At 46.9% G+C, this 559,014-nt stretch overlaps 23 protein-coding genes and 4 long non-coding RNA genes across 62 annotated transcripts; 12 read left to right on the forward strand and 15 right to left on the reverse strand.

The window, feature by feature from the left end:
• Positions 1-15,806: 15,806 nt before the first annotated feature.
• Positions 15,807-19,109, reverse strand: LOC128077687 (uncharacterized). Of its 2 annotated transcripts, XR_008205132.1 has the most exons (7): positions 19,085-19,109; positions 18,715-18,751; positions 18,202-18,323; positions 17,230-17,633; positions 16,951-17,038; positions 16,494-16,693; positions 15,807-16,267 (listed from the first exon to the last, which is right to left on the reverse strand). It is a non-coding gene; the product is annotated as an uncharacterized LOC128077687 (long non-coding RNA). The 2 variants fall into 2 exon arrangements; XR_008205131.1 differs by lacking the exons at positions 16,494-16,693; positions 16,951-17,038 and having other exon boundaries at positions 17,084-17,633.
• Positions 19,110-28,247: 9,138 nt separating this feature from the next.
• LOC128077898 (uncharacterized) lies at positions 28,248-29,400 on the forward strand. Its single transcript, XR_008205209.1, has 3 exons — positions 28,248-28,332; positions 28,579-28,743; positions 29,278-29,400. It is a non-coding gene; the product is annotated as an uncharacterized LOC128077898 (long non-coding RNA).
• A 10,051-nt stretch (positions 29,401-39,451) lies between these two features.
• Positions 39,452-47,652, reverse strand: NUDT13 (nudix hydrolase 13). 8 transcript variants are annotated; one of them, XM_052677522.1, is made up of 9 exons: positions 47,579-47,652; positions 44,354-44,462; positions 43,713-43,852; positions 43,001-43,108; positions 42,519-42,628; positions 41,502-41,627; positions 41,271-41,382; positions 40,451-40,605; positions 39,452-39,883 (listed from the first exon to the last, which is right to left on the reverse strand). In XM_052677522.1, the coding sequence occupies exons 2-9, from the start codon at positions 44,431-44,433 to the stop codon at positions 39,680-39,682; spliced, it is 1,035 nt and encodes a 344-aa protein (XP_052533482.1). In that variant the 5' UTR covers positions 44,434-44,462; positions 47,579-47,652; the 3' UTR covers positions 39,452-39,679. The 8 variants fall into 8 exon arrangements, with proteins under 8 accessions (XP_052533482.1, XP_052533484.1, XP_052533483.1 ...); XM_052677524.1 differs by having other exon boundaries at positions 44,354-44,458; positions 47,579-47,646; XM_052677523.1 differs by lacking the exon at positions 47,579-47,652 and adding an exon at positions 47,028-47,329.
• On the forward strand, positions 47,444-75,670 carry P4HA1 (prolyl 4-hydroxylase subunit alpha 1). Of its 5 annotated transcripts, none has more exons than XM_052677508.1 (15): positions 47,444-47,549; positions 51,235-51,356; positions 52,256-52,352; positions 54,056-54,207; positions 56,246-56,383; positions 58,499-58,738; positions 59,436-59,626; positions 60,887-61,063; positions 64,901-64,971; positions 67,874-67,973; positions 68,720-68,773; positions 70,654-70,719; positions 71,213-71,281; positions 71,666-71,762; positions 72,162-75,670. In XM_052677508.1, the coding sequence occupies exons 2-15, from the start codon at positions 51,269-51,271 to the stop codon at positions 72,230-72,232; spliced, it is 1,611 nt and encodes a 536-aa protein (XP_052533468.1). In that variant the 5' UTR covers positions 47,444-47,549; positions 51,235-51,268; the 3' UTR covers positions 72,233-75,670. The 5 variants fall into 5 exon arrangements, with proteins under 5 accessions (XP_052533468.1, XP_052533465.1, XP_052533469.1 ...); XM_052677505.1 differs by lacking the exons at positions 47,444-47,549; positions 64,901-64,971 and adding exons at positions 50,263-50,285; positions 63,715-63,785; XM_052677509.1 differs by lacking the exons at positions 47,444-47,549; positions 64,901-64,971; positions 68,720-68,773 and adding exons at positions 50,263-50,285; positions 63,715-63,785; positions 68,837-68,894 and having other exon boundaries at positions 70,658-70,719.
• Positions 75,671-78,580: 2,910 nt separating this feature from the next.
• On the forward strand, positions 78,581-88,779 carry PLA2G12B (phospholipase A2 group XIIB). 2 transcript variants are annotated; one of them, XM_052677538.1, is made up of 4 exons: positions 78,581-78,919; positions 83,489-83,565; positions 84,880-85,045; positions 85,922-88,779. In XM_052677538.1, the coding sequence occupies exons 1-4, from the start codon at positions 78,655-78,657 to the stop codon at positions 86,038-86,040; spliced, it is 627 nt and encodes a 208-aa protein (XP_052533498.1). In that variant the 5' UTR covers positions 78,581-78,654; the 3' UTR covers positions 86,041-88,779. The 2 variants fall into 2 exon arrangements, with proteins under 2 accessions (XP_052533498.1, XP_052533496.1); XM_052677536.1 differs by having other exon boundaries at positions 78,582-78,919; positions 83,489-83,577.
• LOC128077899 (uncharacterized) lies at positions 80,390-81,789 on the reverse strand. The gene is made up of 3 exons (XR_008205210.1): positions 81,640-81,789; positions 81,042-81,117; positions 80,390-80,658 (listed from the first exon to the last, which is right to left on the reverse strand). It is a non-coding gene; the product is annotated as an uncharacterized LOC128077899 (long non-coding RNA).
• A 1,527-nt stretch (positions 88,780-90,306) lies between the features above and the next one.
• Positions 90,307-116,778, reverse strand: OIT3 (oncoprotein induced transcript 3). 2 transcript variants are annotated; one of them, XM_052677503.1, is made up of 9 exons: positions 113,584-116,778; positions 109,613-109,987; positions 108,996-109,106; positions 105,345-105,467; positions 102,107-102,229; positions 97,044-97,204; positions 96,110-96,525; positions 92,635-92,734; positions 90,307-91,255 (listed from the first exon to the last, which is right to left on the reverse strand). In XM_052677503.1, exons 1-9 carry the CDS (start codon positions 113,645-113,647, stop codon positions 91,076-91,078), a joined length of 1,653 nt encoding a protein of 550 aa, XP_052533463.1. In that variant the 5' UTR covers positions 113,648-116,778; the 3' UTR covers positions 90,307-91,075. The 2 variants fall into 2 exon arrangements, with proteins under 2 accessions (XP_052533463.1, XP_052533462.1); XM_052677502.1 differs by lacking the exon at positions 113,584-116,778 and adding an exon at positions 110,165-113,569.
• Positions 116,779-120,524: 3,746 nt separating this feature from the next.
• On the reverse strand, positions 120,525-203,080 carry MCU (mitochondrial calcium uniporter). Of its 8 annotated transcripts, XM_052677535.1 has the most exons (9): positions 189,283-189,382; positions 189,051-189,194; positions 134,091-134,160; positions 129,307-129,477; positions 128,009-128,113; positions 125,760-125,920; positions 125,111-125,314; positions 123,599-123,715; positions 120,525-122,493 (listed from the first exon to the last, which is right to left on the reverse strand). In XM_052677535.1, the coding sequence occupies exons 2-9, from the start codon at positions 189,120-189,122 to the stop codon at positions 122,416-122,418; spliced, it is 978 nt and encodes a 325-aa protein (XP_052533495.1). In that variant the 5' UTR covers positions 189,123-189,194; positions 189,283-189,382; the 3' UTR covers positions 120,525-122,415. The 8 variants fall into 8 exon arrangements, with proteins under 8 accessions (XP_052533495.1, XP_052533489.1, XP_052533492.1 ...); XM_052677529.1 differs by lacking the exons at positions 189,051-189,194; positions 189,283-189,382 and adding an exon at positions 202,937-203,080; XM_052677532.1 differs by lacking the exons at positions 189,051-189,194; positions 189,283-189,382 and adding an exon at positions 202,238-202,264.
• A 1,819-nt stretch (positions 203,081-204,899) lies between these two features.
• Positions 204,900-295,716, forward strand: MICU1 (mitochondrial calcium uptake 1). Of its 6 annotated transcripts, none has more exons than XM_052677511.1 (14): positions 204,900-204,973; positions 207,227-207,319; positions 217,783-217,944; positions 231,660-231,831; positions 237,333-237,495; positions 245,778-245,821; positions 258,709-258,774; positions 259,976-260,090; positions 268,866-268,948; positions 273,301-273,498; positions 282,942-283,079; positions 288,783-288,891; positions 293,785-293,874; positions 295,382-295,716. In XM_052677511.1, exons 3-14 carry the CDS (start codon positions 217,784-217,786, stop codon positions 295,540-295,542), a joined length of 1,500 nt encoding a protein of 499 aa, XP_052533471.1. In that variant the 5' UTR covers positions 204,900-204,973; positions 207,227-207,319; position 217,783; the 3' UTR covers positions 295,543-295,716. The 6 variants fall into 6 exon arrangements, with proteins under 6 accessions (XP_052533471.1, XP_052533470.1, XP_052533472.1 ...); XM_052677510.1 differs by lacking the exon at positions 204,900-204,973 and adding an exon at positions 205,070-205,305; XM_052677512.1 differs by lacking the exons at positions 204,900-204,973; positions 258,709-258,774 and adding exons at positions 205,071-205,305; positions 259,041-259,046.
• Positions 295,717-295,865: 149 nt separating this feature from the next.
• Positions 295,866-311,044, forward strand: DNAJB12 (DnaJ heat shock protein family (Hsp40) member B12). Of its 2 annotated transcripts, none has more exons than XM_052677525.1 (9): positions 295,866-296,032; positions 296,879-297,053; positions 298,449-298,594; positions 302,524-302,709; positions 303,916-303,995; positions 304,741-304,850; positions 307,207-307,379; positions 307,926-308,077; positions 309,301-311,044. In XM_052677525.1, exons 1-8 carry the CDS (start codon positions 295,900-295,902, stop codon positions 308,045-308,047), a joined length of 1,125 nt encoding a protein of 374 aa, XP_052533485.1. In that variant the 5' UTR covers positions 295,866-295,899; the 3' UTR covers positions 308,048-308,077; positions 309,301-311,044. The 2 variants fall into 2 exon arrangements, with proteins under 2 accessions (XP_052533485.1, XP_052533486.1); XM_052677526.1 differs by having other exon boundaries at positions 307,926-308,071.
• A 2,183-nt stretch (positions 311,045-313,227) lies between these two features.
• On the reverse strand, positions 313,228-314,603 carry DDIT4 (DNA damage inducible transcript 4). Its single transcript, XM_052677549.1, has 2 exons — positions 314,478-314,603; positions 313,228-314,265 (listed from the first exon to the last, which is right to left on the reverse strand). Exons 1-2 carry the CDS (start codon positions 314,572-314,574, stop codon positions 313,784-313,786), a joined length of 579 nt encoding a protein of 192 aa, XP_052533509.1. The 5' UTR covers positions 314,575-314,603; the 3' UTR covers positions 313,228-313,783.
• Positions 314,604-317,562: 2,959 nt separating this feature from the next.
• On the reverse strand, positions 317,563-324,743 carry ANAPC16 (anaphase promoting complex subunit 16). The gene is made up of 4 exons (XM_052676900.1): positions 324,672-324,743; positions 323,096-323,253; positions 320,071-320,145; positions 317,563-318,235 (listed from the first exon to the last, which is right to left on the reverse strand). The coding sequence occupies exons 1-4, from the start codon at positions 324,725-324,727 to the stop codon at positions 318,120-318,122; spliced, it is 405 nt and encodes a 134-aa protein (XP_052532860.1). The 5' UTR covers positions 324,728-324,743; the 3' UTR covers positions 317,563-318,119.
• Positions 324,412-351,875, forward strand: ASCC1 (activating signal cointegrator 1 complex subunit 1). Of its 3 annotated transcripts, none has more exons than XM_052676897.1 (10): positions 324,412-324,549; positions 326,034-326,165; positions 327,090-327,189; positions 327,993-328,090; positions 329,416-329,594; positions 336,108-336,244; positions 338,166-338,285; positions 341,334-341,461; positions 342,732-342,811; positions 351,545-351,875. In XM_052676897.1, the coding sequence occupies exons 1-10, from the start codon at positions 324,426-324,428 to the stop codon at positions 351,659-351,661; spliced, it is 1,215 nt and encodes a 404-aa protein (XP_052532857.1). In that variant the 5' UTR covers positions 324,412-324,425; the 3' UTR covers positions 351,662-351,875. The 3 variants fall into 3 exon arrangements, with proteins under 3 accessions (XP_052532857.1, XP_052532859.1, XP_052532858.1); XM_052676899.1 differs by lacking the exon at positions 324,412-324,549 and adding an exon at positions 324,818-324,838; XM_052676898.1 differs by lacking the exons at positions 324,412-324,549; positions 327,090-327,189 and adding an exon at positions 325,350-325,655.
• Positions 351,876-352,433: 558 nt separating this feature from the next.
• Positions 352,434-355,928, forward strand: SPOCK2 (SPARC (osteonectin), cwcv and kazal like domains proteoglycan 2). Of its 2 annotated transcripts, none has more exons than XM_052677197.1 (10): positions 352,434-352,769; positions 353,231-353,276; positions 353,405-353,519; positions 353,597-353,702; positions 353,767-353,860; positions 354,088-354,198; positions 354,277-354,483; positions 354,933-354,995; positions 355,116-355,256; positions 355,335-355,928. In XM_052677197.1, the coding sequence occupies exons 1-10, from the start codon at positions 352,449-352,451 to the stop codon at positions 355,478-355,480; spliced, it is 1,350 nt and encodes a 449-aa protein (XP_052533157.1). In that variant the 5' UTR covers positions 352,434-352,448; the 3' UTR covers positions 355,481-355,928. The 2 variants fall into 2 exon arrangements, with proteins under 2 accessions (XP_052533157.1, XP_052533158.1); XM_052677198.1 differs by having other exon boundaries at positions 353,615-353,702.
• On the reverse strand, positions 355,727-358,825 carry TYSND1 (trypsin like peroxisomal matrix peptidase 1). Its single transcript, XM_052677196.1, has 4 exons — positions 357,643-358,825; positions 356,712-356,842; positions 356,375-356,444; positions 355,727-356,298 (listed from the first exon to the last, which is right to left on the reverse strand). The coding sequence occupies exons 1-4, from the start codon at positions 358,605-358,607 to the stop codon at positions 355,962-355,964; spliced, it is 1,503 nt and encodes a 500-aa protein (XP_052533156.1). The 5' UTR covers positions 358,608-358,825; the 3' UTR covers positions 355,727-355,961.
• Positions 358,826-359,163: 338 nt separating this feature from the next.
• Positions 359,164-363,368, reverse strand: SAR1A (secretion associated Ras related GTPase 1A). Its single transcript, XM_052677201.1, has 7 exons — positions 363,264-363,368; positions 363,059-363,133; positions 362,527-362,646; positions 362,033-362,098; positions 360,920-361,023; positions 360,470-360,601; positions 359,164-360,043 (listed from the first exon to the last, which is right to left on the reverse strand). The coding sequence occupies exons 2-7, from the start codon at positions 363,114-363,116 to the stop codon at positions 359,927-359,929; spliced, it is 597 nt and encodes a 198-aa protein (XP_052533161.1). The 5' UTR covers positions 363,117-363,133; positions 363,264-363,368; the 3' UTR covers positions 359,164-359,926.
• Positions 363,369-363,559: 191 nt separating this feature from the next.
• PPA1 (inorganic pyrophosphatase 1) lies at positions 363,560-371,830 on the reverse strand. Its single transcript, XM_052677199.1, has 11 exons — positions 371,693-371,830; positions 371,475-371,539; positions 370,010-370,063; positions 369,709-369,828; positions 368,499-368,585; positions 368,084-368,210; positions 367,165-367,292; positions 366,040-366,125; positions 365,759-365,828; positions 364,842-364,881; positions 363,560-363,907 (listed from the first exon to the last, which is right to left on the reverse strand). The coding sequence occupies exons 1-11, from the start codon at positions 371,754-371,756 to the stop codon at positions 363,876-363,878; spliced, it is 873 nt and encodes a 290-aa protein (XP_052533159.1). The 5' UTR covers positions 371,757-371,830; the 3' UTR covers positions 363,560-363,875.
• A 734-nt stretch (positions 371,831-372,564) lies between these two features.
• Positions 372,565-376,465, reverse strand: NPFFR1 (neuropeptide FF receptor 1). Its single transcript, XM_052677461.1, has 4 exons — positions 375,858-376,465; positions 374,711-375,001; positions 373,834-373,933; positions 372,565-373,524 (listed from the first exon to the last, which is right to left on the reverse strand). The coding sequence occupies exons 1-4, from the start codon at positions 375,889-375,891 to the stop codon at positions 372,750-372,752; spliced, it is 1,200 nt and encodes a 399-aa protein (XP_052533421.1). The 5' UTR covers positions 375,892-376,465; the 3' UTR covers positions 372,565-372,749.
• Positions 376,466-376,552: 87 nt separating this feature from the next.
• Positions 376,553-379,214, reverse strand: LRRC20 (leucine rich repeat containing 20). The gene is made up of 4 exons (XM_052677462.1): positions 379,033-379,214; positions 378,728-378,877; positions 378,185-378,352; positions 376,553-376,820 (listed from the first exon to the last, which is right to left on the reverse strand). Exons 1-4 carry the CDS (start codon positions 379,112-379,114, stop codon positions 376,669-376,671), a joined length of 552 nt encoding a protein of 183 aa, XP_052533422.1. The 5' UTR covers positions 379,115-379,214; the 3' UTR covers positions 376,553-376,668.
• A 214-nt stretch (positions 379,215-379,428) lies between these two features.
• Positions 379,429-381,073, forward strand: EIF4EBP2 (eukaryotic translation initiation factor 4E binding protein 2). The gene is made up of 3 exons (XM_052677463.1): positions 379,429-379,617; positions 379,821-379,994; positions 380,068-381,073. Exons 1-3 carry the CDS (start codon positions 379,479-379,481, stop codon positions 380,097-380,099), a joined length of 345 nt encoding a protein of 114 aa, XP_052533423.1. The 5' UTR covers positions 379,429-379,478; the 3' UTR covers positions 380,100-381,073.
• Positions 381,074-382,665: 1,592 nt separating this feature from the next.
• On the forward strand, positions 382,666-396,115 carry PALD1 (phosphatase domain containing paladin 1). Of its 2 annotated transcripts, XM_052677349.1 has the most exons (19): positions 382,666-382,804; positions 385,217-385,408; positions 385,602-385,704; positions 385,780-385,959; positions 386,204-386,368; positions 386,612-386,848; positions 387,630-387,778; positions 387,862-387,958; positions 388,046-388,150; positions 390,290-390,385; positions 390,548-390,682; positions 390,892-391,008; positions 391,088-391,267; positions 392,112-392,309; positions 392,412-392,552; positions 392,800-392,871; positions 393,038-393,178; positions 394,947-395,102; positions 395,841-396,115. In XM_052677349.1, the coding sequence occupies exons 2-19, from the start codon at positions 385,224-385,226 to the stop codon at positions 395,991-395,993; spliced, it is 2,610 nt and encodes an 869-aa protein (XP_052533309.1). In that variant the 5' UTR covers positions 382,666-382,804; positions 385,217-385,223; the 3' UTR covers positions 395,994-396,115. The 2 variants fall into 2 exon arrangements, with proteins under 2 accessions (XP_052533309.1, XP_052533310.1); XM_052677350.1 differs by lacking the exons at positions 394,947-395,102; positions 395,841-396,115 and adding an exon at positions 394,031-394,925.
• A 4,303-nt stretch (positions 396,116-400,418) lies between these two features.
• Positions 400,419-421,164, forward strand: ADAMTS14 (ADAM metallopeptidase with thrombospondin type 1 motif 14). Of its 3 annotated transcripts, XM_052677338.1 has the most exons (23): positions 400,419-400,530; positions 401,030-401,439; positions 404,370-404,508; positions 405,316-405,506; positions 410,185-410,268; positions 411,357-411,513; positions 412,869-412,974; positions 413,085-413,228; positions 413,586-413,718; positions 413,872-413,985; positions 414,478-414,626; positions 414,719-414,894; positions 414,980-415,113; positions 415,289-415,412; positions 415,540-415,623; positions 415,778-415,941; positions 416,062-416,227; positions 416,816-416,948; positions 417,113-417,320; positions 417,419-417,545; positions 417,802-417,912; positions 418,389-418,640; positions 419,383-421,164. In XM_052677338.1, exons 1-23 carry the CDS (start codon positions 400,461-400,463, stop codon positions 419,388-419,390), a joined length of 3,384 nt encoding a protein of 1,127 aa, XP_052533298.1. In that variant the 5' UTR covers positions 400,419-400,460; the 3' UTR covers positions 419,391-421,164. The 3 variants fall into 3 exon arrangements, with proteins under 3 accessions (XP_052533298.1, XP_052533296.1, XP_052533297.1); XM_052677336.1 differs by having other exon boundaries at positions 418,389-421,164; XM_052677337.1 differs by having other exon boundaries at positions 411,357-411,504; positions 418,389-421,164.
• On the reverse strand, positions 421,165-423,698 carry LOC128077799 (steroidogenic acute regulatory protein, mitochondrial-like). Its single transcript, XM_052677341.1, has 7 exons — positions 423,623-423,698; positions 423,167-423,271; positions 422,362-422,498; positions 422,121-422,279; positions 421,864-422,039; positions 421,673-421,766; positions 421,165-421,600 (listed from the first exon to the last, which is right to left on the reverse strand). Exons 1-7 carry the CDS (start codon positions 423,684-423,686, stop codon positions 421,493-421,495), a joined length of 843 nt encoding a protein of 280 aa, XP_052533301.1. The 5' UTR covers positions 423,687-423,698; the 3' UTR covers positions 421,165-421,492.
• A 3,889-nt stretch (positions 423,699-427,587) lies between these two features.
• LOC128077798 (microsomal triglyceride transfer protein-like) lies at positions 427,588-436,352 on the reverse strand. 2 transcript variants are annotated; one of them, XM_052677339.1, is made up of 18 exons: positions 436,225-436,352; positions 435,141-435,322; positions 434,926-435,051; positions 434,574-434,681; positions 434,344-434,460; positions 434,053-434,192; positions 433,696-433,846; positions 433,262-433,419; positions 432,979-433,144; positions 432,168-432,275; positions 431,835-432,047; positions 431,514-431,728; positions 431,023-431,120; positions 430,242-430,363; positions 429,808-430,035; positions 429,502-429,626; positions 429,239-429,409; positions 427,588-428,248 (listed from the first exon to the last, which is right to left on the reverse strand). In XM_052677339.1, exons 1-18 carry the CDS (start codon positions 436,289-436,291, stop codon positions 428,098-428,100), a joined length of 2,646 nt encoding a protein of 881 aa, XP_052533299.1. In that variant the 5' UTR covers positions 436,292-436,352; the 3' UTR covers positions 427,588-428,097. The 2 variants fall into 2 exon arrangements, with proteins under 2 accessions (XP_052533299.1, XP_052533300.1); XM_052677340.1 differs by lacking the exon at positions 435,141-435,322 and having other exon boundaries at positions 436,225-436,340.
• A 6,358-nt stretch (positions 436,353-442,710) lies between these two features.
• SGPL1 (sphingosine-1-phosphate lyase 1) lies at positions 442,711-471,484 on the forward strand. Of its 2 annotated transcripts, XR_008205109.1 has the most exons (15): positions 442,711-442,800; positions 448,675-448,840; positions 450,712-450,779; positions 452,617-452,764; positions 454,315-454,394; positions 455,876-456,004; positions 462,106-462,194; positions 463,284-463,389; positions 463,882-463,980; positions 465,023-465,172; positions 465,416-465,654; positions 466,048-466,194; positions 467,156-467,276; positions 467,367-470,812; positions 470,990-471,484. XR_008205109.1 is itself a non-coding variant. In XM_052677080.1 (14 exons), exons 1-14 carry the CDS (start codon positions 442,798-442,800, stop codon positions 467,505-467,507), a joined length of 1,686 nt encoding a protein of 561 aa, XP_052533040.1. In that variant the 5' UTR covers positions 442,711-442,797; the 3' UTR covers positions 467,508-471,484. The 2 variants fall into 2 exon arrangements, 1 of the variants encoding a protein (XP_052533040.1); XM_052677080.1 differs by having other exon boundaries at positions 467,367-471,484.
• PCBD1 (pterin-4 alpha-carbinolamine dehydratase 1) lies at positions 471,160-475,501 on the reverse strand. The gene is made up of 5 exons (XM_052677453.1): positions 475,409-475,501; positions 475,021-475,365; positions 472,832-472,963; positions 472,399-472,479; positions 471,160-471,859 (listed from the first exon to the last, which is right to left on the reverse strand). Exons 1-5 carry the CDS (start codon positions 475,499-475,501, stop codon positions 471,761-471,763), a joined length of 750 nt encoding a protein of 249 aa, XP_052533413.1. The 3' UTR covers positions 471,160-471,760.
• An 18,135-nt stretch (positions 475,502-493,636) lies between these two features.
• On the forward strand, positions 493,637-497,798 carry LOC128077904 (uncharacterized). The gene is made up of 2 exons (XR_008205211.1): positions 493,637-497,146; positions 497,390-497,798. It is a non-coding gene; the product is annotated as an uncharacterized LOC128077904 (long non-coding RNA).
• The last annotated feature ends 61,216 nt before the right edge of the window (positions 497,799-559,014 follow it).

Below are 559,014 nucleotides of genomic sequence, written 5' to 3' on the forward strand. Positions count from 1 at the left end.
AAGTTGTTCTTTTTTTTTTTTTTTTTTTTTTTTCTTTCTGATTATAACATGCTTTTCTTAGTACAACCTATTTGCAGGACCAGACTTCTTTCTTTATTTTTGTATTTATGTATTATAAGAAAAGCCAAAGTAGACGATACTTATTCAGTGTTCTGTATTTACTGAGTGCCTTCCAAAAAGTGCTTGTAAGGACTACTGTTTCGAACTAAAATAAAAAATAAAAAAAAAAAAAGAGAACGAAATCTGTTCTGTCAGTTTGAATTTAGTTGATGTCAGGAATTCCAAGTGCTTCTCATCCATCTAGTTATCATTGCAATTTTTGAATCTGGAAGTCCCTGAAGAATCAGTCAAATCCATGAAACAGTAGAGGGCCTCCTAAACTATCTGAATTTTTCCCCTTCAGAATGTAGCACAAAATAGAGATTTAAGAATGTGAACAATTCTCCAGCCATTCCTCTCTACCTTCACTCATAGTTTTGTAAACTGATTTGTGATGGATCATAATCACAGGCAATAGAAAGAGTGAAGGAACTGAAGGAGTATAATTACTAATATTATATACTGTGACAAAATTACTATCTTACAGTATGATGAGGAGAATCTTTGTGATGATGTCATCTTAGCCTGAAAAATCCCTTTAGTGCATCATTAGCACTGTTATTCTGGTGTTCTGTAGCCAGTTCTATTAGGGCATGCAGGAACTATATGTAATTGAAAATCAATTAACATACTATTAATGTCCTTTTAATCTTAACTGTTTGACACTATATTTATCCAGGTACTTCAAACAACCTAAAAACAAAAGTTAACTTCAAACTAGGAAATGAACGCCCTGAATGATGTCTTCCAAGACATAAACATAATTTTTCCCCACCTTTCCAACAACAGCTTCAGCACAGCCTAAACCTACTTACCTGTCATGGCTCAAGATAAGCATGCATTTCATAAATAAAGAGTTTGAACAAAGCACAGAAAAATGTTTGTTCTGATCTCCATGTTGGACACATGTGCTAAGCACTATTTGCACCACAGCCGCTTCCCTCAGGTCCTGGGTGCCTTTCTCCAGGCAGTCGCTCTGCCTGGCTGACATGCCTGGCAAAGGATTCCCTGAAGGGAACCTTTTCCTCACAGCTGATGCTGAGCACCACATGTTCTCTGTCCATCGTTGCATCACCTCTTTCTACCACAGCCCCATTTTATACCACTGTTACAATGAGAAAGAATGTAGGCAAGGATGGAATGAAATGCATTTAGCAAACCCAAACTGCAAGGCATAGGCATTACGTGAGCATTTCTAACCATGGTGTGTAAATGAGTTATAAAATTCAAGCAGGTCTACAAAACAACAACATGCTGAGTTGACAAATAAATTTTATCCTTCCTACGTCAGGTATCAGCTTTTTTCACCCTTTTCCCTCAGTAATGGTATCTTGGAGATCAGAAGGGATTTTTGCTGTAGGGGCAGAGATGGGAGGTGTCACTGGGAAAAATTCCTTAAAAATATATATGTTTCTAATTTTTAATAATGTTTGTGAGCATCTACTACTCAAAAAGGAACACCTGATGTGCATGTAACTGTTAAAAGAAACACTGAAACTGAAGAACTGAGATCCCACAAGCACTCCAGCAGGTGCCGTTTGTGAGGTGAGATCACCTGTGAGGCGGCTCTGCCCTGAGGGGACGGGCGGCAACGCCGCGAGAGGGGCGATGACCTACAGGTGACCCCGGCTCTGCCGGCCTTGAAAAAGAAAGGGCGGGAACGCTCAGGTGAGAAGAGAAAGCGGCGGGAAAAGACAAAGGCGGGAAGCGACAGCCGTGTTCTGGGCTCCTATTGGCTGGCGGGCAGGCTGGACACCTATATAAGGTGCGGGGGCGGATAAGTGAAACGCGATCTCCTCAGTCTGTGAGAAGAAAGGGGGTGCTGTGAAGGGACGACGCCAACGCCGACGCCTAGAGCTGAGGTGTGGCGGGGTCGGGGTGCGGCAAATTAGGGCTGAGGCATGAGGGGGCGGAGCTGGGTCGAGGTGCAACAAAGCCGGCCGCGCGGGCTCCGACGGAGGGGGATGGGCGGCCGGCCGCGCGGGCTGTGTGAAGCGAAGCCTGTGAGGAGTGGGTTCCAAAGGTAGGAACGGCAGCAAATACTAAGTGTTTCTAACCGCCACGTGGAAGAAGATACTATGACTCCTACAAGCAGCTATAATAAAGCAGAAGTGTTTGATATTGTGGTGTTCATCCATACGGACTTTTTTTTTTTTTTTTTAATTTGGTTACAAATTGGGTACTGGGTATGGGGTATGTCATGAAAAATATAGTGAGGTTTAAAAGGGAACGCACTGTAGTTCTGTTCTGCTGTTTAAGAAGGTACGGTGATGAAGAAGCTGTATGAGTTAAACTTTGGATGCTGCGACAAAAAAATTGGATGAACATCAGTTTCATTATTCGTAATTTATTACTTATTCTTTACTAATTTCACTATTTTTTATTTAAATCAAACAATGGCAATAGATTACGTGAGTTGCAGTCTCACTTGAACCATCTTCTCGCTACGTTACCAAGAAATGGGGCATAAAAAAAATAAGACAAATTTATGTCACACACAAAGTCAGATGAACAAGAGAAGGAAATCATACCTGAACAAAAGAACCTCCTTGTCAAAAGGGGCACACGCAAATTTCAGGAGAGAAAAGAAGGAATGGTGATTGCCTTTCTACAGAAAAATTACTATAATGAGAACTAATGACATAGAAATAAAGGCAGTGGCTGGTGGTCCCCTGTATATGAGGAAGCATACTCTTCGGCCACTGCTTTATCTGCTGCTAGTTAAATTCAACCACTCTGCCTGTGATCCCTGCAACACCGTTTATGCACTGCTGGCAGCTTCTATAAGAGTGAAGTGTTGGGGTACCATCCTGTAGGCACGGACGTGTGTCCCAAGCTTCAAAGCCTTCAGTCCCTGAGGAGCCCGCCCATCCTGTAATGAGGTGTGGGGAGGCTGTGGCGTAGCAGCCGGCTGCTTTAGCCATCCGGCTGGTGGGAATGACCCCTCCCTGGTGATGCTGCATTTGCGTTTTCCCTCACGTAGGGTGGCTTGCCACTCCACAGGCCTAATGGTGTCCGCGCTGGTGTTTCAGGAGCTGCTGCAGAAGAAGGAAGGAGCGGCGTGGGTACCTGGGAGGCAGGAGCGAGCAAGAAGAGGAAGCCGAAGGGTGCTGACGCGGGGGGGAAGGAGAGAGGCACCTGGGCAAAGCACCTGTCCCGTTAGCATTGGCACAGTCACATTTGAGTTGAGCGTTGCCAGCGCCTTTGGTGACCAGGCCGGCTTTGTGCTGGGCGACCTCCCTGTAAGCAGGGCTCGGGTCTTTGCTGTAGTTGGCCTTTTGCCTTGCTGCTCCTTTGGCTGCCTGGGGAGCGTGGCCCCCTGTAACGGAGGGCGAGAGCCACCTCTCCGCACCCAAGTGGGAAATGGAGCTCACTGGACCCCGAGGCCACCCTGTAAGCAGGGTAGTGCCGTTTCCCTGCCCCTCCTCCCCCTCCGGCCCCTCGGCATCGTTGTCTGGTGGTGGCCTGTTAGTGCGACGGCCCCGTACTCAGGGTGTGCGTCACGGCCTTTGGCCTTTGGCTTTGCCTGAGAAGCCCCTTGGCACGCTGAGGTCTGTGGCCTCCATGCAGGCTAGGGACAGGTCACAGGCTCTTGTCTGTTGCTCGTGGTTGCGGGTTTATTCCCAGGGTTTGGCTGCGCTGCGTTGTCCTTCCCTTCTGGGAAGTGTGCGTGCGTTCCCCTTCCTTTCCTTGTTTGTGTTTGTGGAGCGACTGAGCTTTCCCTTTAGGCCTCCACAAAGATGGCTGCAGCTTAGCTTCGACTTCCTGGGGAGGAATGGAGGACTTTGGTGCATGTCGCAAAAGGGGTGTTCCCTCTTAGTCCCGCGAGCGCAGCGAGTGTCCTGTCTCCCTCCTTTTTACGCAGTACAGATCAGAGCCATGCTGTAGTTCAGTGGCCGAGGCCACCCTGCACCCAGGGCTTGGGCCTGTCCTTGCGTGGCCGCCTGTTCTGCTGGCGGCGTGACAGCCCGTACTCGGGGTGTGTGTCCCAAGCTTCGGAGCCCTCTGTCCCTGAGCAGCCTGCCCGCCCTGTAATGAGGTGTCGGGAGGCTGCGGCGTTGCAGCCGGCTGCTTTAGCCATCCAGCTGGTGGGAATGACCCCTCCCTGGCCTGTCAGAGGGTGCAGGTTGAGGTGCTGCTTTACTTGTGTGTGGGGTGACCTCCCCGCTCGGTGGGTCGAGGTTGCTCTCTGGGCTCCCGAAAATAAGATGTTGGTGATGTTCTGCTGCTGCCGGGCAGGCCAGCCTGTAGCTCAGGCATTGGCGGGAGCCTTGCGCTCCACGGGGCTTCTTGGAGAGGGTGAGGTGTGCGGGTGCCATCCTGTAGGCAGGGCTGAGCGTGCCCCCCGTGTGTGCTTGGTGAGCTGCGTTCTGAGAGACCCCCCCCATACTCGGGCGGGAATGTGGCCCTGGCCTTTCAGAGGCACAGGGCTGCGAGATGCGGGGTTGGGCTTGCGCTCTCCCTGGAATCAGGGCTGGGATCCCGTCCACGGCATTTGGCCGTGCCGCCCCGCTGCCTGGCTGCCGTGAGTTGTTCCTGCCGCTGGGGGGGAGACCGAGCTCTGTGGCTCCAGGGGTGTCGTCCACCCGCCTGTAATCAGGGTCTGGGTGGCGAGCGTTTGTGCTCTGCTGGCAGCCTGCGTGGGGTGACCGCCCCGTTAGCAGGGTGTGGGTCAAGGTGCCCCGGACTGGGGAGAAGGAGCCTCCCTCGGCCGTAGGGATGGGGGCTGCCCTGTAAGCCAGGGAGCAACCGTGCCCCCACTCCCAGGCCCTTTGCTATGGTGGCAGTGGCTGGGGGTCCCCTGTAAGCAGGGAAGCTGACTCTCTGGCCACCGCTTTGTTGTGTGCCCAGCCCCATTTGCCCAGTCTGCTCGCCTCTGTGATCCCCCGCGGCACCGGCTGGAAGTCCTCTGTGCGTCACTGAGGTGAGAAAAGCTGCTCCAAGTACTTTTTACTGAGATAAGCTTGGGGTCCGGCTGGGGGGGTTTGGGCAGGGGAGAGGGTTGCAAGGCCTTCCTTGGCTGGGTGGTCGCGTGCCGGGTTGTTTGGCGATGCTGCGCTTGCCTTTTCCTTCAGGTCGGGGGCTTGCCACTCCGTTGGTCTAACGGTGTCCGCGCTGATGTTTCAGGAGCTGCTGCAGAAGAAGGAAGGAGCGGCGTGGGGACCTGGGAGGCAGGAGCAAGCTAGAGGGCTAGGCTGTGGAGTGTTCATCTTTTGGTTTAACTTTCATCTTTTGTAGCCACAGTTCTGTCATCTGTCTAAGACTTGATAGCGTTACTTTGGCTGTGTAGTTTCCTCAGAATAAATTCCTTTTTCATGTTGGTTCTCTTATGATTTGTATTTTTAATCTTCTCTTTGTATTGATTTTTCATATTAAATTTAGTTTTTTGAAGCTTTAAACATCCTGTTTCTTCCTGGTTTATTTAGTTGCTAGCCTCCATCACAGAATTGTAGAATGTCCAGTGTGGGAATGGACCTCAAATATTATTCATGTCCAACTCCCCTTCCACAGGTAGGTACACCGACCTCCCCTTTTCATACTAGACTACGCTTCCCTGGTCCTCCTCCATCCTGGTCTTGATATCACCAGGGCATTCACAGCTTTTCTGGGCAGCCTGTTCCAGTGCCTTACCTCTCTGATGCTAAAGGACTTCTCCCTGGTATCAAGCCTATATCTTCCCTCCTTCAACTTAAAACCATTTTCTCTTGTCCTGTTGTTATCTGCCTTTTCAGTGAGTTGACTCCTGTCCTGTTTATAGGCCCCCGTATGTCCTGAAGGGTTGCAATGAGGTCATCCTGAATCCTTTTTTTTTTTTTCCTGTCTGAAAAAGTTTAGCTCCCTCAGCCTGTCTTTGCAGGGGAGTTCTCGGCCCTCTGATCACCTCTGCGGCCCTCATCTGGACCCTCTCTGACAACTTTCTGTCTTTTCCTCCTCCTTTCAGGAAAATCATAAAAGCTGAAGTGAGGATACTGGAGTCTTTGGTTAGGGCTTAGGGCTGGCTGATTTGGTACAGCTCTTCCCTTCACTTAATCTTGCCCTTCTCCTGTGTCAAGCATCCTCAGGTATAGGTTTTCAGCCTGGTAAGGTGGCCCTCTTCCACATTCGCTTGTGCTCAAGTATTCTCCTGTTGCTTTTTTTTTTTTTTTTTTTCCAAAGGCGTCAGCCGAAGATAATATTTCTTTGGGTTTATGGGATGAATGTGATGTGCTCAGGAGTTGTATGTGCCTGGTTCCCCATGAACTGTGTGCGATTCTTTCTGCTGGTGCTTTATCCCTTCTCTTCTTTGGAACCTGTTGTTATTTCGTGTTCTGTGGTAACTTGGCCTTGATCACTGGGGCTGGTGATTTTGCTTGTCTAATGCTGTGACTTATTTGGCAGTTATTTTAGCCCTATGCGGTGTTTGGCTCACTCCTCTGCTTCCCAGGGGGAAGGAGGAGGCTGGTGCAGGGGGGAAGTAAGTTGTACAATCAATGAATGTACAGATGGTACAGTATATCCAGGAGTTTGTCTGATGTAATGATGATACTGGAGTAAGGATAAGAAAACACTCGCCCTATCCTGGGTTCATGTAAAACTCCAGTGGAGTAGCTCTCCAGAAGAGATCCTTCCCTACTGGTAGTCAGTTCTTAAATGGGTCTAGGAGGAGTGGAGCTGGCCCCACCCCTTCCTGCAGCACAGGTGAATTGCCTTCACCTGCGCTCCCCTCAGGTGATTAATCAGAGCTTCAGGCCGTGATTCAGCAGCCCCATACACAAGTATAACTAACTGCTGTCTAAGAAAGAGAGTGGGGGTAAGAAGAGTATTAAAGCAATGAATCCAGCAAATGGGAAAGCTAGAAGGTTAAGTCGTCAGAAAGGGAGTAGCAGAATTTGTGGTATGTTTTGATAAGCATCTTAACACTAAGAGTGCTACCTGAAGTCCTGAGGGTTCTGTGATTGCTGTTTTAAATCCATTAAAGCTTAAATGTATGTAAGTACTCTGTGTACAAGCTTCAATAGTATTTCTGTGGTAATGAACAAAGGGATAAAAATCATTGTGCCAATATATATTTTTTTGAATGAGTATCTACAGCGTCCCACCTCAAATGTGTGGATCAGCTGGTACCTTGCACAGGGGTCTGTCTTTTATCTCTATCCTTTTTTAGTTGATCTTTTCATAGAGAGTTGTGAAATCTTTCAGAGCTTGTCACAAAATATTTTTTTTAGTTAGGAAGAAGAGAATCTGTCTTACCTGCAGGTATACAGAGCACACTGAAAAGATCAGATTTTCAGACTTTCTGCATAATTCATAATCTAGGTAGAACAAAGATCAAACTTTTTTTAATACAAACTAGAACAAAAGAACACTGAACTAAGATAGTGTATAAATTTCTGATGGTCTCAATGACTCCTTGATAAAATAATTGCCTTAATTTGGTGGCTTTTGTAGAAGAAGAGTTTATAAGTGATAGGTCTTGCAAAGTTGGAGATGATCCTACAGAGAGAATTCTATATTTTCTAGTAAACCAGATAGATAGAAATTGTGTGTGAGAGAGATGTCTGTATACTACATGCAGTCCAGATACGTACTTAGCCACATGATGCTAGACCTATCAGAGCCCAACTTGCAAGGGGAAATCACCACATAAACTGAAAAGAAAAAACAAAGGGGTGGAAAAAAAAAAAAAAAAAAGCAGTGTTCTATTGCTATTTAGCCCTCAAGGAATGGAAAGAATGACTAGGTGATCTGCTTTCTGCAAAGCTCTTCATGAAAAATGGAAAATGCCACCAATTTTCACAGGCTTTACCTGAAAATCTCTGAAGTGAAAAACAGTGTTCAGAAAGCATATTTAAATAAACCCGGGCATATTCCAAGAGAGAAGACCTTCATCCTTGCCACTGCACAGAAAACACACCAATGGTTCTGTGCCCCTCCACTCACCTGCTGTATGAAGTTGGCAGCATCAGCCTTAGGACGCTGGAAGGCATCACAGGGGTGAGCCAGAGGAACCCCACAGAAAATCAAGTAGATACCGGTAAGTGTTTCTCTGCACAGATTTTAAATGAATTACTTTTGAGGCTTTTCTGTGTCCAGCAGTTAGGATGCATTCCAAGTGAAATAATAGCAGCTCTTACTTGTATTTGAGCTAGATTTAAAGACTTTATAGTAATAAGGTATTAGATTTACATGCTCCCCTTTGACATTAACAAGGTTTTGAGTGTGAAAAGAGATGCCGTTAATGGGAAGTGCAAGAAGCTTTATATGCACGTTACAGAAATCATAACTGATTTAGCCTTCCATTAATTCCTTTGAGATTTTACAGTACAAAATAATACAGTATACATAGTAAAGTAATACTGTTTTCCTTAAACCAAGTTGTTTGTGAAAAAATGGAAAAGAAAGAAGCATGAAAAGTCAAAGCAGATGGCGAAACATTTGATCTTTAATAAAGAAAAGTTACTGCTGTTTAGCTTATAATGAACAGCAGCTTATAATAAACCCATTTTTAGATTATTGGATCACAGAATCACATAATTGAAGAATATTAGCACAAGATAGAACCTTGAGAGCTTTGCTTCTTGGATACAGAGAGAAATATGGCAAAGAACAAGGAAAGCTGATCCGAAGGTACTGCGAATTTTGTAGCAGCAATTAATATTATCTTGATCTGAGGTCTGCATGAACTTAGATAGGAATTTTACTGAATTCGGGGTCCTTGAATTGATTTAGTTAGTTTTTGAAAATTTAAAAAGATCTTCTAGTAGTAAGAATACTGTTTTAGTGCTTCCACAAGGTGTAAATGGAGGAAAACACCTAGCTTCCTAAAACTTAGACCCATTTTTATCAGATGCCAGGTGACTATTGTGCCTTGAGACTTGCTGTCTCCTCTGCACATCTTTCAAGCATTTTCTGCAAGCATTCTTTTGCTGGATCCGAAACATTCTTGACTGTGGATAGTTGGCAGTTCACAACCCATTTCTCATTCTCTGAGTGTATAAAGAGAAATGGCTCTCTGAGATGGTGGCAATAGTAATGATAAGAAGTTTTAATAGCTACTGGCTGTAGGGTATGAAATAAACTATGCTACAAAGGGATTCCTTTGGGTCAGAAAAAAGGACTTTAATAAGGTGAAATAAGGAGTGATACCAGTGATGGTAAGAAGAAGACTTTTGTTGCTGTTATTTTCAGAGCTTGAAGTTTAACTTTCTAATGAACTATAATTTATTTTTAAATTTCTGTTAATGATGATATTCTTTACAATACTGTGCTTTGGACTATAACCTTAGAACCACATAGAGTTTTGCTCAGAAAGTCACTGCAAAATGATCTTTATGTTTGCTCTTAGAGTTGTATTAAATGCACTGAAGTTAGAAAGCCTGTCTGATTGACATTCAGACAACAAAACCTGTTTTTCATCTCTGTATTTTGGTAACAGTAGTGGTTCCTAAATTAAAACATGTGATATCTGATGATGCATCAGATATGATGCCAACAAAGCATTTCTGTTGCAACTGTATGGCTTTTATGTTCTGTGTTAAATTGATAGATCTTAAAAGATTTGAGGCAGTACTTCAACTGTTGCTGAAATTTTTCCTTCTCTTTGTTTAATCCATAATCATGCATAGTCTCAAATTTTGGAAGCCTATCTTCTGTATTGTTAAATCAACAATAACATGTCTTTTTCTTTAATGGGAATTTAGTTTTGATACGTAAAATAACAGTCTGTAGGGGAAATACAATGTTAGGACTTTAAACAGTGACACAGCAGCTGGTGGGAAGGCAGGGGCAATCTAGGGGAGCTCAAGTGCACTCAGTGCTGCTGAGTGACTGGGAGTGGTGGAACCAGGATCCACCTCTTCCCAGCTCTCATTTCAGGGATGGCAGTGGAGGCAAGCATATTTTGCTGGAGATGCCTGTGTATTAGAGGACTTCCAAAGATACACAGCAGCTTTGTTTTGTTTGTTTCTGTGCCCACAGCTGTTGTATTCAAGCAAATCTTTACTTGCTGCAGCCTGGGCCCTTTTAGTATCTTAAGGGGAGCTGTAAGAAGGAGACAGACTCTCTAGCAGTCTGTTATGGTAGGACAGAAGGAAGAGAGATATAGACTGGATATGAGGAAGAAGTATTTTACCATAGGGGTAGTGATGCACTGGAACAAAGAAGTTGCTTACAATAAAGATGTAAAATAAAGCACTGGAACAGGTTGCCCAGAGAGTGGTGGATGCTCTGTCCTTGGAGGCATTCAAAGTCAGTCTAGACCAGGCTCTGAGCAACCTGATCTAGCTGTGGGTGTTCACTGCAGGGGAGTCAGTCTAGATGACCTAAGAATCCCTTCCAACTCGAACAATTCCATGATTCTATGAAAATTTGATTTCCTAATTAGTGTTGCTAGCACTCAGCTAAAAAAAATCACCCACATTCTTAGAGATCGTTACTCTTTGTAGCAGGCCTTACCCTGGGACACCACTGAAGTTTGTGGCAGTTTTGCATGCACAGCATTGACAGGGTTGTACCCCCAGTACAAGTGACAAGACAGTATTTGCTGCTAAGCAGGACTCCCTAAAAGGCTTCAGGAAAGCAAATATATCAGGACTGTTTTTGCTACAAACAGCACGTTGACAAAAGAGATGAATGCTTCTGAAGGACTCCCCTTATTTAAAAGGAGCACAAGAAGATAAAAACAGTTAACAGACATTGTAGTCAAATGGAAATGTGCACATGTTTATTGTAGGAAAATAAATGGAAAAAATACAGAACTTTCCTCTTAAAAACAGTGAATGGAACTGAGCATGTGGAATTTGGTATGCTTGTATCTTTTACCACATTATCGGCAGAAAATCTGTCTGATGGCAATGCTGGTGATGTGAGTAATTTTTCAAGAGGACGTGGTAGTTTGGAAAGTAGAGACACTAGTCAGTTAACAACAGAGAAAGTGATATTCCTGGGAGAGATTAAATAAGTTAAATAAATACGTAAATTAAATTAAATATCACTGAAAATGAAAGTCCAGAAGTGTTTTCCCACAAGTGTTTCCAATGAAGCCTTTTCTGTGAAAACATTACTTAAAAACTATGTTTCTGATGCCTTACATTTTATCAAAAAATGCAATAATAAATCAGCTCTACCACTGCCAAAATGTATCCAATTCAGGTGGATCAAGGAATTTCTCTTCCATTTAAGGGGTTTGGCTTTTTAACTAACAAGAAAACCTTGGCTGTGCATTCATATGTGTTAACACATCTGCATGTTTCCCAGAATATTTCATGTTGATTTTAAGCTTTTTAATTGCTTTTAAAATCATTACCAAAATATAATGGCTTTTTGCCACAGAGGCTCAAAAATTTGCATTTTGATGTTAAGAAGAGGTGGTCATTTGACGTGGGGAAGTACAGTGTGAGGAGCTGTTAATGAAAGTCATGTAATAACCGAGAGTAACTCTGATCTTTGAACGTACAAAACAAGTAACTGGATAACATAATGTTTCTACATATATGCAAGGTAGTTTTTTGTAATTTTGAAATAAATAGAATAAAACCAGAAAAAAATATCCGAAAAACTGATACTTCAGAGCTGGAGATCTCCCCTGGAAAATGGGACTTCACAGGAATTTTTATAAAGATTTCATATGTTATATCTTGTAGCTAGGCTAGTAATTATTTTGGAACAGAGTTCAGTTTTCCTATGTTAAGCGCAGATCCATACCAGTGTTCCTTCCCCAGCTAAAAATGGAAGAGATTTTTTTTTAATTTAAGAATTTTACATTTCAGCAAATCAGGCTGTTGTTTTTTTTTTCCTAGTTAAGAAAAATAGTCTCAAATTCTCAATTAAAATTAAGAATCAAGTATCTGTGCAGAAATTAAAGCATGTAGACGATTGAATTCCTGTGTGAGAATGAGCAATATATATGCATCCCTGAACAACTCCTGATTCTTGCTGAATCGTGACAATGGCTCTGAAAATTCAGATCTCTTAATCAGTCGGCGCTATGTTACAGTGCCTTGCAGAGCAGTTGAATTCCACACCTTTGCTTCACCTGCACTTCCATGTCAGACACGATTTTGCAGAGTGCCCTTCTGCTGCCATCTGTCTCATGTTTTGTAGTACTGGTGGGAAGGTTCAGTGTCTACAGCCGCATCATCAACATCTGGCTATGACTTCATAGGCTGAAGTAAGAAAACAGGAGGCATTAATTTTGGAGAAGTCCTTATACGTACTCACAGCATGAGTGGTTTTAGGTGCATGGCCTAATGATTACATATGCATTTTACGATCTTGCAAGGACTTGTGATCCTATCTCAAGAATAGGAAAAAATAAACTCTTTTGTAGGCTGCTTATCTGTATTTTCCCTGAACAATGCTTAAAATAAAATTTGGGGAAGTCTGAAATATAAGGAAAGCAGTAGCTACTGGGATGAAAATGGCCGTGGTCTTCTTTAGCTTTTGTCTGTTTGTTTATCTTTCAGGACAGTTCTGTTCCCTATAGTGTATTTGTGAAGTGCAGAAAGAGTTCATAGCAGATGATGACCATGAGGTACCAGAGCTAGTGAAGTGTGAGATAATCTTCTGAGTTGAGAAATACTGTCTAAGGCACCCAAGTGAGAAACCAAAGGGAAGTTATTTCTTCAGTGAAGTTTGACATCTAAGATGCACCTGTAACTGTAGCTCTTTGTTAGTCTTCAAGTCCATCCTTGTGACCATCTTCTCACACGCTGGCAATGTTTGGGGTTTTTTTGGTGGTTCTGTTGTTATTTTTCTTTGAGAAGAGACTATGTTTTTACAGGAGACAGCGACTGTGCTACAAAACATGATATTGGTTTTGAAGCCCAAATTTCTAATAGAATAAAATTTCTAATACAGCCAGTGTCACCTTTACAGTATTGTTTTCTGTACTCTCCAAATGCCTGTAAGCAATGCAACTCATTCTCTTATTTTCCTTATAAAATTGCAAGATAAAAATAAGAGGGAATTGTGAAATTTTCAGTGGTTTCATGTTGTGTGCGTTTGTTTGTTTGTTTGTGTAGGTCACTGAGATTGGGCATGATGCCTTAACGCGGTATAATGAAGTTACATGAAATCCAAGACTGTTCACTGTTCTTTAGTTATTTAATGCCCATTAATTTTCTTTTGATTCATTGATAGGAGTCTGAAAGGTTGGCATTAGGGAAGGATAGGGAATGAATTAGAATCATAGAATCATTTGGGTTGGAAGGGACCTTTAAAGCTCACCCAGTCTGACTGCTGTACAATGATCAGAGACACCTACAGCTCGATCAGGTTGCTCAGAACCCTGACCAGGCTCACCTTTAATGCATCTCAGCTTGGGCCATCAACCACCTCTCTGGACAACCTGTCCCCATGTCTCACTACTCTTTATCATAAAAACTGCAAGGAAAAAAAGAAAGGGAAAGCAGAACTGTTGTCTCTGCACAAAAACATTCAGGATTCTGTCTGAGGGTGATGAGCTTAGATAAAAAGTGTGGAGTCTCTAACACCATTTTTTTCAAGAAATGATTACTTGACTCACCATGTTTCTGTCACGTGTATTTGCCAAAGCATTTAAAAACAAACAAACAAACAACCAGACAAAACATTGATGATATAAGTTTGTCATCCTCCTTGCTAGCATTTCCAAAGCCTTTCTATTAAAATGTCGCATCATTTTCTTCATTTTTTTTTAACTCTTCAAACTTTCTTCTTGACATTTTCACGACAAGAATTGACATTGTACACTCATATTTTGATGTGCCAGTCCATGGGTATTTGGAATTATTAGGTACTAATATAAGGTCTGGCATTACAAATGGTTTTTACAATGCATAAACCTGCATTGCAGGTGTAACTGACCCACTAATTACAAATTAGTGTGTCTGTGGATGATTCTGCTGTGTGTTGAGTGCTGCACGAGGGGATGGCTCGTGACCTGTAAACAGTTTTATCTTTCCCTCTCAAGGGAAAAAAGACCAGTGAATTGTCCTCTGGGGTATGTAGTTCTTCTCCCAGTGCATGATGTTAAGATGTGGAATACTGATAACAAAAATCCTAAAACCATGGTACTTTGGAAATGAAGTGGTGGTTAAATAGGGTTCTGATAGAAGCAAGCATTTCTTAAACATTGACTGCAGTATCCAGTTTTAGATGTGGAACATCTAGTGCGTGCTTCTTTCCCCCTTTTTTAAAAGGTGGTGTTAGTATCTTAACCCTATCCTCTACTGCTGCATGCAATTGTCTTCACTGCTCTATTATCTAAGGAAAATCAACACAGGGAGCTAAAAATGCCAAATGCAGTGAAAAGAATTTTTTTTTAAAATTATTATTTTTTTTAGTACACTGTAGTGAATTACTTGTTATACAGAGCAAGTCTGTGTATTGATGGGAGCTATGTAAACATTCAGAGAGATTCCTTATCACTTTGTTAAGCATTTCCATCCACTCATGTTACAAATGAAAGAAAGAATGGAAGAAGTAAAGGTACTGCTTTGCCCTGAGCTTACCTGACATGTTTGCTGTGACATGATGCCTGTCATAGTTTGAATATGTTTTCCAGCTGCTTCATACTTTTGTCTCTTTACACCCGAGGAAAGGGGAAATTGCACTGTCAGACTTACCAGCTGTTCTTGGTGTTATCTGGACTGGTTGTAAAGCTCAGGGGGGAATATTGTTCTTGCATGAATTATGACACTCTCATACAGTTCATGGTAGTGTTGTGAGGTTGTATGAAATCAGCCAGGTGATTGTTCTGTTCTTGTCCTGGAAGACACGGTTATCTTTCAAAGAGCTCATCATTAATCAAATGTGTCTAAACTTCAGTAAATCAAACCACAGAGCCTTATTACTGGGATCACCCTTACAAATGTGTCGTCATCTCTCACCACCCGTTAACTTACATACTGTGTAATCATGCTTTCCTACGAATGATCTCAGAGCAGGTTTCCCTTTGTTATGCTTTGAAGGTGAATTTTTCATTTCATACACACATGAATATCTACCTGCACAGAGGCATGTTTGAATAGCAAAGCCCTAGGGAGAACTACATAACATTTATCCTGTACTTTGAATTGATTTGCTTCCGATGTGCCCATTAACCTATTGCTGGAGATTCCTATGAGACGTTTTAAAACTACACATGAACGTAAAGATTCCTTATGGATGTGAGGCATAGTGTAACACTCAAACGGATGGCTGAGGATGAGGAGGAAAAAAAAAAAAGTGGTAGCAAAGAGGGTTTGCCATGATTTTTCCATAGAGATGTTTTCAGGTGGTTAGAATGCGCCTGTGCATTTGTGCTGTCAAAAAAGAAATAAGCAGTATGAGCTTTTCTGGGATCAAACAAAAATATTTAACTAAATATTTGGCATCAGAACGCCAACCCAGAGCAAGAAAGCCTTAAGGCGTTCTGTAGGAGCCAGTTACAGCAGCTGCCTTGAAGAGCCTTTCGTAAATGGCTTTATGGTATTGCCCTCTATCGGAACTACCGAAGATTGCAGGCTGGTGCTTACCGCGGAGAAAAAAAGCTCGGGCAGGAGATGGATACAAATACGCTGTTTCACACTGCTTAGCAGAATCGAACGTTTCTGCATCTGGAATCCAAAAAGGGGCTCGGGTTTTGTTCTGTCTTACTGAAGGGATGTTCATTTATGTAGAGAAGAATCCGTGTAAGCAGGAGAGATCCAAAGTTATAAACTTGCCCAGGAAATGGATAATGATGACTGTAGGTTACACATGGCTTCAGAGATGTTCCAAAAGCCAGCAGAATCTTGGTCCTCTAACATGAGATTTAGACAGCAAACTGTAGACTACATATTGTTGGAAATATTTCCACACAAGGGACCGTTGCTGAAAAATGTTCTACTGAAACTGATTTCCTCCTTTCTCTTCTTTATTTTCAGTTTGTAAAAATGAATGTTTTCAGATAGCTTTCACTGGTAACCTTTCCTTCATCCAATGCACAAATTCTCACCTAACGAAGAAAACGAGCCTCCCAAAAATCAATCTTCTTCAGGCAGGTACTCGAGTCCATTTTGCTGGGATTCCAGATAAGAAACTTAAGTGCTAGGGGCATGGCTAACCTGAAGGAACACTCTAGTGAAGTTTTTGAGGGATCTCAAGCCTTCCATGAGTGGAAAAGCTGCTTCATCTCAACATTTTTGGAAGCATTGACGGGACCATTTACTGCTCTTCTAATGAGATGCTGAAAAGGATAGAAAAAAAGAAAGCTTAAAACACAGGTAGAATTGCCTCCTCTAATTCACTTCTACATGTGTTGTTTTGTTGTTTGTTTGCTTCTGTTTTGATTATAAAGTGATCTGTCAATAAAAAGAAATACTGGTTAAAGCCTTTTCATCCACTCCACCCCCAACAAGAACACGTTTCCTGAAGGCAGCAGAAGAAACTGCACCAAGAAACCGCTCTCTCACCTTAATATTAGGGCTTCTGCCTGTTAAGCAGACAGGTAGGTACCAATTGCTGCAAAAGCCTGGAAGCAATGACACACTTCCCATTGGAGAGCTGCATGGGGACACATTTCCTACAGCACCAGAGTGTTCGGATGGCTTCTACATTTTCCAGCGCTATCTTTTAATAGTTTTCCAAGGGCAATAGGAATTTCCAACTCCCCCTATAAAAAGTCATGATTTAATTGAAAGTTATGATGATAAAAGATGACATTATGGCCCACAACAGGGCAATCTGAGGGACCCACACAGTGTGGGCAATGTTTCTGGCTGTTCAAATACATATTAAAACCTACAACCACCCAAGCCAAACAAAACTAGACAGAAACTAAAACTAAAGAACAGAAAGACAAGCAAACCAACCCACCACATTAAGTGCTCCCCTCCACCCAAGATACTAATTGCAATAACCAAAACAAACCTCAGAAGCACCAAAAGCCAACACAGCAGCCACTGCCAGGACCCCAAACTCCAGCAGAGAAGGACTGCTCACCTAACTCCATTCAGACCTGTAAAAAGAGCACACAACAAAGAGATCCAAATATACAGCTCACCTTGATCCAGAGACACCACTTGGATTCCTCACCCCAGACTTGAACCTGTGGGTCCCCACAACTGGCATGTTATCCTTCACCCTGCAACAAGATCACAAAACCACAAAGAATGTAAACACCCCACTTCCCTAACACAGTGAACCCACCCTGGCTGCTCCTTAGGCATTTCCTCTCTTCCAGTCACTTGGAGATGACATCTAGAACAAGCTGTTATATCATCTTTCCAGGAAAGGAAATAAAGCCATCCTTCTTGCCCTTTCTCCAGGCTGCAGAGACATCATTTTTCCTCCAGTCTTCAGCCATTTTCCTAAAGGAAAGATCAGAACAAATGTGAGAGCTCCCGCAGCACACACACAGCCATATCCCATTACAGCTCAGGGATTTGCTGGCATTCATTTTGACTAAATGATCTTTGGCCGGTTCTGCCAGAATCCAGGGTTCCCAATGAGCGGTCTCAGCAGTGATCGCTGAAGCAAAAAAGGCATTCTGGCACCAACCTTGTAAAGCAGAGGCCCGCACATTCTGTACTCTCCTTTTTCCTGTTGAAAAACTGACAAACTTCTGTTAGCCTTGACCTCCCTTCCTTATCCACCCCTGCAAGTCTCCAGCCATTGCCACACAGTTCTTTTCTTTTCAGAATGCACCACACCTGAGCATGGAGGAAGCAACACTCCAGCATCAACAATTGCTCACAGGATCCCTTCCTCTGGTCAAACCCAAGGGATACCTCCAAGCAAGCCCCGTAAAAGGACTAACTTGGCTCCCTCAAAGTCTACTGTTTCAAAACTATTCACTGTTTTGCATCTTCCACGCAAGATCCTGAACACAGCCACACTCGATGCCACCCCAATGTTCATGGCCCTCAAGCAGCCCTTGAACAACAGGGAGAGGGAGCTCCAGCAGCACCCCTCTCCTCAATGGCTCCATCAGATTATTTTATCTTCAACACATTGCAGGAACCTCCCAGAATGAGCACAGCTGGCAGGGTGGTTCAAGTCTACCATGACAACTAATGTCCACAGATGTGAGGCTAACTTCAGCTGTGTGCAGAAGGTCTCGTCAACTTCCTCATCCTGGTCTGCAAACAAACACCCCCTCGATGATGTTCCCAGACTTACCTGCCTCTGGAGCCTCACATGCAAGCGCTCCACTACCTCTTCATTCATCTCTAGGCAGAGCTCAATACGTTCCCATTCTCTCACTGGAAGAGCAACTCCACCACCTTGCTGGTTCGTCTTACCTAAGAAGAGCAGAGCCATCCGCAACAGCATTCCAATTGTGCAAGCTGCCCCACCGGGTCTCCACTCTGGAAACAAAATCACGCTCCTGAAATTACACGTGAAGGAGGAGAAAAGAAAAAACACACGGCCTCATCTTGCTCGCTCCCACCACTGGGAACGGGAGGCTGGAGGCACCCGCAAAACCCTCCTCGGGAGCCGAGGGCACCCCGGAGTCGTGCTCGGTCTCAGGCAGTTGGGCGGCAGCCCCGTGCCGGCCCTTCTGAAAAACCACGCGGAGCCCAGCAGGGCGCCGTGCCGATCCCAAAGACACAGAGAAACACAGAGGAAGGCTGCTGCTCCTACACAAGCCCTGAAGAGAGAGGTCTCACCAAGTGACTCCCAAACACTCACCGCTTCGGGAGAAGCTCTGCCACAGTCCTTGCTCGGCCTGCAATAGAAGAAAACCTACGTTTCAGCAGCTCTTCGCGTTGCTTCTTACACCCAGGAGCACCGAGGCTGCAGGAACACGGCACCGCCTCTCACTCGCTCCTACCGAAGAGAACTTGAAGAATTGAAGCACCCGCTAAAAAACCCTGGGGCTGCGCCAGCCCCCTCCGAAAACGCGATGGGAGCGACGATACATCGACTGCAAACGTAACGGGGTCCGACAGCCCGGCTGCCCCCTGCTGCAGCCCGAGAGACCCCAACTGCTCCCGAGCGCTTGTCACCTCCGCGGTCCCCTTACTGCCACAACCGCTCACTGGTTTGGGCTGAGCCTTACCGCCAGAGGTCCCACAGCAACCTGAAACAAAACGACACGAGAGCATGAAACGAGAATCCCAAGGCTCCGTTTTAAAAGCAGCGCCCTCCGCACCGCTTCTCAACGCCAGCAGCCTCCGGCGGGGCTTAACAGGCTTTGGGGGCGGCCCCGCCCGGAGCGCAGCTGTGCGCGGCCCCGCGAGACCTGGGAGTCGTTGGATGCCTCGTTAGCGCAGCCGGCCTCGTTAGGGCCGGCCCTCAGCCTTGACAGTTAGGTGTGCGGAATCTAGATCAAAATTAGGGATTTAAATGATACTTTGAATTACAGTTATGTGCTTCTCCTTTTCACCTCATTGTGAGACTCATTAGTAAGATAAATAATTGTGCCTCATTCAAACGGGTCACTTTGCATTTGACACGAAAGGAGCAATAGCCTTAGGTTTCCCGAGGCCTCCGCTGCCTGCCGTCTGCTCCTCTTTCCCTTGCCCCATGTCCAAACAAAAGGAAAGGAAAAAAAAAAAAAAAAAAGGTTTGTTGAACCTGTAAAAAAAGCTTTATACCTCAGAGAAAACGTGACAAAATATGGCAGTGGAAATGTAGGAGTAATGATGTGACAAATGTCTAAACGGGTTAACGATACAGACGAGAAAATTGCCAGCCAGTGAAATTTGAAGCGGAGCTTTACAAACGCTTCTCTGTGGTGCTGCTCAGGACTACGTTCACGTGTCTTATAAATCACAAGCAGGACTTTTGGTGACATTTCAGTAATACCCAGTTAAGGGCAGAGATAGTCTGTGAAGACTTCAGAGACAAAATTCACTTTACGTAGCAGTTTCGATCTTAAAACGCTCATTTTTATTTCTTCTGATGGTAGAACTGTGAAAGTTTTGATTATATGCTGTTATGGGTACGTTCTCACAGCCATCAGCAGTGCCACATGTGAAAAGAAGGGAGACCTGAATGTGCAGAGTGAGGCAAGAGATCCTGCTGAGGGTGCATGATGTACGGTAACATCCTCCAGCACAAGAAGCAGGTTCAGTGCCAGATCATCACGTAGATGAGCAAACCCCTTACATTTATGCAAATGTTGCAAGGGAATTACTGTGGGAGACAAAGAGCATCGCAGCGCAGAGCTGGCAACTATTCTTGTGAGCTGTCACCTCTTTACCAATAGTTGCATATTTTAATCAATGCAACACGCCTCACCTCGCGTATCTAAACATCCCAACTGAACTTGGCATTACAATTAGTCGCATGCAAAGGGTGAGCTGAAAAGAGACCCTCTGAATCCTCGGTCAGAACGAGAAGGTACTCAGAGGAAACATGGGTGTTAAACACTCCTCAGTGCTGTCACCCAAAACTAAAATGAAACCACTTCTACATCTAACCTCTTCCATGAAACAGTCTGTAATCAAGCATTATAAACACTAGATGGTTTCACCGTGGATTACACACGATGCAAATAAAACGTTTTGATAGCACAGATAGTCCAGTGTTCCAAATAATAATAAAACAAGTGATTTCTGACCACACTTCTGCCTTGGCAAGATTAAGAAAAATGATGACAGCGATCTTCCCGTGCAAATGCAGCTTCGGGAACAGCTTGTGAAAACATTTGCCTCCCAAAGCTATTTAGTTCATGTATTTGTAAACTCCAATGACTGGTTACTAGCACGTACAACTGCTCGGCTTGTGGATGAGTTATTTACATGCATCCCTTCCTTTCAGAACATACTGCCTGTGAACGGGCACGTCTGCTTGAAGAAAAGAGGTCTTGGGCTATAGAATCTGACCAAGAATCCCACAGAAGTTGTGGGAGGTTCCTCTCAGACCGCTTTGTGCCTACAAACCACCGGGTGACTTAACGCTGTCAGAAGCTGTGGTACATAAAACAGAATGGGCTCCTCAGGTCTTTGTTACCTGCTTTCATGCTGAGCGATTTGTTGTTGCTCAGTTGCTTAACGGTTAATTTTGCCTAGAATAATTGATTACATAGCGGTTGAACAGACACACGTTTGAAACTGTGAAGTGATACAGTCATTCTTAGAAGATGGGAGCTGGGTCAGGCTGCCTTGGGGAATTTCACTGGCAGCAATTTTCAATGAACTTTAAGCATTCCTTAAACTTGACCCGAGCGTTACTTAACCAGAGACAGCTCCCATTAGGAGCACCGTGTATCATCCCGGAACATGGCTGACTAGAACAGGTGAATCTGACCTCTGCTGCTCTAAACTACCTACTGTAACTTGGATATTTGCAAAAAGGTGATATTCCTCACAATACTGCACCTGGGAAAACTTCTGCAACAGTGACATGAAGTATATTGTTGTATTGGACAACTGTGATACGGAATGAAAAAAATGCATCTCTCCATTTGAAGCAGAGCATTCAAGGATCCACTTTCATTGTGTACTTAATTGCACAGCCTGTTTAAGTAGCTAAACCTCAGTTTTTCCTGGGACACATTCAATAACCCACTTTATTCTTGCAACGACAGACTTGGTAAAATGGAGCCATACTTGGATTAAAGGCAAAAGATGCATAGACAGGAAGAGTGCGGCTATACCTAGGTTTGTATATTTGTGAGAACAAATACGAAATAGAGGTGATTTTAAGATGACAGTCTGCTCATTAACTGCCAAAAGCCAACTGAAAGTGCCGAGCTAATCTGGCCATTGAGGTGGCTGACTCAAGTCTGTCAAGGAGAAAGCCAAGCACTGCTTTGCTTCTTGTTTGTGCTGATTGCTTTCCTCCATGGGATCTGGATGTGACAGATAAGCTGAAGATTACCTTTACAGGTGCTGTCTCACACTCTTAGCAAGAGGTGGAGAGAGATCCAGTTTTGTCTTTACCCGGGACACATCATTTTTCTGGTGTCAGTATGAGGCGTTAATATTTCAGGTTTTGAGGGTTGTGGGTTTATTTGCATGTGGCTTAGTGCTGGTATTTGCTCCAGAACTTATCTCTGCAAGAGCGTAGTGCATTAAATCATCTTTTGTACTTATGTTAAACTGTTTACAGGCAGTTCCATGACTGCTGGGGCAGGGAGACCTGCAAACCCATGCCCCAGGATAGAGGAAAAAGGGGGAAGAGGAGGGAGATATGCCTAAAAATGAGACAGTGACAACAAGATGAGGAGGAAAGTTAATTTACTAAATACAATATCACGATGCATGACAACATAATATAGTGCAATAGAATTTGAATTGAGATCAATACATACAGTGAGAGAGATTGTGTCCAAAAACCAAAGGCCTTTCTGAAATGCTGAAGACAAGACAGCTAGAAAGTACATATGCTGCAGAGACGAACAGAAAGGGAAGAGAGGACATCTTGTAATATGCAAACAGTGTTGTCTTTCCCTCTGAATGGAAAATGGAAACAGAACAGTCATCTGGGGTACGTAGTCCTCCTTCTCTTCAGGGACTGCTATACCCAGAAATAACCATGATCCACAGAACTGGAGCATTAAAACTTTAAGTCCCAGTGCACTACATGTCATGACACGGAATACCAATAACAGAAAACAAAAACCATGACAACTCTGGACGTTCATCATTAACAATTACATTATAAGAAATCTAAACCTTCATGCTTAAATGCACAAGTGCTAGATATGCCATCACAAGGACTTCAGAAATACACTTAAGGTGAGATTACTGAAACAAGATGAAATTCTTTTAACATGTTATTTTTTATTCCACAAGCTCAGGACTTTCTTTTGCCTGGTCATTCAGCATGATCAATTCCCAAACAAATTTTAGCTATTTAACTCTGTATCTGGATTCAACCACTCAGGTATTTACTAAGAGGTAGGGAAAAATAACCAGATTGACACTGACACAGCATAGCATTGCATTAAATTCTGTAGATCTAATACCACAGATAGAAATAACCTGTTTTGTATAATTTATACTACTGCCCTATAGAGAACAGCCACAATGGAGTAAAATATAAAGGCTAATTAAAAGCTTCTGCTAAAAAACAAAAAACAAACAACAAAAAAAAAAAACCAAGCCTTTTAGTCTTGAACACTACGTATGCAATAGAACGTATCCACTATCTCAAATGAAATTTTAAATTATAGCACTTTCAAGCTCAAATTCTGCTTTAGGATCAGTGTCCTCAGAACAGTTAGTTAGAAAACAGGATGAATTAGAAGTACAGCTTTGGAAGCTGTGACAGACTTTTGTCTCTGGGCTTTCATTTAACTCTGGCATTAAACTTTGGGGAACTCAATCCACTGTCCCTCGGGCAAGAGCTTCTGCACAGAAGATTGGGAGCAGGGAAATTATTTCTCCAAATTTCAGTAACATTAACCTCTGAAAAAACATCCCTTGGAGGTCCTTTCCCCTCCCCCCAAACAGTATCTGCTACTAAAATTTAATAGGTTATTAAAACAGAACTGGAAGCGTTTTGATCATTTTGATACTCTTCTCTGTGCTTCCATTAGTGCAGCCATTGGCATTCTCATCAAGATTTTAGTAACTGAGTTCCTGCTGCAGATCAGTGCTGCATGCCAGTACACCACAAGCAGCATATATTTTTATAACTTCAAAGCCATGTGAGCATACCTTAACTATAATGTACAAGTTACCTCACGTAGAAATGATGAGTTGTTGTAGGGCAAGCACTTTGCAATGAGGTATGATAGAAGTAACCTACCTTTACCTTTCCCTCTGTACTGCGGAGAAGGAATACATCTACAAAAGGAAAGCTATGCATTTTTTGGCACAGAAGGTCAGTAATGCCTTTCAATGCTTTCTTTTTTTTGAGATAGTATTTTCACGATGCAATGATAGTGAAGTTAATAACTGTTATATTACATCTGGATTTTGCTTGGTTTTTCTACCTTCTTTATTACACTGACACTTCCACGCATTTTCTCCAAGCCCTGTAGAAGAGTCACACTGAAATCTTAAGGACACCAACAAGAAAATCAAGGAGAAAAATAAACACCAGAAAGCAGACTTCTGCTGTACAAGTTACTCCAGTGACTCACATTAACAAGACAACTTAGCATCCAATGAAAACGGTAATACTGAGGCTTATATAAAACTTCTCTGTATTCACAAATAATGTTCAACGCTACTGACCTTGTGTTTTCATTCAAGTACATTTAACCATGATGTTAATTAGTTCAGCTTATTTCCTGTAAAAAGCCACTTTGTTTGAAGTCAGGGGCTAAGATTTACCCTCCTCGTTACCTTTGATGGAGGACTTCTCCGTAGAACCAATGGTAAGCAGAGAGTCCTTCCCCCTTGGGGGCTCTTCACTTATCAGTTGTAATTTACATTATCAATTCTACCAAGGTTATCATTGTCTTCAAAGATGCAGAAAGCCTATATCCAAGTAATTGCATATGAACACCACCACAAGCATAAGAAACTGTGCTCTTTCCTGTAAATATGGGCTCAAACGATCGTGCTGAGACATCCTGTAAGAATCTGAAGAGTCCAGAGAGAAGTTTTGTCCCCCTTGTAGGGCAGACAGCTCACCATGCAAAAGGAGCATGCAGGGGTCATTAACAAAATTTCTCAGAATTGCACGTTTCTACAAACTTGCTTAGCACACAGTAAGGCTTCAATAAGGCTTCACAAATAAAAGATACGAAGCGGAACAAACTAAGTGAGCAAAATCTTACTGACTTCACTCTGTTGGTTGAAATTCCTATCCTAGAAGTGCTACTTTCTCATGTACAGAGATATTTCATCAGAAGTTTCTCAGACCTTGATCACTTCTAACTTCTGCTCAACTGTGTGAAGAAGAGTTCAGGACAATTTAGGAGACAATAGAAGGTGGTTTTGTTAATGATTTGTAGTTTATTGTTAATTAACTTCCATAAATGCATAACATGCCCTCTGCACAAATCACTTACATTAACAAACAAGAACTATTTTTTAAAGGCAGAGTGTGTAAGCCAACAATTACCTACAGGTATTGAAACCACATCAAGCGTTACTTTCAGCCAGGAGCACAAATAGGACAAATCTTAATTCCAAGGAAGCCACAGAACAAAACAGCAGGATATTCAGAAAAGCACATGCAGAGAAGAGCTCATATATTTGCTTTTTCAGTCCCACTCAACAAGGTTGTTGAAATCCTTTGTATAAGAAAAGAAGGACATCAGTCTGCTGACAGCAACTTCTCCAGGTAATTTCTCTTCACAGCAGGCAGTATTTCAGCATATCTTTTACTTTAAGGAGAGAAAAACATACATTTAAATGCATTAGAAAGAGACAGACAATGTCCTCAGGTACTTCCACAGTGTACACAGCAGCTGAATGTTTTTCTCTTGTAGGGGACTAGATAAATAAAGCACTTTATCCAAGTTGATGGAAATTTAAACTCTGACTCTAAAAAACAGAACAATACTTTGTAGTGAAAACAGGATCCTCTCAAGTGCTAACTGTTCTAGTTACTCTCCAAAGGATAGTGGGTTTAACAGAGCAAAAATACCCATAGGGTATTTTTAATGAGTTGCTCAGAAATTCCTGAGCAAGAAGTTTTTAATACAATAGCAATTTACCTTGGTAAGCTACATCTGTTTAGCACAGACTAAAATTGAATTCACCTCATTATTCACTCAGCTTTAACGTTTTCTTCTGGCTAAAAACAAAGTGGACTAAACTGACCAAAACTCAAAACGTGTAACACAATAGAAAGCACAGCAACAACAACAAAGCAGCAAAGTCCCAAGATACAGCAAGCAAGGATTTGCTCAAACAGAACAGCCACACACAAAAAAAAAACTGCTTACCTTCAGAAGGGCACAGATTCTACAGAAACCTCCATCAAGAAATGCCCTTCCTTCCACTGCCATCCCTTAAATGAGGGCTGGGAAGGGGTGGATCCTGACTTCACCACTCCGTCATTCAGCTGCATTGCTGTACCTGAGCTCCCACGGGTCGGCCCTGCCTTCCCACCAGGTGCTCAATTACTGTTTTAAGCCCTGACTGAGCCTTTCCTCTACACTATTAAATAGCTATTTTAAACAAAAATATGGTATAACGAATATTTAATGCTTGACTTCCTGTTGCATCCAGTTTAACCTTTCTTAATATATAAGTCTTTATGTTCTTAAACTACAGTATTGCAAATGGAAATTAAGTGCAGTTTTAGTAGCCAGGAGGCTGACCTGAAATTACTTTGATATACTGTTTCATCCAATAACATAATGCTTGCAATATTGTACCTTTGCGCTCATATGGGTTTTGCACTCTTTTCCTCCACACCCTTGACACATTCGATCAACCTCAAATCACATCTTATTGCTTTGTATCTTTTTCCTATGACATTATAAACCTCAAGGCTGGTAGGGTTTTTTGTTGTTTTTGTGAATACCCTAACAAGAGAGAGGAGAAGAATTTAGCCTTGCTGATGGCTGATGAGCTTCACAGAAAACTGGAAGGGATGTTACAAAGAATTTTCTTGTTTTCCCCAGAATCCATCAAAACTGCAGGTGTAACAGAACCAGGGGGGAAAAAAATCAAATAAAGAAAGAACAGTTGTACTGAAAGTGACCAATAGGTTGAGGAGGATGAGATTTGGGTGGGAGACTTTAGTAAGGGTTAAACTCAGGAAATGAAATCACTGAATAGATAGAGACAAAGATAAAAACTGAAGAAAGGTGCTTCAGTGTGTAAGTGCTCATATGTGAATTCAGTAAGTTTAAATAAGAAAGGGAGAAATATGTGATGCTGGAGGCGTAGCTAAAGGAAAATACTGTTAGTTCCAGAAAGAGAGGCTTGCTTTTTTGAGTATCAAATGTGCAACAGAGTAGACTTCTTTAGGAAAAAATAAGAGCCAAAGAGAGTATAATTAAAGGGAGGACTGAGCACAAGCAGTATGAGAGAAAATGATAGAGTAAAAGAGAATGTACAAGAAACTTCAGTACCTGCAGCTACCAAGAGTGACAAGGGAGTCCTGAGAGACAGGAAGCTCGTACCAGCCTTGTAGGTATATTATTGGTACTCACAATCAAAGCTTCAGCATCAAGAATAGATAAAGATGATGTACAGAGGACTGCTATGGCCATAGTAATTGCTATAAAAAGGATTGCCAGCAAGTAAAGTTAACAACACTTCCTGAACTGAAGAATGAACAACATATTTTAGTGTTCAAGAAATCTCTTCAGGTAGAACTCTGCCCTGAGGAGAGCAATACTACAGCATCCTTACAGAGAGAACTGGAATAATTTCTCTACCACTGTTCTCTAAAAGAGGCTCCACTCCTCTTCTGTATCCTGAGGATTTTTATCATCTTCCTATTGCTTACATGTATTTTAAAAAAAATAAAAATAAAAAAAAAATCATCCAACGACCATAACTAGATAGATCCCTTTCTCAGTGGAAAAGATTGAATATGAGATACTGAAAGATCAAAGATTTTGCTTTGCTGTTTTTTAACCGAAAACATACAATGAGAGGCAAAGAAGAAAAACAAGGAAGGTGACAGGCAAAACAGAAACCTTGAGTGCCAAAAGCAGAGATGACTCTTTTCCATTTGCCCACCCATTATCAGGTTTCAAGTTACTAGAAACATCTCAAAAAGGTGTCACATCATAGCCCCAAGAGAAGATGGGGCTGTCCTCAGTGGAGGTGGCTGCGTGAGTCGGACAAGCAGACCAGGAATTCCCATCATCAGTTGGAGTAACAGAAGGCTAATCCCATTCCTTTGAGATTTCACACTCAATGAGATGCACATATTGGGGGGGGGGGGGGGAAATGAAGGAAGAAAAAATAAAACAGAAGCCAACAACGCGATCGCAGAAAAATACATAAGCGAGTGTTTTTCTGTAAAAACAGAAAACAAACAAAAACAAAACAAAACAAAAACCTCTGAGTTGTAGTAGAATGTTCTGAGTTGGAAGGGACGTGTAAGGATGGAGTCCAGTTCCTGGTATAGAATAGCTTGTTGCAATGCTTATGTAGAATTTTCCATGGCGTACATTATTTATTCAAGAAACATTTATGCAAAAAGCATAGCATGCATTTAGCTGTATTAGCTCTGACTCCTGATGGCCTTGATGGTTGTATGGTAACTGTTGAGTCACGGCCTCAACCACTGAATGAGCATCTGGGGAAAGGACCGGGGTTGTCCTGGGAGCACAGGTGAAGGCAATTCAGCTGTGTGACCAAATGGGGTGGAGCCTGGCTGTACCTCTCTTAGACCTCATTTAAGGGCTGACTGCCACTAGGAAAGGATCTCTTTCTGAAGATCCCTCCTTGGTAAAGGTTTTTCCAGCAATCCTAGGATCTTCTGTTATGGGTGAGCAATTTTTCCACTTTTTTATTTCTCCTGTCAGTTGTGCTAGTTCTTCCATCATCATTTCTTTGTTGTAAGGCTTTTTCTGTTATAGCTGTCTGTTCATTTGCCGCAATGGTACAAGACATCCAGTGGTAAAGCAGAACGTGAACTTTCTCCCTGATTACTTTCGTGAAGCTGGATGCTATTTCTAGTTCCAGTTCTAATTAGGAATTATTTTTGTCCTTTCCCCCTTTGTTTCTGCTGTAGAATTAGGTAACCCAGGCTATATGTGAGCTGAGAGCAGGACAAAACTATGCACTGATGCCTCAAAAAGAGATTGTGTGGAATGATACTGTGCTGAGGTGAAACCTAAAGGCTACTGCTGATAGAAGCAGCTGATTTCTGTCTGAAGTGGCGAGTCCTGAGAACAGGGTGAGTGCAACAGCAGGTGGCCTGCTGCAAACTATCGGGTGCCTTTTTCAACACCCTCACATCTTTAGCTGCTGAAAATTCAGGTTTTCTGGCTGTTGTTGGTGAGATCAGGTCTTAAGGCTTACTTTAGCCAACAGTATGGGTTTCTAAGCATATTGCCATACAGCATCTTCTAGTCCTGGGCCCTCTGATGTTGGGTTGAGATCTCTGTGAGAGTTTGCAGCCTGTGCTCACAGTTCTGCTGGAGGGTTCTCTTGAGGCACATCTCAAGCTGAAGGGACATCTTCAGTGTTGCTGATATAAAGGAGAGAAAAAGATGAAATTGACCAAACCTGGAGATGCCCCCTGCTGTAGATGGGGCCCTGGGCAGCCTTGAGGAGGGCAGTCAACCCACGGCAGGATTTGGGGCTGAGTGGGCTTTGGGGTCCCTTCCAATCTAAGCTATTCCATAGTTCCCTGATATATGAAATGTAACTTTGCATTTCTTGTATCACTGTTCTATTCCCATCTGATGAAAATGCTTCTGTTTGCCAGCTATTCTTTTAGAAGGGGGAGCTGGACATCATTCTGCTGTTGGAGACTGAAGAGCAGCAGTGGGAACTACCTGCTGAAGGCCTAACTATCTGAAAAATGTTAGCATCGTGATCTGCCTGTTCAGAGAAGAGGAGTGTTTGAGGCTTGCAATGCACTTAATGCAGTGTTGCAATTGGGTGACACAGCTACCCTGAGAAAATCCAGTCCTCTTAACACTGAGTGCACAGCAGGCATTGTGGCAGTGCTGGAGCAGCACCTGTCGTTGGTGGCTGCAGCAGTCCAGGCCTTCTACCTGCGGGACCCTGCTGATCTGTGGACATGTTGCTCTTTTCACACCCTTCCCTCAGATGAGCATGTGATGACCATAATTAAGGGACAAGTTGCATTAGAGGAATCGGAATCGCTTACTAAGTTCTGTGGGAAATTACTTAAGGCCTAACACTGTTTTGTTTTTTTTTTTTTAAATATACCTTTTTGGTATAAGTACTGTTTTGCATTTTTAATGTATTATGTTAATGATGTTCACGTTTATTTAGAGATGCTGGGAACCTGGAATATTCTTTGTGAAGTCTGAAAAGTGACTCATCCATCTTAGGCAAATATGCCTATCTGACATACTATCTCAGATAAAGTCGGTAATATTGGTGATTAAAAATGAAATTTGCATGGAACTGCTGGAAAGTTGATGCTCACACAGAGCACAGTTACACTGCATTGACTGTTGTTTTTTTTTCTTGCTTTGGCTTTTCAGTTATATTCACCAAGTGTTTGTATGTACAGCTTGTGCAGCAGAAGTTTGCCCCAGGCAGGAGCAATGGGTACACGCTGCTCCTTTTATCCCACCCTCAGCACAAAGCCCATGAGTTGGGCATGAAGCTGGTGATTATTTTCTATTGATTTTTGTACTTAGTTTTGTCTGGGGTTTGGTCCGAGAGGTTTTACTTGTAGATGGCCTTTTTTACAGAGTAGCATGAGCAAGTTGTCAGTTCTGATTTTTCTGCAAATGCAGTATTGTGGGGGGCTACGTACAGAATGGAGCACTCCTGTGCTTCCGCCTCTCAAAACCATTCCAGGCAGGATTGAAGTCTCAAGGCTGGTGCAGCCCATGCCTATGTATGCCCATCAAATCTGGCATGAAGCATGTAGAACATGCTACAGTGTGTCTTTGCAGTACAAAGTAAGCGTAAGCAACATCTGAGATAGGAACAGCGTGAGACTTGTTTGCTGCAAATGCAGAAGGCTCAGTGTGCCCTTGGTCTCTGCTCCAAGTAGAAATGCAGCCACATCTGAGAGCAAGTTTTCTTTTCTGAAATTCCCTGCCCTGAAGCTTGTGCCTCGGTGCAGCATGTTTGTATAGGCTGTGCAGCTTAGCAGTTCAACACAGAACATTAATACAGTTACAGTATTAGTGCTTGCTCATGAGCAGCAGTTGGTGAGCTATAGGTCTCTCCCATGGCTTGCTTTTCAGTTACTTTTCCTGTAGACAGACTTGGCATGTCAGGTTATGGTAGCTTGCTTTGGAAGTTGGAATCTCTCTTCCTGCAGTGGTAATAAACCATTTTGGTCTTGTAGTCAGCTTTGGTCTCTCCTTCCTGGACAGCAGAACCGGATGCTCAGTGATGGGGAGTTCTTAATGCAGCCATTTACAGCTGTGCTCAAGTTTCTCACATATCAAGAATTTATCATTGCATCTCTTACACAGGCTTTTGGATTTGAAATTTTGTGCTCTAAATGCTGTGAAGCATATCCTGATCTTTGAAGAGAAATGTGTTCAGAAGTCCCCTGTGGGAGAGAGACTTCAGTAGCCTGAAGGGAAAAGATTATTTTAAGGTGAAGTATTGTCTGCATGCGTTTTGTATGCATTCCAGGGAAAAAAAAAAATGCATCATTTATCTCTTGAACTTGTGTGTTTCTAGCAGAACACAAAATCTAATGTTTCCACCTATGGAAAAATCCATGAATTTGTTCAAAGGAGGTGTGTGTGGTTTGTTCCCCTTCAGAATTTGTCTATTTACTCCGGGTTTTAGAAAGGGAAAAGTGGGAAGAAGAGGTTTTGACTGTTTAAGGTTTGTAGATTATAAAACTGGGAAATACCATTGGAATGGTTAGGTTTATATCTTCTAGTTATTGGAAGAGGGGAGCATTCTTATAGTATCACAATACCACTTCAGAGAGTAATTCCAAGCATGTGCAATTTATTCACAATATGTATACAGCTGTGACTTCAGTGCCCTGCTGTGGGAATTACTGCATTCACTTTGTTTTTCATGTAGACTATGTGATACTGCAGCAGAATGTCTTTATATCTGACTGAAAGCACCTCAGGCCCATTTCCCATATTGTTCTCCACGTATAAATGGCAGAGCACTATATAACTTGTTTTGATTTTTCTCAGTAAGAAATATCAGTTTGAATAGCAGCCATTATGAAATGTGCTGTGAAAGGCAAGTGGAGGAAGAATTGCTTACATTCCTGCTTATGTTGAATGGGGAGAAATGGCAGGCTCTGTGACGTACTCGTAGTTGTTGCTTATGGCAGAACATTACTTCCAGCAATCTGTTAATAAGTCAGGAAGGTGAGAGCTACATGTAATCGGTGAATACATAATGCCTGCAAGTACTTCAACCAAGTTTGTTTTTCTTAAGACTTTCTCAAAAAAGTTGAAAACCTTTCTCCTTTGTGTGCTTCATATAGATGCTGTGCCTTCTGCAGATGAGTATTAATTCCTCTATTATGTACCAGTAGAAGTCATGGCTTCACTATTTATCTTGGTTCTATAAGTATTAAGGTATACTAACTGAGTTAAGAGATGACTGAAAGGTGTTAGTCGTTTGGTTGGTTGGCTGCAGAAATTGTTTAAGCTTCACTGAGAAGCAATCCCAGTGAATAACAAGTAGTAATCTGTCTCCTTTAGTCAGAGCTGGCTACGACTATCTCCAGATGATCCAATAAAAAAAATAAAAAATAATAAAAAAATAAAAATAAAAATAAATTGCAAAAAAAAAAAAATCTGAGCATTTGCCAGTTCAAAATACCTTGACTGCTAGCTGCTTGGAGTTCCAGTGTGCAACTTTTGGGGTCTGAATATTTGAATTGAAAGACAAAATAAGCATTAAAAGCAAAGTAAGTGGAAGAGAAAAACACTTTGGAGACAACAAGGAATGTCACTGTTTACTCTCTTATTTTGGCTAATACTGTATAGCACTCTGGTAGTTCCCCATGATTTGCTTGTCTTTTTACTTATTTGCATAGAAGGAATAATGTGGATTTTCAGTAAAAATGTGTATAGGTGCCAGTGCTGGCATGGCAGTGCAAACTAAAATCCATTTCAGGAAAATGAAAGCTCTGAAGTGAGTCCTAGCGATGAAATCTTGACACTGCTATGGCCAACACTTGATGTGAAGGAGCTTGGGAGAAGCTGTTTGTCTTCCTCCAGCGGATGGTGAGCAGGATGATGCACTTTTCCCATCACAAACAGTTATTAGTGGTGAAAGAGGAGCAATTGTATGGTTTCTTTGCCTACTTCTGTCATGTCCTGTGGCTGTTAGAGTTGTTACTTGTGGGCAGTCATTTCTGGTTGACACAACCTGTTTGTTTAAGCCACAAAGTCTGGACTTCTTAAACAGTAAGATATGCACTCCAGTTTCTGATTTTGATAGCAGTAGGTCAGGAGCACCATGCACACATGCACCAGATCAAGTACCTGGCATTCACTATCCGTCAGATGGAAAGTGTTGAAACATGTAAGACCAACTCCCTGTTAATACAAAGCTTTACTAGTATGTGGTCCATTCTGATGGCAGCAGTAGTCTTAGTTTGTGTATGATTCTGTTAATGAAACTTTTTCTTAAAACCTTACTACAGGCAAGTTGTGTTAAAGCAACTACATCTGAAAATACTGGCCGTGCACCTGAAGAGGAAGATGCTGAGTTGACATCAGTTGATGTGGATATGAACCTAGTAACTAACCTGCTTGAATCTCATAGAGCTCAGGCTGGACTGGCAGGACACACCTCTATCACTTTACAGAGCATGGGCATGTGTTTAACTGAAATTAGGTAGTATTGGCTCTAATAAAGGTGCAACAGAATAAGAGGCTGTTTCAATTCAGGAGACGTGACTGATTGGGAAAAGAGACAGAAGGAGTAGCACCATCTGGGAGAAGAGATGAGGTCTGAATTTAAAGCATTTTATAGCATGCTAAGTATGGATTTAAAGGCATAATTGAATGCTGTCTATATGCATACTATCTTAGACAGGATTAGGATTTTTCCACTAGTAGTATGCTTTCGGAAAACTGCAAAATGATGTTGTGGCTTGAATGAAACTCTTGTTTCAAAACTTTAAAGCTGATGCTCCAATTTGCTGTATTTCCAAAATGTCCTTTACCCATAGCAACGTGCTGTCAATATCTGGAAAATGTTGCTGCATTCATGGGGAGACAGGAATACCATGCAGGAGGGACAGTGTTCTCTTTTGTGGATTTGGGACTGCTGATTCAATGCTTATTACACATTCAATTGTTTTTCTGAAAACACAAATGCTGCATTGTAAAACCTCTTGATAATTGTTGTAAAAATGCTTTTTACTAATTAGGAGTATTTGAGTAATCTGATAGAACATGTAAATATTGCTATAATACTGAATTTATATTAAATAGAAACAGAAATAAAAATACAACTTGATTGCTGGAGCTGCTTTTTTTTTTTTTTTCATTGAAGAATATGCATAACTTCCGTAGCAAAGTGTTGGAAGTTCTTGGAGTTAAAGCACTTTCACTGTGGGGACTTTTTTGGATTCCATTATGACTGATTGGGTGACAGTAGTACATGTGTATGGACTCAGTCTGAACAGCTTGGTTTTGTTGTTTAGGGAAAATACAACCTGGAGATGCTTTCACATAGAATGAATAATCTCTGGGTACAAAGACTTTATTTTAACCAGGTAAATATGAAAGAAAACACATAGCAATTCTTGATCTGTAGAGAACAAAAAGGCAAACTTGCTGGATCCTTTGGACTTCTCCATATCTTTTCTATTTTTCCTTCCATGCAACAAGTCAAGCGTCTGTGCAGGCAGAAGAGAAATTCAGTGGCTGAGCTTCTGCTGCTGGTGAGATTTTTTTGGAACACACTTAGAAACACAGTGGCAGTATCATTATCTAACTGCTGGGCCAACAAAGTTTGTAATAAAAAGTCTTTTGAAAGTAATACACTATCCACTGAAATTCAAGAGCCCATCACAATTTACAGTGAATACTTGCTGACTTTTCAGCTACACTGTACTATGGTGGTTTTTGCAACTTTTTTTATTTCTTGTTGGTTTGGTTGTGTTTTTCTACTATTTGTTGAGTTGGGCCTCTTTGTTTCATAAATGAGGAATTTCTTGTAAGATGTTTCAGTACAAATAAAAAACATGGAGACTATACATGAATGAAATGAGTGTGAACAAGGAGTGCAGTGGCTGTGCTGTCTCTGCATTTGGCTTCTTGATGCTGTGTAAGAATGAGGGGCTACTATGATGCTACTGAAGTTTGTGGAGTTTAGATTGCAGAGTGGTGAGGTGCAACAGGGGTTAGACAGATGCTGAAATCCAGAAACAGTTCTTGCATCTAGCAGGCAAGGATAGCCAGCAGTTAGTGCTGGAAAACAGGCATTCTTCAACATTAGAAAGGGTTTACATTTTAACAGGCAGCATAGTTAACAAGGAAACTACCTAATATTTTCTATTGAGTTGTTAGATAAACTTAAATACTTTCACAAATATGCTTGGACTTGAGAGTATGAATTGCCTGTGGCTTGTATTGTACAGGTCAAAAAATGTCAGAGGATTCTTTAAAAGTGTTATCTGAAAAACATAACCTGAGCTAAGTTCAGAACAAAGCAGCTCTTTCAGAGGCACTCTGGCTGATCTTGTTTCTTGGGTAATATGATTTTTATCAACTGGACTATTATTCCTGTCAGGTGGCATTTACTCCATCTCCTTCCTTTGTTTAGCAGCTTCACGATGGAGACCTTCAGTAACACGGGTTTACTCACTGGAGAATTTGCCATCTAAGAATCAGCACTTGCACGCTGCCTCTTGCACTGCTCTCAAGTAGCACACAAGGCATTTCTGCTTTTAATTTTGAAAGAGTTCTCAGCAAAGGAATCCTGATGGAATTAATTAGGGAAGACAAGTGCAGCATGTTTCCCTTTCAACGGCTTGCTCAATCAAATGGAATTACGAATATTATGAACCAGTACTTCGTTCCAACTAACTATTCACTTTGCTCACTTGAGCATCCAATGTTTGTACAGCTTTGCTTATCCCAGGACTTCTAACCCTTCCCAGAAATGCAGTTTTCTTGTTTGTGGCATAATCCCTGGAGCCTGGGTTCTGAATGGAGTTGTTGTTGACTGGTATGCTGCAAGCAAGAAGACAACTATAACTGATCTTTCCTCTTCAGTATACCAGACGGAAATCAATCCCATGAGAAGGTAGAGATCTTGAACTTGTTCAGACTGTGGAACAACTGGACAGTTTGACAGCTGCCTCTTTTTCCCCTGGTCAGCTCTATGGAGTAGACAGGAACCTGAGAAAGGGAACCTCTAACTAATCTCTGTTAGCAGGGGGTGTGCAGTTCAGCTCAGAAGTTGGCAGCTCATGGGCCAGCAGTGTTGTCAGTGTGAGCTCAGCTCCTTTCAGGTCACTGGGGAGGAGATGCTGTTCAAGAGGAGCAGTGTTTCAGTGCAGCAAGCTCTGCGCAAATGCGGATTTGGTGGTGTTGCCTGCTACTTGGAGTCTCTGTGCCTGTAAATAAATCGTTATCAGAATCCTTGCTGTATAAGTAAGCAGATGGCAGCCTCCCCTTTTGCCATGAGGGACTGCCACCCTGTGTAGGACTTCTCTCCTTTTCTTTCCTTATAAAATAAGAGTAACAATTACCTCCAGAACAAGCATTAGTAGAAATAGCAGACAAGCAATTTTTACGAATATTTGCACAGCTCCTGCTGCAGCTATTTATGTAACTTGAGAAACTGGAGTTGTTTTCAGTAGCAGCAGGAGTCAGAGCAGGCCCTTTGTACCACCTCAGGGTCCTGTGGGATGCTGCAGAGGCTGCAGCAACAGCTGCTCCTCCCCCTTGGCATTTCTGTCTTGGAACAGAACACAAGTGCATCTGTTCTGGCAGGTCTGAGATGAAAATGTATTTCTTCCTCCAACTTTATTCTATTCCTCTACAAAAACACCACTGAGGAGGACAGTTGGAATTCTTGGTGTAAACAAGCAAATACAAAGCCTCTTTAAAAAAAAATAAAAAAAATCAGTGAACTGCTCAAGAATATGAAAAAGTTGGGAGCATGAAGCTTTGGTTGATATGCATTGAGGGTGCTCTCAGACACCATCGAGATTACTGCATTGTAAGGATGGGTAAGATTTCCTATTATGGATTCCAGGTGCTGATGATAATAAACTCAATAGCAAAACCCGGGCCTTTAGGGCATATAGCTGAGATAGCTATTGTTGTTTCAGCTTATCTTTTGTATGTAATCTTACAGTAAAATATAGATGAGCTGTTCTGTTGAGGTAAGACAGGAACCACGTACAGGTGTAGGAATACATGCTGGCTGTGCTTCCAGGCTAGGAAACTGCTCTGTGACATGCAGTGTTGGGGGTTCAGGTGTGAGGCTGAAATATTTCCAGGACAGGTGTTGTCCTTAGGGTAAAAGGAGGAATGAAACCCAAGGATGGCAGCTGTGCTAATCTAAGTTAGCTGAGCATAGCCCTGATGTTTTTAATTTGGTGAAGGTTATAAACTGTACCTGCAGTTATAAGGCCATATTACAGTTATAATGCTGATAAAGGATTAAATGTTAAATAAAATTATACCCCGTTGACTGTTAATACTGATGGCTGAGAATTTAAGAGATGACAGTTTTATTCCTGCTCTCTGCTGTTGGTCTTTACTGTCACTTTCTTATGGTACATTTTTCTGCAGTACCACTTGCTTTGACACTCCTAGTTTGCTTGTGAAGTGAGATATGATTTAGCTATGGAATTCTGCAGGCTGTGTACTGACAACATCTGTATTTAACTATCCTATTTCCTGCAGATCACTGCTGCAAACCTTCTTGTGACTGGAGGCATACGTAGTTTTACTAATAAAACCTCTCTAGGTGTTTGTAGCTCAGACAGACCAGCGAGGCTGAATTTGTGTGTTTGTTCTTTGCTTTTGCTGTGTTCCTGTGACACAAATAACCAACAGCTTTTCTTAGATAAAGTTGCAAAACTGCTCTTGTCCTGATGCGTATTTATTTAGCATCATGTTGAATGAATGACATCTGGCAGGGTTTTTACCCTCACAGCTGCTTGCCATCTGTTAGTAAGCCAAGGTGAATATGTTCTAAATGGCAGCTGCAGGCTGGGCTGCTGATTTCATTTCAGCAGTGCTTCCCTGTGAATGCCACAATATAAATAACTGGGTGCCAAGAGCACGGGCTAAAGAATTTTTTGAAAAGCGGTATAAAATGTGAAATGCTTTAACAACCTGTTACACTCTGAATACAGACAGAGCTGCAGCTCTTATTGCTGTCCTGAAGTCTGTGGGTGTCAGCCTCAGCCTGGGCAGCCCATCAACTTGCATCACCCCACAGGGACATCCTGCCAAGCCAGCTGTGTATCAGCAATGCAGAGGGGACAGTTCTGAAGGAGCTGGTGATGGTTCTTCCAGTTGGAGCCTCCTGCCTGCCTGCCTGACAGAGTAAAAAGCATAATTTGCTAAGTAGTAACCCATTGTTTCCCAGCAAAAAGAGGTCAGTTTTCTCTGCTATCAAGTTCTGGTCATGCTGCAGCTAGTTTGATGGACATATACTGTGAAGCAGAAGAACAGTTGCATACTCAGAGTTCAAATTGCTGCACAAGTTACACACAGCCATTCCTTTGCTCTTTCAGGATAATGCCTTTGCAGCTTTTTCTTGTTATTTCTCTTTCTACCACAGAGCAGATCCTGTGTGGATATTCAGAAAGTACTGAGCACACCAAACTGAGTTTGTAATCTGGAAGCAAACCTGGGTCACATTATGGAAGTGCATGGAGCGAGGTAGGGAGGTAAGAAGAATGCGGAAGGGGCGTGAGAAGCATAAATATCCTTCTGGCTGGGGTCTAATGCTTCAGTGTTCTTATTGCAGGTAAGAGGAAGAAAGGAGTGGGGATGAAAGTGCAAATGGCACGTTCCAGAGATGAGAGAGGAAGAGAAAAATGGAGTATTAAAATGATGGAAGAGAAAACAGGAGCAACCACCACAAAGAGAAGCCGAGAGGCATATTTCAAAGGAAACTGGAAGCAGGAGAGTTGCAGTTAAGTTCAGTTGTGCACGAGTTCATCTAAAGGTCTGGCTGGGCTGGAGGGGAGGCACCAATAATGCTCCAATCTGTACCAACTTTTTGTCCTGTTCCCCCTTCAAGTCTCTGTACTGATAGCTTAGCAAGCTTCACATTTGAATTCTGGCCAAGTAAGCAGGAAGGACTGAGCCTAAAAAAGCAGCAGATCCTTCCGTCTGCCTCCTCTGCTTTCTTTTCCCCTTAATCTTTGTCACTCTCCCTGCAAACGTGATACCATTTCACCAGTAAAGCAAGACCAGTTCTCCAAGCAAGCCACAGACTTCTGGCACAGGGTGAGAGACATTTTGCCTTTCAGTAATATTATCTCACCTTTGAGTTTCTTGGGTTCTAATATGCTCATATATAGGCTTTGCTCTTCCACTCTCTACCACCAGGTAGCTCTATTCTCTCTTCCTTAGGATGGAAGTGTCATGCTCTGTATAGCTGGCAGGGAAAATGGTGTCTCCAGAAGTAGTTTCAGTTACTCTCATATATCATCAAAGGAGGAATACACTTATCATTTGGGGCAAAAAAAAGTTTCATATGAAACTGGAAGATTCAAAGGTAAGGGAAATGGAAGAAGGGGAGAGGGTACAGGCAGTGCCTTTCTTTGGTTTCTTTGATAGTCAGTCCAGATTGAGACACAGGTGAAAACTAAAAGGCCTCTCTCCCTTAATGTTTTTTTTCTGAAAAAATGCTGGGTTCAGATATCCATCACAACCTGTAGATGGATAAAATGGAGAGAAGAGGGTCATAGCTGCACTGGGCTCATTGTTCTGTTGCTTACTGGGCAACACCAGCGGCAGATGACAACGTTTTGTGCTTTGGGACAAAGAATTTTATTGTGCATTTACTACAAGTTGATGGATCTCAAAGGTGATCCACTGTGCAAGGAGTTGTCTGAGGATGATCAGAAATGTGTAGGTCTCTGTATCCAAATGTAGGATTGCCATCAGATTACACCTGCTGTACAACAGATTTCAGCTGTGGAAGCTTTCATGTCAAGCATTAGTAATCCTGGTAGAGGTACAGGCTTAATGAATTCATAGCACCTGAGTTGGCTGGGAAGTCTGCTGCTTAACCCACTCGTTGATCAGTTTGTGAGCAATGGCCTGTTTGGGAGGGAACCAGGGTAAAAAACTTCCGTTGTCTTGCTTTGCAGATCTGGGTTCTCGCTTGAGACCCTCCATGATTTCTTCCAGGCCAAACCAGCGGGCTTCCTCCAGCTCCAGGCTGTTCACGCTGATCTGGAAAGAATTAGGGGAGTACCAGTTTCCTTAAAACAGCTTCAAATGTGGGCAGCAGTCCCTCGTTCTTGCTCCTGCAAAGATCCCATACTAGAATAACTGGAGTGATTAATCCGTGCTGGAGTTAATTGTTGATGCCAGCACAGGAGAGGACATGACTGCCCACTGATGTTTCCTTAGGGAAGCCACAGGTCAGTCAGCCCTATTCCGTTGTGGCATTGGCCTGCAAAGTACTAGTGTCTGATCACAGTAATTAACATAGCAGAAGCTGCACGTTCTACAGCAGATAATGTTCTGAATATTAGAAGGTAACTGCTCTGCAAAGTTAAGAGGGAAAAAATGCAGAAGCATGATCTGGGCTTGTACATTCAGTGACCTGTGTAAAATTTTGCATGTTACAACAGAAGCAATTGTTGTTTTCCAGTCTCTTTTTCACTTATAGGAAGCTAGCTGAAAAAGCATTTAGAGAGGAGCTGATGCTATCCAAGGTAAAGTCTGTGGACTGAAAGAGATTCTGCTATGTAAGGTTGGCATTGAAATGCCTTGGGGGAATGCGAGTCCACTCACCTCCAATTGCTGTCTCCTCACCAATGCATGACAAGCTATCATTAAACAGCTGCTGGGGAAGGGCCAGTGCTGGGATGCTGAATACCAGAGTGACTCCACCTCCAGGCCCACCTCTTCTGCCACTTCTCGCCGGGCTGCTTCCTCCACAGCTTCACCTAGAAGCAGCCATACTTGAGTAAGGGCAGGCTGGCATCAGGGCAGCAAACCATGGCAAGAAAAAACGTAGGTACACTCATTTCTGAGGTGTTCTAGCCCTGACTGTTCAAGCGTGAGCAGGAGCTCTGGCTGTGCTGACCTAGGAATGCTTATTCACTGAATTGAGCATCTTGCTGCCAGTGCTTGCTTCCCTTAACCAACACTATCAGAGACACTCTTGTTTTTTTTCTGTATGCAGAGCCAATGGACAGAATGTGGGGCTACCCTTCTTTGTTTCCCTTTTTTTGTTTCCCACTTTCCCTCTTGTAATAAGAGGTCTGTAGTTTTGTTGGGTTTTTTTTGTTTTTTTTTGTTTTTTTTTTTTGAGCCAGAGGGTATGAGATATAAAACAGACTAAGAAGTATCTGGGTGTTACTGCTCTATTCTGGGAAGCCTTACACCTAAATTTACTATCGGGAACTACAGCAACTGATACACATTCATAATTCACCCATTCTCTTCACATATGTACTATTTTGAACCCTATCTGAGTAATGATGCTGACCCAATCCTCGTTTTTGTGGTATCAACCATGTGTCGTTCATCTTTTGTGAGCAAGCCCTTGGTTGATGTCCCACAGCTCTGCACATCTGAGGGCACTGTGCTGGACGAGAGGCCGCCTCACCTACGTCACAGTAGCCAGACAGAGCGGTGTACATCCCCTGAGGAAACGAAGCCTGTCGTGCAAGGAGGCAGCGGCTGCCATCAGACACCAAGATGATAACTACTGGAGACATCTAGAAAATGCACCCAAGAGCAAAGGAAGGAGTTCAGACCAAACAAGTAAGTGAAAGTGGGGACTTTTCCTAGCTGGCTGGGGGCACTCTGTACTTAGCTGTGCCGCTCAGGTGCTTACCTGTGGGTAATAAGTTATTCCACTGGCATGGCACACGCGCTTGCTGCCAGCTACATTTTTCTGAGTCGGCTGCCCGGTTTTGCTACAGTACTGGTGGGAATCGTGCCAGCGGAGAAGGGCCTGGGCCTGTGAAGAAGGAAATACTGGTCTATGGACAGCCAGAGCCAGATGATTCAGAGCAGTCTCCCCAAGTGATGCTTTGCTGTTTCATGCCCGTAACAGCATGCTGGGGAGAAACTCTGATTACATTTGGAAGCCTCTATAATGCAAATAAAATATGGGTACTGTTTTGATAAAGGGAGTCTTCTGCAATTGGTGTTCTGTGTTCATTGCTCTAGCATCCAAATTTCATCTTTTTAAGGGGAGGTGGAGGAAGAGTTGTTCCTTATTGGGATATAATGGGAGTACTAATGAGAACTGAACTATGCCAGGGAGACGCCAGCCCCAAATACCATTAGGGAAAAATAACCCAAGCATCATAAACTTTACAGAGCAGGAAAAGAAACAGTTATTTCTGCTTCTCTTATTGGACGCCTAATTTTCACACAAGTCTTTCCTTAGAGCTTCCAAACAGGGCATCTGGAGAGTAACAATTTGTAAGTGTGCAGATGTAACAGAGCAGCTCTGACAGAAGATCTGTAAGGCCACTCTTGGAATTCAGTTTGCCAAGAGGATAATAGAAAAGCCATGTGTGTTAATTGCCAAGGACAAACTGGGATTGCTGAAACTACCACTGCCACTGAGATCAGCATATTTCATGCTGGGCGTGCAGCAGGTTGATGCTAAGTGGCAAATGACTGCAATCATTGTTAAGCCTCTTGTCTGCTTCTCTTCCCATTGCAGCTTGCTTTTGTGACAGCAAATCTGGGAGAAGAGCAGTAATTTATAGCATCCTTGTACCTAGTTGGCTAAAAACTGACAGTAGATACTTCCACAATACATATGAAGACATAAAACAATGTGGGAGACAAATGTTAGGAATAATAACTTATTAAGGTTACAAATCCTGCACTGTACCGAGGCCAGCAAAGAAGAATCCTTCTCATCCACTACAAAGAAAGCCTTTCGTAAGTCAGTGAACGATCCCTTGAGCTCAGCCTCAACGACTGATCTTTCCAAGGCTCCTGCTTAAACAAAACAACAAATCTGTGATTTCATGAACTGCAGTTCTTATCCCAACTTTATACCCTTCACTGTTCCAGTATACGACCTCTAGAAGTTCCCGTGGAAGTGACATCACTTCAGCAGTACGCATTTCCAAACGTTAAGTGACCTGCAAACAGCCCACCTTTACAAACACACCCAGAGGAACCACAGCGCAACTGAGCTACAGTTTGGTGGCTCAATCACTGCGCTCACAGCAGCTCCTACAGAGGATCGACTGATTCCTCTTGACAGTAAATAATCACTAGCGTGGAGAAGGGACGCTGCCTCAGCAGCATCTTCATCTCAGTGCATCGAATGTGATGCTGACACAGATGGAAGAGGAGTCACCCAACCTAAATCCAGGGCAAAGTGTGGTACGTGCTCATCTGAACAACCAATCAGCACCGACTTCTCTATCCACTGTTCAGTCTCTCTGAATTTCTCCAGGATCCTTTTCATTTCTAAAGAGCAGGAGAAAGGGGAAGGAAAAGCCGTAAGGAAAATTAATTTGTATGACTGTGAAGCTCTTTCTGCCTAGCCAACGTTTGTGCAATCTGGGTTTGAGGCGGGGTGCTCATGTAAGAGCAGTGGTGGAGACCAGACATACAGCTTTCCTTCCTAGATGTTGTATCTTTAGACCATGTCAAGCTAAAGATGCAAATGTTTTTATGCTTGAGTAACAGCTGTCCATTCCAATTCTCTCTTATGCCAGCTGATACCTTTCTCGCAGAACTTCTCCCTGCTTTGGTGGCAAAACTTGTTGTCTGTTATCCTACCAGCTCTTCAGAAGTTATGGTCCCAAATATTCAAAATTTATAATCTCAAAGTAGCTCAGGTATATTTTGATACCATATGCATGTGAGGAGCTCACATCAATGTGCCAAGGTTTTAACTCCAAATAGACTTTTTTGGTAACAAACAGCATGCCTTATATAACAGGATGGTCTATGTGTGTTTTTTTGTTGTTTTTTTTTTTAACCCATGTAAGGTGTTGCTTGTTGCAAATGATCCTGCATCATTTGAGCTGCATGACCTGGGTGACGCCTTGTCTGGACACCTGCTTACCTGCTGCACTGAGCTGTGGTATCAAATATTTCTTCCCGACTTTCTGCAGGAAGGGTGAGAGATTGTGAAAGATGTAGAAAGTTCCCGAGGTCTGGGCTTGTCTACACAAGATGTCATCTTCCTTTAGCTTACTCAAGTATCTGCAGTAAGAAAAGAGTCGGAATGATGAATTTGAGATCACGTCAATATTACATGTGCTATGCTTATTTGGACACATTTCTTTCAGGCAGAGCAGATCCAAGATATGTAAACCAAGTCTCTCAATCCAAGAGGGTTCTTTAAAAGATGTGGTTGTTTGTGTGCTTCTTCCAGACTGTCTGAAGTTGTATTTAAATGAGGTGAGCACTGTCACTTCAAGACTGCCTGAATTTTTATTTTATTTTTTTTTTTTTGAGAGCTTTAATGAAAGCAGGCATTCATTTAGAGAGTTTCAGCCAGAGGCAACTAGCTCTTTTCCATAGTGAAGGGAGTGTAGAGATTTTGACCACTCCCATTTACAAAGCACACGCAAGACTCTTGCATCACTGCTGAACTGCTACAAGATGAAAGCTGGCATTAGATTTGGGTAGGGCTGTTTGTGACAGTGAATACAAGAGTGCCAAATCCTGGTCTCAGTGCAAATGAGTTAGATGAGAACTTACCTCATTTTTCTAATATAGGTGGAGTGTGACCTGCAGAAGAGAGCAGCTCTTCTATACGCTGCTCGATAAATCGCAGCCATAATCAGCACCTCTGGGAAGCTGTTTCTGTCTGAAAAGAGAAGCACAGAACATAACGCAGCAGCCTTGAAAACATAAGTTTGATTTAAAAGGTGCAATAACCCAATGCTACATGCTTACAGAACCTACAGAACGTTGGCATTTGCTTTCTAAAATAAGTGTGCACAGAAGGTCTTAAAGTGTTACAAGATGAGGTTAAATACTTCTCTCTGAACTCCTGTACCAGTGGGATAAGGAACAGTGAGAGTGGCTGCTTTCTTGTTTGTTTCCTACGCAGTTGTAATGGCCTCCATCCAACTGAACATCCTATTGCAGCAAGCAGCAGATCTGTGGGAAAGGCATTGATGCCAGAAGGGAATGAAAGACAAAATATCGGTGGCAGAAGAGAATTCCCAGAGCTTGATGAGAGGCAGCAGTTGCAGCTGAACTGGATCATCTCCAGCTGAGAATGGCTTTTGTGCCAAAGGATCCTACTACATTGTCAGCTCAGGCAGTCACAGACTGCCGCCTGAACTCAGCTTCAGAAAACAGCTATCTCAGGCATTCATCTGAAACAAAAATGAGCTGTGATTCACAATCCTCAGCAATTATCTTGAGTATTTCACTTTCCAACCACAGATCTCAAAGCTCTCTAAGGAGGAAGTTGCATTTCTTTAATCCTACAGGCTGGGATGTGTAAGCTGCACCAAGGAAGAGGTGGTGAGTCCTTCCTCTGAGGAAGGCTGGTGACGGCTCCTGAGCCAGGTGGTGCCTGAGCAGAGGCTCCTCTCCTTGCAGGCAGGCAGCCTCTGCTCAATGCTACGGAGGTGTCATGGTGGCTCCTGACATCTCTGCCCACCCTGTGGGAGGTGGACTGAGATCAGCCACTCTGCAAACGCATTGCCCACTTACTGCACTCGGAGCAGAAGGCGTGCTGTCTGCAGCAGCAGGAAACAGCTCTGGAAGGCCACCGTTGTCCTCAGCTGGAAGTACAGCTCCTCCAGCAAGCAGAGCGAACAGCAGCTGTCTGACCACACTGAGTCGCTCTTCCCCCAGCAGGAGCTCTGGGAAATGTAGTTCGGAAACCCTTGGCTCAGTTGGGTGGCTGACAGGATCTGCTCCGGCTTTCCGTCAGCTCCTGCAGCTGTGGAGCTGCTCTCCCTGTGTGCCTCTTTCTGCCAGAATTCCATATACTGTAATTTGCCAAGCAGGAGCTATTATGGGAACAATGCTACTGCAATAAGTTGAGCTGTTCTGAAAGTATTAGTTCCCCTTTGTTTAGTTTCTTTTTATCTTTGCAAGTTTCTCTGTTTTCTGTGTCAGTAGCATAAGGGCAGTGTTTGAAGTTAAGGACTGTGTGTTCCCAAAGAGGAAAATATGCCAACAACTGAACGCATCTGAAGAATGGAGCTGCTGAGTGTTCTAACACCCAGACCTGCAGCTGAGTTTGCAGTGGCTCTGATTGGAAAGTGCCCTTTGCCAGGGCAGATGACAGAGTAACAACATGTTTTGTTTTATGCCTTCATAGCTGAATACATTTCTTTGGTACTGAAAATGTTACCCTGGGCTGGAACCTATCTGCCTATATTGAAGATAAAGGGAATTTTATCAGCATGTAAATGTTTTCAGCACCTTTAGCTGTTTGGTGTGATTTCCTAATTGAGAAGTTGTCATGTAACTAGAGAGCATTGCTTGTAAAACATACTAAGTAGAGTAGGAAGGAAAAGAATAAGTAGAATACGTAGGGAAATGCCACTCTGGTATTTCTTTTCTCATTGCTTAAGTGTTTAGGTGTAATTGTTATTTGTGAGACTGCTCTGCTTCAGGAAACAGTCTTATTAACCTACAATGCTAATTGGATTAATGGACAAAACATCTTCCCTTAATAAGATAGAGCACTGAAGTGTAATCTCCAGTGTAAACTTGCCCTGCAGTTAAAACAAGCCAGTAGATCTGCTGAGCTGAAAACAGTTGTGGTAGTAATCTTGCTAGTTCTTGCTCTTCTGTCTTGCCAGCTGTTCCCAACAAGGGGACATGAGCTGGGACTGCCATCAGCTGCTAACTGCTTCCAATGCATCCAGCTAGCAAGCTCATGCTGAAAATGTGTGGTTGCACCACAAGGAACCTCTTGCTAAAAAATGTTTCTTTCCTTGGAAAAGGCTGGGGTAAGACAAACCACTTCTTTAAACAGAAAGTTAATGAGTAGTCTTCCCGTCTGTCATTATGCTGTAGATACAAAGTAACCCATAACTGATGAGGCTGCCCAGAGAGGCAGGTGGTGCCCCGGCCCTGCAGCTACTCAAGGTCAGGCTCGAGGGGGCTCCGAGGTCCTCGTGGAGCAGTGATTGACCCTGTTCATTACAGGGGAGCTGGACCAGATGGCCTTTAAGGGACTGTTCCAACTGCAAGGATTCGATAAAGGCTTGGCTTCATTTTATCACGGCTTCATTTTGTCAGCAGCCTCATCTTCGGTACTGACGCTCCTAGTTAATAAACAGGGGGGTCACGTCAGCCTGAGGAAGTCCCGTTAAAAATTAAAAAGTTAAAGGTTAGGAAGCTAAAGCGGCACTCTGGTTTAAGGACGAAGTTTGCCACATCTCCGAAGCTGCTGCTCTACCTCTGCCCACGTGTCCCGGCCTGAGGACTTTCAACCCGGAGGCCGGCGGACCGCTCCCCACTTCCTGCCGGCTGTAGGAGCTCTATTTCTGTTGGAAGTCGACCAAGGCGAGAGGAAGGGAGGCTTATTTCTGAGGGATGGTTCAGCTGGAACCCGGCTCTCTTTCCGCTGCGGCACGGCACCGGCAGCGCGCGCCGCAGCCACACGGGGACCGTCGGCGACCGCGCTCTTCCCGGAGGAGATCGAGGTGGCCGCGCGACGCGGACCCCCGGGCTGCGCCCCGCGCCCACGTGGAGCAGCGCCGGCGGCGGCGCCTGCGCACCAGGGCGGCCGCCGCTGTGACCGAGCTCACGTAGCGCGCCGGCCGCCGCCCGCGCCCCGCCCCCGCCGCGCGCGGCCCGGGAAGGCGTGGCCTGCGCGCCTATTAAAGCCGCGGCGGGCGGCACCGCGCGCGCGGAGCGTGACGGCGGCGGGCGGCTCGTGGGGCTCCGTCTGTGGCGCGCGGCCCGCCCGCTCTCTCAGGTGAGGCCCGGCCGCGCCGCCTCTCTTACCGGGACGGGACGGGCTCCGCGGGGGGTGGGGGCGATACGTGGCAGGCGCCGCGCCGCCGGTTCCCGGCCCTGCCGGCCGTTACGTAACGGGGGGGCGGGAGCGCGGCGCCGGGCTGGGACCAGGCCCGCGCCGCTGCCGGGGCGCTGCGCCGGGCGGAGCCTCTCCGCGGGGCCGGGGCTGCGGGCGGCGAGGCTGAGAGGCGGCGCCGCTTGGCGATCTCTGCGCCGTGCCGAGCGGAGCCTCTGCGCCGTGCGCGGGGCGTGCGGGAACGCGTCGAAACGAGACCGAGTTTGTAGGAGGACTCTGTCGGGCGCGGAGATCGCCGATAAAGCCCGTGTCGGCGCGGTGTCTTCGCTGTCACTCGCTCTGCGTGTTTCTGGGCGCCTTCTTCCAGGAACATCAGGCAGAGTTGCTGCTCCCCTTGAGAAGAAGGGGCTTTTTGCCTGCGCGGGTGCCCATTCAGCAGGAAGGAGCTCCCGCTGTTACTGCTTTCCAGCTGTTGATCGCTGGGATTTTCGTTGTGAGCGTTCTTAATTCTAAAAACATCTCTGCAGATATTGTGCTGAGGCGTGAATAGGAGGATAGCCTTCTGCTTGTTGTGTCTAATAAGATAAGCGCTCTGCTGCGTTGCCAGAGCTCTTTGTCTTGGCTTGGAAAGCTAAAACAAACGTGCTTTGAGAGGGCTGTCTCCATTCAGTCCTGCTATGCCAGAAACCTACTGGAAACGTGCTTCCATCCCCGGGTTACACACTTGTGTGTGGACTTCCCTGCTCTACAGGATTGAAACTTCAAGCACGCTGCTGATGTTGGCTCTGGAATTCATTCTCATCTCTCACAGGCAAACAGCTTCTGTTGTGCAGGAGTTGGAAGACGAACTTAAGTTCTTAGAGGTGTAGGATCTGCTGCTTTTGATTCTTTTCAAATAGAAGTAGGGACACACAGTGCTTTATGTGCACTGCAAGCCAGCAGAACAGGCAGAAATTTCAGGAGATCAGCGGAAGGCCTTTTGAAAGTGGCACTTGGTGCCTAAGAACTTTGGGAAAGTTCTTTCATTTTGGGTAAGGATTCCAGTCACGAGTCTCAGGCTGCAGCCCTGTTTGGAGAGGGAGCCTTGCTGCAGGGGGCAGCTGCCACTGCTTGTGCTGCTCTTCTCTGCCCTCAAACACTGCTCACTTTGACTCTCTTAGTTAAAGTAGATTGCTTGCTACCTTAATTTAAAAAAATGTTATTTAGGGATTAAGTTAGAGCCGTTCCAGAATAATTCCACACTGAACTCAGTGCTCAGTTTCCATTTCCTGTCAACAGTTTCTTGCTTTCTGGATCCTGGTGGGCACCAGGGAGCTTAGGATGGATGGTGAGAACTGCTGTGTAATAGTATTGTTCGCCGAACGCTTTGGTCTTCAGCCACCATCTGTCTTGATTTGGCTGCTCTGAGGCTTTTTCATCGTGTACTTGGTCTTAGTTTTGCTTTTCCTTCTGCTTGCATGGGTGCTGTGTGCATATCCTCTCTGATACGACCCTGACAACTCTATAAAACTCATCAGAAAAACCCATCTTGGAGGTCCATCATTAGAAATGGCATTTGTTGCTTGTCCCTACTGTTAGGGGAGTTCCATATCACACTCGGCAGTATCGCTGCTCTGCTTTACTGGTATCTTCACGCTTGGTTGTTCCTTGCTTTATTTTCCCCAATCATTTTTTTCCCACTCTGTCACGTCTCGCAGTTTCGAAGCTAAGCAAACATACATCTTGCAGAAAGTTGGGGAACTCTCGTGTTGAAGCTGTCAGCCTCACTCCCACTGGAATCGTTTGCTCTGTATGTGGGCAGCAGGCTCCCTCCTCTCTGAGATGCTCATGTGCCATGTTGGTGTGTTCCAGAGCGACGCAGCTGCAGAGGAGAGCCAGACTGATGGCAGTAACAGAGCAATTTCATATCGGTTTACTGTATGTCTCTGACAGGAAGAAATTAAGCCTGCCTATTTGGCAGTTCATGCGTGTAAGGGATTTCCAGCACCTTTCCTAACTGAGCCTTGTTTTCTTTGATTTGGGAATGTGTAGTGATCCTCTAGGAGAAGTTTTGAAAGTCGTGCTACTTAGCAACTGCTGTTAAGGCAGTGAAAGCTGCACGGCTGGCTGCTGCCCTGGGCTCTGCTTCCAGCTCAGAATTCTGGCTGGGAGGGAAGTCATCTTGGGTGGCTGCACACTGCTGCAGGACCTGAGCCCTTGTGAAAGGCAGGAGAGCTGGAGACTGTGAAGAACAAATGAAATTGTAGGTGACCTCTGGATGTCATCCAGCTGAGCCCTCTGTTTGGAGCCGGTTGAGCTTGGAGCTTGGGTTGGGCTGCACGTGGGTTTGCCCTATTTCAAAGTTCTTCAAGAATGGGAAATGAGGTTTCTTTGGGAGCCTCTTCTGTGCCCAACTTGTCACTGTGACAAACGTTTCTCTTTGTACCTACACAGAGTTTCCCTTGTTGCAATTTGTGACTTGCCACCAGTTCCTTCAGTGTGCTGGGGAAGCTAGCAGCAGGTAAACAAACAGCCAGTAAACAAACAGCTCAGTGAATTCTGAGTACTGATAATGTGAGCAAATATTTATCGTGCAGTAAAACTGTTTGTGCTTGGTGGTTGATTCACAGATGTGTTGGCTTGGCCGCTGAGTGAGCTGGAGGCACCCAGCTTTCTGCAGAGCAAAGTGGGAGCTGAAAGGTGTGTTTGGACACAGCTTTTTTAAGGGAAGAGCAGCAAAATAATTGTCTTTGAGAGTAATGGATGTACTACAGATGTAACTTGTTAACTTAAGCAATTACTCAATTGGAGCTGTCCTTAATGGGGCTAATATCAGCCGCAGGATCTCATACAGTTGTTATCAGTATCTTTGGGTTACCTTGAAAACTAGGTAAGCTGGCTTTCCTATTTCAGGCTGGCTGGAGAGTTGGGTTTCTGCTCATCGCATTTTGAGCTGCAGTTCCACAAACGCGTTGAACCTGTGCTGCTACCAGAAACAACACTGCCTGACGTTATTGTCTTTGGCTGCCAGTTGTGCCTCCCAGCTGCTCTCTCTTGGATGTTGTGCGGCTATATAGTGAACAGAAGGAGCTGAGCCAGGGTGAAGGAAGGGAGCTACAGGGTTGTTTTGTTTTAGATGAATTGGTTTTGGAATAGTTGGATTTAGCTTGATGCCTGGCTGCCCATGGTGGGGACAAGCAGGTGAGGAGGAGGGGAGGAATGCTGCTTTGGAGCATTGGTGGGGCTGAGGGCTCTGACTTGGAGTGGGCAGAAAGCAGGCCTGCAGCTTTCCCTCTTCGGATTTTACTTTGCAACTCAGTCCAAAGCAAATCCTTTTCTTCCCTAAACGGGCAGAGTGAGCCACTTTGTAATGTGTTGGGTTTTTTTCCCCTCCCTAAATTAATCATTTTGCCTTCGAAAGAGCTGTAAACTATTTCTGTTAGTATCTGCAGTTGTTTTCATTCACCTGAGGAGACAGAATGCCTGAAAGATGAAGCTTTCACATATGGGGAAATAAAAACCCAACATTTTGTGAATTCCAAGACAGCATGATGACATCTAAGATATTCCTTACTTGGGAGAACGAGCTGTCTCATGAGTCGAGTGTGCGGTGAGTAGGGATGTTTCACCTGCTTTGTTTCTTTTGTAGGTACCTGGTGAGGTGACAGCTTTGAGCTACAGCTATGGCATCCAACAAGATGTGGTGCACCGTTGCCCTTGGATTTCTGCTGCCTTTTTCTTTTGCCCATACGGACTTCTTCACCTCAATTGGTGCGCCGTGCTTTGGTGTATATGCTACATAGCTGAAAGAATTTCTTAATGACTATCATACTGATTCTGCAGTGGTGTGTTAATGGAGTGCAAGGCTTTTATTGGTATACAGTTAAATCCACTTACTAGCTCTTAGGACGTGATTGGCTTTTTTCTTGCCTTTGAGAGAAATATCCTTTGAATTCAGTCAGTGCAATCAGTCTGATGAGGCTTTGTTTTGTTATGTATTCCTATGGGTATTGAATTGTAAACACAGTTTTGGTGTGTCTTGATGCATGCTTATAAAGGCAAGCAAAACACCTGTTGGAGGTACAAAATGAAACCAGTATGTCAGCGTGCCTTCTTTTGTGTCCCAGTGCTGTGGGTCGCAGCTGAAGATGAGCCTTGCATCATTTCATGGTGAACTTGTTCTGCTGCCTGCTTGCAGGAAGGAAAACAATTGTTGATTAATAACTAAGGTTGTTTGGGTGCTGTTGGAGTCATGCCACTGAGCTTAAAAATAAGTCTGAGGTATTATTACGTATCACAGATAAAGTCTTTATGTATTTAGCTTTGTCATTATTTGTTCTGTATTATGTATGTTTGGATGAAAGCTTACTCTGTTCCAACTTATTTCCTTTTCCAAATGAATCCTGAATTAGTTCTAATAATAAATATGTGATCTTATGTTAATTTCCATGGCAACGAGCTTTGTCCAGCATGAGATTTTCTTCCTCAAAAAAAGAAAAGGCAAAAAGCTTTGCTTTAAGTACTCCTTCCAGTTTAGCTAGCAGGATGTGGGAGCATTTTGGGGAAGGAAAAGGAAGAATACAGAAGAGAAAAAGACTCTTCTGTTTTCAGTTTCTTGTTTGTTTTTGTTTCTCCTTGTTTAACCAAACTGTTCAACTTTTTTTTTCTAGGCCATATGACAGACTTAATTAACACAGAGAAAGATCTGGTGATATCACTGAAAGATTACATCAAGGCAGAAGAAAGCAAGCTGGAACAGATCAAAAAGTAAGCAGCTTGTTTGATGACGCTGATAGCTAATAATTTGAGTCCAGCCTTATCTAAAAAATGCCTCCCAAGGTTCATTACACCTGAGGAATTTTGCCTCTGAGGCAAAGATTAAGCTAGAAGCTATTACCGGGGTTTTGTCCCCAGTAATGACTTCTAGTTTTGTTTTATTATCTCCAAGCAGATTGAACAACCAAAATTTGTAAATATGGCTAATCAGATAGGTGTCATAGCTTTGTTTTTGCTATATTGGAGGTGACAGCTGTTGGGAAAAAGTTGGAATAACTGACAGAGAGAGAAGAAGGTGGGAGGAACGCCTGTATCTTTAGGGTTTGTTGGGCTCTGTACTCAAAGATATTGGTAGCTTGCTTTGACTTAATCTGAATGAAAGCTGGTGACTCACTGGAGCGGGGAGGATGGCTCACACCTTGTGTGGCTTCTCAAGGTTTTTATGGGAAATACTTGGCAGAAATCTTGAATTGTTATTGTGGCTGATAATGGCAGTGACTCTCACCTAGTCCTGAAGTTAGATAGCCATCAAATGGGAAATGTGCAATGGGTTTGTGCACGTGCATTGTAAATGTACAAGTTGCTGACACAAGTTTCTTCAGGCTTGCTTCAGGTCAGTCCTCCTGTGTTGCTAGGAGTTGGTCCATAGGAGCAAGTGGAGCACACCATTTGCTTGGGAGCCCTGTCAGTCACTTTGCTGCTGACAGAACCACTGTTGGGGGCTGTCAGAGCATAGGAAAACATCTCAAGACAGTATGGAAAGAAGGAAAGCACAGTATGGCACATTAGCAGATGTCTCAGACATGCTGAATTTTGGAGCGTGCTGAATGCCAGTTCTCGCAGAATCCTCTGCAGCTTCACGTTTTCTATTTGTTTTTCTTTTTGTGGTTGATATTTGGTATTCTCTGTGGGTTGCGGCCCCTTCTAACTAATGAACAGGATTTATCCTGTTATCAGGTTGTTGTTGCATGCCTTCACTTCAACAAATGCATGGTTTGGTTCAGGGAGGGGAAGCTGTGTTGTCTGCAGATGCACAGTAGCACAGTGCTGGTGCTTTCAGCGTGGCTGATGTGCCTGCTGGAGTGAACTCCCTCGCTGTTTCCGCTGGAGTGACAGGCAGATGAACAATAGTAGTTGCTGTGTATTTCAGAGCATGTTGGATCTGTGAACAGATGATGTCACTGAGGAGCGAGGGAGGTTGGCAGAGTCAGAATTACAGCCCCAGAAAGTTGATCTGGGCTCTCATTTGGGAACCTAAGAGCCATGTGGTTTTTTTTTAGTGCAAGCCTATGATACGGAAGGCAGTCTTGTGGTGGGGAAGGAATGGACTTGTTATAGATCTAGGCGTGTGTGTCTAGGAAAGAAGGTGAATAAAGCCTTGTTCTTGATTAGTTGTGCACGAAAGCTGCTGGTGTACTGCATTGGCATGGTAGGAAGGAGTTCGTTCAACAGTGTCTCAACAAAGGAAAACAGAAAAACCCCACAAGTTTGAGATTTTGGCTGCAGCCAAAGATGATTTAAAAAAAAAAACAACAAAAACCTTTTTGCTTTTCGTTCATTCCAGAAGTGCTTTATATATAGAAAAAAGTTTGCAATTTGTATTGAGATTTTTATTGTCTCAGTCTGTTGAGAAGTTTGAAATCAGTTTTATGACTTTTACAAGAAACTTTAGTGACTGTGTGTCTTCACTCTAGATGGGCAGAGAAATTGGATAAGTTGACAGATACTGCTACGAAAGACCCCGAAGGTTTTTTGGGACATCCTGTAAATGCATTCAAGCTGATGAAACGGCTTAACACAGAGTGGGGCGAACTGGAGAGCCTGGTTCTGAAGGACATGTCGGATGGTAAGTATGCCAGTAGCAAAAGCAGTGATCAGATCACATTATGATTGTACTTCTTGACTGTCTTTCACAGGTAGTGCTTTGAATTAGGTTTGTAAGTCTGCTTTTGAGATGCTATCATAAAAAAGTATTTCGCAGAAGGCCCACTGTCATGATGCCAGCATGCTATTACTGGAGTTTTACACAAATTTTAGAAAAACTGATGTTTAACCAGAGGCACCTCTTTGGAGGCTTTAAATTGTGCAAGGTGCCAGGGTCAGTCTTCATGTACTCACCTGTATTTCACGACACTGCGTCTGAAAGTTTGAAAGCGCCACTGAAAAGAAAAAAAGGGGAAAATACCTCTTCAGAATGCAAAATGTGGAGAACTTGTCTTTGAGTGCTGTCACTACTGAGGTGCTCAGTGCCCTTAAGGCACAGTGGTGTGAAACCTGAATGCTGGCAGAGTCCGAGCGTTTGTGAAAGAGATCTGAAGGAGTTCAGTAAATGATTGGCTGCCTTGCTTCCTGTACCAGAGTAGAAACTCTTCAGTAGAGAAATGGACCTACCAGTTGACTGTGAAATAGATTTTGAGTAAAAAGGAAGCTGGGCTGATTATATTTGACCTGTGGAAACCTATCTCAACAAGTAGTTGATGTTAGGCGTAGGTTTGTAGTAGAAAATGACAAGGAGAGCTGTCAGAAAAGACCCAGTGTTGGACACTGGTAAGAAGAACCGTCTCATTGGCCCTGTACTTGGAGTGGGAACATTGTAGGACTTGTGCTTTGGGATGCTGAGACAAAAGAGTTTGGTAGAAAAGTTACTTTCTGACAAGTCAGTGGCTGTTTGCTTGTTGAGACTTGGGTCCTCATGGCTGACTTTGCTGATGCCATTCCTTCTGGCGGCTCTGTGGAATTCTGTTCCCCTCCTCAGTACAAACAGCCTGTGAGTCTCCTGACTGCAGAAGCAGAAGGGGAAAAATGGGCAGTCCTCCCACTGAATAGAAGATTACAGCAGCAGTTTGGTGCTCAACACAGGGCTCAAAGGGTTGAGATAACAGCAGATTTGTCTGGAGTGTATTAACACAGGGTGCTGCAGTAGTTTGATAATTACTGGTCACAATGTTATTTTTTTCCCTACTTGTGGAGCTCTTTGAGAGACTTCTCATGGAACTATATTGTATAGCACCTTGCTGCTTATTTTCCCTGTTGTTTGTCATCTCTGGGGGTCGGATGAAGGTTTTTATTTTGCTGTGCTGTGTGTGGCCTTGGTTTATATTATGATAAAATAGGCAGCTGAAAAACTGCTGTTTTGTATGCATTTGGCATTGCAGTCATCCTTGGGCTTTGGAACCCATATTGTTGATACTGTCAGTAATTACACCCTGCTTTGTCTCCTTGGGGAGCCTGGCTTTGGAGGAGATATGGAAGACGCTTTCCAGCAATTCTTCAGCATCCTGTTCTCTTTTCCTTCTCTCCCTAGAGCTCAAGAGCTAGTTGCAACAGCTCTTGAGAATTTTAAATATCCGTGGGATGTTCAGGCCAGCGTGCTCCTACTGCTATGTGCCGTGAATGCGTTTCAGGTTATGTTTAAGATTAAACAACTGCTGTAGAGTATCACACAGAGATCTGCCCTAGGGCAGGACAGATCTGAGTGGCAGGGAGGGTGGGCTGGTATGGGCAGGTGCCCAGAGTGGTGGGCATCCTCAGTATTTGGAACTTTACCTCCGAACAGTTGTATAATCCTGAAAACAACAGTAGAACATTTGGAAAAGGTTTGCTGTCACCCTGGTGATCCTGAAGAGGCGCAGATCACTGCAGCGTGCTGGGGCCTGGCCTATGCCATGTGTTGTATGTAGCATTATTTTTTTTTATTTTTTGCTATGTTACGGCATAAATAGTTTCTGAGTGAAGCCTCAGGTGTACTCCTTTTGAAACAAATCTGCAGTAATGGCCTTTCCTGATACGTTGGCTTTCCCTGGAACGGGGAGTCATTCATTTAATGCAGTGAGTTGGTACAGTTCTTGTGACAAAGAAGGCCAAGTGTTTTCCTCTTCTTCCAGGCTTCATCTCCAACATGACGATCCAGCGGCAGTTTTTTCCGAACGATGAAGATCAGACTGGTGCAGCAAAAGCCCTCTTGCGGCTTCAAGACACGTACAATTTGGATACAGACACCCTCTCAAGAGGGAATCTTCCAGGTAAGGGTCACAGGTGTTATCTGCAGCAACGCTGGGATAAATGTCTAGATTACAAATGTCCAGATTACACATCTTTTCACAATCTTCCACCTTGTTTAACTGTGTTGTGTGAAGGTATCTGTACCAGTCTCCTCGTACTAGAGCTTGAACATTCCCTTTTAGTTAAGTCATGTGTCTTTCTTCTGGTGGCGATAAGATAATATAGTGTTAATAGGTTTTAATAAAAAGAATCAATATGCTGCAATCAGTATTTTCCTTGTGGTGAAAAAGTCGTATTTGAACTTGGGCTTCTGCTTCATGGGGTGTATAAACTGAAAAAACAAAGGGAGAGAACCATTATCACATGCACACAAAAGAACGTGAGCTTGTGTGGCACTATGCAAGAGGAGCAGGTTTATATGCAGGAGACATGCTTCTTTGTCAGAAGGCTCTTCTCTGCTAGTTTTTTGTCTTGTTTCCTCTGCTCAAAGCCAGTACTGTGCCAGCTGGCAAAAAATCAACTTTGCACAATCCGTCTGTGTTTTTGGAAGTGCTCATTGTGGTCAGATGTCTAATAAAATTAAGGGTGATTGGCTTTATGTGTTATGCTGTATAGCCTTGCTTTTGGGTTTCACTCAAGACTGTCTCAGAGAGCTGCAGATTCATTCTACTACAGTAAGCTGTTTGTTATTCTTGTCCTAAAACAGCACAGGAATAGAAGACAAAGTGCTTTGGATGGACTGCATTTTATTGCTTCTTTTGAAGCAATAAGCTGTCCAGACTGTGCATGATCAAGTGTTACTGCAGAACCCAAAAGCCCTAGAGTATAAAAGAGAATAAGTTGTTTTTTTGGCCTTCAGAGCCAAAAAAGGAGAGGAACGTGCCACGTGCTCACTTGTTTGTGCACTTTGTCTCCTTTCCCAGGGAGTTTCCATTTGTGAGGTGGGCAAGTTTTGGTCAGAAATGCTTTTGTGTTGCTTGTTGATTCTCTTCTTGCCTCACAGGCTGTGCTGTTTCTTTACACTGGTTAACAGCCATATTTGATGATTGCTGTTTTAAGCACTCTTTTAAGTTGCCCTTTCACATTTGGATGTTATGTTGCTCCTAAATGTACCAGAGCACGGCTCTGCAAGCTGTTACTCCTTACAGAGGACCTCTTTGTGCCTGAGAGCGCTCAGCCCACCTCCGTACTGCGTCCCCTAAGCTTTGCTCTGCCTTAGAGCTTTCAGGTGGCTTCATGTTCAGAAGCCTGAAATCATTGGCCATCCCAGGCCAGCACCCACGGGGTGTTAGTATGTGCAGGATATTCCTTCTTGTGGACCGTCTCTTCAATTCTTCGATTTCTTAAGGCATGTCTTCAATGGAATTCCCCTGTTGCAATGCAGCAGTGAGAGCTGCTGGGAGAAATCCAGGATGTGCTGAGATGTAATCAGGAATTTAGTCTAGCTGTAAAGCTGACGAGTCCTGGGCAAGAAGAAAAGCTTCAATCTGTGTCTTAGTTTCCTTTTTTACTTTATCTCAAATGCTCTCTTACCACAAAAAGAAATGTGGTTTTTCCATGGGTCTTCATTTACAGTGGCAAAAATAGGAATCTGTCATTTACTTACTATTGCTTTCCTCTTCCAGAGGTCCCTTCAGATATTTCTAAAATAGACTGATTTCAGAAATCTCAAGTAGCTGGGAATTCACGGGCATTTTCTTTTTGTCCTTTGCTAAGCTGTTGCTGACACAAGGTGTGCTTCAGTAACATTTTGAAGAAATAATACAGTATCTTTGAAAACAGATTTCTGGAGCTTGTTCCTTAGCTTACTTTTGCTCAAAGAGTCCTGTGTTTTGAGGAAGGAGGGTTTATTTTCTTTTCCACAAATTGTAGAGGCACTTAGCTAGTTTCTGGTATTCTGGCAATGGCAAACTGCACGTAACCATTTCTGTCTTCTGCTAAAGGTTTGCAGGTTTTAAACACTTAAACTGCATGTTCAACAAATAGCCACTGCAGTGTGGGAGATGTTAAAGACCACAACAGCAACAGAAATAAATGGTGCTCTGAAGAACAGGAAGTAGCTGAATGTGGCTCTGAGGAGTGATCCAGTACAGTGTTGTGTGTAAAATCTTTGTTTTGTTTTGTTTCAAATACAGGGGTAAAGCACAAATCCTTTTTAACAGCTGAAGATTGCTTTGAGCTGGGAAAGATTGCGTACACAGAGGCTGATTACTACCACACTGAGCTCTGGATGGAGCAAGCTCTGAAACAGCTGGATGAGGGAGAAGTGTCTTCTGCAGATAAAGTCTATATTCTGGACTACCTGAGTTATGCTGTGTATCAGCAGGGGGATCTGAGCAAAGCAATGATGCTCACCAAGCGCCTTCTCGAACTGGGTACGGCAGGAGAGAGCTGAGGCTCAGCAAGATGTAGCCCTGTGGTTGTGCAGGTGTCACCCAGGGATTTGTTCTGAGAACTCTTGGTCTTACTGATTTCTTGCCTTGTCTACAGGCTTTTTAAAATGAAATACCAAAACAATTTGTGCTTCTGTAAATATCCCTCTGATGGACTGTGTGAAGAACATAAACATAATCTGTATATCGAAGGCCAGTGAGAAGCACTAATTAGTGAACTGAAGCTTAAGTGTTTTTTTAGGGTTAATGATTGCCAAAACCTTGGTCACCAGAAATATTAATTCCCAAGCTGTTAAGCTTGAAGCCAGTCATGCTATTCCAGCCCTGCCTGCCCGTTGCGATTTCCTCGTCCCTCCTGCTCTGCTTGGGTTGGGTGGCCAAACCCTGCTTATTGTGCTTGGAAACCTGCATGTACTGCGGATCCTGGCCTCACAGTAATTATTTTCTTAAGTGTGAATGAATTGAGCTTTGCTTTGATAGGTCATGTTCTTTGTTACTGGGTGTGCTGCAGACTAGCATTCTTCCATCCTAGTTTGGAGTTTCAGTTATCCCATGAATACTCTCAGACCAGAATAGATGTTTCTGATTTCTGTTTGAGGAGCATCTGTTGCTTTTGTTTTTGTATATTGTCTCTTCTGAATACTTCTTTTGCCGGTGATAACTGTCTCTTTTTCAACAGATCCTGAGCATCAAAGAGCAAACGGAAACATGAAGTATTTTGAATATATCATGGCCAAAGAAAAGGAAGCCAATAAGTCCAGTACAGATGCAGAAGACCAGACAGAGAAGGAAACTGAGTTTAAGAAAAAGGATTACCTGCCTGAGCGAAGGAAGTACGAAATGCTGTGCCGTGGGGAGGGTCTCAAAATGGTAAAGTGGAATAGACTGTTCTGAAATGTATGAAACCAACTGTAACAAAACAATGTCCAGAATCTGTGTGTGGCGTGGAAGCGAGGAACTGTTACAGCAGGTGGCTTTGTGTGTCAAGCTGAGGGTTGGTGTGTGTGGTGGAGTTATTCCGTGTTCCATTCTGTCCAATAGGAAAAGAATATTACTGCTGACTAGCTTGGACACGCTAAGTAATTGTACTGAACTGGTGTTTCTTTAGTGACAAATTTGTTTTTAGTAGGACTGTGTAAAATACTGCTTGTTGCAGTATTACAGAGTAACGTTAATTTGCTTAAAGGACTGACAAGCTTAACCCATAGTTCTCACTGAGACTAATCTTGGAATTCTGCAAAATCACAGCCAAAAGGGGATAAAATGGGCAAATCTGTACTGATATTGACGTGGGGTGAAATTATGTGAATATTTCCACCAGATCCAGCTGACAAGGAATGTAGGCCAGGCATATTTGCCATGCCAGTTGGGATGTATGTATGTATGTATGTATGCATATATGTAAACTGGCCAGCTGGGCCTGATTTGCCAACTGTATCCTCGGCTGCATCCAAAGCAGTGCAGCCAGCAGGGCGAGGGAGGGGATCTGCCCCTCTGCTGTGCACTGTGAGACCTCACCTGTAGTGCTGCATCCAGATGGGGAGTCCTCAGTACAGGAGAGACATGGAACTGTTGGGGTGTGTTCACAAAAATGATCCAAGGGATGGAAGACCTCCCTGCAAGGACAGGCTGAGAGCTGGGGCTGTGCAGCCTGAAGAAGGGAAGGCTCATAGCAGCCTGTCAGTATCAAAAAGGGCCATAAGAAAGAAGAGGACAGACAGTTTAGCAGGGTCTGCTGTGATAGGACAAGGGGAAATGATTTCAAACCAGAAGAGGGGAGATTTACAGAGGATATAAGGAAGAAATATATTACAATAAGGGTGGTGAGGCACTGGCACAGGCTGCCTAGAGAGGTGGTGGTGCCCCAGCCCTGGAGACAGCCAAAGTCAGGCTGGGCAGGGCTCTAAGCTCCTGATGGAGCTGTGGGTGTCCTCCTGTTCATTGCAGGGGGGGTTGGACCAGATGGCCTTTAAAGGTCTCTTCCAAATAAAATGATTCAATTATTCTATTGACAAACTTAAAGCATCTCTTAAAGGGAATTGTTCCTGTCTGTTGTTTTCAGGACATCTTTATGTTTCTTAGAGATGCTAATGGAAGCTCTCTGATTATCTCATTCCACCTTGATTTCAGACTCCTCGGAGACAAAAAAGACTGTTCTGCCGCTACTACGATGGAAACAGGAATCCTAGATACATTCTGGGCCCTGTCAAACAGGAAGATGAGTGGGACAAGCCTCGAATTGTTCGCTTTCTTGATATCATTTCTGATGAAGAGATTGAAACTGTGAAAGAACTAGCAAAGCCAAGGGTAAATGCCTTACACTTCCTTGCCTTTTGGAATCGTAAATCCACGTGTGGCTTTCTATGTGAGTGTGTGTGACTGTCTCTCTTGACCACGGATTTGTGTGCACTGTGCTCACGTGTTGCTTCTCTCACTTACAGCTTGTGGTGACACTCTTTCTAGGAGACGAGGGGGAAGCTGGAATTCCTGTGTAATTAAAAGCCAGGTGGCAACAGTTAGGCTCTTCTGGCAGACAGTTGCAGTGCATGTTGTTTCAGAAGAGGAGGAGAGCATTATATGACAGAAAACAAACATACTGCAGCTAGGCTGCCTTGAAGTATACTTATCAGATAGGCTCTCCCTCTTTTGTTGATTTGCCACAATTATGACATGGATAAGAGAGCCTTCTAGGGAAAAGCATTCCTCTGGTTTGGAGTGCCACTTTACTCTATAGACAGTAATGAATGGCCCATTCAGTATAGAAATATAAAAATGACTTCTGTCTCCCAGGCTCTGAAGTTACCTGCAAATAAAAGAGCTACAGCAGGGCAAGACTTATCAGTGCTGCTATGCTGCTTATTCAGAATTCCAGCTCTTCAAATTCTGTTTCAGAAACTGGATTCCAAGGTTCTTGTTTCTGAGGGCCTGGTTCCAAGCCAAATCAGCTGTCAGAGTGAACAGGAGTGTCCAAGATAAACAAAGAACTGACTGAGTTGCCATCTGAATCCAGCTGGTGTGACTGCATCGTGTGCATTCAAGATGTAGATATAAGGAAATAACTCAATTTCTCCAAGTTATCAGTTATTTCTAAAATAAGATTTGAAGTTGTCTAAGTATAATTTTCCTGCTTCCTTTCTCCAGCCTGAACGGCTGATTGTCCAGAGAAAGCTGAGCAAATGAAGATTAGGGAAGAAATTCATTAAGTACAGGACACTTAGCTTCATCTGCTGCAAAGTAAGCTAGCGGTGCCTTAAATCTGAACACGTGGCAGGTGAGGCTGCCCTTGGCCACCACACTGGATATTAGGTAGCCTGAAGTGGACTTTAAAGCTTCCTAAAAGCTGATGTGTTGTGTTTCTGAGGTGACACTCAGAGCTATATGGAGGTACGAGTGATTCTTTTCACTTGCCCATAAAACATTTGCCAGCAGCCTTGCTGCAGGTCGAAAGGTTGAAGGCCAGTTGTTTGCCTCTTGGTGATTAAGCCCCTTTGCTGCTGCAGAACCTGGCATTATAGCTGTGAAGTATGACTTGATATCTTGATGATGTAGAAATAAGTCTTAGCACGGAAAATAGGAGCCTGAATGGATCTCTGAACACGTGGCTATTTTAAACTTCAAGAGCTGCCAAGATGTTCTTCCTGTCAAATGTTTGGCTCATGTCAAAGACTGCAGATTTGCAGTTCAGTGATGTAGAATCTTAATGCTGTTAGTGTTCCATGTAATTCCTGTGGCCAAGGCTTTGTAGAGCTCAGAAACCAATGCAGCAGGAGCATTATTTTTAAGGCAGAAGCATGGCCTGTCCCCGGCTTGATCCCGGGGATGTTGCTGTCGCTGCCTCCCAGAAGATCCTGCTGTGTGATCTGTGCCCAGCCTTGTGTTGCTCTGCCATGAGCTGGCTGGAGGGAGGCTTAGCATCCAGCTTTGGGACTCTGTCTGGAGTCAACATCTGTGACTTGATTCTTACATGTGTCTGCGTGGGATGGGATGAGAAGCTGTTTGCTCAGAGTTCCCGGCACCTGTTCTTGTCAGCTGGGATAGGGAGGCTTTGATGAAGTTAGTTTCCTTTAACAAGAGAAAAATGCTACTTGTGTTTGGTGTGGGACTTGGTGTGCCGTGTTGTGCCTAGAGCTCACCAAAATGTGCAACTTCTTCCAAAATGTAAGCTGTGCAACTGAAGCTTTCCATTCTGAACAGTGGAGTGTCTTTGCAGTACAAGGAATCTGAATCGGTGTTACCACAGATGGGACAGTGTCAGGTAAATGGAGTGCAGTAGAGGAAAGGGCAAAGCCTTGAGCTGGGAGTTCACGCTCTGGGAACAAAATGTGAATGTGTCCATGGACAAAGCAAGTAGGTTTTCCTAGCAGTTGCTGTTAAAGAAGTGTGCAGAGTGTTCAGTACAGAAATATTCAGAAGGTGGGCTTCTATTCATCTTTCATGTATACAGTGTCACAGCATTGCTTGGATTCAATGTAACTGTAAAACTCACTGCAGGACAGAGTAACAAAGGACCGATTGTACACCTGTCCCAAAACTGTGTTGCTTGCAGCAGCTGTTGCAGTATGAAGAAAAGGAAAGCTTCCAGCTTGCTTTATTCAGACAGCTGTTGCTCTTGCTCCAGAAGTGCCAACACTGATTCCTGAAAAAGCTGATCTTCTCTACTGCTTTCAAAAAAGTATCTACACGCATATACATTTAAAAACAAGCAGGAAAACCACACACAAATTCTCTCCTCAACTCTCTTTCCAATAAAATGGGAGGGTCCCCCTCCTTCCCATCACAGCTTTACAATTTTCTTTCCTGGTTCCGTAAAAGAAAAACCACCTTGAAAGGTGACTGGGTGGTTTGGGTGGTCTGCATAGAGGCTTGTGTGACATTTCCCCTTAGGCTTCTGAGTGGTCGGATTGCAGTGATGCACTATTTGCTTTGTAATGCAATTGTTCTGATGGTTCGCTTCACAGCTGAGGCGAGCCACCATTTCAAACCCCATAACAGGAGCCTTGGAGACGGCACATTACAGAATTAGCAAAAGGTAAGAGAGCTCTATGCCAGATGTTTTGGGCCTGTAATGAGTACGTAGGTTCTGCTCATTATGGGAAGAAAGGAGGTGGTCTATAAAGACAACTTTGGCTTTGTAGTCCATCACTTTATTATACGCAGATCCTGTAACAGGCTGTTACTGCTGAGTTTCTCAGTCTTTTCCTTCAGCTAGAAGGAGTGTTTGCTTTCTGTTTGTTGTTGGTTTTTTTGGGTTTTTTTGGTCACCTTCTCAATATGTGTTCTCAAGTGATGATCTGTGCCAAAAGCAGGTATCTCATTCAGCATACAAAAACATTTAATGCTGCAAAACTTTCAGTGGATTGCGGTGATTTTAGTACTCTCTTTCTTTTTGCTGTTGTCACCAGCCAAAAATTATCCTCCTTCCCTTTGCAAAATCTAGCATAGCACCTGAAGCCCCTTCACACGTGGGAGAGGTGCTTGAGGTCATTGCCATGTGGTGGCAGCTGAACTGGCACTTGCAGTATGTCTGTTAGTCACACAGCATCAGTGCCCAGGAGTGCCCCTTGCTCCTGCCTGGGCCCTTCTGCCTCCTGCCAGCACAAATCTGGCAGAAAGCAAGCTTGGTTTTTAGCTGGTCTCCTGATTCTTTTCACTTCGTCTATAACGTAGTGCAAGTCTTGTATTTAACAAATGTTTTCCAAAATTTGCTTCAGGAGAAAGCCTGTCTGTTTCTGAAAGGAACTGTGGCCCCAATCTCCCTCCCGCTTTCAGTAGAGGTAGTTAAAGATTGGCCGCGCATTCCATCTGTGTTAAGCCTAAGTTCACAAAGGAGTTAAAATTATGCATGAAGAGGAACTGTCTGTGAAACTCAGCATCATACATTTTTTTGCAGAAAGTCTGTAGTCTACAGCAAAAAAGGAAAGGGAAAAAAAGGAGGAAAAAAGTGAAAGGACAATCTAACCAAATTTTTTCAACGAATTTGTTTTGATTTGGACGTGGCAGCTACAGCTTCTGTTGCCCTTCAAATATTGCTAATTTAAGAGCATTGCATACCATCCAGACCAATCGGAACCCTTTCAAACACCTGTGGCTTGGCAAAAAGCAGCCTGCTAGGTGGGTAAGCCCTTGTCCTTTCTCTTTTTGTAGCTGAGCCGTGCTACTGTTCATGACCCCGAGACTGGGAAACTGACCACAGCACATTACAGAGTCTCTAAGAGGTAAGGGGAACGTCTCCCAAAGGTACTCCAAGTCCAAGGAAGTCTGTTCTGTGGCTGTACTGCTTCATCTCTAAATGGGGGGCAAACTTGGACTAATTTTAATTTTAATTTCAGTCTTTCTAACTGAGCTGTCTCATAACAAAGCAAGCGGCCACCTGAGATAGAAAATACTTCTACGTGTTAGTGGTAACTAAAATGGGGGTTCCCAAGTTTGCTTAGCATGCCTTGCCTGGTGCTGCTAATGACTAAAATGTTCTGCTCACCCTGACAATGGAAGAGGCTGTGTGTCTCTCACCTGTACCACGAATCTTCAGTACTGGTACGTGCTGCGTAAAGCAAGGCATCGCTGTGCTGCTGTGATCCAAGTGAGTAGTGCGAGCCAGAGCTTGTTGGAAAGGAGCGTGAGGAGCTTGTGCTGTTAGTGCTAGCTGGCTGCACTCGCGCAGAGCTGCTGGTAGAAGTGTCCTCCTGCTTTAGGGCTGCTGGAGCTGGTTTGGATTACAGATGAATCATTGCTCCTGAAAACCAAAAAGACTGCTTGCTTTATTTTTTTAATAGCCGACTGCTTTCCCTCATCAAACATTCTTTCCTAGCAAACGCTCTTAGAAATGACAGCATTCATCTGTGAGAGGACTGCTGTTGGTGTGGGACGTGGCAGGCTGTGTGAAAGGGGCACCTTGCCAGCAGGGCGCGGAGCAGGGCAGGCTGTGCTGCGTGCAGCGCCAGCACGGATCTGACACGGCTTTCAAAGGGCTGCTTTTTTCCTCTCCTCCCAGCAGCCACCCGTATCGGGTGGTAAAGTTTCCAATTCAGGAATACCAGGCTGGGCTTTTATTTGTTACTTGTTACCTCTCCAACATTTTACTTTTTCTTTCTTTTTTTTTTTTCCCCCCAGATAAATACATTTTAGAAAGCTTTTCAATGGGGAAGGCAGTGTTTTGTGTGAACAATGACTGCTGCAGTAGCAGTGTTGAAATGCTCTGCTGTGGTGCTGCTGTGCTGTGGCTGAGGACACGGCCGTCGTGATGCCCAGTATGAGGCTGACTTGTGCAGGGGGCACATAGGCCCACATGTGTCATGTAGCTCTGGGCAGCAGGCTGCGTTTTTCCGAGTGATGCAACATTAGTGCTGCAGAAAGCTTTTGTGCTGTTGAAATCTGTGTCAGAAGAGATGTGATGCAGACATACAGGCGTGGTGCATAAACGTGGCTAGCTGTGTGCAGCAGTCGTAAGCACTGCTAAAAGCCGGCTCATGGTGGGAGGAAGGAAAAAACACATCCTGCAGCATGAGCTCAGCACTCCTAGAAATAATTCTTAACATTTCTGTAATTCACCGGCTCTGCTCACGGCTGTCTTTTGAGCCGGGACATCCTCCAGTGAGTGAAGTCTGATGCTGGATGGCCTGATGACAGGTCCCGGGGTTCTTCACCTGTCAGGCTGCCTTTGTACCCCAGGACAATTAATTTCATTTTCAAAAAGTGTTGTAGTTCTACTTTATGAAGGAAGCAGTGTTCACCACAGGGAAGGACTCAGGGCAGCCGCTACAGTTGTAAATACTCAGCATAGTACAGAAGGGTGCTGTTTTCTTTTTTTTCTTAAAGCCTGTGTGGTACGCTAGGCTGAGGGCTCCAGGGGCTGCTGCTGGGCATGAACTCAGCGTGGGGCGTGCGGTGCTTGTGGCTGCTGCCTGCATGTGGCTGCGAAGCATGGCTCTGCATCGCTGCTGCTTCTTTGGGAAGCGGTTCATGTAATGCTCTCTGCTTTCTCCTGACCTCCAAGGCTGCTGCGTTGTAACACTTTCTAACACATACTAACAGTATGCAGAAGCAGATGAATCTTTGTATTTGTGCAAGTCATTTACATCTGGCTCATTTTTTCTTTCAAAAAAATCCATGCTCGTAGAGATTCTGTAACCTGTGTCAGTGTCTTGTCACGTGTCATGCTACCCTTCCTCCAACACAACGTTTTGGTGTTTTGTTTTGTTTTTTTAAATACAAATTTTTAGATGAAAGCAAACCAATCTTTATCGTAGACTCGAGGAGAGTTCACTTTTATAGCAGATCTATGATGCTATTGGCAGCCAGGCACTGTGCACAGGTGTTTCGGTCCAACAGTCTTGTAAAAGCAGCAGCAGCCACTGCTGAGCCTTGGCATGCTGATGTTGGTACGCCCATGCCTGATTTACCAACAGAAGATGTTTAAAGATGTCTTTGAAACTCTGAGGCTGACTTTTCATATCTATAAAAATATATATATACTTTTCTCCCTTAAAAATCACTTCCTCAAATGTTCTGAATACCAAATTTGTGATAGGCTGTTTCAGTAGAAATTGTTCAACAGGGGAAAGAAAGTGTTTTACGCATTACTTAATTGTTTTCATAATGATGTTTAGTATCATTGCACAGGTAAGTAACGTGAGTAGACAGAATGCACAGCACTCACCTGTGAGTGGATGGTGACATGTAGAAGAGCTGAGTTCTGTTCACATAGAACCTGTGCATGCTAAAGTAATTTACTTCTTCTTTTCCCAACTGCTGCATCAAATGGGCGGTCTAAATTACCTGTTTGGAACGGGTAAGAGCAGAACTGTAGTGTGCCTGTTTTAGAGACACAGCTTGAACCAAAGGTCACTGTTGGGAACCCTTTCTTGCATCACTTGATGGTCCCATGTGGGGAGTAAGGCCCTTAGGTTTAGAGCTGCCTTTAACCAGGATCCTAAGTGTTCTCCAGAACAGATTTGTTGTATGCAGCTCTTGGAAATATTTCTGATTGACCTACCAAATTTTTGCAAGCAACAAAAGATATTCTCAAACTTGAAGCAATCCCAAATATAGCACATGCACTGATAGCCTACTGGCTATTTCTACCATATTTTAGTCATGTATTGGTTTTTTTCCACTTAGTGCTTGGTTGTCTGGATATGAAAGCCCTGTGGTATCTCGCATTAACACCAGGATACAGGACTTAACAGGGCTCGATGTCTCCACAGCAGAGGAACTTCAGGTGAGTGACTGACTTCCACAAGTATGGTGCTCTTCATTTTGGATGGCAGTGCATGTAGAACAGTGCTCCTGTCTGGGAGGTCGTCACAGACGCTCATTACATCCGCGGCCAGCTAAGTTGGTGTCTGGTTGGATCTAAGATCAGGAGAAGAATGACTGTTATTCTTCACAGGGAGGTAGAAGCAGTTGTCATTGCAGAGTAGCACTTGCTGTAGTGTGAAATAGTTCGTTGCTGCTGCAGGGAATAACCAAAGCTCACAATGTTTATCGGAATGAATGTAATTTCTTTTTATTTATACTGGTGGAGCCCTTCCTCAAGCCTCCCAGTGATAAAATGTCCAAGCACCAAGCTGAAAATTGACAGTAGATGCAAGGAAGAGGAGAAAAAGATGTGAAAATGACATAGCGGTCAAAAAGTGATTTAGATTTGAATGATACAAGCTATTTGGAAAGGAATATTGCCAATAATGTTTCTACAGAGAAAAAGTATTTTTCAGCCCTGGAGGACGGGGAAGGGACTCGTTGGTGTGAAAAAGAATGTCTCAGTGAAGTCCGATTAATTTGTGAATAAAGCCAGTGTGGCTTCCAGGAGCATGGTACATTTCATCTGACAGAGACTTGTGATTTCTTATAGCTTAATTATGAAACCCCATCTATCAAAAGGCTGTAATTGACAGTCAAATTCTTGACCTTTCTTGTCTGGATAAAGTAGCTTTACTAGATTTTGTGCTTCTCCTTTTGCTGTAGGTAGCCAACTACGGAGTAGGAGGCCAATATGAGCCTCATTTTGATTTTGGAAGGGTAAGTCCTGCTTCCTGTCTCCACCTCTTTCTTCTTCACAAGTGCTGTGTTTCTCTTTTTCAGGTGGCAAATTATGGAGTGGGAGGACAGTATGAACCCCACTTTGACTTTGCACGGGCAAGTAGATGGAGGAGAGCTAGTCACCTGGTGAAGCCTGGGCCTCCTGGCTGTGGCACAACTTGTGTTCTTTATCGTGAATTAAATTTTGTAGCTCTTCAACTTTTCTAATCCGTGCTAGTGGAGAAGCCCTCTAAACCACCAGCTGAACTGAGAAACATTTCAGACATCGTGGAGCAACAAGGGTTTTCTTCAAAACCAAAATTTATAAGGAGCTATTCTTAAGGAGATGACAGACACTTCTTACCAAAGCAAAGGGCACTGGCTTTATTGTTACACTGGAACCACATTTAGAATTTAGGTTGACCAAGGCACTGGCAATGTAAAGCCACTGAAGAACATACAGTCAAACTGCTCAGTGTATATCCTGTTCTCCTGGCACACAGAGGATGGTGCATCCATGCACTGAGGCTGGCACACAGGGGTCTGCAGTGCGGTTAAGGCAGATGTGGCTGCAGGGCTGACAGCTTGATGCCCTTTTCTAGATGGAAAGTTTTGGAGGCAGTGTAGTAAAACTTGCATTGCAGCTTACCGTGCAGGCCATGCCATACAGAGAGAGCACTTCTGCCTGAGCTGAGATGCAGGCATGCTCTGTGCTGCTGAAGAAATTGTTCAAGTGCTCTCTGTTATTGTTCTTTAGCTGCTGATTGCTGACAGACTACTTAAACTGGAAAAGGCTTACTTTTTCTTTTTTTTTCTTTTTTAACTACTGAGTTGTTCTCATCACACAATCCCCCTTTTATTTGACTGAAATTCAAAACTTATTTCTCTTCCAGCTTAAATTTCAGAGTGCTGGAAATAATTACGCTGAATTCAGTTGGTTATTTACTGGGCACACTTGTTTGTGATTGAATGCTTTCAGATTATCCTTATGCTGTGAATCCAAGCCACCAGCTATTAATCAGAATTTCTGCTCTGTAAGCACATGCGCAAACGCATTGCAAGTGATTTAACAGTTTCTGTTTGGAAATGCTTGGGTTAGTTTCTGAAATACTGATTGCTGGAAATTTTATTGTGCACACAAATAAGACAGGAGGTGGGCTCTGCGTGTTTAGAAAACAACAAACACAACTACTAAAGTAGAGGTGTGACAAAAGCTGGCTCATACCCCCCCCAATGTGGGGCTTTGTTCCTTAAATCAAGTGCTCCCTTCTGAACACAGTGCTGCACTGTTGTTGGCACAGCCCCACACTCATGTTTGGCATGCACCTACCTTAGTCCTGTTGAAAGCTTCAGGAGTGGCTGCCATGGGTGCTCTGCGGCCGCAGTACAGCACGAATGAATCGCTCACGGAGGCTCTTTGTGGCACTCCAAAAGCTTCTGTGCCAGGGAGGAGCGCAGGATGCAGAAGGCTGTCAGTGGTGAGGGCAGAGGAGCAGCAGGGAGCAGGGCTCACTTGGGTCTGGCTGAGCCTGGGGCTGGAGAGCTGCCCTCATTGGTGCTCCTCTTGGGGGAGGATGAGAAGGCTGAGGTAGCTGTAATGAAATAATTACCCTTGTGGCTCTAAAGTGGAGTTGTATACTAATTTTGAGATGGTACAGCTGTTCTTACCCCTTAGCAACTTGGGCACGACTTCTGTGTCCTGTAGCATTTTGAATGCCTTATCTAAATAGGTGCACTTACCTTCAGTTCCTGCCCCTGACTAGAGTGAATGGAAATTTTTCTGCATGAATTTGTCCACTGCTGGCTCTGCAGCTGTCTGTCATTGGCTCCTCAATAATCAAAATGAAATGCTTGTTAAAACTGCTTGCTTTTATTCACAGAAAGACGAACCAGATGCTTTTAAAGAATTGGGAACAGGCAACAGAATTGCTACATGGTTGTTTTATGTAAGTGATACATTTCTGCCATGTGCTTTTGCCAATAAGGTCTTGTCATTGCACATCCTGTATAGCTGAATTATTTCATTACTTTTGTTTAAACTGAAGTGATTTGCAGATGAAGGCAGCCATCACCTCATAGTAACAAATACAGGTACCTTACCTGTAAGTCATGGCTCTTACCTGTGCTTAAGTGCTTAAGGAGGTTCTTTTCCCTCAGAGCTCAGTAGCAATTTAAAATATTTGACTGCCAATTCATTTTTATATCTGCATCAAGATTTACAGCACAGTCATTGCCATGACATTTCAGCACTTACCATTCGGGGCTATTGCACTTCAAACCAAACGGGTGGGTTTTAGAATTAATGTTTTTAATCACGCAGCCTTTGATCAGTAAGTGAGAGACATAAAATAAGTTGCTGAATTATTTGTTTTACTAAAATGTGACATCTGAGGGACGCAGGGGCTTGCAGCTTACCTGTGCCTTTTCCCACCCTTCCAGATGAGTGACGTGTCAGCAGGGGGAGCTACCGTCTTTCCTGAAGTAGGAGCAAGCGTTTGGCCTAGAAAGGTAAGGAAGGGTTTATTGTCCAGTTTAACTATCCTCTCTTCACCTGCACAAAACCATAAAGCATGTATGTTTGAACATTGGAAAGAAAGCTTTACAGTGAGTTTATGTGGAAAAGAGCCCTGGTCACAGCGTGCTTACAGGTGAAGCTGCTGGAGCTGTACTGGTGGTTCCAGGACCCTCTGAGCTGCTGCATGTTGGCTCATAGTCACGTTTTGGACATGAAGTAAATCAGAGTCTCAGTCCATAGCAAAGAAATGTTAGAATAAGGAAAACAGCCTTCAATTTAAAAGGAATCTTTGAAATACGCATGCTCCTCTATCTTATTGTTGAGTAAGTTGGTGTCACACAGAGCAAAAAGCTGAGGATTTCCACTGCAATTTCCAGGGAACAGCTGTATTCTGGTACAATCTCTTTCCAAGTGGAGAAGGAGATTACAGCACACGGCACGCAGCCTGCCCAGTACTAGTTGGAAACAAATGGGGTAAGTGTCCGTGGTGATGCTCCTGCTGCTTGCGACCTGGAGCTAAGGGGATGCCTGTGGGTTGCTTTGCCTTTCCTTTTTCCTTTGGACCTCACAGAAGAATAAAAAGCAGGCAGAAGTGTTAGGTCCCTTTTGAAGAAATCTGTCTCTATACATAGTGTTACTATGTATGTAATACTGTGTGTTTTTTATTTATATCTAAAATATAGTAGTATATTGAATGGTCTCACATAGTTTTGTACCTATGGAAAGGTATTTTTCCCCTTTGATGGATTAGGCCAACTTCACATTTGTGTATTGTGTTAAAATACTTAAGCAGTGGATTTTTAAAATTTTCTTAGCTTAGCCAGAAGGATGAGCTGAAGGATGCAGTGACCAAGTACCTTCATGTCATTGCAGTGTCCAATAAATGGCTCCACGAGCGGGGACAGGAATTCCGAAGGCCGTGCACGTTATCAGAGTTGGAGTGATGCAGATTCGTCCTTCTCCTCTGTATTCAGTTTGTGTAAAATGCACACATCTCCTACAGTTTACAGTTGACTAACACTCCACTACAGATTCAGTCTTCAACTACACCAGTGTTTCATCTGTGGACAAAAAACCCCACGCTTTCAGTTCCTTCTAAAATATCCCTTTTAAGGTTTTATAAACAGATTATATTGAGTTTAAGGTCTCTGAGTGTTACAGGAAAAAAGAAGAGAACAAATTACAGATGAGGGCTACAACCAAGAGTGGTGTTGTGTGATGTTCCTTCACCATAGCCCCTCTGAGCAGCCACTGCTCGCTTGCTTTGGGCTCACTGCAACTGTCTGTTGCCCGATGATACAGTGGGAGGGCTCCTTTCGAAGGAAGGCTGAATTAAAGCAGTTCCTGTTCTATTTTCAGACATCTGGCTCCTTGCTTTTCTAGAGTGCATGAAAACTGTGGCTGTGGTTTGTCTTCATGTGGGAAAGAGCCTGTTATCTGTTGCGGCCTGTTTTCCAACTCCATAAAAGCCCAAATTTTTGGTCAGTCTTCCTTCTTAGCTTTTATGGTGAATTTGGCTCTTCACCATGAAAACATGAGCCAGCAGTTGCACATGCATCAATGAAATGCTTCAGCAGTGTTACGTCAAACACATGCCTGCATCAGAGCAGCCTGACAGTGAGCAGAGCCTATCTCCTCTGTTTTTTTTCTCTATTGTTTGTCCACATCAAAAGAAACAAATGCTGCTTTTATTCTGTCCTAGTGGTAAACACATCTGTTCCTTGGGCAGTGGGGATGGGAATGTTTCCGTCTTCATTACTAGCAGTAATTGTGCCTTTGGACACTGGAATTTCAAATTGGTTATGAGACTTCAGGTGAGGAGGTAACACACTTGTCACAGAATGCTCTCCACCCCTGTCCTCCCAGTTCTCAAGTTCTGTGAGAAATTGATGGCCTATTTATAATCCTAGATCCTTTTTAGATTGCTTTTTCTTTTGCAGATGTTTTTGCTGCTCTGGGTGCTGCGTGCAGCCTTCAGCAGTGACATGCCTTTAGTTAGGGGATGCTGCTCATACAGAGCCAAGGCTCTGCCTGCTCTCCATGCTGTGCTGTTATTTACCTCACTGAGGCTGCTCCATCAGCCGGGGCTGGTTCTGGTGAGCAGGGAAGCACTGGGAAGGGGCCATAGCAGAGGCTGTGGTGTCACTCACATCTCTGCTGCCAGTTCCATGAGCCAGGCTGGAGCTGTGCTGATCACCCCCTGCACCCATGCATGTGTGAGCACACACACACACAGTCCCCAAGTCAACAGCGCAGTAGAACTAGCTCACGGTGACTTTCAAGGACTATGGTTTGTGATGAGTCTTCCTTAAGCTGAGATGACATTGAAACCTCTAAGGGAGATGAGAGCGTGGCAGCTGTAGCTGTTGGACTTCTGTTCTGCTCTTGAGATTCCTGTGGGAGGAATAACTGCTGTCCCTGCTTCCCCCCAGCACAGAAGGAGCTGAGCAGGGCAGGGAGGGACTGCAGCAGATTCCCTTTCCTTAGCCATCCTTCTTCCTCAGTGGGATTTTTAGCTAAATGGCTGACTATTCCACTAGCATAAGAACAAGAATTAAAGTGAGCTGCACCAGATTCTGCCTAAACAGTCTGATTTTCTGGATGATGATGGTTGTTACTGATTTAGGGGTCAAGCCTGAAGTCTTTACCAAGGAAAAAAATTCCAATTTTAGTTTTCTGCCTCCACAAAATCTTGAAAATTGAGCCAAAAGGTAGAAGAAACCAACAGTTACATGTGAGAAATACCTCCAGAATATGGAGGATGCAGTTTATGGTACTTGAGTTTGAAACACTGCCTACTTTAAAAATCTTTGCTGCAAAACGTCTTGTTAAATTTCTACTGAGCCTATTAGCAGTGGGACCTCCACAACTTTATCCTTAGCCCTGCACCTTCCTGTATTGTGCTTGTGTTTTTGAAAGGTGCAAAACAAAGCCCCATCCAGTACTTAACAAAAGGAGAAGTCAGAAACAGCTCCACCACTCCTGCACTGCTCACTTATTCAGAGTTGCTGGTACAACAGAGCAGTATCTATCTGACAGAAATAGACTCTTAAAAAAATTAAAAAATTGGAGTGATAAAAATAACGCTAAGTTGTAACAAGTAAAAACAAAAAGAATAGGTAACATCCTTACTTAGCCAAGTTTTCACCTTTCTACATGATGTCAGTACAGTCTTTTCCTATCTATGGTGTTCTCTTTCCCATCTTCTCCCTTTTCTTAAGCTCCAGGAGAAGAAGGCAGCGGTGGCTAGGGGTGAGTCCTGCCGCTTCCCTGCAAGTAACAGACAGCAGTGTGGTGTTAGGAATCCTGTTTGGGGGCATTCATTTTTTGCCAGTAGCTCAGAGGCATCTCTGAATGGCTTTAGATAAGCCTGTTTTGCACAGTTAACTAGCACAGAAAGAATCACTGCATCACCACCACGCACGTGTTTGGAAAGCAGCGTCTGGTTTTGCTATTAACAGAGCAGCTGTTTCTTTCTGAAGCAGGCAGAGGAATTACTTGACATGAAAATAATTCAAAGATAAAATTTGTACAAGGTAAGAGAGAAATTCTGAATAAATGTGGCAGTGATCGTTCTAGTACTGTGACACTGTAAGAGAATGCTGGGGGCTCGCACATGTTGGATGGAAAAATAGAGGGCTGAAGTGATGAAAAATCACCTTTTCATTGTATCAAGCAATTTTCCCCCTATCTCTGTCCAAAACCAAAAGCTGAACAGTGAGCCCAGAAGAACCAGTGGAACGTACAGGGCAGTTTGCTGAGCAGGTCCCTCCCTCAGCTGCTATCAGGTAGCTCCAAGGCTGACTTTCATTTTAAGAATGGTCTCTAAAGAGGCAACACTTGGGAAGTACAAGGTTTTTGTGCAGGACTTCTTCAATCAGTGATCTACATAACGACCTGCAGTTCTTCAGAGAAGAAACAGTTTGTCTTTTGACAGTGGAAAATTTCACTTGGTTTCAAAGGAAGGTCTCCCAAAACTCAAGTCTCAAGTCTGCTGAGGCACATCAGACTGAAACGTCCCAGGTTAGTGGTAGAGAAAGCGTAGGTTTTTCCTTTAAGCTGCAGATAATCCATACTTCATCCTCTTCTGCTGCGGCAATGTTTGTACACCTTGTCCTAAGTGTGTGATTGGTGATGCAGGTGGCGGTGTTCCTCTCTGCCTTATCCCTTCATTTCTCCAAGGGCTGTCGTGGATCAAGAGCGTGGCTCCTGTGTGAATCTAGTTTTGTATTAAAGATGATTGAAAACTGTTTGGCTCGCAGTGACTGAGAATTGAGAAACTGCCTTACTGTTACATTTTTTGTAATAAAAATTTTAATATAAAAAAATGGGCTTAAAATAAAAGCCACTGCCATTAGCAGTGAAAAATCCTCCACATCAAACTCGTCATATGTGGCTGTCTTAAATCTGATCATGCATACTTCTATCACCATATGTGTTTCCTGGAAACAGAGCTCGTTTGCTTCACTTCATGATCCAGGCAGACAGGTGTGGAGGGATGCTCATACCACTAGTTCCTCTAGAGCACGTCCTCAGACTCGAGCTTTGTGTCTTGCCTGGAAACATAAGGCTCTAATGGACTGCAGAAGAGGATGGCAGCTAATGCTAGGCTGGAAGCATGCGTGCAAGAGCTCTGAGGGAGGAGCGTGGCTCAGCCCTTGGTCTCTTTTTTCAGTAGCTGCTGTGAGATGTAACAGCAGCTGTTAAAGTAATTGCACTCCTGGCTTGGTACTCAAAACCAGACCGACAAAGGGTCAGCTGCTAGAGGAGCCTTTTGTCAGGGAGGGTAAATACTTGCATTTCCTGATAGGAAGTCAGACACCCAGTTCTGAACAGTTCTGGGGAAGGGAGGACACATCAGACTGTCATAGAATCATTAAGGTTGGAAAAGACCTCTAAGATCATCTAGTCCAACCGTCCACCTACCGCCAGCAATCCAGGAGACAGCACTGACACGTAGGATGCCCGGGCTGATGGCTTCCGTAGCTGGACTTGTCCCGCAGTTCATACACCTCAGCTGTCCTCGTGCTTCTCTAAAAACAGCAGAGCTTGTACTTAATTTGCAGTCATCAGGAAGCTGGGGAAAATCAATGAGTAAACAACTAAAACGTAGCAAGGGCTGGTGACAAGCCCTACTGCTGTCTGTGGAGCAGAGCCTTGTGCTGCTGTCAGAACCCTTGGCTGCAACTCGGGATCTGCCCTCGCTTCTCTATGCAGCCCAAGGACTGAGGCGTTGCCCTATCCCTGCCCATGCTGGCAGCATGGCCGTGGTGGGGTGACACCACCCACCCAGCAGGGGTGCTGGGACAGGGGCACAGCCTACCACCCATCCTGCGGGCCGGGACTCAGGGCTGCCCCTCGAGGAACACAGGTGTTTCATCACACAGCTGCATGGATAACCAATGACTCATCTGGCTCCCAAGTCAGGCTTTGACCCAGCCATCATTAAGCACGAACTTTAACCTTGGGCTGCCAGCTCCCCTGCCTCAACCTGTGCTTCAACCCCAGCACCTCACCCCCAAAGGGTGCAGTCCCCCCGTGCTTCATCACAACCCCAGCAGAGTACCAAGGGAAGGCCCTGGCCAAGTCCACCAACGGGCCCTTGCCCACTCAGTGCTCCCCACCACCAAGCTGCAGCACCGCCAGCACTGACTGTGCCATTAGGAGCAGTGACTCATCCCCGCCCCGGGCTGCTCTATATTTGAGCATTACAGTGTCAGAAATGAATGCATAGCGTTCAGAGCTGCTCATCCCAGGGTCAGGACGAGGTTCAGAACCCAGCTGTCGGAATTCACCGCCGCCCATACCTCCGTCATGTGGAGAGAGAAGCTGGCAGAGGCAGGAGGCATCTGCAGCCTCATTTGGAGGAGGGGGGGAAGGCGGCTCACCCCCTGCAGGGCAGAGCAGCCGCCACGTTTTGGGGCAGCAGCTCAGGGCTGCTTTTTCATTCACAGGCCTTTGCTTCGGCGCAAGCGACAAACCAGCAGGGAAGCTTCTTTCCCTGGCCCTGCACACTGCCAGCTGCTCCCCAGCCCTGTCCAACTTTCCTAAAAAATCCTGATCGATTTTGCAAGTGGCGCTGGCTTCACGCTCGCTGCCCAGAGCCTCCAGCCTGCACGTCCTGCACAGCACAGTGCACACAGCTCATGCACTAGGCACTGCATTGTGCATCTCTTGCTGCCCTGCCAGCGTTCTTCCCTTGCTTGTCTGCACTGGGTGGCTCATGGATCACCTCAGGATCACTATGAGGTGACAAAGCTGTGCACCAGGCACAGCCACCTGGATGGCTTCACTGGGGCTGCCTGACAACAAATCCCAGCAAGAAAAGCTGCCCATTTGCTGCACAACCACCAGATCCCCAGCACGGCTTGAGCAGCAGAACAGGTCTGGGTCTCCTGCACTGCCTGCCCAAGGGCCTGGGAACAGGCCCCAGAAGGCAGCAGCTGGATCCAGTTCTGCACTGCTCAGCGAGGGACAGAACAGCTGCCTACTCTTCCCTCCACTGACCTGTACTGGCAGCCCAGACATGGAGGTGGTCCCTCCTTATCCCATAGCTGGAGCACAGGGCAGGAAAAGGCCTGGGCAGGGTGCTGGAGGGCTCTGGCTCTTGGGCAGTAAACATGACATGGGGCTGAGCCTCCTGAAAAACGTGTCAGGATTTGCATTTACGTTTGCTATACATCTGAAAAGCCAACAGCCTGGCTCCCCTCCACTCCAGAGAGCCTCTGGCAGTGCAGTGCCAGAAAAGAAGTGGCCAATGGAGCAGCTGCTGGTGCCTGCACTGCAGGGCAGTCTGCAGAGTGGCTGTGTCTCAGCAGGACATATCCAGAGCTTCCCAAGCGGAGCTCTTCCCTTTATCACTGGTTTGCGCTGTCTATTGCTGTTGGTTTGTTTGGTTGTTTTCTTTTAATGAGTAACTTCAAACTCCCCCATGGCCACATGTGCCCACAGGCCCCAGCATTAGGATCAGCATTGCCTCATGGGAGCAGTGCTGCTATTGCAGTGCAGGGAAGGCTGGAGGCAGACACTCCCCCCCTGCAGGCAGCAGCAGGGCATGGTGGGCAGCGAAGGGCTTCCTGGTGAGCAAGCAGCCCCTGCTCTGCCTCTAGGAAGGGCCTTTAGGGGGACCCTGTCACAGCAGCCAATCCCCTGGTGCTCTGATAACTGGGCCGGTTCCAGTGGGATTGTGCAAATGCAAACCCGGTATTCCTCTATGAGTCCAAACCCCATGTTGCACTTTGCACTCTGATTGCTGTGACCTCATCCCGGTCCCTCAGCAGCGTTTAAAGTTCGGGGCAGCAGGGTGCTCACCTCCTCCCACGCACGCAGCTCGCTCCCACTGCTCCCTGCCCACACATCGGCGTGCATGAGGGCGCAGGGCCTGCGTCCGGGCTGCAGGATGCGGCTGCTCCTGGAGGCAGCGGTTCTGTGCCTGATCCTGTGCCTGGGCCACAGCACCGAGGAAACCACGCAGGAGAACACCGCCCAGACCTCCTACACAGAGTCCTACTTTCCGGAGTGGGGCATCGGGGCCATCCGGGACAGCTTCGAGACGGTTAACAGCTACTTTGACTCCTTCTTGGAACTGCTCGGGGGGAAAAATGGCGTTTGCCAATACAGGTGTCGATACGGTAAGTGAGGGGTGTCCCACACTGGGGACACGGGGCAGAGCACTGTGTCTGGGGCTGGGGGCAGCTTCAATTGCTGCAACAGGCACTGTCTGTCTGTTCTGCACAGGAGCCGCCGGGGTGGGCAGCAAGGCCATCAGCAAAGTCGGCCTGTCTACACATTGCACACACACTGCTCTATGCCAGTGACAGATACATTCTACTACTTTCCTAATCTGATGCTGATGGAGCCCTCAGAGACACGCTGCTACCCCATGTCCCCGCACAGCCCTTTTCTCCCTGCTCCTGCGTTCCCTGACACCCACAGCTCTCCTTCCCTGAGACCACAGCCTCTTGCACCCGTAACCAAACCCCTGCCCTGCTCAGCACAGATGGGTCACTGCATGAGTCATGGCTGTGCTGCTGGTTCCAGCACAGGGAACCCTCACCTCCTCATCCCTCTAAACGAGCGCAGCCTGCTCAGTGCCAGGGACAACAGAACAAGAGGAGAGGATGTAAGAAGAGTATGCAAGCAGCCTGGCTGCCAGCTACCAGGCCTGCTAGGGAGGAAGAGCAGCCCTGAGGAGAAGGAGTTGGTGGAGCCAATGGTAGCCGTAATCTCAGCAACCTTCGGAGTGGGTTATTCAGCAGCTGCAGGTTGGCTAATAGCAAGGGTTGGAGGAGGGGAGATAACAGGAAAGTAAACGGAACCCATGTCACCATGGAGGAACTTTAGTACTCAAGGCGGAATGAGGCAGTGCTGCTCGCCTTGGACTTTGAGAGATTTACTAAAAAGGAAGAGTTTGATTTGTAGTGGGGGCAGTCAAAGAAGGCGGCAGATCAGGGACAACAGGCAAAGGCAGCCTGGAAGCACGCAGGTGACAGAGCAACAGGGCTGTGGCACACCCCTGGTGTGGACACAGAGCACTGGATGGGCCCAGGCAGCAGTAGCCATCAGCAGGATACCAACCAGCTTCATAGAATCATTCAGGTCGGAAGAGCCCTCTCAACTCACTCAGCACACCCCCACCTGCCCACGTTCCTCAGTGCCTCATTTCTGTGGCTCTGGAACACCTCCAGGGATGGTGACCCCACCAGCCCCCTCAGCACCCTGTTTCAATGCACTTCCACTCTATGGGATAAGTTTTTCTTAACATCCAACCTGCTGTTTGGGAACAGCAGGAACTGCATCCTGCTGCCAGCTTCCCATATGTCCTGGGAGAGAGCCCAGCCCTCTGTCACCTGCCCATCCAGCAATACCCACCAGGTACTTTCCTCCCAGTTTCATCCCACATCCCTGGTGACTGCCTGAGCAAGATGCCTGTGAGCACTGAGGTGTTTTCATCCCTTCTTGCCTTGAGCATTCCAGTTTACAGTCATGGACTCTATGCTTTGGAGAGATCCTCCCAGCTCAGTTTCTGTCCACACACATCCCACTTCTTCTAGGAAGTGGGCTGCACACTGTGTCTCCCTGGGCTGTGTGGGCCTATCTGCAATGCTCCTCAGCCCGATGGAAACATCTCCTGAGCCCACAGTGGGGAAGACATTGGGAGAAATACAGATGCTATAGTGTGCTGAGGCCACGGAAGGGAAGATGGGTGATGAAGCTCGATTCAGGGAGGCTCATGACTCACCATTGTTCCAGAGAAGTCATTGCTCTCAGGCCATGGCTTTCCCCTGTCCTGGCTCCACTGCCCCGCTCCTGTGCAAAGGCCTGCCCATTCCTCTGGAACATCCTGCTTCATATCAGAGAAATGCTTTACCTTGAAAGGAAAACAACAAGTACTTCTTTAGCGCTGTTTTTTGTCCTCTCCTGAACAAGTATTAAGCACTGGCAGAAGCAGCAATTCTCAAACACTGCTCACATACTTCCACAGGTCCTTCTGGCCCCCCCAGAACTACTTGCCTGTGCTGGACTCTAGCTTATGTAGTTGGAGGGGATGCAGGGAGGATCCCAAACCAGTGAGACTAAATGCCTGTGCCCTGAAGAATGAATGCCAGCCATCTGTATTGCCTTGCTGCTGAATCAGGGCCTGATTGCTCTCTCTCTCCAGCCAAGGAATAAAATTGGTGCATTCCACTCTTTCATTTCAGACAAGGGATACTGATAATTGCTTATTTTGCCACGATAAAGGTCAGGACTCACCTGTAATTGACACATCCATCTTCAGCTGAGCACAAAGAACTGGCTGTTCTGGCTGCTAGATTGGATTTATCAGCACCTGGTGAGGTGAGAAAACAGACAACATGACAGATTACTCCCTTAAATCAGGAAATTTTGTTTATACAAGTATTTGCTGGAAAATATCTCCCCCTTACTATGAAACCTCTGTAAGCATCTTGGGGGGAACAGCGTCCTGAACAGGGAGTAAATCCCTGAAGAACTTCTCCCAGCTGTCTAGGCAGGCAGGACTTGGAGGGTCACAGTGTGGGACCCCAGGACCATCTGTTCACCCAGAAATGTATTGCCTTCCCCTGCCCCACTGTACCAGCACTGCAGTGCCTGAGACCTCCTGCATGGGCCAGAGATCTCCTCTAGCCAGCTGGCTGTTCTCCAGTCCCTTGGTACAGCTACGGCAGCCTGGAGATATTAAAATGCATCAGGGAAACTCACTTCCCATTAGCAGCTCGACCTCAGTTCTCTATGATGCCAATGAGACTGTGCCCTGAAATATTACTCTACAGAAGAAGCTTCCTCAGCAGGGCTGTGTGGCAAGTGATGAAACCCAGCTGGCAGGACTTACCTCATCCCCTCCCCATCACAGACGTGCCCATAGGACAGGCAAGCAGTAAGAGATATCAATCACAGAGTTGCTATGTGTAGAATGAGGATTACTTGTAAATGATGCCTTGCTTTTGTTTTTGTTTTCCTGAGCTACAAAACAAGCTGTGGGAGAGAGGTTAAGCGTGGTGCCTTGGACTTTATCTAGCTGAGAAGGAGTTCAGAAAGGTGCACTTGACAAATGATTAAGCTCAATTTGTCAGAGAGGAGGAGGTGGCTTTCCTACATGGGCTCATCTTGAGCACTTTTGTTGATTCTGCAGTACTCACCAGATATTTTTTCACTTCAGCCACCTGTGTAAGACATCACAATAGCTGTAGCTTAAGCTTATTGAAGATTTTCTCTGGAAACAGTTACTTCCATATCCAAAAATAGCCCCACTCCTGCTCTGCCTTCTTACCCCATAACTGACAACGTGCTGCAAGATCATAACTTAGAATCATAGAATCATAGAATCACCAAGGTTGGAAAAGACCTAAAAGATCATCCAGTCCAACCGTTCACCTATTCTCAATTGCTCCTACTAAACCATGTCCCTCAATACAACATCCAGTCTTTCCTTGAACACCCCCAGGGTCGGTGACTCCACCACCTCCCTGGGCAGTCCGTTCCAGTGCCTGACCACCCTTTCCGAAAAGTAATACTTCCTCATGTCCAGAGGAATACTGCCAATATTACAAGCAAGTCATTAAAATTTGTTCTCATCCTGCAAAATCCACCTTGAACTGTGAACTTGCCTCTGCTTCCTTCCTCAGCTTGGGTTGAACTCTGAGTCCCAGCTCTTGGTCCCTTCCAAAACTGTACTTGTGCTGTGAAATGCATCCAGGGAGCAGTCCTCCTCTCACTGTATTGCCTGTGAGTTTTGGGTTATAAGATTCAGCCGATCTATAGACACAATCCCTTCTCTCTATAGCATAACCATCAAAATGCCAGCATATCTCAATGGACTTAAATTATGTATTGGTGCAAAGGCAATCTTGTAATGGCAATGTGCTGTGACCAACTGATTGGTGTTCTTTCACTACTCTTAATTCAGTTCTACCTGCTCAGAACAACAATGCTTTCTGCACTAGAAAACCATTTGGAGCAGGAACCAGATCTGGCCTATTTGAAGGGGACAAAAAGGAGAGACAATAGCACTGAGAAATACCACCCCACACAAATGCCACTGCCTGCTGAGAAAGTCAGCAGGAGAGCTTTATCTCAGCCTGCAGACAGTTAAATCCCTGAAGCCTACTGCATTTGTGTAGGGCTGGAGAAAGCTGCCTATTGACATCCCACAGCCAGACAGTGCTTTGGTTTGCTATTTGTTGCAAGCCTGTTGTTTAAACAAAACCACTCAGGCAGTTTTTAATTTAGAAGGTGCTGGGAGTGTTCCTGCATATGACCTTCTAAGGGATTCTGCTGTGAGGCCTTTCCAAACACACAACAGACTTACAGCTGTCTTGATGGCAGGTAATTCAGGTACTCTGGAAGAAAAACAAGGGAAAAATATCTGAAATGGTTATCAGTGCTGACAAGAAGAAACAGAGCTTAAAATCACCAAACACAGGGCCCAAGATCAGCCAGGAATGGCTCTGCATTGATCCGTAGCTCCCTCACCCCGAGCACACTGGGGATGGAGAGGAGTTTTCTGAGGAATTAAGAATGCAGCTGGATAGCCCCAGCTGCAGCACGGAGGTTTTGCTCAGCAAAACCCCACGCTGTGAAGAGGGATTCACCCATGGCTAAGAGCTGGGGAGAGTCCCAGAGCTCTTTGGTACAGCCCTTGGGAAGATCAGTGTTCTTCACGTTTTTCCTTTCTTCCTCAGGGAAGGCTCCGATGCCACGACCTCACTACAAGCCCCAAGAACCAAATGGCTGCAGCTCCTATTTTCTGGGGCTCAAGGTACCCCAAAGTGTATGTACTGTTCCTAACTAATGAAATTCTCTACTCACAGCTAACCATCTCCAAGCCGCTAATGATGTGGGGGAGGGACAATGCTTAGCTGTGCTGCGTGCTGCCAGTGCGATGCTTCTCCGCCCAGCTCTGGAGAAGGGAGTACCAGTGGGTTGTGCTGGGGATGAGCTGTCTGCCAGGACTGCCAGGAGACACGGCTGGCTGCTGACAGCAGGCAAGGAGGAGTCAGCCTAAGCATGGCTTATTGTCAGTCAGGAAAGCATTAAACCTCAGCTGCTAATGGAAGACAAGCAGGAATCATGTAGGCAGAAGTTAGGCTTATGAAGGCCTGACCTGTTGCTTTGTAGGTACTGAAAGATTCCTGTGCAGATTAGCACTACAAGAAGAAAAGGGCTGGCCAAGCAGAGCATCAGTGTGGGGAAAAAAAAAAAAGTTATATCATCAGTTCTCTGCCTTTAGGACAGAAAACACCCAACACTGGGCAGCTCAGGGCCTATGCTAATTGGGCATTAACATAATGCACAAACAGCAATGCCTGAATGTATTATCCTCGCCTGGCCCTTTGTCCCTCCCATGCTTTTTGCCTCTCTTGAGCACTGAAATAAAACTGTAGGCGTTAATACTGTACCTTTTCACCACTTTAAAGGCAATTAATGAAATATTATTGGAATCACCAGGAAGAGCTCTCCCAGGAGGCTCTTAGAGCAGGAATTACTATGCAGCCAGTGCATTACTGCTGCCTATGAAGAAGCAATTAGACAGATTCCTGCTCTGAAAAACCCTCCCTTTAAAGCCCATTTTTCATGTTAGATTAGTTCCTTAAACCACATTTCATTGCAAACCTTGTGGGCATTTCTGCGGTGCCACCTCCTTATGCAGGCAATCATGAGCACTGAATGCAATGAAGAAAAAACACATCTCCTAAATAAATACTGCATGAGGAAGGCTGAAAAGAGGAAGAATTTCTAACTAGCTAATGAGTCCCATCCCTCTAGGAGACAGACTTGCCCCACCAACCCACAGTTATTAGCTAAGCTGCAGGTTCCCTCCAAGCAAGCTGTGTTTGTCCTTGGTCCCATAAACACATCTGTAAGAAGCAAGGCATTGGTAACCCTTTTAGATGATTTACTAGGCCAAGAAGCAGGCTGTGCAAAAACAAAGAAAGAGAAATGGAGACTCTGCCATACCTCTGGTTTGGGGGCTCTGAGCCAGTTGGGCACTGTAAATTCTCAGCCACTTGTGGCTGTGCGATTTCGAGGCCAGGAAGCAGCCAAGAGATGCTCCTTTTCTTTCATTTCCCAGCTAGATTTGGGTATCCCTGCCATGACCAAGTGCTGCAACCAGCTGGACATTTGTTATGACACCTGTGGAGCCAACAAATACCGCTGCGATGCCAAGTTCCGCTGGTGCCTCCATTCCATCTGCTCTGATCTCAAGCGCAGCCTTGGCTTTGTCTCCAAGGTGGAAGGTAGGCTCCCCAGCTCACATCCCCCAAGTAGGGAACCAGTGGTGGCAGGGAAGGGAGGGTGTGCACAGGGAGACACCTCTTTGCCAAACGAAGCAGAAACCTGCAGAAGGGAGCAGGGTGTCTTCCCAGTAGTGCTAAAGATGGGTCAGTGCTGAGGGAGAATACACGCTCCTGCCCCAGGGATGGACATCTGAAGTTATTCAACATAGGGACATGCTGGGAAAGATGTGTGGAAAGGAGAAAAAGGAAACCAAAACCCCTAGAAGCAATTCTTTTAATCCTTGGATGCCCTCCCTGAGAGTTCAGATACCTTCATGGAAGATCAAAAAGTCTTCCAGAGCCTGCGAGCCACATGCTCAAACCTGTACATGGCCAAGGGCCAATGAGTTGGAGAACCAGGGACTGGGCTCTGGTTCACAGATAAGAGATGACAATGGCACTACAGATAGCACCACTGAGCCACAACCTTAAAAGATCTTATATTAACCTGTTGATCTGACAAGGGCTGTTTTAGAGGAAAGAAAGGGGCTAGCAGTTAGGCACACTGTTGCAATCACAGCATGCTGGCACTGCACCTTCCAAACACCTGCAAAGATTAGTTCATAGTGGCTATGAACAGTTGTAAGGAGAGACAGCTGGGAGAAACAGTGCTGCCAATGTCTAGTGGGAAATCTGCTGGGTACACAGCACTGGTTGCAGTGCTGCAAGTGATCCACCAAGCAGAAAAGCCTGAGAGACGTGGCTGGCAGGGAGGGAATACCCAGAGAGAAACAGTCCACGTTCCCAACTGCAACACCACAGGACTCAGCGCAGGGCTCAGCCTGCCAATGCCCTACAGAGCCCCTCCTGACTGCCTGATCTCTTCCTTCCCCGCAGCCTGTGAGTCCGTCGCAGACACCGTGTTCAATGCTGTCTGGACCCTGGGCTGCCGGCCCTTCATGAACAGCCAGCGGAGCGCCTGCATTTGCAGCGAGGAAGAGAGAGACGAGCTATGAAGCAGAGCAGACCCCCTGGCCTTCACGAGCTGCTGCCAACGCTCCCTCTCACACACAGCGCTTCTTCTCAGTGACTTCCAGCAGCCCTCTGGCCAAGCATGGGACACAGGGACCTTGGCCAAGCAACACGCATTGGCTGCAGCTTTGGAGCAGAAGGCAGCAAAAGGGGAGGCAGCCTGTGCAAGTAGGGCAGAGATGCCTGCTGTCCTCCGCAGCTGCAGTTACACTGCCCTATCCCTTTCCAGCTCTATCAGAATGATCTGATGCCAATTTTCTCTGCAGACTGATCTGGAAAGGCAAGCAGGACTCAGTGCTGGTTATAAACAAGGGGCTTTACTTGTTTGTTTGCCACTCTGCTAGTATCCCCTGCCCCTTAACTTTCTCATTTGCAGTGTGAGGCATTAGGCCTCTGCAGCCTCTGACAATCTCAGCCTGTGGCCACACTATTTATGTTCTTCCATCTCTGGAGACTGAAGGGGAGGAGTGATTTGCTCTCAGTGTGATGCTCACATGCACCCCTCACATTTTCTATTCTATCATTACACACTCTGACTACTCTGCTTATTTAATACTTGATGAAACAATGTAAAACACCCAGGGGTTTGGCAACATGAGAAGGACTCGGTGTGTTTGTGATACTGATGTGTTTCATACCTGGGCAGAAGAGGACCAAAGCCCATCTCAGATGTGCAGAGCACTAATCCACAGCTACTCTTACACACCTACAGCACTCTTACACATTCTCAGGAGAGGAAGCTGCATTTTTTTTTTTCAGTGGCTCCCAGACTGTATCTGTTAATTATTTTCTTCCTGTATCTTCTAGCAAGCTTTTCTTTCTGGATCCCTGTTAACACTAAATGGCTGAGTACCCATCTCCATCTTTCACACAAAGGACACACAAGGCTCACAGTTGCCTTGGATGAGATTTTCCAAACCCCGGAGGCTTATCTGTTAGATGGCAGGGCTTACTTTCTATCTTGGTGGGCGCAGAGACGCTGTCAGCTGAGAGCAATCAGTCATCTCAGAAGGCTTTCTTTAAAACATGGTTACTACTTCCATCTGCTATTGGGAGCTTTTATTATGTTTAAAATGAGAATTTAAGATGGTATGCAGAATTTCATCAACATATAACATTTGCAGACATTTTTCAACTGTTTTTCTTGCTGAAAGGAAGTTGCTATTGGGTGTGCATGCAACGACATGAAAATTCTTCAGTTTCCTGCAAACATATTTATGGCTATGTTCTTCCAGCTGTCACAGGAAAGTTAAGGCTACAGAAGGTAATATAACAAGAATAGAAAGTCCGTTTTCATTACCTTTCTTCTAGTTTGTGTTTAAATGGGTGTGTGGAGCTATAAATTATTTAAGCCCTGTATTCCTATTCTTGCTAGTCATCTTTGCTTTATAGTGAACAGCAATGAGAATCATCTGGTCCCAAATAGCCTGCAACAACAAGAGTCGTCCAAGGTACAAAAACAGGGAATTGGAAGTGATAGTATAAGGTGCACTGAGATGTCTTCCATAGAGGAGGATCTTCATTCATAGTTGCAATGTCAATTGCAATGACATCCTTTCCTGGCTGTGCTAATGCCAGTGGAGAGTGAATACTGCACTGCCAAGTTTCACTGCAGCATGTGTCTATCAGAGCACGAGGCTGGACACGCTCATATGTCACCTAAGAAACACATTCTTTTGGCTAGGGATGGGAAGGAAACATTTCTCATTCCGAACACTTCCCAAATGTTGCATTTCATTGGTGAAATCATGCCTGTTGCCAGTTCTAAATGTTAGCACACTCTTGCAATTAAATGACACAATTTAAATAATATGTCTTGTCAAACTCAGTAACCCGATAACAGATTAAAGCCAGGGCAAGCAACTGATAACAGACAATGACATACACTGGAGGATTCCAAGGGTTCTGAACAAAATCTCTGTCCACAGACCGACACTTCGGAGACACCGCTAACATCAATAATTCTTCTGTGCTTTCAAACTACCATTCATAACAAAACAACTCAGACTGCTGCTGGTGGGGCAGCTATTGAAGAAGCACATTTTTCACTACAAAAGTAAGCTGTGGGAATATGAAAAAAAGCCACGAGCAGCTCAACAGGAAAACTCAAAACTTCAAGTGGTGGCAGTGACTCAGGGATAGAAATGGTACACGAAGTATAGTAAAATGTCTGCAGCTGAACAAATAATGGCTTCCCCTCCGTGCCGTTCCTGCTCTTCAGCAGTGTGCAGCCATTGGAACATGGGACTCCGCAGCTCAGTACCCAAAGCTTGGGTCATCTTTGTTTCTGCTCTGAACAGGACAAAGATAGTGTGCTTACCTGGAGGCTTCTTGTTGGCTTCGTGCTTTGGCAGGATGACTTCAGCTCCTACTGATGTTTGAGCTGGCTGGTCAGAGTGCTCACTTCCAGCAACAGTGCCTCAAAACAGCAATCTCTGCATCTCCACAATGGACACAAACATGGACTGGAATGGCAGGTGGCTCCTCCTGAACATCTACCATTCTGATTTTCATTTCATATGAGAATGCAGCGACATCAGCCAGAACGCCAGCCCCATGTGGCAGGCAGCACTGACACTGCTTGGACTTGGAACCACACTCAGCAGTGCCCAGGGGCCCTCAGGAGCACCAGTGTGGTGCCTTCCACACACTCAGTTCCTGCTTTTGCAGTGTGGTTGTTTCTGCTCCGTGGCGTGGGTGATTAAATTAAATAGAAGAACAAATCCCTTGGCTCTTATACAAGTCTGGCCTTTGATTTCACGACCAAGATGTAAAGCTGGCAAAGAAGACAGATGGAAACAGAAGGTAAACCAGGGAGAGAGAAGACTTTGAGAAATGGTTTAGTTCTCTGCCTAGAAGCCGTTCCCTCTCTGTTGGAGTAGAGATAGCAGATAGCAGAACCACTATCCTGCTTGCAGGACAAACCAGACACTGTGCCATTCACATGGCCATGCAGAGCATGGCTCCTCCAAATGATTTAACAAAAAGCTGTGGAGCAGAAAGGCTGCTTTGTATTAATTTGTCAGGAAGAACCAAATAATGTGAACCATAACTAAAGCAAGCAGAGAAACTAACTTCCCCTTCCCACCACTCCCCACATCCATCTCACATTAACGAAAACACCCATTGCTTCTCCAGAATGCACCAGCTAATTAATTTCATTTCCCAGCTCTTGTTTTATCAAAATAAGAACATGCAACAGGGGCTGCCTGAGCAAAGAAGTGACAGCAGGAAATTGCCACTGTGGTGGTAATGCAGAAGTGAATCAGCAGAACCAGGAGAGCATAGTGATGCAAGAAGGGGGCTTTTTCATTTCTTTTTCATTACATATGGTTAGATAACATGAAAAATGTCCTTCCACTTCCACTTACTTTCCCAGGAAAATTTTCATTTGTTCTGTCTAGCACGGATGCACACACACATATATCCCCAAAGCAGAAAAGCAGCCATGAAGCCATTTAGAAAAATCACAAAACTCTCAGTCCATCAAACACCCACTCATCACTGAAATGTCAGTCACCAGAACAAATAAATCTGAGGAATGGAATATTGCTGGGGTGATTTGTGACTCCCTTCTAAATGGTCTCTTCACAAAGTCTCACTCTCCATTTCAGAGCAGCAACAAATCTTGGCCTTGGCAGCAATTTGCTGCTTCCAATTGAAGCAGAAAATCAGTAATGCAGACTAAGGGGGACCTGCAGCATACCTCTCAACCCACACACAATGGGGCTGCACATGGTGAGCCCTCTAGCAGAGAACCATGTGAGCACATTTCTGTGCCATAGCCACCAGTGGGGACAGCTGCTTCTTCAGCCCCCAGCCCTGCCTCTTTCTTCATTCTTCACTGCTCACCTCCTTCCATCTGCTCTTGTAATCCTTCACCACACAGCAGTCCTGCTCCTAAGTGATCCTCAGAGGGCCCCGAGCTATCACCCTTTTTGTTCTCTTTGGAAGGAGTTTGGTGGCTCAGAGGGATTTCTGACTAGCATCATGTCACCACCATCACCAGTAATTGCATCTCCAGCCACTTCTTACCCACGAGGAGACCACAAACAAGGCCACAATGTCTCCTGTCACCAGGCACACTGGGGACACCCCTGTCCCCAGCAACCATTCACATTAAGTATTTGCAGTAATCATTTGTAAATATGCATTGCTCAAATCCCTTTGGCAGAAGCACAGCCCCTCCTGTTCAGAGTAATGCATCATCACAACCTTCAAACACAGATTTGGTAGCAGCACACTTGGGGTGGGCGTGTTTAGATTTTTAATGATCTTTTTCTTCAAACAGAAGTGCTACAGCACTTACAATAGGCACCACACTGTTGGAAGGGATGGAGAGAAAACAGAAAAGAGAAGAAAGAACAATGATAGGCTAAATACAAGAGACACAAACTGCATGCAATTATCAAAAGACAATTAAAAAATGTTATTAAATACCTATGACTACTTTAAAATAACCTGCAAATGTGCCTGTGATAGACCTAGTTTCAGCTGCCTGAATTGACAACTGTTCAGTAGCGCCAAGGAACTTGCACGTTATGGGATATATATTTTTATACATTTTTATTAAAGGTCATCCAAAATCACAGCACATCCAAAAGCTTCAGCATCATTCGCAGAACCGCACAGCAAACGCGTTCAGCTGCAATACTGTTTTCATAATCTGATGAAAGAAGGGCTTGAATAGTACGTTGAGCCCAAGATGAACAGTCCTGTGGAACCTGTGGGTGGCTGTAGGGACAGACAAATTTGGGTAACGGGTCAAGACTGCAAAGCAGCAGGATTCTTTCAACCAACACAATGGAGCTAAAACCAAACTGCTCTGCCATCTGGCTTGTACTCAGATGGCTGCCTCAAGTGCCAAGGCTGCTTCGCAACCAACCATCACACAGCTAGGGAACAAGTCCTGAGGTTCAAGTAGGGCTTTGTCAAACACCTCTCATTTCTCAAACAACCAAGAAAGGAAACACCGCTAAGAGTGGTCCCAGGCAGAGATGCTGTTCCAGGGGTTGGGTGTCAGTCGTCGAAGTCAATTCTGATGGGGCCGCCTGTCAGGAGGTGGTTTGCCAAGTTCCCGGACTCGTCCTGCTCCTCCGTCCCAGCCGACCTGCGCACCCTCCGCCGGCAGCCCTGGGCGCAGCGGGAGCTTTCATCCAGCGCCCCGCACACAAGGATGCGGCAGTGCAAGAACACTTCCTGGAGAGACAGCAGCAAGAAAGTTACACCGTGCAGCCATTTCTGGTCTCACAGCAACATGATCCTTAGCCACCATGGCCATCCACAGCGAGCTGGATGTGCCACCAGTTTCCTCTGTGCCTAGGAGAGGGCTGAGGTCTCCTCAGAGCACGGTGCCTCCTCTCAGCCAAGGGCAAGCCGGGGAATAGGAAGGTGTGAAATGAAGGGATGAAAATGCCAGGCATAAGCTTGGAAGAGCTTACACGATTTAGTAGCAGCTGTGTGGTAGGAAGCAGGCCAAGAACACACGAAGCTTCACAAGGAGATGGACTGATAGAAACATGCAAGAGAATTTGACAAGCGCTGGGAAAACATAAAGATGGGTGCCTGAGAGACAAGGGGAATGCAAGTTGCTGAGGCGCGCAGGCTGGTCGCTGAGGGAAGAAGGAGAGCACAAAGAGCAGGGAGACAGCTGCCCTTTTTTCTGTACGAGTAAGGCAGACAGTGACAGGATTGTTGCTCCTTACCCTCCAAATGACAGGGGCTGTAAGATCCCTGCAAGCTGTGATCAGGGAAGCAAACAATTGTGAATGTTTAATCAACGGTGAGGTTTAAAGCAAAATCCATTGCACAGGAGGATGCACATGGAGGCAGCAGTGTCAAACAGATGGCTGAGCAAAATCTGTGAATTTTGGAAGATCTCATTCTTTGTAACCATACTGGGATTCCGCAGGGGCTGGAGAAGCAACCTCATGCTTTTAGGAGCAAGCAGCATTGGCCGAGCATAACAGTGATTGAATGATCTGGTTTCTTCTGGCAAAGAAAAGGAAAGCTATTTGCATTAGGAAGATGGCATTATCCTTTCAGCTGTCCTGCTACTAGAGAGCTTCTGCCCCAAACTGCCACCCGCCTGGGCAGCCTGGTTTCACACCGAGGTCAATGGTATCTGGAAACCTCCTATCTAGAAAACTGAAGGGCATCTGTTCAAACACGTTAGAAAAAGTTGATGAGATTGAAAACTATAAATCATTTTGTTTTAAAGACAGGATACTGTGCAAGGTGGCTAACCTCCCAGATTTCTGCTTGGTGACTTTCTCTTCCAGCATATGAAGGGACCCCAAAGACTGCACTGGAAAAACACTATTTTAGCCAGCTATACCACCGACACTCCATAAATGTCCTTTATATTTAGTTTAATTTTACTTGTTTTTGTTACTCTCTTTTAAAAAACCAATTTCAGGCTCCTAAAAGAAGCAGCAGCTAGAACAGGCACAGTGGAACCTGCCTTGGGCCTGCCATTCCTCCTGCTGGCGTTCTAACAGAGCCAATACTGTGCTGAGACTAGTCAGTCAGATCAGGGATGATGCAGTGTCAGAAAGGTGGGTTTTAAGCTTACTTACCTTGTTGTCTTTGCCCACAAACTTGAACACAGGAACCTGGAAATGCTTGGCAAGATGATCTTTTGACGTGTACTGTTTCACTGAATCATCAGAAACGCAGCTGAGGAAAACAGAGGGATAGGCTTTAATGGCTTTTCCAGAAATGGAAAAAGGAAGAAAAAAAAACAATCCCAGTCTATTTAACCAAAGAAAGTAAAGGAGGGCTTGGCCCTCTCAAGCTAAGCGGCCATTCCTGTTATTTCCTTTTTGGCCACAGGAGAAAATTCAGGAATGGCGGGAAAAAACAACAGTGATGATAATAGCATCTGCAGACAAAACAGCTCAGCAGCAGAGAGCTGGTAGGATGTGGTCCAGCCCCTTCAGCAGAGGGAATGCCAGAGAGCTGCAGTCAAGCTTGTCCTCATTTCATCTTTCAGTGCAACATTCTGAATTTCTAAAGAGATGTCCCTGTCTACAAGACAGCTTGTCTGGGAGGCAAACTTCAAGTCATCCACGGGGAGAAAATAAATTAGCAGAGTGCATCCAGGAAAGTGACACAGGTTCTTCCACCTTGAGGCCAAAGGTCAGATGGTACTACGTTGCATAGGATAAGATGCTTGTAAAAGCAGCATTGCTAAGGGCACTCAATTGTGAAGAATGACAAAGTCAACTCTGAAGCATGTCCTTTGTTTATGAGCACATAAATTGTGGTGACTGTTGAAGACTATCTCAAACTATCTCCTAAATCCCAGTTTCTCTGTAGGTTCTCCATTCTGGTTGCAAGAAACCAAACAGTTTGGCGAAGGGAAGAGGAAAATGGAGGAACGAGAGGAACCAGAGATAGATGCACAGAGACCTTACTGCATCTTTAGGTCTGTCTTACAACAGGTTGCCACAAAAGCACTGCAGCACCACAGAAAAGTTCAGAAAGCTCCCAAGTCACACGGTCAAGTCACTTGGCATTGTGTATGGGGCCATACCATGTCCTAGCCTTGGAGGAAAGCCTCAGATCTTGCTTCTTGCCTTGGGAGGCAAGAAGGGGCAGAGGAACAAATGTTTGGAAGGAAAAATGGGTGAGCCTGGTCAGACTAAGGAGAAAAAACAACCCTCTTCTATGCATAATGTGCTTTTGTTAGGAGAGCTTCTGTGGCTGCCACGGGAACTGCACTCTGATCCTTTTAGTGGGATGAGTTGCAGGGAGGAGTGCTTGGGACCACAGTAACCTCCTCAGCCTACAAACATAGGGCAACTCCAGGCACAATGGGACAAGCAGTGCAGCAGAACTATCTCAACCATGTAATGCTCAGACCAATCGCAGCCTGTGAGCACACCAGATCACACGGGACTGCCCTCAGTGCCACGACCTGGTTCTGGATGCCCCAGAGAACTGTGGTGTTTATCAACCACACAACCAGTCAATGCCTTTTAATTGTTTTGGTTTTGAGAAAAGGAAAAGGCAAGAGCAGAAGCAGGAGAGCTGCTCTGGGCTAGCAGCAGTACAGTATATTACAGAGCCCGTGAGGAAGGATCTGGGAAAATCTTGATTTCCAGCATGATCACAGCAATGTAGGGATGGAGGCTGAGGGGTCCCATCTCATGCCAGCTGGAGATGGGGGGAAATAGCAGGGAAGAAAGCAGGAGAGAGAGTTTTCCCATTTCTCAGTTTAAGGCATATCCTCTCACATATAAACAGCATTTCCCTCTGGAAGTCTCAGCTGCAGTTAACTCCTGCAAATCTGATCCTACACAATCAAACCAATTTAAAAATCTCATCCTTATTGCCTTGGGCTTCTGGCGCTGGGTTGATGGAAAGAAACAAGGTTATTGCAGAACTGTTTGGAACACAGACAAATCAGCAGTGTATTCAGCTAATTTTACTTTTTAATTGCTGTGAGCACAGTGAGAGATAAAGAGCTTCAGTAGCTTAAGAGTACATCATTAGCCTTTGGTCTAAGCGAGTGGTACCACTTAAATATAGCCCGGTGTGGGGAGCTGGCTGGGGGCACTGGTGCCTGCAGTGACAGTCCAAGAGCTGAGCAGGCTGGACAAGCTCCAGTTAGCCTGCTCCAGCCCATTTTCCCTTTGGTGAAGTTTTAATGCCCTCTGCAGGATAACAGTAACAAAGGGGCTGCTGGTGTGCCTTCCCCAGCAGCAGGCAAAGGCCTCACCAGAAACATCCCGGCTTCTTGCTGGGTAAATCCCCAGGCCAGTGCTGTAATAAACTCAAGAGATCACATTTTCTCCCTTCTCTATTCAGCTCAGGCTTTGGCCGCTATTTTAAATGCTCATCATCTACAGTCATGGTGGGAAATGAAGGACTGTTTGGAGCCTTGAGCCTATCAGGGTCCACAGGAACAGTCAGGAAGATGATAAATCAATCCTCCCATTACAAATCAGCTCATAAATGCCACGAGCTGAAGGACTGCAGCTTGGGCTAGAGAGAGAGAGGAGATGCTGAAATCTTTGTGAAAGAGAAATGGAAACAGAACCTTTGTGCGCTGTACTCTGCAGGACCCTTTTTATACAAGGCAATTGTACAGGACTTGTCATCAGCTGAGACAGTGGACAATTCAGCCTGGCAGCCAAGGAAATAATTGTTGTCCTCATTAAATAGTTTGGCAGACAGGACTTACATAAGCCCAATCCTTTAAGTGATGGGCTATGACACTTGAGTCTGTATGTGGCTGCACTTTCCTACCTGGAGTAGGGCAGACTTGCTCCCAGCTGTGATCTCTCCCATGTTGTCTGGTTATGTTGCCAGATGCTGGATGCAAACATTCCCTGGACAGCACCATGGCACTGTCACGTTAGCATCTGAACAGGGGTCACTTAGAAGTCATAGTAGATCCCAGTTTCTGACTTACAAGCCATCCCAAAGAGACCAGTGATTCCAGAGACTCACACTGAGGTTTTTTTTAACTAGCACATCCTGGAATGATCACTATCCCCAAACACTAGAAAATTACAGCCAGAGGGACCCTATATTCACTGCAGTGATTGATAGGTATTAGAGAAAGAGCAAAGCAAAGGGAGCTTGTGGAGCTCCAGCCAGAATGAGCCAGGGAGTCTTCTGGCACATGCTATAGGAAGGCCAGTATGGGAAAATAATTAAGAGCCTTCTCCAGTGCTGAAGCAGCTGCATGGCAATGACACACTGCCAAAGGGGTTCTGCCAAATGGGCAGGTGCTTTGCAGGCTGGCAGAGAGAGGACTGTCAGCAAGAATCTCATTTATAGGAGCCAACTCAATTATCCACAAGCTAATTACAAAAAAAAGATGCCCAGTAAAGGCTTGAGGAAACCTATTTTACTATCATCCAATTGCTGTGATAATACGGATGGTATCAGCTGGACAGCCTGGCTGCTGGTGACTGCAAATAACATGGTAAATAACACCGCTGAAAGTGCCAGCATTTCCTGTGTCACACAGGTGATGCGACTCAGTGCCACTGCCACTTCCCATCTAACAGCCAACAAGCAAGGGAACAGAGAACTCACCCATCTTGAATCAGGTAGTACTTCAGGATCTCATCGATTTTGGAGGTGGGAGTGGCAAAGCAGCTCTCAACGAGTGTCTCCAGTCCATTGACATGCACCAAGGGCTCAATCCCAAAGTACAGAGAGTCCCGAAGCTTGAGGGTGGGAGGAGCACCCCTGTAGGGTTCATCAAAGTCTTTATCTTTGAAGATCTCAAGGGTGAAGGGGAAGATGCCTCTGTTACGACTCATTATTTCCAAGGGTGAGTTCTTGAGATTGGGCACGTAACCTTCAGAGATTGTGTACCGGCGTGGGAACTCACAGGTCACTGGGATCAGCAGCTTGCTGGTGCGGACAATGATGTCCCCGTTGCTCCCTGGAGTCTGCTTTGGCAAGCCAGTCACCAGATTGGTGGCAACGATTTTGTCATTTATGACCTACAGGAAAGAAAAGGGTTTAAAGGAAAGGGCAGATAACCGAGAAGGGCTTCTCTGAGTTCAGATCAGCAGTTGAATTTGCCTTGTGCAGGAAACTTAGGCATAACCCAGCCACTGAAATTTCAGCGTGTGAACGTATCCTCTGCAACCTGTTCATCTTCCTGAACAGTTGCCAGTGCAACCCTCAGAATACAATCTAGGACCAGAGGGTGCCCCCACAGGAGGATGAAGAATGGCACTACAGGCCTTCCCATGCCAGGATGACGGTGAAGCCACCTCTGTGAAGTGCTGGGTGAGCTTGTACATATGCTGACAGATGCACACCACAGGAGAGGAGATGGAACAAGCTCTCACCAGCAGCTTTGGGATGCCACCCCACATCTACCCTGAGGCCAGTGGACCAGAAGACCAGAAGTGGCCCCAGTAAGCTAAATCAACTTTATTTCCCAAACAGGCTACCAACGAAGTCCTCAAATCTGAGTGATCCCAAAAGGCAGGACAGCAATGAGTATACATACATCTACAACAGTGCCACAGGATTTCAAGGAGAAATGGATGTTGACATGAGTGCCGTTGGATACTCCTTTGCAGGAAGTGTTGATGAGAGAAAGGTCCAAGCCTCCAACCAGATCCTTTGGGATGCTCACCTCAATAGAGCTGGACTTGCAGAGCACTGGAACTAGAAGAAAAAATTACCAGAAGTCTGGGGTACAAATCTAGCACAGTTGGGTAAGGATACTACCAATCATTACAGAGGGACAAAAAATGGGGGGAAATTTGTTGCATTTGTGATTATCATCTTACTGTAGTAATCCTTCCATCTCAAACTGCCATACGTGCAGTACTAAACTACCACTGCCCCAAGTTCTTCTAACGCAATGATGCCACAGAAGATGTCAACAGCAACAGCTAGAGCTGCAGCAGAAACATAGCTATGCTGCATTTCCAGCTGCACTTGGGTCAGCACAGTGCTGATTGATGATCCTTAGCACTGCTATGTTCTGGGAATAGCCCTTCCCAGATACAGCTAGCAAATTCACAGTGCTGCAGGCAAAGACATTTTTTAAGACTCTGTGTCAGGTTTTGCATCAAATAGAGAATGCCAAAACAAGGCAGCATGATTCTACAGAGATGCCAATAAAAGCATCTCAAAATGCCATAATAATCAATATGTTTATGAGAAACATACCCAGCTCTGACAAATGCAATTAGAGAACTCTACTTCATTCCAACCTACATTTAATTTTTATAAACAACTTCAAGTGAATGGCTTTTTTTTTTCAATTAATTCTATTACACAAGAAGTGGGAAGAAGCGTAGAGACTGGACAAAGTGAAAAATTGAAAGAGGGAATAATTTCCATTAAAGAAGTAATTGCTACAGATATCCCTAGAGCATATACATATCTATTCAATTACATATAGGACAAGCATACTACTGCTTATATTCTAGTCCCTTCTCAGCCAGAAAAACGAATCCCCCCAGAATTATCATCTAGAATGTTTTAAAATCACATGACAAAACTTTTTGCAAATATGCTGGCTCCCTAAGATTTTCCCTAAAATTAATTATATTTGGAATCCTTGGCGTTCACATGATCTGCCTTCCCTATTCTGATCACGTTTATGAGATTTAGTATCCATGGACTTTGGATAAAAGGAAAGCTGCTAAAACCTGCCTTCTACCTCCAGTTAAAAAATTCTCATGTCCCTGCTAATGTGTATTTGTAACAGCTACTGTGCATCTGCAGGCAGTTTTTTTTATAAAAAAAAAACCTCATCATTTTCAAGGTGATATGCTAAAATGAATGCAGTGTGCCCAAAGCAATATGCGTTCCTAATGACACTGCAGGGTTAGAATGGAAAACTAAAGTACTAAGAATTACCTTAACTTTTCTTCCACTGACAACAGAAGGCAAGTGGGAATAACTGAGCAAGTCAAATGCAAAGCTCACAAGGAGACAAGGGACTTTGAGAACACTATAATGCAGAAGGCAAGAATATCCTTTGGAGAACTGAAAGGATCAATGCGGATTCAGAGCTTCACTGTTCTAGGGGGACTCAATGAGCAGAAACAGTGCCTTTATAAAGCTGTACTTCTGGGAAAGAGGGCTTGCACCCCTGGTGCAATTCTCCAAAGTTCAGGGCTAAATTTCCTGCTGTCTCTCCTTCTGAATGTCCTTGAGTGGCACTAAAAGAGAGAAAAGTAAGTCAGCTGTGCCATTCAACCTCTGCTCTCGTACTGCAGGAGACATTTATGTGCACCCTACCACTGGTGCATGGAAATGAATGAAAGCACATATGACTACTTCTGTGGGCAAATGTACTTCTAATTCAAGCTCACTCTCTGCTTAGCAAAACACACTGGGAACCTCCTCAGAACAACTGGTAACGCAATTCAAATCACATTAGAAATCTGCACTCAGAAGACTAATCACAGTCAAGAACTGAGCTTTGCTTCTACCTGTTTAGTGGCTGTGTTGCAAGCAGGTTGCATTGCACCAGCATGATTTAGCGAGGAGTAGGCCTGATTTCCCTGGAACAGACAATGCCAGCAACAGCAGTGCAGGAGGAGCTGAAAAGGAGCTGGCAATGTACCAGTGACTACCTGCAAACACGTTATTCCGTTGCAGGTGATGAGCTCCCAGCTGCCAGGCCTGAGATGCCCAGCATAAATGGGTTATCCTGTGGACCAAGGAGTCCACCTTTATTCACAGAAATTTTCATGCATTCAGAGAGTTGCACTCCCCTGCTTTGCTGTTAGGTGCATTGCTGCCCTGGACTCATCCCAGCCTGGAAGGCTCCCCAAGGCCTCACTCAGACTTTGCCTGTCTAACATTTCAGTTCCCACACTGATGAACATCTGAGTGTTGGCAAGGCCTCCTCGTTATGTACTTTAAAGTCTCCTTTGTGTCAATATTTGCATATTACCTTGACCACTGTAGAAAGCTTCTGTGGCAAGTTTTGTGGTTTATACTGCTTCCAGCAGCTGGCAACTTGTTCCTTGTGGCTCCTTCCTCAGCCTTTCAAAGTACAACTGCTTGGAGCAGGCATTTTCTTTGAGTGCAGGCTTTCCAGTTCTGGGGAGCCCTGAGCCACTACTACAAGCAGAAATAAGCTGTATCATCCCCTCTGGAGTGTACACAAGGCTCGGATGTGGCAGAGGGGAGAAAAGCATTTCACAATCACATTTCAAAGAGAGGTGGGGTACAAAAGCGGTCCCCTAAATTTCAAGTGGTATGGCTGGTTGGTATCCCTGTGGGGAAATTTCAGCCCAGGCTGCTATATCTGTGGAAGAAGATTAATATTTGTTTTGAATGTATAAGCAGCACAGGGGAGGGTTGATAAGGTGCAGATATAATAGCTTCAGTCAATTGTGCCTGCCCTGCTCTGCTAATTGTATAACCGTAAGCTTGGTTAGATGCCATAGAAAATTGTGTGGTTCAGTTCCAGATATATTCTGTCATATCTCCTCAAAATTGCAGTCCGTTGGATAGAGGCATATACTCATGAAATGCAAAAGAACGAGCAATCTCACTTTATGAGTTGCCTTATTGCAAGCCTCAGCTTGGCACCTGGCCGTGCTGCTGCTCTCATTAGCAGCTGCCAAAGAAGAAGAAACGCTGGCTGGAAAATGCATGGCCTTCTAATCCTGCTGGGGTTGCCTCAGGAAGCCAAGATTGAAGAACATTGCTCTTTCTGGCTTTTATCCATCAATCACACCTTCAATCAATATGAATAATCAGAGCTCTTGGAAATCCCTATCACCTCCTCCCCATCGGGATCTGGTAAAGCAGTAAGCGGTACTGAATCCCAAATGGGCAGTGCTACCCTGTAAACAGGAGTGCAGAAGATTGATGTATGAAAAGGAAGCTTAGATTACAACATGCCAAAACAGAGGACATCCAGACAACAGAGGGCAACTCAGCCCTGCTGCAGGCAGCCATGAGCCTTAGCTTTGCCTGCAGAGTAGTGTTCACAGGATCTCTGCAGGTGCAGCACTTTCTCACAGGCTCTTGGCATCTTTTTTCTGCTGCACGAGCACTTCCAAGCACTTGGGTACTTAAATGGGAGGACAGAAAGAGATGAAGGAACCGTCGCTGACTCTGCGTCACTCCTGACAGAACGAGGTTAGGAGGTAGCACCCCAGAAGGGCAGCCAACCTGCCTCAACAGCAGGACTTGCTCCTCTCCAGAATCACAGAATGGCCTGGGTTGGAAGGGACCTTCAGGATCATGAATCTCCAACCCCCTTGCCATAGGCAGGGCCACAAACCTCTACCTCATCACAGTCTCAGCCCTGAGTGCATCCTCTTTGGCATTACCTAACGTCTAAGGGAATCAGACCATGACAGGCTCTGTTTCCTTCATTGTATATCCTGCCCTGACTATGGCCCAAGCCCACTAGCAAATTCCCATGGAAATATCTGAAGGCAACTGCACAGGTTCCTTGTGAGCCCACCAAGGTAGAGCACAAGCAGAGAGCTACCAGCTTGGTCTGCCTCCACCAGAGCAGCAGTCACTTTCTCCAGTTTATGCTGAGCCTACCAGGACTGAAAAGTGGTCTGTCAAGCTTGATGATGCCCACCAGAGTATTATCTGTCTGCCTTTCACATACCCACACGGTTGTCCTCAAGATGCAGTTTTAAACTGCATGTCCTTTCAGCAGAGGATCACAGTAGATCTCTTTAAGACATCCAGGCTGCTCGTTCCTTCAGCACTCCGAGGGTCAGCTAGCTGTAGGATTCTAAGTCTCAGAAGAATCCTGGATGCAAGTTCTGGATTGTAAGAAGTCATGAGCAGACCCTCAGCTAACTCTTAATGTCCTCAGGATCTTCCTTCCTTAATGCTCTGCTCCCTGCAATCACAGCTAGACTAGACTGACTCCTGGGAGCTTGGGTGTATTTGAAGGGAATCTCACTTAGCAACTCAGAAAAGGGAACCAGGTTATTCCAGACACACGCCACAGGTGTGAGTGAGGTTGGCAAGAAGGACTCCTTGCATACAGGAAGGGATTGGACTTCAGATGTAAGGTCAGAAGCAATGGTTGATTTTCAGGTATTATTTTGGACAGTTTTCCATAGAATAACCTAGCAAAAGCATCCTCCTACAAGGATGCTTCAGATAAATTTAAATTGAGCAAAAAATGGCTGTCTAACCTCATCCTTGGAAGAATCTGAACCACTTCAGCTGAAATTTAAAAAACCCAGTTTAAGGCACGGAAAATATTAGTTCTAACAGCATAAATCTGACAAAAACACGCACAGCTCAAGCAGAGAAATATAATGGGAGATGTTAAGCAATCTTAATCATAAGTTATTCATGAGTTAATCATGCTAAACCCGCCGGTGATGAAGAAGCACCCAGCTGAGTCTCTCTTCTCCCACTTGGTAAAAAGAGCAATGTCCCCAGCCTCTCTGTTTTGGATGATGAGTCATTCATGACAAAGCCCCATTAACCAAACTGGAGAGGAGATACGAAGAACACACAACAACAAAAGTTCCTTCGAACACACATTTCATCTGCAAGGAATACAGGCTGTCAAGGGAGATTCTTTGCTGGGTCTCCCATCTGTTAACCTACCTTGGCAGGTGTGGTTGTCTTCTGACAGAACAAGTCCCCTTGGGCATTCACACTGGTATGTGTCTTCCACTTCAATACAGGTATGGCTGCAGCCTCCATTGTTATTGTGACAGCCTTCGATTTCTGCACAGAAGGGGAAATCAGCACATTGATCCTCAGGGAGCTGTCAGGCCTCAGCATATACTCCTGGCTGACTAACAAATAGCATGGCCAGCGCCAAGCTTGAAGGCAGCAGCACAGTGAGCTTGCTATCAAGAAAATGTAATGGAAACTTGGTTTTAGTTGTCCAATTTCCTGCGTTTGCTATTTCATCATGAAGTTAACAAGAAATTCTGTGAAAAAGCTTACCAAATTAAATTGTGTGCTGTCACACACAACGTGGCTGAGTAGGCATTCTTCAGCTTTGCTCTTTCTGGCTTCTGAGACATTCTCTTTAATCTAAATTTTTATGTTGTTTCTTACTTCAAAAAGACAAGGGAAAACTTTCCCCAAACTTCTGCCACACAGAACCATATTCATTCTTCAGTCACATCAGAGTTAAAGCACTCAGGTGTCTCAGGGAGGATAGTCTCCCGTGCAGCCAGTTCCCATCTCTAGCAGGCCACAGCAAAGACAAGACACACTCTTTTGCCTGAGGTTTTCCTAGCTGTGATGTATGTAGACATACCACATACTCCTGCATTCCCTTTGCAAACTGAGGAGGAAACTCCACTTATAAGAGTTACCAGAAATTAAGCTCGTTCAGTGCAAGTAAAAGGCTTGGCTTGTTGCCCTGAGGTGCATTATTACAGGAACAGAATGACCAAGTTAATGGTGTAAGATTGATTCTGCTCCTAAATTCTCCCTGCCTAAAGTCTGCAGCACAGCTAATTGAGGGATTTTTCATGTCTTTTCTTACACTGTTGCTGTTCAGCGGAGGCAATTCTTTGAGAATATGAATTTTCATGCAAAACATATTCCCAGCCACTACAACTGCAGAAAAGAGCCTGGAAAATTCATCCAAATAATACTCTGAGTATGTGAAAATCTATAGAAAGTAAGAACATTTACAGCTGTTGTTGGTTTTATATTATAAAGAAAATAAGAAAGAAAACAGTGGAGTGGGAGGCAGTTGTTTTGAGTAACCCTTCACTTCTTGCTTGTTATTGCAACCCTTTGGGATGAACATATTTAGATGTTCTCAGTCAAACAGGAATAAACATAATACACACAAACCACAAAGACAAAATATGAGGGCTGCTCCGAAAGTAATGCCTCCTGTTTTGTTATGTTGGCCCAGAGCATCAGAGGCAGATGTTGGTGGTGTATCAGTTGAAGCTGAGCTTTCCTGCCAGTATTGTTGTATGCTGCTGCTGCACAACAGATGGCAGCAGAGGGGCAGTCTGACCAAATGGAGTCCAACATAGAAGTGCACATGCCACAAAGAAATGTCATTCAATTCCTTCATGTGGAAAAAATCACATCCATTGACATTCATCAATGTTCTCTGAATGTTTACAGAGACCAAACAGTGGATGTGAGCACAGTGAGGCAGTGTGTTCAGCAATGGCAATAACACTGTAAAAATCAAGATATGTCAAAACAGCAGGTAAAGCATTATGAAGGAAATACTGAAATACTCTTAACCCTACCCTGTCTCGTCGGTTCATGTACTGAAGCTAAATCTCTTACATTCATTCTTTTCAGCAACGGCTGTGAAGTGACTCAAGTAAATCACATACTCCAATGGCTCACAAAACTGAGGGCACATCCTTGGAAATAAAACTCACTAACAAGATTGTAAAAATCCCCTGCAGCAGTGTTAAACTCATGAAAAGCACCGTTCTTCTTACAGAAGGGGAAATTAAATGATATATCAAGGGCGCTAAAAACCAACGTCGGAAACAGCGAAAAAACAAACGAGTCTCCAAGCAGAGTCTTTCAGTCCTGTCAGAAGTGTGCAGAGAGTGAGAATAAAAACTGTCATGTTGCACAGCCATTTTATGTGACTCTCCAACAGCTCAGTGCTGGATATGGAAGGGACCAAGCCCACAGATCACTTCTGGCTCCACACAAATGAACAAGAGTGCAGGAGCACTCTGTACAGCAGATCTCCTCAGGGAAGTGTCATCTGGATGACTGATGTTTTATTAACAGAGCTTGGAGAGGAGATTTTTCACAAAAGTGAAATGAAAGGTTTTTTGCTATCAAATGGAGAAAAAGGGACAAAAGCTGCAGCTTGGAGCTATCTGTCAGTGTACCATGGTGGGTGGTGTTCAGCCCAAAAATACAATGGCATCCTCTCTCCATCTCTGCACTACGGATGCCTGCTACACTGCTGCTCAAATAAGGCTGCACAAAGGCTGCAGATATGTTCAGTTCTGGCAAATAGGTGGCTTGAAAGCAAGGCACTTTGTTAGCTATTAGTCTTGTCTGAAGTCCCACAATATGTGAACATGCAAGACAGCAGCTTAGTCTATGAGGAACCGCTATGCTTTTCACAGACCATAGAAAACATCAGGCAGCAGTCAGTTTTTGCTGGCTTTTCATATTTCTACCCAAAGATTTTTGTACACTGCTAATAACAACAGCCCAAAACAATACTTAAGTTTTTAAGTCCCTGCCAAGGCACCAGTCTAAACTCTTCAAGGATTTCTACCTTGCGGTGCCATCTCTGGGAGGTAACAGCAGCCATTGTTCGTGGCAGAGCCTACAACTAACTGCTTACATGAAAACAAACAGTCCAAACGTAGCACTCATCTTAACTCCAGTTTTGGCTCACAGACTGGATCCCTCTCTCCTTGATTTCTGCTCTGGGAGGCTATTAAATCATCACATTCCATTCTAATGTCATGACATTACCCTATGCCTAGTGCCAGCTGACAAAAAAAGAGTAATGCTACATCTGTCCCTGCACCCTTATCATACAAATCTGCCAAGCCAAATCCCAGTATCTTCAGCAATAACTGGCTCTCTTTGGACAACCAACCTCCAGATCCTCTGCTGCCTTTCCTCCCACAGAGATAAATACAAGCAAATCCTAACAGAAACAAACAAGGCAGGGAGAACAGCCGGGAGGCACATCTCAGCTTGATTAGAAGGCTGTTTCAGTAAGAGCATCATTGGCAAGCACAGAAGTGATAGGAGCAATGTTCCATCCCAGCTTCAAGTAGCAAAGACAGAACTAATACTGCAAGGGGAAGGGAATGTTTTAATGATCTGTACTTTTCCCAGCAGACTGTGATACCCAAAACCTCACCTTCACAGGTTTTCCCATCGCTTCCCAGTGTGCGCCCAATCCCACACTCACAGCGGAAGGAGTTCTTCAGGTTAACACAAAATTCACTGCAGCCTCCATTGTCCTGCTCACATTCATTTTCATCTGCAAAGAACAAAGTGTCATAATGTGTCTGCCCCTGGTAAACACAGCTGGCAAAAAGGGGCTGCTGCCATGGGGGAATGCTGACTGGTCTGCAGACTGGTTTTCCTGGGCTCGTGGTATGCATCAGGGCAATTCTGCTGAATATTACAGGCTACTGTCTGCTGTGAAGTGGCTCAAGTAAATGACATACTCCAGTGGCTCACAAAACTGAGGGCACATCTTCGGAAATAAAACTCACTAACAAGACTGTAAAAATCCCCTGCAGCAGTGTTAAACTCGTGAAAAGCACCATCTTTCTACTGTTCTATCACACTAAGTCTAACCCAAGAACAGAGCAGACTTGCGAGGAAAGACTGAATGCTCACAGCAGCCATTGCAGAGTAAAGACAGACACAGTCCCAGTGGGAAATTTCCAAATTGGTTCCACATTTTCATCCCAAACCATTTCCCACCCCATTCACAAAGACATTGAAATAGGGTGAGTATGAGCTGCCTGATAAAACTACTGAATACAAGAACCCATAAAAAATAAACCCAATCTATTTTTGTGTCACACCTGCTACTGCTACACGTGGTTCATTATCCTACAGCAATTTTGAACAATTCAACCTTTGAAAATAAAGACGTAAGAATAAAGAAAAGCTGTAAACATATAAATGAAGCTGAAATCAAAGCAAAACATACAATGAACTCCATGGAATTTCCCCAGGAAACATTTCTGAGCTGGCTGCATAGAGCAGCTTGGGACACTGGGGGTATTTATTGATAGAAAAAGCACACAAGATGCTTTTGAATCCTTTGGTAAAGCTGTGAAAACTTCTCATTTTCTCTTTTAAAGGTTAAAGTTTGTCTATACCCATCTGTTCTTCAAAAGGTACTTTGTTCTCCAAGATCATCATTCTTTAGCTTTATTTAATCTCTGTACGCAAAAAGTGAATCAAACAAGAGAGAGGAAGGTGCAACCACTGCTATTGCTGAGCCACAAAACCGATGATTTCCCTTAGGCAGGCCAGAATGTTGAAGTTATCAATCAAGGTTCACAGGGGGATTCACCCAAACTGCTCAGAAGATACCATTTTCTGTAAGCTGTAAGAAGCCCAAAAAAGACAAAAAAGAAAAATCTCGAATTAAGAAACAGGTCAGAGATGAGATTTCTTGGATGAAATTGGCCCCACGCATAGACAGCATCTGCAGCTTGCAGCTAGTGGTGTTGTCTCCTTTCACAAGTGGCACAAATAAGGTATTTATTATTATATATTTAGCCTATATATATATACATATATATATAGCCTATATATATATATATAGGCTATATCTATATCTATCTATCTATCTATATATATATAACATATTTAGCCAAAGGAATGGCTGGTCCCCAGCCTTGGGATGGAGGAAGCATGTCCAGGAAAAACAGGCTCCACACTCTCCCTTTTAGAAATAGAACTAAAGCTGCTTAAAAACAGAGAATGAAGAGGGAAAGGGCTACTGGCAAAGGCACAGAGATACTGCTAGAAGGTCCTAGAGCTTGGCTTAATCAAGGGCTGTACCCAGCAGTACACCTTGCTGGTCCTTCAAACCCTGCAACACACAGCACATCTGTCTCTGCTGTTCCACATCAGCAACATCCAGCAGTGCTGGGAAAGCACTGAACTAATTTTAGCTGTGGATGAATCCATGTATTCAAGAGGTCAAAGGCAACACACGGAGCTGGAAGATCCATGACAAAATCTAAGAGGTATCTTTAACATCTAAGTAAGTTTTCAAATGGAAATATAAATTGGGCTCAGCAGTTCTACTCTGGGATTCAAAGCATATAATGGACTGAAGAAAAGTCAGCACAGTAAAGGAGATTAACAGATGTGAGCTGCTTTGCATTGCTGTAGCATCTTCAGCTGCCAGTGAGCTGGGAAAGGAGGAATATTCTTCACGTAGGAAAGGCTAGTATAGTTTTTCTTGTTTCTTTGGAAGGCCAGCAGGATTGTGTTCAAAGCAGATGTGATTGTACAGCTAGCACAACAGAAAGCCATTAGAAGGAAGACCGAGCCATATGACTAGAGCTGCAGGCAGGTAAACCAGCATGATTACTACAGAGGAGACAATGCCATCTGTTTATCATGAGGAGAAGCAGTAAAGCAGAAATCCTGCCTTACCTGGCTGCAGAGGGATGAAGGCATTTCCAGCATGTGCAGACAGGCTCTGGACTCAGGACTCCTGTGTGCCTTTCTGCCACAGGAATTCCTTTCACAAGAGCCTGCCACACATTTACTGAATGCTGGTGCAAGTCAAAGGCACTTGTCTCTGGAAGTCTTTTTGAGAAGCAGTTGATAGATGCTTTTAATGAGCTGTGAGAGCTAAGTCAGTCACTCAGCTGGAGAGGTGGAGCAGCTTTAGCAAAACCATCCTATTGAAAGTGTGAGAAAGTATACATCTGCAGCAGGGGAAGGCTGCCCTTTCCACAGATTGTAACAACCATAGCCCCTACTCTGATGCCTACAGACATGCCCACAGAGTGTGAAAACCCATCCACACCTACTTGGTCAGCTAGAGTCCTTATGGGAAAATCTCATCTGCCAGGCAGCCTACTGGACCAACTCTGCTCTCAACTTCTCCACCAAACCAGGTCTCAAAGATGAGACCCTACTTCCACCGAATGTTAGCTAACATCATCTCTTCCTCTCCATCAGTGTGGATCTGCAGGTGCTCAATAGCCACTTCTTTCTGGCGCCTTACATCGCCCCACAGTCTATCTTCCTAAGTCCACCCAGCACCACATGGATAACCATGGATAAACTGCCCATATCCTGAGGGGATATGATGGGGATCCCCTCAAATTCTTGAAGGTCACCTTCCCACTCTGCTCTCACTAACAGCATTCCATCTCCATCCCTCCTAGACACGTTGGTCTCTGCCAGAGCAACCACCAAATGTCAGTCACTGAATACCACTGTGTCATGCAGCTGAAATCCCTGAGGCTGTGCTGCAACCTACAATTTTTTCACTTCTCGCCAACACCAGGCCCTGGACATAGAACTATGACAACAATGCCACACAAAGGGGCTAAGTAGTATGGTAAAGAGTAATGCGTAGCCTCCAGTGAGCCATGAGTCTTTTCTTGGAGGAAAGAGGCATTAGCCAAAGCAGCTGAGAGGAAATGTCTAATGAGAGAGTGGAGAGTACTCCCTGAATACCGATGTACCAGGGTGATGCAAAGAGACTGTGCTTCTGGTTGCCCTCAGCATAGACAACCTACTGCTGGACCACAGAGAAAGCAAATCTAGCCTTTCCACCTAAGATAGCTCTAGGGACAGGAAGGTATTCAGTTATGAGATGTTGCATATCACCCACTGGGGAGAGATCAGGAACCATTTACAAGATCAAACACCTGTTCTAGGCAGCATGAAAAAAATTAATCTCAATGTAGTTATTCTTTTTATACTGCTTTTCAAGACAATAGGCTGAAGGGTGAGCAATGAAAAACAAAAGGGAAAGAAAACATCAGTAACTGATGGCACTTGTTTTTGTACTTACCAAGACACGTCTGTCCATCAGGTCCAAGTGTTGTCCCCGGGGAACATGTGCAGTCATTGGTGTCCAGACAGGAGCCCTGGCAATCCACCACATCACAGATGTCATAAAAATCTAGGGCACAACAGAAGTGTTTTCAACACAAACCACTGAGCACACACTGAAAACACTGTATTTCTACAGTTAGCTTTGCAACTTGCAGCCAGTCCATCAGTCACAGACCTGTCCCACAGCAAGAATGTTAAACTGGTGAAAGCTGATCAGAATCTGGCTTAATTCCTATATTATTATCTTATTATTACTAGATCTACTTTAATAGCTGTAAGATGAAGATGCAAATGTAGCAGCATGCCAAGACAAGCCACAAGGCCCACAGTGATCATTAAATCACGGTGGCCAGGTCAGCTACAGAAGATTTCTGTTAGCTGAACAAAGTCTAGAATTCAGCTACATAGAACAGTCTGACCAGTGTCACGTAGACAGGCGTTGCATCACCTGACAGGTTTCTGGGCGAGAAAGCAAGAAAGCAGTCAGAGCCGTTGAGGAATAAGAATGTTCACAATGCTCCTGCATCACAAGGACAAGCAGATTTCAGCAAAGCTACCGCCGCAGGTACTTACGCCCACAGTACGCGTGGAAGCAGACACTGGGCTTTGTTAAGTGATAGACGTAGTAGCCGCCCGGGCACGCCTTGACGTCAATCGTGGTATTCCAAAGGCAGCAGTTCCCACTGAAGCTGGCACAGGCCTGGCGTGAGACGACGCCATCCGACTCTCGGGGGTGGCTGCCGTTCAGCCAGATGGGAGCATGTGTCCCACAGTGGTTCTCGGGGATGCAGAAGGTAGGCATAGCATCGCCAGCCATGCCGGTGAAGCGGTACCACTCGCCGTCGATCTGGTTATCGCACGTGGGCTGGCCGTGGGAGCCATTTATCTGATGATCGGTGTTCCGCCAGGGCTCGTTCAGGCTGATGTAGGCAGAGCAGGGGTCCAGGGCTGGAGCAAGCAGCAAGACACAAGAGAGAACATCTAGTAGATATCAAATTGAGTTGTTGACTTATAATTACAAAGGATGCATATAATCACAAAGGATAATTTATTTTTCTATTCCTGACTTAACAGAATCATTTAGATAGAGATCCCTAGGGCGAGAGAGCAATGCCAGCTAACTACCTCGTGGAAAATCTCTGACAGCTTGACTTAAACGTCTTTGAAGAAATGATCTAACAGCTCTTACAACATTATCCAACAGTGTGACTTGTTCTATAGCTGCTGCAATGATAGAAAAAAAAAAAAATAGAAAAAGAGAAAAAAAAAATATATATATATACATACACACATACTTATAAGCAAACCTGAGGCCTGGAGAATGATTTTGCCAGAGGAAATGTGTCCTGAGAGCACAGGATCAAGCCTAGGACATCCACCCATGTGTCAGGTGCTAACTGCAAGCACTTAGTGGCGCTGCCACATGCTTGGAGAACAGGATCAGAATTCTAACAGGTTAAGCAGCCTTTGAAAATCCACCTACAACTCACTGGCCCTCACAGTTGAGTTGTCACCTAACCACAAGTCCAAATCACCCTGCAAAGCATGAGTTCAAAAGCAAACTGCAAGATACGCTATCTTTAAGACACACAGAAAGAAAATATTCAATTATTAGATAACTTCATAACTGCAAGTAATCTGTAAGTATAATTTAACAGATCCTATTCATTTCAGGGCACAATTTTAAACAGCTAATAACAACAACTGCTCTCCCAGATCACAGTGGAGCTGATCTATAGCCCTGCAGACTGCCTCTAACTGAGACAAGTGAGGTAGGAGAAAGTGGCCCTGCTCCATTTACCTGGTGTTTTGTTCTTCATCATCTCTTGTATAGCTCTGTACATTTATACAAAACTGAGATTAAAGAGATACAACTTGAATCCGTACACTCTGTAAAATGCTGCAGTGGGGCAAGACTGAGAAACGGCAGCTCGCTGTATTTAAAAATCACTTAGATGTACCCTGGTCTTCTTCACCTTCTGACACTCACTTTCCCCCCTGTCAAAAGCAGCCCACCTTTATGATTTACAGCATCTATTGAGCTTTTGTGTGATGACATTGCCTCACTACATCTGACACAGCTTCCCTATATTTCTTTCTCATCTTAAAATCTAGAGGGCGTGAAGGTCTGAACAAAAAATGTTCAACTCTACTCAATCATGTTCCTTGTAAGCCAACTAACCCTCTCTGGCTCCAGAAGAGTTCAGATGTTTGGATGCAAAATGAGTGTCTGCGAGGGCAAAATCTAAACACACAGACCTTCTAGAATGTATGTGTCGTGCTTGAGGAGCATGTCCCTTCTTAGTGGCCTTTCTGAGCCTTATGCAAACAATTACAACAGAAGAATAGCACAGGGAGAAAGAAAACAAATAGACTTGAAGCATTCATTACATTTTCAGCATTCTCCTCATTAACCCTGATTTGGCAGCTTCCTCAGTGAAAGTCCAGGGGTTTCATTTCCTGATTGAGCACCACTTACCCTTAACTAGCTATCCCTGAATAAACTAAACGAATGCTAAAATTGTCTTGAGCAAGGAGAATTGATTTCTGTTTGCTGGAATTAAGCTAATAAAACCAATCACTCTGATCAAAGCCTCTCAAGGCTGGGATACACTGTACTTTCCACACCACATCTCAAGTTCTAAAATTGCCCTTTCATTTTGTTTGAAGAACAGTAGGATGCAATCTGGGGGGACATTATGTTGTTTCTATTAAAGTGGTCTAGATGTAGACAAACCTTGCTTCAGAATTTTGATTTGCTTCACTGGCTTTCAAGGGAGAACTATACATGCCTCTGAAAATGGGCTTTCACTCTAATTGAGCCATATCCTCCGTAAACATCTCGTACCTCCCACAAATACAACATTTCTCTTGAACAAAACCGTTACGCCACCCTCACCCACAGACACGTTTTGTTTAGCCTCTAATGCAGTATGAAAACAGGAGCAGCTGCTGTAGCCACAAGAGCGCTGCAGAGCTGCAAGCCAGCATGAGAACAGGTCTGTCACGCAGGGAATCCATAATGCGGTATTTCACAAGATGCACAGAGGAGCAGATTCACTCCTACCAAAAGCAGCACTCAGCATTCTCATGGAGAAGGGGAGTCTCTGATGGGATTCACCACACAGTTCTCCACTGTCTTTTCTGCCTCTCTTTGTCTCCCCCTAAACACAGACAGCAACAGTGCTGTTCAATCCCACCCTCCAAGAGCTCCTTTGACTTCTCAGGACAGTGAAAGTTAGGTTCTGTCTTTTCTTTGCACACAGCTGAAAAGAGCTTCCTTTGGGCTTCCCACATTAGTTTCCACAACATGATTTGGTGTGGCCTAAGGGTGAGTCACTAAGATTAAAAACTTATATTAAAAGTCAAATGAGGCAAAGCAAGGGATGCCCTGTCAGTTTCCCAGCTGGGCAGCACCAAAAATACACATGCTCATTAGCTCTCATACAGTATAATTAGCTTTATGAAATATCCTTTGTAGATAGACTTTGCAAACTGTCACTCAGGGAGCTCACGCTCTCTCCTAAGCAGACAGGAGAGAGTTTAAAGACAAAATTTACTGAGACGAAGATGCAACAGCTCAGAGGGAGCTGGAGGCAGGCACTTCAGGGAAATGAAATTGCACACCCTGCCATCTTCCATTTACCTAAGGGGTTCAGGCAGGAGTAAAGGGAGGCAGACACGCAGAAAAAGCAGACTTTGCTCTGTGGAACACCACAGACCATCACAGGTACCCTTGGACTACCAGGGCTGCCCCAGGACAACTCCCCTGCAGACACCAGGCACTCTTTGGTGCTGCAGCTTGCCAAAAACTAATTTGAGGTTTTAAGAAGAAACTCCACAACTATGTGGGACAAACCAATCAATCTGCTCTCCCCAGAGGGTGGAAACTCTAGGGTTTTGCACAAGACATACAATGGTCTCCGGTCCCTTCCATTTTTCATTTTTCTTGGCTCAATTTTTTTCCTCCCCAACGCCTTCTGCATGGACCAAGTAATTTTCAGCCTGACAAGCACCAGCTATCAAGTAAAGCCTTTCCATTTGTAACCTTGATGATATCATTAGCTCTCGAACTGACATGCTAGCACATATATTTGATGAGAAATCAGGCTCCAGCAAGCATTTGTAAGCCCACCATTCTGCAGAGATTGATCCCATGCACATTGTATAACTGGAAGTTTCTGTTCCAGCACAAACAAGCAACAAAATGAGCAGCACTGCGTTACAACTCCAAATTCAGTTAAGACTTGTCAAGGAAGCAAGTGAAAAAGTAGCTCATAGCTTCTTGTGGAGTCTCTCCTTCTAAAGGAGAAGGAAATCTCACAGTGCTTGGCAGTGGAGATTCTCCCAGTATGGAAGGCTTCAAGCTCTGCAAAGAACTTTCCAGAGAGAAAGGTCTCTCCTTTCCTGGAATCTCACACTGCCTTCAAAGAAAAGAAATCACTCTCGCTTCTCGCAATCTTTCACCTGAGAATACTAATGTCTGCCATGGATCTTAAAGATGATGAATGGAATAAGCTTGAAGGCAATGCCTCTTCACTCACCCATTGAAGACACTGGCTGTGGCTGGACAACGAAGCAGAGACAGAAAAACAAGTACTGGAACATCCCACTCAACCAAGGAACAGTTAACACTCAAGTAACAGAGCCTTGATAGACCTTGCACACGCTATGCCTCTGTGCTGCCTTCCCTCAGCACAGCTTCTGACCCCAAGGCTTCTGAAAAGCGACTAGGATAGCTGTCCTAGAAGTTTATCAGAGGAAGAAGCCAAAGGGATGTTGGATACAGCTCCAGCCTTGACCTCCAAAGAGGAGCTCTGCTCCTTACTGTCAGCTTACTGATCGATCTCATGTTTTGGACTCAATTCACTATTGTTTTCTTGCCTGACTGCCCCACAGTGGCACCTTCACTATCTTATCTGGAAAAGAATTCTAACCAGGGGACACCCGGACATCCCAAAGGGATGGAAAAGAAGAACAGATGGGTGCTTACTGTTGTTATCTCTGCTCCTTCCCCAAGTCATACAACTTCATGGCTCCCCCTCAGCCAGAAAATGCCAGCTAGAGAGCTTTAACTGCAGGAAATAGTGATCAAAAGGAGAACTGAACATCCTGAGTAGAGATTGCAAATAAGTTCTGGGACTCAGGCTACAATAGGAACATCAGTCATCTTAATGGAATGGTGTCCCACAGGGAAGTAAGCTGTTCTTATGCTAGGCAAAAACCCTTTCCACTTCTGATCACATAAACCAATCATTGCGGCAAGATTATCAAGCAAGGCAAAGACATCTTTCTGTAGCAATCTTATGTTTTCTGTCTAAATAACAAAGCAAGGAACCCAACAGTATTGAATTAACCTCAGTGTAAGACTGAGCAATTGAGGACCTCTGCCTTATGAGTTGAAAGGCACTTAAACTAAGTTGCAGGCCACAACTTTATGCTCTGTCTGTGGATGAGATGACTGCGCTAGTCCTCAGCTTACCAAAACCTCTTTCTATCAAAGCAGACCAAGCACCATGATTGTCAATGAGATACAAAGGACAGAGTGAAGGAACACAAAAGGATCTTTCTAATTCCAATAAGATGGAGCTCCTATTACAGAGAACAGATTAGAATATATACTTTACCATACACCTCTATATGCACACAGGTCCCTCCCTGCTTACAGTGATTGTACAGTTTCCCTCAGGAAATCATCTGCAAGCTTTCCATCCACAGGGAATAAAACTAAGCCTACAACAATTGCACAATCAAGCAGTTTTCCCACTATTATACCCCACACTTTGCAGTGGGCTGATGCAATGGAGCAAAGGGAGAACGTCAAGATCGATGTGCTTGCTTCAAATCCCAGAGGGAAAAAATGGCTTTGTTCTTTTCATCTTGAATTCACATAAGACAAAGAGCAAGGTATTTGACTACTTCGTGGAGATAGGCCACCCGCACTGCACACTACAGAAAGTTCTCAGCGGTTTCCCTCCGTGCTTCCCTTGGCAGCACAGTGCAATATACGCTCCACCCCAGTGCTGGGGTCCTTCTCAGTTGTGAACAATTCCAGCGAACGACAAAAGCTGCTTTATAGATGACTGTCGTTGCTCCCATCACCACCACAAAAAGTATTTCTGGTTATATCATGCTGACAGCTCACAGGAGCAGGAAAGTTTTTTCCAACACAGGAAAAGAGAAAAAAAATTCACTATGCAAAGCTAGCAAGGGAGATAACCCTCAGAAGGTGATTATGCGAATTCCCAGAACAGAAACTAAATTTGAACATAAAATAATACAGTGAGGCACAGGAAATTATATTGTGCCATTTTCACTCACAGGTTGATTCATACTTAAGTTTCTAGGTAAATAAAACTGACAGGATTGAATTGAATATTCTGTTAGTGTTAGAGGTATATGCACTTCTCTCTGAATCATTTTGTTACCAGTTGCTTTTATTTTGTAAGTATATTAGAACTGACACAGCAGTTTTTTGACACACAAGTGACTATTAGCAATTAATGTATGGAAATAAATTGCATCATAGCAGTTTTGAGCCTCAACAGTCTTATAAAAAGTCTCTTTTAAGTAATCTATAACACACTAAAGCTAGGGGATGTCCCAGCACTGCCAGAAACAATTCTACCCTGAATTACTGTAAGTGCCTAGTACAAAAAATCAGTATAAAGTTGAAGAAGGCAGCGTGCTGCCTCTGAATATCTTTCTGATCCACAGAAAGGACAGGCTGTGTCTTCTGGAAGAGGCACCAGCTGAAGCAACACTACTATCAGCATTTTTTGTCAAGTAAGTCACTTCAGGTGATAGGCATAGGCCTGATTCCACCACAAATAAAACTATTCTGTACTGGAGCAGAACACTGCAAACTTCTGCCTCAGGGGGCCAGAGCAATTATTCCAGAGGGAGAAATAAAGTCTGCAAATAGGCCCTCCAAGAGATAAAAATAAGTCCAGTGGAGTACACTAGGGTCTATACTTTCTAGACAGACCTGACAAATTTGTTCTTTCTGACCTCCATTTCCTCCCACCAAAGATGTGCAATCCTGACTTCCCAAGCAGCAATAATAATGAGAATCAAAATATTCCTACTTAAAACTGGTCATCAGTGGAGGTTAAAGGATATGAAGAGGGAAGGCAATACTTAAACAGAGGGCTGGAATTTCGTTTTGGTACCTAACAGATTGGAGTTCCCAATCTTGCCGCTAAGCTTAGCTACGTCTATTCCTAATGCCATCAGTGGTGTAGGTGGCAGCATCTCTCAGCTCTCCCAGAGATGCGGTGCTTCACTGTCCTTACGCAAGGAACTCGTACCCTTCAAATAAAGATCTGTGCTGGAAAGTCTTATGCTGCATGAAATAGACTAATGAATCAAGGCGCTTCAGTGTTTGATGAGACCAGCCTTTTCGCAGCCATCAACGTTTGATGAAAGCATGATGTGCCAAGAAGAGCTGCTGGGCATGAGCAGCTTCTGCAGCCCGCCCAGAAGGGCCAGGAGGAAGAGCTAATCAGCACTTCCTGCACCAAGAGCAAGAAGTGCTCAAACACATGTGACAGCACCGTTGTCTGCAATTGATTTGAGGATGTATGTTCACAATAACCCCTGACAGGCTGCTGAGATGGATTGCAGTAATGTCAAGGACTTTGAGATAGCTGTTGTTTCTGTAAACAGTTTGTCCTAGGACACAGTGCCATTGGGAAAGCCTGTTGAGATCAGAGAGCGAACACAAGTTTGGCAAAATATGAGCAAACTCAATACATCACTCAATACATCACTCAATAGATCACAAAATCCATACTAAAAAACCACATCGGTTGTGTACTTACACAACTCCCAGTGAATGAGAGCAGTTAGCTGCCTTCCCTTTCTGAGCCCTCTGATGCCCAACTTGGTGTTTAAGAGTGTTTTCCAAAAGTCCTACAGTACCCAGTGTTTTTTCCACGACTCTCAATTACCATACAAACAGACAGCAAACCTCCAATTACGTAACTAAGGCAGAAAGAGAAGCAGAATCCATCTTTTACAACCTCACAGGGACACAGCGTCAAACCAGCTTCTCCAATAGTCCAAGGTTTCGATACACTGCAGGTTTAGTTTCCGTTTCAGTATTTTATTTCTCACCCTTTTTATATCAATAGAGAAATAAAGCAAATTTTAAGAGCAATATGGAAACAGATAAAAAATACTTCAAATATAACAAAAATTACTTCTAATGTGAAAACTAAATAGTCATGCAACATGGTGCAGAAATGCAGTTTACATTTACTGCTCCACAAAAAAAAACAAAAACAAAAAACAAAACCCACAGAGTAGATCAAATGAACTGCTCCACCAGTTTAGAAAGGTGAGGCAAGTTTGGCCACCTTTACTTCACTGATGCAGTACAATGATCTAACAGCCAACACACAAACCCACATCAATGTAAGAAGTTGCAAAGAGATCATCATCATGACTACCTGCCAGGTAGAAGAATTACAGGGTCAAAGAAAATGTGTTTCTTGAAGAAAGAGGCTGGGAACAATTGAGGAATTGCCTCGCTGACATGACAAAAGGGAATCTCAAATTTCTCCAGACAATTTTAAACTTGTTTATTTGAAAGGTCCTTTACAGAAAATGAGAGGAGAGATTAAAAGCAAATAAACAATAAAACTGGTAGAAAAAGAGGCATCAGAACATTGCAATAGATGCTGCTGTTTATACTTCGTGAGGTCTTAAAAACACAATGTTGCATTAAGATTCTGGCACTGTTTGCGCTTAAAATTGAGTCAGTGGGACAGGAACATACCAGACAATCACAGAACCACCAAGGTTGGCAAGGACCTCCAAGATCATCCAGTCCATCAGTGCACCTATCATCAATATTTCCCACTGAACCATGTTCCTCTGTACAACATTAGTTTCTTGAACACCTCCAGGGATAGTGACTCCTCCACCTTCCTAGGCAGCCCATGCCAGCACCTGACGGCGCTCTCAAAGAAGCAGTATTTCCTAACACACAACCTGAATTCTCTCCTGGTGCAAGTTGAGGCCATTCCCTCTTGTACTATTGCCAGCTACATGGAAAAGGTTGACCCACACCTCACCACAACCTCCTTTCAAAGAGTTGTAGAGGGCAATAAGGTCTCCCCTGCACCTCCTCTTCTCCAGGCTGAGAAGGTGCTGCAGGGCCTCCATGCCTTTCTTGTAGCGAGGGGCCCAACACTGAACACAGCACTCAAGGAGCAGCCTCACAAGAGCTGAGTACAGAGGCACAATCTCTTCCTGCTCCTGCTGACTGCACCATTTCTGATACAAGTGAGGATGCCACTGGCCTTCTTGCCATTGGCATTGACCTGGGCGCACTGCTGGCTCACATTCAACTAAGCGTTGTTCAGTACCCCAGGTCTGTTTCCTCTACACAGAGGAAACCAGTCACTCCAACCCAAGCCTCTACTGTTGCCTGAGGTTGCTGTAGCCAAAGCACAGGACCTGGCACTCGGTCTTGCTGAACCTCATCCCATCCTCAGCCCAGCAATCCAGCCTGGCCAGATCCCTCTGTAGGGCCTTCCTACCCCAAGGCAGATCAACACTTCCAGCCAACTTGATGTTATCTGCAAACTTATTGAGGATGCACTCAATGTCCTCATCCAGGTCATCAATAAAGATATCAAACAGGACAGGTCCCAATACCAACCCCTGAGGAAGACCACTTGTGACTGGTTGCCATCTGGTGTTTACTCCATTCACCACCACTTTCTGAGCCAATCCAGCCAATTTTTTACCCAGCAAAGAATGTGCCTATCCAAGCCATGGGCTGCCAGCTTCTCCAGAAATCACAACAATCAGAAGGGTCATCTGGAGATCATTGAGCCCAATCTCCTGCTAAAGCAGGCTGCTACCCTACAAGTAGGCTGCACAGGAAAGCATTCAGGAAGGTCTTGGATATCCTCAGAGAAGGAGGCTCCACAGCCTATCCCAGACAGCCTGTTCCAGTGTACTGTCACTTCACAGTAAATAATTTTTTTCATGTTTGTATGGAACTTCTGGTATTCCAGTGTTTGCCCACTGCTCCTTATTCTGTCACCACACATCACTGAAAAAAGCCTGGCCCCATCCATTTGTCTCCTGCACATCAGATACTTCTAAACATAGACAGTATCATCTTTCAGTTTTGGCTGAACAGTCCCAGGTTTCTCAGCCTTTCCTTGTATGGAAGATGCTCCAGACCCCTCATCATGTTTGTGGCCCCTTGCTGGACTCTCTTTTGAATATCCCTGTCTTCTTCGAAACACAGAGCCCAGAACTGGACAAAGTGCTTTAGATGCAGCCTCACCAGGGCAGAGTAGATGGGGAGGATCACCTCCCTCAACTTGCTGGCCACATTCATCTTAACGCATCCCTAGATTCCACTGGCCTTCTTGGCCACAAAAACACACTGCTGGCTCAGGGCCAACCTGTTGTCCATCAGGACACTCAGGTTCTTCTTCTCAGAGCTTCTCTCCAGCAGGACAGCCCCTAACCTGTACTGATGCATGCAGTAATTCCTCCCCAGCTGCAGGAACCTACATTTAGTCTTGTTGAACCCCACTCTGTCCAACTCTCCAGTCTGTCTTGTTCAATGGCAGCACAGCCTTCTAGTGCTTTCCTGCTTTCACAATACGGATTTTGGTGTTAAGTGTCAAAACCTTCAGTTCTTCTTGATGAGAAAATGGATGCATTCTTACACAATTGTTCTGAGCTGCTTGGAGGAAAAGGGTTTGCCAGCACTGCTGAAGTAAATTTCAGCAATGTTTAAAAGCAGCTCACCACCGTTAACAGCCTCTGGTCCCTCATCTCTGACTTTAAAGACAGACAAGAGACTTCACTGTTGGAAAAGCTGACAATCATGAAATTTTACAGACATGATAAAAATCTTCTGACACTGAACATCTCTTCCTAATATCCCATAAAGTTAGGATTAAGTACACAGTCTGTTGACACATAATGTTAATGAATTAAAGATGTATCATCATGACTAATCAGATTAATCACAGCCATTGAAGGACTCAGAAGGGCTCAGTAAGGAAGGAATGTGAGCTTAAAACTTGAACTTTCCTTTGAAACAGTATTTGAATGGCATGTTCCAATTTGTTTGGCATGTTTTAGGTTGCTGGGTGTTACATACATTCTTATTCTGCAACTTGTCACATGTCACCAGATGTTGCCAGCCTCCACAGGGAACTACTATGCTGGTCAAATAAAGGTAGCCACCTTTGTTAGACCAAACATCTCTACTTCTACCTGACCACCTCAATTGCTCTTGAGATCCCTGTGTTATGCAGCTAGATATGGCAGCAAGAAGACCTCCATCCAAGCTTCTTCAGGAAAGTTATTATCTGCACCACGTGGCCTCAGTGATGTTAAGGTCAGGAAGAAACCACCTAAACAAAAAGAAATGGAGGAAACTCAGGAGATGGCTGCCAACATACAATATATATCTGGGGAAAGTGATGTTATTCAAGAGCACCGATTCAAAAATTGAATAGTTATTTATTGTTCCAGAAGTACATTGCTCTTTTATACATATTTCATAAATGATACAGGATTTTACACATTTTCAGGTTTTTTTTGTGTGTGTTTTTTGTGTTTTCTTAAAGAAGGACTTTTCTCCATGCTCCCTCCCCCTCATCCCAAACACACACCATGGATTCAGCTACAGGATTGTGTTCATTTTTTTTTCCCCTTTAAAACTCATCACACAAACAAGATATAACAGATAAAAAATAATCTCACAATGTAATTAAACTGAAAGACAGAGGAAAGGGGGAAGGGAGAAAAAAAAACTAGAAACATGCACCCATTCGGTCCAACATGCCATTGAGTGAGAATAGGCAGCAATCCCAGCTGTATTTCCATATCTGCAAGGCACCTGGCATCTGCTTAACATGATTTCTGTTTGACTTTTGCTGCTGTTCTTTTTTTTTTTTTAAACACAGTTCTCAAAAAAAAAAAAAAAAAAAAAAAAAAACAAACCAAAAACAGAAGCTTCTTTCCATGACACAGTGAGGAACAGTAGTGAAATTTCAAAAAAGCAGCAAACTTTTCTGCATATAAAGCTTAGTGCCCTTCTCCCACCTTCATCTTGTCTCCACAGTATTTATCAGTAGGATGCTAAAGAGACTGACCAGCTTTGAATAAAGATGAGTTCTATCTGCTTGGCTGGAAGACAGGGCAATGGGTTGATTTTCCTTCCTCCATTTCTTTTAGCTAAGAACAAGAGATGTCATTAGCCAACCCTACGAAATCATGACCTGTGGGTGCAAAGGTCATTTAAAGCTACTCGAGTAGGGGAAGTGCAGGAGAACTGAAGCGGTTATGCACTGTAAGAGCCCCGGGCTTTCAAAAAGCCTTTGGGTGAGGAAAATGCTTTGACCATGAGACCTTTCATTCCATTATACAATCAAATATCAAGTTTAATTATATCACATTCCAAAACTGTTCAGCTAAGCAGGAGTCATGATTCTGAGACAGTTTCTTAATCCTTTAAGCCTTCATAATTCCGTAGTCCAGGTGGCTATCAGATTTGGTGTAAGAGGGGAATCTCCCTCCCGTGAGACTGAATATTATAACTCTCATGCAATGCTGCCATTTATTTCTAGAAGGAACTCAAGGGCATTGGGACACAAGTTTATATAGTTATTATGGAATACTCCAAAATACCAATTATCAAATGTCCAAAAGAGAACTTGTTCCTTCTCTCACTTGGCTCACAGTCTGTGCTACGAATAAGCAAAGGAGGAAAATGGAGCACATGGGACAGGGCTGGGGAGGGAAAGCTCACGGTTTTCCAGTAGAAAGCAGTCTTGTAGTAACTTTATAAAAGAGACCAGGTCTGATCAGAAGTGTGCGTGTTAATGGCGGTGGAGCGCAAGATCTGATCACCAGCCATAGCTCCAGGTGGCGTGGATTCTTTGTTCTGCTTTTTTTTCCCTTTTTTGTTTTGTTAAGAGAGAAAGAGAGAACTGAGTCAGGTAAAGGAAACTTTAAAAAGCTAAGCAGGCTGCTGGTGTCTTATCAGGAGGCAGACTCTGCAGAGCTGGAAGAAGACATCCCTGCCCCAGCATTACATTCTTTTCATGAACCCCCCCAATCCTGTATTTGTACACAATTGCCGTTCACACGGTTTTAAATATGACTATTTGCCAAGCCCTTTTCGGAACTAACATTCCACAATGCCCCATCTTCAAATTTAAGAGATTTCCCCTTACAGTCCTTTATCTTGATTAAAGGTTAAAAAAAAAAAAGCCAACCAAAACCCCTCCACCCACACACCACCTCCCAGCTTCCACCTGCAATGCTTTAATTTAAAAGGCAAGAGCTATGAACAGGTTTTTTGCCAGAGTTCAGAGCTTCTTTGCTGATCAGTCCTTTTCATCAATTTGCTGGATGGGCAGGTGAACCTGCAGTGGATCTCGAAGCCTCTTAAGGTCCAATTCTGCCTAAAAGCAAAATAAACATTATAAAGAAGAGGCTACCAATACACCTTTCCCCAACCCAAAGCCCCTTCCTAAATTGGAAATAATTTATGTATTTTCTCATTTTTCTTGCCTGGAAGGGAAGAAAAAGTCACAGGCTCAGATCTGGGAAAACCATTTCTATCAGTTCAAGACCCTTGCATTGCACTTCTATCAACTTGCTAACATGCAACCACTTCAGAAGGAATATGGTAGGAAAGAACTGATCCCCTTGAACTTTCGTTTTTGTTTTAAAAAGAGCTAGATTAATGGGAATGGCTAAGACTGTCAGTAATGAATAGCACAAGAAAACCTTCAGTCTTTCACACAGTCTTGTTCTGATCTTTCTCTGCTCTTCACAAAAGAGCTCTCTGCTCTCCTGCTCCAAAAAAAGAGGGATAACGCATCTTGCCTTGGATATGTCCTACATTGTCATTTCCAGAGCTTGAGAATAAACAATGATACAGAAGAATGAGAAAGTGGACAGAGAAAGTGGTAGTTCTGCTTTTCCTGCTCATGCCTTCTATTAATAGAAAGTCTCTCAAAAATGAGGAGAAATATCTCTGCTGCTCAACTCTTCTGTTTATCAGATCCCACACTGGGAATAGTCTTACTTCAAGTATCTTCCCCTACAAGAAATTTGCCATCACTTCTAGCAATGAGACTTTCTTGAGCAGTATTTTCCAGGTCTTCAATTCAGTGCAATGAATTGCTGTTAGGGAGAAATAAACTGAACGGATGCAAGTTTTCAGCCCTCACTAAATCCATCTGGTATGTAGGAACTGAGAAGAAAGCAACTCTTGGAACCAAGCTCCTTTGAGGCATGAAGTGCCTGAAGCAACTCAAAGTTTGCTACCAGTCTCTAAAAAGGCCATTACAGACAGATACAGGGAACTGTTTCATGTTGATTTACACTTCTAGCTGTTCTATTCCTGGGCACATCAAAGCTAATTCAGTGATTGCACTGGAGCTGTGACAAGAAAATAAGCTGAAAACCTAAGAACCATTCTCATCTGAGGTGCATCTATTAATAACAGATGAACTCACAAGCAGTAATTTGCCTTATCTATGGAAAAAAACTCTTTATTACCTGAGCAATTGCATCCTTGAGTTGATTGTATTTCTCTAGATCAAATCGTGACTTTTTGGCTCCTTTATGGAAAAATAGTAAGTACTGTCTGTCTCTTGCATCTGGATAAACATACTCCTAAAAAAAAAAATAAAATAAAATAAAGAAGGTAAGAATAACGCATCACAACATGGGATACTATTAGTACAGTACATAACAGATGTGTTTTGGAAGTTAAGGCATAAAACCAGACTGCATTGACTAAGCTCTCTGCCAGTGAGGTGAGGTGACCCTAGCTAGTAGCTAGGCTCCCACACAGTCACTTGTCCACCTCTCTTCAGCAGAATCACTGAAAGAATCAGAAGGGCAAAAGGCAAGAACTGGAATCCAATACCACAGCTTTTATAGGGACACTCTATTGCAAGAGGTCACAACTTTTTGGAGCACAGATAACCCTAAGCAGCAGAGCTGTTAACACCAAATCCCACATAGCCTCAACACAAGTCTGCCTGCTGAAATTAACTTTCCCTTGCACTGGCTTATCACACAGCTTCCATCTGATATGCATGCAACGATGAGGCTGCCAGGTAGAAAAAAGCTGTTTTCAGACTTCTGAAACAATGAGATTTCAAGTCTGGCAAATAAGTAGTAGCTGATGACAACGTTTTCTGCCATATTTGAACTCAGTATTTTAAGTTACAACTGTACCTGAAAAAAAATATTGTGTCAAAGGCAAATGTGTTCAGCCCCTCAAGTGACAGCAGAGCCCTGGGACACTGTGCTGGATACACACAGTATTTATTCTAGTGGTCTTGCAACAGCAGAGACTGAGCCCTTACTCCCTAGGATTATTTCATTTCAGAAGGAATGGTGAGACAAATCACATAACAGAAATCTCCACAGATAGTGGATAGATAGACAGATAGCCTGTCACAACTACAGGAACCCAGAAAAGCATAGATCTGCTTTGTGCAAAGGTTTTGCAATATTGGAGCAGACCTAGTTTTTGAAGAGACTGAGCCTGCTAGTCAATGAATCTGGAATTGCACCAAGAAGCATGCATTCAAATGTAGCTGCTTCATTTGGTTAGGAGGTGAGATCCATGAGACACGTGAATAAAAGGTATGCCTAAAATGATTTTTGAGCCTTTCTTGTCTCTTCAGAAATAGTTTACTCATATTGGAGATGTGTACTTCCCTGAAATTCATTTGGTATCTCAGATTATTTGGGCTGGTAAGTCACCATTTACAGGCCCTGGTGCAAGTCAGCATGTGTGCATGCATGCAGAAACCACTGTCTGCCAATGAATGAACTGTACAGCTGAAGCACTCAGAGGATGCACATGAAAGCTTATGGTAACACAACCAGGAAATGAGCGAGGACCAGCACCAGAAAAGGCCCCATCATAAGCTCCAATAGGGCTAGGAAGAGGCAAAGTAACTTCCAGAAAGCATGATTTTGCTATTTTCCTGGGCAGTAGAGTTCAAATACAGTCTTCTATTGAAGCATCGACGTCAGCACTACGAGTCCTACCTGGCGAGTCATTACGAAATAAGCATACATTGCCATGGCACTACCATAGGTGATGAAATAGGTGACTGGTTCCATAATGTCCCAAGAGTATTCCCACCAGGTGAGGCGGGCCAGAATCCCAAACTGAGTGGCCATGTAGGCCAGCCCTCCCCACAACACCAAGGTTGTCCTCTTCTCTGCTTTCCTGCTGAGCTCCAGCCTTACCTGCCAAAAACAGATTAAAAAGAGTTGATATCATTAAGAGAAAACTTAAAAATAACACATCTGTATTTAATGCTACATTGTGACATAACTGAGTTTAGGTTACATAGACAACTTTAGACTTATTTTCTATCAGTATCTCGCAATCACTCTTATTTTACTCTGAGTATATTTTGGATGCTTTGCAAAGGTTCTTCCACCTCTGTGTTCACAAATGTTCTGTTGAACGAGAGTCCCAGTCTGCAATAACAGGTTCATTTCTTATTACAGAGGAAGGAAACCATATTTCTGCAGACATCAGAAACAAATGTGGTTTGTTATATGAAGTGGCAATTTTTCCTTCAGCCATTTTAAAACTATTTGAAGCATGTTAGAGCTTAATGAAAACATAGAAATAAATTGAGCATGCATTTGGAGGATAAGTAAAACACCATGAGAAGTTTCTCACTTTTTCTAGTGGTGCTAGTTGCTCCTTCAATTCCTCTAGTCTCCCTATGAGTTCCTTCTCTTTGTTCAGCTGGTGCTCCTCGATGCACAAGGCAGTGTACAACTGCTGAACCAATGTCTTGACATCATTCAGCGTGGTTGCGTTCTCATGGCTTAAGAGCTCTAGGAAAGAAAAAGACTGCTTTGTGTGCATTTACCCACAGGACTCCTTACTCACCCTTCAGAAACTGCTATTCTTCTGCGGAGGAAGCATTTGGAACAATCTTTTCAATACAAAAGCTTTGGAAGAACTCCAGCACACTAAGACAATGCGACATCTTCAAAAGTAAATTAGGCTTTATTATTGGATATTCCTGAAGTGTGAGAAGAACAAAGAAGATGTATGCTAGTAGTTTGCTAGAGATGAACAGCTGCTTTAGATCCGTACCTGTATGCAAGACTCAAAAGCAAATGAACCACTAGTACGATCCTCTGCACCAGCTGTCAAGAAACAGCCAGAATTCAAGCTGCAAACTGTACTCACTGACAGTGGCAGCTGTTGATCTTAGGTTAGCAGCCTCAGAACACGCAGTCTTATAGTTACTTCAAGTAATGATTGCCTGGAGTTGTTTCCCAACACACAGTGGACAAACCCACTATTTTGAGCTGCCTAAGGGATAACGAAAGCCTCTCTCACTACATTTAAGACAACAACACGGCTGCTAACTGGAACACCCTGTAATCCTATACTTCAGTACAAAAAGGATTCCTAAAAGAAATCAGCTTACAAAGAAGTTGTGACTAGCGGTACTGAATTACATACTCCATATGGAGAAACTAAGTTTGAAGCAAAAAATCTCAACATTAGTCAATTAAAATCAAAATACTAAAAAATTGTAGCATCTCTTGGCTTGAACCTTAGGTTGTCTTAAGTACCATTTTATCAACACTAACAGAAAATTTGCAGCAACTCACATTCTGGGAAGGGTAAAGTCGGGCTATACCTGAACAACAAACAGAAGAGTTTTGACTCCTAATAGCTTGAGCTTTAACACTAGCATACCCAGAGAAAGAAATGACTCAGTAGTGTGTGCCAAGGCAAGTGGTAGGCATAGGCAAACACCACCCATTCCCATCTAAGCATCTTCTATACCACTGTGAAGAAAAAAAACCTTTGTCAGCTTATGAAGTCATCATTAAGAGGTCCTTAGTATTTAAAGGTACTCTGTCCTGGCATTTACATTTCGGTATAAACAGGGTGATTGTGTTAAAATGGAAAAGCAATATCTAAGAAGTTGAACAGAACTAATCTCAGAGCCTATTTACAGGCACAAATTTTAATACAAGCTAACTATAGAAATCTCCTAGGCAAATGAATCAGAGGCAGCAATTTCATGTAACCTAGGTGATCCCTGAGCTCACCTGCCAGCACAGTGTGTATATCATAAAAATGAGTTAACCAAGATGATATCAGCTCCTTGACACAGACTTGGTTCTCTCCAGCAGTAGCTGTGTGGGACATACAAATTGGCTTGCCCTGGGACAACAGCTGGAAAAGATGTCTTCTTCAAATCCTCACCCCACTTCTCTGGCTTATAAGGTCTTAAGTATGCAAAAACACAACATCCGGGATACAGTACACAGGGGGTGAGAGAGAAAAGAGCAACAGTCTTTGGGAGGTTCCACAAGCGAGTTAAATACCCAAGTCTTTATGAAAAGTTCTCTTACAGTGGTTTTAAGGAGACTGGAGAAAAACCACCTTTAGCAGAGGTCAGCCTAATGTAGTAAAGAACTGGGACCGCATCCAATGCTGCCCTCCCAAAATTGGTGTTCCTGCATGCTAAGTGTACAGATCCCTGAATCATCAGCAAAAAATTACAAATTTCTACACTGTGAACAATAACGCACTACAATTGATTTTTCATTTCCAACATTTGAAGTACCAATCTTCACTGTCAAACAAGAGAATGATTCTTAAGTCAGCTAACATTAGTTTTAGGCTAATTCTCATTTTGTATTCAACTACCTCACAGAAAGTTAACTATTAGATTACTTTTCCCTTCATTTCTTCATTCATTCATCTTATAGGGAATAACCGCCTTGAACGGAATGAACATTTGCTTTTCATCATTCCCTTACGACTACTCGGATACAGCTAAATTAGACTGCATAGGTAGGATCACAAACTACAAGGTTTCCTTCAAAAATACTCCACATTCTCAAACATGCATATTAAGTTGTTTTTACTATCTAAGAACCAGGCTGATTTACCTCTCTTTGGTGGTCTAACATGATATGTGATGTCATTGATGATCAGTTTGAAGTCATCCAGTAGAAGCAAATCTATGCCCGTGGAGGAAGCAACACGGGTGCCATCTGTAAGGCAAACAGACATTAGTACAATGACCTAAACAAGTTGCAACATTATTTCACATTTGACTGTTTTAACATTATCTCATCATATTTGACTGTTGGACTTCAACATTTTCCTGCAGACAACACTTTTTGGAGCCAGGCAAAGAGAATTTGCAGGGCAAACCCAAGATGAGCTATGATGAAGCTGCTTTCTAAATTGGTAATATTTTCCCATAAAAGGCAATTTCTTTAATCTCTGCAGCTTGAGTGTTTTACCAAACGTAAGCAATAAAATCCATTTAGGGGACCTTCACTCCTTCCCACAGACATTACAGATGATTATTTCCACCTCCAGTATTGGGCAGTTTTGACTTCGTTAACTTAATAAACACCTCTCTCAGGCCAGGACTTTCAGCCCCTTAGATAGACTCCCATAAGACATCCTAATAATGTCCCAGAGCTTTGATGGCTAACAGATGCATAGTAATTGAGCAAAACACTGAAATAAGCCATTAAGTGAAACATAGCAGCATTCATAGATAAATAAGAAATTCATTCCCTTGTACCACAATTCACACCTAGTTCCCTACAAATTGATTAGCAACTCCATACAGGCAACCTGCACCTTCAGAATAAACACTTGGAAGCTCACCTGAAATATGGACATCAGTCCTAGTAGAGATAAAAACGGGACCTTGGCAAAATTAAGGCTTTCAGACAAAACCACCCATAGAGCAGCTGCTTACATGCTGTAAGTAGTGTGAACATAGGCTTATAATTTTTTCACTTCCTTGTTACATAGCAACGTGCATTCTGCATATAAACTTTGTGTTATCAACTGCCTCAAACAGAAATGCCCCAGTATGGTGGTGTAAATTTGCAGCACAGGCTACCACTACGTTCACTGTGTGTTTTTAAGTCATTCAAACTGCAAATAGAGATGCAACAAAGACAATGTCTTTACTGTAAGAGAATCTTCAAGGCTGAAGCTAAGCGTTAAGAAACATTTTTGCTCCTCTTTCACACTACAATTAGATTTTCTTGACAGACCTGACACCAGAGTCAGTTAGTGGAACATTCCTACTCCAGAAACGACGTTTCCACTTTCTTGGGAACGTTTGAGAACCCACACCATGTCAAGCTTTTACTTAAGAAGGGAAAGGCTGGATGAAAATGCCTGACAAGTAAATCAATTACTTTGTAAGCAAGAGTACCTGCTGAGTAGATCGCAACCCGATCAATTCCTCGGTCCTCTGCTTGCAGCTGTTGTAAGAACACACCAACAGAGTCTGAGATAGGTTTAAGAGTGAACTGGCAACGTTCGCGCCGAGATGGAAGATGCACAGAAATCACAGGTAAGCCATTTTGGTAAACCACCGTCACTTCTATAAAAAAAAAGAAAAGATGAAAATAAAGTTATCCAAAAAATAAGCAGATCTTCTCATAGTAGTTTGTCCCATGGAGACAAGGATAAAACGGTTATGAGCTGAGCAGAAAGCAAAGTAAATTTTCAGCTCACTGTCTACCAATGTCCTTCAGAAACAAAAAATACCCTAAGTGATGTTAGAGTTTTTTCACTCCATTTTACTTGGCAGCATGTGTTACACTCTCAGAGATTCATGGAAAAGTAAAAGAAGGTATTTATTTAGTCTAAGCACAATCACCTTCATAGCAAAGGCAGCATGGCACGTATTGGTTAGATTTTGAGAACCAATGTATCTCAAGACTGTGCAAGACCAATCCATGCACTATTTGGAGGGATTTATGGCCCGAAAGACAAAGGCAGGTGGTATACATTAGGAAATATCAAGGAAAGCTTACTTTTCTTCTTGTTAAGTTCCAGTTTCCTGCTCTTTGTCTTCAAGCAACAAATATTTAAGAGAGTTGTCAGGAGTATGAGGTTGTAGGAACAGCACTCTGAGTTTAAGTTTCAAGGTCACTTCATTTAAAATTCATGGGATCAATACACTTTGTACTTCAGAAGACAGACATTATTTCTTCAGTGTAGATAAAACAATCTTTTCCATTTCCTTAGTGTTGTCAGGAGCTTTTTCAAAAGTGTTCTCAAGGATTTCAGTGCACCTTCCTATAATTTATTGTGGTGATCTGTATGAACTGTAAGCTAGTTATTATCTTACTGCCAGAAAGACAACCCTCTCCAGGCACTTCAGGATATCCATACATTGAAAAGTTGGAAGTTCACTTCCCTAAGCCCCTTTATTGAGTCATGAACAGTCAAAAATCTCCTCAAACGTAGCAATTGTTAAGTTATAGTGAGCACACCTAAAAACGATTCACTTGAAATTGTTGCATTTTTTTTTTTAATGTAAAAATGTGCTGTCATTTTTGTTGCAAACTGTGCCTCCATGATTATGCAGTCACCACCACTCACACTGCACCTGATGTTTCCACCTGTTGTAGTTTTGGCCAGCAGCACAAACCACACCATCGATAAGGGCTGCTCCTAAACTAATGCCTCCCATTTTATTCTGTTGGCCCTTGACATCAGACACACAGCGGTGATACGACAGTAAAAGACTGAACCTTCCCACCAGTATCCCATTCTATTTTGTTGCTGTGCAACAGATGGCAGCACAGGGTCTGTCTGACCAAAAGGAGTCTAATATGGGAGGATGTGTGAAGCCAAGGCGTGGAACTGAATTCTTCCATGCAGAAATAATGGTACCCACTGACATTCATTGATATTTGCTGAACACTCATGGAGACCAAACAGAAGATGTGAGCACAGCGAGGCGCTGGGTGCTGTGTTTCAGCTGAGGCAACTGTGGGTCACTTCCACTGGCGCAGATGGTTATGAGCTCAGCACAGAAGCTCTCGTTCAGCACTGATGAAAACGTGAAGGTGAGGGCAGTGACTATGTTGAAAAAGTGTTTTGTAGCTGAGAATTTGCTGCATCTAAATGTTGTTGTGCTCTTTGTATGTGTTGCAGTTTCCACAGAATAATGAGGCGCTACTTTCAGAGTAGCCTGCATACCTTAGCTCACCTAATGCCTGTGCTGACTACTAGTCAAGCAACTAATATGAAAACCAGTTGGCCAAAAAAACTCAGAGGAAGTGGAAGAGAAGTAAATTCAACCAACAAAGGAAGCAATTCTCAGCATTCTGCTATTTAGAAAGCTCTGCAACGAGAGCCTTCCTACCTCCCCCTTAGCGTTACCTGCCATTAGATGATGAACTCGTTTGTAACAGGATTATTTGCATACTGGGACACATCTTGGGGGCAACATGTGGTTGTTTTTTGTTTTTTTTTTCTGAAAAAGGAGACTCTCAGATGTTGAAAAAAGCTACACAACGTATCACATTATTGCACTATAAGAGGGACTCACTCAGGTGTTTAGCTTACCATCACACACCTTCAAAATTTGCATGAAGCATACAAAGGCTTTCTCCACTCTTCCAGGAGATTGCTATGTAGTGCTGGCAGACATGTCCTCATGCCATCGCTAAGACTAGGTGGAAGTGACCAGATACGGATATCTAAAATGACTAAAGCATCTCAAGAGGTCTGACAACTCAGAAAGGGATAAAAACTTATTCACAAGACTCTGACACACCTGACAGGATTTCAGTAGCATCACTGTTTCAATTCTTAAAATTCAGAAGATATTTACTGAAAAAATAAAGCACTGCCAGTTTATTTGGACAGTTAGACAGAATTTCAAGCTCCATATCAGCAGCTGTTGTGACACCAGCCATCAGATTTTGCTGTCTTTGACTCAAGTATTTGAGAAAAAGGCTGGTAAGAAATAAATCAGCATCAACTTACCCTTCTGATTTCTCTACAAAAGGTAGGATCAACACATTTATAAGCTTATAACAGCTACTTAGGCACTGACTTCATTGATTCTGTGAGCAGCACATACAATATTAACTTATGAACTGCTTATATAACTACATGACTGCTGCAGAGAACTCACTTGACACAAGAAACAACTTAAAATGCTATCTTGATCACACAGGCAGTGAGCAAGTTTACTGGAGAATAGAGGAGCATTTACACCAACTCTTTTCTGTTCATCCTGGTGGTGCAAGCCAGCAGCCCAGTTCTGTGAATGCCAGTTGTGAAGAAAGCACACACAGCCCCAGTCTGGTGACATTTTAACTCTTCACAACCCAGATGGAGATGGAGACCACAGTGACAGATGCAATAGGTCAGACTGTACCAACAGTTACCATCAGCAGTAGCATGCACAAAATCTCTTAGCTTCAACAGCTTAAGGGAAGCATTGTAGCACTAATTGTTTCCTTCCAGCAAGCCCAGAATTACAGCTGTCTTATGTTTTCCTTACAAGAATCTTTTAGAAGTCTTTATCTAGCTTAATTCACTGGTACTAAATTCTACAATTGCAGTTTGATCCTCTCATCATCCCCCACACAAGAGGTCTGGTCCAGTTTTTACCACACTGAAGAGGAAAGAGCTCAGAAGGAAGTTAAAAAAAAAAACAACAACCAACAAACAGTAAATAGAACACCTGAAGGACTTGTCAATAACACAAACCTAACAAGGAATAACAGAGCTCCATTAAAAGTTATTAACTGTCAATATGGCTGTCTGCTTTGCTTCCTTCTGCTCTGACAGTGCTATCAATGGTCTGCAAGAGGAAAACGACCATGAAGGGGCCAAGACTTCTTATACAAACATGTATTTAATATAATATTTCCATCATATTTATAGAATTATAATTAGTGAGGTGTCAAAATGCTTCATTCACTTACTTGCAGTTTAGAGGTAATACCTGGGCTAATCATTACCGATCAAGTTTCAGGCCACTATTTAAATGCATGTACAAGTAATTGTATACAAGCACTTAAGTTTACAGACTACCTACAACCTGGCCAGGAGCACTGCTAAAAATGACTAAGGATAATTTTGAAAGCTTTACATGCTATATTAAACATGAGCTTGCTTTGAGGTATGAATTCCATCCATGCACCACAGTTTTGAAGTGTATGTTCTCCAGCAAAAGGGCTCTTGAGCACTTTATAAAGCAAGCTATAAGAAAAAAAAAAAAAGTATGAAGAAAAGAAAAATCTGTATTGAGCCCATTCTGCTGGTAAACACAGAGTTATTGGGAAAAGTAACAAGGAAAATATTCAAGCATAATATAACAAGAGATTCACCAAATCAAGCAAGTAGCTATACACAGATTATTCTCTCAACCTTGTATTTGCCCCCTACTCTTCCACCTGTTTAAGCCTTCCAGTTCAATTACTACCAGTTCTCCACAGCAGTCCTGTTCCCTTTGTTTTTGCACACAGTCACTATCCCAGCAGGGGAAGCAATTGCAGCAGAGCCCTTTACTTTGTTAGCTTTCAGGCTTTATTAACAAGCTTCAATGGTAAGAAGATCCACTAACTGCTTGTGTCTGTCAGCATAAGCACTCCAGTCTCTGTTCGCAGCAAGTAGATGTTAAGCAGGCAGTTATCTCAAAGCTGTTTGTTTCCTCACTGCATTTCACATACTGAGTTTTTTTTTTAAAGTCCCACCTACCTCAGCAGTACATTCCTTTGCTTTATATTATGACAACCATATCAGAAAAAGCTTAATGCTAGAGCTGTCCCAGAATTTAAATAAAGGAACAAAACTGCCGTGGCTTCACAATTCACCGCAGCAGACAGAGCGCTTTCAACCACTCAAGTGCCTGGGATGAAGTGCATTTTCATTAGACACAAGTTACAAAGGCACACAGCATCTTGAAACAAGGACCTCAAGGCCACACATCAGGAAGATGCCTGATGAAAGCTTTGGACAATTAAATGCAATATAAGATCCTTCACTGTAAAGCCTGCCCAGTTCTATAAGGGCAGTTACTAGAGAAGTTGACCGTTTCCGTGATTCTTCTTGTCTGACTTTGTTCTTTCACTTTCTCCGTTCAAAAATGGGATTACCTCCTAGTCAGCAAAGACTCAACCGGAAAGGGGGTCAGCAACATGACTTCAGCCAAAAGCGAGCCCAGAGTTTCTCTGCGTCACTCACCATCAGAGGGCACTACCGTACTGCAATAGACCACTCTCACACTCTGCCAAGGAGAAAGCCTCTGATGCACCTAGAAAACACAAGCACAGCAAAAGGACAAATGTTGAGTCGCGCTGCCTGACAGAATCACAGCCCGCAGCCGCCCCCCCACCCTAACGCCTGCGCTGGGCATTTCCTCCTAGCCACCACCGGCCCGGAGCACCTGCGGGAACGGCCCCAGCTCTGCCATCTGCCTCCCAGCACGGCTCTCCTCTCGGCCAGGTTCACCTCTACGCGCATCACTCTCAAGGCTCTGAGTGTAAAGTGGTGAAGAATTAGGGAGCGCTTGATTAAGAGGTTCATTTTCCTCGGTTGTTTTCTCTGCTGAACTACATATTTTCCCTCCTCCTTACAGAGGGGGAAGCCAAACTAAGACACAAGTAGTAAACACACCTGGGCGTAGAACAAATTGTCTGAGGCAGAAACAAAAACCCTGATACTGAGCTATAAAAGGAGTAAGTCTAATGGAAAAAGAAAGTGCACGAACGGCTCTTATTCTTCAGTCTTGGTAAGGGACTAATTTGTTCATAAAAACAGGCAATCAGACCAATGTAAAGCCTATTTAAGATCTGTCTGCTAAGATGTTATTTTAGATTAGTTACACATGAACCAGCACATCCACCCAGTAAAATTCTGGCAAGCAGGAGCTGCGTTATAGAAAAGAATGAGAGCTGCTACTGAGCTCTATCTGCCCACAGTGGTACACAGTCAATGATCACCAAAAATTCAGCTGCCAAGTCTGCATTTCCATGAATGCAGCCCACAGATAAGGTTTGTTTCAAGATTTCTAATGGAAGCCTGCAAACAAAACCCGTTGTTGATTATTTCTGAAGATACTTTCAATAACTCATTTCAACTATCTTTTCTTCTGAAGCTTGCTCCACAAATCCAGGATAGTCCCACAGCTACGTCAGTCTTACAGTCAGGGCCTGTGCCCAGAAGGTCAGTGCTCTGACAGCTCTGGAAACTTGCTCTATTCTGCGCTGTATTTATGCTCCATTCAGTCCTGACAACAAAAATCACTTTTCATTGAAAGTCATTTTCAATTTTGCTTGTTGCTGCAACTGCATTTTCAGCTTCCCACAATTGAGTTAACAGCAAAGGAGAGCTCAGCTTTAAATAGCTGCAACTGCACACCAGTGGGAAACTGCCCGTTTTGAAAAACGTTTGGAAAATGTAACATGTGTAAAACACCTGTACATTGGGAATCAAAACATAAATTTGCCTTCTGGCACTTGAAAACAAGTCTTCTGAACTGATAAACACTCCCATGCAACCACAAAGCAACCAGGAATCTACCCAATATGAAATAATGATGTTTTAAACATGAATAAGCGAACTATCCACCCATGCAGGCGTGCATTTCAGGCAAGTCAAGGTACTTGACATCACTTGGTATCACTATTACACTGTGAAGCCAGTTTTGAGCTTGAACTCAGAATCAAGTGGTACCTGAGAAGGGGAAGCATCTGGAAATTTAAACAAAAAGCCCCACAACCAACAGACCTTTTCCTATTTGAATCCTTAAATTCAGTTGTTTTTCTTCTACCAAAAAAAAATATCACACCAAATATAAACAGTAAGTGGGACATGGAATGGTCTGTGTGAGCACTTTCCCAAAGGCCCATTTTCATATTTATTTCCCCTGATCATGCGGAGAGCTGTTTCTCATTGCTTTCCTTCTCCCTTCTGCATAGAAGCAACCATTATTTCTGAAATACTGCTCGCTAGGAGCCTGCCTTCCTACCACATTTGCACAGCAGCCCATGCATTTTACTAGCTGCTCTCAGAAAATCCTCAAACACACCAAATCCAGTTTTATCTCACCACAAAACAGCTATATATCTGAAAGATATTACCAGCTTGCATCTGCAACGAATTTACCTTAAGGCCATGAGCATTTGACAGGCATAAGCTCCAGTCTGCCTGCCTTCACACAATACAGGCAAGAACGGAAAAAGGCAAAATGGGTTGAAAAGCAGGGCATGTCAGCTGACCAATGGAAGGGCTGAGGCATCCCCGGACTTAATGTCTCGGACCATTTCTCTCACCAGCCACACAGCAGTAACCAGCACTACGTTTTAGACAAGGAGATACTGGTTGAACTACTCCTATCTGTCACTGCAGCAGATCTGAATTGTGCCTTATGATGCTGCTCTCAAAAGTCTCCTAACTAGGGAAACAGTCTCCACTGGTTAGAGCAAGAGGAACAAATGAACACAAACTCAGCAGAGACCTAAACATCATCTCCCATCTGGGCGTGCTTAAGGAATAAGCGATCATTTTTATTCTTGAAGAGCAGCTACCATTTTCAAACAGGGTTGGAGAAAAATGTCAGAACCTTTTATCCTATGTCCGCAATTCAACAGACACTGTGACAGAAGGTTGAAGTTTTGGATCAAAGTAAGCACAGGGTAGTGGAGAGTAACTTGTTTCAAGCTTGGCTGACTTGATCTCACCATCTGCAGACCATCAACAGCTCACTGCTTCGAAGTGTGGAATAACCACAGTGAGGTTTCAGCTGAGACTTCCAAAGCAAGTGGCACTCTGGGTCTGAAAAGCAATACTGAAATGAGGAGCTCTAAGTAACTTCATGACACTGCGTGCCCAAACACAGCACGAGCAGGAATTCACTTCTTGCATCCATTCAATTCTTCCTCTCCTCTCTTAGTGTTGGTAGGAGGCTCAGGGTTACATGGCAGCTTCACTCCCAGAATGATCAAAAGAGCAAGAGTTAAAAACAACAATAACCACCAAAATAAAAACCCACCAACAGCCCTTTGTCTACAATAGCACTTTCTCTCCTGCCTTATCAGGGCCTACATCAGACAATCTGAAAGCAAAACACCAGCATCTCTAGAGGTCTGACTAGTTAGTTCAAATCTACACCAGCAACAAAGTTAAACAAAGCTGAAACTGGAAAAATCAGCCTTTTAGGGGCCAGCAAGTACGCTCCAGCAGGAAAAGAGGGAGCAATCTGGCAGAGCTCACCTTCTGCATGTTGTACAATTAGCAAACGAAAGGACAGAGTACTAAGCCTCCAAGGGTGACTGCAGTCAGAGAAGAGTTATAAAAAAAAAAAAGCAAAATATTAAAAGGTGCATCTATCTAAAACATGAGTAAAATATGCTGCTAAGTCATTACCTGGAGTGCCATTAACCATCATGTGCAGAGCTTCTGTGAAATAGAGCCTTGTCTGTGTAACAAATTCACACGATGAGAAATTAACAAGGTACATTTGCAAGCACCAGCTTCATCACCCACTAACAAGGGGCCTCCTCTGCAGAAGCTACCTCAAGCCACTGGTGAAGCAGCTCACCTTCCTAGTTGCTATTTCTCTCTCCCCACTGTCACAGCACCAAAAAAAAAGAACTGTGACTGCTCAGTAAACCTCCCCGCCAGCATATCAGCAACAAAAATCGCTGCAAGCATCCCTGAGCTATCACATCCGCCCCATCCAAGCACCCCAGAAGAGCTGAAGGGCTCCCTTTCTTGATCCTTTCCTTCTATATTCAGCCTGTGACATTCCAATATCTTTCAAATGGTGCTTCTATTCTAAGTCATCGGGTCCTGCCCTCCCACTTTGCTCTCTCCTTACACCAGTGTGTTTTTGCAAGCCAGAGTGGACAGAGTGAAAATGATGTTCTGAGCAGAAATCTAAGGCACAGGTTGCCAAAGGGCTCACAGGGCTGCTCCTCGCACTTCCCTTTTATTCTCATTCCTCTTTCTCAGCATTCTTGTCCTTTTCTCAGTTCCACAGGGGTACCAACATCCTCACTGAGGGGCTCATCTCCACCCTGGGGAGGGGCTACAGGAACCTTCCAGAAACTCCCCAGATGTTCTAGAACTGGCTGAGGGCAGCATTGCCAAACCACAGCTATTGAAACAAGTTCTGCAAGGGAAATCCTCAAGTACAAACCACTGCAAGGCCCTAAGCACAGACAAGGCCATTTCAAGTCTCTATACCAACGCTGACCCTGGAATTGTAGCTCAGGCTCAAAATGTGAGAAGTGAAGCCATCAGGATGAGACAACCCCTCTCCAGCAGCCCCTGCCCAAGGGCCACCAAGCAGCCACAGCATAATGCCATGCCGCTGCCTCAGCCAGCACAGCCCTGCTCCTGTGCATCTCTCTCCTCAGCACCCTCCTGGACTCCTCAGGGCCTTCTGAAAAGATAGAAATGGGTCAGTTGGCATCAGAGTGCTTTTCTCGCCTTCTTTTCCACCTCCACTCTTCCCAGACATCATCTGGGCTCTATGGCCTGCTTCCAGGACTTCTCTCAGATTTAGAAATGGCATTTTACAATTGCACTTGTTCAACAAATAAGAGTAACCTTGTACGGAAGGCTTCCTCCGACTTACTGCTGCTACAGCCTCCGGGGATGTCCACACAGGAAATATTACGTGAAATATTTCCTCCAAGGAACACAGTGTGCTTCTGTTTGGGAGCGTGGCAAACCATAAAGTACGCTCTGCCACCCTGATACAGCCCTTACTGTTGCAGGAGAAGTGCTCAGCCTACAAATTTTTGATGCCCTGCAGCAAAAACGCCAACCATTTGAGCACAGATGGGAATGTGGCAAGGAAAGAAAGTCCTCACTGCCATTTTCACCATCCAGCTCATCTTTAGGAAGCTGACCAAATCCCACTGGTTTAAAATCATTTCTTTCTCTTCACCAAGCACATCCTTTCTCATATCCCACTCTCAAAGTCAGATTTTGCCTCAGAAAGAACACTTTGCACCCACTGCCTCCACAGGGCAACGCTTCTGCGGATGAAGGTCAAGCAAACGAGAACCAGCCTGAACACCACGACTGTTTTCTGTATTTATTTTTAAACTGGGCTGAGGAGATGGACAGAGAGGAGGCAATGCCAGTGAGATGTGGGAAGTGTTAATCTTGGCATTTTGAAGCTCTTGGTACGACCTACACATGAGCAAACGGTCCTCGGTTAACCACTCTGCTCGTTCCTGTCTGAATTTTCTCCCAGGGTTAGGACAGAGCTACATCACATCTGCTAGTAGAGGAACACAAACAGGAGGTGAGCTATAAATACTCCCTTCTGATCCTGCTTCCTCTGCCCATCTGCCTCCAAAGGCACAGGTATTCCTACCCCCACAGGAAGAGGTGGGGGTAGGAGAGAGGAGGAGATTTAAAGAGGATGAAGCAGCTCCTCCCTGTTCTTTGTTGCACCTCTCTCACAGCATTACTGCTGCAATGATGAGTTTTGTAATGGAAGCACCACTGCTAGCAGTAACTTTGATAGAGCCTCTGAGGGCAGGAGCAGGAGGTGAAGTGAGGCAAGGTGAAGTTTAATGGACACGTTAAGCACTTTGGTCAAGCGGCCCCTGTAGCTTTTGAACAGGTGCTTTCCTGATGCTTTCAATGTCCCACTTTCCTCCCCTATACCTCAAACAACAAAAATCCTCAGGATAATTTTATTGCAACTGCCAACAGCTTGCAGAGCGTTACGCTATTCCTACTTGACCTGAGACAGATAACTACAGTACTCCAGACCACCATACTCCTTCCTTCTCAGCCTCCCACAGACATTTCTACCTCAAGCAGTCAGAAATTGGGGCTGGAATATTTCCCATGCCGTTTGTGATGCCAGCTCACAGATTCACGTTTAAAAGATTTTTGCTTTTCTGGAGAAGACTGGTTTGAACTCTATTTGTCAGTACAGTACTCATGGTTACTAGGAAAAAAAAACAGAACAAAACAAACCTGAGAATTTAGTTCTGTTTTTCAGGCTTTCAAAATGCAAGTGAAAGCTAACAAAACACCATTCCATATTTAAAGCCTTTGTCACCTTTGCAACCCAAACACAAAGGCAAGGCAAAGTGGAATTTTTCTCAACTCATTACTCAAATGTTGTTCTGTTAACTCTTCTCAAATTAAAGGGACTTCCACAGTTAGTTTAAGAAACTAGTTTATCAATTTGTTTAGCTTTGATGCCACTAATTTTGGTTTTCTTCTGCTGCATGACTGCCTTCTTCAGCCACTGACTTCTGAGAACGGTATAAGCAGACAGAAGGGATCAGATTGATTTTTGCACAGCAGTTCACTGTTGTTTGTTTTTGTCTCCAGTTCTTACCTAACCACATGTGACAATTCCCTGCATATGAGCCAGCTTGCAGATAAGCTCCTTCCCCTCTTCTCCCACCTTCTTGTCATTCTGCATAAAGGCAGGATGAGCTTCCTTGTGAGGAAACGCCGACTGGCATATCCTGGCATTTACAGGATCAGGAGTGAAACAATAAACTGAGTTATGAAGTGGAATTCTCACAAGTGCAAGGGAATTCTCTCTGTCTCAGTGCACACTTACAAGGAGCAAACTCACACTGGTTTTCCAGGGAAATCAACTTAAGGATGCGGGACCCCTGCTTTCAGCTCTTAAGAAACAGCAGGCTCCTACACACTTCCAGGCCAGCACCAGCATCAGTGCAGCTTCAGAGAAGGCACAAACTCTGAAACAAAGGTACAGCATTCTGCAGGCCTCAGCAGTCCTCCACATCGCTGCGCTGGAGGAGTCTCACAGCACCCATTCCCTGCTCATTTTCCTGCAGGAAAGAAAGAACTCCGCTAACCTTTCATGGCTTCAGTTCACAAAACAAACTGGCAGAGAAATTCAAGTAGCTGTGGCTGAGGAGAGCCTCAGGCAGCATGAGGCAGCTCCTTTGTACCCGTGACATCAGGTCAGTCCGAGTGCGAAAGACAAACCTCCTGCCTCCCAGAGGAGCTCAGACACCCAGTTGGCTTTAGGACTGGATCCCTCATGAGGCACTCAGGTAGGAGAAGCCAAAACTTATCTGGCACTTCTGGGCAATATATTTCAGATATTCTCACGTTCAGAGGTGCAGGTCCTAAGACAAAACCCATGGCTTCAGTAAGTGGTTACAAATACCCGATGCCAATTAGTATTGGCCAGGTTTATTCTGTGAAACATACCAAACCTTAGGGCACCCAGCTTGAAATGCTTCTTTGCTTCCTACATTCAGATTCACATCACTTCCAGGCACTACCAGGTGCCATCAGTAAAAATCAGCCCTTTTGCTAATCTCATCACAAGGCCCTGGAAAATCCTTTCATTTGATGAAGAGTGGACGCTTGACATCTTTCCACTAGACACTGTGCCTGCCTAGAAAAGGCAGCTAAGCACAAATTAAGCAAGTGAAAATCTTGCAGGAGCACATTTTCAGTGTATGACTCAAGGGCAGTAAAAGCACATGCTCATTTTGAATCTGACATGAACCAGTATGTTAGATTAAGCTCTGGAGGCTTCTCACTCGGAATTCTAGAAGTTCATCTCAGCCATCCCCTCTTGAAGAGGAAGAGAAATAAAGGTGGGATTTACCCCATCCATACCACACAAGGAACAGCCATACATAACCCTATCTAACCTCATTTTAGGTATGGCTTCAAGAAGGCTCACTAGCTCTATTTCTACAGCTTTCTCAACAGCAATGAGCCTGACCAGTGAGTGCAGGGAGAAGCTGCTTTGGACCTGCTCCTCTGGAGGTGAGCTTCCAATAACTGCAACACTGCCCCCCAAAACCTGACCTGGGCAGAGAATGGGCCTGAGGGACTGCAGTGCCTGCAGCAGCCACTTCACCATCAGCCATTTCCAGGAAGATAAGGAGTAGACTTGGAGATCAAAAGGATTTAATTGATTTTTGAGGAAATTAATTATTCTAACAGCATCTCCCAATAGCTAGCTTAAAGCTATTCATTTCAACATCTCCTGCATGGAATTACTGTACTACAAAACTGAACAACATAATTATACTTAATAGCCTCAAAGAGCAAAGGAGGCCCCAACAGCTAAACTAGTTTCAGGAAAACAAGTACAAAAACAACAGCCAGGTCTTCATCAGTGCTAATTAATTCTGGCACTTCCTGAACCTCCCCCACTGTCTCAGGGAAACGAGCTGAAGTTTATAGACACATGCTATGCATGAACACACCTTGATTACACAATGATCAAGTCTGCATGTCTGTGTTAAATCACTAGTTACAAGAATCCCAAAGAAAAGTACACCAAAAACTCTTCCCGTGGATTTTCAGTGGTCAAGCCATCCACGATAAACCAGGATTACAGGAGAGCATTATGAAAGGGGTTCCCAGATACATGGTTTTGTCCTTCAGTTTAAAAATACTGGTTTCTACTCATTGCACGTCATTCAGGCTACAAGGAGCTTAGTAAGATGTTAGTGGATTTTTCTCCAATTGTTTCAGCTCAAGCATGTCTGTTTTTTAAACATTCAGAATCTAACATTGGTAGCGTTCACGTCTCTAAAAAAGAAACCACTGCAGTTTTGTTCAAAGACAAAGAAACTTCACACAACGTAAATCAGTTCATAGCAGTCGGTCCTAAACAGCCAGCTCCTTGCCAAACTACACCCTGCAAGCCACGTATCCAGCATACATGCTATGAAGAATTTGCAGTTCACACTTCTTCCCACTATGAATGCTGAGGCTTAATTCAAATTAAGAGTTTGAGATGCCTTGGAAACAAAGAGCTAGAAAAATGGAGACCATTGAAGAATTAACAGCCCTGGGGAAAGAGATTATCCTGGGGAGAAGTGGGAGTGGAAGAAAAAGCAATGGAAATGTTTGGCTAGGTCACCACCTTAAAGCTTATCCAAACTGCTTCAAGTGCTTTAATATATTCTGATAGGTATTCAGTGGTTTAGAAGGAGGCAATTTACCACTTGACTCTGAATTACACAAACTGTCAGCGACACCTTTAGAGTTTGTATTTTCTTTGACAGGTTCAGCTAGTTAATGAAAATTCAACCATCCTCCTCAGGAAAATCAAATGCACACATGAAACAGAGCAAAAAAAAAAAACAAAACACAAAAACAAGCCTGGAAAAGCCAGGGAGGGACAGGCACCGAGACTGACCAGTCAGCACAGAATGAGATTGTACTGTACTCCCAAGAACTTTACAGCTTCTGCACTGAAGCTAGTAGAGCTGAGAAGCAGTACTTTTCCTCTGACCCAGTGCTAATTATTAGCGTTCCTTCAACCACAATTTCTTACCCTCTACAAGAAGAGTTTAGGAGGCTGGAAGCTGCAAATTGCATGCATTGGCTAAAGGCCTGCTGCACACACTTTATGACAGGATGCTTGAAATTGATCTTACCACTTGCTGAGGTGACAGGCCATGAGCTGAAAACCCTCCAACCACACAAGCCTTGCAAGTTACTGCAGAGAGCCACAGCTCTGATGGGCAAGCAGCGCTTCTACTCAGTCACATCACCCATGTTAAAGGCCCTTCATGCAGCAGCAGAGCTAACACACCAAAAGGTGACCAAGGCATCCACGAGAACAGAACAGCCAGCTTAGGTCATTTCCTACTGAAAAAAGCTCAAGAGCCCCATAGTCTAAGGCTGCTTCCCACTTTAAGATGCTGTTATCTGAAAGCAGGCCAGAGTTGCCACATGAATCTTCCTGTAATTATCTTTCATTTGTACGAAGCAAGCAGATGATGGAGAGAGCTAACAAGCTTCCACAGCCGGTAGGACCGCCTTGCCTTCCAAGCAGTACCCTTCTTGTGACATCTCCTCATTCACAGTTCTGCAATCCTGTTCTCACTCCAAGACATAGCTTGCAGCCATCCTCCAAATAGATATTAACAAGCTTAGAAGATCCAGAAAGAAAAGGGAAAATGATTCAGGTTTAGGGTTCTATTACAGGTAGTTTCCTTTATCCCTGCCTGCTCATTTCATTTAGCTGATGGGTGAATTGGGTCAAAATAACTTGCAAGTAAATCACAATTGGCCATCACAACTGCTAATTATGATCATTTCCAACTGCCTCTGCTAAAAGCTTGCATGTCCCAAAAAACTCTCGAGGGACAGAAAGCAGATTCCTCTTTTCACATTGCTTGTTTTCTGTTTCCTTTTTTTTTTGTTGTTGTTTTTAAACAAAGACAAAGCTTATTACTTAAAATAGAAGGCAGTAAGGCATTCCTAGTTAGGAGTGCAGCCACCACCAGGTCCTGACACTCCCAGTCAAGCAGACTTTACTGGCAGTTTGTTTGCCAAGCCCAAGTCCCTTGATAGCACTCTGATTCAGATAGCTCACAAAGTCTCAGCTTCCAGCACAGCAGTGCAAATGCATTAGCCATTGAAAAAGCATTAATAGAGAAGTACTAAAATAGCTGGCTGTAAGCAGCATAAATGGCTGTCCACATGAAACTAGGTAATGCTATAATAGCTCTAGATACAAAAAAAGTCAGTAAGGCACCACTATTTTAGACACAGGAAGCAGTAACACTTACAACAAGTACAGATTATCTAACAAAGATCATTAATTTTTGAGGGACAATAGTAACGATGGGAAAGCAAATGTGTTCACCAGGCACAGCCTGAAAAGCAGCACCATGGTGAGTGAGCAGCAAAGCAAAAGGCAGACAGGTTGCAGCCTTGCTGCAATGCATACGTGGTGCAGCAGAACACCGTAGCAATCACAAGGGGTAATTTTCCAGAATATTAAAATACAGCAAATCCACTCAAAGTGCATTCTGCATGGATGACTAGAGAAGAAACTGTTTGCCTACGTAGGAGCACGACTACTGTGCTGACATTTGGAATAGCCTTGTGCTGTTCCAATTGTGAGCACAGAGCAAGCAAGCCTTTCTACCTTGCTCTCTCCTCCCATAGTGGGCGCAACTTGCTTTAGAAGTGCTTTGAAGTTACCCAACTTAAAAGGGCAAAAGTGTCACTTCCACATTGCACTCCTGTAATTCAAGGACACGATTATCAAATTGGAAAACTGTGTGGGACAGAATGAAGATCAAGCTGCAATTGCAAAAGCTTTACTATAGCCTGCGGAAGCATACACAGATTGGTAGGAGACAAGCTCACCACCACAACGCTCCCTTCAAAGGCATTTTCTTCCCATATTAGAAAGTGATGAAGATTCATTCCAACGTTCCTAAAGACAAAAGCAACAGAATCAATTCCAGTTTATCGGTTCAGTTTTTGTGGTGTTGACAGGTTCTAGCATACAGCATCTAAGTCATATTTTTGCAGCTGGAGCTGCTAAGGGAAGGCCAGGACAGCACTGGTTGGCCACACCATTCAGATTGAGACCATCACCAGTTTAAACCACCACAAGCTTCTGCTTACATCAGCAGGCTGCTATCACCACACGCTTTACAATGCACGATGTATCAACCTTTGAATCATAAGGAGATACAGGAACAACTTTATAGCCTAGAACATAGCCTGAGAGCATTTGTTTGGGACTGTTTATGAGACCCATTCTAATTTTCAACAGTAGGTGGGTATGTTGTTGATGTATACAGTATATTTAACAATACAGAAGCAAGTTTGACGTAATAACATGGACCAGAAGATGCATTTAAATTTAAGGCATTCAACTCAATGAGTGTGACAAGGTAACTGTGGACGATCAAGGCTTGCCTACACCTTCACGCAATGACCTGCACATGGGTTACTTGAGATCACTGAACTCAACCCCTTTTTTGGGGGAGGGGGAAGGCAGGTGAGAAAACCTGTCGGCAGGCTGCATGAAATATCTGAGGCTGAGGGGGCTTGGATGAGAGGGAGCTTTTCCCCACACATTTCTTACTCTCAAACCCACCCAATTTGAAACTTATTTTGGGATCCTCGGCCTTCCAGACAAAGTCTTGAAGAAGGAATAATGGAAGAATAAGTATTTGCTTTCATTAAAACAGCAAGATCTCAAGGAAAACATCCAACATAAATTATTCCTATTACCAAAGCATTGCACCTGTATTTATTTTCTCTGGATGCAGGCAGCTCCTGCGATGTTATAACCCTCCACATCTCCCCAGAAATCACAGCAAAGACCTAAACTTCCATTCCTGCTGTCTCAAAGCGATAAGCATGCAGGACCAACCAAACCTCACTCCGTGGTGAATTCCTCCAGCCACCCCTGCCACAGATGAACGGTGCCAGTTCTCTCACTGCATACCACTGGGCTGTCTCAGCTGCAGGAGTCACCGTGGACAGGCATTTTACCAGCTCTGTGCTGCCCAGTCTGCCCTGCAGAAAGCTGCTTTGCACTCTATGGGGTGCTGGGAGATCTGCAGGGAGGTGATGCAAAATTGCAGCTCATCCCCTCAGTTAGAAAGCCTGCACACAAGATTCAACACCTACGGGATGTGAGCATATTTCCAGGCAAGGAAAACAAGCACCCATGGAGCTTGTCTAGACTAAGTTAGGAAGTTAAACAATGGAAATAAAGCCTGCATAGCCTGAAACCAATTGCAGTAAGCTCTCCCACCCATTTTCAACTCAGCTAGAGACTTTAAATCCTCGTGTCAATGCAGCCAGAGATAACTAACCCAAGTGTCAGGCTTACCCCTTAGTGGGGTGACAGACCTCTTTGCGTGCCCCACACACTTTCTAGAATTGTATTTGAATGCAATCTCTTCCTATTCCCCTTTTCTCCCCACCGAGATGAGACTTCATTTCCCCATGTAACTAGGAGATAATTTTAACTCTGTCACTAAATTGATTTCACTGGTGCTTAACTGCACCATTAAACAAATCATTAGCTGACGTGTGGCATCTTTACCATCTGACAGAGCAATGTGCTGTAATAGCAGGGGGAGAGGGAATTCCAGAGTCAAACAACACCCATGTTCGGATAACACCAGCATGTAGCACAGCTGGTAACACACTTCATGTGGAGCCCCACACCTTGTCAATAACAGAGGCAGGTCAAGCAGCGTGACTTTAGCTCACCCTGCTTGGAAGCCTCCTCCCAAGGTGAGCCACAAATGATAACACAACAGCTGGGCGCTCTGCTGGTAATTTCAGCATTACTGTTCATAGCGGTTGAAACAGCCAATAGAAGACTTACTGTATTTCTTCTTCAGCTGTGCACAGATCTCCTCCTTTTTACTTCATACAACACTGAAGCTTAGGACTTGCCTGTGACACCTCCTAGAAAGCAGTATTAAAGTACATCAGCCCCAGCTCAGAAACTGTGCTTTATGTGCTTTACTCCCCCAGCACATTCAGTCATCTCTTTTGACTTGAAAAAGGCTCCTGAGCCTCACATCCACTTTAAAAAGGCTAAATCAAGCAAACACCAAGTTAGGGCACCGCCTAACAAGTTCTGAGTTCTATAAAGGGAATTTTTCTCTTCCCATTCCACCTTCAACGATCTTAAGGATACTGTTAAACAGAGTAGTAACTAAATAGCAAGAAATCATTTAACAAGTCATCATGCCCAGATTCCTTCCACCAGCAACAAGAAGTTACAAGCAGGTATGTGCAAAACGCCTATTCACTCCACCTCAAAAATCTGCATCCCATCTCTACTTGGCCTCCATGTCACCATTCTTTTGTGCCTTCAGCAGCAGCCTCAGCTGTGCAGTGGCCAAGGCCTTGCTACACAGCTGCATCAGCAGCTATCTCCCTGCCTTGCCCCCAGGCCATGAAGGAGTCCCTCTTCCTCAGTGCAGGAATGAAAAGCAGTTACCAAGTCAAGGTTTCATAGCAATGGATTTACAGCCTGACAGCTGGCATTTCACAGTCTCACCCCTGACTGGAAAGCACCTGATAAACGCCAACAACTTTGGAGTTATGACCCTCTTCCTTCTATCGGATCCTACTTGCTTTACCCAGCTTCCCCAGAATTCATGTCGACTTTGCTCTGTTTCAAATTTCATCTAGTTACCTGGCTTGACCTCACTAAATATAATTGCAATCCTTTTCTAACACAACATAAAGATTATGTAACTGTGTAATCAAAGTTCTTCCCCTAATAGTGGGCGCAAAAAGAACTGGGCACACCTGTTCCAGCAGACAAGCGTCCCTAATCAGTGCCTTTTCATTTGGTCCTTGAAAACAAGAAGAAAAAGCAAAGAGTTTGCTCATAGGGATGGTTGAGATAACAATGGAGAGATAAGCTAGATCAGCGTTTGCTCCTCATAGGAAGTACAATTCATGTACCTCTCTTATGTGCTAAAGTACCTGGGCTCAAGATGAGTCTGATGGAGACTAAGCAAACACATCCCCCATCCTGTACACGACAAGAATCCCTAAAGCATTCACACAATGAAATATATGTATGTATATATATAGCATGAGACCATGCTGCAAGAGAAGAATCCCAAGTCTCTTGCTATAAGCCCTATATTTTTCCATTTTTTTTTTTTTCTGCCACAGTAGCAGAGTCCACAGCCTCAGGCTATGGGCAGCCAGCTCACCTGGCACCACTGAGAACCAAGTAAGATTCCAGATGGACTTTTAAAGGTCTCCTTTTTTGACTTGGCCTTAAATACAACTGACTGCCAGAGCCATGCTGAGCGTTACAGCAGCTATTTGCTGTAATGTCAGTTAAGCCATTACTGGCACTTCACAGGGCACGGGGTTCAAGCACTGGGGCCATTGCAGAAGCTACCCCACAGCTGTGGAACAAGCTGTCCAAACGGGAGAAAGGCAGTCCAAGTCAGCTGGCTGATTTTAAATCTGCTGCTGACAGCACTTAAAATTTGTACTGCAGGCATAGCTACAACATTTTGCAGCAGTGGGAGCGTTCAAGCCTCTGCCACCATCATTTCCACAGCCATCATCTGATAACAGCTTTAACAACCATCAACAAGAAGATGAATAGCAAAATCATCACCTATTACAGACAGTGCTATTGAAGCAGAGACATGTTTTAGTGGACGCAGTGGTGATGGCTGACAGTTGGACTACAGGATCTAAGTGGACTTTTCCAACCTTAATGATTCTACATCCATGCCACTTACATTTAAACAAGTTGGTAGAAATTTCATACAGTCTGAAAGCACCTTTTTTTCCCATTATACGTGAAGCAAAAATCAGGGGAATTGAGTCTCCCCATAAGCTTATTAACATTAATGCACCAAGAACAACTCCAAGGATGAGACAGAGGGCTAATTAACGACCACCTCACACTCTTTGAAGCAGTGCATCTACACCATTTTTTCCTTCTGACCTTCAAGAACACGACTCAGCATGGCACACGTAGCTTGTGGCTAATGCCATACACACATACAGGACAAGATTTTGTTCAAGCAGCTCACATACTTTCCAGATAGCAGTTCTTCCATGCCTGTTTTTTTGGTTTTTTTTTTTTTTTTTTGGACAACTCCTACAAGCAAGGAGGACTTCAGAACAAACAACAAATCTTTAGAGTTCATGTGGCACTCACACAAAAAGGTGTCCAACAATGTAGTGCAGTCATGTGGATTTACTCATCTTTGCAGGGCAAACCTAAAATACAAGTGATGCATGGTTGGGCTATGTAACAAATTAGTCAGCCTCATGCCCAACATGTGCAGCTGTTTCATCAGCTGCCACCAGCCATCTAGCACTTCTTGGATACAAGGGGCTGCTCTGGCCCTTTTTGCCACCAGCAAGATATACTTCCATCACCTGCAAGCATAACACGTTGTTATCGGTACAGCACATCACCAAAACTATGCCTTGGGCCAGGGTGCAGGCGTTCACAGTGCACACCTGCTGGTGTCCTTGCTTTTTGTCATTCCACATTTCATTGCTCTTCATTACTGTGCGGGGAAAATTGCATTTCTGTTCCCTTACTGCAGCAGAGCCTAGAAAAATATTTTACTGAACTGTGCAATCTTCATTAGCTTCTTGGCTCACAGACAGCAGGAAAAAGTTATCACTGGCTCTCATGAAGATATCTGAGAATATTTGATGTCGTTAAGATATTACTGGCACAGAAGCAGCGAAAAAATTGAAATATGTCAGTGTTCAGCTAGAGTTACTATAATCCTTGAAAAAGTACTTTCTAAGCAAACCTATCCCCGAGATCACAGCATTCTGACATACATCAATTCAGTTAATCACAAAATTATTTTTAACGACTTGCCAAAACAGAAAAAACAGACCATCCAACATTTCCCTGAACGTACCTGCGTGTACTCATCACCCCCCGGAGCAAGTGCCTGCATAAGAAACCATTCAAAAATCATCTCCGAATTGAAAACATTTTTTTCTACTTAAATATAAGCTACAGCACTTCACAAGTGGCCACTGCTTTCACCTACAACCATTTATTTGCACAACTCCTAAAACTACTCATTAAGTTCTTCAAAACTTAAGATTTCAGATAGAAAAGACCCAAAAGGAAGAATTCAGGTAAACAACAAGTACAAGGTACACATCCTGTTCCAGGTGGCTTGGGTTTTAATTCTGTACATAGCACTCCTTACAAAACAGTCTGCCTGGCTGTGGGAAAAGAGTTGGAGGTGACAGTTGCTGTGTTAGGCAGATACAAACTCTTGAAAACAGTTCTACTCCCAGAAAGCACAGTACAGAGTTTCTGGTGTTATATAGCATCATAGTACCCAACAGCAAATGAATCATTGGGATAAGATTAGGATAAGATCAAAAGAAATTGGTTTTCTAACACTGCCAGTGGTGAAAACAATCGGTTTGTGAAAGATAAAACTTGCGGTCCTCAAGTAGGCTCTTCTTTGTTCTCTCCTCAAATAGATGCTATCATTTTGATGCATCAGTGGATTCTATATGACTGCAATCCTACAATTCACATTTTAGAGAAATGATCTTCCAACTCTGACTGGGATTTGTTCAAATATTACATGGGCTGAAGAAAGAATAAATCATATTTAACTACTGAAAACAGAGGTCATTTATCTCACAGTGTGAGAGATGAGACAATAGGCTATGAATAATGCAGAAGAGTTGAGACAAAGTATTCAGTTCACTCTATATCTGAAGCAGATACAAAATAGTTGATTAAGTTGGAGAGCAGAAGCTGTTCAAACCTATTACAGAAAACAATATTTTAGAGCAATTTTTCTGTTAAACATTTGCAATTGATCTGCAAGTCTGCATTTCACCCAAGGACATGAGAGGAGGGCAGCAGGCAGTAAAACCTGCCCTCGCATTAGAAAAAGGCAAACACTGAGCAACATCTGGAGCAGAGACTTCTAGAAGAGCAGGCACCCTTCCAAAGGCAGTCGGGCAGGATGCAGAAGATGAGGAAGGAATAAGCATCCAAGCAATACGTTGGCCAGCAGCTCGTTAGGGGTATTTTTTGGCCTGTGTATGCTCAGTTTGGTTTTTTGTTTGTTTTAGTTAGCACCAACTTCACATACATACATATACATACATATATATATATATTTTTTTTTTACACAATTCAACAGCTGTGTCTCTGAAATCTGTTGATCTATTCAAATTGATGTAGAATAAGACATATCTTACTTAGTCAATTCTTTTTCAGTTCGGACTTACTTCACAGCATGTGATTAGTGTTTTTACACGTGTATTTTCTGAGACTGTAAATGCAGTGCTACACTTGGAACCATGATTACCATCCATATCAATGTACTGAGTGTGGGCAAACTAGTCACAGCACACGAGCATTGCTTCAGGAAAACAAATTGTTTATTTAACAGGAGTGCTCCTATTTAGTGACTTGCGTTTTTGTTGAAGGGAAAGACTTTTGGAATTACGTGGTCACATCCCAGACCCATCTTGCATTACAGTACAGCTCAACCAACCGTGAAGCTTATGTAAGGAGGTTTTGCCAAGCTTGATTAAATCCAGTAACCTTTATTTTTTTGCTTTGTTAAAAGTGAATGTAACTACTAATCTCTCTGCTCTTTTTAATCTTCAGCTGATGAGCATCAATTGCTGCTTCCTACTCCCATATTGAAGCTTTTTTCCCTTTTCCTTCTCAGCTTTCCTGACAGCCTTTTTTTCTTTTTATTATAGTGAAGGTAACTGGGTTCATTTAGATTGAAGCCTTAGCATTATCCAGGTCACACTTGCTGCTATTAAGTGTTGGAGCTTAAAAGGAAAGATATGGCTAGGAAGCTGTAATTAGAAGCATTTTTGCTGAAGCCAAGATTAGCTTTAGTGAACGTGCTTCTGTTCCCTCCCCCTCTCACATGAAGGCTGACAGTAACTACAGAGATGCACATCAATGTAGGCATTTCATTACAAGCATCTAAAACCTTGGAAGTACCATAGGTTTAGCACAGGCAGCACAAGAAGTCCTTTTTCCTGGCAGCAAACACTTGGTGATCCAGGTGAAATCTCATGTCTGCAAAAGTTCTGTTCATTTCCCTCAAAAGCCCTGAGAAATACCTTTGTTAGAGTTCAAATGGCAATCAAATGTTTTTCCAGAATTTTACATGCCAAATTCTCTGAAATAAATTGTGTGGAAATAACACAGATCATAACTGGCTTAAGTGATTTACCTTGGCATTATTAGGAGGAAATTCTGGTTTGGTACACATTATGTTTCCTGGAGCCACTAGACAGTGCAGTGTTCAGGTTAAATGGAGTGGGCAAATACTGGCTAAATGATCTGTGATGTCTGGTCTCCAGGCTTTAATTTTGTTTTAACAGCCAGAATAGGAGATTGGGGCAGGCAAGTGCTTTCCCAACACCAGTTTTAACCAGGATTCTTTAAACCATCAGTTACTTTTGACTTCCAAAAGGAATACATGCTTGATATCTAACCTCCATGGAAATGAAAAAAGAAAAATGAGCTTAAGTAAGGCTATTTGCCTTTTAGGTGCCTGAATTTCTGCAAGCACAGTCCCATACATTTTTTTTTCTCTACAGTTTAAACTATTTTCTGTAAAACTCCCCCTCCTCCCCAATACACTGGTCCCTTCCACCCCCAAATAAGAAAGAAAAATGGAGCTACAGAGCCAGAAAAGCTCTCTTGCAGAAGGTTTGCACCACCAGTGGAGTGCCTGCATTTCCTGATGCCAGGATACATTTCATATCATATATGCAGTTCTGACATTTATGGACTGGAAAACCATCTTAAAGATGAGATATAATCCTTTCAACCCGCCTGCATTCAAAAAGCAGCTACCTTTGAAACCATAACATGTCAAGACTTAAAAGAATATACTAATAGCTATGGGTCCATTCCATGTTGTTTTTTCCTGTTTGCTATCCCCCCAGTGTTAATCAGCTGACATATTTCAGCAGACCCATTACACCTTCTATCTCACAGTTCAAACACAGTGACTCGTAACTGAAGTCACTCATGAAATCAGCCAATGATTATACTTACAGAACAAAGTAGAACATTATTATAACTAAATCAATATGAACAGCAATCTCAGCAGCACCCACCCCATTCATGCTTTGCTCACAGAAAGCTGCATGTCACTGCACTTGCCCAGCACATTCTCCTTCTGCTTTCAGCCATACTCGGAACTTGTCAATAAACACAGAGCACGGAAACCCAGTAACACTGCTTCTGCAATTTCCTTTTACCAGTAAGGCAGTAAAGCAACCAGCAGTTTTATCTGACGCTGCCATCTCTCCAGCACCAGCACACAACCAGGTGCGTGCAGGAGAAGCCCAAAGGCAGACACCTCCTTTTTGCCTCAGGATTTGGAGCAAGGCCTTTCCTGGAGCATGACTCATCGCTCAATATTTCTTTCCTGCCAAATGCCTGCAAACCATTCTCATTTTGACAAGGACAGGCAGTACATGACGGGAGGTTTCCCCATTTCTTAAAGCCTTTGCTGCACACACACAGCAGTACAGAGATAAGCGAGGACACAAAGAGGAGCAGCAGGTCACAGTGGCTCATGGCACCAGTAGCTGTGTCGCCCAGAGTCCAAAACACTCTGAGTTTCTGCTGTGCTAACAGCACCAGAGCACAAGATGCCTCTCACCGTGCCAGCTCTGACCTACCACTATAACCACTATAAGTTTGCAGGTGACACCAAGTTGGGAGGCAGCGTTGATCTGCCTGAGGGTAGGGAGCCCCTTCAGAGGGATTTAGATAAGCTGGATCGCTGGGCTGAGGTGAATGGGATGAGGTTCAACAAGGCCAAGTGCCGGGTTCTGCACTTTGGCCACAACAACCCCATGCAGCGTTATAGGCTTAGGGATGAGTGGCTGGATGACTGTGAAGAAGAGAAGGACCTGGGGGTGTTGGTTGATGCTCGGCTGAACATGAGCCAGCAGTGTGCCAGGTGGCCAAGAGGACCAAACAGCATCCTGGCCTGCATTAGAAATAGTGTGGTCAGCAGGAGCAGGGAGGTGATCAGCCCCCTCTACTCAGAACTGGTGAGGACGCACCTTGAGTACTGTGTGCAGTTTTGGGCCCCTCAGTACAAGAAAGACATTGAGGCCCTGAAGAGTGTCCAGAGAAGGGCAACAAAACTGGTGAGGGGTCTGGAGCACAAATCCTATGAGGAGCAGCTGAAGGAGCTGGGATTGTTCAGTTTGGAGAAGAGGAGGCTCAGGGGAGACCTCACTGCACTCTACAACTTCCTGAAGGGAGGTTGTGGTGAAGAGAGGTTTGGCCTCTTCTCCCAGGCAATGAACAGGACCCGGGACAATGGCCGCAAGTTGTATCAGAGGAGGTTTAGGTTGGACATGAGGAAAAACTATTTCTCTCAGAGAGTGGTCAGGCACTGGAGTGGCTGCCCAGGGAGGTGGTGGAGTCATCCCTGGCAGTGTTGAAGAGGCGCCTGGATGAGGAGCAGCAAGATGTGGTTTAGAGCTTGTAGCAGTGGTGATGAGAGGACGGTCGGACTAGATGATCTTAGGTCATTTCCAACCTTGTGATTCCACGATTCTACATGCAAATCATCAGCCTTCCTCCCAGCTTGGCACTGAACTGAAAAACCCATTGAAACAGTTTCAATTTCTAGTAAAAAATTCCCTTTGAAAAGCACTGCTATAGTTACAGCGATCAATGGGTATAAACAAACATCTGAGTGAAGGAATTGCAAAATGCAAGCTGGCAAGCAAGCCAGACTTGCATTTTTCAAAATATTGGTTGTCTAACAACTATTCTTCACAGAATCACAGAATGGCCTGGGTTGGAAGGGACCTCAAGGGTCATGAACCTCCAACCTCCCTGCCACATGCAGGGCCACCAACCTCCAGGTTTAATACTAGACCAAGCTCCCGAAGGCCCCATCCAACATGGCCTTGAACAACTCCAGGGATGGGGCATCCACAACCTCTCTGGGCAGCCTGTTCCAGCACCTCACCACTCTCTCTGTAAAGAATTTCCCCCTGACATCCAACCTTAATCTCCCCTCCCTCAACTTGTAACCATTTCCCCTTGTCCTGCTGTTATCAACCCTTTCAAAGAGTTGATTCCCTCCTGTTTGTAGGCTCCCTTTAGGTACTGGAATGCTGCAATGAGATCACCCAGCAGCCTTCTTTCCTCCAGGCTGAACAAGCCCAGCTCCCTCAGCCTATCTTTGTAGGGCAGGTGCTCCAGTCCCCTGATCATCTTTGTGGCTCTCCTCTGGACTCTTCAACAGCTCTCTGCGCTTCTTGTACTGGGGGCTCCAGACTTGGACACAGTACTCCAGAAGCAGTTCTAAGAACTGAACCTCACCTATTTTTATTTCAGCTTTGGGCATTCTTACAGATACAAACTGACTTATGAACAGGGGTGTTGCCCACAGCCAGTCCACTGCTTGTCCTTACACCAAAAGGGCAAAGATCCCCATAACCACACAGACGTGTCACCGCTCCAAATGCTCCATTCACAGTGCAGGTGGCTCTTATAGCAAAGACCAAATAAACCCTGCAGCATGGCACTCATCTGAAAAGATTCCTTCCTTCAAGTACGAGCTGTGATGTATTCATGTCTTAATTTTTAATCACAGGTGTCTTCCAGCTTGGAAATTGCTATGCAACAGGGGAAAAAAAAAAAAAAGAAAAAAGAAAAAAAATCAAAGAGCTTTAGACTATCCACAAGACTCAAAGCACTGCACACGAGTCTCCTGCAGTAAACCCTGCCTTGCAGTTATTTCCTGAATCAAGCCAACTCTGCCAACAGGTAGGCAATGTTTGTGTTCTTTAAAGAGCATTGTTTGCCCAAGGAAACACAGTCAAGTAGTGTGAGATCAACAGCAGACTTCCATTCTGCGGATGCCCTCCAAGCCCAGCTCAACCCATAAACTCCAGCTCTGAGTATGTCCATCAGGGCTGAAGGACAACTCCATTCACATGAGGCCAACACCATCCAATTGATGATTTCGTACTGGCACCCAAAAGTGATTTTTATCTCTCTGCACAGACAGTAGTCAAGCAAAGTCAGAAATTGATTTAAAACCTATCCTTTGCAATTACCCCACAAGAAAGGTCTCTGTGTGCTGCTTGGGATGTGAAGGAATTCCCCAGTTATGCCAACGCAGCAGCAGGAAACCAAGCGCAAACAGTGAAGACTTTGTGCCGAACCACGCAGCACATCGCCATGTGAGCCTGGGTAAGTACAGCTATCACTGCACAACTTCCATGTTCTAAGCCACACCTCTCTCCTCAAATTTCTCAAATGGTGGCTGACCAGCAAGTAACTCATGGTCTTCTCATGCTTTCCGCTTTGCCCTCATTTTCCTCTTTGGTTAACAATGGATTTCTGAAAGGCAGGTTTTTTCTCCCCTAGATTAAGAAATGCAGCAACAGCAGTTTCAACATGACATTGGCAAGCCTCCGACCCTCTGGGACCTCTCTGGATGAGGAAACCACTGATAAATGGTGAAAAGTGGCTTGGCAATCACCTCTACCACCTCCCTCAGGTGGATCCCATCCAGTCCCATGGACTTGACAGCCTACATTGAATAGGTCTCTACCCATCTCCACCTGAATTGTGGGTATTTTGTTCTGCTCCCCTCCCCAAACTTGCAGGTCAGAGGGTGGAGTACTCCAAGGATAACTGCATAATCTTGCAGCACCAGCTCAAGCATCTGCAAAGCATTTTTACCTTCGGCAAAACTTCACTGGACTAGTCAATACTAACACCAAAATGAATTACATCAATCATGAGTGCTGCTACTGTAGCCACACCTATCAGAGCACAATTCATTACATTACCTTAATTCAGCAGATCCCAAGCTTCCCTGCTGCTTTGGGAGGCAGCCTTCTTATCACCTGCCCATGACTGCACTCTCTCATTCTCGTGGGCACCAAGCTCAGCTATTGCTTCCTGCAGAGTTATCAGCTGCTAAGAATCAATACAGCTTGCTGCCCAGCCACATGGTGTCTCATCTTCCTCCCTATGGAATTTACAGCTGGAAAATGAGAAATACTTCTTCATCCCTGTCGAGATCTGGGCCTGCCATTTTCTTTCTAAACAGAAATTAAGGCTAGTATTAGTGAAAGCTTAATCTTATTAAGTACTGTATCACTTGTCAGCAGGTCTTTGTCTGCATCTTTGCTTGTCCCTCCATGAAACTCACAGAAATGTGGCTGAAACTTCAGTAGCTTAAAATTGAATAAAGCTAAGAAGTAAAATCCCCAATATTACATTAAGGGCTCTGTTCTCCATGAAGGGAGAATACTGGTTCTTCAGATTAATTGTCCTGTTTTACTTCCATACAAGCCCACACAACGACACAGTCAAGCAACAAGGTCAGATTTCAGCTATCTCAAAGATTACTGTATTACTGAATTACAAAAACATTCATTCCAATAAAAGCTTCACTATGAATTTGGGGGCTTTAACTCTTTCTGGAGTCCAGTCAATACATCAGATCTCTACAGATATATGCAGAAAAGCTATTTTTCCCTCATCGACCCTAACATCACCCTGTAATAAGCCCAAGTTTACGGCCCAACTCATTTGTCTTGCTCTGCACAGATTTCCTGGGAGCATCTACCAGAACTCCTCAGGCAGGCCTGTCAATGCTGCAGCATTGGTTGAAATGAGATATGCATTATGCAGAATGGCCCTGAAGAAGCAACTCTTTGAGCTGCCCCCTCCAACTTCAGGGTTGCAGTTGCACAAGATGAACAAACTCTTCCCTTTTTCCCCCAGCTCACTTCCCTGCTGTTCAACCGGCACGGAAAGCAAACAATGTCATCCATAGGAAGCAAAATCCCATTAACTGAAATTGCTGCTGTGTTCCTACTCAAGAGACAAGTCTTGCCACCTCACAGCCACCTCTCAAGGCAAATCTCAACCTCAAACAGAGTGCTTTACAATCTCTATTAAAAAGCACACATTTTTTGGTCCAGGAAAAAAATGAAGTAGGATTTAGTACTGATCTAACACTTAGTATTTAGTATTGATCTAAGACCCAGAGGCTGGAAACACCGCCTAAGGCATGGGGTCAGAACCTGATGACCCTTGAGGTCCCTTTCAACCCAAGTCATTCTATGACTTGGAAGATTCGTGAATCTGCTGGCAGCTACGTGACATAACTCTACACTTGTGCCCACTTGTTTTCCTCTGCAAGTGTGCACAAAGCTACCCATGATCAAACTCCAAAAGACAGGTAGTCAAGAAATACCCAGAATCTCACAGTGACACATAGGGAGCCAAATAATAGTACTACATCTCTACTTCGCAGGTTAGCTGGAGACAGATTACCCAGTAGGACACACCTCAAATAATTACAGATTCCGCCATCCTCTGTAAAACAGGGTAGAGGTCTGTCTCAAGCGAGAACACAGCCAAATTTTTTTGTACAACCACTATTTAACCATAAAACCAAGTCTGTACGAGGGCTACTCATGCCCCAGTTGTCAATCCAGATCTATTACTCCCAGCTCTATTTCACACTGATGGCTGCAAGGTTTACTGAACACACGCTCTCCTCTAGCAAATACTTCTTAAACATTGAAGCCTTTAAAGCCATTAAAACTTGAAGCCCTCTGCTTCAGAGAGCAAGGACAACGGCACACATTTCACACCCCTCCAGTCTTCTCGTCTTACAGACCAGTAATCTATTGGCACCACGTTGGCCATGTTCTAATTTCCAGGCAGCTGCAGCATAGCAATCCTTGCGCCACAGCAAGGCTGCTTCTGCTACAGTGCTCCTAAACAGCCCCTAACAAACTGCTCACACAGTTCAGCTTACATGGGGAGTTCCACTTGGGGGAAAAGAGCTTGCAGGAAGGACAGGTGCCCAACTAACCAGTATGGGCTTCTGCTTTTGGAAGCCAGAGTCCCAGAGCAGTGACATTTTAAGGTCTCACATCCATGCTATGCTTCAACTAAGACAAGAATGTTTCCAGTACTCCTCCCAGGGGCTTGTAGGATAAGACAAGGACATATTTGTTATTCCTTATTTCTTCTTTCAGGTCCTTCCACTGCTTTTTAGCACTGTACGAACCAAGCAAGTTAATAAAGTTTGATGAACTCCTGCCTGAAACACCCATGCACACAAATCTCTTGCTTCCAACCTCTTGCCCAGTTCAGACTGTTCAGCAAAGTTATTTGCTAAGCATTCATTTGAAAACAAAGGAGTTCATCAACTCTTACACTGTTTTACCAGCAACATGTGCAATGCCTGCCAGGGTGCAAGGCCTGTCTTTGGGTTCACTCAGCATTGACTGAAGCAGAACACCTTCCATATGCAGTATGCGTGAAAGTAAGTTTAAAATAAAGCTGCCATCTTCCAGGCTGCACAGCAGAAAGAATCAATTCATGTTCCTTCCCTGCCTTTCTGATCCCATCTCAGGAACTCTAAGTACCATAAGCTTTCAGAACATGTTTTGAAAGCATTTACTTGGAAAATTAAGCTCATGAAAACCCTTAAAACAAGATCTTTCTTAAATTTCTAGCTGCAGAGAACCTGGTGACAGACTTCCCACTTCTGCCAATAAATAACAGAGAAGCAATGCTCTGCCACCTCACTTGGTGTACTTGTGTGGAACTACAGCACTGGTTTACCGCTGAACTTCACAGGGCTTCAAAACACTCAGCTTTTCCACATGAGAGGCAAGCAACCTCACCACGCTCAGCCTGCCTCCTTCATCAGAAACAGTTGTGGCTGTGCTCCACATCGTTCTTTCAGTTTGTACTTCTGGATCCTGGGAAGACCCTCAGGAGATGGCCTAAAGCTGCAGAGATGATGCACACTGCAGAGCCTTTGCTTGGTATCTCACAGCTCAGCGGGTTGTTCCACCTTACTGCAAGAGCAGCCTGCATGTAGTCATTTATTTGAGAGAAGACTGTGACACAAATGCGGAAGAGATGCAAGAAGAATTACTAAGGGATTTTACCACACCTCACAACACAGACTGTTTGGCCATAGCATGTAGAAATACTTGACAAATCTCACTGCAAGGAGTATACTTTAAAAGTACAGCAACTGGCGCGTACACTTAGCAAGTCTCTGCGTGCACACGTACACCAGCACAACCATACACGTCCACCTGACGGCACAACCCAAAGTTTCCCTTGCTGCCTTAAAGCTGAGCATTCATAATGTTTTCCTGTTTGTTTTCCCCACAGAGAGACAGGCAGTGTAGGCAACTTCCTACTGTTCTCATTCTGACTTTATACTAGACTAGACCGTGGTTTTTTTCGTTGTTTCTTTTTGTTTGTGTGTTTTGTATAGCAATGCCTTCCCCAAGGCCAGTGCAACTCTACAGTGGCATTAGTGGTTTAAATGGAAGCCATCAAGAGTAGAGTCTGAATATTACTGGGCTTGGCAGAGTCAGCAAGGCCTGCGCTGGTACTCACAGCACCTGAAAAGTCACACAGAAACTGAACCAATCTCTTCACGTCCTGTTCAGACACAAAGGTCAGTCTGAAACAGTCTCACACCACTTACACATTTCTAGAGGCATTTTCTAATGCAGGCTGAGTACTTAACATTTCCAGTCTCCACCATATAACATCAGTAATCATGAAACAAGTTGAGACAGTAACGTTAAAACGTAGGTGGGCAACAGTCTCATTAACAGCATCAATTTCTCTTCTGTATTGTCTACAGATTCAAGCATTAGTGTCACTTTGAAAAGCAAGATGATGAGAAAAAAGGTCTCTTCTGGGAAAGCTCTACACATAATAACTGCTGTAAGCAGCCAGATCACACACCAAGGTCCTCATCTCAGAACGACGGCTGAGAGGTGCAAGGGATACAAAGGGATTTTCCCTTCACACGCACCTCATGGGATGCAAGTGCTCATGATCCCAGCTCCACAGACTCCCCAGCGTAACCCACGGTCTGGGACAAGAGCTCTCGCACCCCACTGTTTCTACATTTGCTCGAACCAAGCGCCAAGACCAACTGTTTTAGTTTCCTCATAATCTACAACTTTCCTCTTTGAAAAAAGGAAAGCTACTCCTTAAAGCAGGCTTTCTGGTACAAATGTTGCTACTCCAACAGCAGCGTTCCCCACAGCGTGCTCTAAAAAGCAGCTGCAATCCCCTCTCTTTCTACTATTTAGAAGGGATCTTGCTTTAGAGACAAAAGGCACCCTAGAGAACCTGAGATGGGGAACGAAGTTAAAACTTGCAGGCAGTACAACCTTGCCACAGGAACACCAAGGTTGCTTTCTCAGGAGCTGCCCATGCTCACTGCTGCTTGTTGTGCTGAACGTGCTGCGTAGGTGGGAGACGGGAGATATCCTTGCTGGATGATGCAGCGTTCCTTGCCTGCTAAGAGGGAAGGGATGGGGGGAGGCAGAGTGGTGAGCTGCGAGGAATCCCAGCTCCCCTGGCAACAAAAAGCCTTTGCAGAACACATTTCAATACAGCTTATTAAAAAAAAAAAAAAAAAAAAAAAAAAAAAAAGGCTTTGGAATTCAGTTCAACTGCAACTCCACCTCTTCCTTCCCTTCTAAGCAAAGCGAGCATCCCCTGCTTTGGGGAATTACCTCTGCTGCAGGGAAACCCCACTTCGAGCATCGGAAACAGGAGGCAATTCTGCAGCCTCATCAACACACTGCTGCAAGCTGTAAGGGCTTCCCCCAGGTGCTTTGAGATCAGAGCCTCATCTCTGCCTGGCATTTAAGGGGATATGCAGCCACAGCAGATAGGAGAACGGATCCGAGTATTTTTGTCATCCATTACTCCTGTTCTTTGAGTGCACTGAAGCATGCAATCCCAGCAAATATATTAATGCATTTTTACACTTCAGCCTCATCAGTTTTCCATTGGGAGATTTTACCTGAGAGGTAATTACAACACTTCCTGTGCAAATGCAAAAGAAATAACAAAAAAGCAAAAGAAACCTGTAAAATTAGCATACAGAGGAGACAGCGTTAGAAAAGCAGTCCAGCAATGAGACTGCACCCAGTTACCCATTTCGAACGATGCAGGAAACCCTCACACAACAGTTTGCATATTTTTTCTGCCTCTCTGCATGTATCCATAACACGAGCTGAAAACTATTAACCTTTCAAGTTATTCTGTGTTTATTCAAGACTGCCATTTTTCAGGAATTTCAGTTAACCAATAAACTTACACACCACAAGCTTTGCATAATTAACAACAAACTGCTGTAGAAAGCGAAGGGCAATCCTCAGCAACCTGAACACTGATCCCCCCAGAAGCCCATTCCTCCAACAGGAGAACTGAGCAAAAAGTTCATCTCGCACAGCTGCAGCTGCACCAGCCAAACTGAGTGCTGGAGCCCACTGCCAAGGCCTGCCTGCAGGAGCCACGAACCAGCTAGGGCTCAGCTCTGAGGAGGACACAGAACTGTGAGTCCTCGGGATTGCATCCATCACTGGCTTCCTGTGCAGCCTGCTGCTCACTCATTATTATGATTTTTAATTATGCTGTATTAGAGATAGGTATCTGTTTCAACCAATCATTCTAACTATGCGATTAGATAAGGGCTCGTGTTTGCAAGAGAACTTCAGTTTTTCAGCAAACAAACTGAGAATTGAAGACTTTCCACCCCTGCATAACACCCACCTTTGGAAGTTTCCTAAAGCAGATGATTAATATTCATTAGTATCAGGAGAGTGGTTCCACTTCTTCAGTGGAAAGGAATTTCCCAGTACCCGATCCTTTATGACGCAGGACAGCAGTGCTTGCTGCAGACGTCCCCTGAGGCTGCAGAAGGAAGCCTGGGTGCTGGCACTGAAGCCCAACAGCTCTGCATCTCAGTGAGCTGTGTGCATGAGGACAGTTGGGATGGGGAATTTGAGCCGTTCAAGGGCAGGAAGCAGAGAACACAACTCATCATCCATATTCCTACCCTGGCAGAGCTCTACAGGAAGGGCAGGGGGGAAGTCAGACCTTAAATGAGACTGTAGCACCAGCCATTGGGACTGCATGTTAGCTCAGCAAACACAGCTGGAAAAGCGAGCTACCTGCATTTGGTGCCCACAGCACACCCAGGAGCCAACAGAGTCTAGGTGACCACATTAAGGTAAGAAACCCTGCCTTGTCAGCTAGGAAAAACCCTCCAGTTATATCATCTGCTGCGTTTAGGACAATGATCGAGAAGGGATGAACATGAAAACCCACCCAGATTCCATGCACAGCAAATACAGCCCATGAAGTCACTCTCCTCCAAAAACATTACCTGCATAAACCCACAGGACCCTTCCAACTCACTGCCCCACCCCGAGGTCTGCATCTCATTTAACTAATGCACACTTCTGGGACTACAAGCACTGATACTGTAAACCAAGCAGTTACCACCGCTAAATATTACCTATTCCCCCTGTGCAAAATAAGGAAAAAATGCATGCAATGAAACTCTGTTACGACCCAATTGCTCACACAAATACTATGCAGCCTCTCTTCACAACGATGCTCGTGCCTGGGAGATGAAGAGAACAGATCTCAGAAGGAAAAGCTGCAGACAAAGCACGCAAAGCACACATTTTACAATGCACTTGCTGGTTGTTGCTAGCTTATTAGGCTCAAGCTTATTTTTGCTTTATGTATTTATCCAATATCCTAATATATACTTTGTTTTATGAAAACCATGGGAAAACAGAAGCAAGACACTGAAAAATGGATGCCAACCACGTTAAGGATACTACACATGCAAAAAATACTTTGGGAAGCAGGGTATAAAAAAAGCAAAATACTTCCAACCATTCTTCACAAGAATGCATACATCCATTTTATCAGTTTTGTTTCCAGAAACGAGTGGAAAATGGACATCCACAGTGCCAGAGTGCATATGCTCCATGATTAGCTCGTTTCTGTCTATATGATTTTAGAAATCAGTAGGAAAGCAAACACTCTCCTTTTCCCCTTATCTCCCGTATGATTTCTCCAAAGGCAGCAGCCTTCAGATCATTGCGTAGCTGAGGGAGCACACGCAGCAAAACACTTCATCTACGCTGCCAGAGTGATATTAATAGCATGAAAACGCAGGGAAAGCCTCACGTATCTTAGCCTTATGGCTGCACAGCAGGCAGCAAACATCTCTGAGCAGCACTATACATGAACTCACTGCTTCCACCAGCCTTCCACGCTCACGAGTGACTGCTGAGCATTAGAGATGGTCCAACACTGGGGGCAGACAAGCCTGCTGCTCCCTTGTGTTCACCATTTCACTCCCATGTTGCTATCAGTGAGCTGTGCTTTTCACTTACGGAGGTGGCAGGGCTTGTAAGCACATACCAAAATAAACTCACATTCACATAGCAACCAGCAGTGTGGAAGTTTTATTGAGACTGCTCTCAAAATATCCAGCCCTGTGCAGCCTGTGAATGAAAACAGCCTTTCTCTTCATTTCTCAACTCATCTGAGCCTCCCAAGCCTCAAATTAGACGTTTCACTTTACAGATATGTGAAAATGGGGAAATACAAGCTACAGTCCTTCAGGAAGTTAATAAAATGTATTCTTCCTCATTCCTACAAGAGCATTTACAAAGCAGAAATTGCTATGTAAGAATCACTTGCCTCTTCCAGCACTGACTTGAAGACACATTTAAGAAACCTAGAATACTTCCAGTGTGGAATTTCAACCACCACCACTTCCCATGGTTCAAACACAGCCAGGGGCACCAAGCAGGTGCTGCTAATGAAGCAAACAGAGCTCACCCAGAACATTTCTCTTCCACCCCAACACTGCCTCCTCTGCAAAGACAACACTGCATCTTCCACCCCATCTCAGGAGAGAGGAAGACATGCTCACCACTTGCAGCACACAGCACTTTTGCTCTAGTTGTCTCTGAAACTGACCATTACATGACACTGCTTTCAGCTGCTATTTCTCCTAAGACAAAAAGCACACCTGAAAAATAGACAAGGGCTCAGCGACACCTATACTACCCTGAGCATGTATTGGCACAGTACTGAGCTGATGGTGCCACTGGAGAAGGATTTCAAACACACCACAGGGCTGAAAAGGACAGCCAACATATTTGGACATCCTACAGGTTTGAGTTCATGTTTCTTGTTTGACTCCAAACTCTGAGTGGGCAGAAAGACATCCCCTCTTTGCTCCCATCTCTTCTGCTTTTACATCATGCAACTTTCTAGCTTTGCTGTACCAGAAGCCCCTTGCACTGTTTCATTATCTCATCATAGCATCTGTGTTTCAGACTCTAAATATATCCCACTCCCTGCTGCGAGGCTTAACTAACCTCGGGTCCTTCACGTCAAGCAGAAGACACAGGGAAGCACTGCCTCCATTAAAGCTACCCTTTTTCTCAAATAAAAATGAAGGGTAGACATTCTCCACTTAAAGCATGACGTTTTCCTCTCCAAATAGGCCACTCCTTTGACAGTTAAAGATGCTAAGCAGAGTCCCAGCACTGCTCACTGAGCTGTTTCCATGATGTTCAAGACCCCAGGCTACACACTGCTAGCTGCTGGGAAACAGGGAAAGCACCACTGCTGTAAGAGCCGCCCTGGCTTCACTTCCAGCAAGGCCTGCTGGGTTTCCAGGCATTAGAGGAACAGGAACATAAGCAATATGGTAAGTCATTTCACTAATTCAAGGCAGCTTTATCTTTTCCAGAAGGTATCTGAAACACCATATGAACACCATCACAGGAAGAGGGCACAAGGAATTCAGTTATTTATTTGCTCGACTCTGAACAGAGACATTTTTAGGGCCGCATTTACTGAAGCAATTATATTTAAATCCCACCTGGTCATCCTGTAACTTTTATACAGCTCTTCTGCTCTTGTGGAAAGCAGTTTCCAAACAGGTGCTCCCATGGCAGGCCAGCAGCCACACAAGGCAAGGCTACAGCGCCCAGAGAAAAGAGCAGTTATCCCCACACAGCAGCAGTTCCATCACCTGTCCATGCAAGTCATTCTCACACACACACACACACACACACACACACACACACACACACACACACACACACACACACAAAGAGAATGCTGCAGTCTTTAAAAAAACTCCCTACAGAAGGCATTGGCCACAGGTCAGATAGTAAAGGCAGATAGGAACAAGCCAACTATGTGCTGTACCTGAGGATTATAATCCAATAGATACTCCGTAAGTGCTCAGGTAACAACTTCCACCCTGAGTGTCACTGTTCTTTCCACCAATCCAAGCCAGCTGTAGCTCTGATGGGGAATTTTCTTGGGTAGGCAGCTCACTTTAAAAAACAAAACAAAACAACAAACACAAACCACCAACACAAGACACATCAGCTTATTCCCTTTTTTACTTTCATTTTTCCCTCCTCCCATCACATGGTATTTCTAGGCTCTTTTTATTATGGCTCTAAATGGAATATCAAAGATAGGAAAATATTTCAACAAGCGGCCATGGAAAAGGGGGACTGCAGCACCTCCCCTATGAAGATAGGCTGAGGGAGCTGGGCTTGTTCAGCCTGGAGAAAAGAAGGCTGCAGGGTGATCTCATTGCAGTATGTCAATAACTAAATAGAGCCTATAAACAGGAGGGGAATCAACTCTTTGAAAGGGTTGATAACAGCAGGACAAGGGGAAATGGTTACAAGTTGAGGGAGGGAAGATTAAGGTTGGATGCCAAGGGGAAGATCTTTACAGAAGACTGGTGAGGTGCTGGAACAGGCTGCCCAGAGAGGTTGTGGATGCCCCGTCCCTGGAGGTGTTCAAGGCCACATTGGATGGGGCCCTGGGCAGCCTGATCTGGTATTAAATGGGGAGCTTGGTGGCCCTGCATGTGGCAGAGGGTTTGGAGATTCATGACCCTTGAGGTCCCTTCCAACCCTGGCCATTCTGTGATTCTGTGAAGAATGTAGCATAGCGAGGCAGAGCTAAAAAGGAAGAACAAAAGCATGGATTTCTTTGGAAACATTTACAAAAGAGATCTGCCCAAATACCTCCAGTTGGGTAAGTATTCTAGGCAATTAAACCTTCTTGTTAACCAGACATAAGCTATGTTATGAACAGACAATATTGCTGTAATTTTGGTTGAATAAAAGTGCTCACATCCATCATTACAGTGTCCTTTGCAGGATGCTTTTCAATTGGACTTCGCAACTAACATGTACATCAAACCTGATGCATTTCACATGAATTAATGCCAGCTATACTGAGCTGTCTTACGTAGGCATGGTAAGCTGTGAGTGCCTTAATCCCCTTATAACCTTGTCCATAGGGGGCTACAAATGTTTAAGTTCAGTATTAGGAATATGCATTAAGAAAGTAACTCAACCTGGAGAACCCTACAGCACTCCTCAAATGAGATTTGGCTTTCACTCAGATGGCCTAACAGATATGCAGTTAGGAGATAATATGTTCAAGAGTTAAAAAAAAAAAAAAAGAAAAAAAAGAAAAAAAAAAAAAGAAAATTCACAGGTGTTGTTTCTCAGGACAGCCCAACTTGAAGAATCAGCCCTGGAGGAAAATGAGAGCACTCAGCAGCTTCTCTCTTGCACACACCTCCAGTCATACATGCCTTGCCACATGATCCTTCTAGGAAGGGACGCCACATTCACCTCGTGTGCTCTGGATGACTTGCACATGCACTGGCAGCACTTTCCATTAGATCTGCTTGGAAAGCGTGTCAAGCATCTGCTGCATGCAGGCTGTGCCAGCATCAAGCAGGCAGTGCCAGCACTCCTCCCTCCAGCACAGCGGCAGGCACTCAGCTCCCCAGGAGCCCCTCGCCCCACACAGCTCAGGGTGGGCACGCAGCACACCGAGGACATGATCAGCAGCTCCTGAGCTTCTCAGGGAGAACAGGAAGCAAGAACGTACTCTGTATGGTCTTGGTGTGGGTGTCTGAACAGCTTTCAGCAGCATGATGAACACTGTATGTTCACATTAAAGCCACCTCTCCTCAATTCCCTCCATCTTATGATGCCCAAGTGATGACTTCCGATTCTCTTTTCTTGCATTTATGTAGGGCAACCTCACAGCACAACATGACCCCATTATGTTGGCTCCTGCATAGCAAGCATCTTAAAGACACAGATTTTAAGGCATTTTTTCCAGCTTACACAGCAATGTTAGTTTTCAGGCTAACTGGTAACGCAGCCTTCATTCCCCGTGCTAACGCAAAGACCAGATGCAAGTGAGCCAGCGTAAAAATCATTCTTATGCCATCTACAAGTTTCTCATCCCACAGTTCCCACAGATAAGAGCCATGCTGCAGCCACCAGCAGTCTGGCTGAGTCCCAGTGCCCTGCGGCAGCCTCCTCTGCCCTCCCACCAAGAGAAAGCTATTGCTTTTTATGAGGCTCTTATAACAAAACTATTCAGAGCCAACCGACCTCCACAGAGCTTAAGACGGCCTCAACTCCAGCAGGCATTTCAACCCCGGAAAACACCATGCCTTCAGAAAGCCTATCTAAATATGTGAAAATAAGGACACACTGCAGCTGTGACCCAGAGCCAAGGAATTTTACATTATTCCTATTTGTGGGTTGGTGCATTGCGCTTCTTTGGCAATACCCATTCACACAGTTGAGCCTGCCAGCAAGAATCTACCCATACTTCCACTAGTTACATTCAAAATCTGAGTGAAGAATAGAAGTTCATTTGGGCAACGTTACCATAAACAGCTGGGAAGCAAGATCTGATGCCAGGGTTGCTATGCTAAGCACTAAATAAAACTGAAGTTGTGCTCTGCTCCAAAGAATTTGTTCCCTATTCAGCCTCACTCTTTCCCATTTCAAGATCTGAAGGAATTGACTGATGTTGGGATTTTTTTATTTTTTTATTTTTATTTTTTTTTAAAGTCAGTGATGCTCTTCTTTTTAGAGCTGATGCATTTGAAGAGTGCTTGATTGCATTATTAACATCTGCAATCACTCACTATTTAGTGCCTTCGGTTTCCATGTGACACAAACAAGTTAAACAATTTTTGCAAACCTAGGTTTCCATGCTTTCACACTACCTAACGTACCCAAAGAGCAACACCAGTAAGCAAAGAAGGAAGCTCTTCCTTCCACCACTGCAGGAATATGAGGATCCAAATCCTCTCATGCATGGCAGCGCTATATATGTCATACATACACACCCACAAACTGCAAAGCACATTGCAGACCTCTGTTTGCTTCTGGACAACATCTAGCTTTGCACAAGCAACAACACTTTCCCCACTTTGCTTTCTCAGACCGATCGCTCTCCTGGTCTCACATTACGAGGCGGGACCAGCAAAATGGCAGGTTTTTTCATTAAGGCTTAGAAAGTCATCCAAGTTCTCTCCACATTACACCTTCTGGCTCCCCAGTGGCTCTTAGGAATGCTAGAAGCCAAGCTGAAATCTACTGAGTACCATTAAAAAAATTTCCAATCAGAAGGCAATCCCAGTGTCCAGAATGACTCATCCAGAACTCTGCAGGACTTGCAGCACATCTCTAGCATGAAAAAGCTACCCACAGTCTGGGGCAAACTCCTATCAGGTTGAAGATAATAGAGACTGAATTTCTATGCTAGGCAGCTGCCTGTCCAGTAAAGTGGCGATTTTTAACACACTTGATCATATCTCACTAATGACCTTCTACCTCTGCAAACATTCTCATGAAACAATTTATCTCAGCTAGCCACCTCCTCCTGTGCACAGATACTTCCTCCAGGCAAAGTCTTTTATTTTTGCTTGTTTAAAAAAACAAACAAACAAAAAAACAACTAAACAACTCAAAAAGATAAATGCCAACAGCAAATAACAGCAGCATTTGGCAATACACAGAAGTTAACGAGCCTTAGCCTGAGTCTTAGACCTAAGCAGCTTATAAAGGAGCAAGTATTTGTGTATCCTCCCATAGCAAGTGGGACAAGCTACCAGATCTACCACGCATCACTTTCTGGGCTGCACAGAATGAAAGGCCCTGTCCCAAAGAGTCCACAGTTGTAGTACAGCTTTGTGAATTGCACCTGTTTGTCCATTCTAAATACACCTGACAAAACTCCAGGTAAGCTGCTCGTTATCCCCACGAGTGAAGACATGCACATATCAGGTGATAAGCAGCATTAGCACTGTCCTTATCCAGGCTTTGCTGGAGGAGAGTTTTGTTGCTCTTGAATAATTTTCACTGCAGCCAAAGTAGTAGAAAATTAACATTATAAGAGATAGACATATTTCCTTATCTGATTGATGAACTCATGGGTTTAGAGGAATAGACTACAAGTAACAGAACTTAAAATAAAACATTTGGAAACAGTACAAAGATTTCACTTTGCATTTGGAATTCTGAAAGGTTACTCTCACTGTGAAGTTGTTGTTGCTGTAGGATGGAAATAGAAAGCAGGACTGGATTACGTACTTTCCTCAATAAATAATGCAAGATGCCTATGCAGCTTAGTGAAGGAAGATTCAAGCCCAGGTCACTTAGGCAAGCATCCCACCTACTACAAATACGTCACAGAAACTGCTCTGCCAACCACCAGCTGAATTTTCTTCACAGAACTGAGCGCCAGTAAATCTTCACTTTGCCTCACTTTCATTACTATCTGCGTTTACAATTAATGCCATGCAAGTAGAACTTAAAAAACATCTTACTGTGCAAGTCATTACAGAAAAAAATGGTAGCATACATTTCAGAAAGAAGGGCACATCAATCTCACTCTTAGCAGAACTGACTGCATCTTGGTTTTTACTAAGCCCAGCTTAATGTACCTGCAGCTGAAAAAATCTTCGCCCAGTAATAAAGCTGCAGAGCATTAAGATTTTTTGGCTGTAGGAAAAGAAAGTGAAGGATGTTTTTCAGGGAAGAGGAAACGGCATGCCTTGGAAGGATCCGAGAGCACGTCACATATGAAGATACATCTGCTACTGTTTCATACTTGCTCCTGCATAGCTTCAGGGAGAGAAGCAAGATTACTGCAAAATATTTTCATGAGCTAAATATTAGTCAGCATGAGTATTTAACAGCTCTCAAATACAAAATCAATAGCTCCATCTTTGTTCAAAGCTGCATTAGCCTTGCATGCCGTCAGGTGCACACATAGAAAGCCCAGCAAGCACTTGATGCTCTCTATCAAATAGCCAGAAAGGCCTCCTGCCACTGGGGCCCTGATGGGCAGCACGAGCCAACTGCAAGAGCAGAAGAGTCAAACGCTGCTTTTTATTGTCATCCTCCCCTGTAGTAACTACATTTTAAGCACTCAGTATTTCCTTACTCCTCCACCTAGGAGGACCAGCCAAAACAGATTGGGAACACTTCCAGCAGTGCAACTTCACTGACCAAAAGCCTCTTTGCAGGTGCCCTCAAGTCACCCTCAGCCAAGAACATACGCACGAAGGTGGTCTTAGCAGTGCTTATGGCATACCAAACACTCCCCCAATGATTCTGCACACAGCAGCTTTATAAGAGTACTACAGAATGGGAGATTTTTGCCAGATTACTGGCAACATAGAAAATGACTTTGCACATCCATTACATGTTAGCAATCTGATGTCACTAAGTTGACAACTGGGATACTTGTTTTTTCTATAGGACTTGAGCTACTTTAACCAGCCTTGAGTTTTATTTCCTCCCAGTCTCAAGGTAGAACTCAAGTCCTCACTCTTCAAAAACTATTTCTTTATAACATCACCTGTCTAAGTCATAGCACACAACCCAAAACAAAACATATCCCTTATTCCTCTTGGATTTCAGTGGTTTTACATCTCTTTCAGATGCTCTCAGTACCTGACTAACCTGCATTTTCAAGTGAAAAACTTAATAGTCCAGAATCATGGAATCATTGGAGTTGGAAAGGACCATCAAAGCCCATCTGGCCCAACTCTTCTGCAATGAACAGGGACACCTACAGCTCCATCAGGAGCTCAGAGCCCTGTCCAGCTTGACCTGGGGTCTCTGCAGGGATGGAGCACTACCACCTCTCCAGGCATGCTGTGCCAGCGCCTCACCATACTTACTGCACAGCTGAGTGTCACAACTGCACACTGCACCAACTGTTAGACTCAGCTGCACTCCTCACACAGCACACAACAGCTCAGCAGCTTAAGGCAACCAAAGCCACACCTCAGAGATGCAGGCTGATGATTACTGCTGGGTAATGCAAACAGCTGCTAATCTGCATCTGAAGTCTCGGATGCAACGTCTGAAGTTGGAATGTATTTATAATTTCTTCACTCCAATTTGACAACCAGTTTCCTAACAACGAATTCTGAAAGCAGGAGACAAAACTGATACACTGAAGGCATTTCTACAATCTGCCTATTTTTCCTCAGAGTGTGCAGCCCTGGAAGCTAACTAAACACAGAACAGGCTGTTTGCTACACAGCTACGTGTCATAACAGCCTTTTAATAGTACTCACAATATACTAACATTTGATCTCCAGCAACCTACATCATAACTCAAGGTTTTCAGGGTACAATTTGTTACTTCAGCTATCCACTGTAATCAAGGCCTCAATGGTACACTGTAAACCAATATCACCATTTGTTTATGTGGTCAGGGAGCGCAATTGCACATAATCTGTTGACCAAAACTAAATATTTCTGTTCCTACAGTATTTCCCTGCATTTCATGATAGATCCCCCCTCAACCCCCCAATAGCTGGGAACATGTTTCCAGGGATCAGCATGCTGTCTTTGATTTTAGAAAGCAAACTAAAATTGGCCACTGCACAGCAGTGCCACAATGCCTTCATTTTTGCTCAGGGCTGCTGATGCAGCAGCAGGTGTAGGGCACAGCCCAGGCACTGCCACAGCTTGCACCACCCGAGCTGCACCCAGAGCTACGATCAGCCTCTGAGACTGCTGCCAGCATGGTGCATTATTCATCAGAAGACAGATCTTTTTATAGCCACATTCCTTGAACAACCGAGATTCCTCACACTCAACTCTTTCTCCTGGACTTTTTTTGCTAGATTATTTTAAGCCAAGACTTACAAAATTGTGAATTTTGACTGAGAATAATTCTGAATAGAACTGCGTTATTGCAGAAAATCTTAAAAGCCAGGAGGAAGTACAGAATTCACAGAACCAACAGTATCAAGAGAACAGTTTAATGACAAAACAAACATTTGCTAGATATGCACCAAGGGAAACACGGGCAAAGAAACAGATCTGTTATTCTAGAAGCATCTGCACTGCCATTTTTAAAGCACCTAGAAACCAACCGATGCATCTGCTCCGCAGAACCCCTGACTTTCCCCTGATAACCCAGAGGACTGCCTTGGTACAGCTTCCCGCCCCCTTCCCTCGGCAGGAAGCCAAGTCTTCCAAGGAGAGCGGTGCCCCTCTGCCAGCCAGAAGCAAAGTCTACAACCAAAAGAACCAGCTGTCATCTCTTACACCATCTGAACAAAAAAGACAGCAGGGCTAGGAGCTCAAGAAACAGAAAAAGCCCTTCCCATCCTTTTTATCTGTGCACAGAAGGCCATACTGACTCCAGAATCTTGACAGATTACCAAACTGCCAAAGAAAGACTGTAAATATGGATAATATAAGTTCAGTTGAGAAAAAGCTGTGTTATCAGTTGCACAAAATTCCTCTCTCTCTCTCTAGAATATATTGTTATTTACTTCTTTTCACAAAACGAGAACAAGTGTTCTCCACTTTAAGGGAATTCCTATCTGACTCATTACTCCAATAATTTTAAAGCATTAAATAACAAAGTACTGTTTCAGTAGTACTTTCTAATAGTACTCCAGTAGTATCACACGCAGAGCAAAGTCAGCAACAAAAGCAAACAGCTCGAAAAAGCTGCCATCTTTGGGAAAAGATTATAACAATTACATAGAGAAAAGGTAGATGAATATACTTTATCAAGAAAAAGCTTCCCCAAACAACACATTCTTGCTTCCTAGCCAATTAATCACACAAGAGAACAGAAGAATGGAAGCAGCAGTTGCCGTCCAAGTAAGAATTCGTAGTCTAGCACAATAGGTTTAATATTCATAGATTAAACTTACAGGTGTGAAACAATCCCTAGATTAAGGCGCTTGCCAAGCAGCAACACAACAATCTTAAGAGACCACAGACCCATATCAGAGAAAGGGGGGTAGGCTTGGCTGCTCCTGGCCCAGGCGGCAATGAACCAAACCTGTACCCACACTGCAATGCTGTGCTCAAGCAGCAGTGCTTCCAACAAGAGCACGCTCTGGGCACTCCTCTGCCACAACCCTAACGAGCCTTTCGCAGTTCAAGTTTGTTACAGAAAAGTAAAGGGATGTAGTTGGCTTTTTCTACATGTTTATAGAAATATTCTGACTTGGAGCACTGTGCTGAGGCTAACAAAGCAGCCAGAGGAGAACCTACGCGCAATTCCAGGGGAGCTCCAAGACTCAGTTTGTCATTCCTCCTCTAAAGGTCAGAGATATTGATACCAGAGCAAGGTCAAGTTGCCCACTCTCACCTCAGGCAATGTTCAATGATCCTTTTTCACAGATTAGAGAGGTGCTACATGATATTAAGATGCCATTATTTGTGAGCACTCCTGTGGAGTTCTACTGGAAATACTGATCTTATTCTGTCCTTATAAAAAATTCTTCCTGTCTTTAATTTCCCAAGCTGGCATGGAACTAGAGGCTTCTCCTGGTCTTGTGTGCCAACAGACGGCCCGTTTGCCTAAACAAACTTATAACACACAAGGCTTATTACCTGATTTAACAGATTATTAAGTGACCTGGCAGTCATCAGTCTGTACCGATATTCCCATCCTGTTCAAAAGGATAGAAGCAGAGCTACTTTAACATTTTTTCTATTGATATTAGGCCAGCTCGCAGTGCCAACAAAAGCTACACAGCATCCCATCAGTGGAGCAGTGAACATCTAAAGGAGGAGGAGAGACAACACTTATTTCCCTGCAATCAGCCAAATCACATCCGCTGCAGAGGCCATAGGAACACAAGTCAAGGAAAACAAGTGGAAAAAATCCCTGAGGACAAAGACATCAGTGACTGGAAGAAGAGAACAAGTCCACCACATCAGCCTCCTCCCAGCTCTGTGACCATTCTCCAGAAACGCAGTGCTCTGGGGACAGGCAGTTCCTCAGGGCAACTCATCCCAGCATTCGGCCAGCGAGTTCCTCAGCTTCACCCCATACCTGCACCTGCTGCAAGCCCATTCCTCGCCAAGTGTTTGAGGCTGAAAGGACCAAGACTTCAAGGCTATGAGTTACTACGTGGCACAGTTACAGACAAGACTACTATGAAAATCAGAGCATCCCAGCACAATTCAAGCAATTGAGAAGTTTCTGCTTCTGCTGCTATGGTGAAGTAAGCAGATTAAGAGGCTTGAGAGTTCATTATCTTCAGTATGCAGTTTTCAACGACTGAACCTTTTGCTGCATTAAGTCACTAACATCAATGGTTTCCACTCACCAAAGCTATGTAAATAGTGCTACAGGTATTCCAAAATAACCACTGCTATGAGATATGAGATGTAGCTGACTTTGACTCCTCTCCTACCTACCTAAGCACAGACACGTCTCTAACTTCTACAGTAATCCATACGGAACAAAACACACCAAAGGACTTGAAGAGCAGTCCAGAAGAATCTCCTTGGGGAGAGAAAGGAGAAGTTGTCAACAAATAACCCAAAACAAATGGGAAATGAAAAGCAAGAAGAGAGAAGATCGGGGTTACATCACAGCAACATGCCAGTTGTTTATTGCCACACCAGCACCACGCTGCCTCTGCTGCTCCGTGTGGCTGCAATCATAAGCAACTCTCCCAGCTAGAAAGGGACAGATTCAAGCTGGCTGCTCTGCCACAAGCCTAAGCAGCTTCAGCAATCTCTGCTGAAGGCATTATATTTTTTCCAATGACTGAAGAGACACGTAGTGCTGAAAGTCACCCGAGAATAAGCATTCAACTTCCTCAAGCACAGGCCTCAATAGCACCCCATGTGCTCTTCTAACATGCAGAGATCAAGAGCTCAAAGACAGGAAGATGCAACTGGTATAAAAGCCAAAGGGCTCGGCCATCATTTGTTAGATATTCTGCACCATGTCCCAAACTGTGCATACCATTTCAGGCTAATCCTAACACTTGATAAGGGCCTCTCCACAGAAGGAAAAATTAATTTTCAATGTCTTTCTCATTCAGAGCTCAGTCACCTAATAGACAATGCAGTATCTGTGCAAAAACCTCCAAAAAGAGGGCAGGAAGTCAAGATTTAGCTCCACAACCCCACAGAAAGTATTCTCCAGCTGTTAAACCCCAAAACAAGCGAGATTAAGATATCAGGCCATAAAATGACTAAGGGTTTTATACATGGGGCCACGAGCTAGAAAGCTAAACTAAATTAAGGCCATTTTGGTGTAGAGCATCTTAACTGAAGAATTACATGAGGCTTAGTACCAATGGAAATTTCAGAGGCTTAAATGCTCATGCTGACAATGCAGTTTAATCCTCCCTCAAAATTAATTCCAAATTACTTTTCACCAAGCAGCCAATTAGAGACAAGCTTTTTAGATGGCCAGTTGCCACAAGATATGAAGAACTCCATGCCATACCAAGCGGGAGCTGGATGCTGCAGAACTGAACTGAACCTCACAAGGTTTTCATCCAGGTAACAGAGTCAAGTTCCAAGATTGAGATTTGCACAGCAACGCCAACAAGAACATACAGAAAATTACGTATACAATCCCAAAAGAAAAAGGCCAAGGTTTTCCAGGAGGAAAAAAAAGGCTTCTGTTCAACAAATAAGCCTTTAAACCACTTTGGCAGAGCCAAACTGCTGCACAGCTCACTTCCCAATTACCCCATGCAGCATGCTTACAGGTGCTCAAAGCACCAACATCCAACGTTTCTCTAGATCTCTTCCTGCAGTCTATTTATTTCAGCAGCTTCATCCATTTACACAACCATCTCATATTTACAATACGAGGATGCAGGGGTTTTCTTGAGCTCAGGGAATTTCTAGGGACCTTCACCATGGCCTCACACTCCTGATTTAAGACTAATTGCGTTGCGGTGAGGTGAGGGTTTGCAGCCAGCAGTGCTGTGCAGACCTTTCACTAGAGGAGGCAGAGCTTACACGGATTTAAAACCAATGGGCCATTGCAACCAGTAATCTGCAACACAAGCTTCCTTTCAATAATGGTTGCCTTTGCCAGGAATACAAATGCATTCTTTAAATGAACAAACGCCGCGATTCCCATTTCAGATACAGCTGTCAAGTGCACACGGGAGCAAAGATATTGTTGGCAACAAGTTACAAACATTTATATCCTAAAGCCAAAGCTAACTCTTTCTCCAAGTTTGAACTTGACATAATACTTGTCAGGCAGCGCAGGAAGATATGAGAATAATGGATATATGTAGATAACTTCCTCCAGTTATCTTCCAGAAGGAAAGGCTCCTTGTTACACGTACTCCAGCACCATTTCCAGAGATGCACGTGGGACACCGTTCCACATCGGTCCCGTGAGTGGAAAAAAGGCTGTTCTCACACTCCTCGAAAAGGAGTCTAATTCAGGGAACAGGATATGCACAGCAGTAATTTGGGGTACAAGGCGACTCATTTCCGTTATGGCAAGGCTGGGCCAGTGAGCCCCAGAATTGCACTGCAACTGAGATAGAAAATTCTCAGCTCACACTGTGCACAGTGCAGGGGAACTCATCACTGGCCTTGACTTCACCCTTTTGACAGATCAAGAACTCCCAAACAGGATATTTGAGTAGGGCTGAGCAAACAATCACAGGAAATTAATTTTGTATCCTGCTAGAGGGAATGAAGCAGTCTCTTTCCAGCTGAGAGCATATAATTGTTTGGCACCAACTGGCTACATCCTAGAAGCTACAACAGCAGCTGGACAGCTTGTTTTCATTGGGTGCATCTATTTTTCTCTTTGTCTCAACTCCATTTGTTTCCCAATCCTATCAATTGCCAGCAAAAATTGAGTTGTAGGACAATTTGGGGCCACGACGACCCAAGTGACACTCCTTTGCATACAAACAACTTTGCAATGCACTGGCTATGGTCATGGCAGGCAAGCCACTAAGGACAAAACAGGGCAAGAGCTACAGGGCAGCCCAAGTAGGAAGGGACCTCAGAGACCCCTGGGGTTATTCTCTTACATGTGCTTTAGTCCAGAATTAACGCTAAGCACAACAGCCCAGAACACATCTACCAGACAAAGGAAGAATGTTTGTCCTTATCTGAGGAGATAAAAGCTGTGGGCATCTTGCACTTTGCTTTATCTCCCCAAACAGCAGTGAGAAGTGGAAACACAGCGCCCATGTCTTTAACCCGTAAGGCTCAACCAAACTGATACACAACTGCTTTTACAGGAATATTGTTTCATTGTAGTGGGAAAGACTTCCACGTGTTTGAATAAGTACAGGGAGGAGTTCAGAAGAGATTCCTTGAGAAAGAGAACCCAAACTGCTCAGTTGGCTCAGCTGTTAGAGCTGACACAGCCAATAACAGCAATGCTGTCAGTATTCCAGTGAAAGGAAAAAATGGATAACTGGTCAAAGGAACACAAAGTTGCTGCTATAATTATATAAACTGTTCCAACAATACCTCTGTGTGTAACATTTCTTATTCAGGGCAACACAACTTATCTAGGGACAAATTTCAAGCAAAGTCTGACACTAAAAATAGATCTTTTTCAAGATGGGGGCTCCTCAAATGAAGTTTCCCATCCAGTATATTTAGAAATGTAATGGTTTTTCCAAGCCGTTGCTAATAAGTAACTTGAGGGGGAGGTTGTTTGTGTTTTGTTTTTAAAAATCAGAGCTAGTTACAGCCTTCCTGCAAAGGGGAAAGAGGAACACAGAGCAAGTAGCTCCAGCTAATGCCAAGGTTTCAAAAATGAACAAGTAACGTGCATAATCTCCAAAACATTTCTACAGAAGCTCCCCTTCAGAAGGAGGCCTTTAATGATGTCCGTGATTTTGACAGCAAGTACCTTGTATGGATTCAAAGCACTTCATAGGGAGTGGTAACTGTTATCCTATTGCTAAGAACATGCCAAATGAATGGGCAGGACTGAAAGATCTGGGAAATCCCCAGGATAGCTTGCTTCCAAGCTTCATACCAGGGATTTTGGTAGAGTTTTTGTTTTTATTTAGACAGTTTTCGTAAGAACACTGCTCTGCTCCTTGGCACCCAGGGATTAGGGCAGCAGCTACTCGCCAGAGATGAAGGGTCTGAGCTGTTTTTCAGAAGCAAGGCAAGGCACAGACCTCCAGATATATAGACTACAGCACACGTTTCCTGAGTATTTATAATGGGAGCAAGATAAAAGTGCCATTTCTATGAAGTGACATCAGTGCGAACACAGCACTACATCAACAGGAACACTTACCACAAAGCAAAACACTCACAGTTGCTTGGCAATTTGAAAGGCAGTTTGAACTCTTCTCCTGTTAGAGCCACACAGCATGAAATCCTAATCCCTCACACCTAATCCTTTCCTCCAAAACTCTCACCTGTGATGGGGCAAGACTGATATTCCCCATGCCTAGAGTTGGCTAAGAAGCCAAACCATACATTTCACAGCCTTAAGGCAAACAGTGCTTCCAGCAACAGACTCTAGGCAACAGCCACAGCACTGATTTCTCTTCAGATTTACGAGGAAAACAAAGTGAAGATTTGTTGTGGTTATTACATGGCAGCTCTGCCTCCCAGACCTCTAAGGAGGAACCTGGCTGGGGAATAGATGTGGACAGACACTGATAAAAATGTCCTATGCAGAGCAATGGACAGCAGTCACTGGGATGCATGAGTATTCATAATAGGAAACAAAAGAGCATTCCCCTCATTTCAAAACATGCAGAGCTCCCACACCGGCAGTGTGACCCAGCCATCCACTCAAGAGCTCCTGTAAGGAACCTTTTGAGGAAAACAGAATCTCTGTACACACACTTGGCAAGCTCTTGACACAAGCTGGTAGGAATACGTTAGAGCAACTACTTGTACAGTCAGTGCATCACTTCTGTAATACAACAGTGGATCAGTTCTCTCTTTGCCCTGGATTAGAAGACCATTCCACAATTTCCCATTTAATCAGGAGCACCCCAGAAGCTATAGCTGAGGACCCATCCAAAGCATCTGATTTTAACTAAAGTGAAATCTTAACAAAGTAGTGCACATGAGCCAGCATAAACCACTTGATTTATAATGCCAGCCTGGAGGTACTATTAAGAATAAAGATTATCCACACACCTCACCCGTTCCTTTCCTAGCCCTTCAGTTTGAAGGATGGCTGAGGAAAGGCAGCCTTCAAGCCAATCAGACCAACAAAACCACCATGGAACAAATGCCTGCAGACATACAGTCTCTCAAAAATACATCTAAGAGTAACATTTCCCTTTCATGTTCCCCGAACTAAAGACCACACCAGTCTATGAGCTTTTAGAGACAGCAGAGTGGGAAGGTTCCAGCTCCAGTTAACGAGAGAGAAGATTCAATCCACAAGGTTCGACTCAACTGGATCTTCAGGGCACCTGCAGCATTCTCCAATGGGCCAGGCTTCTTATTGACAGATGGTGCAGGAAGCTCGGGCTGCAATACCGTGAGAAACCCAAACATTGAACTGGATAGCAGCTGTTCTATAGCAAAAAGCCACCATTTGTTAGGAGTTCATTTCCATCAAGGATCAGAGCAGAAAACTGAGGGGGTGTAAGTAACTGCAGTTCATGTACTATGAAGTATTACCATGTCTGTGTAACTTGTCTTCAATCTTTTAGATGACTTCATTACTCAGAAGAGAAATGTGGATCCATCTGTTCCTATTAGAGCATAAAATGGCTTGGTGTGTCCCCTCTACAGCCCTTTAGTGCAATGCACAGCTGTTTGCCCTCCATCCAGTCTACCCACAGCACCAGCACGGTAACAACCCCTGCAATGCCAGCAGTAATACATAACTTTGAAAGAAGAAAAACACTTTCCAGCTGGTAACAGCGACCTCACATTTCATCCACATGAAGATCTAAGGAAAGCCCATAGAACACAAGTATTTGAAATAAAAAAAGCTATTTCCAAGGTGCTGCAAAAATCCCTGCTGCATCCAACTCCTGTGGCTAGGGAGAATGAGACTGTAGCTGATACACAGAAAAAATGAAAGACATCACAGCATGGAGTTATCTCATTTTTCTTTCTGAATCTTTCATCAGCTGATGGCAGCAGCATCAATACTGAGTAACTTCATTTGATTTACAGACTACCATGAAAGCAGAACAAAAAAAAAATCTAACCACTCCCCAAACCAAAGATCTGTGTCCAGTTTTGGGCCCCTCACTGCAAGAAAGATATTGAGGCCCTGGAACGTGTTCAAAGGAGGGCAACAAAGCTGGTGAGGGGTCTGGAACACAGGCCATATGAGGAGAGGCTGAAGGAGCTGGGAATGTTCAGCCTGGAGAAGAGGAAGCTCAGGGGAGACCTCATTGCTCTCTATAACTTCCTGAAGGGAGGCTGTAGTGAGCTGGGGGTCGGCCTCTTCTCTCGTGTCATTAGTGATAGGACCAGGGGGAATGGCTTCAAGCTACGGCAGGGGAGATTCAGGCTGGACATGAGGAAGTATTACTTTTCGGAAAGGGTGGTCAGGCACTGGAACGGACTGCCCAGGGAGGTGGTGGAGTCACCGACCCTGGGGGTGTTCAAGGAAAGACTGGATGTTGTATTGAGGGACATGGTTTAGTAGGAGCTATTGGGAATAGGTGAACGGTTGGACTGGATGATCTTTTAGGTCTTTTCCAACCTTGGTGATTCTATGATTCTATGATCTGAAGAAAAGATCTCATCAGTACAAAGGACAACACACGTGCAAGTAACACATCCTGAAGCATCAGGTTAGCTGGTCACAATCTGATGCAAGCTGAGCAATCCACAATACTCCCCTGCTGATTCTGTGACTTTTGGTAAGCCCTAAATAAGTAATAATGCTGCAGAATTCATGTTCACGTACAGCTTCACATCCCACATTGTCTGGCTTTGCGTCTGTGAAGGAGACTTGTTTGAACAACGCCAGAATTCCTATGCTTCAGTCGGCAAGCTAAGCTTTGCACTGACCAAGCTCAGACTACAAGTAGAACTTACCAAAGTTGTATTACAGGAAATGAGAAAAACAAATAACAGCACTGAAAAACCAACTGTGGTTGAGTATCACTAGAATTTTACCAAAGCTCCTACCCATGGCATGAACAAAGTGCTCCTCCAGTGCTCTTTCACACTGCAGGAGACCCCTTAGTGCAGCTCAGACAGACTGCTAGTGCTGCCCAACAGAAGCCAGAGACACCAGGCGAGGGGTATCTCCTGCCTTCATTGACATCACCAGTACTTACCACTCTGCCCACAAAGGGAAGCACCCAGGGGAAACGGCCTGGAAAAACACATGCATACCATTATCTCCCCCCCACAGATTGTTTACTCTCAGCTTCCTGTATATCTAATGGTGAGTTTGGTGTTGAAATAAAAGTATGGAGTGAGGTTAGCTCAATTAACAGTACAGCAGGTATTTAAAGTTTGTTTTGCAGACCACGGATGCCAAGCTGGTTGCAAGCATTAATATCTCATAGCAGCATCAAAACAGTCTTTTGCAGGTGCAGCCACAGAGCAGGTCTGCACAAGTTTATCCTAGAAGGAAACAAGCTCTGGGAGATCCTCAAGAAAACAGTGAGCTGATTCCAAAGCCATCCTATCTGCTTCCTCTTAAAACACTTTCCCTCTTAAGCCGTAAGTGAACCACGTTTATCAATTAAAAAATCATGAGTTTCACTTCAGCTTTGGACAGGACTGGTATTGCTGGAAGAGAGCAGAGCACCCAATGCAGACTGTCTATGCAACTCAGCTGTTTAATTTGGGTTAAGCCAAAAATTGCAGATGAAGAAGCAGACATCTCCCACCATCCCCCATCCCATCACTGCAACATTTTGGCGAGGGACTGGAAAACTGTAGGTGCTCACACTGCACTTTTTAAGACGCACCATGCATTACCCATTTAAAATACAAGTGCTACTGTATGTGCTGAGAGGTCTGCCTAAGAAGGAAATCATCCTGCATGTCCTAACAGCAAAACACAGGTCAGATATTAGGGCAGCACTTTGCAAATACAAAAGCAGAAGTTAGATAAAATAAAGCCTCATGATAATGAGGAACTGCATCTACTACAAAAACCTGCCTCGGAAGCAAGGTAGAGAACAGACCTGATACCCTGCAGTATGTTTATTTTCAGCAAAAAAAAAAAAAAAAAAAAAAAAAAAAAAATCATTTGCAACAAGCTCACTGAACAGAATTTGCCTCAGATGCTTGGCCTGCTACAGAATATCAGCTAAATCAGTCATTAATTATGGCATTTGATAACGTTCACAAAATAAATCTTCCGTACACAGGTCAATAGCATGAAATCCATCCATGAATTAAATAGTCACTAATATTTCTAGCACTCTAAAACAGGAACAGACTGAAGCCATAAAGGCGAGATAGACAGATGTAAAATGATTTTCAACATGAACAAGTTGAAGATCTCCATAGTTTGAGTTAGAGAGAAAAGCTGCAGGTTCATAGGAAACATTTTGCACGTGTGCTCAGCTGCACAGAACACAGAAAGAACACTATCATTATCCAAAATACACAACTGAGACACAAACACAGCCCCAACTTACTATTTCAGGCCATCAGCAATTCCTCACAAAACGCCAGCTCACCTGCTGTCACTTTAACCATTAGCAAAAAGCAACAGATGCCACAACAGCAAAGGCTACTGCAAGGCAGTACTAGAGGACATACACAGGACATGCTGAATCTCAGTACTTTCAGGACTTAGAGGTTCTTCAATGCTGTTACATGTATACATATCAAGATGTCAAGAGCATAAATTCATCCCTAGCAGCAGCCCTCCCGCTCTTGCTGTTTATAGACTGCAGCACAAGTGAAGCAGCTATAAAAGAACTCCCTCATTACCACCTGCTCAGCCTTCAGTAAACTGCATATTTGAAAAGGAAGGAAACAACAAGAAGACACAAACTGACAAGCATGCCATTATTTTATCAGAACAGCCTTATCCCATAGCATGTAGCTAACCAACACGAAGGAAAGTAAGAGTCAAGTGCAGTTACACAAACCAGGAAAGCCAGTTTCATCTGCCACGCCATTATTTTTCATTGAGAATGCTAACAGTCGATTTGCTTTAAATCATCTATCGGGTCAAATATTAGAAATTTCAACAGTGTGATTACCAAGACGTGCCATGCTGCACCGTGAGACATTGGTCAGCCCAGGCACTCCGAGTTCATCAAGAACTCTGGTAATTTCCCTCCATTTGGTTGCTTATACTGGAAAAAATGTTGGTTTCTATAGTCCTCAAGAGCTTCTGCATGCTGACAGCTATCTAAGGCAGTATTACAGCCTAGAGAAACAATACTATAAATTCCCCAAAGTCCATCTAAATACCTGCAAAAATAAGACAACCACTAAGGAGATAAACTTAAATAAAAGCTTGCACTGGGCCTACCAAAATACCCAGCTGGTTCCTCACACAGGAAGGCATGCACTCAAGATACACAAGTCATTTCTACATGGAGGCCATCACTCAGCTGCAGGCTGGTTTCTGCCATGACAGTAAGCTGCAGTGACCACTAGCCAGCACTGCTCTGACCGCTGCACTCACCGGCTCCCAGATCACAAGCATCCACCATCCTGTCTTCATCTTTTAGCAGCCAGGAAATTCTACACACTGCTACATTCATAGGGATTCACAGGATTAAAAACTGCAGCTAGTGAATGAATAAGAGTGTTGAATTAGTACCTGTATTAATCATCTGGCTGTTGTTTTCAATGGGTCTTGGAACACTGCATGACACTGAACAGAGAACCCCATTCCATACCTTTCACTGACTTACCTTAACAATCCACATTGTATTCTATGCTACCAGTGAAGCAACTTGTCAATAACTGCTAGCCTTAAATAAAACCAGAGTAACAGCACTTTTCAAACAGACCTAGGCTAGAGCCTCCCAGATTACACTGTAACCTTGCTAACAAACAGCAGGACGTCCCCATGTCAAAAATCTTCTGGACCTCCAAATACATGGCGTAGCTTTTCAAGTTACTTTCAGCACATAACAGCTCACACCTTTGAGGCAACCTTTACTACTATAGACTTTCAGGTTTTTCTATGCTGGAAGACAAAAACTGAAAGATTAAAAAGGTGAAGTACTGAAACGATGAACAAAAAGATACCAATAAAGAACAAAGAACACTGCGGGGGTGGCAGGGAAGTGGTAGAGAACCTCATTAGTCAGAAAAGAGCTTAATTAAAGTCTGGAAAGAACGGTGCTGCTAAATTCAAACAACTTTCTCAAACAGCTAAAAGCATATAGCCCGAGATTTCAGGCAGTGGAGGACAACTGAAGTGGCACTGAAGCAAGATACATGAGGACAAAAGCAGAGCTCTAAATTGGGAAGCATGGGGCTGTTTTCAGTTGCATACCCACATATAATTCAGGTTGTACTTGGGCAACACCAGCGCCTTCCTCACCAACCAGGCTGAAGATAGAGCTCACCTGAAGCAGGTTTTGAGACTACATGAAATGGGAGGGAGCAGACACTGATGAGGAAGGCTGCCACTATCCAGAGCAGGGCTGGAGAGGCCCATCAGCCGCCTTAGGCAGCTTTAAGGGAGAGCACAGATTCAAAGTTGCCACCTTCCAGAGGTCCTCTCCAACCTAATTTCCCAGTCATTTTCAACACCTGTTTCAGATTGCCACTAATTAACAGATCAGGAAAACCTGCAAAATACAACCTTCTACCAGCACTGACAAAAATCATTGTAAATAAAACAAAAACCTCTTCTGCAAAACGAGATCTCCATTCTCAGCTTCTAATGTAACAACCCCACTGAGTTTGTTGCCACACTCTTACACACTGCAAGCAAAATCCCCAGCCTATAAGCACTACTTCTTACACAACAGGTGTGATTGCTTCATGTTTTTGCTTCTTTAAAAGACTCCTCATCACTTCTCACAGGGGGTAAGCATACATGCAAGATCATCTGCTCATTCTTTCTACAGGACAACAGGAATGTTCAGTGCAAGCTCACGGAGGAACTGTATTTTGGGTTTGTTAGCACTGCTTTTTGTAGAAGCAGCACTCACTCCTCTGTGCTCCTGCTTTGCCAGGACGTACGTACTTCAAGTTCCACTTAGGTCTTGTTCTCTTAAGGTCTGCATGGTCTTGTTCCCTTAAGGGGAAAAAAAAAAGACAAAAACCAACACGTACAGCTTCAGGATATTTAGTTGACTTGGATTTTGTCATGAGAAAAACAAACTTAAGTTTTGGATAAAGATTTAATCAAAACATTTGCTAGCAGCCTTTGTTCAAACTTCCATCTCTAGGAAAACCAAGACAATCATGCCCTACGATTTTGTGGGATGATTTGGCTTGCAGATATATATACATATTTTCTTAATTGAGTTATTCATTAGCTTAAAGAGCAAAACGAGAACTTTGTTTACAAGAGAAAGGATTTTACAAACTTGGATCAGATAACACGGGCTTTGGAACGAGAACACTGAACAATATGAATGTACCAGTTTACCAACAGAGCACCTCATTTCTGGGACAACTACAGATGTTATTTTTCACCACACATTTGTGAAACACCAGCAAGGCAAATTACTTCTCTTGCCACCCTTTCACGGCCACAGGCTTGCTTGAAAAAGATTCTTTACCCAAAGCTCCCAGGTACGTGCTAAAAAATGCCATTACGTGCAATGGACAGAAGCCACTTGGTTGGTAAGCAATAACTCAAAAATCAGCATCACATCTGTAAGCCACAGACCAACTGCCTTTGTCCAAACAGAGCTGACATGCTTTAAAGCAGGGCACTAAGCCAGGAAAAGGAAAAATAGCAACACAACTTTATTAGCCATGTGTGTATAATACGTATGCAATAACACATTTCCTTTCCCAAGACAAATCACCAGAGAAGGCCCAATTTTACTCAACTTTACAATCAGTAACTCTATGGACTCTCCATAAGGACCTCAGTCAGCTTTCCTTCATTGAAAGCTGGATATGGAGCTAGGATGCATGTTCAAGTGTTGGCCTTTTTTTAGAAAAAATAAAAAAACCAATTTAAACAAACCCACACCACACCCACCCATCACACAACCAAGCTAGCAGATAAATATTTATACAGTGTTATCTTTATTTGCTTTAACCAGCCACTTGCATGCTTGAAAAAGCCAATCTTTGTCCTCTGCCCTGCCAATATAAAAGGCTTATTTTGATCTAAGCACACACGCAAGCAATAACACATCAAGTATTGTCTGCAAAGTTTTCAAACATTTCCTCCTGAATGAGAGATCTCCCATGAAGATACCACTGCAACACAAACAAGAGCCAGAGGCACTGAAGGCGTCTACGCCATGGTTTCCAGGGTTGCTGTAGACTTTCTTTGAGGCTTGGGGAAAGGCTGAAGGGGAAAATAAGGCATATATATTTTATTGCTATTAGTTGTTTCCCCAGAGGGAACTGTCCTGGTAATAAACAGTTCATTCTTCAACTGCAAATAATTTGTTCCCTCCCCAGCCACAGGGCATTTATAACACCAAGCAACATTAGAGGATTTAAGATGCCAGATAATTACAACACACCATATTAAATAACACAGAGGGCTAATACAAGCAGGAGCCCAGTACTCCCAGGCAGAAATAACATGTATTGCTCACCACATGCTCCAAACTGAGGAAGGCCAAAGCTGCTGCACAGCTGAGCGAGGTGCTGCTCAGTCTATGCCCAAAGCTTTGCCCCAGGGGCTGCCACAGCCCCCTCCAAATCTGCTTCTTATTCTGCTGTTGCAGACACAGCTGCTCCTCACCCATGTGGCAGGCAGCAAGGCCCTCCAACCACAAAGAGGGAGCTGGGCCAGGTGAGACTCATCCCTCCAAATCAACTGCTTTCTATCCATTTGGTTTAACTCCAAGCAATAAGCAAAGCTGCTGGAGCCTGAAAAATCCCCCACTAAGGGAGAAAGACAGACAAGGTGCAACAGAAGGGACTGCACTGAATTCCTCCTTGTTATTTGCGTGGTTTTTGGTTTTAAGCCAGATTTCTGTAATACTACCTAAGTTTTTCATTAGTTGATCTCTATCCTAGCTGTTTGCCAACTCCTGCCATTAAACACTGACACTTAAGGCAAGATTTACTAGACATCACGTGGAGAAAACACCAAGTTAATATGATGGTACAAGAGACGTACAGTTTAGGAAGCAGTACCAACTCAACTCCTTCTGAACGCTGCCAAGGAAGGCCAGCTTCCCCAGCTACAAGGTACTCACACCCTTCAAGCTTCTAGCACTCTTCCAAAGTAAAACCACCCGCTGTACTTATACTGCACACTACTCAAGATTTAACTCCAGTACTATTACAGCCACATGTACATACCTGACACCACAGTCATATTTCCTAAAGCACAGAGATTTACTTTAATGTGATTTTTTATGGCAGAGGCAGGCATGTCATCAGCGCAAAGAAAAGTTGACTTCTGATAACCTCCAAAAAACACCACTGTGCACTATGTATTATATCTCTCTAGTAAGTATAATGCTAATTAGATCTGTTCCATTATACAGCATTAAATAATAATCCATTTCTGTTTATCCCTGGCAAGTCACAAGAGCCGCGTACCAAAAAACTCCCTCTGAAAGCATCCTGGAGTTAATGCACATGCAAGTCCAGAGAGCAGAACAGGCAGCCTGATTCTGGTTGCAGTCTTATTTACAATCAACTTCCTCCTTTCCAGTTCAGACTTCAGCAACATGAACAACTCAATCCCAAAGGCAGTTTTAAAAACAGAACAAATAGCCAGTTGAACATCACAAGTCAAAATCCTTTACGAGGTCCAAGAAATATTCTGCTTCTCCAGGAATGACTCAAAGGATGCCATTCAAAGGGCAGAGATTCCTAGAAACTAAACATTTACTTACAGCATACCTGGGGAAATCCACACAGCGGTGGCAGTGTGCTCTGAAAAGCTCCTCTGCATCCAGACAAGGAAGGATTCATGAAGGTCAACCACTTGCCTGCACAGGGACTGCATAAAGTCTCTTCCTCTGAGGCCTCTTTCCCAGCACACAGCTACAGAGTGAGCAGGCACAAAGCATGTTGCAGCAGCTTCTCAAAGTCAGGGTCACCCTGCAACTCGTGCATATTAACCCACACTTACAAGTCCTGAAAACCAGGAGAATATCCAGTTTACAAACTTGTACTGATACTGGAATATGCCAACACCAGTTCTTCCTACCACGTTGTCCTCTTCACACACGTTTCACAGCTCAGGCATATGGACAAGGGAAGTTGTGCACTGGCTCCCTTCTCTGTTGAAGATACAAACACCTCTAGGTCTTTAATTCAAATAGGTTCAGAGTCCTCTAACCCAAACATTAACTTCTCCACTGGAAAGAATGAATGAAAAGCCAGAGTGTGATACAAGCAGCCACGAGATTGGTGAGGTGGTTGTAGTCCAATGCTTCCAACTTCACGAGGGATGCCTTGCAAAACAGCTCTTTGCCAAAACAAATGCTTTCAAAGAAACCGAGAGAGGGCAAAAAGATCATGGTGGCCCTAAAACTCACAAGCTGTGTCGTTCTCATTTTGCTTGACTGTGGAATCAGCAAAACATCAAGAAATCTGAACATAGCCTTCCCACTTTACAGCATCTAAAAAAAATCTAAGTGAGGCATTTGGTCTCATCTGAATTAATAAAGCAACAGTAAAACCAGAAATATTTGATGCTGAACCTCTGTGCAATTTACTGCAAGTGATTTGTTGTTGACTGCATACATCAGTGTTACAGGAGCCTGCCAGATTACTGTTCTACCGACAGCAAATCCCTGTCATTTTTCTAAACTAGGATAATCTTAACATAAGTACAGAACGATAAGCTGTATGCAAACACATACCCTCAACTTCATATTCCAAAAATTGTTCTAACGTATTCTGAATGAAAACAGCCCCACAAGTTTTAGAATCCCTACGCAGTGCTCTGAGGATTACAGTGTACATTTCTTGCTTCACATTATCACCAGTGAAAGGTCTCAACAAGATGAGTCAATCAACAATGCCATACAACAGCCTGGCTGGTGAAGGCGCTGCTTTAACAATCAACAAAAAAAAGCTGTTTAATCAAAAATGAATTTGCAGAAACATGGAGACTGGGAGCAATGCACAACAATCTGTGTGCTGGTTAAGCAGGGACTCCATACCACTATGTGTGCTGTGTGGGTCTGTCTGGCTTTCAGAAACTACAGTTATTAGGAGACAGAAGAAAAGGGAGAGGACAGAAAGGCGCAAGCAAGACATTTATCACTGCAGGCTCTGGAGCTTCAAGTCAGCACATTACATGCAATTAATCTTGCAGGCTACTGGTACTTAGCTTTTTCAGCAAGTAAGGTATTAGTCGCACTCAGTAGCTCTACAGAGCCGTAGCACCTCAGAAATACCAGAATAGGTGCTATAAAGAAAGAAAGGACTGATACAAGGTGAGATGTACCCCATTCAGGTACGCACCATACAAAGACAGAACAGCAGCCACATCAATGGCAGCAGCAAGAGTACCTCCAGCATCACAAGGGTTGGAAGGAGTTCTTGGCAGTCTAAAGAAATGGCGCTCAGTCAACCACATAGGCCACAAGGAGCATTCAGGGGCCTGTTTTGGAGATTGAAAGGCAATTACTACCTAAGTAGCAGCTTCAGATAAAAGAAAAAAGCCTATATGTGAGGGTCATATTTTGTTCCACAGACTCCAGGAAGACTGTCTCACTAGAGATGGAGCAAGGACTGCTGCTGCAAAGGAAGGAGGTTTGCACTCCAAAGCAAGCTCTGAGCACTAGATTAAACCAACAAACACTAACATTCACATGGCCCACACTGCAATGTAAAAGCGTGTACAGCAGATGAGCTCAGGATGTTTCTAATGCAACAAACAAGGAGAGAAACAGCAGTTCTTAGTAGCTAAGCATGGCATTGCTTTGTCATGTGTTTATATTCACCTCAATTCAAAGCTGCTCTAAACAGAAGTATTTTTATTCTTACCAGCTGGAACTAACAAACTGAATCAATTGCACTGCCACCACCTCCACAACAGTCAGCATAAAGGCACACCTCCTTTCCTCTTCTCTTAAGGACTAATTGGTAGCAGACTGCATCCAACCTTTGAGCTTTGTAGCTCTATCCTAGTTACTGTGTATAGAAAGAGATGACTAATGCTGATCAGACCCGTGGGTGGAAAAGCAGCAAGTGTCAAGTCAGAGTCCGGTTATTTTTCTCCTATCAGATCAGTTATCAGCAAGCCTGCAATCACCAATCATAGCTGCTGAGACATTTTATGGTATGTGTAAGGTTGTGCTCCTCCTAGAGTATTCGTAATGAGTTATTTTTTATATTTTTAAGAGCAACTAATAGCCCTACAACAACTCAGTAGTCTTATTAGGAGGAAGTGAACACCTATCACTAGGCAACAGCCCTAGCGAAGAAGAAATTTTCTCTTTTTAAGCACACTATTACATAGGAGGGGAAAATACATTGTAGCAACAGCACCAAAATGACCACATCATAGGTAACAATAGCAACATCTCACAAGAGTTACTGGAAGTTAAGTCAAGAGACTAAAAAGAAATCACTCAAGTGTTTCAAAATGCCTTCAAAACCTTGCAATACTACAGCAAGAGATCACCAAGTGAAACATCAACAGGTGGCAATAGTTCAGCCTCACTCCATCCTTCATCTACTCTTAGTGTTCTCTTCTGTCTGGAACTATCCTTAGCCTTCCCTGTAGACTGACATACTAGCCTCCCTGAGAATCTGAGAGACTGATTTATACAGATTAGCATGTTATCAAGTTCACTTTCAATATTGCTCACCTTGAACTTCATTATCTGCTTTAAAGAAGATAAAGCTATTATACTTACACTGTCTTTTCAGCGTAGCATTCTTCAGTTTGGCAATGAATTCTGTAGGTATTTTTCACAGTGAGCGTTGGAAGGATTTTTATATTCAGGTAGCATGCAATAAATCAGAATTTCCCTCCCATGGAGTCACACAGATTTCCAGTGCCGATCTCACGTTTATGTGCCAGCACTTCATGCACCTCAAACAGCCCACTGTAGAAGTTGAAGGACTCACCAAGATGTCTTTGCAATAAGAAAGAAGATGCTGCTAATCAGTTCCATTTCTTCAGATAATAGACAAGCTGAGGTAGATCTATTCATTCTTACAAGCTTCAGGCTGGAAAGCTTGAAGAGATTGCTAACAAGGATGGAAAAACGTCATGTGAATCTGTATGACTGACAGGGAATACTGAGGTGCAAACTTCACCTCAGCACAGAGAGAGACCAGAGCTGGAGAGCTGCAGTTATAAACACAGCTCACAAAACACGAGTTCTAATCACTGTGTATTAAGTAAATAAATCACTGTGTATTAAGTAAGTTTCACATGCTAATGACCAGCTCAGTTTGCAAGTAAATATAACCATTTTCAAATGAAACATTGCAGAGATGCTCTTTTCAAGGCAAATTATGGCCAAAATAACTAATTTAGATGTGCTTTATATCACTTCCCGTTTACAGAGAAAAAAGGTAGATGTTTTGAGAACTTAAGCACCATAAACTAAAGAAACAAGATTCAACAGATATTTGTGAATACTATGAAAACTGAAAGGGTCTTAAACTTGGAAAATGTGACAAAGAGCTGAAAAGCTTTATCATTCACAGGTTTCTCTAGGACAGCCTGAAGCATGCAGGCTAACCCATCTCAGGGGGACAGCCACAAAAGTTATCAAAAAGGAATTACGTGCTGTTTGTTGGTTTGGGGCTTTTTTGAGGGTGCGTTTGGTAGAAATAAGATGAGGGCGTACTTCACTTTTTAGCAAAGACAACTCAGTGTGACAGCTCTGAGGACTGATACGCACCTCTCAGGTAGCGAGGTTTCCATCCACCTTGGCCAATCAGCCACATAGCACAGCCTCCAGACACTTTATGGCATCTCAGAGCACAATTACAGCAATTCAGTTTTCTTCGTGCACTTCCACGTTCCCACAGATGTAAAAAAGCTTGCATATATTCTTGGGCCAGAATCCAACATGAAGCATCGTTGGCACTAACTTGTGGCTATAAAAATCACATTCTGAAGGAGGCAAATAGAGCTCTGCTGCCATCAAACCCGTACCCTAACAGCAAACACAGAGATACAACCATCAGCTGACTGGCGTACAGCAACGCAGGCTCTCTAGTGTAGAAATCCATATAAGTTATGTAAATACTGCCTTGAAAAGCACCGTTGTGCTTCAACTCCAATTCCAAGAGCAGCCCTCTGCAGCACGCTCTGTTACATAAATGTCAGGCTAATCACAGCAACTCTGCTCACAGATGTTGCCAAATCTCCTGAAGTATAAATGTGGATGAAAGCATTCAGGATGAGTCAGCTGCACACCCACCTTCCTTGAGAGTACAAACTACATTAATGACAACAGGCTGACCACAACAACAAACAGACCTTTAGGAGATTGAAGTACTTGTTTCAAACTGACCTACACTCAGTAATCCCTCCTCTTCACTGATACCAGAATAATTTGGGGGTGCTGAGCTCCTAACCTCCAGAAGTAAGACTGCATCAAATTGGGGTCTGATGATTTTTCAGCCCAGGATGAAATAAAAAAATAAAATAAAAAAGACAGAAGCTCATCTGTGCCACCAACAGCCATTTCTATTTCCATGTTTGCCCAAGAAATAGGTCATGAAAACAGCAGCTCCACTGAACTCACAGCCTCACACCCAAAGCCTCAATGCTTTCCTCTAACATTCCTGCCAACTCAAAAGCCCAAATCTGCATTGTCTCATCTCCTGCCCTACTGAATTTAGCTAAATAGTGAAGAGGAGTACTTGTGGAACTGTTTGTTTAAAACTACTCTCTCGATCACTAAATGCCAAGAGGAAATATGGAAACGGTCACTCCCACACATCAGAGTGACTGGCTGATTCACAATTGGGATAGATTTTTCATTCCGTGTGCAAATTTGAGTCACAGTATTTATCTTTGGATAAAGTTACTCTTGAGATGAAATTAACCTTGGACAGTATAAATCTATTCAACGTCGTGGTCAGAGAAGTTCATGATTTTCTGGCTTCCAAGCAAAGCTCTGCTTGGGACCAACAGCTTCTCATTCCTTGCAATTACATTTTCATCACTCCATCAAGCGGTTAGGAAGGAATGTTCCTACATTTGTAATGGTTTCTCCTTTCAACTCCGCTTTTCCAGGTGCCTAGAAAGCAGATCTGCAGGAAGACTGACTTTTAGGGTCCCACCTAACATGCCAAACCAGTAAATTGTGTGGATAACGTGGCATTCAGCTACACTTATGAAGAGCACGAGTTCTAGGAACAACTGGTCTTCAATGATCAGAAAAGCTCCATTAATGAGAAAGTTCTGAAGAAAAAAAGAAAGTGCTGTCTGTAAGCAGTTAAGCTACCTCTGATTTCACAGCTTGTCACTTTGCAGCAAGCACACCACAGGTAAGCCTGGGCAACCACATGTTTGGCTGCAGCCAAAATGAAGCCTGGATCCTCACATTCTGTTTGCTCCCATTGCCTTCACTTGCATGGAAACAGAACAGTCTCAAACCACCCATCTTCTGCAGCCTCATCTCAGTCCCTGCATGCAGTGCTGGCCACAGCCTGAACGACAGCCAAATAGCACTCCACTGTACTTTTTCCAGGCAGTTCATAAAGCACAGGGACAGGTTATCTGTAGCTTGCAACAGGAAGGGAAAAATATTTAATATATTCATTTAACTCAGAGGAGAACATTAAGAGCTGGTTTCATTACTAGCAATACACGTGGCTTGGAATGCAAGTCCTCTTTCTTAAGACAGAAACTTGAGTTGGTTTTCCTGAATCACTTACAGCCGAGTCCAAATGAAGACGACTGCTCTCTTAACACAATATCCCCAAACTCAGAGAGGAAACAATACAACACTTATTAGGGTAATTATCAAATCAACCCAATATTTGGACAATGGAATTTCTGTTATCGCTGCTTTGAAATAAGTCCTTTGATAAGGAGAATAGCCCTGCAGTGAGCAGCAGTCTCCCTTGGGAGCTTTTGACACAGCAGATGATGTTATGCATTACAAACACGCCGTGCTCCATCATCCAGCAGAACATCAGGCAACTCCCCCCTTCCCCTGCAGGAATCCAAGAGGATTTCCCAAGTAACACGATGAATGAAAGCGTTTTCATTACAAAAAAAGGAATCATTTTTTCCCATGCAAAATCTCATCCTTTTTTCCAGTCTCTGTTATCTGAGGGAGAGCATTACTTTCTCTGCCAGCCTCCCCTCTCAGTTCTCCCACTCACAAGAATCCCTACAATGTTTCAGAGAGGTCCACAATTAATTTAAGTTACCTTTAAACAGCTGCTGCAGCACATTGCTCCTGTCTACCTTTCATCTAGAAAACATGAACAGACACAGTGTGTCAGACACTTGCCAGCAGTAAGCATTGCATGCATAATGATACCAGTCATAGCACAGAAGGGCTACGCAAAGAAACACCGTGCAGACCCTGCCCAGTGCTCTCTAACATCATTTGAAATGTTCCTGTCACACCTGTGCTGCTTTAGACTGCCCATTTTCTCTTAAAATCTTCACCTGTCAGAGCAATACTTACAATTCTCATTTCTGGAGGTACTTTGCCAGGCAGAAAACTCACTGACATTTAATTCCAAACATCTAAGAAAGATGACAAAGTATGAGAATACTGTTGTTGGTTTTTTAAAATGGTTTAAGTAGAGAAATCAACTGTTTTTCTTTTACATCAGTTTCACCCATCCAACTGATCTCTTATTTCAGAGCATACCTTAGAGCCCACTATTGAGACTACATTTTGGCCAAGGAAATATCCATTTGCTCTTTATTCTATAGATTTCACTTGCAAGTCATGAAGAGCTCAGCATCATTAAAAGGTATTTTTGGTCAAAGACAAGCAAGGTTTAAGAGCAACATCTACAGTCATTTTTCTGTGTTTTCAAACTTGTGCAGTTCCAAGAAGCAAAGAAATTGGAAGATCATCCTGGAGTAACGAGCCTGGAAAAACAAACCTGCATAGCATGACTGCAAACCGCGCTTCTCAAGAGGTTATTGGATCTGCTGAAGACAAGCTTTAATCACAAAGATAAGATTAAAAGCAAGACACCATGACCACACTGTGGGCTGCATGCAACCTTGGGTTTTTAAACTTCAAAAGCTCTGGGAAAGATTGTTATGGAAACCTAAACTCTACTTCAAGTTAGAACTACTGTTGTATTGGATTTATCAAGTACTTCCTAGAGTGCTCCAACACAGAGGGGGCTTCAAGTTTACCCCATATCTTACCTAGGAGGTCTGGAGTACCTACGCCAAGTGACAGGTAGACAAACAGAGGAAGGAACCCATACAAGAACAGCAGCTGACAAGGAGCAAACAGGCGCGGCTCAGCAGCCACCACCAAGTCACGTTTTAGCTGACAGTGAGCAAGCCCATATGTCAAGGAAGTACCTCCTGCTCATTGGAAGCTGTATCTTCTACAAATTGTTGGCAAAGCAACGAGTTTACATGGAACATATGTCAGATCCTAACTGGATGGCTTTTAAAGTTGCTGAAGCACACAAGTCTCAAAGGTAGAAACAAAACATTTACATTACTGTATTTAGGGAATGCATTTTTCCTTAGCAGCTCCAAGGTAGAGCCACAATTGATATGAGACCATGCAAATCAACTCAGCACACAGCTCAAGGAATTACAACATAACAAAATAACACAATAAAAGATTTGCCTAGCTCAGTGCTTTTCAAGGTAACATGGTTATGCAGAACAGAGAAAAGAGACTCTGCTAGACTCCTCTCCAGCAGCAGACGTAGAAAATTGGAAGGCAGGCTGGAAACTCCATTCCATCTGGAAGAAAAGGATGCTGTTTGCCAATTGCTGCCTGTGATCACTTCACTCAAGGACCGACGGTGAGTTTCCCCATCCAAAACTGCATGTAGATTAATACAATAAATCCAGTTACTTGGCTTCCTACTTTCAACCCATTTACATCAACTAACGGAATTGAGATGCTGCAGCAAAGGAATCCTCACATAACCCCACATTCGGGTGCTGTGCAGCAAGAAACTCCATGCAGCTCCTGTCTGAGAGGGCTCAGATGCTCCCAGCTCCCCCCCACACACACCACACACTCTGCTTCTACATGCATTTCAAAAGCATTGGCTTTGCACTTTTATCTGGAAACCACTTGAGTACCTCACACTACTTTGAAGCTTACCAGGTAAGCTTCACTTAATGGAAGGAACAGATAGCAACATACACAGCTGAAGACCTACATGATGTAAGCAGTAGAAATGGTTAGCACAGCATAATTTCACACCAAAACCCTCTCAAATCAGCAATAAATTTCACAAAGAATTTTCTTGAACCCCACAAAGTTTGAGGCTAGAACCTCAAAATACACTGTTTTGTTCCCAAGGGGCTACAAGACAGGATGCAAGACTTGGTGATTCAGAGTTTGTGTTATGGCTGTCATGGGGGCAGGCAAGATGCTCTCGTACCCCAGTAGGACAACTGACAGTGCTTGGCACAGCCTGGCACAGGCCCAACGGAAGCCCAGCAGGCACACCAGCCTGCCAAGCACTGAGCTGACCACCCTCTGGGTTGGCAGGTATGCTGTGCTCCCCATGGAAATTCACCATCCTGAAAACATTAAGACCAAACAACCTTTAAGCACTCTTCAGGGAAGAGGTCTGTTGGTGGACCAGGACACCTTCCCCTCACCTCCGTGCACAGTTACAATCTCATACAAGTGCTGTGAAAGCAGCCTACTGAGCTTAGGTCAGCCTGCAGCAGCCATGGTTTAATAGCTCATTCTGTGGGGAGCCATGGCCATCCTCCAGTAGGCCCCTGATAAGTTATCTATCCAAATGGAATCCCATTTTAATTATTCCAGTGAACAGTTTCAGAGATTTGACAGTGACCTCACAGTGTGGCAATCCCTTCCTCCTGGGGAAGCCAATAAGAATGATTCACTCAAACAAGGCTGCCTTCCACATTTTTTCCTCTCCTACTTAGGCAAGTGGTTCTGTTTCTTAATTCCTTAAGAGCTGCCAAGAATGCAGAAAGAGATAGCAGCCATACTTCATATTTTACACAAGACATAAGCGATGTCCCATAGGCTTGCCCTACTGCAAAATAATTCCATGTCACATTCAAGTACTGCATATTTTCATCTTTGTTGAGATGACATACAATTTGGGCCCTTAGTACTGGGAAGAAAACCCTTTGCCAAAACTTGAACGGAAAAAAGACAAATCATTTTCCATTCATCACTACATACTCAAGGACAGAACGCTCCTGAAAGCCAGCTCAGTCTAGTTTGCCCTCACAAAGTCAGTACCAAAATACAATCAACAACAAGACAGTGGCATCAAAGATGATCTCTTACCTCAAGAGCACTTTAGATACTGCGACTGTTCCTCCTCAGCAGAGGGAGCTGCCCTGGACCGTCCATGGCAGCATAAAGCAGCAGTTGAGCTCTGAGGGAAGCTGCCTGCCGGCCAACAGTACAAACACTTGCTCAATAAACAAATAATTAACATCCCCAAACTAAAATCGTTTCTGCACCTCCACAGACAGCAAGCACTTGCAAATAGGGAAGTAATTTAAATTACCAATTTGTGATCTGTTTGCTATTTTATAGAACGGTAAGCAAGTGACTCATAACACCAATGTTTTAAAACTTCAGTTTTACCCTCAAGACTGCACGCAAGCTAATCTCATAGAGAGATCTTATCTCAAAGATGAGGCTAAAAACAGCTTCAGAAAATGAATGAAAAGTGTTCCTTTTTTTCCCTTGATTCCTATAAGCAGAGCTGTACCCCTCCTATCTGAGGATAGCTGAGAAACATTCCCCAGATGGAAGGAAATCTGCCCTGGAATTTCTGCATTAGTGGCTGGATCAACCTCACCATGACCGTAATTTCCTTTCCCATCACAGAGCCTACACACAGACTCTTGATTACTCCCATAGACCGCGCTGTTAAAAAAAAAGAAGTACTAACAAGTAATTGTCACCCATTGCTGATATTTACCCCTCTCTGAGTATCACGCCCTTCACGCACACAGCCCTGCAAGGGTATTTCTGGACTCTGTGAAGCCAAGCTTTGTTCTGTTCCCTGCAAGAAAGAGATGCCACGAGCAGAACACAGCTCTGAAATTTATTTTTTTTTTCCCCTCCAATTCAGCATCCGTTCAAAACCTGTTATGCTCTGAAAGAATGAATCAGTGTTTAGCCACTTTCATACACCCAATGGGTCTTCCTGATCATTTTTGGCCGTGCAAGAAATCCCAATGCAATCTAACAACAGAAACAAAACAAAACAAAACAAAAATGCTAAGCAGTAAAAGATTCCCACCTTAGTTCCATTGCTCCATGAGAAAAGCTGAGCACAGATTCCCTTTTCTTATTTGAGGTTAAAACACTGAAATTTTCCTTACTTTTGAACCCTTCAAACAAGCATTCGGCTGTAGCTTCTACTGTAACAGTAAATCTAGTAGGAGGCTGCAGACCTCATTTGCCTTGCATTTAATTAGATTAGGCAGCACTGAAGCAGGCAAGTGCTAATGATAGCTACCAGAAATTGTTACCCTTTAGCCACCTTCTGCCAGGGTGAGGTGAGCAAGGAGTTAGCAGGGCAGCAAATACCTGTTTGTGGGAAGGGGGTGAGGAAAGAAGCAGGAGGAAAGGGAGTTCTAGTGGAAAGCTCCATCTTAACAGCAAAGTGAACAACTGCTAGGGCTCTTTACATTATAGAAGTTCTGCTGTGATGGGATTTATTTATATTTCAGTTCAAGCCACATCCTATCTTGACTTTCCAAGTGACATCAAGTGCATCTGCTCTTGTTCTACAGCCCACGCACCATTGATCCCATGAAAATGAATGTATCACTCATCCAACACTATGGAGAAAAAAAAAATCAGACAAAAAAAAAAATCAAACAAAACTGCTGTAAAATATCTACATGGACTTCCAGAGTAAAGCCCTCGAGGGGGGGGGGGGGGGGAGGAGAGGGCAGGGTTGAATTTAGTATTCTGCATCCAGCATGGGAAACAACTGAGGTCAAGGTAGGCAAAGGTCTGGTAAGCATAACAGTTTTATGCCCCTTCAATCCATTGCACAGCCAGCAGTTCTTCAGCTTGTTAATCATCCGTTTCACAATTATGATCGGCAGTAGGCAAGATCAGGAAAACAGAAGTGCATTTAATTAAGGAATTTTTTAACTAGTTTCCATCCTCAGCAAAAATCCAGACACCACTCCAAGATGTTCTTCCAGCAATTGCAGCCCTGGCAGCCAGTCAGCACCACCAGGTGAATTCTGTGAAATCCGAGCCTACCAAATAAGTTTGTTTCAGGAGATAGGCAACAGAATGGCAACAAACCACAGCTAGTAACAGCCGGGCATGAGGTGCTACAGGGCCCACGATATCGTGACACAAGGGAGCAACAGCTTCTTTGAAAGCTGATGCTGCAACAGTTTCAGCCACAGCCTGAAAGGGCGTGAACTGTGCTGTACGCATCTCAGCCATGAGGAGCCGGCCTTGGCCCAGCGCTCATCCTATCTTCCTCCTGGGACTTCTCACCCTATGGAACTCATCTCGCTGTGCGATTCAATAAGGGAGAGTCAGCACCAAAATCCTGCTCCACCCAGCACACCTCTCACCATAGGTAACTCTGGTTCTCACCTACGGCAGCTTTTAAAACCAGCCTGCTACTGCTTGATAACTGCAGGCAGTTCACTCTCTATAGTCCTCTCTTGCTCTTTTTTTAGGCCTAAAAGGAGTCTGCCATCTACCCAGAATCACAAAGATTAAGTACCACAGAGCACCACATGCAGCTGAGCCCTTGATTTCCTGCAGATATTCTTCTCCAGAACTGAAATAACCAGTTACATCTTAACCCAACATAACTGAAACAGCTAGTTACATACACTAATACAATAACAAGAGTCTACTCTTTACAGGTGAAAGCCATAAAGATTAAGTATTTGACATACAAAACCAGATGTATTTAAGTCTTTTGTCTATCTAACACCATGCATAGGAAAAAAAACCAACCACCTAGGTTCATAAAGTAAGCTTTTTCACAAAAGGCTGCTTCCCACCCGCACTGCATCTCAGCAGCACAGAGCTTTTACCTCTGGCAGCTTACCCTTAACACCCACACCTCTCAGAACAAGCAGGGAGCCAATGAAGACATTCTCTCGCTTCCTAAGGAAGTTTCCTCTCAGGAACATCTACATCATTTTCTCTCCATGCTTCTGAGGACAAGCTACCTGGCAGGAAAGCAGCAGCGAGTTCTAAGCAGCACAAAGCACTTTAAGACCTTGCTAATAGGTAATCTCACAATCCAGGCCTGCTATAAGCTCTAGATGTTAGCAGAGCCAACACCCTGATAGCCCACCAAGCATTGAGCTCCCCTGCCACTGCTCACAAAGTCAACACAAGGAGCTGTGTGCTCGCACTGCTGCGGCACGCCTTGCGTCAGCCAAAACCTCTTCTGCCAAGCACTGGTTAGGCTTCTCCCCATCACTCTTCCTGCTTCCATTCTTTGGCACTTTGTTCACATAGCTGTTGCATAGAAAAAGGAATCAGACTCCTACCTCATCTTGCTTGCCTGCCTCTCCCATCGCCCTCTTCCATAACCAATGTTACAGCAACACTCAGACCTCCACACCAGCAGCTCTGATGCTTTGCTTCACAAACCAATGGTTCACCCATTCTCCTCTCCAAAGCTGCAGCCATCCACCCACTCCCAGGCAGAAGGGGACATGATAGCAGTCCGTTCACTGCTTTCAAAACACATCAGAAAGCTATAAATGCTTTATTTAAGCCCCCCATCTCCCAGCATAACTGCAACGTCATCAGAATCGTCCTAAACCAAGTATTTACCCGAGAGTTCAGACCTTCATACTCCCTCTGACGTTATCTAAACACCATTCTTCACACTTCACCCATTTCATACGGTTCTCCCTTATTCATTCACAGAAGTCAAGTCATTAGAGCAGTTTCTTCCAATATACTCCAGTTGAAGGGACTCACCCAAAAGAGCATTTACCACTTCCTCTCTCATTCAAGGAGGCCCATTTATCATCGCTTCGAGGCACTGAGCAACAGGCTCCCCCCGTGCGCACACTACACCCTGCCCGCTTAGCGGACCAGAACTACAGGGGCAGCAATGTTGGAAAAGAGCCCTCGGGTCACCCTGCCCACGTCCCTCAGCGCCACATCTCCGCGGCAGCGCAGCACCTCCACGCAAGCCGACTCCCACCCCCCTGCAGCCCGCGCACCGCCGCGACCCCCTGCAACCCGCCGGAGCCGGAGCCCCGCCGCACCCCCGCGGCCGCGCGGTGCGAGGCGCGAGGCGAGGCGCGTGCCGGCAGCGACCCCGCGGGCTGCCCGCGCGCCACCTGGCGGCCACCACCACCTCCGTTAGCTCGGCACGGCCGGAGAGCTCCCGCCCGGCCCGGCCCCGCTCCGCTCCGCCGCCGCTCCTCCCCACCACCCCCCCCTCGTGCCGAGGGAAGTTGACGGGGCCGGGATCCGCCCGGGGCGGGCCGCCGCCCCGCTCAAGTTTCTCGGCGCTAAGAATAACGCGCAGCTGCCGCCGGCGCCGCAGCCCCCCGCGGGCCCGGCTCCGGGCGGGCGGACGGAAAGCTCCCGCCGCCTCCTCGCTCCGCAACCGCCCCGGCCGCCGCCTGAAGGGCACGGCTCCGCGGCGGGCGCTCCCGCCTCACTCACCGTCCGGTGTCGCTGCTGCTGCCGGCGCCGCCCCAGCGCCGGGAAGCAGCCGGCGGCGGAGAGCGTGGCGGCAGCGCCGCGGTGACGACAGAGGAGCAGCGGCAGGGACCGGCCCGCCGAGGCCGCCATCGCGCGCTGAAGCCGCCCCGCGCGCACGGCCAGACTCGCGCTGCGGCGGCGGTCGCTGCTGCTGCCGCCCGGCGGGTGGGGGAGAGGAGGAGCGGCGGGGCGGGGCCGGAGGGCGGCCGCGGCCAATCGGAGCCCTCCTCCCGCCGTCCCGGGGCTCGTCGAGCCGGGCGGGCGGCCAATCGCCGCCGCGCGGCCGCCGTTCCGAGAAAGAGGATTGGTCGTCGCCTCGTCTCCCCTCCTCCGACTCCCTGCTGGCGGCGGGCGGGACCGCGAGCGGGCCGGAGGGCGGGGAAACTCCTCAGGGGCGGAGCTCCGGTGCTACAGCGGCGGCGGGAAGAGCGCGTGGGAGCGCGCTCGTGAGGTGGCAGCCGGCGGCTCCCCTTATGCCGAGAAAATGCCCATCTCAGCGGTGTGCGGAGAGCCCTCGGCACTGCCGCGCTCAGGGCTAGGTAAAAAGCGCAGGCAGGGCAGTCAGGAAATGCACTGCTGTAAGCCGAGCATCACGGCAACTGGTTGGAGAGCGGCTGATTAATCGGGACAGGGAAATCTCCCTGTCTGAGAGGGACTCCGACACCCCCAGGGCGTCAGCTGTGAACCTCCCATTGCCACAATGCGCGGCGTTTCCTCACCTCGCCAGAAGTACACAGTGCACGTGTAAAGCGACAAGCAGCTCCTCCAAGGCAAGCATTTGTTTTTGCAAATGCTCTCTCAAAATCGAATGTAGTTTTGCATTTGCACCAAAAGCACGCACTAAAACCTGCCCCAAAACTTCCCCAGGATGCCATCTCCACCTCACAGTTGCTACCACATCCTTCTCTTTCCAGGTCCAGCATCTACATCACAGATAGCCAAGCAATTTAGAGTTTTGTGCCCAGCTCTGCTATCCTTCGCACCCTCTGCATAGCAGCAACCACTTGAAGTTTGCTGCAACTGGATTCTGCAATTAGAGAAAAACTTGTCCTCTGATGCTGACAGATTGCCAGCCCATCTCCACAGGAGGACATTAGATGTTTGAAAATCAAATTGGCTTACCCGAGTGCTTTAATTTGAGGCTCCACCTGCTGCAGGTGCAGCAGCTCCAGTGATGTGCTTCTGCGTGGATGCAAGAGGCTTTGGGGAGAGGGCTGTTTGCTTGAGTTTCTAGCTGCCAAACTGGTTTCCAGTGCTGAGGTGAACCAAACCTGCCCAGGTGGACACATATCACACCAGGCAGGGATTTCTACTCTTTGACAGCAGATGCTCAGTCAAATTTATTTCCCAGAAGACTGTTTCTAGCCAAAAACAAACAAAGAAACAAAACAAAACAAAAACCCAGCTAATTATATCCTCAAATCATCAAACCTAAACAATATACAAACCCCTTAGACATCACATGAAAGTCCTTGCTGGACCTATATACGTACGCATATATACACGTGTCCCCTAGGCCCTATATGCAGCCCTTTCAGGTCCTTTCTCTACATATTCCTTCAACCTCCGCATAAGAGCTCACGCACACACCGTTCATGACCTTCCGTACACACACACCACGCCCTGCCCAGAGTCCTTTCAGGATCTACGTACAAGACCCCTCAATTTATCACAGGCGTTCCAGGACCCATTCACAAGCCCACTGACCCTACACATGTATGTATACATGTTATACACGCGTGTTATTAAGGAAAAAACACCTGCCAATTCCCACGCAATTCAACAGACACACCCCGATCCCTTAGACCTCACACGCTCCGAGACCGCACGCATCACGCCCCAAAGCCCTCACCGAGCCCTACACGCCCAGCCCCGCAACTACACCCCTTTCAGGACTTCCCGCGCACTCCGGGCGGGCGGTGACGGCGCTGTTCCCGCCTCCTGGCGGTGCCGCCCGCGGAAGCGCGGGCGCGGTGGGCGGTGCGTGGCGGCGCCGAGGTGAGCGGGGCGGCGGCGCCGGGGCTGCGGGCCTCGGGGAGCGGAACGACGTGACCACGGGTTCTTTTGGGGCCGGGGGAGCCGCTGGGGGACGGTGGGAGCTCTGAGGGTGCGGGACAGCGGCGCGCCGTGCGTTGGGCCGGGCTGTGCCGCCGGCCGCTGCTTGTAGAGCCGCCGAGGTGAAGCCTCGCTGTGGCGGCCGCGAGCGCGAATCTCGAAAGTTGGGAAATAAAGCTGCTGCCCGCCGGACCTGCGGTTCGGAGCGAGCCCGGGTGTCCGGAAAGAGCTTCGCTTCGAGCTGCGCTGGCTGCCGGTGACAAGCTTCCCTTCGGGTCGGTGCCTGTTCTAAATTTAACTCCCTTTCCTTCCTGTGCGTTGTTGAGTGATGTAAACGCTTCTCGCCGCCAGAATCCCTCTGCCTGCTTCTTGCCAGCCGCACCAAAGGCTTTCTCACGTGGTCGGTGCCTTTCTGGAGGGCAGCAGCTGGGCTGCGCACCGCACACCGCGCTGTGCCCGGCATCTGCTGGCAGCGCTGTGTGGGTCCCAGCGGGCTGAGGCCTCCAGGTGCTGCCACAGCTGCTGGAGGTGGGGAAGAGCTTTCAGTAGGCTGTGGTTGTGCAGTCTGCCGAGGAAAAAAGCACCCAGAATTGATGCCGTGTGTTCAGAAACTTTTATGGGATGATGGCTGGGCTGGTGAAATGTGCTGTCGGTACACTGTAGCTTCTCCTCTCATGTCTAGCTGTTTGGTGTGGCTGCAGGAACTGTCATCTCTTCTATAGTAGTTAATCTTACACAGATTGTAGCGTTCAGGTGTTCCTGCCTGCGCATTAGTGAGGCAGTGCCTGTTCCAGCCTTTCCTCGTGTCCCAGAGTGTAACATGAAAACCTGGTGAAGACTGGGTGGCCACAAGCCTCATCTCAAAGAAACTGAAAGCTGGTCAGGTAAGGAGGTGTCCCCTTGCTGTCAGTGGCTGCCAGTCCAGGCAGGTGGCACAGGCCTGGGAGGGCATAACTCAGCTTAAGAATAGGGAGATTGTTCAGCAAGTGCAGGTCTCATGTGCTGGGTTGCTATTGGTGTGGGAGTGATAGCTTGCTCCTGCAGTCAGCTAATTGCAGTACCAACCTGAAGCTGCAAACAGCTGAAAAACTAGAAATCCTTTAAAAAAAGAAAAAGCAAACAGCCACCCACTGTGCTTTTGTTGAAAGGTGTTGCTGAAAGAGTGGCTGAAGCTTGCACTGCGCTTGTACAGTGACTTGGCCTTCCCTTGCAGCAGCCACAAAAGAAGTGCCTTAAAATTACAATAAGTAATTTTCCTGTGCAGTCTTTGGGCTGCTGGAAAAGCCACACGCCTTGGTAGTAGTGAAGGAGTAGGGAGAAGTCGGAGTGCAACAGCTCCCCATGTGTCACGCTCTGTGATGTGTTGAGTCTCTCCAAACTAATTCTGATTTATTTTTCTTGTTGCTGTAATTGCCAACAGTGTTGCCACAGCTACATGAATTTGTTGCTAATTTAGCTTTTGTAGCTAATATCAAAACCATTTTTCTTAGTATTTGTTCATTACATAACTGTGATTGTATTGGATGGCTAAATTGTATTTGATGTACCATTTGTCTTTTGAAAGCTCTGCACAGTGAATTTGGGTTAGCAAGCTGCTGAAGTGTAGAAAGGCTTGGTACTCATCATAGCATGATTTATCTACACCATATTGCCTTTGGTTTAATGAGGTGCTTGGGAAGAATGGGATAATTGAGAGCATCAGGCTATCCTGAGCTCCTTGGAGTGTGTATAGGCATCATACACCAATGAACTTTTCCTTCTTAGAATTTAATGATAAGGAAAAGTTTATTTTTTTGAGGCAGTCAGTCAGCAAGGTTTTCTGTGCATCAGGGTGGGGGAGACAGTTCCAGGTGCAGAAGCACTGGAGAACTGTTATCTATAGGAAAAGAAGTTCCCTCTCTGGAGCTTCATAGGATGCCATAGAACTAGAGTGGAGTGAGAGTGCTGCAGGCCAACACCTTGAAAATGTGCTTATATTACGCTTGAATGTATAGCCCACTATGTTAAGGGAGGTTGCTCAAAAGTTTGTGGGTTTCTGACACAACAAGGCCCTTTCTCCACATCAGTTACTCAGTTTAGTGCTCACAATGTAAGATACATAACCAATAATAAGCAGACTGTGATCACCAGGAGGAAGATTGTATAAAACATATTGCTGGCAGCTGAAGTTATATTTATTCTTTTTCTCATTTGTAGAACACAGCCCTACAATCCCTAAGAACTCCCTGTGTTCTTCATGACCACTTGACCTACAAACACAAGCTGGGAGCGAAGACACCTGCAGTGCAGGTAAGGATGCTGCTGCCTTTTGGGGTGTGTAGTTTGCTCTGTGCTGGGCCCTGCACAGAGTTTCTTCTAGCTGTGCTGAACTACTCACCTGGCTGAAATCTACCCTTAAGGCTGCCCTATTCAGAATTACTTTTTGCAGAAGCTTTCATGGGCGCAGGATTTTCCTAATGCTAATGGGTTGCCTTTTTGAAGTCTGAGAAGTGCTGCCTAGCACTGCCTTTCAACCAAAGCCCAGTTCTACTACATCAATAAAATAGAATAAAAGCAATTGTATGTACATACTCATTTAAAACTTGTTTGAGGGTAGGGTGATATCTTAAAAATAACAAATTAAGGACACAAACTATTTGTTCAGTGGAGGAAAATGAATGGCACAATTTGTTTACATTATTAATTTCTACCTAGAAGCTTTCTGTGTTGTATTAGTCTTATTTAACAACTGGACAAATCAGTATGATGGAAAAAGACATTTCAACAGAAGTACAATGACAGAAAGATTAGTGTGATAGAAAGATACTGTAAAGAAGAAGAAGGATATTGCTTACCTGTATCAGAAGATTCCAGGTTTGCAGGGAATAGCTTCACTAAGGAGGGATCTCCAGGAAGAAAACCCTTCTCAGTGAGGGTCAGCCTTTAAATGGGGTCTAAGAGAGGTGCAGCCAGGCTCCACCCCTTCTGGTCACACAGCTGAATTGCCCTCATCTGTGCTCCTAGGGCTCTCTGGGTCCTTTCCCCAGGTGCTCAATCACTGGTTCAGGCTGTGACTCAACAGTTCCCATGCAGCCTTAATGTAAGTGCTCTGCAAGTATTCCTTTGTAGCTCTTAGGCTGAGAGGTCAGCCTTGCCGATGGGCTCGTGGCAGTTTTACTGAGGACAAATTGTTCTGCTACCCTCCAATACTTTGGTAGGATGAGCTGCAAGGTCGTTTGGAATCTCAGAAGGCTTGGGGTGAGTGCTGCAGGTGTTTTGGGCAATTATGTTGTTTCAAAGGCGTGTGGCTGCTCCTTATTTTGTTATGCCAGTTCATTTGGTCTGTTTTGTTTATCCTTGAGAGTACATCTGAGCTGCACTTGGTACAGGTTAGCAGAGTACTGCAGAGTTTTTCTAGGTTCTGAGCATCTTTGGTGGGACTTTGCAAAGGTGTTAGTAATAAAAAAAAGTCCTGTGATTCTGTTGTGATGTTGGGTGGGGTGATGCTGTGTGTGATAGCAATTACAAATTGGGATATTTCATGGGTCACAGTCATGGGCTGTTGAATACTGTAGTGTATGTCATAGGCCTTCTCCAAACAGAATGGATTTTGAGAAGTGCTTGGCACATGGCACAGCTGCCTCCTGGTGAGGAAGGGGGCCCTCCCTTCACAATGATGTTTGACACTTCAGAAATACAAGGAGCCCTACTGAAGTCTGAGTTACTACAAATTGTCTAAGCACATACTGTCCGCAAGTCTTTGACAGGTTTGTCCCTTACTGAAAGAGATTTAAGGCACTATAAAAAGGAAAAAATAGGCAGTTTGTTCAGATGATGCAGTATTTTACTGCAACTTCTGTAAAATTGTTGGAAAAGTCCTTAGCTAGTAAATCTTGCATTACCTTGGCCTTCTTCCTCGTCTGTGATTGCAGTGAGCATTTTTCCCCATCGAAATGTGCCTTTTCTTTTGTGTGTGCTGGGTGTAACCTCAGCTTTTAATTGCAGTGCTGTCACTGCTTTGGGCTGCAGCATTACCATGCAGAGGGATCCTCCTGGTTGGGCAGCGCTGCTTTGGGCAGGGAAGGCAGGAGGAGATTGGGTCTGAGCTCTGTTCCTTGCAACTGGGAATTCTGAGTAGCTGAGCATACTGGGACCAGTGCCATGATGGGAATGCATGGCCCATAGGAGCAGGTGAGCTGCTCATCCCAAAAGTGTGGCCTTAGATACTTTCCATAAGTATCTCCATAAGTATCATAAGCCTTTACTTCATTGCAGGTTTCCTTGCTGTCTGTGCATCCTGTGCCAGCTTCTCACTTCTGTCCTTCAGACCAAGCACATCAATGATGGAATCAGATCAGTGTCAGTATTGACTGGCATTATCTGCTACCACTTTAACTTAATAGCTATGTTATGGTTAGTGTGGTGCAAACTTTCAGTCTCAGCACTTTTTCTTCAAGAGCTACAAGAGCAGCAGTATCTCTCAGCTACAGCCATTGTTGCAGTGCAGTGCAAGAGGAGGATGTGTAAGGATTGCCACCTGACTTAAGCTAGTGCCATTACAGTACTGCCTTTTTTCTCCCTTTATGGCCTGGGTTTAGGTGAACTTCAAGGCCAATGCCCTCCATCTGCAGACAGACACTTAGCTCTTCTGTTTGCACAGACAGGCACTGCAATGAAGGAGATGGTGGGTGGCTGCTGCTCGTGCACTGACTCATCCAGGTCTTTGCTTCGTCCTTTGGTGGGGTGCTTTTTCCAGATAAGCAAGTGAACGTGAGTGTGCTATCTGTCTTGCCACCTTGGCTACAGCCAAGTGTTTGCTGGCTGGCAGATGCTGGAAGCGATGGGCTCAGATAGCTTGTTTTCTCCTAAAAATGCCCTGCACTAATGAAGCTTACCTATACTCATTTTCTCTGTCAAGTCGGAATCAATCTGATAAGCTGTTGCTGGAAAGCAACTGCAACAGATAAATCTTCTCCTTTTTTTGGCCACCAATGCTCTTCCGTTGAGTTAGCAAATAACTGCTGTCTGGTAAATGAAATGGAGTGTGTAGTGGAAATGCTGTCACAGCTTGAACCAGTGATCGAGCACCTGGTGGGAAGGCAGGGCCAAGCCAGGGGAGCTCAGGTGCATGCAATGCTCCTGAGTGACTGGGAGGGAGTGGAGCCAGGATCCACCTCTTCCCAGACCTCATTTAAGGGTTGACTGTGGAAGCAGTGGTAACTTGCTGGATATCTCTTTGTATCTGATGCTGTTTGGAGGTATGTGGTTTTTTCCTTTGGTTTTGTGTTTACAGTTGTTGCATTTGAGCAAATCTGCACTTGCTGTAGCCTGTGGTTTTGCTATTTTGCTGTTGTTGCTGCAGTTTTCATCATGTTACAATCAACATGTTACAAGGTGCTTTGCCCATCCAGTTTGTTTTGTTAAGATTTGTATTTAAAAAAGTCATAGGATGTGTTAAATCAAAGCAAGGCTTTTTAGCTAGGATGAAGTTCATTGAGGAAGCAAGTGGGTGCACCTGGGGTTAGGTGGTGTTTCTGTTGAAGGTGGTGTGGTAGGGTAAAACAGTTGTGTGGCTGTACTCAGGCCGAAGATCTGTGAGTTAACAGATCCTACTCTATTACATTAGGAAGAAATAAAGGTACAGGTTGTTTTGTAACAAATTCTGAGGTTATCTATGGTATGCTTAATTCCAGAAAGACATCTTTTATTTTTGGAGTTGAACATGTATCTATAGATACTTCAATTTTGATTTGAATGTGTTCATGGCTTTGTGAATTTTTAATTTTTTCTAGTTACTTAGAGTTATTTTTCTTCTAGCATTATTTTTGTCTTTAAATGCTTATTTGTTAAGGAGTAACAACACTTCTCTTAGCAGCAAGTGAGCTGTAGATGTATCTTAAATCTCCTTTGAGTGCTCTGCAATTGGTGGCTGTTTTGTACACGTAGGTCAGTGACAGGAGCTTCAGGGAGCACCTTTCTATCTGATGTGAAAGGTAGGAATTCTGAGGAGCAAGGAGAGGCACAAGCAAAAAAGTAAGCCCTGTAATTTCAGTGTGCTCATAAGAAAGAGGCCCTTTACAGTGCTTCTGGGAATTCCTTTCAGCCCCTGTAGTTGGTTTTTGTTTTGCTGATGGGATGCCCAAGGTAGCTGTGTTTGCTCTGTCCAGGTGTGTCTAAATAGTTCACTTTTTCTGCATCCCAAACATCTGCTTGCTTGGTTCAAATTGCTGGATTACATCCCATTGACTTTAACTATGTAAGGCAAGTTAAATCTCTGGAGTCATTAAGCAGATGTATTCCTGCTGGCTTTAATTTTCTGCAGAAAAGGCAGATGTGTTATATTTCCTACCCTTTCACTAGCAGTGTTCTGACAAACATGTGCTCCTTCAAATCAGTGTATTTTTTGTTTCTTGTGAAAATGCTTTTGCAGTCTGTTGCTGCAGCTGATCAGGTGTTTTTGGAGGTGGCCTGATTACTTGGAAAGCTATGGGAACACAGAGTTTTATAACACTGGGATGAGTAAAGGTAGAAACAGCTCAATAAAAGCAGGGTTTCTGTCCTAAATATGGGGCAAGATTAATTTTTTTACAGCTCCTGTAGTTTGGCTTCTGTGGAAGTGCTTTTGGAGACTTTGGCGCTGCTGGGGCTTACAGTTGTTCTTTATGTAGAAAAGCTCAAGAAAAATGGGTCTGCATTTGTGCTAGAGGAGTAGAAAAGGAAGACTTTAAGCAGGGGAAGGATTTAGTTATAAAGGAGCATGGTTGACTTGTGCAGCCCATGTGAAAGATGGTTGTTCTGTGAGATACTGGCTATCACAGCATGGTCTGTGGTTTCTAAAGCAGCTGATAGTAACAGGAGCCTACATCTCATGTAAGGCACACAAAGCTGGTAGTAAGGATATACACATGAAATGGAAGGAGAATACCTGTGCGTGGAAGTGGTAGTTGAACAGACTTGATTCTAGCTAGCTGTGTTGTTACTGTCTTATTTTTTGTTCCAAGTGTCTGTTAATGCTAAGTGAATCCATTTGGCAGTATAAAAGCAACAGATGAGATAAGCATGCCATAAATAATGGAGTATTAATGGATATCATCTGAGAAAATCAGTGTAGTAATAAGCCACAGTAACAGAAGGGTGTTTGCTGAATGTCTAAACGTCTTTCAGTTTAGTATTAGACTGAAGCTTTAATGTTAAGAAATACAACCATATATCTTGAATTGCAGTTGTTTTCAGGGTAGGGTAAAGACTGATAGCAAATGCTGGGCCCCTGAGAAATGGGATTTTCTGCTCCAGTGGTGCAGCACAGAGCCCCTGACATGTGTTGGAGTTTGGGCCCTATCATCCTCTGGATGCCTGGAGGCACCTATGAGCAGTGTGTGAGAGGGGCAGCTTTTCCCTTTTCAAGAGAAATCCAGAGGAGGCAAAGTCCTGTATTTCTGTCTCTTGGTGCCTTTACTGTTTGATGGGAGAGTCCAGTTTTTGAGAACACTCCTTTGCCTCAAACACCAGCCTGGAAGGCTGGCTCCTCCTGTGTTTTGGAGTAGTGCAGGATGTGGCATGCCACCACCTCCAAGCGGTTCCCAATTAATTGTAAGGTTTTTCTCTGTGAATCACAGAAGATTCAACAATACCGAGAAGATGCTGTGCTGAAGCTAGAGGAAGTTTGCCAGAGTGAGCAGGATGCAAGCCATTTCACTTTAGTGGGAAGGAAAGAGTGCAGGGAAGAAAGATTAGATAAAAGGAGATCTTTGGGCTCAAACTATGTGATTTATTTGTTTTTTTGACTAGTTCACTTTCAGGGCTGAGCTGTTCAGGAAGAGGTGCACCCTTGCTGTAATGACAGTTAAAAAGAAATCACCAAGCAGTGGCTTAGGTTTCTGCTGAAGACCTGGCTGTGTAATAGATTGGTGCTTTATAGGCTATCAATCAGTCTGAATAGTGCTCTGAAGCACATGTAGCTCCTCTCTCTGGTAATGAATGCTATCGAGCATTACCCTAAACCCATCTCTCAGAAGAAATTGCTTTTGCTATTAGATTTCATCTTCCTTCTCATAACTGATTTATGTGTCTTTGTAAGCTAATAATTTCACTAATGCGAGTAATCCTTTATCTGGAAATTACAGAAAGTAAACTGAAAATTGAGAGTTAGAAGAAGGAAAAGGCAGGAGCAGTTTGGTCTCTTTTGGGGAGGGGGAAAAAATGGATTTGTGCTGCTTTGCAGTTGCAGTTCATCTTTGGCCCACCTTTCAGTGAATTACACTGGTACAAACCTCTCTCAATTATGCTAGATTGGAAATTGAAAGTATGGCGGGAATTGTTGGCAGGAGAATCCAAATTAATGACTTGTCTTTAGTCTGATTTCATGGTATGCAGTTTGTTCATTAATAAGTGTGAGATGTGCATGTGCAAATGTGGTTTTTGAAAAAGCTGTGGCTTAGACCTACTGCTGAAATACTGAGCTCAGTCAAGTACCATGCCTTCAGCTTGAGTGGTGTTCTGTATCCAAAGGGTTTTTCTTTGTCTGATTTTCCTGCTACAATAAATACTGCTCTCTTGGTTTTGGTGCAGGCAGGTTTTTTCAAGTATTTCAAGCTAGCTTGCTCATGTTATGACTTTTGTGGTCTCAAACTTTAAATGGATTAATGCAGCTTCTGGGGATTGCCCATCCCACCTGGCTGTCCCGTAGCTTGAGGGGAGTGTGGCCCCTCCTTGGCAGCTGCCTTTGGTGATGTAAGGCAGTGCTGCTGATCCTTGTGCTGTGTGCTGACTAGCAGTCTTGAAAAACAACAGCTAAGCTTGCCCATAATCAGCATCCCTGACCTTGTCAGAGCCATATCTATGCTGGAACAAGTAAGGGAAGATTTTTAATGTCTCTTGTGGCTGTTAGCACTAAGTATGGCAAAATGCCTCTGAACTATGAGCAGCTCTGTGCTTTGCTGTCCTGTGTTTACTCTGGGAAGCGCACTGGCCATTTTCATGTGGTAGAATGGCCAGCATCTGAGATGGAATACGTGAGGAGCTTTGCTGTGTTGGGCTGTCTTGGTATTCTGGCGATGTCCAACTTTGTTATTTTAATAGACAAATGGCTTCAGAAGGTTCTTTCAGTGAGAACACCTCTGCCAATCCCTGCAGACTTGATGCCCAAGCAATGACTCAAAAATGTCAATCTAAGATCTTGGTGCTTAATATTTACAATTGATGTTCTGCACTCATGTGCAAGCTTGCCATGTCCTAATAAAATTGTTCAAAAAAGTCTGTGAACCCTTCTGATTAAAAATTAAACGTTCATCAGCTTATTCAGTTACTATTCATCTCACATGCCTGCACCGAGGCCAGCTTTGACATCAAAAAGCTGTTTTAAGCGTGTTCTGCCCTGAAAATGGGGGCTGCTCTGGGCTGTCAAAGACTGCCTTCAGTTCTATGGGGTACCCAAATGTAAAGAAGTCCCTCCTCCCCAAGCTGGGCCTTCAGTCTCAAAACCATCAGCTAAATAGGGCACTGGAAAAGTGGGAACAAGTCTTTTCATTCTCCTTGGTAGCTGAGAGAAATAAGAAAGAGGTGACATCTGCCGGTTCTTATGTGCTCTGAAAGACCCAGGGCTGCACTGCTGGTGCTGGTGCTGGTGCTGTGGCATGAGGGGGAAGGCAGAGAACCTATCTGAATTTTGTTGCAAAACACACTAGCAGAGAGAGTTCTGCTAGTAGAAAGTAAACATTCACATGAAGCAAGGGTGTGCGGAGCTGTTAAAATTTTTGTTTTTAAAGATATCTGCTCAGCCTACATTTGAGCAAAGCCTGTTGCTTCCTGCCTTGAAGTGGTGCTTTCCTGATGTGTTTGTGGGTTTCCAGGATGTCAGACATCAACACGTTTATTGTTAATTACTCTTGTATGAAGGTTTAGTTGTCTTCAACTTGCCAGCAATATCACATGTCTGTAGAGTGGCACCCTGAGCCCCCTCCTGCTTGCTGGGTGACAGCTGCTGTAGCTGGGACACATTCTAAGCTTTGAAAGTAACTGTAGAGTTCTGCTGAGCAAGAACTTCAGGTGAAACTGGGTTCTCTCTTACAAACAAAATTATAGTCTACAGATTGATGGTAGCAGTAATCTGTTGGGCAGATGGCTGGAACATCAAGAGAACTTGTCTGCTCTCTTTCTGTTGTTTTCAGGTGAAGGCTTGTGTCTGTATCTGTATGAAAAAAGATTAATTGCGTTCAGTCATGCAGAAATCAACCTGATTCCTAGGCTAAGCAATAACCATGTCAGATCTTAGGAGCTGTAAAGCTGCTAAGGTTAGTTCCTACCCAACTGGAGGTTATGGTATTGAGCTTCTGGTTGCTGCAGTCAGGGTAAGATGCTTATTTTTAAATCTCTTAAAAACACCAACTGATCTTGGCTTAAATGCTTGGAGCTTTCAACAAAACGTACCAAACAGCATGGCACTGGAGGTTAAAAAAAAGTAAAATCACAGATGGAAAGCGTGGAAAACTCAGCCTCCAAGGTTTTGTTGTTGTTTTAAACTGAGCATATTCTTTGTTTTAGGATTGAGAGGAACTGCATGCTTTCAACACCCAGCTAATTGCTATCAAGGAAATGCTTCCTGGGGGAGTGTCCCTGTACCATCAGGAACAGGGATTAGTTGGGCAGAGCTGGTAACTTCGAGCTGCTTAGGGCTCAGGGTTGGCTTATCATCATCATCACTGAAGGTGGTGAAGGGAAACGTAAGATCTTTCTGAGCTCAGGAGTAAGCACGTGATTTTTCCTTTTTTAATGATTAAATGATATTGGCAGTACTTCCATTCCCCATTACATCTTATGCATGTAGAGCTGTAATTAGTAAGGGAAACCCAAACAAGGGCAATACTAGCTTCTCTGTGAAAACATCCCGTGTGGATTTTTCTCTGCCTAAGGAATGTGTAAGAAATTCATCCCTAGAGAAGAAATAGAAGCATCAGGTTTGTGTAGGATGAAAACAATTTGAAATAAGAGCTATTTTTCATAGCAAAATATTCTCTTGCTCTGTGCTGGAGAGGATTGAGGAATAAGCCATGTTGACTTTCTGAATTCCATTAAGACTTTAATTTTAAGTCTATGTATTTTTAAAGGAATAAACAAAATGGTAATGCTGACTGCAAACTTAGTTTTCTTTATGTGCACAGATGAATATAAATGCAGTGCCTTTCAGGTACGCTGGCTGTGAGAAGCAGGGTTGTGGTTCTTTGCACATACAGCAGCATGGAGCGGTGGGGCAGGCTGCTGCAGCTGCTGTCTGCCCATCTTTGTTTTTCCCCCCTCACCAAATGAGCTTTGATTCTATAAAGCCATTGAATGCACTTTTACCACCTTTTGCCTTAAGAGGAACAGCGTTCCTAATTGTCTGCTGAATATTTGGTGGGGTTATGGGTTTATCTTGCATCCCTCCTCTTCTCCCTGTGTTTGCATCACTAGTTCATCTTCTGGCACTCTGAGCTGCAGGTTGCCTTCACTAGAGGACAAGTAATACATCCTACTCTTTGCAGCTGGGATGTAGGATGCGTTTGTGCAGAGTGTTCCCAAGTTTCTCACTGTTGGAAGTTGATGCTTTAGTAAAAGTGTGTGGTAGCATCTCATGTTGTGAAAGCAAGTAGAAACCACTAGAGGTGATTTTATTTTTGTCTTCTGTTGTTCTTCATTCACTGGCTGGCAATATTGGAGCAGAACAGCAAGAGTGGGGAGCAAAGGGGAGCAAAAATAATCAAGCTTTCTATTTCCAGTTTTTCTGCTGGTCATGGGAATTCTTCTAATGTTTTACTCCCAGTTTCTTTTTTTTTTTTTTTTTTTTTTTTTTTTTTTTTTAAATCAAGGCCTCTCTGTGCTTGGGCTGACACCACCCCTGTGATCAGGAGACTGAATTTACATCTGTTAAAAGTAAAACTTTCCTTCCCCCCCAAAAATAGGCAATGCAGCAACTTTCCTTTTTGAAGCAAGCATTTGGCCTCAGCCTTCAATTTTGTGAGCTGGCAAAAATTGCTTTGACTCCTTTAGCTGGTGCCTGTTATTAGGTGGCATTTTTGTAGATCAAATTTCTACTTTGTAATGGTGTTTAGATTTGTAGTTCTGGTTTCTCATTTAACTCCATACTGTTGCACATAATGGGGTAGGGGTTGTATTTTATGATTGCTGACACTGAAAGTTGCTTGCTACTGAAAGTTGAATATAAATGTTTTGCTTGAGGCTAGCTTAAAAAGAAAAAGAGCTTAAGAATGGCAGGTTTTGAAGGGAAGTTCAAAATGGCTGAAGTTTTTCTTGCTGGGTTGTTTTGCTTGTTGTTTGATTTTTACTTGCTTTCTGGTATCTAGCTGTCTTTCCCTCTGGTCAAATGGCTCTTATTCATTTGCTGCAGTTGCTTTTAAGATCTCCCTGTATCTTCTGTGCCCTGGCATTGAAGCTGGAGTGTACAAGTATTTCCTTGTAATGAAATGTGATGGGGAAAGGTGGAAGAGGAATTCAAGAAATGCTGCAAGAGCAGTTAAGTAGGATGTGACAGCTGTGTATGTTAGCAAAGTGTGTGCCAAGATGTGACTCTCGTAGTTCACTGTTTATTAGACAGATTTTTAGACAAGATACAATCCTATTTCAGAGCAGCTAACGAACAACTGTGACAGCTACTTGATGCATCTTCTCCTATTCTAGGACAACGCATACTGCTGGTTGGCCTCTCCTGTCGTGCTGAGGGCCAGTGCAAGTGCCTGCTACTGGAAGGTGTTCTGTGGTAACATGTTCTTCTTTCTTGACAGCATGCTCCGTCTTCGATTTCTTCCCATGGCAGCAGGGCTGGCAGCTGCTTCGCGGCGTTACCACGGGGCAGCACATCATCCCAGGGCCCGGGGTCGGCTTGTGGTGGCAGCTTTCATAGGGACAGCCGCAGTGACAGCGAGTGCCAGGCTCCTTTGGCAGAGGTAATGGTTTTTTCTGTTTCTTCCTAAGATCTCCTGCAGCTCTAGGTCCTGTGGTAAGTACTTGCAGGTGTGTTTAAGATCTGCAGGAGGCTTTGTGAAGTGTTATTTCTTGTCCTGCCTCTGCTGCTTGGAAGATATGGAAAATGCTGCTGGTGGCCTCTGGAGCTTCTCGCTGTTCTGAGTAGTCAGCAATAAGAAAATCTCTAGTCTGAAGAATTCTGTGGCTGTGCTCAGCACACGCTGTTTGCCTTTGGTGGGGTCTGCTGCCAGGCTTATCCTGTGTGGTGGTGCTGCACATGCCTGTGGTGCTGTGCAAACAAACCAGCTGACTCAAATAGGCTGGGTGAAAACTCCCAGCTTCTAGGGGACCTGCCAACAACAAGCTTGGTCGGGGGATGCTACACTGGTTTGCTTTGTATTCTGCTGGTTGATGTAGTTAGAAAATGTAGCAGGGGAAGGGAAGGGGACAGTCCATGTTTCAGTGGTAAGGTAGCTGTGGGCAAGGTGTCTTTAAGTGCCAGAATCTGAGTGTATGGTCTCACAAAGCTCAAATCTTGATTTCGTGACTGTGAAGAGAAAGGTGGTATCTGTCCTGTCTGTGATGACTCTCGCTGAGAGAGTCATTATTAGTCATCATTAGTATATCTAAACCAGAAGGATTCTGTTCTCTTCCATTGTGAAAGTGGTGTAGCACCAGCCATGCCACTTGAGCTCAGGCTGCAGTTGAGGTGTGAAAGAGAAGTCCCTGCTCAAAACCCACCTTATCTTTGTTCCAGTGTGGTACAGTTGCTTATGGTACCTCTTTACTAGACTGTTTGGCTAGGAGGCTGTACTTTTAATATAACGGGAGGAAGGTGATGCTAATTGTTCTGGCTACTACTAGTCTTGTCAATTATGATATTGCTTGCTAAAAGGATTTCTCAGATCAAGGAAGAACACTGATTCAGCAGTGTCATGCTCTGATTTACTAATTTGTGCTTGTGGAGTGCTGCTTTATCTGCAGGACCTGAATGTATGGCCTTGCGGCATGGGAGAGGCTTAATTTCTCTGTGGCAATGGCCAAATTAACACACTTTTCAGTCAGTGGAGTGAGCACTTTTTCTGCTTAAAACATCTTCTGTGTGATTGTAAAGTAGGTAGGACGTTATGTCCTACATAAGGCTCTCCAAAGCCATTAAGTCCAAGAAGGCAAATTTTCCCCCTAGCGAACAGTAAGGAAGGCTGGTAACAGCAAGCAAGTAGAAGGCTGAGGAAGAACTTTTTTGCCCCAGTCTTCACTGGCAACTGCTCTTCACATATCTCTGTGGGATGCAGCCCCCACTACCAGTACAAGCTGGGAGATGTAAGGCAGAGCATGACCCTGCTGAAAAGGACTGGGGGTGCTGCTGGATGGAAGCTGGACATCAGCCAGCACTGTGCCCTCACAGCCCAGAAAGCCAACCATATCCTTGGCTGCATTCAGAGAGTGTGGCCAGCAGGGAGGTGATCTGCCCCTCTGCTCTGTGAGACCTTACCTGGAGTGCTGCGTCCAGATGGGGAATTCTCAGTGTAGGAGAGACATGGAACTGTTGGCGTGTGTCCAGAGAAGGGCCACAAAGCTGATCCAAGAAATGGAAGACATCTGTGTGAGGACAGGCTGAGGGCTGGGCCTGTGCAGCCTGGAGAAGAGAAGGCTCATAGCAGCCTGTCAGTATTGAAAGGGGCTGTAAGAAAGAAAAGAATAGTTTAGCAGGATCTTCTATGATAGGACAAGAAAAAATGGTTTCAAACCAGAATGGGAGATTTACAGAGGATATAAGGAAGAAATACATTACAATAAGGGTGGTGAGGCACTGGCACAGGCTGCCTAGAGAGGTGGTGGTGCCCCAGCCCTGGAAACACCCAAGGTCAGGCTGGACAGGGCCCTGAGCTCCTGATGGAGCTGTGGTTATCCCCCTGTTCATTGTAGGGCGGGTTGCACCAGATGGTCTTTAAGGGTCCCTTACAACTCTTAACAATTGTATGAACTCCGTCCTGCAGCAGATCTGCTTCTATTTTTTTTTTTACAAACAGCAAATTGTTACATTTCATCAGGAAGATGGTGCTTCCTGAATGGAGCTGCTAATGGTATGCTGAGTGCTAGTCAGGTGTTATCTGCAGAAGTGATTTTCTAGCTCTTGGAGTACCCAGATACTCCTGAGACCTCTGGGTTCTGTCACCAGGTGTGACCTTGCTTAGCTGAGGGCACTGATAAACATCAGATAAAGCAGACGGGCTGCATCTTTGGAGCAGCGTGGCCTGTGATCTCCTGATTAATTTGGAGAAAGTCGCTTGCTGTGATTTTTTTTCCTTTTTTCTTTGCTCTTTGCTTTCTTTAAAAAAAATTTGCAAAACATTTGAAGATTTCTTTTCCTTTGTGCTATTCAGTAAATCTACAGTGTAATCGTAGAACAGAAGTTTATCCAGGCTTATGGTAATATATAATGACTTGACATACAACTGTTAAATAAGATGAGGAACAAAACTGATACTTGCATAAAATATTTTCTGCAACATCTGTAGGACTTTTAAACAGACTTTTAAATAAGCATTTTAGCTGTATCCAAATAAATGACAGATAAGAAACTCTAAGTTTTCTTTGCATTTCAGAATACATAAATTAGGTGGCTAATAGAGTGTAATATTAATATAGGTGAGTACAAAGCATTCCCAATGACATTTTTGGTCGTCACTGTAAGCAGCAGTAAGTATAATGAATTAGTTATAGAAAGTAAATACAATATGCATCCAGCTGGAGTGTGGGGATTAAATAAGGCAAATGTCACTGAAAATGTTGCTTGTATACTGCAGAGAAAACGGAAGTGTGTGTCTGTTTGAGTGCCCATATTTATGTTAGTGAATTATTCTGATTTATTAAATACTGGGAGCCAGGTTAAGGCTGTCTGTGTAACCAGTTCTGTTGGGGCAGTAGGTTTGCTGTACCAATCATACAGTGTTTGTTTTCCTTCAGCTGAGCAACTGCCCTTCTGTTGGTAGGGGAAACCTTGCTGTGCTGCACGGCTGGGTGCTGTGGGGTCCAGTGCTTCCCAAGCGTAGCTCTCCTAGCATCATAAAGATTTGATGTCCCTTTGGTGGGTGACACAGCTGGGATGCTTAGTTACTCTCTGAGGGAGGAAGGCACTAAGTGATACCCTTCTGCAGGCTGTCAGTGACATTTTCTTTTAAGATGACACTTCTGTGGGATGTCTCACTCTTGTTGCTTTCTTTAAATCTTTTTTTTTTTTTTTTTAAGAGTTAAAGCATGAAGATATAGACTAAATCAAGAAGCTGTTGAAAATGTTACGCATCTTGGACTAGTTTTGTAGGAGGATGCAGTATTAGAGGAAGAGTAGTAATGAACAGAGTTTGTAGTTCTTGTCCTCTGCATGGAGCTGTGTGTGAATGTCCTAATGCTGCTTGGTTACCTTTTGAAAGGAGCACTGAATCTCTGACCACTGCTTGTACAAAAAAAAAAACCCCACAACTTGTTGATTCCTAACAGATTGTTTGTATTTCTGATGACAAGATAGCTTGCAAAAAAAGGGACTCAGGTGGTGATGCCTGTATCTGAACTCACCCTTGCTGCTTAGCAGTATGAGGACACATGATTTCTCAGGTGATTCTTCTGAATCTCACGTGTGGCCTGAAATAATACATTTTGGATGAATTGTGCAGGGTGTGCTCTGGGTGTCATCAGAAGCGAATGCTGGGATGAGCAAGCCCATCCAAGGGTAGAAGTCAAGAGTTGAGAAGGTGTACCTGAACCCCAGTGGCTGTGTAACGTGAGATGGGGCAGAATTCCTAAGTGTGGGGCTGGGTGGGTGTGTTGTTGGTCAGATCTGCCCAGGTTCATGGCATGTGGCCCTCTGCATGTTATCCATTGTGATCCTTGGGCTTTCTGCTCTTGCAGAGGGAGCTCTTGCTGCCTTTGGTGGTATATATCATCTAAATAATTACACAGTACAAGTAGCTAATGCTGCTCAGTTCTGCAGTGGTGGAGTATGCTTTGCCAGTGCAAATAACAGGGCTTGGAAGACTAATGAAGTTTATAACTTAAATAACTTAAACCCAAGGGATTTCCAATTGACAACAGAAGCAATTAAGTAGCTAGGTATTAGTATAATGAACTGAATTAATTGAAATAAATCTCGGTGCAGTCATTGGCTGATCTGAATAAGGCATTAATATATGGATGGGAACTACTGAACCTTAACTTGCAGCAAGCTTAACGATTGCAAGAAAGTATTACCAATAGCCTTGTAAGACTTTTATTCTTTGTGCTTCCAAATACCAGGTCAGTACTAACTGGCCATTGTTATCTTGATAGCACACAACATCTTGGCTCAGTCTGTGAGCAGCTGGAAGACCTTACATTGGGGTTTTGGTGCTAAAGCTTTGTCAGTACAGTCAACCCAGTGCTGAATGACATGGGTGAGCAGAGGTAGCTCTGGGGGTGCAGAAGGATCTCTGCAAGAAGTGTTGCTGGGGCTGTTCCTGATGGAATACAGCTGTGCTGTATTTCTTACCCTCTGCAAGTATGTTAGTGCTGGGGGCAAGGTCTTTGTCTTTCCCTGGAACTCTAGTAATGGGTTTCTTTACTATCAGCATGTTTGTCTGACACATTCTTTTGTTTTTATTCTTTGCTTGTTCTGTTTCTTGCCCCATCCTCTGTGTAAGTTAAAGCAATTAAGTGTGAGGTACCTGCCTCCCACCTGTGTTGGTGTATCTTCATTCTGTTACAAGTTCTTGTTTTTCAGTCTCTGTTCCTCATTGGCAAGCTGAGCTGTTCAGGTGCTGGTTGCCACCTCTACTGAAATAGGCTGAGAATTAGTTTCAACTTTATCCTCCCTCCCTTCACCCTTTTCTCCTTGGGCTATGCAGTATCAATTCTCTAGTTGCTTCCCCAGAATGTGCTCTGTAGGGGACACCCTTTCTTTGTTGCTTTCCTTGATATGTTAACCTTCACCTCCTTGTCTTCCTTGTGTGGCTTTTCCCTCAATGCTTCTGGAATTAATTTTGAAGCTTAGATCATCCCTTAGCAAACTGTTTAAGAATGCATTACTTTTTCTCCAGTGGAGTCTTAGGAGTTCTAGAGTAATTTGCTTAGAATACATTTTTTAATAAAAAAAAAAATTGCTGGAAATACATTATGCCAGCTGGAAGTGACTTTATGCTTTAGCAAAACAAAGCATTTCATATAAATCATAGTCAGGAGGAGAGAGACCCGTTTTGTAGCTGCAGCTGCCTCAGGTACCACTTGACCTGATGCAGGAGAGAGAAGATGTAAAATCTGTAGGTGCTACCCTCTTTATGCTATTTTTAAGAGCTCTGCTCCATCTTTTAACTCTCACAGTGACAAATGACAGCCTTAAGGGACTCTCCTTGGGATTGCTGCACTGAGGGATTTTCTCTGAAGCTTGAAAGTGCATTGATCTATGAGCGGTGTCTTGAAAGAGCACTGTGTCCTTTCGGGTGGCTTTTGGCTTCATTATTTTTACCCATGAGCATTGGTGCAAGGAAAGAATCTGATGCCAGGAAATGAGCCCAAGTGAGCGAATTAGGAAAGCATCTCAACTACGCTTCGGGGAGTGACCCCAGCTGAACTGTGCAGAGGTGTAGTCCTAAACTTGCAGAGCCGTGCAGTTGGATGGCTGTGTCTGTAATATCGTATTTAAATGTGGCACAGCAAATCAAATCTGTGATTTGTGCAGGGAAGCCTGCTGGCAATGCAAGAAGGAATATGTCTTGAGACTGCTGCTTCTGCAAGGCGACACTTAGAGTTCTTTCTCATTACACAGACAGGCATTGTTGGAACTGTAGATCTCTCATGTTGATTAAGTTGCCCTTTTTACTCTTTCTTTAAAAACAATGTGGGTGCCCTCTGGTGGCAGAGTTCCCAGCTGCCTTTCCTTTAGACTGAATAACTTGGCTCCCACTCACCTCGTCTGCATCCCGTGCAGTGCCCTGTTGTCCTCCAGCACTTATCTGGAAAGCAGCGTCTCTTCAGGAAACAAAGCAGTTTAGGAGCACAATGAAGGGAATGATTTTCTGGCTCAGTAGAGGAAGCACAAACTGTGAGATTTAGGATTAATACAGTGCAAGTACCATCCAGCTTTAATTCCTGATGTGGAAATAGTGTCAATTCTCTCAGCTTTAGGGTCCAGTCTTATCACTGCTGTCACCTTTCCCAAGCCGTTCAGCCTCTTCCACCTCCTGATGATCCCAGCTGCTCTCTGGACTTTGAAGACTGAGTCTGTGGGGAGGGAGGCTGAAATTATCGGTACTACTGTGAGCACCTCACAAGCTGGAGAGTCAGCAGTGGGCCCAGATGTGACATTCTTTGGGCTTCCAGATGTGACAACTGCATGACCTGAAATTTGTTCTCCTGTCTCTGGCTGCCCTCCTGTGATCTTCCCTTGCTGTCTGAAGACCAAGAGAAGCCTGAAGCAACCTCATTTCCCTCAGAAGGGATCTCAAATCTTTATTTCTTTGCCAGTAAGTCAGACTGCAGAGTCTTTTAAGTATCAAAAGCAATAACATCTTTGCTGCATTTAAATAACTCCATCTTGCATTAAAGTCATCCATCGGATTCTTGGAACATTTTTTTCACTTCCCCACTGCTTTGCTGAAGTTAGTCTTCATTTCTAAACTCTTAAATAAGTTCAGCACTCAGGCAACACCACTTACTTTAGCTCTATATTTGCTCTCCTGTTCTCATGTCCTCCTAATGGAAATGAAGATGGATTGAAAAGCAGGATCATGAAGACAAGTGCTGCATGTTGGGTGCCTATAAAGTGCTCTGGTGTGGAAGTGTGCCTTTCTCAGTGCACGTGAGTGGGCTCACCAATTTCTTCTTGCTTTGTAGGACTGAGCTTGTAGCTGGCAGAATAAAACCAGATGCTGCAGTGATTGATGTTGTAGTAAGTTTTCACTTCATGGCTTGTAGCACAGATGTTGCTGAGAATTCATGTCAATTGTCAACATGTCAACAACCAGAAGACTGGGTGCTTGCCTAAGATTTCTTAACAGTGGTTAATTATCAGTATGGGCTCATTAAGCTTGATGAAAAATAGTGGTCTTTGGATCAATAGACTTATGTTGATGTTTAACATTATTCAAGAAACCTGACTTGTCTGTCTTTAGAGAAACTAAATACTGTTGAGAAACTCAGAGCAAGTAAATACTGAAATTCACTGATCACATCAGTATTTTAAGTGTATATTTGGTGTATGTAATGTGACTGCTAAATGAGTAGTGCTGCCATGCAAATAAAGCACGTGATTGCTGGAGGTGAGAATAGACCTAATGCAGACAGCTTCCCTGAAGTGCTGAGCAGGAGCAGTGTGTAACATTGAGCCTTGATGTGAGATTCCTGTACTTACACATGTTCTAGGGCACATGAAACCAGCCTTGTGGACACGTCTGTTGTTGTTCCCAGACATTCCCCTTGCTCTTTGGCCATTTTCATGGGTGTTGTGTGCTGGCTTGTGCTCAGCTTGCAGAGCGAGCAAAACTGAAGCTGTCAGTCTCTGCTGATGGATGGCAAGGCACTCAATGACTTTGTCCTTGAGATCATTAGTAGAAGATGGCACAAGGCCAGGAATTTGCCCTTATCAGAGCTGGGGAGAAGCTCACCCACTCAATGATCAAATGTTAATGTATAGATATGTTATTCACCTCTTTTTAATCTATTGATTAAAAAGAGTGCAGTGTTGATTCTTGTCTGGCTTATTCATCACAGTATCATTTAATAGTAAATGAAATGTACATGGGAACTTGGATTTATTACAGCAATGCTGGTAATCTCATCAAGAAATGACATCTGTTTAGCATAAGACTTGCTTTCTATAAACCCTTGTCACTATATTCTTTACAATCCTGTAACTAAAAAGCCTAAATAACAAATCTGTCATTGCACCCATTGCCCTGTTGGTCTTTTCAAATATGATTAACACCAAGTTAAAGCTTATTGAGTATCCATGACAGCCAGGAACAAGGTCTTGGCCAGCTCTTATTAAAACTAAGCCTCAGGTTCTTGCAGGAAGGTAGAAATACATGCCTACAGTGTTGCTCTGTAAGGTCAATCTTAGCCCCATTTAAGTGGAGAAAGTCTCTGCTCTCCTGAGAATGTCAGGATACAGAGAATATAAGCCATGATGTTTCAAAGTGAACACTTGCTGTTTTCATAGATCTGTCACTTCCAGTTACACAGTAAACAATCTTCATTTATTACATGCTCCTGTTGTTTTTGACAACTTTGACAGTAAAAAGATATATTCTGTTGGGCATTATCCCCTGCTTGGATGTTTGTGCCCCTTACCAGTTATGTGCAGTACTTAGCTTTTGATTTATACTATGTCTAACACTATTGTCTTGTCCTGCCTGTTTTTTGTTACCCTGTTTCTACAGCGTTTGCTTTCAAAGTTAAGTTGTAATTTTTGTGTCTTTCTCATCCTTGACATCCAATTTAAACATCCAATAGAACTATTTTCAGCAGTTGATAATTGTATTCTTAGGCTGTGATCTGGCTCAACTTTCAGCCTGAAGAAGCCGGGCTCATATCGCCTTAAGTGTGTTCTATCCTTATGTGGGGCCCCTTAAAAAGTCTGTGGGAATTGGAGAATGCTTTGCCTTCCTTACTCTCCAACATAAGATACTCTTATTTCTTGAAAGCAACATCTGCTGTCTGACAGCTGTGATCTGTGGTGAGCTTGCTGTCTTTTGGGAGGACCAGGAGTGGAGGGTGAAATGCCAGCTCTGATCTGAGTTCCTGTGCTTCTTGCAGTCTCCACCCACCTTGCAGCTTTATAAGATTACCTGGCCCTCTTGACCATGCTATCTGAATGCCCAGGGACAGGCTCAAGGGGAGTTGCAGCACTGAGTGAAAGCAGCTGTAATCCTCTTTGGGAAGGAGCTGTTGAGCTTGTTGATGTTTAAAGTACAGTTTGGATAAAGAGAGGCTCAGGTGAGCAGTACACCAGAGAGATGCAAAACACAGGCTTGTGGCTTCAGGCTTGTTTTTTTTTCTGTGGCAGATATAGTTGAGCTGTGGCCATGTGCATCAGTCAGCTGCAGCCCGGAGACACCTTCCTGTCTGCTTGGAATCATAAGCAGTGTTTCCTGGCTTAAGAACTTATGGTGCAGAGATTTACAGTTCATGAGGGTAACATCATATATGGATGCCTCCAGCGTGTCAGTAGGGTTTGGCAACCTTTTCCAAAGCAATTATTTTCCTCTGCAGGCTGGTGGGAAGATGTCTCTGAGGAGTGGCATGTTATCCTGCATGAGCTGAGTTAGCTGGTAAGAGTGACCTAAAACAGTTCAGGTTCACCTTCTTCACAGCAGTCTCCTTCAGAGGGGGCTCTAGAGGAGGTACTCGCACTCTGGCCTGTCCATCTGCATTGCATGTTGGTGCCAGCCCCAAAGTAAAGGGAGTGGGAGGGAGTGTGTGCTGTCAGCTCATTTGCTGCCAAGACAACGCTGGGTGCCTCCAGCCTGGTCCTGAAAGGCAGCTGTCTTGCCTATTTATAGCAATTTACTGGTGAACGAAGAGCAGAGATGGAGTAAATGCTCTCCCACAACTGATTCTACTGCTTCCCTCTCCTCACTTTACACAGATTGTGTGTGCATGTATGTAAGCACATGCTTTTCCCTTTTTCTCTAGCATACAAATATCTAACCTTATGGTGTCCCAAAGCACATCTGCTGCTTGTCCTGTCCTTAGCAGACCAACAAACCCTGCAGCAGCTGTTTTATACATATTGCAGTTATCTCATCTTCCTTTTCTTTTCTTTTTTTTTTTTTTTTTTTTTATTAGCAACCTGATGACTTTAGGTCAAGTTTTCCCATCTGTTCTGGGCTCTTAACTATTTCTGCTGCTCTCTAGGTTTCATCCAGCCTTTCTTTGAATGCCCCTTCAGTGGCTGTGAATGGGCCCTCAGCAGGGATGTGCCTGGTGCTGGCTGGGGTGGAAGGAAGGGTGTGCATGTCTCACAGACTGTGCTGCTGTTTCCTTATACTCTTGGATCTATTTTGGGCTATGGCTGGTGTCCAAGAGCCATCTCCTCAATCTAATTATTAGTCTCTGGAGCCTGTCTTAATATTGTCATGTTTTCATTACAGTTCTGGCCACAAATTAGTTGTGTTGACTTGTGTTAATATTAAATGCTTCGGAAAATAAGGGAGTAAAAAAGTAAAAAGTTCTGTGGGAAAGAAAGTCCTGAAAAACTGGGCTTTGATATTCATCATTTTAGGTTAGTATCTTACTAATCATTGGTTGTGGTGGAGCTGAAGATGAGACAGCTTCTCACTTAGTCTCTCCATTATTGGAGGATGCGTATTTTTGTCTCTTGTATCCAAACCAGACAAAGCTTGCTCTTGCATTTCATTATGAAAGCCTGGAGTGGCTTTAAACCTCACAGAGTTGTCTCCAGATAGGATGTTTGTATGCGAGGAGTATTGTGGCTCTGTTCTACTGAAGAGTGCATCTGTCAGGCAGGATTCATCTCCCCTGCTTCTGGTTCTGTGGCAAGGTCTTTGCTGACACCTGAATGCCCAAGTTAGTTAGATTCCGTGCTTCCTTCTGAGCCTATTTAATATCTGGTAGCTGAATACTCATGTGCTGCTTTTGGGATTAGAATAACTGAGCACTGTTGTCTCTGGCACAAAACTTTATTTCAAAATACTTTTGATTTATCTAGAAACTCCGGAAAAGCTCTTCAAAAGGAGGGATTGTAACTTCTTTAAATGGGAAGGCTGCAACTGGAGCCTTTTTCCAGTCCCTGGTACAAATTTCAGGATCCTTCTTGGATGTAGATCCTATGGTTGCGTGTGTTTGGCTTTCTTGAAGAATGATTTGCAGAGCTAGCACTGAGTAAACCCACTGTGGTAACTAAGGATCTTCCCTTGATGCAGATGAATGCTGTCTTAAGCTTGATTGTTGGCTTTCTCTAAGTGTTAAGAGAGTACTAGGTAGGTGAGAAATACTTTTTGCCTTCAAATTTGTTCAGCAGGGAGGAAAAACCCTGAGGAGACCAGAAGGTTCCAAGCCTGGCAGCTTGCATCCAGGACAAGCAGGCTAAGTGGAAGAAGATTGGCATCTTGGTGTGCAGTGAAGTGGGTCTTGATCACTTTTGTCCCCCCTTTGCATAGAAGTTGTAGCAGCAGGCCTGCTCTTGCTGATTTTGAAGAGCTGGCATGCTGACTTGAGCAGGGGAATGGAAACAAGGTTACAACTGGCAAGTGGCTGTGGCCAAAAGAGGCTGTAGTCTTGGTGGCAGTGTAGCAAGGTGTGGTTCTGCAACCGAGGTATTCTTTTGCCTGCGCTGGTGTCTGCGCTGAAGGACTCCTTTATATGGATGCAAAATGGATGCTGCAGGTGATGGAAGCCAAGATTTGAAACAGAGGGGGGGGGGAGGGTTCATGGAGGACATGAAATACCTCACTGTAGGTGTACGTGGGGAGCAGATCCTTATTTGGTGAGTAGTTTTGACTGTGGCCTGGAGGCAAGGAATAACAGATACTGTTTGCAACCGTGCTTGTGAAGTAGGCAATAAATTCTGCTTTTATTCTCATATTTCATCTTGCATGTATGGTGAGAAGGTGATCCATCTGTAGAGGAGAGTTAATTACTGAGATAAACTAGAAGGGGGGAGGGAGGATGGGGAGCCTATTGTGTTTGAAGAGCCTATGTCTGCATCACAGTAGCCAACTAGCTTGACAGCAAGATGGATTGAAGGAACACGTAGGTTTTGCTGAAAATGTTTGATTTGTAAGTTTTATTTATCCCTTCCCTGCTTTGCTGTCAGTCAAGTGTTACAAGAACAAATCTTCCTGAGACAGCTCTCCTCTGGCATGTTTAATATGGAGTAGCTTAGCTGTATATGCATGCAATCATTTTTTACTGCTTTTTTTTGTCCCCAGAACCTTGTCCCAAGTGATCCTCTTTGAGCTGCCTGGGGCTGATGTCCTGCCTGCAGAGAAGGGCTTTCCTCATTAGCACTGCTGCTGGAGTCTCAGCTGGAGCCAGCTGTGCATTGGCCAGAATGAAACAGTGTGTGCTCACTGGTCTGCTCCCCACATTGTCCAACTGCTGTGCAGTTGGAACCAGATGTGGTTCAGTGGAAGTCTTAAAGATGGTGATACTTAAAGCCTCAGGACCTTTTCAGGAAGCATAGGCTGGCACGTTACTCTCCTTTTTGTGCAAAGAGGCTTCATTAGTACACTTCTTCACCAAGCTCTTGTGTGTTTTATATTAAATAAAGCTCTCCCAGTGTTATATTTGATGTATTCTCTCCCACTTCAGAACTAGAATTCTCTGAACTGCTTTACCCAGCTGTAGGATAGTGGGCTGTTGTGTTCAAAACAATGCTGGGCACTTGGTGGCAGCTGTTGGAGTGCTTTTGGTAGTCTGCTGCAGTAGTTACCACAATATGAACAAAAATTAGCTTGCTTTCATAGTGATCCTCTCTGTTCTGAAGCACGCTCTTTGGGTGCTTGTTCTATAAAGTTGTTAGTTTTCCATGGGTAAGTTTTTCCCATGGCAGAAGTCTGGGAGTTGTTTGGCCCTTAGAAATTAATCCTATACTATAACTTGGTGAATTATTGAATGTTAGTAAGGAGAGAGTTGTTTACCTTCATAGCATCTAAATTAATTGAAGGAGAACCTGCTTTGTTTCTTCTTGGAATGTGACCTGCTGAGGTTGTTGCAAAGCTCTGTGTTGCTGGAGCTTCTATCTGTTTTGCATCCCGTGTCTATTTGTTGGGAAGCTGGTAGGATGAAACAAGCAGAGCCTTTTGCTTGAAGCTTGAGATTCCAAAATCCTGTTTAGCTTTTGTTTTCCTCAAAAGGCAGCTTTTTTTTTTTTTTTTTTTTTTTGAACCAAGTCATGTTGCTGTAAATAATCATGTTTGTGGTTGCAGGGAGCACAAAGCACCAGTCTTCCTTTGCTGGCTGCTGTCTAATGAGCAGCACCCAGCTGTGTGTGAGCCCTGTATGTGTGATTAGTCCAAAGTAAATCCCCAGGAACACAGAAATAATGGTACCTTAGCTGGAGTTGCAGGCAGGCTGGGATGGCTGCCCAAGCTGTTAGAGCCCTCAGAAAGGGTAAGTTTAACCAAACTGTTAGCTACAAAGTTTGTGATAAGTTAACATGTGTGTAGTGATTGTAACTCTATTGATGGTTGGTGTGGTCTGAACTCTGGTTATTAACTGCCTTACAGATAAGGTGTAGGAAAGATGTGGCCTTGTCTGGTTTGTGGGTGGATCGTATTTCTGTTTAACCACACTGTTAGCTGGTTGTTCTGCATGTTGCTTGGACAGTGAGACTTTGAGTAGTGCCTTGGCTACAGACAGGGCTGCTGATGATCTTGTCTGACACTAGAGAGGGTCCTTTCTTTGTCCTGTCCATAGAGAGCCTCTAGTGTGAAGATAAGTAACTCCAGTTTCTGTTGTTGCAGATCCCAAAATATTGGGATTTAGAGGAGTTGGTAGAAGAGAGAAATAAAAAAGCCTGTTGATTGTTGGAGATTTTAAAAAAAAAAAAAAATAATGCTGAAATGGAGATCCTGTTCTTTCTGAATCCTTCAGGTTTTTTTGGGAAAGTGGTGGAATTTAGGGCTAGAGGAATGACGGTGTGCTCTTCCCAATTGTCCTCTCATTAACTTTCTGAACTGTGTTTTCTTTTTGCTCGCTGCAGGGCCTATGCAGAAGACTCTGTGAACCGTGGCTCAAGGGCAGAGCCAGGTGGGAAAGTGAAGCACCAGGAGGAGGGGGAGAGCGATGAGGGCGGGAAGGCCGTGGCATCAGGCAGTGAGCAGTCTCAGCCAGAAGGGAAGAAGAAGAAGTGTTCTGGCTTCAGGGATCGTAAGGTGAGAAACTTGGTTATGTTAAACCTGCAGCAATTGCATGGCAGTGGAAAAACGGGGTGAACTTGCAGAACGCTTTATTCATCTTTAATATAGCACTGACTGACGTTCAGGCTTTTGGGCTGTGCTTGTCTTTGTTTTCTAAAATGGCAGTTCTATTTTGGGAACCTCCTTTCTTCACGTGATACCTTCGAGTTTCTTGAAATTTAAACCTGCCTTTTTGGGAAGTACAGCTTACAGAGCCTCTGCATCTCAGCACCCCTTTGCTTCCCTCCTGTTGGATGTCTGAGGAATGGCTCTCTGCTTCATAGCTGCTGGGGTGGTGAATGCAGAATAGGGAACCAGTGAATGGCTTTAAAGCTGCAAGCATCCCGTTTGTCTGCTGTGCCTATTTAATTTTCGTATGAGATGTGCTCTTAAGAGGAGAAAAGTTTGAGTAGTGAGTTGTATCATCAGCTTGTGACCTGCTTTTGCTGGTGGGTAATCCCAAGAGCTTTGGGCTGTTCAGAAGTGTCTGCCTGGTTTGGTGCTATCTGTAAGCATGCTGTTATTACAGGATGTACAATTTGGCCTGATGGAATGTCCTGTAACTGAGAGTTGGCAGGCTGCAGTATTTTATTTTTTAAGCCTGTCTGGATGTCAGTTTTACTGGGCTATGTTTGATGATTTAATATCTCTGCAGAGGCAAAGAGGACAATGGGAGTATATGCTCTTCACAATTCCTTCTCTGTATAATTTGTTTCTGGTGATTATTTTAAGTCCTTACCCTGGAGGCTGCATCACATTGTGTTAAATTGTGGATAGTCATAGCTTAACAGCTTTTCATAAAAAAGAACAAACAAGCAAAAACCAGAAAAAGCAGACGACAACCAAAGAAAGCGCTGTAACTTTTGTTTGAGGTTGCTGAATCTCATTCTCTTCTTGATTAGATTACACAAGTTTTGGTTGCCATGTGATGTTTGGCGCTGTGAACTTTCCCTGTTGTGACATTCTGGTCTGAATTTATGTTGCAAGGTACTTCATGGAGCTTTTCAGAATTGTCCAGGGAATATGAATTCCCAGCTCCTCTTATTATTTTTCTTGTCAATTCATGGTCAGGTAGCTTGACAGCCTCAGCAGAGGCTTCACTTGTGCCAGTACCACTCAAGAAAAGTAGATTATTTCTTCACCATGGGCAGATGGAGGCAGGTTGCAAAGAGCAGAAATGTGATTCACCTTCACACATGCTTTTATTTTTCAGAAAGAACACGTCTTAATATATTGTGTAGTGATTGAGCCCTCTTATATGATTTGTTGCTTTGGCTGAAGAAGCCAGGGAACGTTCTCTTGCAAGCTAGGACTTTCAGTGAGTTGTTAGGAGACAGTGCCTGTGCTGAGCAGCCCCTTCCTTCCCATAATTGGCAGGAGGAATGTGGCTGTGCTTCCAAGTAAGACAGGAGCCAGGCATGGAGGGTTCCAAAGGGGTATGTTGGGAACAGCATGCAGCCTGCTTGACTTGGGAGCAGCAGCTTCAATGGGAAGAGTACAGATTAAAACAGATCTCACACTCTTTCAAATGCAGGCCCTTTTCTCTCCAGCCTGAAAACCAGGTGTACCTTTTCTGAACCAAGTGCTGGTCTTGCTTCTGCTTCATTAAATGCACGATGGGAACAGAGGCCTCCCAGGCGCTGCGCTCTGTGGCTGAGCAGACCCAGTGGGGGTGGGTGCTTGGTGCTGGAGCAGTGAGTCAGTCTGTCTGGGTGTTCTGATGGCAGAGGAAGGTGTGCCCAGCTCCTGACTCACACAGGGCTGTTCCCAGGGCATCCTGCTCCCCATCAGTTGGGTGTAGCGCCCAGGAAATGCCTGGCTCTTCTGTATGTTCAGTAAAACAAAAAGCAAAAGTGTAATAAAAAATTTCCCAGCTTTTCATGTAATTAATTGAAAATAGCGTGGGAGTTTTCCTTGAGAAAAATGCTTTCAATTAAGCTTAATTTTCAACACTTGTTTCTTATCCCAGTGTTGTTTCTAATGAAGCTGATCAGCGGTGAAATAATAGATGAGAAGTGACACTGCTGTTCTGGACAGAGATTCAGTGAGGAGGAAACTGCAATACAAATCTTTGGGTGTAGGACTGGTATGACTCGTCCAGAGCATGTGCCATTGTGGTGTGTGCTGTGTGGGGCAGAAAAGGAAAAGGTGGTTTAAGGGCTTTCATCGTTCAGAGGTTAACAAGCAGGTTGTACATCACGCAAGCAGGTTGATTTATTATTTGTTAGAGATCTTCCATGCTTTATGGAGATTTGTGTACAGCAGTTGCTGGGTCCAGCAGGTATGCTGCCTCGGGAGCAGTAATTCTGCTGAGACTTGGTGTGTGTTACAGCAGGAAACTCCATGAAAACAAACGATAATTAATCTACCTTGTTAGTGTGCCTGGGGTGTGCATTGAAGCTGGACTGCCAGAGATCCTTTTCTCTGTAGTCAGGGAGGCCTCAGTGATGCTCTGGAAGTGAATAGAGATGTTATCTTAGAGCTTTATTTTTGTGTCTGTGTGGGATATTTTTTTTCCTTTTAACCCAAGGCTTAGCATAAACGTGACAGTCTCAACAACAGCTTCAGTTTTGTAAAGCAATAGGGATCACTGGCTCATCTGTCTTCTCCATGCTCTTTAAAGAAATGCCAAAGAGGGACATTTCCTTTCTAGCTGCATACCGTCTGGGGGCCCCTTGCTGCAGGAGACTGAAGTTCTCTGGGGACAAGTCTACCATTTTTGGCTGGTCTCCACTGCATCCAAGGCTAGTACAGTGGGTTGCCCAGAGAGGTGGTAGTGCTCCATCTCTCTAGAAACCCAAGGTGAGGCTGGACAGAGCCTGCTGGAACTGTAGGTGTCTCTGTTCATTGCAGGGGGGTTGGACTAAATGGCCTTTAAAGGTCCCTTGCAACTCAAACAGTTCTGTGGTTCTATGGAACAGGAGAAGGAAGCTTATATGGATGTGTACTCTGCCAGGAGTGTACCTGGAATATTTTGGCAATAGAGCTGTGGGAAGAGGCTTGAATAGGATAGTTTTGTCAAGATTGTTTAGAATTAGTGTAAAAACCTCACAAACAGGGTGTGTGCATACATAAATGCTCTTTCTCTCCTTTGGAAAGGAAAAACACACCTAATATGTCATAGGCAGGGCATCCTTGTTAATGCTTGCTTTCCATTTTCCAGAGTCTTGAATAAGGAAGCTGTTCCCCTTTGCCAGATCACAGCCACTCCTTTCTGGAGCTGCCTTTGTGATCAGCCCAGCCCTGTGGTCAGAGGTTGTACAGCATACTGGTTAGTTTTTGCCAGTTAGTGAGATCATGTGTCTGCAGTGAGGTGATGGTGAGTTCAGTATAGGCAGCTCATTTCTCTGGGAAGTGTGGGGAAGAAGTGATTGCAGTTGTGATGAGAACGGTCTGTTGGATGCTAAACAAGATGTGTTAGAAGGACACTTTTTGATCCAGATTGAGTTATTCAAAATCATTCTTTGTATGTTTTCAGGAAGACATGCCATTAGAAAACCCTTACATTTGCTTCTTTGCTGTCTGATACTCCTCTGGCTGAATCCAAATCAAGATGGTCAGCTCTCCACCTGCTGCATTCTTGTGTTCAGGGATGTTCAGCAGCTCATTTGAAGGAGTGGAATCTTCTCTGCTCTCAAGCTGTGTGTTCATAACTGTATCCTCATGAGTGCCTGGGAGTCAGGTGGGGAAGCTTTGCCTTCTGCAGTACGTGTCAGTGGAATGGGAGGGCTGCTGTAGTAAAGGGGCACTCTGCTTCTCTTGCCAGAGGTGATCATGATGGTCTTGAGGATGCAGTGTGGAACCGCAGTGGTGTGTTGGAAAGTTGCTGTGCCTGAAATGAATGCAGAACGTAAGCTGCCTTGCTGCAGTAAAGCAGAGGCCTTGAAGATTTCCCCAAGGCAGGGGAGGAGAATTGGCAGTGACTCTCCTCCTGTAAGGAGGCAACTGTCAGGCTTTGTACCTTCAATTGGGGAAGAGCAGTGGCAAGACCCATGCTCTAAAACCAAGAGCAGTTGGCAGCCACAGACCTGCTGAGAAGCATCATAGGAAGATCTCAGAACAGGTATAGAGGCAATAGGGAAGTTGGACTCCATCCAGTATTGCTGTCTTTGAGGACTTTGTGTTAAGTCTGTAGGGTGCAAAGGCAAGAGAGAGGTGAGAGAGAGGTTCTGTGAACTGCCTGTGATGGCTGCAGGGAAGGAAACTGGTTGTAAGGATGTTCTTGTGTTCCTGGTGGCCATGGCCATCTAGCTGTCCTGGTGCTAGGAAGAGTGGAAGGAGGGCTTAAGATAATGTCACAGCCACATCAAGTATCACCACTGGTGCCAGGTGGGACTTGCTGTCAGCACAGCATACCCTTGGTGCAGAGTGCTGGAGGGCTGAGCTACAACAAGGCTCTGTGCTCCCTGGGCAGGGGATTATGAGCCCTTTGACAGATTATAGAGGCTGCTTTCTTCCTGATAAACACCAGGGTGGAAATGTTGTTAAGGTTAAAGGACAAAGCTGAAAGAGGACCAAAGTAGTAAATGATCTACAGATGACTTGGCAGTACCCTTGATCTTGCCTGGTGTCTTCCAGCAGATTGTTGGTTTTATTCTGTGGCTCTTGACCAGAAGTACTGAAGGCTTCAAGAACGTAACAGACTAAACATGGTTTATAATAATGCAGAAATGAAAAGCCAAACTAACAAAGAAAGCCGTCTGCTCTAACATGGAACAGAGTGTGGGTCTTCATGCCTTTTTTTCTCAGAGGGAGTGATTTTGTTTATAAGAGCTTTCTGTTTTCTTTAATTGTAGCTGTACACTTGGGGGAAAATAGTTCTAGATACAAAATCACTACTGGCAACAAAAAAAACAAACAAATGAGCAAGTGGGCTGATTGAGGAACATTTCAAATGTGGGTTTTAGGCAAGGTGGTAGGAAAGAAGGAAAAAAAAGGTTAATGATTTAGCTAACAGCTGTGGCTCCAAGGGATTTTTTTCCAGTTCTCAGTGTGGAAGTGGAATTCTCTCCCATCTCGATGATTGCTTTTTTTCCATCAGTTCATACACCAGTCAGGAGTTACACCCTTCAGCACTGAGTTTGGTTGAAAATGCTGAGATGCTTTAGGTTAACAAACTTGCTATTGGTGCTTTGTTACGTTTAGGATGAATACTGAGGTGTCTTCAGGATTATTTTCACCTTGTACTTCATAATGGAGGGGAAGCAAAGTTTTCCTCTAGTTAATTCTCATAGTGTTTGTTCTTAGTCCTGTGACATCAAGCTGATAACCTGCAGTTTTTCTGGTGGCCCAGAAGCTGAGCACAGGAGGGATATTTTGGACCCTTTCAGCATTATTTTTTTTTTTTTCCAGATGTGTTGCTGCTGCACCCAAGTTTGTTGCAGTGTAGCAAAACCTTCAACAGTCTAATGATAGCTCCTAGTTTTGGTGTCTCTAGTGAAACTGTGTATCTAATGCTGGTTAAACTTCTTTCCCAGGTGATGGAATATGAGAACCGGATCAGAGCCTACTCCACACCAGACAAAATCTTCCGATACTTTGCCACTTTGAAAGTGATCAATGAACACGGTGAATCTGAGGTTTTTATGACACCGCAGGATTTCGTGAGATCGATAACACCTAATGAGAAACAACCAGAAAGTAAGTGGGGTGTGTGTGTGTGTGTGTGTGTGTGTGTGGCAACTGGAGAAACTAGTACAGCAACAGGGAGTAAGCTGCAGCCTCTTACCTGATCTTTAAATTCCTTGTCAAACTGTTCTGATGTTGCCTATCATGTCTTGTTATATTGCCATGCATCGCACAAAATGAGGAGGTTGCTCTCTGACTAGTGCCTGATGTACTGCCCTGGTAAAGAAGTTATTTTTGACCCACACTTTATGGTAATGCAATGGAATGCAAGTGGATAACAGAGGAGTGATGAGCAGAGGAGTAAGGCGGAGGGCTACCAGCTCAGCTGTGCACAAGCTGGGCTCATTGCTCCAGCAGAGCCTGCCGTGTGTCCGTGTAAGCTTGTAAGCAAGGTTTCCTTGCAGTGTTCCCAAATAATGGTAATAACTCAGATTTCTGTTGATCTCCCAGTACACATCTTGGGAGTTTTAAACCCAGGGCTTCTAGGGGCAGAAAGCAGTTCCTGAAGCTAGCTGTCCCTACTCTATTCCCAAAAACAAGATTATCTTGATCTCTTTCCTGTTGCTTCAAGTACTACTGCAGTATATCAGATCTCTTTATTACGAGCCCTTGAAGAGATAGCTTCCTTGCTTTTTTTTTTTTTTTTTTTAATAGTGAAAGAATTTTTTCAGTTGAAACACTAACAAATCAGTACCTAAACATGTAGGAAGAGGTGCTTTGGTAAGGAGAATCTTATGCATAAAGGGGTACAGGCAGCCTTGTGTGCCTGACTGGGCTGTGGTGCTGCTGGCTGGGATGGGGCTCCTCTCTGCCTGCTCCAGACTCTGTGTTGTTTGCTGTGAAGCACATCAGTTGTGGCACCTGTAGGGATTTGGGAGGCAACAGGGTGAAGAGCAGTGTTTTGTTTTTTTCTTAGTATGAAAATCTCTCCTGTGCATTTAGTAAGAGGCTGAGTTTTATGGGGTTCGGGGAGATTTTCTCTTCTGTTTTGCAGGAGACATATTTTGGCTGAGCTGTAGGAAAGAAAGCTGCTTACTCTCCCACAGTGCACCTCAAAGGAGGAAACTCCTTTTCCGACTGCAGGCATTAATGGAGAGCCTCAATCCCCAAATGTTAACTTTTTCAGAGTGGGGTTTATATACCAACTGTAAAAATGTTTTTGTAACTTATGTGACAGCTGCTAAATAAATCCTGTACGCTTGTGCTTAGATTAATGTCTTCAATAACTTCTGAAAATGGCTGTAGTTCTTTAAATGAGTAACATGGTTTCACTGGTGCTGGAGTAATTTGGGCAATAAACAGAATATAATGCGCATGGTTACTGAATTTGTTACTATTTTATACATCTGAAGCTCCTTGAATTAGTGCTCTGAAAAGCAGTAGCACCTGGTTGAAAGTGAGTCTTCCCGTCTAAACTATTTTTTCTCAGACAGATTAAAAATAGAAGCCATCCAATGCTTAGTTTTAAGACCTCTCGTTCTCCTCTACTTCTTCCATGCAATGCAAGTTGTTGGTGTATTTTGAAGTGTATGCAGAAAATGTGAAGGAGTGCTCAGCAACATCTGCTTTGGAGATAAACCAAGGTGAACAACTTGTCAGTCTTACGAGCAGCTAACCTTATGCTGTAACTATCATTCTGGCTAGGTGAGCTGCTCAAATGGCCCTTTGAAGCTCATCACAGCCTTTTAGGAGTCTGCAAGTGCTGCCGGTCAGTGCCACAAAGAAGTCTATAAGGGAGGACAAATTACATTCATGAGTCATACAGGTACTCTTGGAAAGTGGAATGAGAGAAATTGGGCCTTGGCTGCCCATCAGTGGGTAAAGTAGGGGGGCAGGCAGCTTTTAATCTTGTTGGCTTGAAGATCTGTCTTGAGGACTATTACTGTTGTGCATTTGCTTACAGACTAAGCTACTGCTAGGTTGCTTGTTCTTTATGACTGCTGATCGTGGTAAATGATTTTTAAATACATAATGAACTCTAGAAAAATAAAACGTTTAGTGCCACTGTAAAGTCAAACCAGCCATAACCTTGTTCTCAAGTGTTTTACAAGCCGGTTGTAAAAGATGAGAGAGCTGATTTTTAAAACCAGAAATTTCATTAAGACATACTGCTACCTGCTGGCTGATTTGTTTTTGCACTGAACGTTTGTTTTGTGCTTTTGACTCATAAGGTAATCTAGATTATAGGTGATTAAGGAAGTGCTGGGGCTGCTTTCTCCCTTAGTCATGACTTAGGTGTGCCCTCCGCTTGGGTGGGAGCATCCTGCCTTCATCCCTGGGTGCTCCTTGGGAATCTTCCTCATGCAGTCACGTGGCTGGCTGTAATCATATGGGCTGTAATCATGGGCTAATGCTTGAACTGAATTATGGGCTTCTCTGCAATCCTACTGACCCTGAGGTATTCTGCAAGTGGTATTCTTGGGTTTGGGCTGCAAAGCCATAACCTTCTCGTCCCATGCAGTAACGCAATCCTGTGCCTTCACACCTTGGCTGTGTGCCTGGGGGTGGTGATGCTCACTGCAGGACTGCCTAGGCTGGGTTGTGGAAATCCCACTGCCTTCATTTGCTTCTTTGTTATAAGGATTAGAAGAAGGAAAAAACCTGTGTGCCTTATGGCAGCACGCTAGAGAGAGACAGAGATTGTACCCAAACCAATTCTGTTCTTCCATCCGTATTAACATCCTTAGTTAATGCAGACTCCTGCTTGCGTAATAGATGTCTTTCAAGATCCACCATACACTGCAGCAGCTCAAAAACCTGAAATCCCTGTAATGTTTTTCTCTTTTTGTCTGCAAGAAACCAGGAATGTGCTGCCAAAAGCAGCAGCTGTGCTCCTGTAATGTTTGCAGGCAGGAGGATGGTGTTGGAGAAGAGGAGCTGTGAAGAACAGAGTGAGCTGCTGTATTCTGTCCTGAACTCTTCCAGGTTGTTGGCTGAGGCCATGTTGTTCTAAGGCAGAACTGCAGCATTGGTGTACAGGCTTCTGCAGAGTGGAATTTGTGAAAAATATGAAGACTTATGTAACAAAGTACATAAAAAGAGGAAAAATCAGCTTAATGCAACAGACCTTTAGATACAGTATCACTTTTTGATGTATGTAGAGTCACAAAATGAAATACTTGGTGCCGGACTTAGGAGCTTTGCCATTCTTTCTCTGGTGTGTAGCAGAGCTCCTCATGCTTTGCAGTGCTTTGGTGTGTGAATGTTTGAAGGGTGATGGAGCTCTTGTGGCCTCACTGGAAGAAATCCTCTGAAACTTTGCATGGAGCAAGGGGGAAGTTGTTGCTCAGACTGTATAGGTTGATTTCAGGTTTAAAAATGATTTGTCATACTTGGCAAACGTGAGCAGCTGAACGTGAGATAGCTTCTGAGTTACTACAATACTGAGTGTGGTTATTAGTTCTTTTGGGTTGGATTTCAAATGTACAAATCTCATGTTCTACAGAGCAAGCGGTCATGAGCTGTGGCAAGTTTTCTCTCAGTCTTCTAGTGAGGAGAAGGACTCCCTAGGCTTGTATAGATACCTAAAGGTATGCAACAAGGATGTCGAAGACCCAAGAGGAAACAAGAGATGTCAGGTTTAGTTTGAGACCATTTCCCCTTACATTATGAGTGCATACATCAGAGCATGTGAACAAAGCAGTTCCTAACTTTAGTGTATACCCAAGGTTGGTGTCCTCTGACAAACCTTAGGCATCTTAAATTCAGCAAAAAAAAACAAAACAACAGAAAACCAAAGCTGGGTTATGGCTTTGGATGGGAAAACTCAGTCCTGTATTTTATCCTTTGTGTGCTTCATTCTTCTTAATAGGCCCTTTTGCTCATCTACTTGCAAGGAAGAGTTTGTGTCGTGATAACCAGTGGGAAAGGAAAAGCCATTGAATGACTGTTACACAAACAGTGGAAAATCTTATGAGGATTTAAGGACCAGAGAGCTGAAAGCTTGCTCCATCACAGTGGAAAGCTGTTGACATCACAGAAAATCCATTCTTCTGGAAGCTTGTTTGTTAAATACCTTTCAAAACTGCGATCTATAATCTGCTGCCCATGGCTTTCTTTCCAGGATAACATGAAGAGCTTAGAAACTGTTCAAATACTTATCAGCATGGTAATGGCTAGCTTTGAGTGAACCTGTGGTGTGTACATGTTCATTAATCAATAGAAATAGAAAAGTATTTGACTTCATATTTTTTACTAGAGTGGAACAAGAGTAGCAGCAGGTTGTTCTGTGGGTTGTTTCTCTTTTCTTTGTAGCAATATTTTTTTCTCCATGAGACTTCCCTCCCACCTGCAAATGAAAGCAGCAACTACAGAGTTCTCCTATTGAATGGTCTTCTCTCCAGTGTGGCAGGCAGAGAGTATAAGTCATTTTGATTTACTTTGGAATGTTTTTCTTTTTAGTGCTGGAAATCTACTGTCAAGCAAATAAGAGTGGAACAGTACATGTTTGGAATTAGTGGTGGGGTGGTGTCAATCTAATTTGAAGTAGCAGATAGGGTGATGCTGCTTCATTAGCTTCCCTTGTGGCAGCAGTGCTGCTTCTTTTGGTTCTGTGATTGCATTTCAGATGCCATCAGAATCTGTAGGAGTGGTGTACAGTGGTACTTGAGGACCATGATTAGACTGGCTGTGGCAGGCAGGTTTTGAAGTCGTTGCAGACCATTCCTGCTCCTGAAGGTGAATGGCTGGTGCAGAGCCTGTGGCTGTGTAAGCAAAAAGAGCCTTGAAACTCAGGTATGGCAAAGAGTGAGCTGCTGCACAGTGCTTCACGTAAGTAAAAGATGTGGTTGGGGTGGTTCGTAGCTCTGAGTTTCCTTCAGGAGCCTAAAATAGCTGCAGTGAGATCAAGCCAATGTGAGCTGTGGGCTGTTCTTTGGCATGGGATGACTTTGCAGGAGAAGTGCAGAAGGTCTGCAAAATGGGTTCATGCTGGGCTGGTCTTCAAGCAATACTGTGGGTTTTTTCAGTGTGCTAAAGAGTTGGCTTTTTCATTTTTCTTCTCTGGCGTCCAAGCCCATTACTTTAGCTGAATAACTTGCTGGAGGCTCTTTGTACAAAGAAATTGTTGTGCATCAGTGCTCCTGGTGGTTTCCTGTGGCTCACGCATTGGTGGTTTTAAGCAGAAATAAGCATTGGAACTGAGCTGCCCTGGTGGCATCTGGGCTGCTACTTTTCAGCAACTGAGAGGTTTAATGAAGCAACATGGCTCATAGGAACCTCCTGAAACAATTGCTGGTCACTTCCTGGAGGAAATCTTTGATCTGTTTCTGGGAGAATGGCACTCCAGCCTCTGCTTTGTAGAGAATGGTGGCAAAGGTCATGCTGCTGTTAGGCACTGTGCTCCTGCAGCTCCTTGGCAGCAGCCCAGCCAGGAGCTCCTTGCAGCCCCAGGCTGAGATGGAAGAATTTCACAGCAGTTGTAGCTTAGAACACTGCCTTTTGGATCACAGAAATGTAACAACTAATGCCCTTACCTTTCCTTGTTCCCATTGGTCTTCCTTCATGCAACCTTTCAATTTTGCTGGCTCTCACTTTAGCTTTACAGCGTATGTGTACACTGAATTCCTTCTGTGTTAAAGTTTTCTTGGGAAGGGGCCTCTGTTTTTTGCATGTAATGTAAAGAAAGAAGAATATAGACATCAGGCAGAAGTCCACCTTTTGGTTTCCTTATGTCAGCCTGCAAGATTAAGGTGTAGTGGAAAAATAGGCAGCTAAGCCCATTTAAAAAAAACAACTTGGAGAAGGGAAAAATGTATGAAATAAAGCTGTATGCCTTGGACATACGCATGCCTTTTGGGCTTAACTTTTAGAGTGTTTGAATTAGCTTAGTCAGGAGCTTTCCTGGGAATGTTAAAGATGAACTTAATGTGTGGTATAGGTAATGCAGCAGAGAAGGGTGGTTGTGTGTGGCTGGCAGGCAAGGTGAGCATAATGAACTGCTGTGAGCCAATGTGCTTGTGCTTTTGTGTGTAATGCTTTCTTCCAATCCATGCTGACATAGCAACATGAAAAAGGGCAACAAAAGTGGCACGTGAATCTCTCATCATTGAGAGATGCATAAAACAAAGTTATTGGCCTCTCTTTGGAAGTGAAGTACCCTGACATGATGTAGATAATAACAGAAGTCACCATTCTGTAGCAGCTGTGATGCTGAAAACAGTTTCTTCAATGAATATGGACGTGCTCAGAGCTCTGCAGCTTGAGGACAGACCTGGCAGCTTGGATGTTGGAATGGAGTTGGAGAAAGCCGTAGGTGTGTTTCTTGCAGGGTTAACTTCATGCTACCTGGATGTTCTCGTTTCCCATGCTGTGCAATAACAAGCAGGGAAATGCATGAAAGCAAACATCTGTGCTAGCTGAACCAGTCCTGAGGCCAATCCTTTGCAGTTAGAACTTCCATGCATTGGTTTGTTGCTGACTCCTCCACTGCTGTCTATTGCTCTCCCTTCTGTGGTGCTCTGTACTTGCCTCCAGTCGCAGCCCCTTTGAATCTCCTTTTTTTGCACCTCGTGTTACACCTGTGAAGAGCACTGAGTTTATATTATTTGTCTCTTCCTTTAGCATATGTACTAGGCATGTCTTTTTAGGTGGTATTTTGCTGTTTTTAGTAACTTCCTATATATGTAAGTACAAACTCCTGTAAATATCAAAGCAGCTGGTCTTTCCTTGATATTTGAACATCTCTTCATTCTGAGTCTCCTTTGAAACCTGTTTGCTTTCCTAGCAGTGAGAAGTGCGAGCAGTTTGCCATTAAGGCATACTTTCACCTGCTATTTTTACCATGTCCTCTTATAGCCTTCTGTGAGTACATATTAGGGATGTGTCTTAAGCACTCTTTTCAGGCATGGGAAGATGAGGTGTGGAGGAGAAATGACTTGTTGCAATGCATGGCATACAGCCCTCCTGCTCAGCATCTGGGTGTGCAGGAGGGCTGCGCCCCAGCTGTGTGACCTCTCTGGCAAAATGAACGCATGCGTTAAACAAAACCTGCCTCTCAGTGTGGTTCTATTTATCCTGTAACTTCAGACATAAAGTTCATCAGAAGAAGAGAAGGTTGCATTCTGAAAGTGCTTGAATGTGCAATTTTTTTCCTCTGGGCATGCAAAATGGTGAGAAGGTGCCCTGAGTACTCACAACACAGAAAGCCCAGAGGCTGCCACCTCCGCCTTTGGCATTGGTGACAGAGGAGTTGTAGCTGATTTGGCTTAGGGAGGTTGAGGAGATTGCCCTGGAGCGATGCATAACTTCATTTTTGGCACTGTAAGCATTATCAGCTTCTTCAGTGGATGGGAGATGTTTTGCCACCCTCTTTCACAGGCAGGTGATGCAGCAGGCTGTGTGCTGCTCCTCCAAATGAGCTGGAAGAGACTTTATTTTGTTTTTCTTCCTTTTTTCTAATTTAAATTGAAATGAGCATGTGATAATTATCATAAACAGCCCCAGAAAATGCATGGGATGTAGCTATTTAGAGGGTTTTACTCTTTAGAGAAATGAAAATTGGCCTGTGTGCTCCTGAACTACTGAAAGCATTTGGTTCAAGCTCTGCTTTATCTTCGCAGGATGCATCTTTTTGACTTGTATTACAAAGCTCAAATTAACCTCCCTGACTAATTTTTTTTGTGATCTTGCTCATATGTACAGGATGCATGGTGGAGGCCTCTGCTCCCCCTTTCTGAAAATGCTGTTTTTCCTACTTGGGGGTAGCCAAGTACTTTGTGTTGGTAGGAGTGGGAATTTCCTGGTATACATAAGCTCTTTCTGCCTTTCTCCAAAGCACCCTTCTAGTTAAAGCACTTGTGAATGCAGTTACAGCTCTTTGCCTTTAAAATCTGATTACATCTGAACAGTTCTCTACTACAGCATAAACAAGGTTTGGATTTGTATGAGTATTTCTCATTTATGGGAACAATCCTTTGTTTTGCTATTAGTGTATTGTTCAAAAGATGTTACTAAGGACAAGCTTTGTGAATGTGCATTTACGTGGAGCATTGTGGGCAGGATCTCTGCCAACTGGCACACCAGAAGTCTTCACGTTTGGGGTGGGCATTTTGGATCCCATGGGAAGTGCTGGGAGCTGCTATTGGCCCTGCTGGATAGATGTTTCCTTCTCTGTTGCTTTGTTTGTCCTTTGTGATCAAAATACATGTGCATACAGGAAGATAGAAAATATAACTTTTTCACTTTTACATTAGACTGTTTTACTACTTGATCACTACGGTATCTGAAAGCCCAAGAAATGCTTGCTGATGTCATCTGAGAACAGTTTTTGTAATTACTCTTCTTTTCTTTTTCAGATCTGGGGCTGGATCAGTTTATAGTGAAACGCTATGATGGGAAGGTGAGCACATACACACTTAACAGTCTGACTACTCAATAAGGCTTTTTAACCTAGACTCCTGTACTTAGTAACTGTGCCTAGGTCTAAGTGCAAGTACTGTCGTCTTAGCTTTTATAGTGTTGTAGTGTTTTTATATTCACTTTCTTATTCAGTTACTGCATTTCAAAGGGAGCTTGATGTCCTGTTTACAGTCAAAATATTGCTGCCTCTTAAGTACTGGTATGCCAGAAAATTTTGTTGTAATCACTTCTCCTTGCTGCTTTGTTATGAGTGAGCCCTATGAGCTGTGCCTTCTCAGGGAAATCTCACCTGACCTTTCCCTTCTAGCTTGTCTCCAGGTTCCTGGAGGCACCTGATCCTTTCTGCATCCCAAGCACCTTCCCCCGTCCCTCCCACCCCCCCACATGAGATACCTCTGCTTCATTCCCCTTCTGACCCCTAGGTCCTTTCCACAGTGGCACACAGCTGTTCTGGATGTTTGTGCTGACATGTTTCATGTTGGTAAATCACTGAGCATACTCTGTAGTTTTGTCTGCCTGTGTAATGGAGCATGTGGCATCCTACCTGTTATTATGCAAATGGAAGACCTGATTAATCCCGCTGTGGAGGTAGCTCTGTCCCCAGGACTACCAGCCCATACTAACCCAATGCAGGTTAGTTTTGTTACCTCACTGTGGGTGCATACTGTTACCCTGGCTGCTAGCAACATTTTCATTCCATCTGCATCATCTGAAAATAAAGCTTCTGTTTTTCCAAAGGGCAGTAAGCATCTCTGATCCCCCTCCTTGCTGAAGTGATGTACCTGATGTGTTAGGCTTTTCTAGGAAGCCTTGACAGAGAAACTTGCATTTAAAGACTTACATAAACACCGTGTGGGCTGAATGCATGCAGTTCCCTGCCTTGTATTGTGTTTGGTAGGGAAAAGTAAATAAAAAAGGTGATCAAATACCTGGGGTCCCTGTCTTCTGAGCTGTGCAATGTTCTGCTTTCCCAGGCAGCAAGGCGGGAGCTGACTTGAAAACAGACAATTGCACAGAAGTGTTTTGGCAGCTGTTTTGATGCATAAAAGTGAAGTGTGTTGTGAACACTTGTTTTCTTCCCCTCCACACAACTATGATGTCTGCTTTTTGTGATCTAAAAAAAAGTACACATTCTCTGCGAAATACCAAATGTTTCTTCCCCTGGTTTGTAGCAGTCTGTTTTACATCATACTGCTTTCATTGCTTTGTCTTGTCAAGCTCTCACATTCATTTCTTAGATTTTACATAAACAAGGTTTGCAGGGAAGGAATGTTGAAATCCACACAATCTGTGCTGGTGGTTCTGTTCTTGAGCACTGTACAACCATTTCCAATCATATTAGGTAGAAGATGCAAAGGGATGCAGTTTTCTTAACTCAGCTTCTTGTTCTTTTGAGACTCGGCACTGAGGGCTCAACTGAGAACATGTTTGCATGTGATGTACCAAACATCACCTCCTCTGACCCGTAGAGCAGAGAAACTGTTTTAAGCAGCTTACAGGGGTCAGCTGCACTTGGATGTCTGTATGCTCTGATTTGGATGGTCTGAAGGTGAGGCAGCAGGTTTAGGGTGTTATAATGATCTTCATTGTTACCTTATCCCAGGATCTGTTTTTCCCACAGTCTAATAATGCTCTAGAAGCAGCTTGCTGTGTAGAAAATGAAGACAGACTCTTGTTTGTTTAGCTGTTTGCTTAAAGGTGCCTTGGGGCTGACTAAAGCTGGCTCTGGCTGTTAGGGTGGTGGTTATGTCCAGGTGAGGCAATCATTTGAAGAGAGCATGAAGTAGGTTGGTGTTGGCTCTCCCTCAGTAAAGAAGAGCTGACAGCAGATTGATCTGTCTTGATAGCACTCTTATTTCTCATCTTATTGCCTGCTGTGGGCTTCAGTTTAAAACAAGTGCTCGTTACCCTGCCAGGCAGCACTCAAGGTGCTGCAGGACTGACCCTCATTCAGGTTTAAGTTGCAGAGCAGGACCTGACGGATTGAATCCTCTTGCGCCTCTTCCTTCTTGCCCGTGTCCAGCTCCTGCTTTCTCTTGGGAATCGGAGCCTCCTCTGCCTTTGCTCAGCTGTGGCTCTGCCTGTGAAGACGCAGTTCTGATCCTTTGGTTTCATGGCATTGGAGGAGAGAATGAATTCTTGCAGCAAGCTGAGAGCCCGTTGTTCCCTTAAGCATCCCTACAGGTGTCGCATGGGGGTAATGGGACTTTTGGTGCAGGTACATGCTTCAAGTCAGCTTTCTGCACTGGAAATTCCTTTTCTTTTCTTTCTGAAGATGAGTATGTAATTATTCAGACAAGAGCAAGCTGTGCTCCAAAAAATTCTTGGGAATATGCAAGCTAGGTAGTGGCTGAAGAGCAGAGAAGAGAAATAATTTTGGTTCCCAGCAGAAGTTTCTACCCAGGATTGCAAGTAAATACTCATTTAGAAAGGGATTCAGTTAAAACAATAGAAACAGCTGTGCAGCCAGTTGCATTTTCATTATATATTAGAGGACCAAGTTTAAAGTGTGGGTGTGAATTTTGAGCTTAAATGGTCGAGATTGAAATGCTGCACCATTAATATGCAGATATGAGCTGTTCTTATCAGAGAAAGCATTATATTTACTTAAAATTGCAGTCAGAGTAGCTGAATGATGTGCACTGATTGGGACTGGTAGTGCCAAATATTTTTGGAGTGATGTGCCTCTACTATGTGGGGTTTCTGAAGCATCTTGCTTCATGTGATTGAATGCCACAGTGAGAACACATACCTCTTTTTTTCCTCCTGCTCTTCCTTAGTGATAATTTAAAGAGTGGCTGGAGAGGAAAGTAAATGTAATGCCTTATTAATGGAACAGCACTCTTGTCGTTTGATTCTAAGTACTTTTCCCTCACTCATTTTGAGACAAAAACCCCATAGGCACTCATACAGTGAAAATCTTTGATCGAATCTGTTTGCCAACATAACCCCCATCCTCTTCTTTGCCATGCTGAATGTGCAGGGAGGCAGCTCTGTCCCTGGCTCTGTTTTTGTCTGTGCTCCTTTTTCCCCCAACAGACTTCTAGAAACAGGGGGAAAGAGATCTCGATTCCTCTTCATTTAGTAGGGGACAAATGAGTAGTCAGCATCTCCAAGCATTCATTGTATTGAGCCTGATTGCCATTGAAGCATCTTCCCCCAGCAGGCATGTAGGCTGATGTGAGACCAGACAGGTTCCAGCGTGTAGCTCTAAATACTGTGAAGTTAAGGTGCTTGGACCTTAAGTGTTTCTTCCTCTTGCATTTTACAATATCATAAAATGGTTTGGGTTGGAAGAGACATCTAAGGTCTAGTTCCAAACCCCCTGCCATAGGGAAGAACACCTCTACTAGACCAGGTTGATCACACAGCCCTATCCAGTATGGCCATGAGTGCTTGCAGGGAGGTGGCCTCCACAGCTTTTCTGGGTAACCCATTCCAGTGTCTCATCACCCTCAAAGTAAAAAATTTATTCCTAATGCCTAGCCTAAAAGTATCCTCTTCCAGTTGAAATCCATTTTCCATCATCCTCTCTCTACCTGCCCTAGTAAAGTGTCCTGCCAGCTTTCCTGTCAGCCTGCTCCAGGTACTGGAAGGCCACTATAAGGTCCCTCCCTCTGGAGCCTTCTCTTTTTGAGGTTGATGAGCCTCAGCTTGTCCTTGCTGGGGAGGCTCTCCAACCCTCTGATTAACTTCATGGCCCTTCTGTGTACCTGTTCCTACTTCATGTCCTCCTTGTGTTAGGGCCTCCAGAGCTGGGCGCAGTACTCCTGGTGGGGTCTCGTGAGAGCAGAGTAGAAGGGTGCCCATCAGCAAAGCACTCTGCTCATTGGTGCTGAAGGAAAAATATCATTTGCCCCTCCTTGAGTTTCATCATCTTTGAAGGTGTATCTCTTGTTAGGAGTGCAGTGTTCCTGAACTTCAGAACGCTGTTCTTCAGCTGCATTCTGCTCATCAGTGCTTCTTAAGGAACACTTTAGAGAGTGGTGTGGAGACTTCCTTCCTGCATCAGACTTTCAAATTAATTTCTTGTACTTTCATCACTCACTGCCTTCATCCTTGCTTAGCAAGTTGATGGTGATAAATAAGTTCTCACATTACTAAGCAGAACTGTGTGCACAGGCTTTGCTGGTGTGTAGTACAGATGTAATTTAAAAAATTTCCATTTCTATGCAGTTTAATTGCTGTTCCTTTGGTTATGCATCAGTGATTAACAAACTTAATGTCCTAGAGGTGATTCTGGTAGTGGTGCTCCTCTGAAGCAGGCTGCATATCTACCTTGTTCTGAATCCATACCCTGCCACCTGTGGAGACAGACGAGCCACTGCTCAGCATGGTCCCCATCTTGCTGAGCCTCAGCAGGGATCTTTCAGCAGAACAGCCTGGTATAAACACAAGAATGAAGGCAGAAAATGGATGTGGTGAGCACATAATGTAGAAAAAATCCAGCTAGCTTGTTTGGTGCTGAATAAACTTGACTTTCCCTTTTTGCACTCCAGGAGGAATGTCTTGCTGCTGCTTAATACAAACTAAAGCCCACAACCTACTAACAGCAGCTTACCCTCATGCTACCATTGATGAAACAAGCAATTAGAGAGGCTTTCACTGCCCTCCAATTAAACTTGCAAATGAAGTCCTTCCTGCTAGCATTTATGTTTGCATCTCTAGATGTTTTGGGATGCCTGAGAGAAATGCAGAGTGGTAACGAAATGAAGGTGAATACTTCTGATGGTTTCTGTACCCTTTCCTGGAAGAGATTTTCCCTTTCTGGGTAGCAGTAAGTCAGTCTCTACCAGAAATAGTAGGGCTGCTTGTAGCTTGCAGACATTCATTTCAGTCCTTATCACTTCCCAAAAGGAAAGGGGGGATGTTCTGATGTGTGTCTAGATGTTCTAACTGCTGTTATATTACAAGTGTGTATTCTGTTATCCTGGCAATTTGTTTGAAACTACATGTACTTTGGTTTCTGATATTCTTCATTCTGATTGAAGTGTAAGGACATAAGAATTAGGTAAGGACCACTACGTCACCTGGAACTTATTCCCGCTGTGAAGAGCCTTTGTGTGCCACAAATCATTCAGTCATCCAGGTAGCAGGCTTGTGTGAGGGACCAGACTGAGGATTGGCCTAGTCTTGTCACTGGTGTGTGTGTCCGTGAAAGAAGAGCTGCCCTGGAATTAAGCCTTGTAGAGCTGCTGGGAGGCAGTACAGGAGGAAGATGTCATGCCAGGTGATGGAAAGGGCATCCTTTGGACCCTGAAAATGTGCTCAGGAAGGCTCTCCATGGTAAGGATTGGAGGAGGGTGAACTGTCCTTAGTATAGATTTTTCTGGAGAATCAAGGGACCTTTCTGCTAATTTTGGAGATAAAGAAAATGGGCTTTTATACATTAGCTTGAATTTCTGGGTTCCTCTGGTTTGTGTATGAGCACAAGATTTGCACCAGAATGGTGTAAGCTGCTGTAAGCTTCAAGTCCTCCTTTGCTTCAGGTGCCATTCCTTAGGTGGAATGAAACAGTTGAGTCCTGTGAGCTCAGCTGTATGAGGTCCTGTTGATGTGCTTGGTAAGAGCATTTGAGATGCTTGTGTATGCTAGTAGCAGCTAAAGCTGTTTGTGGCTTGGAGATACCTTGAGGTGCTCATCTAGCTTGTTCTGTAATCCCTGTGAAACAAGTGTGTCTAATTTCAGATTTCCTGCTTTTAAATTCATTCCACTTCTGATCCTGCTTAGTGTTGGTCGTGTTTACATTACATGCAGGAGGCACCTTATGTGAGTAATAACCTTGCTCTTCTGTATGCAAGTTCCTCTGCTGTTCCCCAAAGTGTTCCAACCAGCAGGCAGGGAGAGTTCTTTGCCATGGCTTGGGGAAAGCAAACAGGGATGCTGCTTATTGCAGGTAACCAGCAAACCTGTGAACCGAGCTGAGTGCTTTTTCTCTTTGCTTTCTTTGCTGACACCACTACCTGTTTGTGAGTTTCTTTCCTCATTGGCTTTTCCTCTTGGCCAAACTTGGCCCTCCACTGCTTTGGTTGGCTGTCTTGATTTACTCCGTATTGCCTTCTCCTGTGTGGGGGTCACTGGAATCTGTGTGACACTGAATTGCATGTTCCTCTTTGTTCCTTTTCAGTTAAAAAATGAATCCTACCAAAGAAAAGGCTTTGCTGCTTCTACTATTGGTAAATGCATGGCACACAAACATCTCTATGGACTCCTGAGTTGCTTTACCTCCACGTGCAGTACACGCTCCATCCCTTCCTACCTCTTCTACCAAACCTCTGGGACATACTTCATTTTTAAGGGAGCTGTCCCTGCTGTTCCCTTGTACTACTAACTCTGTTGCCTGTTTTCCCAGGGCTCCTTTGGTGGATCCTGTTGAAATGCTCTGGTTTCTCTGTGTTCTTTCATTCTGGTTTCTAGGTATCCAGCAGGTATTTCTTCTGGCTACTAATCTGTGGTACTTGTGTCTTTATTCTAATGATGCTTTGGTTTTGGTGTAACTGAGCGTTCCCTCGTTTTCTTCCCTTTTCTAACCCTTTCCCTTTCCACCAGGATTTCTGGCAGGTACAAAGCAGACAGCATGTGCTTTTATTATTTGTGCTGCAGACCTCATAATGTGCACTTTTCATGTAAAAAGGGACAGTGTATGCTGACTCCTCCCTGCTCCTGTAAGAAATAATCCTGAACTCATTCTCTATCAGACCTGACTAAAGGATTTATGGCCAAACACTCCAGTTTAGGTTGCTAAGATCTCTAAATGGCAGCGCTCAAGTCTGCACCTTCCTGTCCTCCTATTTTCTTGCTGTCTTTTGAGGCCTCTGACATTTTTGTTTCTTTGTTTCCATAGGCAATAGTAGGCTGTCTCTCAAAAATGACATTTTCTGTTTGAGCCTGGAATTATTTTTATTCTGTGAAAAAAAACAGGTGTTTTGCTGGCCTAAGCTTGTAAAATGCTTGGGAAATGTTGGGTGCTTGACTGCGTGTGAATTTGGGGAAGGTCCTTTTTGCAAAATTCCCTGATTATTATTATTTTTTTTTTTTTTAGAGATACAGAAGTATGTTAGGTGAACTTGTTCAAGAATAGGGTAGCAAGAACTAGAGTTTGTAAAAGGGCTTCTAGTGGCTTTGTGCTCTAATTTTGTGATACTAATGAAACCAGTTTACCTTGTGCAATTGCACAGCATTTTTTTAATGGAAGAGGAGGACAGTATTCTAGATGTGACACACAGATCTTTGCAATGCAGGCTGAGATGCAGGAAGCAGCACCCTGTCTTCCAATTGGAGACCTACGTGCCTGTTTATGTTTCAGTTCAGAAGCATGATTTGGGATGTGGAGGACCTTGATTCAGTCCTTCCCCACCAAATTTCCATGACAGATGTCTGTGCTCCTATGGGTGCTTCCTGTCCATGCATTTCCCAAACACAGGTGTGTGATCTTGTAATAGACATATTTCAGGGTGGCAGTGGTCGGATAGACCTGATGCTGGAGCTGAGCTGGCTGTAGGCCAGGCAGTGTGGGAAGGGCTGTTGTGAGAAGAGCAGGAGCAGAAGAGCTTCATCTCCTGTACGCTTGGGTAGAAAACTTCTAGAGGTTGGAGGTTTGTCTTCAGAACTGAGGGTTTTTTCTTTTCCCCTGTGTGAAAAATAATCCCTGTCTGCAGATGTTTAAGAGACTGGGGGGAACTTGCATCAGCTGCAAATACATGCAGTGGGTAAAGATTAAATACTTCCTAAGAAGCTATTGCTAGCTTTCATAGCCTAAACAATGGCCATAAATGAGTCGGCTTGTTTTGATAGAAGAAGCTGAGGGTGAGGATGGAATTCACAACAGCTTTCTGACCCAGCAGCAGGGCACCACAGTGCAGGGAGAAGCAGTGTAGACTGTCCCTTTTCAGAAGCATTTCCTTTCTGCTTTCCCAGCAGGGGTTCTTCCTGTGCATGACTGGGTGTGCTGCCTGCCAAGGGTCTGGAAAGTCTGTGTCATTTCTCTTGGTCGTGCCGAATGCTGGCCTTGCATTTCAGGTGCCATTTGTTGCAAAGGGATGAGTATTTCCAGCCTGGCTGGAAGGAGCGAATGCAAATCTCTTTCCAGTCTCAGAGGACCACCTGTACTAATAATATGCCTAATTCTTCATTCTCTGTATGTGTCCAAATTCAAATTTGGAGAGAGAGAGAGAGAGAGAGATGCAGAACCTCATCAATGTCCTGCTGTGTATTTGTGTCCCCTGTGCATGTAGGCAGATAAATAACCCACAAGTAGAGAGTTTAAAAGCTCTTTATTAAAATGTGCTCATGGAAGGTCATAAGCTGCAGTATTTATCAGGCAGTCATAAATTATCCTATGCTGTGACACCACCCTGATTTGCCATGCAGAGTCTGTTTGCGTTTACCCATGTTAATACGTAGAACTCATAATAAATCATCTGGAGCCATTACTGCTGATACCATAAAATTCTCTGCTGGTTTATTATTATTACTGGGTTACTTTCGTGGGCTGTAATGACTTCTGTCACAACTTAAACACTTTTTTTTGTAATTTTATTGATATGAAGTCCCAAGCACCGTATCTGAAATGATTTCATATCCCCATTCTAAGGGTAGCTTTAAAAAATGCCTTGAGATGCTCTCTTCCCCCTCACGTTCTTTTTTTTGTCCTTGTTTCCTTGCACAGGAACCTGTCCTGCCATTCTCCCCACAGGGTTTTGGAACACAGAGGCTGAAAGGCTCTGTGTTTGTCTGCTTCTGAAAGCCTTTTCCTCTCTATTTCTTTCCCTTTTCTTATTGTAGGCATGAGGTGCCAGCATGGGTTGTATCATAAAATTTCTAAATTCGTGGCTTTCATTCTCTGAAGTTCCCATCTTCAGAAAAACAAGTGAAAATAAACAAGTCCCTTTTGTTTCAGAAGCTAGCTAAGCATTTGGGTGCAGGCAACGTTCAATATTGTCAGTGACTGAGGTGAGATTGCCTGCAGCTTGCATTGGCATTTCCTTTAAGCTTTTCCTTGTCTTGCTTTTGCAACGGACTAATGTGGTGCTGCAGCAAGAGCTGCACAGCCAGTTCCCAGGTGGAAGGGGCTGGGTCTGTCCCTGCCAACTGCCTTGCAGGCTCTGAGAAGGCAAGCTGGAGTCTCCTCGCTGGGTGTTTACGCGTGTTGCCTCAGTGTGCTGCCTCATTGTGCTGCCTGGGGCCAAGCACAGCTTGTAAAGATGTCGAACAACTCCAGTGGTAGGTGCTAAAGGCCATTTACAATGCATTCATTAAAAGGGCTGTCCAATAAACGTGATGGGAAGATTTGTTCTTCCAGCAGCAGTGGAGCTCCTAGTAGGCTTTTATTCGCAGGGGTGCTGTCTGCTGAGTTAAACCTCCATGGGTCGAGTTGGATGCCAGCAGGACTAATGGTGCATAATCTTAATATGTGGTGATCACAAATAGGAATGGGGTTCCCAGTCAGCCTCTCCCAAAGAAAAGCCATTCCCAAGCTTTACCATTTTGACAACAGCTTAGGGTTAGCAGGAGTTCATAAGGCAGATAAAAATAAGGTGGAAATTGACATGAGACTGCAGGGGGTTGCTTTCTATAAAGTCCATCTTGGTCATGTGCTCTTTTAGATGCATCTTCATTTTTGAGATGCATGTTCCCAAACTGCAATAATACAGTTATTGCTGTATATAAATACAAAAATTCCAGCTTCACTTTATGAAGCTGGAAAACTCAGGACAGACCTAATCAGAGATTTTAAATGTATGTATTGGGAAAACTTATAGCAGAGATTTTCAGAACCCCCTACTGTGAAACAAAAATATTTCTGCATTTCTAAACTTCTTTTCCTCTGTCTATTGTTAATGGTAAGAGAAGTGTATGAATGTCTTTTAATGGTTAGCATAACTGAGGGTGGTCAGTTGGGACTGGAACAGAATGCTTTGCAGCAAGCTGCTATCACTATTTGAAATGTTCACAATTTTGTATTTCTCAAGTAATGCTGGTAACTTTAAGATGTTTCTTTTAAAAAGGAGTGAACTCTGTATGATATTGATAAGAGATGGTCATGGCTCACCTAAAATTCCTTTCACAAAATTACTTTGATTCTGGAGATATGCTCATCTTGCATGTACTGTCATGTTTTGTTGGTTCTGGAAGACAATCACTGGTGGGTGAGGGCGGGGGGCTGATGACTTCCTGAAGGTCGGCTGCAGGAAGTACCAGGGTGATACTGAAACACAGAGGTGTTATGTGAACAATGGTGCTGAATGCACGTCTTCTTCTCTGGACTGGAGCATGCACTGACATCTTGAAGTGAATTATCAAGTCTATGTTCTTCCCAAAGTGGCAAGTCTAGTGCTGCTCGTTAAGGCGTTCTGAAATGCAGAACAAAGTGGGTCTGCAAGGATTTTGCTGATACAGCTTCCTAGCTGCAGTCAGGAGCGCAGAACAAAACCAGAGATGGCAGTTGTTAATTACCAGAACTGCATCCTCCTCTAGATTTGCTTAATCCAGTATTAGACTGAGTGTGTCGTTTTATCTATTAAGCATGAGTTCATGCCAGTGATCCCAGCTCTGTGTGGTAGGGTTGGCACACTGCTCCTGCGTTTCCCTGGCACCTTTCACTCCTCACTGATCCCCGGAAAAAACCACTTTGTCATCCAAAGTAAGGGTGATGTTCAGCAAGCAAAGGAAGGAACAAGCGGGTTTTCCAAATCTTTTGTACCTTGAAGCTTTGATTCAGCTCGTGTATGTTTGCCTTTGCTTAGGAGCTGCACTGTGCATTTGGCTTGAGGGGTGCTCCTGTAGTTCACCAGTTCTGGGGCAGAATATGTGGAATTTTGTTACATTTCTGGGTGCTTTGCTTGCTTGCAGTCTCTGTGCATCACACAGTCTGGGGAGCTGCAGGCATGTGGCATTCCACTTCATTCACAGTCACTTGTGCGATTGTTTGCTCCCCTTAGTGGGTACCACTGAGATGAGTGCTTAACCCAGGTGGTGTATAGGGAAAACACCAGTTATTTCATGAGAGGTGCTTGTCTTTGAGCTGCTGCTTGTGTCTGAATTGGAAGGTGCACACCAAGCTTGGCATTTTGAGAAGCTACTATTTTTTTTACCTGCTGTGGATGTTTAGTGATACTGTAAGAGAATTTACCTGTGTGTAGAGTTATTCCACCATGACTGGTGGTTTGTCACTCACCTTGCCCAGTTGTGCTTAGGCTGAAATCAATTGTATATTTGGCTTGCTTTCTTTTGAAGCTGTTAATGGGGCTCTGTGTGTGTGTTTGCCACAAGTTTACTGCCTGATGGCAGGAGGCATCACAGCTGTAGACCTTTTGCCTGCCCTGTTCACTTGCACATGCTGAGTTTGGGATGCACTTGGGGTAGCACTCGAGTGTTTTTAATGTATTGTTCTGCTTTGGGGAATGGAGTTAAGATAGAGAAAAACGTTACACTGAAGATGTCTGACTTGTAACCGAGCACTCTGAAAATTCACTTGGTGCTGGGGGTTGTGCTCCCCACAGCAGGCCTGGTAGTGCAGGCAGGCTGATGTGCCACCTGTCTGGGAAGCCTTTGCTCATACGTGATGTGTATTTTTTGTGTATGTATAAGTAAAATCCACCTGCTCAGTATTTGCCTTTTTTTTGAATAACATTTTCTTCTGTTAATTAACTGTCTCCTGTCTGTGAAAGCTTAGTTCCTTTGGGTCCAGCCAACAGTATGCGCTTGGTGCTGGAAGTTTTCAGCTGGACGTGCTTACTGGTCTGCTTTTGCCCTACACATATCACAGAATGCCAATTGCAGATCCTCTTCTCATCCTAAATAGTGTTAAACTGATGTGAGCTGATGCATCCCAACCCTTGCTGTTGTTCTGTGGTGGGTTTCTGATTAGGGGAGCACCTGTAACACTCGGGTGTGTGAGCTGACAACAGAATGGCAGCTAAGCCTAAATCCACTTGTCATTGAGCAAACAGTGACTGATTGTTTTTTTCCTCTATGAGGAAATATAAATCTTGAGAATGTTGTCTGTAAAGAGGATAAAAAAAACAATGCTCTTAGCCTTTCTCATAGTGGGGAGGGCTTCTACCCTGCTCCACAGAAAGCAGTAAAGCCAGAAAGGGAAAAAAAAAAGACAAATATATAAAAAAAATTTTCTTTAAAAAAAAAGCCTTTTTTATTGACTTTAAGATGCAAATGAGTAAATGCTTCTCCCTTCTATCTGTCTAAACCTTTATGTTTCAGAGAGCAGCAGATTTTATATCAATTTTATTGTTATTCTATGGATCTGGTTTTTAATTTTATGGAGACTTGTTTGAGTAGTTTGCTAGCTGTGAATTTTAAGCACGGAAGTGGAACCCTTGGAAATTAATAAATCAACTTCTGGACCTTCCTCGTGGGGTCCTTAGAACAAATGAAGCAGGTGGATGCTAGCAGCTAGTCTGTGGTAGATGCTGGTGAAAGGTGTTCAGGGCAATGAATCATGTGAGCAGGTGAGATGCAGCTGATGGCACCATCAGGGAGCAATACCAGGAAACTGATTTTCTCCTTGATCTTTCCTTTAGTTTTAAGGAAAGCCAGGTGGTGTTTTTGCCCTTAATGTGTTGGCTTGAAGGCTACTTTGTGTGGGAACTGCCTTGATGGGAAGGGGAGGCAAAAGCATTTTAGTAAACGATGTTTCAACCTGATATCCTGTAAGCATAAATCAGTTACTTTGTGTGAAATGAATGCCATCAATGTTCTCTGCTGTGAGAGATGCACCTCTTGTTAAATTCCTGTTGCGCTCCTGAGAATAAAGAAGAGCTGCTGTAAAGAGTTGTGCTTGATCAATAGAGCTGAACGTTTTTCCTGAAAAGTGTATTCTTGTCTCTTTTCTTGTGATTTCCAAGCCAGATACGGGTTAAATTTTCATCTAAATTATTAGCTGAACTCATCCCCAATCTGCTGCCACCTGCAATGGTGAGTTCTCTCAAACTGGGCTGGATGAGAGATGCCAGCCTGCAGCCCGTGGCTCTGACCCCCAGGGGCGAGGTGCTAACCCTGCTGGGATGTGGCCCCAGGCTTTGTAGCAGCCCTCAGTCCAAGCAACCACCTGGTTGCTTCAACACCTTCTTGCTCCTTGCAAGTCTAACTGTTCAACTTGATGTTATGTTTTGTCTGCTTGTTGTATTGTTGGTTAACCAGTTTTCTTTCCTTTATCTTGTATATGATGGGATCTCCGCTAGACAGAGGTAACAGTGGGGGACAGCTGTGGAGCTGGGCCCTCGTGTGGTGGTGTTTGTTGGTGGTTTTCCTAAAGCTGATCCTAAATTCAGCCTGCCTTGACCATGCTTCTGTGCTTGCATGAACTGATTTCTATGAAATAACCCCATCCACGCCTGTTGTTCTTTACATTAATTTTGTTTTCCTCTGTGTGTGTGTGTGTGCCTCCTTCTGCCATGTTCTTAAAATGGGTCACCAGTGTGGAATTCAGTATGCAGCTCTTAACAGTTTTATGGATCCTTTTCAGTCTTTGAAGCTTCAGCAGATCAAAGTGGCTTGGATTTTTAGCTTAATAAAGAGATCAGGTGATAAAACACGTGGTAGTTTCTGTTAAAACTTCAACATTTTGGAAAAGAAGTGGAACAAGAAAGTCAGAGTATGGTCTCAGTCCTGGTCCTTCTCTGTGAGCTCACTCCAGAACTGTGTGCTTCTGTTTGCTATACACGTACAGTAACTTTGATCATACTCCACATTTGTGTGAAATAGATTTCCTTGGCTACTACTACAGGGTACAACTAAAAATGAAAATGCTATTAATGAAATCTGATAATTTCCTTTGGAAATCTTATATTCTCAAAAATCTGATTTATATAGCACTGTATTCTCTCATAGATTCAGGCAACGTTAAGCAAAATTGACTTAGTTTATCTGTATTTCAGTTGGTTCTAACCAACTGCTGTGCAATTCCTTATCCCTATTTGAGATAAGGAAGCACTGACCTTTGTAGACCAATTCTGACAGATTTGAAGGCTGGAAAAGGTCCACTGAATATGAATGATGACAGTAGGGGTGTGTGTACATGAATGGCGTGGTGGTAAGGACACAAAGCCTTTTGGTTCTGTATTTAATTCATTGCTTTATTTTCTCTTTTTGGGATTGGGGTCGAATGAACTAACAGAAGTTGTCTCAGGAGCGAGAAAAGTTTGCTGATGAAGACAGTATATTTTATGCGCTTGGGGAATGTGGACTCATTTCATTTTCAGACTACATTTTCCTCACAACAGTCCTTTCCAGTAAGTACAGTTTTTTTTTCCTTGCAACTACTGTTTTTGTTTAAGTTTTGGAGTTTGTACCATCAATAAACTTTCCCTTGTGCTCTGCATACATTTCCCTAAAAGGGGCTGTTGATTGCTTGAAACCAGAGCAGGGTCAACAATTGCCATTGCTTCATCTCTCTCAGATTTAGCTTCAGTAGTTCAGAAAGATGAGCAGATCGATGACTTCCAAAGCAGTATTTCTTAATTAAGAATGTGGCTTTTTATGGAACGGATCCTTTGACCTGCTGTTCAAAATTGTAAATGGACAGTTGTTCTTGAGTTCTGCTAACTATATGATACTGCTGTTTGGATGAGCTGTACAATCTCTCAGCTGTATTTGGTAAGCTCACACTTGTGCTGGATGTAATCTGATGAGAAGTTAGGCAGTTTACATTTCAACAAACATCGTTAGATATCTTCTATCTTCTCTCACTGCTTGACTTACATTCGTGGTATTTCTGTGATCTGCTGTTCTGTCCCAGCAAAGCCTTCTGCTCTCTGAGTGTTGGGACTTCAGTTTACTTTGTTGGCAGAGAAGGGCAAAGCTGAAGAATTTGGTGACGTTGAATGGCATTTCTAGACTTTGTTCATGGGGAAAGCAAGCACAGGGCCATCTTTGTGATGCCCCTCAGGAGATGCCATATCACCAGCAAAGAAAGAAGTTAACCAATTCCTCGTTCTCTTTCAGTTGTGTTGGAAGAGAACAGTGCTGCTTTCCAAATGAATGGCAACAGTTGATTTTCAGACTTGCAAAAATGTTTATATGTGGTAACAATACGTGATTATAGGGCCAAACTTTTCTCCCTTTTGACAAAGTTATTAAAACCAAAATCCTGGCACTTGGCATGTTATTTTATAGATCCCCACTGCTGTCTGCCTTGTACTGTTCTCAGAGTCAGTCAGGTAAGTCGCTGGCATTCTGAAGAAGCAATAGGTGCTGTATTTTTTCCTGTGCAGTTGCATGCTGTAACATGGGCAAATGAAAGAGGCAGCCCTTGGTCTGCTGAACACCTCGCTCTGGGGGCTCTGTGACAGGACAAGCTTCAAGGCTCTGGTTGTCACCCTGCCCTGACAGGGCAAGCTTGTATGTGACCTTCGTGTCGCAAAAACAAACACGGGTGTATGGCACTGCTTCGAGCCAAGGATTTTCCTTTGGATTTTTAATCTGCATCTTTGAGTCTCAGAGCTGACTCAAGATTTTTGCCGTTCTTTTTTTCTATTAGTCCAGACTGTGCCAAAATTATCTGAGTTATTTTCACTTTTATAGCAAGTGCTTTTTATTCAAGTCTCTGCAGATGGCAGAGCCAAAGCTATCGTATCACATTACTGAATGTGGCTTAGCAAGCACTGCCCTTGTCTTTTTATGGCTGCACCAGTTGTTGTGAACAAGCTGTGAAGCAAGTGTGCACCATGCCAAACAAACTGTGTGTGCTTCTGCAGACAGCAGAAATAAATACAAATTCTTCCTGCTTTGGTTTAATTTATTTGTGGTGAGAATAAAACAGTTTACCACCTTGCACTGGATTATCAGCTGGCCTTGCATTAGAGCATTGTGCAGGCAGAATGGTTTTCCTCTTTTACTTTCGGGGTGCTAAACATGCCCACAATTACTAGGGGATCAGACTAACAAGAGGAGAAAGAATTGTGTGGTTTTTGCTTTGAAGAATGATGTGAAGGGCAGGCAAGGTAAAAACTTCTGTTAGGAGGAAAAAAGAAAACATTCCAGGATTTTTGGGCTCCTTTTTGTGTTGGCTTGTCCTTCAAGAACTGTGCTAAATGGCTCTTGAGGATAGAGGACCATCTCCGGAACTGCTGTTAAATGGCAGTTTGCCCCGAGGAAGACTTGTGCTTTCATTTTTAAAGCATTTGCTTTTTTGAAAATAAAACTAAATCTTGCTCTGTTGCAAAGATAGAAATCCCCTGTTATGCCACCCTGCCTGTTCTGCTCACCTGGTTTTAAACATTTCCTTGCAGGAATCTAGTAGTGCTTTGTTTTCCTTCTAGGAATTAAATAAATACAAGAAAGCAAATGTTTCTTGAACCTGAGAGTTCAAGATGACTCTACTGTTAAGGATGTGTTTGGACAACAGGGAGATGTAGATCACACTATATAGCTGAAAGTTGCAAAATACTAAATTGGAAGATGGCATATCAAGCTTAAAAGGGAACCATGAGGTTGAGTCTGTGGTGGGAGGAAGAGATGCTTCTCTGCTGTGCTCAGAAGTCACGAGAAGACATCACTGATGATCAGGTCTGGCTTATTGAGCTTAGAAAGGTGCTAACCTTTGGAAACAGAAAACTTAAGGGAGCAGAGGGCTGCATCTTGCTGTGCTGCTTGGGGTGGTCATGGCCCAGTGAGTGCTGGGGTGGCTCGTGCCCATCCTGTGCACTCCATATACCTGTCTCCTTACCCTTTTCTGAAAGTGCTGCTGGGCTCTGCTAGAGCTGTTTCTTGTGGCTTGTTCCATTTCCCTATCTCTGCAGCTGAAGCTCATTTTGACTTGATTCCCTGAAATGCAGGCTGAGTATCAGCTGTTGGGGAGGGAAGAGAGAGCTGAAGCCTTCATCTGCATGTTGCTTGCAGAGAGCTGTTTGCATATTGCACATGAAATGAAGTCTGTCACCATATTCTATTTACAAGTGATTTCTCGCTTTTAGCACTGTCTGTTCTCATTGGTTGCTGTGTTTCTGTGAAAATGTAGTTTAAAAAAGCTAATAAAATAGCTGGCTTCAAGAAGCCTGCCTTCTATTAAAGGTAATTAGAGCTTGAATGGCCTCTGGGGGAGTGCACGTGGCTTCTGGTGCTTCAGCTGCTCTTTGTATTTTGGTACAGAGGTAGAATTATAAGCAGAGTAGAGGTGAGCAGAACACAGGTGGGATTGCACCCCTTTCCTTTAATTGCCATTGGAAAGCAGATGTTGCCTCCCTAGGCAATGAGGTTTTTGCTTTTGGACTTACAGAGCAGCTGGAGGAAGGGGAGAGGGAGCTTTTGAGAAGGAATGTGGCCTGTTGTACAGGCATAATAATGTCTGCCTGATTAACGGGTACTGGAAGGAGCTGGATGGTAGCAGAATGAGTTAGTGGTGCTTCCATAATTGGACTGTCACTGTGTCTGGGTTTACTCCATGAGGAAAGCGGTTTAAATAATGTAGTCTCATGCCAAAGGAGTTGCTCCCTTGCCAGCGCTCTCAGAGCTGATGTGCAGCTCCTTTCCCTGTGCCCTACGGGCTCTGTGCCAAGTGCCACACCAACCAGCGACACTTCTCATTTCTTTGCTCCCTGCTCCTGGCTGCAACACAAATTCCCAGTGCTGTTGCAGGAATGGCCCCTGGGAAACCTCTTGTGTGGAATAGATTGAATCTCTGTTTTTTCTTTTTTTCCTGTTTAGAGAGTAAATGGCAAAGCAGCTAGCTCTGGGAATGACTTTCTGACTGTGTCATGAGCCTTTTGTGGCACTCGGCACAGAAGTGAGATCTGTAATCTTACTGATGGTGTTTTCATCCTGCAAAGGGACACCAACTGCTATACAGCTTGTTTCTATAAGAAAAGGAAATGAGGTTGCTCTGAGTTACTAAGAATATTTGTTCATGTTAATTTTATCATTACTCTAAGCTTTCAAGCCCTTCAGTCTCCCAGTATGCATACACAGGTTTAGGGATGTCTTCAATCCCACCAGCCTCCTGGGTCCCAGAGGTGGCACCTATGCAGCTGTCCTGGATGCAGGCATCTCACACTGAGAGCAAGCCAGGCAATGCTGCCGAAGCATTTCTGGTTGGGAAACAACTTTTTTGGCAAGTTGTTGGGCTGCTACGGCTACCATTTTCTGCTTCCCAGCACGCAGGTAGGACTCCTGGAAAGCAAAGTACTACTCTTGTTAGTAACGCAAGTAGGATGGACTTCTGCCATGCAGGAAAGACACTTTCCTACTCATGAAAGCAGTGTTGTATTTTACATTTTGGCTGGAGTTTGAAAATAAAATTTATTTTTCTGGAGTTTCGTGTCTGCCTTAAAGCTGAAGCCTGCGTTTTAGTGGGTTTGTATGCTAAGATTAATTCTGATGTATTTGTGTTATTTCAGCCAGAGGTAATTCTGATTCTTCCTTGTGATAAGACTGTTGGCTGCTTACAGGTAGCACCAGTTCCAGTAGTGAGTTCCTGTAGCTCAGTCTGCATGCTGCAGACTTGATTTCAGTAGTTCCATGCAAATAACTGTTAGTGTTTAATAGTGTTATTATTTATAACAGAACTGTTCAATTGATTAGACTAGCATTGCTTTTCAGAAATAAAGGAGCAATTCAAATAAAAAGAGATCAGGAATATGATATTTTTGTCTTCATTGTAATGAGGGCTCTGATGTTTGTATTCCACAGACAATTGCTTCCCATTGGGCTTCTACTCCATTCTCAAAAATATTGCAGTACTGGGAGATCATTATGTTCAGCTGTATCGTCAAATTCTTCCCTGCTGCATTTGTGATCACATGCACCAAACCAGATACTGTTGCTGGCTGCAGTCTTGTCAGGGCAAGCTTTTCTCTGACCCTGATTCTTTCCATAAAAATGTTCCAGTTCCAACAGAGGGAGAGATTTCTTGGCTAAAACGCAGGGACAGAATAATAGCCGTATTGATTCATGTAACTGAAGGTGGAAAAATCCTGATTAATCTTTGGAGGGAGAAGGTAAGATGTTTTTAATGTGGCCTGGAAAAACATCGTGTGTGTACTGTTATAGCTGTGAGGCTTTAACAGCCATCTCTGTAGTTGATTTTCCTCTGCTGTAGGAGGACTGTATTAATTTTGGGTTGGTTATAAAGATGCACGTCTCCCAAAGCTGAAGAAAATGCGTTTTCTTAACTTAGTGATAGATGGAGAAGAAGAGATTGGAGTGTTTAACTTCTAATGACTAGTTTTTCTCCAAATGGTTCCCCAGCTGGAATCTTGATCTCCCTTCCCACAATAGACTGCTTGTGGGGTTGCTGGGCTTCAGAATGGTTGTTGGAGTCAAGCTGCTTCTTGCTGTATTCCCACTGAAGACAAGATGTTCTGTAAGAGTACAAGAGCAGCCAGAAGTTGTACTTTCCTAACATCGCCACGACGCCCTGCCTTGGCAAGTAATTTTTGAACTACATCTGAAAGGAGCCATGGTAATCTTCCTTCACCAAAAAACAATGTGGTGGAGAGTGCTGCAGATGGCTGTTGGGGTGAGGGTGCTCCAGTCCTTACAAACATCCCCTCATCAGTGCAAAGGTATTGAACAAAGCAAACTCCAAGTGCTTGGAAGAAAGTGGTCTTGCCTGGCTGTATTTGCCTTGCTGATCTTGTCATCTCAGAAGGGTGTTTGAAATAGGTTTCCTAATGCTTGTTTCTTCCAAGACAGATGCTGTATAGATGCATCTGTAGTCATGTGCTGCAGGAGGTCCTACAGCAGTTGCAGAGAAAGACCTGTTGAGTCATCTCTTGAAGTGTAGAACGCTGTTTTCTCTTAAAAGAGAGGAAAAGAAGATGAAACAAGTGTGAAAGTAGTGAGATGTGGCATTTCTCAAGAGTGGGCATTTAGAGCCTTTCAGAATACATTGCTTCTGGGGTTAGTAAATGGCAATAAAAAGCAATTGAGTGCTGCAAATTGGTCCCTTGAATAATTCAAAGTAGTTAAAATGATGGAATTGGTGTAAAAAGTGCCTCATCTAATTGCTTGGAGATGCCTTGGGGCTTCGTGCTGATAGGCCAGGTGGATGTTCTCAGTGTGGCAGCGTTGCTGGTTGATGAAGGCTGGCTGTCGACTTGATGCTGCCGTGTGTGTGCCTTCTGGTCTCCTTCCCTCATTTCTGTTGCAAAACACTGTATTTGAACAAATTCTTTAAGAACAAAAGCCATTTTTAAATTGTCAACCAATTTCAAATTTAAAAATGTTCATGTGAGCAGGTAGTCCTGTGTTTGAACTCTTACTGAACTGTTACAGCCTAGAAATAAAGTTGGAAAAAAAAATGCAGTTGCCCCAACCAGTTTCTGACTTGCTTCTCCTGGGAAATTGGTTGTAAGGAAAAGCTCTTGATCCTTAATAATGTCAGAGAGGCTTGTGAGGAGATGGCTTGCACAATCAAAGAGCAGGAAATGCAGTGTAATACTGGGGACAAGCCAGAGATGGGTTTAAGGTGTTAGGCAGGCAAACTCCTGCTAGTGAGTTTAATGCTGTGCAAGTTTCTGCAAGCATAAAAGGAAGCAAGGTGGAAGAGGCAAAGGCTGATGTAACCACAAGTGATGGGCATGGTGTGAAAGGGCTTCATTTAGCTGCTGTCACAATGGTTGTTTCCCAGTAAGTCTTGGTCAGCATCCTCGTGCCCGAGTGGAGAGGCAGCAGCCGTCTCACCTGGGACCCATAAATATGGGCTGTCTGGGGCCCACATACACACTGAAGGACACGTGTTCCTGAGCAGGAGCTGGCTGAGCTCACAGTCTCTGCTGCCTTCTCATTCCCATGATTTACACTTGTTGGTTGGGAGAGGTTTTGCAAAGAGCTGATGGCAGGTACATGGGCTGGAGGACAAAACAGTCTGTCTGGCTTATTAAAGGGATGAAGTAATTGAATTTACCAATTTAAAGGCACTTTCCTGTCGCTAGAAAATAATGACTCTGCAAGACTTTGTTGCAGAACTGCTTGCTTTAATGTTCTTCTCTGGGTCTTGTTCTCTGCATTTGGAGAAGGGAAAGGAAAGGAATGGCCTTAGCATGCAGGATAAAAGTGGCTTCCTTTCTCTGTTCATGCTATGTTTCCTCGAGTGGACTGTGATATATTTGCTTTAAGGAAGAGAAGAAGAAAAAAATATAATATTTTGTCAATCTCAGCTTATGAATTATTGTACTGTGGCAGGGAAAATGGGAGGAAGATACCTGTAAGTAAACTACTCTTCTGCTAGCATCTTGTTACTGGATTCATTTTGTTTCCATATTTCCTCACAGAGCAAATGACTTGCAGTGCAGCACTAGATTTTGGGTTAATGAAAAGAAATGCCTGCAGGTTTTCATGTGGAACTTGTAATTACAATGAATGAAATGGATGCATTATTAGTAGAGCAGCTGGAAGGTTCTTAATATTGTCACTCTTTGAGGAAATGAGGAATTGTGTAAATCCCATCATGACACTGCATTACTGGGGGGGTTGTAGTTAGGGTTGACCCGTCCATGGGTCTCCCCACCTGGGCAGGATGAATGAGACAGGATGGAGGTATCTCTTCTGCTTCAGAGTGGCACAGGGAAGGGGAAATATCAGACAATGTGCTGCTGGATATTGACATGGTTGCAGGGGAAATCCCTCATGTAGGGTGTTTCAGTGTTTGCGATTTAAAGCCCAGGTATGGCTTGTGTAGTGTGGGGAAATTGGAAACCCAGAGATAACTGCGGACCTGTATGTGGTGTATATTTCTTGTGGGGGGCAACAGGCCATTTCTGTTGTCGGGTTTAATGGTGTTGTACCTCTCGGTAAGTCTCAAAGTGATTGGAAACCCAACCTCATTAACATGTTTGCTGAATCCATAAAGTGCTGCAGTTTATTATAGCAAGAAGGGGAAATACAATGTAAAAGTCTTCTGGCCTTAAATTTAAGCTGTAAACCAGTGTATAAATCCAGTTCAGTTAATTCTGTGTTAATTTCTCTGAATGATTCCTCTTTGTGCCCCCATCCCTGAGAGGTGCTAGCATAGAGATGGCTGCCGAAACTCTTCTTACTTTTTGAGTGTTGGAAGAAATATTAAAGTTGATTAAAAATGAATGAGGCTGAAGGGGGCTGAGCCTCACTGGTGACCTGCATCCTGCTGCCACCTCTGGGGGGAAGAATGCCCTTCAGAACAGAGGGCTGAACTGCGTTGCTTAAGGTAACTTGAGCACTAGTTAGAGCCTGGTGGATTCCCTGCAAATCCTGGTGAACACCAAAATCCGTGTAGGTGGCATAAATTTGAATGTAGTGGAACAATATGCACTCTCCTACATCGGCTTAATTTGGGGGAAAAAATTATGGCACTTTTGTAACTCAAATGTTGATGGGTTGCAGAACCAGGAATGGAAATCTACTGGAATTCCTTAGGATGCACAATAGCAGTGCAATTTTGCTGTAATAGGTTGCTATGAAGCTAACTTGTCAGCTTGATGCATTCACGCAATTCTGGCTAGATAAAGCCTAACAACATAGATGAAGTGCAGTGAAAAATAGGGTGCCACAGTCTCATTTGGGTTCCAGCTGGTGATCTCCAGCTCATGTCTGATCTGTTATATCTGTACTGAAACAGAGTTGGTAATGATTTGTTTAAATTTGCACAGTGACAGGAGCTTGAGTCTGGAAGAGAATTACCCAGAGCCCTGTCCAGCTCCGTACCAGCAGCTGCTGCACAGAGCACACAGGGACATCAACTGGCTGAGTGTGTATTACACCATGCCCAACAGGCTTCAGTTCCTGCTATGGTGTCATTTGCTTTTGATTGCTCATTACAGATATGAGATGATGTTTTGCTTTCTTGCCTTTTCCATCTATTAAAGGAGTACTTTTATTTTTTTTCAAGAAATGTTTTTTCCCCCCAATCTCTGTATCTAGGCTACTGTTAAAAGCAGCACTGTGACACTTGTAAAGGCTCCTGAGAGCTGCGTTTTCTCCTTAAAAAAAGCATTGTAGAAATCTACTTTCAGATGGCATCATTCTGAGCTTGTGACTCCTGCCTTGTTTTGAACTTGCGTATTTTCTTTAACTTTTATGTTTCTTCCACGTAGCTCCCCAAAGGAATTTTGAAATTGCCTTCAAGATGTTTGACCTGAACGGCGATGGTGAAGTGGACATGGAAGAGTTTGAGCAGGTGAGTTGGATGGCGGGTTGACTCAGTGCTGCTATGTCTTAATTGTACCAGCAGCACTTCTCCAGGACGTTATCGTGATTTATATTTTGTGGTTACTGCTACCTTACATCTTTTCCTCCTGTGCTCTGCTTTTGTGACTTGATTTCTGCTCTTTTTTTATTAAAAAAGATATAATTTTTCGTTGAGCCAGAATAACTTTAAACTTGTTTCCAAAGATTTTGTCCCAAAGGTATCGTTGCAAAGTGTCACTTGTAAAGTGTCTGCTGCTCGTGTCAGAGGATTTTGATTTTACTTTCTCCTGTGGCTTTTACTGAATTTATTACTTTTGTCTTCACATAATAACAAGAACTAATCTGCTTCTAAGAGGAATTTGCCAGTTCATTTCAATGTAAACATAAAAATATTTATTGAGGGGGTGTTTCCATTAGTTTTTCTTTGCTTCCTGCAAAGTTTCATTAGCAGAGAGTTTGCAGGCTGACTCTTTAAAGAGCTTAGCCTGTGTGTATGGTGCAAATGATACCTTCATATATGGTGTGACTTGTGATACTGCAGCAGCAAGAACAGACTGAAGTGAAGACCTGGGAGGTCAGTGGGGAAAGTCTGACCTCTCCAGCTGTAGCAGGACTCAGCTTTTCCCTCACCAAGATTTGGAATGTTGCATCACTATCTGTTATCTCATCTGGCAGATATCCATGGGGCCTCCAGACACTGTCTCTTATTCCACATTTCTTGGGGCTGAGTGTTCAGTGGGCAACTGGAAGATGTTGCATCTAGGCAAAGGAGGAGACTCTATGGTCAGAAAAAATAACTTGCCTTTACTTTTACTTATTTACTTGCAAATTCTTACTTACAGGGTTGGTTGAATGAGTGGTTAACTACAGACGAGCCTGTGAGAGGTCGTGGTTAGCTGTAAATGGAAAGAGCAAGTAGCCAAGCAGATCTGTTAAACGTACCCCATCGCTTCCAATCTTCTGCTGCCGTCCTCCTTAAATTATTTCCTACGGCTGTGATGTTATCAGTTTGCTCCAGAGCTGTGCAATTTATCTGATTAGTTGTGGCTTTAGGTGCAAGATTTGGACTGCAATAGCAGCAGTGTGCTTTATTTCCAATGTGACACATCTTGAAGGAGTGGTGTGTGACATAAATTCAGGAGTTGCCTTTGAGTGCAAATTTGAATTCACAGCACTGTCCGTGTTGTTGTGCTGTGTAGCACTGCCTTCCTAAGTGATTTAGCTTAAATAGGAAATGAAGAATTTTTCATAGTTGAGAATACTGTTCTTCCTTGTATGTTTGAGAAGTAAATGAATGTGATAGTACTGCACCACAGGCATCCAGTAATATTCAACAATTCAAAAAGGTACTTTGCAGTAGTTACTAATGTTCTAAAGTGTGGTTGATGCACAGATAATTGAATTTAAGGAAGGTGGAAAATAGTTAACTGCTTGCTAAAATTGCAGTGAAGCCAAAGCATTAGCACAGGTGTCACGCTTGGCTTTTTTGTTCCGTGGGTAAAGAAAGAAGGAATGTTTCCTCAGGATGCCTATTTTGGAAGTGCTTGGAAAATGAAAGTACAAAATAGATTTAAATAATCTCCAATCATCTGGTAGAATTAAATTATCTCAAATCATCAGGAAGTTATCTGTGTGTTAAGCCATACAAAAATCCCTGGGAAGGAGAACATATTTTTGTTAAGCTTGTTACGTGCGTCACTGCATCTATATAAAGGAATAAAATTACTGTTTAGCATCAGGATGTATTGGTGAAGACTGATCTTTCCAGAGCCTTTGAGTCAAAGGATGCAGGAGCTGTTTTAGAAAGTGAGAAGAACGTGGCAATATCAAAACAAGAAGTGTCTGAGAACACAAGCTTTTTGACTCGAGTGCTCAGTGAAATCAAATTGCTGCCATCTGCTCTGGGCAGATAATGCTGTAACCAATTTGCTGCACTTGGCAAACACAATTAAGGTAAACATCGCTTCGGTGGGAGGCACGTCCTCTTTTTGTGTGTGTATAAATGCAGATGTAATCATTTATAAAATAAACGCACTTTTTTCTTCACTCCTTGTGGTAAGGCCTCGGTAAGAGCACAAAGGATGGCGGGGTTTGAAGATCTGTGCTGTGAGCTGGGCCTGGCAGGAGCAGCTCCAAGTGCCCCATTCCTGGGGAGCATACTGCTAGAGGTAGAGCAATGCAGTTTTGGGGCAAAGGGAAGGAAATGGTTTGGCTCAGTGTCCTGCCTTCCTGTTGACTATGGGCATGGATTTCATGCTCCATTTGGAGAGAATCAAAACCAGGTTTGTCTTGTCGTTAACATCTGAAAACCTGGAGTATTCGTCAAGGAAAACAGTCACTCAGTAATGCAGCTGATGTGTGAGTTAGAGGCTCCAGTGCCTAACTGGAAGGTATTAATTTCTTGTGCCTCAAGGAACAGCCACAGGTCGTCTTTGTGTTGATGCGTACGCTCAGTGTGAGCACTGAATTGCTTGCTGCCTGCATCACTGTCATTTTTACCTTTTCATCCTCTGGTATATAAACCAGAAATTGGTGGGCTGCACTTCTATTTTTAATTAAAATGTTGGATGAAAAGTATGTAACGTGCAGGCAGCATTACTTTGAGTTTCTCTTCAAATCATTGCTTTTAACTATTTTCATTGATTGTTTTTATTATTTTTTCCTCTTGTGTGGTACAAAAGATGAAACAGATCAAACACTTGGGCTGAAATGTGTTTTTTAAAAAAAAAAAAAAAAACAACAAAAAACACAGCAGTGAAGCATCTGTGCAGAACTGCGATCGATGAGGTGCGGGGGAGGACAGTGCTGGCTGGGCTGGAGGATGTACGGCAGGCGCCTGTGCTTCTGGCTATCAGAATTACCCAAAATAGGGACCAGGCCAATTGTTTTGGCTCCGGTGCCCACAGATGGATGTTCAGACTGTCTGGTATTTGCTATGGATGGGAGGGAAAGAGGGGCACGGGGCTGGCTGCAACTGTGAGATGCCGTCTGAATCACACTCAGAAGATGCACTGTCACTCAGCCTGCAGTGTGGTGAGCGTGAGCGTTTGCTTTGCAGAAGGGGCAGGTTTCCCAGCTGGTCAGAAACTGCATTGCTTCAGACAGTTGTTAAATATTTGCCTGGAATGTGCGTGCAGAGCTTACAGTTGAAGTGGAGCACAAAGCAAAAGGAGGAGCTGCTATTTACGTACCAGAGCAGCATTACAAACCAGAGGGCACCTCTTTCCTCACATCACAGTGCATACTCAAACAAACAAACAAAAAAAACCCCTTGTTTCTTTGTTTTGACCTGTGACTTCAGATGTTCCTTGCAGTGAGCTTGGGAAGGATACACAACGTTCTCCAGAGCATCTCCTTTGGGGCTGTAACAAGAAAATATAACATCCTGTATACTGCCATAACAAGGTTCCAGCATCCTTTTGACAGCTGTAGCCATGTGCAGCTGCTGCCTTTGCTTTTCATTCATTCCAACATGTGCTGGTAGGATGAGGCTGAGGACAAAGCCACGGGTCTTGTTGGAGCTCCAGAAAGCCCATTGGAGCTTCTCCCTCTGCTCCCACTGGCTGGGCCGTACAGTGGAAGAAGTTGGCTGTCACATGGAGAATAATCCTCCTTAGAAAAATGAGTTCTTGAGGGTTTTTTGTGGTTTTTTTTTTGTGTTTTTTTTTTTTTTTTTTTTTTGCAGCTGTCACATCCTTCAGTTTGATGTTTTGCCGTATGTTGGGGCTGGTGAACTCATCCTGGGTGTCCTTGCCCCGTGTTGTACCACCTGCTTGAGCTGTGTGGGCCTTCCAGACAGCTCAGGAGGAGGAGGAGGATGTTTACAGTGTTGGTATATTTGGTATCCATGGCTGCTCCCATATCCTTGTCTTCTTGCTTTCTGAGTGATTTACTTAGCCTCTTGACTGCTGATCTTGACCAGGACATCTATGCTGAGTGGTTTGCTATGGTTCCCAGAACAGAGCTTTTGCAAGATATTGCTGTTACAGTGCATGATTTCATATTTGGCTGTGTGAGGGCAGGTATGTCTGCTGATAACACAGATATTTTGCAGTGTGTGTTGCTGTGCTGGAGGCCTGTTTGGGTCGATACAATCTGAAGAACCCTTTACTCTGTGTTGGACAGGACCTCTCTGTGCCTCAGCCTGCTCTAGTGATGGAGGAGCTTAAAACTGCAGCAGAGAGCCCTGGAGTATTTAAAAAACCAACAACAACTGAACTTGTTTTGTATACAGGGGGAAGGAAACATAATGTGAGCAAGGTGGACCTTGTGCTGGCTAACCAGGATTTACAATTCCCCCTGGTGGTTTTTGTTCTAGCATGCTCCCTCTTGTTTTTTTAGGTTCAGAGCATCATTCGCTCCCAAACCAGCATGGGCATGCGCCACAGAGACCGGTCCACGACTGGAAACACCCTGAAGACTGGCTTCAACTCAGCACTGACAACATACTTCTTTGGGGCAGATCTGAAGGGGAAGCTGACAATCTCCCACTTCCTTGACTTCCAGCGCAAACTGCAGCACGATATTCTGAAGCTGGAGGTAAGGCTACCTTACCAAGGCAGGTTTGTCTCATTCCTGAGCAAACTGTGCCCTGAAGGACCGGGGGTTGTAGTCTTCCCAAAGCTCTTCATCTGTGCTCATTCCTTCTTTGCTTCACTACTCTGAATGTTTCTGCTGCATAAGCATTCAAGCCTTCTTTGAATCTTCTAAATACGTGTTCTCTGTTATAGTGTACATTAACCCAGGATTGAATAGGAAATGTCTGTTCTGAATCTTCTGTCATTCAATGCGTCCTGAATGCGTCCTTATTTTTCCATTACTATGAGTTAACAGCAACTCCCAGACTCCTCCTGGTCACATAACTTGACTTCAAGTATCAACCTTCAACATTTGGTTCTTTTAAGTAATGTGAATACAGGAACAGCAACAGCAGATTTCTTGGTGTCTGTCTCTGTTCCCAAGTGGAACTGATTCATTTAATGCATTGCCTTTCACTGGAAAAAGCCTGAAGGTTTGAGTTGCCTTGAGCAAAGCCAGGTTCTTCTTTTAATCACAAGTGAGGATTTTGTGCTCAGGAAGATCCTCTCACAGCCATGTTAAGGTAGTATTCAGAGATTGCTGGTGTTTCTGTCTGATGCACAAATGTCCACGTGCTCAGGCTGTGTGATTCAGCTAGTACAGCTTTTTAATAGGCTGCTATCAAATCGTTCTCTGTGAACTGAACCTGAATTGATTCCCCCTTTTATTTGGAGTTTTACAAATGTAAGGAACTGACTCAAGGACTAAAGCCTTAATGAGGGCAATTGTCCAGCTAGTTGGACATTTAACTTCATTTAAACGTTCATTAAAGCTGGCGGCAGGGCTGTGCATTCGTAGGGGGAGTAGAGTGGTGGTGGAAAAATGTTCTCAGTGGACTGGAAAGTGTTGATTCTTCAGTTCCTCTACAAACTGAAAATCAATGAAATAATTTTTAAGGTTAAACCAAAGATAAAACTTGAAGGGAAGAGGACTAGAAATCTCTCTGTCCTTGCTTGCCTTTCTGGTCTGATTTCCCACTGCCACTTTCTCTCCAGTGTTTGGCAGTGATCAGGCACTGAACTATTTTCTCTAACCCAGTGCTGGAGTTGAGTGGTTCATCTGTGGGTTCTCACGTTGCTCATTAAGAGGCAATAGGATTTTATTTTTTTTTTTTTTTTAGCTTCTTCATACTTGTTCTTCTCCTCCTGCAACAGTTAAGTACTGATTTAGTTCTCAGTGTTGTCAGTCAGTTGTGCATCTTTCTGATGAATGTTAGATGCCTTTCTAACAAGTTAACTGTGCACAGCACAAGGTACTGATGTCTAGGTATGTTAATGAGTATGCAGCCTTGAACACAGTCCATGCTGTGTGATTTCTATGATTTTTATGATCTATGCTTTTTATGATTTCAGCTGAAAATTTGACCTGTGCAGTGCTGATTTTGTTCTGCCAAACGTGTGGGTTTTTTTTTTTTTTTCCTGAATTGAGGATATTAAAGCATCTGACTTTTCTGTTTGTCATTCTCACTGATTTAGGCAGTGCAGACCTATTTCTGTCCTCAGCGTTACATAACGTGGCCTCTCCTCCAATGTTTTTATCTTCTCTGACATTATCTCAAACCTTCTCTCCTTGCTTCACGTTTGATGGTTTTATTCACGGTGAAGTGGCTTTTCATGCAATGCCTAGTGGGTTCACATTGTTCCTTTTCTAAGGAGTGCTCTAATGAACACAGCCTCTTAAAATGTGGTAAGACAGATCCAGGCATATCTGCAGTTAGTATACAAGAGGGTCAGTTTCTTCTTCTGGCTGTGGAGGTAGAATGGTTTCTGACCACCTGAACCCATTTTCTTCTTACTGGTTTTGTTGGTTTTTTTCTGCTTACCAAAATATTCATGCAGAAACTTTCTGAGGATGATTAGGTCAGACAAAGCCCCAGACATTTCCTATTCTTGGGTGAAATGCTGACAGTGTGTTTAAGTAACCGTAGCGACTTTCTTCCCTTTTGCTTATTGTTTTGATGAAAGTACATTTTCCATCACTTCATGAGAACTCAGCAATCAGCTCAGCTATGAGGGAAAAGATGAGAAATGTAACCACAGCCAGAGGGCAAAGAGAAGCTTTTAATGACTTGTTATAACTTTTTGTGGTTTGGCTGCTTCAGTGGTTTCCCTGATATCTCACTGCTTTTCCCTATTGTCTTCCAGAGCAGAAAGTGCAGCGAAGTGCTGCTGCTTCCTCCATGACAGGTATCAATGCCAGCTCTGCCTTCTGGAACTGGTGCCTAGAGGTGTGAGCGTGGCTGGAATCCTTTCTGTGTTGCATGTTGATATGGATTAGCTAAGGCTGCGTGCCTTAGACCAGGTGCCTTGGAGACCAACCCAGCAACAGGGTGGGACCCTAAACAAATATTTGGCTTTTTTTTCTTCATGTTCTGTTGTATTAGCATCTTTGGAAGAGCTCCCTTTTTTCCTATCAGTTTCACAAAGGGTGATAAGTTTGGAGTAAAAAGGCAGTTCAGGCTCTGCAGCCAGTATGTCCCATATGCAGTATTTCATAGCATCATAGAATCACCAAGGTTGGAAAAGACCTAAAAGATCATCCAGTCCAACCGTTCACCTATCACCAATAGCTCCCACTAAACCACGTCCCTCAACACAACATCCAGCCTTTCCTTGAACACCCCCAGGCTCGGTGACTTCACCACCTCCCTGGGCATCCATTCCAGTGCCTGACCACCCTTTCTGAAAAGTAATACTTCCTGATGTCCAGATTTGTCTCAAGTAGTGCTATTTTGAGTGAGTTCTGTGAGTTAGGAAGATGGATAGTTCTTGACATCATCATTTCCGCTATTTCTGCTTGATAGTATCTGTTCCAAATCTTCCAGTCTCCTTGGGACCCAGCCAGCCTGTGTCTCTTCCAGCCTACATTTTTCTGGGATTCTGTAGGTAGATATAGGAAAGTGTTAGCCCTTTGCTTTCCACATCTATGTCACCTCTCTGCTCTCTGAAATGCCACCCCAAACCTGCTAAGAGCAGTGATTCAATCTCCATACTTAGTTTTGCTATGTTTCCCCAGCTCTCTTATTGCCACCAATGAGGTACATGCCTGTGGTATCAAACCAGCTCTGGGACTGTAAGATGAAAAACAGGATTCTGAAAATACAGCTGAGGTGCCATGTGTCACTGTTCATCTTGAAAATTCGGACTTTGTGCTGTTACGTGTGATGTGAGGTGGTCTGAGCAGCTGCTTTACCCTTTTCACTCCCTCTTCTCTGCTAAACTGATTTAAAGTGCAGTTAACTTATTTTCTCTTGGTAAATTGAGCTCCAAGGCCAAGCAGAAACAGTATGAACTCTAGCAGGCAGTGAAAGACTTGTACTCCTGTTGCAATAAAACTGCATGCATTGATTCCACAGAGACTTTTATTGGGATTTCCGGACTGATGGCGTGGTTACGTGCAACCAGCCAATGGACTTTGCTGCAGAGAGATCAGGAGCTCATTACATTTCTGAACTTTGCATTTTCCTTATTCAGTGGGCATGTGGGATGGAGGAGCTCCTCTGCTCCTCATGTCTGGGTACCAGGAGTGTTGCCAAGGCCACAAGTGACAGTGATGTAGTCAGGGCAGAGAGCAGCAGTGGTAGTTGGGCTCTTGGCTGGCAGAGCAGGAGCCGGGTGCTCTGTTTCATCTCACTCTGCCTCTGGCAGTCAAGTGAATGCTTCTCTCTAATTCATCAGACATGAGTATTACAGATTCCTCTCCTTTACATTTTTCTCATTTCATTCCCTCAACACTTGAAATTTCAAAATGCAGATCCTTTCAGAGCTGGCAGGAAGTTATTTTGATTCATGAGGATGAAGGTAAGGTACAGCCATCTTTATGTAACCTCTTTTAATTGCTCATTAAAGCGTAACAAGTTGCTGGTTGTTGGAATTAATTTTTCCCCTTGCAGGCAGTGGTTCTGTGCCAAGGCCAAAGAAATGTCAAAAGCATCTAAAAGTACTTGTTCTGCAGGGATTTTACTGCTGCTGACATGCACATTTTTAACCTTGCTGCTACGTATTCATGTAAGCTGCTTTCGGAGAGCAAAGGGAGGGAAACCATTCAAAAGATTTTTCCTTTGTGAAAGTGGCTTACCTGTCCACTGCACCATGTCCCCCAGTGCCACATCTGAATGTGAAGAACAGTAGCTTGTTTCTGTGTGTGTTATCTAGCTCTGGAATGACTTTCTTGGACAGCCTGGTGTGCAAGGGTGGTGTCCGGAGCAGCTCAAATGTGACTGTTTGGAGACCTCTGATTTTCCAGCTAAAAAGTATTTAGAAACTTTTGCCATGCTTTCTCTTCTGGCATTAATTTGGTGCCCTTTCAAGCATTACAACTTCCTCCCAGACTGTTCTTTTTTTCTGGACAGATGAGGTTGCTGGGTTTTAGGAAGATGAACAGTGCTTTTCTTCTCTGTCAGAGTTGTATATGCAACTTGACGAGATCCTGGCAGTGTGCTTCTTTAGAGCAATAAACAGAACCAGTGCTTCAGCAGTTTGCAGATAAATAAAGCATTACAGCCTGTCTAATAAAGCTTTGAGCGAATACTACTTTAAAGAGTCAGACTGTGAATCTGAGTATTACCCTACAAATCATTATTTCCCAGATCCCTTTGGCTCCTTATTACACACACTTTGCCTTTCTAAACAGGTCACCTTTCTCAAGTATTCTTAAAACTGACAGAATTAGCAATATTTCTGTTATTGATGCTTGTCTAACCAACATTAAAAGTTCGAAAATTATCCTCTGTGCTCTTCTCTCTACCCAAAAGCCCTTGTAGATTTTTTTCTTGCTATTTCAATGGGTAATAAGAAGCACGTGTACATTTCTTTCTTAGGTGCTTGCTTTGAGATTTTAGGGACTCTATGCACTGTTTGTTTTTCTAGAAGACTCCTTCCTAGCAATTTTACAGCTTGCTAAAATGCAGCTGGATAGGAACATGTGTAAGAGGATAGGCGTTACGCTGCTGGGCTGCCTGGCTGCAGTTTATTCACCTTTCAGAGATATCTGCATCAAAGTGTAGAAGGTTTAGGAGAGTTCTGAGAAGTAAGAAAAAAAAACAATAATTTGAAAATGCTGACTCCTGCATGCACAGATGCTGTGCTTTGTGCTTAATCTCCCTTTTAAAGCTGTGCGATGTGACCACGTTTCATAACCTTCCCTGGTTTACAGACCAGCGCAGTCATGCAGCAGCTCTCAGCAAACCCGTGTGGCTCAGGATGCTGTAATTATATTGTCACAGGGTAAGGCAGTGCAATAGAGATGTTCAAGTCCCGCCACGAGCTGAGTGTCTGGGGCTGCTGGGAGCATTGCTGAGAAAAGTAATACCAAGCAGAAGACTCCTGTGCCTGTTGGAGCTGGGAGTTCAAAGCCCTGTGGTATTTTCCAAAACTAAAAACTATCAGGAATTCACTATCTATACCATTTTTCAGCTTTGATTTCCACAAGCATGGCCTCTAAGTAGATTTGAGGGGTGCTGTATTTGCTTGAGAGCTGTTCTGTAGCCAGCACTATTTTAATTTCCATGGGTGTGCAGAGTTCTCTGCCCAAGGTGGTGATGTGTGGGACACTCCTGGCTGTTTGACATGAGAGGATCTCTGGCAGCAAACCAGGACTCAGTTTGTGCTTTGGCATCTGGCTGTGGCCAGGTTGAGGCTGCAGAAGATGGTCTGTGCAGCTGGAGAGAGAGGAGACTTCTTTGTAAACTACATTTTACGTTGCAGTATGTGAAGACTGATTTTGTTAAAGAAATGTGGGGGCTCTGTTTTTCATGGAATTCTGGAAAACTGACATTGCCTTGAAGTTTTATAATGAAGGCAAAGGCTAAGAAATAATACAGTTTCTGTTGTTAGCAATTTCTTGGTTGCCTGCTGCTCACTTGGTTCTCCGGGAGGCCTCCTGCTTCCACGGGAGCATACTGCAAATGAGGGCAGGTAGTGGTAACACAGAAATAAAGAGAAGCCAGTGCAAAGTGTGCATGTACTTCCTTTGAGTCAGAGCACTGAGTAGAATCAGCCTTGGCTCACGTTAACTCAAGCTATGCACTGCTGTCAGGAGTCTGTTTCTATTTTTGTTTTTAATTTAGTGGGTCTTTATGGGCTTGAATTTGGTGTGCAAACAGCTTGGGAGGTGTTGAAGGAAGTCAGAGGTATGTTTTCATCAGCACATCTGAGGTTCTTGCTGATTTGGGTGATGTGTATTTGGCTTTGGTTTAAAAACCAAATGGCAACATTCCCTGAACTTTGTCTGCAGGCTGCAGGTGGTGCTCAGCTGTCCCTGGGTGTCGTGGCTTTCCAGCACTCCCCTCAGGCAGTGCAGACATGGTGCTGCTTTGCACTTAGGTCTGGTGGCCAGATCACTGCTTCTTGCTTTGAAGCAATTCCTGACACTCATAGTTGCTCAGGAGCCAGGGTTTCAGCACTAGGATTTTAGGTGTTCTCGGAGTTAGATTAAAAAAGGCACCAACAATATAATCTTGAAGTTTTCTTTCCAAATCACTGCAGCGTTGTGGCTGAAAGCAGTATTGAAGCAGGGCAGGAAGCAGCAAAGCAGCCCTGCCCTGAGACCTGCGGAACCCAGAATCTACAAGCAGCTCCTAGAGATGTGATGCTGCTGTGCCTTAAGCTCTTAGCTTCATACTCACTCCTGCTTCCCCATTCTTTGTCAGAGCTGAGAACTCCTCATTTGTGAGACAGATGGCTTGAGTTCTGGTGGCATTGGCCATGTCCACTTCCTGTGTATGGGAGGACCCAGAGCAGGTTCTGCTGCCTACACCAGGTGGCTCGTAGCCTTGGAGCTGCCTCATTACCCAGCCATGAGTGCTGCAGCTGGTGGCAGCAGAAGGAGGATGAGAGGAAATTAACTTCTGTGTACAAGAAGTCCCAGCATTTTCCTGAACAAAGATGCTTTTTATGGTGTTGTCTGTGAAGTGGCTCAGGCTGGGTGCTTTTCAGGGGCTGGCAGTTGATTTCCCCCAGGAGCAGGTGGATGGGATAGTCAAAACAAGCAGTGAAGTCTGGGAGCTGAGTGATTACAGGTCTGTCATTCTGTGGTGAATTCTTGCGTTGCCTTTCAGTGAGGAGTTCTGCAATTAAGGGGATGCGGAAGCAGAGAAAACAATCTCTTTTTATTTGCCTTCTGCTTTCCTCACTTGATGAAGTGTTTCTTGTATGCATCAAAGCAAAAGAGGGTAGTCTGAGTTATTCATACTGAAAGCTATGTTTAACATTATCGTTAGAAATATAAGAAGCTTCTCTTAGAGAAACACGGAGATGTTTTTCACACCTAATTTTTTGGTGTGTGGGGGGGAAAAAGGGTATTTTAAATGTGTTTTTTCAGCTTATAGGTAATCTCTTTTATGGTTTGTATGGACGTGGGCTGACTGCATGGATCAGGCTGCTCCAGATTGGTACTGGGACATCTGCTCCGGTGACTTCTGGCTGTACCCATTTCTTCTGCCTTTCTCCTCTTTGGGGAGCACATTCAATTGTCCTGCATATTCCACCGCCTTCTAACGACTATCAATATTGCCTAATATATTTTAGGCTAATTTCCACAGCACCTCAGGTGACACTGGAGAGTACTGTACCTCTAAGTCTTGCAGCCTTACTGTTGTGCACATGCAGAATCCACTGCTGGCACCAAGTGGTGGTGGCTGGAAGCTGTCCAGCAGCACTGGGCTCTCCAAGAGCTTGTCCAGCGAATAACTGAGGGTGCCTTCACTGTGCCTGCTGCCTGCCAGAGTGAGCCAGTGGCTCTGAAGTCTCGATTTATAACTGGAAATATGCTGTTAATCATGCAGGAGAAGACATGCCTGCATCCTGGCATGTAGCTGGAAGGGGCCGCTGCAGCTGAGTGTGTGTTTTTTAGACACTGAAAACAAGGTTCTCACAAATCATTTGAAGCTAAGCTTTGTGTGTTTGATGAAGAAACACCCCTGGCAGCATATCAGGAAAAAAAAAAATTACTATCTCAGGAAATGTTTTGTTGGTGACTTCTAGGAGCATGGAGCTTTGATCCAGGAATGCTGGCACCTGTGAAGCCTAGAGGTGGAAATGGGGATCGCAGCAGCCCCTGTTGCACTCATCTTCTGTTTTTCTGCAAAGCATCAAGGCTTATTTTAAAACCAATTTTTGTGTATTTGCTTAAACTTCTTTTTTATTTCTCACTGAAATTTTTGTGTCTTCTGTACACAATGTTCTCTGCTCATTCCTCCCACAATTAACTGAAGTGTATCTGACACCAGCTGGAGGCAAGTTTTGAACTTCCCTCACCCTTCCCTCACCCTTTGCTATGTTGCTGCTTGGTAAAAGGGTGGGTTTTTTTGTTTGTTTGGGTTTTTTTGTTTTTAGCTCAGTTGTGATTGTACTTGAGACTGTAACCCAGCAGACAGCAGCTGCTCTGTAACACTGGTGTTTGTCACTCCCCTCCTTGGCTGTCCCTGCAATGCATGCCACTGTGTGAGCGCACATAGTACCTGGCTGCCAACTATTGACTGGAGGCATCTGTGTTTTGGTTAAATGTTTCTGTTTCCCCACCTGGGAGCCACACTGTCACCTCTCAATGCAGAGCTAGATACAGTGCTACTGCTCTTCTGGAAGCTGAATCAAGACTTTCCTGAGAAATGCACCTCTTCAGAGTCAATTCGAGATCACGGGCAGAGCTGCTGCCTTTCATCCCCCGCTCCCACCTTGATCTCAGCTGGGTGCCTTGCTGGCTTTGTGTTAGCTGTGTAATTAAGCACATAAAAGCGATTGAGGCAGGAATGGTTAACACAGCCATGTTATGTCAAATTAGTGTTACTCTTGAGATAAATGAGTTGTTCCATAAGAGTTCAAAAATTAATTCTGTTGTTAAATGTCATCGTCGGGCTTGTAATCAGTTGTACATTTTCCCATATATTTTATGGAAAGCAAATAGGGGATTCTGAATGCTGAAACTGGAGTCTTTTGAGCAAGTGGGAAGAAGCTGCTGCAACACAGTTATTCAGGTGTTTGTCCAAGCTGGAAGGCCATGCAAAGTGCACCTTAGTATTTTTTCTTGTCTCGCTCCTTTGGAGACCTGTGGGCACAAGCTTAGTTTCAGGTTAAAAAAATCATCCTGCTTTTTCAAGTTCAGTTCTACAAATAGCTTCCAATAAGATGAAACTTATAACTGAAATAAGATGGGAGGACTAGGTGTGAAAATTTCTCAAGAAGTTGCCTGTGCAAAGAAGTATTGATTCCGATGGAAACAGTCCTGGAGAAGCAACTAATCAACTGTGCGGGGATTTCTTCTCTAAGCACGTCTGCTATGATGTTCATTTGGTGTTACTATATATATATATATATATATTTTTTTTTTTTTTTTTTTTTTTTTTTTTTTAATTTTATTTTATTTTTTTTTTTTACACCCTTGTTGTTTGTCATCTTTTTTCCCTGCAGTTTGAGCGGCACGACCCAGTGGATGGGCGGATCACAGAGCGGCAGTTTGGCAGCATGCTGCTGGCCTACAGCGGGGTGCAGTCCAAGAAGCTCACTGTCATGCTGAAGCAGCTCAAGAAACGCTTCCAAGATGGGGAGGTCAGTCAAATTTGAGAATCTGAGGGGGCAGAGGAGCAGGCAACCATCTCGCACCGTGCTGAGAGATGAGCTGCTGAGTCAGGTTCAGTGAGTACCCTTATAGGCGAAAATGCACTGACGGTCTCTTCCACTGATTTCTCTGAACTGTGCATGGCTGAGTGATGCTTTGTGGCAGAGATGAATGCAAGCCCTGAAGATTTCATGCCCTTGTGAAGGGCTGAGGACAGGAAATGACTTCCCTAAGCAATTGGTTGACATGCAAAGCTCTATCCTTCTGTAACGAGCCATCCCTGTCATCCAGAGAAAAGCAGTCTGGAGAGGCATGCTGACTTTGCAGATGATGAATTCTCCCCAGGAGCAGCGAGATGCAGGAGGTGGGAGTGCAGTAATCATGTCCTGATCAGGGTGTAGGCTTCTCCCTACTGACAGTTTACGAAGCTTACGTTTAGGAAGCAGCACTCTGGATCTGAAGCCAGAATAAATGCTGAAGATGTGCACATAATTACTGGCTTGACCTTGGTTTAATTAACTGCTCTGGTTGGGCAGTTTATTATTTAGTTATGAACTTATGTGAAAAATGGTTTGAATTACTTACGCTTTAGAGAGGAATAAGGCTGCACATTCTGCACCAGTTAATCTAGTAAGAGACCTTGGAATAAAATATGCATACTGAAAAGGACATGTTTCATCAGGTAAAATAAGTATGGTGTGCTGCAATACTTCAGTATTAGAATTTCATGTCTACTTCAGTAAAGGTGGATTTTTTTTTAACTAGGTTATAAACATACAACTAACCAAAATGCGAATGGATGGAAGTCCTTTGCACATTGGGTTGGCCTGACTCTTAATACAACTTCCTCACAAAATCAGATCTGATGTTTATTTCTAGAAGTTCTAGATGCAGAATGTGTTGTAGGGCAACAGAAAAGGACAGACTCCAGCCAACACTGTCTTATGTGGGGGGCTGTAAATAAAACTGTCCTGAACTCCTGCAATGTTCAGGAATCCTCAGTCCATATGAAGCTGCATCAATGACTTTTTCTCCTGTCTTTTCTGCTGGTGTTGGGACTACGAAGGAGAATTTGGGCACACTGAAGCAGCAAGGCAAAAACACCAGTAGGTCTCTGTTGATATACCCTGAGAGCAAGCTCTTGTCAGCGTTAGGTTATTGGGACTTTTCCCATTGACAGTGCTGCAGCCAGGTGAAAACCTCTGATTTAGCTGGGAGCCATCTGTAAGCAGCTGTGAAAGTGGAAGGTGTGAACCAGGACTTTCAGCCACAACTGAGTTTTCTCATCTCGAAAATTAATGTTCACTGAAGACATAATCTTCATAATCAAAACTCTGGATGTTATACTGGTCAGAAATAGCAAGCCTGCAGCATCCATGAGCCTCAGCATAGCTCATGTACTATTCCACCCCTGGTGGTGCTCCTTGGGAGCATTCCTTTGGGAGCCGAACAAGCAATGTCAAGTGAGTTTTCATCTCTCCCGACACCGCGCAGAGGCTCAGCACATTCGGGCACCCCTGAAGTGCCTCACTCAACTGGAACTTCATCAGCAATCCAGTTCAGAAACATGTCATCTGTTGTAACTCTTAGGGAGGTCTGAGCTCGGGTGCTTTTGGGATACGTTGTTTGTCACAGTAAACAATGCCTAAAAGCAGGAAGAAACTGCCTGTCAATACATGAAAATCTCACTTCCCAAGCTGTTGGTCACTAGCTTTAATAAGGCTATCAGTGTTTCCGAGTGTGCAGTTTTGAGTCCATTTATTGGATTTTTGAGTGAGATATTGTGGGTTTTACTCCTCTAGTACTTCTGCTCCCATTGAGTTTTAACAGGAATTATTTGATTTCTTGGGGACAAATACTTTGTGACTGAGTGGCTGTGATGTCTGTGGAATAGAAAATATCCACTCAATTGTTACACTCTTAAACTGCTGGTTCTCTGCTGTGATTGTATATGTATGTGGCACAGTAGCCAGGTGTATGAGAAATTAGTCAGAGGGAGTTATTCTTGGAAGGCTTCTTACAGCAGATGTTCCTTTCCTTCCATGTGTCAATCAGAAACCTGACATCTGTGACAGAGAAAGAACTTTTGTTTTCATCTTATTCCTCATCCCGAAGGCAGCCAGATTGCGTTTCTATTTGTAGGTAACAGACAGATTCTGAGCAAGTTTCTTTATTCATTCCAATAACTTCTAAGGGGAAGAAAGAAATGTTTTCAAGAAACAGAATTGCTAGAAATCCTGTAATTCTTTAGGCTGGGGGAGATGAAGCAACCAAATCCTAAAATGAGACAGCCCCTCTATTAACAAGATACACATTGATTTAGGGAGAAGTAAAGAATGCAAGGAGTGGCAGCTTCTTTACACAGGAGCAGATAAACCTTCTAATCACCAGCATGCTCAAAGCCTGTGCTTGTACAAGACAAATGCAGCACAACATTTGCCTGTTTTGGCAGGCCTTAGCTCGCAGACAATCCAGCCTGGTGCCTGACATCGTTTTGTCTTTTGTACAAGAGAACCTCTTCCTGAAAGTATTTGTTCTTCTCCTGGGGTGTTGCAGAGAATCGTATGCTTTGCTGGTTTGTGTGCAGCATTTTGTATCTGTGTACTCATGTGCTTTTATTGGATCACACAGACGCAGCTGTCAGTGTTTTTATGTCACTTAAATTTTCCTATCCTGTTAAGAAATAAGACTGCCATAGCTAGAATCACATTAATTGCCTTTTGAGCTTCCAAACTAATTTATTCAGGGATGTGCTTGCAGAGTTGCCCTTGTAAATGAGTGTGGCATTAAGCTCTTCACTGGGAACAGCGGGAGCTCAGTGCTGGCAGTGCTTCTGCAACTGAGACATCTGTAGAGCCAGCAGCTGCTGTGTTGTGCTTTGCTTTGCTCCTTGCCTGTGGAGAAGGAATGGAGCTGGTGCTCTCCCATGCCTCTCTTTGGGTCCCAGTCCTCAAAGAGATGCTGAAGCCACTCAGCCACTTCACCATTTGTCCTGCAATTGTTTCCCATCACCAGACAGCTTCTTGGTCACAGCGGCTTGATGTGAACGTTCTGAGGGAAGTTTTTCTCCAGATCCCTTCATTTCATGCTTTAAAAGTCATGTTAAAGCATTATCCATGTGGTTTATTAACCTGCTGCAATCTCACCAAAAGCAGCAGGAGCTGTGACTTGTTCCTTTCCAAGTGGGAATATAACTTAGGGCAGCGTGGTGTGGGGAGGAGATGGCAGGAGCTGGACCATAACTATGTTGCAAGCTTTTAACCCAGCCATTACCTTGGAAATGCAACTGAACTCAAGTGCTTTCTGATTAAGTCGCTACATGTTGTCTACTACAGTTATCCATTCTGGGCATAGAGACCCTGTCAGCCCCCAGATCATTGCAGCTGTGGCTTTAGGTGAACCTTTACCCCCCTTCTAACATCGTTGTTCTGTGTTCTTGTCATTGAGCATGGTGTATTTTCTTATGTAATTGATTGCCTGCTCTCACTTCTATTCTTGAAAAATCCCACTATGCTCTGCATACCTGAACTCTTCTGTATGTTCACTGGAGCTGCTGCTTTATGTAAAATTGTTTATGATCCACTCCCTTGAATTTTACTCACGCTGCTGCTTTCTTCCTAGTAAAGGACTTGTGTTGTCTAGAGTATTTGCAAGAAAACCATTTGGTTTATATGTCCCTAACCACCAGGAAAGCAAGCTGGCTATTCAGAAGCTGTTCATCCAGGTCATCTTCTGTATGTGCTTCAGGACTGTTGGCTGCCTGGGGCTGTGCAGTGTAGTTTTGTGTTGAGATTTCATTTTCTTAGTCTGACAGCAGAGCAAGGGAAAGAATGCGTGAAGGACTTGCACTGCATGCTATTTCCTTACGAGCAGAAGGAATGAAAATTCAGGTGGATGCAGCAGAAAGCAGATGTATGTGGAAATGGCCCTGAGGAACAAAAGAGAGAACCTTTGGCAGGTTTGTGTCTGGTCCTTTAGCAGAGATGTGAGTGACTTATGGAGAGCTGAGCAGTGCTGACAGGCACAGTGACAGGGCAGATAAATCCCCATATTCGGCTGCTGGCTGATAGTGATCATTCATTGCTGTCAGCTTGTCAGCACAGTTCTGCAGCTCTAAAGTTTTAGAGAATTGGGAAGGTGTCGTTGTTGCTGCCAGACTCAGTGACAGAATTAATTAGTTCTTCAATTCTGTAATACCAGCTGGATTTTTGCTGTGGAGATTCAGTGTGTGTCCCATGAAAGCCTGGGTTAGTAGGAAATTTCCACGTATCATTAGTTTTGCTTTCCAGCAAAGACAAGGACCACAAGATTGTATGTAAGCAGGTAATTTTCTGTGCTGCTGGCTGAAACAACAGCAACCACCACAAGCTGCTGAACAAGGGGCCGCTTGGCATGAAGATAAACACTTCTTGGTCTCAATGCTGGCCAGGAAAATGCTGTGCTGGGACTCTGGTTACAGTGGTTGTTGGGGTACATCGTGGCCACTGTCACAGCCATGGGATGTCATACAGTCAGTACAGTAGAGCATGATATCTTCTGCTGGCCTGAAGGTGGCTGTGCAGATCCTAGCTCCCACAGGATTTCTGAATTGTTAGTGCTCTTTTCAGTCATAAACACCCAGCAAGGAGGTGCTGAGATGGGTTGGTGTCTGAATTGCCAGGATCTGTTCTCTTCTAGCTCTGTTGTATAAAGCTTTTGTGCAACCTTCTGCAAAAGCACCTGATGTTTTCTTTTGCTGGAGCAGCATATTTGATTCTGCCATATGCTGCTGTTAGCATACATCTTGAGAAGCAGAGCAGGTACACATCTGAAGAAAGTCCCCTGTGCAGTGAGTAGGGATTTTTTTTTTTTTTTAGGTCTGTTGTTCACGTCTGCACTTTAAAACATCATGCTTTGTGGTTTGGATTCATGAATCCAGTGTTGATAAACCCTGCTGCTGCAGTTGGTGCACATGGTTTGCAGCATGCATCAGCCATGCACAGTCATTACTCAGTTACATGGAGAACAGGAACAAGCTGAAATACTTCTGAATAGTCTACAAATTTTCTGCAGTTCTTTTTACAGTTCTAGAGTGTCTGTAGGAGAAGATATTAAAAAAAGAAAAGCTTTATATTTAAAAAAAAAAAATAAAATCACTTCTTCCCCGATAGGAGATTGTTGGGAGCAGCTTGAACAGGGTGACAGCAAACTGTAGAAGTTTATATTTGGCAGCACCAGCTGCAGTGTGTACGCTCTCATCTGGACTCTGAAGCTGTGCCATGTTATGCAGTTGTGGTTTCAGTATCTTGGTGCATCTATCTCTCTGGGTAGATGTGGCAGGAGGGGCTGAGTCAGAACTCCTGTGACAGGCTGATTGATCAGCGCAGGGAAGGAGGCTGGGTGGCTGTCCCTGCTGTGGTGGAGCACCAGCTCAGGTGATCTGGAGGCTGCAGCTCTCAGCGCAGCCCTGCTCGAAGGGTCACTGCAGTTGAGCTGTGTTTTGCAGCCAAATGGATCTAGGAGCTGAGCTTCCCACCAGCTGTTCTGCTGTGTGCTGTAAGGTAGGTAGGGCAAACAGACCTTCAGCATCCTGTATCCAAGCTAGTTTAGGCACATCTCATGCAAGAACCTACCTGTAGTGGTGCCTCAAACCTCTTGCTGTTGCGTCGCACTCTGCCTTTCCTGTCACTTAAGACCCTCTTTTTCCATTGTAGGGGCTGACATTTGAGGAGGTGGAGAACTTCTTCACTTTTCTGAAGAATATAAATGACGTGGACACAGCGTTGAGCTTTTACCATATGGCTGGAGCTTCACTTGATAAAGGTATTAAAGCTTGTGAGGCACGCAGATGCTGTGAGCATGAGGCAGTGCGGCTTGTACCGTGTGGTTGGGCTTAGAGCTGGCCAGCGAGCCCTGTCTGATGGATTAAATGTGTCACAAAACAGCAGCTCTTCCCTGTGATGAGAGGTTTAACTTACTGCAGTGCATGGATAAACAGGGATTTGGGGTTTTGTACTTCTTCCATTTTAGATAGAGTGGAAAAAAATGCTGAAATGTATAACTGTGATAAAGCTCTTCAGAACTGTTCAGGACAGATGTATACAGAGGCAAAGCAAACTCCTGAATATATCACCAGCCCAAGCATCTCAAAGTTTCTTCTCCAGATCAGTCTTGGGAGGGACATCTTTCCAACCTTTTACAAACACTTGAAAAAAGTGTTGGAAATGACAGATGGTGTTTTAAGAAGTTTTCTTGCAGGTTCTCTCCTGCAGAGGTCTTTGGGCATTAACCAGCAGTGGGGCTGGTAGTACGCACTGTACAACCCCTGGTTCCTCTTTGCTTCAAATTAAGATGCTTTGCTCAGAAAGAAGAGCCACATTTCTGGTCTGAAATCCAGGCACCTGAATTTGGTGCTCCACTGAGTTTCTGGGCTGAGCACTGAAGTCTCTGTCCAGAGTTTTAAGTTTCGTGGAAGCTCCTGTCTTTTAACAAGTTAAAGCAGCTGCAAAATCAGATGTTTCAGAAGCAAGTAATTTATCCAATTGTTGCAGGAATGTTAGGGTATGCATAGGTTCTTAGACAGTGGAATTGCCATAGGAGTCACATCTCTTCCTGCATGCAACAACAGCTCTCCTCACCTCAGAATTTTGAGGGAATCATCTATTGTCTTTAGGTCACCGCATCTTAAGACTTAAAGTTAAAAGAACTATGTAGTTACCGGGCTTTTTCCCCTTCTAAATTAAAAGTAAAAATGAGCAAGAAGTACCTTATATGAAATATGGATGTGCTGCTGCTGTGCAGAGCCCTATCTGCAGTGTGGTGATAATAGCCTAGCAAATCCAATTTTCTCAGCATCTACAGTAAATTAGCAATTGCCCAGTCACAAAATATGTATTTGTGGAGTACTTAAGTCCACGTGCAGTTGGTAAATCAGTGTGATTACTGTTTAATTACATACAATTAATGAGCTTGTGCTGGAGCTACAGCCATTGATCGAGGTCTTTTGGCTGAAGGAAGCAGCAGTGGGAGGCTTTATGCTGCTGTGTTCTGCCAGGAGTCTTCCAGGTCTGTTGCCAGGAGTCTGCATGGCTGGAAAGCCACAGGGAGAGGTCTGGTTGACAGTGACACTGTGCAAACTGGGGAGGAGTGGAAAAAGCCTTAAAGTGTGGGGGCTCCAGAAGCGTCAGCCACCACTCCTTTGCCATTCGCAAGTTTAAGCCATTCCTGCTTTGGAAGGAGAGCTGTGCTGTAATTCCCAGCTCAGTCCATGTCTGGCAGCTGGCGTGAGTTACCCCTCTCCTCCATCTGCACTGCCCAGCCCAGAGGTGCTCCTGCAAGTTGTGTCAGGAAGCACAAGGAAGGTTTTATTGCAGCTTTAATGAAGGTGCAAATCAACCTGCAGCACTATGCCTGGGTTTTGCAGCAGGAATCTGTGTGCTTGCACAACTAAATGCAACGCATTTCCCATATGCACGCTCATTCTCACCTCATCTGGCTGCTACACCCACAAATCAAATCAGCAATAAGTGGGCTGTGCCTCTTCCAAAAGCCAAGTTCTTATAGGATTGCTTATTAGAAAGCAACAAATATAAAAAATCATTCTGCCTATTGAAGGAGCAAAAGGACAGTTCGTGTCCTTGCTGCTAACCTCATGCAGGAGACTGGCTGTTAGTTTCTAAAAGTGCTGCTTAATATGAAACAGCCATAGCTGGGCAACTCCTTTTTGGTGCTGAATTAAGGAAGCCTCTTTTAAAAAGGATGATAAAACTGACCCACAAACTAACATGGAGATTCCTCATTTGTCCTCTGGTTCCTCTGTAAACACACAACCATCATTCCCTTAAATCACAAATGAACATTACTGAGCAGACAGCCCCAGGCAGTTCACTGGAGCGTGCAGCTGGCAGCAGGCTGGCACAGAATTCATTGCTGAGTCTCCTTCTGAGGTGTGGGTGTGAGTTGTGCTTCCTTGGCTGTCCACAGCCAGACTTTCTGAGCAGCAATCCTGTGGCATGGCTGCCCTGTGTCTTAAGGCAGGGCAAAGTGCCTTTGAGCAACTTGCATTAGAAACAAAAGGAAGTTGTATCCTTCAGCAGTAGGAGGAAATAGAGCCTTCCCATCCACTGAGATAGAGCATCTGTCTGTTGTTACTTTGGCCAAACGATTTGTCTCAAGACCAGAGAAAAATGACATTTGCCATCTGTCTGGGCTCTGGCACAGTCCTGCCATGCACAACTCTGTGTCTTGAGCACATCGTGGGGCATTGCTCAGGGTGATCCTGGGGAGCTGGGTGGAAGAGAGAGCTGTCATGAGCTAACCCTGCATGAAATGCTCCAATGGCTTATTAAAGAAGCTGGCATAAAGCTGCAACACTTGAAATCTTAAAAGAAAAACAGCTTTCAAGATATAAAAGTAGAACTAATATTTGATAACATAAAATCCTGGAGACGTTCCTGCATAGAGATTGATGCAGCTATCACAAAATCCAAATTGGGAAAAGGCTGTTTGATGATATGTTTCCCCAGACAGCACCTGTTTCATTTTCTAAAACAGCAGAGAAATGACATACGTAGATTGATGTTACTTCTGTTTACCTTACTGAGACACCTCAGTACCGGCGGCAGAGGAATGCGGGGTCAGAGCTTGAGCTGGCACCTCTCAGGAAGGTTTGTTTGAAAGGAGCTGAGAGATGCTGGGCTTTGAGCAAGCTGGCCTAGTGGATGGTGTCCCTGCCTCTGGTATGGGGGTTGGAACTAAATGATCTTAAAGGTGCCCTCCAACCCAAACCATTCTACTATGGCATTCAGTATTGCTGCTTGAGGAAATACAGACTGGAATAGGCTCCTCAGGGAGGTGGCTGAGTCACCATTCCTGAATGTGTTTAAAATCTGCTTGGATGTGGTGCTCTTGGACATGATTTATTGGTGGGTTGTTAGAGTTAGGGTAGTGTGGTTTGGTTGCAGTTGTACTTAATGATCTCTAAGGTCTTTTCCAACCTGAGCAATTCTATGATTCTCTGCTGCTGTTGGAGATGATTAATGTTGGATATGTGGTGGCTTACAGCACTTAAAGCCTCTCTCCTTCCGTAAGCCTAGGTGTGCTGAAGCACCTCTGCAGCACGTGCTGATAAGTAGGGAAAATTAAGCTGAGAGATAAGTGTAGATAAGCTTTTTTGGAGGTGCTTTTTTGAAGAAGCACACAAAGATGAGAGCTGACCTCTGTACCACTGCCAGAGACTTGCATTATACCTGTGCAAACTCTTCTGTTTGGTATGTGTGATGCTATTACAAAAACAAAGCAGTGTGAGAGCAGTGCTGCGCTTTGCTGTAACTGGAGAGACAGTTTTGCTCCAAGGGCAGTTCTCTTCTGGGGCTGTTTCTTTCTTTCTCAGGTTGGATATTACGAAACATTTATTCTCTGAAAGTACGGTAATGCACGGGCACAGGCTGCCCAAGGAGGTGGGGGGATCTGTATCCCTGAAGGTGTTTGGAGATGTGGCACTGAGGGATGTGGGCAGGTGGGGCTACCTGAGATGATGCTGATTTGTCCCATGGGCCACAGCCTCCTTACAGGAAGGTATAAGGAGCTCTCCCCTTGTTGCCATGGTCTTCTGCTGCAGCTCCCAGTGCTGCAGCTGAGTTATTCCAGAGGTTCAGCGAAGCAGATGGGCAGCTTGCTGTGACCTTGCCCTCATCTGGTGGGGCAGGAAAGCAGGGGGGGAAAGGTCAGCAAAGAGCAGCAGATCTGCATTGAAGGCATTTTGTGAGGGTCTGAAGATGTGGCTGGCATCGGCCTGAGGACAGCGTGACATAATCTAATTATACCATGTCCTCCTGTGCCTCTGACCTGGCATGCACCAGCCCTTGCTGAAAGATTTATGGTTTTATTCCTTTCCTGAAGTCGGGAGAAGCTGAAGTCAGCTTGGGAATTTAATTACAGTTTGTGAGCATTTGATGTCAGTGCGAGCTGATTAAATCCTGGGCCATTAACACACTTCTTTGTGGGGCTGAGGAATGCCATCACCTGGGTTTGTTCATTTGACCACATCTCATCTTGGGGGCTGAAACTAATTTAGGTTTTCTTCAACAGTGACTTGGAAACAGCTTTATTCTGGTAATAGTGGACAGGATTCCCTGCTACACCACTTACTGCTCTGCTTTGGCTTCAAGGGCCAATTTGCTTTGGTGGAGTGCCACAGGGCTGTTGTGCAACTGGTTGGAAAGCAGCTCTTTAAAATTAAATATAGGGATAAAGCTGAATTTTGGGGCACACAGCACAGGGTAGCTCTCACCCTTGCTGGAAGGTTTCCTCCCAAGGCACCATTTGAATGCATGTCATGGTGATGCATCGCAAAATGAAATCGCTTCTGATGGGAGCCTTCAGTCATTCACCTTGGGTTTCAGTTCAACTGAGTGAAGGGTAAATGCAAACGCATCTGTGCAGAGCTCTTCCGTTGCATCGAGAGGCTGGAGTGGAGTGATTCAGCCCCAACAAATGGTGCTGAGCAGGTTCAGAGCAACAGCAGAAAGCTGTGAGATTAGCACTAATGTATGTAGGGAACGGCTAAACCAGACCTGTGAGGCTCAGCAAAATCAACTGCATAACCCTGCACTGAATCTGTGGCTGCTAAAATGGAAAAGGGAGACTTTTCTGCCTGTCTTGGTGGCGGCCATGGGTGCTGGTGTCCCACTAACTGTGTGCCTTCCTCTCGTGCAGTGACGATGCAGCAGGTGGCCAGGACGGTGGCGAAGGTGGAGCTGTCAGACCACGTGTGTGATGTGGTGTTTGCGCTCTTCGACTGCGACGGTGAGCAACTGAGTGTCCTGTGACCACTGCTGGCTGCAGCCAGCATGGGTGAGAGCTAAGCCAGGGCTAGAAGTGCAGGGAGAAGGCTCCCACCATGGGAACTGCCCAATTTTGCTCAGAGTTTTTCTGTGCTAGCAGATGTCCATTTTGTGCTGAGCTTTGCTGTGTGGCCATAGGTCTGTAGCTGCCTTTCTGGGAAGGGTTTTCAGTTGTGCACAGCTCCTAGTGCATTGATCTGAAAGCATCACATGTGGAAGAAATGTTGGATGCAGGCTGGCTGCAGTAGGAAGCAGCTTATCTCTTTCTCAGCAGATTGATGTGTTCAAGAAAATGAGTGTTTGTGTTGTAGTGCTGGAAATCAGCCGATCTGGTACTTTGTAGCTCCAAAGTCCTCTATAAATGCCAGCCTAACTAATTAATGGCAGCTCTGTGCCTTGCAGTAAACTTGGTGCTGCACCCACGTGCAGGCTGCAAATGCTTTGGGGTAGCAAATACCTCAGTGCTCCATCTTGGGCTGAGGTAATGGGAATCAGTGGAATTGTTGATCTTGTGCTGAGATAGAGATACTTCAGACAGTACCTCCTGCACTGGGCGTACTCTTTGAGGCCTTTGGGTGGTAACAGCTTGTTGTGCAGTGGGGCTGCAGACACCACTGCAGAGAAACACAAAGCAATCTGGCAGGATCTTCCCCAAAAAACACTGCTTGTAGGCCATGGTTTGGTTGCCATTGCTTCATTGGCATTTGGCATTTTACACCCACGGATGGGCATAGCAAGCTTCAGAGCAACCTTTGAAATGTGTTGATGAAGGCAAGAGGAATATGCTTTTGGGCTGGGAGAAGCAAAACTCTGCAAAATTACAGTATCCAAACCAGAGCCCCTCCTCGTGCCCTGGTGCTGTGGCCCTCCTGCTCCAATGCAGTGGCAGCAAGTACTGCCAGGCCCCTGTTCCCTCATTTAAACAGGGACATAGAGAAGTGCCATCCCTTGCTCTGCCTCTTGGCTGCAGTTCCTCTGGGTTTCAGCTCCACCTGCTGGAGTGCTGCATTTGTTTTATTTTCCTCTGTGCTTCAGTGTCATTTCCCATCACATCCTCAAAGCAGACACTCAGACTGCAGTGAACCAAAGGGTACCCGAATGTTCTCCATTGGCATTCTCTTGTAGGAGGATCTGCTAAACAGTCAGATAGCAAAGCTCTGGGGGGAAGAACTGTTGGTGGCCACTCGCTCTCTGTGAGGGAGACATGAGTGGAAATGCAGCACTGAACTCTTTGTGGTTTATAACTGCCCTGCTGTTTGTAGGCATTACTGCGGGCACCAGGGGAACTGCCGCTCCCTCCTCAATACTTTGACAAGAGTTCCCTTGCCAGGATTTGTACCTAGATGCGATGCAGAAAAAAGCACTTTGAGTTGAAGAAAGCGGCTTGTTGAATACACCTTCCCTCGGGCCTTGGCTCCTGGGTGCTGGTGGTGGCTCCGCGTGTTCCTAACGCCTTCCTCTCCTTGCAGGGAATGGCGAGCTGAGCAACAAGGAGTTTGTGGCCATCATGAAGCAGCGGCTGATGCGGGGCCTGGAGAAGCCCAAGGACATGGGCTTCACACGTCTGATGCGCGCTATGTGGAAGTGCGCCCAGGAGACGGCCTGGGACTTCACCCTGCCCCGGCCCTAAGGGGACACTTGCGCAGGAGGGCCGAACCAGCCAGGCCCTACCGCCGCCTGCCTCGTGCACCTCCCTCCTCTTCTCTTGTAGGAAAGGGGACGTTTGTGCTGCCCTCACCCGCAGGGCGGGGTTGACACGCTGTACCCGCTCACTTCCAGTTGCCATTACAAACCGCACGGCTTCTATCTCGTGTCTTGACGCCGCTCCGCCAGGCCGGGAGGGCACCGAGCCCGCCGGGGACGCTCCGGGGCGGCGCGCGCCCGCCCTCGCGGCAGTACGGCGGGGGGCGGGGCCACGTGGGGGCGCGGCCGCGACGTCATCACCCCGCGCGCAGCACCGCCCCCGCCCCGGCCGGCCGCCGCCGCCATGGAGTCGAACAGGGACGAGGCGGAGCGGTGTATCGGCATCGCGCTGGCCGCCGTCAAGGCCAACCAGCCCGAACGAGCCCGCCGCTTCCTGGAGAAGGCGCAGCGCCTCTACCCCTCGCCGCGGGTCCGCGGTGAGCGGCGGCGGGCGCGGGGCGGGGCGAGAGGGGGGAGGGGAGGTCGGGGCCGGCGGCGCGGCCCGAGCGCTGCCACAGCGGCTTCGGCGGGCCGCGCCTGCACCGTGCGGGGCGGCGCGCGGGGCGTGCTGGGAAGGCGAGTCCTCCGGGGGAGAAACGGTGGGGAGCGGGACGGGGGGAAGGCCGGCAGCCTTCCTATGGGAGTACGGCACGCGGGGTCGGGTAGCGCGGATGCGAGGGGGCCGGCCTGCCGAGCGGCCGAAAAATAGCTACAAGTACGGCGGGGAGGCGCAGGTGGCCGCCGGGTAGGGACGCGTGCGCCGCGAGGTGGGTCGCAGCGCGGAGGCGACCGGCTCGCTGCACCGGGCCGTGTCCGGGCGTTGCGGGAGGAGGCCGAACCCTCGGCTCTCTGATCCGGCCTCGGGAAAGGAGAGCGAGCCTGGAAGCCTTCCGCTGTTACCGAGAGATCTTGGCCCGGGAATCGGGAAAAAGTGCCCCGCCAGGGGGCGGCGGGCGCGGCACGCAGCTGCTGGAGTTCAAGGAGCGGCTGGACGACGCGCTCGGATGTAGGGTCTGAGTTCTGGGCGCTCCTGTGCGGAGCTTGGGGTTGGACGTCGTGCTCCTTATGGGTCCCTTCCAACTCGAGGTGTCCTGCGATCCGATGGGAGAAGGCAAGCGGAGGAGGGTACGTTGCTGCAGAGATTCTCCCGCGCTCCCAGACCTGCGGTATTCCGGGGGTAGCTGAGAGCTGGGTTAAGGAGGGATGGCTCTAGGGAAGCGGGAAGGGCGGAGTGAGCTCGGTGTTCTCTGACCTTGTTTTGCTTTCCCCTTTTCTCCTTTCAGTTCTCCTTGAGTCGCTCAACAAGAACGAGCCGTCATCCACCGGGCAGTCCCAGGCCCGGGAGTCCCCAAACGCCCAGTTCAGGAAGGCGGGCGGGGACTTCCCTTCAGCCAATGGGGAGGCCGGCGGGGAGGCCCCCAAGGGCTACACGCAGGACCAGGTGGATGCCGTGAAGAGGTGCGTGTGCTGCTTACACCCAGTGTTTATTATGTGATATCTGTCTGTTTCTCACCGTGTTTTTAAGATGTAGGGGCAGAGCGCGAAATGGGAGTGTACGCAGAATAGGTCAGAGTTGGACAACTGTTTATATTCAGTGCTACGTGAGAGATTTGGTCAGCTCTGATCTACGTGGAGTGGTCTTTTTTCAGTGAGGTGTTAAAAGGGAACCTAGGTGGCCCTGCAAGGCAGCTGCCACGGATGAGACTTTCCCCTCACGGCACATACAGAGCCTAGAGCTGCAGGCAGGCAGGCGATTTCCTGGTGAGGTGCAAAGGGCGTTTTGAGTACATTCATTCTATGGACTTCATATGAATGTTTCCTTTAGGTGCTGTTCAGTGGCTCTGTGTAAAATCCCATATAGTGCTGAGATGTGTTGGGGGAAGCCATGGCTCACAGCTTGCAGCGGGAAGCCCTTATGTTCTGAGCCTTGCCCTGTAGCAAGTGCCAGGGGGTGTGGGTGTCCCTCTCACCTGCAGACGGTCCCTCTAAGAGCTCAACAAAGTAGAAATCTACAGCAGGTCACTTCACTCTGGATGATGTATTTCTAAGGCTCTTATTGGATAGTCCCAAGGCACGTTTATCCAGTCACCCCTTTTTCAAATGCTGTTTCAGCTGTTCATTATTCCTTTGTACCACTTGTAAATGCTGGAAGTTGAAGGACTGAACCGTGTGCGCAGTCACTTGGTAAACTTTGCGTAAGCCTTTGTGTATGCTCTGGGTTGCGCAAGAGCTGCTCTGGCTAATTGATTTCCGAGTCTGTTTGCTATGTCACCTGATTCTCTAGTAGGCCAGCTCCCTTTATTCTGTCTTGTATAAGTCATGTAAGAAAGAGAAACTGTGACGGAGCTGTGAGGAGTATGCAGCAGGAGCTGGGCTGCACACAGGCCTGGGCAGCTCCTCCCGCTCCTTCTCCTGTTAAGTCTGAACCAGTGGGGCCTGAGGGAGATTGTTGAAACCAAGCCAAAAGCCCAGATGTCCCCCAGCTTGCCACGTGTAATCCCCACACCTCCTGAACAGCCTTTAAAACGTGAGTGTGATGAATCTGAAGCTTATTTGTGAATCGCGTGCTTGTGCAGGTGATATCATAGTCTGTGGAGAGGCCCTCCTACCTTTACAGGAATGGCTTGTTCTGTGGGAGTGTTTGTGTGCTCGTAAAGCAGGTCTTCTGCGGATGAGCGTGCAAAAAAAATTAGGTCACCCTCTGAGGAATTAGAACTGAGTAAACTGGAGTTTGCTGAACAACATCAGTTGAAACTGCGATACGTGAGACACTGCAGAGTTGATGTGTTTGTGGCAAAGCAGTTTTTGTAGCTGGAATTCACTGCCCCTGTTTTCTCATTTATCTTCTGGTAGGGTAAAGCAATGTAAGGATTACTACGAAATTCTGGGAGTCAATAGAGAAGCCTCTGATGAGGACTTGAAAAAGGCTTACAGGAAACTCGCGCTGAAATTTCACCCAGATAAGAACCACGCACCCGGGGCTACAGAGGCATTTAAAGGTAAAGTATATTTCCCCCTTGATGATTTAGAGTCATAGAATCGTTAGAGTCAGAAGGGACCTTTAAAGGCCATCTAGTCTATTGGTATCCTAGTGCACAGGGTTGCCCAGGGCCTGATCCAGCCTCGCCTTGAAAGTCTCCAGGGGCGAGGCATCCACCACATCTCTGGGCAGCCTGTGCCAGTGCCTCACTGCCCTCACTGTAAGACTTTTACCTTATATCTAACCTAAACCTACCTTATTTGAGATTGAAGCCATTTCCCCTTGTTCTGTCACCAAAGACCCTGCTAAAGAGGCTGTCTCCTTCTTTCCTGTAGCTCCCCTTTAGATTCTGACAGGTCACTATCAGGTCACCTCGCAGCCTTCTCTTCTCCAGGCAGCGCAGCCCTAGCTCTGTCAGCCTGTCTCTGAAAGTTTTTCTGCAGCTGTCAAGTGATGGTGCTGAGCTTGGCTAGAAAGATCCCTCAAAACAACCTCACAGGCCTGGCAGAGCAAATTAAATTTTTGTCAGTAAAGTTGTCTCTCTTGTGAGGTGGTGACATTATGAACAAAGTACGTGCTAAGCTTAAAGTATCAAGTATAGGTTGATGTGTTTAAGCTTTGCTTCTACTGGTTGGACAAGGAGAAGCTTTCCTCTTTTCCAAGCAGCTATTCCTGTCTTCTACTACTTCGTCTTCTGCCACATGGCTTGGGAGGGAATTCCCTCCAGATCTCACCTCCATTCTCCCCTGAATGGGAGCTCTCAGCTCACAGGGAGAGGCTCCAAGTTGTGCAGCCACCTAACAAAGGGCAGGTGCTGGTGTGCACCCCTTCCCAGTGACAGCCAAAGCAGAGATGCAGTGAGCTGTGCAGCCCCACATGCAGTTATTGAGTTTGCAGCCCTTCTAGGCTCCTCCAATCACGGAGCATTTCAGGCAACTCCTCAGTCTTGCCAGTTTCTCATGAGCACTCAACACCTGACTGTTGTGAAAGGCTGTGGGTGGAATTGCAGGATACCAACACTAGGTGAAAATTTCTTGGGTGAAACTGCACCAGCTATGGCAGCCAAGGCCAGGCAGAACTCAAGGAAGTCATCAGTACCTTTAGTTCTGTTGAGAATAACCTCAGCACCTCTCTGGCTGGGATGGTTGCAGGGTAATAACGCACCTTGAAACTGGAGTCATTTTCCCAGATAAATGGTTTTGTTTAAAATGGAACATATGAAATAAGGCTTAAAGCGTTATATGTCCATCTGGGAGCTGTTCTGAGTTTGTAGGGAAGGTAGTGGCTAGATTATCTCCAACATCTGTGAACTTTTTCCTTTGTGTTATTTTTCATCTTCTTTCTGTATTATACATCAAATTCTTAGCAGGAGCTGCTTGGAGGTACACTTAGCTGAGCTTTTGCCCTCTGATAGTGCATGCTCAAATTCTACCTATGGGGCAGGTAGAAGTATATAGTATTTCGCTATAATAAATGCTGTAGAGTTGCCCAAAAACTTCATTCAACCGTGGGAAGGAAAATAAAGGAGCAGCAGGCTGGTGATCGTGCCCCCGAGCAGGCTCTGGAATTGCTCCACTCAGAATCAAAAGAGGGTTTTTCAGACTGTGTCCGTGGAAAAACAGCCCTGCAGGCAGTTAGCTGGACACCTGTACCTATGGGGTAGGTTTTTATCTTCAGTGCTACCTGGGGAGGAAGCACAGCAGTGGCATCCTGCCTGTGGGGTTTTGAGCTGTGGTGATGGATGTGTTGAGAACTGCTGGAGCAGCATGCAGAGCTGCCATCTGGAAGAGACCCTTTTTCTTCAGAGGCTTGGAGGTTTGATTGTTAAAGAGCTAAACACACAACCTCCTGTGACAGTTTTACAGCGTTGGTTTTACTGTGTGAGGCTATTTAAATACTGTGTTCTGATGATGCTTTTCACTCCTGAAATGGCAGTAGAACTTCTGTTGGCGCAGGAAGCAAGGCCAGCCTGCTCTCAGCGAGTTGGCACAGCACTGGGGTAAAGAATTCAGCAGTAAAAGTCTCATGTAAGGTTTGTTTCAAGGATTTTAAGACAGATCCACAACTGCTAAGTGTCTTGCTGTTAGCAAATGAGGAGCTGACCCTCAGCTGCTTGGGAAAGCCTGTTTTAGTGCAGGGGCCAAATGAAATAGCAAGCACCTGCAGACGTGTAGCTACACCGTGTGTGTGGTAAGCCCCTGCTCAATAGTTTGTCCTTCACCTTGCTAAGTGGCGAAAGGCAGGTTTCTTCACCTGTAATCTTAAATAGTGATGTTTGCCAAAGGCTTTGACAAGAGGTACGTGCCAGAAGTCGTGTGTTAAGCAAGGTGCCCTTTATCGTTCCCTGCAGAGCTATCTGCTGCCAGGTTATCTCTCCCCTGAGCCTTGTCTCCTGGGCTCCCCTGTCCTTCAGCCCCAAGCTGGGCTCCTGGTTCACAGCGCTTGCTGAAGTCTGGCTGGCTGTTTGGTTCCAGAGGGTGCTTGGGGGAAATGTGCGCTGCTCTAAGGGTTTTAGTTAATTTTTTCTAGCATTGGTATATTAGCTGAAGGCTTGTCATTCATCTTCCCAGTGACAGCTGATAAAGTGCTACGTCTTGTCCAGAGACCTTGTCTCGGTCCAGGGTTGCAGCTGGTTGCAGCCTGTGTGGTACCAGATTTGCATTGCTGCCTTGGGCTGACGTCAGGAAAAGAGCTGAGCGTCGCTATGTGGGGCTGAAATCCTGGCTTGGAATGAGATGGTCCTTGGGCTTTGTCAGCAGAAGGCTAAACAATGAACAGAATCCTGAATTGCTCCATGTTCATTGCTTAACCGTGCAGTTGGAAAGGACAAGCTCCTGTGCTGGAGTGAGTCAGTCCTTGCTGCCTCACTTCTGTTCCTGGTTGAAGAAATGTTCATTCTAATTATAACCAAGAATTAGAACAAGTATTAACACCCTCTGCTCTCCAAACCTGTAGTCTAAGAAAAAACCATGCCCTTCGGTCTGACTATCAGGAAAATTTTGAATCTTCATCTCCTCTGAAGGGCACGTGTCTCCCTTCTTTTCTATCACTTCTGCTCCTGCCTTTAACTCACCCGTCAGCTCCAGTACGACGAACTTCTTAACCTCTTTGCAACACAGGAGGAGAAGATCCTCTCTGTGGTCACGTACAGAGGCTCCTGGGTAGGCTGGTGCGGAGGGAAGTGGTGAGCTGGCATGGCTAGGGAGGGGAGCCCAGAAAGAGGAGGGTGGCAGGAGGCTGTTGTGGTGGGAAGGCTCGCGTGTGCTGAGGCTGGGAAACTGCGGGGGGATGTCATTCCAGTACATTTCCACTGTCACAGGCACTGCTCAGCAGCCCTTGTAATTATGCGCCTTAGTTTTGGCATCTGGACATTTTGGAATCCACGGCTCAGCAATAGAGCTTTTAGCCAGCATCTCCTTACTGGCTTTTACTGGAGGTTTTAAAGTCTCTTGGCGATCTCACCTGTACTTAAATTCATTGCAGTTCTGATTTTAGGCTGTGATACCAGTGATGCCCTTATGCCACCTTCAAATAAAATGTATTAACTAAAGTCATACTTTCCTGTGTGGATACTTATGGATGAAGACTATTAGTTGTTCAAAGAAATAACAACTATAATCAAATGAATCTTGTATCAGCTCTGTTAGCAGTATTTCTGACCAGTGCATAGTTTCATGCCTGTTTCCCTAAGGACACATGTGGAATTCATGCCAGCCCTATCATAGTTTCTCATTTGGATTAATGAAGGCCACGGGCACTGAGTCTCCCCATGTGTTTTTTCCTCCCGTGTTTGCAGAGAAGCGTTCTGGGTGCTGCAGGAGCCTGCTGGGGGCCGGGAGCTGCTGAGGATCCCGTCTGGGGGCTGAGGCAGGCGAGTCGTTTTGCAGGGCTCAGCGTATCATTGCTAGGAGGAAGAAACTAATTGCTTCCTTATTGTTGATGTTTCAGCCATCGGTAACGCATATGCGGTCTTGAGCAACCCAGAGAAGAGGAAGCAATATGACCAGTTTGGAGACGAGAAGCTCAACCCCGCTCGGCACGGTCACACGCACTCGGACTTCCACCGCGGCTTTGAGGCAGACATCTCCCCCGAGGACCTCTTCAACATGTTCTTTGGTGGTGGTTTTCCCTCGAGTAAGCACGTCAAACTTTAACCTCTTGAACAGGACCCGACCCTTTTACCAGAGTCACAATGCAGCAGGATTTATTTGGCAGTCGGGATTGATTTGAGAGCTTTGTTCCTCTCTGCAGCGGAATTTGATGGGAGTTTTCTTTCAGAAATGCCCCAAACACATTGAGTTTCTAAATTGATCAGACAGGTACTTGGAGAACTTAGGCTTCCTTCCGACTTCACGTATCTGCGTGCTCGCAGTGTTAACTGTTTTTAGGCTGGATTGGATGTTAGAACAAAAATCATGAACAAAAATGCCACGCTTTAATGCAAAGCGTGAAAATAATCCTGTCCTGAGGAAAGTTTTTCTGCCTGGTGGCTTGAGAAGTTAAATCTTCTCAGCAGAACAAACTGTGGTATCTTCTAGACCTCCGTCTGTATCTGCTCTGCCACACAGCTCAAGTGGTTTCTTTTACATATGTATCCTCTGGGATGTTGTAGGAGACTCCCTTGTGTCTCCAGTGTGGAGGCAGCCATTACTTGGCCTCTGTTAAACGATTTGGGGAACAAATCTGTGTTTCACTTGAGATTTACTGTGGTAGCTCTTTCCTATCTTCTGTGTCAGAACTGACACACCAGTGCCAAGCACTTGCAAAGGCATCTGGAGACCTTCTGTGGTATTCATGTTCTGCCTGTCACAAAGGTAAAGTGACTCCAGTAAAAACAGAGCTGCTATTTTAGCTCAGTCTTTTTTCCTTTTCCCACTATCCCAGGAGAATTCAGGACTGGTTTTGCAGCTGCTTTCCCTTTTCAGCTGTAATTTCAACACCTTAAAAAACAAGATGTGGAAAAGCTGTTTTTTAAGGTGGAAAAAACAAGAATGATTTCTGTTCGCTTGACAGCAGATGTGCTGTCCCTGAACAGCCTGTTGTGCTGCTGGCTGTGTGACAGACTGAGCTGGGAGCGGCGGTGGCAGCAGAGCAGATTCAAGTACGAGCACAGCATGGATTGCCTTTAGAATCTCACTTCTTGTATCTTTGCTGAGTGTGGTCTGAACCAAAGAAACAAATCAGGCCCATTCTGGAAGTGTTCAAAGTTCCTGGATTTGCTGCTTTGTCTCATCACGCAGTCTGTTTTTTCTTGGTGAGGCTGACATGGAGCATGGCCACCTCTTGTGGCTCATTCCCAGCAGACCTGCACCAGCTCTGACAGTTATCTTTTGCTTGTAGGTAACGTTCACGTGTACAGCAATGGCAGGATGCGATACACCTATCATCAGAGGCAGGACAGACGAGAACACCAGGGTGATGTAAGTGATGGGAGCAGGCAGGGGGCTGGGAGCTGGAATGCTTTTTGCAGTGCACACATTGCCAGTTAGCTGGTGTGGCAGTTGTGTGAAGCAGAGCTGCCTGTGTTCTCCTCCCTGTGCAGCAAGCTGGAGCTGTGGGAAGTACACTGCCTGCAGAATTTGTGCTGCTTCATTTATGGGTAGTTGTTCTCACAGGGCTTTCAGAACTGTCTTCCAGCAGGGAAAGCACAGATGTATCCTGAAACAGTGCCACCTTGAAATGAGGTCCAACTGGTTTTTGAGAGAGAATAAGCATTTCCTTTCATATTTAACTTCCTACTTTCAAGACAAATCCAGCTTTCAGATAACATGAGTGCACATGGCTCCTCCCAATACATACTCATTTTCCCTTTTAGTTCAGAATATAGGATCAGGCATTTCTGATCTGTGGTGCTTAATTAACCAAAGGAAAAAATTTGGTGGCATGAGTTATTTGGGTTTTTCTGCCACAGGATCTGTCTCCAGCACTGTGAGCCCTTTCAACGAATAAAATGAGATTGCAGGATTTACATAACCCTCTTCTTTTGATAACTAATAGTACTGTGTCTGGGCTGCTGGGCTCTTCCTGCTTATCTTATGGAACCTCGCTGGCCCAAAAGGGCAGGGGAATGGAGGCTGTGATAGGGCTGGGAGGGAGGGCTTAGCTGCAGGGTCTTTGTGTGCAGGTATATGGACAGTGCTCCATCATGCATTTCTCCTCCCTCAGGGTGGCCTTGGGCTGTTTGTCCAGCTGATGCCTATCCTCATCCTGATCGTGGTGTCTGCTCTCAGCCAGATGATGGTCTCCAGCCCGCCCTACAGCCTGAGCCAGAGGCCGTTAGTACCCCTGAAACCTATCCGTGTGTTGGGGTTGGGTGGGTTATGGGGGGCTGGGTGGCACAGTGGGTAGGGAACCAGGAGCTCTGTTTTCCCTGCCAGCTTTTGGCTTCATCACATCCCATCGTTGTTCTTCTCTCTGCTGTCATATGTGCAGGGGAAGGCTCCTTATTGTCAGGCGGGTCTGGAGATGGAAGGTGCAGGGTTGTGCTGGGAGCGTGCTTAGCCAGGGAGCTTCTGCAGCCTGTGCCCGTGACTGGGTTAGAAAGGAACAGAATAAATGAGTTTGAGGAGCTGTAGCCCAGCAGGGTGGTTCAGACACACTGAGATCCCATGTGCAGAGTGAAATGAGATGTAGAGTTAAATGGAGGTGTGAAAAACGAAAGTCGTATCTATTCATCATTAAAGTCTTGGCTGGGTTTGTGTCTATACAAGGAAGAGGGGAAGGGATAAGAGGCATTCTCGTAGAAGGAAAGACTCTCCTGGAGAAATCCCCTGGTTCTCAACTTTCATCTTGCTGTGAGATAGCCGTGGGCAGACATTTACTGGGCAGAAGTAAACTGGGCACTGGTTCTTTCTGTGGAAATGCCCTGGTCAGCTCATTGTGCTGACAAACAAGTTTCTATTCTTGGTCACTCAGTGGTGCCAGCCAGGAGCAAAACGGCATGACGATTTCTGGCTGCTTGCATCATCATTCTTGACAGAGGCTTTGAGTATTTTCAGTGGCTGCTCCCTGTGTATATGGGAAAGGCAGGTGGAGGTAGGGGTGGTGGCAGCCCCTGTGTAGCATCACTGATGGCACTGCTTATGGGTGGTGGTGTTAAATGCTACAAAAACCACCTTAGCTTTGGGTGCAAAGTAAAGGCCGTGACGTTAGTGCTTAGAATAAAAAGATGGAGTGTTTTTGAACAAGGCAGGATTAAGGGTAATTCTGAGAGGCTAAAGAGCATTGAGGTGTGATTTCTGTCCTTGTCACAAAGTGAAGCACACATGCATTGTTTCTGTTTGGCTTATACGGGTGAAGAGGCAATGCGTGGGGCCAGGAGGCATTCAGCAGAGGGCAGCTTTGAAGAGAACGGGGATTTGCTTCCAGCTTTGTCAGCGGCCAGGGCTGACCGTCATCCCTGAGCCTCGCTGTGTTCGAGCTGTCATCTTTCCTGCATACGCGAGGCATTGAAGGGAGAGATGCTGAGAGCAGGCGGCTGCTGTGCCGGCAGGCGGTGCTGTGCTCTAGCTGCGGCTGCCCGGCCGTGTTTTGCTGCTCGGCGCAGACGCTGTGCTGGCCACCAAGCTGCAGCTTGCCGCCCCAAACCCAGCCAGCCTGAGGCAAGGCGCTTTCACGGCACAGGGAGGTTTTAGTGCCACTTGTTGACAGATAAAGCGCTGAGCTGAACTGCTTCTCTGCCAGCAAGCGCTGCCCGTACCTCAGAAAACAGCCAGAGAGCTTTCTGGTCTCGGTTGCCCACCGTTTGTCTTGGAATGCTGGATGCTGATGAAACGTGCAGGAGTGCTTGAATCGCTCCTGCAAGCCCTGATAACAGGCTAAGGGTGAGCCGGATGGGTTAATGTTTATACCTGCCTTAGGAATCGGGCTCGCTTTTAGTGCGGCAGCAGCTGGTATTTATTATGGGGAACTTTGGGCATGTCTCCAGATGGAGCTGTTCCCGATGGATGCAGTGTTTGGGCACAGGTCCTGTGCTGCAGCTTGCACACACGCCCCAGTGAGTATCTCTAGGTTTGCTGGAGCTTTGGGGAAAATAAGAATGTGGCTTTGTCTGAAATGCAAATCCAGGGGGTAGGGCGAAGAGAGATTTCCTTCTAGAAAGTACTGATTGGTGCAGGCTCGAGTGCAGAGAGGAGCTAATTTTGTTCTTGCAGCAGCATGTGATGTTCTGGAGGGAGCTGACACTCAGGGTCAGCAGCTCTCTTCTGAGGAGAGCGCAGGGGTGGGGGGTGAGCAGGGGCTGTGGGAGCACTGTGATAACCACTGCTCTGCCCACATCAGCCCCCAGCATGTGCAGTGCCCCCGGGGCGCACTGCCAAAAGCAGCAAGGAAGCTGCAGAGATTTAATTAGCACTGAAAATCCTAACGAGCACTTCATTTTAAATGGGTTTTGGCCTTGGGCAGTCTGCCTAAAGGGTTCTGTCTGCGTTCAGAGCTGTGCCCACCTAGCTAGAGGCCTGCCAGGCTGTCCCTCCCTGTGCTGATGTTTCTTTTCCACCAGAAGTGCTTCTCCTCCCCACGGCTGTGGGTGCAGGGGGTCGCTGTCCCTCACGGCACACTGTGCATGGTAAGGGGGTGCTGGCTGTGCCCTTCAAGTTTCTCACACCGTTGTGACTTTTCTCCTTGGATTAGGTCTGTGGGTCATGTACACAAGAGGATAACAGAGCACTTAAAAGTTATCTACTACGTATCTGAGAACTTTGCAGAAGAATACACGGGCACGAACTTGAAAAACGTGGAGAGGAGCGTGGAGGATGACTACATTGCAAACCTTCGAAATAACTGCTGGAAAGAGAAGCAGCAGAGTGAGTAGTGTGGGCTCAGGAGCAGAGAGTTTTGTTCGCTGCACGAGTTCTGCTGTGGAAAAGACTTTGGTGACTGAGCTGTGCTAAAGCTGTATTTTATCACCGCGTAGGCACGTTTCCTGTTTGTTTGTTTTTTCTGCCTATGACTTCATGTCTGTTCTGGCTCGGTTTGATTTTTTATGCCACCACGGAACTGGTCAGACGGGAGTTGTGCCCCAGAGGTTCCCCAGCTGCTGTCAGTAGGATATCTGCTGTGCAGTGGAGGGGAGGGCTGCAGCCACCTTGTCAGAAAGCCCCTACCAGCTCTCTGCATATCCCAGTTGTCCAAGGAGGGACCAAATTGCTCATGAATACTGCTGGTGTATCCACCCAGCTCCCTGACACAGGCATATCTGTGAGCCTGCTGCCTGTGCCGTCTGCTGTCCCACAGCATGGCAAGCAGCACCGACGGTCTGAGCTCTGAGCCTCTGCCTTTCCTCCCCTATGCCTGATAGGATGGGTCTCCTTCCACCTTGGGTGTGTAACTCTGGACTTTTCCCTTTGCAGAGGAAGGCTTGTTATACCGGGCACGGTACTTTGGAGACACGGAGCTGTACCAGCGAGCACAGAAGATGGGCACCCCCAGCTGTAGCAGACTGTCAGACGTACAAGCCTCTCTGCATGGATAGTCGCTGCCGGCCCGCTCAGCAGAGGTCTAAGTACGAGCTGTGGCAGCAGAGCACGACACACTAGTGCTTTTAACACTTAAATCTCTGAGGCACAAGCCTTCACGCGTCTCCTCCGGATGCTCAAACGTAACGGGGGGAGGCAGCCCCCTCTGTCAAGCCTACACTCCTTAATTGGGAAATTGATTTTGTTTAGCTTGCATGTCAGCACCCCTGGCTCACTCCAAACTCGCGTTGCTGGTGTTGGTTCTCTAGGAACAAAGCAAAAGCCCCAGGCGTGCTGGCAGCCTGGCTGAGCTCTTGTCAACCGCGCCTTCGATGCAGTGCCGCGTGCACCTTGGCTGGTTGGAAGTTTTATTCCTTATCTCGCTAAGCCTTGACCAGCCATGGCAGCCTGCCACCACGTTTTGAAGAACCCTTTTTCTTGCTTTCTTGTCTGTTTTATCGAAAAAGTTGTTATCCCCTGGCACTGTGGTGACTGTTAGAATGCAGGTGTTCCTTGCCTACATCTTGCCTTGCCGTGACGCTCCAGGAGAACAGAGCAAAGGGTCAGAGCTCACAGCAGGGGCTAGGAGCAGCTCGGCGTGTTAAACTGGAAAATAAAGTAAAAGCAGCAGAGTGGGAGCCCGGAGGGCAGTGGGTAGGAGAGCTGGAGTCCAGGCAGCCCGCACAGCACAGAAGAAAGCGGGTGTGCTGGGTCATGGGAGAGCTGATAAAATAATGAAAGCTTTGGCACAGAGTTTAGAGTTCTTTTTCTGCTTAATTATCAGCTGGAGGCCCATACAGGCCTTGTCTAACCACATCATTTCTTGAAAGTTGGATTTCTGTAGGAAATAAGATTGCACCAAGTTTTAGTTGCAGGGGCACCACTGAGGCTTGGTGCTGGACACCTAACTGTTGGAGTTTCTGATGCCAGTAAGGAGGTTTAGCAGTGGAGTTTTTCTCTATTATTTTCCTTGGCTAATGGAGCACATCTTAAGGCAAATCCTCTGGGTTGTGCTTGGCCTTTTCTGGTGTACTCTGGCTTCGGTTTACTCGGTACACCCACTCTTGTTTTCCTTTGCACCTCTCATGTCAGGGCAGGCTGGTGTTAAGAACCAGGAAAGAGGCAGTGCCTGCATGCCCACGGTGCTGGAGCAGAGGGACTGTGTGGGGGGCAGCACAGGGCAGGAGCCAGCTGCTGCGACGCAGGGACGGGTGGGCCACAGAGGGGGCACTGTGCCGGGGACTGACACCGCTACCACTCTCGTTCCCAGACCCTTGACATACCCGAAGACTTTTGATGAAGTGCACTGAGCCGAGGTGACAGACTTTATATTTAAAGAATGAAATCTTATATTAAAATGGAATTGAGATTAGCAACGCACAACTGCCCTCTTTCTTCTCTCTGCCCGTCTCCGCCGGTGGATGTCCCAGGCGGCAGTTAGGACAGGACTAGAGGCCGTCGTCCTCATTCCCTTCCAGCAGCACCGCCGTGCAACGGCCTGGGTGGCGAAAGGAGCTGCACTGGAGAGAGAAGTCGGACAATTCGCTGATAAAGAAAACTTTTAAAGAGAAGAAAAAAGAAAATATAATCTATTTAGAATTAATTTATAGCTGTATATACGTTGTACTTTTAAACTATGCAGGGGTTGGATGATTAAATTATTTTGCTTTGCGCCCGGTTTTGTGAGCAGAGAAGCAGGAGGTCTCCGCAGGGTTGTGGCACAAGGCAGCGGTCACCTCGCGGTGGTTGCGCTTTGCTTTGCTGTGGATGGCAGCGATCCGTGGCTGGGGAGCTCAATGTCTGCCTGCCAGGCTGCCAGAGAAGCATTTCCGAATCCACGGGGGGAAAAAATCAATTGCTGAAACCGCCCAGATCTGCAGTTTGGATTTGCAACATTGGCAAGAACAACTGAGTGCTGGAGCCACGTGTTGCCCAGAGAAGGGATCATCCTGGATGCTTTTAGCTCATCACTTCTTGCTTTAGTCATGTGTGTAACTTTTTTTTTTTTACTTTTTTTTTTTTTGCAGCGTCCGCTTCAATTTTGCCTCGTCGTCATTGTGCAGCATTCATTCTGTGAGCAGGGCTGTCCGCAAGCTGCAGCCCTTTGTTAATTTGCCAGTCCTGCACTTGGGATTCCTCACCCAGCAGCGCTCCAGTTTGCGGTAGGGCCCTGGCCTTAGGGCAGCTTATAGGGAATGGAGCGTTCATTGCTTCTGTTGAAAGAAGCTCTGCAGGGTGAGATCAGCGTCTGACGGGCTCCTCAGACCCCATTGCTGGGGAGCCGCGTGCCGGGGCTCACCTGCTCAGCCAGGCAGGGCCCGGCCTGGAGCAGCTCCAGGCTGCCATCCCCACCATGCGTGTGCAAGAGGCAAAAGCAAATGAGCGGAGTTGCATCACTGGGACAAACTGGATCTTTTTTTTGGTACCCTGCAGTTAATTTTTGCCTGAAGACATTTCCTTTGAGAGCCTCCCCGGGTGCTGGGGGGTTGCTCAGGTGGGGGTGCGGGGTGGCCAGGCTGGGACGGCAGTGAGTGGCAACACGGATTGAGGTCTTCGGTATTAGGCATCCACGTGCTCTGTCTTGGGCCAGCTATTTGTTTTGCAAAGTATCAGCCCTCCTGTTAACTGTAAGCCTTATTATCCCACAGCTACCGCGGCTCAAACTTGATTTTAAGAGATTATTTTTTAATGATATCTCCATCTTCTGAAGGAATTTGGTGGAGTGTGTGACATGGGAATAGCTCTCAGTAGCGGCACAGGGCAGCTGGCAGAAGTCTCTGGGGTGGGGGCTGTAGGCTGTAGAGAGCAATGACATTTGCAAGAGTTGCTGGCCATTTCGCAACACAGCATTCCTTGCCCAGGGCCTGCCCACCTTGTGATTTCTCAAGTAGTTATTCATGGATAATACGAGCCAGAAAGCATAGAGCCTAACGGGTCTTCATGGAAGCTGTATTTCTTGATTTAGAGTTAATTATAAAATTGTACATCTATAAATAAACGTTTGTAATGTGAAAGGCTTCAGTTGCGGTGATGTTGTGCAGATCCTGGTGTGAAATGGCAGCAATTTTCACCCCAGCACTGCATTTCTTAACTGCTCTTTTCCCCGAGTGTGAGGGGACTGCTTTATTCTCCTCCCACCACTACCTTCTACCTCTGCACTCCTGCAGGAGGAGTGAGAGTTTTTGAGCTCCCAAGGTCTTGGGGAAAGTAAATGTAAGGCCCAGCACTGCTCCCAAGCCTTGCCCTGGGGCACACGGGAAGAACCATCTAGCAGCCTCCCGGGTCCACCTGGAGGTACAAACTGATGCTATTTAAGATGGTTGCTAACAGATTGCTAAAAGCCGATTTTGTGTAACCAATTAATAATATCCCAGTTTGTAGTCTCACTCTGACCTGCTGTAAACCAGAGGTGGCTGCCAGCTGCTGTGCGCCCCCAGTCTGGGCTCCTGCAGAGGATGGGGGCTGCCCTGGTGCACCTGGTCCTACAGCACCTGGGGCAACAGTGATCCAGACAGAGCTCCCTAGGAGTGGGATTTCTTTCATTTCCTTTATTGGTGAGGGCAACTGGGGCTGCTCATGAGCTCCTTCCCCGCTCAGCGGTTCTTTAGCCCTAAAAATAAATAATCTCAATTACTCTGCCTGCTTCAGATGTCCCTGAAATGATACCCAGGAGCGATGCTGCAGAGGAGAGCCCCAGGTATCGCAGCCCTCTGTGTCCTCAGGAGCACCGAGCAGCCTGCGTCCACGTGGGGAGGCTAAATGAAGGCTTCTGGCACCTTCTGGGAACGGCCAAAAGCCTCATGCTGCCCCCCAGGGACCTTGATGTGCATCCAGCCCGGGTTCTGTCACAGAAAGGGCAGCCCACTATAAATAGGAGCTGCTCCTGGGACTGGATTTGAGCTGTGTGTCTGGGGCTGCCACAGGGCATTTGTGGGATGCGGGGATCTGGTGCAGAGGGGTTTCGTTTCACTGTTGTTTGCGGGGTTTTTTTGGAGCTCTCTGCAAAGCCCTCAATTGCTCTCTGTAATTAGAAAGTGACACCAAGCTGGGGCCGCAGTGGGGCACAGTGGGCAGCGGTCCCCCCGCACGCCTGTAAGGCTTCATGAAGTGTGTATATATAGCTGTGAGACACAATGTGTCTCAGCATTTAAAGCTGCTGGGATGAGGGTATGGTGCTGTCAGCACGCAGTCTCTCTCTCCGTGTTGCTCCCTGGGGCCACGTGCCTTTCCTTCCCTGTGCCACCAGCGCCACAAGCTGCCAGCTGTGCAGCTCACCGTGGCTTCACCAAAGCATTGTGATCCAGTTTTCAGGTTTCGTGGCCTGGTGTGACACTAGGACACATACAGGGGTGATTTTTGGCCAGGCCCCAGAACAGAGATGCCCTGTGCATGGACCAAAGAATGATCCAGAACATCAGTGCTGGGGAAATGCCCTGGTCCTCAACAGATTAGGAACAGGACACATAAGGAATAGGAAGCACAGCCTGGCTTTCTGCAGGTGAGCTGCTGCCTGGCCGGCCCAGCTCGGCTCCAGCTGCACCAAGGTGTGCATAACGTGGCTCTCGGTGCTCTGGTGGGGGCTGGCTTTGGCAGAAGTAACTTTTCTTGGTGAGTTTTCATCACTCAGTGTCTGAGGTAAAAAGAAACACACCACAGAAGTCTGAGCCAGAGCAAACTTGCGTTCTAATAGAAGTAAGTCAGCTGTTTTTTTTTTTATCTCCAGCCTGGTTTTATCCTCCGCACCTCATGCCTGACCCAGCGTGCCTGTCTTAATTACACTTTAGTGAAAGCCTTTTTTCTGAGTTGTTATAACTGCTAATTGCAGGCTGCTGTAATTGCACTCATTGGTGTAAATGCAGGCAGGCTCAGGAGCACACGTGGAAGAGGGCACTGCCTGGGTGGGTTGACACACACACACTCTGTTTCACCCCTGCACCAGACTTTCCTGCTGCTTGCCAAAGCCCCACACGCACCCCGGTGGCTGTGGGCAATGGTGCACCTGGGCGGCTCAGGGGCTGAGTCAGCCCTGCCTGAGTCACAGCCCCGTGCCCCACACCGAGGTGTGCTGCAATTCCTGCCACCTCGCATCATCCCGAGGCCCCTCCAGGATGCAGGGCAGCAGGGGGATTTCTGCCCGCAGAGGAGGTGCTTGCATCATCCCTTCCCAAAGCCCAGCGAGGACAGGGACACAGCAGGGTATCACTGAGTCAGGTTTTATTAGAAAAGTAAAAAAATGACACAATTGCATAGGAAGTCTTGCACTTGAACATCAAGTGTATGAGTGTAACTGTAATCAATGAAGCACACGGGCCATATCAGGGAGGGATCCTGCCCTCCATCCCCGTGCCACTCACACACCAGGCTTCTCCCCGTGACAAAGACACACATGATTTCAGACCCCCGCTGCCGCACCAGGACCCACAACGCAGCTGCCAGATGTCAGCAGTGGGGTTTCTTGTGATCCGGGCTCAGCTCAGCCGTCGCTCACTCCCACGACACACACACGCACACCCTCCCCCACAAACCCCATTGATTACAATCATTGTTACAAAAGAAAAAAATTGATCAGCAGGAGACCGCCTGCCCCCGCAGCAACACTGCCGCCGAGCCCAGGGGCACGGCCACAGCCACCATCCTCCTCGTGGGTCCACAGAGCACGGGGCCATCAGCGGGGCCACGGCAACACCCTGGGCCGCCCCAGCACTGCAGGCACCGAGGGCCGCCTCGCTTTCCAGGCTGGCAGCGCTCTCCCATCAGCACTCCTCGACCAGCAGCTGCTCGGAGCTGTACAGCTTCTTCTTCATCACCGTGAAGCCCGTGCTGAGCTTCAGGGACTGGCCGAAGGCTGGGCTGAGGGCGGGTGCCGAGGCGAGGAGCCCCTGGATCTTGGGCCAGAGGCGGGAGTCCAGCCGCAGCACCAGGATGAGCTGGAAGGTCGGCACTACGGCAGGGTCCGCGGCGATGCGCCCCACGTCGTGGCAGGCCTTGCCGTGCTCCACGCAGAGGTCGAGGAGGGCTCCCCGCAGCCCGCACGGCTCGCTGCAGGCCAGGCGCAGCAGCTCGCTCCGCAGCTGGGAGGCGAGCTGGGCCGGCATCAAGAGGCGTGAGCGGCGGCGGGAGCCCAGCGCGGCGCTGCCCAGCGCGGCCTGCACCAGCTCCAGCAGCCGGGCGCTCAGCAGCTCGTCCTCGGGGTCGTGCAGCAGCTCCAGGTCCGGCAGGGAGGTCTGGTCGAGGTCTGCAGGACGAGACGGGACGGGTCAGCGCGGGGGCTCGGGGTGCCGTTCGACCGCCCCGTAACGCCGCACCCACAGCCCTCCGCTCGCCCGACACCGCCCGGCCCCCCGCAGGCTCACCCTCCCTCCCCTTGCAGCTCTCCGGCCCCCGCTCACCTCCCTCCGAGCCGTAACGCGCACCCACAGCCCTCCGCGCTCTCCGGCCCCAGCTCACCTCCCTCCGAGCCGGAGGCGCTGCCCAACGACTCGCAGTCGGAGCTCTCCAGGCTGCCCCGCTCGCCTCCCGCCAGCCGCTCCCACAACCCAGGCATGACGCCGACCCCGCGCCCCGCCGCCCTCTCGTTCTGACCGGCCGCACCGCGGCCCGGCCGCTTATATAGAGGCGGCGCGAACCGCCGCGCCCCCTCTTGGCGTCGCCAGCCAATGGCAGCGCGGGGCACGTCCGCGGCGTCTCTCCTGCCCGGTGACAGCGGGCAGGCACGCCCCCTGCTCCCCCTCCGCCGCTCGGCCCCGCTCGGCTCCTCTCGGCTCCGCTCGGGGCTGTGGGGATGCGCTGCGTAGCGCCCTCCGATCGCGCACGTACGTGCTGGGACGGTGCCAGAGCTCGTTCCCAATGGAGCTGCTCTCGAAGCGCTTGTACGAACGGTGCGCAGCTGCGCGGCTCAGAATGGGTGGAGAGCAGAGAGGGGCTGCTGGCTTTGGGTCGGAGCGGGGGGAAATGGCAAACGGGCAGAAATGAAGGTAGAGGATCACGGGGATCGCAGCTTGCTAAGATAAGCTGGGATTCGAACACGGCCATCCAAGGCTTTGCTGAACGTAAACGTGTTTCTTCCCTCGGCATAACGTGCCCCGTGTTTGACCGCACGGCCCCCACGAGAGGTTTCGGACTCGGCGAGGCGCTTCGCTCCGTGCGGCGCGGCCGGGTCCGAGCTGCCAGCAGCACGCGGCAGAGCGGCCGAGGGGCGCGGGGCTGTCCGTGCACGGACTTTCCGGCCGGGCCGCTCTCGGCCTGCTGCGCCCTCGGGGACGCCCCCGCCTCCTTCCCTCCCTCCGAGGATTAGCTCCGCTTGATCACGCCGCTTTGCCGCTTTCGAGGGGCCGGGGCCGGGGGAAGGCGCTGCGCGGGGGCTCGCCGAGTGCCTTGGCGCACGTCCGCGGCGCGCAGAAGGGTCACGTCTGTGCCCCGCGCGGGGCTACGGCCCCGGGGGACGCGGCAGCTGCGCCCGAGCCCACGCTGGCTCCCCGAAAGCCGTTCGGCCTGCATTATCCCCACGTACGCGGCTCGCACAGCGCGATCCCGGGGGGGGGGGAGGGGGCCAGAAGGACTGGCGGGCCGCCTGGGGGCGAGGAGATTAAACGCGGCAGCGGGGAGCGCGGCTCGTCCACGCTGCCGTGCCGCCGGGCGAGGCGTGCAGCCCGGGCCGGCCGGGACGCGCACGGTGAGTGCCCGCGCCCCACGGCTGGCGGCCTCGCATCAGTGTTTGGGGTTTGGGCCCAGCGCGTGCCTTGGCTCAGCATCGAGGGCCCGGGGCCGCGCCGGTACATGGCGTTCTGCCGCGAGCACCCACAGGAAAACCAGCGAGCAGCCTGAACGGGACTCTTTGTTCAGGCTTTTTTTTTTTTTCTCCTCCCCGCCTCAACTTTTGCTCGCAGCTCCGGGGCTCCCTTCCCCCTCCGCTCCCAGCTGCGGCCAAGCCTCAGACTAATTGCGGAGCCGTTTGGCGGTGCTCACGGGGGCTGCCGAGACCCCCCAGCAGTGGGCGTGCAGCTGAAAGTGCGGGCTTTGATCACCCCGAAGTCGCCCCGCAGATGTTCAAAGCAGAAATGGGGCACACCGGGCGTTCCCAAACCTGCATTTGGAGCAGAGGGAGAGGGGCTTTGCAGCAAGCCCTCCAATTCTGCTGCCTTACATAAAGTGTTTACCGAGCGCGAGGAGGGACGGACCGATGTGTTTTTGCATTTGTCATACTGTACACGATGAACTTTTCACTTCCTCCGAATCGCTCTCACACACACGTCTATTTTGGTGCTGTGCACATACAAACACACCATGTACGGCAGGGGGTTGGGGTTGTTCCCTGGGTTTGCTTGTTCCAGCCGCAAGCCCAACAAACACGGAGGACTGGCTGAAAAACAAGGACAGCAGGAGGTTCAGCCCCAAGCGGACACCTAATTGGCGAGACCTGGGCAATGCCGTGCACCTCAGCACCAAAATGCCCCCCTCTGGCACTTGCTGCAAAGCTGCGACCTGTCCTTGTGCCAGCAGGCAGAACCCTGACATCCCCATAGCCGCAGCGGTGGCAAAGTTTCTTTTTGTGCAATAAAAGCAAAAGGTTTTTTTCTGACCATGCTGACTGCAGCACATAGGGTGGGCGAGAGTCAGGCGGAGCTCACCTTTGGCAGGTAGTGAGGGCAGCAGTATTTTCAGCACCTTTGGCCACGGTGGGTTTATGTGGCTGGGGCAAGCAGCGCTCAAGTAAGAGGAGGAAATCTGGTGGTGAGGGCAGGGCCTCTGCTTGCACAGGCATCCCAGGAGCTGGCTCTGCGATGCTCTCCATCACGTCCCGCACTGTGAGAGTTCTCCTATGTCTGCAATCTCAGCCCCTCTCTCCAGGTAATGAAGAGTTGGCTTCGGTACCAGAACTCATGTGTAAACGGAAACAAATGCAAAACGCGACCGCGTACTTTTCCCCTTTGGTTTTTGTTACCACAGATTGCTGGCAAAACTGCTGAAATGTGTACAGATTCCATGGCGTCTCAGTTTCAACCCAGATGTGGCTGGACTGAGGCTGCTGAGTTTAAAAATAAAAAAAAAAAACAACAACCAAAAGAACAAAAAATGATCTGGTAAGTAAGATAATGAAGATGGAAAAATTAGGCAGCTGGATTATTAGGTTGTACAACTGCCGAAGTACTGAGCCCATCCCCCTGCTGGCGAGCGCGGTGTTAAGGCTCCGATGGAAAATGAACATGTTGAAATGGTTATGCCAGAAAACAGAAACCCAGTTCTCCTTAAGAACAGAGCTGAGGTACAAATGAAAAACAAGATGATTAAAATGCATGGATTTAAACCAGGATTAAAATCTGATTTAAGTCAATTCACTTCTGAGCATAAAGCAAGCGTGCTTTGTTTTCTTTCTCTCAGAGGATATTTTTGATTGTACTTCAGTTTACCATTACAACAGCTGAGGTGCCTCAGAGCTCCATTAAACCTGGTTCCCACCTCAACAGCTGACTGTTCCTGTCATCACACCCTTCCCCCCACCCCCTCCCATACTAAGTGGTGAAAAAAGAAATGGTTTCCAAGACAGAATTATTTTATTATCACAGAACAATTTAACACATAATAGGGAGGAAGAGGGTTTCGGGGTATTCAGGGCACAGCTTCTGCATTAAAGAGCCATGTGCTACCAGCACTGTGCAGACAAAAAGAGAAAACAGTGCTGGAAAGAAGAGAGTTTCAGCAATACAGGAGCACCGCTGACAAAGAGTCAACCTTGCAGCTGACCCAGGATGCATCTTATCCTGTCAATTGTCCAGAAGAAGGGCTGGGACTGCAGAGCCTTTCTGAGAGGGCCTGGAAGTGCTCTGCAGAGGCCTGGCTGGAGTGGCAGAGACGCACGCTTCCCAGGCAGGAGATAACCTGGGCCAGTGCACAGGAGGGAAACAGCAGACCAACTTAGTGGGTTCCTTCCCCTGCCACTCAGCTTTATATCTCCCTTTCTTTCTTTCTTTCTTTCTTTCAGCCCAATCCTGCTGACACAGCTGTAAATACCCTGATAGATGGTGGCGTGTTTTGAAGTTGGGCCAGAGAGTGCCTTTCTTCTGCTCTCCGGCAGCAGAGATCCAGACGTGCTCAGCCCGACGAGGGAGTGAATCCCAGCAGCTGCTCTATTGGCTTGTACCTCCACTCATCTGCCTCCAGCTCCTCTACCAGACCGGCCAGTTTTTCCATCCGTGCAACTTGTTGATCTGCAAGAAGTTCAAAGGTAACCGTGGTTTGAAACGACACTGCAATTAAACCTTGCAATTAGATGTAAATTCCCAGCTGTCAGTGGGGAACACAGTGCAGAATCGACCCCACCAAAAGCTGATTTGAATGCAAACCCACTGTACATGACAGAGTGTGCAAATGGCGAGAGGACCTCACCAGATCACACAAGGAAGCAAAAGGGACAGGCTTTTCTGCTTGGGAAATGCTGAATCTGTCTTCTACCCATCCCTGCCCTGCCACAAATTGTAACAAGGAAATGTGAGAGGACAATGAGTGTAAGGAGGCACAAACAGCATGGAGTTCTTTTCTTTAGCATAAACATTTATGGTACAAAAGAACAGAGAAGTTTAGAGAAAGCCTGGCCTGCACAGAGCAAGGAACTCCTCCTGCCAATGATGGTCCTTTGAGAAGAAGCTGGATGACTCTAGCAGAAACGCGCTGCAATCCGAGTGTGCTAACGACAAAGAGCCTCAGAGGAGAGGCAGGTTGCCTCCCCGGGGTTCCCTGGGACAACTTGTTCCGCTCAGCTTTATTTAAAACCAGTTGTGCGCTTGGCATGCAGGCTCCATTTTCAATTAAATGAGCTGAAGTGGTACAGAGATGAGAATAGCCCTTCTCTTGGCTGCACTGCAAGTTTCATAGCTTGGCAGCGTCTTGGAAAAAAAAACAGCCTGGCAGGAGCCAACTTGCTAGCAAAGGCATAGCATAAAATGTGCACAATTTGTGCTGACTGCAGCCGCAGAGGTTGGGCGCTTCTAAAGGCGCCTGTTCTCACTCCACCTCCTGCGACTTGGTATTTTGGGAGCCATCAAACAAACAAACAAAACGATGATCTCGATCTTATTTTAAGCCTTTCCCCTTTCCTTCAGGGAGGCAACCAAGCGCTCCACAAACCAGTTCCAAAAGCTGCTGCTCATTAGGGTGCCAGTCTGCATGGCAGCCGCTGGTAGTTACAGCCACTGGTAGTTACAGGTGCAGGAGAGCTGGGGCTGTGGAAACAATGGCTCCAAAGTTCAGCTTTGCTTTGCAGCCGAGAAACATGGGATCACAGCCTGAGACCTCCTCCTGGCAGCCATCACTGGTGGAGGACAGGAAACCTCTCCGGTCTGAGACAACACATGGAAGTGCCCATTCTAGCTGACGAGAGGTGGAGCCCAGAAAGGATGTGACCCTCAAGAAACGGATGGGCTCTGGTGCTGAGCTCTGCCCAGCGTCCTGAGAATGAAGCCGTGCAGTTAAGCCCATCGTTCAGTTATCATCACCTGGGCCACGGGCACAGATCCCAGGAGGGAAGCAAAAGCTCATGCAAGGCTCTTGGGGAGAGACAGAGCACAGTCAGCCCCACCACCTCACACCACACTCTTGCAGAGCAGTGCATCCGCTCCCAAACACCTCTGGAAACCTCGCTTGACCCTGGCAGGGCTGTGAGGCTCAGCAGGGAAACAAAGGCAGCATCAAGTGACTTGCCTGAGGCCAAAGAGGCAGTCAGTACCAGGCCACCATCAGGTCATGGGCGTTTCCTGCCCCAAGCCTCCTCTCCTGGCCTCACCTCCAGTGAAGGCAGCGCTGCACAGGGTGATGGAAAAACAAGCTGCAAGAGGCACGGCCTATTCCCACCCAGGCTGTGTGGGTTCCCTTTGCTTTGCATAGGGCTTGCAAAAAGACTCACTGGTAGCCTGACTTGGCATTAATTCACAAACTTAAAAGGCTATTCTGCTTTTTTGTGGTTGGCACCCTAGACTATGTCAGCCTCTTAGCTGCTTTTGCCCCCATCTTCCCTGATCGGCATACAGCTAAAACATAATGTGCTTACCGTGTTTCACTTGCTTTAATGTAGATGCAACCTGATAGCTGAAGACAGACTCACAAAGAAATCTTTCCGAGCCATCTGTAAATAGAAGAAGGGAGGTGGTTTCATCTGTTCTGAAAGCTCTGTGATGGAGCAGCCCTAACCAAGCACTGTGGCCAATATTGTTATATTTGAGCTGTGGGTTTGCCCATCTGTCTAGTTTCAGTGCTTTCTCTTGCAGTAAGCGTGCAGCGCTTTGGTTTCTAGGCCTTGCAGTCAAATTCTACCAAAGGTTTCAGCTGGGGCTGGCAGGCAGGCAGGTGGCTGTGCTACCTGGGAGCCATCGCTTCTGAGCACGGATCGCTCGCTGGCTGGGAAGCAGCCACTGCTACAGCAGTGTCAGCAGGTCTGGTCCACCCAGCCCACGCTTCCTTCCTGGGGAGCTTCCTGGGGTGTGAGGGGCAAGGGAAGGGGGGTGGGGGGGGCCGGGGCTGCCCCATTAAGTCTTGTGCAGCCAAGCAGAGAGCAGGAAGCAGCTCTGCTCCCTTGGAACTGCTGCCACAAGGAGCTCCACTCACAGGCATGAGGACGGCATGCAGCTGTGTGAGATATACAAGAGCAGAGGCGGACAGCCCCACAGGGAGCTCGCTACAGCCCAGCTGCTCCCATTCATGTGAAGCAGCACAGGCATGCTGCTCGTGCACCATCTTTGGGAGCCCTGTGGCTTGAGGCCACGACTGCAGCCGCTGGGCTCCAGCAGCTGCCGCATGCATGCAGCAATGACACTTGCAGCCAGAGAGGACATGTGAGAGAAAACTCAAAGCTCTCTCTTCGTTTTTATGTTTAACACCAAAAAGCCAGCAACTGAAGCTGTATGTGCCAGCAGCTTAACCACCTAGACATGAAGTGCACTGACAACTCCTTGCTTGAATAAAACCATACTGGGTTTGGAAGAGAAAGGAGAATGGCCAGGAATGGCCATTCAGGATGGATTTCCATCAAGCTGGTGAACCCCCTCTGCTCCAAACAGCTGCTTGGAAGGGACCTGTGTTGGCTCACAGTAAGAGGCTGTGACCCTTCTGCAGGCTGCTGAAACCCAGCACCTGTCCTCATGACCAGCAGCAGACCCGGCAAGCCGCACACACCTGATGGAAACTGCAAAGAGCTGCGTTACTTGAGCCCTCACCTCCCTCAGACATGTGGAGAATCACACTCTGCCATGGCATTTTGGTTCTAAGTCAGTTGAATGAATTCCAGAGTGCTGTCAGATTGACACAGGGGCTTTGCTCTTAGTAAGGCTGCAAATCCACAAATACTGTTACATTCCCTCCATCAAGTAATTTTAGTCTGTTTTTAAATAGAAGCTAAGCTAAGCAGAAGCTAGCAAATATTACGACAGCCTCTGATTCCCTCGGGGCTCAGACACTTGTGTCCTTACAATGCTTTATGATTTCCCATGGGCATAGGCCATAACCCCGCACAAGGGATTTCAAATAACGTGCATCTTACAAGCTAAATCAGTTAACTGATCATGCAACATCTGAGGAGTAAAGCAGCCTGGTATACAGAGCTAATTGTGTGCCAAGGACTAATGTGGCGTATGCCACTTCCTTTTCCAAAAAGGACTGATTTAGCAACAAGCAAATTACAGTGCCAATAAAAATCAGTCAGTTAGCAGGGATTTTTGAGAAGGAAACAGGTACGCAGCTACCACACTAGCAATTGCCTGAAAAAGGTATGAATGTTATCACCTGCTATCTCAGAATGAAGAAGCTAAAGTTTCCTGTGACAGGGAGAGTGTACAATTGCTGCTGCCACCCAAAATGGATTGGTCAGCCCAAAATAAAATCAAGTACATGCCGCTCACTGTTAAGATGAGGAAGAGCAGCAGCTCTAAGGCTGAGGGGACAAATGGAGCCCTGGCAACAGGCCTGGACAACTAACCTGAAGTTGAGTCCTGGGTGAGAAGGAAGAATTGAGCTGCACCACAATCGCAACATCCTCTCTTGCAAGCTCTCAAAATACTGTGTTAATGCTGCACCATTTTCAAACATAACCAGCGCTGCTCAAACGCTCTCATTACCTCTGTGGGAGACAACTGCCTTCCCTCTCCTCGGATTCCCCATTTGCCTCCAGCCCAGCCATCCAGCCTGAGCAGCTCTCAGGAAGAACAGTTGCCTGTCTATTTGCTAACATGAAGTGCTTCATTATTTTAATTTGTTTTGAGGACTCATTAAGTTCTATGAACAACTCTTTAGTCATAATTACCTCAATAGACTGGCATACGGACTCTAATGTGTAATAAAAACAGCGATTACAACACAGAGCTCAGTTCCCAGCTGTCCTGCGCTGCCATGTCATGTCCATACCTAGGGAAACCCAGGCATGTCTGAGCCACAGGGCCAAGGCCAGCTAATATGGCCCTGTAGAACACCGTGGGGGGATTGTGCTCAGCCTCCAAAAGTCAGGAGAGAGGTCTGGTCCCTATTTGCTGCTGAATTTGTGCCATACAGCAGGAGGCATGCCTCCAGCTAGGTCAAGGGTCCTTATCATCCCTTTGTGCTGCTCACGCAGATCTCTGCAGCAAGGCCTCAGCTCGTGTTGAGAGCCAAAACAAGCCTTGCATTTCCTGGCTAGCAGGGACACAGGCTGCCTTCTGTACTAGCCCAGTCCAATCTAACCCCAGAACTTCTTTTGCCAAGAAAAATACTCCTGCCTCAGCTATCTTTACAGTAATTCCTGTCCGACTTCAAAGGATAAGCTAACAATGAGCAATTAATGCTGTCATGTTCCCTTTCAGGTGGATCACTTCCTTGTCTGAAGCACTGTCACGGACTTAAAACTGAGGTGACTGCAAGAAAAGTCACTTCCTCACAAGTGATGGTAGGCAGGGAGCCACCAGGCAGGCCATGGGAAAAGGCACTGCGACAGGGCCCGGCCCTGGAGCTTCCTTCCTCCCCCTGGCTTCTGCCAGCCCAAGTCTGAGCGGGCCCTGGGGTCCCATGCTTGTGGGGAAGGAGGAGGTGCAGAAGTCAGCCTGTGCAATCACCTTCCAGCATCTCCCCGGCTCCCTTGGGGTAGGTGAAGAGGGCCTTTCGGGGCGGTGCCAGGTCCGAGACACTGAAACCGGATCCTGTCACAGAGCTGCCACTGACTCCGCCAGCTGAAGAGGATGAAGAGGAGGCGGCCATTTCACCCCGTCCCAACCTGCAGCCATGGAAGGGAAGCAGAGCACAGTTAGGAAGGGCACCTCAGCAGCAAATTTTCCCACTTCTGGGCCAAGACGTCAGTGCTAACGGGTGCATATAGGACCGGGAGCCTCGTCCCAAACACCCACAGGGGCAGGAAGCCAGCCACAGGGTGCATGCCCCGGCCTGCGCACATCCGCTCTGGCTGCACCGCTGGAGTTCCCCAGCACATCGCAGCGGTGGGGCACGCAGCCAGGCACGCCCGTCACGGCTGACTCCAGAGCCGGCCGCTGACAACGGCTGCGGCTTCGCACCCTGCTTAGCCGCAGGCAGCTGTCACACCCCACGGCAGCACCCCCGAACGGCGGGCAGCCCTCGGGCCGACCCTCGTAGCGAGGGGCCTGAGAACGTCGCGGGATTGCTGCAGCACATAAAAATAACCTGGTGCAGGTCGCTGACCCAGCTCCGCGGGCCGTCAGCTGCTTGGCTCTGCTCCCGCTCCCGAGAGCCATAAAAAGACTTCTTTATTTTGGCCTCATTTCCAGGAGCACAAACACAGAGAAAGCCCCACTCCCTCATACAAGCTGGAAGCTTGCAGGACTGCCAGTTCCCGCGCACATCCTGCGCGAAGCCGCACCGCGCCCCGGCTGCAGCAACAGCGCCCTGCCTTGCATCAGCGCCCGCCTCGCGTCAGCTGCCCTCACAGCGTGCCCCAGCCTCCTGCAGCCACAAACAACATCTGCCTGTTCAGCACAAGGCTGGCCGCTGCTCGCCTGGCTTCTTCTCAGTCTTTTTAGAGCGACTGTGTGTTGCTGCGTTAGTGGGAATGGGACGTTTAACACTTATCAGGTACCTCCCTCAACGCACAGAAGCCACTGCTGGGCCGTTCTAAGTGACGGCGCTTGCTGCTCCAGCACAGCGCTTAACGCTGCATCCCTCCCCACTTCAGGTGTCTCTGTTCAGCACCTTTTGGCAGGCTCTTTTACGTGTCGTTGAATCATACAGTGCCCTATTACACCAGATATTTGGAAGAAATTCTTTACTGGGAGAGCGGTGAGACGGTGGAGCGCCCAGCCCACCGAGGGGTGAATGACCCCCCCGCGGCGTTCATCGCCTGCCATTTTGTGTGTGGGACGGGGCTGCCCGCCCGCGCGTGCGCCGCCCCGCCCCCTGCCCACACTCCTGCCCCGCATGCAACGGCTTCCGCGGCGCCAGTGCGCCTGCGCCGCGCGCTCCCAGGGCGGCACCCCCCCCAGCCGCCGCGCATGCGCCACACCGCGGCCCCTCCCCGGCTTCCGTAGCGAGCCGCTTCCCGGTGAGTGCGGCTCTTGCCGCCGACGCTCCGCTCCCGCCCGGTCGAGCGCCCTCCCTCTCGCCGCCCATCCCCTTTCCGCCTCCCTCTCGCTGCGAGGCTCGACTGCCCGCTCCGGGCCTCACCTGGGCGCCCGCACCGCTTGGCGCAGGCGGCGCGCGTGATCGCGCTCGCGGTGCATGCTGGGCCGGGAGGGCGGGCGGGCGCGCACTGCGCGCGGCCCCAGCCGACTTCCGGTGGGGGAAGAGGGCGGTAACCTTGGCAACGGCGCCGTCGTGGGGCGGGTTCGGGGGTCGGTGGTTCTGCGTGTGTGGAGCGAGGTTTGGGGGAATGGAAGCCATGTGGCGGCGAGCGCCGCGGCTCGGCACGCAGCGTGCACGGGAGCCTCGGCAGCGGGCTCTGTGCCTACCCTGTCAGTGCCGTGGTAGCGCTCCCACAAACGCTCCGACGCAGGGCGGCGTGCTGCCGGAGCTCTTGTTCGCTGGCGGGAATCTGTTCTAAAAGCGCCTGGGCAAGCGGAGTTGTTGCACGTAACCGTTTCGGTGGCGCGTATAGGTTTGAGGGCTGACCGACCGTACTGCTTGCCCTGCTGCTGCACGCCTGCGTGTGTTTTCCACAGCGAAAATCACTCCGCGTCTCTCTGGAGCACGTCCAGGATTGCCTACGTTTGTCTCAAACTCGGTGTATTTTTTTCACGGGGAATCTTGTTTTTTGTATTTTCTGTGGAAATAAAAGCACCATGTAAGCTCTGAGAAACACGGGGGCCACACAGAGTGGTGCACTGAGGTGCACTGAGATGCAGAAATGCTGAAATGCTGTACGGGGCTTACATGGTCTTTAATGTTTTAATATCTTTAGGCTGAAGGGAACCTAGGTGCCTGATGTCCTGTAGCAGGGCAGCTGGAGGGGAAGCTCAGCTTTCCTCAGTAGAAATAACGAAGGGCCCACAGAAGGGCAACACAGCTGTGAGCTGGAGCCAGGTGTCTTATGGGAGTGGCTGAGGAAATTGGAATTGGGATGGGTCAGTCTGGGGAGCAGGGGAGACCTCATCGCTTTCTGCAGCTCCTGAAAGGAAGTGGTGGAGAGGTGGGGTTGGCCTCTGCTCCCAGGTAACGGTGAGAGGTGACGGCCAGGGGGAGTTGTGCCAGGTGAAGGTCAGATTGGGAGTTAGGACACGTTTCTTCTCAGAGTGGTGATGCATAGGCACAGGCTGCCTGGGGAGGTGGGGGGGTCGCCATCCCTGGAGGTGTTGCAGAGCTGTAAAGATATGGTACTGAGGGACGTGGGCAGTGGTCTGGTGATTGAACAAGATGACCTTAGGAGTCGTTTCCAACTGTAATGATTCTATGCAAAAAGATAATGTGAGATATGCTGGTGTGGTTGGGTCACGGCCCTTGCAGAGCTGCTGAATGCTGACAGGGTTTGAGGAGTTCAGAGAAAGCTCTCAGGGCTCACCTGCCCTCACACAGCTGCGTGTATGTTTGCAGCTCACTGTCCTTGGAAGAGCAGTGTGATGGATGTCCTACGGCCCACCCTGGTCAGGATCGGTGGGCGAGTGTACAGGAAGAACGTCATTCACGAGCGAGTCCAACAGCAGGAGGAGGAGGACTTCTACACAGGTGTTGTGCCGCACGGGATCACTGCAGTGGCATGGGACAGAGCTGACACTTGGTGTTGCCTCTTGTGTCTGTGTGCATGAGGGCCTGTCTGTGTGGTGGAATGAGCTGTGAAAAGCAGGAAGAAAAACACTTTGTGTTGGGTGATCGCTGTGACCAAAGAGTGGATGTAGCCATAATTACTCAGTATGAGTTTGTGTGTCTGTGTTGCTGGCTGTTGATCACTTTTGCTGGCACTGAATGATCGCTAGTAAAGAAAAAAAAAATCCACACCTTGGCTCTGTAGATCTGTTTTTCACGGGTTCTGCTTCTCTTTTTATTGTCTTTCTGCCTACATGTTTGTTGTAGTTCTGTGTGAGTTGTAGACAGAAAAAAAGTCCCTTTGTTATCTTTCAGAGAGAATTGTGACCGTGGTGTTTCTCCTTTCCACCCTGCCCTTCAGTGCATCACACAAAGCAGTTATAAGCTGCCTGCTACCTGGATCCATCCCTGTATGTGAGAGGAAGCATAGAGAACCCCCTCAGCCTCTTTCTGGAAAGTGTATTTGATTTTAACAGGCACAAATCTCTGGACCTTTGAACTAAACTTCCTCACCTTCTATTTTTATTCTTCTGCGACTTGTAAATTTCTGCTCCAGTGTCTCCCTGTGTTGTTGGAGAGCGGTGCAAAACTTGGAGGAGGGCATTCCCACCAAGCTGTTGCACAAATTGCAGCCAGGATGAAGCCTGGGCTCTGAGAGTACAAGGGCTCTGCACCTCCCAAGCAGGGCAGATTTTGAAGCAGTCATTATGTTTTTTTTTTGAAGCTGGTACAAGGTGAAATAAAAAGCAGTTAGTTGCAGCAGAAGGGAGTATGTCTGTTGCTATCTTCAACCTCAGGGGAAGGCTGTGAGTCTGTTGTCCTACATAGCGCTGCTTTTCCTAGTAGGGCCCAGTGACTGTGCGGATGAACCATGCGATGCCTTTGTGGTGGAAGAGACTGAGAAAGGCTTCCAGTGCAGAGTGGAGGTTCCCAGCCCCTTATACAAGTGAGCCTATGGGGTTCTGGTTTCTGTGAATTGCCTTTGACTGGGGAAGCTTTTCTGTGCAGAATATATTTTGGCGGGGTTCAGGGTAAGCGCCAGATCTCTGTTTTGTGTCTGTCCTGCTTCTGGGAGAGGAAAATTGGCAATGCCACGCTTGACTCCTAGCCTTTGCTGTGGCAGAGACAGCAGGTGGTGCTTTCTGGCTGGTAGGAGAGTGTTTGAGCATCTCTTCCCTTGAACATGAAAGTGTCAGCGAGAGTGGAAAAAAAGGAGAAAGAACTGGGGTGAGCAGCCTGCCAGGGGGATTTGTGAAAGCTTTGAGAGAAAGCACACGCACCTGGAAGCGGCTGTTGACTCAGATCTGATGTTCACTGGGAAGCCTGCCACGTTCAAAGCTTTATCCAGTTAGTTTTTACAGTTTTATGGGTTAAATAGTTTTACTGAACTGCAGAGAGGGAAAGGTATTCTTTTGTTTTTTGGATGCAGGCAAATGACTATCTTGAGCAACGCACCAACTAGGAAGTGTCATTAGCTCTTTGTCTGGGGTTATTGGGGGGGGAAAAGTGATAACGTGGATGGTAATGCTGTGGCAGGATGTGCCTCAGCTGAAGCAAGTTGTAAGCCACTGCCTGTCATCCTGCGGCCACAGGCTGATAGCAGCCACAGGGCCTGCATCCTGAGCTGGTTGCATGTGTCCTCTGGCATGGACATGTTGTGTGTCAGGGGAGCCACTGGGGCAGCTGGGCTGTGGTCCCTGGTGAGGAGTGGTCCAGCCATGCTGTGCTGTTCTGCTTTTATACCTCCAGGTACATAATAGGGAAGAAAGGAGAAACCAAGAAGAGACTAGAAACAGAGACTCGAACCTCAATCAGCATTCCCAAGCCTGGAGTGGAAGGAGAAATTGGTGAGTGTTCTTTCACTGGCTCTTCCATGGACATGATTTGAGCAGGGAGGAGGAATAGGAGGTGTTTTCCTTTAACTCCTGCTTCTGGCCCTGGCTCTCTTTATAGCCCTGGGAAAACCACCTCCCTTTTGAGCTTTTTTTTCCTTGACTGTAAACCTCTATAAAACAGAGTAAGAATCTTGAGGAGGGGGGAAAAAATTCCCTTTTAAGCCTATGCATACTCTCACTGAAGTCACTTCTTAGATACAAATGACTGGCCTTTGAACTTTGGGCTTTGGACCTGAATGTGCTTTTTTTTGCTGTAGTTATTACCATATCCATTACTAAGGACTTGCAGTATACATCTAGAAAAAAGTGATATCTACTTAGACATGACGTAAACTTCATCACGTTCTTTAATATAAGCAGTATTTTGATGATGTTGCTGTCTTTCTCATCGTGAGAGCAGGCATCCTTGTACCGTATGTTCCTTCTCATCACTTGCAGTGACTTAACAAGACAGGAGGTGTTGCTCACTGGGTTTCTGCCTAAGTGGGAATCCAGAGGGCTCTTGCTGTGCGGCGTAGAGTTACGCTCATGACGGGGTAGGGAGGATTAGGTGACAGGGGACCCAGCTGTCGTACTATGCAGGAATGTGGTGGCACTTCTCAGTAAGTGGGGCTTGCCTTTTTCCTGAGAACTGTGAAGAACTGTTTGGAAGGCTAAGAGACGTTGTAAACATGTAATAGTAGGAAGCCAAGAAAATCGTGCTCTTTGCAGTTCTTTCCTTTCAGGATCAAGTGTCCTCTGTTTGGTGCATACACAAACAACGTAGGGCATCCTGATCTTTTGTAGATTTCCTTTGTCGCTTCTACTAAGAGGCTGCTTTCATGAAAACATGAAATAATGCTCTAGAAATCTGAAGAGCCGCTGAAGCGAGTGACTCTTTGCAATTGTTTTTTAGACACACAGAGGCAGCTTTCTTGTGAGCAGAGGGATACTTCAGGCATCATCCTGCCTTTGCAGAGGAAAGTACAGTCGTGCCAGGCATTTTAAGTCAAGCAGGCAGTCTGGCAAGATTTCTCTGTGCGTGGCTGGGAGTTTTAATTCCTGTCACTTCGGTGAGCTCTGGGATAACAGTAGAGAGGTGCTGTGCAGGTTTTTCTAACTCCTTTTTGGCAGCTCCCGAGTGAAATGTTCCTCCCTTCCCAAGATCCCCCAGTATCGAGCAGATCAGTAGGATGCACGATCACGGCCCGTTTACGTACCGCGTATTTCGCGCGAGTGCCAGCGGTCTCCCTGGAGCGCCGTGAGAAGTGGCCGCGTGTCGCTTTGTTTCCTTGCAGTGATCACAGGGCAGCAGCGCGGCGCCGTCATCTCGGCCCGGACGCGCATCGATGTGCTTCTCGACAGCTTCCGTAAGAAGCAGCCCTTCACACACTTCCTGTCCTTGGCTCTCAACCAGCCCGTCATCCAGGAGAAGTTCCTGCAGTTCAAGGAGGAGGTGCTGGAGAAATGCTCACAGGTCAGAATCCACGCGAGAGCTCCAGCTGGAGGAAACCCCTTCAGCAGTCTCTCATTCGCTGAGAGAGGCTTTTGCCCTTTACCTCAGAGGCCTTATTCTTTGCTTCCTTTCCTAGCGGTGTATTTCTTACAGGCCTTTTGCTTAAGTTGGTGGCTCTGCTGTGAGTTTATTGGGAAACCTTTTGGAATGCAGAATGGCTTAGTTAATTTGCTGTAAAATATGTTGTTCTCCTTTGAGATTTTCCTAGGTGGGATGGTATTTTTAAGATTCAAACAAGGGTTGTTTCTTCTGGGTTTTTGATTTTCAATAGGAAAGGTTCTAAATAACATAACAGGCCTTTCTACATTTAATATGATTTCACGTAACTGTGAAACCAAGGAGCGATTCACAAGTTTGCTGCTGCTTCTATTTCACTTTTCTTTTGGTTACTGGCAGTGGATGAGGATGGGTGTCAGGAAATGACTCGGTAGCACACGCCATCCTGCTAATGTAATCACTTCCCTTCTTCCCCTGAGAGCCGGTGCTGACAGTCCCTCCTACTTGCCTTCAGATCTGAGAGCACCGAGAGCAGCAGGAAACAGCTAGGCATAGTGAAAATAGGGATGGGATGAAGTGAAAGTAGAGCATTCCCTGTTGTATTTTAGTTGGCTGCTGCTTTGACAGAAATGGTATCTCAGTGCACAGGGCCAGCCTGTGAAGAGGGAATGATGTTATTAAATTGCTGTGTCCTCTGAGTCTGCTCGGAGGACATCTCTAGGCAAGAGGAGTGAGTTCCCCTTTGCAGCAGCTGAAGGTTAGATTGTATGCATGCAGCAGGGTTTATGGGCTGGTATTTTTACCGTTACATCCGTTGCTCCTGCTTATGCCTTTCAAAGGGAAAAGCATAACCTTCCTAATTGCACAGCTTGAGAAGTATTGTTTCCTGTGTGTTTATGCCTTGTGTGTGAATTACCTGATGTCTGGGAAGATTTTTCATGGTTGCTTGTACACCAATTGTCTCATCTCTAACAGCAGAACTGGGCTGGCTTTGCAGTCTTGTTTCTACAGGCAATTCTGATTTAAGTCCCTCTTTTCCACCCAGCTTCTTATTTCTCTGACATTTTTAAGAGGTTTCTATCACTCAGATTTTCACCTAATGTCAAGTACAACTGGTACTGGCCAATAGATACAGGATCTGGCAATGAGTGCAATGCCATGAGAACTCATTCCTCAGGCTAGGAGACTATCACTGTCTTGATTTTTCAGTCCCACAATCTAGCATTAACTACTCCTATATTAATGCTTCCCTTTATTAAATAAAAGCCCTAAAGTTAGGGGAATGGAAACATCAGACTGAGGACAGAGCGAGCCAGCCCTGGAGCTGGTGTCAGTGGTCGCCTGGCTCCCCCTGTTGGTTGTTCCAGTGCTTGTGGGGGTCACTGAGTTATGGGGAGAGAGGCACCTTTTGGGGGAACTGTTAACTTCAGCATGGGCTCTGGCAGTGTCTGCTCATGCCTTTGGCCCTGGACTGAGACCACTGCATTCATCCCGGTGTTTCTCTTGTCCTTTATCCCCTTCCAAAGTGGCATATGGCTGCTACAGTCCTTTGCTTGAATCTCCCTTTACCCATCAGTCCTTTCAGATATATCTAGCCCTGCTCTGCTTGCCTTGGATCCTCCTGCTTATCTGATCTTCCACCTCTGGTTGTCTGCCAGCAGGTCTCGTATCTTCCTGCATAGAGCAGAACCTTGCTCAGTTCTGGCTTCCTGGCTGCTCAGTATAGTGCAAATCTTTTCACTGCAACATCTCTACGTTGCAGCTTCTTCTATTCATCTGCAACTAATGCCATCATCCACACTGTCATCCCGTGTCTTTATTCCTGCCCTATGTGGGGCTCACCTGAGCTCGCTCCTCCCCTTGCTGAACATGCATTTTTCTTGCCTGCTGCCTTGGTTGCATCTCTGCAGCCCACCATCAGCTCAGCCTCTGCTGGTGGTCTGCCTTGTTCTCCACGTGCCTCCTAATCTGCCCCTGTTGTATGATTTGTCTCCTGCTCGCTCTTAGCTGTCAGTTTGCATCATATCACTGCCTGCCATCCACTTGGAAACGTTTTCATAAATTTATCCTGGTGCTTTCCCCAGCATTGTTAGTCACATTCCTAAGGAGCTGTCTGGGAACATCTGCAAAACTTCCTGTGCCTGCTTGTCCTCCATGGCTGCAGAAGCTCAGGTTTGGTCACAGAAGTGCTGAGACCACTGCTTGAGACCAAGCTAACCTTGTCTTCTCTAACCTTCTGTTTCTTCTGCAGCCTCTTCATGCTGTGTCTGGACAGCACGGCATCAGCAAAGCCCTGCTCGGTGGTTAGGGAACCTGCAGGCTGGAGCCACTGGCTGGAACTGTGCTCAGAACCAGCACTTAGACGTGACTCCTCCTCATTCCAGCAGCAGCACTCAAGACATCCTCTCTGCATTTTGCTGCTGTTGAGTCATCTGGGCACTGTTGGGAATCTCCCCAGGCAGTGGCAGCTGGGGCTGCCCTGCAGCAGTGTGGGTGCAGGGTGCCCCTGATCTGGGGGTGCAGGGTTGTATTGACTCTGTTCAGTGGCCCGTGTCTCTCAGGAGGCTTGAGAACTTTCATTTTTAGCTTGAAATATGTAAGTCAGTCAGAGGCAGGTATTTGGAGGTTTGCATATGGATAGCCAAGGAATACACAGTGCTTTATTTTTTCTATCCTTCCTTCTCCTGGTATTAGCAAAAAGGCTTCTAGATACATTGCTGCCTGTTAGTTCAGGAGTGTATTGCAGCCCTGTATGTCTCTCAATCACTCTGCAGCCAATAATGCCACTCTAATACCACTTTATCTCACAGCGGGGTCTGCTGGAAAGCACATCAGTAATGAAAAACAGTAATTCAAAACTGTGCCTCACAGAGCAATAAGAGAGCTTATAGATTTGTCCAAAGCAACGGGATTTCTCAGGATGCTTAGAGACATCTGAATAGATTTCAGGGACACAAGTGTTGAGCTTCACTTCCTGTTGCAATTTGCTGGTGCAAAGCATTGCAGCATTAGGTAGACTCTAGTCTTTGCATGAACCTCACTAATAGTGGCAAGGAAGGGGGAAAGTGGGGGGTGTGCGTGTGAGGGTTTCTTCTGGCCATTGAGCATTTGTGAGGGACTTTTCTCTCTGAAGCAGTTGCCATGACAACCATTCATTTATATTTTACAGCATAGGGTATGTTGGTGGTGTTATGCTTTCTGACTCTGTTTTTTTGTCCTCGAAACTTTCTGTTAGACAAACGTTGTGTCACGATACAGAGCGCTTTGGGTGTCATTCATATGTGGCATTAGGGCAGCCAGCCAGCGAAGCAGAGCTGTTTTGAGGCTGATTTAGTACAGAGATAAGGAGGTGGCTCACCTGGCTTGGGTCCTTAGTGGTGTGGTGCAGCGGGAACTGAGGCTGTCTGGGTGACCTTGGGAGTCTCCTAGCACAGCCATGCTGGTGTTGGAGTGAGGAGGACTGAAGCATTTGTTGCAGGTGGGTAAAGGAAAAGGTTTAGGTTCAGCAGTGAAATTGCCATGAAAAATCATGGTTGGGTTTTTAGAGCTGTGCAAACACAGCATTTGCATTGTTAACAGGCTGCAGATGTAGCATGGAAGAGAAATATGATTGCTGTAATAATGCCAACCTGTAAATATCTAACGTTGTTAATGAGGTATTACATCTCACAGTGGAAGGGACAGAAAATGGGAGGGGTTTTTCAGCCTGCAGTTCTTCAGTCAGTTCAGGAAATGCTGTTTTTCTGGCTCGCTCCTTTGTTTGTGGGTTGGGGTGGGAGAGGGCATGTAGCTGGCATGCACTATCCTGCTATTAGGGAAAAAACAGAAAGCTGTCTGCAAATATTGGAAGCTCTTAAGACAGCAGAAAGGATGCAGCCAGGGAGGAAGAGCTAAGCAGTGTGATCCTTTGCCTTGTCACGCAGAAAGCTCTGCTTTGGTCTTTGGTTTCCCTGCTAAAGTGTCTTAGATTTATAGGAACAATGTGCTCAGACTTTGCAAAGAGGTGAAGGCTCCTAATAAAAGTCTTTCCTTGTTCCATCTACAGTAGGAGAGCAAAGGTAGAGGATCTAAGAGGGAGATCTAATTTAAAAAAAAAAATTGTTAAAGGTACGTGCATGGAAATGTGTTGTTTTTTGTGCCCACGACAAGTCAGTGTCTGAGAGAGCGGCACAAGCTCAAATGGGCAGTCACACACAGATGATCCATGTGGGGAACGTTCTTCCTGCCTCTCAGTGCTTCCTTAGGTGGTTTGAGTGGTGAATTTTTGAGAGAAGCAGTAGGGTCTGTTTTATGTGTTTGTATCTTCCAGCAAATCCCTGCAAACACTTGGCTTTCACGTTCCCCTGTGGAATACAGGGGATTCTCCTGCTTGTCCTCACCACTCTGGTGCTGTGCTTTCCATTCTGCTCCTTGCTGTGCATGTGATGCAAGGAATGCTCACCTGTCACGACCCAGGGGAGGAAACTGGTGCTGGAGGAGTTTGTCACCACAAGGCACTCGGGTCCGTGTCTTGGAGTCACCGAATCACTGAGATTGGAAGAAACCTCTAAGATCATCCTGTCCAACTGGCCATATGTCCCCCTGGACACAGCAGTTAAGCATAGCAGAAACGGGACTTGGATAAGTGGGTTCAAGCACTTTTGCATTTCACTGAACTGAGCCCAAGTCAGAAGGGCTGCTAAGACATCTGCAGAAATGTTGCTTGCTCCAGAGAGAGCTACTTCAGATACAGCATCCCGCTCACACATGGGGGAGGTGGGATCTTCCGGCCTGTGAAAGAGCTGTAAGTGCTGTATGTGGGAATTTCAGGAGCTGTATGAAACACCAGGGGTAAACCAGGAGACTTGTCTGGGTCTTGACCTCTTCTCTCTGCCCTGCTCTTCCCTGCTGGCTGTCCCAGCAGCGCAGTGTGCAGAGGTGCCATGCCAGCACTTTGTCAGCTGTCAGCCCCCACTCAGGCGCTGGGAAAAGGCTGCTTTTGGGGCAGGTCAGTCCCTGTCCCAGAAAACAAGGGTTGGGGTTTTGCTTTCTGTCCTGTGAACTGCTTTACTGTGCAGTCTTCATCACTTGTGTGCACTGTGTGAGTGACGTCAGATGCTTGTCTCTGGCAAGATGGACTCAAACTTTCTCCTGGTTGCTATTACCAAGCTGTTGTTTTGTGTTGGGCCAAATATCCCCCGGCTATGGGTACCTTTAAAAGAGAAAGACCGATGGAGAGGAATTGTGTCTGGTCCTGCACATTAACAGCAGTGTGAGTGAAAGGGAGCAAAAAGGCTTTAGCTGCCTTCCCTCTGGGAAGGAGCGAGATGGAGGCACCCACCTTTCCTGTCCTATGCTCAGGGCATGCCTAATGTAATTCATCTGTGCTCGTTGCAGGTTGCTGCATGGTGCTGAGGCTTGCAGCATCCTTTGCCACTAGCAGGATTTGGGGGCTCAGCCAGCAATAAAGCAATTAGCAAGGCGAAGGCAGGTACGTGCTCTGTCAGCTGGGGACGCTGAGTTTTGCTCATCTAGCCCAGCCTGTAAGTGCTGCTGTCAGCAAGGATATGGGTGCTGCCACAGCATGAACAATGCCTGATGAGATGTGAGGCATTACACCAGCTGAGGGATGCAGTGTTTAAACGTCAGAGAGGTTTTATTTCAAATTCTGAAGCTCGGTTAGAAACTTCAAGGCTGTCATTTGCAGTCATTGGGCTTTTATTTTCGGACATATAAATGCTTCAGCAGTGCTGGATTCTTCTGGAGCTTAAAGCGGAGGTTCGTCAGTGTGCTGATGGGAAGTGGCCACCAAGTGGAAATAATTGTTTTAATATGGGTGTGTTAACCATCCTCAAAGTATTTTTATGAATATTCGAGAACAGAAAAGCATGTTCCTTAAAGCTGAGCACTGCTCCACCTGGGAACAGTTCTTCCTCAGCAACAACACGTAGCTTTTCTTTTAAAGGGAATTTAAACTTAATTCATCTCAGCAAACTATAGGGCACCTGGGAATGAGAAAAATGTAATTACCAGAGCTGGTATGGGCTGTGCTTGTGTTGTGAGGTGCAGCCAGTGTTTAGACAGGATTTAGAGGCTATTTAGAGCTTGCCACTGCAGCTGGCTCCAGCTTTATGGCACAGAGAACACACTTCGCTCAAGTTCTAATTTTGCACTGACTTGCGCCGTGTCCATGGCTGGTGGCAGTCACTGCTCTGATGGCCGTGGAGGTCTGGAGCCTGCCCTAAAGAGCCCTGATCTGCCTTTGGACCTCACTGCAAAGGCAGGTGGTGGGCAGGCGTGTGGTGCTGGGCTCTGCCTCGCTCCCAAAGTCTGTGCAATTCCCCCTTGTTTCGACTTTAAGACTAGCAACTTGCCTAGCGATGCAGAGATGAGAGGTTTGATGCTGGTGGCTTGCTGCTTGTTCCCTGCTATGTGGATCCCTCTGAGAGGTGTTGTGTACATGCTTGAGATGAGATGCTGTGTTTGACTGATTTGTAGGATCACGGGGTCAGCAGCAGCCTGTTCCAGAACCCTGCAAAGCTCCACCTGACACTGGGGACGCTGGTGCTGCTGAACGAACAGGAGATCCAGAGAGCGTGTGACCTCCTGCAGCAGTGCAAAGAGGACTTTGTAGAGTAAGTGTTGCAAAGGGATGTCAGCACCAAGGGCGTGTGTAGGGGAAAAGAAGCAAGCTGTCTTTGATGAGGAATGATGAGGAGAGCAGCCTGACAGTGTATCTAAATTCCAGAAATTTAGGAGGCTGAATGTTTTGAGTAGGGGCAGCAGAAATCGCCAAGAAATCACAACCAGAGGGCACAGCAGTACTCTCAGCTCAGTCCCTGCAGACCTGCTCCAGACATTTCTCGCACCAGTCCCATTGTTTTTGTGGGAGCAATTCCTTGCTGTCCCCTGCCTGCTGCAGGGGGAGGGATGAGCTCCAGCACCTTCCCATGTTGCCTACAGCGGGCTCCAGCACACTGCTCCTTCCTTCCTGCCTCAGAGCAGATGCTGAGGTGTCCTTGACATGCATTTCTGGGTGCAGGGAGCGTGTAGGGAAGGCAGTGTGAGCCATGTGAGTCATCACTCTGAACCATTCAGCACTGGTTCAGGAACTGGGCTTTCTCACCGCCTGTTAACACGGAACTGCAGATATTATGGCTCGAACTGTAAATGTGGTTGAATGACACTGTAATTAGCTTATCTCTGTGCGGCTTAGAAATTGGAGATGGCCTGAGGGGCTGCTGTCTTTATTTATTTATTTTTGCAATACTTTTGCACGGAGGGCATGGATTCCTTATTTGTATTTCTTTATTTTCAACTTTGGTGTGTGAAGAATGAGCCACGCTGTGCTAGCTGACACCTGTGGGAATCAGTGCATGGCCAAAATTCTTACCTCCTCTAAAAGGAAGGCTCCCTTTTTTCAGCTGCTGACCAGAAATGCAGAAGTATTTTCAGGGGAAGGAGCTGCCCACAGCAGTTGAAGAGTGCCACCCTCCTCAGGAGTGGATTGAGCTGAGACAGAGAAAATCTTGACTCTCCACTGCCTTTGGAGGAGGAGTCAACACTTGACTGTGTTGACAGGTATTTCCCCTGCCATAGCCAAATAAATAGGCCTTTAAAATCAATTTAGGCTCCCTTCCACCCATATGAACCTTCATTAGCATTCATTTATTTTTACTAAATGCAAGCAATACTGTCTGAAAGTCAGTGTGCCCTCTTTTTACAATTTTTGGGTATGTGGCCTCAAGTGTTTGTAGTCTTACTTGTGCTGTTTCCCTCTCAGTAATCATACTGTTCCCTGGTGAGTCTTACTGGGAACCTCTTAGGCAGGCTGCACAAAAGCAAGCAAGGTTAGAGCAAAGTCACACTCCCACTTAACTTGTGGTCATTACTTCTGCCTGCCCTGCACTTCCCACAAGACCTCGGCGCTGATAGAGGCGGAGGCACTTGCTCCTGGGAGCTCTTGCTGCAGCACACGCCTCCTGTGATGTGCTCCTGGAGAGCAAGGAGGTGGTGTGCTTGGGAGCAGATAGGCTTCACGGTGTGCTGCTGGGTGTGGGAGTGCATATTACATCCTCACGCGTTTTAGGTTTCGCGTTCCTGCCAGAGTAGCTGGTGACGGTTTTTAAAGCAGTTCTATGTGCTCCCAGCATTTGTAAGTGGATGTTGAAATGTACTTAAAACTGCCTTCTGCATCAAGTGCTTTTGCCAGTGAAAATCGATGAACTGGAGGCTTTGTGTCACAGTCGCTCTCTTTGTGGGGAAGGCAGCAGCTTCTCTGGAATGAGGAGTTACACCATTTGACTGCTGATAGCTTTTGTAAAAAGTAAATAGAGATTTCTGCTTTGAGATGGCCTGTGAGTACTGACAAGTTGACTTAGTGTATGTCTGAAACAGTGAATGTATGAATTCAAATTTAAATGTTTTTGTGGCATTTTTTGAGATGATGAGACAATAGCAACTGTAGTTTTTCAAGCTTTAGAAATTAGGCAGGAGGAATGCTACATGCTGCCTTTCTAAAGCAAGTGTGACGTTTTGCTTTTTCTTCCATTTTAGCCAAATTACGGGAGGCAAGCCTCTGAGCGTGGAGGTGACTGGGGTGGAGTACATGAACGACGACCCTGCCATGATGGATGTCCTTTATGCCAAAGTTCACATGAAGGATGGCTCAGACAAGTGAGTTCCTTCTCCTTCAGCCCCCAGAATGCAGGCAGTGCTGAGCAGCAGCAGGAGAAACCTCTGCTGTCCAAAGTCTGCGGGTGCTGCTCGCGGTCCGTGGGCTGGCAGTCGGGAAGATTAAGTCATTCTTGCTTCCTAAACCAGTTAAGGCAGTGATGTGTTTGGTCTTTGAATCAGTCTGTGGTGCTGTTGTGAAGGATGTCATTTGTTTCTGTAACAGTCTATTGGAGTGAGTAATGGTGCTGTGGCTCAGGCAGTGAGGAGATAGGCAAGGAGGTGCTCCCCAGGTGACTTAAAACAAGGACAACTTGGCCTCTGCTGCCTGGTTTCCAGTGGATGGACCAGGTGAATCTGGATTTTATTCTGCAGCATTTCATTATTCTTAAAAGCCAGTTACACAAAAAAGTCCTTAGAAAAATGCAGCTTGGTCACAGAGTTGTTTTTTGTGTCCCTGAGTAGCCTGAAACACACGCTGGGTGTGAAACACCTGTCTTCTGACCTCTGGTGTGAAGTGTCAAAGCCAGGTTGGTGCGTTTGTGCTGTTCAGTGCTCTGATGTGGCTTCAGCTGAAGGCTCTGCCACAGTGCTGTCCAGGATGCAGTGGTGGCTGGACAGCTTTCCTCCATCTCATTTTTGACAAGTGCATCACCAACAGCAGCGTAATCTCTAAGTGCTTTCTCAAAGACTGGGGAAATGCAAGAGCCACCATCTTTCTGAACTGCTCATGTGAGATGGCTGGGAAGGAGGCAGAGGAGCAGCCAGGAGAACTTTAGCCTTCTCTTCTTGAGTGTTGGCTTTTTCCTCTTTAGCTTGATCTTTTTCCAGCGGTGCTGCCCTTGCTGTCTGATCCCCTTGCTGGAGGACAGCAGGAGCTTGCAGGGGGTGAACAGCACAGCTGGAGGAGGAAGGTGCCAGCAGGAACCTGTTCAAGGAGGGAGGGATGTGTTCTAGCATCTTCTTTCCCCGAGGGCCCCATGCTTACTGCCCCAGGGAAAAACACTTTGTTTGCTCTGTTGAAGTAAGAGATCGGATGTGAGATAAGAAAATGGTTGGGGGAAATGGAAGTGTAACAGCTGCTGAGATTGGGTAAGAACCCAAATCTTCTTTTCCCATTCTCTAGTCTTCCACTTTGAAGTCTGTCCTACCCTGACAGAGGTGAGATAAAGCAGAGGGGGATGGTGGAGAACCGGGGCAGTCTGTATCAGCCAGGGGGAGGAAATGAGGGAGCACTCAGAAATATGAGGTAAATGCTGGATGACCCAAGTGCCCTTCATTCAGTGCTGTAGAAATCATTATGTATCAGCTCACTGAGCTGTAGACCCCTTTTCTTCTGAGTCTCCAGGTCACCCCTTATGTGTGGCGCTCGCAAGTCTGCTTGCGCTTCTGTGCGTGTCTGTGACCAGACAGGTGGGAGTGTAATATGGTGCAGGAATGTCTGCCCATGGCTGGGCACTGCTTGGATGGCTGGGGACTGATCCTGCAGCTTGCCTCGGGTGCCAGTGCTGCCTGTTCTGCTGAGGAGCCTTTTAACCGTTGTGCTGGAACAATATGTGGATGGGCTGGCAGAGCTGCTTGGGCTGGGGAGAGAAATGAGACCTTCCAATCTGCCTGCCATTGCAAACAGAGATGTTTCCTGAGAAAGGGGCTTGCTGCTGAGATAGTGCCTCCCTCTATCCTTCATGAAAGTCCCTAGCTGAGGCTTTGGCCTAACCCAAACCTTGTGCTTTGCACGTCAACTGGAGGCTGCCAAGCTTCTGTTTTGCAACGCTGCTGCTTTTGCTTGGAAATAGGCTCAGAGAGGGCTGTGTGATTGTAATGTTTTTTCCTCATCCAGGCGGGTCCTGCCCTCACCTGTGAATTGATGCATCTCTCCCAGCAGAATTAATTGGCACTTGTCTCTCTTGCCTGCTTAAACCTGCTGCTTTTTGCTCAGAGACATGAGCAAAGCAGACTGGGAGCAGTTTTTCAGCTGTAAGGCCAATGCTGGAGGATCACAGCAGCCGTGTGCTGTGCCATGCTGCGCTGTGCTGTGCTGTGCTGGCTCAGACTGCTGCAGCCCATGTAAGAGGTGTGTGCTTTCCTGCCTCCTGTGAGATGTTCTGCTGGCTGTGTGTGGCTCCTGGAGTGGCTGGAGGTGAAGTTCCTTCCTGATCTTTGGATGATCTTGATCAGCTTAAGCCATAAAGCAGGAGATTTGATTTACCCGACTTAGCTTGCATAACTGCAGACAGCATTAGGGGATGGCAAGCCCTTCTGCACACAGAATGGCTCAGAATGAGAGAGAGATCATGCTCTGATGCCTCCCGCACGGCAAATAATTTCCATTATAATTCATTCTAATTTGTTTTATTTCCTTGATTAACTTTATAATGCAATAAAGCCCCATTTTCACTCGAGCTATTCTCTTTTAATTTGTTTTAGTATTGTCCGTAATGATATTCATTTAATCTTTGTCATTGCTAATTTTAAAAATCACTGATGTAAAGCCAGAAAATAGCAGAAAACCATGGCAGTCGCAAGTTGGAGAGTCTAGAAATTGCCGCGTGGCTGCCGGCAGCCCACTGGGGGCGAGGCGCAAGCAGGCGATGTAGGAGCTGGCAGCTGGAGCGTGGCCACCCCAAGCCCTGGGGCCAGCCAAGCCTTTCTCAGCTCCAGCCTGCTGCTGTGGGCCCTGTGGCTGCTGTGGGCCCTGCGCTGAGTGGGTCCCGTGGGGCCCAAGTGCCTGAACGCCCCGGGGAACGCAGGTTTGGGCATTGGCAGCAAACTCTTTGCTACGCTAAATCTGCCCCGCTTTGTGGATTGTGTGCAGCAGAAGCCGTGTGAGTGGAGGAAGGACAGAGGAGGCCTTGTAAAACAGCCAGAACTTTTTGCAGGATAACTGAATTCTGATGGCTCTGTTTGCTTCCCCTGCTCTCTTTTCCTGAGTGAATGCGGAGAACTCATTTCACACATGCTGTCCTTCCTGGCAGAAGAGCGAAGCACTGACAGTGCAGCAATTTCTTGTCGGCTTACTTTGCTCCGTTCTTTCCCCTTTTGCCTTCCCAGGCTGCAGATGATAGCTGATCAGCTGGTGGAGAGGTTCGTGGCCTCAGGTTTGATGCTTAGGGAATGGGATAGGGTGAAACTGCACGCTACTGTCATGAACACGCTATTCAGGAAAGACCCAAGCGGTGGTGAGTATTCTTGTTATTTGCTGGTAAATGCATTGAATCACTAGAGTTGGAAGGGTCCCTGAAAGACCGTCTGGCCCAACTGTTCTGCAGTGAACAGGACCACCCACAGTTCCATCAAGAGCTCTGAGCCCTGTTCCAGCCTGATCTTGGGTGTCTGTAGGGACGCAACCTCTCTGGGCAGCCTGTGCCGGTGCCTCACCACCCTTATTGTAAAACACTTTTTCTTTATATCCGGTCTAAATCTCCCCTCTTTCAGTTAGAATCCACTTCCTCATGTCCGTGTAACACAATACCACTGAACAGGAGGTATTTTGGTCAGTAACTGTTGACTTTCACACTTTTTGTGTTGGGTTGCTTTTTTTTTTTTTTTTTTTTTTTTTAAATTATTTTTGTGCTTATTTTAATCTTAAAAGTGCCTTGAAGATTGTATGGGGGATGTTGCTAAATAAAACCCAAGAAAAACTGAAAAAGCAGCCAGCAGAGCTGGAGGAGGCAGACGTGCTTTGAGTACTTTCTGAGTCCTTTCTAAGGTTCTTCTCACAATTTCAGACCCACTCTTGGCCAGCAGCACTCACAGGAATCTTGCCCTTTGGAGGGGGGGCCCACTGGCAGTAGCATCCTGTCTGTGTGCTGAACTGCTCTATCAGGCATGTGAGGCATTCGGAGACAATGAGGAGAGCTTTACCCAGGCAGCCATAGAAATCACTTTATGTTCGATACAGGGTCTGATTAGCATTGTTGGTTGTGAGTGGGAACTCATAGTCAATGCTGGAGATGTAGAAGAAATATTGAATGTATTCAGTGAGTGTGGCAAAGGTCCCTTAGAAAGAGCAGATTATGTACTTAGGGATTATGTAAAACTTCAGACATCCTCTGGGGAGATGGATCCGAGATGGAGACATTTGGCACTCACTGAAGGCCTGGATCGCTGTTCTCCATGTCTCTGTGGGTGGCTGCTTCCTTGCCTCACATATACACACGTAGATGGTATGCAGGGATGCTCCTCACAGCAGGTGCCCTCCAGAATCACCTCAACACCAGCTGTGTGCAGGGTCTTTCCGCCAGGTGTTGCAGGTAATCCTGGTGGAAGCACTGATCCCTGCACAGTCAGCACAGATATCTTTAAGATCAAAGTGGCAGTGTTTTTGCATGAAGAGCTGTGTGAGGATGGTTTATCAGCTGGCAGCTGACTTTGGGGAGGGGAGGATTGGGGGGTGAACACAGTTCTCCTATCTGAAGCTCGTTCTGGTGGTGGCTTTTCTCTTTCCAGCTGAAGAGCGAAGCAACACAGTGACTGGTAAATCATCCTTCAAGGAGAGGGAGTCGTTTAATGGGCGAAACATCCTCAAGGTCAGTATGAAATAATTAGAGAAATGGAGCCAGCTGCTGATATTAGATATCCAGAAGAGATTGAAGCACCTCTTTAAAACTGTCTTTGGCTTTGGCGTATGGGATTTCCCAGAGCAGGGGGCATCTGTTTTTGAAATAAACAATCTAGATCACTCCTAGTTGGGAGCAGTACAGTATTTAACAGAAGTGTTCTCAAAGCTGGTGAGCTCAGATCAGGAATACGTCACACGAATGCTAAGTGGGTGTTGGTGTTGTCGTTCACTTTGCTCATATCTTACCCTAGAGACTTAGGCTCCTGTTGGTTTGCAGCCCACCAGAAAGGCAGACTTTGTTGCTCTTGTTTCTCTCACTCATGCTTGTTTTTATGCCGCTAAAACTGCCACTTCACATGCTCTTTTTGTTTGTTAAATCTCTGCTATTAGTTTGCATGGTTCTGCTCCAGAAAACCAGTGGTTAGTGGGGGTCAGAGTCAGATTTAGTGTTGATGGGAGGGCAGGAAGCGAGATTCCCCAGGCTGCAGAGGTAGCAATGCTGGGCTGATGTGCGGTGCTCACACGCAGTGAGTGTCCAGAGAGAAAAGACAAGCCTGGAGAAGGGAATCAGCGCTGGGTTATAAGCCAATTTAAATCCTCATTGTGTGAGCTGATTTGTTATGATAAGAGGGAGGCAGGAGAGCGCTTGAATACGTGCATTCACATCGTGAAATGATAGATGTTCTGGTCACAAATTGGCAGCGGAGAGACGTGAGCAAGGATGCAGATCGGATGCGAAATGGACAGCTCGAAAGGACTGTGGGCATCAGGGGACAGAAGAGGTCTGTTTTGTGTTTGCAGTTCTGCTGTGCAATGCATTAGGTACTGGCTGCATGGGATGTGAAGACAGAGCAGAGCTGATTGATCTCCTCTGCGCAGAGGACAAACAAAGGGACAAAATTAGGTTAAGCTCTCGCCGGCTGTGCGAGCACGGTGTCATGACTCAGCACTGCCACGTGTGGAGCGCTTGCTGTGAGACCTCAGGGCTGCGTGGCGGAACGGGCCACTGATGGATGTGGCCCCTTTTTCAGCTCCCAGCACCTGAGCTGGCTCTGGAGAAGGCAGGTAGCAGCCCCAAGTGCCTGGAGGGACTCCGTTTAGGGAGCGTCTGCTTTTCGCTTTGCCCATCAGTCCTTTTTGCATTTGCTGATCATGTCCTTAGACTTCAGAGAGACGTAAAATTCAGCTGCCCTTCTTCGTTAATGTTCCTCATCCAAAAACATGCATAGTTTGAAAGGCGTTACGCTGCTCACTTGATTTTTGCAACACTCGTGGGTTGCACTGTGGGGCCGTGGGACTCGTGGTGCACAGTGCTTAGAAATGCCCCGGCCCTGCCTCAAATGCCATTTTTATTTGGCTGCTCTCTGAAATCAGAGCTGAGGCACTTTTAAAACCCCTAATTGATTCTGTACGGATGTAGCCCAAAGAGCTGCTGGCTGTTTGGACTGTTGATGATTACTTCAAAGCGTGCCTTCCTGCAAGAAATGTCATCCTTCTCCCCCACCTCCACTACATTTCCTAACCTACTCGCTTCGTATTTCCCTTTGGTCTCCCACGTGCCTGCAGCAGAGCACCCGTTGGCATTAATTAATTACATGAGTCATAAATAGCTGCAGGCTTCTTACCCGAGGAGCCCGGCCCCAGCCGGCCGCCAGTGTGCTCCAGCATGACCTTGCAGAACTGCACCACGTCCTCTTTTATATACATTATTTATCTGCTGCTCAGCGAGGTTGCCCTCTCACGAAGCGGCTGTTAGCTCGTGCAGCAGGATCTAAACGAAGGGCATCGGTGAGCGCGGTGTCAAGTCGTCATGCTGGGCCGCCTCCTTGCTCAGCTGTGGCTGTGGCACTGCCAGGCACGGGCTTGGCCTAGCAGAGGGCGGGACCTGCAGGTAATGGTGCACAACGAGGTGAGGATGGCCCAGTTCTGCCACTCTCCGGGGCTGCAGCTGATGCCTGCGTGCAGATGGCAGCAGTGTTTGCCGATAGGCTGCCTGCGCTACCCCGGGCTCCAGCTGGTATTTTGCTTTTGGCAGAACTCATCAGAATTTTATTGAATAATCCTTTGTTCTCCCCATTCCACAGAGTTAAACACACACTCCTGTTTGTGCTAATAAATCGTTGTGCAGGCCGGTGCCTTCCCACACTGCTCAGAAAATAGATCCTGTAGGATGAGTTACATCGAGGAGTTTAAATTCCCTCTGTCTTGAAGAATATTTGTGCAAAAGGTTCCTTGATTTGCTTGGTGCAGAAAGCCCAGGGGAAGCGTGTGAGTGATTTGTGCCTCCCATGAAGGTGCGAGACGCTTTGGCTTTGTTCTTGTCTAGCTGAGTCCCAAGGAACAGGGCTGCTTTATGAAGCGTTTCATACAGAGCAGTACGTATTGCTTCCAGGGAGGTGGTGTGCCAGCTCCTCACACGTCCAAGTCACGGATCGCAATCCTGCTCCAGCATCTCCCATGTGAGTAAGGTCAGGCTGGGCACAGCGGGGAGATGCCAGCTTGGCAGCCCCTTTGTGCTGCCTCCTCCTCCTCCCCCCTGCCCTGCAGGGTGGCTGTGTGCCCAGCGTCGCAGCTGGCGCAGTGCTGGCACTGAGGCAGCCGGGGCAGCTGCGTGCATCTCCGGAGCCAGGGCTTGGCTGCCTTCAGGCTTTTATTTATTATTTACTTGGTCATTTATTTATTTTCCCCTGTGAAAATGCTAAGGCTGTGGTGAATAAATAGAAATGCAAAGGAACGTGAAGATACAGCCACAATGTTCCAGGATCCTTCAAAAAGGCTTGCGGTAGGAAGAGTGCCATCTGAGCTCACACAGTGTTAGAACTGAAGGATTGTATCTTGAGGTTTGGGATATAAAAGGGTGGCCTGTGCTGTGTGTGGACAAAAGGTGAGCACGTTTTGAGCAAGGAAAGGAGTGAACCCTGCCTTAATGGCTTACGAGATTACAGACTGAGAGAGCAGCTCTGCAGGTGCTGTGGAGCAAAGCTTCGGCAGGCACTGAGCTGATGTGCCAGGCCTGGAGCTGGGTCCATCAGTATAGAGGCACGTGCTGCTGGGACAGACAAGGCGTGACCCAACCTGGCTCCAGAATTTAAGGGCATTAAATTATGGGGCCGTGTCCTCTGTCACTTGGTGTTTTTATTCAGTGACAGACCAGTGCTGGTGGGTTGCACGCAGACCTGGTAGTGTCCTCTGTTGCTCCTTCTGTCTTGCTGGACAGGAGTAGTGCAGCAGCTGTGGTATTGCAGCAGTTCAGTTTAAGACGTTTGATGCAGCACCACATGAAAGCAAAATCTTGGCCTTGAAGTCCTCCCTGTACCCTGAAAATACCCTAAGCCCAGCAAGCTGTTAAGCAGAGAACATCTGCCTCTGCACAGTCACTGCTGCCAGTTCTCCTGTGGACTGATGAGTGCTGCATATGTTCTGCAGCCTCTGGCACCTAGACTGCATCTCTGCAGCTTTCCTTGGGGAGTTAGAGGGATGGACTCTTTCCCATTGTAGTTTTGAAATCGGAAGACCCACATTAGGCGTGATCAAGTCTTCCTAGTGTGCAGAAAAAATGATCTGGTGGTCCTCCGTGGTGAGATGAGAGTATGTACCCAGCACAGCTCTGAGAACTGGAGCAAGTGTGTGCTCTGCAGAGGGGAGATCTCTGCCTTCAGTCCTGATTGTGCTGCTATCGAGGGAGAGACGGGCAGCCAATGTATGCATGATTCTGGGAGGAAAAGGAGATGTAGTTGGGTCACTGTGAAAACGTCTTCCTACGTGTGGGCTGTGTTTAGTGCCAGAAAAGAAAGAGCACATTGATGAGTGAAAGTGGGGAGCTCATCACAGAGGCACCCTGGCCCTTCTGCTGGCTAATCTCCCGGTCTGCCTGATTTAATGGGCTTGCTCTGTGTCCAGGCTCCTCCTCTCAGTGACTGTGAACAGATCTGGGAGGTCACATTGACAGGTCCTTGTCCCGGTGTTCCCAGGTGTTTTGCAAGCCTCTTGGCATCACTGCAGCAAAGCCAAAGCCCAGGTCCTACAGCACCTGCAGCAGCTGTTCTTAATGGGGAGTGCTGGGTGCCATGGGGGTGAGGCTGCTTTGGAGAGATGCAGGGGTTGATCGTTAATTCCTTAAACCAGTTGTACCATGAATCCCTCACACTGGAAGTTAGCAGAGCCTTTAATTTGCTGGGGTGTTTTATTCTTGTCAGAAAGATGTGTGAGGATGCAGTAACTTCTAAATGTCCCACTTGTGTTTGTTTCTTAGTTTGCAGAATGCCTTTCACCATAGCAACTAGGGCTTGCTTTCCTCAAATGCATGAATTTTCATGGATTTGCAGCAAGGAGGGGAAACGACCCAAAACCCTGTGCTAAAGCAAAAGCTTTGCAGTGTGACAGAAGCATCTCTGGGTTCTGCTCATGCAGGACAAACCAGGCAGTCTCTGCTGAACAAAGACTGGATGTGGCCCCAGATAGCTCTACTGGGAAGAAGGCAAGCGTGCATGTAGCCTCCTTCCCTGTTTCCTGTGCAGACAGAACCAGCAATGAGCTCCTCCTGCCTCAGGGATGCAGAGGACAGTGAGGCCATGACCTCCCTTGGCCCTTTCTGAGCTTGTTGCTTTATGATCACCATGTAAGATAGATGCAAAACACCCATAAAATGGCATTTGCTTATGTACCAAAAGCTCCGTGGCATTTAGGTGGCATTTACTCTGGCTCAGCAAAATAAAAATATAAGTAAGAAATCGCCTGTCATGCATGCCAAGAACACCCTGCATTTTGTGCATCGCTCGCTCTGACATGAGTGGTACTTTTCCAGGTAGAATTGGTTTGTGTGTGACTGCTGTGCAAGGGGCAGAATGGGTGATTTAAGCAGGAGGGCTTCTCCTTTGTCACCACTGACTCGTGTCTTGCACAGGGCTCGCGCTAACCCTGGGTGCCGATCACTTGTCTGCAATTTCAGGTCTTGTGTTGCTTTGCTGCAGAGCAAGAGAATATAAATGACTGGACGAGACAGGCTGAATGCTAATGGTAAGGGAGTTAGTGCTCTGCTTCCAGCACAGGCCTGCTGCGCTCCCCCAAGACAGGCTGCCAGGTCTTCTGTGAGTGGCTTGCCTCCCTCCTGAAGTCTGGATGCTTTCTTTTTTTGTAAGGGAAGAGAGGCTTTGGATGCCCAAACAGTGTAAAGAGCCGCAGGAAGGGAGCCCTGACCAGTGTCAGCAGGAGGTGGGCGCTTCATTGTGAGACACTGCTATGGATGGGCGCTGCCTACCTGCTTTTGGTGTTTGTCTTGTGTTGCTGCTGGTGAGCCTCCAAGTGCAATTAAACCCCTGGCAGATAGTCATTGGCATAGTGGTGTCCGCAGTGAATAACACAGGAATCAGATGTTTCTTTCTTGGCACCAAAGTGTCTCAGAAAACATATTTTGAAAGTGAAAATAGAAGAGGAAAAAATCCATTAATTGAACAAGCTTCCCAGATCTTGACAGCTTGCCCAGTTAGGTTTCATCCTCTGTGAGCCCGCAGAGGATTTGGTTCAGGTTTGTCTGGGGGACTTGGAGCGCCTCTGCTGGAAGGGTTTGCTGCATTTCTTGGGGTGAAGAGGGAGGAGCTCCAGGGCAGCTTCTGGAGATGGAGGCTGTTAGGTTGGCCGGCAGAGCTCTTAGCAGAAGTGCACGAAACCAGACATGCTGACCCCGCAGGTCCCTGATCTACCAGCAGTTTCCCAGCACTGGGTTGTGTCTGTGAGCGAGAAGCAGCTGTGACAGAGGAGGGGCTCTGGCAGGCAGAGGGTTTGCTGGCGCGGATGACTTCACCTGGTCTTTCACATTTCTAACCCAGCCAAGGAGAGCAGGGCACCTGACTCTTTTTGCCAGCAGGCCTCAGGCAGACAACAGTGCACACATCGCTCGCCTGCAGGGCTGATTCACTGCGGGCAGTTTTGTACTGCTGAGCCATTGTGCCCCTGCCCTGGGGCACTGCTTCCCAGCCTGGAGCTCCAGCAAAGGCAACTTCTCCCCACAGAGCAGGTGTGTGTGTGTGCACCTCTGCATCTTCTTCTGCGCTAATGCTGCTCTTTGCTGGGAGTTTTTAATTGTAAGGCGTTGGCATTGTGGTGAATTTTCACTCCCTCGGCGTTTCTGAGCTCTCAGCAGGGCAGCACGGGCTCGTTGTCAATTCCGGATGGGTCATTTTTGGCTGACTGCTGGAGACAACGTAAAGCTTTACAGCAATCAATAACCCTGACGGCAGCGCAGAACCCAGGCCAGGCAGCACGAGCACAAGCCAGGGATTGCGTGGAGGAAGTTTCAAGTACCTTGGCCTTCCTCCCATCACCTGGGTTCCTTCTGTCCTCCCGCTGCCGTTAATGCTTCTCACTCTTGTTGAGCCCATGACAGGTGACGTGAAGGCACGAGCTCACATTGGCAGCTCTGCTCTCTGGCAGCGGAGCCGAAGCGTGCCGCAGCCATCCCAGCACGGGGCAGTGCCATGATTTATTGCTGCTGTTTCTGAGTTTGCACACAAAGGTGCCGCTGCGCTCCAGGAGAGCTGCTTGACAAATGCCCAAATGCATACTTCTTCCAGGAATCCTTTGCATTTATTTCCCCAGTGTTTTGGTCATATCTGCTTCACAAGCTGAGGCAAAGGGGGAAAAAGTGCAGAAATAGCCCTCCTGTTAATGTGCCACTCTGACTCTGCTGGATTGCTGTGGTTGGGGACTGATGTTTGGAGGAGTGTGTTTGCCCGTCGTTCATTGTTGTTTGATGTGCAAGTATTTTCCTGCTGTGCAGGCTCAGCACATCTCCAGTGCCTTCGCGCTGAGGTGCAGGACTTGAGGTTAAATGTTAGCAGTGTGCTCTCCTTGTTGAGGTCTAATTTGATTTGGGAAGGCAGAGGGTACTTAGTTGAGTGATGCTATTCCCTCAAGGGGCATTAGGAGGTGGCATGGCGTGTGCGGGGTCAGCTCTGCATATTGAGCTTTTCCTCCATCGGGCTTGTTTTCATTTATAGTATTAAGAAATCCCCCATCCACCCCCTTATTTATTCCTCAGGCAGTGAGGATGTAAATCCGTTGGCGCGTTTGGATTTAGGGCATTGCCTTGTTGCTGCTGAGCCTGGCTTCCTGCTCCAGCCAGATGCCACGGCTTGTGGCAGCCCTGCGAGTGACCTGCATCTGCTCCCTACAAATCCACACCTCCTCCCCTCTGTGGCCCTCTGGGAAGGAGAACTGCACCAACCTCCAGGGCTCTCCTTTTCCAGAAGAAAAGGAAAAACACAAAGTGCTCTTCCATTTCATTGGCCTCCCCACAAGCAGAGCAGTTCTGTGGTGGGAGATATAAATATCTTTCTCAGCTCTTGCTTGGCTTCTCCCCAGGATAAATAGATGCGGAGGCTGAGCCCTCTGAAGCCTCTCCCAAGCCCCCAGGATGACTGTGGGATGTTTGCTTGTCGCAGAGGCGCAGAGCCCTTGGAGGAGGGCTCTTTCTCAATTGCCCGTGGTGGCTCTGGGCTGTGTGGTGCCGTGACTCTGATACTCGCGCATGGTATCCAGTTGCCTACAAGCGCAGAGGAGCATCAGTAGGAGCTGGCTTGAAAGGAGAGCAGGAAAAAAATAGGGCTGTGGCTGTCCTTTAAATCTTGTAGTGCATTTGCTCTCAGAAAGTACAGCTGCATTACCAAAAATCAATAGTCCTAGCAGTGTTCTCCATGGGAAATACACGCACTCAGACTCGCAGGAGGTAGTAGTGCTTAAAAAAGGCCGTGGGAATACCAAGTGCTTCAGTACAAAGGCTTTGCTTCACTTCTAGCAGCGTGCAGATGGAGCAGCCTTGCCCCAGCTGCTGCCTTCTGGGGCTCTCCCATGGCCTCCCCCATCCAGTGGGGGCTGCCTTGCTGGCTGCTTGAGGGGCACCTTCCCATTCCGCTCTGCCCAAACAAGAAGAAAAGGAGACCATCCACTTCCCCAACATCTTATGAGGCATTTAAGACCTACCCAGCCTTTTGGAAACATAATTAATCTTTAATTATATTCATCTTTAATTGCATCAAATGGAGTTTGTGTGTTGGCAGTCATTCTTCTTCCCCTCCTCTGCCCCTCTAGGAGAAGCCCCCCTGGGACAACCTTGTTCCAGCAGGGCTCTGGGGAAGTGACGGGCAATGGAGAGCTGTGGGGTCCTTCTTCCAGGCCAGCTGTTGGTTTTGACCAGGAGGTGCAGGGAGGCGATGATGGAGGAAATGGCTCTGCAGAGCAGTGCTTTTAATTCACGAGTGCGTTTTCTGCGTCCTCCTGGAATGGAGCAGGAGCAGCACATTGCTCTCAGAGGCACTGCGTTCCCAGCAGTGTCACCGAGCTTCCCTGTGAGGACCTGATGTCATCTTTTGGCTGGCTTCATGCATGGGATGAATGGGCTGAGGCGTGCCTCTGGCCCCAGCACGGCTCACATGCATGAGCCCGCTGCCAAATGAAGGAAGGATTGTTGAGCAGAGTGGGGTCAGTGCTGGGATGGTGCCTGCTGACCCCTGTTGGGACCAAGCCTTATTAACCATAAGCCCTGCGGCCTGGGCCAGAAGCAGACACCCTCTCCTGAGAGTGCATGCCATAGCTGTGCTGGGATGGGGAAGCAGGCTTGGCAAGCGGCACGCAGCCCTGTAACAGGAGCAGCTGCAGGCTGAGCTGCTGTTGTTGTTCCTGAATGGCTTTTTCTCTTCTCATGCAGCTCTTTGAGAACTTCTCCTTCGGTGAGGCGCAGCTGGACGCGGTGCTGCTCTCCCAGCGCTACTCCTCGGATGCCTCTGGGTACTATGGCACAGCAGGGCGGCTGCTACTGCACTGACTAGGGGACGGTTGCTGCACAAGTGATGGAGAGTAGTGGCTGCGCGTGGCTCGGGGCCACCTTATGCCTTGTAGCATGGCTGTACTGCAGGGGGGAGCCTGGGGCTTGTGGGGGGGTGTGCGATCCCTCTGCCCTCTTCGGCCACAGTGAGAGCTCAGCTCCAGCAGTGTGCCTGCCTGGTGTCGGCCTACAAATAAAGGAGTTTTGTTTACGGGCAAGCATTTGTCTCTTGTTTCACTGATGGCTCCTGTGCTTAAGCTCACGGCATAGGCAGGGCTGCCCCCCCAGGCGGCTCCACTGCCCATCCGTGGCACTGTGCACCTCCAGGGATGGGGCACCCACAGCTCTGGGCAGCAGTGCCAGCACCTCGCGCCCCTCTGTGTGAAGAATTTCCTCCTGTCACCTAAGCTAAATCTCCGATCTTTCAGTTTACAGCCGTTCCCCCTCGTGCTGTCGCTCTGCCCACGCACAGAGTCGGTTCCCCCTCCCGCTTACAAGCTCCCTGCACGCGTCCTTATTGCTACCGCAAACGAAAGCGTGCCTTTCCCGCAGAGCCGGCGCGCGGTACGGGGCACGGCGGGGCCGCCGGGAGCGGAGCTGGGGCCGGCCCAGGGGTGGTGGGGCTGCGGTAGGGGAGGGGCTGGGGGCGGGAGCGAGGCTCCGCCCCCGATGCTGAGCCCCCGGCCCCGCCCCCCGGCCGCACTCGCCGCCGGCGCCTCCCCGCGGTGCGGAGCGGTGCGGTGCGGTGCGCTCGGCTCGGCTCGGCCCCCGCCGGCGCTGCGGCAGGATGCGGGGCTGCGGCGGGCACCGCGCCCTGCTGCCGGCCCTGCTGCCGGCCCTGCTGCCCGCCCTGCTGCCCGCGCTGCTGCTGCCCGGCGCCGCCGCCGCCACCGGCCCCGGCCCCGCGCCCGGCGGCAATTTCCTGGAGGACGAGCAGTGGCTGTCCTCCATCGCGCAGTACGGCGGCCGCATCCGGCACTGGAACCGCTTCCGAGACGTGAGTGCGGGGCGCGGGTGGGGGCGGGCGCGGGGTGATGCCCTCCGCCCGTCCTCACCTCCGCTCCGCTTTGTTCCACCGCCGCCCCGCGCCGCGCCGCAGGAGGTGGAGGTGAGCGGGGCGGCGCGCCGCCGTCGGTGCGCGATGCGCGGGGTCTGTGCCGGGCAGCGCTCTGCACCACGCGCGGGTGTCCGCGTGAGCGTGTGGCGGTGTGCGGCGCGCGGGGCCGGGCGACGCGTGTGTCCGCGTGTGTGCGTGTGCGTGATGCATGTCCGTGTGCCGCGGGTGCGTGCGGAGCGCACGGGGGTGCATAGCGCGGTGCTCGCGGGCGTGTGCGGCGAGCAGGTAGATGTGCGGTGCCCGTGCGTGTGCGCAGCTCGCCGTGCCCTGCCGCGTGCGGTGCGTGAGCGTGATCCGCACCTGTGTGTGCACGACGCCCGTCTGTGCGGCGCTCGGCCGTGTGCGGTACCCGTGCACGTGCGGCGTCCGTGCGCGCGCGGTGCCCGCCTGTGTGCAGCGCACCCCGCTTGAAGCGGCTGCGTGCACTGCACCACCCTGCGCTGTGCCCGCAGGACGACTACATCCGGAGCTGGGAGGACGGGCAGCCCCCGGATGAAGGTACCGAGGGGGGGTTGGTGTCGGCTGGAGGGGGGAGCGCGGCCCCGTCCCAGCCTCTGGCAGCCGTAGCCGTGCGCGGCTGCATTCCCTGGGGGCTCCTAAGCGACCCTCCCCGCCTTGCTCCCCAGGAGAGGACAGCACCAAGGACCCGTGCCAGAAGGTGAAGTGCAGTCGGCACAAGGTGTGCGTGCCGCAGGGCCCGCAGCGCGCCGTCTGCGTCAGCCGCAAGAAGCTGGAGCACAGGTAGGAGCTGGGGGGCGGAGGGGAGGGCGGGGGAGGTACGCATTTGGAGTCGGAGCTCATTTGGAGACGGAGCTCAGCGTGGCTCTCCCCTTCAGGATCAAGCAGCACGGGGGCTGCAGGCCGTGCCACTCCGCCCGCCCGGCGCCCGTTTGCGGCTCCGACGGACACACGTACAGCTCTGCGGTAAGCGCGGGGATGGGGGGGTTATGGCGCTGCAGCCCCCCGTGACGCCACGCTGTGTCCCCAGTGCAAATTGGAGCAGCAGGCGTGCCTGGCCGGCAAGCAGCTGACGGCGCGCTGCGATGGGCACTGCCCCTGCCCCACCCCCGGCAGCACGCAGGGTGAGTGGGGGCGGGGGGTGCGTTTGCATGCGTGCCATGGGAGGGTGATTTTGGGATTCACCTGTGCAATATGTGGCGGTGCACCCATGCAACGTGCAGGTGTTCCCATCAATTTGGGGATGCCCTTGTGTGGCACGGGGGTGCAATTTGGGGACACACGCAATGGAGTGGTGCGTCAGTGCAGTGTGGGGGTGTCCCCCACCTCACCGTGACCTCCCTCCCCACAGAGCCGTGCACTGGGCAGGACCTGGCCGATCTGGGGGAGCGGTTGCGGGACTGGTTCCAGCTCCTGCGTGAGAACGCCAAGCATAACGCCTCCGGAGGGACCCCCGGCACCGGTGCAACCCCAACCCCACATCCCCCTTGTCCCCATGTCCCTTTGGGGCCGGGTCCCATGGTGGCATCGTTGCCCACAGCTCTGGCGGCCGGCTGCAAGGAGGCGGTGGGGTGGATGTTCGGGCGCTTGGACACCAGTGGGGACCGCGTCCTGGAGCAGCCCGAGCTGGCTGCCATCAACCTGGACAAGTACGAGGCGTGCATCCGCGCCTTCTTCAACTCCTGCGACACCTCCCGTGATGGGCGCGTCACTGCTGCCGAGTGGTGCCTCTGCTTCTGGAGAGAAAGTGCGTGTGGCTGGAGGGTAACGGGGGGGTGCGTGCCTTGGGGTTTCGGGGTGTGACAGAGGGGAGGGATGTGAATAATAGGGTTTCGGAGATGCAGAACATTGGGGGGATGCGTGCTGCAGGGTTGGGGATGCCCACCAGGGAGGATGCATGCAATACAGGGGGGAGCGGTGCTGAGGGAATGCACTGCACAGCATTGCGTGCACAACAGCATGCAGTGCGGGGAGGATACACGCTATGGGGTTGGGGGAATGCATGCCACGGGGTCCTCAGGTGCATTGCACAGCATCAGGGAAATGCATACACACCACGGAGGGATGCACATTGAAGAGTCAAGGGATGCATACGATGGGGGGGTGCATGCAGTGCAGAGAGGATGCACGCCACGGGGTTCTGGGGATGCACCTCACACCATGGGGCCACCCCCTGAACGTGTGTGGATGCTGCAGAGCCGCCGTGCCTGCGGGAGCTGGAGCGGCTGCAGATGCAGGAGGCAGCCAACGTGCAGCCTGGTGAGTTGGGGTCCCAGGGAGCCCTGGCCCCTCTGATGCGGTGGAGCTGGGGTGCTCCATGCCAGGGGGTCCGGGCACTGCATGTCTTCTGGGGTGCGTTGGGGACCCGTTTTTTTGCAGGCACCTTCGTGCCCAGCTGCGATGAGGACGGCTACTACCGACGGACGCAGTGTGAACCAGGCGGCGCACAGTGTTGGTGCGTGGATCCACAGCACGGCACTGAGCTGAGCGGCACCCGCTCCCATGGCCATCCCGACTGCGGTGAGCTGGGGGAGACTGTGTGGTGACATCCCCAAGTGGCTGGGGGGCCCCATCACTGAGTAATCCCTGTGCTCACAGAGGACGCAGCGGGGTTTTCAGGAGACTTCGGCAGTGGCGTGGGCTGGGAGGATGAGGAGGAGAAGGAGCCTGAGGAAGCAACAGAGGAAGCTGAGGAGGAGGAGGCCGAGGCGGGTGAAGGAGATGATGGTGGCTACATCTGGTAGAGGCGGGGGGGGGGGCGGCACGGCTGGGGGCAACCCCTGTCGCCCCATTGCCCCCTGGCACAGAGCGCAGGGGCAGCCCCCGGCTCCAAGTGGGACAGGGCTGTGGGGCGCTCGCCCGGGCGGGCCCCAAGGCGGGCGGGGGGCGAGCAGTGCGAGGCTGAGCTCATGCCCCCCACCCCCCCCCCCGTTTGCGCTTTTTTTGGTTTTATTTTTAATTAATTTTATTTTTCGGGGGGGAGGGAGGGAGGGGAGTAGAACCTAGCGTGCTGCTGCGTGGTCAGAAAGTGCACTAATAAACGAAAATTGGGAAAAAAATGGGAAAAAAGCAAAAAAAAAACCAACCCACCAACACCCTTCCCCCCACCTGCCCCCCCCATGCCCCTGACCCCCTGTCCGTGCTGTGCTTGCTGCTGCGGTGTTGTGAAATAAACGCCCGTGCTGTGTCGAACGCTCCATGCCCATTCCTGGCCCTTCCAGCCCCCTACCTAGGGCTCTGTCCCCAGATATGCCCTGCTTGGGGGGCCACCACGTCCCGCTGACCCCAGCCACCACCAGGGACTCCATGGCTCAGATGAGGGCTTTTATGGAAGCACTCCAATTCTGGGGGAGGGGTCACAGCTTGCTGGGGGGCCGCTGCTGCAGCCGCCATGCTGCCTGTGCCCCCTTGCTGGCAGCATTGAGTGGGGCGAAGGCAGCAGGGTTCCCGCTGCAGCGATAGCGGGCAAGAGGAGTGCGCAGCAAGGAGATGGGGATGCAGAAGTTGAGGTGTGGGTAGGTGGTCCCTGCGGCGTTGTCCCGCACGTTGCTGGCCACGATGCCTGGAGAAGGGAGATGTCACCAAAGGCATTAACGCAATGGGGACACTTGGGGGATGCAGTGGGGACAGGGGCTCACCTAGCAGGCATCCGTCGCGAGCAGAGAGCAGGGGGCCGCCACTGGAGCCAGCGTGCACGGCGCAGGTGCTCTGCAGCATCACCGGGGGGGTTCCCACCACGGCCGACAGCACACCCCCCGTCACTGAGGGGCCACACGCACGGCCTAGCGCCCCAAAGCCCAGCGCCAGCACTGCCTCCCCTGCACCACACCATCGGCGTTAGGACATTCCATCACACCTCTAATGGCACCCCTACACAGGACCCCACTGTCCCCATAGGATGCCACTGTCCCAGCCCCATTCCTCCATGGCATCCCACTGTGCCCTGTACCCCCCCAACCTGAAGCTGGCACTCACCGGGTTGGAAAGTGGTGGCAAGGTCAGGGGGCTGGAAGCTGGGCACGCTGTCCTGCAGCTCCAGCACTGCCACGTCAAAGGGGGACGCCTCAGTCGTGGCGAACACCAGGCGGGCCTGCAGGATAGTGTCACTGTGGGTGCAAAATGGGGATAAAATAAAGAAAATAGCAAAAAGCAGGGTTAGGGGTGAGCCATCCCATGGACGTGGCCATGGGGATGCTGAACAGTCTGGTCTGCAAAAATGCAAGTTGCACCCTGCACTTCATCTTACATTGCTTCCAAACCTGGATGTGGCCAAAGGGAAGAAGCTCTTTGCTGCAGTGGCCCAGCTCTTTACATTTATTGCATGACCTATTTTGGGTTGCATCCTCATTGCACGGCCTATTTCAGATCGCGTGGCCCATGCTGAGTTGCATGACCTTTGCTGGGTTGCAGACCCATGTTAGGTTGCAAAACCATTGCACGGCACAGCCCATGTTGGGTTGCACAACCACGTTGGGTTGCACACCCATAACATGGCCCGTGCTGAGTTGCATGACCCATGCCGGGTTGCACAGCTATTTTGGATTACACACCCTGTGCACGATCCATGTTGGGTTGCACAACTACACTGGCTTGCATACCCATAGCATGGCTTATGTTGGGTTGCACACTCATTGCACCAGCCTACGTTGGGTTACACACCTACTGCATGGCTCACGTCACGATACCCCACCATGTTGGGTTGCACACCCATTGCATGGCCCATGTTGGGTGGCATGCGCATTGCATGGTCCATTCTGGGGTTCACAACCGATGCTGGGTTGCACGACCAACGCTTGGTTACACGCCCATTGCGAGACTCATGTTGGGTTTCACCACCATGTCGGGTTGCACACCCATCACACGTTGCCCACCCCCAGCCCCCATCATCCCATGGGGCCACACTCACCACGTGGTGCTGTGCCGCAGGGTGACGCGCAGCGGGGCGCCCCGTTGCAGCACATGCCGGCAGGTGAGCAGCAGCCGCGGGGCCACCAGCGTGCCCGACCCCCAGCTGCTCCCACTCTCTACCAGCACGGCGCAGCACAGTGCTGGGGCACCGTGGGTCTCGGGCAGCGGCAGTGGCGGAGGCAGGCTGCCGAGCTCGGGCAGCACTCCGCGGGCACTCTGCAGGAGGGCGTGCAGGGAGCAGAGCAGCGCCAGCCCCAGCCCCTGGCCGTCCTGGCAGCCGGCAGTGGCAGCAACGACGGCCACGAGGCGCGGCGGAGAGGACGCGGGCGCGAGGGCGAGGACGGGCCCACCCTGAGTGCCGGGCAGGCAGCGTGCATCGGTGAGCAGCAGGGCGCGGTGAGGCCCGGCGGCATTGCTCAGCACACCGGTGCTCAGCGCATTGAGGAAGAGCTCGGGGCAGAGCGCACCGAAGGGCGTCCCGCAGGTCAGCAGCGCCGCGCCCTTGTGCAACGTGGCTGCCGGGGCCCAGGGCGTCCAGGTACCGCCAGGTGTGTCCAGGCCGGGCACCCGCAGCCAGCAGAACCAGGGCAGGGCCTCGGTGCTGTCCTCGGCCGTGCTGAGCGTGCCAGGCAGTGCGCGGGCGAAGGCATCGCAGCGCAGCAGGGCCAGCGGGCACGCGACGTGCTGCTGCACGGTGTCAGGTGGTGGGGCAGCCTGCAGCACCGAGATGTGCAGCCCGGGCCGCAACGCCGAGGGCGGCAGGGCATCGCCATGGGGCCAGGCGGTGACGTCGGGCTGCAGAAAGGGCACCAAGATGGCAGCAGGGCACAGCACCAGGCCCGGGCTGCGGCACAGGATGGCCCCGCTGCAACTGCTTGGCTCCACGTCCGGCTCCGAGGGGTCCGACACACTGACCACGCAGCCGGGCAGCTCCCATGGTACCGCGGTGCCGTCCTCAGCCATCTGCAGAGCAATGCAGCACGGAGCAACGCGATGGAGAGCGAAGCGACGCGGAGCAACTCAACGCGGAGCGACGCAGAGCAACGCAACACGCCGCAACTCAAGCAACGCAGAGCAACCGGAGGCAAAGCAAAGCACAGCGACGCGCCGCCCCACCGCCACCATGGCCGCACAGCGCCGCACAGCCCCGCACCGCCCTGCTCGCCCATAGGCCACCGGCAGTTCCGCGGCCCGACCCCATTGGTGAGGGTGGGGCTTAGCCTGGCGACGTGGCGAGAGGCCGGGCGCGGGCGGGGCGTTGCACCACGGTAGGCGGCGCTGCACGGGGTTGCGCCATGCGAAGCGGCAGGGAGCGCCCACGCTGCTTTTTCTGTGTCTCCACCTGCAGGATCGAACGCAGAAGTTAAACTCTGCCCCCGTCGTACAACGTTCAACTCCTGGAAGCGCAGAAAGTGGTGACTGCTGACGAGCAGCAGGGGCAGGAGGTGCCCGCAGCCAGCTGCACTCGTGCACCTCCACGAAGCCAGTGGGTGAAACACCTGCTGGGCACTGCCACCCGGAGAGCAGAAAGACACGTCTTTATTGAACGCAACGTGAGCTAGACAGCAAGGAAACTTCGACAAAAAACCCACTGAGTAGAAAAGAAACCGCTGCGGCCTACACTAACAACCTTATGATATGCCAGCGTCCAACGCTTCCATGCTGCAGCCGCTGCCGGCGGCCCCGTGGTCGCACAGCGGCGCTCCGAAGGCAGGCAGTGCTGCAGCCCTGTGCCACACGTGCTGTCCCAGACTCTCGCTGTGTCGGCGTGGCACCGTGTGAGCATCGCATGGAGTGCTGGAGCCGGCTGCTGCTCATCGAGGACTTCCATATCATGATGCTGTGTTTGGTAATTTTGCAAAAAGTCTAAATATGTTTTTAAAAAACCCTACAGAGACTCTGGACTAAACAAGATGAACGTTAAAACTAAAGAGTTAGAAGGGACGCCGTTTACATTAACACTTTCTTTAAAAAATAGAATTGTTTTCTCGTTGTTCTTGAAGTCAGCTGGCCACAGTGGTGAGACGCGCTCCTTCCAGCGGCACGGAGCGGTGCCACGTCCTGATCCCGCCGGCCGCGTCGCTGCTGGAACCGCGGCACCCGAGGGACGGAGCCACGCGGCGTCCCCGCAGCATAGAAAGGAGTTGTGTCACCACTGTGCAAGGATGGGCGCTCACCAGGTCCCATGGTCGCGCCGCTCTGGGGTTGGGAAGCCTTCTGTGTCCCGACAGGACAGTCCTTAGGGAGCTGCGAGCAGGATCAGTCCGGGGTCGCGCTCTGCATCAGTCAATGTACTGCGACAGCCAGCGGAAGCCCTCGCCGTAGCCTTGCCTCTTCAGCACGCTGCACATGAACACCTCCATGGGGCGCGCGTTCAGGTCTTTCAGTGGCACGTTTCCCTGAAGGCCCAGAGACAAATCAGGAGCACGGCCAGCCCGAGGCGATTCCCAAAGCCAGCGGCTGAGCGAGCACCCGGAGTTCTTTGCTGCTGTCACCCAGCACTTCTGATCAACTCTAATTTTTAGAACTGACAATGGGGTGAGGCAGTAAGCTGAACAAAATTTGGGAGTAATAAAACCAGAAGAGCCTGACAATGTGTCAACCGTTGTCAAACTCCAGCGCAGCACCTTATTTCCAACTAGGGGTGCTGTGTTTGCACAACTCGGATGTTTCAAAACTCGCCCGAGGGCATCACTGTTATTAAAGGTTCAGCACAGTCAAACGTTTAGGACAAATCCACAGGAACAAACCACTTGGCTTCCAGAGGGCACCTCCCTCTGCAAGGAACATGTACTTGTAAGTGCCCACACCGCGTGCCTCCCTACCTTCCCCGTGGTCTGTCCGTAAAGCCCGAAGATCTCCCGCAGTTTCTCCTCACTGATGGCCTCGGGTCTGTCGATTTTGTTGCCCAAGATAAGGATTGGCACATTGGATATTGTTTCATCTGTCATTAGTGCCTGCGTGCAAGACATCTTTAAGTTACACAGAGGCAGAACAAACATCTGTCATCTGAGGACAGCTTTGTTTCGGTAAGCTCTGTGACCGACAAGGGTTATTCCTTGGTGCTACAGCTCCCGTGGGAGGGGTCTTCCCAGAAGGGCTTTGCAGGACGCATGAGCCATTTCCAAAATTCATTAAAGTGTGCTCAGGAGCCTACAGTCACCCCACAGCAAGGGCGTCGAGGCTGCCCTGAGTCCCACCCCACCAAAAAGGAACACTGTTTATAATTTAGCTAGTCAGAAGTGTCAGGGAAAGGAGAAAAAAGTGAAGTTTACATTAAGCTCAACTTTGGATTCCATAAGCCGGGAGTGATCTGCACAGTCCACCAGGAAGACGATCCCATTGATGGCAGGCAGGTAGTTCTTCCACACCCGGCGGGCTGGAAGGCAAGAGACCAACACCTCCCGTGAGAAAAGCTGGGCTGCTGTGCCCACAGCAGAGCCCCACTGCCCCCTCAGGATTTTGGGGCAGTTTGGGACAGCCAGCCAGCCGTCCTGCTCATGCTCTCCCCGCTTTCACAAGCAGTCAGATAATTGCTGGGTGACAGACGCTTGTCAGCAGGCAGCCAACTCTTGTGCACAGAGAGTCTGGCTATGCAATATTGACGAGCGCTGTTCCTGTTGCAGCAAAACCCCTGACCGTCAGCCTGCTTGTGTGTATTCAGAAAAACACACAGAAAAACTTTTCTTAGGACTTCGAGAAAGGAAATCTGAAGATAAAAATGCAGTGAATATTCAGAAGAATAAGCCTGTGACATACAAGCCTTCTACAACTAAAAATATTGCAGGCAGCAGAGCGTGAGCTGGCAGCTTTTTTTTTTTTTCCAAGCTGCCAAAATAAAGCACAAACATTTAGCCACTGAAACAACCAGTTTCTTAGAGCCAGGCCATTTCCACTAGTAGCTCAGTGTATGGTAACTGTTGAGTCATGGCCTGAACCACTGATTGATCACCTGGGAAAAGGACCCAGTCAGCCCTGGGAGCACAGGTGAAGGCAATTCAGCTGTGTGACGGAAGGGATGGAGCCTGGCTGCACCTCTCCTAGACCCCATTTAAAGGCTGACTGCCACCAGGGAAGGATCTCTTTCTGGTGATCTCTCCTCTGTGGAGTTTTCCTCTGTGACCCTAGATCTTCAGAGACAGGTGAGTAGTCTTTTTGCCTTCCCTTATAATATCTTTCTATGGTGTTAGTCCCTCTATCGTTATACCACTTGTATCACCTTTCCAGTGTGTTGATCTTTCTGACTCCACCACCACTTTCAAGCTACAAGCAGTTAGGTACTGCCAATTCCCTTCACTCTCCAGCACCTCATTCTGGGAGATGTTTCCAAGAGTGGCTGGGGAACACAATTGAAATCAGCAGACCATCCTCAGTGAGCTGGCACTTACCTTGCTCGTGGCCACCTAGATCAAAAGTGGTGAAGGTCATTCCAGCGATTGTCAGCTCCTCTGAGGCTGGAAAGCAAGAACACAGAAAAAACAAAGGAATTATTATAGCTAGTGGTTCTTGGGGATGTGCACCAGCATCACGTGGCCCTTGTGTCAGATACCTGTTCCCTGACGAACTCAGCCACTGAAACTCTTCAATGATTTCACAAATGGGAGAAAATAACTTCCCTGCCTCTTAGGGATGTGCTTATTAGTCTGTGTTTCTTATCCCTTATCACACATCCAGGAGTTGGGCTCAATGATTCCTAGATTCCCTTCCAATTTGGGATGTTCTGGGATTTTTTTTTTTTTTATCAGAAGCCCTCTCCCTCCCCAGGTGTGATGTGTGATATTCACTAACCCACACCACTTCTTGGCCACTATATTTGAAAGTAAAACACCGATTCACATTAGCCCCAGAGCAGAGCTGTCACCGGTGCACAGGGCAGACATACTGGGGTGCAGTGTGGGAACGTGCTGGCCCAGCCGGTCGTCCTTGAGCATGTGCAGCAGCGTGGTTTTGCCCGCATTATCCAGGCCCAGGAAGACGAGTTTTCCAGACTTCTTGTAGAGCCCTGGAGGCAAGCAGAGAGAAACACGTCCATGGGTCCCTCCCCAAAGCTGGCTGCCACCTGTGCATACACCATTCACAGTGCTCCGAGAAGAAATAAAAGCCACGAATCTTGGTAGAACAGTGCCTGCAACTCTGTGAGCTCGCTGTATGGTAACGTGATGATCTGTTGCCCCAGAGAGGGGTTCAACGTGAAGACGGGCCAAATGCATCAGCACGCTGCTGACACCGAGGCCGGGCATGGAGTAACACATCGCTTCCTTGAGGAGAGAGCCCATTTGCCCCGGGCCGGCCGGCTTCCTGCCAGCGGGGCCTAACCATCAACCCCTCCCCTCGCCCAGAACGAACGAACGACATCTGCAAGGAGCCGGGACGGCGGCCGGAGGGCCGCAGGGAACCGCGCCGCGGGGCCTCACCCAGGAACTGCAGCACGCTGCTGAAGCCGTTGTAGATCCACTCGAAGATGAAAGACATCGCTGACGATCGAGCGCCTGCGGGGCACAGCGGCAGCCGGGATCAGTGACGCGGCCAGGCCCGCCCCCCGCTGCTCCAAGCCCCCCTTCCCCCGCGATCCTCCCCCCGGTCCAGCCCTCCCTCGGCCTATTCCGGCCCTGCGCCCACCTCCGGCCGCGGCGACCCCGCTCCCGTTCCGCCGCCAGCTCCCCGCCGGAAGTGCGTCGCTCTGCGCCACGCCCGCTTCCGGTCCGCCGCGCTGGCTCCCACGTCGGCCCTGCGGCTCTACGTCACGGCGCGCCGCCACCGTGCCCCAACCGCGGCCCGCCCACCCAGCGGCCGAACCCCGCGTTCGAGTCCCGCGAGCGGCAGTGTGACGAGCGTAAGGAACCTCCACCAAACACCGCCGGAGCAGCGAGCTCCCCGCTCCCTCAGAGCAGGGAAAGAAGCACGGACGCACAGAGGACAATTCAGTAGTTTTATTTCTAACATCCAGCACGCGTACCGGGTGAGCCTCTGTACGTAAAGCTGTGCAGGTGCTGACAGTTACAAAACACCACGAGACCACACACAAGCAGCAGCTTTTGATTGACAAATTATGTCTTCTAGCCTCCACAAGACCCGATACACCAGCGTCACGGCTAGACAGGCAGTTCTAATTGGTGCAAGTCACAGGCAAGGTCTCCGCCTTGTCACCAGCACTATTCATCTGGGCTACTTCTGCACGTGGTGACTTCGCGGTGGGAAGGGCGCTGCTGCTGCACCAGGCATCCTCAGCCTTCAGTTCTTCTGGTAATAGAACCACCTGTCAACTGCATGGGGCACAACAAAGCAGGGTTAGTCCTGTATGGCCACTCCATGAACTGGGATGGTTCAGTCAGGAGAGCAGCAGGTTCAAGAGAGACCTCATTGCTCACTGCTACTCCTGAAAGGAGGTGGAGATGAGGTGATCTGAGAAGGCTTTTCCAGCCTTAATGATTCAAGTGTGAACTGGCTCAAAGCTGGCTTGCATGGTGCTGTAGACACCACTTTCAGCTCAGCGCTTTGCACCAGCTTCTGCCAATTGCATCACACACCCAACATGCAGTGATACCCTCAGGAAGCCAGCCATATTCAGCAGGCCATGAGGAGCAGTTGTGTGGCTCTGCCAAGTTGCTGGCAGCACAGCTTCCCTCACACCCATCCGACTCAGCAGGCCTAGGAGTTGTCCCACAGTTGTCATTTTCCTATGCAGCTGTGCACTGCACAACAGACAAGGTCCTGACATGCAGAAAACCTTACTACCAGCTTGCAGATGCCACTTGCTTAGTGATAGAGCCTTTGTCAGCAGCAACTGAAGTGCTGCACTCATGGCCATTTTCTCCCCCTCTTTGTGAAAATGAAGTGCTTCCTTTTCTCACTTCACCTGCACTGATGACACTGATGAAACCCTGCTTGGGAGGAAGTAGTGAAAACGCTGCTGCTACCACTGCACTTCAGTCCTCTGAAGTGCTCTTCTTCCAGTATTGAGGGACTGCTACAGATCAAACTTCTCCACACTGAAGTGGCATCCCAAGTCTCTTGCTCACATCCCAGCATCATGTACCACAACAAGGAAGTAAGGGCCCAGTAGAAGTGATGTGGAAACTGAACAGTATTACTGAGACATGTCTGACAAGGCCTGTAGCTGTCAGTCTTGATCCTCCTTTTCCTACAGTTTCCCTGAGGAAGTCCTCACCAGAATGCAATGTGAGTTTGGGAACTTACCTTCAGGTGGGATTGGGTTGGCAGCTTTACACGGTGGTGCCTGAAATGAGAAGTGGAAGAGCAGATAGCAGCTGTTAGTGCAGACTAATCTCACAAGAGATCGCTTTGGGCTGTGCAAATCACTCCTAAGCACAGTTCTAGTCATGAGCCACATAAATTTGTCTGTGGCAGTGTGTCTGTGGAGGCTGGTCAGCTATGAAGGAACACACAAGCTCACGTTCAGCTGAGCCTGGCCATTGCACAGCTTCCACCTCTCCATGCCAGCAGTGCTTTGCTTTAGGTAGATTTTTGCCCTGCTCATACTGCAGGGCCAGAAGACACAAGGCTTTCAAACCAATAGTTAAGCACATGACCTGACAGAAATCTAAGGAGATATTCTCATTTCCAGTAGTGTTTCCATGCACTGAAGCAATACTGCTGTTCTAATTTTGCTGCCCCTCCAACCACTTTCAGTTTGCTGATGTATTTCATAAGCCTAGGGAGATTCAATCGAGTCCTGACTTGGAATAAAGGTACTTAAACTTGGAACATCAAGCTTTTCATAGCAAAACATGCAGGGTCCCTGGCTATGAGTCTCAGAAAGCAGGCTCTCTCATCTCAAAGGGTGTGAAGATTGTGAAAGGTCAAATGCTTGAATGTACACTGAACAGCTGACAGCCAAGCTACAGGTCAGAAATGTAGCCCTTCACATGAAGCTTGGTTTGGATTCCTCTCCCAGGTGACCAAGGGTGAGGAGAAGGCTCTAGAAAAATATCTTACTTGCACCACGTTCATCTTATTTAACCAGAAACAGATGCTGCGTTCAGTCATCCAAAACTTTCTGAGCACACAGAGTGCTATTCACACAAAGACAAAGGTTTATGGCACCACGCAAATCACACCGACACTGGGGATAGCACACATCCATTTGTACTCACTGCGTCCACGGTAGCTTTTGCGCACTCTTGACTACAGCAGAAGGGGCTGCCCGAGACTGTCAGGTTTGTGCTGGAAGAGAAAAGTTGCTTGTGAGTACACAGAATTCAAGTCTATCCCACAAGAGCATTAGATGATGGAATACCAGGCATCATTATTGTAGCTGCCTAGTTGCCTGCAGAGATAGCAAACAGCTAACAGAAAGCGTGTCGGTAGATGGAAAAGGAAATTCCTTGTTGCTTCTGGGAAAGGAGGGAGCGTAGCAACACAAGCATTAACCTACCAGCTGATCTCTCCTCCGTCAGTTTTTTTAGCTATCAAAGCTTTCCAGTGTTCATGCGTGCTTTTGATAACGTTCACTGCAAAATCCTGAAGTTGAAGATGAGAACAAACATTGCATTAGGCATAAACGCTAAATCATTTTCTCTAATCTCTGAGTTTCCTGCAATAAATGACCTCCCTCCACTCCGGGTGGATCATTCAACAGCTGTGTCTATCGACAGGAAGAGACACACAGCTATTCTAGGCTTGTAACTGTTTGAAAAAGAGTCTGCGTCCAAGTATAGCACAGCTTTTTTTCCTTTAAAGCAGTATTATATACTCAAATGTTAACTGGCCAGCTGGAGATGAAAGCACACACAATTGTCCCAGCATGAAGGCCAACAGTAAATATCCTGGTTTGATGCAACACAAAGCCAAGTAAAACACTGCAGCAATGTTGCAAGGACCCTTGCTGTTACCTTCTGCCTTGATTACAGTTCTGCCCATGCCGAAGGGCAGTGAGATGTCCCAGTCCACCCAACCTGACACAAGGAGTTAAGAGACCTCTCATTGAGGAGCAGAAGTTATTTCACTACACCCAGAGAAGAAACAGAGACAAAGGAATCATGCTGCTGAGGCAGAGCCCTTTCTCTAAGGGAACCCGGGAACACCTGACAAGCTTTGCTCTTTAGGCCTGAAATGATGAAACATTTTAACTCTCAAGTTTGCCTCCCTCCTTTCCTGGCCTCCTTCCACTGCAGCCTATTGCAAGTCAAAGAGTGACATCATACACCCTTTGCTCCGGTTAGGAGCAAAGAAACCCCATGTTTTTTGCTCTTGTTCTGATATGGAGATTGTCAGCCCTGACATGATCTTGTGCAAACGTCATTTAGAAGACAGACCAGTAGTATACAACAGTAGCAGGGCAACAACTCTGTGCTTCTTTGCCTAGTATTTCTGCAAGCATCAGCTCAGAAACAAGCAAAATGGTGGGCTGGAAAAGCAGCAGGAAGAATGAAGGTGACTACCCTCTGGTGCTGTGGAAACCCACTCTGTCAGCAACTACTCACTCGCATCTTCACACAGCCAGAGCTCAGTTTTTAGGCAGCATACCTTTGTTCACAGTCACAAAGAATGCCGACCCTACCTTATCTTTAAATTCTCCATTAAAAGCAAACTGGTTTTCTGGCTTTCCATCAGGTACTTTGTATCTTCTAAACCAGTCCACCGTGGCTTCTAAGTATCCAGGCTTCATCCTTCTGACATCATTGATATCTGGCCAGAAAGAATGGTTGGTCAGCCAGATCTAACAGCAGAAGTTCCTCTGCTACTGTCCCAGTCTTTTGACCTCTTTCAGCTGCTCCTGACATAGCCCTAGCACTATCCCAGATGGTTTTCAATACAAACACAACCTGGATGCCTGTGCACAGAGAAGGAACTTAGCATTTCATTCTCAGAACAAAGTCACACTGACACATTTAAACAGCTTTGATAAAAGACCTGCTGGACTACACTTGCTTCCACTTACAGGACACCCTTTTCTTCAAGATACTGTGTGTATCAGAAATGCTGAGTCACAGCTGGAACCAGATTGAGCACCTGGTGGGAAGGCAGGGCCAAGCCAGGGGAGCTCAGGTGCATGCAATGCTCCTGAGTGACTGAGAGGGGTGGATCCTGGCTCCACCCCTTCCCAGACCTCATTTAAGAGTTAGCAGTGAAGGTAAGGGCAGCTCTCTGAAGATCCCTGTGTACCTGAGGCATTCTAAGGGTAAGTAGTTTTTCTTCCTCTATTTCTGCAGTCACAGCTGTTATATTTGGGCTTGTTCTTATTTACTACAACCTAGCATTGTGCCACTCTGCTATCATTGCTATACTTTCTATCATATTATAGCATTACCCCCGGCTATGCAAAGGTCTTAATTTGTGTAAATAGTATAGTGTTTTGCTAGAGCTTAACATCCTATTCTGCTACTATGGTCTGTATTGCATCTGTCCAGATGCTAACCCAAAAGTCTCCTGCAGACATTCAAGGTAGGAAAGGAAGTATTAGACATGTTCCTCCCTACCGTTATAATTTTCTGCTTCAGGATCTTCAATGTTGATAGCAATTATCTTCCAGTCTGTCTCTCCCTCATCAATCAGTGCCAGTGTGCCTAGCACCTTCACTTTAATCACTTCTCCTCGTGAGCAGACCTACAATGACAAAAGAGTTCTCTGTACACATTCAAGGAATGCACAAAGGAGTTGGTACAAGTTGTCAGAGCGCAGCAAGCAGTCCCACACCACGAAGGCAGCTGTCTCTTATCAGCAGCTCATGAGCCTAAGCTCATGGGGCTTGCACTGTAAGATCTCATCAACAATCTCTGGAGACAGGGGGAAGAAACATCATGTTCTTAAGATACAGGTGGCAAGAAATGAATAATGACTCTGAGCAATTGATTTCAGGGACATTAATTACAGTTACCCTCTGGAATGTATTACCTTGCTTCCAATTTCGCATACATCAATCGGATCGTTGTCTCCACAGCAGCCAGTGTTTTCATCCGTATGGCCTGGGTCTTCCCAAGTCTACAGGAAATAATTTAAAAAAAAAAAAAAAAAAAAACCAAAAAACACTACAGCAAAAAAACCACAAACAAATCTCTCCATATGCTGAATAGGGACTCAAGAAGAAGCAAAAGGCAGGTTTATTTCATGCATGCAATTGCCTTGAAGATACAGATGATGGTCCACCCCACAATTGCTTTTACATCTAGCAATTGCATTACTGTTTTATGGTTGCCTGTAAATGCAGTTTCAAGCCAAGTTCTTATCCTGCCAAGGGTAAACTGGTCTTTCCCACTGACAAACCCTTTAACAACGTTTCAGACTTCCTCTCAAATTAAAAAGCCACATAAAGGTGAAGTTCACATCTATAAAGAATGCCCACTGATTTGGCTTCTTGCCTGTTCCTATCCTTACTCATTTCTTAACAGAAGTTTCCTGAACCCCAGATAACAGAGGTGGAAGACAGACGTGTGTATTGCTTCCTTTTAGTTAAGCAGTTGAAGGCAGCAGAGCAGAAGTAGGAATGTGAGTCCCACACCCTATGCTACTTGGTGTCTTTCTGCATCTCAGCAGGAGCAGCGAGTGTTTGAAGTCACACCAGGCTCCAGGAGATACTGGAGCTGAGCCTCTGAAAACAGCTGCTTAAAGCATGTTTCTGATCAGGAGCAAAAGGACAATTCACTGGTTGCTAACTCGCAGCACACAGGGTCTTTGAGATAATCCAGCCTGGGGGCTGCACACCAAGGCTCTATACTGCAGCTTTAGGTCCTGCTGCTCCACCACACAGGAATGAAGCACACAGAACTGCCAGATACCCACTGTGAGCCTTCAGCTCTCTTGTGCAGCAACCACATCCTGAGCCCAAAGATGAACACCGACTTCTGTGGCTGAACCCAAGGTGAGGAGCGAAGCAGCAGCTACTTGTTATCACAACAGCTTCTTCACAGTGCCTACATGCCTGCCTCTAGAGATTTCTACCCACAAACATCACTGCTCTCTTGACAGGTTCTCCTCATTAGCAGGATTATATGTACAGTTGCAGATACAGCATTCCACTTCAGACTCTACTCTCTCATGAAATGGTGTCAGAGACACACATAGGCACACAACCTCCCCCACCTGAAGAGTGAGACACATCCAGTACCTGTGGGATAGCACCATAATTCCAGATATAGCCCTTGTGGGGAAACACATTAGCTACGTAGCGCAGTTTTCCCTTCTTCACATCTTGCTTAATTGGGTTTAAGGGATCCTTTGTTGCAATCTGAAAGAGAAGTTTCATAATTTTCTGTATCTGGCTCTCTAGGAAATCAGTGGCTTTTTCTATGAAGCGAGTTCTAACCTACAGGCTGCAGAGCCTGGAGCCCGCAGGGAGAGCAGGCAAAGCCTGGGGTTAGCAGCCTACTCAGCTCAAGCATTTCAGCCTGGAACTGCAAAACAGTTACCTCCATTTTAGCATTTGTCCACCGAGGTACTTCCACGACCATGTTGAACACATTCTGAAGAAGGCAAAACATCCATGAACAGGTGAAATCTCAATACCACACTTCAAAGTAGAGCACAATGTAAGTAAGTGTGAAAAACAAAACTTTGTTGTTTTTTTTTTTTTTTCCTAGTGTCAATCCTGATAATCCTGATAGATGTCCTGCAGTCCAGTCCATTGCATCATTACTCAAATGTTAATCTCATGCAGATAACCTAGATTGCAGGTGTTCTGAGGTGGCAGCAGGTGAAAGGTCTGTGTTACCTTTCTGCAAAACAGGAAACTTAAGTGGATCAGTGACAGCTGCATGGGTGCAATGCTCAGCCTTACATCATTTCCCAGGTGTTTGAGCTCCCTCCTCTTACAGAAGGGGACATTCTGTGTCAAGACGTACAGGGATAGGGCTGTTGGGGGAAACACAGCCATGCTGTGCAGCATCTCACTTATGGGTGAGTCCTGTCTCTAGCTGTGCTGAGGGGACGCGGTCCCTTCTTCCTCGGGAGAAAAAAAAAACCACAAAACAGCTGTTTCATACTTGAACCTTAACATTTGCTATCAAAAGAGATTATGGCTTTTAACTGTCAAACCTTACTCCCTTAGCATCCCCAAGGCTTCTAATTCCCAGGTTAAGCAGCATTAGCATTACAAAGGTAATACTAGACAGGGAATATAGCACCAAAATTAGATTGCTATTGTGTAACAAGCACTGTTATGTCATTGACTTTGCTCGCACCCCTTCCTAACAAGTTCATTGCATATGCAGGGGGTCACTTCCCACGTGTAATTAAAATGAAAGTGGATAGCTATTAGTTTTGTTTATACATAGCTGCAGAGAATGAAGAATTGGCTGTGCAGGTAGAGGATGCTTGGGGCTCTGCACACCTCTACCCCAGCTCTGCTGCCTCAAGCTACGGACCTGGCTTGGGTGAGACACCCAGCAGGCAGCTCAAGGTCAGTCCCTCAGACAGGACACACGGATGAGGTCAGCACCTCCCAGCCCACGGCTGGAAAAGCTCCCTCCAGTAATCCTCTCTAGCTTACAGTCTGCAGAGAAAGATCAAGGTGCTCAGACACAGTGAGACGGGCTGGTGCTGCTAACAAACCCGCCAAGTGAGAAACGTCCCTGTGCAGCCTTCCAGCCTGTGGGCAGCACCGCACCCCTGTAACCACGTTGCTCTGCTCCAGTAGCACCTGCAGAGCACAGCACCACCCAAATGTTCCTGCTCTGAGGACCTTTGGAGCACGGTATTTGCTTATGAAGACCAGCGTATCGCTGTCCTTGATGGTAGTCCGCCTCTTCTTCTCCGAGCAGCCAAAAGCAACGTCGGGACGGCTCCAACTGCTTTCTGGAGGGTGCCCTCAGCTCTGCAGCCCCTCTGCCTTCCCCATGACCACCCCCTACCTCCAAACCCCGGCGGTCCCCTCACCTTGCCGGCGTCCGCGTACAGCGGGATGTCGTGGAAGGGGGAGATGTACCGCCCGGCCGCGTCCTCTGCAAGGCAAAGCGCGGCGCTCAGCGGGGCAGCCCCTAGGGCCTGGGGTCCGCCCAAGGTGAGCGCACCATTGAGGGCGAGGGGAAACGACGGTTAGAAGAGGATGAGAGAAGGGACGTGGGGAGCCGGGGTCTGGTGCCAGTCACACTCACTGAAAAACAGGCGGTACTCCAGGCTGTGCGGCGCGGCACGCTCCTCCACGCTGTACCCCGCCATTGCAACACGCTCCCCGCCGCCTGCTCGGCTCACTGCGCAGGCGCCGCAGCTCGCGCTCCCCTACGGCCGTAGCCACGCCCCCGTGTTCAGCCACGCCCCCCAGGCCCGTAGCCTCGCCCATCTCTGTCTGGACACGCCCATCGGCGCCAACCCCGCCCCCATTCGGCCCGTTACCCCGCCCCCTTCTCGTATAGCCCCGCCCCCTAGTGGCCAGAGCCCCTCCCGCGAGCCCACCGCGCAGGCGCAAAGAGCCGTCCTGCTGCCCTGCCACTGTGCGGTAGCATGACGTGGCACAGGGTGACGTGTGCATGCAGAGTGGCGTGGGCTGGCAAGGCGTGGGTGGTATAGCGCAGCCTGCGGGCTGTGGATAGGATAGCGTAGTTTGCTGTGGCATGGTACTGCCTGGCCACAAGGCAGTGCCGTGATTCAGCGTGGCACAGCACTGCGTGGCCATGACAGCATGAGGTGGCATGGTCTACCAGTGCCACAACCACACGCTAGTGTCCAGCATGGCCACAATAACGTAGTAAGGTCTGGCACATTGTGGCCACAACTGCATGATCCACCAAGGCCGCAAGAGATTGCACAGTCCAGTAGGGCCATAGCAGCATGGCGTGGTATGACCTAGTTTCGTATGGCAGCACAGGGCCACAACAACACGATGTAGTTCCTCTGGGCATGGCCCAGGATAGTATGGAACAGCCCACGCATGGATCTTCTCTCCCACTGCCGCGCACTCCACAATGGTTGGCATGGGCTGGGTAAACGGGGGACTTAAAGACATGACATCAGCAGGTCGTGCCTTTATTTCAATAACTTTGTAAATCCCTACTCCCTTCCACTCCCCAACAAGCCCTTGGGTTGGACACTCACTAATCATCACATCAAGACCCCAAACCCACAACAATACGGGGTTTCCTCCCTAGTATATTGCCATGCACGAGGTCCCCATCTAGACCCACATCTATCAGACAAACTGGTGGCCACAGCTGCTCAGCCATTCCATGCAGGGATGCCAGCCCGTCGGGATGCCAGCGGCCTCGATTCCGAGTGGGGGGGAGAGTCGCTGGCCTGGGGCTGGGTGAAGACACGGTTGCGGGCACCATAGGGCCCACGGTGCCGCCGGCGTGGTGGCAAGCAGAAAGGGGCCCTAAAGGCCTCCTGGAAGCCTCGTCGGAAGTTCTCATTGAAGTATCCATAGATGATAGGGTTGGCGCTGCTGTTGAAGAAGGCCAGCCAGTGAGCAAAGGGAAAGATATAGCCGGTGACCAGGTGCAGCTGGCGCTCGCTGAGGTTACCATAGTCTGTCAGCAGCATCAGTGTCCAGAGGGGCAACCAGGAGAGAGTGAAGAAGAGGGCCATGATGATGAGCATGTTGATGACCTTGGCCTTCCTACGGGACACCTTCCTCCCCTCGGGCTCCTCAGGCCGGGTGCTGCGGGCAGGTGCTGCTGACTTGAAGAGCTTGAAGGCGATGCGAGCATACATGACAACAATGAGGGCAAGGGGTGCCACGTAGATGTGGGAGAAAAGGATGGTGGTGTAGATCTTCCTCATCTCTGTCTCGGGCCAGGCCTCCCAGCAGGAGTACAGTGGGTAGGAGTTGTTGTAGGTGTCCACCATGAAGTGGTGCTCTTCCCTGGTGACAGTTAGGGTGATGGCAGAGGGGCACATGATGAGCAGGGCCAGCACCCAGATGATGGCAATGGTCACCAGGGCTTTCCTCAGCGTCAGCTTCTGCCGGAAGGGGTGGACGATGCAGCGAAACCTGTGGGATTGGTGGGACCTCCTTATCACACCTCAAGGAGGCAGCCAGGTGCATTAGCATAGCTTTGACCTGGAGGCTCTTTGAGTTTCCAGTTCACCATCACCACATGTCTGTGAGCAAACTGGGAGGTGAAGAGAGTGGGGATGTGGTGCTGCATGGTGTCTAAGCTTGGGAAGAGGGCCATGCCCACGATGGTATACCCCAAAGGAAGGAAGGTAGCCCCATGGTGGGACTGGAGTCTTACGTGCATTGGGAGTTGCCCAAACAGCATGCAGGATGAGGTGTCAGGATCCCCCCATCCCAACGTACCTCTCCACCGCGATGGCCACCAGCGTGAAAACAGAAGCAGAGACAGACATGCCCTGTACCAGGCCACTCATTTTGCACATGGCATTATCAAAGGGCCACCCTGCAAACACAGAGGGAGTGTTGGGAATAGTGGGCTGGTCCCTGTCCCCGTGTTCCCCCCACATCACTCCTGAGGTTGAACACGTTTGGCTCATCAACATCCATCAGCAACTCCCTCTAGGTGTCCCCATCCACCATGTGATGGTAAATCCTGGTCCTAAGAGGGGGAGCTGTATTTTTTTCTTCTTATTCATACAGACATGGACTTCAGCAGTACCAAAAAAAAAAAAAAAAAAAAAGATGTGTATTACACTTTCCAGAAGCTTGTATAGCAAGGTTTCTGTTGGACTCCAGCTGTTATCAGAGAGACTGACCTTTGGGTCCTTGATCTGCTGGGCTTTAATTAGTTTTCCCTACTAAGGTGTGGCACAGCATTGGGACACAGATGATATCATGGAGCCAAAATGCCACCCAACCCCTTTTTACCTTTGAAACGCGGTGGAGTGGGAAAAGACCCTGTGGCCCCTTGGAAGCAGGAGGATGTGACGCCCTGCCTTGCCTGGGCATGGGGCCACAATTAATAAATTGCATGTGGCAATAAATACATAAATACTCTGCCCTGGCTATGGCTTGTTCCACTCAATATAATGGAAAGCAGCCTTATGACTTTGAACCTCCATCAGATATATCTGAATGCCCACCTGCCACCCTCCTTGAACTCAGCACAAAAAATGGGAGAGAGTTTTGGAAGTGGCCTCCTAGGGAGAGCAAGAAGAAGGTGGATGGTGTCTCTCAACACTTCCCTTCCCCATCAAGTCTCGCCCCGTGCCCTGCTCACCTGTGATGAGGTTGTCCACCAGGGTTGTAGGCATGCAGAAGATGCCCACCAGCAGGTCACTGATGGCAAGGTTGAGAATGAACATGTTGGTGACCGTCCGCATCTGACGGTTCTTCACCACTATGAAGCACACCAGGATGTTGCCAATCATGCACATGAGGAAGATGAAGGTGTAGGCTAGGATAAACATCACAGCCACAGGTGAGGAGTGCTGGTAGTATGCCAAGAAGGTGTAATTTTCCTTCAGGAGGTAGCTCTCACTGGCGTTAGCCCAGCTGCCATTGGAGGGGTCTAAGGAAGGGAAAGCAGAAAAATGAAGATGGAAGGGAGTGAAGCAATGGTTCCCTTCTTTTCCTAATGCCCTCAGAGGTGGGAAGTCCCAGCCATGTCTCTCCTTCCAGCACATGCGGCTGGGTTAGCTCAGCAGGTGGGATGGCTCGGTGGTGTGGATGTTCCTCAAAGCTCAGAATTAATTTTTGATGAAAGGTTAAAGAAGGCCGGCAGGAATCTTGTTCTCAGGGGTTTTCCTAGGGATCATGCAAGGAAAGCAGGGCATGGTGAGAAGTCCACCTCCCACTGCACTACAGTGCTCAGACCATGCAGGAGATGCAGGAGTATCCAGGTAGGAGGACCCCCTGTACTCTTCCACATGCAGCCTTAATTATACATAATTATTATAATTACCTGCAGCCAGGAGAGCTCCTGCTGGATGGGGGAACGTCATTTTGCCACTGCAGACCTACTGGGGGAACAGATCCATGCACCGGTCCCTGGCAGGGATGTGGGAGGCTGCTGAGCAGGGGGAGAGTCACCCTGCATGCTCATTGGCTGCAGTTTTCAGGCAGGAAAAGGGAAATGTTGGACTGGGCAGCAGCAGAGCCCTCAGCAGCATTTCCTAATACCTATATTAAGCCCAAAACTTTGCCTGACTTTATCACCCTGGACTGCAATCCCTTGCAACGTTACCGGGTGAGAAATAAGAGGATGCTCCGAGAGGGAAGTGGAAGGAGAGCTGAGAATAAAAGGCTCTGCGCTGGATGGGAATGCGTCCTCCTCACACTCCTCGGCGGTGGGGACATCCCCGGGTCGATGGGGAAGGAAAAACCGCAATGAAAGGAGGAAAAGGGATCCCTGCTTTGCGACTCACCCCTGCTTGGCTCCGGGTGCTGCAGCGCCTGCATCGGGAGGTGGGGAAGGAGGTTTCCTCCAGCCGGGGGTCCCCGCCGCTGAGCATTGCTCCTGTGCCGCCGTCACCACTGCTTGCGGATGCGGCAGCGGCTCGAAGGAAAGGGGGGAGGGGGGGAAAGCATCCTCCCATCTCCATGGATACTGGGGTACCCACAGGCGGCTCAGTCGGCTGGAGGCTGGAGCTGGAGCAGTTCTGCTCGCCCCCAGCGCTGCAGATGTGGCTGCTCAGATCCCCTTGCCTCCCCCCCACTATGTCACACCTGGGTCTGTAGGGCAAGGCAAGTCCAGAAGTCATGCTGCCCTGTGTGGTCATGGGCATTCCACGGCTCCTTGGGGGAATCCCCCAGCATGCTTCCTCCTGGCAGAGGATGCAGGGAAAGCTTTCCCTCCTACATTCCAGTGCCTGGGAGCTAAAGGTCCTCCTAATGCCCCGCAGCACCATGCTGTGATCCCCCTGCATCCTGTTCAGAGCCCCCTCAGCATCCTCTCCGTGACATCCTCGCAGTCCCTTGGCACCCTCCTTGCAGCTATGAGGAGACCCTGGGACACCACCCTGAACGCATGTACACACGTGTGCTGATCACAGGGACTCTGTGGGGACTTGGGCTCCTTCCAGCCCATTGCTGGCAACCAATAATCCATCAATGCAGCAAACACAATGCACATAACACATTTAATCAAGCATTGGGCACATCGTGCCAGCAGCTGGAAGCCACGGGGAGCTCATGGGCCAGGGGGCACTCCTCCAGGCACCAGGCAGCAGGGTCATGTCAGGCAGTGGGGGCATTGCCCTCAGGTGACAGCAGCAGCTCAAAGGGGACCAGGGGCTGGACGAGAAGGCGTACAGCAGGGCACACAGGGTTGGCACGCAGGTTGAGGCTCCGCAGTGAGGACATGGTGGCCAGTGCCTCTGTTGGCACCTCTGCAAGGGGGAACAAAAGGAACAGGATTTGTGAAGGGGTGTTTTTATTAAAAAACAACAACAACAACAAAACAAAAATAGAACAGGTTAAATGAAGCTGCAAAGCCTGGTGCTGCTCATGGCAATATGCATGGGCAGCAAGGAGCAGCAGTAGTGCCCATGCTTACAGCTGCCTGCACCCTGCTGCCAGCTGCTCCCCCTCCTTGTCCTGCTTTACCAAGCAGAACGGGTGGAAAGGAGAAAACAGGCATTAAAACACAGCAAGAAAGAAAGCAAGAAGCCTCTTTGATAATTAAAGCCAGTGGTAATTTTTCTTTGATCAGAATATAATGATAACAGTGAAAAAATCCAGCTCACTGGGATGAAAGGCTGCTGGGGAATCAGCAGGCATCGGAGGAAACCAATGATGGTCCAACCGGGGAGTGTGCAGCTGCCTGGTGGCATCACCCCTAGCATGAAAAATAATGCTGTGGTATCACTGCAAGGAGCAGGGAAAGGGTTAAGAGCCCTGACGTTAATATATGCATCACTACTCTGCAGGTTAAGAGCTCCTTGAGATGAAAGGGTGGCTGGCAGCACTGACGGCCTCTTTCCGGAGCCTAGGGCTGCAGGCAGGCACTAATCGATGTGCTCATCCTCCTGTTTCCCTAGAGAACATCACCCGCTGCCTTGAGCTGTGGCTCAGCGCCTCCCAGAAGACTGAGATCCCCTCCAGCAGATATCTTGAACCTGATTTGGCCCTGAGAGCAGTTTTGTCTCCAGTGCAGCAGAAGGGAACGGGCAGAACCAGGAACTATGTGTGGTTGGGATGGCAGCACCAAAAACTGGTATACAAAGCCACCACCAATCAACCTCCATCACCTTCTGTAGGCTACCATGCTTTTATCCGGAGCAAGATACTCAGTTTGTTATGGAGCTGAGTGGTGCAACCTGGGTCCTGAGTCATAAAACGTGGACAAACCTTCATCTCCACACCACTAAGACATGATATGCTGCTAGATAACAGCATGAGGATGAACTTTCAGGTGCTTCAGCATCATCTCCAAAGACAGAGATGATGGTGGTCTTCTACCAGTCATAGCAGCGAGCAGAGGGCTCAAAGCCTGCATGGCCATCAAGGAGAATGAAGATGTGTGCTGGCTAAGCTCATGCTAATGGGTTCTCCTTAACTCTACTGTTGAGCACAGTGAAGAAGAGGTAAATGTAAAAAAAAAAGCTCATAAATCACACAAAAAGCTCAGCCTTTGGAGGCTCTACAGTAACCCAGTGGATCATACATCCATTAGCCTTTAAATGGAGGAGCCCCGAGGGGTGGTGAGATGGTCACATCCACCACTTTTCCTCGCCAGCCCCCTCCTTCTCACCTGTGATCTCATTCCCTTCCAGGTTGATGCTCTCCAGTGCAGGGGCAGCCGCCAGGGGCTCAGGGAAGTGCCGGAACTTGTTGTGGGCGAGGTTGATGGTGCGCAGGTGCAGCAGGGAGCCCAGCTCCTGGGGCAGGCGGTGCAGGAGGTTGCCCTCCAGGTTGAGTTCTGGAAGGGGAACAAAGCTGATCCTCCATTCTCTGCAGCAAAGCTCCCGGCGGGGGACTCCTCCAGCAGCCAGGGCTGCTGTGCGGAGCTGTACGTAACACAGATCTGCTCTAGGCTGGTGTGCTGACAGCCTGTCTCCTCACTACACAAAAGACCCCGAGGTGCTGGGGAGTGTCATAGAATCATAGCATGGCTTGGCTTGGATCTTAAAGATCACTGCACTCCAACTCCCATGTCGCGGGCCGGCTGCCCTCCAACAACTGCGTTCCAGAGCCGTGGGATGTGGCACTGAGGGATGTGGGCGGTGGGCTGGGTGAGCTGAGAAGGCTTTCCCAACCTCAGCGGTCCTGTGACGGCAGTCTGGCCCGCGCTTACCTCGCAGCTGGCTGAAGGTGATGGCGAAGCGTGCGCCGAGAGCCTTCAGCTCGTTGTTAGCCAGCGAGATGCGGTGGATGCCCTGCGTGACGCTGCGCACCGCCTTGTAGATGCCGGCGGGGAAAGCCACCAGCTTACAGTCGGCCAGGTCTGCGGGGACAGGCGGGTGAGCGGCAGGGGCAGCTGCACAGCGCCCAGCCCCAGGCTGCCAAACACGCGGCCCTCCTGCACGGCGGGGCCCCGCCGCACCCCGGCGTGGTGCGGGGACGGAGCGGCGCGGCACCCCGCCGGGGCTGCGGCCTTACCGAGCGTGTCGCCTTGGCTCTCCACTGTCTCGTTCACCCTCCTGGCCACGCGGGCCACCGCCTCGCCCATCCTTCTCTGCATGGGGGCGGCCGGGGGGGGACACCGCGGGCGAGACGGAGGCGGCGTTCCCCGCTGCTAAAAATAAAGCGCTGGGACATGTGCTCTGCTGGGGCGGGCGGGGGGGTGCGATCCGCGGGATCCGCGGGGCTCCGCGGGAGCGGGGCTTCGCGTGCGGCGGCGGGGAGGGCGAGGGCTCTGCGGCGGCCTCCCGTCCGAGATAAAACCGTGCGGACCGAGCCACGTGGCTCCGCTCCCCGCGCCGGGAGCCGAACCCGGGTTCCCCGGGCGAGAACCGGGAGCCGGGAGCCCTCCTCCCCGTCGGACCACGTGTGGCGGCGGGCGGGGATGGCGCGGCCCCGCCCCGCGGGGACAATAGCGCGGGGCCATGGCGTCGGCGGGCGGCCGCCAGCACAGCCAGAGCCGCGCCATCCCTGCCCGCCCCGCGCCGCACGGAGACGCCGCTTCGCTGCCGCCCGGCTGCTGCACCACGCCCGGCGGCACGCTCTTCTCCACCACGCCGGGAGGTAAGAGCGTGAAGCCCTAAACTGCGCCCCGGATTTCAACGCTCCCCGCGGCTGGGCCCCGGAGGGAGGCTAGGCCGTGCCGCCCGGAGGGGGTGAGGCTGCGGGCGGAGGGGTTCGGGGTCGGCGGGGGTCCCTAAAGGCGGCACGCCGCGGGGGAGAGCGCCCAGGAGACACGGACGCGTCCCCCGGCCCTCCCGCCGCAGGCACCCGCATCATCTACGACCGTAAGTTCCTTCTGGAGCGCCGCAACTCGCCCATGGCGCAGACCCCGCCGTGCCAGCTGCCCGACATCCCCGGCGTCACCAGCCCCGGGGCCGGCGACGAGCCCAAGGCCGAGCCCACCAGCCCCAGCAGTCAGGACGGCAAGCCAGCGGCCGGTAAGCGGGCGGCCCCTCCCGGGCGTCCCCGAGCCGTGGGATGCCCACGTGCCTCTCTTGGTGTCTCTTGCAGGGGACGACGCGCAGTTCGAGATGGACATCTGACCAGGCGACCGCTGCTCTCCTTCGCCATTGCCCCGTTTATTGGTCCGTTGTTGTTTTTTTTGTTTGTTTTTTCCCTCCCGTTTCGTTTGGGTCTTTCGCCGCATCGCCCCGCTCCATCCCCTTCTCTTAACTGGTCTTAAGGAACAGTGCCTGGAAACGGAGGTGCTGCCCGCTGGGCTCCCATCCTGGGCCTTCCCTGGGAAGTTTCAGCAGCCACGGCACTGGGAAGGCGCCGGCACCTCTGTGCAGTGCAAACTCTCGGGTCCAGATTAGTCCCCTCTGGCACCTGGGCTCCCAATTTCTAAGGGGCCACACGTGGCACAAAGCCCTCAGTTTTCCACTTTTTGGTACTAAAAAGAGGGACAACCACGATACGGGGAGAAGGGAAGGCTGAGCGGCAGCGTCTCTTCCCTCAAACCCCAATCTGTGCCATGGGGTTTGGGGTGGGCTTCATCGCCAGGTGCTTTTGGGATGCTGTGAGCAAGCGAGTGCGAGTGGAAGTACGATGCGCGTGCGGCTGAGTGCTTGTGACACACACACAGATATATATGTTATATAGAGAGAAATATATTTTTCCTTAAAATGCTGGCCCTCGGAGGTCAGGCACGGCCCCGGAGCAGCCAGGGGACGCAGTGTAGCGTGGGGAAGGTGATGGCCATCAGCCACGCGGTGCCTTCTGGGACAGCTGCTCTGCGAGCCAAGAAAAAAAACAATCAAGGACAAAGCGAACTTTCTACAGCTTTCTACGACGTTTCTACGACTTTCTACTGATTATTTTTCTCTTTTTGTTTTGTTTTAAACGGGATTCTGGCTGAAAAGCAAGGAGTGCCCGGCGTCTTGGGGCAGCTTCTCTGCTGTTCAGGGTTGTCGGTGGGTTTTTTAGTTTTCCTGTCTCCTGCACGGGAGGAGGAGAGCTCCCACCGGTGGTTGCTGTTACAGTGAGGTCAATAAAGATCTTGGTTCTACGACAGTGACACGTGTGGGGTTTCTTTGGCCTTAGCCCCATTTATCCACGTGGTGATTGCTCTTCTAAAGCAGGATGTTTGCAGGGCAGAAGCATCTGCGGGGCATGGAGGTTTCCTTGGAGAGCTACCAAGGAAAGTCCCGCTGGGGACATCCCAGCAGATGGCATGACCACGAGGCGCTGTGTCAAAAAGCTGTTCCAGAAGGATCCAAAATGTGCTTTTTCTGATGGTGGCTTCCAAAACCAGGTGTAACGCTGGAACAGACGTGGTGGAAAGGTGCTTCAGAGGCCTTCACTGGCTCCCTATTCAGCCAAGGAAAGGAAAGCTCGTTGGAGGAGGATAAAAGGTTTTCTGGAGCAGGGAAAGAGGGCAGATACCTGCCAATGCACTTTTTCACCTCCTTTTCTGAACTTTAGGAGAGCGAGGGGTGCTTTGGGGTTCCCCATCTCACCCAGAAGTTTGCAGCAGTGCCCCGTAGCAGTGTGACTTGAGTAAACTGCAAATTCCCAGCCATTCCACAAGCTGGTGTGACATGCATTTTTGCCCCAAGCTCAGCGTGAAGATGCATTTAGCATCAGGGCATGGCATCACTGTGGGTTCACATTTTCAACTGATGCCTGAAGTCTGCTGCAGAGCAGAGGCCAGACTGCAAACCTGAGTTGCTGGGGCCCACAAAGCTCAGGCTCCCGCAGGCAGGGGAAGCCCTCGGTGCTCCACAGTGTTGGGGCTGCTGGCACACCCTGCTCCCCAGCCTTTACCATTTTCGGGCTGCCTCCGGGCTGCGTTTACATTCCTTTCCCTCCTTCCTGGTGACACCGACAGCTCCTTCTCCCTTTTCCCTCAGCCTGTTGGGCTTCTGTAAATATTTATGCACTGTGCTGTCGGTGCCTGCTGCACAGCCGGGGCATTTCGGGTCTCTAATAGGGAAGGCTCCTGAGTCCTCCCTGTGGGGCCGATGTGCTTCAGGTGGATTGTCTGGTTACAGAGGAAGGACAAACAAATGTACAGCTCAGTTCTGGGGCATCCGGGAGGACATGTGCCAGCTGGGTGGCTCCGTGATGCTGGAGTGGGATGGGTGCAGGAGGTGGTGGGTGCCTGGGGAGAGGGAATGGGGACGTGGCTCAGTAGGAGCGAGTGATCTGAGGTCTTTTCCGACCTTTATGACTCTCTAATTCAATCCAATGAATGTGCAGGAGGCTGTAGAGTGATAGGGGGGCAATGTACCAGGGCATCCCCAAGGGATGGGAACTGTGACCGAGGGACTGCTGTGTGGTAATGGTCCCTAATGGGCCTGGGTGCTCCTACAGTCTGGGGGATACCTCGAGGAGAAACGGGTTGGATACCTGGCAAAGTACCAGGGAGACCCCGAGGAGCTGCAGTAAGCTGTGGGGTCCCAAAGTGGAAAGGTGCCGACTCCAAGGGCTGCGGGCTGAACGCTCCCTGGGGTCCTGGGGGCCGCGGCGTGAGACCGCCCCCAGCCCCAGGCTCAGCCCTCGGGAGCGGGGCGGTGCCACGGCGGGACGCGGGCGGAGCCGGGCGGCAGCGGGCGGAGCCGGACCGCAGCGGGGCCGCTTAAACCCGTCCCGCCGCCCCGCCCCGCACCCGGACCGACGGCCGGAGGGACGCGCGGACGCAGGTGGTGGGCGGCCGTGGGGCTGCTCCGCCAGCCCGGGCCCCGCAGCCCCCATGGGGCCGGCCCGGAGCCGCCCCCGGCAGCGCTGAGCCGCACGGAGCCACCAGGTACCGCGCTGGGAGGGCGGGGCGGGGGGGTTGCGGGGATGCTCGGGTCTGCATCCCTCGGTCGCTCTCCCGGGGGAACCACAGGCCGGGAGCCCCGTGCAGCCCTCGCCGTGCGCGGGGCAAAACGACGGGGCGAGAGTCCTGGCCACGTCCTGCAGAGCTGCGGGGCTGCTCTCGCGTCGTTGTCCCGCGGGATGCCGCTCCGAGCTTTCTGGGAACCGCTGCGAAGCGCTGTGGGCTTGGCTAGTTTCGGTGGGTTTGGGAGCCGAGCAGCTCCGGGCGAGCGCTGCGTTTCCGACGCCCCGCGGTGGTATTTCTCACCTTTTCTTTGAGCTTTCTTTGCGCTGAAGCGAGCCGCTTCCTTCCGGCGCAGTCTGCTGCGGGGGGACCCCGTAGGAAGGGGACCCTTACGGTCATCGGGCTCAGCTCCAGTTTGCAACCCGAAAGGAGCATGGCCTTGATTCCTTCCCCTTTTCCAACTTTTAAACACGTATTTTAAGCCACTCAGTGTGCCTCCCGGTGCTTTCTTCCTGACCGCTCTAAACCCAGTTTGCTCCCCCCTGCATCGGAGAGGGTGTGCTGTCCCATCTCTTCGTTTTTTGTTTTTTTTTGGTTTTTTTGTGTTTTTTTTTTTTTTTTTGTGTGTGTGTGTGTTTTTTTTCCTCTCCCCCCCCCGGGTATTTTTGCTTTTGGAGAAAGGGATGAGGGAGCAGGGGCAGCACCACGCTCCATCACTTCCTCCCTCCGGTGATGCCGCGTGCTCCCCGCTCCATCCGGCGGTGCTTCCTGCCCACCCCCACGACCCTCCGGAGAGCACCGCACGTTTCCCATTTTGGGGTTAAAACCCTGGTTTTGGGGCAGTTCAGGGCCATGGCCTGCTTGGCACAAAGCTTTCCCCCAGCAGTGCGATGCCTTTGGTAATGGCATAGCCGTCCTAATTTAGGAAGCTGTAAACGAGCAGCTTGCAGGGAAGGGTGTAATTTGGGGGTTTCTCCCAGGGAGAGGCCGTATTGTGCTAACAGAGGACGAGCGGCCGTGGCACTCGTTCCGCTATAGACAGTGTAAAACCTGGGTGGGACGCCCGGGATCAGTGAGGTGCTTCCCTGCCGAAAACATTAAAAAAATCTCTCTGTATTTTAAAATACATAACTGAAGTGCAGTGCTGGGGGTGCAGCAGTGGTTTGTTTGTCCTCGCTCTTCCCGCTGACAATGAGGCAGCCAGGGCAAGTGCACGCTTCCTCCCACCGTGGCAGATGCATCCTGCAGCTGGGCCCACCCGCTATATTTAGGCTATTGTTAGTGCTGGCCTTGGGCCCCTGCCAGCTCCCCGTGCCGTGGGGGTTGGACCCATATGTGGGGGCTGACACGGTGGGAAACAGTGGGGCGAGGTCAGAATGAGTGGGAGCGCTGCTCTTCTTTTGGTGGAGAAGGGCTGTATGGTTTGCAAGTAGCAAACAAGCAATGGGATTTATTTATTTTGGTTTAGAGGAAAGAAGTGGCTTTTTACAAGGCGGCCAAAAATCCGGTCTTGGTGACAAAGCCTGTTTGCAAGGCAGCCGAGCAGACTGCAGAAGCATCTGTGGGTTGGGGTGCCGGTTACACATCAGCGCACAGCTCCCAGCACACTTGTGTCCATGCAGCCGAGCCCCAGTGCTGTGCGTTTGCTACAGAAGCAAGAAAAGCGCCTTTTTCTTCCTGGGCTTAACAGGAAGAACAGGCACAGCATTGTCCTGGGGCAGCCGAGCGTGGCGGGATGCTCCTGGCTGTCCTCTGCTCCCCTTTGGAGTCCTCTGTATGCATGCAGGCACATGTCTGCAGGCACATGCATGTTCACGCTTGAGGATGTGCATGCATGAGCACACACATGTTGGCATGCACATGTATGTGCCTCTATATGTGCACAGGAAAGCCGGCTGCGATCCCGGTGTGCAACAACAAATGCAGCGTGCTGGGAATGAGCCTGGGAGGAAATCACGGAGAGCTGGAGCACTTAGCTATATTTCTCTGCTCTTCAAGCATTTTTCCATGCTCGCGGAGCGCGCTGGGGCACAGGAGGCTAATGGCTGTCCTGCCGGGACGGGAAGCCGCAGGTCACTCTGCAGTGCCATCTGCTGACTCATCACATTTTGGGGGCTGGCTCCAGGGTTTCTCCTTTTCTCCTCTTCCCAGCCCTGATGGCAGAGAAGCCGTGCTGGGAATTCAGCCACGGTGGGGCTGGACCCTGCCTGGAGGACAAGGGGGGAAGAAAGCCCATAAGGAGAGCGGGAAGGAAATTGGAGAGCACGGGAAGGGCAGGGTTCGTGTTTCTTCGGAAATGGGCCTCCCCTTGCCGTGCGGGGCAGCTGAAAAAATTCCTCTCCCTTTACCATTCTCCCTCCCTCCCCTCAACCCTGTTTTTCTGTCCCTGTGCAGCCTGTGGATGATGGGCACGACCGCCAGCGCGGCTCAGCAGACGGTCTCAGCCTCTGCCTTTGAGAGTGTGCACGGCATTGGCACCATGGAGGACCAGCGCTCCCTGAGCATCCACTCGTTCCAGACCCTCGGGCTGCACAATAGCAAGGCCAAGTCCATCATCACCAACAAAGTGGCACCAGTGGTCATCACGTGAGTCCCAGCAGCTACCTGCAAGCCCTTCTTGCTGTCTCCAGATTGAACGCTATCCTTTCTTGGTTCATTTCAAACCCTCTCTATCCTTTGTTGCATGCTCCTCTCTCTCTCTCCGTGCTTTTGGCAAAAAGAAAACCCTACTTGTTTGTTTTTGGGTAACCTTACCTCCTTCTGCATGTGGTTCCTCCAGGTATAACTGCAGGGAGGAGTTCCAGATCCATGATGACCTGCTGAAGGCCAACTACACAGTGGGACGCATCTGTGAGACCACACTGGAGCACTACCTGGTGCAGGTTGGCATTGCTGCTCATTGCTCCCGCATGCTTCCTGCGCTCGGATCCTGTTCCATCTTCTTTCTTATCCTGCAGGGGAAATATTTCATGGTCAGAGATGTGTACAGCAAGTTGGATGTCTTGAACACTACCAGCACCAGTGGTGCTCCGAATTTCCGGCAAGCCAAAGGAGGCTATGCGGTGTTTGGTATGGGTCAGCCCAGCCTCAATGGCTTCAAGCTTGTGCTGCAGAAGCTGCAGAGAGAAGGACACAAGGTTGGTGCAGCGGGAACAAGCGTGGCCTTAAAGCTGGGCGCTTCTGCTCTTGTTTGTGGGAGAGGATCTGTAGATTGTTGTGGAAGTCGAGGGGATATCTGTGGGGAGAGTGGCCGAAATGCTCCATCTCCAGAGCTGCTGGCTGGTCTGTGGAGGAGGTTGGCACAAAGTTTTGGGAAGCCTTTTCACCTGCTGCATGTGTGGTGTCATCCCTCGTATCCCTCATCTGTGGCCATCTTTCCAGGAGTGTGTCGTCTTCTGCGTTCGTGAGGAACCCGTGCTGTTCTTGCGGGTGGAGAGTGACTTTGTGCCCTACACGCCACGGGGCAAGGAGAACCTCCATGAGAACCTCCACAGTTTGCAGAGGAGGCTGCGTGTGGAAGACCTGGAGCTCACCATCCGCAAAGAGGTGATCTCCATGGGCTGGGGGAGATGTTGGGGCCTTGATAGGGTTCTCCATCTTCTAGCGTGCAGCTCTGTATCCTTGGGTGTCCAAGAAAGCATAAAATCAGAAGCAGTGAGATGGGGATTGGGCCTATTCCCCACCTTTGGATGTCTCATGGAGGGATTTGAAGCAGACAGATGCTGCATGGGGCCTCCATGAGCATCCACCAGGCTCACAGGCGTTGATGGCAATCTCCATCTCCACTAGATCCATGACTTTGCACAGCTGAGCGAAGGAGTCTACTATGTCTACAATGACATCGAGCGCTTTCGGGATGAGCCGCACACTGTGCGGGTGCAGGGTGAGGAAGACATCCATGTGACAGAGGAGGTGTATCGCCGGCCCATCTTCCTCCAGCCCACCTACCGCTACCACCGCCTGCCCCTGCCCGTGGATGGGGCCCCTCTGGAGGAGCAGTTTGATGCTTTCATCTGTTTTCTTAGGGTGAGCCAAGCAAAACCATGGGGATTTTGGGGTGGGATTTGCTTCCTCAGCTTTCTGGGACTGGTGGGAAGGTCTGTTACTTCTGCACTTGAGTAAAGGAGCCATCTCCACCCCTGGCAGAGTGCTGGAGATGCTCCTGGAATCATAGAATGGTTTGGGTTGGAGGGGACCTCTAAATTCCAATCTCCCTGCTATAGGACCCTCCCACTAGACCAAGTTGCTCGCAGCCCCATCCAGCCTGGCCTTGGTAGCTCCTTGTTTAGGCTGATTAATGTTGGGTGGACTTTATTTTGCAAGCCCTTCATATACGACAGTCACCAAACCAATGTGCAGGCTTGGTGTCACCATAGTCTTCCCTCTTCTAAAATAAAACAAGTTCTTTCTGTGCAAGGTAGCCTGCCTGGGGAAGCACCAGCATGGGGGGGGTCCTTGAGTCTACCTTCTTCCCTTTTTGGCTTCATATAATGGGGAGCTTGTGCGTGTGATTGTGCCCTGCTTGTCCTTGCTGGAGGTGACCGTTTCTCATGCCGCCTGGCATTCCTGCACATGCAGCTCCTGTTTGGGAGCAATGGTCTGGGTTTGGTGCAAATGCTTTTGGTGGCAGGCCTAGTGTGGAAGACTGGGAATGGGTAGTGGGACTAATGGTGATCCCATCGTTAATTCATGGAAGAAGGGATCATCACTGATGGGGCTGTACATCAGCCTGGTGACCGTGAGGAGATGTCCATGCCTGTGCTCTCCTTGCTGCCTCTGGGCACCATCCATCCCTGTCTCTTCCTAGGAGAGCCCTGGCCTGCTGCTGCGGGATCCCAGCTGCCCCCCGCCAGCACTGCTCTTCAGCTGCCAGACTGGTGTGGGCAGGACCAACTTGGGCATGGCCTTGGGCACCCTTATCCTCTACCATCACCGGGGAGCAGCACCAAAGCCTGAGTAAGCGAGACAGTCCCAGGGTGGCCAGGATGGCCACGGTGCTCATTGGTTTAATGGCCTCTTTCTCCTTTCTCCATGGGCAGCCCGCCGCATCCAGCCAAAACGACTCCAAGGGCCAGGTTTCGGGTCATCCAGAGCTTCATTGAGATGGTACCCAAAGGGCTACAGATGGTGGAGGAGGTAAGTGGGGGGGAGTCTGCCAAACCCATGCTGACCTCAGGATGGGCAAGGAGGGCTTCCTCTGCTCACTGGCTCTCCCTGCTCAAGGTGGACAGCGTGATTGCCTCCTGCTCAGAGATGCACGACATGAAGGAAGCTATCTATGAGTCCAAGAAGAAGCTGGAAGGGATTGGAGAAGACTACCAGATCCAGGTACTGCTGCTAGGGTGACATCCTCATCTCCAAAACTGAGCCATGGAGCATCAGTCAGGACCCCTTTTAGTGAGCCATTAATTAGAGGATTGCTCAGCTGCCTTTATAACCCTGCTCTGTGCATGGTAATTTATAGAAATGTTTTCATGAGCAGATAGGAAGAATGTAAATTATACAAATCCAAAACTTCCTGTGCTCTGGAAGCTTCCGAGGGGTGTGTGAACCTGGAAGGTTGTGAAGGTTTTTCCTATTTAAGAGCCATGAAATTGAGCAGGCTGGGGCTTCAAGGAAACTTGACTTTTTATTTTGAGCAGTGTCTCTGATTCTGACAGATGCCTTTGAGACAGATAATACCCTGTGTCTTTTATTTTTTGCTATCCTTAAAACTGCAGAATGAGTGGTTCGGGATCCAGCATCTCTTCAGGCTTTTCCAGTCAGGCTTCTTTTGGCTGACTGAGAAGACTTGGATCCCAGATCCAAGTCCACTTTTTACTCCCTTTCCAGCCTTTCTGGGGATGAATTTTTCCATTGGGGTGTGACAAACATGCCACTACAGTGAGGAATCCCAAATTCCATCCTTCCCTGTTTTTTTCCTAGGGCAGGTCTGCATCTGCTTAGTGCTGCTTCATGTGGTGGCACATGCTGTGGTGTGTAGCATGGAGACTCTTGGCTAGGGGGCCAAGTGTGGACAGACATGTAGGGGCACCCATGGGTGCCTTTCTTGGGCACTTTGGGGGCAAAGGGTGATCTGGCTGACCCTCCATTCACACTGGGGAGGGCTGCTCTGTGTCGTCTTCGACAGTGGAAAACAAATGGCTGGGGATTGCTGTAAATTAGCCCAGAGGAGTGTTTATTTGAAGTCTGCACGTAGCAAGAGCACGTTTAAACAATGGCGAGGGGCCAGGAAAATGTGCTGGGTGATGTGGGTGGGGGGAGAGGAGGAGAGGAAAGGACTCTGTGGGCACAGAGAGTTGGGTGGGGGGGAAAGGAGTTTGAACTCCTGCAGTGATGGCATAGTGATGTGATGCAGGGTCTTGGGTGGGATGCTCAGTCCCATCCCTGCAGTGCCTGGCCCTTCCTGGCCTGACCCTGGTGTGACTCCATGCTCCTGGGTTCTGTTGTGAGTTTTGGAAGCCAATGTACTGTTCTGCCTCTTGATAAATGACAGCAGGCCGGATTTGTCTTGTGGATCACAAGTAAATATTTATGACTCAATGCCATTGCGTTGGCAGCACGCAAAGCCTGCTTGCCAAGTCTGCCTGCAATGCAAGAAAGGATCTTCTGCAATGCATGTCTTAACAGGGTTTCTATCGTGTCCAGGATGGGGTTTTTGCCTTGTAGGCAGTAGGGGCAGGTTATGTGTGTCCCCCTGGGGTTTATCCCACGGACCACAGTTTCCAAAGAGGCTTTGCGAGAACCTCGTGTAGAGTTGGGTGCTCTTCATCTTCATCTTGTCCTGAGGTTTTGAGCTTGCACCCCCAGGGGAAAGCCCACTCGTTTCTGGGGAAACCCCATGGCTCTTATGGAAGCCTGATGGCTGGAGCATCACACCTGGAGGCCATAGTGGTGTCCAAGACAGTGTTGGCATCTTGTGTTAATCAAACCCCTCTGTTTGGGTCTTGCTCTCCCAGTAGCATCTGGACATTGTATCTCCTGGACAGGCAGGCAGCCTGTATCATGTTGGACCTGCTCCCGGCGCATCCTTGGGTGAAAGGAAAGGCTTTGTTTGATCTAAAATAAAAATTTATAGCTCTAAGCATCTCTTAATATGGAAAAATATTGAAATGTTTCACTTAAAGGTATAAATTAAAAAAAAAAAAAAAAAAGGCACCAAATACTATTCCAGATACAGTTCTGTGGTTTTTTTCACTGCCATCCTCATTTGGAAGCAGCTTGGTGAAGTTGGTGTGAAAATGCTAAAAACCTTCTTAAGGCCAGGGACTTAAATGGCATTTCTGCCTCCTTTCCCCCAAAACAGTACTTAAAAACTGCCTCAGGCCAGCTTGCTCCTTGCTTATCTCCTCTTCAGCAGGCATGTGGTGCTCTCCTACCCAGTGTCCCAGGGCTCCAGCAGGAGCTGCTCCTGCCCTGTGATCCACTATGGACGTGATGAATGCCCGATGTGTTGTTTGCTTTTAGGGGAACAGCACCAAAGAATATTTCCTTCAGAGGACTCTGCAGAGCCTTGAACGCTATTTCTACCTGATTGCCTTCAATTACTACCTTCACGAGCAGGTAAAGGCCACGTCTCCTGGCTGGGTGGTGGGAGGGCAGGGCGATGTCTCAAGCTGAAGGGAGGAGGATGGCATCACCATTGATAGTTTTGGAAGCATGTGGTGGGGGGGGGGGGTGAGCCCAGGCTGATGGCGTGCCCCCTCCCCGGCCCCCCGCCGGCAGTACCCCCTGGGCTTTGCCCTCAGCTTCAGCAGGTGGATGTGCCGGCACCCTGAGCTCTACCGGCTGCAGGCGAGTATGAACTCCTCTGAGCTTACCATCTCCGGGGACCTCATCACCAAGGGGACGCGAGTGTTGGTGAGTGCCTTGCCTGGGTGTAGGGACAGGGCTGGTTGTCTGCTGGGGGTGGTCTTGGGATGCTCAACCTTAAGGAGGTTTGGGGGGGGGGGTGGGAGAAGCAAGGGGTTCTCTGTGGTGAGGCAGGTCCATCTCTTCCACAAGGATGGGTGAGTTCCTAGTGATTCTTTGTGCACACCACGTGCCCAGCCCTGTCTGTTCTGCCACAGGCGGTGGATGAGCGCTTCTGCCCAGATGTGCTGAGCACTGTGAAGGAGATGAGCGTAGCCAATTTCCGACGAGTGCCTAAGATGCCCGTCTATGGGACAGCACAGCCCAGCTCCAAGGTGAGAGGCAGGTGCCTTGTGGCAGGCAGGGCCACCCCTTTGGGTGCCACCCCCTCACCTTGGCTACCCCTCCCTCCAGGCCCTTGGCAGCGTCCTGCGGTACCTGACAGATGCAAAGAGAAAGCACTCGCACATCTTGTGGGTCAGCCTGCGGGAAGAGGTGGTGCTGGAGGGGAATGAGCAAATCTACACACTCAGGGAGCCAGGAAGCCTCGACCAGCTCATCCCTGTGCCAGTATCCACGCCTGAGCAGCTGGAGGTGAGCCTGGGCTTTGGGGTGCACCTTGGTGTGGCTGGTCCTGCCTTGGGGTAATGCATTCTGGGTGCAATGCTTGTTGAAGGCATCTCCTCTTTGCATATGAGCATCTTTGCTGTGGATCACCAGAAGCACAGGGGCTTTGCCCCAAATGGTGCCAAGGGAAGGATGCACGAAGGTTTCACACTGGGCTTGTGTGAAATCTGCTCCTCAGTGTGTTCATGTCTGGTGATTCAGGCCTCCTCCTTCCTTCTGTCACATCTCTTTGCTCCAAAATTTTACCCTATAGCCCATTTCAGCTAGATTTGACCTTGCATTACATTCCTGTGAGCTTTTTGCAGATAACTGGATGTAGGACAGAGGTGTAGATCATGTCCCTTATGAGGAAAAGGCATCTCCCACTCTGCTGAGCCCTCATGAGGGAGATGTCCCTGGGAAATGAGTCTTAGCCCCTCACCCACTATAGCTACTTGTTTGGGGTTTTTTTTGTTTGGTTGGTTTTTTGGATGGTGAAGGGGATTTTGCTGCCAGCAGCATCTTGGCTGCATGTAGAAGCTCTCTGGAGTCTTGGGCATGGCAGTGCTAAAGGTCCCTGGAGAGAAATGGTGGCCAGAACCTGGAGTGTGGGTCTGTGTCAGGCTGTATCTTAAAACATAAAAATACTGGGGGGGGGGGGGGAGGGGAAAAAAAAAAAACAAAAAAACCCCAGAAAACAAAACCAAAACAAACAAACAAAAAAAAAGAAAACAAAAAAAAAAACCAAAACAAAAAAAAAACCCGAGGGAAATGGCTGCAAGAGGAGTAGGTTTGATAGTTCTGGTGGTGAGGTTTTCTCTGTTCTTTGCAGAAACTTGAGTCCACGCTGAAGGTTGACCTGCTGAAGTCACAGAAGTGGCTGGAGGTCTACCTGGAAGCAGAGAAGCAGATGAAGATGTTCAAGAGCTGTCTGACCACACAGGAGATCTTCAACCAGCACAAAAGCACCTGCCAGGGCCTGACCTACCGGCGCATCCCCATCCCTGACTTCTGTGCTCCCAGGGAGCAGGTAGCAGCACTGCCACCACATCCTCAAGCTGCCATCGTTGTTTGTTTGTTTGTTTTTCTGGTGTGACCACCCTCCTTAAAACCCTTGGTGTTGGTCTCGCAGGATTTTGACCGGCTGCTGGAGGCGATGAAGAGTGCTCTGGCTGAGGACTCACGGACAGCCTTTGTGTTCAACTGTGCCAGTGGCCGGGGCAGGACCACCACAGCCATGGTCATCGCTGTCCTCACGCTCTGGCACTTCAATGTGGGTACCAGTGCTTCCAGCTGGTGGGGGCTGTAAGGACACAGCCCTTCCTTTTTTGTTGCCTTGGTGTAGCCACAGAGGAACTGTAGAAGGAGTGGAGATGTTGTCATGTTCCTGTGGAGTGGTGGGAGGCTCTGCAGGAATGAAGAGTTAATGGTGGGAGAGATGTAGTTCTCTTGCAGAGTAGATGGGTAAAATTTCAGATGTGCCAAGTGTGTAACGCTCTGTCCTTCTCTGACTCCTGCAGGGCATCCCTGAGATGAGTGATGAGGAGATTGTGAGTGTGCCTGATGCCAAGTACACTAAAGGGGAGTTCGAGGTGAGTCCTGCAGCCAATGTAGCCCCATGCTGTAGAGTCTCCAAAGTCCTGTGAGATGTGCTAGGGGGAGAATGGTCCTTTCCTGGTCTTGAGGGTGGAGCACGGGCATGGAGTGGTTGGGTTGAGAGCAGCAGGTGAAGCTCCTCCTGCTCTACCTGTGTTCTAGGTAGTGATGAAGGTGGTCCAACTCCTGCCTGACGGTCACCGGATGAAGAAGGAGGTGGATATGGCCCTGGACACGGTCAGTGAGACCATGACACCCATGCATTACCACCTCCGAGAAATCATCATCTGCACCTACCGGCAGGTGAGCAATGCCCTTTTCTGCCATGCAGAACCTAAATAGGGCAGCCACATCATGGATAGGGGTGGGACTTCACACCAAAGCTATGTCGCCAGGGTTCCTTGGGTGGTGGCTTTGGGGTTCCTTCATTATTTTATTTTATTTTTTTTTTTCCCCATCAAAACAGGAAAATACAGCAAAGCCTGACAACTCTCATGCTCTGTTCACCACAACTGGTTATGGGGTGAGGAGCAAAAAGCAGAAGATTAAGTTGATGATGGATTTACTACTCATTGTGTACTCATTACCCAAAGCAATGGGGCGTGAGGGTCGTGGTGGTCCAAACAAGCTCAGCATCCCATGCGTCCCTTGCTGTGCCGAATCCTGCATCCCATCCCTCCTGCTGCAGCCGGCAGAGGGCAGTGCTGCTCTGTCCTGTTCTCCTTCCATTCCTTCTGGCTCCTCCGACTCAAGGAGGAGGAACACCCGGGCGTCGCAGCTGGCTGAGCCATGCGCTTCTTGGCAGCCTTGCCTTTGCAGAGCTGTGATGACGGTGCGAGCTGCTCCCATTCATTAGCATTATTATTTTTTGGAAGGCGGCTGCCCGCCCGTTCCCGCGACCTCCTCGTGGCCCTTGCTGGCACTTGGCAGTGAGGAGCAGTGCATGGGTGTTCCTTAGCCATATCCTGTTTCCCAGCCAGCTGTATCCAGTCTGCCCTGATGGCCTGGTGGGGAAGGAAGATAAGCAGGGAGTCATCCGCTGCCCTGTTCCCCTTGCCTTAGGAAGAGCCTTTTATCACTGCCTTGGAGGCATTGTGTGCAAACGTTTTAATGCAGGTTTTTTTTTTTTTTTCTTTCCCCAAAATCTGAGCCCAGGATGGGCGAGCTCCATGGGGACATCTCTGCTTTGACTGGCAGGTGCAAACAGGAAGAAAGGTGTGCGCTTCCAGGTGTACATAGCCCCACTGTGGGCAGGTTTTTGTTGCATCCTGCTCTTTGTTCAGTCTCAGGTTGAAGGGAGCAGTGTTTGGTGCCTTGCAAGGGACACTTTGCAGGGTCAGGACAAGCAGGATGGGAGGAAAATGTGCTCTGGTGCTCAGTTCAGATTCCTTCCTACTCCTTCCCATCCTAAACTGGGAGGAAAAGATAGATTGATGCCTTCCTTCCGCTTCTGGAGGATGTGTTGTTTGGGGAGGCTTTCTTGATGGGAGCTTCTGCAGAAGCTGGCAGCAACAGTCAGCTGATTCCTTTGGTCTCAGCTACAGCAGAGAGATCCAACAAGACTTGCATGTTCATATGATCCATCAAGATGATGACATCCATTAGGTTCCTTGGTTTAGTGGGCATTTCTGTGGGGCCATGTTACTCAATTGTTGTTGTCTTTAATGCAGTTGTTTCCTGCCCGTTTCCCACCTTTTCTAACCAAACATGAAGCCAAGTTCTTGTCAGGATCTGCTCTGTGCAAGTACCCATGCATACACGTGGGGCTGACATCTTTCCCAATGCAGAACTGATCACATTCAGAGCCATACTCATAGCAGTACCATCAGTTGGGGAAGGAAAAATAACAAAGCATGGTTTTCAAGGATGGGAACACTTGTTTCCAAAACCTGTAGGGCATGGCTTGCAAGTGGAGAGAGGCAGGATTCTGGGCACAGGCAAGTGTTTAGTAACACCTCCTCTATTTCTGAGGGTTGCAGGACCCAAAGGGAGGCTTTTTATATGCTGCAAGCCACAGCACTATGAGAGCTTGGGCTGCCAAGTAGATTCTTGTCCTTCCTTGTGCTTGCAGGGGCGGTCAGGCAAGGATGAGCAGGAGCGGCGGCTGCTGCGGCTGCGGAGCCTGCAGTACCTGGAGCGCTACATCTACCTGATCCTCTTCAATGCTTACCTACACCTGGAGAAGAAGGACTCCTGGCAACGGCCCTTCAGCCTCTGGATGCGTGAGGTAGGGCTTCTGTTTGGGCCAAAACATGGTGCGATGCAGTGCTTGGGGAGGAAGGGTGCCTGTGATCTTATCTATCATTTGCACGTAGGTGTGCAGTGTGTGTTGGACCCAGCCCGCTGCTACTTCTTGCTCTTAGGACCCAACGTCTGGGGCTGTGCTCCCAGTGCTGGGGAAAGCTCCTATTTCAACACAGTATCTTGAATAAGCTGTTAATTAACCTATGTGTGTGAAGACACATTGAGTGTTAGGGAAACACTGCACCTCTACAAGGTGACAGAACCTCATCCCTCGCCCAATGCCACCAATTTACGATGGGGAAAAATTCCTGGCTTCTAGGTTCTTGTAGCCAGGCTAGGATGCTCCTGCCCCGACTTCTTGACTCCTCCAGGAAGACTTCAAATCTGAGATGTCCTTCCCAGGTGCCCCATTTGGGCAGATGCTGTGCCCCACTGAGCATCAAAGGTCCCTTTGGCTCCAGCACAAGCGCTGTGCTTTCAGTGTTTATTTAAAAAAATAAATAAATAAAAACCCAACAAGGCCACATTGTAACTTTATTTCCGGAAGGGCGCCAAAGCTAACAAACCATAAAGCTGCTTGTAAAACCCAGCAGCCGCAGCCGGAGGAAGGCTTGGGGAGGGGTCGGTGCCATGCAGGCGCGGTGGGCTTGGGTCACGCAAGGAGATGCTGTGCAGCCGTTCGTCTGCAGCAAAACTACCTCACCCTCTGCTGTGCTTCCAGGTGGCGGCCATGGCCGGTGTGTACGAGGTGCTGGATGGGCTGGGCTTCCCCGAGCTGGAGCAGCTGGAGGATGAGGAGCCACTGCGGAGGCTGCGCGGGCGCTGGAGGGCGCAGAGCGGGGCCGGCTGGCTCAGCCGTGGGAACTTCGTGTAGGGACAGAGACTGCGTGCCCCCAAAATGAAAAGGGAGGAAAAAAAGAACCAGTAAGAGGGGAGAGGGAGGGAGGGGAGAGCCTCTGAGCATGAGGATTAGGGTCAGGGGTTCTTCAAGATGCAATAAAGATGTTATAAATTAAACAAGAAGCTGTGCGGGTGCTTGTGTGCAAGGGAGCATGAGCGACTATATATGTGTATGCATACTGACATAGCAATATTTGTAAGCATGTACACATACACTTATTTTACAAGTGTTTGTATAGGTATGCATGCAGACATGTATGTGTATATCCAGACCCAAAGCTTTGTAGCTTGCTCTGGGACTTGCAGCCTTCCCCCTCCTTGCACACTGGGAATTCTCAGTAGCTGGTGGTATTTGCTCGTTCTTGCTAATTTTTTTTTTAGTTGTGTCTGGCACTGGAGGTAGCAATACATTGGAGCATCCAATGTCTGATGGTGGTTGAAGTCTCAGAGCATCCTATACTCAATGGCAGCAGTTGGAAAGACAGTGGGAATTCTGCCTCTAAGCATTAGGCCTTCAGAAAATACATCTGGAGTGCACCTGAAAACATAAATAATAGGCATAATGAATAGATTCTTTTTTAATTGGGTGCAAAATGATCAAGAAGGGACGCAGGGCTCTCTCCTGCTTGCACCCCAGTGCTTGGGGATGGCTGGAGCCGCCTGCTTTCATCCACTGCCAGCAGCAGGAGGCGCAGACAGTGGAGAGCAGAAAGGGGAGCCTGGAAAAAAAATTATTTAAAAATAGCATAAGATTATTTAAAAAAAAAAAAAGAAAAAAAAAAGAAAAAAAAAAACCTCCTTGGCTTGATTCCTGCTGTGGCTGCAAGTGCCCTGATTTCCCCCAAGGTTCCCTCGACAGCATTTGATTTTCCAGCTCAAGCGGGCCTTTTGGTTTTGCTTTTTTTTTTTTTTTTTTTCTGGCTGCATCATTGTTTTGCTGAGTATTTTCTGCTGATTGGGCTGGACTCATAAAGAGAGGCAGGGGTGGGCTGTGCCCCCACCCACACCCTCCCTAACAAGGGGGGGAGGCTGAGCAGGGGCTTAATGAGCAAGTCATTAATTGCTGCAGCCCTCCAGCCCTTTAATCTGAGTAATGAAGGCTGGAGATTTGCATCACCCGCACTCGGGTCTCAAAGGCTTCTTTCCGCTTTCCCACCTTCCTGACAAGTGATTTCCAACATGGGCCAAAAGCAATTGTCTGGAAGAAAAGGGGCCAAGGGGTATGAAATGCATTTGGGTGTGAAAAGGGACCGTGCTCTATTTATTTTGGGGTGAGAACGTCATGGCTGCAGTGTGCAGGCATTCAGAGCCCTCGGCCTCAGGCATCCCAGCTCTGCAGGGATCAGGAATGCCTGCACTCAGCAGTCCCCCAGCACACTCCCTCGCTGTTATTGGGATAAGGAGGGTGATGTTTGCAAGTGGGAAGGAAATTCTGCTTTGAGGTGTGCCCCACAGCATCTCCAGAGGATGCCCGGGTGGGACGTGGAAACTCAACGCCTTTAGGAAAACACCCACGTTCCACTGATGGAAAAAAGCTATTTGCGTCAGTAAATGCAGGCTTTGTGGGAGGGATGGGATGTGGGACCCTCAGCATGGGGAGGGACTGCAGCCACCTCCCCAGCCCTCTGCCTGCTGGAGATGGTGTGCTGGGGGCTGGCGTGCTCATGTGTGCAGAAACATATCAGTGCTTAAGTATTTCTTCTTGTTTAATCCCATTTCAAAGGCCACAGATAAGGTATAATTGAATATCCATGGGTATAACGAGGTGATATATACATAAGGAGTTTCTCTTTGAAGGTAGATGCGGCACAGAGGGCAGGTTGGGGGCTGCCTGCACATTGGACACTCCATTCATCGATGGGGCAGTGCCCCCCTCCATCTTTTGAGAGTGAATTTTTTTTTTTTTTTGCTGGGCTAATATTGGTGAACAGCCCTGACCCTGCAGACCTCTGCAGGTTCCCGTGTTTTCCCTTCTGCGCCACGCGGGAGGCTGCTGGACCTCGGTAAGGCAACGCATCTGTGTTTCATTTTCCAGCTAAAGAATAGCAATTAAGATGCTTCTGCAGAGCCAGGGCTTGGAAAACTAAAAATAAAGCCATCCCCCAGCAGCCCCAGACTGCATCCATTAACAGCAGCAATCAAAGAAGTTGGGGGCACGGTGCAGAGTGTGGGCTTGAAGCAGTGTTTCTTTGCACATAGTGAGGAGAAAGGCTGCACACATGAAAAATTGATCTTCCCTGCGTTGAGACGAAGGAGCGCGGTGGGATGTGTGGCTGTGCAGGAGTGATGAGCGGTGTGGGGATGAGCAAAGCCCCAGCGGATGGGGAGGAGGAGACACAGAGTGCGGCTTAGGGCTTCACGCAGCAGTAAGCGGGATGTGATTAAAAATGAATAAGGGGAAGGTGCATCTCCAGGGAGGCTGCGCAGAGCTGGCCTTGTTCGTTGCGCTCATCTCTTCGGTTCTCTGCTATTTGTTTGGAATATCTGCCTGCTGGGTGGCTTGCGGTCAAACCCAGCCCTGTGGGAGCCCATGGCTCACTGTGTGAGCTCACGCCCCATCCCCACCACCCCACATTGCCATCGGGGTCCCCCCAGACATTTGGGATGGCAGGGGGTTTCTGTTGGCTGGAGCGGCCGTTCCTAGAAGGAGAGCAACTTTTTCCCCTCTCCTTTCCCAGCAGGCTCTGGCAGCCGCCCAGCGCTGCAGGAACAGACCTCCTTCGGTCCGTTCCCATTGCGCGGGAAGGGCTGATGGTTGGGTTGGTCGGGGCTCTGGGCAGCCTGACCCAAAGGACGGCATCTCCATCTTGAAGGACGGACAGATCCCTCTTTTTGCATTGCTCCCACTCCATGGTGGCCTCCTGTTGTTTGGCACGATGGGAACACGGCGTGGAGGCCAAGCCCACGGCCTCCAGCACCGAGCGCTGCGGTGCCACGCTCTTGTCCAGGCATGGCGGCCTCCCCAGCAGCCCCCCACACCTCCATGGGGCTTTCCCCCACAGGCCCCCACGCAGCCCTACAGGCTGGGGCTGCGCTCCCAATGCGTGCCTTCTGCCCCCAGCGCGGCGGCAGTAAATATTTTGGGTTTTAATCTAATCGGGGCCGGCATGCCTGAGGGATGAGGTCATGCAGTGCATGAAATGCACACCAACAACTTTGTAAATTTTCTACTTTTTTTTTTTTTTTTTCTTTTCAAAATCTTTGCTTTCTATTTTACTTTTTTTTTTTTTTTTTAATTTGTTCTGCCTTCATTACTGATTTTTTTGTTGTTTCCCTTTGCTTTTTTCTTTTGCCGATTTCTTGCTCTTTTTAACCTCTTCTCTATTGCTTTTCTTCCCCCCTGCTCTTTTTCTTCTGCTATTTCTTTGGTTTTTATTTTGTACATTTTGTATGCTTTTTATTTGGTTTTCTTTAATATTTTTTCCTCTTTTCTTTTTCTTGCTTTTTTCCCTCCATTTTTTTGGTCTCCTTTTTTTCTTCTTTTTTTTTTTTTCACTTTTTTTTGTCTCTTTTTTCTTTTTTTTCCTTTCATTTTTCTTTTTTTCTCTTCTTTCCTTTCTCATTTATTTCTTTTTTTCCTTATTGTTCCCTTTTTCTTCTTTTCCTCCTTTTCTTTTTTATCCTCCTTTTTTTTTTCTTTTTATCCTCCATATTTCCTCCTTTTTTTTCTTTTTTTTCCCTCCTTTTATTTTCCTTTTTTCTTTTTCGCTATTTTTTCCTTTTTATACTTTTTCTTTTTTTTCCTCCTCCTTTTTTTCTTTTTTTATCCTCCTTTTTCCTTTTTTTTTTCTTTCCTCCCACCCCTCTTTTATTTTCCCTTTTTTATTTTTTCTTTTTTTTCCACTCTTTTTTCTCCTTTTTGCACCTTTCTTTCTTTCTTTCTTTCTTTCTTTCTTTCTTTCTTTCTTTCTTTCTTTCTTTCTTTCTTTCTTTCTTTCTTTCTTTCTTTCTCCCTTTCTCCCTTTCTCTCTTTCTCTCTTTCTCTCTTTCTTTCTCCCTTTCTCCCTTTCTCTCTTTCTTTCTCCCTTTCTCTTCTTCCACTTTTGTGCTCTTTATTCTTTTTTTTTTTCCTTTTTTCCCCCTCTTTTCTTTAAAATTTCCATTTTTCTTTCGATTTGCTATTTTTCCTTCCCCCCTTTAACTTTTCGCGTACTTTTCCTTCACTTCAATACCGCCTCCCTTTTGTTTCCACCTCCCCTTTCGCTGCCCCTATTTCCCCCTCCCGTCCCCTACCCATCTCCCCACCCTCCCCAGGCTCCGCCCCGGCCCGCCCCGTGCTGCCCTCACGGCGGCGGCGTTGGCCGCGGGCGCGCAGCTCGGCGCCGCCCGTTCCCCGCAGGCGGCGGCCCCGGCCCCGGGCAGCGGCGGCGGCGGCGGCGGCGCGGGGGAGGCGGGCGCCGAGCTCTGTGAGCCCCGCCCGCCCCGCAGCCGCCGGCCCCAAATGGATTATCTGCGGCTGGTGCTCTCCTGCCTCGTCCCGCTGCACGGCTGCCTGGCCGCCGGCGGCCCAGGTACGGGGGACTGAGCGGGGGGTGGTAGGGAGAATTCGGGGCTGGGAGGAGGGTGAGCTGGGTCGGGGACGAGCAGTAGGACGGCATCAGCAGTGGGGATTGGAGAGAGCGTTAAAAAGTGAGCAGTGGTTGGTGTGGGAGTGGTGTTGGTGGGAGGAACTCTGCCTGGGGTGACCCCAGTCTGCCCCATATCCATCTCCATGCGTCCATCCATCCATCCATCCATCCATCCATCCACCCACCTACCCACCCACCCACCTATCCATTCACTCACTCACCTATGCATTCACCCACGTGGCTGGTCACCCACCCATCCTTGCATCCGCCACCCGCTTGCCTATCCACCCATTCACCCGCACACTCATCCATCTGTTCACCCATCCATTCACTCACCCATCCTTGCAAACACCCACCCACTCATCTATCCGTTCATCCACCTGTCTGGTCACTCTGCCTCCATCTTTCCCCCCGTCCTTCCACCCACCCACGTGTCCCGCAGAGCTCCTGCTGTCCGGCCAACTGAGCGAGTATGGCGTGACCGTGCCCTTCAGCGCCGACTGCCGCGGCCGCTTCCTCTCCCACGTGCTGTCAGGTGGCACAGCAACGACGGCCCCCACCGAAGCTCCCTGTCCCCCGACCCCAACCCGCCGCCGCCGTGGGGCCCGCCATGCATCCTCCCAGCACGGTGCTGGCAGCCGTCCGCTCTACTTCAACGTCACGGTGCTGGGCCGCGAGCTGCACCTCCGGCTGCGGCCCAACACCGGCCTGGTGCCACCGCGTGCCGTGGCTGAGTGGCAGGAGGACTTTGGGTTGCGCCTGCGGCAGCCCCTGCAACATCACTGCCTCTTCACCGGCGATATCACCGGCGTGCCAGGTGGAGCCGTGGCCATCAGCAACTGTGATGGGCTGGTAGGTGTGGGCCCCCGCACCATTGGGGTTCTTTGTGCTTTGGGTTGGGTGTCCCAACATGAAGAGCTTGGCGGATCTGGATCAGGGGATACTGCCCTGTGGGTACCATGGTCACTAGGGTGAGGGTGGCATTGCTGCTCCTTCCTCATCCAGACAGCATCCCTGCAGGTGCTCAGTTGCCATGGATGGGGCCCTGGGCAGCCTGGTCTGCTGGGGCACACGCAGCCCACGTCAGGGGGTGGGGATAGGTAAGGCTTTAAGGTCCCTTCCAACCCAACCATGCAGTGGTTCTATAGCTCTGCCCGCATGTCCCTCTCCCAAGCAAACCCATGCATCGTGCAGGCATTATTTTGAGGAGCATCCCCATGGTTTTGGTAATAGCTCACATATTTGGGCTTTCTGGTGGCCTTGGGGTGGCTGTGTGAGGGTGATCCAGCAATGCAGCAGCCTCGTTGCCTCTTCATCCCCACCACCCAACCTGCCTGTGGGGTTCTACTCTGAATATGCTTCAGGAGTTTATCCTCACTTTTCTACACCTCAAATCACTGCCCTTCGAACTTCCTCTGGGCCAATTTATTCCAATTTAGCTCTCCTTTTCCATGCCAGCATTTACTATTTCCTCTCGGTATCACTTCCCAGGTTGCACTTTGGTCGCTCTAAACTTCTCATTTTGCTTTTTTTTTTCCCCCTTGCTTCTTTTTTTATTGTTTTATTCTGGCAGTTCCGCAGCTGTTTTTGGCCGCTAGCACAAACAATTTGGCATTCCATTCTTTTTATACGGCGCGTGGTGTTACTCTACGAGCAGAAATGATAGAGCGGCAGGGCTAGAAATAAATACTCCGCGTCCATCCGGCAGTTTATTTTTTGCCAGCAGTTTGAGCTCATCATCCCCAGCTTTGGAAGCATCTCCTCTAAATGCAGCGAGGCTGGGAAACAGCAGAGAGTTCTCTGTGACCCAGAGCTCTCTGTGGCCAGTGAACTTGGATGCAGTTGAAAGCAGTGGGGATGTTTCCTCTGCCTCCAGCAAGCATCCAGTAGCACTGCTGCTGCGGTGGGAGCTGCTTTCTGCTGCAAGTTGTGATGCTGGGTGGCAGCTTTGAGGCTGTGCCCACTCTGAGTATCTTTGGCTCTCCTGGTTCCAACCTGACTGACTCTATTTGTGCTGGGCAGAGCATCCCCTCAGAAGCCACAAACCCCCCAGATGGCATTTTCTGCCCCATTTTGCAGGCTGGGGTGAAGGCAGTTAGCAGGGCACACTGCCCTGAACCTTCTCCCCACACGACCCCTGGCTGCGCGTGTTCCCGCAGTGCCGCTTTCTGGGACGGTTTGTTCAAATGAAGTGTGAAATGCGTAGGAAAAATCCATAGGCACGTCTCCGCTCCCCCCTTCTCTGATTCCCTGGATAGTTGGTGACTTTTTCCATGCTCAGGGTTTCCCGAGGATCCTGGGGAGTTTTATCCTTGGGGGGTGCTGGGGATCGTGGGGGTGTGGGGGCAGCCCCCTTGCTCTGCCATATGGGCTCAACGAGGAACTGGAGGAGAGCCTTCATCCTCCCCAGCCCTCTACATGCTGGCAGCAGTTGCTGTGCTGAGGGCTGCTTCCAAAAATATCAGTGTTTTCCCTTTTTTTCTGGTAGGGCTGACTTCAAAGAGATCTTCTCAAGCGCTGCGTCCCAATGGGGAATATCCTATGGGAAAGGCAGCAGCCCTGCTCTCTGTGTGCGGCGCCGGGCGGTGGGAAGCACTGGGCGCATTCACGCATATGGAATCCTGGCATGCCGGCCGTGCTTGGGGCCGTGCCCAGGGCTCTGCCCTCAGGGCTGTGTGGTTCATGTTGGGCAGTGGGGTGGCCAACAGCTCACCTTGGTGGGGAGCTCTGAAATTTTATGTGAATTCTAAAATTCAAGCATCCTTCTGGACATTTGTGTTGTTTGTACCCTCAGTGGTAACGATATCTGGCAGCTGTAAGCTTAAAAAAATGGGGCTCTCCATGGGGAGAGCTTCCTGCTTGCTGTCTGAGGGGAGCAGGGACTGTAAACACAGTGCTCCGAATTCAAGGATCCCCCTGTCCCTGTGGAGCAGAGATCCCAGGTGCCCTGTGGTGGGGCTGCGGCTGCCTGCATGGTGGAAAGAAAGGATGCTGCATGGTATGCCAAGGTTCCTTGAGAAGGAGGACCAAACCCACAGCAATCCTAGATCTGCTTCTAGGAGGAGGTAAACAGCTGAGAAAAGCAAAGCGGAGCAGGAAATTTGCTGAAGCATAACGGAGCCAGGTTGGCTGATTCCATGGGGATGCGGTGACATGTCCATGATGTTCTGGTGGGTCCATTCTGTGCTGTAAAAATGTGACTGGGGAACTGATCTGTACATCCTGCCTACACTTGCCAGGATTTGGGGAGAAGTGGGACTTGTGGCACTGCCCATTGTGTCACCAAAGGGATTCCCCAGTGTTAATCCCAAATGCTTCAGGGCAGAGATGGACGGCATTCTTTTCCTTCCTCCCACAACCATTGCAGCTGGGAATGGCCACTTCCCTTCTTGGTGGCCTGGGGGACAAGGACGTGTGTGGCGACAGCTGGGTGTCCCCTGGCACAGGGGATGCAGGGGAACTTGGTAAGGTGAGATGGATCTCTGGAGCCGTGTACAGATATAACCTGAAGTGTGGTCAGGGTTTTGGGATTGGTTTTTCTCTGTCTATTTTCTTTTCTTTCCCCTACCCACAGAAGAAATTAAGGTTCATCCACGTGCAGCTGGCTGTGAAGTCATTCTGGTGCCATGCAAGGGTCTGGCACTCAACGTTAGGGTTATGGGACAGCTTGGTAGGGAAGTGACCAAACGAGTCTATTTAGTCCCAGAAAAGAGTTGTGGGTATATAAATGGATGCAACATTCCCATTTTTCCTCTTTTTTCCTGTCTCCTTGCATCCTGCAGGCTGGCCTTATCCGAACGGACAGTGGTGAGTTCTTCATTGAGCCGCTAGAGCGTGGGCAGCAGGACACGGAGGCACGGGGCCGTGCCCATGTGGTGTATCCCCGCACAGCAGTCCAGCGTGGCCCCCCACAGTCCCCAGGTAGGGCTCCATGTGCCCCTGCGTTCTGTGAAGTACTTGGTTGTGCCAGGCTGGAGGTGGTCTGGGGAGAGGCATGCAGCCTGCTAGTGTCTGGGGTGCCAGGACATGCCTGTCATCCACAGGAAGAGCTTGGCTTTGGCTTTGCAAGTTTCATGGCTTATTGTTGGGGGTGGATTTGGCACTTTCTGGGTCGTTTGAATCATAGAATCACAGAATCATTCAAGTTGGAAAAGCCCTCTCAGCCCACTCAGCCCAACCCCACCTGTCCACTGCCCGTGTGCCTCAGTGCTACATCTCTGGGGCTCTGGAACACCTCCACAAGAGCATTCCCACCTCCTGCATTCTTAGACTTCTGTGTCCTCATGCTGCCCTGCCTCTTCCCTTCTAAAATTTGGGCTTGCTCACCTTGTGCTTTCCTCCTGGGGAGGAATCTGGGGTTTCGTGTATAGATTAAGGGCAGTAGGGTATTTGTAGGTGTTTGGGGTTAGGGTTGCTGGTAGGGTGGGGAAAGCAGGATGCTGCAGCAAGGGGATGCTCGTTGCGTCTCTTCCATTAATCTGAGATGTTATCATTACAAGGGGGATTTCATTAGACATAGTACCCTTAAAGACATGGATCCAAAAACCCAATCCAAGCCTCATTATGTGGGATGAACCACCACCAGCACATGTTCCCCAGCAGGCCCATCCTCATGGGCTCACTGGACCATAACGCAGCCCCCTCCAAAGCTGTGCTGAGCCCCAGATGTGACCCTCAGCACTGGCTCTCCTCACCTCCTCTCCTTCTCCTGCCCCTCTCGGTGGTCAGGTGTGCACCTGGGTGAGCTCCCCAACTCCCTGGAGCGGCTGGCCGAGCGGCTGGGTGAAGCGGAGCGCCGGCGGCGGCATGCCAAGAGGGATGGCTACAACATCGAGGTGCTGCTGGCTGTTGACGACTCGGTGGTGCGCTTCCACGGGAAGGAGCACGTGCAGAACTATGTCCTCACCCTGATGAACATCGTAAGGCGCTGCTGTGGGGTCCCCGGGAGTGGCTGTGGGGAGGGATTGCCATGTTTCATTCTTAGGGCTGCAGGGTAAACCAGGCACAGGAGGGGTGTGCTGGTTTGCCACCTTTCAGAGAAGGTGTGAGCCTCCTCTGGGTGGGGATCCTCAGGGTGTTCTCAGTGCCATCAGCCCCAGATACATGAAGATGGAGAGGTTGAAGTTGGACTCAGTGATCCTTATGGTCCCTTCCAAGTTGGTATACTCTATGATTCTATGAAGTTGCTTCTTTTACATAGCCCAATGCCTTCCCTGCAACCTTTTCTTCTCTGATGGTTTCCCCAAGCTATGTATCGGTGTGCAGGGTGGTGGGAATTCCAACACCATATCCACAAACTGCTTTTTGACAGTTTTTCCCCATTTTCCCATTGGCTCCTCCTGCACACAGAGGATGCTGTGGGGTCTTCTGTACTTGGGGTGCCGGAGATGAGCTCATTGCCCCTTTCCACCAGGGAACAAGGGCTGCCAGTATGCATCAAAAGGCGGTTTTCAGCCCCATTTCATGGTTTGGCAGCAGTGCTTTTCACCGGGGTGCCGACTGCTCAGATAAAGGCAGCGCCAGGGGCTGGGAATTGAATGAGGAGGGTTGGAAGCTCTGCATCAATGAAAGGGGAAAAGTAACGTAATGCAGATAAATGCCTCCCTGGAGGTATTGCGTTGAGTGGGAGCAGGGCTGTTGTGGGACCCTGTGCACCACTAGGGTTTGTGCCCCACCGTTTGGGTAACTGCATGATGTGCTTGGTGTTTTCCCATTGTTTCGGGTTTCTAAGGAAACCCCATGAGTCAGAGCCAGGCTTTGACTTGTGCGTTCCCTCCAGCGCATTGGGAGTTCATTGTTTGTAGGGAAAAAGTGTTGCCGAGACCCCACATAAGAGGGATTTGGGGAAAGAGCAAAGATCCAGCTTTATTTTTAGCCTGGGGTTACCTAACTGCTGTGCTGAACAGGCAGAGATTCTCTTCCCTCCCCATGGAGCTTGCAAAATAAAAGTCAGCTCCGTGAGCCGCCTCCTTGCTGGCGATGCAATAACAACAGCAAATACCTCTGGTGTTGTTCTTACACATGCATGCGCTTTCCCCACCGTACACGGGCTCGTGTGGTTGGGATAGCACAGCCATTGCGTGGAGGCATGCGAGCGCAGGGCAAGCGGCTGAAGATGACTTGGCTGCCCTGCCCGCGAGACCTGGGATTTGGAAACGTCAGCGATTCTGCACGCCTGGCAAATTCTTCTCGTGCTCTCTTTGTGTTTGCCTTCCCTCAGGAACGGGGGAGTCTAGACGGCTGCGGGGTGGCTTGCGGTGGGAGCGGGGTCCTGGCGCTGTGCTGCACTGCTGCTCCTGCCCCCCCGGCGTGCTGCAGGCTGCAGGCGGTGTGCTTGATGCTTTGCCTCCAGCCCATGGCTGGACTGTGTTTTTAGTGTCTTCTGCAATATATCTCTCTTAAATGAAGCTGGAGAGCGTGCCTTTCCAGATGATGGCAGTACACAGGCTGGCATCTGACCCTGTTAGGTAAGGAGCTCTGCATGCCAGTTCTTCCACTGCACAACAGGTATTTTCTGGAGGGCTTTTCTCCCAAAGCGCTGACAGCCTGCTCCTTATCTGCTTTCTGAATCAGCTGCAGAGGTTGCTGTGGAGTCGTAGAATGGTTTGGGTTGGACGGGACCTCAAAGCCGATCCAGCTCCAACTTTTGCTGTGGGCTGGTTGTTCCCCACTAGATCAGGGCCCCATCCATGGCCATGGGCATCTCCAGGGGCATCCACAGCTCTCAGCAGCAGTGCCAGCATCTCACTGCCCTCTGAGTAAATAATTTATTCATAATATCTAACCTAAATCTCCCCTCTTTTAGTGTAAAGCCATTCCCCCTTGTCCTGTCACCACATGAAAAGGTCTGTCCCCATACTGCTTATATGCTCTCTTTTAGTACTGGAAGGCTGCAATGAGGTCTCTCTGAAGCCTTTTCTTCTCCAAGCTAAACAAACCCATTTCCCTCAACCTTCCTTCACAGGAGAGGTGCTTCAGTCCTCTGGTCTTCTTAGTGGCCCTCCTCTGGACTCACTCCAACAGCTCTGCATCCTTCGTGTGCTGGGGGCTCCAGGCCTGGACACAGTATTCCAGATGGGGCCTCAGAAGGGCAGAGTAGAGGGGGACAGTACTCTCCCTCTCCCTGCTGCCACTCCTGTGTTGATGCAGCCCAAGATACCTTGGCCTTCTGGGCTGCAAGAGCACTCTGCTGGCTCGTGTCCAGCTTTTCATCCACCAGGACTCCCAGGTCCTTCTCCGCGGGGCTGCTCTCAAGTTCTTATCTAAATCCATATGCATATCTGAGGTTTTCACGACTGAAGTGTAGCACCTTGCACTTGATCTTGTTAAACCTCACTAAGGCCTGTCCAGGTTCTTCTGGATGGTGTCTCTTCCTCCTATTGCATCAATTGCACCACTCATCTTGGTGTCATTGGCCAACTTGCTGTGGGTGCACTTGATCCCACTGTCTATGTTGTTGATCATGACATGATCAAATCACGTCCCTGCTCAGGACATGATTTAGTGGAGGGTTGTTAGAGTTAGGGTAGTATGGTTAAGTTGTAGTTGAACTCAATGATCTTTAAGGTCTTTTCCAACCTGAGTGATTCTATGATTCTATGGTTAAGATGCTGAAGAGCACTGGTCCCATGACGGACCCCTAAAGGATACAACTCCTGACTGGAGTCCACCTGGACATAGAGCCATTGACTACAACCCTCTGGCTGTGACCATCCAACCAACTATCCACCAAATAGTCCAGCCTTCAAATCCACATCTCTCCAATTTAGAGTTAAGGATGTGGTGCAGAACCGTCTCAAGTGACGCATTAAGCAGGGCTGGACTGGGGATTTGGTTATCTGTTTTTCTCAGCTGTTTGCTGCATTCAGGAGGTGGCAGGCGTGAGCTTCTCTTACCTCTGCATAGCCCGGGGCCGCTGGTAATCACATGGCTGCATTAATGCTGGCTCATGCTGGGTTCAGGAATGGACTGACTCAAACAGAAGCCTGCTGTCAGTCCTGGGCCTCACAAAGCTCTCATGTCGCCTGGAAAATCGTCTGGATCCATGCGGCATCCACAGCCATTGTTCAAGTGGAAGCTTACAGGGAAAAGGGGGAAAAAAAACGAAGGGAAAAGAATTGTAAACCTGGCTTCTGTTTATAATGTTAATTGTAATATTCATCGTGGAAGAGCCAAGGGAAGTTATCACGGGCAGGATGCTGTGATATTCATGCTCTTGTGCTGTGTCTTCATCTCGGGCTTTGTCTGCTGCTCCGCAACACGATTGTGTCCTCCCATGTGCCTCCCAAGTGTGAGGAGAGCAATCCCAGTAAAACCTGAAGTAAAGCCAAGATGGTTCAAATCAGTGATGGTTTCTTGAAGTCCTGGGGTCCTTCTCCTCCTGATTGTAGAACTGTTACAGTTGGAATAGATGACTAAGATCACCAAGCCCAAATGTCAGCTCATCACCACCATGCCTGTTAACCACAGAAAGTCATAAATTCACAGGCTGTCCCTCTTGTTTTTCTGCTGAAGGGCTGGAGAGCTTATTAATTTTGACCATACATCTTCAGAATATGGGGTGGTGAGTGTTAAAGGATGGATGTTGCTGTTTGCTGTTAGCGTATTTGAGCAGAAGAGGTATTTGTGAAAGAAAGATCAGAGAGAAGTGCCATTAAAGACTGCCCTTTCAAACCTCTTTCTTCCCAAAATGCAGAAAAAGAGGGCAGTAGCTCATGATTTCCTCTGCAAAGTGATCTCTATCAGCAGCGCTGATGTATGTGTTACCGTACTGACTCACAAGCCCTCCCTGTTCTCTGTGCTTTGCTGTTTCCTTCTGCGGATTGTTCCCAGGGTTTTGAAGCAGTAGGTCAGATTTGACTCACCGGGACAACAGCTGAGTAATACCCTTGCTTTGATAAGATCCATTTTTTTCTTCTTCTTTTTTTTTTTTAAATTATTCCAACTGCAAGAACATGACATCCCCAAGCATTTCCTTGTATCCACCAAGCGCTGCGGCTTGCTGTGGGATGCTCTGTGGTGGAGGGGGCCCCATTGGAAAGGCAGCCACTCTTGTTGGTGCTGGTGATGTCACTGAACATCAGATTCCCCCGATTCCTGGGAAATGTTGCTTTTTTGGCTGGTCTGCTCTGTGGTTTTTAAAGCACAACAAGAACAAAGCCAGCTGGGGGTGGGAGGAGGGAGATGCGGTCTTTGCACCTGGTCTTGGAAAGTGGGAGAGGAGTGAGAGCATGCAGGGCTGGACCTAGCTGGGGAGCAATGCTTGTTGCCAACCAGTGTTGGGATGTGCGTGCTTATATGGGAAGCTAAACATCTCCGTGCTGGCCTCTGCACTGCAGGCACCTTCCTGTGAGTTATAGGTCAGGCACCCTGGATGAGCAGTATATAGGACCCATGTCAGCTCCACCGCCCAAGAATTTCCTTGGAAAGCCACAAGATGATTGTTTTAAGCCATTCTTCCTGCCAGGCATGGGATGGGTGGTCGGTGGGAGGATGCTGAACTCAGGAACGTGGAGAGCAGCAGGGACCAGGGGCTGCCTTGCTAGCTGTGAAGGTCTCAGACCCTCCTCTGCTTTATCTTTTTCTCTAATTCTTCAGGTGGATGAAATTTACCACGATGAGTCCTTGGGTGTTCACATCAACATCGTGCTGGTCAGGATGATCATGGTGGGGTACCGTCAGGTAAGGGCAGCATCAGGCACTGGGACACAGGAGAGTTTGTTGTTTCTTAGATTGCTCTTTGGTTTTGAGCCAGAAGGTTTCCTATAGAACAATGCAATTTGCTGCGCGTTTCATGGCAAGCCCCTACACTGCACAAAGTGCTCTAGGAAGAATGCTAACAAGCCCAGTGCGCTAATATCTGTGTGTGGTCCATGAATCAGCCCCAGTGGATGTTAGAGAAAAGCCCTGATTGTTTCTGCTTGGCCAGAAGAAACAAAATGCATCCTAGAGACCTGGCGATGGTTCTCGAGAGTGCAAGGATGAGAACAGAGGCAGTCTCATTTTTGGCAAATCCTGGCTGAGAGGAACATCACTGCTGGGCGTGGAAGCCAACAGCGTGTCTGGCTTCCTCCCAGCAGTCCATGCTTGGGGCTAGAGGATGATGTGATATGTGAAGGAGAAGGTGGGATGAGGGCTTGGGGGCTGCGGTCAGGGTGATTTAATCATTGCAAAACCCTGCACTAGAGGCAGCTGGTGTGGCCGGCTTTGTCATTGTTTAAGTTTGGGGAAGATGTGGAAACCTTGTGCAGATGTTTGGATCTGGGTGAGGTCCCAGGCCACCGGTGTTTGATGTTTCCTGAGAACGTTCTGGGAGATGACGTGGTGCAGGCAGCACAGCACAGCTGACTCTGCTTCTGCACTGAGTTCTGGCTGAGGTTGCCACTGCTCTCAGGAAACCCTACTGCTTGGGCCTTTTGTCTCTGCCTTGCACTTGGCAAGATAAAAACTGCCATGGCTCCTTACGGGAAGAGCAGCGTTTCTGACCCTTCTTCAGCTCCTGAGCTCAGCAGATGCCTGCCCACCAGGTAGAGAAGAGATTGTCATGAGTGTATCTTTGCAAAATGGTCATCCTGAACAAAAACTGAAGATATTGAAGATGTTTTCTGCTGGAGTCTCCAACCCTGTTGTTCACTGCAAGGCTGAAAAATGCTGAGCATCAGCATCTTGCTAAGGAGCCAGAGCAGGAATCAGAATGCTCATTGCTTTCCAGTACGCTAAGCTCCTCGATTTTATTTTATTATATTTTGATTTCTTGCTTCTTTTCCCAGTCAGTCAGCCTGATCGAGCGTGGGAACCCGTCCCGGAGCCTGGAGCAGGTGTGCCGCTGGGCTCACGCACAGCAACGCTCCGACCCTGATCACGCCGAGCACCATGACCATGCCGTGTTCCTCACCAGGCAAGATTTTGGTCCTGCAGGTATGCAAGGTACTGTATTAATCTCGGTCATGTATGTGCAGTTTTCCAGGGGAGAGCCAGCAAGGGAGCGTGTTGGGGACCTATAGAACCTGGCTCTGTATGGGTCACGACCGAGTTGTTGTGTTTTTCTTTAAGCTTTCTGGCCAAATGACTGTGCCCCAAGGCAGTGGTGAGGGGACATTTTTTGGCATATGGGCAAGAGTCTGGAAGATGTAGTGCTGGGGGGCTTACCAGTGGGTTTTTCCCAGGAGGTGGCTGAGGCTCCCCTCCAGCTGTTCAGCACCAGAAGGACCAGCGCTATCTGCATCCTCACACTGCGCAGTGTTGCGGTTTGGAGCCTCATTGCTCTCCTCTGCTGAGCCAAGCCGAGCCCTGGGGAGCCTGTATAAACTTCTGGTGCTGGCAGCAGCTCGCGGTGTGGAGGGGAGCAGCGGTGGCCAGCACTGAGTAATCTTGGAAAGCTGATGCAATTCTGGCTTTCTGCATTACGAGAAGCTGGAGCAGGAGCTGCCTCACATGTGGGCACTGTCTTGCCATGGATAACACTGGGGCAAGAGGTGGTCAGTTTGGGATGACTGGTGTGAAAGCCACATGGAGCTGGAAAGGTGCTGAGCTGGTCTTTACCAACTACATGTTTTTCAGGTACTTCTTGTCACTGCTGAGAACTGTTTCCTTCTCCCAGTTCTCACCCGGGCCTTCATTTTGGATATCAGTGTCCTTTCTGTGCCTCTTCATCCCATTCCCCTGCCAGACACTGACAATCTCCATGGTTGGGACATTATCCCATTTTCATTCTAGACAAAATATATTCCCTCTCGTCCAGAAAACTTTCCACGTCGTTGCTCTTTCTTGTGGAAAGTTTCATGGAAAAAAAAATCTTTCAAAATGTCTTATCCAGGATTTGACTCATTGCTGTGCGGTTAAACCCAATTACCCACTTCTCTTTCTCAAGCCCCCTAGCTTGACTTTTGCTTTCCTTTTGACTGTGGAGCATCAAACACTGTCTGCTCAACTGCTGTTGACTTTGGGGCTCTTCCAGATGGCCTGCATTGGCGGGATGGGTGATGGATGGCTTGGGATCCTCCTGTCCTCTCCCCCTGTCTCCTGCTGAGCCCAGCCTTCCTCTCAGCTCACCCTCTGCCTTCATTCGAAATGCTGTGGCAGAATTACTCAGGGTGATCTTGCCCTGCTTTGGCCAGAGCTCCTTGGGGCCCGCGAGTCCTTCCTTTGACAGTTTCCCGTCCCTCGATGCCAAGAAGGGTAGTATGAATTATGACAGGCTCTTGCTTGTCCCTTTATTTTTTTGCCTTTCTCAAAAGTCATCTCTTCCCTCTTCTCCCCTCTCCTTCCTTCACTTTCTGCAGGCTATGCACCAGTGACGGGGATGTGCCACCCTCTCCGCAGCTGTACCCTCAATCACGAGGACGGCTTCTCCTCGGCGTTTGTGGTGGCCCATGAGACTGGCCATGTGTAAGTGATGGGAATGGAGCCGGCACAGCACTTGGCCAAGAGGACTTCCCACACCCTTCCAGGGGTGCCAAATCCCACGGGCAACTTGATTTGCTGTCTTTTTCTGACAGGTTGGGCATGGAGCATGATGGCCAGGGCAACCGCTGTGCTGATGAGACAAGTATGGGCAGCATCATGGCCCCGCTGGTCCAGGCTGCCTTCCACCGCTACCATTGGTCCCGCTGCAGCAAGCAGGAGCTCAACCGCTACATACAGTAGGTTGCTTCCTTCCCATTCTCCTTCCAAAAGGCAATAGAAGCACGCCAGAGTGGTTTTGTGTGTCAGTGCCAGGGAGAACACCAGTGAAGCCTGAAGATGGAGTGGGTCATTGGGTTGCTCTTTGCTGCTGATGTGCAAGCACACGGTGGTTGACAACCCTGCCCATGGCAAGAGGGGTTGGAACTGGATGATCTTTAAGGTCCCCTCCAACCTAAGCCTTTTTATGATGCTATGATTTTATGAAACACATTTTGTGGCAGTGGGTAGCTTGTGTTGGGATTCAGAGGACTGGGATTTCTGAGATGGGACTTGAGAGAAGGAGGGAAATGCCCTGTCTCTGCCCCATCCTGCAGTTCCTACGACTGCCTGCTGGATGATCCCTTTGAGCACCAGTGGCCCTCACTCCCTGAGCTGCCGGGCATTAACTACTCCATGGATGAACAGTGCCGCTTTGACTTTGGTGTGGGCTACAAGACCTGCACAGCAGTGAGTACAGTCCCTGTGCTGCCACTTTGCTGCTGTCCAGTCTCTGTCACCTTGTCCTGTGCCCACCAGGAGCCTGGGGCCTTCTCCTGCCTTGAGAGTAGGCTCTCTGTGGGGCAGGACGATACCAACACCAATATCCTGCTTGCTTTGCAGTTCCGTACTTTTGACCCCTGCAAGCAGCTGTGGTGCAGCCATCCAGACAACCCTTACTTCTGCAAGACCAAGAAAGGGCCCCCCTTGGATGGCACTGAGTGCTCCTTGGGCAAGGTATCAACTGCACTCTCCCCTTTTGGGCTGGGTTCCAGAGCCCACTGTGGTTTTTTTTTTTGCATATTCCATGCTTGAAGATGTCATTCCTTATTTCTCCCTCCAGTTGCCCAGCATGGCTCTGATGAGGACTTTGTTCTTTCTGAACTCTCTGCCCTTTCAGTACTCCTTTGGTTTTATAACACAGAGAGATGGTGTGATTGTGTGTCCAAGCTCATGATGTCATCAAGTTTACTTCAGGCTCTTAGCATGCCCATTAGCACAGTGTTAAAGTGCGAGTACTGACTAAGGAAGGGCTCACAGCTTTGGAGACGAGAGGATAAGAAGCCAGGAGATGTGGAAATCTGGATGTTGGGTGCAAATTAAATTGTTTGGAAGTTTCATGCCAGCTGCCTGGGCTGTCCCCTACCAGCAGTGAGATGCCCCCCATGCTGGTTCAGTCCTGGACCCAGGCGTGATTCAGGATGAACCCCCACTTCTTTTCTTTTCTAGTGGTGCTTCAAGGGTCACTGCATCTGGAAGACATCAGAACAGCCCTACAGCCAGGATGGCAGCTGGAGTTCGTGGTCCAAGTTTGGCTCCTGCTCCAGGACGTGTGGTGGCGGTGTGCGCTCACGCAGCCGGAGCTGCAGCAACCCGCCGTACGTTCAGCCTCACTGAAGCGGGAGGTGCACCTTGCACTGGCAGCATCCCTGCTCCTCTGGTGCCTTCACCCCCTTGTTTTATTTTCCAGCCCAGCTTACGGTGGGCGCAACTGCCCAGGAGCCACCTATGAGCATCAGGTGTGCAACAGTGAGGAATGCCCAGGGCCCTATGAGGATTTCCGTGCCCAGCAGTGCTCCAAGCGTGATTCGTACTACACCCACCGTGACAGCAAGCATGCCTGGCTGCCCTATGAGCATCCCGACGGTGGGTGCCATCCCTCGGCACCTGCTGCAGGTTGGGGACCTGAAGGTGACAGCCAGCTTGCTGGTTTACTTTCTGCTTTGCCCAGACGCTCAGAAGTGCGAGTTGATCTGCCAGTCCGAGGGGACAGGGGATGTGGTATTCATGAACCAGGTTGTTCACGATGGAACCAGGTGCAGCTACCGGGATCCCTACAGCATCTGCGTCCGGGGCGAGTGTGTGGTAAGGAGCTGACCCTGGCTGGGAAGAAGCTCTTGCATTCTCTTCATCCACACCCTATGGGGTTGGGGATGAAGCCCAGAGACCGACCTGGTGTACAGTGTGGGGCTGAGTGCATGGTGATGCCGCAAGTGTGGGGCCATGACCTTGTTTGCCTTCTCTTCCCCTGGGGTGACAGCATGTTGGCTGCGACAAGGAGGTCGGCTCCCTGAAGCAGGAGGACAAGTGTGGGGTCTGTGGGGGTGACAACTCCCACTGCCGGACGGTGAAGGGCACCTTGGCCAAGACCCCAAAGCAGCTAGGTGAGGAAGCTGTGTGCAGTCTCACGGCAGCACCCCAAAGAGGCAGTGTCTAGGGAGACCAACTGCTTCCTGCCCCTCTGTTTCTGAAAGCTTTCTCCCCCCTTCCTGTGTCTACTTTGTCATCCAGGGAGTGTTCTGAAGATGTTTGAGATTCCAGCAGGGGCAAGGCACGTGCAGATAGAGGAGATGGAGCCAGCATCCCACAGCATTGGTGCGTCCCACCAATGGGTGGCTTTTGGAGCAGTTCAGGCTGAGCACTGGGAGCAGCAGAGCAGGGGACTTATGAGAGGCACTGCTATGTTGATGGTGCTTCCCCTCTGGGGGGGATCAGAGACTTACTTGAAGTATTTATTTCTTACCTGCAGCTGTTAAAAATCAAGCTACAGGTAACTTCATCCTTAATGCCAGTGGTCAAGAAACCACCAGCAAGGTGTTCATTGAGATGGGCTTGGAATGGGAATACACCGTGGAACAAGGCAAGGAGAGCGTGAAAACCAGTGGCCCTCTGCAAGAGGCCATCAGTGTTCTGGTGAGTGGCCATCACCCAATGGTGGGAGGTGATGGGTGGCTTAAGAAAGGGTGTTTTAGCATGGACATCACTTATGCTTCATTCCCTGCACTCCTTCCCTGCTTCTCTTGCTGCCTGCAGCTTGTCCCCAGGGAGGAGGCGGTGAGGAGCAGCCTGATGTACAGGTATATCATCCATGAGGACCTGCTGCCGCTCATTAGCAACAACAATGTCCTGCTGGAGGAGATGGACTCCTACGAGTGGGCCCTCAAGAGCTGGTCTCAGTGCTCAAAGGCATGTGGAGGAGGTACTTTTTCCTTTGTATTGTAGTTACCTTGTGCTCTTGTGAGGCTGACTGGGCACACTGATCATTGCTCTGTGCTGAAATAAATGAAAAGGCTTTAGTGAGCTGTGCTGGCTCTTGCTGCTTTCCTTGCTGGCATGGGTGCTGGAAGATTTTGGGACTCATGGAGATGGAAGCCGAGCCCTCGCTGGCTCTGCTGACCTTGCTGCAGCCGGGCTGCCTGCGGGGTGACAGACAGTTCATGTTTTACGCTAGCTTAGCCCCAATCTGCTCTGCTCCCAGGCGAGCACCATTCACTTGGCAGAGCGCAGCAGCTCTTTGGCTGCATTTGCTGCATGCTGCTTGTTCTTCCTGGCTGCAAAAATGTGGCTGAGTTCCTCCAGTCCACCCTACCTGCCCGTGGGTGGCTTGGGGGAGGAAGCCCTGGGTCTGCTCAGCCCTTGAGCCTCTCTCTGCTCACACCCCTGTGAGTATCCCCTGAGCGAGTCAAGGCAGTGTGCTTGGGTTCCCTGCAGCTTTGGGGACCCATCGTGGTTGGGCTGCAGGAAGACAGGGAGTGGGAGAATCCTGACTCTACCCCCTGCTTCCCAGGCATCCAGTACACCAAGTACGGCTGCCGGCGAAGGAGCGACAACCGCATGGTGCATAGGAACCTGTGCGATAACAGCAAGAAGCCCAAGCCCATCCGGCGGCGGTGCAACTTGCAGGAGTGCTCCCAGCCTACGTGAGTCCCTCGGAATGGGTGGGAGGTTGGATGGGTGGTGGATGGATGCTCCCATCCCACCCTGCTGTGCAATTTCAGCTGCAATTTGCCCTACACGGACCTTCCCCTCTCCTTCTCTCCCCTCCCTCCCCCCCGCCACTAACGCTGTCCCCAACCCCTTGCAGCTGGGTGGCTGAGGAGTGGAGTGCCTGCAGCAAGTCCTGCGGCAAGCTGGGACTGCAGGTGCGGGCCGTGCAGTGTGTGCAGCGCCTGCGGGATGGCACCAACCGCACCCTGCATGCTAAGTACTGCAGTGCTGAGCGGCCCGAGACCCGCCGGCCCTGCAGCCGCCTGCCCTGCCCGGCACAGTGGAGGACGGGTGCCTGGTCGCAGGTAAGTGATGTGGGGATGGGGCTGTGTGTTCGTCTCAGAGCTGCTTATGGGGGTGCCTGGCTGTCACCCACATGCCGTGTTTCTCTCCCTGGGCGCAGTGCTCAGCCAGCTGCGGGGACGGTGTGCAGCAGCGGCAGGTGGTCTGCAGGGGTGAGGAGAGCGGAGGGCGCTGCCATGGGGACAAGCCAGAGGCCGTCCGGGGCTGCCACGTGGCTGTCTGTCTGGGTGAGAGAGAGGGTGTGGGGACAGCCTGTGGTATGGGCTCGCTGCAGGTGGCTGCAGATTTTCTGTCAGATTGGTGACGACTTGAGCAAGGGTAGAATGGAGGTGGGCACTCTGGAGTTAACAGCTAGATTATTTTTGGGTAGCCAACCAGACATTTCCCAAATGATCTTGTTTTTAAGAAAATATCTAAAAAAGTCACCAGGAGTACACCTTTAAGGTATTTCAAGTGCCTCCATACATGGTGCTCTCTCTGCAGGGAAGCCCTCTGGCATCACCGCCAGTGCCAATGCTAGTGACCACGTCACACCTGGAGGGCAGTGGGAGCCCCGGGAGAGGCCCCAGAACCCTGTGAGCAAGATCTCCTCCAGTAAGTGCCCCAACATACAGCCCCATCCCTGCACTGCTCATCTCAGACTAGGGGCACATTCTCCACTGTGCCAGGCAGGGCAGGTGGCTGCAAGGCTGGTGGATCTCAGGTGACTCAAGCACACATTGCATGGCCTGTGTCTGCAGCTCAGCTTGCTGCCATCTTCCTGCAAGTGTTAGGGGGAAGGAGGTATCCTGCAGCCTGTTTGGGATGAATGTAACCTCATCCAGCTTCCTGTGGTGCACAGCCTGGCGCCAGGTTGCCACCTCGTGGAGTTGGGGATCCACCACAGCTTCCATCCTGGGACTGACTTGATGCTCCAGCTCCTTCACCTCTTCCATCCAAGCATTGCCAAAATTGCTGCAATGGGGCAAAGAGCACGGTTAGCACTGGTGCCTGGTGCCCTTGTGGGAGGTGAATACCACTGTGACCGCATGTGCTCACTGATGCTCTGTCTCCGCTTTGTTTCTCTCCAGGGGAGCCCTGCCTCGGGGACAAATCCATCTTCTGCCAGATGGAGGTCCTGGCACGCTACTGCTCCATCCCTGGCTACAACAAGCTCTGCTGCGAGTCCTGTGGCAAGAAAGCCTCCGTCACTGCCTCACCCACCGGCACCCCCATGGGGACCTTTGTGGGGATCCCCAGTCCTACTGACCCCAGCTCCTCTGTGCAGGGGACACCCGGTGCTGACCCCACCACTGCAACTCTCAGGGAGGTCCCAGCCCCAAGTGAGTCATCTGTGGGGACAGAAGGTGAGGGGGAGGGGCAGGCAGCCAGGTAACCCCGCATGACCCCTCAGCTGGAGCCGTTCTCCTCCATCCTCCTTCTCCATCTCTGCTTTTTTCCCACTTCCTGCAGTGGTTTTCCTGGGCAGCCAGGTTTGGAAATGACCTGGCCCTCTCCAAAATTCCTGGGGAAACTGCTGTTTTCTCGTGATTTTCATTTCCCGTCTCCCAGCTGTGGCATTTTTTTTTTGGCAGTGCCACAAAGGAAAAAAAGGTCAAATGGAGCAAAAAGCAGCTTGGCTGCTCTAGACAGGGTTCTTACCTCCATGTGTGGCTCAGAGCCCCGGGCCCATGAGGCATGGGCCACCAACTTCCAAGGTGCTAAACTAGGGGCTTTAAGGTTGCCTTTTCTTCTCCCTCTAAGCAGTAAGATAGGAGAGGATTGGAATGAGGACCCTGGCTCTTTGGCCAGCCACTGCCTCCTCCAGGTACCAGCACATTTGTCGTGGTGCTCACAGAGACCCAGCTTTGGGTCGGAGCATGAGGTTGCTGAGGAAGCTTGGGTCTCCCTTCAAAACCTCTCTTCTGTGACCTCTTTTAGGAGGACCAACCATAGCACGAGCAATAAGGACAAGGCCAAAGACCAAAACCAGGGTTTCAAAAATGCCTGTCACCCAGTGGTGACTTTTCAGCCAATAATGCCCTTGGCCAGCTTTGTACTAATACCAACTTCTGGCATCCCCAGGACCATGACCCTCTTCTTCCATATGCCCAGTGTCTGTGGAACACCAAGGCGTGTGGAGATCCATGGGGAAAACCAGGAAGCCCAAGTGCCGGGAGGGATGCCACTGTGTCCCCAACATCAAGCTGAGCTCAGCTCTAAGAAGAGCACCGAAGGGTCACGGCTATGCTGGAGAGCTGCCTTCTTGCACCTCCACCTTTTGTCCCATGGTGGGAAAAGGGTTGGGATTAACGCCATTAAAAATATTGTGCCAAGTACTAGATACATGCACAGCACTTTAGAAGAATAGGGCTCTACGCAGCTTGCAGGGGAGCTGGACCTCAGCTGAGGATGCTTTGCCCCTCCATGGGCTGTGGGTGCTGGTAGGGATGAGGCTCTGGGCTGCTGAGGTAGATCTGAGGAGGGCCAGGCAGATGTTGTAAGGTGTGCATGGCTTGGTGCACCTGAGGCAGTGATGGTGTTGCCTTCCTGGCTGCATGAGAGGCAGGATGGGCATCTCTAGAGCAGTGAGCGTGTTCTTCAGTTCTGGGGATGCCTCAAATCCATTTTTTCCTTACCTGGGAGTACAGGTGTTGGGCACCTTCCTTTTGTGTCAGGAGAACAGAGTGGGAGGCTGAGGACAGGATGGTAGGTGGACAGAAGGCTCTATTTTTGGTGCTCAGTTTCTAAGAAGGAAGCCCACAAAGAGCATATGCAGGGAACTGCTCCTTTGTCCTTCACTATCTCCAATTCACTTTCCAAACTCAGCTATAATTCAGCAATGGTTCTGTGCATGTCCAGGGCTTGCTGATGAGGTGGCCAGAGTATAGGGCATGCCCCATGAGCAGCACAATGGCTTTAGGATGCGCTGCTTTTGGGATGAGTGATCTGCAGTGCCATTAGTGCATGAGCAGAGTGCTGCATCCACAACATACGTGGTGCTGGGAGATGTTTGAGGCTAGAGCATTTCATGTTGGCATGCAAGCCCCCATCACCCTTTGCTGGTGCTACCAAATGGTACCAAAAGAGCCGAAGGGATGTTAAGATGCTCCTGCCCCACATCACTCCTAGTCTTGAGGCAGGATGACCCGAGTGCTGCATTAAGTGGATGCCATGAGAGATGGAATGGAGCCCCGTGTCTGAGCCAGCAACCAGCACACCTCATATCCTGCCGCATCTCATGCCCCTCACAGGGCCCTCCTCTGGGAGTGCCAGCATTTATTTATTGTGCCAAAGATAATGCTTCACTGCAGGTGCTGTTTACAATCCCAGGAGCCTGCAGAGCAGGGCAGGAGAATGCACAGATCTCTCCTGCAGCTTCAGCAGCTGTGTCAGTACAGGATTGTAATGTCTGCAGGGTGCAGCATGCATGCATACTCACCCAACCTCCAAAAAGTTGTCAGCTACACTCCTCTGTTTGATGCTGTCCTGGGCATTATGGCTTTCTTGCGTTAGTTTTTGCGGTGGTTCATTGCTGTATGGCAGAGGAGGTTGGTGCCTTAGGGCTGCCTCAGCCTTGCTACCATGGAGGCGTTGGTGCAGGGCTGCTGTGTGCCAGTGGCATTCTCCCAGTCATGCAGAGGCTGCAGTATGCAGCATGCCCACTTCACCTCACACCATGCTGCCTGCCTCCTTGGTCAGCGCTGCAATGTGTAAAGTTTTGTACATACCAGATTCAGAGCTTTTTAACTTTTAATATTTATTAATTTTGTTGGGTTCAATTTTTTTTTTTTTTTTTTTTTTTTTTTTTGAACTCTAACATAATGTAAAGAAAAAAGAAAATGAAAAAAATCCACATCACTGTCTCTTTCTGTTGATTTATTTAGAGTGTGGGAATAGTGTGGTATGGGAACACATGACCTGCGTGTGATTGAAAGGGGTCTTCCATAGTAAGCTGCCACTTCTGTCTTTTATTTAATTCCTATTTATCAGCCAGGGTTTCACGTGGCTTTTGCAAGCGGCTTTATCTTTCCATTAAATAAGCAAAGCCACTGGGATATAGGCTCCAAGCCCCCCAAAGTGGCTCCAGTCATGCTTCATGGCTCCAGAAGGAGCTATGAGAGGAAAGGTGGGTTTCTGTCTGTGCTTTGCATGGTGCCTGCCTTGGTTCTATGGTTGCATAGGATGGGAAATCCTATCCACAGAGAGAGGCAGTGGAGGAGAGGTGCTGGCGGAGGTGCCCGATGAACTTGGCCTGACACTGTGGCAGGACGCGGTTGGTGACCGAGGTGGGGATCCAGCCCTGGGGGAGAGAAATACATGAAGGATGATGGGCGCTGGGCCGGCACGGGGGCACTGCCACAGCGCTGCTTACCTTCAGGTCCATGCTGAGCAGCCACGTGACACGTGTGCAGCTTGGGTTGCCTGGCAGCGGCTGCAGCACAATACAGCTCAGCCGCGTCTCAGCCCTGCAGGACAGGGTGGTTACGCCACAAAATAGCAGGCCTGGAGGTGAGACCTCCTCCCCATAGGCCCCACAGCCTGTCGTTTTGTGACCTGTGTTACCTGACGCAGCCCTGTGGTGCGGGTGGCTGCTCGAGGTGGGCAGTGGTGCCCACCAGGTAGATGGCTGCCCGCGTCCTGCTGCGGTGCCGCGTGCTGACAAAGTCCCTGCGTCCCACTGGGCTGGCAGCCGTCACCTCGTGCGTCACCAGCGTGTCCTCACCTGGGCGGCAGAGCACCTGCGGGCCCGCAGAGCACACGCATTGAGTACGGTGGGATTTCAATGGGTCTTCATGCCCACCGGCGGTCCTGCTGCCTACCTCCACGTGGCTGAGGCTGGGGTTCCAGCGGGGCATCTCCTCCAGCCGCTCAAACAGCTCACCCTGCAGCCTGCCCACAGGCACCGCCAGCACCGCCTCGGCCCGAAAGACGCGGCCCAGCCCCGGCAGCGCGGTGCTGGACATGGCAGCCTCTGCGTTCTGCAGGCACAGCACCCACGTCAGGGCTGCACCCCGCGCCTTGGTGTGGGGTTTGTGGTGTGCATGGGGTCAGGTCAGTTACCGGTGCGGCCTCTGGCTGCCAGCAGTGTGGCTGCTGCAGGATGCCCAGCGCTCGCTGCAGGGCCCTTTCTCCCTGGTGGATGTAGGACAGGTCCGTGCTGGAGGGCTGCGTGTCTGCTTCGGGCTCTATGCACCTGGCTTCAGGAGCGGGTGGAAACACAGAGAAGTGTGAAAAATCCACCCCCTCTGCCCAGCTTTGCATACATGTGGAGGGATGGGGTGTGGGTACAGCAGCGCATGCCAGGTGAGTTCACCATGTTTTGAGTCTTCAAGTGAGTTGGTGGGGTCTGCAGCCACAGACATCAAACCAAACCCTGGTACGTGGCTGTCACCTCCACTAGATGCTCTGGTGGCCTTTACAGCTCATTAACCTTTTAGCATCCCCATCAACGCTAAAGATACTTTAAGCTACTGGAGTGATGTAGAGCAGCCCAGAGACCAGAATCATAGAATCATTCAGGTTGGAAAAGCCCTCTCAGCTCACCCAGCCCAACCCCAGTCCACTCCCACCTGCGCACTGCCCATGTTCCTCAGTGCTACATCTCCACAGCTCTGCAGCACCTCCAGGGATGATGTCTCCACCACCTCCCTGGACATCAATACAGCACCACTCTTTCTGAATAAAATGTTTCCTAGTATCCAGCCTGAACTTCCCTTGGCACAAATTAAGACGTTACCTCTCATCCTTAAGGCAGCTCTGCCCCCCTAATAATCAATGCATCTGATGGCTCATCCCTCCCCATCCCTCATTGCAGTGGGGCTGAGGAATGCACTGTCCAAGGGTCAGGGCCGCACAGGCTGCTCACCAGCATCCTTCCCCATGAGCCTCTGGATACAAGAAGGAATTCCGGAATGCAGGCAGTGGGGATCTATCAGCTCCTGCATCACCGCGGTGGCTGCTGTCTTCAGGCCTGGGGAGAAACATGCTAGTGACCACTGAGGAAGATGTATGCCATGAAAAGCAAAAGCATGCACTCATTTGATCTGGAAACGAGCTGCATCAGTATTGGCTGAATCAACCAGGTCCCAGCTGAAAACTTCATTGCTTTTACAATTTTCACTTAGCATCTCTTTGCAGTCCCTCTCAGCATCTTTTACTCCCTCCTTTAGGACCCCCTTAGCATCTCCTTCAGGGCCCTCTGAGTATCTTCTTTTCAGTCTCTTTAGTCTCTCCCCCTAGCATCTCCTTTGGAACTTTCAGAGCATAGCATCCTCATTTCTGCATGATTTTTCTAGGGACGTGGGGAGAGAGTGGTGCTTACCAGGCAACTTGCGGAGGTGGTCGTGGGCAATGCCGCAGGACAGCTTGATGATGGCCTGCAGCATGTCACGGGTTGGGGCTGCCAGCCTGCATGCACGCACAGCATCTCCTTTTGCCTTTATAGCAGGCATGAAGGACAGCACCTGATTATAGGAGCGTGCCACAGATAGGAGCTGGGAATGAAGAGTGCTCAAGGACAAGGCGAGCAGAAGGAGGGGCTGGAGGAAGAGGGTATGTTTTCTTCTGAATGAGCACTCACTGCACTGTGGTTTATTGGGGATGGCTACAGATGGGATGTGGCTGAAATGTGACACTTCTGTGGCTCCCAGCCTGGATAATTTACTGGGGACGATGGCTGCACACCCAGATTGGCAAAGGCGACCAGTGGCACTTGTGTGGCAGTTGAAGATGCTGGAAGCCCTGCTTATTGAAAATCCTGCTTCTTCCTATGGGAGCTCCTTAGAAGTCACGATGGTGATTGCTGTTGCCATAACTCCTCAAGCCACTCCTTAATATCTCCTCACCTACTTTATTCAGTCCTAATTAGTCCCCACAGGGATAACTTCATGCTACCTCCACTCCTGTGGGCACAGTTGTGCCCAGTTACACCTTACAGCTTTTCCACTTGCTTACTGATTGCTGCAGTGGGTACATAAGCATCTCCACCCACACTGCGGCTCCCTTAGCGCTCCATGCCTGAGAACTGCATGGGAGATTTGCTGAGTGGATTTGCCATGGAAATGCTGATACGTTTTTATTTTATTTTTATTTATTACTAGCTGCCTAGGATTGAAAAGTAGTGAATGGTAAGAGATCTGCCCCAATGCTTTAAATGTGCAACTATGAAGTAGCGCCTATCTCCTGTGCATTGTCTATCTTCTCACACACATGCTGCTCAGTTTTGTGCACGCTGTCTTTGGCATAGTTTTGTCTGTACAGAAAGCTGTACAGCTGTACAGGAGCAGTAGACGCACAGGTAATGTTTTATCATCCCGTTGAGTGAGTGGGACTGTGCTAGGAAGAGGAAACTTTATGGACCTGGGTGCCGGTAGTGAGATACGCACCCAGCCCTTGTATGGCACAGCACCGTGATTCTGCCCTGGCACCTCAGTCGGATTTGGCAGCAGCCGCTGGAGGTCACTGCTGATCTGCAGCTCCACATACAAGGCTTGGGGAGCTGTGCAGAAAAGCTGCTCCTAGGGGCTCCCTGGGGTTGCCATAGGTTTAGCCTCTTGCTGCGGCCCTGGGAGCTGAGCAGCTGCTGTCAAGTGGGAGCACCTCAAGCAATAGGGGAAGCTTGGGTTCTGGCACCCTCTGATCTTCCCAGCCGTGCCTCTCCCCTGTTTCTGGAGTATGTTCTGGACACCCATCATTTCTGATCGTAAAGCTTTAGGACGCTCTTGGGAGGGCAATTGCTCCAGAAGATGCTCTACAGCAGCCAAGCAAATAGAACTGAAATACGTAAAATGCCCAAATCCTGATGAGGAGCTGGTGATAATTTGACCCTCCCTATTTTTGCCCTTCCCCAAGTGGGGCTCAGAGGAAGATGAGGCTTAGTACTGCCTCTTTTCTTATTCAGCCATTGGCTATCAGCAGCTTGGCAGCAATTGGAGCAGTGCAAGGAGATAGGGACTGCCTCCTCACGGTCACTCGGATCCCCCTGTTCAGAGCCGAGGGCAAGACCCAGGTCAGATTCTTTCTGTGTCCTTGAGGTTGGTTCTGTATGAGATTGTCCTGTAACCAGCAGAGCCTTGGTGTAGGGAAAGCTCAGTTCTCAAGCCAAGTCTTGGATAGTCTCCAATACCTTTGCGGAAATGGGAAGGAGAGAATAAGGCAGCATCCCCTGCCTTGTAGAGACCTTCTGTAGGGCTGCTCTCATCCCTAAAGGTGCTCCAGGGGTTGGTAGAAGCAGGAGGAGCCTTGTGTCCCTATCTCAGCCTCACTGCAGTATTTAGCTATGCATCTCTGGGGATCTCTGAATACAGAACTAAAAAGCAGATCTCTGGGAAGCATAGCTTTGGGGTGGCATTGGTCATGCTGTGCTGGCTGGAAGTGTCTATGGGAACTGCTCTTCACTTCTCTGTCTGGTAATGTTAAAAGTCAAAGAGAAAATACAAAAAAAAAAAAAACCACATTGCTTTTGTATCTGTGCATAACCTAAGTGCACAATGTTAATGCCTTCAGGGAGAAGCAGACAAACCCAGGAGGCTGTGCTACTTTAAACCTCAGGGTCTCCATTGTCACAATCCCAGAGTCCCTTTTTTTTTTTTTTTTTTTTTTTTCTGAAAAGCACATTTCCAAATAGAAAGAAGGACTGAGATAATTCAAAGGCATATACTTATCAGGAAAGAATGAAGTGCTGCTTTCCCTGGTGAGCCTCCCTGTAGTACAGGAGAGGTGTTCTGTGTTTGTGCCTGATAACAATCCAGCTTGGGAGGAGAATGCAAAACAGCAGAACAATATTTACTTCAAAATAATTGTGATTTTCATAAATTGTCACCAAAAGATCCCAAATATCAAGAGAAAGGGAAGCTGCTGTATCTCTTTGTTGCTGGAACACTGCCTTCAGCACGTGGGTTTGAGGCTATCCTATCTCCATCTGCTGCCCTTAGGAGCGGAGAAGGGGAACTGCTGTTCAGATGATAAGAGGGGCCAGAGGCTTCTCTGTTAATATGTAAACTTTGGATCAAAAAGAAGACAAGAGGCTCTAGGCAGAAGACATCACTCAATAGGTGGGTTTTTACCCCTCATGTGCAAGCAAAATGCCGGTCTACTGGTATTGGCTGGCTTCCATAAGGAGGAAGAAAGGGATGAGATGGCGATGTGACCCCAGTGGTTTGATTTTTTCCATTTCTGGTTGAATAATGTCTGCATTGAGAGATGATCGTCCAGCACCAACGGCCTGTAGTACTTGTCCAGGCTTTTTGGGAAGACCTCAGTTTCAGAAAGGACCACTTCAGCTTCTTGATCTCTTGCCCTCTGCACTTAAGCCCCAAAACTACATTTGCCCCATAAGATGGACTAAACCACCAGTAATTCATTGCAAATACTCACAGGATGGAGAATTTCCCAAACATTTTGGCAGCCTGTACTCACAGCTTGAACCACATGGTTGCCCAGCTGAATTTTTTGTGACTTGAGACAAGTTCTGCATGCTACCTATGCTAGAGTCAGTGTTTTCTTCCTGTGTCTTTGCCCTGTGCAATCTCAAAACACCTAATTCTTCTCTCTTCCATGCTAAAATCTTGTGTGAGAGCAGGAACTGTTGGTGAGGATCAGCATACTGAGGGGGATAGGCAGAGCTGTTATGGATATGCCAAAGGTCATGAAACATCTCATGGCTCCGTTTTCCTGCTCTCCCGTGGAGCCTCTCCCTGCTCCACAGCCCCCACCCCATCTTCTGATTTCCCCTATTTGTTCCCATTTTTTTGGCTCTGTCTTTATCACATTTCTCCCTGCTTTGAGATGAGGACTGAGACTGCTGGTCTATCCTACAGATGGTGTTTGCTGTTGGGTAGACTCTCTGCATTTAAAGTTTCCTGATGGTTATTGTCAGCTTTCCTTAAGCCTTATGGGTCACATTCCTCTGCTTTCCTTCTGTATCTTCGTGCATCAGTCACAAATCTGACCTCACTGATATCCCAGCAGTTCCCCTCCTGGGCTCATCCCTGCTGCCTGCTGTGACACTGGCCATATCCCTGGCAACAAAGTGCAGCTTCCTGGCAGGAACAACGGAGCAGATCTAAGCTGTGATAGAGCTGGGTTGCCTTCATATGCAAATAGATGCAAACTCATTCAATTACACTAGAAAGAACATACAATAATTGGCAACAGGTTATGCAGTGTTTGGTCTTGCTGTGCTTTCTCCCCCTGAGGATTATTCTGGGATGAATATCTATGTGGCTGTGTTTAAAAAATTAAAATAAATAAAAAAACCAAACAAAGGAAAGAAAACCAACTCACACCTCCTCCAGAAATGTATTTATTTTCCATGCTCCTGGACTCTTTGGCAGCCTCAAAACTGTGCATTAATGTGTGGTGACGTTATTCCCTCCCTTGTGGGCAACTTTCTCCTTGCCAGCTGCAGATGTGATGTTCCATTCCAAATGTTTAATAACTATCAGAGTGTAGCATGCTTTTTTGGGCTACCAGAAACTTATTTGCAAAAGAAGGCTGTGTATCACAAGGCTTGTTATATGGATTTCTCTAGCTTCAGACAATGCCCATGAAGGAGAAGAGTTCAGGTTGAAAAAACTAAGAGGTGAAAAGATCCTGGCTCCAAGCAAGGGGTGCCTCTTGCTGCCCTGCAGCAGTTCCTCTACCTCTTTTGGTGCTTTCATTTCACTTTTTTGTTTTGTTTTGTTTTTACAGCAATCTGTTTGTGGCAGAGATGGGCAGAGGTTTGGCCAGCTCATGGAGAACCAGGGTGCATGGCAGGCAGGGATACGGTAGCCCTGTCCTGTATGTTCTTGTCTCCTACACTCCCTCTTCTGCCATGAGCAGCAGGTGGCACATGTTGGAGTTGGCCTGGTGCAGGGCAAACTCCCGGGCAGGCATGGTGCCCTGCCGGCCTTTTCGGACAGTGCTGCTCTGATTGCCAGCAAATGTGGAGATGGTGAAGATCTCTCTGTTAGAACAAGGGAAAAGCAGGAGGTCAGGAGGCTGTGATGGTGGTAGAGGACCTCATCCACCTACCAGGCTGGCTATTCACACACCTATTTGCATGCGGGACCTTTATCTCCCATTAATTCCCTCTGGTCCCCAAGAAGTCCTTCTCCTTATAAAGCACACAGTCATGGAATGGTTTGTGCTGGAAGGGACCTTAAAGATCATTAAGTTCCAATCCCCTGCTGTGGCCTGGTTGCCCTCCGCCAGATTAGACTAACCAGGGCCCCATTCAAACTGAACTTGGTCACCTCCATGATGGTTCTAGAGGAAGCATGTGATTGATGAGACCTTTCCCTGCCCTGCAGGATGAGGGAGGGGGATATGGGGTTTGCTGTCCATTGCACAGATCCCTTGTGTGGATCCCTCACTGGCTGGGTTGCTCCCACACAACCTGTGATAAGAAGTGCAGTAGCTGGAAGGGGGTTTGCATGGGGCTCTGTGTAACACACTGCTATGCCACTGTTCTCACCAAGACTGTCCAAATTCTTTCTGGACAATGTTTTCTTGAATGTAGTGTCTGTATTATTGCCTCATAAGACATTTTCATTATATACATTAATCCTTATATATGTTAAACCTGTGTTATGCAACCATGCATTAAATCTTTGTTATTCTCCCAGCCTTTGGCATCTGCTTTGCGAGTGGATTTCCTTCAATCTCTTTTTTTGTGTACAATGTCTTTGATTCTTGAACCTTTGGTGCCTCCAGTAAAACCTGTCAGAGGCTGTTATATTTCAAGAGCGTCCATGAGGAAGAACTGCTGCAATGTCTGGAGTCGAGGGGTAGTGGCAGAATAAATGGTTCCCACATAAAGCAGACTTAGCACCTCTTTTTGGTGCTGAGGACAGGTATGGTCTGCACTTGGTGAAGAGCTCTGTCAGCCACTGTGTGGGATAATCACTGACTGGTACTACATGGGCCCCAACTGCAGCCTGCATCCAGAGCTTACCTGTAAGGCACCTGCCCCTCCCTCAGCTGCAGGCACATGAGCACAGGGCTGCTGGAAAACCTCAGGATGGTGTCAAAGTAGATTGAAGTCTCTGCCTCTATCTGGCTCCTCAGGGTGGTTTGGAGGAAAGGAGCATCCAATTCTGTCTGGAAATCAATGGTGAGGCTTCCCCTGCAAGAAGGGAGAGTGAAGCACTGAGTTCTGGGCACTGGACAACTCCACAAACCCTTGTCTTGAGTGATGGAGTCCCTGGACCTTCTCACCTGGTGTTAACACTGGTCTTCAGTTCCTGCTCCCAGATGTTCACATCCACGTTGGCTGAGATATCAAGCCCAAGTCCACCCTGAAGTTTGACCACTGCCTGGAGACCAGACTGCAGAGGGATGACCTGGGAAATGGAGAGGATTTTACAAACCGCCGGAGACCTGTGGCAGTGCCACCCTGATCTGAGATGTATAGCCATGGTGGACAAGTATCTACCAGCAGGTTTTAGGTGTGGGATTCCCTAGGCATTACCATGGACCTGCCTTGAAGCCAGTATTGGGAAAGACAGTTCATCCCACCAGTACCTGGTGATGGTCCATTAGCAGGAGGTTCCCTCTGACCACACTTGTGGGTTCCCCACTGCTCAGCAGAACCTTGGCCATTAAGTCTGTATATCCCTGGAAGAAGACGATCGGCCGCAACTGGACATCGAAGAAGATGGCAGACATCCCAGCCATGAGCTCTGGCCCCTCTTCCCCTTCCAAGGTGTTTTCTCCCAGCATTGACTCCATCCCTTGTGCTTCTATAGTGACCTAAACCACAGAAATGGAGACATGAGCTGCGCAGGGCATGACTGAGGGGCCCATTTCAGGCACTGTGATGCTATTCGAGCTGCTACCCTTGGCCAACCCTTTTGGGTAGGCAATCTTCTTCAGAGCGTGGCTACCCATCAGTGACTTCTGCAGCGTTGGGGTCCTCTGGGTAGGGTGGTGAAGCCAAACCCATTGCTGTCTCTTACCTGAGCTGCACGAAGATGCCAGTCATGGCTGAGCAGTGAGAAGTCGGAGACACTCTTTCTCAGGAACCCACTCTCCAAAAACAGCAGGTCCAGCCCGAAGGTGGAGAGCAGTTCCTTGGTGGCTGAAAGACAGAGCTACCTGATGAAGCTAAGTTATTCAGGGAGGAAATCTCTGTGCCATCTCCTTCCATTCTGGCTATAAGCAAGGGATGAGGCAGTGCAGTGTTTTTCTTGCGTACGTTGAATATTTTGCCTCCCCATGTCCCCCACAAAGCTAGGCTGAGATAATTTGAAATGGTGGCTGAAGGGTGAAGATTTAGGCAGATATTTAGCAAGCATGAATTGCTACAGTTTCTCTGAAGTTTGATGATTTTTTTTTTAATCTCAGTACAAGAGAGCTTATTAAAGGCTCAGCAAAAGAGCTTATTAAAAATACTGAAAGAACTGAGGAACGGGGCTAAATATTTTGACTTATCAGGGAGATAACTAGCTCCCACCTACAGCCTACTCCTGGCTTCCTTTCCAGCTGATGTTCCTCTTTCAAATCAGCAAGATATGGGAAAAGATATGGTGTGGTCTAACCCACTTTCAGCTCAAAGCAGGGGCATCAGAGGGAGCCAAACTTCTGGTAGTAGCAATTGGCCAACTTTGGGTGGTGCTGGAGACTGCTCAACCCAAGATTTTGGGGGTGTTTCCTGAAAGCTGAGGCCTCTGCTGCAACCTGCCCTTCCCCACCAACCCTCCTTCACTTCTTCAGGGGGCCGTGCCCCTGTGATGTCACCTGTCAGAGGTCCTGAGAAGGAGGAGGAGATGCCAGCTTTTGAAAAGTGGTAGTAGTTGTTTATCTGAGGGTCTCTCATGATGTCATTCATTATCTTCCTGGAAGCAAGAAGGATACGGTATGAAAAGATTGCGAGGATAGGAAAATGTGAGTGAACTGTACAAAGAAAGGTAGGAAATACAAATTTCAGAGCTATTTGCTGACAATGCAAGCAAAGAAGGAAACGAGTAGTCTGAGGCTATCCTGGAATTCCCCTCTCCTCTATAAACTAGAATAAACCATCTGAATATTTGTGTGCAGCTTCTGCTTAGCTCTGAAAACTGTTAGTGCTGGTTTGTTCTGTGCAGATAGAGAGATTAATGTGGTTACACACTGTGTGCTGCACCACAGGCCACAGTGTTGACCTCCAAGGTCTGCTGAAAACATGAGTCTGGATCCACAGCTCAAAAGCTACAGCTGAAGTGTTGGGAAGGACAAAAAGCAAAACCTACCTTGCTGGGTGGTGGTTGGCACGCAGGCTGCTCTGCACCTTCAGCAACAGGAAAGTTGCTGCTTCTGTTCCCAGCTGGTGAGCAGCCAGCAAGATGTTGATGACATCCATGGGCAAGGGTGTGTTATCCAAAAGGATTTCTGCGGCAGCCAAGCGGCACGTTTTCTCGTAGCTCTTCCTCTTCTCATGGAAGATCTTCCTCATTGCTCTTTTCACCTGATGTGAGATGGCAGTTTGAGGGAGTTTAAGAGGCAGTTCGAGGTCCTGGCATGCAAGTGGTGGCAAGGACCCCAATGGGAAGACGAGCTTGTATGTTGGGTACCTCGCTGGTGATGTGCTGGGCGGGGAATTGCCGCAGGGAGCTGATAGCTGCAGCTGCCACGGCTGTAGGACCTTTCTCTGCGTGCTCCAGGAGGGTGGGGATGGTGCTGGGGAGCTGTGTGTTCCCAAGGGCCAGCAGGTGGGTGACTGCCTCGTGCTCCTTCTCGGCACTTCTCAGCCCCGTGAGGATGGTTTCCAAGCTGTGCTCCACCTCCTTGTTGGGTTTGACAAGAGAGCAGAAGTCAAGGAGAGTGAGGTGAGGGTGAGGAGAAGTTTTGGTAACCCCAAAGGAGCTGGAAGGCTGAGGGACCTGAGCTGAGTTTGCAGGACTCACCTGCAGCCCACACAGCTGCTGCCGGCACAGCTTGCCAACCAGAGAGCCCAGGGCCACCATCCCTGTGTCCCGGACCTCAGGTACCATCTGCTTCCCATCCAGCTTGTCCTGGGCAGAGCAAGGAGCATTATAGAATGGGAGAAAATGGGGCAAAGGAGAAAGGAGGAGAATGTTTCAGCTGCCATTTCAAAGCATTTATCAGGAAGAAAGGAAAAGCTAGTTCTTACCTGCCTTTAAGGGAGGATGTGCATGGCTTGGCGGGTTAAAATTTTTCAGTAGCTCTAATTAAGCTTTCAATGTTTGTAATACATTGATATAAAACACTTTCTACTGAATGCTTATCCTCTGAGAAGCACTACTCTCATTGGCAGCATCCCATTAAAAGCATGTAAAACAATCATATAAATAGGAAGCTCTATTTCTACAGATATATTTTAGTCTATAGAATAAATCTATGCATTGATATTTTTTTTGCTATTCCTTCTGGACTGAAAAGGTAGGAGGACCCATCCTGGGCTTTCGAGGGGTAGGCTGAGGGAAGCTATGAAAAGTCAGTTCTCAAAGTTGTGGAGAGACAGAAAATTTACTTTGTTGTCTGATGATATGATGTCACCAAAGCCTTTTGAGAAGTTTTCATTGGCTAACCTTGCTTTTAAGGAATGAGTGTAGTATACTGCAACATACTGGCTGAAAATTGTACATTGTGCCTATAGTGGGAGGCTTTGCCAGGAAAGCTACGAGAGAAAATTGGTGGGGTGGGCAAGATTTAATGTTGGGCTCAGGCCTCTCTGGAGGGAATATCCCCACCTACCAGCACCAAACGCAGCAGCTCTTTTGTAGGCCGGGGAGAGAAGGCTGCTGCGTACAGGAATGTCTCCAGCAGGGACCTGGGCTTCTTGCTGAAATCCAGGAAGTCTGAGAGAGCTGCCAAGGCTGGCACTGACTGCGCAGCCACTGCTGCCTCTACCATGAAGGGGCTGGGGCAAGAGGAGCGAGATCAGTGGTGCCATCAGCGACCCCGCGTGCTGTGGTCCTGCACAGTATTTACTGGTGCAGAAAGCCCCTTTTGGAGGGCTAGCTATGGGGAGCCTCACAGTGTCTCCTCAGGTGCTCTCTTCAGCAGCTGCAGCACATCTCTCTTCTTGGCACCGCGCAGCATCTGGATGAACCTCTGGAACTGCCATGTAGTTGCTGCCTTCGAGATGTCCATTTTGACACGCCGGCTGTCAAAGGTCTTCAGATAGGCTCTCAGCTGGAAGGACAATGTTTGGTGGAGTTCAGCCACTTCCTCTTACATCTTGGATTATGGAATCATGTTTATACTTCAGGAAACATTTAGGAGTGGAAGTGACCCTATGGGATGTATGGGGGTCCTTGTCAGTGCTACTGGATTTCCTGAGCTCAGATCTGCGATGTGTTTAAACTGACTGGATGTGTTAGCTGTGTACGATATCAATGGTTTGACCCCATATCCCACAGCCAGGGGCTGAACACATGGAGGGTTATGGGGATGCATAAAGCCACCAACCGAAGGGCAGTGGGTGCAGCTCCTCCTGAAAGGCAGGCTGGCTATTGCCAGGGGCTGGTGCTGTCCCTCCATGCCAGCCAGCATGTTCTCAAGGCTCTGTTCAGCTGCCTCTGAAGGACTGGACGTTGAGGACACCAACTTGAGCTCCTGCCTGTTGAGACAGAGGAAACCATTGAGAGGTACTTCATCCTTCACACCCTTGTTTGGAGGACGGTTGGGATCATGGAGGTTTGAAGAAGGAGATGCAGGCTGAAAGCTATCAAGAGGTGTCTGATGTGGCCTCCATGAAGCTTTATCTCCATAGATGTATGTTCATCATGTGCCCAATTCGGGATCTTGCATGGCAACATCACTCACCTTGAGCTGATTTTGACTCCAGTGGTGGACCTCAAGACTAGGGACAGTGTGTGACTCTCCTCTGCCAGCACTGACTGCAGCAGGCTGTGCTTCACCACGTACAGGCTTCTGCTGTAGGGCTGCCACTGGATGCCAAACATCTGTAAAAAGGGAAAACAAGAAGGAAAAGGGATCAACTGTTCCTCTCGCCATCTCCCAGCTTCTCCCACGCTTTTGAGCTGGAAGTGCTGGGCAAGCTCCCATTGATGCTAGCCATAAGCTGAGCCACCATCACCAGAGAAATGGACTTGCTTTGTTCACAGAGGCATATCCCATTTTTGGCTTTGTGCAGCTGAGGAGATCTTTTGTCTTTACTATGGAGTGGTTGGACACGGTGTATGTGACCTGGCAGCTTCCAGAGGCATCTTCCTGAAACACAGATAAACCCCACCTAGCAGAAATGCTGGTGGACATTTTTCCTTCATCCAAGGGAAGATGATTTGGTAAACGCGCTCATTCTTATTGTTGTTTACCACCCCTACCTCCACGATGGTGCCGGTGTGGGCCTGGAGCTGGAGCAGACTGATAACTCCTCTCTTCAGGTTGGTGACCAGGGTGCTTTCTGTTTCATCTCCATACAGGGCTTTGATCTGGGAGGGAGAGACCTGGCATCAGGCTCTGGGAATGGCTCTCCTTGTAGAAAGGCATCTCCCCTGCAACCCAAAGTTCACATCCCAACACTGGGACCATTTTGGAGGATGAGGTAACACTGGACCACAAGAGCTCTGTACTGCTGCACCTCGTTCTCCCCCTTGTGACCTGATGGGAATACAGAATGAGGAGCTCCAATGGGCTCCATAGCCAAGTAAGTTTTGCAGATAGCCTCTAGCTGACCTTCCCACTGCTCCAGGAGATGAAAACTGGCTTTTCAAGATCTGACTGTAGTTTCTTGTTCAGTGCAATGTCCATGGGAGGACCTCCAGCACCCTCAGGCTCCTGCTGGGCTTTCAGGTCTTGGATCTATGACAGCAAAAGGCAAGGATGTCTGCTGTGAAACTGCTATGCATTTTTGTGGAGGAAAAAGAATGCAACATCACTACTTGCCATACCTGCAGCTGGAGCAGGTCATCCCTGCTGGGGTTCCTGTGGAGCTGATGTATCTTGACCACAGCCTGTGCCTGCAGCCAGCCCCCAGATGGGGACAGGCCAGCCACAGGACCCAGCTGTAAGGCCAGGGCATAGTGGTAATAGTACAACGTGCCCGGCTGGAAGGAAAGCATCCATGGGCTGCCTGGGGACATGGCAAGCGTCAGGGGGATGCAGCCATGGCCGCTGGTCCCCATGTTCCCCACATGCTGATCTCTAAGGGTAATTGTGAGCTGCACTGGGTTCTTCTCACATCCCAAATTTCCAGGGACAATTCAGAAAGCTGTTCTGCTACACCTGTGCTGTCCTTCCCTGCTTTCCCAGTTCAGAAGCACAGGTGAGTAAGGGAAATGTGGGTTTTCGCCGGGTGGCAGCTGGTTCTTGGCTCTGTTTCCACTCTTGCCTCATAAACCACAGCCAAGCATGAGGCACTACTTGGAGACTTTTGAGTTTTTGGCAAAACTCATAGAAAGACTCTTTAATCTTGAAGAGAATTTTAAGGATGCCCATGGCCAGGAGAGATGTTTTGTAGGGGCTTTTCAGCTGTGCACATTCATTAAAGTAAAGGACGTTAATCTGGGGGCAATACTTGTATGTGATTTTTGTTTTTGGGAGAAGAGAAGAGGCTGTACTCCTCATATCTTATGTTTTCCCTTTTCCCCTCCTGAGCAGATAAGTAGCTGTACAGACCCACTAATTCTTAATTAAACTGCTGACATTGTGATAGGGTGAAATGAAGATGTGGGGCAGCATTGGGCCAAAGCCCCTCTTTGTATTATACTGATTTGCTCAAAATTACTTAGGGTCACCACTCTTGTTCCTATACACACACAGTTTAGGGTAAGCGGCACCTTTGCCATGACACGTTCAGTCTGATCTCTTTTCTAAAACTCTAAACTCTCCTGTGAATCTGATCTACTTGTTGAGGTTTGGCTTTCATTTTCCCCCCAGGGAGAACCTCCACCATCCCCAGATTTTGCCATCCCTCTCCATCCACGGTCATTTGCAGGGTCCATTGGCATGGACCCACAGCGCGATGCCCCTTACCTCTTGCTGTGCTCAGGAAGGAGAAGCAGAGAAGGCAGATGTAGCCCCCAAGTGCCCACCACTCCATGCTGGGCTCCAGGAGATGGGGAAGCAAGGGAGACAGGACAGAACCTGACCTTCTCTCCTTGTCCTCATGCCACACACCCAAGGAAAAGCAAATAATTAAACCTCTGCACCAACCCCCAGCAGCAGAGGGTTTGGAAATCAGCTGAGCTTTGCCAAAGGGCAGCAGCAGGGTGGGGGAAGCTACGAAAAGTATTTTAGGTGGAGGGAAGCCCCTTGGTTAACATCCGCTGGTGTGATGTCCTGCTTGTTCTTTTGAGGGTCTTTCCGCAGCCAGCAGAGCAAGAGAGGCATCTCTGGAGGCTGATAGGACCTGCTGCCTATCCCAGACAATGCTGCATGGTGATGATGTTAATCTCCCTCTAACAGCTTTTATTTAACTCTATCAGTATGCAGAAAATCTAATTCCCAGCTTTGATGTGTGACTTTGAAGCGAATCCTTCCCTCTGCTCCATCTGTCCGTACAGCACTTATGACCCTGAAGACCAGCCTGGAAACTATTGTGTGGCAGTGGTGAAGACAGAACTGAGACAAGATCCCAAGCCTGGCTGTCCCCACCTTTCCGGCCAGCAGGGAGCACACCTGTGGGTCCTGCAGATCTCTGTACTGTTGGCAGGGTAGCGCAGCGTGGATGGGCACAACAACCAGGTCGCTGTGCCCCCAGCCACATGTCTGCCAAGATGTGACATCAGGTGGACTTTGGTCATGACAGTCATCATGCCCAAGGCTGAGCCCAAATGTAAGCAGAATGGAGGTAGAATAACAACTGCATTGAGGTACGTCCATTGCACGGTGCTGGCATGGCTCTGCACATGCCACGTGCACCTCTGGAAGGCAGCAGGGGACAGAATCTCACCAGAAATACCCCTGGGAACTGGCAAGACGCGACTTCTCCTCACCCTAGGACTACCAGTTTTAGGGGTCATCTAGATGCAGGTGGGAAGGGGGAGAGAAAGTCTTCCTAAGGACAGCCTATAGAGGTCCTGGGTCCCATTCTGAGTCACAGATAATTCTTGCTGTGGACAAGGATCTCATGAGAACAGTCTGTTTGCTAGCTCAAGGAGTGAGAGATGGTTGTGTCAAACCAGTTCTTGGTTTGGCTCTGATCCCTGTGTTTCCTTTGCTGGGAGCACAGGCTTTGAGTGCTGTGCTGCTGGGACAGGGCTCGTAAGGATGTGAGATGATGAGTCTGTGCACAGTGTGTGGGCAGGCCTGGGATGGGAGAGCTGGTCTCTGAGGACATGGGAATCCTAGGGTTATTCCAGCACTGAGCCATGCAGCCTGACTCCTGTTTGTGTTGGCCCATGGCTTCCCCACCCAGACTCCCACAGTACAATGGGTGAAAATGTGGATGGCCAAGCCCTGATGCTGCTCTTTTTGGCCTGAACATCCTGGAGAGCAGATCCCCTAGGGGGTCACTATTTGATGCTCATCTATATGGGGTCCAGATGAAGAGACTTGGTGGTCACCAATTTGCCTAGGAAGACCCCACCCATGGGAACCATTTGCCCAGGAGGACTGAAGGGACAGGTGTGTTCCAGGGCAAAGCTGAGAGCCTGATGGGCTTCTGGGGCCCTGAGCAGCCTCCCTGAGGCACCCACCAGCTTCTAGGCACTAGAGCACAGGTAAGCCTAGCATTCAGGTGGGCTGGGTTTCTCAGCCTGCCCTGTAGCCTTGGTTGCTGCTCTGTCTCCCCACCTCTGCTGCTCTGGGGTGCACCCAGACCTGCTTTGTGCCTCTGAGGAGCATTGATTGAACCTCTTGTGAGCACCCAGCTCAGATGGTTTAGGACTGACCTGCCCTAGATCACTCCAGCCATCTCTGCTTCTCCCTGCAGGTGGGTTGTGCTGCCTGGGGCAATGGGTCCTCCGGGAAGCTGTGGTCATTCCCAGTATCCATTCTCCTGCTTCTCCACACTGCAGGTCCTGCAGTGAGACATGACCTGTGGCTTTCTGTTGCAAGGTTGTTTTATGTTGGGCACCTGGGTCTGACTGTAGAAAACTTCTATTTCAATGATAATGCTTTTTCTAAGTCCTTGAGGTAAAAAACTATGCTTGCTAAAAAACCAACAGGCAGAGAGATGCTGGAAGATCTTCCATTCTTTGTGTGCTCCTCTGAGGGTTGTTCATAGCCTTGGGTCATGAGATCTGATGAGGAGATGCTTGTATTGGGCTTGCAGAGGTAGGAGTAGCCAGAGGACATGAACATGCACCAACATGCGGCTTTTCAATTTAGCCATCAATTTTTCAACATGTGCAGTATCATCAGCAGTGTCTTTGTTTGCATGCTGGGATGTAATTACCAGATTACCCTTTGTGTTGGGCATCCAATTACTTTGCTGAGCATCCCGATGTCGAAAGTGTGATGTTTTATTTACCAGTGTGGCTGGAGTTGGCTGGCTGGCTATGGGAGCATGCTCCGTTAACATGGGTGACCAGAGATGCCCATGCTGGTATAGTCTTTCATAGCATCATTTTGGCCGGGGAAGAACACCGAAATCACCCGTTCCAGCCACGAGCCAGACCTACTGAGTGTCACCACTAACCCACGTCCCTTAGTAAAACAGCTGCTCGCAATCCCTGATGTCACTGAGAGCATAGCTGTGGTGTGGTGATGACAGTGAACAAAGACATGGGCTGTCCTGGGAGTGGTGAACAAAGCCATGTGTGACTTTGTTGCAGTTTTTGTGTTCCAGGGCAACTTGTTCTTCAGCTGCTGCTGGATCCTCAGGCAGAAGGAGATCCTGGAGGCTCTGACACGTGTGTCATGGTGCTTGCCAACCTGCTGCTGTGCTCTGAGGTTGGATGTGGCTCTGGGAGGGCCAGACTTTGCCTTGCGTTGTAGTGGTTCCTGAAAAGCCCTGAGTGCAGCTGGGGAAGCTCCTCTTCCTCTTCCTTTAGAACTGATGTGTAACTTGTGAGGCGTGGAGCCAACTCCCACTGCATTTTATTTACATTTTTACAATTAAACAAGCAGTTGATAAGATTGACGAGGAAGATATGGTTTAGGAGCCTGTTAGACAGAAATCTCTGATCTCTGTGGATGATTTACAGAACAGTAGGCTACAAAGACTCTCCAGTGTGAGATTAATCAATAGTAACATGCTCACTGACATGTCACTTCTTACAAGCGATTCATCATTCATTTAAATGCAGAAGCTATAGTGTTTGTTGAATCCTCAGCTGAGTGGTGGAGAGTATTCCTGTCTGATTTCTTTTCCCTGGTTCTTCCAACAAGAGCAATCAATCATATTTAAGGAAGTGTTTTTCCTCTGTGATCATCTGTCGTTTATGGGGAAACAGTATCCAGGGGCCTTAATTATTTAATCCATGTTGCTTTCTTCCTCCACATGTGAGGTCTGAGTGCTGAGCAGGGGAATGGAGCCAATACCGATTCTGGGCTGCACGCTGGGATATATATATGTGTATTTTTTTAATGAAAGGCCAATACTGGAGATTCAGCTCCCCCTATGGTCAACAGAGGGAGGGACACCTCTCTTCCTTCAGGGGCTCTTCAGGAAGGGAGAGATGGGTGTAAATGATGTTTTACATCTTCCAAAAGCTGTGGTGTTAAGTCCCACTCTGGGTGATATATCTCTCAAGTGCATGAGCTGGGAATTGAACCATGACCCTGGGCTAATACACGTTGTGTGACAAAAGGTGTGAAAGCATTTGCAAATGAACGAAATCAGCTCTGCTGAGAGCAACTTGCTGTGATCAGACTTTGGAAGGGGACCAGAAGTGCTACAGCACATCTGTGCAGCAAACTCAATGGCTGCAGATGCGGCTGTGTCACAGGAACCAGGCCCTCGTGATGCTTGGAGAAATCAATGGGAAACTAATTGCTGCGCTGCGGGAACAGCAGTTTAAAATGGGAGATGTTACCACTGTTTTGAGCCCAGGAGCACAAAGTTCTTGTTGCAGCAACCTCAATCTGCTTGGAAAGGTGCCTCTGGCCTCTACCTTGGCCTTGGCAAGCATCGTGTTCTCCCAGCTCAAACAGCTGCTCCTGGGAAGAATCAGAGGCTGTCTTGGTTGTGGTTGGCTTGTCTGGCCACAGCTTGCACTGCCTTCTAGCCTGGACTCAGCTTATTCTACTGGCAGAGTGGTAAGAAGTCTTGTCCAATTATATTAACACTTACTGATCTAATTCCATCCGAAGGTAGAACGGTTGCCATCACACTGCGAGCTGTTTTCTCTTTGATTCTGCTGGTCAGGTTTGTTTATATGGTCTATTTTACCACTTCCAAGAGCATCAATCACTAACATCACCCCAGAAAGTATTTATCCTCTAGCATGACAGTGTGCAGCTTGAACAGCTGGCCGAAGGCAGTGCAGCAGGATGTGGTAAGTCATGGCACTGCTCCAAAGTGGGCTGGCTCCTGGTGCTCAGGGTGGTGAAACACTGCCGCAGTGCTTGTGCAAGCACTGACAGCTGGAAGCCAGCTCAAAGCATAAGAACCTCTGCTCTGATGCACCTTGGCACATTTTGTTTGTGCTGTGCAGTTAAGATCTCCTTTGCATCACAGCCCATAAGCTTCCCACTGCAGTGTGAGCCAATTGCCACTGGGCCATGAAGGACGCAGCTTGGGTATGGCTGCTTGTGGCAGAACAAAGGATGTTGAACTGTGTTCTTGACTGCTGACTTAAATGGGTGACAGGAGCAAGGCAGATCTGTAAGCAACCAAAAAACTCCCTAGTTTGGATGGGGAACTTTTCAGCTTCCTGCACACAGAGCATGCTTGATAAGAAAGGACAGCATTGTGGTACCCGAGTGCATCTGAGAATGCCAAAGGCTGCCTCCTAGCAGCAACGTGACCTTTAATTTTCTTGGCACCTCTCTGTGTATGTCTGGAGGCTTTCCTGAGGCAGTTGAGGCTGGGCTTGATGCTGACATTGCATGCACACAAATGCACCAGGAACACAGTGCTCATGCTACTGCCACTTGCTTCAGCCTGTTCTTTTGTGCCACCTGCCCTTAAACACTGAGAGCCTTTAGAAAGAAGAAGATGAGGCTGGAGTGGAGGGCAATGGTACAGGTATTGGAGGTTTAGAAAGCAGAGGACAAGAAAAGGGGGAGAAAAAAAATCCACTGGACTTTTTTTTCTGTTTTAAAAAACTGCTGATCCTTGTCTGGTCTGCTATTTCCTGATTTTGAGATGTAATCATCAAGTGAAGTCATTTCTTCAGTACTACGGGGAAAATGCTGAAAAAGAAAATTCTTTCAATTTCTGTATGTTTGCTGTGAAGCCCAAGTTTTGTGTTTCTTACTTAGTGCGTGCAGAATGCATAATGTGAGTGTTATATCCAAGCACTCATATTTCAGCACTTGGAATATCTTCTGTGTCCTAGACTAACTGGAAACAAGAAATGTGGTGATTCTTAATCCTACCCATTCTGGCAGAATTTTCTATAAGATGAGAACAAATGCTGTCTGCCAAATCAGAACACTTTGTGGTATTTTGAGGAGCAGAGCCCATATGTTAACAGTATAAGGTTGCATCCACTGAGATTACAGGAAAGGAATTTTGCTGGTGTAGAGCATAGCCACCCTTCTGGACCTGCTTTACTTATAAATCAAGCAAATCAGCTGCATAATTTTAGGTTAGACCAGACATAACATTTTCTGTGTAAACCCACATTATTCTTTCCGTGCAAGAGTCCTTAAAGACCATTTACCCTACTTATTTTCAAAGCAGCTCTTCATGTTGATAGGACCGTATATTACACTGCCCCATAACAAGGGCATTAGGGACATGGAGGGGGGAAAAAGCTCCTTGGAGATCCCCTCCAGGCTCCCTTTTATGCCATAGCTCCATCCTCTCACTTCCATAACACCCGCAATCACACCTATACATCAGGGCTTTATTTTGAACCCACTTTTCTCACACTGAAGGACTACTGCAGAGTCTCAGCTCTCCAGTTGCCACCAGCCCACCCCCAGCTCCTGACCAACCTCTGTGCATTTCACAGAACTATAGAATGGCTTGGGTTGGAAGGGACCCTGAAGCCCATCCAGCTTCAATCCCTGCCGTGGGCTGGTTGCCCCCCCCCAGCTCAGGCTGCCCACGGTCCCAACTTGGCTTTTGTTCTTATGCCACTGTTGTCCCTTCCCCAGTGCCTCTTCTTCCCCACCCATGGGTTTGTAGCCAGATCGAATACTCCTTTCTACCTGTGTTCAGTCCTGTTTTGTGGCATGATGTGAGAATGTGCGTAAGTCTGGGCACTTGTGGTGATGCTTCCTAACAGTTCCTAATCTGGCCTTTAAGGAATAAAGAAAACAAGCCCAAATAAGAGTTCCTCTCACACCCTTCAGAGTAAAGCACTATTATACTTTAAAAAATAAAAAAGGGTTGCTTTCCAGGATCTGATGCTTTCTGGAACTTAAGAGGGCCGCGGCGCCGCTCAGGCTTTAATGGCAGGGCGCTGCCTGCAGGGGGCGCTGTGCTGAGGGCGGGGCGGGGCCGGCTCGGGGCGCAGATCGGCGGCGGCCGAGGCGGCAGCAGCGGCGATGGTAAGCAGTGGCGGCAGCGCGACGGACGGGAGGGCGTGGGGCGGGCAGGGACAAAGCGGCGTGCGACTGCACGCGGCCTCCGGAGCTCGGACGGCCGGCAACGGGGCCCTCAGCCCGACTTCTCTAGGCGCGGCTCCGGGTGCCGTGCGGCCGGCAGCAGGCCTTGCGGGGCGAGGGGAGCGTGCTGCGGGCGCCGGTGCCGTCCCGTGCCGTCCCGTGGCGGCGGCTGTTGTGTGCGCCCTCCCCTCGTGCAGCCGGGGCTGCTCTCTGCCCGGCTTTGCCCGTCCCTTCTGGCCTCCTGAGCGCAGCTCTCCGCCCTGCGAGCCGTGCTGGGGCAGCGGCGGCTTCCTTTCGGCAGAAGAGATTGATGTTTCCTAGAAACTCGGGGCCGCCGTCTCTCGGAAGTGTTTGATGTGCTGCGAACTGTTTCCTTTGCCGTCGTAGCTCCCAGTGACCCTCAAAGGCCATCCTGTCCGACCCCCTGCAATGAACAGGACGCCTACAGGTGCTCAGCCCCATCCAGCCTGGCCTTGGGTGTCTCCGGGGATGGGGCATGCACCGCCCTGCTGAGCAACCTGGGCTTCACTGCTCTTACAAAAACAAAAGCTTTGTCCTTCTATCCAGTCTAAACCTCCCCTCTTCCAGCTTGAAACCGATTCCCCTCATCCTGTTGCGACAGACCCTGCTAAAGAGGCTGTCCCCTTCCTTCTTGCAGTGGTACCTCTGCGAGCTGCTTGCAGAATGTTTCAGATCAATGCCCATTTTGTTCTCCAGAAGGCATGCAGAAAGCACTGCGTGACCTGCATCTGAGTGGGTGCCAAGCAGCAAAATGTGTCCGGATGAGTCCCAGCACAGAGCCGAGTGCTGCTCGTGTCCTCCTGGATGCTGGGAGAAGAAGAAAGCGTTGCAGGAGCCTGAAGCCACAACCCCAGGGAGAGCTGTAATGGGTTCACACAGGGTATGCAGTAAGTGCATCCAGGCCCTTAGAGAGCTGTGCTGTCTGCAGTGTGCCTGGATGTGTGCAGAGGCTTTATAGATCAATTTGTTGTAGTGAGCAAAGGGAACGAGAGGTGCACTGTGTATTTTTCGGGCTGAGTACTTGCTTCTCAGGCAGTTTGGTTTCTTAGCTTGCTGAGGAGAGCATCTGTTAGGCTTTGTACAATAACTGCTCTTTGTGGTTTTTCCCTCGCCCCCACGTGAAATCTGAAACCTAACCTCATTTTGAAAGCCCTTTGGGCTGTCGTAGAACTGCGTGTTTTTTGAGCCTGGGATCGGCCTTTTCCCATCCTTGTGTTGATAACTTCACGTTCCCCTCTGTGTGGAGCCCCGGGGTGCTGCCGGCCTCGCTCCAGGCTGCTGCCTGTTTGTTTTTGTGCTATAATTAGCCCGTCACTGAGAACTCCCTGTGAACTTCTGGGCTGGTGGGTTTGTGCGCCTGCCTTCATTTTGCATATGCTGTGTACGGCAAAAGAAATGCTGGAGGAAAAGAGCTTCTAGCACTGTAGTGGTGGGAAAAAATGCAGCACACAAGACGCTGCAATAAGCATGACCTGGCCTTGATTTTCTTTCAGAGTTCAGCCTGTGCGTCTAAAGACGTGTGAGTCTTAATTTTGGTGAGATCCTGTCTATTATCACTGCATGGCCTCACGTCCCTGGGGATGGGCAGTATGCAGGCCACAACTCGGGCTGTAATTAGGAGTTGACTAACAAATATTCCATGCCTAGCGCTTATGTAAAGGTATTTGTCATGCTCACGAGGGCTGGAAGCACAAACCAAAACAGTGCACCCTCGGCGAGCCAGGGCATTGCTCAACCCTCCAACTCCGTGGCAGGAAGCAGGCTGTGAGACCGATGGCACCACAGCAGAGCTGGTCCCGTGTCATCGTACAGGTCAGACGTGCCTCTTGTGCAGGCACAGCTAATTGCAGTCTTCCTCCTCCTTAGGCAGATGATAAATAAGCAAACTGCTGTTCTTCAGCTTGTTTTTCATTGGAACCTCAGTGAGCTGGCTGTGTTGGGAGAACCAGTTGTGTAGCAGCTCACGCTGTCATTGCCACAGCAGTGTGTGTTCCATGTCAGGCTTGACCCAGGCAGTGCAGCCTCCCTGCTCCATAATTTATGATGTGATGAGTTGTGCACCGTCACCTCGCTCATCAGCCCTATCAGTAAGGACAGACAGACAACAAGCACAGCATTAGGGTTTGGGATTCCTGTGTTGGCTACCTGGCTGGGATGTCTGTGGTCCGCAGGAGACAACTTCTGCCACCCAGCCACTGCTTTTCTTGCAAGCGCTGGGCACCGTGTGCAGTTGCCAGGTGCCCACGTGCTGGTTTGTTTTAGGCTGGGCAGCAAGTGCTGTGCTTTTAGACAAATGGCTGGAGAATGTATAGACTGGGGTGAAAACTGAGGATGTGGTTTGATCTTAGCAGTACCTCCTCGCACAGTGATTCTAAGATTCATGCTACTACCTAAAATAAACTTGCCTTTAAAAACTGCTTTTACTCTCTGTTCCACTTTAAGTGCTCTCTGGGGCAGGGAAGATTCTGCTGATAAACCTTTTTTCCAGTCTTTGCGCAGGTAAACTTTTCAGTGCTTGCACTTTGTGGTGTCAGAAAGGGAAGGCACTTTACCAGCAGTGTGAGGTTCCCCAGTATATTGCCTTTATCTTTTTTATCTCTTAGGTTTAAACCTGCAGCAGAGGAAGTGCTGTTCCAGCAAAACTACCAAATCTGCTGTAGCAAGCTTTGGCAATTTTCCCCTTCCTTCTTTCCTACGTTCTGGGGTAGAGGAGCATTGCTGCAGTTCATTTGTCCCCTTTAGTCGTGGTGTGAGTGCTGTATCCCTGGAACAGTTCAGCTGGCTAATGGCTTTTAGAAGTCAAGTCCTAAGGATTCCTAATCGATGTAGCTAAAAATTCAGCATGTAAACTGCTTAGGTTGCTGAGTGCATTAGTGTCAGTACAGATGAATGCTGCAAGCCCTAATGGGGCAGTGAGTATTGTATCTAATACCTGGGTTTGTCTTAATGCTCTGACAATTAAAAATAAATCTTCCAGTGGGGCTAAATGTAGGCTGTCTATTTCCCCTGCCTGCTTTCTCTAAGAGAGGGAGCAATGTCTTTGCACATTGCTGAGTGTAATGAAGACACGGGGTATGTCTGAGTGGTACCATCAGTATTATGAGTAATTGGTAGACCAGAGGTCTCATATCTTAGAGATACTTTGGGGCAAAGAAACACTTTGAAAATGCTGAGCATGCAGCTTATCAAGGAGCTGACAAATTGCATTGCATAGCTAACCAGTCTTCTGAACTGAGAAACAAAGATGGGGCAACACGTGTGTTGCTCATTCAGCTGTGATGTCTTCATTAGGCACCTGTGCTGCTCTTTTTTTGTTTTTTATTTTTTTCCTGATCATGTCAATGAAGAAATGCTGCTGTACAGAAATAGCTGTAAGGCTGCATCACAGGTTGCAGACATCCCACCCATGCTTTGCTTCTGTAGTAAGCTCAGAGTGGAGCAGCCTGCATGGACAGCCTGGGGCACTGGGTTGAGAGCTTTTGAAAAGGAGAGACCCTTGGATTTGCTCATCCCTGTGCTGGGCAGCAGGACTTGCCACTGGAGCTGTGCAGCTGGGCTCAATCTGTAATGCTGACTTACTTTTTCCTTCCTTTCTTATGGAATGCTGATGCGCTGCTGACTACTGATTTCAGTGGAGAGCATGTGGTTTGACACCAGAACGTGCATTTGGCAACTTCCGTCCAGAGTTTTCTCCAAGAATGAGATGAATGTCTTGCCAGATATCATTTTTAACTTGGCCATTGTCATGAGTAACTTCTGTCTAATGTTGCATTCCCTTGTCATTTTGGGCATGAATCTTGCACAATATTCCACTGTCAAGAGAAAACCCACATCCTGCTGTGTATCTGATACAGTAGGGTTTTCTTGCCACTGCTTAACAACAGTTCTGGAGGCACCAGTGCATTAATGGCTCAGTTTCCACACGTGTAAATGCACTTCCAGCACTGGCTGAGATCCAGACGTGAGCTCTCAGGCAGTGGACCAATGATGTCCTTGCTGGTTAAGCACTCCTTTCCAGGGATTTTGCTGAGAAAATTGTGCAAACTTGATGAAACTTGAGAAGTGCCTTTGGTTAGTTGAAAAGTGCCCTAAATCTGTGGGTTAAGTCATCTTTGTGGTGTTGGAGTTGGAGGACTGGGCACTAACCCTGACACTATTAATTGCGGTGGTTTATGTGGCTGGCTTCTTTTTGGGCTGAAGTGGCTGGGGCATTTGGAAGCTGCTCTGTGCCAGACATATGGGTGCTAATTTGGCTTCCTGTAGCTGAGGGCTGTTCCTCTTGCCAGACACCTGGTTTAGCCCTTTTCATTCTGTTTCCTCCTGCCTGTGTTGAGGTGTGAGCAATATTGCTCCTCTGTGATGCCTTGGCACTGTTGGTTTGCTGGAAGTTTTTAGCCTTATATTTGGGATGCTTAAGTGGTTTGTTCTTCTTTTTTGTTTGTTTGTTTGTTTTTAAAATTCTCTTGTATTATACATATTTTACTGCTTTTCCTGTGTAGCGATTGCTCTTTAGTGCTTTTTTGTAAGTACTTTCTCCTTTGACTGTTTGGAAGCTCTTGTTTTTTTCCTAGGCTGTTTGTAATCTCTCCAACTGTGTTGGGATCATGGTATCATAGAATGACTTAGGTTGGAAGAGACCTTAAAGACCATCTGGTTCCAACCTCTTGCCATGGGCAGGGTTGCCAACCAAATGTCAGGCTGCCCAGGGCCCCATCTGATCTGGTCTTGAATCCCTCCAGAGATGGGGCACCCACAGCTCTGTGCATGTGTGCCAGTGCCTCACCACCCTCTGGTAGAAAATTTCTTCCTAACATCTAACCTAAATCTGCCCTCTTTTAGTTTAAAGACATTTCCCCCTTGTCTTATCACTATCAGATCACGTAAAAAGTTGATCTCCCTCCTGCTTGTAAGCTCTCTTCAAGTACTGGAAGACCTCAATGAGGTATCCTCGGAGTTTTCTTTTCTCTGAACTGAACAAGCCCAGGTCCTTCAACTTTTCTTCACAGGAGAGGTGCTCCAGCCCTTTGATCATCTTTGTGGCCCTTCTCTGGACCTGCTCCTACAGCTCTGCATCCTTGTGCTGAGAATTTCTGTAAAGACGCCCTGTAGTGGGGAAGTGATACTTTCCCATTGTGAACCTTCTGTTGTCCCTGTCACTACTTCTGAGACTCACAAAGGCAGCATGCTTTAAAATTGTGGATAAGGTTCTTGAGCTCTGTCCTGACAGTAGTTACTAGCTTGACATTGTAATTACGATTGCATCACAGTTTTCTAGTTGTATGGGTTATGTTTTGTTGTGTTGGTTTTTTTTCCCCCCAGTAGTGTTTGTCTCTGCCATCCTTCCTTTATATGGAATACGATAATCACTTCTTAAGCTTGGAGTGCTGCTGAGTACTCTCGTCTTTAAATGTCCAGCCTTTGGTACTCAAATAGCCCTGTTTTGGTGGTACCTGCTGAGCGGTAGCAGTTTAGCTTTCACTTGCTCTGTGGACAGACAGACAGTTCCTTGGAAAAATAATACTGTGATTTGATACAGCTGTGTCCCCGGGGCCATGGTATGATCTGCTGATGTTGACTTGGGACCTTGAGACTTACACATCTATCAGTGGCTTTTGGTTGGAAATCATTGACACCTATGTGTGCTGTTCAGGAGTTAAGGAAAGTGGGAGGTCTGTTTGCTGAAGAGCACCTTTTTACTCGCCTCTCATGGCAGGGAATTCTGTCATTAAAGCATTTCTGCTGCCCTGTTTGTGTGTGTTTGAGCTTTTCTCAGTGTCTGTGTTTCCCTTTGCACAGGATGCCATCACTCCCTATAAGGAGATCCTCCAGATGTACTGGGAGAAAGTAACGAGCTTCGTGAACGCCTGCTGTGATGGACTGGAGCCCTGGCAGCTGGTTGGACTGACGTTTTCCTCCACGCTTCTAACTGTATGGCTGCATGGCTTCCTCTTCCAGTCTGAGAGTAAGAACTTGGCGTGGGGTTTGCCTTGTGTGGGGTGGGAAGGGGATGCAGTTGCTCTCATGTAGTGGAGGGAAAAGGATGGAATGAGAGCGAGTGTTTGTTAAAACATGCCTTCTGCTGCCAGTGAGGATTAACAAAACCCTTTTCCAAATTAAGGACGAGTCCTGTCTAATCAATGGAATGTCCCCATTCCTGTAGAGGGTGTGGCAGGCCAGCCTGGAATGTGCCCATATCTCCTTCCTTTGCTTTGGGCTCCTGTGAGCTTCTGGCTACCTCACTTGTTTGTCACAGTGCTCTCTGGCTCAAAACCTGGGGAATTTGATTCAAGTTCTTAGGACCTTATATGTATCCACACACTGTAGCCAAATGCTTGGATAGTACTTGCTCTCAATTGCTTCCCTGCCGGAGGAGGGAAATTTGATGTGATGTTGGGAATATGTTTCATCCTCAGGATATTCAAGGTAACTGTGTATGGTCTAGCCTCTTCCTGCTTTGTGATTGCTGTGCTGACAGCTCTTCTGTAGGACCTTTAGATGAACCTGCAGTCTGCTCTGCCTATGTGATGGTCAGGAGAGCTGCCTTTCCCCCAGAGCAGAGCAAGGTGCTTTGCCAATCCCATGGGCCGTAGGGTTATGCTGTAGTGACAGCTTTTTAAAAATAGCCCAGTTTTTAATTTGGTGCCTACTTCTCAGTAACTGAACGCTGGGAACACCAAGCCTGTGCTCAGAGTAGGGTCATGCTAACTACTTGTCTAGAATTTGTACTGTTGCACAGTGTTTTAAAAATATTTACTAATGGCTAGGAAATCTAATAAGGCTGTCTGATTTTTTTCAGGAGTCTACAGTTGTGTGTTTTTTCCCTCAGTGTGGAAGTTCTTAATTAAATGGTCTGCACACAGAAAATGTACAACGGAAATGCTATTTTCAGAGTGCTAACAAATATTTGCTCTAGAGTGTGCCAAGCTGCAATTGCTGTCCTCCTGTAGCTTCTCAAAATAGATAGGAGCACATATAAAATGGAAAATAATGGGCCAGTCTAATGCTATAGATAAGATTGTGAAGTTTTAAAATGGTTGACTACTTTTTTTTTTTAAAGCTGATGTACTCTTTCCTGCTGAAAGCGTCCTGTAACTGCCAGTGCTTGATTGAAATGTCCAGATGACTCAAAAGGCATTTTTGATGGCTGTAAACCATCTCTGTCATCCTGCTTGCATTCCTGCCTTTGAAGCTACCCCAGGAGTTTTCCGGTGTTTGTCATCAGCGGCTTTTCTCATTTCATATTTGGGCTGTGGTGGTGCATTTCCCTCCTGTGCTGGATGGATGAACCCTGAAGAATACTTGTTGCATTCCAGCTCGGTTCATCCTGCTGGGGCCTGGGAGCCTGTCTCACGTTGCTGAGTGTTTGCATGTTGCAGTTCTATTCTGGTTTGAAGATGCAGAAAATACTTCCAAAATTATTTCCCTTTTTGCTGGAGATCTTGCCTTTAGCAAATCCTAAACTCCCTTCCTTTGTAAAACTCCATGTGTGGGTGTAAATTCCCATTCAAGTAGGTGCTGTCCTTTCATACGCCTGGATTGAAAAGATCTTAGCCTTCACAGTTGGCATGACTTTACTCAGCAGCCCTAGCAGTAAATTAAGAAAACGAGTCAAATAGTTGGTTCCCATAGGTAACTGCTTTTGGGCAAACCAGTTTCTTCTGCAGCCTGACCTGTGTCTGCTTTCTGATATGATTCTCTTTCACCATATCCCCTTTGTGACTGCTTTATTTTAGCCTGGGTCAGAAATACTAAAGCCTGTGTGGTGAATTATTGTGCTCTGAGACTGTTTTTGGTTTCTTAACATAAGGTTAACTTGTGACTTTTCCCTTTCAGGTTTAACATCCCGAACTAAAAAACAATTCTTCAGACTGTTGAGAAAAATGCCATTTGTTGGGGCTATAGTAAGTATTTGAACAACTTATTGCAATGTTTTTTGAGCCTGCAAAGCTGTGTTTTCTGTGTCTTTGCTGTCTCTTGTTCCTGTGATCATAATGATGCAAGGATACTGATGCCACTACCTGGTTTAATGAAAGACATAATTTCTACCTAGTCTTTTTGTAATAATATTGCACTCATAAATTGGAGGTGCCACTTAACCAAGTATCAGTGAGTACAGAGGCAGAATTTTCCAGTGGTATTTCTTTGCTAGATGTTAAGAGAATTGCTTGATTGGTGGAAGAAGGGGACACGAATGAACTTGTGTGTTCTTCTGAAACAGTGTCTTGTTCTTGAGCAAGTGTGAGATAGGGTCTGTTGTGCAACGTGGAAAGATAAATCTTTTAATCAGATGGCTGTCCATGTCTAGAGCTCAGATACCTGTTAGCAAAAGCTTTATAGCACAAAGATACCAGAAGTTGCTGTAACTGTAATCATTAAGATGAGATGGACTTTAGTGTCTGGAAGATGTTTTTTACATAAAGACTTGAAAGTATGGATGTCAGCATGTTTTAGCACGTCATGACTTAATCATCAAGAAATACTCAGCTTGTTTTTTTTTTTTCCTAGTCAGTGGTGCTTACCCATTCTTTTTGGTGTTTACACACTGAATCAGTTGGGGCAGCATGAGGGTGCCAGCTGTTGTGGGTGACTTTATCAGATGGAAGTAGTGAAGAGCAGCCTTTTCCTTTTGACCTTGCTATGGTTGCAGCTATCAAGTTTCTCCCTCAGCCTTCTGTAAGGGAATAATGGGAATAACATCTCTCTTTCTTTTCATGTTGTGCCCCAGTTTTACTTTCTGGCTGGTCAGATGAACTAAGTGTTAGTTGTCCCCTGCTTCTGCCTGTTAGGAAAGGACACCTTCTTGGCCCCTTGTATTCTATTTTATCCAGGTTTACCTTCTCAGAGCATAGTAATGTTAAGCTCTCCTGTGCCAGAGGACTCATGCTGTGCCCTATCTGTGTGCTCTTCCCACTCTTTGCTAGGCTGGTACCTGATAACCTATCAGTTGCTGAAAGGAGGCATTCCAATGTCCAAAAGTCTTTAAAGCTGATAATATTCCAACACCTGTGTTGTTCAGAAGACTGCTTTGAAATGCTTTCTGGGAAGTAGTCTGGGCCTCCTGGATGTGGGGTGTGATTAAGAAGGAAGAAATCTTGTAACAGTGTTTATAAGGGAGATTTCTTTCATGTTTCAGTTTCCATGAGCCTCTAAACTGTGTATGTGTTGGCAGATGAGACAAAGTACAAAATGCAATGAATCTGAAGACTTCTGTAAATTATGGGCTGTGATTTTTAAAAAGCCTTAGTGGATAACAGTGAAATATTTTTGCTTTAAGCTTTGTTGTCTCATTTATTAAAGAAAGGACTCAGAATTCCCACTGTTCTTCATTATCCATTAAAGTACAATCTCTTTGAACAGGGCAGCGAACTCTGCCCTGTTATGTTAAACACAGCTGAGCACTGCTCTGCAATCTCTTGTATTAGCTACTTGGTACAGTTCTGTTCTGTGCTATCTAGGATGCCTTTAGGCAGTTCCCAGTGCTGTTTAGAGACTAGTGTATGGCTGTGGGCATTTCAGGAGGCATTTTGGACAAGGACAGCTTGTTTTTGGAGGAACAAGTTGGTAGGAAGGGAGAACTGTGAACTCTGCCATGCTTTTTTGGTCATAGAGTTAGAACAGATCCTACCTGTTCTGCTCACTGGTTTGAAAGTGGCCAGTGAGTTCAACGTCACACGCACTGAACTGTAATTTATAATGTGGCCAGTACCTTTGTTGATAGAGCTTTTCTTTCTTTCTTAGATTCAAAAGAAGATTGATGAAGCCTTGAATGATGTCACTTCCAGTTTATCCTTCCTGAAAGATGAGAAGAATTATATCAAAGTGCTGCCAGAACAAGGCATGGACCAGCCTGAGGTTCTACAGAAGATGAAAGAGTACAGCTCAAAAGGTATGACTGTGAGACTGCTGCAGTGAGGGTGGGTCCCTTTCACAGGCCTAACATTAGGCTTACTCTGCCAAATGAGATCTAATGACTCCTGCTCGTAGCTTTGTCTTACATACAGCATCTTGCTGATGTTCTTCACTTACAAATTTATGTCTGTTTTCCTTCTGGAAGTGACAAAAGTCTGTATTTACATCTTTTAACAGTGTATTCAAGTATTTATGTTGAAGTTCCCTTTCTTCCCTAGGAGTTTAGAGCTAGCAGTGATGGGAGAGCTGAGAAGAAGAGAAGTACAGAGGGAATTATTTGAATGCAGTTTTGAATACGTTTCTGAGCCTTGATGTTTGTTTTTTTTCCAGAAATGTGTTTTCTGTGAAGCCCAATGGAATATTCATAACAAAAGGAACTTCCAAGCAGTGTTTTTAGGGAATTTCCAGGACTCTTTTAATCAAAGTCATAGTGCTTTGCACCTTCAAAATGCCACTTAAGGAAGGCAAGGCCACTCTGGCTTGAATCCATAAAAGCAGTGTCTGAAACTCAGTTTGAATTAGCTGACTGATGTAAATGTCTCCACCCTGGTTCCCCTGCCTATTACTTCTAATGAGCAAATGTGAGTGACTGACTGCTTATCCCCTCCGCCAGTCTGATAAATACTTGGAATTTTCTGCTGGAAAACTACTCTGAATACAGGAAATGTTTTGCTATAGAATATGCTCTAACAATTTCCTTTTTTCTACTTCTGTGTCGTTTGTGCAACTTTCTGTATCTGTCTTCTGTCTATGTTATTCCTCTTAGTGATTATTCCCTTCCTTCACCAGGCTTTTGTTCCTTTTTTCTTTTCCTTTTTCTGTGGCTTCTCACACATTTGCCACGCCGTTTGAAAGCTACTTGGAAGTGAAGGCTGGGCTGTGACTTGGCTCACTCGGTGTACTCTTGTGGAGCTGATGCCATTGAGGTTCATGCAGGAGAATACAAAGAGACAGGTGGAAAGGCTTTGCTTGGATATTTGGCAGGGGAAAGTGGCCTGGTTAAGTGTGTTGAAGCACTGTTACACAGGGTGCCCTGCTGATGCTATTCCATCCACCTGCTCTTGTTTGTTAATGTGTCAGAGGCACTTAACTGAGAAGTCCCACGCCATAGTTTTGAGCTATACAATCTTGGCCTTTCCATCTTAGTTTACAGCAGTGTGATGGGTGCTCTTTGGATGTGACTGGCTTGAGCAACGAGAGCTCAACTTTGTGGGCAGGAGCCTGGGGAGTCTGAGTAGGGATTAAAGTGGATTGCACGTTAATGTAACTGCTTGCTGCAGCTAGCTGTTTGTGCTAACACTTTATTTATTTGTTATTTGCTGTGTCTATGGGGCACAAGATGCCAGAGGCATAGCACTACAGGGAGCTACTTCTGTGGCACAAAAATCATGCTTGTTCCTTGTCAGTGAAACCCAAAAGCAGAATCCTCATCTGCAGAACTGCTGTGGAGGCTTTCTCTGTGCTCTTCCACATGCTTTCTGAGAATGGCTGTGCTTGCAACCAATGTGCTTCATTCTTCTCTTTCAGGAGATGTACGCTGGGAGGATGGGAAAGTCTCTGGGACCGTGTACAGCGGTGAAGAGAAACTTACCCGTCTGCTAGTGAAGGTAAAGTGCAAGCAGTCTAACTTGGCATCTTAGAGGTTTTTAACAACTTCAGGGTGACCAGAAACCCTCAATGCTGTTCCAGCATATTTCATGATGAGCGGGGAAGATCTGAGGCTTAGATAGCCCAACTCTGAAGACAGAGCCATGGGTATATGTAGGTAGAAAGGCATTTATTAGCAAAGCACTTGAGGCTTGCAAAGCTGGCCGTTGTGAAAACAATATGAAGATAACTAGGATCCAATCTGATAAGATGTTTTGAGTAAGAAAGTAAGAAGCTGAGTGCAAGTGAATTGGAATCTGGTACTGACATAAACTGACATAAAATGGCCATAGGTCAGCTTCAGCAAGCCCTGTGATAGATATAACTGTGTAGGCTGAAGCGAAAGGATCCTTGCCTCTCCTGCTACTGGGTTGCTGTGGGACTTTGGGCTGCAAAAGCTTGACTAAGCAAAGCAGAATTGGTCTTGATTTAAGCAAAAAAGGATGTTTGTAAAATGTGTTTGGCATTGCTGTGCAGTCCAAATTGTACAACAATGGGGCACTGGCATGTTTCAGTGGAGTCTTTGTTAGGTCTGTTTACCTAGTCTGAAACCTTCCCCTTTGAGAAGGTTGGAAAAAAAATAAGCAGCCCTAAGGTCTGTTTTTCAACGTATCTACTTCAAGAGTTGTTTTTGCTAAAGGAAAATCTAGCTTTCTTGCTCCTGGGAACAGCTTTTGTAACAGCTGTAATGAGCTCTGTTGGGTGGTTGCTATTGCTGTTTTCTTCTGGGGAAAAATAAAGCTCAGAGCTGCCTTGCTAGAGCAGCGTCACCTTGGATTGAGTGCTGTGTGGAAACATTCCCTCTGTCTGTGCTGATTATTCTCTGGCTTATTCTGCAGTGTTTCTTTCAACATCCCTGCAGTTGCTTTTTCATCGTGGCTGCAGGAGGTCGGAACTGGCCTGTTCCAGCCTCATCCTGCGAGCTCGCAGTTGCAGAACGAGCATGAAATACTGGTTTCCACAGCCACTTTTGCTGCGGTGTGGGTGGTCAGTTGTGCTTTTCTGGCTGCTTCGGAATTGCCCTTTAATAGTGAATTCAAAAACTAGTTCTGCAAAGCAATTTTTGGGAACTATATACTGGCCTGCTTTGCATAAAGCAGTCATAGAGTGTGCATGCACCAGGTCTAGGTGTAGTACAAAAGAACAACAGATCTTTTTGTTCTTATTTAAATAGCTAAACCATTAAACCTGCCTTTACAACACGCAATATTGCTGTTATAGAAGCATTCCAGAGACCAGAATGCCCTAGAAAAACAAATGATTTTTTTCTTTTCCTCCCAGCAATAGCTTCCCAGCTTGTGGTGAGCACTCGCAGCAGGAGTTAATACTGCAGATAGTCTGCTTATATACACAGTCTGTGTAGTGCATTTCTAAATCTGGACCTCTTGCTGATAATCCAAAACTTCATCTGCACAGCTAAATTTCTGTCTCTCTTTTGAAGGTGTATGAAGAGTTTGCCTGGAGTAATCCCCTCCATCCGGATATATTCCCTGGTTTGAGGAAGATGGAAGCAGAAGTGGTCAGAATTGCCTGTAGTCTCTTCCATGGGGGCCCCAGTTCTTGTGGTGCTGTAAGTAACCTGTGTCCAAGTGTCCCATGAGCTCTTGGGTATTTCTGACTCGAAGTGCTAGCCATCCATCTGAGGCAGAGATTCTGGTTTATGATTCTGGCGTGTGCCAGGGCAGCGTCTTTGAATAGCTCCTGTCAGGTCACGTCTCTGAACTGGAAACCTGTGAACATGCCAAAATGCTGAGACTAAGGACAAGGCTGACTGGCTGATCACCAGCAAATGGCTCCAGGTATTGGTGATCAAGCAGGCATGGCACTGTACTGTCACTTGTTCTTCCCAGATTTATGAGACCTTCCAGTATAGTGGAGTGGAAACCAGTTCTGAAGCCTCGATGGAGTTCATATCAAGAGTCCAACTGTGTGCTCTTAATGCTGATTTCTTTGAAAGCCGGTCAAAGAACAAAAGCTATGAACTTGCACATTGAACTATTGTAAAAATATGCCATAATTTCTTACGCTCCTTCCTCTTGGTTGCCTTTCTGATAGGAGTTCTAAATTCCTCAGGCCACATTCTTTCCCTGTTTGTGGTGTCTGAGACAGTGAGGTCTTATTTCCTAACGTGGTGTCGTGTTGCAGCTGACATGGAAACTGCTTGATAAGTTACAGAGAAGTAGTTCTGCTTGTGAGAAGCATGCAGATGTGATTTTTCAGAGGCTGGGTGTGATATGACTGCTGTCTGTGTATAAGGCAGGGAGGGAGAAGGCCTGCAGAGGCTAAAGATCGGTGGGGAAAGGCAGTGTTGACACAAGAGTTTATGGAATGAGCTGGCATTGAATGGGCTTAATTTGGCTGTTGGAAACTTTACTGTGTTGAAGAGTTCAGTATTAGATTAGCTGAATGGTAGAGGTGGTTAGGACTCCAGCCGGATTGAAGACAGAGCTGGATCGTGCAGTGACTATCAATTTAAGGTGTGATTGCCTTTGATAGCAGGAAGTTGTACCCTGTGACCTGGCTTGGGTTCTGAGTTCTTCAACCCCCTCCATGTGCTGAGTGAGAATGTATTCCTTGTGCCACCCTCAGGTTTAGAGAAGCAGTGCATTTCTTTGCATCTCAAAATAGCTTGACCTCTTCTCCTTGCTGATCTGCAGAACTGAGGCTGGCCATGGAAAGGGGAGAGGCTGATTCTAAAGATGCTGAAAGTCATCTTTATCAGAAGTGGAGATGTTAATTGATACAAATCAAATAGCTCTCTATTGCTTATTATACAGTTGGAAAACTTTGCTTGTGGTAGTCTGCTTCTTCAGTTCTCGTTATGTTAACTGTGCATTATAAAAGTGTCAACCTTGGCCCTGTGAGTAGATCTGTGGGGAAGTAGGATTGTATGGGAGGAGAAATTCAGAATGGTAAAAACTTGGTCCACAGTGATCACTCTGTAGCCTGTGTGAGACCTCTGCTATCATTCTCTTGGGAATTGCACTTTTCCCTTCAGAGGATTGTGCTGCAGGGCTGCAGCTTGGAGCCAAGCAGAAGCAAAATGAATGGGGAGGTGTGTAGCCTGCCATGAAACTATGTTCCAGCTGGTTGAACAGATAAATTCTTAGGGTTTGGGGGAGGGCTGAATGGATGATTGAGTGGAAATAAAAGATTAATTGTACCCCTATAATTATCTTGTCCAAAAGAGTCTCTCCAGTGGACTTTCTGCCCTCCTGCCTGTGTCTGGTGGAGCTAATGCTGTTGGAGAGATGTGGGGGGATGTAGGGGATCACATGCTCTTCAGGCAGTTGGGCTCAGGGACTTATTATTTTCTTCTTCCCTAAACAGATTTAGTATTTCAGAATGATTTCTGGAGGTTTGGGCAGCAACAAAGCCATTTTAAAAGAGTTTTTTTTCCAAACTGCTGCTGTTCTTTCTGTCTCTGCAAGGCTGTGGCTTCTGCAGTTCTGCTCCAGTACCCAGCTGGAAAAGAGAGATGGCTGAGCCAGGCAGTGCTGTGAGTTATCTTTATCTTTGAATTGATCTGTTCAGGAGATACTGTGCTGCTGGCTCTTTCCAGGGAGGTTTGTGGTTTGCTTGATTCAGTTTTGCAGTGCTGTAAAGTTTTTTTTCTTTTTAAAGGAAAAAAAAAAAAAAAAAAAAAGCTTTTTTCCTCTGAATTTCAGCACCACTCTGAGAAGTAGAGTCTGTTGCCAGGTCCCTGTCTGCTGCATTTACTGACCTGATGGAGGAACCTTGGGCAACCTATCCAGTTCTGTTGGTTTGCGAAGGCAGACAGAGCTGGTGCTTCTGAAGAGCTTGCTATTTAGGGGACAAAGAAGAAAAGTCTGAGCTTCTCAGTAAGGCAAATTAACTTCCTTTTTGTGCTCTAATTCCCATGACACATTGCACTTTTGGGGGTTAATACTCTGGAGCTCCATCTGAGAAAAGCTGACACTTTGGTGCTGCTCCCAGGTCTCTTTGCAGCCTGGGTATCTCCACGCAGTCCTGGTGTGGATGCCTTCCTGAGGGCATCTCTGGAGATCAGTCTACTTCCTCCTGGAAGATATTTGGTGTCTTATATAGATGTTAAAATGAAACGTTTCAAGTTTCTGAATGTTGTAGGTGAGCAGCTTGCATTATTTACAGGAGATGCCTTTATGCGAGGTGCGGGGGCTGTGAGTCTCTATAGTTTAAATGTGAACATAAAAATGCTAGCAGGTCCTATGTGGGGGTTGTGCTGGCCTGCAGTTTGCCATAAGCTGTACCAAGAGATGGCCCAGGTTTTCAAGTAGTGTTTAAAGGCAATCATTTTTAGCAGTGAGTAGATGCTTCCTATCTGTCACTAGCTACTACTTGGTTCTTTCTTTTAATCACATCACACAAGAGACAGGATTTGGTGATTTTTGGCTCCCAGAAAATTCTAATTGTGATTGAGGAAGACTAATGAAGCTCAGTACATACAGGAGGAATGGGAGGAGAATGTTTTCTTGTCTGATACGTTCCTGCTCGCAAGGTGCTTTGTTTTGCAGTGCTGGCTCTGAAGATCTCCCCTCTGATGTGGGGAAATCACTGGTTTTGTGCAAGCCTCTGTGTCTTTTTTTTGTTTTGTTTTGTTTTTAAGTAGTTTTTTTAAACTTACAGTAGGGGCAATTTTGAATGAAGTGCAGAGGAAAATTGTGTGTGGGGTGCATGTGTCTATCTGATGTCAGTCTCCCTGTGAATTCTTTGTGCTTTGCAGCTGAGCACAGGCGAGGAGCCAGAATCAGAAGATGCAGACTCAAGCCTCCTACAGAAGCTGGTTTGTCTCTTCCTTCCAAATTTGGGGGCTCCAGACTTGGTCAGAGAACTGCCTGCTCATTTGGCATAGGAATTGAGCAGTGGGATGTGAGTGCTGTGTCCTGGAGGGGCTTAGACTCTGCCTTGTCCTTCTGCAGAGCTGTCAGCTTTTATCTATGATGACAAGTAGGTCACCTTGTGAGAGATAATGGGTGGAATTTACAAGCAGTGGGCTTACAGGGACTTTACACAAGCTTGCCACTATGCTATGGCCTTATGGGTTGTGGTACACTTTGGCTCTAATGCTGCAGTAGAAATAAACGGTAGCTCTCTATTTTATTCATCACATAGCTCAGCTCAGGGGAACTTTTCTCAGATGTGTCTCCAGGGTCTGAATGAACGTGATGAACTGCAAGCAAAACTTTCTAGAGACTGCGAGCTAAGTCAAGGCTCTTCTGTATCAGGCATCTTAACAGTGGTATGGCAGAAAGCCTGCTCTGGGGACTGTACCTTCTTGCTGTTTTAATGCTGAGGCTCCATGGTGCCGGTGTTTGGACGGAGTGAGCAGTAGGAGGGGCATAACGAGTTTAAAGACCAGGGGAGTTATTTTTTCCCCTGTGCTTTCTCCTTCCCCTCCCCACTTGGAAAAAAACAAGGAAGAACAAAGAAAGTGTGTTTGTTTGCTTTTTCCCATGTGGTTCATCTGGCTTCCCCAGCTACTGTGGGATTGGAAAGCTGCTGAAAGCAATGCCAGCTCCCAGCCCTTCTCCCCACGGCATTGCATGTGCCTTTGGACTTTCATTCTGAGGAGGAGAAAACACATCTGCGTGTGCTGTGGGCTGAATCACTGCATGCTGGCTGCTGTGGGTGGTGGGGATATCGGGTCCTGTGATGGTGGGTCAGGCTTGAGCTGATGCCTGGGAGGAGGATCCGTCCTGGATCTGTGACAAAGTGGGACACCGACCTCCTTGTGCTTTGTGCCTCAACATTTGCATGCAGGTGGTGAGCCAGGTGTATTGTGTGTAAGGGCAAGGCGTTGGTGGAAAGACTGCAACAGGAATAAGGCTGTTGTTGCAGAGGTTGCTTCTTGGGGAGGATAGAGGTAGGGCTGCTTGCTCAACAAGGAGCACACATGGTCGTGCACGGTGTCTGTTGCTCAGCATTGTGAGTTCCAACATACCAAAATTGTACCCAGTACTGTTTTCACAATCCTTACAAAGTTGTAAGCAGTGTTGCAAGCTATATTGCAAATATACAGTTATTCTGACCCTCTTCCCCCACCCCACAGTAGGGAGTTCATGTTATGCCAGCTGTTGTGTTCTAAAGATGATAGCTGACAACTTTACAGATCTTTTCGTAACAAGGATTGAGAAGTGAATGACGTAGGCCATAAAATGCTTAGGACATTGTGTTTCTCCTGCCATCTATTTGCTGCACAACAAATGCAGTGATTTCTTTACCCAGTGTGAAGCTCCGTTAGGTTTATTCAACAACAGCTGTTGCTTTACAAACTGGAGAGGAAAAAAAAAAAAAGCAGTAATGTTAGTGGTGAGACAGTGACTTCCATGCTGCCTGTGGTGGCAGCTGCTGCTAGCTTCCATCCTGTTAAGATATGTGGCAGACTGCTTTTCGTGCCTGTGAACTTTGTTCCTTTTCTCTGTGCTCAACGTTGAGTCATTGTCACAGTCACGCTTCTTTCTTGGGTTTTGGTGTTTTGCAGCGATGTCAGCGGGGGAAAACCAGCAGAAAACCCAGACTGGCAGAAGTCACAAGGCATACAAATGTGATTGCGTGCTTTTTATGTTTATTTGGGGTGTGGTGTTAAAAGGAGAAGTATCAGAGTATTCAGCAGATTTGGGGATCTCAAAGCAGTCCTCCATACTTGCTGTCATATTGGCCTTTCTTTCACCCAACCCTGTACCCCTGTCTCAGGTGCCAGGCCTCCCCAAGGTATGTCTCCCTCAGCACAGCAGTGACAGAAGCATTGACACCTGCAGCCTGCTTGATAAACCAACCTCACATTTTACTAGAATCAACTTGCACTTTGAAAGTTTTGCACTTTTCTGTCCCTTGCACATCAGGACTCATAAATGTTGGCTGGAGAGAGACAGTTGTCCAATTAGAAGAACTTACTTTTAATTTATTTATTTGCAGAAAGCTCTTGAGTATGCAGTAGTAAACTTAGTCAAGCAGCTGGCATGTGCCTTCCTCTCTTCCATCTTGTGATGCAGAACTCCTTGTTCACTTGGGGACAGGATGAAGGATGTGAACTCAGCATGGCCATTGGGTTGTATGGATGCAGAAATTCCTTCTGAGGTCCTTGAGGGCTTACAAGCTCCAGCCTTGTAAGGACCAGACCTTGGCTGGCTTCTACAGAGAGGGCTCACCACTCCGCGCTGCTCCCAGATCTGGCTCAGGAGCAGTGCCAAGATCAAGCTGGCTCTGGGCCCCAGTGTGGCACTACTCCAAACCTAATAAACTCTGCTGTACTTTGATTGGCTTAACTTACTTGTTTCTGTATGCGTGGCACCATTAATCTGAAAGCCCGATAAATAATGCCCAGGTAATCAAGGGGGTAAGTATGTGCTTGTAGTTTCATAAGGAGTGGTCATCTCTGTCAGCTAGTGACTGTGCTGTGTGGTCCCCTCTCATTAGGCTTCTGTGCTTTTATTTCATTTAACTTGAAACAGAGAAGTCAACATCTAGTTAAATATGCACTTTCAACCTGGATGTCAGGAAGCAACCTTAAGCTGCTCAGTGCCCTTGAAAGCCTGAGTTGTCCTATGCATCTTCTGCCTCCAAGCACTGCTGGGCAGAGATGCTGTGGCAGCATCCCACTTTCAGTTTTCCTCTGCTGCAGCATCCACATCAGCAGCCATTTTCCTTATTTGTTTCTTTTCTTCACAACAGATGACATCTGGGGGAACTGAGAGTATCCTGATGGCTTGCAAGGCATACCGAGACCTGGCTTATGAGAGAGGCATCAAACATCCAGAAATGTGAGCAATCCTTTGTGGCTGGGATTTTTCTTTGTGGCCTTGCGACTCGCTGTCCTTCAGAGCTGAGGTGGCTGCTAGACCCCAGCATTCCTTCATTTCGTAGCCACCTCTTTCTCGTCCACCTCTTTTTGAAGGCCCTGAATACAGGAGGGAACCCTGGGTTGAAGGGAATTGCAGAAGCACAGGAGCCTTTGAGTAGCCTGGGGTGCCAGGTGTGAATGTTGGCTGTGGAGCTGTTGTAACTTCACTATGCAGAGTGTTTTTGCAAATACCTGCATGCAGCTGTAGCCAGAGCCTGCTCATAGCTGCTCTGAGCTCCTCTTGAGCTGAGATTGCAAGGCACTTTGAAGTATTTAAGGGTTTTGATTTATTCAGATCAAAGAGGGTTTAGCCTGAAAACTCTGGGATTGATTGGGGCTGAAATGAGGAACTGTGCTAATCGTTAGACTTCTAATAGAGGATTTGCTCTCTAATGTGCTTTTTTTTTTCTTTCTTTCTAGACAGTGCATCAAAAATGTTTCTCTGGTTAATTGCTTAAGAGGGGAACATATAAAGAGAGATAAAATGGCGTTCATCTTCTGCTGAATTCCTGTGGCTCTTTTCTTCCTTTTCTAACAATTTTGTATGCTATTAAAGGCCCCAATAAAGATGTGAAAACAAGGTTAACTGAAGCGGTTCAGACTCTGCCACTGGAGATGGCAGACATCAAATGTTACGTTATTTCAGTGTACTTCTGTTGCTCCTTGCTTTTTATTGTCATGTGCCCCTCCTGAGGAGGGCGAGGGTTTGGAGACAGTAAAATGTTGTTTGATACGGCAAGAAGTTAACCTTCATAGGAACTCCTGATTCACAGGAGACAATGCAGTTGGAACAGAATGACTTTATTAGGCTTTCTTTGGATTGTTTCATCCAGAATAGCGCCTGGTCTTTCCTGTGCCGGTTGAAACGTGCGCGGTCTGTTTGTGACCTGTCCCTAAGGGAAGAAACACTGAAATACCTGCAGGCTGAATTCTTTTCTTTTTACTCTCTTGTTTGTGCTAGGACTTACATGCTGCCTGGGTTAAAGCATGTGATATGTTACTTTTCTAGGTTGGTCCCGGTGAGCGCTCATGCTGCGTTTGACAAGGCAGCACACTACTTTGGAATGAAGTTGATTCACATCCCATTGACCAAGGCTATGGAAGTGGATGTTCAGGTATCACTCCAGTCAGTGTGGAACTCCTTTCTGTGGGGCAATTAGCATTATGTAGGTAATAGCAAAGAATCTGCTTACCCAGGACTTACCCAGCAAGTCAGTGGATAGAGAGACATGAACTGTGCTTCATGGGTACAAGGAAGAACAGTGGGAATAAAAGTGTCGTTGCATACAAGATTTTGGTTGAAATAAGTGGATGTAAGCCATCCTTTTGTTCTCTGTCATTCATTTAGAATGGAATAGTTTACATATTTTGGAAATAGTTACAGGTTTCAGATGAGGATGAACAAATCAGCCTGTGCTAGTATTTTCAAGTGGATAGGTCTTCTGAACTGCTGTCTTCTCATGCTTATAGCTCATCACTTTGCTTTCTGTGGGCTTTCTGTTAGATTTTAAGACCAGGCGCTGCATGTTTTATTTTTTTTTTATCTTTCTTGGCAGGGTGGCACTTGGTAAATGGAATGTGAGCATCTTCTCTCTTTAAATCTTCAGGCAATGAGGAGAGCTATTTCGAAGAACACAGCCATGTTGGTCTGTTCTGCTCCCCAGTTCCCACATGGAATTATGGACCCCATCGAAGAGGTGGCCGAGGTAGGATGCTCCTGGGGCTTCTAAGTGCTGTAGCAATAATACTTTTGCATTGTTCTACATAAGAAAAGTGAGCAGAGAGGTGTTCCAGGATCCCAACCTGTGAATCTAATGAGAGATGCAGATTGGTGGGAATGTGCTACTGCCATGAAATCAAATCAATTGTTAGTCAACAGCAGCATATGCAGGACATGATCTGGAAAGGGGGATGCAGGACTACCTTTTTTTTTTTTTTTTTTTTTTTTTTTTGCACTTACTCAGTATCTTCTGTGGGAGGTTAGGCTTTAAATACCAGATCTTACCTCTGGGCATTGTCATATAACAGTTTGCATGGTGCTGTGTTTGGACTTAAGCTGCTGCACACAGTGTGATGTGGCAAGGCAAAGTGACAAGCACATGCTTTGTCTCTGAACTCCCCAGCCTGTGCCGTGAACTCCTGCTTAACTGAAGGCAAGTATTGTGTCTGTGACTTAAAGCTTTGCTGCTCTCTCTGTGAAACCAGCCAGAAGGGTTTGTCCTTTGATATCCGAGAAGAAATAACAGCAAAATAGTCCACCTTGTAAAAAGGCTTTGATTTAGGGCCACTGGTTGTAGCAAGCTTGGTGCAGAAGTCAGAGGAATGTGTTGTGAGGAGAAATCAAAGGGTCAGGATCTCGGTTCAAACACGCCTCTTGGTTTTACTTTCCTTGTTCCAGTTATTTCTGTTGTATGTAACCAGCCAGGGCTTCTGACTTTCTTTTCATTTGGAGCATGTCCTCACGCTTTCTCCAGGATGCTGCTGTCAGACCAAATTGACTCATCTCTTTGTCAAATACAGCAAGCTGCCCAAACAGAAAGGTTTTATCTTGCTAGTGCTGTCTAAACATGCAGAATAGGCTGGAGAAGGCATCCTACAAGTAGCCAGTCCTTCCTGGTCTCCTGTCCTCAACGAGTTGAGGGTGGCGTGATGTTCTAAAAATGCTTTCAAGTGTGAAATACTGGGTACCCCAACTAACTCACATTCTTTCCTGATTGCGTTACTTACTCAAATCTCGTTTACATGCAGCTTGCAGTGAAGTACAAAATCCCCTTCCATGTCGATGCCTGCCTAGGTGGTTTTCTCATTGTTTTCATGGAGAAGGCCGGGTTCCCTCTGAAACGTCTGTTTGACTTCCGAGTGAAAGGTGTGACCAGCATTTCTGCTGATACCCACAAGGTAAAAATGGGAGAGAGAGTTCTTCCAATGCTTTCATTCTGGGGGAGCGATTTCTGATGCCATCCTTGGCACCAGGCATTTCTTTCCTGCAATGTAGAGGAGCGCTGAAGGTCAGGGGCAAGGGTTCAGGTGCTTTTGTGCAACATGCCTGTGGGCAAGTGGGTTGTGGTAGCAGTGTGTAGTAGGTGCTTGACCATGCTACTGAGTCCTGCTGCTTTTTAATGCCTTGTTACCCCTTTGCAGTATGGCTACGCTCCCAAGGGTTCCTCTGTGGTGCTGTACAGCGACAAGAAGTACAGGAGCTACCAGTACTTTGTGGCACCTGATTGGCAAGGGGGCATATACGCCTCCCCCTCCATAGCAGGCTCCAGGGCTGGAGGAATCATAGCTGCGTGCTGGGCAACTCTGATGCACATGGGGGAATCTGGCTACGTTGAGGCCACGAAAAGGATCATAAAAACAGCTCGCTTCCTTGAATCAGAGTACGTGTGTGCCTTAGCTTTTTGGGTTTTTTTCCTGGGGTTTTTTGTTGTTTTCCTAGAGAAGCTATTGCAAGTTACTCAGGGATCCACTGGATAGCGATAGGAGAAGATACTTGTTTATGCCCAGGTTGTCTGCGCAGTGCCAGACTGTTGAGGGACTTGGAGTGGTGGGGTGCTGGCATCTTTATTTAGCTGGTTTTGCTCCAAGAGTTTCTTCTGACTCTTTGCTTCAAGAGCGTCTTCTGCTTTCTCTTCTTTCCTTTGGTAGGCATGTGCTCTGCTCTGTTCCCCTCTCTTCTGTTGAGGCCCCAGATAGGTAGACTAAATGTCTGTCGCCTTCCTGCCGTTTCCTTGTAACCCTGCTTAGTCATTTCTTTTTAATGTTCCTTCAAGGTTGAGAAAAATTGACAGCATCTTCATTTTTGGGAAACCTGAGGTGTCTGTCCTCTCCGTTGGTTCAGACACATTTGACATTTATCGGTTATCTAATTTGTTAGCTGCAAAAGGATGGAACTTGAACATCTTGCAGTTCCCACCAAGGTGAGTTTGTGGTCATGCTGTTGTAGACAGAGGAGCAATGTGCATTGCCAGGGTATGCAAGGTAGTTGACTTTAGGCCACCTTAATTTGCTGAGTGGTGTTGTCTGTTATCTGATAAATTGTATGCAGACTTCTTCTCTACGGAGAAGCAATTATGTTTGTAATTGCTCATATATAGCGGCGATAGTAATATTAATAAGCCTGGCAGGGGGCATAACTGGGCTCCCTTTCTATTTATCTCTGCTTAGTGCAAGCAGAAAAATGTAAATTGCTGGGGCTTTATCTCATGTCTGCTAGTGAGTACACATAGATTTATTTGATTGGTTTTTTAAATACCTGCCCTCTGAAGAGGAAGGTAATTGAAAGAGCAGTGAAGGGCCAGTCATTTTCAGTGATGTTTCCAGCCTGATGCCAAAGAAATGTTTGTCAAAATTGTTTGTTTGTTTTTTTTGTTTTGTTTTTTTTGTTTGTTTGTTTTTTAATAGGTGGAGTTTGCCTTTCTGTGGGTGAGAGGGACAAATGTTCTAAGATAGAGCTGCACGGAAAATTTTAGATTTGCAATTGTAGATTTGAAGAGGAGTCTAGGGAGCCTGAAGTAATAGCTTGGAGGTTTGAGTAACTCTGCTCCTCCTGGTGGGGGCTGACTTCCACGCCGGGGGTAGCTGACGTAGTAAGGTAGTGCAGACCTTTAATCGTCTATGCTGACGTCAGGAAGGAAAGGGGAGCTGCCACCTTGCAAAAGAAGAGTTGAACTTCCTGCAGCTTGGTTCTAGCAAGTATTTTGCAGGGGTTATCTATAACTGGAAAGAAATGAATAATCTTTTCCCTTAATACCAGTGAAATGTTAATTTAAGGAGGTAGGCAGTTGTTACTGGCTAGGGAAGGAGCTGTCAGTGGCTGTGTAAATGTGCAGCTGCCGTACACAAAGTGACTGATCTCTCCTCTCTGCCCTGCCTGCCCAGCATTCATCTTTGCATCACGCAGTTGCACACGAAGCCTGGTGTGGCTGAGCAGTTCCTGAAAGATGTCAAAGACAGCATTGAGGACATAATGAAGAATCTCAACGCCAAGACCACGGGCATGGTAAGGATCCAGAGTGATGTGTGTGTGCAGTGTGAGCTTGTTTCTTGAATGACGTTAATGATCCCATGTAATGACCTCTTCTCTGCTTAGGGAGCCATCTATGGAATGGCCCAGTCCATCCCAGACAGGAGCTTGGTAGCAGAGATTTCCCTGGCATACTTGGATGGCCTGTACAGCACGGATGTTCCTGGCAGTGAAAAGCACATGAACGGCTCTCCCGGCCACAACTGACTGTAGCACAACAACTGGTGCCTTGCCAGCTAGCACTGGGGTGGTTCTAAATGTTTCCTAAGGAAGGAGATTGCAGTAAGCCTTTGTTCTTAAAGTTGCAGGTCTGATGGCAGCTTGATATCAAACTTTGTTCCTCATCTTTGTCTGCTCTGAAATCTGCATTATTTTCATACCCAGCTTTAGTCCTAAGGCTTTTCTTCTCCTCCCCCTGTATATTTTCATCATGATTACTGATGATGAACTGAATGTCCATTCCACATCTCCAGATTCCTCAGGTATTCTGTATGTCTCTTTGTTCCTTGCTGTTTCTTCTCCTCAGACCGTGTGTTCAGCTGGTGTCCAGCCAAGCCAAGCATTAGATTTGAATTCTCACGTTATGTTCCAAAGCTTCGCTCTTCCCAGGAGTTGAAGGTAGAAAATAAATAGAAAATTCTGTTTTCTTTTGAGTATTCCTCCCAGCTACTGCATTTAACAAACTGTACTGGAAGCCTTATATATCTATGTAACGCAAAGGAAGGATGGTCACATTACTCTTTAAAATCCCCTCTGGAGACCTGACTGCAGTCATTATCCATTGAGGAATGGGGAGGGGAGGACAACACACAATCCTTTTCTGGAATCTCTTCATCTGATTAACAGCAAAAATAGAAACCCAGTGGGTGGTATACAGAGAGGAACTGAATGGTACTGAAAACCTTAGGTACGTAGTATCTGTTTTACTTCCCTGCCTCTTCTAGAAGACATGCGTTTACCGCCTAGAGTGCTGTTGCACCTTGCACAGTTCTGGAGGGATGTGCAAAACAGTGATTTCGCTGTTGAAACTTGAAGGTTTTGCACTATCCCACGATGCTGTAGTTGAGTTGGTCAAGCCCTGGCATTGATGATAGCTGGGGACTTAATGTGCAAATGTATGGCACCAAAGCTGACCTTTTTTTAAACCATAATCCTTTAGTATAACAAGGTGACTTTTGTAATAGGAATTAGTAATTTCTCTGCTCTTTGCACTGATTCTTTTAAGGCACATTCTCAAAAGGGCATTCACCATTGTGCCTTGATGCTTCTCTGGCTTTTTATGGGATGCCAGGGAGGGTTGGAGGGGTCAGCTGTTGACTGCAAGGTTAGCTGCAGCCATTTCCTTATGGTACTATATTGAAAACAAAACCTCAAAGGCAGACTGGCCTCAGGTAAACTATGCTTGCCCATAAGACAAAATAGTAGTGCTATTGAGCCAAGTCCCTTCACAGTATTACAAGGATGCTGGCATAGTTCTGAAAGGTAGAAGATAGGATGCAGTAAGTTGGAGGTAACAGAGCTTTGGGCATATGTCTCACCCTTCCTGTTTTTTCTCCACTGTTTTTACTGGAACAGAGCAGTGTGAGGTAGTTGTTGCCTTAAGGATGAGCTAGATTCTCTCGAGTTGTTAAACAGGGCTGGAGGGCTTTCCCATGTGTCTGCTCTCAGCTTTCTGCAAGTTACATAGAGTTTCCCAGGCATGGTTCATCATTTGGGAGAACACTGTGCCATGGCTACAGCATCTGAAAGCATCTCTGCCACAGGGGGCTGCTTGGCCCTAACCTGACTCTCACAGGTTTGACAAGCCCAAGCACGCACTTGCACAATAATTAAGCAGAATGAGAAGGCTTCTTAACAGCCACCGCACACTCGAGTGTAGCCTTTTGCCCAGTGGGGAAGAATAACTTGCTTTTTAACAGGTTTATTCTCAGTGCTAGGAGATGAAGTATTTTGGCCATCGCCTGTCATTGATGACTGTGCATGACTCTGAGCTGTTCTGGAAACATCACATTTGAATTGTCTGTTGGTGGTGTTACCAGCTCTGGCTTTTATGTTGGACCTCCTTATTCTGTTAACATCTTACTAATGTGATCATTACTGCATCTCTGAGTTTGCTGTACTGTGGAGAGAGTCTGAAGTGTCTGGCTACTGTGATGGTTCTCTTTGAACCAACATTTGGAAAACATAAAAAGGGAGCTAGTCTTTTTGTTCCTGCGTTCAAAGATAATGGGGAAGGAACAGAGTGGGGTGAAGGGGAGGAACTCCTTCCTCTTCCCTGCTTGCCTTCCCCCCAAAGAAGGTTGATGGATCTGATGGATCAGTGCTCCCTTTCATATTTTCCTGTGTATTTCAAGATGTTATTTGTAAATCACTGTACTCTATTCTGGATTCACCTACTAGTAATATTTGTGGGTTTGATTGTTTAATATGTGTTTGTTCTATATTGTAAATGTAATTTTGTGGTCAAGAACAGGCCACTATAATTTACTGCTGTGTAGTCTTTATTCATCCTTGTTATCTAACATGTAATCTGCATCTCCTTTGTCATGCCAAATGGTTTTAGTGAAAATTGAGAGTAACAGGTTCAATAATTGTGTAAAAGGAAGAAAAAAAATGTGAAAAAGAACAATTGTATGGACTGGATTCTGATCTGGAAGTGGATATGGCTTTAGACCTGGAGGGATCTTCCCAACTGTTAATTCCTGTGAGATTTCCAACTGGCCAGGTTTTCCAAGTGAGACACTAGATTTACTTGCACAAGGCACTCCTGAAGGAGTTGGGTGCTCATAAGGTACTAGACTGAATAATATCCGGTGTGATGGACCAAGAAGAGATGTCTGTCTTGATGCCATGGATTTCCTCTGCACTTTTCTGATGACTTAGAAGAGTGGAAGGGTTGCATACAACACAATAATATATTGCCCAATAAACTCGCACTGAATGTTTTTAATGAATGAATGGGATCAGTTCCTCTGATGGCAGTATTCTGTATTGCTCTAGTTTGCCAGTGTAAAACTGTAAGCTGAAATAGCTGACAAGATGGTGAAGATGGGCCTAGTTTGTATTAAAGTGGTGCATTGAGCTACCTAGGCTTGTTGAACTTTTATTTTTTCTGCTTTGGTGCTGGTTTGAATGGATGGGGACCTATTGCTCTTGATCTTTGCTTATATTCAACCTAGTCTTTGGCAGGAGAAATGGTTTATGAATTATGTTAAATCTGAGCTGCTCTCTTATTCTGTCAAGATGAAAGTGGTGTCTGTGACTTCAGCTTGCATATGATGTTGAAGGGTACCAAAAATTGTGTTTTAAGAGCTACGGATTTTCTCTTACTACTTATGGAAATATTTCTCCCAGGCTGTTTTGCTGAAAACTACTGTAGGTTTCATAGCAAATCCTTCTCGTTGTTCCAAAAAAGCAGCAGTTTGACTGCAGCCTGCATGAATGCCAAGACAACTGAGTTACTGAAGTGAGGATCTCGCAGTACCAAATCCATCTAAAACATCTTATGGGAGGTATGCCACAGTAAGCAGCCTCTGGCCTGATGCCTGGCTGCTTCTGTCCCTTTTGGTTGTGCTTCCCCTGCGTTTGTGCCTTGGGTATGATAGTTGCACTTTAGTTTTTAGCACAAGCAGTTTTTCCAAATCTGCACTGGCTTCTAATCAGGCTCTGAAAATCTCATTCTCTTTCAGACCCTGTTTGCTATGAGGTGTGGACCTGGGAAGGCATGTGCCTCTTCTCCGTGCTGCTTTATCAAGAAGCACCATGGAAGAAGCACCTTCCTGAGGCAATCAGGACATCACCTGGCTTGGGAAAACTTGTTGGGACAATTCTGACAATGAGGCTGCTTTCCAAACTGACATGAGCTTAACCAAGAACTTTATTGTAAACGTTTTCAGCTGGTATCCTACTAAAAGCCACTTACAATAGCAGTGAGATCACATGCCTTCTTATAATACTGCTAGAGAGAGGTTACATTAATAACCAAATTGCACATCACAGTTGTCAGTGTGTAATAGAGATCCAAAGGGTTAACATACCATGTTTTGAATAGTAAAGCATATTTTAGTATGTAAGAAGCAACAGTAGTGACTAGATGGGGTCATATTCTGGAAAGATTTACTCCTGCAATTGTGTAATGTTACTCCTGGTAGAAGGGCATGGTTCCTGAAAGTCTCCAAGAGTCAGCAATTTGTAGGTGGGTAGTGCACAGATAAAGAAGGGTTTAAGCGTGGAAGTGGCAAGATGAGAGAGAAGTATATGCACAGGAGTAAAGGCTTGCTGGATGCCCCCATCTGTCTGAAATGCCAAGCTGGGGCAGGGAGCCTGGTGCAGTCTTAGGCAGTCTGGGTCTGGGCACTGGTTGGGAAACAGGAGAAAATGTGAGGTGCAGTCATGGAGGCGAAGTGCGGGTCGTGGCTGCGGCAGGGCTGATTTTTGGCTTCACGCGTCTCCCTCTCTGGTCAGGAGAGAGAAGCTGCAACCTGCTCGATGAAGCTGGCCAAGTTGATGTCTCTCTCGGATAAACCTGTGCACTCGTGGGTGCTCAAGGTGATGTGAACCTAAACCAGACAGAAAGACAGAGTGCTGCTGGCAGACAGAACAGGAGCACGTTCCCCCACTGCTCAACTGATTGTGTCTGGTCAGGCAGGTAGCACTATTAGTTTCTCCAAACTGGTTAGCAAAATTTACTGGGATGGGAGAGGAGTTGAGGCATTCTGTCTCTTTTCTTTTTGCCTGGCCACAAGCAGTGACTGCTGCCATTGCATTGGTCATAGCAGCTAGCTGTGCCTGCCTTTCAACTCACTTTCTCCAGAAGCTTTTCCCCTTGCTGCTACTTCTGGTACTAACTTACAAAAAAAAACAACTCTGGTGCTAGTGCACCCATAGCTACTGCCCAGATAGGCAGAAAAAAGGGGGTAGGTGAAGGCTTGTGGGTCATAGCTATAGGCTGTCTGTGGTATGCCATGGGAGCAGCCTCCAAGTGAAGAAGTTCTGCTGATCTGACCAGGACTTGCTGCTCAGAGTGCTGTTTTATGCCTGACAAATGGGTTTGGCTCCCTGAAGAGCTCTGAGCATCCCTGCCATCCACGCTTCTTACCTTATTATACACATTGAACCATTCAGGGTGGTGATCCAGTTTTTCTGCTTGTAGAGCCACTCTGGTCATGAAGCCAAAGGCCTGCTCAGTGGAGTAAAAAGAAAAGTTAGTTCTGAACCGCTTATCTCATGCTATATTGCTTTTCACCCCTTCACTATCAATTTTACATCCTGTGTTTGCAGGGATCTAGGTAAAAGCAAGACGTGGGATGTTCGGTCTTGTTGGGCTTTTCTATGGGTCTTCTCCTTGGGGAACTTTTCCCAGACAAACTGCACTGGATTGAAGACTTTGGTGTCTTGGGTAGATTATCTTGCTCAGCCATTGTGTTTTAGGAAAAAGAGGGGTTTCTGTGGCTGAGCCATGCAGGTGGGACTCCCTGCTCTGTAAAATAGGTTTTCCAAGCTGTCAAACTTGGTATCACCGATGCTCATACCCGGTTGAAGTCCTTGAAGTGGAACTCTTTGAAGATGGCGTCTCTTCCTTCCACCTCGTTCCACCCCACGGCTCTCAGGTTTGGCAGCAGCTGCTCCCTCTCCTCTGCATTCAACCTGTGGGCTTTACCTGCCTGACACCGAGGAAGGGAAGAGAAGCAGATCAGCGTGGCAGTGGGAGGACAAAGCAGATACACAAAGAAATGAGGCAACCCATGGGTTGTGGAGTTGCAGGTCAAGGTGGTTGGGAGCCATGGAATGCATCTGCAGCCCTTGAACTGTGGGCTGCTGAGGATGGGGAGATCTCAGTGCTGCCCTCTGCTCCCCACCTTGGGTACCTTATGGCACACACCTAGGTCAAGTGAAGTCCAGTCTGTCTTTTGATCTGCACCACCTAACAAATAGAGCCTCCTGGGACACTTTACTGCTGTATGTATGTATTCATTATAGCCTGCAGTACTAAGAAATGATATCTGCGTGTGGTTAAGCTCCAAAATGCACATTTAATCTTCTGTCGGGGGGGGAAAAAACAACCTGTAATGACTTCCAGAACTGAGACCTGCTTGCTTTTCAAGTTTGTGAGGTACCCTCTGGAAGCAGGAGGATTATTCGCAGGGCAATTGTGCTGGAAACCTCCTCTAGAGGAGAAGAAAAGCGGTGTGAATCATAGGTGAGTCACATTTCATTGGAGTTCAGCTCCTTTTCAGCCTCCCTTATGTTATGATGGATTTTAAGAGGCTGTTTGTCTGCAAGTAACAAAGGGCAGAGGGAGGGATTGTGATTTAGTGTTGTCTTCCGCTCTCTGGCACAGCTGCTGTTATTTGGTCTTAAAGGGGGGGAAAGCTCCAGCTCTTGGCTTCAGCTTGTGCATATGGCAAAGATGAAACTGAACCAGGGAGTTCTTCAGGCTGTCTGCTAGCTCAGCTGGGAGGGCAGTGGTGAGTGGGGATGGGTGCTGCTCTATGGAAGATGCTGTTCTGGCAGTTGAATTCTTTCCTAATGGATGAGTATTGTTGATTCTCACTAGCAAAGACCAACATGTTTTTGTAATTAGTTTTCCTTTGTGCTTAAGGACAAAGTGTGGCAAGTTAGATGTTAGTCTCAACCAACACAGCCTGCTCGCTCTTTGGGTAGTTCTTTCTCTGAGGAGCAGCTTCTGAGTGTCTATGCCCAAGCAAAGAGTTCCACGGACTGCTGACCAGAGAAGGCAAATCATCCCGTCAACAAAGCATGGAAGGACAGCCGAAGAGCTGATGCTGCTTTTGCAGGCTCTTCCTTGGTGTTGTACTTAAGGAAGTCCGAGCCACCTGTGTGAGATGGATGCCACGCCTGCAACACTGTGATCTCCTCCTGCATTCGGGGACAGCTTTCCTCGCTGCAAGCCCCCGATGCTGCCCTTTGCTTTGTGCCACGTTATGGCTTTCACCCCCTCCACAGCTCCACCTTTCGAGGCGGCGAGCAAACACTGCTCAGTGCAATAAACCCTCGGCCCTGGCGGTGACGTGATAAGGCGGGTGGCTTAGCAACTGGGCAACGTGGGGCCGGGCACTGCTGCCGTCCCCATTCAGCAAGCTGCTTTGGTAGGCCACGTCCGTGCCTTCATGTGTTCGCTCTTTTAAAGCACATCGTTTGCACTGCGGGGAATGCGATTATTTCGTTTTCTTTCGCTGGCTCTCCACCATGGAGGCATTGCTGGGTTTTTGTTTATTTTTTTGCCCGCAGGACAGTGTTGTGCAAAGCAGACGAAGGACCTAAGCATGGGAAATGGGGAGAGCTCGCCTCTCAGGGCTCTCCGGCCACAAACCGACCCTCCTCGCCTTAACGGCATCGTCCCCGTGAGGGTGTTGTGCCATTCGCCTTAGGCAGAGGGGACCGCCCTGGCACGAGCAGACTGTGACGAGGCCCCTCGTGGGCTGTGCAGCCGGAGCAGCACGAGCGGGGGCCACGCGTGCAGGGCAGGATTTCGGCAGAGCCACGCTCGCCGTGCCGCAGCCTTTCCCTCCCCCAGCACTCCGGTAAGCCGGCGGCGGCCAGCAGAGCTGCCCGCGTTACTCATTAACCGCACCGCCCGGCTCCGCTCCTTCCTCCCTCTCCTCCCGCCTCTCTCCTCGAGCGCCGCAGCCGCCCCCTTAGCCCTCCTTCCCCGTCCTCGCCCTCGGAGCGGCGGCCGCCCTGCCCGCTGCCCACTTACCATGGCCCGCGGCTGTCCGTGGCCTCCGCGGCGATGCGGGCCGGGCGCTGTGCGGGCGGCGGGGCGGGCGGCGTGGCGGGGCCGCGGGAGGCGTGGCGAGGGGTCGGGTCCACCCACGGCGGCTGCTGCCCTCGGCCCCTCGCGTCTCCCTGGCCGGGGTTGGCGCTGGGGGCCCCTCGAGCTCCTGAGGGCCTCGGGGCCGTCGCTCTGCGGCGAGGATGCTGAGGCGCTGTGCAGGTTGCGTAGGGATGTGGTTGATGCCGGAGACTTCCAGAGTGAGGCTGGATCAGGCCGTGGGCGACCTGATTGAGCCGCGGTGTCCCTGTGCGTTGCAGGGGAGTTGGACTAGATGGCCAACAGAAGTCCCTTCCAACTCTAAGGACTCTACGTGCTCATGCACATCTTGCTTTCTGCTTTTAGAGTCCCTGAGTGCCACGCAGACAATTTGTTTCTCCAGCAGAAATGTTAGATGAAAGCACATCCTTCCTTTGTTGTCCGTCATAAACTTACTCGCTGTGTAATAAAAAGGAAAAATGAGCATCTATTCTGTGCTGTGCCTATGTGTGGGGAGAGGAGGCTTGGAAGGCAGCTCTGGGTAGATCAGTACAAGCTGGAGGTTTAGATGTGCAGTACAGGAGGAGGAGTGCTGTACAGCTTCCAGCAGTGAAATCAGGAGCTGGGATTGTCTGCAAGGTTGGAAAAGGCCAGCAGAATGTTCTCTTGGCATTGGTTTGGATTGCAGGACTGGCACATCGTGACCCTGTGAACAGTGGCATAGGCAGGTTAAGGAAGCAATGATGTAGCAAAGTGGAAAATCATGGATACACTAATTACGGTGTATCTACTGATTACCCAGCTCCTTTGTAATGCTACTTTCTCTCCTAGGGTATAGATCTGCCTTTAACTGCCAGCCTTGCACATCTTTCTGCCGGAGTGATCTCACATGCTGCTGATGAGAAGTGTCAACAGGGCAGTCGTGATTTTTCCTCTGTGTATGTGTGAAATTGGGGGTGGGCGATCCTTTGGCTGGCTGCATGAATTCTCCTCTGCACTGCTTTCCTTTCTCTCATTCAGATGGGACTCTAAATTTGCTGAATGATTAATCGAGCGCTGTTGGGCAAGGTGTTTGCTCAGAGTATTTTGCAGCCCTGTGGTGGGACTGTGCCTGTTATAGGGCAGAGATTTCTGCTCTTTTCCCCTCTCTTCTTGCCTAGTTTAGAGCTGTGCTTATTTTGAGGCTAGGTCAGTGTCAACTTAACTTGTGTGCATTGCTGTAACATACCCAGGGAGTTTCTGCACTCATGGAGGGAGATCTTACATCACTAATCTACATTTATAATTTTGTCTGTACTTTTTCAGCAAAATCCAGCTGGTTGTGGAAACTCCTTCAGCTGGCATCCTTGTCAAGATTTGCTTTTTGACTTTCCCAATGTTCACGTTGTCCAGTCCCCACACCTGCTGATGGACCTTTTTGGAGGAAGAGGGACACCAGCTCCCTCCTACCAGATGCAACATTGAATCTGTTTGCCGTCAAGTATAAGATGTGGAGATCATGGCCCTTGCTGCTTATAAAAGGGAAGCCCTGCTGTATCCCCAGGCTCTGACACAGTAACAAGTGTTTATTTTATTTGTTTTTAACAGTCTGTGCTGGCCCCCAGCTTAACAGCATTAAAGGCTGGCCTAGGTCATCTTCCAGCACGTGTGCTTTTTGGGCATCCCTCAGGAAGAGCTGAGCGTGAGGTTCATGTTAGCATTAGTGTGGTTCCAGTCACTGCTGAATTCACACTGATTTTTTTGCATCTTGGGCCCTCTCACCAGGCAAATAGGATTACCCAGCAATGAAAGCAGCGGCTTTGCTGTGGCTGTTAGGAAAGCTGCTGACCCAGCTCCGTGGTGTTTGCTGATTGCTCTGGGCAAGCAGGGTGCATTTTCAGGGCTGTGTATTTGTTTTAAATTGTACTTTGGAGGAAGGGTGGCCGTCCTCCAGCGCTGTGTGAGAGGTTTGTGCTGATGACTTTGAGGTCGCTCCTGTGATGAGGCTGAAACCTGTGTGTTGTGGGCAGGGAGGGATGGCTGCTTAGTCAGCAGGGCAACAATTAACTAGCTGCAGTGCTTCAGGAATGCAGTGGGAATGTTTTCAGAGCTTGCATCCATGTTAGCTGCACCTGAGTGAGTGACTTGGAGCGGGCTCTTGTCCCATGGTAGGGCTTAGACCTTGACGAGCACTATCCTTCCATCATCAACTGCTTGGCTGGTACAATTGGTTTAACTAGAGTTCCTTTAGCACTGGGGGGGATTTATGGTGATCGAGACAAGTTTAATTTGACAAAAGGGCCCAATAAAAAGAGATAAACTACTGATTATCCCTGTGTGAGCCTTCTGCTCATAGAGTTTTTCCCTTAAAGTGGAGTTTGCCACAGTGGAATGAAGAGGGTAAATCAGGGCTGCTACAGATAGAATCATGGGATCACTGAGGTGGGAAAAGACCTCTTGGATCACCAAGTCCAACTGTCAGCCCATCCCCACCTGCCCACTGACACACTGAGGCAGTTGTAGGGCACAATAAGGTCTCCTCTGAGCCTCTTCTTCTCCAGACTGGTCCATCCCAGCTCCCTCAGCTGCTTGCCATAAGAGTTGTGCTCCAATACTGCTTTGACTTTGATTCCTGTGACAGGATGTGTTTGCCCCGGGGGAAGGTAATACATCCAAATTACCTTCTTCCCAGCCCTTGCTTTGTCCAGCCTGGTGATGGATTGATCACATAACCTGACCTCTCTGGGCACAGCTGGAGACTACTGCAATGGGACTCAGCGTGCTTCCCGACTTCTGGTAAACGTGTGTGTTTCTTTGCTAAGCAGGTTGGATTTTCTGGCAAATCTCACAAGGGTTGCAGAGGGTGAGTATCTTGATGGATCTGGAAGCTTTTCTCTGTCTGAAAAAAGTGAGTGTTGCTCCTTGTTTACGCAGGGAGAGCTGGGTGCTGCATGTTAAGCAGCTGTGATACAGCCGCGTCTTGTCACTAGGGGTCAGAAAAATGCTGAGAAATGGGAGAGCTTCCCGGAATGCGCTGAATTTCAGTGAAGTGGAAAGGAATCTTCATTGCCAGACTGTCTTGTGAGAAGCACCCCTTGGTGCACCAGTCGAGATCGTTGCCAGTCCTGCAGCACGCTCTCCCATATAGCCCCAAAAGCACTGAGGATGCTTTTGGGGCCAGACTGATACAGCTCTTGGGCTACAGGTCTTAGCAGCCAGACTGCTACGTGTCTTAGGCTACCACTCCCATTCTCCTGTTCCTTGGTTTATTTCCAGCTTCCTAACCTGAGGCCTTACAGGTGGGGATAGGAGAGGGGCTGGCTGTGGTCTACACACACCTTTGGCTGGGCCAGCATGTAGGATTAGAATAGGCAGGCAAGCTATGAGTCATAGCAGTCCTTCCAGTCTGAAGGCAGGGTTCAAATCAAACGAACTGAAAACTGTTGCTCGGAGATTAGGGGGATATTTACCATGAGTGGCTGATTTAGAAGGAAAGAGTGGCTGCCATGTACAGAGAGGATGACCAGCAAGTGGAGAGAGAGAAGTGCTAAGGCGTTTATTTCCCTGGAGACAGTGTCAGGTGAGGCTGCTGGAGGGGACAGTGACTGACTCCAGGAGCTTTGCTCTGCAGTTGGATTGTGAGTTTTATTTCCCAGATCTCCTTTGATGAGGTTACTCTGCTATTCATATTACCATCTTTGTTCTTCCCCAACCTAATGAGTTTGTACTGATTCTTACAAACGGAATTCATCTGCTTTGCTTGTTCTTGCTGTCAGTGGGAACGACCATTGGACCATGCTGTTTGTTCAAAGCAGGATAAAAATTAATGGGAAAATGGTGTATGTAGCAATCTTATGAAAGCAAAATGCCACTGTGCTTCACCCATTGGGGTTAGGAAATTAAATAACTTAGCAGCTCGCTTCAAAGTCTGAGGATAAAGAGCTCCTGTGGCAAGCATGGCAAGGAGGGGAGAGATGAAATACTGCAAATTGTCGCTGATGCACAGACTGGGCAGAGAAGTTTGCTACAGTAAAATAGAGCTCTGTTTAATTCCAGCCATCTTTGCTCCCTCTCAAGGCAGCTGGGGGGAGAGAAGACTGCTTTATACTTAGAACACCTGTGTATTTGGGAATCCTCCTGGTGCTGCTGCAGTTCCGTGCTGCAGAGGCTGCGACTTAGTGTTGCTCTTTGTAGCAGGGGCACATAGCTTTCATCAAATTGTGCTGCAAAATTGTTGCCATATGAGCTGTGAACCAGAAGAATTGGGCTTTCATCGCTGTGCTTCTGGGTCATGTTTTGCATGCAGTTCATTGACAAAAATAACCAGCCAGCAGGGAGGAGCTGGTACTACAAGACAGTGAAAACCTTTTACCCATCTTGCAATTAAATTTCAGAGGCGACCTGAGATCTGCTCCGTGTTTAGTTTAAGATGGAGGAATACTGCGTTGCTTTTATTTTGCTTTCATTTATGCTGCTGGGGATTTAGCTCTGCTTAAGGGTGTGGAACTGCTTTTTCTTTTTACAGAGCCCCTTTTGTAGCTTTTGTAGCTTGGAGGAAACTTAAATGGGAGAACGAGCCAAGATCTTCTCCCCCTTTTCCCTGCGCCTGTATCTTTCCTGACAGTAAGCGCAGTGCAAAACGCAAGCAGCACCCATCTTATTTTCCAAATCGCTATTGCCTGTGATCAAATCTGCCGTGTCAACAGAAAGCATTGAGACCTCTGCTTTCTGCTGATGCAGAGCAGTCATTTGTGGCTCAGGCATCACAGAGGTGTTAGACACCGGAATTACGGCCGCTCTGTCAGATTGGCTGGATAATTTTTACTCCTAAGCCTTCCGCCAAGATGATTTTCAGTGCTTGGAAATTAGTCTTACTCCGCAGAGCTGTCAGTGTCTCCCAGCTGTGTCGGTATTTGCTCTAACAAATGTGTGTATGTATGATACAGCTATTCCATCATCATTCTCTGCACTCTTCCAGATACCTGGGAAGCTTATCTTAAGTGCAGCTCTTCTCTCCCAGGGGTCACTTTTGTTAATTCTTCTTTTGTTTGTTTTCCAGTAATGTAGAAAAGCCCTGGTACAAGTCAGTTTATTTTTTAATATATATATATATATTTTTTTCCCCAAGGCTCTGTAGACACATAAGGAGACAGATTTCCTTCTCTGAGTGGCTTATGCCTGTAATGGGTTATGGGGATGTTTTATTTATACAGCTAGGAAACTGAGACAAGGCAAAATCAAGCGCTCGGTGGTGTTGAAGACCCAATTTTCAGTGAAAAGTTTTATCCTCAATGAGTAGAGGGCAGAAAGGGTAAAAGGAGAAGACAGGCAGTAAATTCAGCTCCTGTCGTCTTATCCCAGGTGATTATCCTCATGGGAAAAAAAGTGGACAGGATGCTCTTTTAAGGTAGGTAAATAGCATGTAATCATCCTCATTTAGTAAGTTACCTGAGAAACATACTCGGGTCAAGAAGGAATAAAGTGAAGATCGATACTTATTGATGTCTGAATTACCCTCCTCCATACCAAAACCCAGCTTTGCCCGTGGTGTTACTGTGTCTATGTGTAGGTGGCACAAAATTGACCAAAACTGCACGTGCAACTTCAAAACCAGGAAGGAGGAGTTCTGCTGCTAGGAAGCATTCCCAAAGCTCACCAAACTTCTGGTGTTTTCCTGGAAGGCTCCGCTGCATGCCCAACCTTGCTCTCCAGAAGCAGAGGGCACTGCTGTCTTCACCCATCTGTGAGCCCGCTTCCTAACCGTTGCAGGAACGTGGCAAACCTTTGCTCACACTGGAAAGCCATGTAATTTCCATCCTTCAGGGAAGGAATTCCTCCTTTTGTCATATTAATGTGATTCTGATCTAAAAAAACTCAGACCTCCTGAGATGCTGGAGTTGATCCCTGCCCCCTTGGCTCATAGAACTCTGGATCACCTCCGATGTCTCTGCTGAGGTCCTCTATCAGTCGCTTGCTTTGGGCCACCACTGTAAGTTATTTATACAGTGATTAGTTAAAGCTTCAGATATGTAATGCATCCTTTAAATCATGTATCCAGCAGCAGCTATTGGTCACATAAAGTTTCATTGAGCAGTATCTATCACTTACTGGTTTTCTCAATGTGTGCATATATTTAATTTCCTACAGACCTCTCTGGATGATGTTTTCTGCTGAGTAAATGCTAAATTGAAGGACTTCAAAAAGTGTTTTAGAGCATTGGAATGGGTGAATTATTTGCAAAGGGAACACTGAATATAAAAATTCATCTTGCAAAAAAGTTGCCTGTTGTATAAAGCCCATTTATCTGTGTTTAAAAAAGGGGAATTTATTTTTTTCACAGCGTATGTAGCTAGCAAGCAATCTTCTAATCAACCAGCTTTGAATATTCAATTTGGGTTTGCATCTGTTTTTCTTTCTTTTGCTTCTCCTTATAGTGTGTTTATGAGACAACATGTGCTTTGTACTGAAGGCTCAAAGCTGTACCTGTAAATGCTTGAATTCAAAGATATGGTCAGAATTTAATATATTTAAGCTGGCTCAGAAAGCCAAGCTTAGCAAAGGGAATGCAGCTTGGAAGAATACGAGATAGAAAATGATGTCTTAATGAAAACAAACTTTTTTTTTGCAGCATGTAGTGAGTAAAATAAGTGATTATATCTGGGTCTGCAACTGAAGTAGCAAGAGTGCATTTGCTTTGGGTACGTGGTCAGTTTGGTGAACCATGATCACTCTGCAGTGTGGGAGGCTTATAGCTGTGCATTTGAAAATAGTTTGGATGGGTTGGAGCAAAGTACTGCAATATATCTGTGTAATGTGGCTGTGACCAGCCACATGGAGCCAGCAAGTCTCTCCATGATGTGGCAGAGTTTTCTGTAGGGCTGATGAGGAAAGGAGGCTGGGAGTTAGAAGAGAACAGTACATAAGCTCCCTTCAGTGCCTTCACTGCACTTCAGTGCAGACCTGCCCAAAGATACCCATATCTTGGAATGAGCAGGTTTGAGGGAGAGGAGAAAAAAATGGAGGGAGTGAAAGAAGGCAGTGCTGTCACAGCCCAACCATCACTGGGGCTGGCGATGTTTTCTGCCTGCTTGCTGAAGCCCATTAATTGATTTGGCAAAGCAAAAAGGAAAGAAGTAGCAGTAGATTGAAGTAAACTATGTGTTTTAAATTGTCCTCCTGGATGCTGGCACGATTTCTTTCCTCCTCTTTGGAGCTGGTTGCTGATGGTACCCTGCTGTTCTGTGTTCTCCTTGCCCGAGGTTTGATGGATGCTGAAGTCTTGTCTTTGGCTAGTAATTGGGATTTCACTCAGTCTGCAGGCAAATTTGCTACTTGTTCCTGTGGCAAGGATGCTACAGGCAGAGTTAGCTGCTGCCCTTCTGCAGCAATTGCAAAGGCTGCTGTTTTCATCTGTGCCGTAATTAGATTGCTAATTAGAGCTCTCTGAATATTTCCTCTCCACCCTTCATTGGGCCAAACCAGACTTGGCAGGGCCACTGAGAAAAGTACAGTAATGGGTAAATGGAGGTGATGGATGTGGTCTTGATGTCCAGAGCCCTTCCCGAGTGTCTTCGTACACCAGCTGCAGTTACTTTGCTTCTACTGACCTCAACCAACCCTTCCAGGTGTGAGGGAGCTCCTGCTGCACAGGAACTTCAGAGTGAAAGAGTATCTCCTGGTGCATTGTGTTTAACTTGCTCCAGTTCCGTTCCTTTTTTTCCACATCAATAAAAAATGCCATGGCCCTTACTTCTCTCCCCCTTTCTTTCCTGTGTTGGTTCTGTGAAAACGGTGTTTGGGGGCAGTAAATCACAAAATGGAAGCACGCACTCATAAAATGCTTTATGCTCCCTTCCATCAATATTTCAACATGGAACACAGGCACCAACATTTCATTTTAATTATGCCACAAATTTCCCTGTTGTGGGAGAAAGCTGAACTCTGCAAGCCAGCCCAGCACTGTTCCCTCCCTGCAACATCTAATTAGCAGTGTCTGTTGTGCACAGGAGCTGCATGTGGCCTGGTGTGTCTGTCCCACAGGAGGAAGGGCTTCCCGTTGGCTCTGGCCTGTCTCATTCTTTTGGAAGCTCTTCTGGAAATGGGAGGTCTTGAAGGCATGGGTGAGAATAGCTGACGAGCTGCCCGGAGCCCTCCAATGAGCAGGAAGGACGATCCGGCACAAGCAGAAGGTTTGGGGAGATACAGGAGAAGGGGAGCCTTCCCTGCTGCAGCCAGCCTTGTATTTTGTTAAACCTGTCCTTTCTGAGGTCGCTGGGGCTGTTTCTTTTTGCGGGAGAAGAGAAAGAAGATGACCAAGGCATACAAGTCACCAAAAGACACAAGTCTGTGCCCTCATGAAGTGTTTTTGAGGAGAGAAGTGGCAATACCAGAAGCAATGTGTTGCATGCCCAATTAACATGTTTACCTGCAGAACTCATTGCCAGAAGATACTGCTGACTTTCAGATTTTTCTCAGCATATAATGTTCACAGGTGTGTGAGCTCTGATAAAGATATAAATGACAAAATGCTGAGGGAAAGGGGGAGGGGGATGGAGAAGGGGGAGGGGATCCCCTAATGCAAAGGAAATATGTCCCTTGTGGTAGTGCTGTTCCATCGTTGTCAATTACGGGGAGTGTTAAATGTTCCTCTGTAGCAGCTGGTGTGGAGTCTTATTGTAGAGAGGGCACTAAATGAGATGGTTATCAGTGTAATTCAATATGACAATTTCTGCGGCCATATTCTAAAGAAAGTGGGAAAGGTGGGGAGAGAGAGCGGTGCTGCTTGTGACACACACAAATGCTAACTGGAAGGGAAAGAGGCATTCATTTCCTGTTAGCACGTACAAATGTAAATGTAGTGATTTATGTAACTTCCCAAAGCTTAGCGACTGCTGCCTGGACAAGCATTCTTAAAATGCATATCCAAATTAAGGTGCTGCGTATTAGATAAATTGCTCCAAAGTAGAAACTTGGTTTGCAAAGTCAACGTTTTTCCAAGAGCCTCTTAAAACTCCTAACAGAAAGCCATGAAGCAAACCACTATAGGGAGAAATAAAAACATGTATGATGTTGCTGCTATCAAGCCCAGAAGGTGGATTTGGGGCTGACCTTGCCTGAGGAGGCTGGTTCACCACAGTCTGTTCTCAAAGGGATGTGTGTTGGCATCTTTGTGTTGGCATCTTTGGAGATGTACTTGTTAAATCAATTGCCATATTCTGGCACATCCAAATGCAGCAATTTGGGATTGTGTAATGGAGGGCTCTGTGTCTCAAACTGAGATGGGGAGAGTGGGAAGTGTTGTGCTTCATCCAACATCTTAATGCAGCATTTCCTCTGCGAGGGAAGGTGTGAAAAGTGAAGCGAAACTGCAATCTCTGCTTTTTCCTCTTCTCTAGAACTGCTGTCTCGATGGGACCAGCAGTTCTGGTGGTGGTGTGCCAAGTGCCAGGTAGTGGCTGGGCCATGCTGTGTGTTAGTGGGAAAAATGGCCTTGCATGCTCTGAGGATGGCACAGGGCAATATAAGAGCCAGCAGCCTCAAACCAGGGGAGTTCTGCAAGAGCTCAGCCAGCTGGGATTTTTCTGTCCTCCCAGGAAAGAAAGTGTTAGGGGTTGATGTGCAGGGGAAGGGGAGGCTGGGTGCGAGGAGGGGATTGCCAGGTTGGTTTGCTTCCAGTGGTTGCTCGAAACCAATCCTAAGGAACCTTTGGCTGATGTGTGTGACCCATAGATGCAATCAGCCCAGTTTTCTGGTGAGATATTTTTATCTAAGCCCCAAACAACAGGACTGACAGACAGCAGGAACAGGAGAAGAGAAAAATAGTGTTTCCTGAGCACTGCATCCCTGAGTACATGCTGGCGTGTCCCTGTACAGCCCAGAAATACACGGCAGGGATCTGTGCCCATGGTTATGGCTCTGCTGTCCTTGGATCCTGTTTGAATACACTCCATCCTGGAGTTGTTTTGCATTTCACCAGGGAGTCTTTTGTCTAAAGGGCATCGCTGCTACAGCAAAGTGGAGCGTGTCCCTGCCCCTGCGTTCTCCAGTGGATATCACATTTCATTACCCTGATGAGCCTGAGCGAGTTCTCCCGCTCGTGTTAATTTGCCCACAAGCCAGCCTGTGTCACGTCCGCAAGAAGCTTGTGACATTTTCTAGCCTCCCCCATCCCTCCTGGTTTGGAAACCTTGAATAATAATTCCAGCCTCGTCCTGTTTTCCACTTATTGATTGTGAGATGGAGGGGCTGTGTGGCCGTCCTGCCCTTGTAGTGGCTGTGAGGTGATCTCCTGCAGCTGGAACCTGGGCGCACCCCCAGGAAGAGGTGCCTGGGGAATGTGAACCTGCAGTGCTGGATGAGCAGCATGGTTAAACCCAGAATTGAGCTCCCTCGGTTCTGTGCTGTGCTTTGGAGTGCCCTGCAGGCAAAGCACAGAGGAAGGATTTAAAATTAGATGTGTGGAGGCAGGTGAGAAGCAAAGTATTTGTGTTCCCAGTGTGGTGTTCTTCCTTCCCCATGTCTTCAATCTGCATTTCAGACTACGATGATAGTACTGGAGAGCTGGGGCCGTTTTCCAAATTCATCTGAGTTTGAAGTGAGATGGGCTCCTGCATGCATTGCAAACAGTATTGTTTCTTTTTTCTTTAAGCTTTACGTAACAAAAGTTCTGCTTTAACTAATCACAGCTTTGAATGATGGTGGTTTTCCTACTGTGGCAGCTGTGACTTTGAGCCATTGAACAATCAGCAGTGCTTGTGTCAGCCCTACTATAATGGCAGGTTATTAATATCTCAAGAAGTCAAAAAAGCTCTAGCAGGACAAAGAGCATTAGCTGCTGCTTATTGGTATCTTGAAGAGAGATGAGGATGTGTTCTTGCAAAATATTTCTGTAATTATGTCCATCATCATGACATCCCAGGAAGGAAATTCAGCATAATGATGCTTAGCCTCACCTTGCAACCTCATCTGTCTGGTAGTCACTGTTTCTGTATTCCCATTTTCAATAACAATTAATGTGCATTGGTCAAAGTCTGCTCTGAATCTGCTCAGGTGCTTCGTGCTGAGCACATGAGAACCTCAGTCATGTGCAGACAAGGGTTACTTGGACGTGGAGAACCAGCAACTGATTGAGAACAAAATTCAGGGGCTTTTGAGTAGGTTTGGCTATAGCACCAAGGTGTTTCTGGAGTGCTCTTTAACAGAGGGGAGACCGCCGTTAAGAATTGGTTATGTTGTGTATCAAAGATGAAGAGATTGCAGTTAAATGGATCTTACTGTACAACTTACAAAGAGAAGAGGATACAGGAACTCAAGTGAAAGATAATGACAGGTAAAGGAATGAAACTTGAAACCCTGAGTGCTTAAAACCTGGAGGTTTTGCTCCAGGGGCTTCCCTCAGCACTAGACAACCATGGTAGATGAGGAGTAAGCCACAGTGTACTCCAATTTGGGCATGCATGAAAGCCATTGTCAGTGCCCCCTGCACAGCTTGCTTCATGCCTGGGGGTGGGTGCATAGCACTATAAATCCCAAGGGTGTTGTTTCTGATTCAGGGGAGGTTCAGGCTGTGTGTTAGGAAACAATTTTCCTCGGAAAGGATGGTGGCGATATGGCACAGGCTGCCCAGGGAGGTGATGGGGTCATCTTCCATGGAAATGTTGCAGAGCCATGGAGATGTGGCACTGAGGGATATGGGCAGTGGGCAGGTGGGGGTGGGCTGGGTAAGATGAGAATTGGAGAGATTTCAAGTAGTTTTAGGGGAAAGCAATAAGTGAGGAGGATGTTTAGAAAGCCACACTGGAATGGATCTCCTTCTGAGGTGTCTGCTTCTCCCTCCTGTGGTCCCAACCTTGTCCCTTGGCTTGGTGCTTGGCACCAGAAACATCAGCACGTCTTTTGGGGTGAAGTGGGATGCACCTCAGCTTGGCCAGATACAGATAATTCCAACCTCCAGCACTTGTCCCCTGGCCAAGGGCTGTAATTTGGTGAGCAATTTCTACTCCAGAGAGAAATGTCTTCTCCCAGCATCCCTTCGAGCCACTTGTCTGCACTGAAAGGATTCCTCTCTGTATGTCGAGTCATGCTTGAAGAAGCGCTTGTTAAATAAGTACTGCTCAGCTTTGCTTAAAACAAATGAAGTTGATTTAATAGGGCTATAGAAGGGCCAGGTAGCTGCGTTATTTAAGAGTACTGGCACTTTGAAGGCCGAGTGCTAAAAGCGCTTCATTTTTATTTCAGCCGTTAATTGAAAATCAGCTGGTTTGCGTTGTTCTTTCTGCCACTGCTCCTTCCCTGCTTCCTGCCTCGCCTCCCCTGCCCTGCCAGGGTGGGATAACAGCTGTTAATGCAACACCCTTCTGCAACACGCTGGTACAAATGTGGCACTCGGCCAGACTTTCACTTGTGGTTTATAGGTTTAATTAACCAGGGTCTTGCAAATAGTTCTTCGTGAGGCAGGAATGAGAGAATCTAATGTTTCTTGGTCTGGATCCTTACATCATTTTTAGGCATCTGGCGAAGGCACCAAGGTAAAAGCTTGGATTCTCTGATTAACCTTGGCTGAATTCAATAATACCATGGAGTCGCATTATTGCTGACCTTGTGCTCCACCACCTTCTTATCTTTCTGATTTGTCTTTTCTTCCCCCTTTTGCAGTAACAGTTAGAAGTGTTGAAAAAATCCCCTGCTGTCTCGTGAGAGAGCTCATAGGACAAGAAGTCCAGATTTCAAAACAATTCTTTTGGGTTTTTGAGCACCACAGCCCTCTTGCAATTCCAGATTTGGGGTAAATGTCGTTCATCCGTCCTTCTTGAACTTTTTCTCTTCTTTTCTTCCTTTTCCTTTAATGGTGACAAGCATCATGCTTGGTTCTTGTGTTCGCCCTGAAGGCGGTGGCAACGGTTCTTATGTGTGACTTTCTATTGATCTTGAGGGCACTGGTTGCGTTATGGAAGAGAGGATATTGATTCCCTTAATTGACAGCTCTCCCTTGCTGGGATCTTTTCAAATCAAGCCTGTGACAGGTCACATTCCCTTGTGCCTGGGGTATCTGAAGCATGCTGTTAGTGTTGGGAGGCGTCTGGGTCAGGTGGGTAAGTAGTTCATTAAGGCTTTCTGCAGCGATTTTTCCCATCGGAGTTGAAGACTTCTGTGTGAGAAATGTCTCCTTGACTTTGAAGCAGAAATGTGGAGCTCGATTCCAGACACAGCAAGAAAAATGCTGTCACAGCCACATCCAAAATCGATACAGCCCTCGGTGGAGTGGTCTCTGGTCTCTGTTTGTGAGTGGTTCCAAGGCCCAGATTCAGGTAAGTGAGAGCATGAGGCTCCTGCCCTGAGCAGGCCACTGTGTGAAGGTGGGGATGTCAAATAGACTGTAGGGTGTCTCTGGAGATTTTCAAAATGTAGCCCACGTGTATGGTGTGTCCTTTTTTTTTTTTCTTGTTGGTGGCGTTCTTGTGGTGTTTTGTGGCAGTTTTGTGAGCTGTGGGCAACTGAGTTACCATCATCAAGGGTAATAGAAAGTAGACAGGCTGAAGCTAGGGTAAGGTACATCATTCTGCGTCTCCTCCTTGATCTGATAACTGCTGTGACATGCCTGAGGAGCTGCTGTGTGCTCACCCAGAATCTTGCTTGTCCTGGTGTCTGGCAGTAGGAGCAAACCGTTCCTTGAGACATCACCTCCAGTGCACTCCATAATACTAGCAAATGCTAGCAAGGATACAATTTTCTGAATGCATCATTTTGGCCTTTTTTTTTTTTTTTTTTCTTCCCTGTATGGAGCGTGTTGAAATGCTAACGGTTGCCTGTTTGCTGCCAGATGCAATTTGAGATGCTGTACAAAGTCCTAGGGCAGAGTTAGATGGGATGTTAGGAAGAAATGTTTTACAAGAAGGGTGGTGAGGCACCGGCACAGGCTGCCCAGAGAGGTGGTGGTGCCCCATCCCTGCAGACCCCAGGTCAGGCTGAACAGGGCTCTGTGCTCCTGATGGAGCTGTGGGTGCCCTCATTTATTGCAAGAGATGACCTTTGAAGGTCCCTTCTAACTCAAACGATTCTATGGTTCTGTAAATGATATGTTTTCTGGCTGCCCGAAAGATGATCTCCTTGCTTGCATACCAGTTCTTGACTGCAAATCACATCTTCGGAACACTTCATAGTCTGGTGAGTTTGTGCAGGACTGTCTCTTTTGGAAGATCATCTCATCTCTCAGCGAGTGCTCTGCTGCTCAGTCAGATGCATGGCAAGTTCTAGGCCTTTCCCTGGGACTTTGGAAAAGGGATGTTTATCACATGGGATGCTTTATCTTTCTTTGGGGCTGGATACAGTCCAAGAATATATCAATGTAGAGTTTTCTACCTGCAGGTCAAGAGGAAGTCTACAAGTATTTTTAGAAACTGAGACAGTCAAACCATTAAATTCATTTGTCTTTGCTTTAATAAAAGTTCTCCTTGCCTTCAGAGAATGATAATGACACTAGATTAATGTATCCAGGAGTACCATTGTGAGTGGCAGCTAGAGAATGAGAACTTGATGGGATCTAAAATGAAAGAAAAATGTTTGCAATCAGTTTTGTGCTTCATTCTCCTCTTACCCCAGCTACCTGAGATGTTCAACACACAATTCTACAATTATGTGGTGTTTTTTAAAAGAAAGGCATTGTGAGTCTTCCGTGAGAAACTCTCAAAATGCTATTTTCATGCAAATAGCTTTGTGTGCTAAATTGAGGAACTTCAGAACCACAGAAAATATAGGAAATGTGGGCAGAATGCATTTGAAATGTAAAAGTTTCCTGAGAGTTGTCAACAGCTCTTTAAGAAGCCTATTGCCCAAACCTTTCAGCAGCTTCTCTTTGTGATTGCGGAGAGAAAAAAACAACAATTACCAAACTGAAAAGATTGTATGTAGCTGTTACACCAAGGAGCGGCCCTCAAGGAGTGATAATGGAGCGAAAGACGCTCCGCTGTTCGCCTTGCTGGCTTCCACGAAAATCAAGATGACAACAATGCCCAAATCCTTTTTCTAGTTTCTGAGCTGGAAAGAAAAGGGTACCCAGTTTTCTAGATGGCTTTCTTTTCCAGATTCTCTGACATCTGCTAACGTGTCCTTACGCTTGTGCTGGGGATGCGCCAAAGGAAAGGCTACGAGACGTGAATTTCCCAGTGAGGGAATCTCCACCACTTCATGAGCTCCTGTGACAGGCGAGTGTGGGAGCGTCCATTCTTGAGGGCAATGCCAGCCCTTGAAATGCAAAAGCATCCTCTTGAAACGGAGTGTGAGATGAAAATAAAGCAAGTGACTTTTCCACACCACGACGAGAAGTGCTTTCTACTTCGCTGCTGCAGACGATTAAGGAAAACAATTGCGTTCTGACAACACGCATTGACATTTTAAAATGAAAAAGAAATGAAGAACAGATTCTGGGAGGTTTGCCATTAATGATAATAGATTTCCCTGAACGGGAGCCTTTTCAGAAGTCCGATTCTGTTTTTCTTATACCAGCAGCCACTCTGCAGCGGACAGACAGTGCGTCAGAAGAGTTCAGGGGGTGACCTGGGGACTGAAGTGCAATCTTTAATTCCTCTTTGAATACAGAAAAGAGAAAGGTGAGAAAAAAATGAGTTTATGTGCTAGGTAACCACCCTGCCCTGGTAGCACAGCCCTGGCCTGGTGTTTGGCTGGAGCACATGCAGTGAAGGGAGAGCTTTGGGATGAGTATAAAATTCATTGCAGTTTGGCACTTTGCTGCAGGAATTTTTTGCTCCTAACTTTCAGCTGTGGGGTTGAGACTGGTACATTTACAGCTGCACCTTTTTATAGACAAAAAAGGTAATTTTATGTGAAAAACCTATTTAGGCTCCTGATGGAAGAAGTAAACTTAGGTGAGACTCATTCTCCTGCAAATTCTCGGTGCACCATAAAAAAGCATTGCACTGCTCTGAAACGTTGGCTGTAAAACTTGTGCCTTGTTAAAGTTATAGTTGGAGGCAGTGGTAAACGGATTGCTTATGCTCTCATGGTGGTGGCATGTGGGACTCTCTTCCTTCGACCCTTGTGATGAGGATGCTGGTTCCTCTCTGAGAGCCCTGCCATAGGTTTGCTCAGCATCACTACCCTGACCTTTTTTTGCTTTTCCAACACATGTTTCTCTTGGTCAGCTTGTCTGCCACGTTAGATCTCTAGTTCTTCCCGTGCTGCCTCTCTGTTTGAAGAGAGATACAAGCAAATAGCTCAGTAACAACCAAGGCCGGGAGATGTTTCCAGCCTGTGAATAAGCCATGTGGGATTTTTCTTTCTTTTTTCTGCAATTGCTGTCTGCATAGGGAAAGCCTTTCTCAGCAAACGCTGATAATTGCCATAAAATACACTGCTTTTGGGCCTTCTGTTAGCTACGAGGAGGAGGGATGGAGGTGCTTGGTGCAGGTTTGCAGTGCGGTGATGCTGGGGTGGAGCAGAGGTGGCTGGCACGGAATTTTCTCAGGAGCTTGGTGCAGAATTGTTATGCGTGGCTTCCTGGATAGCTGCACAGGTACTTATCTCCTTTATAAGCAGGAAATAGGCATTTTTATAGATCTATTACAATTGCATTCTCAGCTGAAGGTCGCTGCTGTCCTCGTTCCTGGTTTGCAGCTTGCTTGCTGCCTCACTCCATGCCACACACTCCCAGCTGCCATCCTTCCCAGGTCACGTTCTGCTGTCTTTTATCCATGGGGATTTCTCCTGCAAGCTGACATGATTTCTTTGTGAATAGCATTTAAATCTACATTTTGTGATTGTGCAGACTGGAAGGTGGTGGTGTTTTTTTTTTTTCCTTTGAGAATTTCTACTCTTGGTGGAAAGCACTGAGGATCTTTTAATTTATTTTTTTCCTTCATGCACCTTAAGTGTGCCTCATTTAAAATGATGGGTTATTTTTGACCCTTGGTGGGTTGCTACTTCATTTAGCCTGAGGTTGATGCCTAGATGGAGCCAGATTGCTTGAGGACTACTTCCCTCACCCTGCCCTCACCATGGGCTGCATGCTTTGGCTTTTGTCTCCAGGTTAAAGCCAAATGCTTACCTAGTGCCTCTGAGGAGCTCTGGAGGTGCAATTATGCCATGGAAATGTGCTGCTCTGCATTCTGCACTGCCTACAGGAGCTGCGATGAACTCCAGTCTGCTTTATCCTCCTTTGGGAAGTAAGGGCAGGTGGCTGCAGGTGGGTTGGGAGAGCCAGGTGAGCCCCTTCTGCGGGGAGTTTGTTCTTCCAGACCACTGCTGGTGTGAGCGTAGACCAACTCTCAATTTGTGATATATTTTCCCACTCCAAGTGAAATTTTTCAGAGATGACCTGTTTTTTTCCTGTTCAATTATTTGCTGGACAGTGCTTTTCATCTGTAGTTTGCAAAATGCTCTTAAGTATCTCACATTCAAACCTGTGAGGTGGTGCTTAATGTTGCAAGACCTTACTGATTGCCTGGTCCCTGATTTAGAGGAGGAATTTGAGTCATGAGTGTCCCCACCTGTCAATTCAGATTTCATTTTGCAAACGTTCCCTAATGTTCCTGCAAAATTCAGCTTCAGCAAACGTTCCTTCTAGAAGCATCACCTACTGAACCGTGCGGAGAAGCTGGAGCAGAGAATTCATGCAGCTTGCTAGAAGGCACTCTTGGGATGCTGCATGCACTGCTTGCCTGTGAGACTGTGTGTAGGAGTCCAAGGCGTTTGCCTCTTCAAGCTAGTTGATGGCATTTTTATAAGGCTCTCCTCTTTCATTGCTTTTCTCCTCACCGATTTCATCCTGTTCACTTCCCTCACCTCCCTGGAGCAGCCCCTTTCCCTTCCAACCTTCAAGGCTTTCTCTCCGGCAGAAATTCCTGCAGGTGGAGCTGGAATGACGTCCTGCTGCTGCAGTAAGATAGAAGACGTTGCTTGATGCAGAGTAATTGCTTCCCTGTGGTTCCTGTTGCTCTCTGTGCCTGCAGCAGCTGGGGCAGAGCATCCTGAATGCCCAGTGTCCTTGCAGCCAGCCTACCCTTCAGCTCTTGCTAAGCTGTGGTGCTTCAACCACATCTGGATCACAAAACTGGAATATCAAAGGATAGCATGCTGCAATCAAGTTGTTATTATTAATTATTTAGTATAAGGTGTACTGGTTTAATTCTGTCAGGGGATAATCTTGTTCCGTGCCTCGTCCCCTAAGGATCGCAATGGGAGGTGCAGCTTATAGCAGGAAAACTGTGACTGGATTCAGCTGTATCAATGTTATCCATGATAATTGTCCTCACTATGGCTTTGTAGTGATTTATCTGGGCTTCCTGGCTTTCCCAGGTGCTGGGCAGCCCAGGCGTACACAAGGACAGCCAAGAAATCAAGTCTGGTGGCTCTCCTGGTGACTCCTTTTCCTGCTGGCTGCTGTCTACAGGTGGCTATTGCCTCCAAACCTCAAACAAGATGCTAGCTGCTGTTTTGGCTCCTGCTGTGCCTTGGCTGTGCTGTTAGATCCCACCAGCAGAGTGTCTCCCAGTCTGAAAAATAGCAGCTAAGCATGGGGAGAGAGGGGTGGGAGGGGAGGGGAAGAGAGAAAGGGAGGGGTATTGCACAGGGTTGGGGATGTGCTCAAAACACTGACAAAGTATGTCTGTACAAGATTCCAGTTGTGGAGGCACCAGCATAAGAGGTGCCACTCTCTCACTCCTTTCCAGACTGGGACATTTTGCAGCTTCAGGGCTTCCTGAGCTGAAAGTTAATCTGTAACTTCTTGTTTAATAGCCCTTGATGGACTTCTGCCAATTTGCTTAAATATTTGTACTGCGGGCCCTTTGGATGCCCCGTTGTGAGGAGTGACGAAGCTGGAGATGTATTTCAGCAATGCTCTGGAGTCTCTGTTTTTCCTGATGCATTACATTTTTGTGGTTGCTTCTAAGGCCTCCCACATCCCCGACCTCTCTGCAGGAGCAGCACCTCTGCAGGCAGCCACCAAGGACCTGCTGTGCAAACTGTTGAGCTAGTGCTGGGGCTTGGCATGGATCCCACAAGGCTCTGCTTGACAAAAGTATGTTCTCAGCTGTGCCCAAAAACAGCACAGCTCAAACAACCACGCCAATCCTTCCCTGCTGCGTTGTTTTCGCTCCACTTTCTCCTGGATATCTGCTGGGAGACTCACATGTGTCCCATCCTGATGTCTACCTGGGCGGGTCCATCCCTTGTGTGTGCAGAACAGATGCTCTCCCAGCTCCCTCTCCCCTGCGTGTTCCCTCTTTTTTTTTTTTTTCTTCTTTTTTTTCTCCCCACTATTCAGGAGCTCAGGTTATTTTAATGCAGTAAACATTTTTTTTCTGACAGTTAGTGACATGAATAAATCCGTTTCCTCTCCTCTCTCTACTTTTTGTTATTTAAAGGGAGAAAATGATTAAATCCAGCAGAGCCAAGCTGAATTTTGCTAGCAGGAAAAGGGCGGCCAATGAGGGTCTGTCTGTCAAGCAGCAGTTTGTGCTCATCAGCATCTTGGGAGAAGCAGGGTTGCCAGCTGCCTGCGAACATCTGGTTCTGGTTGTACCCCACCCCCTTTGCTTTGCTTTACATTGTTTCTCTGGTTTTATAGTTTATCATTACTGAATCTAAGTGTAGGATGTGACAAGGGAAACAGCTTAGATTCCTCTCTTCTACTTGAGCACCAGAATGCGGGGGCACAGATTGAACAAGGGGCAGCCAGAGCCATAAAAAACATCCGTGTGGTAGCAGGTTTCTTCAGGAAAAGCTCTTTCTGCTCTGCTAATGTGATGCCAGCCAGAGGATGCACAGGAGGGGAAGCCAAGGATGCGTGGTTCTTGGCCTCGGTGGCATGGAAACATAAGCGGTTATAGCAGAGGAAACCGTGGTAGAGTTAATTGTCACATTTAAAAGGTGGAATTGAATGGCAGCACTTTGCAGTTATTGGAGTTAACTTTTTCAGCTCCCTGCTGTGCCATAAGGAGCTGAATGTGGGAGGAGCAGGCAAAAGCGGGGCTGCCTTTGGCTGCCCTTCCTATCCCTGAGCTTCCAGGCTGCAGGAAAGATGTTTGGGATGGAAAAACCTCCGAGGGTGGTGCAGGGTGGCACAGTGGCTGGGTTTGGTGAGTTCCTCTGAGCAGCACCTTTGCTGCTCATGGAGGATGCAGAAGTGTTGAGTCCCATCCTCATATTCTATCAATTCTGAAGGTGCTCATTATGGTTGATGAAGCAAGGGCCAAATGTGCTGTGCTCGTGGTTGTCCAGCTTGGCTTCACTAGCGTACCCTGAAGACCGTGGCTCAGCATCGCAGTGGTGAGGATCCTGCGGCGTGGAGTGATGGGGATGGGTGATACTGAGGGAGGAAAATTCCCAGTAATCGTATTTGGTGTCTGGCTGTACCTTGCTAGAGGGGAGTTCTGTTCTGCTAAAAAGCACGCAGCAGACATGTGCCAAAAGGAGCAGATTGATGGAGAAAACAGAGCAGACTCCTTCTCTCAGCATCAAAACAGGGCTCCTGGCCTCACCTGCGTGCATCCTGGTGCCTGTATTTCACTGGGATGGGTTGTGCCTCCAGAAAATAGAGGATGACTTGCAATATTTCAGGTTTTCCTGAAGTCCTCCTTTCGCCTGCCTGTCTTTTTCCTTCTGTCTTCTGTGCTTCCGATGACTGACTTTATTATCTTTGCTATTTCCAACCCTTTTTTTAGTCTCCTCCGGAGCTTGCTTTCTGCTGGGGGGGAAGATGGAAAAGGTCAGACTCTCACTAGTGAAGCTTACTTAATTTGCTTGCCACATCTATGTGCAAACTTGCATGCATGTTGGTGTGAAGGACCAGGACCAGCATCGATGCAGGCCAACGGCTGCTTTTTTGTTTACCTCCTCTTTTCTTTTCTGTTTTTCTTTTCTCCCATCTGGCCCAATATTCCCACTTTCACCTCTTCTACAAGAGAAGAGCTTAGTGGACTCCAAACAGTAAATAAAGCTGACATTTGCAGCAGGCAGGCTGATGCAGCAGGACAGGGATGCAGCCGCACTCTTTGTTTGGACTTCTTTCCTCTCTTTATTTAAAGCCTCTTTTAATCAGGAGCTAATGACAACTTTTGGTTGTCAGAGTGGATGCACATGAAAAATAAAACCAACACCACAGTTTGCATTCAAAATAACGAAAACCGTTATAAATAGGAAGATCTGCAAGGATATAATCAAGCTAAATTGCCCATTGTTGCTCTCACTGTAGATGATTTCTTGTCTCTGCAATCTGGGTTGGGTTGTCTGGGTTTGGGGAAGACGTCTTCTCTCTTTATCACTGTTACAAATCCATGCAGCAGCATCTGGTTGATAGTAGTTTTAGGGTGTTTTGGTGTTTTTTCTTTTTTGGCATGTGTGTGTGGATCAAGCAAATCTTTGGGTGACCTGGGTGTTTCTGGTCAGATTGTCAAATAGCCCCTCTCTTTCTGCAGCTAAACTGACCCTAAAAACAGACCAATCTCCTCAGGGAGTATGCTGCAGACAGACATGGAGAAGTGCAGCAACAGGTTGCAGCAGCAGCCTGCCAGCAAGCAGCTCTGACTGGGGAATAGCAAAACTCTCTTTGCCTGCAGATGGTGTGCAATGAGCTCGCGATGCTAATGACACCACGCAATTTACCCTATTGAAAGTAGCTGAGCCTCTATAGAATTTGGAGCTGATGCTGAAGTCTCCAAACATATCTTAAGGCATTTGAGACTTGGGTGTTTTTTGTTCTAGTCTTCCTCATGTGTGTTTACATGAATGCAGGATAAAAGCTGCTCGCTTTGTTGTGCTTTTATAGCAATAACGCATTGCAGGGACAGCTTAGGAATTGGGTGGCAGCATTCTGGCTCTTTGATTTTTCTATGCAACGTCCCTGGTTTTGTATAGTTGAGCTGCTTTTCACTGGGCACTGCTCTGAGAAGTGCAGATGTCATCGGTACCTGACAACGTGACAAAGCTGTCACGGTTATGTAAGGCAAGCAGCACTGCACAGTGTCACCTTTGTCCCCAAACAGTCTTTTGCTCATCTGTTCTGCATGTGGCTCTCTCTTGGAGCATTTTCCCCTTTGCTTCACTGCATGCAGAGCAACAAATGGTCGCATCCTGAGGGGTAAGCGACCCAGTTTCAGCTGTGCCGCTCTCTTTTCTAACCTCAGAAGGCACAGACCCTGAACCAAAAAGAATATAAAAAGATTCTAATTAGCACAGGACGAGTAATAAAACAAGGGCCCCCGTTGGAAAAGAGATTGATTTCAATTTTCTCAATTAACAGAAAGAGGGGAGTGAGATCAAACTGCAAGTGTGGCACTATTTGCGTGCTCAACAGCATTCTTCTAGTTCTTGTTTCGCCCAGTTCCTGGCTGGAACTGTGTCCATCATTGGGAGTCATTTTTCTGCTGCTGTCCTTCCAGCTGTGGGTGTTATGCTGGCATCTGTATGTGAAAGATGAAGGTTTGTGGTCTGACTTCATGCCTTGCTCAGGAAACTTCCCCCTCAGCCCCCTCACCTCCAGTTGTTTGGCTGAGACTCAGTTCATCTTTATTGCTATTTTTCTGATTTTCCTCCGGGCTCCTAATGGCTGTGATTATACCAAATGCAGAGCATTTCGTGTACTGTAGGAATGATTTCCAGGCCCAACTGCCTTACTCAATGCTTGAGGATCATTAAAGACATTACTTTTTATAAGCCAGTTTTTTTTTTACCTGCCCCAATCTACTTCCAATTCTATGCTAACCTGCAAAGTAATAAAATTGCTGAATTTATTATGTTGTGTTAATTAATTATCTCTATAGCAACATGCACCGATGCCATAAATATGGGAGCTCAGCTGCACCGCTGGATAGATGAACTGATGGATATTTGGGGGAAAGGCTTTTTGTAAATGCTCAGACGTCTGCAGTAGTTAAGGAAACAGAAGATTGCTGGTCCTGCTTTGCATAGTTTCCTTGTGCTACCCCATCCCCTTTTGGACTGAGCCTTGTTATGTAGGCGCTGCACGTTCCTTTGGAAGAAGTGTTGCAAGCTGCTGCTTTGCCTCTCTACCTGCTCAGACCACTGTGTTGCCTCCTGCTGGCTTTTGCACCCAGCCCTAGGAGCACCAAATGCTGAGCTGCTGCTGTCACAGGGAGCCCCTTCCGCTCCAGCAGAGGGTGGGAAGGGTGTGGATCCTCAGAGGGTGACGTGATTGATTTTGGTGTTGCAGGAGGGTGGCGCTCCTTGTTTCCCAGAAGTTTGTAGCTGGTTTGATGCCCTAACCATGCAGTGCTCTGATTGCACTGCAGGCCTTGAGCTCCCCAGGGGCAGATGTCTTAGGGTGCCAGACACAGTGTTCTGCCTCGTGCAGGAGGAGAGGACTTTAGGATGGCACTCAGGCATGAAGCGCTTGCTTGGTTCTGCAGGCCTGTGGAGGGGTGCTGATGGGTCAGTGTCCCAATGGACTGCCCTTGATGGGGATGGGTTGATGGTTAGTCTAGATGATCTTAGTGGTCTTTCCAACCTCAGCGATTCTATGTAGTTGCTAAGGGCAAAAACCTATGCTTGTGCCAACTTGGGTTATCTTTTTGGAGAAGAAGGTTCCAACAGTGTTTTGCTCTGCATTTAACCAACTGCCGTGCTTACCACAGGGCACCATGCAACCCTTGCTTTCCAAACACAGTGCTCAGTGCCTGGGATGTGCACAGAAACAATGAAGGTGCCAAACCACCTGCCTCACTTTGTATGAATAATAATAACAACAAAGGAAAAAAAAACAAAAACAAAAACAAAAAACTGTTAACATGGTAATATTTTTATTTCTGCAGAAAAAGTGTTTATTTTGGTAGTGTGCACAAAGTTCCAGCTATTCTAAAAAGCTGAGATTTCGCAGCTAAGCTTTCCTGTTCCCAGCAGAGAAGGAGGTGAGATGCTCAAAGAATCCCTTTTTTTTTATTTCAACGCCATGCTCACCAACCAAATTTTCTGAAGAGCCCATTTTACTGACAGAGAAGGGTCGAGGGAAGAAGGAAGTGCTGGAGAACACTGACTGCACCCAACTGTCTTCCATTTTATCTTTCTGTTCCATATGTTTGCTCCGTAATGAGACAAATTATTTATCATTAAAGTGATATATAATTTAGGAATTTAAACTTAAAATTAATGGACGCTTAAATTAATTTACTGACAAAAATAAATGTCTGTCCTTCAGATCCTATAATTTTAATTGGAGTGGGCTATGGCTTAATTAACATGTATCGATTGTAGTCCTGCTGCATCTCTAGGTGGGTGGACTGTGTGGCAAGGCAGGGAGAAAGCCTTCTCGCAGATGAAGGTGCGTTCAGATTTGCTGATAGCACTCTGAATAATTGCCTTGTGAAGAGACAGTGCAATCTTTGGTCTCCAAGCTGTTTTCTGGGCAGAAAGCTTAAATATATGTGTTGTTTAAAATTCGGGCTAAAAATTGGCACAGCCTCTTTATAGATGGGAAGAAAATATCTGCTCCAAAATTGTTAACTATCTGAATCATTAATTAATGAGATACACGAAGAATGTGCAAAATTGGAGGGAAGTTATAAAGAAGCTGACTCGAATGAAAGCTTTAGGTGGGGAAAAAAGTGGGCTTTCCCATTGCCTTGTGGGTGATGGATGGGAGCGGGAGTGTGATGTGCAGGGCTGCCTCCCAGTGCTGTGCCCCGGAGCCTGAGCCTGCCTTGGGCTCACTGTAGGCCCTATGCAAGGGGAGCATCACTGTCACATCCCAAGGGCCCTTCCATTGCACAGGCTTGAAATGGGTGCCATGCAGAGCCCTGCAAGCAGGACCTCATGGGGCTCTGACACAAATCCATCCATCTGATGTTGCAGGCTCTGCCTGACCTCGTCCACGTGGTCAATGACCCTCTCCCAGCCTTTGCAAATCAAAGGGAATACTGCTTCCCTTGCCTTCCAATATTTCATGCTTTGTCAATGTGGTGTGTTTCCAGGATGGAAGGCGTGCACCGGCTCACCTTGCAGCACAAGATGACCAGCCAACTCTCAGTGACCATGGTGCGATTCCTTGAGGCTCTAATATACTAGGCAACAGAGGTACCCTCAGGAGCTGTTATAGGACCCTACTCTGTTCTGCAGCTCTGAATCAGCTTTTGGGACTGTGTGCAGCACGTTAACCAGTGGGGCTCAGGCCCAGCTGCCTCCTTTTGCCTCTTGGATGTATCTTCAGCATGGTACTGTGTGCAGGGAATATAGCTGGTTTGTGTACATGCTCTTTTCCATCATTACGGTATTTAATCAGCTTTTCTTCTCATAGTACAAACTTATCTTGCTCCAGAAAGCTTTTCTTTTTTTTTTTTTTAATTGGATCATATAGGTATGAGATGAAAAACTTGCCTCATTCCATAAAACTGCTGTGGGCGATCCCATAAGCTCCCGGATAAAGTGCAATGAAGGCTGCAGCGTGGACACCCAAGAGGAGATGGGGGAAGCACTGCAGCTGTGAGCCCTTGCCTTTCTTGGGCTCCTGAGCATTCTCAGGCAGATGTAATATTTAATCTGTATGCTCTCATATTTCACACAGCTTGATCTGCTGCTGCATGGGATAAGGATGCCCTTGCTCCTTCCGACTTCTGCTAATTAAGGTTTTCCCTTCAGCTGACATGCCCTTCAGGAAAGGTATTTTAATTCATCCAGCAGGCTTGAGTAAATGGACACTCCTCTGGCAACCTGTCCAGCCTGTCCCTTGCATTGTCCCGTCTTACTGATGTGATGCACAGGCGCTGCCTTCCTGGAGACCTTTTTTTTCACCTCCAATATATTGAATAATTTCTCCATCAGGAAGGAAAGTAACTTGCAATAACGAACTATCAGCAGGTATTTTAGATTGCTTTAATGGGTCGCATTGATGGAACCTACGCTTTTTGCTAGGAAGATCACACTTGACCGTAACCTTAATTCATGTTTATGTCAGAAGAAAATATGCAGTGGAGATGGCTCAGAAACAGTTTTCCAGCCGGATACAAATGTGCAGAGCTTCTAAAATTGTGCTGAGTTTTGGAAAAAAAAATTAAATAAAAACCAGATGTCAAGGATGGCCCTCTCTTGCCTAGAGAAGTTCCTTAAAACTGCTTTCTGTCCTGATATGTAACCCAAGAAAGGCTGTGCTCATGGGCCCAGAAATGTGCAGAGGAGAGTGTCCCTAAGGTTATTTTAGGAGCGTCTTTATCATATCATCTTTACCCTTATAGTCCATCCCCGGAAGCATTCAAATCTAGGCTGGATGCAGCCCTGCTTCTTGATCTAGTGGTTGCCAACCCTACTCACAGCAGGAGTTTGGAACGCAATGATCTTTGAAGTCTATTCTGTGCCGTTCTGTGATATGCACCTTTTCTTAATGCTCTGCTTTCCACATGGCTGGAAGAAGTGCGTAGGCAGGAGATGCCCATAGGCAGTTTGGCTGGTTGGAGCACAGCCGAAGGAAAGAGGCTGACTGTAGATACATGAATAAAAGCAATGGATTTAAATATAATCAGTAAGGTTTGACCTTCCAGCCCCATGTGCCCGTTATTCCATGTTGGCCAGACCCAGGCTTTGCTAGAAGTGGCATTTAGGTTTTCCACAAAGAAAAGAGGTGAAAATAATATCTGAAACCATTCCTCTTGGTCAGGATGAGCTGCTCTGTCTTGTAGAAGATGAGATAAAGTTGCAGGTTTGCTTGGTCGAGATAGATAAGGGTGCAAGAGAAGGTGATGAAAAATAATAAAAATTATTGGAGCTGTCTCTGCAAAGCTTGGTGGAAGGGACAGCCATGACTAATGCTGCCTGAATGATTTGCAGAAAATGATTTCTTCGACAAACTTTGCCATAATGGAGGTAAACTGTCAAAGGCCACAATGCAAGTTTTCTGATGTGCTCATGAGTCAGAACTATTTAATGAGGAAATGGAGCTCCTGTCCCTGAGGCCTTGCAGCGGGTTCCCCAGGGGTCACAGCGCTCCTCTGCAAGAGAGAAACTCAAGGGCTGCTCCCAGCAAGGAGAGCTTATTCCTCAGATCATCCTGTGCTACTCCAGATAATGCTGGGATGCTTAATTTCAGGCTTTCCTGGGGAGTAGATATGTGATACATGGGAGTAGACTGTGATACATGAAACCTGAAAGTAAAAGGTAGTCTGAATGTGAGCATGCTGGTGCTCCTGTAAATATTTCTGGTGGGCTAAGTCTGTGCTCACCTTGTATTTCCTTTTCTGATGTGCAGCCTCCCTCCTCACTCTCTCCTCATCACCTTAATGAGTGAATGGGTTTTTGTTTCTGGAAGTCTCTTTAAGACTTTAATTAAATCAGGAGAATGCTCTCCATGATGGTTCCCTGCTGCTTATCAAGGTTCTTAAGGCCTTGATTCATTACTCTGTATTATTACTCCAGCCTGAAATAAGCTTTAAAGACATGTTATAGGAAGAGATTAAAGTTATGACATAAACAAACTCATATGCATGTTGTTTTCACACAGAAGATGCTTTTAGTATCATATTTAATGTTCCTAAAACAACCATTGCTTATAGTGATCTTTTCTGACTGGAAGCCTTTGAAAGGACAGATATTGACCCTGTTTGATCTTGCACAGTTTGGGGCTTTTTGTTTGCATTTTGTGGCTTTCTGACAGTCCAGGCTGCCCCAGAGCCTCCTTCCATACCACTCCTGCATGGTGACAGTGCTGTTCTGCGATGCTGTTGCAGTGGCAACTGGAGCCCTTCTGCAGTGTGCATCAATACAGCAGGTGGCTGCTGTTCTTGTGTGTGTGAAGTTCTTCTAGTGTGGCTTCCCTCCTGTTTCTGTAAAGGTTGTACAAGTAAATAATCCTTCTCTAATACAGCGTCCTCCCAGTGCCTGCGTAATGGGTAACTCTTGCCAAGGCTGACTTGGGCTGATTAATATGCTACAGAGTGAAATAGTTTCTTTTTTTTTTTAATGGGAGCAGAGATGTAAAGCTGGGAATGTGCCTTGAAGAAGCTCGCTCCCTTTATGTCCCCTGTGCTGAAGGCTGATTAGCTTTTGTTTCTTCCTCCAGCCTTAATTGGGGGAACTGCTGTGTTTGTTTCCCTCCTGCCCTGCTATACTGCTCCCCAGCAGTGCCAGATCAGCCGACGGCCACGTGCCTCGGGAGGTGACCTCACTCTGCTGTGGGGAAGCAGACAGCATCCCCACAGTCAGGTGAGCAGTGCTTAACCTCCCTTTGCACCCTAGCAGGCTGGAGAGGCACCAGGCTTGGAGAAGGAACTCCTCTGGCCATGCACAGGAGGGGCATCCATTCCCCGCTTCCTTCCTGGCAGTTGCACTGTGCTGGATTAATATTTATGCTGGTCATGTCTCTGTAATGGGTCTTCTAGCACGCTCCTAGAGCAATGTATTAGGTAGGGCCTTGGGTTGTGGCCAAGGAGTGGGAGAGCACTGGGAACTGGCTAGATGCTCCCCACTATTTCTCTGAACAGCATGGTGGGGTACCAAGTGCACCTGCCAGGTATCCCATGTCCCAAGACACAGTGAAGGACCACTCCTGCAGTGCTAGACATGGTTGGCTGCCTACTCCCGCCATCACCTTCTGCTGACAGCACAGCACTGGGCAGGCTCCATTCTGCAAGAACAGGGAGAGTGAAGTTCTGAGTATCAGAAAGCTCAGGCTCAGGAGGGGAATTGTTCTGCCCCAGGATGGATGCTGCTCTCCACCCAGGGATGCTGCAAAATAAATTCCCTTGTGAAGAAGGGAAAGGCCTCTAATCTTCCTGCTTCCTAGATTTAGCTGTGCCATTAGCTGGACCCTGCACATAAAAACTAATTTTATAATTTGTAAATGTAGCTCAGTGGCTTTTATAGATGAATGTCGGGAAGTGATAAAATACCTTCAGAAGATTTATAAAGAAGTTTAATGCCAATAGGTCTGCTCCCCCTCACCCCCCTTTCTTCAAACCTCTCTCTGTACTGGAGTGGCATACAACAGAAAACACATCCACAGCAAGGGCTTTGTGGCCAGCACTCAAGCCTTTAATTTTGCTTTTACAAGACAGTTTTACAGTGTCAAGAAGAATGGAAAAGCTGCAAGGCACGTATGCGTAAGATGCTGTGCTCCTGGAAAGCTTTGGATGGGCGCCAGGCAACATTTGGTGGCAAAGAGAGATGGTCTTGGAAAAAGGCAACCAGCCAAGCCCTCATCCCACAGCCTTACAGTTCCCGTGCAGTGGTAATTCTGTTGGAGCGTGGAAGGATGGCAAGCATGCCATCCTGCACGCACACATCTCGGTGAGTTTGATTGCACCAAGAATGGTTTCTTCTGTTCCACCCTTTTGCATTTCCCTTATGTGGTGAAAAAAAGTCATCCCATGACTAGCAAGACTGAAAAATCTGATTTTGCTTGTGGTTGGGCTCACTGTGCAGCTCCCGTGTGGTTTCTCTTGATCTTAACTAGGGACAAATAAATTGCTGGCCTTTCCTCTGACTCAAACAAATGGCCCCACTGTCTGCTTTCATCAGGGAGGATGAAATTTGTGATACCCGGTGATGTTTTCTGGGACCTCTTCCCTTCTTTTGGGATGCAGTTAAAACATGCTAATAAGTTCAGAAATGGTTGGTGTCAGACAGAGGGATGCTGTGACTTTGTGTACCCTCTATCCATGGGATGTCTGGCTGAAAAATGTGCCCAGATGCATCACCAAATGCCCATAAGCACTTGGCTCAATCAGCCCTTGCTGCATACAGGTGCTCCAAAGGTGCTGTTGGGATAAGTCAAGAGTTCATCATAGGATCACAAAATGACTGGATTGGAAGGGTCCCTAGAGATCCTAGAATCGTAGGATGGCTGGGGTGGAAGGGTCCTTAAAGATCATAGGACTACAGAACGGCTGGTTTAGAAGGGGCCTGAAAGATCATAGGACCACAGAACGGTTGGTTTGGAAGGGTCCTCAAAGCCCACCCAACCCCAATCCTTGCTGTGGGCTGGTTGCCCCCCACCAGATCAGACTGCCCAGGGCCTCATCCATGGCTTTGAGTACCTCCAGAATTATGGATGTACAGATCCCCTGAGTGTATTTTTCTACTCTATCTTCCTGTCTTTATGTTCTTGGTTGTATTTTTCTTTCTTTCTTTCTTTCTTTCTTTCTGTCTTTCTTTTTTTTTAATGATTGGACTCATCTGTGATTTTTCTTCTTCATTTTTTAAACTTTTTATTGAACAGTGATGATGGAAGAAGAGTGCTTTCCTCCTGCCTGGTTAAATTTTCGACTGTCTTGCAGGGAGAGACAGCTGCACTTAGTGCAGCTCCCAGAGCCTTCAAATCATCAGAGGAGGGTGAGGGGAAACTGCACAGGGAAGGAAATCATTTGTATAGGCGTAGTGAAGAATCACCTTCCTTTAAACTTGTGATCTGTCTGTGTTCATACATATAGCTGTCTCTGATCTCTCTTCTCTGCCCAGTGTCTCTTTTCTATTATCTTCCCTCTGCCTTTGCTGTCATATCTGCGGTATGTCCCTTGCACTGGGACATTTTGTTCCCTGGAGGGTTTGACTAAGGACACTAAAGCAGTGGGTCTTGTAGATCCAGATTATCGACAAGAAATCTTTACTAAAACGCTTTAATGCATCTAGTGTAATTGATATAGCAATTGGGGGAGGGTATTTTTTTTGTTCTTCTGTAGACACAGTTCCCTCCCAGCCCCTAATGTCTTTAAAAGCACAGAGCCTGGTGTCCTACAGCCATTTCCTGATGGGTTAAAGTGTATTGATGCCAGATGCTTTGGGAGCTGTAGACATCGCCCTGTTTGCTGCTCACAGAAGAGCTCAGTTGCTGGCAAACAGATGGAGTCCAAAATAGTCGGCAACAGCAGTCCCCAAGGGGCAGAGTGCTAGCTGCCAGCTAAGCGCTGTGCTATGCATCATGTTGGGGTCCCTCTTTCTGCTGCAGAGCTGCTCAGCCACTTGTGCATGATTATGGCCCAAACTGTGGCCCTACTGGCTAGAGTAAAGCTGCAGTAACAGGGGAGAGAATAGCAACATGGGCAGGACTGAAGGCATGGCAACCCCTCCCTGGGCTGTTGGGGTGAGAAGCAGCCTGGCTCCATAAGGAGCCTGAGAAGGAGGAATGGGCATATGCTGGGGTAAGATTGGCCAAAAAGCACCATTTTCTCAAGCAGTGCTGTTTTGTGACCCTCTTCCTTGGCATTTCTTGCTGGCATCTGTTGCTAGGAGATGGGTAGCATAGTCCCTTTTGAAGCGTCTCCAGTTGCCCTCTGCCTTTCTGGAGAGCTCCAGCTTTGCACAAAGTCTCTCTGCTTGGCTCCGTCCCTTTCATCCTCCTTCTCCTGCACACTGGTCAGGAAGGACTCTGCATGTTCTCCTGCTGTGGTACAACACTGTGCTCACCATAGGGTACTCACGGCCCCATAAGACCTAAATGTATTTATTTTTATAAGCATGATATTCAGCAGTGAGCACCTGTCTGTGAGCTGAACCCCCTGCATCAGATGCTCATGTTCTTCCCCACAGATGGAGGAGCCAGGGCAAGGTGGGACAGCAGACCCTTGGCACGTGACTCTTGCCTATAAGTATGGGCCCCTCAGGGTCCCCTCCTCATCTTCTTGGCCAGGGCTTTAGTTTTGGGATGTGCAGTGGCTTTTCAGCCCTCATCAAGCATTTATCTGCATGGGGTAGCAAATAAAATCTTTATGGTGCTGCTCACAGAGAACCAAGTTTCCTAGCCAGGATTAAAATGCAAAGGGAGGTGCAGTGGTTGGGGGGGGGGGGGGGGGGGGCATTTGCCCCACTTTGGGGCACCTGCTCTAAATCACTGCGTGCCCTTAAAACAAAAATTGAACAAAATGTGTAAGAAAGGAGAAACCTGTTCTCAGTGTTAGCCATGTGCTCACAGCCCATTCCAGCACAGGCAGAGCAGGTGGTCACCAAGGGCAGTGAAATGTTTAGCGATTACCTCGCCAGCAAGTGACATTTCCCAGCTTGCCTAAGGAGGCAAGAAAAATGCACACGTTTGCAGCAGCCCCGTGGGCTGACGCTGCCCTATATACATACCCAATGACACACGTGTGTGGCTGCCTGCTTCCCCACCTCGGAGCAGTGGGCTGCTGGCTCCTGACCCTCAGAGCAAGGGCTGCCTCTAATGTGAGGGAGCAAGAAAAAAGCAGTCTGTGGCTCTGACTGCCTGCTTTGCTGCTGGCTGGTACCTCCCTGGTGCCCCCCACTCCTCTGTCTGCACTGATTTCCCATCTCCCACCCCTGCCATGGCTCATGGCTGTTGTTTGGTGACTGCTTCATGTATTCATCACAGTGCTATGTCGTAGCACAACGGCTGGCATTTTGATTTCCAAAAAATCCCTCTACTGCAGCACACTAAAGGCCAGGTCCAACTGATTTTAACCTGCCTTTAACTCTGGGATTGTATGAAAACTTTCCATGGGAAGGGGAGAAGTTTTTTAATAGTTTCTTACCCTACATCCTAAGGTAAGATCTCAACAGGTAGGGTGTTATGGCAGCACAGAGACAGCCTGACTTTGTGTTCCCTGGCAGCAGGGAACGTTGTAGGGAAGCAGCATGGCAATTAAAATCTAATGTTTCAACAGCACAAGGTGCTTTGCAGTCAATCTTGCAGTCATCTCTTGGCTGGGATGCTTTTGTGTTGGATCTGCTTGTGTCTCAACGAAAGAAAATCCATTGCAGCCTCAGCCCAAGTCCCCTATAGCAGACACTGCTCTCTTTGACAGCATTTGTTGGCTCAGGAACTCCCCAGCAGAGCAAAATCACAAATGAAGTGAGTTGTCATGGGGAATGCTGTCCGTTTGCTTTATTTCTAACACCTGATCTATGCAAATCCCCTGTGGAGATCTTTGGAAAGAACTCATTTCCCCTTTTCTGCAAGCTTTGTCATTTCGGACCAATTGTTGATATGTAATGCTGCTGGAAGGTGTGGCTTTTCTGTCTTTGAGCCAGCACTGAGCATCATTTCCTCTAGGCAATGAGAAAGTGGTTGGAGATAACTCTTCCTCTGGCCTTGTTGCACTCAACTATAGTTTGAATACCACCTTCCTATTCTTCATCTTGACGAGTGTTTCTTAGCTATTGAAGGCCAAGGGATTCTTTGAGGATATCTCCATTTTCTCTGCCATTCCTGGCAGTTGTGCAGTCCTGCAATGAGCCAATGGAGATATGGAATTAGAATAACGCTCTGCTCAGCCGTGATGCAATGGCATGTGGGGACAAAATTATGTCTCTCCTTGCAGAGTGCTGGCACCTCGCTAAGGCCAGCGGCCACCAACTGCAAAGCCACTGAGCTTCCCTGCTGCTGCTTTTCTTAACTTGTCCCATCCAGCAATGAGTCACTTCCCAGTAGAGCAGTAGGGTGCTTGTTTCCCTGGGTGCTCATAAACTTGGCTCTATTCACTCATCTGCCCCTTTTTCACTCATATTGGAGGAGGGCCACAGTGAGTACCGGCCTCTAGATGAGAAATAACAGCAGTATGACAAATCAACTATTGTTTTTGTTAACCAAACATTCAAAGAAAATTGTTGTCAGTCTGGTTTTCTTAAGCAATTTGGATTTGCTTGCCATATCCTCTGTATGTATATTGATGTGATGTTAAATTTCTCCATCTTTGTAAGCTTTCTGCCATTCTGTGTCTTACCAAAATGAACATCAAGTGGTCTAAATGGCTCCTGGGCCATCTGTTAAAATTCCTAAATACGGGTTTCTAGCCTTGATTGCTTAAACACATCCAGCTCTAGCAGTGCCATGTTGGCAATCTTTAGTTGTTCTGAAACCCGTGATTTGACTTCTTCTCCAAATATAAAGTAAAGCAGGAGTATTTACGCCCATCAGTCTGCTGCCAAGTCCTCTTTTTGCAAGAAAAGCAGAAATGCCACTTCTTATTGCTCTCCATTCTGCTGGACAGAGCTCTCTCCTTCTGCAATATGATCTGCTCTCTAACCCCAAATAGGACAATATTTAATCTGACACACATCGTATGGTTTTGCAAAGTGGCACGACATAATTGGAAAGAGAAGAAGCATTCAGGGCTGCAGTGAGTCAATGTAGCCAAAATGTAAAGTGAATACTTTGCGAAGCAATACAGAACTTACCTGTGGTCCAGAGTGCTGTTTGTGATCTTTCACTGATGGGGAATCAGTGATGAGATAAAACACAAGCCTGCCTCTATTAGTTTGCAATTAGGCACTCTGCTCACAAGCATTTGTTTTCCAGGAGAGATGACCACTGTCAGTTTCTGGCTTGTGTTTTTCTCCAAGGGATGCTGGAGCTGGACGGAAGAGCAGGGCTGGGGGGAGCTGTGGACAAGATAAGAGAAATGAAGCTTGTGCATTCAGAGGGAAGGCGAGGAAAGCCTGGCTTAATTAAATTAGCAAAAGGAAAGCTGAAGAAGAGTGCTGCCTATAAATATACTGTGGTGGAAGACGGGGAGGGGAGAGCATCAGCAAAGGAGAACTATTTATGCCTGAGGACAGCGCTGGCATGAGCACAAATGTACATAAACTGGCCGAGAATAAATTCAGCCTGGAAATTGGAAGATCGTTTCTGACAATTAGAGAGCAATCAGACTCTGGAGCAGGCTCCCTGTGGGACTAGATGGGATAAAGCCCTTCCTGCTTTTAGAGGTTGACTGAATCCCGCCAACCAGGAATGCCATGCAGTCCAGCACTCTTGCTCCTTTTTTCCTACAGTTTCAGCCTCGTGCTTGTGCCAGCTCTCACTGTGCCCCTTCCTCTTCACTGTTGCTGATGTATGCCTTAGTTTATGTCTTTACTTCCTCCTGAATGCAAGTTACTTTGGTTAGAGGAGAGCCATGTTCCCCTCAGGTTGGGATCTCGTGCTATTCTTAACGATTTCTTAATTATCACACATGGTTTTAGGCTTTTTGTTCTGTTACCTTCTGGGGGGAAAAAAGAAAAGAATGTAGAAAATGGGGCTGTCCAGCACTTTATGGTAACCTGCTTGCAACCCCATGGACCCAAGCAGTTATTAATGTTGATCTCACTCTCTCTTTGCTATTCTTGTGTGGGGAAAGTGACAGTATTCTACAACACAGGTGGCTTTGCCATATCCCACAGAATAAGATCCTTCCTGGGGTGAACTCTGTGATATTCTGTTTGGCTTCAATAGACACAAAATAGTGTTGGGAGCCCATTGCCAGCTCTGGCCCTCAAGTAATGCGTCCCATCACTAGAGGAGGATGTTTTTGGAAATTCAGACTGTTCATGTTTACTCACTGCAAGTGGCAGAGGCTGAGCAGCCTCGGGAGCCCAGTGGGAGCAGTGAGAACTCTGGGAGACACTCCATTTGCTCAGATCTTTCTAGGAGAGGGAAATGAGAGATGCTTTCAATACCCTGATTGCATCCTTGCCTCTTTGTGTTCGTCTTTCCCTTGTGCTGTCAGGAGGAGGACACATGCAGTGAGATTGTTGGGCCAGCACTGAACCATATCATAGAACCATTGGCTTATGTTGGAAGGGACCTCAAAGCACACCAAGCCCCAACCCCTGTCATGGGCTGACCACCCTCCAACAGCTCAGGCTGCAAAGGCCCCATCCATGGCACTGTGTTCCACCAGGGATGGGGTATCCACAGCTCTGGGCAGCAGTGCCAGGGCATCATCGTGGCTCGTGAAAATCATAAGGCTTGCCGAGGAATTGGTTGTTTTGGTTACAAGAGCACTTCTTAGATATTTAGGTTGTCTTGCTAAAAATAGTGGATAGGTGTGAGTGACTGTGAGATAAAAATAGGATTTCTTTTCTTACAGGTTGTATCCATTTTACCAGGCTGGAGCCTTTCTTCCTGTTATTGCCATGATAACTAGTAAATGCACCTCTGAAACTTCCCAAAAAGTCTTGCAAGAAGCATAAGACCAAATTCCACATGCAAACCAATCATAATGCTGACTCCTGAGTGCCCATTAGAGAAAAAAATCTTTGTAGCCTATTGTGTAAGCTCTCTGGTATATCTAAAGAAATCTCTTTAGCAAGGCAGTTGAAATACTGGGCTTTCACAGGATTTAAGTGCATGTTTTGGGCACCTGTTTCCTTTAAGGCCCATAAAAATGCATTCATTGGCATTCCCTGTGTGTCGGCGCTTAACTAGCCTTAGCCACACGCATGCTACATCAGATATTCAAACAATTCCTCTTGATGAAGGAGCAAAGCTTTGTGATAATGCTGCTCTAATGCTGCTATTTTGCAAGAGCCGTGTGCACGCAGAGGACTAGTGAGTGCATCTGTTTGAACTCGACACTGCCTTTGTTTCAATTATATGTTTTGTTACCGTTACCAATCTTGTCACGCGTGAAGGTTGGGAGGGGGGTTCTGTGCAGCCAAAATACTCCCTCACTGTGCTGCTTCACCTCATTTCCTACCCTCCTGCATGACATCTTCCACGCGCGCAGCTCTATCCCCTTCATGCCTACCATTTATAAAGCTCAATTCCCCTTCCCTATCCTTACTGTGGGTTTTAGATTGATTCTTATCTTTTCTACATTGCTTTATGAATAAAAAAATGAATTGATATCTGAGCAGAAGGGTTGGTGAGGATGGTTTTGGGTCTGGGAGGTCTTTGGAAGAAGAGCAGGAGGAATGCAGACACCAAGGAGCCTCCCTTTGCCCGACGAAGTGTTTGAGGTGCGCAATCCCCCATGGTAGCTCTATCATGGGTATTGTACCAGCTGTCAGTCCAGCCAGATCAGACCATATATGCCAAACCTGGGCAGTGGGACTGTGTCTTCCAGAACTGAGCTTCTTGTGGAATGACTTCAAAGAGCTGCATAACTCATTTTTTTTCTCTCCATTCCTGCCTTTAGTGATTTGGGTCCTAAACCAGCCAAAAGAATATTGAAATTCTTGTGCTTTCTCTTTATTTATTTAGCGGTACCTGGGTTCCCCTTCACCAGGATGCCTCAGCATTAAGATTTTAACAGCTGAGCCCCGCCGTGCAGTGCAGGGGATGTATCTACCTGCAGACCCCTGAGTGCAGGCAGAGAGCAAATCAATAGGGTTAGCCCAAGCCCACAAGCAGCACTGTGCTCACCTCCAGCTGCCCTTCCAAGCACAGCTCATGCTGTTCGCATCTCTTCCCACTGTCCTTGCACTGAGGCATTGCCTCTGAGCTGCTGTCCTGAAGACCATTTTGGGGGAAATATTTAGATGAACTTTTTTTAACCTATCTTCCTTTGCCATCTTCCTGATAACTCGGTTTTGGACTTGGGAAGAGGGCTGGAGAACTCCTTGAGCTCTCCCCAGGAGATGTTGGACATAGAGGCCATGGAGCATGTCCAGAGAAGGGCACTCCAGTGGTGGAGAACCGTCCCTGGAGGTGTTCCAGCACTAGGGAGTTGTGGCACTGAAGGACACAGTTCAATGGGCAGGTGGAGGTGGACTGGCTGATCTAAGATAGCTTTTCCAATCTCAGTATTTCTATGGTATCTGTGTGTTTCTGCTTGAGTTGTCTCAGTTTCCTCTTGTAGTACAGTTGTGTGGAGAATCCTATGGGCATTGACATCCCTCAGGAGGATGCTTCTTTGGAAAGATACTGACATGTCTTCTGAGTAGATTGGTACCCTAAGCTTTCTGATCCACAACAGCCCCCAAAGGCCCCTGGGTTCCTGCAGGTGTTGATTCTGGCTATTCAGAGTGTGTTTTTTAGCAGGCATCCTCCAGATACCTTCTGCTGAAATGTCTACTACTGTTGCTGTCAGTGGAGAAAAATGTACTCATTATTACTATTATTATTATTATTATTATTATTATTTTAAGGAAAGATGCAATCTCACCTCATGCATAAAATTAGCTTAATGAAACAGCAGGAATGGGAGGGAATATTTGCTTTCCTATGCTTGTTTGTGGAGCAAGTGAACAATTTCCTTGCTCCCTTGAATGAATGACGTGTCATTGAAACGGATTTTTTAGCTGAGATGTGTCCATGAAGACAACAGGGATCCAAAAATTATGTTTCCAGAATTAAAAAACAAAAGGAATAATAATAAAAAAAAGGATTTACGAGTTTCTAAATATAGTCTTTGAGCAGCTAGGAGTGCTGACGCCTGAGAACCCCTTAGGAGAGAGAAAAGGGGGTGGCAGTGGGGCTGTCTTGTTTTTAGAGGGAGGGAGGAAGGGGAGCAGCAAGGTGGGGAGCATGGGAAGCAGGAGACATAAGCCAAGTGTGACTTGGAGGCTGGATTCTGTCACACATCTCCCACTTCTTTTCTTCTGCTGCAATATGTATGGGGTATTTATACTTCTTTCCCCTCCTCTTCCCTCCCCTTCCAGCTGCAGGAGACGGACACTTCTCACAATGCAAGGTGAGGTTTTTTTTCAGCTCGTCAAATCCTCTCTGGTGGTGCTCGGGCTCTGAGAAACTCCAAGGAGACGGTGGGGCTGGCCTCATTCAGTGTCCTTAGCCTGCATGCCAACCCCCTGCACTCCCTCCTCTAGCAGCCCTGCCTCGTTGTGATGGCTTTCCTCCATTCCCTCACCCTTGGGCTCTGCTGCTGCTCCTCACTGCAGTCCTCTTCACATCTCTAAGGTGTCCCTTTCTCCATTGCTTGCTCCTCTTGTAGAGAAGGGATGCTTTGCTGTGAGAACACAGTTGTGGCTCCAGTGTGTGCTGAAAGGATGCAGGCATTGATCTGGCTTCTGTGACCCTGCTCAGTGCAGCTGTGTGCTGTGTTGTCAGCAGTACCTTCATTTCCAGATCTCCTTGAAGCCTGAATCACAGCCACGTCGAGATAGAGGAAAACCTTGCTGCTCCTTTCAGAGCTCCTGCTCTCCAGGGGGCATTCCCAGAGCAGACAGGGACTTGTTAGAGACATGGGACCTTCAATAGAACAGGCTTTACTGGGAGAATTTCTATTTTTATAGGTGGATTTTTACACGATAAAGGCTGTAAACACTGAAGAAGCCAGAAATCCCTCCCTGGCTTGTAATAACTGGCCTCTAGCTCTGAGTCACCCAAAATAGGACTTGCTGCCAACATGATACGTTCACGCTGTGTTTGTAGGAGATAAGATGATCTAGTCTTGACCCAAGTGAGGAAAGGGAGCTGGGAAAAGAGGAGGTGCTGCTGGTGCATCATTGGGGAAGAAATATGGGGATCAATCCATCCCCATAGCACACATTCACTCCACACTGTCCCTGATTTCCTGCGCTCTGTTCTCTCCATTCCCGGCATCACTTTGTGATGCACTTCCATTCCAGTGCCTGTACCTGTCATAGCATGGCCTGTTTCACCACCTTTCCTGTATATTCTGGATTTGGCCAACAAAATGGTTCCTCCAAACACTTTCAAAAGAGTTCTTGCCAAATTCGTGACAACCACAGCTCTTAGTGTTGGTGCATAGATCCCATAATGCAAACAGACCCTGTTTAAATTCTACACCAACTACAAGCCATATGTTTTTCACTCAGGAAATTGATTTTAAGTTGAAATCTCTTTAAAAATCAAATCAATTTCCTTGAAAAAAAAAAGAAATAAAAAGGGAGAGCCTTTCCCTCTGTCATGCTCTGTCAGGCAAAAGAGAGGGAGGAGGATGTCCTTTCGGCTGCATCTCTGCAGGGTGCCCTGTTGATAACCTGGATAATTTAATATGATTTTGGCCTCCGTTCTGTTCCCTGGTCCTTTGGACTATCAGATTTCTTCAAGCAGTTAAAGCTGTGTCTGTGGATTTTTTTTTTTTTTTTTTTTTTTCACTAGTAAGCTTTCAGGTTTTCTTCCTCTGCCATCAAAGACTGTGGCAGAGTCTTTTATCAGCACAGGGCTGCTCTGTAGAATGCTGCCCTGGGCACACTGACCAGAGCCCGTATCTCCTTCTTTCCAAACGAGCACTGCTTGTTGGGTTTAAAAGAAAGGAGAGGGAGGAAAAGGTGAAGCCTAAAAAGCCTTTCCCTAGCCCTAGAGAGCTGAGGAATGATGCTTTCAGCTCCTCAACCTGTGAGGATATGATGTAGCAGCTGCATGAAGTTAATCTATTTAGTGAAGGGAGGTGTTAATTAAGAGATCTCATTTATTGTGTCTCTACAGACAGCTCTTGAGGGCCTTTTGAATTGTCAGTTTTGGTGACAGTGATGCTAATGGTGGCATGATCCATGGGGAGGAACTGAGCAGGAACGAGATAAAGGGAACATGGTGAGGCATGGAGCAGTGAGTGTGGATCACTAACAGTGCTGTTTGGTGAGCTGGGCTGGGACATGTCCATGGCTTGGTTTGGGAATAATAGAGCTTTCCTGTCCCTGTAGACTTGTAAGATCAGGCTGGATGGGGTTCTGAACTCCTGGTGGAGCTGTGGGTGTTCCTGTTCATCGCAGCCAGCCTTTGAGGGTCCCTTCCAACAATTCTCTGATTCTGTGAAGACCCTCATTTGTACAAGAGCCTGAAGGAGAGAGGCTATGGGGAGAAAATAAAGGGGTTACATGTGTAATGATGTTCTTGGGTAACCCAGGCAAGTTGCCCAGCATGTCCTTGCAGTTCTCGAGTTGTTGGTGGTGATGGCTTAGGGCAGCAAGCAGCAGCCCAGGCCATGCTAGGATTGTACAGGTGGCAGAAGATAAATGGCTGGAGGTAGAGGGTTGTTTATGTGGCCCCCAATCCACCCAGGATGGAGTCTTTCTATTGCTGAGCAGGCACCCAGGGCTTGGGGTGCAGTGGAAGCAGCGTGAGCAGGAGGCAGGATCATGGGGGATTCGCTTAAACCACAGTGTCAGATCCTATAAATCAGAGGGCTTTTGCATATTTTCATATTTATATATGAAAATTTTATGAAGTGGCTTAGAGGCAATTGAAATAAAAACAGGGCTGTCAGAGCTTGAAAAGTACCGGCAAATCTCTAACAGACCATTTAATATAAACGTATGGGCTAGAAAAGCTCTGAGAAGGCAGGGGGGATTTCTGCATGCAAATGCCTTGCTGGCACCTCCACTGTGTCTCTGGGATGGTCTAGGGGTCTGTGGGGACCTGGACTTTGTATCTCCCTGTTGCAGCAGCCCAGACCATTGTACAGGCTGGGGAAGCAGTAGAAGTGGCTGAGGGCTGGGATGATACAGGCAAAGCAAACGCACTGCATTCTGCAGGGGCTGTATGTCTGTGCAGGGCAGTGCCCGTACCCCTTCAAGACCTTTCCCTCCACCTGAGTGTGCCCTTCCTTTCCTGTGGGCAAAAGGAGGATTCTCTGAACCACCCGTGCTGACCCGCTGCTGCTCAGCCTGTCCCTTCTCATGGATTAATCTGTACAAGCATCACAGATGCATGCCTCTCAGCTAATGTGGGGCTGGAGGGATGCTGTGGCCCTTCATGTTGGAAAATGGATACCTCAGGTACTCCCCAGTATCCTCAGATGAGTTTTTGAGGTGTTGGTCTGAATAGGTACCATCTCCCAGGAAAAAACCTTGCCAGTCTCCCTGAGTCAGCCCCAAACCTAAGCAAATGCCAGAACTCTCAGCTCTGAACTCTTCTTTCTATATGTGCCATACCATTTTAAGGAGAAGTTCCTGCTCTCCTGACACAGGGACAAAAAGGAACCTTCCCACCCTCTCTGCCACTAAGGGTTTTTCCCCTCTTGCCTCATCCCCGCAGCATCAGGCATCTGGAGGCCACTGCAGCATCTCTCCTTCTGAATTCTCCAAATCAAAAAGAAATAATCAGCAGAGAGCTGGACGAAAGCAAACTGTCAACACAAGGAAGGTGATAATGTGTCTGTCATCCTCGGGCTGGAAGCTGGCTGCTCCTCTCCATGGAGGAGAGGATGGCTCTGCTCGCCAGCAGCAATGGCTGTCTGCAGACATCAGTTCTCACCATGAGGATGCCAGCCCTTCTGCACCCCCATGTGTGCTGGGGAGGGGCTGCCCCCAGTGCCTGCTTGCTGCTGTTCTGAAAAGCCTGTAGACATGGACACGGATGGCTTGGACCTCGATGGCTGCAACTTCCCTTAGCACAAGTGTTTTCAGCTCAGGTTCTGCCCGCTAAGGCAGATGCCTAAAATCGATTTGTATCCTAAAAGTGCCTATTTCTCTTCATTACAGAAAGACAGGCATGCAGAATGAGTAGCTCAGATGTAGGTGTCTGCAGTTATTAAGTTAAGCAAGATGAATCCCAATGTCAGCATCTCCCTTGGCTTCGCTTGGGAGCCGAGCAGGGCTCTCCACATGGTGACTTTGGTGCGGGTGACATTTGTGCAGGTTGTTTTTTGTTTTGTTTTGTTTTTTTTTTGTCTGAGGTGCTACATCCTTCCTGGGGCTCTGACCCACACTGTGGCTTCTGCTTCATCAGATCACAGGATGGGACTCCATGGCGGTCTTCTCTCTTTCTTTCTTGCCATCCTTTACCCCATTGAGCTATGGTGCTGCTGCTCCTGTAATGGTCCTTGCAGGACCCTATTCCCTGTGTCCCCAGTGCTTTCTTGGCTACCAACAGTGGGCAGAGGTTGCTGCCACCTGCCATGATGGAGATATGATTTGGGCAAGGACCCCATGGGTACTGCAGGGCACAGCCGGATCAGTTCATTGCTGCCACCTATTGCTGGGCAAGGGGAAGGAGTGAGTCTTGGCTGCCCAAATCCAAGGGTGCCAGCATCTTGGGGAGCTTGGTTTAAGGTCTGTATGAGCTGTGTGTTCACATTTCCCCAGGGCTGAGCTCTCCACGGTGGGCTGGACCTCTCTGTCCCTGCTGCAGGGGTGTTCTCCATTTGGTGCTACAGTGATGGGCATAATGGGAGGCAGGTTGTAGGTCTGGTTCTGGATTTCTGGGGGAAGGAGGGTGGGGATCATAGAATCAGAGAGCTATAGAATAGCCTTTGTGTTGCAGAGGGGCCTCAAAACTCATCCAGTTCCAAACTCTGCCATGGGCTGGTTGCTACCCACCAGATCAGGCTGCCAAGGACCCTGTCCATGGCACTGTGCACCTCCAGGGATGGGGATGCTGAGATTAAGACTTGCAGATGTTTAAAGGAGCATTTATGCATTTCAGTATTGATCTTTTTGCTGCTGGCAAGCACTGGCCATGTAGAGGAGGCTTTGCCTGGCCAAGATAAGCTTGGGCATGGATGGAGTAAGAATGCTTGCACCCCAGCGAAACTTGTGCATGTCCCATCTCTGAAAAGGAAGGGGCTGCCTGCCGGTAAATGCTCACAACACCCCGCTGGGGACTGCAGCTCAGTGCTGCTGGTTTCCCCAATTCTCGTCGGTTTTGGCTCTGTCGGGCGCCACCCAGGTGGGGTTTGCTTCCCGACGCTGCTTCGTGCGCCCGCAGCTTCTGCGGCGCCCTTCCCTTTTCCCTCTGTCTGACATTAGAGGGCAGTCAAAGGAAACCTTCCCTCTCCCTGGTTTGCTCCGGCCACCCCAACAGCTCAGGACCGACCCCAGAACACAGACTGGCTCTCTCCTTCTCCGCCGTGCAGGGGCTCTCTGGCTGTGCCATTGGCTCTCAGAGCCACTCACAGCTTTGGTTCTGACTTTCGGAAGCAGCATCGGCAGATTTCCCCTCTCCTCGGCCTCAGTCTCCTCCTAATTGACATCTCTGAGTCTGTCTCCATTCGGCAAATCAGGCTACTTATTACAAGTGATGACACGTATAAATACTGCAGGCATTTGCTGTACATCTGGATACCCTGATAATAAAAGCTATCAGGATCTCTCCCACCTTGCACAGTGATTACTACCAAAGGGCTTTTCCTCCTCCAGCACTGGAGCAAGATTTGGAGAGCAAATTGTGCTGCGACATCTACATTTCCCTCTTGCAGCGGGAATGTGCTTTCAGACATTAAAGCCACTTTATTTTTTATTATTTTATTTTATTTTATTTTTTTTAGTTCTGCAGAGCCCCATGGATGCCATCACGTCCCATGGGTGCCATCCCCGTGCTACCAGTCCCCATTGGCAGAGCTGCTCCTCCATCCATGCCCTCCCGGGCTGAGGCTGTCAAATTGCAGGGTATTATTTTTAGCCTGGCTTCCTGAGGAAAAGAGGCTTACGCGATTGTACTGTCTGTCAGTGCTTTTCCTCCCACCATCCTCCTCTTAACGAGTTTTGAACCCCCTGTCACACATAGCAGGAAGGATGGAGAGCATTGAGGAGGGGTGTTCCTGCACATCTTGGTGCAGAGCAGCAGCCCTGCTACTGCTACCTGGGCAGCTCGTCTCCTCTCGTTGCAAGAGAAGCAAGGAGAGGCAGACCTGTGTGTTCGCCTTTGCTGGTGGTCAGGGATGCTTTCCCAGCACCCAGCCATCTTTTGGGCACAGCACGTGGAATGGGACAGAGAGGGTGAGAGACTGCCCACAGTCTCCGATGAAGGCAGTCTCTCATATACAGATATTAAGTGCTCCTTGCTTAATTGAAGTTAATTTCTGGGAGAGGTGTTTTGTTGCAGAAGATTTCCCTGGCACAGGCGTGCCCACACCATCTGCTTGCAGCCCACATGCCTGACCTGGAGTCACTGCTTGTGGCTGCAAGAGCTGTCCTCTGCAGAGGGGTGGGATGGGCAGAAAAGCCTCCTCTTCCTCCCCCTTAGCAGTGTAGATGATTATGATATAAATATACTTATTTTTTCCAAAGCCAAGCTCTTCCTCTTGTGGTAGGAGGCACAGGGCTGAATCTTCTCTGGCTTTGCCCATGGTGGATTCTCTGATGTCTGGTAGGAGGTTGAGCAGGCTGTCCTCCGTGAGGCCATTGCTTGTTTGGTGCTTCTACTCCATGTCAAAACTGGTTGAAGGCTGTAAAATAGTGGCTTAACTGAGACGGACATGTGCACGCCCAGAGGAGCTCCCGTTTCTTAGCAAGCTGATCTTAATGAGAGACAGCTCTTATTAGTGACTGCTAACTCTTTTGGTTGGGGTGTTTGCTGGGAATGGAATTTTTATGGGAAATCTTAAATGGAACAATGATGGTAATTAACTATAATCAGAAACAGGGAGGGAAGGGACCTGGTTTGTTCTCATCCCACAGCCTTTCCTGAGATTTCGAAAGAAGTTCATTTTCTACATCAAGATAAAAACAAGAAATTCTTTTTTTGTAATTATTATTAAACCAGAAGAAGAGAGTGGAACTCCAGGGTTATTGCTGGGGCCTCAATGGGAATGTTGGAGACAGAGAGGTACAAATCCCTGGTTTGAAGGGCTTGAATCAGAGCCATCTGCATCTCTGGCCAGTGCCCAACATACCAGGGTGTTTGTGCTTTGTGAAGCTCTTTTTAATTTTGTTCTTCTCCTTTTTAACATGTTTTTTTTTTTTTTTTTTCTTTTTTTTTTTGTTAACCACTGACAACTCTGAGATGACTCTGAAAAATGTGCGGCCTGGGTAAATAAGCTTGCCATTTAAAATGTCTTTTCTGCCTCCTCCCAGCAGAATCTTGGCTTTGGCACATTGACATTGGCTGACTAAAAACCATTTTGTCTCAATTTCTGATGGTCCTTCCTCACAGGGAATGAGTTTTGTCCACAAATATGGGACTTGCTGGGTAAACCTGAGTAATTCTCCTCTTAGAAACAGCTCTTGCTCCCATCTTCTCATCCCTCAAATAGCCCTCTGCATTTTGAGGTGCATTGATGAATATTTTGTGCTAAAAACTCAGGAGAGATCAGCACTTCCTTAGAATGAGCCCAGGATTCCTACCAAAATGTTCACCTGCTTAAGGAAGGGTTTAAAAAAAAAAAAAACAAAAAACCACCTTTATTAAGAAGGGGAGAAAAAAAGCACGAGGGAAAATCTCTTTTATCACTTAATGCAGTGATGGATTTTTTTGTGCAAATTTTAGATAAAAGGGGTAGAACTTATAATTACATTCCTTAGGGAAGCTTAATAATGTTTACCTAAAGTATCTTGTCTTGAAAATTCACTAGGGTAAATTCTGTTTAATTTCTGCTGAAATCCCTCAGCTTCATTCCTGCTGCTTTCCAAAGACCTAGTGCATAGACCTGCCAGGGGAAGGAGTAACACCAATCTGAGTTCTTTCAAAGCCAGCTGTTGTGCTGGGAGAGTGCTGGCAAAGTTTGGAGCTGCTGTGTTGCTTGACATCCCATGTGGGACCAGTTTATGTAGCATCTTGATTGGCATTTTGGTTTCTGAGCTCTCAAAATCTGTATTCTTGTAAAGTCTTCCTAGAGTGAGCAAGAGGTGCTTAAATGTAGGCTGTCTAAATCTGGCTGGCCAATTGGGACTGACTCTCCCAAATGAGCAAAGCTTGAATGAATCTGGTTTGGACCTGGAAAGGGCCCAGGGTGGTCATTTCCAAGCGTCTCTGAAAGTCAAAGCCTGGAAGCCCAGAAAATGAACCATGCTCTGTTTTATGACTTTGTGGGATCTATTTCTATATTGGCAGGATTTTCCATCTTCTTTTCCCATGAAGGCTATCCTGTGCCCTTGCTGTGTGATGGGCAGGGATAAATAGCCAACCCAAATGTGCTGCTGAGCAGTTTGTGTCCCCTCTCTCCAACCTGACTACAGTGTTGCTGGTCTGATATCTGAGATTTTTCCTCATTAGCAGCTCATAGTTTTGGAAATATTTTGATTTGTAGATGCCCTTTCACAACTGCAGTGTCATGGTGCCCCATGGTCCGATCTGAACCACGCAGGTGTCTCCATCTTCAAGTTCCCATCCAGCACTGGAAGACCTTGCCTTGATTTCTTAATCTGCCCTTGTTTTTTGTCCCATTGCATGCCACCCAGCCTTGCTACTGAAGCCATCACTTCCCTCCCAAGGGTGCTGTGATGTGTTGTGTCAGATCGTTTTGCCTTTTGGGCAGAGGGCTGGATGTGTGTGGGCTCCTGGTCATTGAGGAAGTGCTGAATACATGGAGTCACTGAGCAGCCTGCTCAGCAAGAGCCCTCTAAACTGCCTCCTTTTTTGGTATTATTTCTTGCAATCTTATTTTCTTTATGTAGAGCTTTTCTTTGATTCATAATTCTTATTGTAATGTTCCCCTCCCACCGTTTAGCGAATCGTTTGCCCATGTGGCACAATATCAAATGTTTTTCTCAAGTCCAGATGGTCAAGCTCTCCCACAAAAGATAAAGATTGGCTTTTGTTTAAAAAAAGCCTTTATCTCTCTGAAGAAAAAAAAAAAAAATTATATATTTACCAGGCTCGCCTGGCAGAATCCATCTGTGTGAAATCCATTTTGCATTTTATCCGTTTTCTTAACGTTTGCCTCTGAGTTGGAGATGAGGCCAATGTACCATTAGAATCAGCCTGAATGCCCCATGGCCGCCCACCCCACACCCCTTGCTCCATCCTAAATGTTCTCTTAAATCCTAGAGCCTTGTCCTCCTGCTCCCTTTGCTTAGATTAGTCTAAAATAATCTGCAAAGAAAGAGTCTCAGGGAAGCAAGGCAGCGCCGCTGAAGTGATTATTTCCACTACAGTAAAGGTTGGGAACGGGTTACAATTATCACTCCTGGTTTTACGCTAACGGGATTTGCCTTCAGGGGATTATCACGCTGCCCTGTCACATAGGTGAGCATTTCGTTTTGATCCTCTGCACCATCAGTTCTGGGCTGACACTGAGTTTGCAGAGGAAGATGAAGGAGGCTGTCTCTCTCCTGCTTTCCAGCTCCTGTGCTACTTTCTCAAAACCTGAGCTTCAGTGAAAGGGCCACGTGGCCTTGTGTAGAACCAGAAGAAAACATCAGTGAGAGGCTTTGTGGCAAGGGATGGCCCTATACCTTGAAGCTTGTCTCCATTTCAATGTCTGAACCATGCAGTGTCAGGGGATTTGATTTGTGCCTTGTTTTGGGTAGCTTTGAGAAGGTAAAGGCCTTATAGCCTCCAGTGGGTTCTGATCTGCAAATATCCACTCTTACAAGTACCAAACATCCTATCTGTCTGTTGGATTGCCTCAAACACCACAGATTAAGCAGCCCTGTTGCCCCTGAACAGTTGCTACGGGACCAGAAATTGGTTTCTTATGGGAAGGCTGCAGCTTTAGGAGGCGATGGGAACAGAACAACCCTCCCCCCCCACCCGTGAATGAACTGGGGGGGGTCAATGTCTGTAGTTAATCAGCTGAAATGGCTCTTATTTATCCAGCTGTGTCTTTCATGCCAACAGAAGATGTCTTCAAGGCAGGAGCCATCTAACACATGGACCAAGCTTGTCTGGTGTTCTTTTCCTTCCCCATGGCAAATGGTTTTCAGCGGGCACGTGGACAAGTGTGCTTTTGACATATATCTGGATTGATCTCAGATCTGGCCTTGCCTCTCTTCCTCCTTGCTGTTTTCTCTCAATTAGGTAGTGGTGGGGATGACTTGACTTAATGACACGTTCTCGACACTGATTTTGGCGATGACAGTTATTAACGGCTTTGCGATAAGAAACAGGTGTTTCAGCATGGTCCATCAGGCAGAAGAGGAACAATGCCTCCACAATGTCATTGTTCATGATGTATTCAACAACTGCTAGCTTTTTTTTTTTTTTTTTTTTTTTTTAATGGAGATTTTATTCAACCTCATAGGTAGCGTTTACTATTTAGTATGCAGGCTTTGGGCAAGCTAGTGAAGTGGAAAACCTTTTAATTTCTTTTTAATGCAAACACGGATCTTGCAAGACCTTGTTGGGTGATGGGAATTTGTATGGACTTCAGCTTATGTCTTGGCACCACTCTGCAAAAGCTCTGGGTGCTTCTATTGGGAGCTGTGGCCCAAGGGACAGTTCTGATCACTGCTCTGCAATAAGGAGCACTGTTTGGCATAGTTTGGGCCATGCTAAGAGGTAGAGACCAGGAGGTAGAGAAACCATGCTGGCCTATTTCCCCTGTCATGTGCAGAGAGATTCCTAGAGAGAGCTGCAGTGGGGCTGGCCTTCTGAGAGATGCCAGTGTGGGCACTGTATGGTGGTATGTAAGGGGGAAGTTTCCACACTCTGCATTTTCCCAGGAGGAAACTCCATACAGACAAGAACCCTTGGGACGCGGCAGTGGGCGTCTTCACCTCTTCTCCCTCCTCTGCTTGAGCTTTCAGACCATGAGCAGGATACTCACGGCCTCTTCTGCTCTTAGTTTGCTCTATTTGTAGTAGAGCAACCCATTTATTTCCCCTTGATATCTTAGTGGATCAGTGTGAGGTTCACCAATGGTGCGTGGTGGTAGCCTTCAGCAAGGCAATGTTCTCTCTGTCCCATCCTAACTGCTTAGACTTTCTACTGAAGAAGGAGAGAAAAGATTAATTGGTGATAAATAATGCATTTTGTTCCCACCTACAGGTTGTTTGATCTTCGTAGTCTTCATTCCTCCAGTGACAGGGAGTTCAGTGTTAATAGCTATTTGTCACAATTGCCGTGCTTAAACAGCCTGTATTCAGCTAATACATCCCAGCCACAGGCAGGGCTTCCTATTATTACTTTCCTTAGCATATTTTTTAAAATCTGCTCTCCTGTGGTGACTTTTCACAGCAATTTCCAAAAGTGAAACAATTAGCAATAAACATCCTTTTTCTGGGAAAGCAGCAATCAGGAGTGAAGATCGAGTATTCCTCTATAGCCTCACTGTTTGTACATCCATGCACACAGAGCCCTTTCAAGGCTGAGTAGAATTGGAAGTGATAGTTTCCAGTATAATATTTAAATGAGCATTAATTATCATAAAACATTTGTATTTTAATGTCTCCTTCTGTACAGTATGTAAATCAGGACTGGAATGGGCTTGTGAGTGTGTTCTGGTGGTGCAGGTAAAAGGACTGATTTTTCAGTACTGGGATTTGGCTGCATGATTTCCATTGATGTTGATGGGAGTGATGGGGCCAGACCCTGTCCCGTGCTTTTTGCTCCAGCTCTTCTGCCCCGTACCGACTGGATTTTTAGGGGCCAGACCCTGTCCCGTGCTTTTTGCTCCAGCTCTTCTGCCCCGTACCGACTGGATTTTTAGAAAACAAGCAGATCTCGTTCATTGGAAGGCATTTGCCTTTCCCCAGGTGGGGTGGCCTGGCTAGCACGGCCACTGAAGTGTGGACAGGGAGCTTGCACAGGGGTCCTGTTGGGATCAGCTTGTGGTGTGACCCTGGCTTACAGGTGCATTGCCCTTTCTAGAGGTGCCCAGTGCTCTGTTGACCTCACTGGCAGTGCGTGCTACTCCTCTGAAAGCACCCTCTAAACATCTCAATGGAGAACTGCCTCACCACAGATGCGAGGCAGCAGCTCTTTAACACTTGATAGACCACTAAGGTTTCTTTTAGGGGGTTTTAGCATCCAGACCACGATGCTAAATCCTAGTTCTTGTCAAGGTGGCCTTAGTGGAGGACTAGAGATGGGCTGACCTCCAGGCTTTGGTGGCACCACCTGCCTGCTGCTGTCCTTTCTCTGCCCTGGCAGGACGTAGTTTGCCTTGCAAAGTGCTCTCATTATGAATGCATCAGACTCTGCTGGTCTCACACACGCTGCCTTCATTTAGCCCTCCGAGCTCGATTACATCTGAGGATGTCTTGGGGTAATTAAGTAATATTAGAACATTTTCTTTTTCTATTTTTTTCTCCTTCCCTAATGCAGCTTTCAAAGCACAAGCCTCAGTTCTCACCCACTGGAGCCCACTTCGCTGAGCCTCTGAATTCTCCCTAATGTACCTTGCCATGAATGAAGGCTAATTACATTTCTGAAAGATGTCATTAGTGTCATATTCATGCTGGGTTTCAGAAGGCTGGCATGCAGCAGGAAGTGCTCTTGTAGGTGCCTTTCAGCTCCCCATCCAGCAGCATCCATGGTGCTGTTGGTAAGGAGTGTCTGGGTTCTTGGGCCGGGCAGAGGTGCCTTGGGCTTTGTTGTGCAGATGTTTTGCATCCTTCATCTCCTAAACAAATCATGATTTACTGATAGAAACCTAGTGAACCTCTCAGAGCTCTTGTGAGATAAGTAATTACTACTCTAATGGTTGGCATCATACCCACTCTCTAAGCATCAGACAGTGCTTTTTGCTATAGAGAAACAACGTAGAAATTCTTAATCATGAAAAAGGATTGATGACACCTTTGGACAGTCCAGCCACCTGACCTGTTGGTTGGTAGCCACAGATCTAGGACTGGCAATAGGTACCCCGGCATTGTTTTCAGAGCTCACAGTCCACATTCCCTCCTTTTGGGTTTGCGTAAGTCCAAATGAGTCCTACTGACTTGGGTAACCATTGCATCTGTGGCTGGGGTGCTGGATCTCAAGGGAATAATTGGTGGCCACCACTTTATTTTTCTGTCTCTACATGGTGTCGGGGATGATGTTCTGGTTTTACATGCCACTGATCTCCTGTTCAGCCTGGTGTGAGGTGACCCCCAGGTTCCCTTGGACGAGTTCTGCTTTCAAGGGGTATTAGGTGCTCATAAAAGTGATCACATACAGCATCTTCATGGTAATTTTTCGGTAAGTCAGTTAATGTTGCTCTGTATTCATTCTGCTGTCCTGGAGAGATACATTAGCTCTGCTAGTGGGATGGAGATTGTTGCTTCTGAAAGAACACAGCTCTTCCAGGCAGTCCCTGCCCCTATCAAGTGCTTGTTTTCCCTCTCCTCCTGCCCTCACAGCTTTTATTTTCTGTTTTTGCTTATTTTTTCCCCTTCAAGCAGAGCTCTGCATTTAGTTACAACCTCTGAAGTTTATGTAGGTCAAGCTCTGCTCTCTAGTACTCCCTATTTCAGGTGATGGGTGGGCATCTGGGTTAGAGGCATTACCTCTTAGGGCAGTACTCCAGAGCCAGCTTTGTCCTTGGACATCTTTGCAGGGGTGCAAAGACAGAATGGGACAGGCTGGCTTTTCTGATTCACACAGTGGTGTGAAATTAAAAGGATTTTGGAAAAAGGCTGCACTAGCAAGCCAAGCTGCCATGGGAAACATTAAGAGGAGAAGTTAATTGTCCGAGGCGTGGCAGTGCTGGGCTTTCCCACGGGCTCTGCCTCTCCCATCATGGCCATGCTACCTGCTTGCCTTGCTGTAATTGAGAGGCTGGGCATAGTTTGGGGGCTGGAGGCGAGGGATTTTGGCTGCAAGGCAGCTGTGGGGTGGAACCTGGGGCTGTACTCTGCCACTCAGAGAGGCAGGAGAACCATGAAAGAGTTATTTCTGCATGGTGATCTCTGAGCTGAGCCCAGGAAATTGCCTTCACCCTGTCCTGGGTTATCCTGGATCAGGGAACTGCAGCCTCCAGCAGTCACAAAAGTCTGAGGCTGGAGATAAACAAGAAACTTTTCTGAGTGTGCTTAGACCATATGAGGCTGCCCATACTCTAATGACACATTATTTAGGTTACAGAAGCTGGTAATTACAGCTAATACATCCAAAATGTGTAATTACCCCATAAGCACTTGGAGCTGGATGCAGAAGTAAGCACGGTTATTGCACACTTGTTAGGTGATCAATCAGTCCCCCGGGAGTAGCAGCAGGAGAACTGCTCTTCTCCCAAGCCCCACTCCTTGCTTTGTGCCTTGTGAAAGAGCTCCCAAACACAGCTTTCTTTCCTCCAGAAGGAACATCCTCATCAGACATCTGGATTCGGGATGGGAAGCTCTTCACGAGAAATTGTTCTTTTCCCCTACTGCTTTATTTTTCTTCCCGAGTTGCCCTTTCACCAGTTCCTGAATTTCTTCCCACCCTCCCATGTTTCCAAAGAGGCTCAGTGATGTTCCCTGCCTCTAATCGATACATGATTTGTCTGCAATAACTTTGTTGAGAGAACAGGGAAACAGTCGTCACAGCTCCTCCTGCACTTCTTATGTGCTGCAGCCGCTGACTGAAGGTCAATGCAAGCTTGACTGTGACTGATTTTTACTGTCTTTGGGCAACCCATCAGCAAAGTGCAAGCTTTGTAAAACCTCTGCTGAATGCGGGCTGTAACGGATAGCATAGCACAGCCTGCCAAGCACGCTGTGACACAGCGTGGTAATGCTTCATCTGGTGCTCAAGCTGGTGGGAGGAAGGGACCCCAATAATAGGGTCAGTGGGGGCTTTGGTGGTAGGTGAAGCCATCACTTGAGTGCCACTGTCATTGCTTCAGCATCCCTCCTCAGCACCGGGTCCCGCTGGACGGGAGAGCAGAGGTATCGCAGAGCCATGAGGATGTGGCACTGAGGAGTGGTGGTGGGCTGGGTGAGCTGAGTGGGCTTTTCTAACCTGAGTGATTCAGAGACAAGGCCACCCCACACTGGTTTCATATGTCCCATGACGTTTTGCAGCGGTGGGATCAGCTGGGGCTGCTTAACAAGCAGGGAGGTGCAGGCGTGCGGCCATTTGGCGTCGTATTAATCACATTTAATGTGTAGGTTGCTTTAGCGTTGATCATTTTAAAATTCCCTTGTCAGAAAGGTTACCTGTGTAATTATAGGTATAAATCTCAGGGACGTTCTTGCCAAAACAAATGGAGCGTCTCGTGCCCAGGCCAGGGATAAGCCTGAAGAAGTTGGATAAAGGGTTTGTAAAGATGGACCAGGAGAGCTGGCACAGGCTGAAAGCTGAGCATCTGAGAGCTCCTGTTTGCTCTTAGCAACCTGGCTTTGGAAACTGCCCTTCCCCTGTGGCAATACCATCAAAAACCAACTCTACTCCCTATCCCCTCCTCCAACTGCAGGGCATTGGATGGAGAAATTCACACACCTCACCTTCCGAGGTCTGTGCTGGGGAGGATGCCAGGTGGGTAGCTGCAGGGAGAGGCACTGAGTGGGGTTTTTGGGCTGTGCTCGGCACATTGGAGGCAGCATTAGTCACAGTTCATGCTGTCATAATAAATTAAGGTGCAAGGACAACAATGCAATAGAAGAAAAGCACATGCAAAATCTTCTGTGTTGGCAGTCCGAGGAAAGATGAAAGAATTCAGTGTATTGGATTACTAATTGCAGGACGTGTTAATTGCAAAGCAAGCCATATAGCTTCTTATATAAGCACCGAAGCACATAGTTTACATTATGAATAGGAAGAGGAGGACGTGGGAAGTCATCTTGATGAAACCAAGACAAACATCTAAAAACACTTAAAATACTCATCCTCCTGTCTTTGTGGTATCCCCATAATCACAGTCCACTGTAAAAGCACTGCCTGGGCTTTGTCTCTTCACTTATGTTAGTTGCTTCCAACTTTCTCATCAGCCTCATCTATAAATTCAGACTGTTCTTAAATAAGACTGGTGCCACACAAAACCACTTCTCCCATCCTCCTGCACTGTCTAACGATTATTCCCTTATCCCTTTATATAACTGAATCTAGCCTGACACTTAAAGCACTCCCTTAGGGAAGTTATTGAATTTAACAGGGCTGAAACCAACAGGGTTCTAGAGAAATGCTCTAAAAACCTGTGCAAGATAATGGAAAACAATATCCTTGCTGTATGTTTCTGAACCACCCCATAAAATTCTAGGGCAAGAATGAAATTCTCAAGGAATTTTTTTTTTCTTTTTTTGCCTATGAAGGCTGATTGTGAGTAAATTGGCCCTAGTGCTTTTATTGCTGAGTCCCCAAAGCTCAACAAATACTTTTACCCCATATTCTCTCTCCTACACTTCTGGCCTGCATCTCTGGCTGCTTGAAAAAAATGTTCTTTCATTGGGCAAGCAGGATTGTGGAGTATCCAACGTTTTGAGTTACAGGGGATTTTGCATTGCTGCGCCTGATGGTTCCCCCAGGAACCTGTGCAAATATTCTCATGAATGAAAACTACTGAGCTACTTTGCTGGTATTTGCAATTCCTTTTATTCACGCCAACTTTTTTCTTGCTGAGGCTGCTCACACAAAGGGCGAATAAATATCCAAAGTGCTCGTGCCTGAGGTGCCCCTGCGTGTGTTATGAAACCTTCTTCTTATTTCAGTTGATGAACCTTTAAAGAAACTTCAGTTATTAAGGGGAAGGTGACTCCGTGGGGGAGCAGAAAGAGTGGTTACCTGTTCACCAAGCTGAGAAAGCCACTGGTGGCTGGGGACATCCACACACTGTGTGAGGAGCTGAAATGAATTCGTTTAACATTGTTGGCACGGAGAGCAAACGCTTCTCCTGTTGACTTGTGTCTTGTCTCTTCAATAAGAGGAGTAAAACAGAAGTGCAACCAATTGCTTGCTGTAAGGAATTCCACTCTCTCTGCTCTTTCCTAAAACACAGTGGATATGGTGACAGTGTTTGAAAATGTGACTCAGGCTGTGCCCTTTCCCCTTAATGGCTCACCTTAGAGCCGCTGCTCAGCTTGCTGTGAGTTTGTCCCTGTTACAGAGCGGTGGGGACGTGGGCACTGAGGGATGTGGGCAGGTAGGAGTGGGCTGCATGAGCTGATAGGGCTTTTCCAATCGTATGATTTTGTGATTCTATGGGATCAGAGATAGCATTGTGTTGTTTGTGAGGCAAGGTGGGTAAAAGAGAGCTGAAAAGGAGGTGTGAAACTTGAAGCTGCTAGGAGACCCAGGGCTTTCCCAGTGGATGGAGGCAGCTGTGGCTCTCTACATGGCAGGCAATGAGGCATCTCCAGTCCTGAATAACTCGGGGTGATGTCCCCAGCAAGACCAGTCAGGCCAGGTTTGCCAGAGCTGTACTTACGGAGAATTGGATGGCCAACCTCAATCATCGTATTTTGCGTTTCCAAGGCAACCCTGGCTTTAACAGGCTTCGTAATGACATCATTTGGTAGAAATGAGCATGCATGATCTTTTGATTACCACTGGAAGTATAAATTAGGTTACTCTCCCCACCCCCAGCCACTTGAAAAATAAATGCATTGAAGAGAGGGGGGCAAAAAAAAGCCTCGGAAGAGGGTAAATGGAAAAATCAATTTTTACATTTAATGGAGTCCTCATTCAGCATTTCTTCTCTTTATAGATGGAGATAACAGTGATATCTTAGTTTCACAGAGCAAAGAAATTAATTACTTACTAATGGTGCAATTCAGAAATTAATTTATGTTATCCATTTAAATGTGTCATTATTAATCAATTTAAATGAAGGGCCCTGTAAGCCAGCCTCATCTAAACTGACTGATGTTGCTGGAGAACTCTTTGCGCCCCCCTCCTCCTGGCAAATAAATGCACCATGCCTGCTGCTTGCAAGCTGTTGCACCTCCTGATGCGAGAACAGGGGATTCCTCTGGTCTGTGTGATGGGGTGTTATAAAAATTATAAAGCTCTTTTCTAATGGGAAACTAGAATTCCTGGCCTGAGGTTCGGTCTTCTGGTTTTTTGGCTGTTCAGGTCTCTTTCAAAGGTGATGTGAAGAAGGAGGATGCTGCCTTGATTCCTGCAGGTCTTGGCCCAGTGGTGGGATCTGAGCTCAGACAGAACCAGGGGCTTCCTGATAGGGCTGGAATGGGGCTGCCACCTTAGGAAGTGACAATTGCGTTGTCACCAATATGACTACTCTTCTTCTGCTCTACTGAGAAAGTATGAGGTAGTACAGAGCATAGGGCACTTCTTTTTGTGAATAAAGTTTGTCCTGGGCTGAAAAGGGGAATCCTTTCCCCAGAAACAATTCATTACTCAACTTAGAAAGTGCCCTCACCTGCTTTCTCCTTGCAACTCTTACGATTTCAGCAGATAGCTGCATTGTGCAGCCAGCTCCTGGGCATTTCCCTGCTAGGCAAGGGTCTGATTGATCGTGTTACACTGTTTATGTCATGAACACCTCCTAAAATGCTGGATCTGCCACATATTTCTTCGTGCTTTCCTTGGAGTAAATGGCAACTCTAATGGCTCTGGAAGACAATTTTCGGAAGGATACTGTATTAAAATTCTGTTTGGACGTTTGAGCTGCTAGTATAAGGATTTGATAGCCGTCCTTTCCTGTAATGATACATTGTCGTGTTAATTTTGATGATAACTCACTGTAAAATAGAGGGATTTGAAAGCCTGCAATTTGAGAACCTGGAGTTGTATCTATCTATCTGTATCTATATTTATATACAGGTTCTCTCTCTCTCTTTTTTTTTTTTTTTTGTCTTCTTTTTCTCTTAAAGTAATGCTTGCACTTAACATCTGCTGCACCGGTGATGCTTCTTTATTAGGTCTGGGTAAGTTGAGACGTGTCAGTGGTAAAGCAAAGCCTTTTTCTAGCTAAAAGGGTTTCAGATTAGTTTCACGCTTTCTCAGTGTTTTGTTTTTCAAACCAATTACTGCTCTGCTGCCCACATCAGGCAAATTTCAGCCTGGAAGTTCTCTTTGCTGAGGTAAAACATGCTCTCTGCTAAACACTGAGCAGTGAGGGCTGGAGACAAGCTAGCAGCAGGTTGCAGAATTAATCAAGAAATCATTTAGCACCTGCAAATAAATACTTGTATCTGAAGCCTTTATGGTTTTTTTTTCTTCTTCTTCACTCCCATTTTGTTCTGGTAAATCTCTGGCTTCAGAGAACAGCAGCTGTGATTTAAGCCTTCCTCCCTTCCTGTCCCTCTGACCTTCCTGATGTGCTGCCACCTTCTCTTCGAGGCATCAGATCCGGGATGGACAGGACCTCTAGGTAGGGTCCTACAAGGGTAGAAGTGCTGGCTTATTTTCAGCACCCATGTCTGAGGTACTGGAGGAAGGATTTGGAGCAGCTGTTTTTATTTGTTCTGAGCAGATCATGCACTACACCTTGTACTGCATGCACTGGAGAATTGTCAGTGTGACATTAGGAGTCACTTGCAAGCCTGTGGAGAGAAGATGGGAGGTCAACCCAGTGTCCTGGATGTTCCATGATGAACTTTTCCTGGGACAGACCTGGGCACGTGCAGTGTCTTGTGGCTGCTCCATGTGCCACCAAAGCCACCCCATCCTCCAGCCCTCCCTCAAACTGCAACACCCATGAGGAAGAAATATTTTCATGCAATTCCTACCACACAACAATCCATTTCTCCCACTGCCACAAGTCACAAGATAACCTTGGCAGTGGCATCAGTGACGGGATCTGCAGGGCTTGATGCAGGAGCCAAGCCAAAAAAATAAGTGTTAGTATACAGAGCATTCAAAAGCTTTATTGCTTTCTGCGATGTAGAAATTGAGAAGTGAAGATAAACCCAAGTTACAAACCTGGACTCTCAGATGTTTGTTGCTGATTGTTCCCATCCAATTTTTAGAATCTTGTCCTTTTTTAGGATGAGAAGAGAGCAGGCTAGGTCATTAGAAGTCAGATTTCTATCGATTTCCCCCCTCTTTCCTTCCGTTCAAGTCCTGTAGCCACAGAATATTTTATTTACATCCTTTTTGAGTGCTCTGGACTAGCACGGGGGCACACTCTGATCGTTTGGTTTATGGCCCTTGCTACATATCCTTCTGCTGTTCTGTTATGTTCTATTGCAGGGATGCGATCTTGGCTGGCTGGTGGCTCACATCCTGCAGTGGCAGTCACCGTGCTGTGAGGAGTGGATTCCAATGGGGCCCCATCCCATCTGCAGTGGAGTGGAGCTTTCCCCAGAGCACAGCCACTCCAGAGCAGTGGGATCTAGTGTCAGAACGGCCAGTATGAATGTCAGAATGTGTCAGTATGATGTGGATCTCTTTGGTTGGTGTGCATTTGCTCTGCCACCAATGCTAATGTCCTTCTCTTGTGAGTAAGCATGAGCAATCAGAAGTCAGAGGCTGAGCAAGCCAGACTGGGGAGGGGAAAGTCAGAAAAAGAGCATCACCTGCACAGGCAAGGTGTGACTGTGAAAGAAGTTACCCAGTCTTGTTTCCAGCCCAGAAGCGATCAGGGCAAGAAGCATCAGTGGCCTATACTCAGGATTAAATGTTCACAGCAGGTGCTCTATTTTCATAAATAAACCTGACAGTTTATCCATAAGAGAATCGTGCGAGGAAGCAAGACCCCAGATTATCCACGGGAAGAGATAATAGAAGAAACAGCTTCTCTCTAGCACTTTGCCTCCTTTCATCTCACCCAGCCTCATCCAGCTCTGAGGCATGGGGTAGTAGCAAATAACGATGGCTCCTTTTTACATGCCTCAAAGTTATAGGCTAGGTGCGGGGAAAATGTAGTGTTTGTAAAACATTCTTCAGCTGAAAAGCAATCTAGCAACAGAATGCCCTCTCTGGGAAGATGCTACAAAGAAAGAAACTGAAAGGCACACCTGGATCCACTTAGATGAAAGGTCTTCGTTAGGGAGGCCTAATTGGGCTGCAGTTGTTAGCCCACCTGTGAAGTGTTGCTGCCAGAACTTACTAAAGCAGGAGTGTGCTGCTCCTCCTTGGGAGCCTTTTTTGGGCGAAGTTTGAAGCTGAACTTGGGAGGAAGCTTGAGAACTCAGGATACAAGGTGAGGAGTGTTCTGCGACTGTGGGAGTGGGTTTGAGTTAATTAGTTGCTTGGAGGGCTGCTGTTCGGTTAGGAGGTGTCTTCTCTGTTTTTACATGATATGTGTAGCAAGTCTAGAGGCTGTGTGAGATGCAGAGTTTTGGTGTCCTTGAGGGCTGGCTGTCTTTTCTCTTACAAACAAATGCTTATGGGAGTAAGGTTGGATCTTGGGTGCTTTGTTGTTGGAAGGGATGAAACAGTGTTTGTCACTGTATTTACAGGAGAGATGGGATGAAGTTCGTGTAGGATGTGCTTTCCTGAAGAGCTGAGGCATTGAAAGTGGTGTGACTTGTCAGCAAATGCAGCAAGAAAGGCTTGACCTGCTCAAACTATTCTTTGCACTGTGGTTGAAGCAGAGGCTTTTATTTCTGGTCTCCAAGATCAGCAGTTTTTGAAAAGTTATTGTTATTCAAGTGAGCATTGTGTAGCATTAAGCTGGAAAGCTATAGGTAGGAGGAAATCAAGTATCAGAGGATCTGCTGGGCAGCACCCCATGTGTGGTGATTCTGCTGACTCCAGTCCCCACAGCGCTCTGCTTTGCCCACAGGTCTAAAGCTTTCCTCTGTGATTAGAGGCCTCCTGCTCTGTCCTGCCACGGAGCCTTGTTGTGTTGTGCCTGGCTTCAAAGCCTTGTACAGGAGGTGGGAACCGGTGAGATGAGAGTGTACGGCCAATACTGGAATAGAGGGAACGGCTATGGAAGATGAGCAAGCAATTGGGCTTGTTTAGGCCGGGAAGGCTCCTAGGGTAGGTTCAGGATTCCAGGTGGGTGCCTGCATCCCTTTAACTGTTGGTGCTTGGACTTGTGCTTGAGGTCCTTGTTAAGCTCATCTGATAGAAGCCTCCCTCCACTCTGTCTCTCTGCTGATAATGGGGCTGTGTGTATTTCTGAGATCATTGCAGCCCTGCAGGGGCAGGATCAGACTGTCTGCAGGTGCACATGACTGTGTTATTAAAAAAAAAATGAAACCACAAAACCTCTATTTCACGTGGCTTTGTTCTACCAGTGCCAAGCCTGCTCTCTTGCTCTCCCAGTGATAGACTAACAAATAGAGTTTCTCTGCAGTAGCAGGGATACCCTCTCAGCCATGAATATCCATGTGATCCCAGCCATGAAAAGTGATGTTCAGAATCGAAGATGATGAAATCTTTTCATTAAAGAGGAAGAAATTGGACTGACTGTTGCCATCTCTCCTCTGCTCCCCCCAGAGCGCTCTGAATTCCCCTCAGAGCAGATCTGTCAGTCTGTGCTACGCGGGGCTGCACTTGTGATAATTTATCTCCCGTTATTTTATTTCTGCTGGTTTCTGAGCTAATAACTGATGAGGGTTCATCTCCCGCCCTAGGCACCTTCCCTTTACTTAACTAACAATTAATAAAGCAGATAATGGAGTGTTTCTCCCACATAGGAATAAATACTCTTATAAAGGGTGGCACCGCGGCATCTTCAATCTGCTCAGAAACTGCCACTGGTACATGGCTCAGGGCCCTGCTTCTTAAGGGGTGTTTTTCCCCATCTGCAATAAAACAGCCACACTGTGATCATTGATTTTTGGGCTGAACTGGCCACTGAGCCCACCTTGCTCCAGCAGCATCACCACCCAATGCCCTTCAGTGCCCCAGCTCTGTGCCACTTAAGGGTCCCCCCTACTGTCCCTGTGCTGGGGGTGGACACAGGGCAGGTAGGTTCCTAATTGTGCCTGAGCCTGGCCATGGGAGGTAGTGGGTCTGTTTGTGTGCTCCTTTAATTGCTGGAGCATAGGAAGGATGCTCTGTTATTACAGTATATGCGCATCAAAGTAAATACATTAACTCCATATAAACATTTAGCTGCTGAAAAGCCTCTAATTAAGAGTTCTCACCAGCGGGCGGCCAATTACTTATCTTGGCAGCTTTGCCTGGCCCCACATCCTGCTCCTGGATAGAGAGTGAGGATGGCATCCCTGAACTACTGGGGTGGCACAGAGGGACCTGTGCTTGCCTGGAATCTGGGGGCATGCTCCTCTCTCAGGCTCCACCTGTTACATAGGATGGGAGCAGTCTGTGGAGCACCATGCTTTTGTGATTGTGCCTGCCCTATGTTTCAGGACCTCACAGTCCGTCAGCATGCCATTTTCCTTTTAAACATCTTGTTTCTTTTTCATTTTTCCCCCTCCTGCTGCTGAATCTTGGGTTGTTTCACCTCAATCTGTCCTTTCAAAGACTAACCCCTGTGGAATATCGCTGGTGGCAACGCATACTTTTTTGACATCCAGAAGTGTGCTAGACCACTGAGCTGCCATTTGGAGAGATCAAATGATTCCTGTGGCTTTAAAATTATGACACTAGCCTTGAGGGCTGGAGGAAGTGGATAGTCATGCGCTGAAAGCTGCCCCTTTGAAGTTTGGGATTTCTGGAGATGTCATCTTTTATATATATCACCAGCCAGGTTGCTTTTCATTTCATCCGAGGGTTATTCTTGTCTGAGTTCTTAGAGAGCCAAACCTTACTTCAAGGCAGAAGGGATGAGGAGAAAGATAGATGAGCCCAGACATTTAAGCGTTACGTATCCCTTTGAAATATAATGGTTTAAATTTTTTTGAAATAACAATACCTTGTGCCTCTGTACAGAGTGCTGCTTTCCTGGATGGGCGCTGGTGGGAAGCTCCCTGCTTTGGGGAGCCCTTTGGGGCAGCACAGGTCTCGCTGCCTTGGCGGGGCAGGGAGAGGGCTACCAAAGGCAAGGCCAGCAAGCAGGATGATGGTGTTTTTTTCCCCAGCTAGGAGCCGTCTTGCCCCAACAGGCATGCCTTATGCTGAAAGGCTGCTGTGAGGCTGAGGGACGATGGCTTGTGACATGTCATTAGCGGGGCTGCAAAGTGACAGATACGAGTTAGGCAGGATACGCCTCCACCCACTTCAGGGGGAAAGAAAATAGCATGTTGTTTTAACTTCTGGGCTTTTATCGCTTTGTTGACTGCCTATCCTAAAAAAAAAAAATAAAAAAAATCCAGGTGGAATGCAAAACTGTCCAATGTGTTTTGTGGAAAGCCCAAGTGATTCCTTGCGGAAGCGGGTTGGCATGAGCCACCTCCTGCTCCTCACGTCCTTCCAAACAACAGGTGGCCCTTGCCAGACACGGGAAAGTCATGGGCTCTGCCTCCTGGCATGCTGGCTTAGCCACTCAGGACTAGCTTCAGTATAGTTTAACCTGCAGAAGGTCTATGACCTAGATACTGTGCTCAGGGAGCCCGGAGAGCGCAGCCCTTGCCGTGCAAACGGAGCTCTCTCACCAGGCTCCCACATCCATCAATGTCTCATGCCTATGAGGAGCTCCTGCTGGATTGTCTGGAGAAGATGAAATAATTTATAAGCTTCAGTTTAATATTCCTGTGGTTTTTTTTCCTTGTTTCTTTTTTTTTTTTTTTTTTTTTTTTTTTTTTTTTTTTTCCCCCTACAGCTGCCACCTCCCTACCTTCTGTCGTTGTCGTCAAAATGGATTTACAAGGAAAAGAAAATAGTTCTCGCTCATGTTCTCACACAAATGAAACATTAGCTGGAGAGACAAAAAGGAAATAATTGATTGTGAGCCCAAGCCCCCCTCTGAGACAGGCTGAGCATTATCAGCAGCAGCCTGGGAGGGGACGTGGGAGAGGGAGCGGGCTGGCCTGTAACAACAAATGTGGCGTTTATGATAATTATCCACATTTTAATCCCCGTTTCCAACCAAGCATTCACTTCCTTTAATTAGTTCTCGATTAGAAAGAGATTATCTAATAAATTGTACAAATAGAGAGTGGGTTATCTTTGCGGTGTTCTTGCACGCGGAGTTCTGAATGGGTGGGGATATGGAGACATGATTTGCGAGGGGTGAGAACAAGGGAAGCATGGGTTGCTTTTCCCTCATTCCCTTGGCTGCAAATATTGCCTATTGCTGGCATTAGTGGCATGGCCAGCGAAGTAGGTCTGTAATTAAACTGAATTAGTGTGTATTCAGAAGTTGTACGTGCACAGAGACGGAGTGCACTTGCTTGGGGTGTTTGCAGGGAAAGGAAAAAGTACCATTTGTTTAAAAACTACTTTGCTAAACTTGATTATTGTTGAGATGTGTGCTTAGAGTATGTAATTACGGGTTTGTCAGTGGCTGGTTGGATGGGACCTCTGAAGCCAGTCAAGTGAGCTTTGAAGTGGCACTGGATAGCAGCAATAGGGCAAGAGGCAGCAGCCTCAGGTTGTCCCAGGGGTGGTTCAGGTTGAGTATTAGGAAAATATTTATCCTCTGAAAGAGTAATGATGCAGGGTTACAGGCTGCCCAGGGAGGTGGGGGAATCACTGTCTCTGGAGATACTCCATGGAGATCCTCCTGTGTGCATCTCTGCCCATGGAGATCTGGCACTGATGGACGTGGCCAGTGGGCAGGTGGGCTGGGTGAGCTAAGAGGGCTTTTCCGACCTCATGATTCTATTCTTGAAAGCCACCTCTCAATTGTTATGCATGTCATTGCTATGCTGGTCTTTGCCTGGTGGTTTGTAGAGGATTTCTTGGGTTCTTTGGGCACCAGACACCTTCTAGAATTGTGTCTGACTTATAACTGCTGTAAGAGCCTGTGAGAAGGCAGAGAAGCTGCCTTGGTTCACTTGCGCTTAAATACATCTGGGTGGGCTCGACTGAAGGTGCAATCCATCATGCTGGAGGCTATGGGATCCTTTCAATAGCTAGAGAACAGCTCATGCAGTCATGCTGCAATTGGGCTCCACCCATCCTAACGATTTCCTAGACCCGGGGTTGATCAGTCAATAGTTCTCATGTCTGCTTTCAATCCAGTCTGACAGGGGAGCAGAGATCCTGAAGATACCAAGTTTGCGCATGGTGCCGGAGGCGATAAATCGGCCTGATGCACGCTGTGCTGTGGGTGTTTGCTGCTTCCCCATGGCCCAGGTGTGGTGATCGGGTGGTCTTCTGTACTGAGAACTTGACTCTGGCAGTGGGGGATGAAGTTGGTCAAAACTGTGTCTTAGTAACAGGTGAGTGAGGTTTGAAAGAGTGAGTGTGAGAGGCTGGGCAGTGTCTTGCTGGGTTTGTCAGTGTTTCAGCCACGGATACTTCCTGTGTGCATCTCTGCCCAAAGTGACCTCTGTATTGATCTGGGCGCTCAATAGGCAGCTACTTAAGAATAAAGTTCAGTTTTCCTATCTCATTTCTTCTTCTTCTTGTTCTTCACTTTAATTATCTACGATAGATAAGCAGCTGCAGGCCAATTAGAAAACAATTACCTGCTGTAATCAATGCTGGCTTAAAAAGAGGGAGGGCAAAAATAAATGCTGAAGAAATGCCTTAAAACCCAGTGCTGAGGTAACCCTATACTTGGCTTCATCCTTGAGAACCAGAGATGTCTGTGATAGGGGGTTTGGGGCAGACATAGGACAAGGCAGTTATGTCACCCTTGAGAAGAGTATGGTAGCTCAGTGTCCCCCAGAATGGCAGACTTGGGGATGCTGGGATAACTTAGGGATAACTCCATTTCCCTGAGATGCCTTCATCAGGGAGAAAACAATCCTAATTTTATATAGGCAGTAATAGGCTCTGCTCAGCCTATTATTGCTTGCCAATGGACTCTTGTGGTTATAATAGGTAGCGGGATGAAAACATCAACTCAGCTCTCAGTGGCAGTTAAAGGAAGTGAGTGAAATGATAGGAATTACTAGGAAGGCAGAGGAGAAACAGTAAACAGCTTTGTGCTGCGACAGAGGGGGCATTGTGTCAGGAGTGCTGTGAGTGCTCCTGGACTGTCATTGCCAAACTGGCTTTTCCCACCCAATGAGCAGCTAAGCTGTGAGCCTGTATGGATGCCAGGTTTCCATACCTGTCCAAAAAGCAACTGAGTGGTCCTGAGGCATGCTGGCATCCAACACCTTGCTGTGCATGCTGGCATGGTGGGACTGGGGTCCTGTGTTGTCACTGTCACAGCGCTATGACCTCACTGCAATCTTGGGTTTAAACAGTGACGTTTTATTCATTAGCACTTGATTGTTGGCATCCTTGTAACAGGAAAGGTGTGCCCATGTGCCCTTTGTGTTGCTGTCTGCACTGGCCCAAGCCCATTGGCACAAATGGCAGGTTGGCACAAATCCTTGACAAGCAGAACAATTGTTTCTTAGCAACTCCGTTGTCTTATCCGTTTGTTTTATCTTAAGTTCTCAGCCTCCATCTGATAAAGCTCTTTTTTTTTCTTTGCTTTCTTCATCACATTTTTGCCAGACCAGCTCCCAGGTTGCACTTGCGTGGTTGCTTTCTGTCCTGAACCGTGCCTGCTTCTCATGACAGATGACCAGCTGAAAGATTTTGGCATTAAATCTATAGCCTATGTCCACAAAATTCAGCAACCGAAAGAGAGGATGGGATGACCAGTTATTAACAATAAAATAACCCTTGCAGCCCCTGCTCTGTACAGTGAAATCCCATGGGGGCTGGGGAATGACACTGTGGTGGTGATCAGTCAATGGTTGGATTAGATGATCTTAGTGGTCATATCCAACCTTTATGGTTCTATTTCACGTACACTCCAGTTCCCCTCTGTCCTGCCTATTTGCATCATGGGCATTAGCAACAAGACGCAGAGTTTACATCTGTAACAGTGCTGGCTTGCTGTGTCTGGGCTTTGAGAGTCCCTAGGAGAAGTCTGGGTCTCTGAGGCATGGTTGTGCAGCTTGGAGACCCATGGGACGTGCCATGAAATAGCCTGGGTCAGGAGTGTGCTGGTGGAGCGCTCATCCTGGTCTGCTCTGCACTTAGAGTGATGCAAGGAGCGTTGCTTTGACCCAAAATGCAGCTTCAGAGCTGGTGAGGAGGTGCGCTCTATCCATGCTTGATGCTGCTCTGATTGCCTCCGATAGTCACCAGTATTTCTGCTTCGCTATGTGTGATGCACAATAACAAAAGTTTTGGTGAAATATCAACTGCACAAAAGTGTCTTCCTTGTAATGAGCCGTCTACGCAGTGATCACTAACTACAGTGTAATTATCAGACCTTGGTGAATAATTCATAGTGAATAATTTAATCATTTTAGTCCTTTCTGCCTAAATCAGACAGTGACTCATGGTTTCCGTGAATTATTCTTAGAACATTTTAATGACACCTATTTTACTCAGCGAGGTCAATCAGGAGTATTTGAAGTTTGGTGGTGGTGGGTGGGTCGGTTCCTTGACTGGGCAGGCACGGGCTTCTGTTTCAGGAACTTGAAAGAGGCTAGATAGAGATGATTATCTCTGTTGGAACTCCAAGATCCACTAGTCCTGAATGGCTTTGCCGGAGGGGTTGGTGTGATGAAATCTTCATGGCAAGAGGAAGATGTGATAGCAGGTAGAGTTGCTGCAATGTTGTGTTTCCATCACTTGTCTTGGTGTAATAGTTGCATACAATGGGCTTTATGTTCATACCTATGTGAGGAGCTGTGGGAGCAGGGGAGGAAGAGGTGGCTTTGTGCTCATGCAGTGGTCAGGATGATGCTGGAGAAGCTCTGTGTCCATCTGTCTTGCAGTTCTTCTGCCTGGGGAGCTTTCTGATCTATCTCTCTGTTTCTATTTTCCCAGGAGTGTGTCCGCTGCCCTCGCTTCCTAAAGCACACACCATCAGTCACAATTTATAACCTCCGCATTGGTGAGGAGGGGGCAGATGAATTCATCTCTATAAAAGCTTCTTTTTTTATTACAGTTAATGCTCACCTTTTGGCTCGTGTAATGGAGCTTACATTTTGGAAAAGAAAAAAAAAAAAAAAGCTTGACACCTTCCTGTTTCATCTTATTTCTCTTTTGCTGTGCCCAGCATACTGCTCTGTCTTCAGAGATGGACAGCATGCAACTTTCCATTCCATGTATGTCCCTTTAGAATTTTGGGGTGGGATGCCCAACCCTTTTATTCCTCAAAGGCTGCCTATGATGAAGGAACAGTCTCCTTTGACTTCGGCGTGTTGGAGTGTAAAAGAGTTGACCCTGCTGGGATCAGGCTTGACCCCAAACTGTTATGGAAAAATTCAGAGGCAGTTCAGCGGGGAAAAAGAGAAATCAGAGGCCCTGACTGCTTTGGATTTCCCCTCCCCTTTCCTCAAGCTGATTATGCAGCTGCTGGAACTCATACCTGTCTGATTGACTCGTGTCTGTGTCTTCGTGCAGTGCTGGTGCTGTCAGCGCTGGGTGGCTGCTACTTGACTCTGGGTCCAAGAAAGCTTCACTGGCTTCTGTGCCAGGAATCAATGGTGTTGGTTGGTGAGATACAGCAAGTTGTGCCTTCAGGGGAAAGGAGAACTGGAACCAAAGGGAGTCAAGTTCCTGTTTTCAGGTAGCTTTGGGAATCTGTTCTCAAAAGAAGAAAAGAGGAGGAACAAAAGCACAACCTGCTTGGTAGGTTTGCTGCAATGCTTTCAAACCACAGTACCCATTTGAGAGCTCAGCTGGAGGGAAGATGATCCAGTTTTAGAAAAGAGTTGAGGGGGAGAATGTTAAAGCAAGGGTTTTGTTTTGCATTGCTTTATATGAAAAATCCCTTGTATGTCAGTACCTACTGAGGCACTTGATAGTTGTTTGAAGGCAGCTTGGTGGGAGCTAAAGGGAGAGGGCTGTGAGGCACACAGCTCTGGCACATCTAATGGCTCCCACTCTTATGGCAATGAAGGGGTTAAAATAAGGATTTTTCTCTTTATTGTGCTAAAAAAAAAAACTCACTGAAATGCTACTCCTGTTTGGAAAGCTATGTCTCTCCCCTTCATTTGGACCTTGGCTGAGAAGAAGCCTCTGGGGATGAGAACGTGGTGCCCTGGAAAGCAGTGGGGTGCAGCGCTTGTGTGAGCAGAGCATGTTTTCCAGCCTGTGGCAAAAGCAGGGCTCTAGAGCAAAAATGCAGGCAGGGGTCATTAGGGAATTGCTTAGGAGAGCAGCCCACCCGGTATGTCCTTATGCATAAGAAGGACCAAATCCATGTAACTTGTATATTTTCTTTCTGTCTGAAAGAGATGACACGGAAATGCCACCGCCGAGTGATGAAGCAGTGCATCAGGGATGAGGGTTGTGATTTTTTTTCTTCCCACAAGCAGATGTGAGATCTCATCAAAGAGCGAGAAACTCGATGTCAGCTCTGTGTTCACATGGAGCAATGGGTATGAGCTTACCAACAATGCACTGCACGGAGGATGTCAATGTGAGAAAAGCAGACTGTTAGTTCTGAGTAGAAATAAATGGTGCACGTGTCCATCTACACTCCAGCTCTGGACACTGCATCCCTGGGGGAGGGAGTGTAATGTGGAAGGTACCCTGGGTGGTGTTTTCCCATGCTCACCTTTGCCCCACTCCAAGTGTCCCCCTGCTCCCTGCCACCTCGGTGGGCAGTGGGAAGCCTCATTGCAAGGGCTCTGCCTCCTCATTATCTCATGCATCCCCTCACCTGCACTTGGGACTTTTCGCAGACCCCCATTATTTCCAATCCCCTTCACTTGTCAAAAGTAATTTGGTCACTCATTATCAGCTGGGCAAAACATTCTTGGCTCGCTGGCCCCTAAGGGGGGCCCGGCTCTTTTCAAACTTTTATCCCTCCCGCTCTGTGCAGGCTCTGTCTCTCTGGGCAGGTCCCAGCTCCAATTAGCAGCCTTTGCAAAAAGGCAGGAATTTTAATTAGTCAAGCAGTCCATTATCTCAATGGACACCCTGTGCCCTCTTGCCCACCCTGCAGCTGTCCCTGTCACTGTGGGCCAAGATCTGGGTCCTGTATGGGGACCTGTGGCTGTTGGTGGGACCTAGCTGTCCCGGATCCCAGTGGTGCTGGCAGCCTTGTCCCTTCCAAGGCACAGCTGGATCCCTGACCTCCACTTGAACTGTAGCTCTGTGCCCTCCTGGGCCTGCCCAGTACAATCCATTGTGAAAGGGCTTCAGTTTGGTGCCAAAGAGGCTGATTGATTGGGCTGGATGTAGGGGGGCAAAGTGGGGCATCAGGGAAACCTCCAGGCTGGTACTACTGCAGGGCTCCACAGGCTCATAAATATGTGAACTCTTACACAGTCACTCCCAGATTTCAATAGGAGAAGCTACCTCTGTTCTCTCTCTGTAGAGCAGGAAGCAGCTTGGCTATCCATCCATCCATCCATCCCATGTTTACCATGCAACAGGATTAGGCCATGTTTCAGGAAGCAGTGGAAGACCAGCCTGTGTAGAGCCAGATGCCTGACCTCTTGGTGCAGGGATGTGAGCGGTGTTCATTGAGTTGCAATGACACACGGTCACCCGTTGCAGAGATTATGAGGTGTTAGCTATGTTGGGCTGGCTGTTGGAGGATGAAGTTATATCTCCAAGGTTTTGCACTGGGTTGTTCAGTGGTGCCCCGTGGGGCGTCAAACAGATGTTGGTACATGCTGGCAATTACAGCTGGCACCTTGTTCTGCTCTGATGTGGCTATTATATAGCAGCAGAAAGGACAGATGATTGGGAGCCGGCAATACGTGATGGTGAAGAGACTCTGAGGACATCTGGTTGTGCTGTATATGGGCAATGTCTGGCAGGCACGTGGCAAAACAGGATTGCAATTAAAGAAGAAAAAATGATGGTGGGAACAATGTCCTGCCACCCTGCCCTAATCCTCTTCCCTTCCACTGTCTGCTGCAGTGTCAGACAGTCACGTGTTGTGAGCTGAAGGTTTTTTATCCAGACTTCAAATAAAACAGGGAAAAAGGTGAGGGGGAAAAAAACAATTTGCTGTTTGATTCTCCTCCAACCCCGTCTCCTTCATGGCCTTTGGTCATTTGGCTGCTAAGTGGCCAAGAGAGGGATCACTGCCATGTCGTGATGCTTGATGTCCTGCAAGGGGACTGATGGATTTCGTATGGATGTTTGCTTGGAAAGGAGCTTTCTTTTCAAGCCAATGTGATATGTATAAAGTATTAGGTAGAATCTAGGGTGAAATTTCCTACCAGGAAAAAGAGGGAGAGGAAAAGACTACTGCTCCCATGTTTCACTGTGAAATGGTCCATGGTCCACATGTGAAAGCACTGTGGAGGGCTTTCTTGCTTTGATTTATCCCAGTGAGGAACAAAGGCTTGCCAGGTCACCTAGAAAAGAATCCCTTGTCTACTTTATTTCAGCCTCTCCATGTGCTGTGAACTCAAGATCTGGGGTGAGCGTGAACTCAAGGTTCAGCTGCATGCCTTCTGTGCCCATAATCTCTACCTGGCAGTGCTGTCACTGATAAATGACAAGAGAAGGATGGACTCTGACTCTGCTGGGGTGCTAGCACTGAATTCTCAGGGCGCTAAATAACAGCCAAATTTTTCATAAGGACATCACATCCAGCAGCTCTTACTATTGCTGGGCTCACTTGAAAATACTGCCTGTGATGGCTGCAATTATGAGTTGATGGCCTTAAATTTGCCACTGGACCTAATGCCTGCTTTTCTGTCTGTTTCTTGTTTCCATCCCGCCTTTTTGTTGGTGTTCCACAGCCCCAATTATTTGTCATTAGTGATTAATCTTAAAAGCACAGTTTTTTATTTTATTTTTTTTTCCCCAGGAGCTGTTTCTTGCTTTCTGCTTTTATTGTTCACCACTTTCCATCGCTCTTTCTCCTGCCTCTCTCTAATCAGTTTTGTACTACTTTAAAAAAAAAAAAATTTCATGGTGGTTTGTTTTTTTTTTTCCTGACAGGGGAGTAAGCAATGCAGGAAAAATGCCCAAGAGATGCTCTCACAGCTGAGGCTGCCTGCAGCTACATGATGTTTGCCCTGCCTATAGTCTGGCCCCTTGGGATGGGGCAGCACTGGTGTGTCACTGCTGGGAGCTGGAAGGATTCTAGGTTGTACTAGTGCAGGGAAGAAGTGTGAGTTGGCAGGTCTCTGTCTTACAAAGCATAGTGCCAACTTCTTTCTTGGATTCCTTCAAATCATTTGCTCAGGGCAGAAAAGTCATCCTGGTACTTGTTTTTTTTTTCCTTCTCATTTTTTATTTTTGTTTAAGAGTGGATGTGCAAGGAAAGCTGTGCTGTTTTATCTGAAAAGGTTTTTGGCTTCATAAGTGTGCCCATTTGCAAGGCAGCAATGGATGCTGAGCAAGGAGTGGTCAGTCATTGGCAGGCAGAATGCTGGAGCAGGGTGGATCATCAAAACACAACTATCCCACTGCTTACAGCTGTACCCATAGGGGCATTCCTGGGCACAGGTGAGTATAGTTCATGGGGTGGTGAGTTGTGTCCCACGTGTTTTTGGTCAGCCAGGCAGTGTCTTGGCCCCTTGTTAGAAAGCGATCCTCCTTAAGATTGCTTCCTACTCTGAGACCTTCATCTTCCTTCACCTTCTCTGAAATTGACACTAATGTTTTTTTTCCATTCCTGTTGTTTTTCCCTACCATTGCCAAATCTGTATTTTGTTGTTCCCTTTGTGGCTTTTCTTAATTTTCCTCTTCCCCCTGATCCTTTGAAGCACTTATACATCATCTGCTGTCCACTCTAGTACCTTCTAGATTGACAGTCTGTCATTGTAGAATCATAGAATGGCTTGGGTTGGAAAGGAACCTTAAAGTCCATCCAGCCCCAACCTTTGCCATCGGTTGGTTGGCCCCCTTCTGATCAGGCTGCCCAGGATCCCATCCACAGCCTTGGGCACCTCTGGGGATGGAGCATCACAGCTAGTCAATACCAGTCCTGGATTTTCCTTCTCTGTGCACTCCCAGCAAGACTTGTAGAATGGGAAGGGGAGAGGGTACCTGCAAATAGTCCTCAGAATGAGGAGGGTTTAGGAACAGTGTGTCTGCCCCACAAGTAGCAAGAAAGTGGAAATAAAGAGGGATGGGTGGAAAAGAAACTTTAAGTCAGTCATGTCTGAGGGTCTTTTTTAGACATTTTGACAAATCTAATGAGTGGTGGCAAAGCATGTAGTTTCAGAGAGCTGAGCAATCTGTGGCTTCAGTCATAAAATTCACCAGGGCTCTGGTAGTGCATCCTTCAGGAGTAGGGAACGTGGCAGAAGAAATGAGACTCTGGACAGCAGAGAGAAGTTGTGTTTTTCCCTAGGGTGCTTACTCTGCTGCCTGTCCCCTCGAGGTGAGACCAAAGCCCTTGTCATATGCAAATGGCATGGGTCATCTGTCTCTGGGTGGCCTTGATTAGACCAGACAGCATAAGATCATTGCTAGATGGAGAGCAATGTGTCTTGGCAGGTGCAGCATCATTCCTGTGACACTTCGTGTTTGGCCATGTCACATTGCATCCATCGGGGAGTGCATCAGGCAGCTGTCCAAAGGCTCCAATGCAGAACAGACCTGGTAGAAAGGGAATTGTGCACCTTGTGCACCATGAGGAGACCTCATGGCTGACTTGCACTGAGCAAATGGTGCAAAAAAACTGGGAACAAATGGGATGTTTGGTTGTGGGGGGGGGGGGGGGGGGGGGGAAGGGTTAAGGGCACATGAGGAAATAGCTCTGAAATTACTGGAGCCTACTGAATCTTTCAGAATGGGAGTATTAAATGAAGTGCATTACAGGAGGAGAGAACCTAAGTGATTTAGTGGATATTCCCAAGTTCAGACAGTTGCATGACCAATGTTGCAGTATTTGGGGATCAACACCATTAAAAACAGTGTTACTGGAATGTGCCAAAACCACGCGTATGGCTCTTTCATCTTCTTTACTAACCTAGGGAAATGGTGGTTGGGAAGCAAGGGGGAAGAAAAGTGTTATTTTTGTTTAACTATTGTGTCACTAGAAAGGATCAAAAGCTGTGCTGAGCTTTCCCTGAAGCACTGAACACTTTTTATGCCAGCCAAATGCCCAAAACTTGGCAAGCCTTCTGCAGTTTGAGCGCTATCCAGTAGTCAAATGCTGCTATGGAGAGCTTCCAGAGAGCTGATGACTGATCATTAGCATTGTTTAAAAGCATGTTCAACTTTCAGTGTTGGGTTAAAATGCGTCAATACTGTGGGACACCTTTACCTTTCAAAGCTGAGTTCAATGTTTCCCAAGGCATTGTAGCTTCCTCAACCTTGTGTCTGCTTTGGGAATGGAGATGGAAGGGAAGATTTGGGCTACTCTCTTGGAGCTTGTGGAGTTTTTGGCTTGAGAACCACGTGCCTCTGATAGCAGCCCCTATAGTTGATTGTGTTCCTCCCAAAGCTATGCTGTGTGGGCACTTGGCTTTGTGAGAAAATCAGTGGCCCAAGAGAAAAAATCAGGATGGCACACATCTGAAGGTAGTGTGATGTCTCTAATTATTTCCCTTTTTGATTCTGCTTCCTTCTGGGAGATGCCCACCAAGGTTTTCCTTGTGCCATTAAGGGAGGGATTCTGGAGATGAGCATGCTACTTTTTTTCTCTCCTCTAGCTACTGGCAGAAGAGTCATCACTGTCCCTAAAACACTTGCTTTCTCTCTACTTCGTGCAGCAAAGGCTTGGAGATTGCTCAGCTCTTAAGCCAGTCCCTGCTGCTGCTGACCAGAGGATCTTGATGTCCTTGCTTGGTGCTTGGATGGCAACAATGGGATGGCTGAAGGGCCAGGAGGCTCCATGAGCTCAAAAGGGGTGGGTAACCAGTCTTATTCATGTACTGAGAAAGAGCTGACCAAGTTTTCCTCTTCCTGAGGAAAGGACTTCTTCTCACCCAGCTCTATTGTTATCCTGCTAGCATGGCTGGTTTAAAGTTGAAGGAAGAAAAGGATAGAACTGTGTTTGACACAGATTGTCCAATATAGCTGAAGTAATGCTTATTTGCTCATAGACCTGGAATTAGCCAAATGTTGTAGCAGGGCTAATGGAAAGAAATTGGCCAAATGCTATTTTTCATCTGAAACTAGCTAAGAGAAATTTGGGAGAGGTTGGAATGGAACCTGTAATGACAAAAGCCCTGTATATCAGAGCAGAGTGCCTGTCCTTTCTCACTGCCTAGCAGAAATCAAAACAAAAACAAGCCGGAAAACCTTTTTCAGCTTCATTTTCAAAGCCATCTCTGGCCTGGAAATAGCCCTGAAATGAGCCTGAGAAGTTAAGAGCCGCATGGGAAGGCTTAGGGAGGGCCCTGCTGGTGTGCTAGGAAGGTTTGTTTGTGTGCAAAATGTATTATTACATATCTTGGAAAACAGATGACATTATATTGCTTTATGTTTGTGCTATTTTTGCTTCAAGGCTCCAGCATGATTTGTGGTGGTGGGTCCAAGGGAAGATAACAAATGGGTGTTGTGAGCCTATGAAGAACGGAATTTCTCCCCCCCTTCTGTTATAGTATTAAATAGCTATTTGTATTACAACACTTTCTTTCTTTATGTGGTGTGCTGAGATAAATAAAAAAAAAAACAACCAACAACAACATAAAGCCAACAATTTTATTTGCTAACGCCACGTTATATAATTGAATCAGGCTGAAGTACACCTTTAATAAGTTTGCCTCCAAAATGAAAAATTACAAAGATTTGGCAGGAGAATATTTTTAAAGAGAACTGATGATGGAGGAAATGAGAGCAGAACTTGGTCCCCTTGCTGCCCTTTCTTACTGCCCAGGAAAATGAGACCAGACTGTATCACTTGGCCTATCACAGGCCATATCATCTTGTCATTCCTGCTCCCATGAGCTATTTTCTTGTGGAGCTGTTTTCAGATCTCCACATCACCTGCCAAGGAACCAGGCCCTGGAGTCCCACTGCTGCAATAAGTGTAGCTGTCTGTTTTCATGGCTGTCCAGAGGTTGAGATGGGGAAGCTGTTCAAGGACGCGTGACAAGGACTGTTCTTTGACCAATCCTCAGCTAGTCTCAAACCGTCCTGCCATCCTTCCATGTGATGACACCCAGATATTTACCCAGCTCTGGAACAGCCTTGCTTCACTTGCTGGGAGAGCAGTGATTGACAGGTGCAAAAATCAACATAGCAAATAGGTATGGGGAGCATCTACGTGTGCTCGCTGACGTTCTTGGGGTGGCTGAATCCAGCAAGGCTGCCACCAGTGTCCTTCCCTTCAACCCTGCTGCTGGAATTTAGACTTTGAGCATTTCCCTTTTATTCTGAGTCTGAAAATTTGTTTTGTGATTTCACAGGATTGCCGAAGTTGGAAAAGACCTTCAGGATCACCCAGTTCAGTCATCCACCTACCACTGGTATTTCCCCACTAAACTATGCCCCTTAGTGCAGCATCTAAGTCTCAACGTTTTCCAGAGCGGTCCAGTTTCTGGTCCCTTTACCATTGATATAATACTGTTCTTTGGACAGCATCCGATTCCTGGATGAGCCCTATACACTGATAGCTATTAAGGGGTGACCACAGCTTTATAAAGAGGCTAAGTGGCAGTGCTGTAGCAGCTTCAACTAGGGTTTCACTTAAACACAACTCTGTTTTCCTGCAAAATCTCCACTTGCTCATAAAACTGCTGAGCTGTCATGAGGAGAAATGGAAGTTTGGAAAAAAAGAGTGAAATAAACCCAGAAAATGGAGAAAAGCTCTGTGGTTAGGAGACCCGTGCTTGCTCCTGGGAGCAATGTGTCTGAACATGCTGTGTTCATCAGGTCTTGCTTCAGCAGGAAATTCAGAAATTAAATTTGGGCTCAGAAGTGTGGGCCCTTTTTTTGCTTCCAAGTGCTTCCTGTGAGTGTTGAGGGCAGCATTGTGTTGGTCAAATTGTTGGAGAGGAGACCCTGAGCTTGGCTCTGGAGCAGTTCTCTTTCTGCTAGGTCTGTCAGAGATGGCATCACAGCCAGGAATCTATGATATTTCCAAAATCTGTGATATCACAATGCGTGTCCGTGGGTGCAGTCATGACATGAAATACTAAGGGTCCCCATAAGCAGAGTGAGAACTTGACAGTAGAAAACAGGTGAAGTTGGGGTCTTCTCTAGGAGGCAGCATCACTCCTGGCCTGGGGATTTGGCAGCCAGCAGGGTTTATGCCGCGTGTGCCTCAGGCATTACTCCTGTGGGATTGAGCTAAGATTAACCCAGCCTTAAAAGAAGGTGGTGGATTTTGGAGAGGCCTTGTGAGAAAGATCTGCTGGAGGTATGAGGTGCCCTGTGTGAAGAGTGGTGAGTGAGGAACCCTACCTGATAGTCCCTTTGTATCTGCTGCCTCCTGACAAAAGCTGCTAACAATGCAGGTCGTTACATAGTTATAAGGCATACAGAGTGGTTATTTTAATTTTTCCCCCCATCTCGCTCACTGGACGTATCTCAGCCCTTCTTCAGGCCCGTCCACTGCTGATTAGCTGCCCAGAATTGCTGTTCCTGGCAGGAAGGTTTTTCCTGTGATGGTGGATCAGCCATGAATGCCTCTGTTAGCAAGCTGGAGTGTAATTTGAGATATGTTTTCTACTTCTTGCTAATCTAGGCTGAATTTCAGCTTCTGGCCCCTGGATCCCACAGTTTCTCACTTGCATTGGGCTAGCCTTAAGGGTGCTTTCAAACTCCCAAGCCACAGATCAGCAGAAGCTGTCCATAAAATATATCCTCCAAAGGGTGAGCTGTATTGTTTTTTTTTTTTTTTTTTTTTTTTTTTTTTTTTTTTTCCCAGGTTTGCTTGCCAAACCTTTTACTAGTTTCCATGAAAACAAACTGCAGTTTTCATAAACATAAACTACCATCTGGCCCCAAAACACTGGTGGGTGTTCTTATCTCCCGTTGGCGGGATTTGCAAACTGTCAGGAAAAATCCTAGCAAGGTGAAAATGGTTGGTTTTGGCTTGGTTTCACTCAGCTTCTGCTCAAGCTCTGATTGTGCTGTCTCTGTGGTAAGCTTTCTGCAGCCGACTCAGCTGCCTTGACTTTGCTGACTAGCATCCCAAGAAGCTTTTTTCCTATGATGGCCTGTTAGGAGCTCAATCCCTTCCTCTGAAAACAATGGTCCTGTGTAACTGTGACTCAGTGTTGGGAATGAACCTGGCAACATCTACCCATAGCTCTTGGACTGGTGTCCCAGGAGCATGGCATGAAGACAGAACCAGCATGGGACTGGGTTGCCCTGGCCACTCCCTAACACAAACCCAAATCCATCATCCTAAACCTAGGCAGTGTGCTTGCCTCCCGTGTCACTTAACAAAGCCATTAGCACTCTTATTAAATATTTAGCGTGACATGTGGTGTTATCCTACCTGTGAGAAGCTGAGCAATGCAGGCAGGGAAGGGCAAAGCTGAGCAGATGGGATGGGGATGATTCAGAGCATGGTGTTATGTCCCAGAGCGCTAGCCAAGGAGCTGCTTAAACCAAATCAGTTAGTAATGGGAAAGTACGTAATTAGATGCTTTAAAGATCACAGTTGCCCTGTGTGAGGTTTGGCATGATCTCTACAGGCTGTTTTTAGTGACTCAGGTCTTGGATGAATCCTCTGGAAGGATTTCTAAGTTGGGAGAGCGGAGGGAATGTCTCTGAGTTGATGGGATGAAGACGTGAGCTTTTTGTGTGCTGGAGAACAAGGGCATGAAGATGAGTAGTAGTATAGGTGCCGTTAGATCCTGTGTTCACAGAAGCTAATCCGAAGATGCAAGTTTGAAAACAGGAAATTGAAGGGAATATGTGTCCATAAATTTGCCTGGCAATCAAAATACTCTAGAGGGTCTTTGTATTATCTTTGGCTTTTGCAAGTACCATCGCAGCATTTCTATGGCTTGGATAAGTGCTTACCTGGTATAGAGGTGGGGTGTTGGTTCTGAAGAGCTGGATACTTCTTAGTATTTGTGATGAAGAAAGAATGTGAGGGTTTTTATTTATGTATTTATTTAGGTACGGTACGTAATAATGTGATCAGGGGGAATGGCCTCAAGTTGTGCCAGGGGAAGTTCAGGTTATTAAACAAACATTTTACGCTCAGAAAGAGTGATGTGATGCATTGGACCAGGCTGCCCATGGAGGTGGTTGAGTCACAATCCCTGGAGGTGTTAAAAAAACGTGTAGATACTGTACTAAGGGGCATGGTTTAGTGGGGAAATACTGGTGGTAGGTGGACAGTTGGACTAGATCATCTCGGAACTCTTTTCCAATCGTGGTGATTCCGTGATTCTCTTGGCAGACCTGCTGATAAAAGTCACATTAGGAATATCTCTCCAAACCGATGTCAATTCTAAAATGTTTCTAAAATGTTTTCTCCCTGGGCACACAGATTCAGCTTCTTGATGAGGTGTTTTCCAAGGTAAAGCCTTCAAAAAAATAACAAACCTTGACATTGCCCAGTGGGCTAGGAATGGCTTGGGAAACTATTTGAGTGCCTAAAGGGCTCCAGCAGGAGAACTTCAATTGGTCTTTCATCTCTGCTGAGGCTTCACTCCATAACCAGTGTTAAAAATTGACTTGTAGCTAAGAAAGGGAGGAAACTGGCTGGACATGTTTTACAGAGCTTTTGCTTGCAGAAAGTGCTTATTCGTAGGGTATTCATCTGGGCTATGGGAGATCGTGTTCGAGACCTCTGACTGAGAGCTGGGATTAATTAAATATGCATGGGGCCCAGAGAGAATCAAGCAGAGCAAACATGTGAAATCCTTCACCTTTCAGGGGAGTGCTCACAACCTGCAGATTGTGTTTCTTGTGTCAGTGTGCATTTCCTCTGGCTCTCAGAAGAATCAAACACTAAATTAAAAGGTCTTGGAAGAGAAATCCTCAAATCTCGCAACTCACACAATCCTTGTTTTCAGGCTAGTTCTAACTCCTAGCACAGGATATTGACTACCTGGGTAGGAGCAATTCTGGGAATCTTTAGGGCTCTCTTGGATGCTGGACTTGGAATCTATATTTAGACATGGCTTAGAGTCTGCCAGCATTTCAAAATTGATCAGAAAAGAGACGTCAACAGACACAAGAAGTGAATCCCTCTTTGTGCTTGTATTTATTCAGTTGCTACCATATTCCTTAAGGTGCTCCCCCTCAGCAGTATCTGCTCTTCCACTTCAAATTCTGACAGCCTCCACCAGTCCCATCTGTGGCTGACCTCTGTGCCCCCACCACCCCATTAGGAATTGCTTGCCAAGGAGGTGTTCTGTGTGAGCATGGTCTCAAATCATCGCAGCTGAGTGACAAAAAGGGAAAAAGTATCAGTCTGTCCCTCCTCCTCAGGTACTTCTACTCTGAATGCCTCTTTCCTTTGCAGCTCTTTGCTGCATCTCTGAGACAAACCAGGAGCACTCTTCTATTTAATAATAGGGGAAACTCGAGTGATTTCAGTCACTCAGTCCTACTCAGGGTCTCTGGATGACTGCAGTTCCAGCTCTCCTTCCCCTCCACTTTTGCTCAAAAAAAAAATAATAATAATAATAAAAATATATATATATGTATCCAAGAACAGCAGATTTGTGGGCTGGCAATTAATAAAGAAATCCCATTATTCAGAAAATATGTAAATGCTGTTAGGCTATGAGCTTGGCTACTATCTAGCAATAAAGTTATCCAAGGTTGTATTTTACGCTTCTTGGCAATGTAAAACAAAACATTGTCCATCTCTTTCAACTGCTTTTGGCTGAAAATGGGGAAATACATGTTTTCCAGAGGCTGGGCAACAGCATCTCTTCAGCTCTGAAAAGGATGAGGCTGCACTTACCTGGGGGAGGATGTGATTGTACCTGAACAGATCAATGTTTTTTTTTTCTTCTCATGATGAAATCCATCAAACGGCCATTTACTGAGATCTGTTTGAGTGGCCATCATCACTTCTGATGGCTGATTCTTGGTGGTACCCCAGCTGGTGCAGGGAGGGTGGTGCTGGAAGGTGAAATGAGCTGCTGATGTCTACCTGCAGCAGGGAGTTGTCTCAAGGGGTTGAGGAAAATTGAGAAATCTGAAACTCTTTCTTGTTTTGCTCAACTCCGCATGCAGGGAAAAATCCTCTCCCCTTCAGTGAAAGACATTAAAGAGAAAGAGGGAAAGAGCAAAGAAAGAAAGGAAGGGAGGAGCCCATTACAAGTCTTTGAATCCAGAGGTCTTTTAAGTCTCCTAAACTGAATGTAGGTTGTGAGCAGAGAAGAAAAGCTGATGCTGATAGAGCAGGTACCAGTAAAACCTGCTGTGCTTCTAATGAATCCTGACCAGGCAGTTTTGGAGGGGAGGGAAAGGAAAACCCCCTGGTTCCTCGAGTTTGCCTTGTGGTGTGGTTTTGACCTGACCCAAGTTGTGCATCTTTTGCAAAGAGGGCCTAGAGGCATTTTGTTGGCTCCCTGCTGGGAGCTGAGGCATGACAGGGCTGCGAAGAGGTTGGGGCTTCAGAGGCTTTGAAATATCAGCACGTTTGCGCTGAGTTTAAAATCATATGGCTCTCAGTGCTAGCAGCAAGCCTTGTGCTGGCTACTGGAGCATGGCAGAGGAGGCCAGCTGCAAGGGCATAGAACTGGGCCCACCGCTGAGCGCACTCTCCTGTTCCTGCACTGGGGCTGGTGCTGGAAAAGGTGGCAAGTCTTTCAAGTACTTGTGTGTCCTGAGGATCTCTATAAAGCCCTTCTGTGCTTCGTCTCAGTGGGTCCCTGGGTTGTCTAGCTTAGCAGTATCCTTGCACCTGGTGCCATGTAAATATGCTGTTGTAAGTCTATATTTATAGAATCACTGAAATTGGAAAGACCGCTAAAATTATCTAATCCAACTGTGAACTCATGCCCATGACTGCTCTAGACCATGTCCTTCAGTGTTGCATCTCTGCTTTTCTTCAGCATCTCTGGGAACAGTGATTCCTCCACTTCCTTGGGCAATCTACACCGCTGCACCACTGCTCTTTCCAACCCGAACCTCCCTTGCCACAACTTAAGGCTATCACTTCTTGTTCTATTGCTGTTACCCTGGAGCAGCAGCTGACTTTTACCCCATTACCACATCCTTTCAGGAGTTGTACAAAGGGACAAGGTTTCCACTGCACCTCCTCTTCTTTAGACTGAGCCATCATAAGACTTGTGCTCCAGCCTTGTTGCGGCCAAAGTGCAGGACCTGGCACTTGGTCTTGTTGAACTTCATCCCATTGGGCCTCAGCCCGGTGATCCAGCCAGTCCAGATCTCTCTGTAGACCCTTGCTACCCCCAGGCAGATTGACGATTCCTCCCAGCTTGGTGTCATCTGCAAACTTACTGAGGGTACACTCAATCCCCTTGTCCAGATCATCAGTGAAGATAGCAAGCAGGACAGGTCCCAGTACTGACTGCCTGGGAGTAAAACCAGTGACCAGTCACCAGCTGGGCTTAACTCCATCCACCACCACTCTCTGGGCCTGGCCCTACAACCAGCTCTTTACCCAGCAAAGAGTGTACATGCCCAGGCCATGGGATCCTATCCAGCTCTGAGCGGATGTGTTTTCTTCATCCAATTTCCTTCACCCATGGCTTTGGGGGACTGGTCTCAGTGCTGCTGGCTGGGAAAGCAAATATTCCTGCTCACGCTGCAACTGTTGCTTCCAAAGTTACCTTCAGCAACTGCAGAGCTAACACTTCCTTTCATGATAAAGGAAAGAAGGAGGAAAGATGGGCAAGTAGGGATGACAACAATGTGAATTAGCAGTCCACGCAGCCAAGAGATATATGTAGTAACCTCTTTTATGTCTTATTCTCACCCAGGGATACCTTTGTCTTGTGCAGCACGGAAGGATTTTTAATCTTCTTCACAAAGACAATCTTTGCAGGAGGGGGAAACAATCAGCTTTTATGGGGCTGTTAGTTCCTTTATTTATTTGCAAATTCTCAGCAACAGTCAAACTTGAGCAAGGGATTTGAAAAGAATAAAAAAATAGAAACGGCAATCCAGAGAAGGTGAACAGGAGGGATGAGTATTTTTCTTCTTACTGTATTCCACGGAATAAGAAATGGGTGTCTTACACATATATAAATAATAGCCATCTATAACCTACCAGCATTGAGATGTAAATGAGGTAACAGTGGGAATTTTATCTCATTCAGCATGAAAAATGAGTCTCCAGTTACAGGGAGTTTAAAAGCATACCTTTGAAGCTGAAGGCACAACCCTTTGCTGAAGCATGGAGCAGAAGGGAAGAAGCCAGGTGCTTTGCAGTGGGGTCTCCAGCATGAGATAGCAGAGAGCCTGGGTATTCTTCCACACATCCAATAGGTGGATGTGGCAAGAGGAATTGTCTATGTGCATTACTCTGGTTGAAGCACGGGAAAGTCCATCTCAATATCCTTCCCTCTATGTTGTCCTTGTGAAGCAACTCTATGGCAGAGTTTGATATTGCCCTAAATGGTGGGACCTGCTGCATTGGTGGTCTTCAAGCACTGAGACACTTTTCTTGCTGTTGGGAATACAAGAAAGAGTTTTGTATCCATCTGTTTCTTCAGTTCTCCATCAAAAGGTGAGCGTATAAAGGACTCTCAGCATACAGGAGTCATCCCTCTCCATAAACGTTTTCAGTCCTGGCATACCAATCACTCAAACAAGCTCCAGAGATCTTATTAACAATTCCAGGGGAGATCTTATTGAAATGGCACTGTCAAGTTGGTTAGGACCGGCCTGTCTTCATCTGCCAATGAGTCACCTCTTGATGCTAATTGTTTTGTTGTTTTTTTTTTTTTTAAAAAAAGCAACACCTCAAATTCACAGCATCTGCTGGTAAAACAAATGCTTTGGTTGTTATTGTTTGTTAATTTTAGAAGCCCAGGTCGTCCAAGGTTAAGCTCAAATAGTTATGAGTGGAGAAATCAGGATAACAATGATGAAAATCAGTCTTTGTCTTGCTCCCTCTGAGTGCTTGCAGCAGACAGGTTTAAACTAGGGGTAAGCTTGCAGCAGAACAAGATTCCACTAATTCCACTTGTTTTGCAAGAGGCTTTTTTTCACAGCCGTGCAACTGGAAGGTCTCTTTGGAAAAACCACATGATGCAATTGGAAATATGGTGCTCATGAAGGTCTCTGAGGCATCTGCTCCTGCAAAAAAAAAAATATGATGTTTCACTCATTCAAACCCAGAAAAGCAGTTAAGCCTTGGAGCTCAGTCTGCAATCTGTTATGCTACAAACATCATATAGGCACAAAGAAAAAGGATATTTCCTGAAGTACAGAGTTCTGTGTCTGAAGTTTTTTTAGCCAGTGAGCAAAAAGGAAGACCTGTAGAAACATCTGTTTGTTCCTGCATGTGCCGTGGGAGTCAGGGTAGAATTCATCCCCTGTATGCTTAGCCCTAAAGCTTGGCCTTGTCTGCAAAATACAGGCGTGGGACTTGATAGATAGATGCTCTAATCTTCGTGCATCATAAACTTGGAGTACATAGATTCATCACAGCCTCAGCTGTACAGGAGAGAATAACAGTGTTGTTTTTTTTTATGTTGCTATCTCTCTGCTTCACCTCTCCATGTTCCTGGCCCTTCTTTGGAGAAGTCTTTCCCTGGTGCCTGTCGTTTGCTCACCACTAAGGCTGCTGGCTTTTTTTTTTTTTTTTAAAGTGCCACTGCAGTAAATGGTCATTATAAAGCTATAAATAACTCAGAACACTCCAATTAGGAAACGGTACTTAATTGCATGAACAACTAGAGGAAAGAGTTGGCTGCTGCTGCAGTTCCTGATGAGGAGACATTTGAACTTAGCGAAAGGCACTCTTAGGTTATTTGAGCATCTGGATAGCAGACAAGCTAAATGTCTTTTCCCTAGGTCAAGAGCATGTCTGGGGCCTCCTAGCAGTCAGATAAATAGGTGATCATGGAAGGAAAGCAGGAGAGTGAGGTTCAAACCGTGCACCAGGTCTGGTAGCAGAGCCTGATGTCAGACATGACATTTGGCTGCGGCTGAATGATGTGCCCTCTGCTTCACCCAGCCTGCCCTTGGGCTTACTGGGATCACCCTTGTCACTCCCACTTCTTAGTCACCCAATGAAGGAAGACATTTTGCCTCCCGTGCCTGCCATTTCATCC

Source organism: Tympanuchus pallidicinctus, unplaced genomic scaffold (assembly GCF_026119805.1).
Source record: "Tympanuchus pallidicinctus isolate F22 unplaced genomic scaffold, pur_lepc_1.0 scaffold16, whole genome shotgun sequence".
In the NCBI taxonomy this organism is placed as follows: domain Eukaryota; kingdom Metazoa; phylum Chordata; class Aves; order Galliformes; family Phasianidae; genus Tympanuchus; species Tympanuchus pallidicinctus.

Excerpts from the sequence above, each read along its gene's own strand:
- NUDT13 (XM_052677516.1), bottom strand. The coding sequence starts at position 45,600 with ATGGAATTCTGGCAGAAAGAGGCACACAGGGAGAGCAGCTCCACAGCT. Across the intron at positions 44,459-45,322 it reads CGCCTTCTGCTCCGAGTGCA|AAACAGCTTCCCAGAGGTGC; the intron begins GTAAGTGGGCAA and ends CTTTTCAGACAG. Across the intron at positions 41,628-42,518 it reads ATTCTTCTTTGCTGGCCTCG|GCCCAGGCCCTTCTCCGCTG; the intron begins GTACAGTGCAGG and ends CCTTCTTCACAG.
- P4HA1 (XM_052677508.1), top strand. The coding sequence starts at position 51,269 with ATGGCATCCAACAAGATGTGGTGCACCGTTGCCCTTGGATTTCTGCTG. Across the intron at positions 67,974-68,719 it reads CCACAGCAGAGGAACTTCAG|GTAGCCAACTACGGAGTAGG; the intron begins GTGAGTGACTGA and ends CTTTTGCTGTAG. Across the intron at positions 71,763-72,161 it reads ACTAGTTGGAAACAAATGGG|TGTCCAATAAATGGCTCCAC; the intron begins GTAAGTGTCCGT and ends ATGTCATTGCAG.
- PLA2G12B (XM_052677536.1), top strand. The coding sequence starts at position 78,655 with ATGAGGGCGCAGGGCCTGCGTCCGGGCTGCAGGATGCGGCTGCTCCTG. Across the intron at positions 78,920-83,488 it reads CCAATACAGGTGTCGATACG|GGAAGGCTCCGATGCCACGA; the intron begins GTAAGTGAGGGG and ends TTTCTTCCTCAG. Across the intron at positions 83,578-84,879 it reads GGCTCAAGGTACCCCAAAGT|CTAGATTTGGGTATCCCTGC; the intron begins GTATGTACTGTT and ends TTCATTTCCCAG.
- OIT3 (XM_052677502.1), bottom strand. The coding sequence starts at position 110,324 with ATGTATATATATATATTTTTTTTTTCTCTTTTTCTATTTTTTTTTTTT. Across the intron at positions 109,988-110,164 it reads TGTCAGAGATTTTCCACGAG|CCCTGGACCCCTGCTCTGCC; the intron begins GTAGTTAGCTGG and ends TGCTTGCTCCAG. Across the intron at positions 109,107-109,612 it reads CTTCCACGCGTACTGTGGGC|ATTTTTATGACATCTGTGAT; the intron begins GTAAGTACCTGC and ends GTTGTGCCCTAG.
- MCU (XM_052677528.1), bottom strand. The coding sequence starts at position 187,939 with ATGGGTGAGGAGCAGCTGTGTCTGCAACAGCAGAATAAGAAGCAGATT. Across the intron at positions 125,315-125,759 it reads AACTAGCACCACTAGAAAAA|GTAAGGCTGGAGCTCAGCAG; the intron begins GTGAGAAACTTC and ends TGTTTTTGGCAG. Across the intron at positions 123,716-125,110 it reads ATTTCGTAATGACTCGCCAG|GAGTATGTTTATCCAGATGC; the intron begins GTAGGACTCGTA and ends TTTTTTTTTTAG.
- MICU1 (XM_052677511.1), top strand. The coding sequence starts at position 217,784 with ATGCTCCGTCTTCGATTTCTTCCCATGGCAGCAGGGCTGGCAGCTGCT. Across the intron at positions 237,496-245,777 it reads TAATGAGAAACAACCAGAAA|ATCTGGGGCTGGATCAGTTT; the intron begins GTAAGTGGGGTG and ends TTTCTTTTTCAG. Across the intron at positions 268,949-273,300 it reads ACATGGAAGAGTTTGAGCAG|GTTCAGAGCATCATTCGCTC; the intron begins GTGAGTTGGATG and ends TTGTTTTTTTAG.
- DNAJB12 (XM_052677525.1), top strand. The coding sequence starts at position 295,900 with ATGGAGTCGAACAGGGACGAGGCGGAGCGGTGTATCGGCATCGCGCTG. Across the intron at positions 303,996-304,740 it reads GACGAGAACACCAGGGTGAT|GGTGGCCTTGGGCTGTTTGT; the intron begins GTAAGTGATGGG and ends CTCCTCCCTCAG. Across the intron at positions 307,380-307,925 it reads CTGGAAAGAGAAGCAGCAGA|AGGAAGGCTTGTTATACCGG; the intron begins GTGAGTAGTGTG and ends TTCCCTTTGCAG.
- DDIT4 (XM_052677549.1), bottom strand. The coding sequence starts at position 314,574 with ATGCCTGGGTTGTGGGAGCGGCTGGCGGGAGGCGAGCGGGGCAGCCTG. Across the intron at positions 314,266-314,477 it reads CGCCTCCGGCTCGGAGGGAG|ACCTCGACCAGACCTCCCTG; the intron begins GTGAGCTGGGGC and ends CTCGTCCTGCAG.
- ASCC1 (XM_052676897.1), top strand. The coding sequence starts at position 324,426 with ATGCAACGGCTTCCGCGGCGCCAGTGCGCCTGCGCCGCGCGCTCCCAG. Across the intron at positions 324,550-326,033 it reads CCGTAGCGAGCCGCTTCCCG|CTCACTGTCCTTGGAAGAGC; the intron begins GTGAGTGCGGCT and ends GTATGTTTGCAG. Across the intron at positions 326,166-327,089 it reads GGAGGAGGACTTCTACACAG|GGCCCAGTGACTGTGCGGAT; the intron begins GTGTTGTGCCGC and ends TTTTCCTAGTAG.
- ANAPC16 (XM_052676900.1), bottom strand. The coding sequence starts at position 324,727 with ATGCACCGCGAGCGCGATCACGCGCGCCGCCTGCGCCAAGCGGTGCGG. Across the intron at positions 323,254-324,671 it reads CAAGCGGTGCGGGCGCCCAG|GTTGGGACGGGGTGAAATGG; the intron begins GTGAGGCCCGGA and ends CCATGGCTGCAG. Across the intron at positions 320,146-323,095 it reads AGCCGGGGAGATGCTGGAAG|ATGGCTCGGAAAGATTTCTT; the intron begins GTGATTGCACAG and ends TTCTATTTACAG.
- SPOCK2 (XM_052677197.1), top strand. The coding sequence starts at position 352,449 with ATGCGGGGCTGCGGCGGGCACCGCGCCCTGCTGCCGGCCCTGCTGCCG. Across the intron at positions 353,861-354,087 it reads CACCCCCGGCAGCACGCAGG|AGCCGTGCACTGGGCAGGAC; the intron begins GTGAGTGGGGGC and ends CCCTCCCCACAG. Across the intron at positions 354,199-354,276 it reads CGGAGGGACCCCCGGCACCG|CTCTGGCGGCCGGCTGCAAG; the intron begins GTGCAACCCCAA and ends CGTTGCCCACAG.
- TYSND1 (XM_052677196.1), bottom strand. The coding sequence starts at position 358,607 with ATGGCTGAGGACGGCACCGCGGTACCATGGGAGCTGCCCGGCTGCGTG. Across the intron at positions 356,445-356,711 it reads TGCCACCACTTTCCAACCCG|AGCACCTGCGCCGTGCACGC; the intron begins GTGAGTGCCAGC and ends GTGATGCTGCAG. Across the intron at positions 356,299-356,374 it reads TCGCGACGGATGCCTGCTAG|GCATCGTGGCCAGCAACGTG; the intron begins GTGAGCCCCTGT and ends TCCCTTCTCCAG.
- SAR1A (XM_052677201.1), bottom strand. The coding sequence starts at position 363,116 with ATGTCTTTCATCTTCGAGTGGATCTACAACGGCTTCAGCAGCGTGCTG. Across the intron at positions 362,647-363,058 it reads CAGCGTGCTGCAGTTCCTGG|GGCTCTACAAGAAGTCTGGA; the intron begins GTGAGGCCCCGC and ends GCTTGCCTCCAG. Across the intron at positions 360,044-360,469 it reads ACGGACAGACCACGGGGAAG|GGAAACGTGCCACTGAAAGA; the intron begins GTAGGGAGGCAC and ends CTGGGCCTTCAG.
- PPA1 (XM_052677199.1), bottom strand. The coding sequence starts at position 371,756 with ATGGCGGGGTACAGCGTGGAGGAGCGTGCCGCGCCGCACAGCCTGGAG. Across the intron at positions 370,064-371,474 it reads TGTACGCGGACGCCGGCAAG|AATGTGTTCAACATGGTCGT; the intron begins GTGAGGGGACCG and ends TGCCTTCTTCAG. Across the intron at positions 364,882-365,758 it reads CAAAAGCTACCGTGGACGCA|GCACCACCGTGTAAAGCTGC; the intron begins GTGAGTACAAAT and ends TTCTCATTTCAG.
- NPFFR1 (XM_052677461.1), bottom strand. The coding sequence starts at position 375,891 with ATGCAGGCGCTGCAGCACCCGGAGCCAAGCAGGG. Across the intron at positions 375,002-375,857 it reads GCACCCGGAGCCAAGCAGGG|ACCCCTCCAATGGCAGCTGG; the intron begins GTGAGTCGCAAA and ends TCCCTTCCTTAG. Across the intron at positions 373,525-373,833 it reads GTGGCCATCGCGGTGGAGAG|GTTTCGCTGCATCGTCCACC; the intron begins GTACGTTGGGAT and ends CCAATCCCACAG.
- LRRC20 (XM_052677462.1), bottom strand. The coding sequence starts at position 379,114 with ATGCAGAGAAGGATGGGCGAGGCGGTGGCCCGCGTGGCCAGGAGGGTG. Across the intron at positions 378,353-378,727 it reads CACCTTCAGCCAGCTGCGAG|AACTCAACCTGGAGGGCAAC; the intron begins GTAAGCGCGGGC and ends TTCCCCTTCCAG. Across the intron at positions 376,821-378,184 it reads GGAAGGGAATGAGATCACAG|AGGTGCCAACAGAGGCACTG; the intron begins GTGAGAAGGAGG and ends TCCCCCTTGCAG.
- EIF4EBP2 (XM_052677463.1), top strand. The coding sequence starts at position 379,479 with ATGGCGTCGGCGGGCGGCCGCCAGCACAGCCAGAGCCGCGCCATCCCT. Across the intron at positions 379,618-379,820 it reads CTTCTCCACCACGCCGGGAG|GCACCCGCATCATCTACGAC; the intron begins GTAAGAGCGTGA and ends CTCCCGCCGCAG. Across the intron at positions 379,995-380,067 it reads GGACGGCAAGCCAGCGGCCG|GGGACGACGCGCAGTTCGAG; the intron begins GTAAGCGGGCGG and ends TGTCTCTTGCAG.
- PALD1 (XM_052677349.1), top strand. The coding sequence starts at position 385,224 with ATGATGGGCACGACCGCCAGCGCGGCTCAGCAGACGGTCTCAGCCTCT. Across the intron at positions 386,369-386,611 it reads AGCTCACCATCCGCAAAGAG|ATCCATGACTTTGCACAGCT; the intron begins GTGATCTCCATG and ends CATCTCCACTAG. Across the intron at positions 391,009-391,087 it reads CAGCACAGCCCAGCTCCAAG|GCCCTTGGCAGCGTCCTGCG; the intron begins GTGAGAGGCAGG and ends CCCTCCCTCCAG.
- ADAMTS14 (XM_052677336.1), top strand. The coding sequence starts at position 400,461 with ATGGATTATCTGCGGCTGGTGCTCTCCTGCCTCGTCCCGCTGCACGGC. Across the intron at positions 415,942-416,061 it reads AAGAGGCCATCAGTGTTCTG|CTTGTCCCCAGGGAGGAGGC; the intron begins GTGAGTGGCCAT and ends TGCTGCCTGCAG. Across the intron at positions 417,546-417,801 it reads CCACGTGGCTGTCTGTCTGG|GGAAGCCCTCTGGCATCACC; the intron begins GTGAGAGAGAGG and ends CTCTCTCTGCAG.
- LOC128077799 (XM_052677341.1), bottom strand. The coding sequence starts at position 423,686 with ATGCTGCAGGCCATCATCAAGCTGTCCTGCGGCATTGCCCACGACCAC. Across the intron at positions 422,040-422,120 it reads CCAGCCTCAGCCACGTGGAG|GTGCTCTGCCGCCCAGGTGA; the intron begins GTAGGCAGCAGG and ends GCGGGCCCGCAG. Across the intron at positions 421,767-421,863 it reads GCACCACAGGGCTGCGTCAG|GGCTGAGACGCGGCTGAGCT; the intron begins GTAACACAGGTC and ends CCTGTCCTGCAG.
- LOC128077798 (XM_052677339.1), bottom strand. The coding sequence starts at position 436,291 with ATGGAGTGGTGGGCACTTGGGGGCTACATCTGCCTTCTCTGCTTCTCC. Across the intron at positions 435,052-435,140 it reads ATGACCTGCTCCAGCTGCAG|ATCCAAGACCTGAAAGCCCA; the intron begins GTATGGCAAGTA and ends TTGCTGTCATAG. Across the intron at positions 434,682-434,925 it reads TCTCCTGGAGCAGTGGGAAG|ATCAAAGCCCTGTATGGAGA; the intron begins GTCAGCTAGAGG and ends TCTCCCTCCCAG.
- SGPL1 (XM_052677080.1), top strand. Across the intron at positions 448,841-450,711 it reads CTTCCTCTTCCAGTCTGAGA|GTTTAACATCCCGAACTAAA; the intron begins GTAAGAACTTGG and ends TTTCCCTTTCAG. Across the intron at positions 456,005-462,105 it reads GCCCCAGTTCTTGTGGTGCT|ATGACATCTGGGGGAACTGA; the intron begins GTAAGTAACCTG and ends TCTTCACAACAG.
- PCBD1 (XM_052677453.1), bottom strand. The coding sequence starts at position 475,501 with ATGTGCTTTCATCTAACATTTCTGCTGGAGAAACAAATTGTCTGCGTG. Across the intron at positions 472,964-475,020 it reads ACGGACAGCCGCGGGCCATG|GCAGGTAAAGCCCACAGGTT; the intron begins GTAAGTGGGCAG and ends CCTCGGTGTCAG. Across the intron at positions 472,480-472,831 it reads ACTTCAAGGACTTCAACCGG|GCCTTTGGCTTCATGACCAG; the intron begins GTATGAGCATCG and ends TCCACTGAGCAG.